This window comes from Vicugna pacos, chromosome 2 (genome assembly GCF_048564905.1).
Source record: "Vicugna pacos chromosome 2, VicPac4, whole genome shotgun sequence".
NCBI lineage: Eukaryota > Metazoa > Chordata > Mammalia > Artiodactyla > Camelidae > Vicugna > Vicugna pacos.
The window spans coordinates 47,097,951-47,647,607 of record NC_132988.1 but is presented as its reverse complement, the minus strand read 5'-3'; the positions used below and the strand labels follow the sequence as shown (position 1 = coordinate 47,647,607).

The 549,657-nt window shown below is 37.3% G+C and overlaps 5 protein-coding genes, 4 long non-coding RNA genes and 1 other non-coding gene across 27 annotated transcripts; 4 read left to right on the top strand and 6 right to left on the bottom strand.

Annotated features, from left to right (window-relative positions):
- Positions 1-4,052: 4,052 nt before the first annotated feature.
- Positions 4,053-49,330, bottom strand: LOC140686201 (uncharacterized). Its single transcript, XR_012059843.1, has 3 exons — positions 49,069-49,330; positions 47,703-47,776; positions 4,053-4,271 (listed from the first exon to the last, which is right to left on the bottom strand). It is a non-coding gene; the product is annotated as an uncharacterized lncRNA (long non-coding RNA).
- On the top strand, positions 20,526-34,198 carry LOC140686196 (uncharacterized). 3 transcript variants are annotated; one of them, XR_012059818.1, is made up of 5 exons: positions 20,526-20,845; positions 23,269-23,468; positions 29,586-29,762; positions 30,741-30,792; positions 34,009-34,198. It is a non-coding gene; the product is annotated as an uncharacterized lncRNA (long non-coding RNA). The 3 variants fall into 3 exon arrangements; XR_012059836.1 differs by lacking the exon at positions 20,526-20,845 and adding an exon at positions 21,723-21,851; XR_012059825.1 differs by lacking the exon at positions 30,741-30,792.
- Positions 49,331-71,744: 22,414 nt separating the features above from the next.
- On the bottom strand, positions 71,745-223,941 carry PPA2 (inorganic pyrophosphatase 2). 3 transcript variants are annotated; one of them, XM_072939387.1, is made up of 13 exons: positions 223,859-223,941; positions 222,216-222,332; positions 133,393-133,457; positions 130,347-130,391; positions 125,791-125,844; positions 124,251-124,370; positions 117,039-117,125; positions 109,711-109,837; positions 92,890-93,017; positions 91,590-91,675; positions 85,033-85,102; positions 73,178-73,214; positions 71,745-71,954 (listed from the first exon to the last, which is right to left on the bottom strand). In XM_072939387.1, exons 2-13 carry the CDS (start codon positions 222,247-222,249, stop codon positions 71,920-71,922), a joined length of 888 nt encoding a protein of 295 aa, XP_072795488.1. In that variant the 5' UTR covers positions 222,250-222,332; positions 223,859-223,941; the 3' UTR covers positions 71,745-71,919. The 3 variants fall into 3 exon arrangements, with proteins under 3 accessions (XP_072795488.1, XP_072795477.1, XP_072795480.1); XM_072939376.1 differs by lacking the exons at positions 222,216-222,332; positions 223,859-223,941 and adding an exon at positions 147,712-147,943; XM_072939379.1 differs by lacking the exons at positions 130,347-130,391; positions 222,216-222,332; positions 223,859-223,941 and adding an exon at positions 147,712-147,943.
- Positions 88,841-89,004, bottom strand: LOC116276735 (U1 spliceosomal RNA). The gene has a single exon (XR_004186234.1). It is a non-coding gene; the product is annotated as a U1 spliceosomal RNA (small nuclear RNA).
- ARHGEF38 (Rho guanine nucleotide exchange factor 38) lies at positions 195,850-305,795 on the top strand. The gene is made up of 14 exons (XM_006216154.4): positions 195,850-196,149; positions 220,209-220,396; positions 244,547-244,670; positions 262,941-263,088; positions 269,462-269,479; positions 278,055-278,254; positions 281,278-281,411; positions 286,841-286,945; positions 288,706-288,828; positions 291,650-291,961; positions 296,263-296,406; positions 297,218-297,416; positions 297,555-297,811; positions 305,610-305,795. Exons 1-14 carry the CDS (start codon positions 195,954-195,956, stop codon positions 305,793-305,795), a joined length of 2,334 nt encoding a protein of 777 aa, XP_006216216.2. The 5' UTR covers positions 195,850-195,953.
- Positions 227,079-235,775, bottom strand: LOC140686177 (uncharacterized). Its single transcript, XR_012059785.1, has 3 exons — positions 234,148-235,775; positions 233,282-233,387; positions 227,079-227,290 (listed from the first exon to the last, which is right to left on the bottom strand). It is a non-coding gene; the product is annotated as an uncharacterized lncRNA (long non-coding RNA).
- LOC107034723 (uncharacterized) lies at positions 242,960-262,399 on the bottom strand. Of its 3 annotated transcripts, XR_012059783.1 has the most exons (6): positions 258,967-262,399; positions 257,826-257,982; positions 256,901-256,974; positions 254,667-254,759; positions 254,393-254,578; positions 242,960-244,694 (listed from the first exon to the last, which is right to left on the bottom strand). It is a non-coding gene; the product is annotated as an uncharacterized lncRNA (long non-coding RNA). The 3 variants fall into 3 exon arrangements; XR_012059781.1 differs by lacking the exon at positions 258,967-262,399 and having other exon boundaries at positions 257,826-258,956; XR_012059784.1 differs by lacking the exons at positions 257,826-257,982; positions 258,967-262,399 and adding an exon at positions 257,107-257,704.
- Positions 301,078-336,114, bottom strand: INTS12 (integrator complex subunit 12). 5 transcript variants are annotated; one of them, XR_012059770.1, is made up of 10 exons: positions 335,990-336,012; positions 331,789-331,863; positions 326,797-326,961; positions 323,867-324,019; positions 322,142-322,329; positions 320,561-320,720; positions 316,036-316,182; positions 312,249-312,842; positions 303,805-303,884; positions 301,078-301,109 (listed from the first exon to the last, which is right to left on the bottom strand). XR_012059770.1 is itself a non-coding variant. In XM_072939357.1 (8 exons), the coding sequence occupies exons 1-7, from the start codon at positions 329,480-329,482 to the stop codon at positions 312,258-312,260; spliced, it is 1,404 nt and encodes a 467-aa protein (XP_072795458.1). In that variant the 5' UTR covers positions 329,483-329,573; the 3' UTR covers positions 310,897-311,992; positions 312,249-312,257. The 5 variants fall into 5 exon arrangements, 3 of the variants coding, with proteins under 3 accessions (XP_072795458.1, XP_015104928.1, XP_072795447.1); XR_012059769.1 differs by lacking the exon at positions 331,789-331,863 and having other exon boundaries at positions 335,990-336,114; XM_072939357.1 differs by lacking the exons at positions 301,078-301,109; positions 303,805-303,884; positions 331,789-331,863; positions 335,990-336,012 and adding exons at positions 310,897-311,992; positions 329,477-329,573.
- A 20-nt stretch (positions 336,115-336,134) lies between these two features.
- GSTCD (glutathione S-transferase C-terminal domain containing) lies at positions 336,135-442,664 on the top strand. Of its 2 annotated transcripts, none has more exons than XM_072939333.1 (12): positions 336,135-336,363; positions 343,829-344,269; positions 344,876-345,343; positions 350,492-350,743; positions 354,689-354,782; positions 416,875-416,990; positions 417,151-417,195; positions 419,323-419,451; positions 432,399-432,532; positions 434,493-434,523; positions 437,839-437,908; positions 440,942-442,664. In XM_072939333.1, the coding sequence occupies exons 2-12, from the start codon at positions 343,850-343,852 to the stop codon at positions 441,076-441,078; spliced, it is 1,896 nt and encodes a 631-aa protein (XP_072795434.1). In that variant the 5' UTR covers positions 336,135-336,363; positions 343,829-343,849; the 3' UTR covers positions 441,079-442,664. The 2 variants fall into 2 exon arrangements, with proteins under 2 accessions (XP_072795434.1, XP_072795440.1); XM_072939339.1 differs by lacking the exon at positions 336,135-336,363 and adding an exon at positions 340,537-340,689.
- Positions 442,665-474,045: 31,381 nt separating this feature from the next.
- Positions 474,046-544,899, top strand: NPNT (nephronectin). Of its 7 annotated transcripts, XM_072939295.1 has the most exons (15): positions 474,046-474,460; positions 476,666-476,766; positions 491,176-491,226; positions 504,631-504,723; positions 509,270-509,362; positions 513,812-513,931; positions 515,311-515,430; positions 517,057-517,191; positions 517,494-517,616; positions 518,957-519,346; positions 532,206-532,292; positions 532,779-532,877; positions 540,510-540,766; positions 542,118-542,190; positions 543,599-544,899. In XM_072939295.1, exons 1-15 carry the CDS (start codon positions 474,390-474,392, stop codon positions 543,841-543,843), a joined length of 2,058 nt encoding a protein of 685 aa, XP_072795396.1. In that variant the 5' UTR covers positions 474,046-474,389; the 3' UTR covers positions 543,844-544,899. The 7 variants fall into 7 exon arrangements, with proteins under 7 accessions (XP_072795396.1, XP_072795401.1, XP_072795406.1 ...); XM_072939300.1 differs by lacking the exon at positions 491,176-491,226; XM_072939305.1 differs by lacking the exon at positions 509,270-509,362.
- Positions 544,900-549,657: the final 4,758 nt, after the last annotated feature.

The window sequence follows — 549,657 nt, the reverse complement described above, 5'->3', positions numbered from 1 at the left end:
ATATTTTTTTCAGGGATTTAACCCTTTTATTTCAAATCCCTCCTATTTTACTTGTATATGTCCTGATGTAACTAAAACTAATTTTGTAAATCTGTTGGCTCTTTTTATTGTAAAGAAAAGCATTTTAAAAGTTTGGAGAATCTTTTGACTGTTTCAAGCAGAAAAAAATTACATGAAAATAGAATGCACTGAGTTGATAAAGGGAAAATTGTAAGGCAGGAGTTTGGCAAGTGGCTGTTGGCTAGAGTCTTCAACTCTCTAAATAAAGATGTCTTGATCCTGTAATCAGTACAGGTACAGATCCACGAGGACTTCCCTACACAGGCAGAACACTTAGGGGTATGGTGTGCAATCGACTGTACAGCTACATCTTGGTCTAGGTTCATTTCTGCTTACTAATCTTTCAAATAAATCCTTAATCAAAGCAGGACTTTGAGTTTTATTGGTCAGATCTTTATAACATGGCTTTTGTCTTAAAAAATCCTCCCATTTTTGGCTGTGACCAGTTTACAAACATTTCAAAAATGTTTGCTTTGAATATGTCAAACTGCATGATTTTAATATTTTGCCTATGCCATATATCTAACCCCAAATATTTGGTTACTACATGCACATTAGTCGGTTTTGAGTCAGCCACCCTATATGAATGGATATTTGGTTTCTGTATCATCCACTGTCATCTGTCAAACTGCTGGCCAACAAGAGCAGGAAATATAGTTTGGGGGAGGTTGAGGAGAGGTTAGGTAGGGAGGAGGAGAGGAAGTTGAGTGGCATATTGTAAATATCAGATCTATAACTGTAAATATCAAACCTGCCTCAGTTAGAATGAATGGAAAGCAGATCTCCAATTTGCTTATATAGGAATATCAGGTTGACTATATAGCCATACTTGAAAATGCTTCTGAGTGGTGTCAACTTTACTTGAATGAATTTTTCATCTTGATTGACGCACAGTGGTGTACAGCTCACTTCTAAAGCTAGTGGTTAACTTGTGTAGGAAACTTTTGCAGTTTGACACTAAGATAATGAACTCTGTGTGCATTTTTCTATGCTTTTTTTTTTTAAAAACTTAGTTTCATTTCATTTTCATCAGATGTTTGATTTGTCTATAAAAATCGGATGGTTATAAATACTGTAAGTATTGTAATGTTATGAATGCCGGTTATTTGAAAGCGTTTATTATTATATCATTCCTGATAACGCTATGTGAGTGTTTTTAATAAAATTTATATTTATTTAATGCACTCTAAGTATTGTCCTGTTGAAATTTCTGTTTACTGCCTGAATTACTGCTGCCTCAGTGAGGCAAAAGGGAATGAAGAGATTGCTTTTTAAAGATACTTTTTAGATGGTTATTCTTGACCTTTTTTTTTATTGAAGTTTAGTTGACTTACAATGTTGTGTCAGTTTCTGGTGAACAGCAAACTGATTCAGTTATACATATATCTATATTCTTTTTCATTATAGGTTATTACAAGATACTGAATATAGTTCTCTGTGCTATACAGCAGGACCTTGTTGTTCATCTATTTTATATACAGTAGTTTGTATCTGCTAATCCCAAACTCCTAATTTAGCCTTACCCACCCTTTCCCCTTGGGTAAACATAAGTTTGCTTTCTATGTTTGCAAGTCTGTTTCTGTTTTGTAAGTTCATTTGTGTTATTTTTTTAGAGTCCACATATAAGTGATATCCTATGGTATTTTTCTTTCTGTCTTACTTCACTTAGACTATGGCTGAGTAATATTCTTGTGTGTGTGTGTGTGTGTGTGTGTACACCACAACTTCTTCATCTAATTAGATGGTTATTCTCTGTGTGTATGTATATGTGTGTATGTATGTATGTGTGTGTATGTGTGTGTGTGTATATATATATATACACATACATACTTCTTCATTTAATTAGATGGTTATTCTCAATTCTCAATATCTAAGGTAACATCCAAATAATTAAGGCCAAGATATTTCTCTGGTTGAATAGTTTAGTCAGTCAACTGACTTATTTTTCAAGTTTAATTTTTAACCTATTCACTTTGAGTATGGAGCCAGCGTAAGTCAGGAATGGAGTCACAGCACTTCTGCTGACCTTAGGCTGACCGGCCCTCCTGATGTATAGTCTGAGGGCTGTTGACGACAACAGGGACACTGGGGTTGAGTTCATATTGCTTTGGTCTAAGGCCAGCCCTGTTCTCAGATTCTTATCTTCCTCTTCATGTCCACTCTCCAAGGAAGACTCCTTCCTCTCACTGCCTATCCGAAAGGAGGTAGCATTAGGCAAGAGGAATGGGAAGAGGTGGCCGGGGAGGAACCAGAAGAATGTGCATGTCCTCATCCATCCCACATGGCTTCAGAGAGCTTGAAGTTATATTGTCCCTATCTCCGCCCCTTCCCCTGTCATGTGAACCACCCCTCACACAGCACCATGCACTCCTGCTGAAACACTTTTAGAAACACAAGATTTAAACACAGTGACTAGTTCTAGTTATGGTGGGTCTTCCAACCCCCACCCCCACCCCTTCCCAAATTGGTAGAGAATCATTTTCACTACGCGTGAAGTAAGGGACTTCCCTTTCCCATGATTTCTTCTCTGTTCAGCCTGGGCCAAATAGTCATTTCTAAGCCCGGGAAATGACTGCCGTTTAATAACCTTTGCATCACTGACCAGGTGATTCCTCCAGCACCCTACTCAAAGCCAGGATATGAAGAGAAGCAACATCACCATTTTAAAAGCAGTGATCCAATGATTTGATTTTTTTTTTTTTTTAATTTCAACCCTTTAGGAATATTGTCAACCCTCGTTTCATGATCCATCCTCCGGCTGAAACTTGGGAGCCTCTGACTCTCCACATTTGCTAGTCTCCAGTGCCCAGAGCAAGGGGAATTTAAAGTTCTGTGAGCGCGAAAGCTTTTCCCTCCAGGGGCGGTCCTGACTGACCCCACCGGCGGAGGCTGGTGATGCCAGCGCGCTGTAAGTGACGCACTGCTGCTCGTGAGTGCAGGTGGACTTGAACGCGGGAGACAGCTGGCAATGACAGATGAGCCTGCATCACAAAGCTTTATTGGCCCCTTGCCTCCTCTGGAAATAGATGCCAAGAATGAACCTTTTCAGGCAAGCAGACGTGCACACAGCTGCCCTGTCACCCAGGACCACTTGCACCTTTCCTCAGTCTCTCCCGTTGGGTTTATCATAAAAGCCCTCCTGCTTTGGGTAATTCTAACTCCGCTTTGACTCCTGCCTGATCCTCCCACTCTGTACTCAGAGCAGCTGTGTGAGAACCAGATTCAGTGAGAAAGGCCTTATTCATCAAGGCACTCACTCCTCAGGCTGCTGTGAATTTAATCTTTTTTTTTTAAAGGCCACCTGGAGGTGAGTATCCAAAAACAAAACAAAACAAAACAAAAAGAGGAAGAAGAAGGCTAGGGGAGGGTCTTTTCTTTCCAAAATGAACGCGAGGGGAGAGTGCTGGTCCCACGAAGACCTTTGCTCACAAACTTCAGTCAGTCAGCTTTGCAGTAAGGAGTTGGGACACTTCCTCCTTCCCTCTGTCTCTCCCTCCCTCCCTTCCTCCCTCTCCTGAGAAACACACTCTCTAGTTGTTAGAGTGGTGAAAAAACATTCACAAAAGATGCCTAGAAAAGAATTAACTGCAGTTATAGATTATTTCAGTTTTACCAGCACTCTTCAGTTTCTAAGAATAAAGGTACTTTTGTTACCATATTTCTGGGCCACCTGCCTGCATTTCCCTCTCCTATCAGGCAGTTTCTCACAAATGTCCAGGATTCCTTCTTGAAAGGAGCCACTCTTCCTCGCACACACACTGGACGAATATGCTTTCTTTAGGGGGCTTCCTTTTATGCTGTTTCAAAAGGAATTTCTTGACTCAACTTGTCATTTTCCTCTCTAATCAATTCTTAATTCAAACAAATGAGATTTCTACTCAGGTGATGGGTAAAATCTCGTAGTTACAGAGAGATACGCCACATCTTTCCCTACTCCCACAAGAATGAATTCTGATCATTTAAATTCACTTAATGAAGGATCTACAGGCATATTCATCGAGCACTTGCTTTTATTCCTTGCACAGAAGAGTCACATTAATAGAAATCTGAGTGGAGTTGCTTGAAACTTGAGACGCCTGTGGTGGCCTAACCCCTCTCTCATGGGGAGCTCTGGATTGAGCTTTAAGGACGGCGATGAAGTAGGAGCAGCAGTGTAGCGGAAAGCACCTGGCTTTGGACGCAGCCTTGCACTTTTACCAGTTAGGCTTCATCTGCAAAAATCAATAAAATAATGCATGCCTCACAGGGATGTGGTGAGGACTAGTGAGAATGTCAAACTTCAGTCACCAACTAGAATAAACAGTTGTTCTTACAGTTTTTGTTTTCCCTCTCCCTGCCCTTTGCTTCATGTTAGGAGGGGCGTCCACTGACCACACCTTAGGGCTCATCTTGCTGACTCCCGCAGCCCTGTCCCTTCTCCCCACGGTAGGACCCCTCATTCCCTCCCTTGACCAAACAGATTTACATAGCAGCATAAGAGCTCTTGATCATGAGGCAGCATTAGGACCTCAAAGCTACAAGAAGACAGTGACAAACAAAACAAGGAAATAATCCTCTGTCCTGTGATCTCATAAAGCCTCAAACTGATTTTCAGATCAGTTAATCCCCTAGAGATTATGTGAAAACTCCAGTAGTTGGAATGACGTCACAGTTCTTGACATATCAAATACATATCAAAGACCAATAAAATGTCCAAACCATTTGAGAGTTAAAAGCAAAGGGAAAAAAAAAATCAACCAATATTATATTTTTATTTCCTTTACTTACAGTGTCACATACTAACAGATATAGTTCATGGAATTATTGTTTACAATATCCATCTTTCAAATTTGAATAAACTATTTTAGGGTGCAGTATATTAAAATAGAAGGGAGTTATCTTTTAAGTATTATGTATCACCGACTTAAAAATGTTTTCATTTTTGAATTCCCTAGGAAGTGACTTACAATAAGGAACTACAGCTCTGGGTTCAAGTCCTGGCTATTACTAGCCATACGACCCTGGGCTAGCTAAGTGCTAATCCTTCCTCTCTTTTCCTCAATTTCTGCCCCTGGAGAATGAAAATAACAATACCTATCTCACAAGGTTGTTGTGAGGAACAAATAAGTTCATTTAAAGCACATTAAAAAGACTTCTAAAAAAGCCAGCTATTATAATTATGTTCATTAGTTCAGCTGAGACTAATTTCCTACTATAGTGGCTTTATTTTACACATTTTAAAGTCATTAGTGAGAAAGAGGAAGTGCTTATTAACTGTACAAGAGTATGGATAAGCAGATTTGAATAAGACCTCAGAGATCACTTCCCAGCACCCTGGTTTTATGTAATCATTCATTCATTCACATACAGTTTTGAACACTCACTCTTAAACATGGTGTCAAGTACATTTCTAGTAGTTATGCATCTGGCAATAAGCAAAACCAATCTTCCTGGATAACTCTGTTAAGAATGGATTTTAAAAGGCAAAGACAGATCTAAGCTCAGGAAGTCAGTAAGTCATCTCAAAATTCTAATCCAAAATGTTCTTATCCAAGACACATATTAATTAAACTCTCTAAAACCAAAAATAAAAACAGAATTCAAAAGAGGTGAGAGAAAAAATTGTCCCATACAAAGGGACCTCCGTAAGGTTATCAGTGGATTTCTCAGCAGAGACCTTACAAGCCAGGAGAGAACGGGATAATATATGCAAAATCCTAAAAGAAAGAAACTGCTGACCAAGAATATTTTACCATGCAAAAATTGCTCTTCAGAAATGAACGTGAAATAAAGACCTTCCCTAACAAACAAAAGCTAAGGGAATTGATCACCATGAAGCCAGCCTTACAAGAAATGCTGAAATGAGTCTTTGAGTGAAACAAAAGAATGCTAACTACTAAAATAAAACATAAAATGTACCACACACTGGTAAAGGGTAACATATAGTCAAATTGAGAATACTCTAATACTGTAACATGGTGATGTGCCAACTACTTACCTCTAAAATAATAGTTAAAGCACAAAAGCATAAAAATAGCTCTAGCTTCAACAATTTGTTAATGGATACACAATAAAAAAAAGATGGTAAATGATGACATCAGAAATATAAAAGCAGGGAGTAAAAATATAGTTTTTGTATGCAATCAAAGTTAAATTATTATCAGGGTAAATTAGACTGTTATGTACACAAGATGTTTTATGTAAACCTTGTGGGGAACACAAGCCAGAATCTACAATAGATACATAAATTAAGAGCAGGAAATCAAAACATTACACTTCAGAAAGTCATCAACTTACAAAGAAAGGCAGCAAAGAAAGAAAGAAAAGAGAAAGAAAACTTCAAAACTTACCTATCAATAATTAAATATTACTTTGTTGAATTCCCCAATGAGAAGGCACAGAGTGACTAAATGCATTAAAAAACTATATGCTTACAAGAGACTCAGTTCAGCTTTAAGGACACACATGATCTCAAATGAAGGTGGATATATTCCATCTAAGTGGAAACCAAAAGAGACCAGGGGTAGCTATACTTAATATCAGAAAAAATAAACTTTAAGCCAATAGTGATAACAAGAGGAAAAGATGGACATTATATTGATAAAGGTGTCAATTTATTAAGAAGATAAAACACTTATGAATATATATGCCCTTAACATCAGAACACCTTAAATATTTTAAGCAAATACTAGCAGGTCTGAAGGGAGAAGTAGATAATAATATATTAAGAGTAGGGGACTTCAATACTCCATTTTCAACAATGGAGAAATTATCAAAACAGGAAAAACAAGGAAATGTTAGACTTGAATCAAACTTTAGACCAAATAAACCTAACAGACACATACAGAATATTAATCTAACAGCAACAGAATACAGTTTCTTCTCAAGCTCTAATATAACTTTTTTCAGAATAGATCACATTATGAAATAAGTCTTAGCAAATACAAGAAGACTGAAATAACAGTAAGTGTATTTTCCAGCCACAACAGTATGAAACTAGGAATCAGTAACAAGAGGAAACCTGGAAATTTTTCAAGTACATGCAGATTAAGCAACATAGTCATGAAAACCTAATGGATTAAAAAAAAAAAGGAAAAGGAAAACCAAATATATTAGAAACATAAAAATGGAGGTACAACATATAAAAAATTATGGGATGCTGCAAGAGCAGTCTAAGAGGGATGTTTATATATGCATATATTAATACATATATTAAGAAAAAAGAAATATCAAACAATTTTATACCTCAAACTAGAAAAAGAACATATAAAACTAAAGTTAGAAGAAGGAAGATAATAACAAGTATCTGAGCATAAATAAATGAGACCATAAAACAAAAAAAAATCAATGAAATTAAGAGCTGTTTTTTTGAAAAAATTAAAAATTTATGGACTTCTAGTTAGACTTACTTAGAAAAACTGAAAGAGGACTGAGGACTCAAAATCAGACATGAAATAGGAGACATTACAACTGATAACAGAAATACAAAGTATCATGAGAGACTAGTAAAACTAATTATATGCCCCAAACTGGATAACCTAGAAGAAATGGATAAATTCCTAGAAATGGAAAACTTTCCAGAAAGACTCAATCATAAATAGCCAGGAAATCTGAACAGACTAATAATGAGTAAGCAGAGTGAATTAGTAATCAAACCTCCCAACAAATAAAAGTCCAGGACCAGACTGCTTCACCAGTGAATTCTACCAAATATTTAAAGAAAAAAAATCCACTTACATCAATGGATAGATCATCCAGGCAGAAAATCAATAAGGACACAGCTGCCTTAAATGACACATTAGACCAGGACTTAATATCTATAGAACATTCTACCTCCAAAAAAGCAGAATACACCTTCTTTTCAGGCTCACATAGAACTTTCCCCAAGACAGATCACATGCTAGGCCACAAAACAAGTATCAAATTTACCAAGATTAAAATTACATAAAGCATCTTTTCTGACCACAAATAGTATGAAACTAAAAATAATTATAGGAAGAAAACTGGAAAAGCACAAATATGTGGAGACAAACAACATATTACTAAAAAAACCCCAATGAGTCAATAGAGAAAACAAAGAGGAAATAAAAAAAAACCTTGAGATTAATAAAAATAGAAAAATAATATTCAAAAATCCACAGGACACAGCAAAAGCAGTTATAAAAGGGAAGTTTATAGCAATACAGGCCTACGTCAAGAAACAAGAAAAATCTCAAATAACCTTTCTGTCTAAAGAGTTTAGAAGAAAAAGAACAAAGTCCCAAATCAGCAGAAGGAAGGAAATAAAGATAAAAAACAAAATAAATAAAATAGAGACAAAAAATATAGGAAGTATCAATGAAATTAAGTTTTTTTACAAAATAGAAATTGATAAGCCTTTAGCCAAACTCATCAAAAAAGAGGGCCCAAATAAATAAAATTAATAATGAAAAAGGAGAAGTTATAACCTATATTTACAGAAATACAATGAAGAGTTATATGCCAAAAAACTGGACCACCTAGAAGAAATAAATACATTCCTAAAACATACAATCTTCCCAGACTATATCAGAAAGAAATAGAAAATCTGGACAATCCTTTACTATTGAATCAATAATCAAGAAACTCCCAACAAACAGGATCAGACCTCTTCACCAGAAAATTCTACCAAACATTTACAGAAGAGTTAATACCTATCTTTCTCTATTCCAAAAAAGTAAAGACTAGGGAACACTTCCAAGGCCAGCCTTACACTGATACAAAAACCAGATGACAATAAAAAAATAGATAAAATAAAATGAAGATTACAGGCCAATATCCTTGATGAACATAAATGTAAAAATCCTCAACAAAACATTAGCATATCAAATTCAACAATATATAAAAAGGATCATACATCATGAGCAAGTGGGATTTATTCCAGGGATGCAAAGATGGTTCCATATCCATAGATCAGTCAACGTGACACACCATATTAACAAAATAAAGGGTAAAAATTACATGATAATCTCAACAGATGCAGAAAAAGCATTTGACAAAATTCAACATCTATTTAAGATAAATGCTCACAACAAAGTTGGTATAGAGGGAACATACCTTAATATAATAAAAGCAACTTATGACAAACCCACAACCAACATCATTCTCACTGGTGTCAAGCTGAAAGCTTTTCCTGTAAGATCAGGAACAAAACAAGGATGTTCACCCTCACCACTTTCATTAAACATAGTGTTGGAAGCCCTAGCCACAACAATCAGACAAAGGAAAAAAAGGCATTTAAAGGGAAGAATTACAGCTGTCATTATTTGAAGATGACATGTTATTATGTACAGAAAACCCTAAAGACTCCACCAAAATCAAGAGCCCAGAAATGAACTCCACACATATAAGGCAAACTATATCTGACAAGAGAGCCAAGAATACTCAATGTGGGAAAAGGGTTGGGAAAACTGGATAAACACGTGTAGAAGAATGGAATTGGACCCGTATGTTAGGCCACTCAGAAAAAAGTAACTCAACTGAATTAAAGACTTAAATTGAAGACCTAAAGCCATTATACTTGTAGAAGAAAACTTAGGAAGAAATCTCCCTGACATTTGGCCTTGGCTATGATTTTCTGGATAAGACAACAAAAGCACAAGCAGCAAAAGCAAAAATGTGTAACCACATCCAACTGAAAAGCTTCTGCACAGCAAAAGAAACAATCAACAAAGTGAAAAGACAATCTATAGAATGGGAGAAAGTATTTGCAAATCATGTATCTGACAAACAGTTAATACCCAAAATACAGTCAGTCCTTCCTTATCTGTGGGCAAAAAGTTCCAAGACCCACCACTGGATGTCTGAAACCACAGATGGTATCAAACTCTATACATGTTTCTTTTCTACACATACATACCTATGATAAGGCTTAACTTATAAATTAGGCACAGTAAGAGATTAACAGCAATAACTAATCATAGAAGTGTAACAATATGCTGTAACAAAACTTATGTGAATGTAATCTCTAATGATAAAATGATAAAACGCCCACATGCTGAGAGGAAGTGAGGTGAATGACGTAGGCACTGTAACCTAGTGTTACGCTATGATTGGCAGACTGACAATCCATCAGCAGCAGGGTCATCTGCTTTAGGTGATTTCGAATCATTGAGCCAAGATGATGCCAGTGTTTGGGGATCTTGGGCAGGACAGAGCAGGACTGCATGAGCTTTCATTATGCTGCTCAGATCAGTGCAGAATTTAAAACTTGTGAACTATTTCTTTCCAGAATATTCCATTTACTATTTTTGGACCTTGGTTGACGGAGAATAACTGAAACCACAGATAAGGGGGGACTACTGTACATCAAGAATTCAAGCAACTCAAAAGCAAAAAATAAACGACAATATGATCGAAAATACGCAAACTGAATAAACAGTTTTCCAAAGACGACATACAGATGGCTAACAGGTACCTGAAAAATTGCTTGACATCACTAATCATAAGGGAAATGCAAATAAAAACCACAATAAGATATCATGTCACACCTGTTAGAATGACTATCATCAAAAAGAGAACAAGTTTTGGTGAGGGTGTAGAGAGGAATCCTTGTGCACTGTTGGTGGGAATGAAAATTCATGCATCCTCTGCGGAAAACAGTATGGAGGTTCCTCAAAAAATTAAAAATGGAACTACCATATGAACTAGGGTCCACTTCTGGGTGTATATCCAAAGGAATTAAAACTAGGATCTCATAGAGATATCTGAACTCCCATGTACACTGCAGCATTACTCACAATAACCAAGATATGGAAACAACTTAAGTGTCTGTCAGTGGATGAATAGATGATTCACCCATGAGAAAAAAAAAGGAAATCCTGCCATTTGCAACTACTTGGATGAACCTTGAGGGTACCATGCTAAGTGAAGTATGTCAGACAGAGAAAGATAAACAACTGTGTGATCTCATTTATATGCGGAATCAAAAAAAAGTCAAACTCAGAAACAGAAAGTAGAATGGTTGTTATTGGTCAAAGGGTATAAACTTCCAGTTACAAGATTAACATGTTTGGGGATCTAATGTAAGCATGGTTGTTTTAGCTAATAATGCTGTATTATATATACTTGAATGTTGCTAAGAAAATAGATCGCAAGCATTCTCAACACAAAAAATGAAATAACTATATGACAGGATGGAGGTGATAGCTAAGACTATGGTGGTAATCATTTTGCAACACATAAATGTATCAAATCATACATAATATTTTGTGTCAATTAGATCTCAAACCTAGGGAAACAAAGCCAGAAATAAGGAGGCCAGACAAAAGGCCACTGTAGGAAGCCAAGTAAGAGACCAAAGTGGTAGAGGTGATGAGAAGTAGAGGAATCAAGGGTGTGGGTATGAAAGAAACAAAGAATGACCTCAAAGACTCTGGCTTGGGCAACTGGATGATTGAAATTATCATTTACTCAGGAGGAAAGAATGAAATTCAGCTAGGAAAACTTTAGAAGGAGAAGGTTTGGAGGCTGGGAAGAGTTAGGAGTTCAAAGATGTTCAGTTTGAGATGCTTACTAGATACTCAAGTGGAAGTATTGCAAAGTCAATTGGTAAAAAAATCTTCTTCAGAGAAGAAGAATGGCTGGAGATTCAAATGTGGGAGTCATATCAGCATAAGATAGCACTAAAGCCATTAGACTACAAAAAATCTCCTAAGGGGGAGTGTAGAGATGCCCAAGGACTGAGGTCTGGGCCATTTCAATATTCAGAGATTGAGATGTGGAAAAGAACCCTACAAAGAAGGCTGAAAGAGCCATTCATGACATAGGTGGCAGTGGCGGTGGGGTGGAGATGTTATCTAGAAACCAAGTGAAGAAAGAGCTTTTTCTTATTTAAAAAAATTAAAAAAAGATGATCAACTGTGTTTAGTCCTGCTCAAGGTCAACAAAAATGAGGCGTGAGAGTGGACTGCTGGGTTTAGAAACAGGCAGATCATGATTGAGAGCCATAGGAGTTGTTTTGGGGGAATGGCACAAGCCAAAGCCTGACTGGACAGAGCTCAAAAGTAGAGAGGAGGATGAAGCAACATGGATGGACCTAGAGGTGATCATACTAAGTGAAGCAAGTCAGGCAGAGAAAGACAAATACCATATGTTGTCATGTATATAGGGAATCTAAAAAATGATACAAATGAACTCATTTACAAGATAGAAACAGACTCGCAGACATAGAAAATAAACTTATGGTTACCAAAAGGGAAAGTGTGGGGAGGGATAAATTAGGAGTTTGGGGTTAGCAGATACAAAACTACTATATATAAAATAGATAAAATATAAGGTCCTACTGTATAGCACGGGGAACTAAGTTTACTATCTTGTAGTAACCTATAATGAAAAAGAATATGAAAAGGTTATATACATACATATACACGCACATATATTTATGTATACATATAACCGAATCACTATGCTGTACACCTGAAACTTATACAACGTTGTAAATCAACACTTCAATTTTAAAAAAATGTTTTAATAAATAGAAAAAAAAGTGAAGAAGAGAATTCAGACAGTGGGTCTCAGTGGTTGTTTCAAGGAGTTTTGCTATGAAGAGAGAAGAGAAATGAGGCATTATCTGGAGGGAGGTGGAGGCAAGGAAAAGGCTTTTTAAGCTGGGACACCACGGAGGATCTAGGTATGCAGACTGGAATGATTCTCTACGAGACTGATTCAGTATGCAGACTGGAAGTCTCTATGAGAATTGACAAAGTGGGAGAAAGAGTAAGGGGAGAATACTGGCGTGATGTACTTGAGTAGGCAAGAGCCTTCTTTAAATTAAAAACATGACGATGAAACCAGGACCCAGGGCAGTAAAGCAACTTGGCTGAGGTCACAAGGCAGTAAGGGGTGGGCCAGGCCTTCCTCTACTTCCTTCAAGAGGTTTCCACCCAATCACAGCTGCGGATCCCACAACTAAAGGCAGAAGAGACAGGCAGGTAAAAGCCCACTGACTTGATAGATTCCGTCGTTGTATTAAATAAATGCTATTTGATGGCAATCAAATATGTGTCCCATTTCTAACTGTAGTGGGTTTTTTCCTTAAAAGTGGTGGTAGGTCTTTCATATGTAAAGCTCATTTGTAATTATGATAAAAATTTTGTATAGTGACAGCTCATGTCTCAAATGCTAAAAAGATAATTTGTAAATCACAAGTAGGCAAATAATCTCTCTTACCCTAAAGGTGCACATGCAATTTCTTAACTAGGAAGCATCAACATCCCATGCAATGCAAAGCCCCAGGCTAGTCCAGGTTGGTGTAGAACTTGGATAAGAGGAAGTTTGCAGGGGTTTACTCCTGTTTCTTTTCTTTTTTTTTTTTTTTTAACATAATGCCATCGTAAACCTTAGGAAGATAGACATTTGAGGCAGAAAATAACATTAAGTGCATTTTTAATAAAATCCACCACTGAAGTTAAGTTCGACAGGGAATTAAGTGTAAACTATAATATGGTTGGTTGGTTGTTTCTTGTCCACTTCAATTGCAGTAACTCAGTGTATCTAATAATTATTATTATTGTTATTGATTAAATTATATAACCTCTTTAAACTTTGTTTAGACATTTGGTAAATGAGGGATAACACATTTGCTGCAAAGTCGTTGCGGAGATGAAATAAAATCATTTACATAAAATAGTGTGTAGCAGCATTCTCAGGACAGAGTAAGCACTCAGGTGTAACCTGTGCAGCCCACTTCCCGCCTCCTTCAATTCCACCCCAGGCAGTGGGGCTGGTAGGAGGAGAGCCAGGATTCCCCCCTGCCTGCTCGTCACTCTCAACAGCCAAGCATTATTACGTGCCCAGTACTGTTGAGTTACAGAAAAGCTACACCAGCGTCTGCCTTCAAAGACCTTTGTGCACAGTCAGGGTGACAGGCTTTGAGAGCGGCCCCCATCCCTGACCACATCCCTTCAGGGGTTTCTTCCTGCTCCCAAGGTCAAGTTCAACCTCCTGCCCAGGGTCTGCAGAAGCCTTTGTGATGGGTCTCTGCTTTGGGTTCTGGTCACATCTCTTGCATCTCTCTCCACACTCCTCTGCCCCCATCTTTAGTCCCACCTTACACTCTAGTCATATCGAACTCTTTTTAGTTCCTCCACAGTGGCAACTCCTTGTGAAACTTCGACTCCTCCAACCCAGGTTGGCGTCCCTCCCCACAGCCCTCTCTCCCCTCTCACACCGCTCACCAGGCTACAGCCGCTTGGCTTGCTTAGCTCGTCAAAGCAGGGATGGGGGTCCTATGGGCCCTGGTTTCACTTCCCACCCAATCTGGCATGTAAGAGGCATTCAAATGATATTAAATCACAATTCCCCAAAAGAACTGATTATGAAACCGCATTAAGACAAGGTTGCATAGGCTCGGAGCACGATGAAGGCTGTTGCTGTTAAGAGATGTGGAGCTCAAAGGAGGGAGACCTAGAGGCTGAGCAGCCTGGGAAAGTGACACTTCAGCAACCTGGAAATACCCAAGGGCTTTCATAAGTAGCAACAAAGGTGGGAAACTCAAGCAAATCCTTAGACTTGAGAGGGGAAAAAAGGGACAAAACACAAAATGGAAGAGAAGAGCCAGAATCTACAAAATAATCCAGTTGATCTAAATATATTTCCTGGGTACAAACTATGTTCAAGGCAATGTGGAAGCTAAACAAAGCACAGGAAAGAACTGTCACCCTTCAGAGGCTGATGATGGGAGGTGGGATGTGTGGACGACGAAGTGGAAGCGGGAAATAATTAGGCACCAAATACGTGGTTAAACACACCTCTGGATTATTCAGAGGAACCAGGGGGCACTGGGAGGGGCCGTTCCCAGGGAAGGCTGCGCACAAGAGGTGAGATGTGAGCGGGGCTTTGCAGGATGGAGGTAACGGGACAGAGAAACGCTGCCTGACGGGCACTCTATTTTAGGAAGCTCCCTCCACAAATATTCGGATGGGACCCTTCTCCTCTGGACAGTATTCTTTTATAAATACCAAAGGTAAAAGGACTGGCAGGCAAGTGGGTAAAGCAGACAGAAATGTGGGCTTTCAAGAACCCTGAGTTTAATTCCCAGCTCTGTGCTTTGGGAACAATCTCCTCACCCCATAAGTGGTGTTGGCAGCATGACTCTCACGAACGTGGCAGCGAGGATGTCGTGAGCTGAGCGCGGGAACGTGTGCCACAAGATGCCTGGTGCCGAGAAGCCTGGCTCTTCCAGATAATTCAGAGAGGCTACGGGGAGGATGAACTTGTGCTCACCAGCTAAAGATCATTCTCCGAGACAAGAGGAAGTGGAGCAGAAAGGGGAGAGGCTGCAGAAAGGCACTTTTGAAAGAGTTAGATCAGCAGAGGAAATAACACAGGCCACGGTCATAAAAGCCCAGAGAGTATGTTGTATCTTTAAAAGCAACAGAGATGAAGCAAAGCGTTGAACTGACAGAGGAAGCTGATGACACTGAGAGAGCTCAAGGCTTGAAATAAGAGAACTGGGAAAGGGGCCAGAGGACAGAGGGCATGCATTTTCCCCCGAAACTGGGGAAGTGAAAGATCCAAACCAAGAGTTAAGGCCTGGCTAATTCTGTAAAATCAGCAAATACAGCTTTTTAAAAGACAAAACAAAACCAAAAATTGAAGTAAAAGGAGAATGGACATTTGAGGGGTATCCTGTCTCACAAAAGGACAGGTCATGGTGAGCAGCAGGATGAGGGGAGAGCACAGCCTTTGCTAGTGTCAGATAGATGTCTCTACCCTCACTCACCGGTATCTTCTACAAATGAGCACAAAAGCAGGAGTCCCAGCGAGCCTGCAGTATTTGAGGCCTACCAAACGGAGAAGGACAAATGTTGGCCTAAGGAAAATCTAACAGGAGGAAAAAAAAAAAAAAAAACCCTGCATCATTCTGAATGGTGTGTTAAAAACAGCTGGGAAGTAAACACAGTAAATCCCAGGCTGGGAGAGCTTGCCTCTGGAGAAAAGTTCCACAAACGCAGCTTGCCACTTGACAGAGGAACCTAGTTCTCAGCTGGGCCAATTCAACCAAGGTCACCGCCTCCTACACAGATACGGAGAACAGATGGCGTGGAGCTGACCTCTCGCTGGGTCTGTGACCCATGACTGTTGGGCCCAAAGACACAGGACATGGCTGTAGACAGTCCTTCCTGACTTTATCCTGAGGCTGAAATCCGGAACATACAGGCCAGGAGCCAGGTATTCTTCCTTTCTTCCTGGGCTCTGGGTCCCTGAGTCAGCCCTGGTGACGAGAGGACAAAGACTCAAAGGGTCAGTGTACACACATTTCAAGACAACAAAGAGGTCCTGGGAAGCTGTCCAATCGCACGGTGAAGATGGCTGAAAGACAGCCATCTCCAAATCAGTACCAGCCCCGCTTTTCCCCCTGGCTTTACCTAAATGCATATTCATTTTAAAACAGTTTCTTAAAGGAATCCCATGTGGAAAAGGCAAATGAGAGTGGCGGTCAATGTAAGCACGGGCATGGTTGACTGTGGGGCCCGAGTTCAAATGAGGGCTTCATCAATTATGAACCTGTAATTAACTAGCAAGCTAGTTAACTTCTTCATGTTTGAGTTTCTTTACCAAGAAAATGGGGAGAATGATACCCACAGCTCAGGAAACTGTTGAAAGGGTTAAGTAAGATCATTCATGAATGTCAGTTCTCAGCATAGTGTCTGTCCCTGTGTGCTCACTAAATGGTGCTGAGAGAAGGTTATTATTCTGTTAAACCTGGGATTTCACCCAACATTGACTAATTTCAGACTAAAATGTTTTTAAAGTTTCAAAAGGTAACACAGTTCAACTAGAACTTCACTCAGCAGCATAGATGAATCTCACAGAATGTTGAACAGCAATAACAAAAAAGCCAAAAACCAAAAAGGACTTATTACACTATTTAATCCATAGAAAGTTCAAAGACAGGCAAGACAAATCCATGACATTAAGAAAGCAGGGTGGTTGTTACCCTTCAGAGAGAAGGTAGAGGGTTAGTGGTGGGTACTGATTGTCAGAGGGTGTTTTGTTTCTGTATCTAGAAGCCAGTTACATCTGTATCTGAGAGCAGGTTACAGGATGTGTCCATGGGGGAGCTCACTGACCTATATACTTAGGACGGATGCCCTTCTCTGCATGTATACTTCATTATAAAGTTCACAAAACAAAACTTTGGGGGCGGGGGTAATTAGATTTATTTACTTATTTATTTAATGGAGGAACTGGGGATTGAACCCAGGACCTCATGCATGTTAAGCACATATCCTACCACTGTAACATCCTCCCCTAAATAAAATTTTTAAATGGTTTTAAAAGTTCTCTTTTTTTCTCTCATATACTATAGGGAACTGGCTCCTCACAGTCACTCATTCATTCCACAAATACTTCTTGAAAACCTACTATGTGCCAGGCAGCATTCCAGATGCAGGGGATACAAGAGCAAACAAGACAGAGATCCTGCTTTCAGCTATAAAGGAATCTTCCTTTTTCAGGGAGGGCAGGAGGCTCAGTACGGTAAAGTGGGAAGAAGAATCCAGGCTAAAACACCTATTAATTTCCAGTTTCCTCATGAAGCAAATGGGCACGATAACTGTCTTGCCTCCTTTACAGAGAATCTTTGTATATTTTTTAACCAGACCAGGTAAGGAGAAAAACCTTTCCCCTGGTATCTCATAAAGAACACAAGAGGATCACACAAATAACACCTGTAATGAAGTCCTCATAGCAGAGGTTAGAACGGCTTCTCCCAACCCCAAATATGGCTCTCTAGATCCTCTTTACTTTGCCTTCTAATGGGGGTTTCTAATTTCATTCATGGTTTCAAAATTCCAAAATCTGGGAGAGTGCCTAAGAGTAACTTCAGTGGGGAGGTAACTCAAAATATCAATTTCCATTAATACTCCCCCAAAGTGAAGTCTTAATACCTAAGATGAAGAGTGATGTCAACAAAATTGTGGACTAGGAATCTCCAAGCCCTTACTTTCCCACAGAAACATCACACACACACACACACAAGCTAAAATAACCTTATAGGAGTGCTAGAATAAAGAAGTCAAAAGTCTACCAGCAACCAAGAGGACACCCAATCAAGAAAAAGCCACATTCAAAATGGTAGGAACCTTTGTGCTATTTTACTTGCCTTCGCTCCACCACCTCCTGGGCAAGGCAGAGTCTGGGGGAGGCACTGTTAGACTAGAAAAGGCCACATCTCAGTTTCCAACTCCTTCCTATGAGCTAGTGGGTCAGAGCAGATCTTATCTGCAACGTTCTAGCCTGTCTGGCATCTGCCTGAATGTCTAGTCTCTGTTTCATCCAACTTAGAGCTCAGGTGGGGAGAAGGAATGGGAGTCGGTCAAGAAAGCTACAAGGCGACTGAGACCAGTAGGTGTCCAGAGTAAGAGGTGACTGATGGAGACATACAACAGACCATCAGTAGCCCTGATGAGAAGCTGGGTGAGACACTGTGGAGAAGTGAAACATTCAAAAGCAGCCTTGTATGTGTGTGTGTTGAGGGTAGCGGGTGGGTGATTAAAAAATTACACACGGGCCTAGACCAAACTCATGCTTGGAAAAGTCCTTAAGTTTTCCACTCAGGCTTATCCCAAGGCCCAGAGCACACCTAGCTAATTAGTAAAGGACTACTCTAGCATGGAGCCAGTCTACAAAGACTGGGAGAGACTGCTATTTTTCCAAATGCTTGATTTTCAACAATAAAAAAAAAAATCACAAGGTACACAAAGAAACAGGAAAATACGGTCCATTCCAAAGAAGAAAATAAACTGACAGAAAGCATCCCTAAAGAAGCACAGGAATCAGATTTACTAGACAAAACATTTAAAACTAGCTTACTCAACAACAAAACACACAACCCAGTTACAAAATGAAGGACCTGAATGAACATTTCTCTGAAGAAGATGTACAAAAGACCAGTAGACATGAAAAGATGTTCAACATCAGTAATCATTACAGAAATGCAAGTCAGCCACAATGACATGGTAAAACCTCACACTCATCAGGATTTCCACAAGTGTGCAGGTGAGGAATGAAGAAAGTAGAACTCTCATGCATTGCTGGTGGGAATGTAAAATGGTTCAGTGTGGAATGGTTTCTTGAAAAATCAAACACAGAATTACCATATCATCTAGCAATTTCACTTTGGGGTGCATACCCAAAATAAGTGAAAGCAGAGACTCAGACATATGTACGCCCATGTTCTTAGGCAGCGTTATTCACAAGAGGTGGAAGCAGCCCTAATATCCACTGACAGATGAATGGTAGTATGGATCAAATATTTGTGCCCTCCTCCCAAGTTCATATGTTGAAATCCTAACCCCTGCAATGTGATGGTATTAGGAGGTGGGTCTTTGGGGAGGTAATTAGGGCATGATGATGGACCCCTCATGAATGAGATTAGTGTCCTCATCAGAAGAGACACAAGAGCTGGCTCCCTCTCTGCTCTGCACCACGTGGGGATACAGCAAGGAGAGCCAGCTGCAAACCAGGAAGAAGATTTTGCCCAGGATCTACTGGACCCTTGATCTCTGATTCCCAGCGTAAGAAATATATATGTATTGTTTTAGCTACCCAGCCTAAGGTAGTTTGTTACAGCAGCCCAAACTGACTAAGACAAATGGAAAAACAAAGTATAGTACATACACATGCAATGGAATATTATTCAGCCACAAAGGAATAATTTTGAGACATGCTACAACATGGATAAACCTTGAAAACATTATGCTAAGTGAAATAAGCCAGACACAAAAAAGACAAATTTTGTATGATTTCTCTTATATGAGGCACATAGAGGAGTCAGATTTACAGAGACAGAAAATTGAACAGTTGCTGCCAGAGTTGGGAGTAGAGGAAAATGGGGAGTTAGTGTTTAATGAGAATAGAATTTCAGTTTGGGAAACTTGAAAAATTTCTGGAAATGGATAATGGAGATGGTCACATAACATGTGAATGCACTAAATGCCACTGAACTATATACCTAAAAATTGTTAAAATGGTAAATTTTATGTCACATATAATCACAATCAAAATAAAAAAATAAAACCTAAGTTGAAAATGTGGACTTTAACATATGTGATTTTAAGAAAAGTCAGTCCCTTTGCGTCCCCTTCTAAACATTACCTCCTGGAGCCCTTCCAATGTTTTTCATTTATTTATACCTTCAACAAATATTTATTGAATATCAATCATGTGCCAGGTCCTGGTCTAGACACTGGAGATATACCAGTTTAGAAACAAAACAGGCGGGGAGGGGGAAGGGTATAGCTCAGTGGTAGAGCACATGCCTGGGTTCAATACCCAGTATCTCCATGAAAAAAAAAAAACATTTCAATAAAAAAATGCAAATTTTAAAAATATATAAATAAACCTAATTATGCACACCCCGCCCTGAAAAAAAAATTAAAAACAAAAAACACCTCTGTGCTCTTGGGGCACTTGCATCATAGTCGTCAGGAATTCCGGAGCTACTGGTGCGTGAAGTCAACCTCCACTGTGCTCTGGGGCAGTCAGCTCCGCACAGGCAAGGATTTTCATGGCAAAGATGTCAAATAATGGCCTTCAATGTCAATTCAGTTGAGCATCTATAAGACGCCAGTCTTTGTGGAAGAACCGCAAAGAGCCCTGGAGGTAAAGATAAACATGGCTGGGCCCTGCCTCCTACAGGCGTCCTTGCGAGTACAGCAGCAGGTGGAGAGCATCTCCACGGAGCACTCCATGCCTGTGGACGGGGAGGACTCTGTTGGCCAGTCACAGTATTTTCAGGCCAAGGTACAGAACTTCCCAAAGGCCCTGCTTTCACCTCCAGGTAGGCTGTGATGTCCCTTGTCTATTTGCAGCTTAGGAAATTATAAGCTTAGTAAAGATATTAATAATCACTAACCTTTATAGAGAATTTCCCCGTGGGCCAAAGACTGATCTAAGTGCCTTATGTGGATTAACTTTCATTCCTCATTAATCACCATTTAAGGGAAGTCCTGTTATTAGCTCCATTTTATAGTTGAGAAAATTGAGACAAAGAACTGAAATCATTTTCTCCAGATCGCAGAGCTGAGACGTGACTCCAGAGCCTGGCTGAAAGGAAGGCGGATGCGAGGAATTCTCTTTTATCTGGATCTCTGGCCGACCAATCAAAACAGCCATAGGTTCAGCAGCTCAGCCCTTTGCCCAGCTGTCTATTTATGACTAGAGCTCCCAGGGGGCCACATGTATAATTACCCTCATCCAGGACTGCCAGTGGAGTCCTGTGGGTTGTGTCTGGGCTCCATTAAGAAATACTGCCCCCTCTTCCTTTGTTCCCTGGCAAAGGGATCTGGGTCAGAGAGAGGGAGAGGGGAAGGGAAAGACAAAATGTCTCAGATCCAATGACACCACTTAGAACACTGAGTTTACATCACATCCACCTAAGCTCCAGGTGGGCCTTGCATGTCTGACTCTCTAAGAGAGCTGGCGGAAAACAGCACCCCGTGATGTGGTGTCACAACACCTGGGACCCTGCTCTAGTCAGTGCTTCCAGCTCTGAATGACAAAAGCCAAACAGTGTGGGTGTAGGTGGGCGTGCGTCTGGTTCCAAGCACACGCCAGCAGCTGATGTCACAGAGCCTCGCCTACCCCTTGGTATATTAAATGATGAATCACCCGCTCTCATGGTAACCATTCATAACCAGAATGTGAGCAGAGGGAAAACCCCCAGGGCTGCACAGAATGACACTCTGAAACGGAAGGACAGAAAGACGCCCAGAAGCCGCTCTCTGAATCTCATCATGAGATCTTTCAGAGAAAAGAGGGCTGTTCAGCTCTGAGTCACTATTAATGTGAGCCATCTGGAAACAGAAAGAATGACTCAAGAGAGCCCTGCCATCCTGGAAATGGGGTCATAGAGTAGGGGGTGGGGAAGGGCTGTGGGTGAGGCTGTCAGAGGGAGGAAGCAAGACAGGAGAACCACGTTTGCTCAAAGTCGATGCTCTAGCTCAAGTATTCCATGATGAGCACGGTACCCCCAGAAGGGCCAAGACTTAAAAGTGGCAGAGGTCCATCTACCTCAGAGTTGCACACAGACTGAGCCCAGAAATGAAAGAACTTGACCTTACAATGGGGTGTTGTACAGCATCTACATTTGATCATCAGAGAGAGGAAAACTGAACCGGGCTAAGGCCAGAAAAACCCTCCACCTGCTTTCTCTTAAATCATATACGTGGATTTAATGTACCAGTTACGGCTGTCAGGATTACTGAGGGAGCTGGGGAGGGAAGAAGTGGTGGGAAAGGAGAAGGGCTGAGGGGGGAAGGGTGAGAGAGGGAGGGAGGAGGGAGAGAGGGGGGAGGGAGGAAGGAGAGCGCGGGGAGGGGGAGAGAGGGGGAGGGGGGAGAGAGGTGTGTGTAGAGAGATACATCTCCTTTTACCCACTAGGAAGACAGAAAATTAAAACTTCCCATTAGGAAAAGCGTTCCTCTCCATCCTTCCCTCTCCGCCCTCTTTCTCTCACTCTCTCCACTCTGTTTGAAAATGTTGTGAAGTCTGGCTTGCCAGTAGAAAAGCTGTTGGAGAAACCCCTCCTTGGTACTGACTAGATCTCCTAGAAAATGTGTCACCGATGGTCTTCTTGGGACCCGGGGGAAAGACTCACTTGCTGTAAGAGGACGAGCCTGGTCTCAAAAGAAAGACCATGAGCTTTTCAGTCAGACAGATCTGGCTTCAGATTCTGATTCTGCCAGGTCTGAACTCAGACAAGTTACTTGGCCTTTCTGAGCCTTACTGCCCTCCCTCAGAGAGAGGGCTCATGACGGCTATCTTGCAGATGAATTACCAGAATTAAATGAGAGGATGTTTGTGAAGCACAATACGTCATCTTTATTTTGGAAGTTTATTTCTGAGACCAAATAAAGCCTCGTTCGCCTTCCTTTCCTGCCCCGCATTCCACGCCACCAAAGAACACTCAGAACCAAATAGAAAGCTTAGCCTAGACTTAATATATTCACACTTCGTGTGTTTCTGGTTTGTTCATATCTTTCCCCACTAGGAAAAATTAAGTGTGATACAGGAGGAAAGAGAGACGGGGCTGAGCACACCTCTATTTCACTGTGTAGGTTCTGTTCCGGGGTGCTCTGCCTGAAGCCTCTCAGGTTGCCAGTTTTCCTCTTGGGATGTGGAGGACAAACTGGACTGACCAGGGCATTCATTTCCAGCGTAGATTAACCCCTTCGCATTTTCATTTGACTTCTCCCCAAATAGGCCTGAGCACATTCACACCACTACAAAGTCGCACCAACATCCTCCTGAGCCCTGGGAGGGCTGGACCACCATCACAAAGAGCCTCCAGCACTTTTTGGACAAGATGAAAACTGTCTGATATCAATCATCTCCTTGAAACACCATAGCAACTGTTACCTACAATTATGTCACTTACAGGTAGAGAAGCACACGGTCTACTGGTACGGATAATCCCGTATTTTTTTTATACTTAATTTGTAAGGGCAAAATGGAAATGAAACACAATGGCAGAGGGAGGGAGATCACACTCCTGGTTCTCTGAAAACGGTAGCATGGAGTCAAGGGCCTGGAACACACAGAGCCGTAAAGCTAATAACCTGTTTCATTTTCTAAGAGTTGATGACAGCCAGGGCGGGTTTCATGCGCATGAAACCAGCGCAGTCACATAAGGTTCCAACTTCAGATGGTCCCCTACTTAGGGTTTAATGCTCTCGCCGTCATTCTTTTGAAAGTCTTAAAAACTTTCTTTATGTACTTTTTGTAAATGAAGTCTGATGGGACAATGGCAAATGAGCTGAGGCTTGCAGCCTGGCTCATGCCACATCCCATGGATGGTACTGGTGCCCAGGCTCCACCCAGCCTCCCGCCTGCCCTGTGACCGCAGCTGCTCTCCATCCCAGGCAGGGTGTGGAGGAGGATTTGGGTCAGCCAAGCATGCCAGGTGGCATCTCAGGGCAGAACACGAATGAGGCTGGCAGCATCTCAGCAAGGGAGGCTCCTCACACATTCATCCCTGATCCAGGTACCACGCTGCTACCAGAGTGGAGGCTTAAAGATTCTTGGGTACTCTCCTGGGTGTCACTGCAGAAAGATGCTCCTAGCTCAATTTCCCCAGACCCAGCCCTCAGCCAAGGCACAGCCCAGAGATCTGGCTGCTGGTAGGAAGCCAAACAGGTCTGTGTGGCACAGCATGGCCCTCGGGTACCTGTGAGGATCTACACCTGCCCCTCCTGTATCCCTGTGAACTGGGAGGAACCCTCTCGCCCTCCTTCCAATCTTCCTGAGTCTGGAATGTGTTTCCCTTAATTGGCCAGTTTGAAGAACTCGTTGAAGGAATGAGCCACAAAATTCAAACTGTATAATTTCAGTGATTCTGCATGAGTAAGATACTCGGATATTTGCATTTGAAATGAGCATTGTGCAATATAAAGTTCAATGGTAAAATTCATGGTAATAATTCCAGATTTTCATTCTTCTTAACTCAGAACAACAGTAACAGCAAATTGAAAACAACTTGCCAAGTCATGGAAGTTCATATGAACCCTTTATGGGCAATTCTTTTCCTATTTATTTTAACTCTGGAACCCCACATTTTCATGTTACACCAAGTCCAACAAATTACGTAGCCACTCTCATTAGCTCATTCAGTTAATAAAGATGTACTGAAGTCCTTTTACGTGTAAGTATAATTCATCCTAAGATCTCCTTAGAAAAAGTACTTTTCTACTGATCTTGGAGAGTCTCCCAGAGAGACAAGAGGTAACTGGGACTTCCCCTGGGGACACAGATGCTGGCGGCAGCCATTTTGGGGAGCTCGTTCTACCATGAGGATGCTGGTGCTGGCAAGTGCCATTTTGGATTCCTTCCTCTAGCCTATTACCCCTGAGGGACTCACCTGCTCATCAACTGGTGCTGATCAGCTAGGTGCTGACCTAGGATCATCTGAGACCCACAGCCAGCTGCCCTGGGACCCCCATGGGTCCACAGGCAGCCATTCCAGGACCCAGCCCCTCCCACCAGCAGGCCTGAAGCAGTCCCTAAAGGTGAAAATAGATGCTCTCCTGCCCTTCACAGAAAAGGTCTGCCAAGCCCTGAGTTAAATCATCAGGTGTCAAGAAAGCTGGAGACGCTTCTATTCAATGTGGTAATGAAAGTCCTAGCCACAGAAATCAGACAAGATAAAGAGAAAAAAGGGATCCACATTGGAAGAGAAGAGGTAAAATTGTCACTATATGCAGATGACATGATCCTATATATAGAAAACCCTAAAGACGCCACACAAAAAATACTAGAGCTGATAAATGAATTAAGCTAAGTAGTAGGACATAAGATTAACATACAGAAATCTGTTGCATTTCCTTACACCGACAATGAAATATCACAAAAGGAAAAAAAAATCCCTTTTAAAATTGCAGCCAAAAAAAAAAAAAAAAAAACTTAGGGATAAACCTTACCAAGGAGGTGAAAGACTTACGCACAGAAAACCAACACCATTTATTGAAGAGGCTGCTTTTTCCCCATTCCATATTCTTGCCTCCATTCTCATAGATTATTGACCATATAAATGTAGGTTCACCCTGGGCCCTCTATTCTGTTCCATTGATTTGTGCATGCGTGCATGAGTGTGTGTGTCACACTGTTTTGATTACTGCAGCTTTGTAGTATAGTTTGAAGTCAGGGCACATGATACCTTCAGCTTTGTTCCTTTCTCTCAAGATTGTCTATTTGGGGTCTTTTGTGCTTCCATACAAATTTTAGGATTATTTGTTCTAGTTGTGTGAAAAATACCATTAGTATTTTGATAGGGATTGCACTGCATCTGCTGATTACCTTGGATAGTATGGTCATTTTAACAATACTAATTCTTCCAATCAGTGAGTATGGTGTATCTTTTCATTTGCTTGTGTCATCTTCAGTCTCTTTCTTCAGTGTCTTACAGTTCTCCTAGTATAAATCTTTTCCCTCTTTAGTTAGATTTATTGTTAAATATTTTATTTTTTGATGCAATTGTTAATAGGATTGCTTTCTTAATTTCTCTTTCTGATAGTTTGTTGTTAGTGTATACAGATACAACAGATTTCTACATATTAATTTTTCATCCTCCAACTATATTGAATTCATTGATGAGAACTTGAAGTCCTTGTGCATTGCTGGTAGGAATGTAAAATGGCACAGCCACTGTGGAAAACAGTATGACAGGTCCTCAAAACGCTAAACATTAGACTATCATGTGGCCTAGCAATGATGCTCTTAGATATATACCTAGAAGAATATCAAACATATTCATACACCAATGTTCATTGCAGCATTACTCATAATAGCCAAAAAGTGGGAATAATTCAAGTGTTCATCAACAGATGCATTCACAAACAAATTGTGGTATGTACATACAATGGAATATTCTTCAGATGTATAAAGGAATGAAGTTCTGATACGTGTAAAATGCTGATGAAAGTTGAAAACATTATGCTAAGTGACAGTAGCCAGATACAAGAGGACAAATATTGTATGATTCCACTTGCATAAAATAACAGAACAGGCAAATTCATACACACAGAAAGCAGATTAGAGGTTACCAGGGGCTGGGGCAATAGGGAGGTTTTGCTTAATGGGTACATAGTTTCTGTTTGGGCTAATGACAAGTTTCGGAAACAGTGGCAATGGTTACATAACACGGCTAACGTAATCAATGCCACTGACTTGACAATGGTTAAAATGGCTGATTTTGCTCATTTTTTGCCACAATAAATATAATTCTAAAAAGTAACACTCATATATTAAAGCAAAAAATTCTTTATGTGGGTTATTTGAAACTAAAAATCACATTAGTAGAATTATTCCTGGTATATTTTTATGTGCTGTATTCACTTTCTTAGTGGTATCCATTTTAACACTATATGAACATTATTTTTCTAATTTATTTGAAATTTTTGTTATAAAATTATCTGAAATCTTTATAGTTGCATATCATAGTCAACAAATTTGAAGCTTTTACTTTTCCTACAGTTCATATTTTTACTGAAAAAATACTGTTTATGGTAGCTGATCAGCCCAGACCAATGTTGAATTTTGTATATTGAAAATGTAGATATTTCAGCTTAAATATTTTCATACTGAAGAATGCCTTTCTTTGATACATAGTTTTATAAAGAATAAATTTGGCCAAAAAGTTGCCTCTATGATCTTTTGAATGTTTTACCAAATTTAAATGCTGAAAATCATAAATCTCCATTTCCTTCCATCTTGATATATGGAATATAAATTTATTCATTTGAAAACAGGCGCTCCATTAAAAGTCTTCCCACAAGTAGAAATATTGTAAAATGAAATTTAAAACTTCAGAATGAAATATCATATACCACTTGAGTCCTCATTCTGTCCATTTTTCTCTTGCTTTTTCAGGGATAAAATAAATGTCTTCCTGTTTCAAAGCTTCCCCCTCACAATAATTGTGATTTATTAAAAACTTATATTTGGGTCGCTCTATTTGTTAAATACTTGGATTTAAAATTCCCAATTTATTTTAATGTAGTTTGGTGCAGCCATTATGAAAAACAGTATGGAGATTCCTCAAAAAACTAAAAATAGACTTACCATATGATCCAGCAATCCCATTCCTGGGCATATACCCAGAGGCAACCTTAATTCAAAAAGTCACATGCACCCCAATGTTCATAGCAGCACTATTTACAATAGCCAAGGCATGGAAACAATCTAAATGTCCATTAACAGATGACTGGATGAAGAAGTTGTGGTATATATACATATAATGGAATACTACTCAGCGATTAAAAAAGAGAGTAAAATAATGCCATTTGCAGCAACATGGATGGACCTGGCAATCATTATTCTAAGTGAAGTAAGCCAGAAAGAGAAAGAAAAATACCATATGATATCACTCATATGTGGAATCCAAAAAAAAGACAAATGAACTTATTTACAAAACAAACAGACTCACAGCCATAGAAAACAAACATGATTACCAGGGGAAAGAGGGTGGAAAGGGATAAATTTGGCAGTTTGAGATTTACAAATATTCACCACTATGTACGAAAATAGATTAAAAGAAATTCATTCTGCACAGAGAACTATATTCAATATCTTGTAACAACTTTTAATGAGAAAGAATATGAAAACACGACTGGGACGTTGTGCTGTACACCAGAAACTGACAACATTGTAAACTGACTATACTTCAATTAAAAAAAATTGAAAAAAAGAAAAAAAGAATAAAATAAAATTCCCAATTTATTTTAAACAAAATGCAATCAAAATATAAAGACATTTTCTCCAAAAAGTTTAGAATCACTGCAAGTATATTAGGCTGATTTACAAAGGGTCCTTCAAAGATTCAGGCATTTCTAAAATCCAATCGGTGATGAGCAGTGAAGAGAAGAAACGTAAGTTCTGACACGAAAAAGTAGCTTTCTGTATTCAACATCATCCACATCATAAAAATTTATAATGACTCTGAATACATAAAAATAGGGGAAAGGTATTACTCAGTGGTAAAGTATGTGTTTAACATGCACAAGGTCCTGGGTTCAATCCCCAGTACCTCCATATAAACAAACAAACAAATCTAATTACCACCTCCCCAACAAAGGAAAAAAAAATAACAAAAATATATGTAATTAATAGAACAACACACCTTGTTTAGCTGCAACTATAATGTATGTGTGCACCACAATCAGTCCAAGTAGAATTCAGCTTCATAATTTCTTAATTGAGTATAAAAATAGTAATTATTACCTCATGCCTATGTTTCACCAAAATCTGTATTTATCTCATCACAAAATAATTTATCGTTCAAAGCTGAACTTCTTTTTAAACTAAATTTGCAAACTATCAGTCACAATCACGCCAATCAAATGAACTTTCAAAAAGTTTGCTCTGAATACATGATTTATCTTTTTTAAAGGATTATTATTGGAATTAACAGATTTTCTATTTCAGGCGTCTGATAACACTGATACAAAACCGGCATCATTTCACTGACTGAGAATTTTTCTTCTGCTAATGGAGCATAGTTATCACTTCACTTTCGTACATGCACTAGAAAACCTGGAGGTGAACATGAGCAGAACAGTCATTTGATCAAATGACAAGTTCACAGTGATAAATGCACTTACTGCCTCCACACACGTCAGACTGGAGCTATACACAGTTTTCTTATAAACACTAAGTTTTGAAATACATCATTTTTCAGGGATTTCTGTCTTCTGGTTTTCCTTAGGTTAGTGATATTTTGTTTAATTGTTTAATTATTCTGTTGGTCAATCAATAACTTTCTTGAGAAACAACAGTCAGCACTTCATTTTTCACTGAACATGTGCTTTTGATTTTTTTGAACTCATAACTCCTGAAAGGGTTTATTGCTAAATAAAAGGCTATTAAATAATAAAATAAATATAGATTTATGACAGCCAATAAGCGAAAAAACCATGGTAGTGGGACTTCTCTCTTTATGTGCTACAGCAAGACCACCCAGCTTCTATTTTCTGCTCATTATTTCATGTCCATTTAACCTCTATCGTCCCTTGTTTTCCACTGACCAGGACCGTTTCCTGCACCTCACAGGCTGGCACCATTGCATCAGTAGGTTTTATGTACTTCTCCCACCACTCGAGACCTAAAGGACTTCGATGTAGTCACCCACTGGGCTGCTTTATCATGAAGGCCGTGTGTGCTGCCCTTGAAAGGGAGGTGCCTTTCAGACTCAACCACATGTTAAGGTGAGAATTCTGTTTACTGACATATACCTCAAACACTCGAAGAAGAGCCCATGGGAGAAGCTAGAAGTAATAAAGTGAAGTTCTTAATTTGTTAAAAAAATGAGAAATCTAAGACAAATGCTAAAATGGACACAACACTACAAGAGGCAAATCACACTATTTGGTTATCCAACTTCGAATCTTTTACCCCTGAAACCAGAGTGATGTTTCTGAAATGCAGATTTGATCTTGTCCCTCCTCTATGTCCCTCTCTTCAGTGGCTCCTTATGAGAGAAGGTTCCAACACCTTGGTATGGCCCTCATGATAGGCACCCTCCTCATCTTTCACCAACCCCATCTCACGGGGTAGAGTCCACTTGCTCAGGATAAGGAGAAAGGTGGAGGTACAGGGAGCACGACCTCAGGTTACTGGTTCAGTAAAGGGTCCCGCCACAATTTCCTTCCCAGAACTAAGCTCTTTCACCCTGGTTGGCTGACTCTTCCCTTCCTTCATGTATCAACCTAAAGGTCACTTCCATAGGGAAGACTTGTCCTTCTGAACCCTGAGTCTGAGTCTCCTCCTGTCTGCTCCCACTGTGCCCTGCTCTTCCCCATCATAGCACTTCCTGTCCCCTGTTATAATTACCTGTTTTCTTCTCCCATTCCCTTATTGAACCACAATGGTCAAGAAGCTGGGCACATGTCTTATCTACCATATTACTAACATAAGATACAGTAACTAATACTTAGCCCTTAAAAATATTAAATACATAAATAACAAAGAAAGACAATATATAATCAGGGCCAAACTGGTAGTAAAGGGTGGCAGTGACTGCTCAGAGTACAAAGGAGGAAGTGCTCTTTTTAATACATCAGACATAAAGATATCCTTGCTCTAGACCCCAAAAAACTCAAATGGGAAGAATCAAGGTCAGGATTAAAGTTAGGTTAATCCTATGTCTTGGATTCTAGTCTAGGACATATTTCCTTTATCCGTAGGCATTGGAAAGCCATGGACAGTTTGTGAGCCTGAGTGTCTATCACAATACAGGTAAGTGGATTAGTTTTGCTAAAGAACAAACTTTGGGAATCCCGAAGCTCAACATTTTCAACTTCCTTAGTTTAGACTCAAAATTGGACCACAATCAAAATTTTATAACCACAATCACAAGCCTACAGAATGAAAATAAAACACAGCTAATTTCTGGGGCTACCCCAGAGATTCCTGAGAAGTTGAAGTACATCATTTTGTCTCAAAAAATAAAATGCACCCAGTGTTAGTATTTCAGAAATTGGAAAGGGAATTCAAATCCTTCCAATAACAGAGTTTAATCTACCCCATTTTGGCGGTGTTATCAGGCTACTTTCTCAAATATGACTTGAAAACTTTTGTTATGTAGGTTTACACAAGATATTCTCATCTATTTGCTTTTTATTCTTGATGCTAACTTCCTCCGTCAGAAAAACCTCTTGCCAGTTGAATGGGAGTCATTGTAGAAATATAGTCTGTCTGTCTGTCTCACATGCACACACACACACCCCAGAGCCAAACAACATAACTCAGAAGGGGATTACCGACTTAGCACAAACCTGTCACCAGCCATGTCATTAAAGATAGTGCTACAGTAATGACTGCCCCACTCCCTGTGCCTCTGTCCCACCTTCAGCTGCCCTAGCTGCCGTTCATTTTGAATTCAAGGGCCCATTAAAGAAATCCAGAATGGCTCTTTCTCCATTGACATAAGCAACATTTTATCATGTACTATCTGGTTAGTTGCCCATATGTATCTATCTTTCCAGCCATAATACAAAAGCACATGTGGCACATCTGTCCTTGCTAAGTACCAATGCACATGACAATCTGGATGGAGTTCACTCTGTCAATCCCAATGGCAAAGGGGATAAAAATGGTAAATTTCACAGTGCAGCAGTAAAATAATAATAACCTGTTATTTAACTGACATGGCCAACAATTCTGTCTTGAAAATATGCATCTGACAATTTTCTCTTACGCCCAAGGATTTTCACCTTCCAGGGACACAACCAATAATTTTGCTCATCCACAGACATAGCTGACAATTTTGTCTTCTACAGTGTAGATTGACAATTTGTTCTTCAAGAAATGAAGCTGACAGATTTGTACCCATCAGTCACTACCAAAACTCATCACAGCTAAGATAATGTAGCCGAAATATTTTCCTTTTAGGATAGCAACATTTCATCCAAACTTTATTTTTGCTCTATTTAAAAAAAATGTTTTTAAAGAGTCCAGAAAAGTTAGCTTTTGACAATAGAAACAATTTCTCATAGCTTATAAACATACCACCTTGTTTTTATCAGCTGTTCTGTATTCCCCCTTTTAGGAACTTAGGTGGTGGTTTATTTTAAGGCAAAAGGTGTGTCAATCACATTATAGAAGTGATTTCCATATACTATTCCAGAATCACCAGAAAAGCCTAATCAGTTTCTTTTGAATGGAATAAAAACATCCAGGATTTAGGCATTGAGGATATTTTTCTTGCCATGAAAATCTAAAATCTAGAAGATTAGCTACAACTGGAAAACTTTAATAGAAATCCAATGATATACACTATTATGTTTTGCCTATCAAATTCCCAAAGTAACAGGCCAACCAGTCCACTGTAGTTCAGAAGATTGGACCTCTGAGCTATATTCAATATATTCATTTTTCCTTCTTATGGGTCCTACCTTCCCTACCCAAGCCAGTGGGTTGATACATTATTGCCCACTGTTTTCTTCTTGCTATATTTTATTCCCAGACTAAGGGAGAAGATCAGAGGAACATAGGGGAGAACTAAATCTTCTCTTGATGGGAAGAGTAACGTGGTTTCCTTTTATCATATACTCTTGTTACTGCTACCTCATTCTCTACACATGAAAATTCTGCACATGAAACCAGAAAAATATGAGCAGATAAAAATAAGTACATAAGTCGTAATTAAGATACATGAGAAACTGCTTAGACAACTCTGATAATGTTTTCTTTTTGGCAGATGTGTTAAATTCTAACAGCCATTAATTTCCAGAATATACAAACAGCTTATACAATCTAATAACAAAAAAACTACCCAATCCAAAAATGGGCAGAAGATCTAAACAAGCAATTGTCCAGTGAAGACATACAAATGGCCAAGAGGCACATGAAAAAATGCTCAATATCACTAATTATCAAAGAAATGCAGATCAAAACCACAATAAGGAATCACTTCACACCAGTCAGAATGGCCATCACTAAAATGTGCACAAACGATAAACGCTGGAGAGGGTGTTAAGAAAAGGGAACCCTCCTACACTGTTGGTGGGAATGTAGTTTGGTGCAGCCATTATGGAAAATAGTATGGAGATTCCTCTAAATACTAAAAATAGACTCACCATATGATCCAACAATCCCACTCCTGGGCAAAGATCTCAAGAGAACTCTAATTTGAAAAGGCACGTGCACTCCAATATTCATAGCAGCACTATTTACAATAGCCAAGACATGGAAGCAACCTAAATGTCCATCAACAGATGAACGGATACAAAAGTTGCATTATATTTATACAATAGAATACTACTCAGCCATAAAAAAGAATAAAAATAATGCCATTTGCTGCAACATGGATGGACCTGAAGATCATCATTCTAAGTAAGCCAGAAAGAGAAAGAAAAATGCCATATATCACTTATATGTGGAATCTAAAAAAAAGGACACAAATAATATTTACAAAACAGAAACAAGACTCACAGACAAAGAAAACAAACTTATGGTTACCAAGGGGGAAAGAGGGTGGGAAGGGATAAATTGGGAGTTCAAGATTTGCAGATACTATTACATTTAAAATATATAAGCAAGTTTCTAACTGTACAGCACAGGGAACTATATTCAATATCTTGTAGTAACCAAAATGAAAAAGAATATGGAAAGGAATATGTATGTATACGTATGACTGAAACATTATGCTGTACACCAGAAATTGATACTACATTGTAAACCGACTATACTTAAATAAAAAAATTTTTAAATAAATTTTAAAAATGAGAAAAATTCTAACAGACATAATGCCTCTGTCCTATCTCTTTAAGAAACCTATTGGATCCAAAGCACTTTACTAACCACTTTCAATCGTCATGCACACAAGGAAGCCAGATGCCCTTAAGAGCACAGCCTTCACAGGAGGGCTTCTGAAAAAGCTCCTCCACTGCACTCCTGCATCCTCTCTGGCTCACTCTTTCACTCATGTCTTCCTGCTCTCCTCCTTCCTAGGTGCGAGTTTTGTCTTCAATGAACAAGTCTGATTATTATAAACAAAGGAAAGGAAGAAGGTTTCTAGCCTCTGCCGTTCTTTCTCGGAGCATCTTCACCTGAGGACAGCTGCTCAGCACTGTGGGAAATGGTTTTATTAAAGGGGTGAGGGAGCATGGAGTCAATAAAAAGGACAGGGGAGTCGAAATCACCAAGAGCTGCACTCGTGCTCCTGCTGCCGCAGACTGGGGACGAATGGCGCGGCTCCTCCCTCCAGGCCACAGGAAGGCAGCGAAGGAGACCACATGACTTCCCTGAAAACCCTTTCCCCAGAGCTGTAATTGGGCACCCTTGCTACTTTGTTTTGGCCTCAGCAATGAACAGCCGCCTGCCATTACAGGAACCAGAGGCATCCTGGAGCTAAACGTCTGGGTGACTTGAATCGATTTCTCATAATGTAAATCAATAATGCTTCTTTATAACCCACCAGATTCGGCAGACATTACTAGGAGATATGAATGATGCTTTGCATTAGGCGCTCAGATCTCCACAAAAAAGCAGATGGAATTCTAGGATATCATCACTTATCAAAACCTACAGACAAAAACAAACAAACCTCTTTCCCACTCCCCAGTTGGCATATTCTTCCACTACAGCCCAATTTTATTTACTCTCTCAAACTGGCTTTTATTTTTGGAGAGGTGGTGTCTCATCATGTCAAATACATATTTCTTTGAAAACCTACCCAGATTTTGTTCTAAATTTAGGCCATGTGAAAGAGTCAGGGACATAAAGACCATTGCACATTGTGACTACTGTCATTTACAGCTTCAGGAAACACAGCCCCACAATCCCCATGCTCTTAACCTTTTCTCACCTTCTCTGATGAGATCCCCAGTCCTAATTCTAAATTTCTTAAGTGCTCACTCAGAAGACCTGAATCCCAGACCCAAGGACTACTAGAGAAACGCTTAATGAGCTGGAAAGTGTGTTTTGTTTGCTCTTCAAAACTCTGAGCTTGAAAAAAAACTGATTTAGAGCCAAGCACATGGGCTTTCCCTAGAAACAGCAAACCATATTGCCTTCCTGGAGAAAGGGGCTTCCATCACTCCTTCCTTCCTGTCTCACCACTTCTAAGCTGACCAACAGTGGACACGTTTTAAAGGTGAATCAAGACATGAGCTAAGCACAGTGAATCAAATTCCCTCTAAGCTGTGAGACACAAGGACTCCAATAACATGATCATGGGTACAAGAAGTATAAGAAGGATCATGTAGAGTTGGGCTGGAGCCACTACATTGAGCCATGTGTTGATAAAATCATTTAGGTTTGGGAAGAGATGTTTAAAAGCAGGTCTGAAAGAACTTGCAGACTTAAATCACAGAGGAAGCACCTCACTTCTTGAATTTCCAGTTCTAGTTTCTGTATTACCTTGCTTCACATCATTTTTTGTTCTTAAATGTTCATGTTCTACTCCAGCATAAACGGGTTTTTATTTCTTGGAAGCAATAGACCTTTAAAAAATATAGGGTTGTAACTGGTGGGGATTACCAATTCCCATGTAAGGTAAAAATTGTGTACTGATTGAGAATGAAAATGCTATACAACAGAGAGGTAAGGAAAAACATTCCTTAGCCTAATGGGTACTTCCATTTTCAATGCACTAGGCAACATACAGAGGTTTCCAACCCTCTCTCTATCCATTTCCAAGAGGTCTGAGGGATAGCTTCCAGACTGGAGGAATCATGTATCTGTCCATATCTAAGGTCCTTTGATTAACACTGTCATAGTTAATTTTACTATTTGGAGCTATTCAGCCTACTCCAGTGATTCGAAAAACGCTTTTGATAAAAAGAATGACTTTTTAAAAAGCATTATTTCAAAGGGGTGGGGTATAGCTCAGTAGTCCTTACCATATGTGAGGTCCTGGGTTCAATCCCCAGTACCTCAGTTAAAAAAAAAAAAGGAAAAAAATTTAAAAACATTACTTCAGTTCATTTTCTCTACCCTTGGGAATCCCACAAGGATGGCAAGACTTCTCAAATATTTGCCAGTTCTTAATCTCATAGGTCATATTAAGAAAAGTGACATCAGAGGAAATTTGGGGGGCAGACAGTCTGGAAAAAACAAGATGAAACATTATCAAGCTTCAGGAAGCAGCAGTTTTACATTTCTCTCTCTTTCTCCCGCCTACTAATGCGCACACGTGCATCATTCCCTTTGCACCACACCTCAGCCTGCTGCTGAACCACTCCCACCCAGCATGAGCCCACTGCTGGCCTGTGGCTTCGGATGTGCTCTTTCACTTTCACTCATCACAATCTCCTGCTTGTTTCATTTCTTCCTTCCCTGTGCACCTCTTATGACTTTGCCCTCAGTGTTTCTCCAGCCCATCTCACCGATGGCTTCACTTGATCAACAACCTCCACATTCCAAGATGTCCAGGAAAAAGAACTAAACTAAGAGACTGAAGATACAGGTACCAGTCCCAGCCCTGCCATCAATCACTTGTGCAGTTGTATTCCTTAGTTTTCTCATCTGTTTAATGATGAAGAGTTCAAACAGATGGCCCCTGGAGGGGAGGGTATAGCTCAGTGGTAGATTGTGTGCTTAGCATGTGTGAAGTCCCGGGTTCAATTCCCAGTACCTCCACTAAATAAAAAATTAAATAAAGAAAGAAACCTAACTACCTCTCCCTGCAAAAATAAACAAAAACACAGATGTTCCCCCCAAGAGCCTTCCTAGTTGTCAAGTTCTGTAACTTTAATGTTTTTTTCTTCAAATGGAAAAGACTTTTAAAAACATTTACCTCATTACTATGTCTTTGTATCCCCAGTCCTTAGCAGAGTATTGGGTACTTGGAGGCTGCCTAGTAAATGTCTGTTTGTTGAGTGAAGTTATCACCTCTGCTGCTGATCTGTGGCCTGAGTGTTGGCAGCATTACATTTCTATGTCAATACAGTGAAAGGAGAAATGTCTATTCTCCATAATTCCAGGTGTCAGAAGCAGGCAGAAGAACCCGAAAAGAATGTTCCCCATAAAAGTAGTCAAACTGACAGGACTCGACAATACCCTTCAGGGGGCTGAAAGTCATGAGAAGGGTCTTTTATCAGAGGTGTGGGCACTTAGAAGGAGGTGGAGTCTGACAAGTGAGACAAGCAAATGGCTGTGTGATGTGAGCCCTCCTTACAACACCCCAAGTCTTCAGTGATGTTACTCAATCTACAAAGTCATCACTGATGGAATTTTTCTTCACAAAAAATAAAATGAAACAGTGAAGGTCTTCAGTTGGCTGGTGTAGGCTGGATTATAATGGGATAAATATGCTGGCATTGATGATGAGTAGGAGTGACCATCAGAAAATAAGTGTGGCAGAAGACATGGAAGCAACCTAAATGTCCATCAACAGATGACTGGAAAAAGAAGCTGTGTTATATTTATACTATGGAATACTACTCTGTCACAAAAAAGAATAAAATAATGTCATTTGCAGCAACATGGATGAACCTAGAGACCATCACTCCAAGTGAAGTAAGCCAGAAAGAGAAAGAAAAATACTACATGATATCACTTATATGCAGAATCTAAAAAAAAAAGGACACTATGAACTCATCTAAACAACAGAAACAGACTCTCAGACTTGGTAAATAATCATATGGTCACCAGGGAAAGGGGGTGGGAAGGGATAAATTTGGGAGTTTGAGATTTACAAATTTTAGCCACTATATATAAAAATAGATTTTAAAAAAAGTTTCTTTTGTATAACACGGAGAACTATATTCAATATCTTATAATAACCTTTAATGGAAAATATATGAAAATGAATATATGTATGTATATGCAGAGATTGACACATTATAATTGACTGTAATTCAATAAAAAGAAAAAGAAAAAGAAAAGATGTGTGGCAAGTCACAGAAATTCTGTGGAGAATTTGGTCTGCATGAAAACTATGATATTGAGGGTTTGAGCCAAATTCACCTAAATCTTCAGGTAACAGAAAGCCCAGCTGACATCTGGGTTACACATTTATTTCCTTGTCAATGACGGATCAAAAATGCATCACTGGTCTGCTATAAAATAAATATAATGAATTATAAGGCGTTAATACATCAAAATGATGTACAAACGGCAGGATGTGAAAATTAAGCCAACACCAATTACAATGGAAACACTTCATTTGAATAAGTACAATTCCTAATGATACAAGTCATGAAAACAAGCCACCTCTACACGCCGACTGAAAATAACTTGCCTTAACTTGGTAAGTGAGATTGCATTTGCTTTTACAATTACCAGAAAATGCTACATGAAATTTACCCCTGGATCTCTGCCTTTTAAAAATTTAATCATACCAACAACATCTATATCAACTGTCCATAAGGGGAAGCCATGAAAGAACCACCTAAAATAGGACAGCGTATTATTTTGAAGAGCAAAGAGATTATGCAAAAGATGTTCACCCTTCTAATTACTGGACGGTTTTCAACTTGCTCAAGTTCACATCCAAACTGAGATCTAACATAACCCATGTGGTACAGCCCTATCGTCTAAGCCTCCAGCCACTCTTTCATCATGAGCCACTTACTACAACATCTAAGGTAAGTCAAGTGCATCCTGAGATGAATAATCAGTGAAATCATTACTTGAAAGGCGAACAATCCTGTGCCCTCCAATCATGTAAGTAGCTGGGAGCTGACAAGTTAGAAAATGAAAGAAAAATTGGGTCATGCTGAGGTTAGTTTCAAAAGGCATTCCTTTTCCCTAAAATGAACTTTTTCCCCTTGAATATAAAAGATAACATGTTTATTGTAGAAAGTTAAACAATAAAGAAGAAAATGAGTAAGAAGGTTAGATGTCACCCCAAATCTACAAGGCTGCTGTAACAAAACAGCACGGACTGAGTGACTTAAACAACACACATTGATACTCTCACCATATGGAGGCTGGCAGAAGCCCAAGCTCCAGGGGAGAGCTAGGCTGGGCTCTGGTAAGAGCCGTCTTCCTGGCTTGCAGACAGCTGTCTTCTAGCTATGTCCTCACATGGCCTCTCCTCTGTGCCAAGAGTGCGCGCTGGTTTCTCTTCCTCTTCTTGTAAGGACACCAGTCCTGTCAGGTGAGGGCCCCACCCTAATCACCTCACTTAATCTTAATTACCCTCTTGAGGGCTCTGTCTCCAAATACAGTCACATCAGGGGTTAGGGCCCCAACATATGAGTTTTGGGGAGACAGTTCTGTCCATAACATCTCCCATAAAAAGCTTTAAGGATATTTAAATTCATGTTAATAAATTTAGGCCTATATGACCATTTTAATGCTTTTCCTAATGTTCCCTTGTGTGGGTACACTATCATTAAAACAATCACACTAATTTAATTTCTTTGATACTCCGAGAAAGTGCTGCAGTGAACACACACCGATGTGTCTGTGCAGGTGTGTCTGCACCCTTTCCAGTATTCTCCTTAGAACATTTCTAGGAGGTGAAGAGTCACTTGTGGGAAAGGAGACCCAGGGAACTGGCCCCAAAGAGGCTGCTGTTATAGCTGTGAGTAATAAAGCCTTCTGTCTCTGACCTGGGCACCCACGGACCGTGGCAGCCTAATGCTGCTTTTCCCAGTGAGATAACACCTCAGATGCTTTCCAGCTCTTGAGATATTTTCACCACAATTATGACAGCATCCATTATCTCTTGCCAGTGTAGGGTATGATCTATCTCAAATCGCATCAGGCTCATAACTTTTAAAATAATATTATTTGTAATTTCTTAATAGGTTCATTGGTCCATTCTACTGCTTTTTTTGGTAAATACCTATTTTTCTCTTATGAGTCTTTTTGTATAAAATTGAAAGAGTTGTTTGTATATTAGGAATTTTGGCATTTTGTCTGTGAGGTTAAAAGAAACTGTTATAAATATCTAAGTATAAGTTTTTTGTTAAAGTCAAATCTTAAAATCTTCTGCCTTATGGATTTTTATCTTGGTGTCATGACTTCTCCTCTTCAAAATATGTGAATATGGACTTAGGCCTTTGCAGAAATTCAGGTGGATCACAGATTAGCAAGGGTACGCGACTCATACATACATATATACATACATACACACACACACACACACACACACACACTCCCTGATTTATTTATCCAATTTGGTGAAATTGAGGAGGCTGCACAAAGCCGAGGAAAATGCTTCATATCGCAATGTGGCTTCCATTGCCACACCCCGGTATGCTAGTGGTGGGGGGCATACAGCTCAGCGACACTATCTTGTCCATACTGGGGCTTCCCCGTGCTGTGCTGCAATCCTTTTATACTTAGAACCTACCTCCCCTATTCAGGAAGACTTGCACAATCAATTCCTGGGCTTAATTCCATGTAAGAGACCGTTTACCACACCAGCTCTCTTGTACCATACTTAGTTTGGCCACATCTTCATCCCTCTTACTCTCTTTTTGCAGAATTAAGCTATTCTTATACTTTGACTGGTCCAAAACAGTTTAGATTCATTTTCCAAAGTTTTCCATCTCACTCCCCACCACTCAGGCCACTACTATTTTAATTATGATTGCATTAAATATACTGTTTAAGGAGCAATGACATCTGAAAATATTGCTATACTTTTGTTTTCAAGAATTCTTTTACATCCCTCACATTTACAGTTTTCTTCACAATATCCTATACTTGTCTTGGTAACCTTGACCCTTATTTTCTGTTGTTGTTGATTATTAATTTAAGTAGCATTATTGGTTCTGGTTCAAGAGGGTGATTTAGGAGGCTCCTGAATTCAACTTCTCCCATGGACATACCAAATCTACAGCTACACACAGAACAAAATCCTCTGAAAAGAGATTCAGAAACTCTGAGTGACTCCTACATATTGGGTGAACAAGACAAAAACCCACATCAGAATAGGTGGGAGAGTCTAAGACACAATCTCTCCATAAACCCCACTTCCAACATGACAACATACAACCAGGAGGGAACCCACAACTCCCAGTTTCTCCCCATGGAGTGAAGAGTCTGGACCCCATATCTGCTGCCCCAACTTTCAGACTTCACCCTGAGAGATGGGCTCTCAAAACAATTACCTTTGAAAGCCAATGGGGTCTGAGTCCACAAGGTCCACAAGGCTACAGTTATCTGCAAAACAGGCCTTATGAGGCTTACACGAGCCTCCTTCCTAGATCCCAGCACAGAGGCAGCAGACTGATATGGGTCAAGCCTTTCTTTGAAACAGGCCTATCTGCTCATCTTAAAAGCTTCAGAAGCCCTGAGGAGCAAGCTTCTAATTTAACACACATCTAGGGGTGACTGTAATACTCTCCAAAGATTGCCAAGGCTGGCAGGTAACATCTTCATGCTCTCCCAGCTGCCTCACTTCAGGTTGCCAGTATTTACTGGAAAGGAGCTTGTGCACATGACTGGCAACCTGGCTTTTATGGCTGCCACCCAGGGATGCACTCCTAATCACCTGGATCTGATGGCCAGTGGGGCTTGGGTTCACAGTTTCAATAGAACAGTAGCAAACAAAAATAACAGTTATTAACTGGCTGTCCTAGGGCTCAGTGCAGAAGGAACAGACAGAAACACCCGTCTCCCAGTCACCCTTGAAAGAGGTAGGTTTGCATACTTTAAAAGCTGAGTATCTGGCCTCCAGTCAGTCCAGCCTCCAATGAACAGGCCTCACTCAGTCTAGTCTGAGGGTCCAGTTTCCACTCAGCCTGCATCTAGAGGCTGTTTGAGACCCTCCACTTGGGACAGTGACAGGTCTTGACATATCCTCAACTGGGAGCCACTAAGAACAAAGAAGGCTGCTTAGACAATCAAAAGATTTGAGAGACAACCAAGAGCTAGGGCAAGGCTGAACAATAAAGTTTACCTCCTACTTGAAACACCTTCAAGACTGGGAGAGGTGGCTGCTTATCAAATGCACAGAAACAAACACATAGAGTCGAGGAGAATAAAGAAACAGAAGAATAGGTTCTAAACAAAAGGACAAGATAAAACCCTAGAAAAAGACTTCAATGAAATGGAGATAACTGACTGACCTGATAAAGAACTTGGAATAATGTTAATAAAAAATACTCACCACAGTCAGAACAATACATGAACAAAGTGAGAATTTCAACAAAGAGATAGAAAACAAAAGAAGGTACCAAACGAAATGACAGATCAGAAGAATACAAAAATGAAACTGAGAAATTCAATAAAAGTGTTGAGCAACAGACAAGATCAAATGGAACAAAGGATCCATGAACTCAAAGACAGGACAGTGGAATTCATCCAATCAGAGGAGCAAAAAGAAAAAAATAATGTAAAAGAATGAAGATTTGGGACTTACGGTATACCATTAAGTGGACCAATATTCACATTTAAAGGGGGCCCCAGAAGGAGAAGAGAGAAAGAAGCAAGAAACTTCTTTGAAGAAATAATAGCTGAAAATTTCTCTAACCTCTATTATAGAAGGAAGAGACATCCAAATCCAGGAAGACAGAAAGTTCTACACCAAGACACATTGTAATTAAATTGTCAAAAGTTAAAGATAAGGATAGAATCTTAAAAGCAACCAGAAAAAAACACCTTGTTATGAATGAGGGAGCTGCCATAAGACCATCAGATATTTTTTAGCAGAAACTTTGCAGGCCAGAAGTGAGTGGCACATTATATTCGAAGTGCTGAAAGAAAAAAATAATGCCAACCAAGAACACTATATTTGGCAAATTGTCCCTTAGAACTGAAGGAGAGAGTTTTTCCAACATACAAAAAGCTGAACGAGTTCATCACCACTAGACCAGTCTTACAAAAACTACTAAAGGAACTTCCTCAAGCTGTAACAAAAGGGTATTAATTAGTAATGAGAAAACATATGGAAGTACAGATCTCACCAGTAAAAGTAATACTTAGTTAAATTCAGAATACTCTAACGCTGTAAGGGTGGTGGGTTAATCATTTATAAATCTACTATGAAGGTTAAAAGACAAAAGTAGTAAAAATAAGCACAATAATTTTTTAAATGAATACCCAAGATAAGATGTAATTGTGACATCAAAAACATAAAATGTGGAAGGGGAGAGTAAAAATGTAGAGCTTTAGAATGTGTTCAAACCAAAGCTGTTATCAACTTAACATAAGCATGTGAATATGTTTCATCTAAGTCTCATGGTGACCACAAAGCAAAAAGCTAGATACACAAAAGATAAATGGAAAGGACTAAGGATACTATCACAAAAAATTATGAAATCACAAAAGAGTGTAAAAGAAAAGGAGAAAGGAATTACAAGACAGCCAGAAAACAATTAACAAAATGGTAATAAACATATACCTATCAATAATTATTTTAAATGTAAATTGACTAAATTCTCCAATAGAAACAGAGTGACCAAATGAATTGAAAGACAAAATCCAACTATATGCTGCCTACAAGAGATTCAGTTCACCTTGAGGGACATACATGGACTCAAAGTGAGGGGCTGAAAAAATATTCCATGCAAACAGAAGTCAAAAGAAAGCAGGGTAACTATGAGTATCAGACAAAACAGACTTAAAGACTGTAAGACAAGACAAAGAAGGTTATGACATAATGATAAAAGTGTCAGTCTCACAAGAGGATGTAACAATTGTAAATATTTACGCACTCATAGAAAAACCTGAATATATAAAGCAAATATTAATGAACCTACAGGGAGAAATAGATAGTAATACAATAATATAGGAAACTTCAACACCCCATTTCCATCAATAGGTAGATCATCCAGACACAAAATCAACACGGAAATGTTGAACTTAAATAACACATTAAACCAGTGGGGAGGGTACAGATCAAGTGGTAGCGCACATGTTTAGCATGCATGAGGTCCTGGGTTCAATCCCCAGTACCTCCTCAAAGAAAAAATAAACAATAAACAAACCTAATTACCTCCCCCCATCCCAAACACATACACACACACACACACACACATTAAACCAGATGGACTTAACAGACATTTTTCAGAACATTTCATCCAAAAGTGGAGGAACACACATTCTCAGGCTCACGTAGAACATTCTCCAGGATACATCACATGTTAAGTCACAAAACAAGTATTAATAAATAAGACTGAAACTATATCAAGCATCATTTTTGAACCACAATGGCATGAAACTATTATTTCACAATGGTAAAAAGAAAATTAAAAAATACAAATATGAGCAGATTAAAAACCATGCTTCAGAACAATCAATAGTTCAAAGAAGATACTGAAGGAGAAATAAAAAAATACCATGAGACAATTGAAAATAAAAATATAACATACCAAAAACTTACAGGATTTAACAAAAGCAGTTCTTAGAGGGCAGTCCACAATAATAAATAGCTACATTAAGAAAAAAGATGTCAAATAAACAACCAACTTTACACCTTAAGGAACTAGAGAAAGAAGAACAAAAGAAGCCTAAAAATAGTGGAAGAAGGAAATAAAGATCAGAGTGGAAATAAATAACATAGATGTAAAAATCCAATAGAAAAGATCAATGAAACTGATAGTTGGTTTCTGAAAAGATAAACAAAATAGACAAAACTTTAGCTAAACTCATGAAGAAAAAAAGAGGACTCAAAAAAAAATATCAGAAATGAAAGAGGAGCTATTACAACTGTCAGCACAACAATACAAAGGATCATAAAAGACTACTATGAACAATTTTATTCTAAAAATTGGTCAACCTAGAAGAAATGGATACAAATATACAACCTATAAAGACTGAATCATTAAGAAAAGGAAAATCTGAATGGACCATTTACTAGTAAGGAGATTGAATCAGTGATCAAAAATCTCTCAAGAACAAAAGTCTAGGACCACACAGTTCCATGAGTGAATTCTACCAAACATTTAAAGAAGTAGTGCTAATTTTCCTCAAAATCTTCCCCCTAAAACTCATTTTACAAGTATTACCTGATACTAAAACCACACAAAGATACCATAAGAAAATTACAGGCCAACATCCCACATGAATATAGATGCAAAAATCCTCAACAAAACATTAGCAAACCAAATTCAACACTGCATTAGACAGATCAATACTACATTAGAAAGATCAACACTACATTAGAAGGATCTTAACAATGATCAGGTGGGATTTATTCCAGGGATGCAAGAATGGTTCAACATCTGCAAAATCAATATGATAACACCACATTAACAACACGAAGGATAAAAATTACATGACCATCTCAATAGATTCAGAAAAAGCATCTGACAAAATTCAACATCCATATCCGGTAAAAACTTCTCTCAACAAAGTGGATTTAGAGGGAACATATCCTGACAATTTAATAAGGGTTATATATGACAAACCCAAGGCTAACATCGTACTCAGTGAAAAACTGAAAGCTTTTCTTCTAAGACCATGAACAATACAAGGATATCTGCTAGCCAGTCACTTCTATTCAACACAGTTATTAGAAGTCCAACCCAGAACAAATCAGAAAGAAAAATAAGACATCCAAATTGGAAAGGAGATGTAAAACTGTCACTATTTGCAGATGACATGATATTACATATGTAGAAAACCCTAAAGACTCACCAAAAAACTTGTGGAACTAATACACAAATTCAGTAATGTTGCAAGATACAAAATCCATATACACAGTCTGTTACATTTCTATACATTAATAACAAGTTACCAAAAAGCAAAATCAAGAAACCAATGCCATTTACAATTGCATCAAAGAGAATGAAATACCTACGGTCAAACTTAACCAACGAAATAAGGAGATGACAGACCTGTGCACCAAAACTGTAAGACACAGATGAAAGAAATTAAAGAGTACACAAATAAATGGAAAGACATTCCATGCTCAGAGACTGGAAGAATACTGCTAAAATTCCACACAACTCAAAATATACAGATTCACTCAATCTCTTCAAAATTTCAATGGCATTTTTCACAGAAATAGAATAAATAATCCTAAAGTTTGTATGGAACCACAAAAGACTCAAAGAGCCAAAGCAGTCTTGAGAAAAAATAAAGCTGGAAGCATTACACTTCCTGATTTCAAACTATCTATATTACAAAGTGATAGTAATTGAAACATTATGGTGTTGGCATTAAAATGGACACTTGGATCTACTGGGAAAAAAATAGAAAGCCCAGAAATAAATTCACACATACACAGTCAATAAATTTACAACAAAGGAGCCAAGTAAATACAGTGGGAAAAGGTTAGTCTCTTCAATAAAAGGTTTTGGGAAAACTGGACAGCCACAGGCAGAAGAATGAAACTGGACTCCTACCTTACACCATACATAAAAATCAACTGAAAATGAGTTAAAACTTGAAGGCCTAAATTCATGAAATTTTTAGAAGAAAATATAGGCAGTAAGCACCTTGGCATCAGTCGTAGCCATGAGATTTTGGCACAAAAGCAAAGGCAACAAAAGCAAAAACAAATGGGGACTACATCAAACCAAAATGCTTCTGCACAGCAAAGAAAATCATCAACAAAATGAAAATGTAAGCTACCAAATGGGAGAAAATAGTTACAAATTGAGTATCTGATAATGGGTTCATGTCCAAAACATATAAAGAACCCGTACAACTCGATAACAAAAACCAAACAGAAACAAAAGAAAAAATTTAAAAACCCAAACAATTCAATTAGAAAATGGGGAGAGACGATTCTGAGCGCACTTTCCAAAGAAAACATACAAATGGCCAACAGTACCATGAAAAAAGATGCCCAATATTACTAATCGTTAGAGAAATGCAAATAAAAACCACAATAAGATATCCCTTCACACCTGTTAGAATGGCTGTTATCAGAAAGACAAGAAATCACAAGTGTTGGGAATGATATAGAGGCAAGGGAATACTCGTGTATTGTTGGGGGAATGTAAATCGATGCAGCTACTATGGAAAATAGCATGGAGAGTTCTCAAAAACCTTAAAATAGAACTACCATATGATCCAGCAATTCCACTTCTGAGATTTATCTGAAGGAAATAAAATCACTATTATTGAAGAGATCTTTGCACCCCCAAGCTCATTCCAACAGTATTTACAACAGCCAAGACATGAAAACAATCACCGTGTCCATTAAAAAATGAAGGGTAAAGAAAATATGGTCTATACCAACAATGGAACATTATTCAGTCATAAAAGTGAAGGAAATCCTGCCGTTAGTGACCACATGGAAGGACCTTCGGGGCATTATCTAAGTGAAAGAAGTCAGACAAAGACAAAGATTAAGTGAGTTCACTTAATCTGTGGACTCTAAAAAACATGAAACTCATAGATACAGAGAACAGATTGGTGGTTGCCAGAGGCAGGGGCTGGGAGTTGGGAGAAATGGGCAAATGTGGTGAAAAGGTACAAACTCTCAGTTATAAGATTAAAAAGTACTGGATATAACATACAGCATGGTGGCTATTGTTAACAATATCGTATTTTTTAAAGTTGCCAGGAAGAGTAGATCTTAAAAGTTTTCATCACAAGAAAGAAAAAGTATATGTGATGACAGATGTTAATTAATTAAACTTATTTTGGTAATCATATCTAATATACACATATATCAAATCATTACATTGTATACCTAAAACTAATACAATGTTATATATTAATTATATCTCAATTCAAAAAATAAGTTAAAGAAGTATTATTGTTCATTTTGCTTTCTAACTGCCTACGGTGAGTATATGCAAGAGCCATTAATCTTTGTAAATTTTATAGCCAGTCATTTAACTTACCTTTTATCAGCACTAGTAGTTTTCCAGTGATCAGCTGCAATTAGTAGTTATACTGTTTTAGTCTTTTTATTTAGCTGTATTTAAGGTAGCCAAACAAAATGAAGGATCAGAATATTTTTGTTCATTTAAATAACAGATAACTAAGTATTTCCCATGAGACATTTTAGACATCCTAATACTGAAAAATTACTTTTGTGTTTCTGAAATTCACATGTAACTGGGTATCCCACATTTTTATTTGCTAAATCTGGCAAGTCTAGTTGCACTGCTAGCACTAAATGAATCATGCCAAATAACACTGATGATATATATATATATATAAAATATATATATAATATCATTTATATAAATGATATAATATAAAATATATATGAATCATGCCAAGTAACACTGATGATATACATATTAAAATACATATATAAAATATAGAGTATATTTTCTATAAATATATATTATAGCATTACTGTATTATTTATTTTACTAGGAATGACTCTACAGTGTTTCTCTAAATACTTTAACAACTGCTGATTTTAATATTATAAGTTCAGCAGGGTTAGGAACCACTCACAAATTCATAAACTCAATCTCAGGCCCGTGCCTGTTACATAACATGTGTTCAGATACTGGCTGAATAAATGATAGATATGCTTTGTTATGTTAGCCAAGTTTAATAAAGGCAAAATCACATAGTTTAAGTTTTACTATTTTGTAAAGCTATGTTGGGATGTGTAACTCAGTTAGCAAACAAAACATGGATACATAATCAGATGTGAAATAACACAGAAGCACTCAACAGCAATTAAGAGTTTAGGTTCTAGAGTTACACTGCTTTGGGTCACATCTCACCTCCATTTTTTTTTTTTTACTGACTGCCTGAGTCTCAGCAAGTTTCCTCTGAGCCTCAGTTTGTAAAACGAGAACAATGACAGTATCTACCTCGGAGTTAATATGAGGATAAATTTGGTAAATTTGAGGTAAATATTAGCATAGTGTCTGGCACAGAGCATTTAATGAACGCCACCTAACCAAAGAAGTTACTATAACTACTCTTTATTCAACACTCAGCCAGGGCTAAGCGCTCTTCTAAACATTTTCCAGGTTATTTTCAGTTTAAATAATAAAATAGCAGCATTCCCCTTATAGAAGCCATTCTCTTTAGTAAGAGGAACAAGGAAAATGATTTAACTTTTTCAGAAGTTTGTAAATTGGTAATAGAAGACTTAGAAAAGCTGAACCAGTGATTCCCAAATTCCTGGTGTTCCTGAGACCTGGAGCATCTGTATTACCATGTGTGTTAATTCTCTATTGCTGCTGTAACAAGTTGCCACAAATTTAACGATTAAAACAACAGAAATTCCTAACTCACGGTTTCTGTAGGTCAGATGTCTGGACACAGCGGGGCTCGGGTGGTTCTCTGCTTAGAGCCTCACAAGGCCAAAACCAAGCTGTCCTCAGGGCTGCGCGTTTTCTCGAAGCTCTGGGGGTGAATCCACTTCCGGCTTGCTGAGGCAGTGATCAGAATTCAGTTCCTTGTAGGACCAAGGTCCTTGTTTCCTTGAACTACCGGAGGCTGCTCTGAGTTTCTAGAGGCCAAACTCGTCCTTGACCTGCAGCCCTCTTCCTCCATCTTCCAGGCTCACCAGGGCGGAGTGAGCTGCGCTTCAACCGTCTCCGACCGCTCCTTCCGCTTTCAAGGTCTCGCGTGACTACGCTGGGCCCGCCCAGATAATCTGGGATGAGCTCTTCCTTACAGTCAATTGATTGGGAACCTGAATTCCATTTACAAAGTCCCTTCACAGCAGTTTCTAGACGGGTCTTTGGTTGAGTAACCCGGGCATGGGATTATTGGTGGAACAGCGTTAGTATTCTGCCTATCACGGGCGCGAACTTTTAGAAGTTCAGATTCTCTGGCCTCACCCCAGATTTACTGAACCAGGAACTCTCAACACGGGCCCAGCAATCTGTGGTTTAACTAGCCTGCCAGCTGATTCCAATTCCTGCGTGCTAATGTTCAAGAAGAGTTGAGACAGGTGGAAGGGTTAAAGCGCATGGTTCGATTTCAAAACTTAAAGCCAAGAAAGTCTGTTCTCAATTTTAAAGTGAATCCCCGAGAGGAATTTACTTGAATACATTCTTCTATAATACATCATTATATTAATTACACCAACTATTAATGACACTGGTTACATTCAATGGTGATGAGACTCAATTTAATTTTTAATGGATATGAATGAAATTTTTGTTTCCCCAAACAGAAAAAAATTTGTTTTGATATCTTCCCAAAAAAGAGTGTAGTTTAAGGGGGAAAGTTCTTAATCATGGAGGATAATGTGTAATTTGGAACACCTGAGGAACTCCAACCAGGCGCCTAGAAACCCCTTTATCTCTGGATAGTTAGAAGGATTTTGCAGGCACCACCCATCACTTATTCATCATCTGCCTTGATTTGCAGTTTTTTCATTTCTTCTGACTTCTGAAGTCTGAATTCTAACTCTCGAGTGAAACGAGATTGATGCAGGAGAAATGAGGGGACGAGGGGCAAAAGGAAGAGGAGACAAAAGCTGGCTCTAGAAAACAAGTCTTCGGTTTGGTTTCTCCTTGGCCAGATTGTGTGCACCAAATGTAGGCCAGACGGGAATTATTTCCTGACTAAAACATTTGAAACAAACCCTTTTATCTTACATAACTATATTAATGTTCTCCAGACATTTTTAAAAATGAAGTACAGTGGATTTACAATGTTTTGTGTTAGTTTCAGGTATACAGCAAAGTGATTCACTCATACATTTATACATTTCCATATTCTTTTCCACTATGGTTTATAACAGGATATTAAATATAGTTCCCTGTGCTACACAGTAGGACCTTGTTGTTTATCTGTTTTATATATAGTAGTGTGCATCTGCTAATCCCAAACTCCCAGTTTATCCTTCCCCACTCTCTTTCCCCATTAGTAACCATAAATTTTTTTTCTATGTCTGTGAGTCTGTTTCTCTACAGACATTTTTAAAATGAAAAACGAGTAATGTGGCATAAAACCTCTTTGCAAATAAAATGGAAAAGATTGACATAGCTTCTCTAGTCTGTAACATAATACACTTACCTAGGTCATAATGGCCCATCACCATGTAAATTTGCCTACTGTCTGTGAAATTTGGGGCTGTGCAATGACAGCTATATATTGAACTTGACAGATGAATCATTATAGGATGCTTTCTTGAATTTCACTGTATACATCTTGAAAAAAAAAATCTACCAAAATCTCAGGGGACTTTGGCCATATCATCAATTCCTTTTATCATATCTTATACTATAGGATCCAGATTCTGGTCAAGCTCAAAAGTCATCACATTACTAGCCTTCTACGTCCACAAGTGTAGTTGAACTCGTTTTCATAATTGCTAGAGACTCATTAAACTAGTCTATCATGATTGCTAGAGACTGGAGGTTTGTGCCCCATCAAATTCATATATTGATCCCTAATGCCCAATGTGGTGGGGTTTGGAGGTGGGATCTTTGGGGTGTGATTAGGTCAAGAGTGTGGAGCCCTCAGGAAAGAGATTAGTGCCCTTATAAAATAGACCCCAAGTATGAGGACATTGAGAAGACAGCCATCTATGAGCCAGGAATTAAGCTCTCATCAGTCACTGAGTCTGCCGGTGCTTTGATCTTGGACTTAGCAAGACTCTAGAACTCCGAAATAAATTTCTGTTGCTTATAAGCCACTTCACCTATGGCATTCTGTTATAGCAGCTTGAGTGGACTGAGACAATTATGTTTGTTTCGTTGTGTTTAAGGTTTCTTAAATGCCCCAAACAACTCTCCACCACCAGCCCCAAAAGCTCAAGAAAGCATTCCAGTAAAACACCCAGCAGAAGCAACTGTAACACAGGTGTACATAGTGAAGCCTATGGGAGTGAGGGGCCAGAGATACGATGAAAATTGTTTAAGGACATGATCAAGGAATGCGGTCCCTTCAATGTGTTTTTAAAAACATCCCCACTAAAAACAATATCAGAGCTAAACTTGCCACTTGAAGGGAGAGATTAGCTTAAAGTTATATAAAATAGTCTTTCATGCTACACTTTTCCTTTCCCTTGCACATTTCTGAAGCAGGAATAGTTACAATTCTATTTCAAGCTTTGAAAAAAAAAAAAAGGCTCAACCTCATCCCCTGGCATTAGACCTGGTTTATCACTTTCCGCCTCAGGCATTCACACAGGAGCACTGCTGTTAATGTGGCCTGTCAGTAAATTGAGACTCTCAGAGTTAAGGGTTAATCAAAATAATTTAGGTGAAGCAGTTGACTCCTGGGAGAATCTGCGTCCTCATCAGAAGCTGGCTGCATATGAGAGAGGAAAAAGGGAAAAAAAAAAATGGTAAAAGCCACGGCTCTTTCAGCAGAAACCTCCTGGTCTCAGCTGGCACCCAGGCTCAATTACCGGCTTTTAGCTTAGTGGAAAGTCAAGCCTCCCCAAGCCCACTGGTGCTCTAGGCATTTTATTGGCTCATTAAATATAGGATTTTGCTTTTCAGCCCCAGCCAAATGTGATGTGCTGTCCACCCAGGAGGTGTGATGAGAGCTGGAAGAGCTGACATGTGCTTCCCTCGGCCCTACGTGGCACGTCTCTCTCCCACGCCTCCTCTGCGCTTTATTACTATCACAGGATTCGTGCAGAAATAATAACCAGTGAGAGGCTCTGTTCCAAACACTCAGACCTCAGTCCGTTCCTCAAAATGTATGTTTTCAGCGTGTGTCTGAGACCAAGTCACTTAGAAGTGTTTCCTACCCCGAATGGCTCTCAAAGTCGATGCCAATGAGGACTTAAGTATTATTCAAATAGCATTAATTAAGCAAACTCAGATGTCTTAAAGTCAGAAATTATCCATGAACGTGAGAAACCATTGGGAAGCTGCTTGAGGAGATTGGGAAAAGTCGAGAAGGGTTTTGGCCTCAATTATTCATCACAATTAAGGATAACTTACTCTCTAGGTTAAGCTTGTGCATAACAAACCAACTCATTTTGCAACAGTGACCTGTTCTGTGTGTGCACAGGGTTGGACTGTTAACAGCTAAAATAAGTCAATACAATGCAAGTGGCAGAGAATGCAGAGAAATTTACGCAGTCTCTGCTCACCTCCCAGCCGCCCCTGGAGGCTCCTGCCTCTCTCTTCCGGATTCTTCCTTCCTCTTTTCGCAGTAAGCAGCTTAGAAACACTGAAGACATGTCTAAAAACAACCTGCTTCACCATTTGCCACACACATAATCCTCCTAGATTATGTAACAAATGATGATGAGTATTTATATAAAACAATAGACATATGAATGAAGTTGTGGTAGAAATGCATGCGTTCACAGGGCTCTGCTGGCACTCTAAAGTGAACGAACACTCACTTGATGAACCCGTGAGAGCAGTCTGATAATATGTTAAGGCCCCAAAATAGGTTTATACCTTTTAGCTGAGGGATCCCACCTCGAGGAAGTTATCTGAAAAGAAATAAATGTGCAGAAGAGAAACTTCATATACTGGAACTTATGTAAAAAAAATTCCTGAGCCCTGTTTGGCCCTGTGCTAAATACTTATCCCGCAAAGATGAATAGGAAATTGTCTTCAGTTATGAACTTCAACCCCTTCACTATCTAGTAGGGGAAGACAGGGACATAAATAATTACAACACGAGGAAAAAAACACACTGCCTGAGATCTGTGCTAGGTGGAGCAGTTGGTAACACAGAGGAGGTGGGAGCAGAAATAAAGGAACGTTTATTCCATACATATTGTAAGTCTGTGCTAGGTTCTGAGGACAAGAAGTAAGCAAGATGGATGCCCACAGTGTTGTAGTGATTCCAAGGGAAAGGGGTGGTGTAGGCCACGGCTCACAAGGGATGAAGTGACCTCATATATTTGGGGAACCCAATGCAATATGGTATTTCTGGAGCACTGAGGCAAGGATTCAGGTAGAGGGAGTGAAGAGAGCAGAGAGGCCAGGATGTGGGAAACTTGGTCAAAAGGGGTGCTGAGACTTTACCCTGTACATGATGCATAGGATCACTGAAGGATCTGAAGGATTGACAGAGTCAGATCTGCATTTTACAAGGTGATTCTGTTGCCAGTGTGGAAAATGAGTTGGGTTGGGGCAGGGATGAGCAGCAAGACTGGAGGCAGGGAGACCAAAGAGGAATCTACTGCAATAGCGCAGATGAAGAATCACGAGGGCTTGCACTAGGTTAGTGCCACAGGGGCCAGAGATCTGCGCGGTAGGCCTTGGACATTCTCCAGGGGATCGTCCTGCAAGTGCCCAACCTGATGAATATGGTGGTGTCTACAGAAGTGCCTGGTTTCTCCCAATAACTTTCCATTTCCATTTGGAGATTCCGATCCTGTGTCTGTCTAAAAACCATAAGTTAAATAACTAAATTTTTTATTAAATCTTTCTCTTCCACTTCAGCAGCTTTTGCACTCAAACTGGAATGCCCGTAGCAATCCTTTCACCGTGATAAATTCAACTGTGGTGCTGATCTGAACCACCTGCCAAATATGACAGTTGCCTCTTCAGTCTATTCCGGATGATTTTCCTAGTCTGTTTTCTCTTTCTCTTCACCTCTGTCATTAGCAATAAGCAAGTAAGTATAAAGTTCTTTATAGAATCGTATTTCATAAGAAATAAGGTATTGTTTTCTTCCCTGCAAATGCTAGGACAAGAAAGGAACCATAAAGCTGAGTGTGAAGGCAGGATGAGTTTGGGAAGAGCTGGAAGCAGTGACTCACTTCTGAATATTAGCTTTATAACACCTTACATTAGGTTTTGCCTCAGGATGTAATGAAATGATGTTTGTAAAGCAGTCAGTACAGTATCTGGTATAGAGGAAATATTCAGAAAGTGTTTAGCAAAGCCATGTAATTTAAAGTCATGCAACTGATTAATTTTTTTCAGTTAATGGATAAGAAACCTCTACCTCAGGTCAAAAGGATTTTAAATACAATTTCAGAATACATACAAATACACATGAAAACATGCCCAATATAACTAATTATCAGAGAAATGCAAATCAAAACTACAGTGAGGTACCACCTCACACCAGTCAGAATGGCCATCATTTAAAAGTCCACAAACGATAAATGCTGGAGAAGATGTGGAGAAAAGGGAACCCTCCTACACTGTTGGTGGGAATGTGGTTTGGTGCAGCCATTATGGAAAACAGTATGGAGATTCCTGTAAAAATTAAAAATAGACTTACCATATGATCTAGTAATCCCACTCCTGGGCATATATCTGGAGGGAATTCTAATTCAAAAAGGTACATGCACCCCAGTGTTCATAGCTACTATTTACAATAGCTAAGACATGGAAGCAACCTACATGTCCATTGACAGATGACTGGATAAAGAAGTTGTGGTATATTTATACAATGGAAAACTACTCAGCCATTTGCAGCAACATGGATGGATCTGGAGATCATCATTCTAAGTGAAGTAAGCCAGAAAGAGAAAGAAAAATGCCATATGATATAACTCATATGTAGAATCTGGGGGGAAAAAAAGAGACAAGACACAAATGAACTTACTTATAAAACAGAAAGAGACTCACAGACATAGAAAACAAACTTATGGTTACCAGGGGGTAAAGGGGGTAGAAGGGGATAAATTGGGAGTTCGAGATTTGCAGATACTAACTAATATATATTTAAAATAGATAAATAACAAGTTTATAGTATAGCACAAAGGGACTATATTCAATATCTTGTAGTGACCTATAATGAAAAAGAATATGAAAAGAATATACATGTGTATCTGTATGACTGAAACATTATACTGTAAACCAGAAATTGACACAACATTGTAAACTGACTACACTTCAATAAAATTTTTTTAATTAAAAAATGCATACAAATATACAAAAATAAAGGTTTTGATACACAGGTATCAAAAAGCATATGTTAAAAACAATATCATGTACTAATACATAAGGATGCCCAAGATCACTGTTAAGTAGAGAAAGAACAAGCTGAAGACATGCATGACCTTATTTGTATAAAAAAAAATAACAATTCTGTCTCAAGAAAATATCAAATTTTGCAACTCTTAAAATACCTCTTAAATTTTCAGAGTAAAGTGACGAAAAAATTCACAACTGTTTTAGGCAAAATACTCCTGTGTTACTGCCAGGGTAACATGGTTCATACAGCCCTACAACAGTTTTGAAGTCTTTTGCTGGCAACACAAGTTCTCATGCTGAGAGTCACTAGGGATGATGCGAAGTGATTTCTCAGTTGCTGCTGAGGTATTTTCAAGGCCTTGCTCTATAAACACACGTATTCCCAGAGGGCTGTTTTTGTTTCTGATTGTTTAATCTTTTAAGAGTTTATATATCAGTCAAATGTCATTTAAAGTCACTGGGATTCGTGCAAATTGAAGGTTTTACACCTATTATAAAAATAGAGGTTACTACTTACAATGAGAAAATGTGAATAGGTCATCTCTACTAAGAGGCTACTTCACCAGAGGGGAAGCATCAGAATGACGTTGCTAATATTTAAGAGTCAGGTTTGAAATGTCCCTCAGTAAGACAGACATGATCTGGGGCAAGAATTCCTCGAAGTGCAAATGGACAAAACGGAGAGCAGTACAGCTGAAGTCTTGCTGCTGGAAGGACAGTCTTCTAACCAGCAGCCTCAACATCACCTTGGAGCTTGTTAGAAATACAGAATCTCAGGCTCTACCCCAGACCAACTGAATCAGAATCTGCAATTCATTTTATTTTTATTTTTACTTTTTTAAATGGAGATACTGGGGATTGAACATAGGACCTCTTGCATGCTAAGCTTTCTCTCTACTACTGAGCCATACCCTCCCCCATAATCTGCATTTTAACAAGATCACTAGGTGATCTATAAGAATGTTAGCATTTGAGGAGGGCAGAGCTTAAATCAGTGGCTTGTTTGGTCATAGTCATTAACGTTTTTTTCATGAAAAAACACTCCATATATTAATTTTTCTAAAAACTGTTTTTATTATTCACAGTACTCCAGTGTAACTATTCTGTTTTGATGACATGAATATATATCTCTGACACTGCTGTTTTTCTTGTGGAAAATTTATTTGTATATATTTTTTAATGGCCCACTTTTAGGAAACTAATCATGACTTCAATTGAGAGAAGAAAATACTATAAGTGATGGACTTTAAAAGGAATGCAAGAGTAGTACAAACCACAAAGTCAAGATTTACTGGGAGGCAGAATTGACACGACTGAGTGAAACTGGATATGGAGGCGAATGAATAGAAGAGGAACTGTGAAGAGTAACTCCTAGATTTCTGGCTTAGGCAGGTGGACGGAGGCTGGAACCCATTCACCAGTGGAAGATGTATGGTTTTGGAAAGGAAAACCATATGTTCAATTTTTGGACATGCTGAGCCTTGCACACTTTCCAGTTGGAGATGTCTAAGAGGCAGCTGGATACAGAGGTCAGGCTCAGGAAAGAAGTCTGAGTTAAGAAGCTAGTGGGCCACTTATGCAGGGCCCAGAGCAGTGTCGTCCAGCATCTCAATGAAGCTCTGGTACCTTCAGTCTATCTTTACCCAGCACTAGCTATTTAATAACCCACTTGTATCTTCCACAAAGTTCGTGCAATCCTGAACCTGTTAGTGAGATGTGATGCATCCACCATGAAATCATATTATCTTTACTCCCCAGCAGTGGAGGGACCTCGAAGTTCATCTCATGAAGGCCCTCTGGGGTAATCTGAGGAAGTCTGTAACAGAGTGGACTGGATCCAGGCAGGACAAATAGAGGTTCCGGATGTGATCCTAAACCAGGCTAAAGACTGGACTTCTCCCCCAAATTCTTCAGCCTCAAACCAGAGGTAGCCATCATCACTTCATTGACATGTACACGATATATGTTACTCCTCATAACCTGTCATCATGGTTTTCTTTGAGATATCTCCTGACAACGTCCTTGCTTCTGAAATAAATATTGACCTTAGACTAAAGGAAGAGAACTTAGCCTTGAAAGGTAAAGTGTGAAAGCTGCAAGTGAGTAAAGGAAATGTATTAGGTAATGTTTTCCACAAATATGAAATAATTAAAAATCTTTCAGAGCAGTTAACTTTTTGTGTTTACTTATTTTTTCAGTTTGAAAACCTGGCAGTTCAGCAAGTTGAGGGATTTCTTTAATTTGGTACAATAATAAATTCAACACATCTCAAAGAGAAACTATTCAGTGTATTTGGGTTTTTGAATTTTTCAAAAAGTTTCCTAGTATACAAAATCAAGTACAGAACTCATTTATTGGGATCATTTTTCTTTTATAAATAGCACCACCTCTGGACAACACAACTGCTGCAGGTGCAGGAGAAAAAGTGCATTCATACCCATTTCATAATGTTTCTTTAATTAAAGGGGACGTCTAAATTCTAAAAATAGACAACCTGATTTAAGCAGGAATGAAATAGCCCATCTCAGGTAGGAGCTTTTATTTCAGCTGAGCTTGTTTTTTTGGGAGACTGACTTCTTTCTGCAGCAGGATACTTTCTCAAAGTCAGAGAAGAGGTGCTGGGGAAGAGTAAGTACCACTTCAATGTGAAAGCAAAGAGCTTTTATTTGGGCCTCTGATGCTCTATAATCTCATTAAAATCAATGCAAGAGGAGAAAGCAGCTTAACAACAAATTTTAGTCAGTGGCCACGTGTCTTTTACAGAAACTCAAGGAAAATATCCAGATAATTTTGTCATTCTGCTAGGTAGCTTTTCAAGTAGCCATCTACTTACTTACAGTAAACATATTTGGGTGGGAGGGATAAATTAGGAGTTTGGAAATTGCAGTACTAACTACTACACATAAAAGAGATGAACAACAAGGTCCTACTGTATAGCACAGGGAACTATATTCAGTATCTTGTAATAACCTATAATAAAAAAGAATATGAAAAAGAATAAACATATATGTATAATGGAATCACTATGCTGTACACCAAAAAATTAACACATCATAAATCAACTGTACTTCAATTAAAAAAAAAACATACATGGGAAACTCAAATGAGACCACAAAGATGAGAGACAGGGTGTGAATGTTCACCAGGATGGAAGAACTTGATCACAGTGACATCAGCTGCAGGGGCAGCTCCCTCTCCTAGTGGCCACTCTGGTCAAGAAAGTAACTTTTCATAGATGTCACATAACTAATGTTTCTGTGAGCTTCCTTCTCTGATGACGGGCACAGCAAAATGTAATTTCAAAGATCAAGTGGATGAGATTTTATGGCCCTTGCCTATCAGCTGTGTTTGTTTCACAGGCTCCATGTACTGAACCACACATCAGGCACTGTTCTATATGCTTCACATACATTATCTCATCTGGTCCTCATACCGTCCCTAGCAAGTCAAGTTTCATTTCTAGAGATGCGTATCATCTTCTCTTTACTCCCACATGCTTATCATCACATTTCAGGAAGGGGTTGACTTTCATATGACAAGATCCTGATCCACAAGGTCACACTTGACTAGACTAGAGCTGAACACTTGACATCAGGTGGGCGATGCCACTCAAATTCTTATTGTTAGGAATTTGCAGTTAGATAGAGATAAACCAGGTTGGTCCCTGTTGGGCATTAGAATGGATAAACATCTGATGGAGAGGCCATGTTGGATCCATTTGCAAGCCTTTGGGGAGAATGAAGAATGATGCAGACAAAGACTGTTTGGCTTTAAGAGAGACTGACTGACTCAGAAGTCCCACTGATGCCTGGCTGTATTTCAGTTCCTGGATTCACTTGCTGATGAGGTCCGCCACACTGCCTGTCCTTGGGGGTTCATGAGACAGCCTGGATTCTTATAATGACTTCTCCTTTCTTCTTAAATTACCTTCAGTAGATTTCCCTCAATACAACACAATGGTCTCTAAGAGAGTATTCTTATCCTCATTCTGTGGAGGAGGAAAAAGACTCGAGAGTTTAAGCGAGATGTTGCCCAAGATCACGCAGAGTAAAATGTGGAGTTCAAGCCCACATCTCTGGGACTCCAAAGTCTGTGCTTTTCACCATTAGATTCACTCAGACATAAATATTTCAACATACATTGTGGACGGCTGAAGCTGTCTGAGTCTTCTAAGCTAGAGCCTTTGTGATTTCAGGGGTTATTGCTGTGTCTTCTTAAAGTTTAACATGCAAAACAAATGCTCGTTGGAGACAGACAGGCATAGAGTGTCCGTGTTTTCATCTACATCATTTAGTCGAGGGAAGTGAAACTTCCTGCTTTCCAGCTGAATCGGCCATCTCTCAAGGACTGATTCTAATTGCTTTTGCAGAACACATATATCTCCAGTAAGTTAGACCCATCTCCTTCCAAGAAAAAAATTCCATTTTCCTCTGGTCAATTTTCTATGCACAATTTATCATCACTAGACCATCCTTATTGTTTAGCTTCGTGGACTGTTTCCCAGAAGAAATTGACGTATATCTTTTTCTCTAACTAGCCATGAACCCAGAGTTACTCATATAACTTCTGAAGAGCCCAACTTCAGAGTTTAGCTATTAGCCTCCCTTTATGGAGAAAGAAAGCTCACCTAAGTGATCCTATTACCCTTCCCGAGCTCCCTTGGCTCTCATCCGGGGCTGGGAGGCCTCCCCACTCCATCACCCCATATAACTGCCTGGCTCACAAGAATCTGGACTTGGGCCACTCTGATTCAGTGATTATGAGCATGGTTTAGGTTAAGATGTTTGTATTGTCGTTCAGGCAAAAACCATCACTTGCTACACCTCCATCAATTTTGGTTAAATTTGTTACACTCATAATAGTATAACATCGACAAAAATTTTTAAAAAATCACCCAGCTGCCCACCACTCTAATAAATCACCTGCCTCAGCTTGTCCACATGAATACTTTTTAACCTTATTTTAATCATAATCAATGCTACTTTGTATTTAGTTTCCCTTCACCTAACTTGTCAGAAGGCACTTTTCTGTACTGCTGATTTTTTCAGTCATCATTAGGAAGGCCACATCCTCCCAGTGCACCCATCACTTCTTTGGCAAAAGATTTTGGGATTTTACTGAACTTAGGGTCCAAGAGCAACAGATAAAGAAGCTGGGGATGAAGGCAATGAGGCCTTTTGTCCTGAGGGCAGGGCAGGTCAGTAGGGACATGTAGTTCCAATTGCGACTTGTATTTTCAATGAGTAAGTTATGTGCCCCTACCTTCTGTCCAGATAGGTCCCAGGTGTGTTACAGAGAAACCTAAGATGGAGTTCTCCCTTCTGATCCCAGCTGTGACTCCAAGGGACTTGCGGTGTCTCTGGAACTACTGGGGGACACCTTCTCCTCGAGACCATCAGTCAGGGCTTCTAGCAGACTTTCTAGGAAAAAGTGCCTCTTTGTGGCTAGTGGAAAAGGCACAGTGATCTAGGCCTGGATCTAGAAATGTAAATCTGGGTAAGCAAAACATACTAATATTCTAAAACACACACACGTACACACTTTTCAAAACAAACCAGTTAATTTTCTTGTTAAATACAAAGACATGGAACCACATAGTAACACAAAAAACAAAAAGGAGGGGGAAAAGAGGGGTTCCATGTTTCTTAATGTGTGTGCCCCTATCATCCCTCAGCCTTACCTTTCAAAGGGGGATCACTCTTATTTTAAATCAAACCTTAGTGTTTAAAAAGGTATACAATTTGCTACTTTGTTACTCAGTTGTCAAAAGCTCCAATGTACTCAATGCACCTGTTTGAGTATTTCTTGCTTCCCAGAGAAGCCTGTCTCAGATCAGCTCCATCTTCTAGGTCACCCTTCCTTCCGATCAGGGGCTGCTCCCTTCAGTAGAGGTCTCCACGCTAGTCCTGCTGAAGCAGCCTGAAATACCTCTTCTCTTGCCTTTTACTGTGGCCACAATGATGTCACTCTCACCTGTTTCGGAGCTGATTCCTAAACTCAGGACTAAGTAACAGCCCCTGCCACTAAAGATCAGATTATTTTGAACCATAACCAATGTAGATTTACTGCAGTCAACCCATTTACCCAACAGTTCTAAATTAAACACAGATATACTCAACATGTGTGCTAAGAAGACTTATAAAGGAGAAACACTATTTGCCAAGCTTCAAAGGTTTTAACTTAGAGTTTTCATGACAGGTAATCTGTTGAGAATAGTAGACACCTGTAAAATGGTGGAGTGATAACTCACTCTACCACTCACTTTAAAGTGGTAGTGGTAACTCAAAAAAATTAAATTTTAATTAAAAACTTTAAAATTGAAAACTCAGGTCAGTGGGCTTTCCTCTAATCCCACCCTCCTTGAGCACTCTGTAGCATTCAATGCGACTGTCCATTTACCCTCCATCCCTGCTCTGGCTCCCAAGGCACCCATAATACTAGGCTAGTTTTACTCTCATTTCTTGCTCTGCACCTTCAGAGTTTCTTCCTGTTTCCTCAGGGAGGCCATTCGCTCCAAAAAACCCCCTGCAATTATCACCTCCATGTAGCTTGTTGGGATCAGCTGGGAGTAGTAATAGAAACCTAACTTGAAGCAACATAAAAATGCAAAAGCCATTTAATGTAATTAATGCCAGGCAAGAATGAAGCTGAGCCTTAGGAACGTCTGTGATCAGAGACTCAAAACATGGCCTTTTTTTCTCTTTTGCTCATTTTGTTTTCTTTTTCTCTGTATCTATTTCATTTTCCTTTATGCAGACCGAATTTACGTCTCTTTTGTTACAGAGAGCAGGAAGACTGGGCTACAATGTCTTGGTCTCAATTCCAAATCTTTAAGACAGGATATTAATTGACTCCACTTAGGCTTGGGTCTTAAATAAATCAATTTTGACTGTGGGTCCAGTCAAAGGAAAGGGTCAGGTGCTCACCTAGGATTGATCAGCTAAGACTAAGTGGTCTAAGAACATGGTATCTCTAATAGCCACCTCCAGACCTAACTTCTTACCCCAGCATATAACGATTTGCTGGCTAGTGCCACATACTGCCACCTCAAATTTAACAAGCCTGAAACTGACCTCATCATTTCCCACCCCAATAAATAAGCTACCCTCACCCCCACCTTTACTCTTGGTGAATGAATGGTACCAGCATCTGCTCAGCATCCTTAGCCCAAACCTTGAAATCATCTTGTCTCACCTCTTTCTCTCTCCTCCATGTGCAGTCATCAGTTTGTATAAGGGAAATATATAGTATTTAGTGGACACTTACTGTGTGCCTCTAAATGATATATACATTATTGCATTTAATTTTCAAAACAAACCCATAAGTAGATTCTATCGATAAAGTCATTTTATAGAAAAAGGAGATTGAGGCTTAAAAAAAAAAAATCTTGCCCAAGCTCACACAGCTAAGTAATGGCCCTAGGAAGCCAGCTGAACTCTGTTTGACTTCAGAGCTTCTAACCACCATGCCATACCACCTCATTTCTTTTGAATCATGTTTGTTACTTCGGATCCCTGGTGTCTCACATCCTGCAAATTCCTCTCCATCACCTTGTGCATCCGTACAAACAGCCCTGGCACTGCCCTCCCCTACAGCTGTTCAGTTCTGAAGCTGCCCTGGAACCTGGAGCCATATGCGAGAAACCCAGATTGTCAGCACTCCCAGTGTTTCATGCCTTGATGGTTGTGTATGAAAATTTCTATAATCGAAGTTTTTTTTTTAAAGCATTTCAGTGTGTTTGCTTGTCCTATTTTCCCTTTAAATCATGCATTCCTCTGTATCTTCTATGTTTTTCATGACTCACTAGACACCTACCAAAATCCCAGAGCATAAAGTGCTTTTGATGGCTGTAACTACTGATTGTTGGCCTCCGGTATGGATGTCACCTTCTCTCTGACTGGATGTCCCTTACCTGAAGACTCCTATTACTATTTCTAGGGAACTTTTTCCCCACAATGTGCCTCAGTTTTCTAGAACACTACTTTTCTGGAAATCGGACTCAGGTAAACCTCACAATCCTCTGCCAGAGGCCACTTCCCCGGGAACATGCTGTATTGACCTTCTTTCACACACCACTTTCTGTTGTCCAGTGCTGATTTTCCACTGGTCATGGTGAGTAGTTGTGTTGTAGGCAGACTTTAAAATGGTGCCCAACGATCCTTGCCTCCTGGTATCCACTCACATTTATTCCCTCCCCTCAAGTGTAGGCTGAACCTGGTGACTTACTTCTAGCCAATAGGCTACAGCGTGATGATGTGATGTCACTTGCATGATTAGCTTACAGAAGACTGTGACTGCCATCTGGGAGATTTCCTTCTTGGCTTGTGCTCTTTGGTGATGCAAGCTGCCACGTTGGAGAGGCCTCAGGCCAGTAGGCAGCAAGAAACCGAACCTTCCCAATAACTGTGAAAGCTTGGAATCAAATCCTCCCCAAGTCACGTCTTGAGATGTCCCTGAAGTAGAGAACCCGGTTAAGCCCTGCCTGGATTCCTGATTCAAAGAAATCGTGAGATAATGCATGTTTGTTTAGTCAGTTAAATTGTGTTGATAATCTATTATGCAGAAATAGATTAATAAAGTAACAGAAGTCAAAAAACCCATTTACCCCCTATCATGTGAATGTAATCATGTATTTTTTACTCTTTAGAGAAAATTATTTTGGTAACTGTTTAACTTTACTGTGAGTCAGACAACAGGCTATTTTGTTCCTTCTTAGTGTTTCTAGTGGACAGCTCCCAGGGTCCTACACTAGGAATAGAGAGAGGCAAATGCAGATCTGAGGCTATTTTTTCCCTTTAATGCTCCAATACTTGGGAAGTGCACTCCCAACATAGTTATGGGACATATGAGTTCAAAGGGTGATCTCGTGATCATTATCTCATGTGAATCTTTCAGCGTGACTTCCCACCACACTCAGCTCACATGCTTTCTGCCGCCAATTTCTTGATATAATATAGTTTTGCCTAAATACTGCACACTGACAATTTAATTTCCAAATGTAAAAATAGTGTATTAGTTCATAAGATTAATAAGAAGAGTAGGGGACAATCTCTTTATGATCTGAAATTAATTAATTGATCAATCCCAAAGTGCATGCAAATCAGGCTGCCAGATAGTCTATTAATGATCAGTTGTCATAAAGAAGTGAAAATGAATGACCCTTTCTTCTGATGCTGTCACAACTTTGGCAATTAATGACCGTATTCTCTGTGATTAGTGAAAAAGCTACCAGACGGTAACATTATTTCCTTCTACCTGAAGTTGTACTCCCATTTTCACAAATTACAGGAAGATAATTGTCTTTGTGAACTATTTTCCTGGGACCAGAATTTTGACACTGATCCTGTCATCAAAGATCCATGTCCTATATGAAGCAATTGCCAAATTTCCATTTGTGAAGAAAATAAATAAACAAAGACTAATTGTTTCTCCCTTTTATTTTTCCTCCAAGAGGCACCACCGTATACCATACTTATGGATGTGCACACAAAATGTCAGGCATAATCATGTTTGCCGGTTAGATCGTCCCTCTGAGGGAAGGCAAAGAGGGGAGGAAGCCAAATTCATCTGCATGTAAAAAGTACCTCCTCTCTCCAGTAAAAAAGTATGATCTTACTCAAAATTACATTATAAAATGGATGCACATGTAGGTATCAGCAAATAATCCTGTGGCACAGTACCCCCAAGCATCCAACCCTGAGGCCAACTGTCAACACTCCTCACATAATATGTTCCTTGTAATACACTGCAAACAGCTTTCATGGGATGGACAATTGCTTAGAGAGGGTGAATTTGTGCCACCGTGCATTTGGCCAACATTGATTCCAGCTCTCATACCACCTGTTTTCTCTGGAATGCCGTCTCTGTTTTAAATCTTTCATTCAGTGCACACTGGAAGAAAAGCACTAAGGAGTGGCGAACCTCATTTGTTGCACTTCCTGTTTCACACCATGGGAAAACATCCACCCAAACAGATGCTAGTCCAAAGACAGTATTTTTAATAGCCTGGTTGGTTTGCGTTCCTCCCCCTTTTTCGACATACTAACACACCGTCCAAAACTTAAGACTGAGCCACGCTTTCATTGCCCAATGTAACTGTTAAAGGGAAAATCGCCACAGATTTGCATTCATCTCTTTCTTGTCCCCAGCATGGCATACTGGGGGCCACAGACTGGAAATGCACCAAATATGAGGAAAAAGCATATCATTAGACTCACACACAGAAAGAAAACATAATTTTGCCCCCAAATTCGTTATATCACAAGTACTATTTTTAAATTTAAAATGTTAAGCCATACATTGAATTAGAGGACTGACATTTGATCTTTAATTCATAGTCACATTCACAAGAAATATGATCAGGTTGAGGAGTGGTTAAAAATCAAATTACGGCTGGAGAGCCTACCAGTAAGTTCTGTTACAAAAAAGAAATCTCCATATAAAGAATGCTGTATTGTCTCATAACCACAGCCATTTAAAATATCTATTAGTTGGGAAAAAACTTACAGCAAAGAATGGCAAAAATGATGTATATGTTCATTTCCACAAGTCATGACAATGCAATTATTTTTAAACACATACCGTAGGAAGGGGCCAACAATTACCTTTCTCCTTTAAAGACTGCAAAGTACACAGAAAAGCTTGACAGAACACACAAGCAAATCCAAAACAATGGGCTTGGATTCAGATGATCTTGTTTCAGGTCAGACTCCCTTACTGGGTAGCTGGGTGGCTTTAGCAATTAACCTCTCTGGGCACCACTGGCCTGAATTGACACGCAAGACTCTTTCCATTTCCAACTGTTCTATCTTCTAAATCTTCCTTCAGATGCAGAGAGGCAACCTACAGCCTCCACCTACGGAGCCTTCGGCACATTTCTGCATTATATAAAATCTGCTTATAAGTGGCTGGGTATAGCCTACAGCACTCATTCTACTGTAAGTTACATTTATAGGACTTCTTTTGAGGGGCAGAAAGGTCGAGGCTGGGGTGGATACTGGTAAAAGTCAAATTATGGTTTGAAAGCCTACCAAGAAGTTCTAACATCTTCATGAGTAAATTAGTTTTAAATTGTTCTTAAATATGAAGGGAAAGGAGAAATCAGAGAGTGACATTTAATATTGTGGGAAGGGAAGGGAAAACTAACTTTTCCGTGAGAAAATATTCCCTGAAATACAGTGGAGTTTAAAGTGGAGTTAGAAGTTGTTTTTTTTTTTTAATGAGAGTTTATCAACTGAACTATTTATATCAGAGCCACATGGATTGCGCTTCTCTAATTTCTCACTACATATTCATCTTACTTGTTCTGCCACTCGAGATTATTCAGGCTTTTGATCTTGTGTTTCTGTTCTGAAAATCAAAATATGTTACCTCTGCTTTCAGGTTCGGGAGGTCAAGTTTCAAACATGGAAGTTATTATCAATAATTATACCAAACCCCAAGTAAGAAGCCATTCTGGGACAAGAATTTTGGCCTTTGAGCCTTGAGTCTATTTTTATTTTGAAGTATTCCGTGTTTATTTTTGCCTCATATTCCATAAAAAAGCAGCAGTAAACATGTGATGATCAGCCTTAGCATTTTCACAATTACGGTACTGTTTTTAAGCCAGCTGAACTTTTCTTCCCTGGGGCATGAGAGGAATCTTGTGTAGAACCCTCAAATGCCTTAAATACTAATAATAGATAAGACCCTTCCCAGAGAGTCTTACATTCTGGATATCACTTACTCACTTGGGAAAACAAAAACGAGCAACATTAATCATTGTTTCAGAAAGCATAAGATAATATTCTAGGCGGCATTAAAAAGTATATGGACTGCATAAAAAGTAAGTATCAGGGTTTTTTCTTTTCTTTTGACACTAGAAAGATGGTTGCTGAATTCATTTGAGGGTTCCACAGCAAACAACCACCACCCCAAAAACAATAAAATAGAAAGGATTTCAAGAAAAATATCAATGAGTAGAATTTTCAGAGGCAAGAATTATGCAGCTTGCAAAAAAAAAAGAGAGAGAGAGATTCAATGCTTAATTTCATGCTTTAAAGATTTGTGAGGAGTTTTCTGAGTACAGTGATCAGGTCTATATACTTCAAAAATAAAGTTAAAGGCACCGGTATTTAGGTTAGATATGTTAAATCTCCTCTTTCGGAGATCCCTAAAAGGAAGAGATTTTTATATTTCAAAGATCTTACATGGCCTCGGAACAGAGCAGAGATACCCTCAAAATGCTTTCCGCTGCAGAAACAGAACACTGACTTCAGATGCAGGAGGCCGGTGATTTCCAGGAATCCACTTAACCTCTAAACGTAATGTAATAAGTAAAATGGAAAAAATATCTGTCTTCCTTACAGGATGCTGTAGCAATTTAATACAACAAGCATGAATTGTTAATGTGTAAAACAATAAGACTAAAATTGTCTTGACACAACCTGTGCTCTCAGTGCGTTTATAATCCAGCAGCAGAGGCAATGTGAACAACTCTAATATCAGCTACAGTGACCAAAATCCTGTAATGGGGGAATAAATCAATACTGCTACGCTTTCTCAGAGGAGAAAGTGATTGATTTCAACGTGAAGGGTGGGGAAGGTTTCACAGAAAAGGCAGCATTTGAGCTGAACTTGGAGGATAAGAAAGAGCTCAAGAAGCAATGAGATACAGTGGACAGGGCTTCAGGTGGTCCTGGAGTCAACAGCCCGAGTTTCGCTCCACTTCTGCCTGCATCACTTACCTGTTTCGACTCCTCAGGGCTGTCGCAACAGAAGCACATGCCTCTCTCTCATGGTGCCTTAGGAAGACAGAAGCCAGGTGTGGGGCTCGGTGGCCAATTATAATGGGCTCGCTTTATCTAATGTCTGATAACTTAGAAATCAAAAGTGATTCTCATCAGGTATACATTTTTCAGACTTGAAACCCAAAACACTGTTGAAATTTAATACTAAACTTAGTATAATTTTTATACAATTTTTATTCCTTTTCATTTTTTTCTAACATGAGGCAGTGATAATATTCTCTGTATGAGTCCATTACAAAGGCAGACATCTAGTTTTCTTTCTCCTTTTTAAGAGTAGAGAATCTCAAACAGAACATTAACATGGAGAAATTCTCAATATGATGTAACCCTTGATTATCTAAACCAATGGGTTTAAAATTTTAAAGGCTCCACGGGAGTGGCAGGGAAAACAAGTCTGTGGCCTCGTCTCCCAGAAATTCTGATTTAGCAGATTTTAGGGAAAGGGAGAAATCTGTACTTTAAGAAGCATTCAAGTGATTCTGGAGCAGGTGCTTCATCGACCCCACTGGCAAACACTCATCTATACCTTGGATGGAATATAGAAAAAAGGATGAAAAGAACAGACCCTGACCCAGAACTTGAGGATGCGATCCACTGAATAGAAAGACAGCACTAATCAGGGACAGAGGTAAATCAGCAGTCACCTGAGGCTCTTGACCTATGATGAGGCAATGAACCCCTTCTGGGGATAAATCATCAAATGTTGCTATTAGTGAGTATACGAACTGTGAAACATGCATGCAGTCCTCGATGGAGGACTGGATTTTATGAAATCCAGTGTGCTCCTTCTGTAGAATAATGGAGTGATACAAAATGTATCATGTATGAAATGACTGAAAAATAAAGAAAGGTTCATAGAAATTTCACAGAGTAAAATAAAAGCAAGCTTGAGAAAAACCGATCTTCGACAGCCCACCTCTTTGATTTTTCATTTCCATGGAAACTGGCTGTGGGTGTTTGCCTAAAATTTCATCCATGGGTCATTTTTGGCTTCCTAATTTGTTTGGGGCACTTTTAACAATGATTCATTCTATTTTTTCGCAGGATTTTTCCTCTATAAGTAGATAGTATAAAATCTATTCAAGTTAATCATTCTGTGGGAATGGGGTGGCGAAGATCAGATTAGCTAGTCCAGAAGATATTCTGAAACAATCATGAAATAGCCACTCACTGAAATATAACTGTCAGCATCATAATATGATGACTATGGAGCAATGTAGAAAGATGCTTATAATAAAAGTTAAAGTTCAGAGTCACATATTTAGGATTATAACTATGTAAGATCATATACTATGGAGACAGCTGGGATTACCTGTGCTGTAGTGAGCAAGGCTCACTCACTAACAGGGCAGCATCTGAGCACCACTGACTGCTGGGAGGAGGGGAGCCGACTACGAGGTGTGAATTGTGCCACAAGACACCCAGCAGACATGGCTTCTCTCTGCCAACTCTCAGGAGACTAATATGCCACATGCCATAAACCATTAATCTATTCTTTGATAATTCAGCTTAATATTTACAACCACAGTTAACCCTCGAACAACGGGGTTAGGCGAGCTGACCCTCCCTGCAGTCAAAACTCTGTGTATAACGTAGAGTTGTCCCACTCTGTATATGTGGTTCCTCTTTATCTGCACTTGGCATCCCTGGATCAAACTGAGTAGTGCAGATCATGCAGCATTTACTACGAAAAGAAATCTGCACGTAAGTGGACCTGCGCAGCTCAAACCCATGTTGTTGAAGGGTCAACTGTACTGAAACAATGGTTGTTCTCTATTTTATTTTATATCTTTCACTAAGTTTTATTATTTTTTCATAACTTATATCAAGCCACCAATACCTGAAATTAAAAATAGATTCTCTCCTTAACATTCTTTGATGTCCCTCATAGAGGCTCAGACTTTCCCAGAGACTTCTCAACTGAATATTACTATTTCGCTTGGGCTAATCACTTAAACTCTGTGCCTGTTTCCTCATCTGTAAATCAGGCAAGCTCTGAGCTTTGCCTATTTCACAAGGTGGCTGAAGGGGGAAGCAGTATGCATAGCAGGGTGAAATTCTGGCTCTGAAACTCAGTAGCTCTGTGCCCTTGGGCAAGTTATAGAGGTTCTTGGAGCCTCAATGTGAAGTGGGCAGTCTCTACCTTATATGCATACATGACATCTAAAACAGCACCCAGTGTACAACAGATGCTCAAGAAATGGTAGCTATTATTATAGCAGTGCTTTGTAAACCACAAAATATAACTGTAAATGCAATGTGTTCATAATGATAATAGAAATAAAAAGGGAGAAAAATATAGGAACAGACTGGCAGTAGAACAGCACCGGAGTCTAAAACATACAAGATATGCTTGGAGAGGAGTAATATGACATGTGGAAATCACAGGGTCTGATTTTTATTCTCAAAACTATGAAAAGCCATTGAAGGCATTTTGAGAAAAACACGACAAGGCAACATCTATGCTTTAGGAAAATGACTGTTTGGAAATACAGAGGATGATATGGAGGAAGAAAAGCCAGAGGCAGGGCAGCAACTTGGCTAGGAGACAAGAGGCATGAAATTGAGCCAGAGCAATGGAATGAGGCAGACAGCAGGAGCTGGGAGGAAAGAAGGAGGGCTCGGAGGCTGTCATGAGAATCCCAGAGAAGTAAGGGGGAAAACCAGCACCGCACAGGTGTCAAGAACGGAGAGGACAGAGAAACATTTAGATGATCTTCCTGAGTAAAGACAGGAGAACAGAGGTTCAGTATGATTTCAAGGGCCTGCGTAGGGGGCTAGGAGAATGTTAATTCTATTGTCCAAGAACAAGGGAAGATAACGAATTCAGTTTTGGACAAGAGGGATCAAAGGCATTTAAACAGATGTCCAATAGACAGATCCCAGAAGAGAGACCTGAGCTTCTTACGTAGATTTGGGAACCATCACCATAGAGATGAGAAGTAAAATTAAGAGGACTCAAGAATCAAATGGAGTTTAGGACCCCCAAAATAAATGATAGGAAAGAGCCTGAATAAATGTAAACACATTTACACAGGACTGAGAAGAGGACTGAGGTTGGCTAAATGAAGTCTCCAGCAGCAGTGGACTTGGAAAGAGATAATATGGTATGAAAATGAGAACAGTAATATCTACAAACATCTTACTAACTTACTAAATTAACCACTTTTACATTAACCCATAGAAATAAAAGCTAATAAAATCACTGGGTTCCTTAAGCCATGGAAATTAGAACCAGTCAACACTCCATGCTTCTAAATTTCTGCTATGAAATTCAACAAAATCTTCATGTCAATAAATATCCAAAGGAGACTAATTCAAAAATTTCAATGTTTATTTATACATCCCATATCCCAAAACGTTTGAAAAAAAAGTTTCAACAAGAAGTTAGCAAATTCTCAGAGATATGCCTGTTTCTAGCACTTGGGGGAGATGGAGCCTTGGAGTTCTTGGAGTTTGGAATCCTAATGGCAGAACTTCAAATGTTTCAATCACTTGCCAAGGAAGTGCCATACCTGATCTGTGTCTAAAACAGAGGAAGCAGAGTGTTAGGGGAGGGGTGAAGAGGGAGGGAGGGAGGCAGCATGAGACACATTTAATTTAGACCTTTAGGAAGCACTTAGGCAGATAAAAACAATCAGAACTAGTAGGACACGTTTCTCTACTTAAAGCTACTCACCTTTAAACTCCTGTCCAACAGTCTTTCATTTGGCCTCAGGCTTTGTAATAAAACTACAATAAAATTTCTAGAGACTTCCCACTTCATTTCCTACATCTTTCTGGGTCATTTTAGCCTTTATTGAATAATATTGAAGTTAGTGCCCTAGTTATAGTATGAAATGTCCAGGGAAACTGTACTGCAAAATTTGACCGCCTATCAAATACCAAAATGGGATAGTATTGCAAAGGAACTATGTTAGTTTCCCATATAAGGAATACGGCTTGCTTTCCCATGAAATCATATCTATAGATCTGCTCCTTTCTAAACATCTTAGAACTTGACTCACAGCAAACAGTTCTCATTTTCCCTCCAAACTTACACGTTGAGTATTCTAATGTTTTACATTTAAACCAAAAGTCAAAAGCCTTGCAATATTCTTTAAGACAAATGATATGTGCATATGCCTGTATTTAGAAATTTTTACCACAGAACATTTTTCCTTGTTTCTCGAAACAGCTTCAAATAATGGTAATTAAAAATGATATTTTCAATTTTGATTATAAATTTTGATTATAAGATCTTCAGTTAAAATGAGTGAGCCATTGAAATGATGAGAGGTAACACAGAAAATCTCCCATATTCAGACATCTGAAGTCTTTTGAAATTTATCAGACCTGGAATCTCAGTACCTCACCCAAAGTCACTACACAAACTACTTCCTAGCTTAAAAGTAATAAACATGTTCCTTATTTTCTGAAATTTGGAAATAATTGATTTCATTTGAAAATTTTGATGACTATTTAAAAAACTTTTACTTCATTTACATGATTTTAAAAAACATTTATTTATTATTGTATCACTTTATTTTAAATTGGTAGGGGGAGGCAATTAGGTTTTATTTTATTTTTAGAAGAGGTACTGGGGATTGAATCCAGGACCTCAAGGATGCTAAGTATGTGCACTCTGCCACTTGCCTATATCCTCCCCCAATTTATATAATTTTAAAATTAATCTATTATATTTTTTGTGGTCTCCACTACTGTAAATAATAAATTTACATATCCAGCTCCTCTAGCCATATACCATACCTTCTTCATTACTTCCTTTATTCGGTGAAAATGATGCCTGAAAGATAAGAATTGAGTCTCTGTTATAATGAATGTTTAGATGGGTAAACTATACCCAGAATGGTTTTTTCCATGAAATTACAGAACAAAGTTTAGACCCAATGGCTCTCCAATCTGAAAAAAGTGAATACTCTTCTTTGCCTTTTATTATTCTTGCCCATTTTTCAGATAAACAAACCACAGGCTTGGAGTCAAGTTAAAAAAAAAAAGCATTCTTGAAAATATTTTCTCTCATTAACCCATGGGAACTACTGTGAATGTGAAGACAGAGGTTTTCTTTCAGTTGCTTCTTTGGCTAAGATCCTGAGAACAAATACCCAACACACATTCATAGCTAAGTGCACGTGTGTGCACACACACACACACACAATTATATAATTTATTTAGCTGTCTTCTAGGGTGTTTAATTTTTCTGTTTGTTTTGATGACTGGGCCAAGATTCTTAGGATAGATATAATCTATGGTAGACAAGTTTGAAAAAAAGGATTTTCTGATACAAGATTTTTTTCCTAAGTAAGAACAATAAATTTTTAAACTTTTATTTTTTTTAACATTTTATTGGGAGATCCATTTTCCATAGAAAAGAATGTACACAGCCCAAGAATAACAGACTAAACATTTATGTAACCACCTCCCAAGTCAAGAAATGGAACATGCCAGGCACATCCCCAATCATAAACTCTTCTCCCCGAGTAGTAACTGCCACCTGGTTTTAAAGCATACTTTTCAGATTTCAAAATTAATAATCAACTCTTAATTCTCTGAATCTGCTCTGCCTCAGTAGCAAAAATCTGCCTTTGATATTTGAGGTCTGGCGCAAATGTACAAGTGGAGACCCATATACCATATACAAAGTATTAAAAAGTTATAAATCAAGCTAACAAAGTGATGGATAGAATATATAAAGTGGTCCATTCTACTATCTGGATAAATACACCTTTGTATTGACTGCAAAGCTCTCATTTAGCATTCTAGACACCTCAGAGACTGCCAGAACATGGCAAAGTAAGAAGAGGCACATGGCTCTCATCCTGCCCCACTTCTCCTGCTACCCCAGGCTCCATCTGTGTTGAGGGCCTCCCCTGCACAAGGGCAGAAATTTCTAGCTCACACATCTATGCATGCCTTATGTCCAAACAGCCACCACAGGCCCCTGCAGAAGTCATGGTGAGCACAGGGTCCACCTAATCATGAGCATGGACTTGGGGAGAATCCTGCACAGGCCCTGGAAACAGGCTTGCAGCTATTTGGGTAAGGAATTTCAGGGACTGGAGTAGCTAAAAGGTTGTCTAGGACTGGGGGCTCAACACACAGCTTTGGTTCCTTGGTCTTGCCCTGTGGGGAAGGAATGACTGGATGAGGGTCAAAAAGAAGGACCCAAAGCAGCACCCTCCTTGCTTAGGTCTAAGGTCAGTACTGAATAAGAATAACTTGGCAGGAAAATTTAAATTCTAGCAATACTAAAATATCCTCCATAATAGTTAATGTGTCAACCTGGAGGATGGTTTTGGCTAAGACTAATACTTACATTGGCAAACTACTGGTAAAGCAGATTGCCCTCCATAATATGGGTGGGCCACATTCAATCAGTTGAAGGCCTGACTAGAACAAAAAGACCAGTCTCCCTAAGCAAGAAGGAATTCTCCAGCAGACTGCCTTTGGACTGCCTTTGCATCATTGGCTTTTTTTGGGTCTCTAGCCTGCTGACCTATTCTGCAGATTTTGGAAGCACTAAGCTAACAATCTCTTCATATATATCTTCTATTAATTGTTTCTCTGAAGAATGCTGGCTAAAACATTGCCCTGAATCATAAATAGATTAAGGCTATTATTTCTTCTATTCTTTAAGAAAAAGGCTAATCAAATATGCTTTGTTTTATTTTCTACCATACAAAAGGATGTTGTAACTGTGTAAATAAAGAAGATTTCTGTACAAATTGTATGTGGAACATCTTTGACATTTTCCAAGTACTTCAAAAACAAACAAACAAACAAACAAAAACAAACAAAAAACCAAGAAAATCCTATTCAGCTTCCTAGCACAGAGAAAATGCTTAACCATGGTTGGTTCTGAGGACAGTAGGACTTAAATAAACCTGGGTGTGAAAGTAACACTACAACATAAAAATTATACTCATTGAGATTAGGCTTTTGGGACTTGATGGCTTTATTTTTCTAAACAGACTATAAAACAGAATCACTTGCATATTCGTTGAAACTGTTATGCTCTTTATTGTGCAGGACACCTATTACAAAGTCTGTTGGAAAGTCAGCTGTTTGGACTTATTGCTTAAAATTAGCAGCTGCTTCTGCTGGAGCGGTCAAACATTTCAGGGGGAGAAAATTTCGCATGATATAGAAAATAGAATAATTGAGCAACTTCTCATGAACCTAAAAAGTATTACAGAAAAGAAATGGACAAACTACTCAAGCTAAAACATTCATCACTACAACTATTTTAAAAATTATTCCTAGGATGTTTTTATTTCTTTACTCTTCAAATATTTTTCTTGGTTAGTAAGAGTATATTCACAATGTACAAAGCCTTACACAGAAGAAAACAAACATCACAGGTAAGTCTAAGACTCAGAGATATTAACTATTAAAGTTTAGGGGTAAATTTTTTCTTTTTACATTTTATCATATTAACATATGCCAAAAGAGAGACCAACATTGAAATTTGAAAATGATGGGTTCATGATACATAACAGCTATTTAACTCTTTGCCTACTGTCATCGACTTCCTGATTCTTAAAGACAGAACAAAGAAATGCATGAAGCAGCATCTGAAAGTGACCTCATCCCAAACCCCACTCTCAGGAGTCACCATCTTGACATTTCACTTACTTCTCCTAATTTCTCCAAGGGGCAGAATGTGGGCACCCCCTACATCTAAGATAAATTCTCCAGGAAACTGTGAGTATTACTTAATACTCGTTCTAAAAATGTTGTCTCCCCTTTCCCACTCCAAAAATACTTGCCATGAATATTCATATCTTTAATTTCTTTCAAACAAATCCAGTGTTCTCATTACCAATGTATTCCTCTTTTATCAACCAAGAAGGCTTACCCATTTACAAACTGTATTTTAAATGAATAAGAACTATTAATACAAATGCCCTGTTCTCCAGATACCCCATCAGGTCCTTACAAGCACTTTCACCTGCAGGCTGTATTTGTTCAAATTAACTAACAAACACGATACACTGAACCAGTATAAAATCTTGCTTTACTACTTGATATGAGGATTGATGTTCTTTCACTTGATTATAAGGATTAAAAATTAAAGAGAAAAAAGTTCCTGATTTTTCATTCAGGTGCAGCAGGGTTTTAACTGAATTAAATTATCTTGTGTATTTTCTGTGCATTATGTTTCCATGGTTCATAATGATTCTCTATATCATTTTTTCTTCTTCCAGTTTTACTGAGATATAACTGACATACAGCACTGTATAAGTTGAAGCTGTACAGCATAATGATTTGACTTACCTGCATCATGAAATGATGACCACAATATGTTTAGTGAACATCCATCATCCCATATAGACACAAAATCAAAGAAATACAAAAATATATTTTTCCTTGTGATGAGAGCTTCTAGGATTTACTCTCAAAAACTTTCAAATATAATATACAGCAACATTATATTTATCACGCTATACATTATATCCCTAGTACTTATTTATCTTATAACTAGAAGTTTGTACCTTTTGACTGCCTTCATTCAATTCTCCCTCCCCCTACCTTCTACCTCGGATAACCACAAATCTGTATCTCTCTCTCTCTCTGTTTTTTTTTAATTATAAATGCCCCCCACACTATGTTAGCTCCTGGTGCACAAGAGAGTGGTTTGATATTTCTATACATTACAAAATAATCACCATGATTAGTCCAGTTACCATCTGTCATCATATAAAGATATTATAATAAAATTGACTATATTCCCCTTGCTGTATATTTCATCCCCATGATTCATTTATTTTGTAACCAGAAGTTTGTACCTTTTAATTTCCCTCATCTATTTCTTAATCTCTCTCATCTATATTCATTTTATTTTCACATTTCTTTTCTGATTTTTGCCTTAGAAATCAACAAAACATGACCAATTCTTAGTTATCCATAAACAAAATATAAGAATATATTAAGTTTATGTAAGTTTAATCTACTTCCTCTTTCTTTCAAGAATGTATACAATTGGCTAGTAGTTAAAAAACACTTTACTTTCATCTCCTTTGTCCATCTTTGAGTGGTAATGCAGAGAGAAGATTTTTAAAATTTATTTATTTATTTATTTTTATTGAGGTATAGTCAGTTTACAGTGTTGTGTCAATTTCTGGTGTACAGCAAGAGTGAAGCTTTTAAGAGGCAAAAAAAGGGAAAAGATGTGGGAGATATAGACTGACTCAAATTAGATCCTGATTTATCAAGAAAATACATTATTATAAAAATTTTAATAGTGAACTGCCACAAAGATGTTTATTTACAGAGTCACAAATAAAGCAAATCTGTATGGCATAAATATTGTCGTATGATCTCATTAGAAAATCACATCCACAGAAAGGTCCAACTGTGAAGGGAAACACAGTCCTCTCTGACGGACAAGTAGCTCCGATAAACTGAGTGCCCACAGAGGGAAGGGTCTCTGGCCCCAGCAGTCTGCGAGGTCCAGGCAATCCTGGTGATAAAAGGGCATCCCAGCCTGAATCCCAGATACTAAGAGCTTTTGAATCCCTGCGGCTACCAGGCTGTGGAGGGTATGAGGTAGGGCTGGGAACTCCTTTAGCAATGAGTCTGGTTCTCTCTCTCAGTCCTACATGCACTGAGTTTGTGTGTGGAACCTCACCAAGTTCAATCTTTTTTCTTTTCCCCCAATAAAATGACTATAATCACCAAATATTCACCACCGTCCTCAAGTTTCCTCCTGTCCCTGTAAAAGGGATTGTAGTCCCTCCTTCCTGGCTCTGTCCTAAACTCTCCAACCAATCATCTGTTTTGTGTCAGTACATGTTAGTGTCTGCATATACTTACATTTTATATAAATGGTATGATACAGTATGTATGGCATGTCTGCCTTTTTTCACTTAATACTTTCTTTTTTGAAATTTAGACATCTTGTAGCATATATCAATAATTCATTTCTTTTTATTGCTGAGTATTTCGTCATATGAATATACCACAGTTTGTTTATCCATTCATCTGTTGATGGACATTTGGGTTGTTTTGAATTTTTGTCTATTACAAATAAAGCTACTATAAACACTTGTATACAAATCTTTTTATGAACTTATACTTCCATTTCTCTTGGGTAAATATCTAGGCTTGGAATGGCTTGAACATATAGTAGGTATATGTTTAACTCTCCAAGAAAATGCCAAACTAGTTTTACTATTTTGCATTCCAACCAGCAGGGTGTGGGAATTCCAATTCCTCCATATTCTTGCCAATAATTAGGACAGCCAGTCTTTTAAATTTTCAGCTATTCTAAAAAATGTGTATAGGCAGGTCACTGTGGTTTCCAATTTGTAAATCTGCATTATTTCCCTAATGACTAGTAAAGTTGAGCATCATCTCTTGTTTTCGATCTATCTTCTTTGGCAAAGTGACCATTCAAATATTTTGCACTTTGTTGGGGGGTGGGGGATGTTGTGTTTTTTTATTATTCAATTGTGAGAGTTCTTTATGTTCTGGACACAAGTCCCTTTGTCAGGTATATGATTTTCAAATATTTTCTCACAGTATATGGCTTCTTTTCATTCTCAGCTTTTTTTTTTTTTAAGTTATTTGGCGGGGGGGATAGATTAGGTTTATTCATTTTATTTATTTTAATGGAAGTACTGGGAATTGAACCTAGGACCTCCTGCATGCTAGGTATGCACTCTACCACTAGCACTATACCCTCCCCCTCCATTCTCTTGAGTGTCGTTTCCAGAAAAAAATTTAATTTTGATGAAGTCCACTTATCATTTTAAACACTAGATTGTGTTTTTAGTATAATATCTAAGAAATCTTGCCCAAATAACCCAAGGTCAAAATAGGTTCATCATTTTATGTTTTAAATTTTGGTCTAGGATACATTTTAGACAATCATCATACCTAGTGCAAGGTATAGATTAAAGTGGGCTTTTTTCCCATATGGAATAACCAACTGCTCAAGGCCTATTTGTTGAAAAGACAATTTTGAAATCAATTGTCCACATACAAGTAGGTCTATTTCTTGATTTGCTTTCATTGATCTCTTTCTCTAGTCTCATACCATGACTACACTCTCCTGATTACCATTTTATAAAATGTCTTGAAATCAGGAAGAGTTAATCCAACTTTGTTATTTACAAAGTTACTGAATCTATTCTGGATCCTTAGTGCTTACATATACGAGTTAGTTAATTTCTACAAAAATGTGTACTACAATTTGATTGATACTGCATTAAATCTATAGGTCAATTTGAGACTTGATATCATTAACAATCCATGAACATGATATTATCTTTCCCTTTATTTAGTTCTCTGATATCTCCTGGTAATGTTTTATAGTTGGCAGGGTACAAGTTCTTCACATATATTTTTCTAGATTTATTCCTAAGTGTTTCATATTTTTCATACCATTATAAATAATGTATTAATTTTTAGTTTCCAATTTTTGTTGCCAGCATATACAAATAGAATTGTTTATTGTATATTGATCTTGTACCCTGCAACCTTGCTAAAATCACTTATTCCAGTAGCTTTTAGGTAGATTTTATTGAATATTGAACACTGACATTCATGCCATCTTCTTTTACACTCTGGATGTCTTTTCCTTCTTTTAATGCCTTATCTCATTGGTTAGAACCTTCAGTACAATCCGAATAAAAGTTGTGGGAGCCAGCTCAGCCTAGAGTTGTTTACTGCAAGGTTTCTAAGTGCAAATTTAACTCGTTTATGCATATTTCTTTTTCAGTGAGCTTTGGTAGTTTATGTATTACAAGGAATCTATTTCATCCAAGTTGTCAAATTAACTGGTGTAAAGTTTGTCACAGTATTTCGCTATTGTTCTAATACCTGTAGAATCAGCAGTGATGTCAGTTGTCTCATTCCTGACATTAAAGATTTGTTTTCTCTCTTTTCTTTCTGATTATTCTGGCTAAAAGGTTTATCAATTTTCCTCGTCTTCTGAAAGAATCAGCTTTTGGTTTCATTTTCTCTACTGTTTTTTTGGTATACAAATTCTATTATGAAATACTTCTAACATGCAGAAAGTTCAGAGACTATTATAACAAATATCTACTCTAGATTTTTTTTTAGAATTAACAATGTAAGTTCAGAAACTTTGCAAGCGAAGTCTCTTTTTTCTCCCTACTTATCAAAAAATAAAAATCTTATTTATTTTTATTTTTTCTCAGAAATAAATTCTCCTAAGTACCATGCTGACACTGGTGTTTATTGTTCTTATTTATGTTTTTAAAATGTGAACAACAGATCTATTTGTATTCATTAAAAATACACAGTACTGCTTTGGGTGTTTTAAAATTCACATTGACGATGCGTACTACCTATCCTGCTGCAAATGCTTTTTTCACTGCATTTTCAGGTTTTATCCATGTAGAGTCTTATAGTTCTAACTCACATATTTTACCTGCCGTATAGTAGTCCACTGTATAAATACACTATAGTTTATTTACCCAGTTTTTTATCGATAGGCATTTGTCCAGTTTCCAATTCTCCCATGTTTGATCACAGAAACACATGAATTAGTGTCTCTATAAAATACATAAATATCTAGAAAGGTAATTTCAGAATAGTGGGTTATAAGCATCTTCAACTATACCAGAAATTACTTAACTGCTCTTCAAAGTAGTTGTACTAATTTCTACTCCCATCAAGCATATCAACAAGTATAAGAGGTCTCCTTTCCCCACCTGCTTAAAAACACTTGCAAACATTTGCCTGTCTGATAACTATGAAATTGTATTCTGTCTTACTTTGATCTCATTGATCTCTAGGGAAATACGGCAAATTTTTACATATTTACTAGATATTTAAATACTCTCTCTTGTGAACTGTCCATTCATATTGTTTGCCCATTTTTTTCCTTCTGGGTTATCTTTTTCTCATGGATTTGAACAAATTGTTAACCCTTTTGTCATTTATATGCAAATATTTTCTCCCAATCAATGGCTTATCTTTTAACCTACTTTGTGGTATCTTTAAATGTTTGTAGCTTTAAAAAAAAAACCCTTATTTAAATTTATCAATCTTTTCTAGGTTATTCCTGGCCCTTTACTATTCCATACACATTTTAGGATCATCTTACCAAGTCAGTGAAAACCCTATTGGTATTCTGATTAAAAATAGGCTGAATTCATTAATTAATATGGGAGAAATTGTCATTTTCATAATTTAGTATTCTTTTAAACTATTTTAAGTCTATTTGGGTTTTCTGTTTATTCTTGATTTAATATTGATAATTTACATTTTAAACAAAATTGTCAACTCATCTATGTTTAGAAAAGTATTCACAAAAGCATCTCAAAAGCGTATCTCCTGTGTATGTAGTAATATCTTCATTTTAACTGTTGATATTTTTATTTATGACTTCTCTTGTTCACGGTCCTTCCTGTAATAGGTTTGTCTGTATTATTAGTCTTAAAAGAAGAAGCTTCTGTTTTAATTGATCCTTTACATTATCTCCTTGTTTTGTATTTCATTAAATATTTGCTCTCCTCTTTTTAATTTTTTCTTACAATAAAAAAAGATGGAAAAAAAAGAGTAATTGTTGAATAGAACATTCAGCCAGCCTCTCAATTTTCTTCCTTCATTTCTGCTGTATACATTTAATTTCTTGCAAAACTATTTTTGCTGCACTGTGCAAGTTCTGAAATACAGTAATTTAGTTGTCGCTCAATTCTAAATATTTTATAATTTATTGTAATTCATTTTTTTGAGGCATGACTTATGTAGAAGTGTTTTTAGTTTCCAAACACATGGGTTAGGGGTTTTTTTCTTTTAATATTTTTACAGTTGATTAGTAACTTTCTTATACTGTAGACAGAGAATGTAGTCTGCATTACCTCATCTCTTTGGGACTTTTTTCCCAACTCTTTTTGTGGAGCCTAATATATACTCAATTTTTGGAAGTGTACTATAAAAAATGTACTACAAAAAATTATATATTCTCTAATTATATATGTCTATTAGATTAAGCTTGTAAATTTTGTTCCTATCTTCTCAAAATATTTTCCAAATAATTCTTTACATACAGTAAAGGATCCTGAAAGAAGCATCTTAAATCCCAGTCATCAAATCAACTGTCATTAAATATCAGCTAATACTAGATCTGAAAGGAAATTCACATGTATTTGCACAAGGCACACTCACGTATGCACACACATACACAAACATACGTTCTTTGTTCCCTATAAATGCTCTAAACATCATTCCTTGAAATAAAGTTCTAATTTCTAGTCACACAGACCTCAAAAATTGGGATGAGTCCCATATTTTTTGGCTATAAAGTTAGGTAAAGGTAAAAAAAAATGACACAATGTCCAAAAAAATGTAATTGGGTGGTCCTGTGGTGGGACTATTACAGAGTGCTGCTCCTGCTGCCGGGGCCACACGCTGAGCCCAGACACCTGGAGCATCAGGGCAGTGAGGCTGCCTCTGTCTACGGATCCCGAGTGTGTTCAGATCTAAGGAACAAACCTTGTTTTTGACACAGCCATGCCTTTCATGACTGTATATAACTCAGACATCTATATTTATAAAGAAAATCCAAAAATTCTTTTTGACCCTTTCAGTTCCTTCTATCTTCCTCAGATCAATTATCTTTCTTATGATCTCTAAGTAGGACAAACTACTTCTGGAGCTATTGTCTATTTTGTTTCTAAAATGCTTCCAAATAATAGTCATCAGGTTGTTGGCTTTTATTTTAAATTTTTTGGTTACGGTCACACTATTTTTCCCAGCTGATCTGTACATGTTGCTGGGTAACTACGTAATTATTTGTGGGGGTGTTTTCAGTGCTACCACAGTTAACTGTGCTTTGATTCACATGGGCTCACCAGAATATGCTTCCCACAATAGTCCTAATAATCACTCAAAAGTCTAGTCTTTTAAAAGTATCCAATTACCAAAGCAAAATTACTTTATCCTAAAATCTCACCTAATCAACTCATCCTGAATATTCTGTCAATACACATCTAGAAAGTGAAAACTTCTATTACTATCTGGCCTTGTTTTAACCATTACTTCAGACTCATTTAACATCTACACATCTGTCTTAAGATAATACTACCCAAGTAGATGAACTTGTTAGAATGAGTTCACTCATTCCCAGCCCACTAATAAACCTTGGGGATACAATTTGTTCCATACAGGCTCAGGATGCATGTGGTCTGAACATCACCAAGTCTGACGGATGACTTCAATGTTGTACGTTATTCTGAGCAAGCAAAGGACAAGCAAGAGCTGACAGCTCTTTGGAGTCAGAGTAACATTCAGTACATTGCAAAATAGAGAGATCTGGGAATATATACCTCAGCAATTCTGATTTAAACATCTCAATGTGGTTCTCAAGAGATAAAATGCCAAGTCAAAAAGCTTTGACTACAAAGAATTTCATTATTACAAGATGATAAAATCTTCTTGAGAAAGTGTTACCTAATCCAGGCTCCTGAATCATGCATGACACTGCTAATGGCGCAAATCCTTGACTTACAAATTTTTAATGGCGAAATCGCATGTATGGTAAGTTCCACTAGAGCTGATGAAGAGGGAACTGCTCTCTCTGCATTTTGATTTTCTACTATAGTTTTCTCAGTGAAAAATCAGTACAGCACCTTCTTCGTTATTATGAAACACAACAAAGCTACCAAACCATGTAATTAAAGCTGGTTGTTAATGTTTCTGAATTCTAATCTTGTTCCCCATATCTAACTATCTTGATCATATTCTCCAACCATTTTTTTCCCAAGAGGATTTTTCCTACCAATATGATAGGAAACAATTTTTTTAAAAAAAGATGTAGGCTAGAAACTTTAATCTTGCAGATAATTTTAGGACAAGCATCAATTATATCTATCTATAAATGTAAAGCTAAAATAAATGGAACTGTCTTAACCCATGATTAGTGAGAAACTACTTTAACAAAGGTAAAAAGTTTTTGTTTTCCTGAAAGAATGAATAATCAATATTGATAAGAACTAAGTTCAGAATGTAATCTACATAGATATAAAACTGAACACTTGGCTAAAATACACTGATATTGTAACTGTGTTACTATCACAACTTCCCTGCATCTTTCCTTACCTCCTTATGGCCTGTTCTCACCAATGCAGCCAGTGTGATCTCGCTGAAGTCTAAGTCAGAACATCCTTGGCTCAAAACCCACCAGTGGTTCCATCTTACTCAGAATAAGAAGTGAAATTCTTAAAATGGTCTTTCCAGGGTATTTTACAGGGTCTTTCATAATAATTTGCCCCTACTTCCACCCCCACATCCACACATCTCCTCCATTCTCCTCTCGACTCTTTTCTTTTCCATTAGCCACTGTGGTTCCTCGGGTATTTCCTGGTACATCAAGAACTATCAGGTATCCACTTACCTCATGGCCTCTGGGCTGTGGCCTGGAATGATCTTCATTCAGATAGTCACTTGGCTCAGTCCCTTACCTTCCACAAATCTTGACTCCGGCCAATCCTCTCCTCAGGGAGGCTGTCCCTGACAACAACTCCCATCCCACTCCTGGCACCTTACCCCTCTCCCCGGCTCATTTTTCATTGTAGCATTCCCCATGGCATTTGTAAGATTAAACGATGCTTCGGACATTTGCACCTTACCGATTCAACTAATGATCTTGCTTCCTCTTCAGAGCAATGGAAAGGACTGTCACATATCTGTACGTTTGTGCTGTAGAGGAAAAGAAATGTTGTTATCAAATGGGATAAAAAAGGAGCAATTACCAAAAAGAAAAGTAACTCTCAGATACTTTACATTTGAGCATATGATTCCAGCCAACAGTTACTGAGTCTGGATCTCACTTGGTAATAACACACACACATTCACACACAAACATACACACTCCCTCTCACTCAAAAGGAGACAGAAGACCTTCTAATGCAGAACGCTAAAGCATGACTAGGAATTTGATTAAGATACCTTGAAAAAAGACCTGAATGAATGAATGGATATAAATTAGGACAAGTGAGATTCTTGTACATTCTTTCCGGCAAGGTTATAAATATAAAGTGCTCCACAACACCGCACTCTCCAGAATTAAAAAAAAAATCAAATGATAGTATACAAATTTAAATAATCCCCTGGTATATCTAAAAGGCTATTATACTACACTTTTTTTTTAAACTGGTACTTAAAGTTGTTTTATTTTTTTAACATTTCTTATTGATTTATAATCATTTTACAATGTTGTGTCTAATTCCAGTGTTCAGCACAATTTTTCAGTCATTCATGGACATATACACACTCCTTGTCACATTTTTTTCTCTGTGAGTTATCATAATATTTTGTGTATATTTCCCTGTGCTATACAGTGTAATCTTGTTTATCTATTCTACAATTTTGAAATCCCAGTCTATCCCTTCCCACCCTCCACCCCCCTGGCAACCACAAGTATTCTCTGTCTGTGAGTCTATTTCTGTCTTGTATTTACGCTTTGTTTTTGTTTGTTTGTTTGTTTTTGTTTTTTTAGATTCCACATATGAGCGATCTCACATGGTATTTTTCTTTCTCTTTCTGGCTTACTTCACTTAGAATGACATTCTCCAAGAGCATCCATGTTGCTGCAAATGGCATTATGTTGTCGGTTTTTATGGCTGAGTAGTATTCCATTGTATAAATATACCACCTCTTCTTTATCCAGTCACCTGCTGATGGACATTTAGGCCGTTTCCATGTTTTGGCTATTGTAAATAGTGCTGCTGTGAACACTGGGGTGCAGGTGTCATCCTGAAGTAAGGTTCCTTCTGGATACAAGCCCAGGAGTGGGATTCCTGGGTCATATGGTAAGTCTATTCCTAGTCTTTTGAGGAATCTCCACACTGTTTTCCACAGTGGCTGCACCAAACTGCATTCCCACCAGCAGTGTAGGAGGGTTCCCCTTTCTCCACAGCCTCTCCAGCATTTGTCATTTGTGGATTTTTGTATGACGGCCATTCTGACTGGTGTGAGGTGATTGTAGCTTTGATTTGGATTTCTCTGATAATTAGTGATATTGAGCATTTTTTCATGTTCCTGTTGATCATTTGTATGTCTTCCTTGGAGAATTGCTTGTTTAGGTCTTCTGCCCATTTTTGGATTGGGTTGTTTATTTTTTTCTTATTGAGTCGTATGAGCTGCTTATATATTCTGGAGACCAAGCCTTTGTCGGTTTCACTAGCAAAAATTTTCTCCCATTCCATAGGTTGTCTTCTTGTTTTACTTCTGGTTTCCTTTGCTGTGCAGAAGCTTGTAAGTTTCATTAGGTCCCATTTGTTTATTCTTGCTTTTATTTCTTCTAGGAGAAAATTTTTGAAATATATGTCAGATAATGTTTTGTCTATGTTTTCCTCTAGGAGGTTTATTGTATCTTGTCTTATGTTTAAGTCTTTGATCCATTTTGAGTTGATTTTTGTATATGGTGTAAGGCTGTGTTCTAGCTTCATTGTTTTACATGCTGCTGTCCAGTTTTCCCAACACCATTTGCTGAAGAGACTGTCTTTATTCCATTGTATATTCTTGCCTCCTTTGTCGAAGATTAGTTGACTATTATACTACACTTTACCGAAGAAAAGAAAAACCAAATTTGACCCATAGAATAATGACCATAAGGAATAATTTTCCTCTAAGTGTGGTGGTTAACACTGTAACTGGTTGCTGAAAAGGTACTGTGGAATCTTTCTCAGGCAGGGAGGGAAGATTAAGTGGTGAGAGGAAACCATATGAACACAAGAACTTGGTTTTTGTACAAGTAAGGAAGTTCAGCAAGGCATGGACAGCAGCTGCTCCCCCATCGGTAAAGGCTCCATCAACTCAAAAGCCTTCACAGACAATGGGGAACAGCACACTGCCTCCACAAGCATGCCACCAGGCCTGTCTTACTTTCCAGATGAAAGCAAGGACGTCATTCCTCTCAGATGTACTCAGTCCAATTTTTAAAAACTTCTTCAAAGAAATCAGATTAATATGGATACAGAAAAAGGTAGTAGAAAAGGGGAGTTAAAGCCAAATTATTTTTCAAAATTGAAGGCATACGTGACTAGCAGATCCCTAAAGGAGGTATTAACAGATGAAACACACACACACTCACGCATGTGCAGGCAAGTGGGTCTGAGGGATACACGTTATCAGATTCCTTTTGGCAATGGCTTCGTAAGATATGCTGGGGAATAGAGGATAGAAAGGTCTGCCTAGTTACTTACTTATCTTCTTAACTACACCTGTTTGTGATCGGGCACTGGGTACAGAGTGATTACGAAAATGGTCATTTTGCTTTCTACCCAGACTCGAAATGTGGAATTCGTTTTCATTCTTGGCATGAATGTGGATGTCTGGTGAAAGCTGGCATGATCATCTTTAAGACTAAACTACTTTGTACTCCCTTCTCCACAGCTCATGAGTAAGTAAGCTAAAACCTGAAAAAGGTAAGGCCTTTTAAGTTAGATGTTTCTCTAAAGAAAATCAAAACTAAATTTAAAAAGAACAGGCAAAAAATTAGGCACTGTAAAGTCTTGAGCGCTACTCCTCTGAAGAAAGTGTGATGTATATGAAACATGGTATAATTAATGTTTTTAACATTAGAACTACACTGAAGAGAAACATTCCTTGGGAATTCTGGGAAAACTATAATGAGAGAACAGGGAGTCTGCTCTAAATAGAATTGACAGATAAAACACAGAACACTCAATTAAACCTGAATTTCAGATAAATAGCGAATTATTTTTTGTATAAGTATGTCCCAAGTATTGCATGAGACATTTATACTGAAATCTGAAATTTAGATATAAGTGATGTCCTATATTTCTGTCTGTTAAATCTGATCGTCTATTTCTAAAGTAATCCTCTACTCCCATAACAAGGCAAAGCCATCAACAGAAATATTAGAAAAGAAAAAATATTAAAGCCAGCACTGCAAATTTAAAAAACTGAATAACTTTGAAAAATTATAAATAAATCCAATAAAAATATTCTGACAAGTAACCAGCAGAACCTAGGAGAGCCAAAAGACTGACACTTTTCACCTTGGACACCTCATGAGTATGGCTGTTTCAAGAAAGAAATGGAAGGTATATACAATGGACTTAGGAGATCCTTGCGTGATGTGTAAGATACAAAAGAGGGGAGATTACAAAGCCCCTTGTCACTATTTCTTCAATAGGCGTCCCTCCATTTTTTTTTTTTTTAGCATTTTATTGCTACAAACAGTGCCACCTTCCTCACTAACAGCCTTTCAGTTAATCAAGAATGTAATCTGGGTTGCAACATACTTTCCTCAGGATTTAAGGAAGTGATTTTGATTTTGAATGTTTAAAGGTGTAATAATAGGTATTCTACTGAGAAACACTTATTTTCTCAGAATTGGCCCTTATATAAAAAGTTAACACAGATTGATACTTATTTATTGATTCAGAAAATTATTATTTAGTTTTTTACTAGGGGAGAGCGTGAACACAGTCCCCCACTACCACAAATTATGCAGTCAAGTTTCCCACATTTGGGGAAATCACAGGGGTCAGCACATCCAGGTTGCAACCGATAAGCCTGGCCCTGGGAAAACCACCTTCGTCATCATGGTATCTCCCCTGCCAGATAAGTATCAAAAGTAGCTATGAGCAGTTTGGATTTTACAGTTCTTAAGCAGAGACGTTCATGAGAAGCACCAGGGAGCTTTTAAAATATACAGATGCTTAGACACTACTTCTCAGAGAGCCTAATTCATCAGGTTTAAAGACGAGGACAATGCATTTGAATGTCTGAATGATTTCCCTAGGAAACTGCACTGTGCTATACGTTGTTGGAGAGAACTACTGTGATAGTGTCCTCAGTTCAGACCTGAACTGAACTGAGTGGGGAAAACAGGTTAAAATGGAAGGGAGGGAGCTTTGCTAATCAATAACAGAGTACATTTAAAGGAACTGAGGGAGAAAAGCAATTTATTAGGTAAGGACAAAGGAAATAAGAACTTAACAATCATGAATATATTTTACAAATCAAACAGTGATAAAAAAAATAAGGAAAACATGGGTAAAAGTGAGTTAAAATTCAGAAGATTTTGATTTTAAATTATCTAGATGCATAAAATTTATATCCAGAAACTTTTATCCCCCAAATTTTTAAGCAAAAATAAAATTATTTTGTTGTATTCTTTGAAAATGTGGAGAAAAAAATAGCTGTTAAGAGACTAAGTTTGAAATCTGGCTTAAATCCTGGCTCCATCACACACAGGGACCTTAGATAGGTCCATTAATCTCTACATGGCCTCAATCTCCTCATATGTAAAATGAATATAATAATGATACAGATCTTATACATATCTAATATTGCAAATATTAATTAGATAACATATAAAACCCTTTGAACCTGAAAAGTAGTATAGAGTTCAAAAAATATCAATTCTTATTGTTAATAGATTCCTTATCATTACCTAGCTGGCTACAGCAAAATGACTCCAGAGCACAGAAACAGTTACCCTCACAGTAAAGATGATTAGAATTGGCACAGAAGGAACGGTGTCAGGCTTTAGAAAAACTAGCCAGAGACATTCTCTAGCTGTGCCCCTCAGGAAACCTGGAAACCATGCAAGTCCTATCAAAGACTGAAAAAGCTTGTCAGAAAGTTACCTTTAGGAAGGAGATGAAATACCTCTTTGGACAACTGAAGACCCCTTCGTTTTAGAGGAGCTCATCACATTAACATCTGACTTAGAATGAATGCCCATAAAGAAGAGCTCAGTCTATTAGTTACTAGGATAGTCAGGGCTAGATGACATTTAATTATACCCAGTTTCTTTGTTAATTAATTGTACTATTTAAGTTAGGAAGAATTACCTCAATTTTAAGACTGCTGGAAAAAAAAAAAAAAAGAATGATCTACACAACAGTAAGAAACATGGAAGGAGATCAGCTACTTGACAGTGTCACTCTAGCCCGCAAGAGAAGCTGATTCTGAAGCTGTCATGCCCAAGTATTCATGCAGAGGAAAGATGAGCCTTTTGATGACTTGGATAAAATATTCCCTGAGACTGACTAATTCTTTACTCCATGTTACTTTATTCCAATGACTTCATTAAATGTGTCTGTGGATTCCCAGACCCAGTGCTGCAGAACAGGGACTCCACTGTATTCGCAGCAGGAACCCTACCACCAGCACAGTACCTCTCAGGAGCCCCTCTGTCAGTATCTGTCAGAAGAATGAATGGCTTCCCAGCTTCTCCTCATTCAAAGAGAACAATGAAGCTGGGTAGGACTCTGCTCTCCAGAAAGAATGTGTACTTTCACCTCCTACAGTTAGGCTTACCCAGGGTCAGCTGTTTTTGTTTCCAAGCCTTTTATGTCAGTTGCTCTCGTTACTATAATTTCATAATTTAAGCTGTAATTACACTCATGGATGAAGGCAGTGAGGAAAGAGAACTGTGTCTAGGAACACTGAGTAGGCTCTAAAACTGCTGAGGCTCTAAAAAGCCTCAAAAAAGGAGAATCACTATAAAACCTTGGTGTCAAGTTAGGTGCGGGTAACACAACTGTAAAAGGTTAGAGGGAAAAAAACCCTAAACATTTATAACGCTTTTTAAGTTCAAGGAGTTTAAGGATCACAGGATCTGAACATTATTTTCTATTATATATTAAATTAGACTACATATAATCTATACAGAATCTATACAGAAAAAGTCTTAGCTCTTATATCCAAAGACTGATAAGTAAATGTACATTTAAATGTTTTAAAGTAAAATAAAATGTTTCAGTTATATATGTTACTATTGTTTGATTCCCCTCAATCAACCACCTGGTGACCAAGATCATGTTGGATAAGGAGGCGTTTTATTGTTCTTACCAAGAAAATAGTGTGGTAGTTATCATATAAATTAAATAACCATATGTTTGCATGTTGAAAAATTGTTGTTTACTCCACCTTTGCATATATCACATTGTATTATAACTGAATGCCTGTCTACTTGACAGTATCCCCCACTAAACTATAAATCCCTTGGGAAAAGGGACCATGTCAATTCCTAGTTTCACAGTGCCCAGCACTTGGTAATACCTTCTAAATAGGTGCTCTGTAAACATTTTTTAAATGAAAAAAAAAACTGCAATTCTCAAAAAAATCAGATGAGTAGTATTGCATGGCTCCATAGTACCAATTAATAATCAAATAACAATACATTGAAAAGACAAATTCTTACCAATTTATAGCCCCTCCATCACACTTCTCCATAAGCAATGCTTTCCAACATTCATGAGTAGATTTAATAACTTCAAGAGCAAAAGCCTAGTTACAAATCAAAAATAGACACAGCAATCACATCATTATACTAACATGGAACTATTCACAGTATGACAGTTAATTGTTAAGAACATGAGCTATGGAGTCGGGCAAACCTGAGTGTAAACTCTGACATCCTTATTTACCAGCTGTGTAACTTTGTGCAAATTACTTAATCTCATTGTCCAAATCTCTTCAAGTATAAAATGGAATGTAATGAAGATAATCTAAATCAGGTGTTGGGAAACTTGGGCCCGTGGTCCAAATCCGGCCCGCCACCTGCTCTTGTACATAAAGTTTTACTGAACACAAGTATGCCCCTTCACTTGTGCATGGCCTATGACTGCTTTAGCGCCACAATGGAAGAGCTGGGTGGTGTGACAGAGACTCTGTGGCCTATAAAGTCGAAAATATTTACTATCTGGTCTTTTACAGAAAAAAGTTTGCCAACCCCTGATTTAAATCACAAAGTCGTTGAAAGAATAAGATGTATACAAAGTGTTTAGCTTAGTGCCTGGCTTGTAAATAAGCATATACCTCTTGATTTCATCATCATGATGATGAAATCAAAGCTGTAAGTAGCCTAATTGCATAATCATTTTAGACTACCCACTGTCTGAAGGTAGGAAACCTAATATTTTCTAATTTTTTCTTAATATGAATTCATATAGTATCTAAAAAGGCAAAATCAACAATAGATATGTATCTAGTAAGACCATCAAAGGAAAACTTGCTTTATTATTCCCAAGCAGAAAATTCTCTAGAGTTTTTTCCTTCCCAAAATGTTGGTAATTTTCCTTAGGTAGAGTTCTTACGTATTAACTCATTTGTGCTAGCTCCTTTCTCTTTCAATGACAACTAAACACATTATGATAAGAATGAAGAAAATAGAGAGTCTTGGGAACTGAGGCTGAATGATGGGGAAATTTACTTCTGAAGAGAAAACATTCCCTCAGGTCTGCTGTTGCCTGAGATGAAGGAAACAGACATAGATAAACAGATGGATAAAGGTATTTATTAGTCTTATTGATTCACTTAGAGAGATCTCCTCAAACTTTTAAAAAAATAAACAAATGATAAAATAATGTCCTTAAATATGAAAGTCAGTAAAAAGCACTTTTGTGTAATACACAAATATTCACATAAGAACCCCCCCAAAGTGAAAGAAGTATTATACAGGTATCACAGGCACATTTAAAAATAAAGATTAGCATCTTCACCTTGTTTTGGAATTCTCCATTAAAAGCAAACTGGTTTTCTGGTTTTCCCTCTGGTACTTTATAAAATCTAAACCAATTAAGCGTAGCTTCCAAGTAACCAGGTTTGTACTTCCTAACATCATCAATATCTGTAAGTGAAAAAACAAAGACTTTTTGTTAAAAAAAGAAAAAACCAAAATCCACTCCCGTTAGTGGCAGCGCATTGGACTGGGGCAGTCAGTCCGACTCTGCTCCTAACTGGCGGCATAATCAACAGCATGTATCATATCACCTCCAGGCTTCCATTTCTTCCAATGTAAAATATTACTCCTTCACTCTGTAAACATTTCTTGAGCATCTTTGGACACCGTGTTAGGTATGGGGGATAAGGAGATAAGGACACCAGAGTTTTTTCCTCAAGGAGCTCAAAGGTTTAATTTTAAGAAACCAGGCAGAGAGACAACAAATTGCATTGACGTGAGAAGATTAAGTGAGATATGCTTAAAGACTGACGTCATTCTGAGGACAACGGCGTGGGGGCGGCTCAGAGAATGGAGAGTTACCGTGTTTTAGATGTACTAAGTTAAAGGAAAGGAATGCTGAAGGTAGGACAGAGAGGGCAGTGTCCAGAAGAGAACGCACTAAAGTTGAATGAGAAGGGTTTCATGTGTTCCTGCATGAAATATATAGTAAATTTCTCATTATGTGTCAGACACTGTTCTAAGCAATGAAATAGAACAATAATCAGAAACAAGTCGCTGTTCACGTGCTTCTATAGTAGGAAGAGAAAAACAGCAAATGAAGAAACAAATACACAATTTAGGGGAGAAAAGTCTGATGAAGAAAAATAAGTCAGAGTAGGCAAGACAGACAGTGTGGTCAGGGCAATTTTAAACACAGTGATACCTGGATGGTTCAGAGTTTTTCATTTCAAATTAGTAATAATTTACAGGATTTATTTTTAAGTTCTATTACCACATAAACAGCTTAACCAATACATTTTGAGGACATTCATTTAAAAATAATTGGAAATATTACTGCATTAGTAATAGACCCCTCCCCGAAAAGAGGTCCCCAAGGAATGTATCATTTCCCAAAATATCAATTCAAAAAGTATAAGAAATAACTAAATAAACCTAGAAGTCTTTAGTTTCCACCAGAAAGTAAGGGAAATGCAGCATAGTCCTTTAGTAATGATACATCATGGCAAATGACAAACAGACTTGGTAGCGCTTGAAAAATTAGAAAGCTATAACTAAAACCAGGAGATTATATCATGCATAGGGATAATTTAAAGATCACTTGGTTTCTGACTTGCTCATCCAAACCTCATGGGAATCCCCACTCATGAAGCAAGGCAGGAAAAGGTAAGCATTTTGCAAGTAGGGGTTAGACAGATAGGAATTAACCTTTTCCTTTTATCCTTGCCTTGTGCCTGTTATGCAGAGGTTCAGCAGGAGTGACATGTCTCCAGAGGTCAGACGTTTCGCTTAAGTGAAAGAACTGTGGTAAGGCGTAGAGACCCTGGCAAGCAGGAGACTGAGTATGCTGCCTAAAGGTGCGCAAATTTAAAATTTTAAAATATGTCAACAGGCCATACATCTAGCTGAAGTAATTCTGAAGCAAATAGAAATGTTACAACTAACTAGGAAAAAAAGAATCACCTAAAACTGAACACAGACCACAGAACTGTTCATCATTGTCAATATATATTTATTCAGTAAGTGATGGAAGATGTTTAAAACAGTGAATTCTGAAGATACAACTTTTTAGTATTATATATTGCATCCTAGATCACAAAGTTCTTTGTTATGCTCAAAATAGAAGATTCAGTAAAGATTTCACTTAATTAAATTCTGACTATTTTTTCTGTTTCTTATCAAAAGAGCTCTTCAAAGTGAGCTTTCTATTTACGACTTTGCTACATTTGATCTCTAGTTTTGCAAAAACACTCTGTAAATTAACTAACACTCACTTCCTGCAACTCACTGTTTCCTTATTCAGAGGGAAAAAATATCTTTTAGTCCATTGAAAGTGAGAAACTAGAAATGCACTTTAATCAATGTCCAAATTAAATTATTTTCTATTACTTAAATCTGATTTATAACCTCATTGTACCCTGTCCTGTCTACTGTTTCCTGACCCACAGCATAAACCTTTTTTTGATCATTGCTTTCTAATACACTGACTTCAAGTAAGAAAGGAAAAGCTACGTTATCCAGCATCTGTCTCAGCTGGTATGGCTTTCCCTTCAGAAGTTATGAAGAGGACTTGCTAAGAAAAGACATCAATAATAAAAACGTGAACATTTAATAATGTTAATAAGAAGTGTAACTTTCCAAATATAAGCTAAACTTTTCCATTCTCAATTAATTATACCCTGGAGAAAACAGCTGCATTTTCACACACAAAAAAAAAAAAACAAAAATTTTTAAATAAGCAATTTAAATATTTTTAAAACCTCAACAGCAAATGCCTCAAGTCGAAATATTATATGCAACACCAACAGTCAGTTCAATGAATTACTCTTCCAAAAGTATGAAAAATTCCACCTAAAATCTATAAACTCACTTACAGTTCATAAAATATTTTTATATAAATAACCTCATTTGTTCCTCATAAAACTCGTTAAGAGTTGAGAAAAACAAGTAAGTTCACATTAAACATAAGAAAACTACAGCTAAGAAAATGTAAAAGATTTCCCAAAATGTATGTATTCAACTCATTCATGGTAGAACTAGTACTCATAAATACAGGTCCTCTAATTCCATGAATTCTGCCTTTTCTTCCATATTACACATTAATAATTTATCACAGCTTTATTTATATTATTTTTTATGTATAGATGTATTTATATTTTAGTTTTATTGTGGTAACATATACATAAAACTTACCATTTTTAAGTGTTTGATTCAGTGGCATTAAGTACAACTACAATGTTGTGCAACCATCACTATTATCCATTTCCAGAATTATTTCATTAGATGTATTTCTTACAATATGTTATTTTAAGAAAAGCAGCAATTTTCTAGTAGCCATTTATTCCCACTCTTGGAATTAATTTTATGTGAAAATTTCTATTATAGACATATAATTTTCAAGATGAACTAATCCAACAATAAAAGCTAGAATAATCTAGAAGAGCTCTTTTATATAATCAAGCAAAGTTTATTTCAGTTTCTGTTTTTAACTACAAGTCAAATTCTTTTAAATTAAGCTCTTCTTGATCAACTCCCTGGATGACTGACAAAGACTCTCCACTTCTGTAAAATATTCTGACAGATGTCCACAGTGGTCTATCTGCTGGGTCTATCTGAGACAACTCTAGAATGAAGCCCACACTTTACTCCCAGTATTAAGTTTTAGCTTTAGAAAGCATCAGGTGTGTTTATTCCCAAAACATTTATGCCAACTGTGACTGTTCTTATAATTAGGATAGTTAATAAAATTTTATAAGGTAGTGATTTTATCAGTACAAAAAAACATATTTTTTTCTATAAAATTAATTTGTTTTAAAAGAATTTAATTAAATAGACTGCTAAAACTATCTGTTGTCAAAGTAAGCCTGAGTAAGAAAACAGATATAGATGAGACAAAGGCCTAAAAATGTACAATTATGCATGTAGATTGCTCTGCAAATAAAAACCCTTTTTCAGATATGAGAGGTCAGGGACAGCATCTGATCCAAAGTATTTCCATCAATTCTCAGATGAAGTGTGGGAGCAACTCATTCAAGTACCCAGAAGAAGAGTCCTTAAGGCTAAGTGCCAATATTCTGGGGTTTGAGTGTGTGTAAAATCTTTGACAAGGATAGTGAGAAAGCCCTGTGTTTGGAGCAGGGCGAAGTAAGAGTGTTAGGTGTGATCAGAGAAACAGCCAAAGAGGACTCTAAGGGTCAACTGTGGACTCCGCCCTTCACTTCGCCATGAGAAGCCACTCCAGGATTTGGGGCAGCGGAGTACATGTCTTAGGAAGATTCTATGTGCTTTGTCAGGAGAAGATTGTGCAGAGGAAGGAATGGAAGCAGGAAATCTAATATGAAATGTGAGTCTCCACACAGGTGAAATGTGGTGAGGGCTTCGATGACTGTAGTTGTATGGAGATGGTGAAAAATGGTCAGTTTTGGATGTTTTTAGCAAGCAGAATGGAAATTAATTATCAATGAAAGAAAATATTAAAAACAACAAAAACTAGGAAAGACCAGACTTACATAAAACTTAAATTATCAAAGAGCTAAAAAGGACCTAAAAAGGACTAGTCTGTAACATTAAGTAACAATTTCAATTAAAATACAATTAAAAGCAGTCACCTAAATATATATTACCCTACTTTTTAAAGTTTCATAAAAGGTGTCATAACTTCTGACAGTGTAGAGCCATGATTTACTTTATAACAGAACTGTTTCCAAATCTGAAAGTTTAATTAACAAAGATTATATGAAGTCTCCTTAAGAGAAATTTTATGTTAAAACTTAAGATATATGATTTATAAATAACCATTGCTCTGTACAAATACATTGAAAATTTAAAAATTTATTATTAAATGCTAGCTAAAAAGCAAAACAGAAAATAATGATGCAATATAACAAATTTTAAAGTTCAATTTGGTTTTTTGAAATCCAGAGCTCTACATTTTAATTTAGTTTTTCTTAATTTTGACTTTGAAACATGTAAAAGCAAAGACATTAAGCTAAAATATCTTAGTCCAAAACCTACCATTCTATTTCTGTAGACATGAGAGGTTCACAACACTTTCCAGTTTCTAAAAGCAATCTTTCTGACATCATTTTCTTTCATCAGGAATATTGCAAACCTTTCATCATATAATCAAGTTTCTTTTCAGTATAAACCAATTCACATCTTTTTTAAAACATAACTGAATATCACAAATTGTGATGTACTAAGCAAAAAAAAAGGTCTCATAATCGACTTTCTTTCAAATCTTTGTTATAAAAAAAATACACTCTCTTACACTAGGGGTAGTTTCTAATTACAGGTGTTTGCCAAGACTTCCATTTTACCCAGATTTCAGACTTAAAGATACTTTCATACTCTATTTTTGCCAAATAAGTAAATAGTAATGATGTAATGATGTAAAAACTTGAGTTGGTAAGGTTCATTTTATATATACAGCCCATGAACAATGAGAGACAGAGAGAAATATCTAAAGTATGAAATCCTTTTAATCTAGAGACATAAAACACCAATGAACTTTAAAAGTAATTATTTACTAAAAACAAAAAAAATTAAGAAATTTTAAGCATAAGAAAATTATGACAATACATTCTGCATTTAATATCTTTAAAATATTTACTGATATTGTTATTAATTAATATTGAAAATAATTAATTTTAAATATTTTAAATAACTCTCTTGCCTACCAAAGATGAGCCACACCCATTCCCCCCCAATTTTTTATATAATTAAATATTGGATATTAAAAACAAACAAAAAAGAAAAACATACTCTTACTTAATAAATAATTTTCTGGTCCAAAACAAAATCAAAACTCTAACTGAGAATTATTGAGAAAATAATGAGAATAAGAACACTCAGAAAGTTTCTAAGAAGAAATAAGGTAAACCAGGGAGAACGCCCTGTTTGGAATCAGCACTAAGTTCAGATCCCACTTCCAGTACTCACATACCATGTTATTGTGGGAAAGTACATTACTTTGCTTCTTCAAAAACAAAATTAAAAAAAGACATTAAGGTTGTGAAGATAAAATAATATATGAAAATCACCTAATAAAAATCAGGAGTAATTCTTAGCAAATAATAATTACCATCTGTCCAATCCTCTAAAACCTTGTCCATGAGATGGAGCCAAAGATACTCAAGCAGGAAACCTATAGCCTTACCTACTTTTATCTCTCAAAAATAAATAATAAACAAACATGAACTGATGACTTAAAAAATTACCAAACATATTTTTATTAATACTACAGTTATTGTTAATGTGTGTAAGCCTACTAAAACGGCAATATAGCATGGCACAGATAATAATGCAAACAAACACTAAAAATAACATTCATAAACTTTTTCTACAAACATATCTTTTTTTCTTACAGCAAAGATCAGACTTCAAATGAATTTGTAACTAATTGCTTATTCAATGATAGTCATATTTATCTTTGTTTCTAGTGTCACTGGAATTTAGTTTTTATAAAGGTATTTTTGTTTCTAGTATGTTTAAGTTAAATTCAATTAACCAACTTTTTCTTTAACATTTGAAACAGAGAGGGAATATATAAATAAAATTACTTTTACTACTGAAATGAGACTTGCACTTAGTTCAAGTATATTAACCAAATTATCAGCAATTAAAAACAATGCTCAACTTTCCAAAGCATTTTGCTTTACAGAAAACAGAAACATCTGACAAAGATGAGGCAGAGAATTCATGTTTCAACACACTTCCTCAGGTTAGCCCACAGAAAGATAAACAATTATAAAAAAAAAGAAAATACAAAATACTTAAATAAGCACCCTGCTGGATCAATATGGAACAGAAACACCTGTCAGGTAAAAGCAGGATAACCATATGAGTTAGTATACAACCTGGAATATTTGAAATTCCCAATAAGAAAAGAAGCAGTCAACAGAAATCAGCCCTGAGTGACCCATACAAACAAGGATTTTAAAGTAGTTACTATGAATATGTCCAAGGACTCTGAGGAAAGTTCAGTCACAAAGAATGAAAGAGAAATTTCAGTGGAGGAATAAAAACCATGAAATTATCAAAAAAAAAAAAGAGGGAGTATCTGAAATGACAAATCATATGAATTTAATAGCAGAACTTAGATAGGGACAAAAAAACCAGGGAAGTATAAGACAGATCAATAGAAATTATCAAGTCTAAAGAACAGTAAGGAAGAAAGACTGCAAAGGCATGAAGAGGGTTTCCGTGACCTCTGAGACAATTAAAAGTGGTCTAAATATACCATATGCAAAAACTAACTAAAAACGGATTAAAGATTTGGAATATAAGATCTGAAATCATAAACTTCCTAGAGGAAAACAGGCTGTAATCTCACTGATATCAGCCTTAATGACATTTTTGTGGATCTGACTTCAAACGCAAGAGAAACAAAAGCAGAAATTACAAAAGGGACCACATCAAACTAAAAAGCTTTTGCACAGCAAAGGAAATATCATCAAAATGAAAAGGCAAGAGGCGAGGGTACAGCTCAGTGGTAGACATGCTTAGCATGCATGAGGTCCTGGGTTCAATCTCCAGCACCTCCATTAAAAAAATACATAAACCTAATTACCTTCCCCAGCCTCCCAAAAAAGAAATGATTAAAAAAGGCTACCTACTGAATGGGAGAAGATTATTTGCAAATCACATATCTGATAATGGGCTAATATCCAAAATATATCAAGAACTCATACAACTCAACAACAACAAAACCCCAATTAAAATACAGGAAAAAAAATCTGAATATATATTTCTCCAAAGACAACGTACAGATGGCCAATAGGCACATGAAAAGATGTTCAACAACACTAATTATCAGGGAAATGCAAATCAAAACCACAATGAGATATCACCTCACACCTGTTAGAATGCTTATTCTCAAAACCAAGAAATAACAAGTGTTGGAAAGAATATAGAGAAGAGGGAGCCCTTGTACACTGTTGGCAGGGCAGTAAATTGGTGCAGGCATTAAAGAAAATAGTATGGAGATTCCTGAAAAAATTAAGAATAGAACTACCATATGATCCAGCTAATCTATTCCTGGGTATTTATACAAAGACCACGAAAACACTAATTTGAGGAGGTGTATACAACTCTTATGTTCACTGCAGAATTATTTACAACAGCCAAGATCTGGGAATAACCCAAGTGTCCATCAACAGATGAATGGATAAAGAACATGTGCTATATAAATACAATGGAATAATACTTATAGTCATAAAAAAAGAATGAAATCCTGCCACTTGGAACAACGTGGATGGATCTTGAAGGTATTATGCCAATTGAAATAAGTCAGAGGGACAAAAACAAATACTGTATAATTTTAATCACATGTGGAATCTAAAAAAACAAAACAAAACAAAACAAATAAACAAACAAAACAAAAACAATGTCACATGCAGAGATTAGACCATCATTACCATCTTCATCAAGGGGTTGGGGGGTGGGGGAAATGGGTGAAGGGGGTCAAGCGTATGGTGACGGATGGCAAGTAGACATGTGGTGATCACTCTGTAGTGTACACAGATGCTGAATTATAATGTACACCTGGGATTTATAGAATAATAATTTCTTATTATAAGTGGTCTAAAATATGTTTATTATGAGTCTCAGAATGAAGGCAAGAGAATATGGGGTGAAAAAATGAAAAACAATAGCAAGTAATTTTCTAAATGTGGCAAAAACAAAAACTTACAGATCCATAAAGTTCAAGGGACCTTAAGGAGGATACACATAAAGGAAAGGATATTACAGAACTTAGGATATTACAGAAAAATTGCTGAAATCGAAAAATAGGGATAAAATCTTTAAAACAGTCTGAGAAAACAATATATTATATACTGGGTAACAACACATTATAGACATCAAAAACAATGGAGGCCCAAGGAAAACAGAAAATCTTTACAAAAATCCCCGTAACTCAAAATTCTATATCCAGTTATAGTACAAATCCAAGACAAAGACAATTTCAGATCAATGAAAATGGAGAGAATTCATCACCAGCAGAACTGCAATACAAAAAATGCTAAGTCTTCAAGTTGAAGCGAAATAACATCAGATGGAAACTGCAGATCTTCAAGAAGTAATAAAATGTCAAAACATGGGTAAATATAAAAGAATATATATGTGTGTATGTGTTTCTCCTCTTAATTTTTAAAAAGGCATATTATTATTTAAGACAATACAAAATCAAAGCATAAAGGATGGATGGGGTTCTGAGAACAAATGGATCTCTCATACAACTTGCTGGTGAAAATGCAAAATATAGCCACTTTAGTCAAGTTTGACAGTTTCTTGTGAGATTAAGCATATAATTACCATCTGACGTAGTAACCGTATTCCTTGGTACTTCCCTAAGAGACATGAAAACATATGTTCACACAAAGACCTATACATTTCAATGTTCATAGCAACTTCACTTGTGTTAGCCCAAGACTGAAAATCCAAATTTTCATCAACAGGAGGATGGATAAACCGTGGTGTAGCTACACAATGGAACACTATTCAGCAATAAAATAGAACAAACTACACTGGCTACACACAATATGCATGAATCTCCAAAGCATTATGCAAGAGAAAGAACTCATACGCCAAAGAATATGTGTCTCAGGCAATGTACAGGTAACTCTTGTACACTGTACAGGTACACTGTGCAAGAAACACAACTACAATTGTTAAAAGTACAAATGTTTTCTCCCTTTAAGTGAAAATGCACCTATTTTGAAATTATTTTCAAACTTTGCTCAAAATGTTTTTTTATCAATACATACATGCATGTATTCATTTATTCATCAATTTAAAAAAATTATTGAGCACCTATAATAACATGCCAGGCACTACACAAAGCTTCTGTAGTAGAAAAATTAATATTAAACATCTAGACACAAACTTAAAATGAAATGTAACAAGACCTTCCTTGGTAAATCTACATAAATTTACTAAAAGACATACAAGAAAGTCTGAGTAACTGAAGAAATAAACATATCATATTCATTAATGTGAAAATTTAATATTTTAAAGACAGCAGAAATCCCTGACAAGTGATTCCAAAAATTTACAACAAAGAATAAAGGCATAAGATAATAATGTGTCCATGTTGGTTCATCAATTGTACCAAATATGCCACACTGATGATGGATGTTGAGGGTAGGGGAGTAGATATGTGTGGGTGGGGAGGGCTATGTGTGAACTCTTTGTATTTTCTGCTCAATTCTGCTGTGAACCTGAAACTGCTCTAAAAAAATAAAGTCTATTAATTAAAAAAAAAGAATAAAGGCATAAGAAAAACCAAATACCTTTGAAAACGTAGAAAAACAGGAGGAGGATTTGTCTTATCTATTTTTTATTATGAGGCTACAATAATTAAAATAACATGGAGCGGGAACAGAAATAGACCACTGACACTAAATAGAATCCAAAAGCAAATTATCTGCATAAATAAGACTATAATACACTATAAAGGAGACATTTCAAAACAGTGGGAAGAAAACAAATTTTTCTGTTAAGAGATAATGGGAAAGTCTGTTTATATGGAAAAACCTGAATTTCACATGGATTAAAGATTCAACTGTAAAAAATTTTAAACATAAAAGAATAAAAAAGAAGTAAAGAAAAACAACTTTTTGACTATGGGGTAAGAAATCCTTACACAAGAATCAAAATGCTACTAGTATCATGTATAAAAATGATTGATAGAATACATCAAAATTTAAAATTCAAAATATCTGTAAGCCAAAAGGCAACAGTTTCTCTGCAGATAGAAAATATTTGCAACCTAAATAATAAAGAATTAATATCCAAAATATCCAAGCAACTGCCATATAGCAAAAGAATATGTCAACTCAGTACGAAAATGGAAGGCAACACACACAGGCAATTCACAGAAGGGAAGACACAAATAGCCAATAAATATATGAAAAAGATGTTCTATCCCAGCATCAAGCAGAAAAGTGCAAAATTAAAACAAAATACCATTTCCACCTATTAGACTGGCAAACAAACAAACAAACAAACCCTTTAAGTGCTCAGTAATAGTATGTCATTGAAACTTCAAAACCTGTATATTAGGTATCACTATTTCCTTTATGTAAATTAGGAAACTAGGGCTCCATGGGGTTAAGTAATTTACTCAAAATCTGGAAGGGAATAGAGTAACCTCAGTACAGCGTGGACCTTTGAATAACATGGGTTTGAACTACGCAGGTCCACCTACATGTGGGTATTTTCAACATGCGTACTACTGTACTATGTGGTCCATGGATGGTTGAATCTGAGGAAGCCTGAACTGCAGACATAGAGGGACAACTGTAGAGTTACCAGCGGATTTTCAACCGTGCATGCTCGGCACCCCTAATCCCCAAGTTGTTCACGGGTCAACTGTGCTAGCTTTAAATATGGCACGACAGGCCTATGTGTGGAGAGAAGAATGTCATCAAATTTGATCAGGTGATAACATTTCCTAACTGGACGAATATCAAAAGTGTTAACAATTATTCTAGTTCCAAGACTAGATCCTCCAACCAGCAAAGAAGGATAGATTACCGGAGTGGTCCTAAACTTGGAGGAACCCATGAGAATCACCCAGAGAGACAGATCAAACTGTAGATATATTCATATCTCTAACTTGCCACCCACATCTCCACACTGAGAACCACCTGTACTTCCACGAAGAAGTTCTAGAGAAAACAAAACAAAATGCTGTTTTCATTGGCATTATTTCCACCAAACCACAACAGGAAAGGGAGAAAAGCATGCAATCAGCTGAGGATTTTTATTTTTAGATTAAAAACCAGCAATATAAATGTCATGCCACATCTCCTTGTCCATATTATTTAAAAAAACACTAGAAAATGTGCTCATGCTTGAAATTCTGGCCAAAGAGAGTTAAAAATTTATATATATAAGGAAAAAGAGAAAAAAGGAGTTTCTAACGCTGTGGGATGCTACCAACGGAAATGACGTCAAGGCACAGAGCCCTCATGCCAGTTCTGCAGATGCTGCTCTCACAGCTAAACATGTGGACAACTGGCCTCTAAACAAAGTCTGCAGGAAGCGTGAACATATGTTTTTAATGACATTTTATAAACATTCACAAGAAATAATCCCTGCACTTTCTGCATCACAGATAGAGGTTCCAGCTCAGAGAAGTGTTTTAATAGTTGCACTTCCTCGGAAGTACTAAAAGGTTCTATGTCTTCCATGCTGTTCTGTATTCCGGTGCTTAAGAGCACACAGACTAGTGAACAGAATCCTTCATTTTAGTTGCCTTTTCCTTCTCCATTCTCCTTTTCTACAAATTCTACTCTTATCAATACCTGTATTGAAAATATATTCTAACATCATGACAAATGGAAATTAACAGACTTCAAAGTTAAAATCGAACAGAACAATTCTATATAGAAGCCTATTTGTATTATATCAGAAAAACTTCTTAGAAAAGACTTGGTAGATTTCTTTCCTGAAATATAAATATTCATTACCACTTCATGGGAAATTTTATGTGACCAATAAAATGAAAACTGTCCGGGTGCCTTGTACATAGAAATCCAAATGGTTTTCTAATCTAATTTTAATTGGAAACATACAACCAAGTGGCTAAAATTTTAGGCTTTGGGTCAGGAGACCTTCACTGAAATTTCAGCTCCATCACTTAACAGCTTCCCTAAAGTACCTAAAAATGTGCCAATGTCCCCAAGAAATCTAGCCCATGATCCTTTAATTTAAATTGTGCCTTCAGCACTAACTTTGAAGATATTTTAGGTCTTTCTACTTTAGAAGAAGACAGGCTAAAAGTAATGGATTAAAATACTCCCTAAAACAACCAAAATTTAGAGAAGTCTAGGAATCATCTACTCATTAGAGGATCAACCCCACAACTTCAGAGATGCAGAAACTAAAGCTTCGAGAGGTTATGTGAGTTTTCCCAGGTCAGATAACTAGTACACACGAGAGACGGTCTTATTTAGGCTTCCCTTACTCTTCGCCATATTGTAGGAATATGACAGAAACGTGAAAAAAACACTGGAAGAGGTCAAGGTTCAAAAAAGAGGCAAAAGACTCCCAGTAATTTAATTTAATCTTCTTAATTATAGGACATTTTACTTGATTTGTCCCTATTCTTCAACTGCCTCCTCCACACCCCATCCCTATACACCCTGCCTATTAAGCCACACTCATTGATGAAATCAAAGGAATGAAGATCAAAAGAGCCATCTTTTTACTGGGTCTTCTAATCATAATTATCCCACTGATGCGTAAATTATTTAAGAGCAAGTGGTCAGTACTCCCAGAAAGCAATTCTGTCTGAGGCCACAAGTATTTTTCAGAGGGGAAGTGCGATGCAATGGTGAAGAGCCCAACTGGATTCCAGTAGCTCCCATGTGACTTTAGAGAAGTCACCAACTGCCCCCACCAGTGCCTCAGTTTCCTAATCTGAAGAAAAAGAAGGGAACACTAGCACACCTTGCTTGGACTTGGGTAAACATTAAACAGATACTCCAAAAGAAGTATCCAGCACAGTTCCTAGACATGCAATAATTGCTCCAGAAATGTCAGAGCTTTTAGGATAATGATGGTGACATGCCAGCCCCTTTCTGAGCCAAAGAGTACATGCAAAGGAAACCAAACTGAACTCTGTTCTTTCCGGTTACAAAAGTTAACATGAGCATATTTTCCCTTAAGAGTACTATGCTATTCCCTATTTTTTTCCATAAATGACAATATTAACTTGTATTTTAGGAAGTAAAGAAATCAAATGCCATATGAATAGGGCTTATTTTTAAAATAACAATTGCAGGAACACTTGAAGTGTTTATAGTACATGAAAATTTAAGTCAAATAGATTCGGTTTCCATGTGTTTATTCCTGCCTTGAAAGAAAATAAAAGAAACTACATAGTTTTATTTGACCTTTATGGTAATTTCTCTAAATGTAAGTTCAAATTCTACAAATATGAAATACATATAAATTCTGATTATTTCAGGACAAGTGTAATGCCTGTCTTTGAAAAAGTTCCAACTGCTTCATTGTACAGAATTCCCTTATTACTCATGTAATTTATTCATCCCAGAATGTATCTACATCAATATAATTGTTCTGATTTCAATTTTTGTTTTTCAATTTTTTAAACCTTGAAAGTCGCTGAACAGGCAATAGTTATTACAGGACAACAGACAGTTTTAATTTATTTAAAGACCAGACAGGGAAAGCTATAGCTCAAGTGGTTTTAACCTGTAACATTCTCTAAAATATGCCACATACTTACAATGCTTCAGCTCCCCCCAAGTTATAAGTTAAGCACCTTTAGAAGATGAATTATGATGATACAAGATAAAGCTATTAAATAGAGTAATCAAGTCACATAAACTGATTTTGTGAAAATTCCTTCACAAATTTAGGATGCTTTCAACTCTCATAATGCCCGAGCGTCTCTCAGCCCCTCAAAGCCCCCTTTAGAGGTGCTGATAAAGCACAGACAGCGCACTAGGCTAAGCAGTGAAGAAGAAAAGGGAAGACGAGGAATGATGTCCGCCCATTAATATTTGCTTGAGCAGCAGGACAACAGAAACTCTGTCTTTTGTCTGAAATCGTGTGAGAAAATAGCTGGGTGATGTTAGAGAGATAGAATAAATATAAGCCAAAACTTGAGCTTAAATTGAAAATAAAAGCTGCGAAGATGGCAGAGTACTAGGACCACGAACTGGCCTCTCCTCGTGACTACAACGAAACCACAACTGACTGCTAAAAAATAAATGCTGATTCACAGGTTACCTAGTATTCTATGATTTAGGATTAAAAAAAAACATTTATACTGCAATCTCTTCAGTCTTTCAATTTGCGCCTACAGTTTTTTCTTGGGTCACTATAAAATAAGAGAGAAAAGAGAAGAAATGTGGAATATATTACGGTAACATGCAGGTAAAAGGAATGAGAAGTCATAAAAGAAAACACTCATAACTCTTAAAACTACAGAATGTACTTTACAAAATCAAGATACATAAGAGCTCTTCAGGTACTGGTGCTATCCAGTGTGAACAATATGCAAACATCCTTGGTGTAAACAGCTTCCATTCCCCCCTGTATACCTCATTCACCCTGGAAATAAACACAGAGCACGATGTCAGCTACCATTTTAGAGCATATGTCAATAATACTCACCTAGTCTTTAAAGATTTTAAAAACATTATGAAGCATTGTTGTATTTAAGATGAAGATAATATATGTATTCACTTTTTAATATAATGAAAGAAAGATCTTTTTTTCCTTCAAAACAAGCATTTCTTATCTTAATTATTCTAGTTTGATAATTTCCTCTCAACCTTAATAGGCCTCAGCGTTTCTGCATGCCTTTCTGTACAAGTCTACACAACAAGAATTTAGAAGATGTTGCCCAAAGTACAAAGTCATCTCCATTCTGGGTGCAAACAGAAATAAGGTGAAAACAGAATTAAAACGCTTCATTCTAATCCTTAAGAAACTCTAGAAGAAGTAAGGTACTTAGCCTGTGAAATCTGGTTTCAAAACTGCTAGTTACAAATACTGCAAATTACTACAAAAATGAAGTGCTCAGTATAGTATGGACCATGGATGATAATCACATCGAAATGAGTTCAAATCATAGTTCTACTACTTGTTAAACGTGCAGACTTGGGCAAATTATTTAAATCCTTTGAGATTCTTCTAAATTAAGAATAATAATGTGTACTAGGACAGGCACCAGTGTTTGGCATATGTTAGGGAGTTTAAAATATTAATCACATCGCCAACAGTACTGGGCTATAGACTAGTTTCATCCTCAGCCTCTCCAGTTTAAAGGGACAGCTCTCAGTAGAGTGTCATGACCTTAGTGTGACACATCACAAATGAATCAGCTGGATGATCTGCTTTTGCTGGCTGTGGCAGCATTATATTATCAGTTCTCATTTGAGGAGCAGCTAATGTATTAAAAATTTTTAAACTTGGTATTTATTTATTTTTGTTACATATATATAAGAGAAATATGATAATAAAGAAACCCAGGGTAAAATAATGGACAGATAACAAATATATATGGTGCTGTCCTAGTAGACATTATTATGTACATATTATAGGCTCAATCTCATATTTTAATTGTGGTTTTCAAGTTTTAGTTTTGACCCTGAGGCTATTTGTACTTCACCCTGTCAGACCCCTTCCTTTCTCAATTACAAGCAAGACCGGCATAAAATCACTCTTGCTGTTCCATGTGCAGGAAAAGGTTTCAAACACACAGAAATTAAGAGAGGTTAAAACATGAGTTAATGAGTGTTAGTCAATTCAGAAACGGTATATTTCCAGTTGGGATAAGAATGGAGGTCTAGGAAAAAACAAAGATCCTGAATAAGGATAAGCCTGAAAGGAAAAAGGCTAGAAAAACAGGGGGAATAATTGGTCAAAGAATAATAACAGTGGCCATATATTCAACGCTCGATATGTGACAGCCAGATGCTTTAAGTAAATCTCATATACTGTCAACAACCTCACAAGTAAGTATAATTACCTCCACGGACAGATGAGCAAACTGAAATTCAGAGAAGTTAAATGATCTACCCAAAGTCACTCAGTAGGAAGCAGCACAGCCAGATGGCAAGCTGAAGTCTGTGACTCCAGAGGAAGTCAACTCTTCATCATACCAAGCTCTTCCTGCAACTTAAATTCTGGGACATCAAAACTTTGTTAGAGAGAGGGCAATTATCTTTCCCTTCCTTTGTACAAGACAGAACAAAAACTAGGTATAGAAACAGCTTATGTCCTTGATGAACACTCCCCTTCTTTAGTTTTTTTCCTGGTACTCAAATAAAAGAGAGATTTAAGAAAAAGAAGGAAGGGAGAAAGGGAAGATGGGAGGAAGAAGGAACCCCATAGGAAGTACTTTCTTAATCTGAAGTATCATTTGTCCGTCCACATTCCTTTCTTTCTCTCATTCCTCCTAGCAACATGAGGAGGAACAACTTAGACACAATCATATTGGACTGCCCTTTATATTCCAAAGAGCAAGAATAAAAAAATGAAACATATAAATTCAAGTCCCAATATATACATTGTGCTTTACACAAGCCTCTTTTAAATTCTAAGAATTCCAATGACACACTGACTTACTTCTGTTTCTGGAAAGTTACAGACTTACCATGAAACTTTGAGGCTTCGGGATCATTTACATTGATAGCAATTAATTTCCAATCTGTTTCACCCTGATCAATAAGAGCCAAAATCCCAAGGATCTTCACACGAATAACATCTCCACGAGAAAGGACCTTTAAAGAGAAAAGAACCTCAATATTTGCAAGGCTTTGGAAAAGTTTACTCACATATCATAAAAATCCATATGAAGGATTAAAAGCACTATAGACTGAAACTTAATAAAATTTAATAATTAAAAAATATTGTAAACACAGTCATAAAGCCTTTTATGATATCCTTTTTTAGAATAGGTATCTTGATCCCTTTTTGGAAATTGAAGTTACTTAGAGATCTTAAAATTTAATGTACTGGGCCTAGAAACTCACACTAAACAGAAAATAAACCCAAGTATATCATGGCATAATATATAAATCTGGCTTCTGCTGCTTAGGGGTAAAGAGACATGAGAATCCCTTGAAACTGCTCCACAGTAGCTTTTCTGCAAACCATATTTATCAGTTACCAGTAAAAGTAAATTTTTAACATATTCGAATATAGCCTTAAGAAGATAATGAGTGACAAAGAAATATATAAATATGTTAAAGATACAGACAAAGCAGGTTTCATAAAATGCTTTAAAGAGATTTTGAGGGAAACCAAGAAACAGCATGATGTTGAAGCAGATGTTCCTTGTGCTAAAGAAAGTTATTTCAGTGGTTCCTTCCAGTTGCCAATGCCAAGTTTATATCCATGCATTCTTTCTATAGCCTTTTATTTTTAAAGGTCTAGTTAGCTATAGAATTTCACTGTAAGCTGAAATTTGAACACACGCCTCAGAATAATTCCTTCGTGGTTCAAAATGCAGCTTTACATTTGGAAATCGTGGCTCGCAAAAGAAATCCACTGTTGCGTTTTCAAATTATTTGAGAGAAAAAACCAGATCTTATACCATAACGTCAAATAAATCCTTGCAGAACATTTGCAAAATGAATCTAAAATCTTAATATAAACCTACATGAAGTTGTAATTAGTTTACACAACAGATTAGTGTGACTGTATAAACTAAACTGAAATACCACTTTTGGGAAAATATGCGCGATTATATTAATCAGACTCGTACACGTTTAGGCTCCATTAAGTATCCAGCACTGTGTCAGACACTGTGTGTACAAAAAGAAAGCATCCCCTTTCTTAAAGGTTTACAGTCTTGTTGGGGAGACTTACATACCTCATGCCAGGAGGTCCTTTATAAAACAAAAGTGTTCAAAGTCAAAGTTACCACACACTCATCAATGAAAGGCTGGCTATACTGATTTACACAGTGATAGACTGGATCACTGGTTCCCAACCAGAGGCAATTTTGCCCTCTAGAGGACATCTGGCAATGTCTGGGGACATTTGTGGCTGTCACGACTCAGGAGGTATTATCAGCACCTAGCAGAAGACGCCAGGGATGCTGCACAGGACTGTCTCCTGTAACAGAATCATCCACCTGGAATGTCAACAGTGCCAAAGCTGGGGAGCCTGCGGAGACTCCGCTGGCAGGGGTGTCAATCAGAGTTACTGGGGATCACATATAGCTTTTCAAGGCATATTCTGAATTGTTTTATTTTTATTCATAATTATTTTGAAATTTCATACAGCATGAGAGCAGATTTGAGACTTTTATAGTTACAAGGGCAAGCAAGAAGCATGTCTGGGGATTATCACGTTGCATCAGAATGATAAATGCCCTCTGATCTCATAAGCAACAGAAAGGGATTAGACACACCCCTGCCTTGCTATATAACACCTTTAAAAACTGGAAAGGAAATTCTCTCAAACCAAAAACTCAGGATAAGATACTTAGGAACAAATGGTAAAATTCTTAAGAACACCCTACAACTCAATTTGGTCTAGAGCAGTTCAACAAATTTATGCAGAACACATCTGGTTAGATACCAAATGAATAATACTTCTCAAAGAACTTATACCTTAAAAACTTCTATGCCTGTGATTCTAAGTCTATTATGAAATTCCAGGACTCTGCTCCTTTCCCTTTGCCCATTCACAAATGTGGTGTTAAAAGAGGCTTTCTTCTACGATGCTCCTTACAGATGACTTAAGGACTAGCCAGGCATAGCCAGGCACAAGACAAAGGAGCGCAGTCCCAACGAAGACCTACTGTTTAGAGGGCGGTTACGTACTTTCTTCATATTTACTAAATATTATTTCGGGTCTCATTAACTAAAGGAATAAACTGCTTGCATATAAGATGAATCCTATTTTCTCAGTTCCATTCTAAAACTCTCAGTCTACTCTGTGAGGAAATTAACGTACACAGCAGATTCTGTTACTAATTCCCTGGGAGTTACACAGCTGACCACGTTTCAAAAATGAGCTAACATTCCGAAACAAGAACATACACATGCCTCAAAGGTTTTAAGCAGAATCAGAATAAGGTTATTATAGACTTTTCCAGCTATTCTAAAAGCATTTCAAAAGATATGATTTTTAAGTCACAAATACGTGGGGTCGAATTCTTCCTCCACCATTCCTAGAAGGCGCCTGAGGCCAATTTCTCCACACAGTATTGTAGGACTTAGTTTCTCAACAGTAAAATGAAGATTGTATCACTTATTCCTTGATGTAAAGATGAAGAGCAAAAGAAACCACAGATGCATGAACAAGAACGTAAGAGGTCCCCTCCAGACGGTATTTGTTCTCTCTGGGCTCTGCAGGTACTTGGCAGCTCACATTTGTCAACTGCTAACTCTTGGGGACCTGGACCGAGCAGAATAGAACAGTGGCCCGCAAAAGAAGTTCTGTGCTGATTCAGAATCCGAAGAATGAAGTAAAACTTCAACTGGACCCAGTCAATATAAAAAACCATGGAAACTAAAATTGCTTAAAGCCTGTTATCCTGTATATTAGGTTTTTACTGTCACGTAACAAATTATTATAAACCTAAAGGCTTAAAAGAGTGTAAATTTATTATCTCACAGTTTCCATGGGTCAGGAATCCAGGCACAGCATGGCTAGGTTCTCTGCTTATGGCCTGACAAGGCTGAAATCAAGGTGCTGGCCAGGCTGGGCTTTGATCTGAAGGTTCTAAAGGAGAATCCCCTCAAATTCAGTTCTTTGCAGTTGCAGGTCTGAGGTCCCCCTTAACTTGCTGGATGTCAAGCAGGGACTGCTCTCTGCAACTAGAAGCCAACCGCATTCCTTTTCACCTGCCCTCTTACCTCCATCTTCAAACCAGCAATAGTATATCAGTTCCTCTCACAATCCCAGCCTCTGACTTCTGCCACCAGCCAGAGAAAACTCCTTGCTCTTAAGGGCTCGTGTAATTACCATGGACCTGCATGGGAAATTCAGGATAATCTTCCTACTTAAAGTAATTGTGCTGTATAAAATAATATAATTAAGGGAGTAACATCTTACCATATTCACAGATTCCAGAGACTGACAACTTTGAGGGCTATTTTAGGAACTCTGCCTACCACAGGCAGCTATCCCAAAAGAAACTAAAAAGAAAAGGCTACATTCAGGAAAACCTTTAACTTTATCAACTTTATCTAACAGGAAACAAACTGAAAAAAATATACAACAAAATTAAAATGTTTACATATTTATCCAAAAAAGAAGAAAACATGGAAAGATTAAAATAATATGATTTATTGGGAGAGCAGGATTGTGAGGGAAGGTTTATACTTAACCTCTATGACTATAACTAATTAAAATTTTCTTGAAAAACATATTATTGAAAGAAAGAAGTCCTAAAAATTGAAGCAATCTGGGTCAAAGATAAGAATAAAACCAGGCAAAAATAAGAATCCTGTTTCCATGGAAGGAAAAAAAGTGTTTTAGTAATTACTGGGTTTACATAGTAGCAAGACCTATAAAATGATAAGTTCTAAAATAAACTATATTTTATTTACTGGCAATGGCAGTACACAGAAACCCTTTTTTTCCCTTTTATATAATATCTAATTATTTCATCATTCTAGGATGTCTGCCCTTCTCTTGGTAGCTCTTGGTCCGTAAGAATTTCTCCTATACCTCGCAATATTCTGATCAGCATTAAACCAGAAGTATATTCGCTTGGTCATTTCTAATTAATATTACATTTACACAAAATACAACAATAATTAGTCAATATATTTTTCAGTAATAATGTACTAAACACCTACTATGTACCAACTTTCCTACATAAAATACAAAAGTATGCTTTCAAGATTAATTATATGTATCTTATTAAAAATCACTTACATTTGAAAATTTTAATTTTGATCCACTTATTTAGTGACTTTGACAGGTTTATTTAAAAGTCTGTATATCAAGTTTTCTTGGATTCATTTGCTTTTTCAATAATGAATTAGTATTACTAAGTCAAATAAATTTATCAGGTACATAGATTTTCATATGATTTCCAGTTACCAATTTCATTAATTACATGCTCACTGACAAATTTTTACAAAAGTGAAAATAAGACATTTTCATTTAATCTTTTCACTCACCCTTAATATCTGCATAAGAATTTAAATTAACTTAATAATCTGCACTTAAATGAACTGAGTGGCCCCAAGGGTTATACCCTCAGAATAAGTTTTCTACTCTATAAACGTTCTATCAGTGTAATGTCATTTAATTTAGTGACGCTTCTCATCATTAAATACAACATTGGAAAATGACCAGAGTATATAATATGGCATCTGGAGCAGAGGAGGTTCTCACTAAAAATGTTCCAAAATAAACTTTTAAACTATAGCTTAAATTTGAAAGAAAGCAAACAGCTTGGCCATATTTCTGCTGGAGAGACAGAGGAATTAAAGGGTCACATACACACACATACACTCAAACGAGCCCCTGTGTGTCCCTAACCGGGTATAAAACTAGAACTCTGAGTGGGATGTGGCCCTCTCTTCCAGGAATGGAGTAAGAGGTGGGGAAGGAAAGGAAGGGGGTGGTGGTGGTAGAAGAGGAGAACCAGGAAGAAGAGGAAGGAAGTGAAGAACAGGAGAAAAAGCAGAAAAGGAACAGAAAGTCTAAGGAGAGGGTGAAGAAGAGGAGGAAAAAGACGCAGAGGAATAAGGAAGGAGAAGAAGGAAGAAGAGAAAGAAAAGAGAATAGTAACAAAACAATACAGTACATAAACAAAGTGACAGAGGATCCGAGGAAACTACTTACTAGATAACAAGTCTAGGAGCCTACAGGCACTGACACAGGTTTCCAGAGAGAACTGACTTAATCTCAGCTGGAAGAACACAATCTGCGCAGTGATTCGGTTGGAGATGTCCTACCGCGAGCAGATGCTGTGTGAGGCGCTGAGTCTTGTCCCCACAGAGCTCATTGCCGCCTCACAGACGGGACCACACCAGCGCCCAGCACTCTCAGTACTGAGGGGCACAGACCAGGGAGCCCGCACCGCGGTCCACGAGGGTCAGGGGAGACTTCCGAGAAGAAGCGGTATCTCAGTCGAGATCTGAGGGACGAGCAGGCAGAGGTGAAGTGAAAGAAGGGGGAAGGAAGATCAAGTGAAGGAGGAAGAATGTTCCATTCTATGTAGAGGGACAGGCTGTGGAAGCCTGGATGCGAGTAAGAGCAGATGGAGCTGCAGACCTGAAGGTCAGAACAGACACAGGGCAGTGCCAACGAGGAGGGCAGGAGATGAAGCCAGAAACGAAGGTGGGACCGGCACTAAAAAAGAGAAAAGCAGGAAGAGAGTCTGGAATAAATGACAGGAGGGAAAATAAGGCTCAGCAGGGAAACTGGTCAGTAGTAGGAGTAATTCAAGTGGGATGTAACTGGGGACAGACAAGGCTAGCTGCGGTGATAATGGAAGGCTATTCAGAACAGAATCAGGACTTCGTGATCAATGGGACAAAGGGAAGCCAAAGATGCCCCAAGACACCTCAGCTTAGCTTAAGAATCTAGAGGTGAGGAGGGAAGGGGGACAGGTGTCATAAGAGGAAATAGTGAATTCAGTTTTGTACACTGAGTTTGAGATGCATGGGAGACACCTGCATGTAGATGTCGGTGGCTGAGAACATAGGTCTGAGCTGGAGACATTAATTAGACAGCAAAATCAGGAATGCTTGGGATTGGATCACCAAGGCAGTTCCCACGTGAGGAGAGGAAGAGTTGAACAAGGGCACAACCCTCAAGCTAAACAATGCTCAAGGGGCAGCAGAAGAAAAGGAGGTTACCAAAGAAACCAAGCAGGAACCAGAATTAGAGGATGTCCAAGATACTATGATATAATCAGTCAGGTGAAGAGACTGTTTTAAGAAGGAAGACAAGGTTAAAGGTATAAAATCCTAAGGTAAATTCAAGTTAGACAAAACCTATGAAACAGGCCTGTTGGACTTGGTTAAAAGAAAGTGACCAGCGGCCTCAGTAAGGGCAGTTTCATTGAAATGACGGGGGGTATGGAAACAATTTTGAAATAAGATGAAGAACAAGGGGGAAGGAGGAGACAGCTCAGTGTTGAAACTCTTCACAAGTCTTCTTATGAAAAGGAAGAAAAAAGGAGGCATGTGGGACAAAGTCAATAAAGAAAAAGAAGTTGTAAATATGGGACAAAGAAGAGCTAAGAAAATACCGTCACTCAAGAGGCAGGAGGCGACAGGATGTGGAGCACAGAGAGGAAACCCGGGTCTTGGATAAAAACCAGCCCTGGTCTCATAGTAACAGAAGGAAGGGAAGAAACAGTGTTTGCAGACATAGGTGTCTGGCAGTCTAAGGGGAAAAGGAGTTTAATGTCTGCAGAGAACAATAAACATTAGCAATAAATACAGCAGAAAACAGGAGACAGGATGGACCAAAGACACTCAGAAGGCTATGGCAGCAGCAACCGATGGAATTGGAGGTTTTGTCTGTCCCCACTGGGACCTGGCGACCTGGAAGCGTGCACAAGAAAAGAGTATGAGCTGACTTTCATCAGTGTTGAACCTCCTGTCTGGAAAAACGGGGCAGGAATTAGAAGACAGGACTCAGCAAACCTCTCCTGTAAAAGCTCAGGTAGTGAAGGCTTCAGGCCTTGCAGACTGTATGTTCTCTGCTGCCCTCCTCAAGCGCGCGCGGTTGTGGTGCAGGAGCAGCTGTAGGCTATGGTAATGACAACCCACAGCTCTGCCGTTTCTAAAAACAGGTGGTGAGTTGGATTTGACTGGCCTGGGCTATAGCTCACCAACCCCGAGTTTAAGAGAAGGAAGTAAAGATACAAAAGAGGGCTGATATCAGAGGGATCGATAGGCTAGAACTTTGAAGGCGCGGTGCCTTCCAATGAGAACTGAAATTCCACGGCATGAACACAGCAGAACACGTTACAATCCCACAGCCTACGACACAAACCTTGGAGCCGACTTCACAGACGTCGATAGGATCATTATCTCCACAGCAGTCTGTGCTCTTATCTTTTCGACTGGGATCTTCCCAAGTCTAAGAAAAAGAGGGGTGGGGGAAGCAAAGATGTAGGTTAATACTCACTGTAATGTATCTTAATCTTTCCACGTGATCATGAAGTTTTACAGATAGCCACGATCCAAGGGGAGAATTCTCAGAAATTCAACAGGTTCAATGTCAACAGGCCAGTACATCCCTAAGCATCATAATAATTAAAGCAGATTTATACTGTTTCCTCCCTCTGTCTCCTGTTTGTCTGTGTGTTTCCACACAGACTCCTCCTCCAGGTTTAGTCAATGTCTAAGTTCACGCTCACTTTTACTAGAGCTTCAGTTCAGATGCTCCCGCTGTCTCTGCCCTTGTTTCTAGGGTCTAGACTGATGTCTCCACCATGCACCGCTTCCCCTGGCACGGCACCAGGACTGGGTATGGCTTTCCAGATTTGAAAATAAACTTCCTGTACTTTAAATGACTTCTACTAGAATAAACCCGGTTCTCCCTTCAAGAACAAGACAGCTCTACCAAAAAAAGAAAAATCGTTTTTGCCCCATTTCATTCCATTTTAAAAATCCTCTACCTTTGTTATCAAAGCTCAAGACTTGGACGAAAAAGTGAAAACATGCCAACTCTTCAGTTTACTGAAAAACTACACCCTGTCGCCTACAAAATACATCCATGGGCATTTTTATCAACAAATAACGTAACAGAACTTTGTTATCAAATCTAAATATCCCCTAGACACTATCCTTCCCCAAAGCCTCATAGTGAGCTGATTTTAAATGGAACTAAGGATGTTCCCTGAAGTTACTTCTCTCAGATTTACACTTACAAGACGTGCAGAGACTATGATATCTCAAGAATGCTCTCTAGAATTTCAGACTATCCAAGCTTGGCTCCTCTAATTTTATAAAGATAATTTAAAATGGATCCTTATTTATAACTAAATCCTAGATAAACTACTGTATTTTTTCTTCTGATCCTAATTATAGCATATTCAGGAATAAACTGATCCATCCTCACCAAAAAAATTTTAAAAAAATCAGCAAACCAAGTCTAATAACATTTCACTACCCCAGATACTAACATTACCAATAAAAACATAAGAATAATAAATATAACTGTTAATCTTACATACTGGTTATAGTTGAGAGACACCCTTCTAAGTGACACACACAGACTTACACACACATGTACTCCATGATGAAGAATGTACCGTTAGTAACCCCATTGTACAGATAAGTACACCGAAGAACAGAGAGTTTAAATTCATCCAAGCTCAGTTTCTAAATGCTGGCAATGGTATTAGAACACGTGCTATTAATCATTATGTTATGATGCCCAAGTTTTGATAACAATAGTAGTTGAATGGCAATTACTTTTGGATATAATCTTATTCATGATTCTCTTCTTTTAATACCTTCTGTTACTCTTAGAATCTCCTAAGTATATTTTCCTACAGAGATTCTGTTCTTTCCCATTGTTCCCCTTACTACTTCTTGTATTCTATTACCAGGTATGCATTCATTGAGTAAAGACTTACTGATGACCTACTCTGGGCCAGGAGATAGATACAGGACATAGTCAACACCCTGAAGAACATCATGTTAAAAATGGGGTAGCTTTCGTCAGAAATGCTACAAAATCAACCTTAATGTGCTGGAGAAACCAAGATGGGATTGAGGTATAATTGGAATCAGTAAACCTAGAAGCAGAAGCAGAAAAGGGCTGAGAGGTTCCTCCTTCCTAATGCAGGAACCCTTTCTCAAATCTTCCTGAATCTCACTCCCACTCTCAGAAGAGCAAATGTCACAGGCTACAAGTCACTCTGGCCTCAAGGAAGACATCTAGATTCTAGTCCTACTTTAGCCAGAAACTACCTTGGCCAAAACATCCAGACCTCAGTTTTCTCACCTACAAAAGAATGGCTTAAATAAGACAACTGCTGGATACATCCTAGCCCTGAATTCTGTGACTGTTAGTGGTCATTCATAATCTGCACAAATACTACCAGTGAACAGGAAGCGCTCAGATTCACGAGATAACTTAGCCCATTTTGATCAGTGTTAATTTTTACAAAAGTCCTTCCTTGTACCGACACAAAAACTGTCTTCATGCAAGTTGTACTCCATTTGGTTTTGGTGGGTTTCTCTGTTGATTGATTGGTCTAAATTCCCTTCAGAACTCCACTTTCAATATTAACCTATCAACTTAGTTTCTTCTGTTGAGGAAATAAGTAGATACATACAAAATTCTTATGTTATAACCATGTTGTCAATTTTAGGGCCAGTTCTTCATGATTTCCCTTACCAGCAGAAACACCAACTGGCTCTTTCTATTTCCAGTCCTGCCTGAAAGGACTTCATATCTCCAGGGCTTGGTTTTTCACTACAAAAAGAGATTCATACTAAATGACTCCTAACTTAATTTGGAAATATAGTATAATTTCAAGCAATCACCAGGAGAGGAAATCTTGACAAATTAAAACTTTAATTACTCCCTCTAGTGGAGCTTTAAGTGTACAACTAGGCAGAGAAACAACTGGAAAAGCAGTCAGGTTGGAAAAGAAATAACCAGAAAAGGAATTTCCAAATCTTAGTATCTGTTTCACAAAAGGGACAAAAGATTAGCATCCAGAATTTAGAAATAACTTCTACAACTAAGAAAAAAGGCAACTCAATACAAAATGGGTCAAAGACAGGAACAGGTAATTCAAAGAAGAAATATGAATGATTTATAAATAGATGAAAAGATACCCAGTCTGATCACAGAAATGCAAATTAAAACCAAAATGAGACACTATTTAAAAAACTTAAAAGTCTGATAATGCCAAATACTGTTAATGAGGTAAGGCATCTGGAACCCTACTGCTGGTGGGAGAATATATCGTTACGACGTCTTTTGTAAACAATTTGGGAATACCTAATAAAGTAAAATAGGTGTGTAACTCACAATTTAGCAATCTGACTCAGGTATATACATAGCAGTATATACCCACATATACAAGGTACATAGAAAAATTTTAGTATGGACCCAAAAAAAGCAAAAAGTTAAAAACAACTTATTAACAGGAATACAAATAATGTTAAAGTCATACAAAGGACAGCTATAAAGCTATAAAAATAAATAAATCAGATTATTGATCTAGCCTAAGACATATCTTACTCATCTTCATGCAGATGTTTGAGATCATTACCTTACAGTCTTATGAATATTAACTAATGCGTCTGTAATCACCATGCTCTGGTCCTTTGGTCTCTCTGAAAAAAATCACTGAATTGTACAGAGTTGTATATGCTTCTTGAGAACTACTTCCTGATCAGTCAGGATTCCTATTCCAAGTCAAAAGAAGTAAGTTCTACTCAGGCACTACCTGCACTTTATCAGCTTTAATTTGGAGCAAAAGACTCTACCAGCTGTTTTGCTATTAACAGCTAATATCAGTAGCAACAGTATCATCATCAAGATAATACTGCTGACACTCACCACGGGTTAGTGAGTTAACATTGTTCAGGCAGGTCTTCTAAATATTCATGCAGAAAGTCAGAACTTGAATAATGTATGAGATATATCAACAAGTGGAAAAAGATGAACAAAGATGATTTTTGCCCAGTCCAAACTCAAACTTCGAGGAAGGCATTGTTGCTAGTGCAGGAGAAGTTATTATCTAGACAGCTGAAGGTCTGAAATAATGAGGGCACACTGATGAATCACAAGCTAAGTGGAGAGGCTTCTACTTAAACAGTATTCTGCTACTTAAATGTTCTTCTAAGCATGATTGGCTTGGTAACTTCTCTGAACAAATTTCCTGCAGTTACAAGACAAATCATAAGAGAAGAGCAAAATCCAACTACCTATATACATGCCTATGAACCAAAGGCAACACATATAATGTATTTATGGATTCATTCACTCCAAAAATACATGTTGATCACCTCCTCTGTGCCAGAAACTAAGCTGGGGAGTTAACTCGGAAGACATAAGTGAACAAAACAGACAGAATCTCTGCCCTCACAAAGACTGCATTTTAGCTAGAAGAAATTAACAACAAACATAATAAATAACTAAATTATTTGGCATGTCAGAAGTTGGTAGTTGTAATGGAAAAAGGAAAAAATTAAGTATGGAGGAGAAATGGGAGTACAGGAGGCAGGGTTAAAACTGTATAGGATGTTCTGAACAGAAATCAAAAAGTCAACTGATGAGCAAAGATCTAAGGAGGGAAAGAGTGTTCCAAGCTGGAGGACACAGTAGCTGTAAAGGCCCGAGGCAGGATTGTTCAGAGGAATTGTGAGAAGGCTGTATAGGGATGCGCGAGCAGGAAGAGCAGCAAGAGGAAAAGTCGGACATGAGATCAAAAACATACATGGGACCAGGGTCTAACTTTCATTTTAACGGACTCAATCTGTCTTAACATGCACAATGAATCAAAAAGGCATTAGGTACAATTACCTTATCCATAAACAACTGGCTTAATTTCAACTTTTTACAAACATTAATCAACACAGTTAATTTTTGTTTGGCACATAGCTTCTGTGCAATCTATGGTGTACACTTTTGCTGAAGACTAACCCACGCATACACACACTACATCATGAGTCTGGGTTTAAAAGGCAGTAAAAATCTGGCTGAAAATGGCAGAGAGAATACAAGTCTGTTTCCTCCTCCTCACTTCCACTCTAGCCACACTGGCCTCCTTTCTGTCACTCAGACACACTAAGCGTCCTTCCACCTCGGGGGCCTTTATACTTGCTGTTTCCTGTTGGGTCCCCCCTGGGCGGCCCTCACTTCCTTTGGGTCTTCTCTCAGGTACCACCTCCTAGCTGAGGCCTTCCCCCTCTCTGAATGGCAACAGTCCCACCCACCCCAGCCCCACCTGCTGCTTTATTTCTCTCCCACACACTTGTCGCCATCTGATGTACTATACTATCTCTCTGCCCAGAATAAAAGTCCCAGGAGAACTGTTGTCACTTTTACCACTGCTTTACCTGCAGGACTTAGAACATGGCCTGGCAAAAGTCAGGTACCCGAAACACGTGTACTGAACAAAACAGCCCTGCGACGGAAGGCTTAGTGTGGAAGCGACAAGGGCAACTAGAGCAGCTGCCGAGGTGGAATGGACCTGAGGCAGGATGAAGGCTGCGGGACCAGCCTGGAGAGGCGGGGCCAGGTTATGCAGGGTTGAGGAGCTACCTGAGGAAGTCTACATCTTACCCCTTTAGCAACAGGAAGCCATTAAAAGGGTCTCATATGGGCAAAAACGGTGCTGAGGGGAGTGTGAGATCTCGGGAGGCGATAGTGACACCAGGTGTATTCAGAGCAGAGCTGGCTGCCATCTAATCCTTTCATGACCCAGGAAGCTCTACGGTACCCAACAGACTAGTCTAACAGCAGGTGAGAGCAGCCTGAAAATGCCAGCACCTCCAGAGGGGACACAAATTTGTCAGGACTTCAAACAGGTAAACTACAAAGCTCAGAATCAGTAGTGGGTGGTCAGCAGCATCTATTATGAGCCACTGTAACTGCTGGATTAGGTGTCCATCACCCACCCCCGGAAGACTATACATCCTTTTAGAAAAAAGACCATATAATAATAAAAGCACCAGTAGTTATGATAATGTGATCACTATCCATTAGGCACAGGTCTAAGGTGAATGCACAAGAACTCTTTTAACCTCAACATGACCATGTGCAGGAGGGACTTCAATCATCTCTACTTGACAGACGAAGAAAGTGAGGTGCAGACACACAGAGGAACTCGCCCAAGGTCACATTATGAGTAAGTGGCAATCTGGCTCCAAAAGCCACGTTCTGAGTCACTTATTATGCTGCCTTGATCTTACATTTATATCTCATTTTTCTTTGTACACCCAAAACCTAATGCCCTGCCTAGCATATAAATCCTTAGTAAATGTTTAATGCAATAAACAAATACATGAACTCTAGTTATGCTCTGCCTGCTCTACGTTTTATGTCTCCGTTTTTGTCTTTTTCTAATTCAAGGACTTGGTTGTCCTTCCCCTCATCCATGCATCTTCTCCTACAGACAGTATCCCTTAAGCTTAACAGAAATGTTTTTGCCCTTTCGCTGCTAGGTCAAACAGAATGTCTACTTAGGCACCTGGGGAGTCAGAAAACCCGCCTTTTTGGTTTCAACAGGCATTCTCATTCTTAGCACATCACTTCAGAAGTGCCTCTTTTAACCAAGAATGTATCTATGTGGGTGGTCCAACTGCATCAAAGGCAGCCTGACTCTTTAGAAAACAATTTTCTTTTTTCTTTTCCTGTGAATGTTTATTCTACATGGGCAGCTGTTTTTCTGAGTTGGATACACCAAAGCCCCTTCTCAGATATTTTCCAAAAAACATCTTGGAATGTTATGCAAAATATTAAAATTAATAATTAAAATTAAAATACAAAAATTAAACATCCAAATAGACAGATGCTCTAATGGCTTTTATAAGGATAAAGGCAGCTGCTTCTCCCTGTCCCAAAACCTAGACTTCTGATTTGGAATATTCTAAATTTTCCTCACTAACCTGGAAGGAGTTACCACTTCCCAGGAGTGAGGAAATGTGAGAACAAAACAAAAAGGAGTAAGAAAGAAAGAAAAGCAAACAGTGTTATTCTGTAATAGGAATGCTGCTTTACCAATACTTAGCCATTGTTTTCATTGCTTCCCAATCAAAAATTATAAATCTAGATAGTAAATAATTAAGTCACCTAATTCAATTCACAAGTTTTGAAAGCTTTAATAATTTAAAAGGTTCATATGTTAAAGTTTAAAAAAACAAAATTCATGCTATCATATATGAATGTATATAAAAACATAACTTGTCATATTCTAAGAAATGACTGCAGATAAAGGAGATAAAATACTTTTCACTGACTCTTAATAGCCAAGCCCAGAAAAAGAAATGTGCTTGAAATGCCAAATGTGAGTGTTCTATCTGCCTAACGCCGAGAACCTGAGTATAGACATATATATAGTTTGAAAAAAAATTTATTGATACAATAAAACGCCACATTAAAAAAATTTTAAATTTACAAATCTCTCACACTGACATGTCCTCAGAACCAATTTAAATTCAAGTAGTTCACAGGATTTACAAGGCAATTTTTTCAGAAGACAGAGAAGTTTTACCATTATAACAAAAATGTTACCTGCGGGAGGGCACCGTAATTCCATATATAACCCTTGTGAGGAAAGATATTTGCCACATAGCGAAGCTTGCCATCCTTCAGATCTTGTTTAATGGGATTCAATGGCTCCTCTGTGGCAATCTAAGCGGATCATAGAAGAAAGGGGGAAGGGGGATGAGAAATGATTAATCCTAGATTCAAACAGTATTTTTTAAATCTGCCATTATCAGACTAAATATTCACATTCCAACTTACTGATTGAAGATACTTTAAAGTAAATAAGCCAGCTCTTATTTCTAATTTACCGTTCTGTATTAAAAAAAAAAAACAACTGGAGAGGAAACATCAGATTATATATTTAGGCACTCTATGATTTATGCACTCTTTACTTCTAACACAAATAATAAAAATTACTGAAATGGCAAGAGGATAAGGATTAATCAATTTGCTATTTGTTACTAATCTTGGGTCTTCTACCATCAATCTTACAATAAAGTTAACTTAAAGGTTTCTCACCAAGTGATTTCATTTCAAAGCTATCTTTCAATCAAACATATCCGAATTGCTATGCAAAAAGAAAAAAACCTATCCTACGAAGTATACAAAAAAATAACTGAAGCCATGTTTGAGTGAATAAACGCTGCTTAAATTAGGCAGCATCTCACAGGTTCTTGATCCTACACCCAGCTGGCCAGCATGATAAAACACTGTATCTAAAAGCAAGAGCAAAAGAAGAATCTGGTATCTTTATTTGTTCCTATTAAAGGATTAACAAAAAAATACTGCCAGGACTTTGTGAAATAACTGACAATTTTCCAAAGATGAAATCTGCGAAATAGATACTGACATAATAATCCTTAAATACTTGAAATAATACTTGCTATCTCATTCAATGTTGTAGGAGAAGGCTGAAATAACTCAGCCAACTAAGTGCCATAAATTAAAGTTCACTCAGAACTATAAGGGATCTTACCTACCTGAAGATGAAACTACAAAATTCTGAAAAGCAAAAGGGAAGTTCTTACTAGGTTCATGTTTCATGGAGGAAGAGGGGGAAGAAAGCTAACCAGGGCAACAGCAGATGATCTCAGCTAGTGCTCAGTAATCAAGAGCTGGCCAGGGAGATGCTTTCATTCCTGGCAGAGTAAAACAAAATCTAGAGAATTAAGCCCTTAGAAACTAAAACTGCCATCGGACCCAAGTATGTTTTAGTCGTGTCCTATGAACAAAACACATCTCAGAACCTTAGAAAACCCTGAAAATATTTGTCATTTTCAAAGACAGAGGAGTTGAGGAAAATTAAATTTATATGTGTATAACAAACTAGGCAGGCAAAAAATGGAAAACACTCTCTTTAAAGTGTAAATTCAGCTTTGAATAATATTTTGCTTTTTGTAATTAGATTCAAAGTAAATTCACAAGAATGTTTTCCACTGTTTTCATTATAAAAAAGGTGTCACCCATTCCAAATTCGAAATATTATGGCAAACAACTTGAAGCAAAGTTTTTGTATCATTATTAGTTCTCATTTCCATTTGATATTAAGAGAATATTTCCATACCTCCATTTTAGCATTTGTCCATCGAGGTACTTCTACAATCATATTAAACAAATTCTGCAATTTAAAAAAAAAACAAAGAGAAAAAATTTTAATTTAATCTATCCTTTATTTTTTCATTTATCTCCTGCACGGGACTGCTTTAGTCTTTTTCCCACAACAAACGATTAGAGTCTGCATCAAATGTCTGCCTATGCCTTTTAAATTTCTTCTAAAATATTAGAGAAGTTGGTGAAAACACAACAAAGTTTATGCCCAATCACGTCACCTGACCACCATTGCACAGTGTTAGAAGTTGCTACATTTCTGGAAATATCTTTCCCAAAGTCATGACAGAACTAGAATGGAGTCAGGAAACTTGTGTCAATTTCTATTTTCTAACTAAAATAGGAGTGAGAGCTGAATGTCTTTTCCAGTCTACAAAATCAGTGTGATAATTTCCGTCCTCACTCCACAGAAGGCTGTTGTGAAGATCAGTTACATAATTCAAATAAAAATACAGACAATTATGAAGTAAAAGATTTTGAAAATTAAAAAAACAATATTTAAATCCAAGTTATTATAGTCATAATTAAAATTAAGTCTATCGGTATAGGTGGTTATAAAGCTTACCAAGAATTTCGAAGTTTAGCGTGCATATCTAGTGCTCTCTGGTTCCCTACAGTACAAAAGGACCACTGCTTCTTCTTCTATTTCTGAACTTTGCAGAGTGTTTAAAACAAAGGATACTCTAGGCCATGGAGAGTAAAACTAACTTCCTACAGTAATGGCCTTACAAAGAGAAAGCACAGTTAAAGCTGACCTGCATGCCATTTTGGTATCAGTAACTTAACAACTTAACAAAGCAATGGTTTAAAAGTCCCACTCCAAGCGTGGTCATGGACCAGGGCTAGTTTGCAAGCTGGTTGTTACTGGTTTACTTAGAAACATTTATAGCAACTTGACGGAGCAATTTTTATGACTGTTGAACCTAATAATAAAAATTTGGTACCTGAATTACACTTCTCTAATAATTCATTTTGACTGTAGTTTTAAAGTATCAGTTCACAACAGATTAGAAATGAACATACCAAAAAACTAGTCCTACACCACAGATCACTTGTGTGATTGAAGCGATTAAATATTCTTACTCTCAATTGTGTCACACATAAAAATCACCTGGAGTGCTTTAACTGATTAAAAAAGAGAAGAAAGATTTCTAGAGCCCCACCTCCCACATATTTGAATTCAATGGTTCTGGGGTGGAACAGGGCATTGCTTATTTTGAAAAGCTTTCCAGGCAATTTTAATATGCAGCCAGAGCTGAGAACCTCTGGTTTAAAGCACTGCTAAACAGTATCTGGGGCTTTCTTAATGAAACATGAATGAAATTAATTCGAAGAATGCCATTTACACAATTAAATAGACATAGAAATAGAAATCGAGCCACAAAAGTAATGATGGTTTTCAAGTTCTTCTAGATAGGGCTGAAGTTTACCAATGACAAAACGGCAGCCTCATAATGAGACAGAGAACAAAGCTGAGAAGGAATTCTCGACAATTGCTCCTCAGAAGTATGTCTCATACCTATCCTAGCAACCTTATACACAAGCCTGCTGTTATGTTTCATTTTCTATGCTCTTTCATGAGCTACCCCAGCACCTGTTTAAATATGTCTGAAGTAGCCGTTAAAAAGAAAAACCTAAGTAAATGGCAGATGTTCACATAATTTATTCATCCTGGAAAGTCTGGCTATAAGAGAACAAATGCATGCAGATGAATACTCAGAGGTGACAGAGAAGACAAAGCTAGTGACAATCCTTCTGCACAACGACACCTACCAAACCCGCTCACGGAAACCTCAATTAGGCCAAAAGAACAATGGATCAGGTCTGAACTTTAAGCTGCAAACCACACTGTCCCTCATCATTTGTTCCTGATCACTGAGAGTGCATTTCCAGCCTGCCTTTCGTCTCTCCGGCTACAGTGCATACGACCTGTAATTTTTCAAAGCTGATGTTAGTCTGGTTACCCACAGATCAGTGTTAATTATAAACCATAACTGGCCTGCTGAAATTTATTAGAAAATCACAAAAATGCAAGGGGATGTGTTTCATTCAGAAAGTTGGGTATGGCTCAGGGACACTGACCTCCTCCTTCAGTTTTTTTCTTTCTCTATTTTTCCCTTCTATTTTTATTGCAGGAAAAAAAAGATATGAAAAAGCAGTCAGCAGATTTTATGTACTTGGGAAAAAATGAGAGAAAATCACCCTTCCAGCCTCTTTGTATCTCTTAAAACATCAAATTTTGTATTTGACACTAAAACCGAAGGCAACAAAAGCTAAAATAAACAAGTGGAACTACATTAAACTAAAAGGCTTCTGCACAGCAAAAGAAACCATTAATAAAATGAAAAGACAACCTATGGAATGGAAGACAATATACGCATATCATACATCTGTTAAGGGAATAATATCCAAAATACATAAAAATCTCAACAGCAAAAATAAATTTTTTTGATTAAAAAATGGGCATAGGACGTGAGTAGACAGTTTTCCAAAGAAGACATACAACTGACCAGTACCACTACTCATCAGGGAAATGCAAATCAAAACCATGATGAGATATCAGCTCATGTCTATTAGAATGGTTACCATCAAAAAAGACAAGAAATAACAAGTATTGGTGAAAATGTGGAGAAAAGGGAATCCGTGTGCACTGGTTTGGGCGAATGTTGGTGGGAATGTAAATTGGTACAGCCACTATGACAAACAGTATGAAGGTTCCTCAGAAAATTAAAAACAGAGCTACTACATGATCCAGTAATCCCACTTTGCGGTATTCATCTGAAGGAAATACAAACAGGATATTGAGGAGACACCTGCACTCCCATGCCCATTACAGCATTATTCACAATTGCCAAGACATGACAGCAACCTAAGTGCCCGTCAACAAATGAATGAGTAAAGAAGGTGTTGTATACATACAAAGGAATATTATTGAACCATGAGAAAGAAGGAAATCCTGCCATTTGCAATAGGATGGACGGAACTTTAGGACCTCATGCTCACTGACATAAGCCAGAGAAAGACAAATACTGCATGGCATCACTTATATATGGAATCTTAAAAAAGAAAGAGAAAAAGGCCAAACTCACAGAAACAGAGTAGAAAAGTGGCTGTCGGGGGCTGGAGGACAGAAGAAATAGGACACAATTTAAAAAAAAAATAAGGTAGTCTCTGACATATAAACTACATTCTAAGAATTAAATTTTAATTTGGCTGTATGGACTCAGAATACATTTTCCCCAGTAAACCAACTGCTTCCAGGTTAACACACAAAGTCACAAAGTCTCCATGAACCTATGAAGACCTGAGTTCCTGAATGTCTATTCACCCAACATCAGGGCAGTGGATCTCAAACTTCAGTGCATACAGAATGCTCTGAAACACTTGTTAAACATGTAAACTAACCAGTCCTCATCAAGCAGAGATTCTGATGTAATAGATATGGAATGGGCCAGGAATCTGAAATTTTAGCAAGTGCCCCAAGTGGATCCAATGTAGATGGCTTACAGACCATTCTGACAAACATTAGTTTAGGAAAATACAAGACCAGGCAAAGGTGGCAGGAATTAAACAGCCCCTCAGCTATTGTTGGAAGTGGATTCAAAGGCTGGGGTCATAGTTTCAGCCAGACTAGAGACTAGATGACAAAAAGGATGAGAAGGGAAAAGAAGGCTAAAGAAGGTGGCAGGAAAAGCTGTCTGGCATCAGAAAGATAAAAAGGTGCTGACAGCAAGAGACGGGATGACAGACATCAGTCAAATGTTTAGTCCTAAGCAAGAACTATGAAAGGTTTGACAGCCACATATTTAAAAGATATATTTAGAATGTTATTTGGTTTAGCATATAGTTGGTATAACTATTTTTTCTTCTCCTCTACCCCTAAAAAAATTGTTCCTGGATCCTAAAACAGCCTCTGAAACCATCTTTTTCCTTTATAATAAAAAGATGATAAACTGACCGATTTTCATACCTTTACTTTAGACCATCCACAATGGTAAATAATAACTTCCTACTAATATCTGGGTTCATTTCCTGATTCTCTATGGTCTTTCACTTATAAAATGAAATGGTAAAGAAGCAACTAGAATATCAGATTTACTAACAGAAAGTAGATAGCGGTTACCAGGGGCTGGGTAGAAGCGGAAATGGAGAGCTAGGGCTTGCTGGGTGCAGAGGTTCAGTTGGGAAGATGAAAAAGTTCTGCAAATGGATGGTGGTGACATGTACAACATGTTAAAATACTTAATGTCACTGAACTGTACATTTAAAAAGTGTGCAATAAATAAAACAGTAAATGTTACGTATATTTTACCACAAGGGAAAAAAAAAAGTGAAATGGTAATATCATCCCCAGCTGCCCTAAAGAGATGCTACAGAAGAAGAAAAACATCAGAATATACATGAAAGTTTTGCAGGGAGAATAATTCAGAAGCACTTTACAAATGCAAACTATCATCAAGGTCTTTAAAGACAACGGAAGTGATACACACACATAAAAACCTTTAGATATACCTCATAGTCATCATTTCGTGCCCTCTTTGTAGGAATGCCATTTGCCTATAAAAGAAAAAATGGTATTTATGATTGTAATATTTCATGAAAGAATACAGCTGCACTGACTGCAAAGCAATGAAAATATGCCTATTGTGTAAACATTCTACTACAGAGGCTTCCAGAAACCTGATTCCACAGAGAATCCACCAAATGTCCAGTGCGTTTTCCTCTCGGCAATTACATCCCCAGTGCCTGAGCATCCAAGTGTTCCATTAAGCAAATTATCAGAAAAGCTAAATCTCTTTTAAGTATATTTTCCTAGTTTTTATAAAATAAGCAAAGGCTCTGTTCAGTCTTCATGGAAAAGACTGGCAGTTTCCAGTGATTACGCTTAAAACAGTCATTTCATTATTGAAATGAAACTCCAGGGAGCGTGACTAACAAGCCATGAAAGTACCCGACTGCACCTACTGCCTGTGAATTCCACCAAGGTGTGATTACTATGCCGCCATCAAGCACTTTCAAATTAAAACAGAATACGTGGTGGGCTGAGAAGAAAAATTATGCCATTTACAAATGTTCACACATTATACGTAACTTTTCCACACCAAAAGGACGGAAACAAAACAAATAGAAAAGTAATTATTTCAAGTCAGTCCTGAAACATGGAATCTATTCCTAAAATCCCACATCCTAAAGTAGAAGGTGCAACAGTTCTAATCATTATGACTGGGAACTATTTACACAACCACTGCGTGTACCAACCTCCATGTGCCCAGAATTCACTGGACTGCCTGTTAACATTTTGTCCTGCCCTAGCCTCAACTTTGCCTAATCCTAAGTCTCATGTTCCCCAAAACTGGTCCTCCTTAGGCAGAATATCATGCCCACTGGGATGATTCTAGACCACTCTTCACCCTACCTCCACCCCTGCCCACTACATGATTCCCTCAAGTATTATTGTTACTGTTGTTGTCGGGTACACAGATTTTGTCATGGTACAGCCCCACGGGAGGCAGCACCCACCAGTCCCTTCTACCTTCATCACTCTGTTCTAGTTTTCCAGCATTTAACATGATGACTGACTGACTGATTTTGGGGTTTCGTTAGTCTCATCTGGCTGAGCGGGAACTGTATCTACCTTACTCACCACTGAACTTCAGTGCTTGGAATACTGTCTGGCTCACAATAAGTATGCAATCAATGGCTGTTTACTGAATGAATAAATTAATGAACAAATGAATAGATGAATGTGTATGCTTTTAGCCAAAAATAGAGGTGTTGGGAGACGTGAGATATTTAGGTTGGATCACTGGCCAAAACAAAACACACGGACATGGACACACACACACACACTCACAGAGACACACACAGCAGTGTGGAGTTCTTTCTGTCCTCTCACTGGGTTCCTCTCTCTCTCCAGACAATGTGACTCCTTGTCCTGTAGCTGAACACCCCTTGTCCTGTAGCTGAACACTCCTTGAAAGTAATGAGCTACAAGGATTATACAAGGGCAGTTAAGACACAGGCCCCTGCTGCTGAGCATCCTTATTCTCAGCTCTTTCCGGGAGAATTATTTCTAGAAAGTTCTACTAGTGTTATAGGAAATAATTACTTGTAAATATGTTTGTAAATAATAGTTTAGAATAAAATATCTTTACTTTTGCTTTTTTTTTAACCTATATCAAGTCACCCATTATCGATTGTCTTCTTGACCTCAAACCTTTAAAATGTCCTTTAAAATGAAGCCTGAAGAAATGTTGAAAAAAGAAAAAAGACACAGGCTATGGAGTTAGAGCATCTAAGTTCAAATCTCACCCTCACAATAGATAGATTTGTGACCAAGGGCAAGGCACTTAACCTCATTAGCAAAAACAGGGTGACACCAGTAGCTCTGGACACACTGACACAGTGCCAGCCAAGTGCTGAGCGCCCTACTGGGCTCGGCACTGGCAGCACTCAGGAAGTCTCCACTATTCTCCTCCCCATCGCCATGACTATGGACAGTCCGGCCTCTGCAGGGCTGGAGGGCAGCATAAATCCCATGCTGGCGGTCCACAACCTTAGGATGTCGCCCGGTATTTGGCCCCGGAGGTATCATCAAAAAGGTCAAAACACCTTTGCATCTGAAGCAGTTTCCCACTTCTTCACTGGGCTCTGCCCCTACCTGATCCCCCTACTGTGTAATCTAAACCTGAATGCAGGCCTGGTTATTTACTTGACAGTCGTGCCCCTTAATAAATCTGGTACTGAAATAGACCAATTAGCTGCTTGGATTTTAAAGAAAGAGCTCCCAACTTGGCGGTGATTACTAACATCCACTGTCAGCTCTGCCATCTCGCCAACCGGGCAGGGGAGCCCTCCAAACGCTCCCACAACTGAGCCCAGCTCCGCTTCAGCAGCAGAGCTCCCACTCCTACCCAACCTCCCGCCCTTCCACCCACACACCTTCAAGTACTCTTCGGTTCTAAGAGAATAGCCGGCCACAGACTACCATTCTTCCAGCTGTACTCTTCTAGCACCTGTTTCACACAGTGGTTAAAGAGCATGAGTTCCCTTGTCTGAAATGCTGGTTCAAAACCCGGTCCTGTCATTTACCAGCCATCTGACCTCAGACACGTCAATAACATGCCTCAGCTCCAGTGTCCTTGGAGATAATAACAGCAGCTCATAAGGACTAAGTAACATGGCACATGTTCACATGGTGGCTAGCCAACAGAAAATAATCCACAAATGTTAGCTATCTTACTATTACTAATATTATTATTATTATTATTAAAAATAACCCTCTTGTTAACCTAAATTCTTAACCTTAAATCTTTATTTCCTACCAGATCTAAGCTTTGTGGACTGCTAACACCTCTTTCTCCTAAAGTCCTCCTGGAAGAATCCTACTCTTACACAAAGTCCAATTCAGGAATGAGGGTTACAATCCTGTTGTTAAAGCTCCATTGCCCTTCTTGACTTCTGACCACTTTCCTTCCTTTCGAGATGCTTGCAAAGAGCATTTGATGGTGATTCTAGAAGTATATATTTTCATGCCCAAAACAAGTTAAAACAATACCTCTTTAGAGTCCACCTTCAGAGGAATATCATGAAAGGGGGAAATGTAGTGACCAGCTACATTCTCTGCAAAAGAAAAACAAACAAAAACAAAAAAACAGGATTAAAGCAATGGACTATCTTGTTCTTTAAAGCAACTATACTCTTATCCACTTTCAAATTTTAAGTAAGTTTTTAATACTTCTTTTTTCCAAAATTAACTTTAACTCCCAATTTAAAATTTAATTCAACTTTTAAAACTTGCTCCAATCTGATGGCCAAAGAGAAAAACAGGAGTCCCCTGCCTTATCCACAGGGATGCATTCTAAGACCTTAGTGGATGCAAAACCGTGGATAGTACCAAACCCTACATATGATACATTTTTTTCCTATATATACATACCTATGATCAAGTTTAATTTATAAATTAGGCACAGTAAGAGACTGTCTGAATTTCCAGCATCACTACTCCTGAGCTCCTAAGGGTGACCTGAACACAAGCTCTGTGACGCCTGGGCAGTCAGTTTTATAACCAAGGTGTCTGCTAAGGCTGACAAAGGGATGATTCACACCCAGGACCAGGACAAAACAGGACAGCATCAAATTTCATCACAGCTGCTCAGAATGGTGTGGCCCGCAATTGAAAACTTATGAAATATTTTCTTCTGGAATTTTCCACTTAACATTTTCAGACCATAGTTGCCCACTAAAACTGTGGACAGCACAACTGCAGCTAAGGGGGACTACTGTATACACCAAATCAACTGTATTTGGGTTGCTGAAGCCATTTGCCTCTCCTTGTGGCTTAAAACATCCAAAGCAGAAAATGTCTAAATTAGACTAAAGCCTCAAATATGAAAAATCTTACTTTTAAAAAGAGACTCATTAATAAGTGAACTGTGTTGAAACTGATGTCAGTTTCCCTAAGGGAAACATAACAACAGAATTCCCAATTGCCATCTACAAGCCACATGAACAGAGGTTTAAAGGTCCTACCAAGAAACATCATTTGTTCCACTCAAAGTGATAAGAATGCTAGTATTAAGGTAAGCTTGAAACACAAACAGATTTCAATAATAGAAATTATTTTATTCTCATTGCATACTGAAATGTATATTTTAAATACCTTTAAAAGTACATATTATTTGAATAAAACACAATAACCCGATAAGCACTTCTAGTGGAAAGCATCTGCTTTAGGAAGCGAGGCTGAAGCCAGCCACCGAAAACTCACGTCGTGATTTTCTAAGTCAGGGTATGTTTTACTTCTCACTTTCTACTTCTCTGGCCTAATTTTTAAATTTAGACTTTAAAATGTTTTAATAAATAAGATGAAGACTGATACTGCAATAGCAAAGAGTACACTTAGTACCCAAATCTTTGTTTCTAAATACCAATTCTCCAACAAAAAGAACTAGGGCTTCCTGAAGAAGTGGCTGATCCTAAGGTTGGGGCGAAGAACATACAAGATGACCCTGGAACATCTTGTAGTACCAGAAACCAACCAAGCACTCAAAAAACAAAAGGTTGGAGGTACGTCAAAGGGAAATGGAGCCAACACGAAAGAGCTCCCAAAGGCCAAGGCTGGAACAAGTTGAGCAACAAGATAAATGGACTATGGACATACATTGGTGGTAGTGTGAGATTGGTTCCAGACTACTGCAATTAAGCAAATATCGCAATAAAGCAAGTCACACAGATTTTTTGGTTCCCCAGCACATATAAAAATTATGTTTACACTATACTGTAGTCTATTAAGTGTGCAATAATATTATGTCTAAAAAAAGTACATATCTTAATTTAAAAATACTTTATGCTAAGAAGTACTATCATCTGAGCCTTCAGTGAGTTGTAACAGTGACAACAAAGACCACTGATCACAGATTATCATGACAAATATAATAATGATGAAAAGTCTGAAATCTCAAAATGTGACACAGAGACAGAAGTGAGCAAATGCTGTTGGAAAATTGTCACTGATAGACTTGCTCAGCACAGGGTTGCCACAAACCTTCTGTTTGTAAAAAATGCAGTCTCTTCAAAGTACAATAAAGCAAAGTGCAATAAAATGCAGTACGCCTATATTGAACTACAGCCCAAAGTATACAATAAATACACGAGTCCACAGTAATACAAATAAGTGATTGTATAAATAAATAAATGAGGGGAAAGAGACAAATGTTTCTCTCAGAAAAGTTCTAAACAATATATGTAGATGTTCTCCCCTCCAAGAAATGAAGCTTACCCCGACCCCCTGAATGTGGGTGGACTGGATTTAGTGACTTGCTTCCAAAGAATAGACTGTGGAAAGGGAAAAACATTTCCATGGAGAAACCTGACAAGCAGTACTCTTAACCAAGTGATCAAGGTTAGCATCACCCGTGATAAGTCATGTTCACAGCAGGTACTTCCTGATATGCTGTGATGAGAAGGGTACTTCACTTCTGTCGTATTCTTCCCCCAAACCCATAGCCTGTCTCATCATGAGAAAAATATTAGACACACCCAAGTCGTGTGACATTCTACAAAGCACTTAATCAATCCTGTTCAAGTTTCAGGGTCATCAAAAAAAAAAAATAAGGAAAGACTGAGAAGTTGTCAGATGGGAGGAGACCAAGGAAATAAGATTAAACGCAATGTGGTACCCTGAATTGGATCCCAGAACAGGGGGAAAAAAACAAAAAAACCCCAAAAACCTTAATGGAAAAACCAGTGATACTCAAATAAAATGTGGAGCTCAGCTAATAGTGTGTACCAATGTTGATTTCTTAGCCTTGACAAATGTACACTTGTACATTTGGTAATGAAGATGTTAACATTAGAAAAAGTAGTAAGATATATTGGAATTATGTACTATCTTTATAACCTTGCCAAATCTAAAATTATTCCAAAATAAAGTTTATGTAAACAAAAACAAGCCATGGCTTCAGTCCAATAAAATCAGAAGTCTATAACTTAACAATGGCCTCCATTCCACTAAAATTTTATTTCCTCTTCTCAAGCTGTGTGCGTTTTCCTTAGCACTTAGAAGTAGACTAAGGTTCTTGAAGGAGATTTTTCTGCTGTTTGTTTTTGTTTGTTCTGTTATGCACTCTGCTGAATCCCCAGTATCCAGGAAAGTACCCACCACTTAGTAGGAATTCAAAAAATATGTGCTGAGCAAATATCTCTATTACTATTTCATTTTTTTCTTACGAGCTGTTAACATAATTTTTCTTTTCCCAGCCTAGCAACAAGGTAACTCATGAAGGATACTGGTGCACAAAGTAGGATAAAGCACACAAGAGAAAAATGAGAAAAACAGACAAGTGGCAAAGGATATAAAACTCTTTTTATGATCTATATAGCTCTTTTGCATAGGATGAAAGGTTCATAGGTTAAAAAGGATGCACCTTAAAAAAAAATTCTCTTTTGAATATCACATATTTCAAATTCTCTACCTGATTTTAAACTCATCTACGAGCAACACAAGAACAGAAGAAATGAAATTTATCAGTTTGTTGCATGATTATTTACTTTTCTATAAATAAAAATATACTTAAGTGGGTCACATTTACATATTTTTTATTAAAATAAAATATAGTGGTGGGAATTGAAAATGGTATAGCAACTTTGGAAGACAGTTGGCAATTTCTTATAAAGTTAAACATATGACCCAGAAATCCTACTATTAAGTACTTAACCAGAAAAAAATGAAAATTTATGTTCACACAAAAACTTCTAAGTGTATGTTTATAGCAGCTTTATTCAAAATCACAAAACTGGAAGCAACCCAAATGTCCAACTGGTAAATGGACAAAGAAACTGTTACATCCACACAATGGTGTTTTACTCAATAGTATATTAGTCCACAATAAGAAGGAGTGAACTACTGATATACACAACAAAATGGAAAAATCTAAAACGCTTTATGCCAAGTGAAAGAAGCTAGACTCAAAAAATTTCATTTGGATGACTTTCTAGAAAAGGCAAAACTGTAAGAATAAAGAACAGATCAGTGGTTGCCAGAGGTTGAGGGCAGAGGGGGAGGTAACTCTAAAGAGACAGGGACTTTTTTTTTAGAATGATAGACTATTCTATACCACAATTGTGAGGGTGTTTAAATGAATCTATATTTCTATTATAACTCAGAACCAAAAAAGTAGTGAATTTTTCTCTACGTAATTTTTAAAATAAATAAATATGGAGCAAAAAAAGGTAGTTAAGAAAAATATAATACATTAATGTATAAATGCAGGCATTTATTCCAAATAACAGTCACCAATCTATGATTCTTTTCTCTGCTTTAAGTCACAAAGATAAGGTAGAATTTTGAAGAGAAGTTAAGACACATCCTTTAGCAGATTACTTCAGCTGTCATATTTGGAACCTATCATTGTGATGGAAATTAACAATAATCTCAGCTCTAAGAATTCAGGAAGCTGTACAAACCAGGAAAGTTTGTTATTAAAATTAATGAAGTATAGCAAACTTGACAGAATAGCTGGGCTGCCTTTGTAAATTAAAAGTTAATAGCTATCTCTAGCACATTGATTGATTTGGTATTAAATTTCCCTAAAGTTCCAATGCTCTCGTTAACTGGGGACAAACCCCAACAAACTTATTTAGATGAAAGAGGAGCATACGATAACTCAAGTACGGGGACAAACGGGACTAGACTATGCTGTGATCGCTAAAAGCCAAAGATTTATGAGAAGTGTGCTTAGACATCTGTCTCTTTAAACCGGGATCTAAATATCTTCAAACACTAAGGTAACGCCAATATGTATGTTAAAATTATTTTCTAATTGCCATTTTGGAAAGTAAAGAGAGTATAAATGTGAGCGAATAGTTTGATTCAGATAACCGTACCCACTAGAAGCCATTTGGACCATGAGATAGTTTATTTACGTATTTTAACTTCTTTTTTCACTTAATGGAAATACTGGGGATCGAACCCAGGACCTTGTGCATGCTAAGCACATGCTCTACCACTGAGCTATATCCCTCTCCCCCAGGATCATGAAATGTTTTAAGCAAAAACATAATAAGAAAGTAAGAATAATTTCTGGAAAAAATAAAAATAAAATAGGGCCTTAGATCTCTGATAGTTATAATGCTTTGATGGGTAATATACCAACACACTTGCACAGGAACAATAAAAACAGGGGCCAAGAGAATGACCTGTAGTTATTGACTGAGCTTGAAAAAGTCACTCAGTGTCTCCGGAACTTAACTCTCTCAATTTCCTTCAGTCAAGCAATATACAATTTCGTATGTAAAGGGCAATGTACTAGGTGCTGGAATGCAAAAGCGCTAAAAAGCGAGCTATGCCCACAGCTGGGTAAGGCAGGGCACGCGCTCCACATCTTCCGCATCAGCGTCACCCAGTCAGTTTAAAGACAAAGGAGTCCTCTTGGCACAATCAGAGCGCTAATCTTCGACCCAAAGCCCAAAGGAAGAACAGGAATCCATTAGAAGTTCAGATTCTAGAGTCAGTTCTATAAGTATGCGGTCAGGCTCGATGTAAAGGGTGCCACGGGCCTCTAAAGGCAGGTTTCAAGACAGGCCCAGGTATCCCCTGCTTTTTGAAAGTGTGCTTGATGCCACTTCACTTTTACAAAAGACTTACATTAGTACCTGTTTTCGTTAAGAAATCCGAAGACGATTTTCGCTTTTACAAAAAAAGGCAAAAATCGAAAACAGCATTAACAGTTTGTTTTTTAGCAGCTGCTACAGAGGCAGTGCGCACCCCTAAGCAGTGATTGCGGCCCTGCCCAGCTCTTTGCCAGGAGCTACGCTCCTCATCTCAGCATCAAGCTGCCATAGCTCTAAACTGGGTCTGTGAGCATCTGTGTTTCCCTCAATTTATTTTGTGCATCCGTTAGCAAGATGTGTCCTAAGGCACGGCTTCTTCGCTTTACGCCATTACGGCTTATGAAAGATTTCGTAGGAATGCTCCCCTTTCGGACAGCAGGTAGGTCTGTGCTACCTATCCTGATCCCCTTTAAAATGAAACAGGTAATCTATATGATACCTATGAGCCGCGGGTGAGAGGCACGGCACGTGCATCAAGCACTGCGGCAATGTTTGCCACTCGTTAAAGACTGAACTGAAGTACTCGTTAGAAACAGCCCTTTCTCAGAGTCTCAGAGTAAATTAGTGATAAATCTTAGGTTAGAACTTCATTATCTGTAGCTCAGACTGGTTGTTTCTTTAGGGTTGAAACCAAGTTGTTACCAATTTACTTTTTTAAAATATTTATTTTGTTGTTGTTTAAACCAAGCAATGCACATGCATGGTTAAAAAAAAAAGTCCTCACTTTTCTCCAATTCAGTTCCACTCTCAGAGCAACCCAATCTCACCTCTTTTACTTTAGGTCCAGACGCTGTCTTCATTTCTCTAAATAATATATGGTTGGTTTTTAATTCATAGTTTTAGAATATTATCTGCTGATCCCAAGTCTGAGAGGTAAGTCTGACCCCAACCTATGCCTCTTAAATTCTCTGTTGGCCAGTCTTAATACTAAAGCTTTATTCCTTGTTCCACCAAAAAGATGCAGTATTTCTTGATTTGACTAACTGGCCTTTTATTTCTCTAGTCCTTATTCTTCTCTCTCCTAATTTTTATTTTCTGCACTTTTATTTTTTCATTTCAAGGCTAAGATGTTCTATAATCACACTAAGTTTTCTGTGCTTTTCCTGTTAGTGTATTTCCTAAAAATAAGAAAAACCTGGACTGCTTGTTAAACAGATCTCTGGACCCCCATATCCAGCTAATCAAAATTGTGAGAGAAATCTGGGTATCTATATTAATAGCACCCTCTCCCCAATAATTCTTATAGTCAGGCAAGGTTAAGAAGTATTACCTATGTGTTGATTTTTGGCCAAGCAGAATGTTATAAGTAAATTTTCTTTCCTGTTCAGTGTCTATTTTAACTTGTGTTTCCAATTTTCCTCCTTCCATTGTCAGTCATAATTATATCTATAAATTATTCAAACACCTCACAGATTCCATTAAAACTATGGAATGCTCTCTTTACCCAAATATCTCCCTTTGGAAATCTCATTCTTCCTGCTGCAGTCTGGATTGGATGCTCTCTTGGCACCCAAAGACTCTGCTTCTTTGATCTCCAGCTTAGATCTGTTTTCCGGATCCCACGCATTCACCTTTTTTGGTTTACTTACTTGTTCTGCAGTAGTGAATCCCTAACTTGTGTGTAAGAAAGGTTGCATGGCAGGTAAATTTCCCAAGTCCTTAAATGTCTGAAACGTCTTGATTCAGTCCTCACCTTAGATTACTGGATGCCTGAGTAAATTCTAGGAGGAAAATTATCTTCTCAGAATTTCAAAGGCATGAGATACCAGTTTGATTCTCAGTCCTTTGGAGGTGACCTGTTTTCCCTCCCTCCCTCCCCTGCCCCCAACCCCAGAACTTTCAGGATCTTCTTTGTAAAAGCCTCAGTTTCCTGAGATTTCACAGTAAAGTGTCTGGGTCTCAGAACACTTGGGTACTTAAATTCTTGGATTTCTTCTATTATTCCTTTGAAAATTCTTCATTTTGTCTGTTTTTCATTCTGGAACTCATATTAGCCAAATGTTAGACTTCCTAGATTAACCTGTGTGTCTCTTCTTTCTATCTCTTTTTTCTGTCTCTTTGACATTTTGTCCTACGTTTTGATTGACTTCTTTACCATATATTCTAACTTTTCTGTATTAGTTTTCTAGGACTGCCACAACAAATGATCACACACTTGGTGGCTTAAAACAACAGAACACCATTCTTACTGACCACACTTACTGACTTCTTTGTCTTAACACTCAGATGTTAATTTCCAAGAGTTCTTGTTCTTCGAATGCCTTTTCTTCATAGCCTCCTCTTCTTTCTCAATGGGTGCCAAAGCTTCTGAAATCTCAGAAGACACCCATTTGACTCTGAAAAATTCAAGTTCTCCTCTGTCTACTTCCTTTTTTTCCCTAATGTTAGTTTACAAGGTTTCCTTAAATTCACTCATTCAGTAAATATTTTCTGACCACATGTACTACACCAGGCACTGTTTTAGGTACTAAGTATAAAAATTGCTTGCTTTTATGGAACTTATATTCTGGTGGGAGGGGTGCATAGAAGCAATGAATATGAGTATGTTTTTAACCACATCAAGTCCAGGGCAAGAAAAGAGTGAATAATGGAAGGAGACAACATTTTACATTGAAATGTCAGGGAAGATCTCTCTGGTAGGTAGCATTTCAGCACAGGCATGAATGAAGTGAGGAAGTGGGTCAAGGAGACTCCAGGGAGGAATGTGGCAGGGAGGGCAAGTGCAGAGGTGCTGAGGTGAGAATGAGCACGGCACGTTAGAGAAACCGCACGGAGGCCAGGATGGCGGGAGCACAACGATGAGAAGGAAGAGGGGTAAGCACACATTCAGAGAATTAGGTGACCGGTACTAGGTCACACGGGACCTTGGGTTCTGTTAGCAGCACCTGGACATGATCAGACCTCAATTTTTCAAGAATCAAGATGACTCTCACGTGGAAAGCAGACTTCAGAGGGGGTTGGGGGAGGCAGGGTGAAGAATCAGGAGGCTCCTGCAATTAATTAGTCAAGTGAGAGGTGACGGTGACATGGATCTAGTGACGAGGGTGGGGGTGGAGAGAAGTAACTGTCTTCTGGATACATTTCAAAAGCTGGACTGAAGGGAGAGACACAAAGTAGATGTGGGGTAAGAGGAAGAGGGGCCACAACAATGAGCTGTGTTAAGTTAGGTGTGAAGACAGACAGGGATAGTTGGGCGGAGGCTGGGGGCTCACGAGCTCTGTTCTTTACATGTTAACCTTGAAATACGCCTTAGACGTTTCTGTGGAAGTACAGAGTACACCTCCTGGACGTGGAAGACGAGACTCAGGCCAACGTTACAAATCTGGGAAGCAGAGATGGTATCTTGAGCTATGGGACCGGGTGTGATCATCTAGAGCAGAAGCAGTAAGACAGCCAACTCTGGCCCACGGGCCAAATCCAGGATGGCCTGCTGTTATTTTTGTAAATAAAGTTCTGTTGGAACATAGCCACACCGATGCCTTTCTTGTCTGGTGGCTTCTGCCCTACAATACAGGTTAGGTAACTGTGACAGAGAGTACAGAAGTTGTGGTAGAGACGACAGGGTCTGTAAAGCCTGAACTATTTACTACCCAGCCCTGGACAGAAAGGGCCTGCCAACCCCTGACCTGGGGACAGAACAGATAGGAAGTGAGCCGAGTACTGAGTCCGGGGCCATTTTAAAGGTTAGAGTTCAGATCAGAGGATCCAGCGAGGGAGACTGCTGAAGGAGACGCCATCAAAGTAAGATAAAAGAGAGCGTTGTTCCAGATGGAAAAAGAAAAAGAAAGTTTCAAGGAAGAGAGTGGACTCGACTGTGAAAAATACTATTGAGAATCCACATGAGATGAGAAGTTACAGTTGATCATTCCGTTTGCCACATGGATGTCACCTTCTGACAAGGCAGTCTGGTAGACAGAGTAGCAGCGATGAAAACCTGGCTGAAGGGGATCCCTCACAATTTGGTCTAAATTTAAGAATAAGACGAGAAAAGGCTGATGTGCACGCAGAGAGGCTTGTTGAAGGGCCCGCTACCCAGGGAGGTGTCTGGGAGAGAAGCTCCACCGGGCGTCCCCTAAATGCCAGCGTGCACAGAGCTTGGCGGGGCCGGCCACACTCTCAGGTCCTCCGAACGCCCTCCAAACACTTTCTTCGATTTCTACGGGAGGAATCAGCCATCCGCCAGGCCCCAGGCCTGCGCCAGGCCCCAGACCAAAACGACCTCCCTGTGTTAACCCCACGTCACTCTCTCCCACCTGATGTCGACAGGTCTCGGAGGTTGCACAGAGCAGTTCAGAGCTCCCTAAACCGCGTCCCCTCAGCACGTGCAGCTCCTCGTGCTGCTCCATCAACACCCACACTTCCACCTGTTTTCCTTCTTTTATAAACATTCTGAAATACCCAGCTCTGAGGGATCCTCCTTGTTTGTTGTTCTAGTGTTATCCTTTTTTTATTCACCTACTATCACTGTAATAGGGTATTTACTAGGAAGGAGCCAAGGTAAGCACTTGTCATCCTGCCATCTCGTCTTTGTATTTCACTTCGTCAAAAATCAGACTACACGCCTACTAGGCATGGCTAATGCCCTCTGGCAGCCCCACCAATACACACGGGTATTGCCAGTGTCAAAACCTCCCCTTCACCTGGACCGAAATGAGATCTCATTCTAGCACTCTGTATGTTATCCATGTGTTTTTCTCTTATAACAGCAAGTTGTATCAGAAGGAAAGTTTGCTACTTGTATTATTGAGTGAGAAAATTGAATGTGATTGCAAAACCTTTGTCTGGTTATATATCTATTATATACACCGAATAGCTACAGGTACGCCAAGTACCAACATACTATTACGTATTATTACTAAAACTACTTATAGAGATCCTTACGGGAATCTGCAGCAACAACGAAAACCAAAAAATATAACTAATGTTTCTCTATCTGCGCAGTAACTATTATGTCCTATTCTGTTGATTCAAGTTCTATGATATGGACCAACTTAAAAAAAAAGTCATAGGAACCCATGTATTTAAGACTCAAACAATGTTTTGTGCATTACTCACAGGAAGTTTTATTAAGTCCAATGTATGGTACACTCAATGACAGATTCCTCCTACTATTCAAATGACGTACTTTAAAAAGACATTTCAACATAAGCGTAGGTTTGATATAAATGACAGAACAAATTCATTGTTAAAGAACTACATGATTCATTCTCATGCTAAATAAAAGCAACCTGAATTATCTGTAGCACTGTTTCTCTAAGTGAACCAGTTGTCTACTCCACAGTAACAAAAATCCAAACTACAGAAAGTGTAGCTTCTCCTCATCCTTTCAGAAAAGTTAAAAAATCTAAAATAATGAATTTTCAAGTTATCAACAAAACCAAAACATGTAGACTACCAAAAGAATATTGGTATGCAGCTGTCTTTGGGACATACTCAAAATGTGTAATTCTATCCACTTCCCATTGTCTTCACCTTTCACAAAACATAACAATAAGAATCCTGGTCTTATGTCAAAGTCAAAAGGAAGAAAGAAATAATGTATATTAAATATTAACCATGTGCTGTACATGAGACACTGATAGTCTTTACACACGTGGTCTCATTTAACTGCCACAGCAATTCTGTAAAATTATCAGTGCTATCTCCATTTTACGGATGGGGAAATTGAGCTAAGGGATGCCTGAGACAGTCAAGCCAGGCCTACAATCTGAGTGTTCTGACTATGAGTCTAGAACCCACCACTTCCCAAATAGAATTCCATGAAACTCTGGAGTTACTAAGATGTCAACAAGTGTTCTGGGAAACAGGCTCTGGGGCTCAAAAATCTGGGACAAGTTATTTTATACAAGAATTTCCAAGAACTTTAATATGTACATTGTGACTCCCCAAGGTGATAAAAATGGGTGATAAAAATTTTGCTAATTTATTAAACATGAAGCCCTTTGTTTAAAGAAAACCTAGTAACATACCACGGGATGCTTGTGATCGACTATATAGTTTGAAATACGACCACGGAGTCCAATTTCCTCTTTCCATGGTTTAATAAAATGAGGCACAGAGAGGTTAAATTACTCACTTAAGGCCACACAAAACGTTAGTAACACGGCCAGGAGGCCTGATGACTCCTGCCGGGACGCTCTTTCCCCTCTACCACCCTGTCTCGCTTCAGTACTATTTCTACAAAGTTCCACACCTATTAAAAGGAAAAACAGTACTGCATCTATCATTTATTCTAATTCTCTGAATGGTGGTAAAGACAAACCATTTACAGAAACGAAACTCAGAACTCGTCTACCTCCCAACTGCACTAGTACTTCAGAGACCTGGGATATCTCTCGAAATGTGGGAAGTGATTCCACCGTGATAATGCTAAATAACGCTTTCCGGCCAACCAGCGCTAGCTATACTCATGTTCTTTGAAGTGGGAGAACTGCTGTCTACCATGCACAGAGACACTGCCAGAGTTTAAAAGATCCAATTTGTGACCATCTTTACAAAGAGCAAACTGTTCAGCTGTTTGTTGTTTCCCCCTTACCTCCTCCTCCGACCCTAAAGAGGTTTCCTTTCACTTTGGCCCACCCTTCCAGCAAGTAGCGAGCAGTCCCGGGCCAACGACGCCATCTGGCGTTTAGTTCAGGAATTGTTTGACCCGGCAATACCTTCCAATTCCTGTCTTACCACCTGGCCTCTCTCTACCCCATATCACGTTCTCCTTTCTTCCAATTCTTGCCCATTTACCTCAGTAAAAACCTTTTTTCTTCTTTTCTGTCATTTATCCCAACTCAGTGAAACACTTATTTGTGGTATTCTAGTTACAGAAAAATGAGTCTGAAAATAACTTGTAAATAGAAAAACAAATGACAGCGAGAAGCCAATATAGCCTCAGAAATGCCCTAACAGAGGCTCTGCCCCAATACCGAAAGCTAAGAGTAACTATTATTCATCCAATGCCTCCAAGGAATGTCCGCAGTAAGAAGGAACTTAAAGATCGCTGTTAGGTCAATCGCTTTATTTTACAGCTAAAGAAATTGGCTTCGGAAGACATGAAGCAATCACTTGCCCAACAGCACACAAGTTAATGCAGAGCCATAATTAAGGCCCAAGACTCCCCATTCCAAAGGGGCTATATCATATGCTCCAAGATACTCAAGACTGTTTTTTCTCAGCCAACGTTCAAGTAGAATTTTTTAGTGTTTTAAAATTTTTCTTAATAAACTATATTGATATTATGAATCCCTTCAGGGCAGAGCCCATAACTAAAACCCCAGTGCCACATCTAACAGTGCCTAGTGCACTTCATAAATATTTATTGACTTTTTTGTATATTATTTATTACTGTATTTATTGCAGATCTAGAATATTTTCATCCTACTATGAGTTAAGACAATTTTTATCTACTAAAAAAACTCACTTATTTTGGAACAGTGCTTCTATGGAAAGCTGTTCCTCAAATTGTAGACTTTTGCGACAATCCATTCAGAAATTTGGGTCTTCTTGTTAATGGTTCCCCTCTACCTAATTAGTCTTGAACAAATAAAGATTGAAAAGAATATGTAGTATAGAGGAAAAGGCAACCAATTTCGAAGAAAATGGGAATTTCAGTATTAGCAGCATTATAACCACAAAACTAAACAAATTCAGTTTTCTGTCCTATAAACTGCTCCTCAACCCTAAGCTCAGGTAGGACACATGTAAATATTTTTAAAATTACAGGGATCAATAATGATCACAGGTTTTAATAATAATAACTTATATTCTAGACCCAATGACTAATCACTTTGTATTCACTATGTCATGTAATTCTTAGTCTTATTTTCACAGATGAGAAAAACCAAGGCTCAGCAAGTTAGGAAACTCGTCCAGGGTCACAGAGCTAAGAGCTAAAGAATCCAGAATTCGAGCTGAGATCTGAAAGTCTCCAGAGCTGGAGGTCCCTGCAGGTGGGCCATAAGGCCAGGCCGACTTTACAGGGGAAAGAAAAAAGTACTACTCCCCTCAGAGCTCTGAAATCAGCGAGGCATGAAAGCAACTCAACCAACCTCGCTATTTCACGTCATAGCCTACACAGTGAAATATCAGGATGCAAAGAAAAATGAGAAGAACGAAGATCTTCACTGGCCAGGTTAGTGCCCCCAAGTGGCCTTGCCCTCTAGGCTTGTTCAGTTTGGGGAGAAGAGGCCACTCTCGAATTAATATGGCTCTTGATCATGGATCGCATTCAAGGTGCAAATTTGAGAGAATAAATTCATGCTTCTGGAAGAAGAGCCTTCATCAGAGTGCCCCGTCATCCCCGAAAAAGAAAACTGGACCAGGCATCTCCAAAGTTCCGCCCGCCTCTCCCATCGCGGGCGGCCCTCCCCTAGAAGAAGCTGTGCTACGCCCACCGGGAGGGCGGGCCGGGGGAGGACTCCGCTCCTTCCGGTTCACCACGACGTCGCGCGGCCCCAGAACGCCGGTGGCGGCTGGGTTGGCGGCTGGGTTAACGGCTGCCGGCCGCGCCAGGTGACCGCGCGCTCCGCCCGCGGCTCCGGAAGGGCAGCTGGCAGCTCCCAGGGTGACTGGCGCGGCTCCACCCTGCGTCTCAGCGCTCTGCGTGTGGGGACTGAGTCCGCCGCCCCCATCGCCGGCAGCTTTCGTGGCTCAGCACGGGCCCCCGCGTGCGGGAAGGCGGCCCGAAAGAGGCAGGGATGGAGGCCGCGCGGGCGCACAGGTCCTAGCACGAGCCTGCGGCTCTCCGCGCGGTGGGGCCCCGCGAGCTACTTACTGAAGTAAAGGCGGTAATCGGGCGAGTGGGGCTGGCCGCGCTCCTCCGTGCGGTACAAGGCCATGGCGCGGCGCGGCCCGGGCACTGCGCTCGCTCCCCGCGGCAGGCGGGCGGCGGTGGCGGCGGGGATGCCCACGGGCCAGGCCCAGTTCGTACGCAGCAGCGGCAGCAGCGCACGCATGGCGTCGATTGCCGTCCGGCTTCGCGCGAGTGGTGCGTCGGGACCGGCCCGGCCGCGCGACGGCGCCCCCTACCGCCCGGAGTCGTCACTCCACTGGATCCCCACCCCCACCAGGCTGGCCCTGGGAATCCTCGGAGAAATGAGAGAGCCCAGCGAATTGCCAGTAATGCACACTGGAACCGCTGCGAGACCCGGGTTCAAAGACGAGCAAAACCAGGTCCACTGCCCCTGAAGAGCTCATTGCCACTTCCTAATGCATACATGCATTAATTCCTTTACTCAGCCAGTCAGTATTTACTAACATAATAGTGTTTTTATTATAATGACATAATATCGAGTGATTACTCCGTCCCAAGCACTGCTCTAGATCCTGGCCAATGTAGGGGACAAGCATGTACACACAAAAGCATCACTATTAGACATAATGATCAGGCCTCCTTGTGAAGACTTGACCTTGACACTGACTTACAGAGCAGAAAACGGAAACTTCCTCAAATGCCTTCTCCATGAAGCCCTATCCTATTTAGTCCAAGTAGAGGTGATTTATCTTTTTTCTCTCTCACATTTTCATTTATACAGTGGCACTTGGGACTATGCATGTATGTTCTTGATCTTAAATTCCCTTTATTACCCTGACCAGCCCGCTGGATTGTCTATATGCCAAGCACTTAAGATTTGAGATTTCATATTTTTGAAGGATGGAGCATTCATCATATCTTGCATAGATAATGGCTCCTTTATTGTTGAGTTAAATTGTTCCTGGAACTCCCTCTTACCAAATCTTTCTCATGATGGAATTCTGGTTATTGGCTTTCCCAAAAAACTTACAGAAACATCATACATGGACACTATCTCCACTTCTTCATGCTCTTCCTGCATCTCAGCCCAAATGGCTTCTTCCACCTTCTCACAGTTATCCATGATCTGCTTCTTGTCAAATACGAAGGTCAGTTCTCATAATGAATCAGAGAGAATCCAGAAGAGAGTGGTAAATAAAATATTTTAAAATTAGGAATCAAAACTTAAAGAAAAATTTCAATTATTCAGTCTATAATAGTGAAAGGAAGAATAGTAATTTTTGTTGTACACATGAAACTTATATAATATTGTACATCAACTACCTCAATAAAAATTTTAAATTAAAAATAGAAAATAATTATACATAAAAGCTTTTGCACAGCAAAGGAAACCGTAAATAATGGGAGAAAATACTTGCAAATGATGCAACTGACAAAGGTTTAATTTCCAGAATATACAAACATCTCATACAACTTAAAAAAAACAAACAACCCAGTCAAAAATGGGCAAAAGACCTAAACAAACATTCCTCCAATGAACACATACAAATGGCCAATAGACATGTGAAAAAATAATATCATTATCAGAGAAATGTAAATCAAACCTATAATGAGGTATCACCTCACACCAGTCAGAATGACCATCATTCAAAAGTCCACAAACAGTAAATGCTGGAGAGGGTGTGGGAAAAGAGGACCCTCCTGCACTACTGGTGGGAATGTAGTTTAGTGCAACCATTATGGAAAACAGTATGGAGATCTCTTAAAAAACTGAAAATAGACTTAACCCCATGATCCAGCAATCCCACTCTTGAGCATATATCTGGAGGAAACTAATTCGAAAAGATACATGCACCCCAGTGTTCACAGCAGCATTATTTACAATAGCCAAGACATGGAAACAACCAAAACGTCTATCGACAGATGACTGAGTAAAGAAGATGTGGTATATTTATATGATGAAATACTACTCAGCCGTAAAAGGATAAAATAATGCCATTTGCAGCATCATGAATGGACCTGGAGATCATCAGACTAAGTGAAATAAGCCAGAAAAGAAAGAAAAATACCATATGATATCACTTACGTGTGGAATCTTTAAAAAAAAGAAGAAAGAAAGACAGAAATGAAGTTATTTACTGAACAGAGACAGGCTCACAGACATAGAAAACAAACTTATGGTTACCAGGAGGGAAAGAGGATGGGGAGGGATAAATTGGGAGTTCAGGATTTGCAGATAATAACTACTATATATAAAATAGATAACAACAAAGACCTACTGTATAGCACAGGGAATTATATTCAATAACTTGTAATAGTCTATAATGAAAAAATATGAAAAGGAACATACACATATATAAACAAACCGCTCTACTGTACACCAGAAATTAACACATTATAAATTAACTATACTTCAATAAAAATGAAGAGTAGCAATTTTTCAGAAAGAGGCCCAAAAAGTGCACTTGTGATCTTTGCAGAAACTAAGTAAAAGTTTTAATTAAAAGAGAACTCATTTTAAAAATAATAATCCTCTTAAATTACTGTAATAAAAATTAGCAAATGAATGAAATGTTAATAAGCACAATGAATACATAAATTCATATAAAAATAGAATTCTAGCTTAAAATTCTGACTCTTGCAAGATAAACATCTTTATGTAGAATACATTAATTTATAGTAACTAAGTCACGATTGCAGGTCTGGTCCAATTCAAACGAGTTAACCTCTCTCTGTTCCATGGCTACACACTACATCCTCTGGTTTAAAAATTGGTTGAAACAAACTTTTACTCACAAATATATGAAAGCCGAAGTCTCATCAAGATGACTCTATAGCCATCGTGTAATTTTATATAGAGAGAATAGTACTTAAATCTAGGCAGTGGTCAGCATTTTGAGCAACATAAATGTCTGGAGGTGACACAGGGCTCTCCCATGTAAGGGAGCCAAGTTATCTTGGTGCTCATGTGTGTTTGATCTTCATTGCTAAGTTAACCATCAAATGAGTTCAAAATGAGTGCTGCAGCTCTGAGTATCACATCCTCATTCTACCTAGCAAGAAAGAAGAAAAAAGGAGATGTGCCCTTCCCTTAACAACACGTCCCAGAAATTGCATATACCATATATACTTGCATCCCACTGAGCAGCACTTAGTCGACTGACCGTAACTAACTATGAACCAGCATCCTTTTTGTCTGGGTGTTCATAAGCCCAGATGAAAATTAGGAGACATACTACAAAAGAAGAAAAGGAAACTGAGTATTGAAGAACAACCAGCAGTCTTCCACAAATGTCTTTTTCTTTCCTTGTAGTCCAATTTCCTTGCAAAGTTCTATGAGAACTCTACATATTTCTGCTCGAATTGTGAGCAAGGTTCATATTCTTGGGCACCTGAGTTCTTTCAGCATCTCCAATTATTTCGTTATGGTTAAAATTAGGACACTGGTCTACCCAAGTTCCAGAAAGCATCTCTAGGAGATATTGCCACTAATCACTTAGACTCCCAACAGATTATAGATCCTAAAATGTTTTTAACAACAGTAGTGACTTTGTAATGTATCAGCTTGCTTAGGCCAAAACTATAAGGCAGACTCTCCCATAAAAAAGGGAAATTTCTTTTGTGCATATATCACTGTGGCTGTATAATTTTATTGTTTCCTTATGTAGAAAAAAAGCTGAATTGTTCTATTAACCTTTGAAGTTCAGACATTTCAACAAGACAAAATCCTACTGGGACGAAGTGGTGGGCTAATTTCTAATGATCTATGTATTCTTAGGTCAAGATCAAACATTCCAGGTGTCTGATTCTTAGATATATTATTGCTTTCATGGCATTAAAAACAATGGCTTTTTTTTTAAAAATTGAGGTATAGTTGATATTCAGTATTATATAAGTTTCAGGTTACAACATAGTGATTGACAATTTTTAAAGGTTATATTCAGTTTATAGTTATTATAAATGATAAGCTATATTCCCTGTGTTGTACAGCATAGCCTTGTAGCTTATTTATTTTATGCAGAGTCATTTGTACCTCTTAATGCCCTAGCCCCATCTTGCTCCTCCCTCCTTCCCCCTCCCCACTGGTCACCACTAGTTTGTCCTCTATATCTGTGAGTCTGGTTTTTTTTTTGTTGTTGTTGTTATATTCACTAGTTTGTTGTATATTTTAGATTGCACGTATAAGTGATACCATACAGTATTTGTCTTTCTCTGTCTGACTTATTTTACTTAGGGCAATATCCTCCAAGTCCATCTATGTTGTTGCAAATGGCAAAATTTCATTCTTTTTTCATGGCTGAGTAGTATTAAACAATGACTTTCTTTAGAAAATGGTGAAGAATCTTCCCCAGAGAACTCTTCCTCAAATTAACACCATAATGTTTCCTAACACTTGTAGTTATCCACTGGCAGAATTCAGCATATAGTTCTGAGCACTGTCTTGCCAGTAGCTTTCCTTAACATATCCAGTTGGCAGCTGCCCATAAGTTATGTGCATCCTGATTGGAAGAAACCAGTAAACATATTAAGCATATTTAGAATATGAAGTGTTTACTTACAATGAAATACTGACACTTGTTATTTTGTAAATTACATTTTTAATATTACCAAGTTTATCTTGCATTCAGAAAAGGAAATAATGAATTTTACTTACAAAATGATCATTTATTGTTAATTCCTTTTACTCCCTACAATTTACTGAAATATTTAAGAATCAGAATTAAGAGTGTGAAATATCAATGATAAGAAATAATAATAGGTAAACTAGGTTAGTTAAGTTATTTAAAATTTTTAAATATGAATTTCTGAGGATAATATTTATTACATAACCTTTTAACTGTTTCAGATTTAGACATTGGTCTTCCAGGAGTGACATCTTGTATCACCAGGTAGCAAGGATAAGTCTCAATTCTAGGAGTTTACAAGTTAGAGAGTAAAGACAAATACACACAAAAATATTAAATAACATTTCTAGAGTTTCCAAAATACAAAACCACCAGAGGTTCTTGAATTGAAATTGATTTTATAAACTGATGGTTTAGAAAATCATTTAGAAATAATATGTAGGAGGGGCCAGAATAGAGAATAAAAGAAAGTGTCCCGGTGTTGACAGTAACTCAAATATCAGGTGATCAGGTCACAGACATTAGTCCTGGCAGTGGATACAGAAAGGAATGTAGGGTTTGGAAAAGTTCACAAAATTTGATGCCTGATTGGAGGTAATAAAATGATGACAGAAGAGGTAAAAAAAAAAATCCCTCAGTTTTCTATACAGAAGAAGGACAGCAACAACAACAAAACGTGTTATTCCCAGATAAAAGGAAATAAAAGTGGGAGATAAACTTGGAGATAAAATGAAAAATTTGCCTTAGGACACGTTGAGTGTGAAACAATGCAGATAGCTCCTGCTAAAGATGAACTTCTTTTCACTGGTTGGACTCTCTGAGATGGAGTTTAGGATGCGCCATGTTCACTAGGTTGTACCCTCGGGACTGGTATGTGGAAATGAAGGTAAGAAAGCAATTTTGGGTAGAGGGAGAAGTTGAGCTGCATTGCAGGCCCAGCAATAACCTCAGCTGACCCCACAGAACACGCTGGGGCTTAAATGGCCAGTTAGAGTTGTCCAGTGTAGGGGCCAAAATCGTCGGACCGTTAGAACCGCAGTGATTGGATAGACTGTAACAAATGCCCCATTCTGATGAGAAATACTGACAGGAGGGCAACTGTGCGTGTGTGTGGGTGGAGAACTTAAGGGAAGCCCCTGTATCTTCTGCTCAGTTTTGCTGTGAACCTAAAACTGCTCTAAAAAAATAAGGTCAATAAAATAAAAATGATTCCAAGGGATTTAACATCTTTAACACTTCAGAAACAATATCTAGTATGGTAATTTAAATTTAGAAAGTGTATCATTCCTTGCCTCTTCTTATTATTTCTCTTTATCATCTAATATAAAATATGTCTTATTTTAACTTCCTAACTACTAGTGCCTGTCATAGCATCATTAGCACCTTCAGATGCTGTATGTGTAACATACATTTGCTCCTAACTTGAAGAGCTGTTGCTTAAGTGTGGACATACTGTGCTACTTTTTGCAGCCTAGTCTGCAAAATCATTAAGTTTCAAGTTAAGTGGAAATTGGTTCTCCCGCAGGCGTTCAATGGACAGTGTCATTCTTTTGGAGATTCTAGCATACTCCTCTTTCTATTATTGGGAATTTTTTTTCATTTGATTTTTAAGCAAATGTCTCAGCTGATTATTACTTTACAAAATTTACCCACCTCCTTCACAACCCCCAACTCTGCTGACTTAACGGAAAAGCTTAAACTCTCAGAGGTCCTTTTTTGGAAGTTGCTTAATACCTAATTTGAAATATAAAAATTCTTTTTTCCAGATACGCAGCTATTAAATAGCAACTAATTTGAGCTCCCTCTTTGAAGGCTTCTTAATATAGATAGGATGAGTTTCTGAATGAAGCAAGAGTTCACTGGTAATCATTTTTCTCTTCATATTTTGCAGATCTCATATAAACCTTTATGTTAATTAAGCGAGATGTTTTTGTGAAAATTCTTGAAAAGATTGTTCAACTTAAAGATCAGGACATAGCTCCAGGTACCTTGAATAAAGAAAATATCTTCCTTATCTGGGTCAAGTGAAAAAGAGGTTTCCAACGTGTCTGACACCTCTGACTACCTGACAGAGAGCAAATGAGGGTCTCAGTGTTGGTGGTGCAGCCCTCAGGATGCCTAACAGCAAATTTGAATTTTATTTCCAAAGTTGTTTTTTTCCCTAACTCGACACTCTCAGAAGAGTCCCTGAGAACAAATCAACTGGTTTTAAAACAACCAGTAAGCACCTACCTGGAGGAAGGTACCGGGGGTGTCAGCAGCACAACTGTTTGTACAATCAAAACAGAGGCAGATTTGGGAGGAGGCTGGACCAGAGCTGCAGAGAGCAGATACGAGGACCCATGTGTTCCTCTAAGTCTGTTCCTAAAGCCCAGAAGCCTTAAAAACAAAATCCCAGAGGACAAAGCCCCTTGTTCTACCTTAAAGTGACAAAAGGACAAATATCAAGATAACTCCTTGTAGAGTCTGTTTCCATTTGAAGAGAGGGACCAGGAAACTTGATCACTGGGTTTCATTGTCTACTGTTTGTTCTTTTTGGTGAAGCATGTTAGGGTAAAATAGTTAGAGAAAATTATGAAAATATCTGAAGCCAGCCTGGCTGGAAAAGCTGAAGGACAGACATCTGGGGAAACAGAGGGTTTTTGTGAAAAGAGCAGAGATTTAAAATGGATTTTAAAGAAGTTTTGTGAGTGAAATAAGTCAGAGAATGACAAATATCATATGATCACTTATATGTGGAATCTAAAAAAAAAGACATAAATGAAGTTATTTACAAAACAGAAGTAGACTCACAGACATAGAAAACAAACGTATGGTTACGAAAGGGGAAAGAGGGAAAGAGATAAATTAGGAGTTTGGGATTAACAGATACACATTACTATATATAAAATAAATAAACAACAAGGTCCCACTGTATAGCACAAGGAGCTATAGTCAGTATCTTGTAATAAACCTGTAACAAAAAAGAATATGAAAAAGAATGTATGTATAACTGAATCACTATGCTATACACAATATTGTAAATCAACTATACTTTAATATAAAAATTTTTTTTGCCCTATATAGTGAAATGTAACTCTTTTCTGAGACTTACTTTGAAGGTTATAGGGACATCAACAGTCTGAGTTAGACTTAACGTTTTAAGGAAGTTGCAATACACTGAGACTGGCCTCCATGTAATTTAGATACATGAGAGTTACATATAATTACATATATGTTTAAATAGGCACATTTCTACTGTATCATAGAATACAGATATGTATTTAATTTTAAGGATAAAACATGAATCATCAGAGAAATTTCAAGATTCAGGGATTTTGGGTCAGATGTTTTCAAAGGGGTAGTACAGCTCTCAAGGAGGCATTTTTTTTTTAATTGACAGGGTGTTTTCTGATGTCACAATGACTGAGGAGCAATATTGCTATTTAGTGCACAGAAGTAGGGATGCTGAACACCCTACAACACTTAAGACAGCCCTACCCAAGAAAGAGTTGTCCTGTATCCTTCATTGCTCTCAAATTTCCTGTCAGACATTCATGTAGGTGCAAAATCTGTTTTCAAAATTAACTCAGTCTAAAAACTAATGTCATTTTGTATATAACACAAAGTATTTTTTGGCATTGTTTTAATCTGCCCATGGTATTTGAGTCTCTAATAGTGTATCAGTCTGCATTTATAGCTCTCCATTCTTAGTGATTCTGTATATGAATGCAAACATGACTGTTTTGTATGTTTCACGTCCTGGTGCCTGAGTATTTGCATATTGAAATATGCATAATTTTATTACAAACTATGTTATCTCTTTTTTATATGATAGTTAGGCATTGCATTGATTTTTTGAAAATTATCAGTGTAATAGATTTTATTATCTGTCAGTTTCATTTCAAGAATGTAGATGTTGCTACAAAAGATTTCATATTAAAAGGGAAGTTTAGTTTACTCATTCACCCATTGATAGACATTTGGATTATATTTATCTTTTGCCTATTACAAATAATACTGCTGTAAACATTTGTATGTAAGTTTCTATGTAGACATGTTTTAATTTCTCCTGGGTCACATGGCAATTCTATATTTAACTTTTTGAGGAACCACCAAACATTTTTTTGTAACTGCACCATTTTACATTCCAGCCACGTACAAGGGTTCCTATTTCTCTACATCCTTGTTATAATTATTTCCTGGTTAAAAAAAAAATTACTATAGCCATCCTGCTGAGTCTATAGTGGTGTCTCATTGTGGCTTTTATTTGTATTTCTTTAATGACCAATGCAATTGAAGGTCTCTTCGTGTGTTTTTCAGCCATTGGTCTATCTTCTTTGGAAAAATGTTTATTCAAGTATATTTCTCATTGTTTAATTAGATTATTTATCTTTTTGTTGTTGAGTTGGATAAGCAAGTTGTGGTATACACATATAATGGATATTATTCAGCCTTAAAAAAGAACAAAGTTCTGAAACATTCTGCAACTTTGATAGACATCAAAAGCATTATGCTACGTGAAAGATGTCAGACATAAAAGGTCACATGTATGATTCCTTTTATATGATATATCCAGAATAGACAAATCCATAGCGACAGAAATAAGATTAGTGGTTGGCAGGAGATGAGGGGAAGGAAGAATGGGGAGTGATTACTTAAAGGGTAGGGAGTGTTCTTCCCGGGTGATGAAAATGTTTTGAAACTAGAGGAGTGGTGGTTGCCCAATATTGTGACTGCACGAGATGCTTTAAAATGGTAAATGTATATTATGTGAATTTTACCTCAGTTTTTTAAAAAGGGAAGAATTAGGTCTAACAAGTTGAAAATAATGTTATAGGAGTGCCTGACCAACTTTTTCCCTCATGGACCCCATCAGCCACCTATAAGGCCTATGAAACGCTTCTCAAAATAATGTTTGCAAATGCATAAAATAAAATACATAAAGAGTAAACCAACTGCACTCAAATATATTTACAAAAATATTTTAGAAAAAAACATTGTGATCCAATAACATTCTTGCTTCTTCATTGAAGCATTAAGTGATTTGATCTAGCAGCAGATCTAATAACTACCACAATTTTGAAGTAGTGATGGATATAAATGATATTTAGAGACATCTGCAACATCAGAAAAATAACATAACAATTATATACCATTTCTACTGGAGACAAAAATTATAGGTAATACTGACACCACTATAGAATTTGTTGCCTACATTCATAAATGCTAAATTTTAATTAGAAGTAAGTGAAAATAAAGATGCAATCCTTTTTTAAACATCCAAGTTCACTGGCCCCCTAAATTCTACCTCAGAACCCCTGGTAGCAAACATCTAGTAAAGGGAAGGGCATATATTCTTTCCCTTTTGCCATTAGGAGTAATCTGATAGAAGTGATTAATAAGAGCTGAGTAGATACTAGCTACTATATATAAAACAGATAACAAGTTTATACTCCATAGCACAGGGAACTATATTCAATATCTTGTAGTAACCTATAATGAAAAAGAATATGAAAAGGAATATATGCATGTATATATATGACTGAATCATTATGCTGTACACCAGAAATTGATGCAACATTGTAAACTGACTACTTCAGTTAAAGAAAGAAAGAAAGAAAGAGAAGAGCTGAACAGAACAGAGGACAAAGGAAAAAGAAAAGCATGTTGGTGCATTGGATTCCTCTTTAAGGCTGTCATGACTAAAGAGTAGATAAGACATCTCTCTGTTCTCTTTCATATCCTTTTTCTTTGGTTTGTTTTTCTTTCCTGTTTTCAGAGAGCTATTGATCCAAGTCTTGACGAAACAATTGGCCCAAGAAGCAGACTGAGCCAGAGAATAGAGACATAATTGGTGGAAAGATGAGAAATTAGTTTTATTCTCCTATGTCTGAAAAAAAAAGTGTCATTATCATGTAGAACTTCTTTTTTGAATGTGCGTATATATGAAAATAAATCAATGTCCTGAGGCCCATACACCTCTTAAAAATAAAATAGAAGACAATCGGGTTGTTTCTAACCAAGTCCCAGTGATGTGCACAGTACATTTGGTATTAAGCTTTCAGTCTTTCTGGCTATTTACTAAATTGGATGTAATAAAATTTATCCATCATACAAGAATCACATGTGATTTAACCACACATTGTTAAATGGCATGAAAAAATAGAAAGTTTTGCTTGATTAAGTATTATTACTGCTTCTAGGCTAAAATAATCAAGAGAAATTTCAGCTCTGAATGACACATTATAAATCCCTTATAATATTATAAATCTAGTAATCATAGTAATATTCTAATCCAATTCAAGAGTGAGCTACTAAATTGGTAATAATAGGTCCCAAACAAAATCTAATGAGACAACCCATTTTCCCTGCCCCCTTCCTAGATTTTCCCTTCAGGCTTTGAGCAGGGGGAATTAATTTTGTTTTTAAATGGCTTAACCATGGAACTTCTATTTTTTTCTCTTTTATACTATTCTAATTACATGGAATAATGGTTTTCCAATTGGATTCAAAAGAACCCTGGGTTCCAAAGGCAATTCCTTGAAATAAATTTAAAGTAACCCATTGCAAGAAAATATTAATTTATATCAGGATTAATTTATATCAAAACTCATCCTCACACCACAGAAGAATCTCAGGGCCCAATAAAAGAATGTAGAACAGTTTCATAATTTCAGTTGATGATTCTTGTGTTAGAAACTCAGTAGCTGAGGAATTTCCTTGTTTGAAAATACGTTTTTAGAAAGAGAACTTGTCCTTTCCCTCCCTTTTTTATTCGTCCCTTCATTCATTTAAGTAATATTTACTAAAGATGTACCATGTGTCAGGAACTATGATAGTAATTGGATATAGAATGATGAAAAAATAGGAAGATTATCTGCCATTAAGATGCTTAGGGTCTGGTGAAGGATTCAGGCACAAACAAATAATCACATAAACCTATTGATAGGATTAAAGACTGAGATAAGTGCTATGAAGGAAAATGTAGGAAGCTGTGACAGGAAAGAGGGGGGCTTGATTTAGGTTGAAGATCAGGGAAGGCCTCAGTATGAATATGATACCCAAAGAAGAAGTAGGAGATAGCCATGGGTAAAGTGATATAGGGAAGAGAATGTGCAAAGGTCCTGAGGTCATATTTGCCTGAGAAATATTTTCTGAGAAAACATTTGCCACAATATATGAAATACATTATGTTTTTGCAGGATAGATTGTCCAGGAAGCAGAAACTGAGACAGAATATTTATTAGAAAGTGCCCTTAGGATCCATCCCTGTGGAAGACAGGGGAAGGATTCAGGATTTGGCCGAGGGAGAAGTCCATTTGTAATACAGACCCAAACAACAGCTCTGGCTGACCATGCAGGAAGTTCTAGAGGTCAAATGACCTGCAGGCTGGTCTCCTAGTGGGCCAGAATGGCTGGACCTTTGTAACCATATATCCATCACATCAGTCTTTGGATGTAAGCCACTATGGTAAGGGTATGACTTTGGGCAAGGTGGCTCTACAGTGATGCCATCCCTGAAGGACCTAACAGTTGAAGGCTCTCTGCTAGTAGCACTTCCTGCAGCTATTGACAAGCCCCTCCTGGAAAGGGGATCTGGACGGCACAGCTCCACGTTCATCACAAACAAGCTTTTACAAATCAATAAAAAAAAATAACCCAATAACCAACAGAGTAGAAGACAAAAGGGGCAATTCACAGAAAAATCACAAGTTGTTGATAAACATAGAAAAATATGCTCAACTATTGTTAGCAATAAAGAAAAATGCAAACTAGACAGAGAAGCCTTTTTGTTTCATTGTGCATTGCATTGGCAAGAGTTTAATGATGGTGATATCCATCGTAGATGAAGGTGAAGCTGCTCTGCCTCTTGTCCTGGGATTCCTGAACAATGGTCCCTCTCAATGTGATACAGCTTCCTCAGTGAAGGAGCATCTCTGTTAGATTGTGGACCACAGTTTTCAGTAACTAAGGTGAATTTCCACACTGGGTGTGGGGAGAGGGAAATTAAACTATTAAATGGACTGATTCATTTAACTATCTCCATGGTCCATGGGAAAAGTAAGCAGAAAATTCTATAGGGGTTCATCATAAAAAAAAAAATCTCAATTTCTATCCTTCTAGTCGGAGTCTTAGCTATTTTGAGGTGAGAAGTTATAATTTTTGTTTATTTATCCAAGAAAGTACTTATCTGTGTTTATGTATACACTAATAAACAGAGAGAAAAATCTGGAAGGACATCTCTGAATAGTTTTTTTTTAATTGTCATTGTTACAATAGCATGTATTATTTTAGTATTTTTTAAAAGCTTTAGATGCTCTTGGAGCAAACGTGATGCCTTCCAATATAATAAGCATTTTCTGAGCCCCCCAGTAGCTAACCATTTTCAGAGTTTCATCCAACCCCCAATGGACAGTCTCTTTTTCATGAGCGTAAGACACTCATTAAGAATCACCCCTGCTCTGACCGCCCTCTTCCAGAAAAATTTAGCCAGAAAAAAAGCAAGGGAGGAAGATAGGACAAAAGACAGTCCACACTGGATGGACCACAGTGATTAACAAAGAAGAGTAGTAGACAGATCATGTAGAGCCTTATTTTCAGGATTTTGGAAATTATCTTAAATGCAGTAGGAACACAATGAGGGGTTTTAAGCAGGGGATGTCGTGATTCATCTTGTTTTATAGCTATCACCCTGGTTGCAGTATGACCATTCAATTGGAGGGGTGCAAGTATGGCATCTAGGGGTCTGATTAGGAGGCCATTGGAAGAATCCGAGCAAGGTACAATGGGGGCATCGGGAGTGGCAGCAAAAATGGTGGAAAACAGAAGGCTCTCCTGTGGTCACGGAGCTCATAGACAAGGTAGGGAAGCTGAGACAGGGAAAGATTTCCAGGGTGGAGGAGCAAGAACAAATCCAGTACGCAGGAAGATAGGAGAGTCTGAGAGAAAGAAGAAGGCCAAAGATGACTGAATATAGAGGGGAACTGAGAACTGTGAAACTAAGAAAGAATGAATTAAAGGCAAAATGGAAAAAAAGTTAGGAAGATGGGTGGGGCTGTAGTTTGGAGGCCATAAAACAGTGGTGATCTGTATCTTTGAGCACCAAATAGAAAAAAGTTGACATGATTGTGTACTTTAAAAAAAATTTAATGTTGTATCTTTAAAAATTTTTTTTATTAGAAAAACAAGTGTCTGGCACTATGTTTAAGCAGCTGGATTATTTTCCTGTTATTGGAGTATATCTCTTTTATCACAAAATATTAAAATTATATAACATCTGCTCAGTGGTGCCTGGTGCGATGCAGCACATCTGAAGAGACTTTCTAATCGAGGAAGATATTTCTGAATCTAGTTTATTGTATCTTTCTTGACTTAACTTCCAAGCTACTTAATTCTAAAATACACTTTTTTCTCCTAGAGACACTTAATATTGTATTCTTTAAGATAAGGGATTTTTTTTCTATTGCAAATGAGATAAACAGTAATACCTCTAACACAAAGAATGACTTAATTAACATAATTTGAATCAAAAGTCTTTCATGGCAGTAGCCATAATTGGAGTTACAAATTTTGTGGAATAAATGACTCTCCTCAGCCCCATCTGGGGTTCAGGTTAGAAGACTCTCCAGGAGAGATCTCCTAGGATCCGGACTCTCTAAGGACCTGGAGCAAGGGAATAGCAATTATCCATCCTAATCATGCAAAGGAAACCAGCATCATCAGAACTATTCATGGGTCCTGTGTTCCCCAGCCCTTCTCATAGAAGACCAATCAGGGCTGAAAACTTCCTGTTGGGCTAACATCAACAACAGATACTCCTTACGTACTGGACCAGCCAGAGGCTCCATCAGCAATGGCCTGTGGGCTGAGCTGCCTAGGACTGAATTTGGCCTCATCTGAAGGAGGGCAAAGGGGACTGAGTAACAAGTTAAGTCACAAAGTTAAGCAGACTATAAGCTACCCCTAAATCTCTGTTCACCACCTTTCAGGTTTCAGAAGAAATGAGTATGTTTCTGGTGAGAAGTGAGTATGTAACGGTCTTTGGTGATCTTTTTAGGACAATATGCAGTCAGCCAGACTGTTAATCTAGTGCATTATTCTAGTATATACACTTTAAAAAGCTCTCACCTAATTTTAGTACATATACTTATCAAATATATCTAACCTATTATAACATATATAACTTACGTGGAATGATATTTATTGTATAAAATCTCATTTTAGTCTTTTTCTTTCATATTTTCTCTCTCTTAAAATATTTTTAAAAACTTTAAGTGAAAATTATATTGAAATTATCTAAGTAGTCTGCTCAGACTCTTCTTGGCTGGCTTTGATATTACAGTGCCATCCACTTTATCACAGATACGTCAGGTTTCCCTAGAGAAAATCAACGACTACCATGTTCTTTAAGAAAGGAAATGCTGATAACTGATTAGCTCCATTTGCTGAAATCATTTTCCTTCTTATTATTTTTGCTCCAGTGACTAAGAAATAATTTATTTTTATAAGTAAAAAAAAACCTTCAGAAGTAATACTTAAAAATAACTTCCCATTCACCATCTCCGAGATTACAAAAAGAAAAAAGACATATAAGTAAAAAAATATCGAGGTAATTTTACCTTAAGAAGATGAATATAGAGATGATAGAACTAAGATGCTTTTTAAATAACTTCTGAAAATCTACACTTTGTCCTTAGCCTGTGAATATAATTATTTCACTTAATTATTATTGGATTTATTTTTTTTACTGGTCATCAGTAAAATTCAAATTTCCCCTTCTTAGAAATGAACCTTGAGTCTTTCCTCAGACACTGGACAAGAGAGATGATTGATAAAGCATTTAATCCTGTATTTAAACAAACATTCAAATGAACATTTTCCCTTATTTGCAGACATTATACAGTTATTTCAATTTTTTTGCCTTTGCTCAAATACTTTCAATAATCTTTTGTTGGAAATGTCATTCAGACCAGGTTACCAGACACTTTGAAAATATCGGTCTCATCATATCATAATGATATCTCATTTTAGACCCAAAAAAGTTATTATCCAGTGAAATCATATGTCCTTTCCCTGCTTCAAATGACCTTCAGCTCTTTTCAAAAACTAAATTACTGAGAGGACAAAAATTTCTCATTATGGAGACTATACCAAAAGAATGTCATAGGCACTGAAGGAAAAAGGACAGGAATACCCATAGATGGTTGTCCTTCCAAATCATTTTCAAGTCTCTCAGCTCATTTATTCTTCATGACTTTCTTCAGGTATTATTAGTCCCATATAGGCAAAGAAACTGAATCCCGAAGAAGTCATCTTAAGTCATTCATTCGTGCATTTGATAAATAGTATGTGATGTCAACTGGGCCAACACTGGCAGATCAGAGAGCATGTTTAAAGTTACATGGTTAGCAAGGGCCAAACCAGAACTAACTGGAATACAAGTCCAATTTTCTGCGATATCATAATGCCTGTGGCAGACGATATATTCCAAAATATAAAAACCACCAACAATATCTCTCACCCTACACTCTCCAGAAGCTTGCTACTCCCCTGTCAAGAAGTGAAATTGAACTAGAGGTGGAGAGGCAGTCCTCGTGGCATTCAAATTCATGCATGGTTCCAGTTACTGAAATTCCTGGAGCTGCTCTAATCTCTGCCTTTCCAGGAGGTGGTTGCTCAATCTTGCATCAGCTCTGGGAGACTCACTGGTACCCTGCCAGCACATCCTCTTTATTGTTCTAGTTTTAGTTACATTTCTGTCACTTGTAACCAGGAGTCTTCACTTCCTAGAAGGCAAGTGATTGATTCAAACAAGCAGTGTGAGGATTCAAAGTGTTCAGAGCCCCCAAATTTGTCCCCTATTATACCTCTGTTACCCTCAGTGAAGTCAGGGATCACCCTCACATATCTGACTACGCTGCACTGTCTAATCTAACATGAATCCCAAGGCCCCTGTCTATAATCAACTCCTTATTTCAGAAGAGGAGAATTGATACTGAAGTTTTTTTCCCCCGTAATGGTGTTGAAATCATTCTTCATTTCAGCCCCTTCACCATTTCACTGTTTAGTGACTAATTTTTTGGAAGAGTTCTCAAGATGATGTGCATTCTTCCAAACATAATTGTTCATTGTGGTCTAAATGTTTGTGTCCCCAGTGACACAAAATTTTGCCATTTGCAACAACACGGATGGACTTGGAGGATATTATACTTAGTGAAATAAGTCAGACAGAGAAAGACACTGTATATTATCACTTATATGTGGAATCTAAAAAATAAAACAAACCAGTGAATATAATAAAAAAGAAATAGGCTTACAGATATGGAGAACAAACTAGTGGTTATCAGTAGGGAGAGAGAAAGAGGGAGAGGCAACACAGAGGTAGGGGATTAAGAGGTACGAACTACTCTGTATAGAATAAATAAGCTACAAGGACATACTGTACAGTACAGGGGATATAGCCAATATTTTATAAATGGAGTATAATCTGTAAAAATTATCAATCACTATGTTGTATACTTGAAACTCCTATAATATTGTAAATCAACGGTACCTCAATAAATAAATTCTAAGAAAAAGAAAAAAGAAAAAAGATTTGTGATGTTAATGACCTTCTGATAACAAAACTTTATTACCTGAATCTGAATATTTATATGGACTGTGCCCTTTATTTTTTTAAGGATAGGATGAGGTAAAGGAAACAAAATATTTTGTAGAGGAAAATCCTCTCACTGATATCTGCTTTACACTTCTTTATTTCAATTAAAGTTAAATAACTGTAATCAGTAGTTAAATGAAAAATCTTCTTTAGTATTATGCTTTGGTATATCTTTGTTCGCTGAGAACCAGGAAGAAAACAAGACGATCTAGAATTGTAGCCATAAAAGTTTAAAGCTGAAGTGTTTAGGTCATCTAACCTGACACTCTGGCTTCACAAATTAAAAAACAGACACAGAGAGGTTAAAGTAACCTTTCCAAGATCTTGATAACTTTTCCAAGATCTCCATACCATAGTCTTTACTCTCTCCCTGTTAGAAAATTATTCATTACTAGGTGTCATTGTAATTCCTCTCAGTAGAGTAGGTGGAAGTATATTTTTCCATCTTGTTGATGTTGAGCTTGGCCATGTAGCTGGCCAATAAAATATTAGCTTCTTAAACTTTAAATGTGTTTGTCTGATTTGGTTTGTCCTCTTGCACCTTTGCCATTCCCTCATTAGAAACAGATAGTCCAGGTGGCTGCTGGACTTGGATGATGACAACACAGCACAGCTGAAGTCTAGAGTTCAGTCACACTCGGTCAAAAATATCATCGTGTCCAAGATCAGATCCAAGATCAGATGAAGAGCAGCCAACATGCATATTCATAAGCAAGAAAAATCTTGCTTTAAGGTACTGAGACATTGAGGACTGTCTTTTATGCAGTCTTATCACAGTGAATAAGCAGATTAATAGTCTCATAAAGGGTTAGCAAAGGTAGAATATTCAAACACTTTTTTCAAATTGTATTGGTTGCAATTTGATTTATATGCATATAATAAAAAAAAGTCAAATAACAATGGTTAAATAAAATTGAATTTTACTTCTCAGTAAAAACAGTCTAGAGTTAGGCCATCAGACATAGTTCAGTGATTCTCTGAGGTCTTTAGGTTCTTTCCTGTGCATGGCTCTCCCATCCTAAGGATATGGCCCTTGTCTTAATGGCCCTAAACTAGGAAACCTTCTGCATCCAAGGCTCAGAAAGAAAAGTGGGGGATAAAGAAAAGAATGATATATGTTCTGTCTTTGAAGGAGATGACCTAGAATTTCCACAGAATCTCTTCTGATATTTTACTGGCCAGAACTTAGTCAAATTACCATACCTGGATGCAAAGGAGATGGAAATAAAGTCTTTTAGTTAAATAACAATGTTCCAAGCAAAAATTACAGGGTTCTATTACCAAAAAGTAAGGGAGAACAGATGTTTTGAGGTAACTAGCAGCTTCTGCCATAATGGATAAATATTTGTTGCCCTATAGGAGGTGTCCAATAAATGTTAGGTGGATGGCTGATTGAAAATATTAATTAATTTTCACGATCTAAATCACCAAAAGGGAAAAAAGATAATTCACATTTGGTTATGCAATTCATTTAAAATTGTTTTCTTATAAATATGATGCTTTATTGTGCATTATAAATTTTTTTGATTCCATTCAATAAATAGTACTGGGCACTACAATGTAAAAAGTATTGTGCTTGGAGCTTTTAGAATCCAGACAGGAAGAAGATACTGTCCCAAGCTGTATGACAGACTTTAGAGGAAGCTATTGAAGTAGAATCACTGAGTTTGCAAGCTGTGTGGGACACTTCCTACAAACTAATAGCATTCTACATTAGGGATCTTGGCTTCTATTTCTGAGGACTTTCTTCAGTGTTACTGAAACTTATTCAACACGTTAGAATAACCCAGAACTTCTTGGAATTTAATTCTTTGTGTTTGTAAAGAGGTTGTTCTGTGCATTGTGTGATTATTCTGTAAATCATTATGTTTAACTGAAGAGATTGAGTTATTCAAAAGCCTTCAATTTATAATAGATATTCAAAAGTTAAAAATAAATTGAAGTGCAGTCACATGAAAAGATGCTCAACATCACTAATTATTAGAGAAATGCAAATCACAACCACAATGAGCTATCATCTCACACCTGTCAGAACAGCTATCATCAAAGTCTACAAATAACAAATGCTGACAAGAATACGAAGAAAAGGGAACCCTTGTATACTGTTGGCAGGAATATAAATTGGTGCAGCCACTATGGAAAACAGTATGGAGTTTCCTCCAAAAACTAAAAATAGCCTTACCATATGATCCAGCAATTTCATTTCTGGGTATAAATCTGAAAAAAAAAAACCAACTAATGTAAAAAGATACATGTACCCTGATGTAAACACAGCAGTATAATTTACAAAAGCCAAGATATAGAAGCAATCCCAGTGTCCATCAACAGATAAATGGATAAAGAAGATATTATTTTTATATATATATATGAAAATAATGGAATATTATATATATAATAGAATATTAATCAACCATTAAAAAGAATGAAATTCTGCCATTTGCAACAACATGGAAGAGAGTATTATACTTAGAGATATACGTCAGATAAAGACAAATTTTGCATGTTATCATTTATCTGTGAAATCTAAAAAATAAAACAAATGAATGTATATAACAAAACAGAAACAGACTCACAGATATAGAAAACAAACTAGTGGATATCATTTGAGAGAAGGAGGGGGAGGGGGCAAGATAGGGGTATGTGGTTAAAAGATACAAACTACTATGTATAAAATAGATGAGCAACAAAGATACATTGTACAGCACAGGGAAATACAGCCACTATTTTATAATAACTTTTAATGGAGTATAACCTATAAAAATATTGAATCACTGTGCTGTATGCCTACGACTAATATTGTAAATCAACTATACTTTAATAAAAATTTTTCAAAAATAAAAAAACTAAAAAGTAATTGAAGTGTATAATAAAAGTCATAACAAAATTTTGAATATACAGAACTGTTTTTAATTGTATTGATTTAGATAAACAGAATATTAATGTACAGATATTTATCTATCTCCTCTGAATGTGGGGCCATAATGTAACTTGGACCAGATTTACCATTCACAATAAATAACTAGAAAAATGGATTAAATGTAAGAAAAAGTGTTTTCAGACATGGAATATCAGGAAGAGTAAAACTATTATTCCTGATCTAGAAGAGAAATGAGATGGGCCCTGCAATTACCCTGGCTTTCTGCCTAAAGACATTCCACTCTGTGGCACTGATAGGAGGATCCCAGGTAAAGCACAGTAATTTCACTGAACTGAGGAAGCTTTCTCAACCTGATAAAGGGCACTAATTAAGACTCAAAACTTTCCCTTGAAGATCAGGAACATGACAATAATGTCCCCACTTTCTCTACTTCTTAATACTTACTGGAGATTCTAGCCAATGCATTAAACAAGAAAAGAAACAAACACCATAGAGATTGCAAAGAAAGAAATAAAAACTCTATTTGCAAGTAAACTGACCATGTACATATAAACAATCTATAAAAAACTATATTCTATAAAACCATTACTTGCTAATAAGTCACTTTAGCAAGCTTCCCAAATCAGAGCTAACATGCAAAAATCAATTGCCTTTCTATATATTGACAATGAATGGAAATATAAATTATAAAACATTTCTATTACAATAATATCAAAAAATGAAATTTTGAAATAAATATAACAAAATATGTGTAAGATCTGTTTACTGAAAACCACAGAACATTGCAGAGACAAATTTTAAAAGACCTGGATAAATGGAGAAATATATCATGTTTGTGGATTGGAAGATCCAACACTGTTAAAATGGCAATTCTCCCAATATCTAGATTAATCTATAGATAAACTAATCCAAGTAAAATCCCAACGTGCATTTTGGCACAATTGACAAGCTGAATATAAAATTTACATGGAAATGCAAAGGACCTAGAAGAATCAAGTGATTTTGGAAAGGAAGAACAAAGTTAGAGGATACATACCATTGGACTCTTAAGATTTATGATAAACAAAAAATTAACCAAAAGTGAGCTTTTGGTGGAGAGAATAGACATACAGATCAGTGGCTAATTGGTTTTCAATAAAGGCATGAAGGTAATTCAATGGGGAAGGGACAATCTTAAAAAATCATGCCAGAACAATTGGAAAAAAAAAAAAAAACCTGGGCCCTTACTTCATACCACATATCAACATTAATTAGACATGAAACATTGACTTAAACTTAAGAAATAAAACTGTAAAACTTCTAGAAGAAAACATAGGAACAAATGTTCTTTACTCTGGAGTGGCATGAGCCACAAAAAATTGATTAATTGGTGTTTACAAAGTGAAAAAACAAAGTTAACCCTTTGACAAACATTGTCAAGAAAATGAAAAGGAAAGCCACAGAGTGAAAAATAAATTCTTGTTACATATATATGACAAAAGATATGAGTTTGAAATAAAGAAATTTTTTGCAACTTACTAATAGTAAGATGAACAATAACCCAATAAACACAGGCAAATACTTTACTAAAGATATACATGTAGCTAATGAGCCCATGAAAAGAGGTTTAATATCATTAGTCATCAGGAAAATGCAAATGAAAACCACAAATAAGTAACACTACATATCCAGTAAATGGCTGAAATTAAAAAAATCTGACAACTTTAAGTATTGGAGAAGATGTGAGTAGTAATAAAAATTTTCATATGTTGCTGCAGGAAATGTAAAATGGTACAATCATTTTGGCAAAGAGTTTGACAATTGTTACATACAAGGTACAAACTGTATCAATAACAGGGAGAACTAATATATAACATAGCCACCACATATAACATCACATAGAAAGTGGATCTAATAGTAAGGAGTACATTATAACCAAGTAGAAGTGTTCAAAAGTATTTGAATTAGCAAAATGTCTTAAAGAGAAATGTATGGTCCTGTTCTTGCATCTCTTAAGAGATGAAACTGTTACATGGCTTTCCAAGTGATAATAAAATACTAATTAAGGACTAAAAAAGTTACAATAATGCTAACAGACCAGGTCAATATATTATGATGACAAGACATAGATGAAATTATTACCTTTCAAAAGACATCATTTTAAGAGAGGTAAATGATTGCAAAACTTAACCGTAAAAGGAAATCACCTTTACGGCTATTATCTTGGTTTTTCTCTTGATTTTTAATCTGCTTGAGAGAAACAGCTAAATTCTACACCCAATTCTCCATCCAATAGTCTATTGGTTGATAACCTAGATCCTGTGACTTTGGCTAGTTTGAAAAAGTTTTTTCTTTATTTATCAGGAAAGATTTACCACCTCTGGAAATATTACTTAATTGTAGTATTTCTAAAACCTTAGGAAGATAATCAAATTAAGTATAGTAAAAATATTACACAACAACAAAAGGAATATGGAGGATGTTAGTCAAAGTCATAATGTTAATGTTTTAGAATAAATATAAAGGTATATGTAATAATAAGTTGTATCGTCCTTACATTTGTGTATATTTCACCTGCTGTTTAAAGTGTTCAGTCATGCTAACTGTGGAACTGCTGTTTAACTTTCTAAAGTAAATTTAATTAACCAAATTTAACATCAATGTAAATATATGAGTTTGATAAGTAAAATACATGAATTTAGTAAGATGAAAATCAAGCAAAGTATGAGTATTTTTGGTTGGTTGTTCCTCTCCATACACGAAAGTGTCTGGGCATCAGAAGATGTATAATCAATCACAAACATATATAGAGCTAACTAGTACATAAAGCTCAACGTTAAACACCTAGACTCTAGCACAGAGCCTGACACAGAGTAGGAATTTGGTAAATATTTGCAGAATGAATAATACAAGGTAAACTGTGAAGAGGGAATTGAATTGCAAACAGATCTTTAGGCGGACAAGCCATGACATGATTCATAAATTTGTATTTTCTAAGGGCTCCACGTGATGGATAGCAAAGGGATACCAAGCCAGAATGTTAATATTTTTTAATAAATAAAGCACAACGTGACTAGCTTATATTCAGCAAACTACAAGTTAATTGTGATACAAATTAAGAGACAGTGAGTTTCGTTAGTAAGAACAAATGTAAGATTCCTGGTTCCAAATCTAGCACTTGCTGGACTGAACTGGAATATATATTTATCCCTTCATTCAAAAAGATGATCACCATGATAATGTTAACATATATATTTCAATGAAAAATTCAGTTTACATTTTTCACATAGTGCTAAATGTCTCTTTGTTTGGAAATCAAGAACAATGCATATTTACAATGTATCTGAAGGTGGGGATTTTTTTCCTTATATAATGACATTCAGAGAAATATTAGTGACTTTCAGTGACTAACTCTGCCTGGAGAAGGACTTTGAAAAGAATATGTTGCAAATATGTACAAGTATACTGCACCTAAAAAGCACACAGCTTTCAGAGATGCAGTTTTGCATCTCAAGGAATATAAGATCCCATAGAGAGAAGAAACATAGTCTTTCTAGACTTTGTACAGACTAATAAAAAAACATAAGATCTTGTAAAATGTGTGTTAATTAAAATTTGGGAGACAAAATAAAGTTGTTACTTTTCCTAATATTCCGCTCATCGAGAAGCTTGTGTCCCACAGGTTTAGACCTTTGGAACATCAGTTGTTAACGTTTATCAGTAACACTGAACTTTGCCTCCTTTTGACCGGCACGCTTTGCTCAAAAGGATGTCTGTGGTGATCATAATTCAACAGTTCTAAGTATAGTGACTGCTTTGTTTTCAAGAGGTTATTTAGGTCAAGGGAAACTCTGCAGTTGTGTCATTTGATATAGCTCCAGAATTACTCAACATTATCACCGTTGCTGAAATGCAAACTGCCAATATTCTTTTGTTTTCTAGCTACTTCTTTTCAGACTTAAGTCCACTTCTTTTTTCTTGGTTACATTCTACAAAAGGCCTCAACAAGTAGCTTTTAGAAATTTATATACTCAGATAAATAATATTTTATTAGATCAAAGGGGCTTAAGTAAAATACTGTCTAATAAAGAAGATGTTAAGGAGGCCCACTCCATTATTAACATCAAGTCTTGTTTATCCCTCACAATACCTATCACTTCTTCCCCCCACTTCCCTCAACCAATACCTATTCTATTTTTCTGGCTTATTTAACGAGAATAGAGGCTTGGTAGAGGTTTGTAATTAGCTGTACGATACCATTTTCCAGTTCTTCCTGAATGACAAAATGCCAAATTTATTCAGCGCTGCTATGTGCCAGCTAGAAAAATAATTTCCCAGCCTCTCTGGCAGCCAGGCAAAGCCACATGATGGAGTTCTGGCTAAGGAGGCAGAAACAACCGTGGTGGAGGAAATTTCCTGAAGTTACTCAGCAGTGGCCCCCGTTGCCCTCCTTCCTGCTGCCCACAGAGGGGAGGAAATGGGCAGCATTCCAACAGCCACATGGTAGCCTTGGCTAGTGTGGTGAGAAATGATAGAACCGGAGACACCAGATAACCACAAAACAACCATACTAGCCCTGGGATGCCCACTTCCTTGACTCCTTTTCCTTGAAAGAAAAGTAAAACAGTGAGGTTTAAATGCCATGATTAGAGGTTTTTCTGTGGCACATGATTAGAGCTTGCGTGGCAATTGGATGGCAGCCTCAAATAGGGTCACAGAGGACAGTGTGATGAAGGGGGACACATTACAAGGGTGTGAACACAGTTAAGGCAAATTTACACAATTAACAACTGCAAAGAAGCCTGTTTGGCCTCTAAGTTTAACTAGTGGAGGAAGAGAGCTGTTGTTGGACCCCAGGCTGCTGGAGGACAGGGTCTCTTGATGGAGCTATGTCTTCAAGCAGACACGCCCAGCAGGAAGTGAGTGACTCAGGATAACAGTCACCCTGGCCTCACTCTCCACCTGCTCTCTTTTCTCCTGCCGTGTCTCCTATCGGCCAAATTCACCATAAATTAGAGGGCAAAGATCACCTGTTTACATAGTCCATAAAAGTCAGCCCCTGGGGATACAAAGGCAGGGTGGAGAAGGCTAGAGAGTGAACCTGGAGGGTCAAATGGAAAATGTCCAGCACAACTGCTTATTACTTTCCTGCTTTCAACTCCATTTCCTCACCTGCGCCCTAGTCCACCCCCCAGTTCACTGTTATCTCCTTAAAGTGAAGACTAATATCATTTCCCTCCTTTGCTTAAACCTCTTCAGCATATCCTAGTAGCCCAGCAAGTCAAGTCCAGAATCCTTAACTGAGCATGAAAGGAGTCGCCATCTTGCTCTGTCCCGCTTTCCCAAACCTGTTTCTCTGTAATTCCCTACATGTATCCTATGTTGCCACCAAACTGCAATAATCATCATTCCAAACAGTAGCCCGTGCTTTCCCATTGCATTTGCCTTTATTCCTCCTGCTTAAAAAACAGGGCACTCCTCTTTCTTTCTCCTCTCTGAAAACCTCATCCATATACTGAAGTGTAGCTTACAAACGTACGCTGTGGAACCTTTCCTGAACCTTTCGCTGGATATCAACATCCTCCATTGGCTTCTTATCTCACTCAGAGTAAAGGCCAAAGTCCTTCCAGTGCCCTACAGATCCCTACATGATACCATCCCCACCCCCCAGCACACACACAGTACCTCTTCATTACTGAAGCTCTCTTTCTTCATAATTCCTGTCTCACTTACTTCATTCCAGTGATGTGTGTCCCTTGCTATTGCTAGAACCACTGAGCCTATGTCTCATATCCTTTACACTTGCCTGACTTAAATGCTATCGTTGTCCCCTCCAACCCCATCCACATTGCTTATTCTCTGAATTCCTGCAGTTTTCTGCTCACATTTCCAGTGAGGCCATCCCTGATTACTCTATGGAAATTAGAAACCCCTCCCCTGTCTGCCAGCACTCCCCACTCTCTTTACCACAGCACTTATCCACATTCCACTGAGTGGGTGGAAAGACAAGAATGGGGGGATGAATTCAGGAAGAAGTGCAGATAGGCTTGTCTTTGGGGTGGTGGTGTCAAGTCAGAGAGATGAGAATGATAGGGCTACCTGCGCTAGGGTTCCCAATGGAACTCCAGTGAAATGTTCTTTTCCTCTTCTGGTTTTAGTAGAGGCTAATGGGTGGCGTAGCAGTGGTCTGATGGGCAATCACAGAACTTTGTTCAAAATTGCAAGTTAACCTGTAGTCTCCTCAAGGCAAATTCACAGATCTAGAGAAGTATGGCATTAGAACTACAACACAACGGGAGAAAGCAGACCAGTCATATTATTCTCTAATATTAAGCTTTTAATATTTTATAGAAAGCTGCTCTATTCATAATTTAACTAAGAAGAATGTCACGGCCCGTGGCAGAAAAGATGCAAGGTAGTTTTCTCAGCAATTCTTTCAGAAGACTTGGCAAAAAAAACCCAAAATAGATATTGGCATAAAGAAATAATATTCCAGTAATAATCCTATTTGAAAGAATAATCCAGATTTGAGAGGATAAGAAACTTGTATTACTTCCTCTCCTACTCACTGTGCTACTCACGGCTTTTCGAAAGATGGTGCAGTGGGAGGGAAAGGAAAGAAAGACAAAAACACTATATTTAGCTTGTATCATTTTTAACATTTGGTCCATCAAAAAACTGATGCTTTCTCTCACTGGGTGCTTTTATGGGTTTTTAAGAGACTTTCTGTTGGGGTCAACTGATCTTCCTAGAAAGTCACCTTAGGTGGATCCCTTTCAAGACAGCCCAGGTGATCCATACTTGGTCCATGTGATACATGCATGCATCCTTGACCTACCACATTATTCCATCATAGCTCTGTTTTTGTTTTTGTTGTTGTTTTTGCTTCACAGTTCCCTTCAACCAGCTTCCCCTTTACACATTTGTTGGAATTGAAAGGGGAAGCACCCCGTCCTTTCCCCTAGGCAGAGGGGAGGTGCAATGTCATAGCACTCTGAAAATAAAGCCCGAGAGAACTGAGAACTATTAGTGAGAACTGAGTTAATGAGAACTGGTGGGAGTCTGCTCTGGAAGAAAGTTAGCACCATCACTTGCGTTTAGCAGAGACTCAAAGGCAGGCAAGAGAGTGGAAAATCTCCAGAGTATGGAAACAAGAATGCCTTCAGGTATGCTCTGATTGGAGATAATTGGTGTGGGGAAGCCAGGGGAGACTTAACTAGAAGTGGAGCATCTTATGTGATGGGTTTGAGGAGCTCATTTGGCTTTTTCTGGCTGGATCTGAGTTGGAAGTGAGGTCAAGAAACAGAAAGCTGGCAGGCACAGATCAAGTCCTAGTGATGTGGCTGATCACTACAGAGGCTGTGGTTTGGCTTTTCCAGCTGGTTGCTGCAGAGGATGTGGGTGAGAGTTCTTTCAGCACATATGACCCAGTCATTGTTCATTTGTACATTCGATCTCTCGTAATTCTCCCTCTAATGAAGTTATGCCTACCCAACTCCATTAATTTTCAAGCCTCCCCTTAAATGTCTTCAAGGTAGACTACAGATGAATCACCTGACTGATTTTTAGGCTGCCTCTTTCGAGTCACTTCTTTTATAATATGTGGATAATAAAACATTTTGTTCTCAAATTTAGAGCCTCATCCAAAACTGAGGAAATAGTCTACTTTAACTTCCTAATGCATAGGTCTCAGTCCAGAGGACTCATCTGAGAAGACTGGCAGCAAAAAAGAGGAAGAGAAATTGGACAGCACCTAGAATGCACACGCAGGCCAACGAGTCCCTCTTCTTTCTCTTCTTCCCCTTCTCTTCTTTTTTTCCTTCTCATTTTCTTTTCTAAGGCATAAACCCTCACAATAAAGTCGGAGATCCTCAACATAGCCAGATTCTTCAGCCTCAAGACTTGAGCCAGCCTTGCCCCTCTGGTCTCAGTTCCTGCCACTCCCAAACACTATCTTGTTTTTCATGACTAGAAGTGAAACTGAACAGGACCCTGAGGGGCCTTCCTCGAGAAGTTTCCTCCATCCCACCACCCCACCCCATGTCCCCTGTCTCTTGTTTATAAGAAAAAAACTTCAGCCTCCTAGGCCTTCTCCAAGTTCCAAAGAGAAAATTTAATTATAGAAGTGAGAAAAATGCAGAAACAAAGGAAACAGTCAAGCAAGACAAACAAAACAAAACAAAACAAAAACAAAAAACCCCAAAAAGTTTAGCCATAAAACAAAGTCAAGGACTTCGGTTTGTTTGGTTCTTTGGCTTCAACTTTAGTTCTTTCTTGAAGGCTATTAGATAATAAAGCCCTACCTTTGAGTTGTTTTCCAGGTAATAAAAACCCCACCAAGTGGAAGAAGTTAACTGCATGCTGAACACTAGCAGGTAGACCCTAGACCTAGACCAGTTGGAACCAGAAGGTTGATGACGCTGACTCCAGAAATACCAGTTGACTACCTCACCATCAGCCAATCTAAAGAATGTGCATGAGTTGACCAGTCACCCTGTGACCCACTCCCTCACCTTGTCTTTAAAAACATGCCCCTGAAAGCCATGGGAGAATTTAGGTCTTCTGAGCATGTGTGGCCCGTTCTCCTTGCTTGGCTCATGTTGGGTGCTTTGCAATAAATGCTATGCTTCCCTTCACTACAACCTGGTGTTTGATTTTACTTTAAATAGATTGTTCTAAGTTACTTTTGATGAAGTTTTAATAACTTACACTCCCGTCTCCTACAATGGCCTGTTTCCATCACTGAGATCATCACTTACTTTAATCATTTCCAAAAGAAGTATCTCATTGTTTGAATTCACATTTCCTTCATCAGTAGTCAGAGGGAACCGCTTTTCATATGTTTGGTAGTTATTTGCACTTTTTCTTTGGATTTTTTAAAATGAATTTTGCTGTTTTCTTATTTTGTTTGATCATTTGATGTCTATTTGTAGTACTTCTTACAATTTATGACAATTAACTGTCAATCATATATATTATATAAATAGTAATTCCCAGTTCATTGTTTCTAAATCTATCTTCTTTAGGGTATTTTTGTATACAGATATTTTAATATCTAGGTAGTTGAATTTATCTCTTTCATAGTTTTTGATTTTTATGTCAGGCACAGGTAGAATTTTACCAAGTGAGTTATGAAATTATTTAAGCCTATTTCCCCCTAGTATTTTATTCCTTCATTTTTCATTTAATTATGAGTTCATATTTAAGCTAAAAATAATCTTGCTTACATATTTATTTTCTAGTAAGTCACTATAAATTTTCAAGTAACATAATAGCAGAGTATATAATTTGTGATTATCACTTTCAAAATAGAGAAATTCTTCAAAAGCATCATTTAAGAGCTCAAGACAATATTTCTAGGAAAAAAGGTGCAAATTTAGAAAGCAAGTGAATAAGTTAGCATATATTTGCTAATATTTATGAAGATAAAAGTATTTTGTTCCTCACATATATTGGGTTTTTTTGATATTCTGTTGAGTGTTTTGTGAGTTTATTATCTGTGGAGATGCAGGTCGATGAACAGTTTTAATTAAGGGCCTACACTTTACCCGGTGCTGGGAATACAGCAGTACAAAGGGCCTGTGAAAAAGAGATTTCTGGAGGCTTCTAAAGAAAGACGCTTCCTCATGTCTTACAAAAAGGCTTCTGTGTCTCTCTCCCTGGTCATGAACTGGAGAAACTTTGAACTTCAAGTATTTGGTAACCATGTGGCACCACAAGAGGGAGCCAACCGTAGAGTAGGGCTGAACTGACCCCCAGGGATTGCAGAATTGAGGAAGGGAAACTAGCAGTTCAATGATTTTTTTTAGCTGCTGAATCAAGCCTATCTGGATCTATCTTTAAACTTACCAGTTATTTAAACCAATACATCTCTATAATTGTTTAAGCTATTTTCTGTTACTTATACCCAAAGACGTCTTAACCAACACAATGTTGGTTAGGAACCAACATAAGTACTATGGAACCTGCTTAAGTACTGTGTACTTCTCTACGTTGGCACTTTTCTCATGGTATTGTGATTATCAATTAAGTTGTCTGTATCCCTTTAAAATTTTAAGCAGTAATTGTATGCATCTTGTCTACCAGTCTATACTCAGTACAGTGCCAGTAGAGTCTACACACCTCAGGTATTTGCTGAATGTGTAAGAAGAAATTATGCAATCAAGAGACCTTTTATTATTTGATTTCTTAACTTCCACTTATTATGCACTGTTTTTCTTCATTCTTTTTTATAATAAAAAATACAGAAAAGCACACAGATCCATGTATATACCACCCACAATGAACAAATATTTGTACTGCATATTCCCCAATGTTCCCTAATTTCCTCTCTTTTTATCCAGAAACGAGTATTATCATTATCTGCTAGGTTCAGAATAGTATTGTTTTGTATAGTTTTAAAATAAATATGTAAAAAGAATTATATGTACTATTTGGCAACTTATTTTCTGACACTCAGCATATGGGTTCCTGACATTTACCATGTTAATCCATGTGGATTGCTCACTCATCTTAACTGCTACATAGTTTTTCATCATAGGAAGATGCTGCGTCACCTATTAGTGGAGATTTGCATTGGTTCCAGTTTCACAATTAAACAATAATTCAATGAACATCTTTGTCTCCTGTGAGAGCTCTTCTACGATAATAGGCCTTAACAAGAAATTGATGGTCCCAGGGTACGCACATTTACAAGTGTACTGAATATTGCCGAACTCCTCTCTTTCCAAAATGGGTGCAAACTTTCTAATTTGTATGTATTATTAAATTGCTTTCCAAAGTATTTGTACCAATTTATACTTTTACCAATAATCTAAAAGAGTAATCATTCATCCATATCACTGCTAACACTTGGAATTATTAGAAGTTTTTCATTTTTGCTAATCTGATGAATGTAAAATAATTTTTAATTATCATTTTATTATTTTTGCCCAGAATAATAGTACATTATGATCTTTTTATGTATTTAATCATCAATATGCTTTCTACTTCAAAGACTTACCTGCTCAAAACCGTTCCCTTTTGCTCTCTCTGGGCTGGATTTTTAATTCTTTTTTCTACTTTATATATAATAATGTATTATATGTGTTTGATATTAATCCTTCATTTTTGATGTTGTGAATGTCTTTTCTTCATCTGACAATTATCGTTCAGGCATGTTTATAATGAGCTTTAGTATTTAGACGTTCATCATTGTAAAGCAATTGTTTGGTTTTATTTTGGTTTTAGTTAAAAATCTTTCTCTACACCAATATTATGAATATATTCTCCTTTTTTAAAAAAAGTAATGATTTTAAAATTTTGATTTTCACTTTTAAATCCTGAACCTATCTGAAATTTATTTTTTACGTAATATAGAAATTAGAGAAATTTTTTTAATATATAATAAACCAATCACAACAACACATCTCCTTGATTTGTAATGCTTCCTGTATGACACACCAAATTCCTTATATGCTTCTGTCATTTTTGGACTCCCTATTCTATTCCAATAATCTATTTGCTTGTCTCTGAGCCACCAATGTCACATTGTTTTGTAAATTTTATAATATCCTCTTGATATCTGGTCAGACAAGTCCTTAAAATTGTCTTGGCTATTCTGGATCCTTTACCATCCCATATAAATATGAAAATCAATCAATCTCAAAAATATTCTATCAGAATTTTAATGAAATTTAGTTTAACTTACAGATTACTTTAGAGAAAAGGTATCTTTCTGATACTGAATATCTTATTTATTGGCATAATATATTAGTTAGGTCTTCTGTTATATCTTTCAATAATATTTTGTAATTTTCTCCAAAGAGGTCTTGCACACCTTCTATCAAGTTTGTTCCTAGGTACATTTTTGGATCTTGTTGCTTCTGTAAATTTTATCTTTCCAAGATAATTTTTTGTAACCAATGTTGCTAAATGTATAGGAAGACTATTAACTTTTCTATATTCAGCTAAGCTACTTGAATTCTTATATTTGCATTAATAGCTGTCCTTAATTCTTTTGGATTTTCTATGTGGACAATCATATATGAAAATCACAGCATGTTTTCTCTTCTGTCTTAATACTTAGACATACTATTTATTTTTCCTTGTTACTTATTTAGGTATTCTAGTACATGATGAGTAGCAGCAGGAATAACAGCCATCCTTGACTTGTTCTTGTTAAAGTGTACTTGTCAAAAGAGTAAACCATGGCTCTCATGTAGCTATAAATGGATATATGTCAAGGGTTTTATTTAATTCATAAATTAATGAGGGAACGAGAACTATATTTAAACAGGTTCAAAGAATACTTAGGAGTTAATTCAATAAAGGAACTTTAGAGTAAGATTGTTGGGTTAGATCCAGAACTGGTTAACATCATCCAGAGCAATAAACCACACTTTGGGGTAATGTTTTACTGGACAGAAATTATTTTCATCTGTACCAGACAAGTACCTACAAGTTAACCTCTGCATCTGCACAGCTGACAACAGCACAGACAACAGAAAGATCAGCCAAAGATGCAAACCCACCTACTATTCTCTTTTGCCTGTTTATAAGTTTTGGGTAATTTTTCTGTCATTCCTGATTTTAAAGGAAATGCTTATAAAGTTTTACCATTAATTACAGTGTTTATAGTTTTTTGGTAAATACCTTTTTAATAAGCTAAGGAAGTTCTATTTTAGTTTTCTAAAATAATTTAGCATAAATGACCCAATTTAGCCCAATAAATACTTTCTAGCGTCTCTATTAAAATGATTGTTTTGGTTTTTTTCCTTTCCATGTGTTAACGAGGTGGGATATATTGATAAACTCGGATGTTTAAATATCATTTCACTTTCAGAAAACTCTACTTTGTCATGATGTATTATTATTTAGTTATATACTGCTGACATTTATTTCCTAATATTTTATTTAGAAATTTTGCACTTATATTCATACATGAGATTACTCCGTCATCTTTTCTGGTACCATCCTTAGCCAGTTTTTGTAACCAAGGATTTCCCTTCCCTTTCTACACTTTAAAAAGTTTTTTAAATGAGATACAGAACATCTTTTTTTTTCCTCAAAATGTTGGTAAAAATCACTATTTTTATGATCCTGTTTTAGAAAAATTACTCTGCTGTCCACTAGGAAGATAGATTAAAGGGAGCATTGTTGTGGCAGAATGACCATTTGCATTTCCTTTCCTGTGAAATCTGTCTGTTCATAACCTTTGTTCATATTTTATTATTGGGGTATTGGTGTCCTTATCAATTTGCTTGAATTCTTTCCATTAGGGTATTATTAATGATCTTAATTCTTTTTCATATTTGTGATTAATTTTCTACCAGTTTATTACTTGTCTTATGATTTTATTTATATATTTTGAGTCTTTGTTTTTATTACAAATATATATATTTGTAAAATATATGTATTTATATATATTTACAATATTGTAAACAAAATCAAACAATACAGATATACATAAAGCAGAGGGCAGGAGAAAATAATATGTTAAAAAAATCATCTTGTATTTAAACTAACCCTTCCCCCCTTTCCATGCCTTCTCAGTTTATTTATAGCACTGTTTAAGATTGGGTATGGGGGGGGAGGGTATAGCTCAAGCAGTAGAGTGCATGCTTAGCATGCACAGGGTCCTGGGTTCAATCTCCAGTACCTCCTGCAGAAATAAATAAACTTAATTACTTCCCCCTACACACACCACAAACAGAAAAAAACCCAAATAAAATAAAATGCTGGCTTAAAAAAATTAAAAACAAAAGCAAACAAAAGATTGGGCATGTATCTGTGTGTTTTTGATAGAGATTTTCTTTTCTTTAGGATGGCACAGTGTTTTGGATTTGGAGGAGAAAAGAAAGGGAGGCTTGTTGCCTTTATTGAATCCTCAGTGTCCCTTCTGCCTAAAATCTGAAAAGAAATTGTACTGATCATAAGCCATATTTTTCTAGAAATTCTGCAGCAAATATGACAAAATATTTGGTGACTGAAGGGACAATATGAACTGACCCTTTGTTTCAGACATGATCTATCAAGTGATCTGTAAAAACAAATAGCAAAATCATAAGAAGTATTAGGGAAATCTATATTAATATAGCATTATTAAAACACATTCCTCTGCAAACGCAAACCCACCAAACAGGTGTTTCCACAGGAAAGCATTAATGGGCCTTCTAGTACTAGTCGAAGCAATTCCATACAATGCATTGTTTTCTGCAATCAATGGACACTCTAAAGCTTGGCAGGCACATGAAACCAGATATAGGGCAGCTTTAGGCTGCTAGCATTTGCTGGTCTTTGTTTTCTTTGGGAGAAGAAAAAGGGAAACACAAATTTGCCCAAAGGATCCAGATAAACAATTTTTTACCCCGGTTTAAAACCTCCGTAAATCTGCTAGTATGATGAATTTTGTTTGTATTGTTGAAGTTTGTACTGTGTTAGCTTAATTGAGCAGGTTGTATATCAGTTTCCTGGATACAGACAGTGGGAGCCATTGCAGTCTGCTTTTATGACTGTAGGTATACAGCACACGCTCTCTCTCTCTCTCTTTTTTTTTTTTTTTTACAGTTCTGTCCCTTCAGGAAAAAAAAATCCAGGAGTCCAAAGTCCAGGCAATAAATTCTCCTAACCATTTCTTCTTGTCTCTAACAGTAAATATAACTTCTTTTGGTAGACTTCGCCATTCACTGATGCATTCATTCTATAAACATTTATAAAATAACTTTTATATACTATCTCTCTTTCTGTCACCAGGGAAGAGAAATGAATAGAATACAGGCCTTGCCTTTGAGTCCTTTCCAGAGGACAAATCAGAGCTACACAATATTATTGCCAGTGACGTCAAACATATTCTAATACACATAAAGGAAAGAACCAGGATTTGTAAAAAGAGGCTAAGAGAACTCATACGTAGAACCACTACATACATGTGGGAGGTGATGTTTCAGCTGCAGGTAAGTTTTGGAGCCTGAATAAGGTTTATTGAGATAGACAAGGCAGGGACAAGCACTCTAGGGAAAGGAAACAGCAAGAGTAAAAGAATGAAGCACAGAAGAACTTTTGCCCTTTCTTTTTTTTCTCTGTCCTCTCACTTAATAATCTCTTTCCTGCCACTTTCTTTCATTTCTGTCATTTTAAAAAACTGATCCATCAAACAATAGGAAGTAAGTTTTAATGTATATAAAACTGCTCAAAATGCTCAGAGGAAGGAGGCCCTGGAACTATAAATATAAACAAGCAATTTATAAAATATCACTGGGTTAATAGATTAGTGTTTCTGGAATCGTATTTTAATTTTCTGAAAAATATCTCAAGTCTATGGAAAGGAGAAGAGCATGCACACAAAGATTTATGTGCAAGGATGTTTAATGTCATGTCATTTATAATAAAGAAAAATGGGAATACCTAAATTCTAACTTGAGACAACTAGTTATATAAATTATACATATTAATCTCTGACACAGAGAGATGTTCATTACATATTCTTAATTGAAATAGTTACAAAAATCTGCAAAGTATAGTCTCATATGTGTATAGAAATGTAAATAGAAAAGCACAGAAATAGAGGGATCATCGGAAGGAAAAAACAGCATGCTTTCTAGATTCTGGAATTGCAGATAATTTTAATTCTTCTTATCTTTCCTCATATTTTCAATACTGTCTATCATGAACATGTCTCATTTTATAATCATAAGGAAAATCACAATAAATTTCAGCAGCAGGGGTTGGGGAATAAGCATATCCCTTAATAGTTTAATGGACTTACAGAATTTCAACTGTAATCTTTGGTTTCTAAATGAAAGGTCAAAACTAAATATAAAGAATGCCTGCTTGTCTCATAAAGGAGAACCTGCCCATTGGATTTGAATCGACTGGATAAACATTTGAAAAAAACTAAGTGAAGCTGTTATACCAATTCAAATACTTCTGCTTGCAATCAAACTTTCAAATGTTCTTCTGCTTTCAACTTTGAGTAAACAACTCTTTAAAACATAACGCATATTTTGAATTAAACATGTTCACCTTTGGATGAACTTCAGGACATAACTTTAAAAGATTTCTGTGATGCAGAATTGAGATTGGATTATTATTGGTTATTATTTTTTTGTGTCATACTTTTTTGTACCATAGTTTAGCTGCCAGATATAAAGTAGCATTTACCAATCAAGATGACCTTTGCTCTGCTAATAATGTTGCTTAGAAATAGGCTATTAAAATTTGTCTTTGGTGGTACCTGTTCTGATTTTAAAAGTGAAGTTTTAGTGTTTTAAAAGTTATTCTCTTCTTTCACAGATGAGAAATACATGATTAGTGAAGATATGACTTATTGATCTGTTGAAAATCATAGTAATAACTATATTTCTTTGTTGTTGACTATGGTCCAGTGTCACACGGTGGTAAAGGAGGTATAATTATGAGAAGTTAATTAGGCCAAAACAGTTAGAATGTAATTTCTTTTAAAAGATATGTATTTTCTCAATAATGTTGTGTGTATGTGGCATAATGGTTAGAACTGTATACCGAGTTTGAATTCTGACTCCATCATTTACTGTTTATAATGTTGGGAAATTACTTAAACTTCCTAACGTTACTATCCTTCTTTGTAAAACAAGAGTTGTTGTACCTATTAAATGAGGCTCTTGTGAAAATTAAGTGCCACGATCCGTGAAAAGTTACTCAGAGTAAGTACCTTGCACATACTGAGTACTCAATAAATGTTAGCTAGTAATACATTTCTGTAGCATCTTTGCCGTCTAATTCAGAAAGAAGCAAAAACTCCTCAACTTATGTTTTGATTCTCTTTCATTCAATTATGTGCTTACAGGACACCTTTTCTAATTTTTGATCTGTAATGTACTAAATAGAAAGGTAAGACAGTAACTTTCTGTGGCAAGCGTTATAAGCACTTGTGGTTTTTTTCAAGCAGCTGTTCTTAAATCTGAGCTAAAAGATTTAATATATTCAAAACATCCAAATTAAACTTTCTCAACATGGGATAGTTCTGCATATGAGCCATTGGGTTCTGAGAATGTGCTCCCAAGATTCTGCAATGGTGGGATCTTTTCCACCAATCAAAAAAATTAACAAGAGTTTAGCTTGCCTTAGAGACTTTACTCTTCTGTTTTACATATTGGTACACAGGAATTTTTATTTGGGAAAAAAAAAACCTTGCCCTAACCTCCACCCCACACCTAAGTAAATGAAGTATATTCTGTGGTCTAAGAAACTGCAGTTTTGGTGCCCACTTGAAGCCATTGTTTTCCAGGGGATCCTGAAGCCACAGGGAAGACACCTTCCTCTTTCTTTTATCTGGAAGGCTTAGACTGACCAAAAGGAGGAGGGCTTTGGAAGCTGTTCTTTACTGATAGGTTTTTTGTTTTTTTAAATCACAATGCTTTGGTGTAATAAGCTAATTGAGATACCAACTTTCAGAAATGAAAAACTTTCATTTCTAGGTTTTTTTTTTTTATCTTGAGCTCTCATAATTCTCCTAATACCTATCACTGCTTTTGTCGAGGACTCAAATCAGATGGCATTTCAGAAAATACTTATTTTTCCTTCGAGTTTATATGTAAGCCTATTTCTTGTCCTTTTTGTGGACAAATATGTGGAGTACTTATCTTCAAGTCACCAGTCTGATAACAATTTTCTTCCCTCTGTGGCTCATAGTCAAAGCAGTGCTTCCCTCTACACTAGTATTAAAGGTAGGAAAAGAGACCTTGGTGACTGTCTGGGAAATAAATCATCCCCCAAAAGGGAATTCCTAAAATTAAAGGCTATATTTTAAAATGAAATAAGACTTGGTAACTCAGCATTTATATTGGAGAGAAGCTTTTATTGGCCAAAAGAAAGGTACTGATTTGGATTTAATATAATCAATAGACTTCTGAAAATGTCTTACATGAGGGTTACATATATAAATTCACTGATAGTTAGATTACCCAGTTTTGTCTGTTTGTTCAGTTATTTATTTTGAGTTTTTTTAGGGGAGGTAGTTAGGTTTATCTATTTTTTCATTTGTTTATTTGTTTTTTAACAGAGGTCCTGGGTATTGAACCCAGGACCTCGTGCATGCTAAGCACGCACTCTACCACTGAGCTATTCCTTCCCCTCCTTGTTTATTTTAACATTATAAGTAACTCTAAAAATCTACCTTAAAGGTAATTTAATCATCTAAAACTACTAGGCTCTTTCTCATAGTTCTGTAGTTACCAAAAACTAGAGGTGGAGAGGTTTATAAGGAAAACAGGTCTTACACCAAATTTTCTGTCTCTCTCTCTCACACACACACACACAAAACAGTCAATACCACTTGTATAAAATTGGGTTAAGTTCACCCTCTCTGCATTTTGGGTGCTCAGACACAGTTGCATAACTGGGGGCAGATACCTATATTCTAATGGCAAGTCCTACACACACAGTCACACCTCGTGCCATAACTATATACGAAATATTTCTCTCAGAGCCTGTCAGAGGAGTCAAGATCCCTTCTGTTAGATCAAGCTTCTTTCCTTGGTGACAGGTTAAAACAGCTGCCCACAGTCTGCCCGAGATGGGGTTAAATATCCCACTGAACAGTCTGGTTAGTGAAGCTCCCTCCACAAGCTCTCTCTTGGGGAGAACACAGTCCAGTTCAGAGTCTCTGAGCAGTTTCTCCTTTCTCACCTTCTGTGTTCTCACTAAATCTCTCTTATTCTTGCCTTCTAAAACTCCCTCTATTTTCTCAACCTACTCGCATCCTAAAAACTTTTTGTTTCTTTACAATTCTGATTTTCAGCCTTATAATCCCACTCCCAAAATGGCCTGCAGATTTTGTTTATACACTATTCATACTGATATTAGGGCAAATATTAGCACATTTAGAATCAAATGGTGTATTTGTTTTTAAGTTTGTCTCTGGTTGCTCTGGGTTGCTCCTAATCTACATATATATTGTCACAAGAAAGGGAGGGGGGAAATATCTGTGTGGAGATTGACCACAAAATGGGCTATTTGTCTTTGAGAGTCTAGCCAAACTATGCCACAGTTTACAACTGTGAATTAGAGGAGAAATTGTGTCTGGCTTAATAACATGTTGTGGGAAGTGGGGAGAAATGGTTTAGGCATCAAGAGACTCCATTCTGGTTCTGGGTTTGCAACTGATCAACTGGATGACCTTGCACAATTACTTAAGTTTTTGGATATCAGTTTCCTAAAATGTAGGTGGTTAAGGCTGAAAATCGAATTCAATGTTCACTGGCTCTGACAATCAGTTTTTTGGAATCACCTGCTCAGAGGCCACAGGAAAGGCAGAGATTGTTCTTTTTATGAAGAAAAATGTACTTTGATGGGAAAGGCACAGATCTGAGAGCTGGCACACTTGAGCTAGACTCTTATTTCTGCCTCTACCAGATGTTCTAGAGTGAAGCTATGTAACTGCCTTTAGCCTCATCTCTCCATCTGTGAACAAGAACGTTAATGTTTGCCTCCTGGAGTTATTCCGAGGATTGCATGAGTTACACTATGCAAATGATATGCACACAGTAGATGGTCTATAAATGGTAGCTAGTCTTAATGCTCTTGTTGGCTTATTGATCTAAAAAGGAGACAGTATTTTGACTGGGGATGACTTGAAGAATTCAGTGCTATAAAGAACTTAGTAACTAGTAGATTGTTTAAAATGTCCAACACAGAAATGTTTAAATGTTTCAAGTAAAAAGGGAAAATTCCCCTCTTCTCCCCTCTAGGTCCACTGTCTGTATATGTATCTTTCCAGACTTTTCCTAAATGTGAAATACATAAATATAATTGCTTTCTTTCATAAAAATATGTTATATATACTATTAGATAAAAATTCTTGAATGATAAATGGAAAGAAATAATCTCTATTTCTTGATTTAATAAGAAAACAGTAGCTTTGGAGTAAAATATTAGCTGTGATCAAAGTGGAAAGAAGAAGATATCTCCATGTCACTCTAGCTTTTTTTTTTTTTAACAAAGCCTCTGTAGGTGTTGTTTTTATTTAGACGCTAATCACAATACTTTAAAATAAATCATTAAAGCTTCAAGACTAAAACCATTATTCAAATAATCATGTTAGTTGGGCGAAGTAAAATCATATACACATTGCTTAATTTGAAGGAAATTTTCTGAATGTGTGGATCATAAATTAAAAAACAACTCTCCCAGATGCTACTAGCCCCTTTTCCTGCAAAGCCACTTGCTTTCAGCCTAAAGAAGTTTTGCAAACACAGAGGATGGTCAGAAAGGATAGAGATGCTCTGCTGTTATTTGTTACTCTGAGTGCAAACTGACCTAGTTATGGTTGCTATGGATACCATAATTTTGAATTTAATACTATTCTCTGAAGGCGTAGCAATACAGATCCACAAAATGTAGAGCCCAATCTGGATCTCAGCCTTGAAAGGTGAAGAAACTGAGTCAGAGAGGCTGGATAGTTTATCTCTAAGAGTCTTAGAGTAATCTCAGAATTAATGAGGCTGATGTCTATGATTAGTTCAGTGGTCAATGTACTTTTAAAGGTCACTCAGTCCATTAAAAAATGCTCCTTAGCTTAAGTGATTTACATGAGTCCTTGCTGCACTTATTAAAAATATGTTCTTTCTCCTCATAATCTACAACTACTACTTTTCACCTCCAAACTAAGAAAGCACATGTATCTGCTTGGAGTCAATATACTGAGTTCTTACAGCAAATGGGTTTCTGCACGAACAAAAACCAAGTGAAATAAAAAAGAAAATCCTTAAAGGTGGAAGAAAAGAAGATCGTTTCTTTTAACTTGAGTCTCTAGGATCACTTAGGGGTCATATATTCTGAGTCTGCAGTGTATAATCCTGCATATGAAACAAGGTACTGTGACATGTAAATTTAAATATTCAACTACATTATTAAGATTTTATTCTTCAATAAATGGTTTTCTAATTATTCATGGTTACAATAAAAGAAACAGAAAGCTGGCTGCTTACAACTAAAATAAAAAGTCCCTATAGTTCTATCTCATACTTAGAAGCTAGTTAATGCCAATTAAACCCAAATTTTGGGAAATAAAGATGGGAGAAATTGGAGAGGAGGCAAAAAAAAAAAAAGTCTTCTGGACTCTCCCTGGAAAATGAGAACAATTCATCTTCTGTATCAATCATTTTGACTCAAGTTGCAGTTCTGCTGGAATAACTGTTAAATGAATTCTGAAGAGCATGAACTGTTGGAAATTGAATCAACCCAATGCTCTGACTTAGATACTGACATCATTAAATAGATGGTTTTCAAAGATTCTGGGGACACTTTTTCTTGCTTATGTAGCTGGTTTTGATCATAGCCAGGCTATCCCAGGCACTTGTGAAGATTCTTCCCCTTCCCAAGATAGGTTCCCCCACCGGCCCCCACTCACTTCGCCCACCAACAACCTTGAAAATCTTGCAACGGATGATTCATTACAGCTGAGACAAAGGCCCAAGTACGACCATATGTCATTGCTAAAATTACTTCAGTCAAAAGGATAAAAACATTAGAAAGTTTAGCTCCTTCAGACCTCAGCTCCCATCCATCGTTTGTTGACAGGATTATTATGCTGCTGCTCCATCAGTGCATTAACAAAAGTTGTTGCTTTCAGGAAGCAGAGCAGTGGGTATAGAAACACAGCTACAGATAGCAGGGTCCCTATGAACAATTTATAGTTGAATAGGAAGCTCTCAAAGCTGGCTTTATGGTCATCTCACAAATGCATTAATGACCTCATCTTTGAGGAAGTAATATTCTCTGATTTTCTCTTTTGTTTCCAGATCTATATCCTCCTTTTCTGGGAAGAGAATACTAATCAGAGAGAGAGAAAAAAAATCCTGCTGCTTACAGCAAAGCCTTTCCTCATAAATCAGTAGCTTGCAAAAGACCTAAAGCTGCTATTTCTGACCCCCACAAAAACAAGCATTTATTGATCTCATATTGCTAGTCATGAGATTTCAAAGGCAAATAATTTGAAGAGCTTATAATCTAACGAGTCACAGAGTATACAGAGCTCCCACTGCTAAGACAGAGGTATGCCGCCATGTGATTGCAGAAGAGGCTGTGAGTGATTGTTCTCAGGGGACAGGAGGGAAATGTCACAGAAGAGGGGAAGTTTAAGTTGGGTCTTGAAGAATAAGTAGGACTTCACAGGATGCGGAGAGCTATTCCAAGTAAAAGAAACAGCTTGAACAAGATCAATCCTAGAAGACGACAGAATACGGAGTAGGTAATGGGAATATATGAGTCAGATTGCATTTTCCAAAGATAACCACAGCAATTGCTCCCCTTTTGTAAATTCTTCTTATAATGCAACTTTGATACCCCTCCCATTGAGAGGGTGGGGGTCTATGTTCCCTCTCCTTGAATCTGGGTAGGCTCTGAGATGATGGTGGAAGTGACACTATGTGACTTCATTGAATAGGTCATACCAGTGGATATAGTTTCTGCCTAGTTCTCTTAGAACACTCTCCTGCGTAGTCCTGAGCCACGATTAAATAAGCAGTCTGACTTCTCTAGGCTGCCACGATGTGAAGGAAGCTCAAACTAGCCCATGTGGAGAGATGAAGGAGGCCCTGAAACCATAGGAAGAGAGAAAGCTGCCTGGTCGACCTGTGGCTATTCTAGCTGCCTGCTGTTCCAGCTCCAGCAAACATCCACCTACAAGGACATGAGGGAGCCGCATCAGAACTGCTTAGCTGAGCCTTCCCTGAATTCCCCATCCAAGGAAGCTGTGAGCGCTAATACAGTGGTAATCATTGCTGGAAGCAACTGTTTTGAGGGTGATTTGTTATTCAGCAATCAATAACTAGAAGAGTAAGTGATTGGAAACGAAACTGGACAGTCTGATTGAAGCCTACGGAATGTTTGGATTTCTTTCTACATGCAGTCGGAAACCATCTGTCAAGCTTTTTAATCTGAAGAATGACATGATCAAATTTATGGTTAAAAAGGAAATTCAAGAGGCACTGGGTAAGATGAATAGGAGTAGGGAGACATCGGGAGAATGCTGCAGGAACTGTCCAAGTTTAACTGTGCATCAAAATCTCTTGAGATGTTGGTCAGATTTCAGATCCCTCAGGTTCATCCCAAAGGATAAAGGATAGATAGGTAGTGGACAATTGTTTCTAGATGCCTTTAATGGTGAAAAAAAAAGTGCCTTTGTGTGCACTTTTTGTATGGCAGGTAGTTTGCTAGCATTTTACATAGAGCAGAGTGGCTAAGACCTCAGGCTTTGCTACACAAAAGGCCTGAATTTGAGTCTTTACTCTATTATTTACGAGTTGTGTCATCCTGGGAAAATTACTCAAATTCTCTGAGCCTGTTTCCAGTATCTGTAAAATATGGATATGATTCTACCTTCCTCACTATTCTACCTACGTATAATCCTTCTACCCAGTAGTTGTCTGATAAACAGAAACTACTGCAAACTTTCCCAGAAGTGTTATTCCCACGGGTTTCAACTTCCTTACCTCCTTTAATGGAGCCCCTTCCACTCCTCCTTATACCTCTATCTCTTTACTTAAACTGTTTTGGAAAAGTTTATAGATGACCAACATTGTGCCAAATTCAAGGAATCATCTTCTACTGTCATTTTATCTGGCCTGTCAGCAGACTGACGACCCTTCATTTTGGAAACGCTTCCTTCCAGACTTTCCCGAGGCCACATTCTCCTGCTTTTTTCCCACCTCAGTGGCTGTCCTCTTCTGCCTTCTTTGCTGGCTTTTCCTCCAATCCCACCTCTAAATTTAGAGTTCTCCAGGGCTTAACTTTGATCTTTCTCATCAAGATGCACTTTCTTCCTGAATGGTCTCATCAATCCATGGTTTAAAATATTATGTAAATTCTGATGACTCCCAATTTTTAATCTAAAATCTAAATAGTGACTTCACATTTACAAATCCAGAGTCTACCTGATACTTGCCTTGAGTATCTTACAGCCATCTTAACCTTAATCAGTCTTAAATGGAATTCCTGACAACCACACCGAACTTCATCTTTCTCTCGTCCTTCTTTCTTCCTACGTTAGCAGATAGCACCTACGTCCTGCTAATGAGTCACTCTTAAAACCTGAAATTCATCCTTTATTCCTCTTTCTACTCACTCACCTCAATCAAAGCATGTACAAGTTCTGGCAGTTCAACTTTTAAAACGTACCTGAATCCATCAACATTTCTCCATTTCTACCACCACTACCAGGTCCAGGCACTTCTTGCCTGGACCCCTGTGGTAAGTTCCTAATGTATACAAATAAGTTCTTTTACTTTCTCCAATCCAATTTATTTATGATTTTATTCAAGAGATGTGATCTCTGTTCTGGAATTAGGAGTTTTACAGCCTAAGGGCACTGGGTCTTAGAATCTGGAAATCACATAATTCTAGACCTGAAATAGATTTCTGTATCATTTAATCTACACCCTACATCAACAAGGATAGTCTAGGTTTTTGCTAAAGGAGTTTAAAAAAAAAAAACAAAAACAAAAAAACACAGCATCAAATCTTGGTGACTTAAAGTACCGAAGAAATCTTTCTGCTCAAACTATACAACCATTATGCGGTGTCTGGGGGCTGTACTCCAAGTCATTCTCATTGCAGGACTCATCTGATGGAGCAAATCCTGCCTGGAATCTTGCCACTCACCATGGACGAGGGAAAGAAAGCTACAGATCACACACTAGTCCTCAACACTTTTCCAGAAGTAACACACATCAATCGGTTCCTTTGGCCAAATCAAATTACATGGCCACACATAAGTTGGGAGGGTGCAGGGCAGTGCAATACTCTGCAAACATATTCAGTGAATAGCTCCAATGACTAACTCAATCCTTACCTTTTACAGATGAAAGAATTGGGACCTATAGAGATGTCACTTGTAATATTGTGAAGCTGATTTATGTCTTAGCCAAAACTAAAACTGGGTCTTGGATTCACTGTTTAGTACCTTTTAAAATAATGAACCAGAAACTGCTTATTCTTAACTCTAAATAAAATTAATTTAATTTTATTTATTTAAGTAATGTAAAATCCCTGTATTGAAATTCTTTTGTACCTCTGTCATAAAATATAAAACATAGACAAATTAGTGGCCTTGTTCCTCCAGGTTCACTAATGTTCTAGCAAAATGCTCAGTGACAAAACACTCACAAGCTCTCTAACCTAGCCGCTTTCATTGCCAGCAAAACTAAACCATGTTTTATGCTGGTGATTCTAAACACATTGGCTTAAACAGTGTCAGAGAGATAAGCAAGAGAACTGTGAATTTATTTTCTAATCAAGCACTGTCTGTTGAATCCCTTGGAAATGTACTGACAAGAACTCCAACCAACACTGGCTTTGGGAAGGGAGGTTCCTCTTTCTCCTCGTAACAAGTCTAAAGGTGGATGGCTGCCAGTATTGGTTCAATAGCTCAATGTTATCAGAGCCAGTGGTTCTCTTGGTCCCTTCTCATGGACACAGGGTGACTGTAACTGCTCCATGCACTACATCTGTGATCAAGTCTGGATGAAGGGAGAAGGATGAAGCCAGCTGTTACCAAATCTTTTATTAGAGAAGCAAAAGCTGTCCCTGAATCAACTCCCTGCCCCTCCATTCTAGCAGATTACTACTGAGGTCCCATTTGCCAGGACTGGGATGACATAGCCACCCCTAGTGACGACAGAGACTAGAAAATAGGACATAAAATTATCATCATGATTGACCAAGCCTAATACTGCCTTGAACAAAATAGGGATCCGTTGGCATGGAGTGGGAGGGGGTGGGAATGAATATTGAGAAAGCAACTAACAGGGTCTGTCCCATTCACTGAGTGACTAAAAAGTGGTTTTGAAAGAATTTATCTATTGTTTTTAAAGTTGACACAGAAACTATTGTGAATAAATGAAAATAAATATTTACTACTGAATTAATTGTAGCCATATTATATGTCTTCCCAACTGATGAGTTTTTAAAATATAATAAAGCTACTACAGTCAGTTCTGCTATAATGCTTTGTTTTGAAAACATAAATTTGTTCCAACAAAACTGATGTATTAGGGAACTGTTTGAGCATGACACAATTTCACATTTACTTATGTGTGAGCTCATCCGCTCAAAATACTAGGTGAATGCAGAAAACTGTACCCAGATGCCAAAGGGGAGCACACAAAACTCACACGTGTATACCCCTCAGATTACCAGTGCCTTCAGCTCACCACCTGTGGTACTGGCCACACCCACCCACGTTTGGTGACGTACATTTCCATCCAATTTCCAATACCACTTCTTCCGACACTGACTATAACTCTTAAGCTGTAACTTTTCTAATGCCCACTTCCACAAGCAACTGTCAATTCTTTTTAATATAAATTGCTATGTTTATTGCAGTTTTCATGGATTTCTTAACCATTTATCACATGTAAAACTGTGCTAGCATTTTTTTTAAATTTGCTGTTTTTGTATGGATCACTGACAAAGTTTTTGAGTGCTGTGATCCTAACCTAGTATTTCTCATAAGCCTTGTACTTTTAATTGCATGACTTTGTGGTAGTAATATATGTTAGTATATGTCTGTTTAGTAACCAGGTGCATACATACAAACCATAAAAACATATATGTATACATAATATTAGAATACAATGGAGATGTCTTTAATGTGAATCAAAAAAAGCTCATTTTACATCTTAGCAGTGAATGTGCTTTTAAAAACATTTATTAAATGTACTTGGGATGTCTTGTTAAAAAAAAACAACTATCAATTATATTAAATAAAATCCATTCAACATGCCAAGCTATATATAGATGTCTTTATAGTGGGTGAAGATCTGTCATTTATCTTTTAAGATAATTATACAAATTGTATTCAGCCCACATATCCTGAGTTGGAAAAATCATTTTTAATCTCTTTTTCCTCATTTATAAACCTTGTCTAACAAGAGCTAACCACGATTCAGACTGGGTGGCACGAAGCGGGATTTTGTCAGTCTCTTTACAATAGAAAAGCGTCTACTTTCCTCCGTGGGGGCTCTCTTTTCTTTAACAAGGGCCTACAAAACACTCTGCACATTCCCAGAGGTTCTGAGGATTTCCCCCTTGAGAAATCTCAGTAAATACGATGAAAAACAACTTCAAAAAATTAATGAAAGCCCTTCACTATTTGCCTTTCTCCAGCCCCACCCCCCTTACCCCCATCCTTTCCACTTTCTGCGCGTCTTTTCTCAGTTTCAAACATTTTTTCTTCCTCTTATTTTCCCAAGGTCAGTTGCCTTTTTCGGGCACTCCATCTGCTAAAGGGATGGAGAAAAGATCTTATACAGAAATCACATTCTGACTCAGTTCTTGTTTTCCCAGGGTCCAAGACTTGGGAGGACAGGGTTGGCACCGTGAAAGGACTGATTTCAGACAAGGGCCAGCGCGTGGAGGCCTCTGTGGCCTTTCCCTCGTCCTGTGCCTGCTGCCAGACCCCTCTCCAACACCAACCCTTGTTTTCTGAGGAATGCGGGTCAGGGTTCGGCGGGTATGATTTTAGTAAACAGTCTCTGAATGCTGTGTTTAGGGGCGGAAGCATGACTTTGAGTGCGGCACAGGAATCCTTAAAACGATTCTGCACCCGCTGTTGTGATGTGAATGCAAATCCTCGGAGCCCCACGCTAGCTCCGCGGTCACGTGTGGGTGAGTCTAGCTGAAAGTCACGAACGCCAGCCCCGTCTGCTCAGGGCAGCGGACCACAGCGCCGTGGCCCAGGGCACCTGTACACACCCACAGGCACACACTCACCCATAAGCCGTAGGTTACACACAAGCGTGCTTCCCCTCCTCCCTGCCTCACCTGGTTCACTTTCCTTTCCCTCTCCCCGCCCCCAAGCCCTCGCCCCACACAATGGATTTTTGTTTGCTCCTGTAGCACGTGAACGCAGTCCCTGCTTTGCCTAGCTCGCTGCAGCAGGTCTCTCAGGTAACAGGTGGCAGCTTCCCCTGTTGGATTCTAAGTATAAAAAAGAATGACCTCATAGGGGTGGAGCCCTGGGACTCCGTGGAGGTGGCAGTCACAGCCAGGTAACTCTGCAGCGAAGCCGGTTAGTTGGAAGGGGGCAGTTAAACTCTTCCAGCTGGTGGCTTTACTCTTCACCCTGAGGCCCTTTAGCAACCAGCCACTGCTCGCCGGCCTCTAGAACTTGCCTCTGCCGCTGATGGAGCCCAAAGAAGTCCCCGGGAAAGAAAACTTGGGCACCAAGAAAAAGAATCTACCCTTTCTGAGGTCCAGGCTCTATATGCTGGAGAGAAGGAAGACTGACACTGTGGTTGAGAGCAGTGTTCCTGGGGACCACTCTGGTACCTTGAGGAGGAGCCAGTCTGACAGGACCGAATACAACCAGAAATTACAAGGTAATCGACAAGAAACCAATTGCCCCAGGGTACTGCACACCCAGCTCATTTTCTCCTACTCTTCCATTTGCAAAGAAAACATTTAAGGCAGAGGAGAAAATCTAATATTACCTCCTCTATAAGGAGGAAAATAAGAAATAAGAAAATGAAAGTAAATGGAACTCAGATATTATAGGAGAAATCTATCACATACTCCCGTAGTTAAAGAGCCAGTTCTGAATTATTCCTAATATTGTCTAGTCATTTTTTTTTTCTGCTAGTTTCTCCCTTCCTTCTCCCTCCTCCACCCAATTTAAGAAATGGGAAGCACTAGAAAGCAAACGATTTAGAAATCTACGAAAGATAGTTTATGTCAGGAGATAGGTGTGAGATGTCACACCATGAGATCTATCTAGGTAATTGTACTGAACTGTGATTGTGGTTATCTTAAATGAAGCTACAATCATGTCTGTGAAAAATAAGGCATGTTATAGTCACCAGGATGATATAACAGGATTTGCTGGAAATCACATAGGTGTTCATTCCTTTAGAGTGAACTGAATAACATCCAAATATGGTAAGAGATGTTTAGCATGCTTAGATTGAATGACTTTTGAGGAAATAGCTTCAGTTTATTTTGTGATGGTCCTAAGATAATTTGGCACGGTTATTATAACACATCTTGTTTCAGGCCCTGAATTTCTACCCCTTCCCATCTGCCCTTTCTTTTTCTTCTCCTTTTCTCTTGAAGGTCATTCGTTCTAGTAAACTTCATTTTGATGTGGATATTGTGCAAAGTTTTAAATATCCACTGCAGTACTCGTTATGTGATCCCTCAGAACCTGTCTCTCCCGCTTTGAGGCACACTATGTTTGAACTCTCCTAATCCCACTACGAGTTGTCACTCTGGACTGAAAAACTATGATGAAGCTAGAAGGACCATCGGACAAGCTCGCACTTAGCAGGTCTCTTTCCTCAAAAAATGTGCTTGGACTTAGTTATGCAAATTAATTACATTAAATACGTTTAATTAAATGCATTTAAATGAAATTTTTAAAGATTCCTACTAGGAGTTAATGCTTTTAAAATATTCTGATAGCTCAGGATTAAAATGTAGAGTCCAGTCTTGTCCTTAAAGAATTTCTTTAAATGGAGAAAAGGGTATTGTTTGAGCTTTGGAATTAATTTTTCTCAAGGCCATGGATACATTGGAAAGAATGCAAATTTTAAAGTCATACACATTTGGTTTCCCATCCTGACTCTTCTGTTTACTACCTATAAGACTTTGAGAAAATTGCTTAAAATTTCTGAGCTTCAGTTTCTCTATCTGTGAAAATACGATAATGATAATTACCACATGGTGAAGTTGGGAGAATAAAATTAGGTAATTACATGAAACACCTAGTATATTAGCTGACATGTGGTGTGTGCTCTATAAATGGTCGTTATTTTTAATTTTAGGAATGATGGTTACCATAATGATAGAACAGGACTTGCCCTTTATTAGTCCAAATTTACTAATCAGCTAATCTATTTCAACTCTTTTCTGTCCTTTGATGAAGAGACCACACATAAGAAATTCAGGAAACGGCCATTACTTTATCTGTAATAACATGTTTTTTCTGTCTGAGATTCACTAATTCAGTATCTTTTTGATCCAGATTTTCCATTAGCAAAATAAAAATGGAAGCTGCTTTTTGTTATTCACTTTCTAAACTTAACTAAAAAATAAGTCTGTGGTCACGAAATACAGAAGAGTTTGTTGGTTACTTTGCGGAAGACCTCAGGCTTCTTATGTACTCCACTGGATTTGCGGTTTTCCTGTGTTCTGTTGGCTCCTGTCTTTGAAGACGGAAGGAAAGACTCAGGAGTTAATCCATGGTCCTAGAACTGTCTCTGCTGGAGAAAAATTGTCAGGGAGTGTGGAGGAGCACAGCAGAGCTGCAGAGATAGGCTGGCCTTCTGATAAGTAACATTCTTCAGATGTAGCTCGATAAGATCCAAGTCTGATACCTAATGCCTTATAGAGCTTTTAGTATGATTCTTCTGTAACTGCTCTGGCAACAGTAGAAGGCATTTTCTCATTACTGTTGGGAGCAAGCAGTTCTGTGTTTTGCACTCTGGTCTGTCCGATACCCATCATCACACAGATGGGTCCTAAATTACCTTATGAGGTTCTTTATTATTGCAATGCCAAGAGTTTTAACTCTGCCTACCTTGGACCTGGTAGTTCCCTGGGAGGCATTGAATAAAGACCTGAGCTGGTTAGAGCCCTCAGAGAGATGGCCCAGAGAGCAACTTCAAATTATTTAGTCCGTTGTTGTTCAGTGCTGTGTTGCCATTTGGGTTATACAATTCACTGCTCTGTCTCTGGAAGCAAGTTCTCTAGAGTTCTAAGATATGTAAGGTCTTTCTTTGGTGTCCCAGAGCTCACGTCTTTAACTATACAGTCTACCCCTTCAATTCAATTTCTGACCAACGTCATCTTAATAATGTGAATCCTAAGTTGTAATTTAAAAAAAAGTTGGTACAGGAGGTAAGAGCTACTAAATAAACAGTAGAACATGGTTTTAATGAGCAGATCAGAAACCTTTGTAAAAGATTGTGATCACATCAACATAGTCATTCCTACTAAGCCCTAAGTTGTACAGTAACAGTTTGATGCCAGCCTGCTATTAGTGGCGTCTTCATTCCTTCAACAGACTTGTTCAGTTAACTGGCATTTATTGAATATGTTATATGGTGAGCAAAAAACAGAACGTGTACCAGGAATTACAACTACAAAATCATTAAGAAAAAAAGTGTCTGACTTTTACTCCAAAGGGGCCTGAAGTCTCAGGAAAAAATAAGACAGGTAAACAAATGCAGTAAAGGGGCAGGACAGAAGTAGAGGTGAGGTCAGTGTGTCCACAAGAGGAGGAAATGGTCTATTTATTCAGGGTTGGGCGGAGAGGTTGTGAGAACACTTTGCCTGTTCTTTGAGTATTAAGGAACCCCTTCCCATTTACCTGCCTCTATACTGCCTTTAGTGAAATGGGAAGTACTTGTATCAGTAATGTGACATCATTACAAATAAGGTGTGTTCTAGAGTTTGAAGGGCAAATCTTTATAAAAAGTCAAGGCACTTTTAAAGCTAAGTAATTTCTCTCTCAGAAATCAATAGCTGGGTCTGTGAAATAAACTAACAACAGGCAGATTAACAGGAGGAAATGTATACATGTGTGTTGATTTGAATATTATGTGCCAGGGAGGCATCACAGGGAAAAAAAGTGAATACCTCAAAAAAGGTTAAGATTAGAGAGCTTATAAACTATCTTAATAGGGGAAAAGAAGGAGGAATGCGGTCCACTTGGGGGAGCATAAATAATTTTAGGAAAGATGAATGGGCCCTTAGAAGAATCTAGGGGAGAGGTAAGAGTTGGTGACTATCTGTGCCTGTCCGGCTGTGGTGTCAATTTTTAGTCTTCTGTCCTGTGACAGGAGTCAGTGTTCCCTGGCTGACAATTGAGCTTCCTTTGGAGACTCTGTCTTTAGGTGCAGAGAAAGCCTCTCCCTGCGTTTGCTGCTTTTCAAACGCTTTCAGCTCAAATAAGGTGGCAAAGCAGCAAATTTGGGGGACATGTCTTGGACTTGAGCTCCTGGTAGTAGAGCTTAGAGTTGATAAAGAACGCTTTAAATATTTGTAAAATTTAGTGCATCTCGTTCATTGACTTAGTAGGAATTTTATCTGTATGGTTTATCAGTTAATAAGAAGTCAAAGCATGTTGAGGTTTGCAATACTCGTTTTGTGATGTGATGACATTCCTCTGATACTATGATAAAACTTGACCTGCTGAATTTTTCACTTTGGAATGCAAATCCTGTCTTTGGAATTATTGTGGCAGTCCTCTTCTGGCATGTTGTCGCTGTTCAATAAATACTATCTTTTGGTTTAATTGTCAGGGAACAAAATTACAAAGTTAGGTTAAGCAAACCTGCCCTATTGTAGTAGCTTAATTTCCCACTTCCTTGGGTATCTTGACATGGTTTCTTGAAGTTTATGCCTGTTGTCTTTTATTTGCATCTCAATAAAATTTACTATACATCCAAAAAAACGGAAAACCCTACTCTATAGTAGCGGGTGGTGGTAGTGGCGGTGTGTACATTTGCAAATGAAAAGAATGGAATCATATACTGGAAACAAGCAGCTCCTTACCTGGGAATTTCAGTAGGATTCTGTGAAGTAAGCCCGAATTGTGTCTTAAATGCAGCAGGGAAATAGAGGGTTAAGATTAAAAGCCTTTGCCCCAGGTTGTTCTGAACAACTTTTTTCTTGTAATGAGTCAGAGAATAAATGAATACTCTGTGATACCTGCACTGAGGCCCGTGACAGTGAATGTGACCTTGACTGACTGACATCCAGCTCTTAGAAGAAAATCTAAAGGTCATGTCATCTAGTTGCTGCTCTAAGTACACTGAGCCATTGTATGTGAGGGCATAGAAACTGTCTTTCCTGAATGCTTCCTAATGCTAGGTCTCCAATGTCACTACAAAAGCTGTCACAGATTTCTGCTTCTGTCTTTGTTGTGAAATAGTTGATGAAGACATTGTTTACCTCTCTCAGTGCCATCCAGTTTTACTCAAGAAAAAACTCTGGCTCCTCTCAAGAATTAGAATATGCCCCTCTTATAGATTAAAAAAACAAGCAACTTACTACATTTAGCTGTCTGGAGCTTAGAGTCAATTTTGTACTTAATGCCTGGCCTTTACATTAGCTGCTTTCCTTGCGTAAAAGTTTCTTCCCCAAATCCCTGCAAGTATAGATTCTCATCATTGGGATCTCTGCTCACTTTCTGGGAGAGTCCTCCCTGACCATCCTTCTATTAGGAGAGGAAAGACTTTTCCATAATCCTTTTAGGTTCTGTGACTGGGACCTGTGAGTGAAACTCCCAAAGGACAGAATAACAGGATAAAAAGCAATCACATTTTATTTGATGTTAATATTTTTGCATGGCACAGAGGGCTTCATAGAAAGAAGTGAAAATTTCAAAGCAGTTATACCCAGGGACTTATATACCGTTTTAACAAAGAGTGATAAATTGTGGAAATGTGGCAAGACAAAGGAAAGAGGGATTTGAGCTAGGGGTATTAACTTGTGAGAAAGTGAACAGGAAACATATGGGGGAAACTAATGGAATATAAGGGTTAGTTTAGTAAGGCTTCTGTATATAGACTCATCTTGGTATCAACTCCCTGTTTCCGGTGAAAAGAATTCTCTCCTCTTTCTGATGCAGGAAGGGCATCTTTCTCACAGGGAATTTATACCTTCCTTTTAGGTAGAAAGGGGGAGAGCAGAGGACCCTTCCTGAATCTGCTGTTTCTGAACTGCCTTCAGCTCAAAGTAATCAGCATGTCAAGGTGCCATATTTGGGGGTGGTATGTTCTGATCTCCTTCAGTGACTTTCACACCACATACTGCTCTCTGAAAGGATGCTATTCTATTCTATTTTTGCCCCCTCTCTTCCACTTGAATATAATTCTCCTTGGCGGATAGAGATTTAGTCTTATTTTAACACTTAAGCTGTGCCTGGTATAGGGTAGATGCTCAGCTCAAAGACTACTTACTCAATAATTAAAAAATATTCAATGACTAATTACAACTATATTGATCCTTATTGGCATATTGGCTTTTACAGCTCTGTGATTGCCATTTTCCCACTACTTAATTAAAGGCAATTTTTGAGTTAACTCCTCTAATTTCTTTTTCTGTAAAAGGAAAGAATATAAAGAAAAAAAGAAACAAGAAAATAGAATTTCTTGGTCAAAGAAATGAAATCTCAGTTTTAATGAATTGATTCAACAGGCATTTGCTAGGTGTTCATATGTGCCAGGTATTAACTAGAGCCTGAGAATATAAAAATCAACCAGAAGCAAACCCAGCCTATTGAGCGAGACAGGCAGTGAACCAATAATTGTAGCCTAAGTGCCTGAAATAAGGGTGCAGGTTGGCTTCCTGGGTTGCAGATTCTGAGATGGAAATTTGGGTGCAGGAGGTTTATTAGGGAATGTTCTTATAATCACAACCAGGGGAAGAGAAGAGAAGAGCAGATGATGGGGAGAGAGAGAGGTTGCCCTGTGATATGGTCTCAGTGGAAGACTTGGCCAACTCTAAGGCAAGTTCTGAAGATGAGGTGATCCTTTGGAGTTGTCCCAGTGGTGTGAAGGACCTGGACTCCTATATCAGCCTTCAGGTTATTGGATGGGGCCACCGTGGGAAGGGGCATGACCTGACAGGTGCTCTCATCTGAGATAATTCCTGAAAAGGGGCTGTCGGCTGGTGACGCTCCCAGCAGTGGGGGCCATATGTCCTTTATTCCTGAAGGGGAACTGGTCAGCTCATCACAGCACCAGCTCCAAATTAGTGGTTATTATTATATTAGAGACACAAGTAAATCAAATATAGGGATTGTGATGAGAAAGAGTTTGTACCTCTAAGTGTCAAAACAAGAGATAGCTGAAATCTGAATCCTGAAATCCAGTTTGGATCCTTTTAGCAGCGTGCAGAGGGCATTCCAGATAGAGGGATTAAACATGTCCTAGTATGTGGAACAAAGCAATAAAGCTAGTTTTCCTGTTTGGGCTTCACAGATGACAAAGATGGTACTAATACCAGCCAGCATCTGTACTGGGCACGCAGGTACATTACATCACTCCATGCTCTTAACAACTTCGCTAAGAAGTTACTGTCAAATATTTAGGGATAACAAATTTAAGGTTAAGGGAGGTATAAGCACTTGCTCAGTATTACACAGCTAGTAAGTGGTGATGTCAGAGTTTTACTGAGGTCTCCTTGGCTCCGAGGTCCATGCTTTTTCAAACACCATGCAGTCTCTATTGTCCTAAACTCCAGTTTTCAGTAGCACCTCTTTTGTGGTTTGTTTTTAAGGGATAGACTGATTCTGATAAAATTTTGAACAATACTTAGAAATATCAAGAGACCCTTAAGTTCTATCAGTACACTTCACCTGCAGTCTTCAAATCAACAGTGACCAGCAAATAGTTTATGCTTTTCAACAAAATATTTTATGTGAAGTTAGCAAGATATACCGTTGCCATGAACGAGGTGTGTACTTCCTAGATTCCCTAGAACATTCCACTCTGAAGGTACACATCTAGTGATTTGAACTATCTAGTCTTTAAAACCTCTTCCTCCTCACTAACTCTATAGCACACAGCAGGATGAGGGGGCCTGATGGGAAACTGAGTCAGAGCGTCAAACTATTGCTCCTCTGCATAATACTCCTCAGTACTTTTCCTTGTTCTCTAGCAGTGGTATCCAAAGAGAGGTTCAGGTAGCCCGGGGCATTTTTGAGACAATTCATTATGAAAAGAAAAAATAAGTTAGTTTTTAGTCTTATCCTTTGGAAATACCTATTTTTGTGTATTCTTTATAATGTATGTGATATATTAATACTATGCAGGTATTAGAGGTACTTCCTCAAAAACAGGTCAGCTGACACATGAACAAAAACATTTGGGATGAAATTCTGCCATGTGCTACAACAGGGACAAATCTTGAAGACATTATGCTAAGTGAAATTAACCAGACACGAAAGTACAAATATCATATGACTCCACTGAAAAGTGCTACCTGAAATAGTCAAATACATAGACGCAAAAAGTAGAATGGTGGTTGCCAGAGGCTGGGGGCAAAGAGGGGAAGGAAGTTAGTGTTTAATGGGTCCATAGCTTCAGTTTGGGGAGATGAAAAAGTTCTGGAGATGGATGGTGGTGATGGTCGCACAATAATGTGAATGTACTTAACGAAGCCAAATTGTACACTTAACGACAGTTAACAGGGTAAATGTTATGTTCTGTATATTTTACTACAATAAAAATTAATCAGGTTTGGAGACTCTATGTTATAATATTAAAATAGATATAAGACCTCTCATAATGTGACTCTCTTTCCATCTCTGGCCTGAGGGACCGTTTTATTTCCGATTGTCTTGCCTTAATACCTGCTGTTTCCTCAGCCTAGAGTGTTGTCCCTCATCCTGGTTGCTTTATAAACTCCTATTCACCTTTTCAAGTCTTTCTTTCCAAGTTATCACACTCAAAATATATTTAAGTGTCATATCCTGTATACATTTCTCATATTCATCATTTACATGTCAATGTCTCTTTCACTTGGTTGAACTTCTCCAGGACAGGAACATTTGTATTTTTAGCACCTAGGAAGAGATGGACTCCATAATCCTGTTTGTCATGTGAATGAGTGAGTAAATGAATGAGTGAGTAAACAATAAACAGATGGTGTGGCAGGTGTGCAGGGAACATCCAGAAGAGATACCTGGAGAGGCCCTTCCCCATGAGGGGTTCCTTCAAAGTGAGGTCCTAATCTCTTCACTGACCTTAGGGTCACAGCTCCTGAGTGTCTATCTAACTCAGATGAGGGAATTGCTTTTTAGTTTTTATCATATCTCATATTTCTCTTCTTCATATTGTGTTTTCTTGATCATCCTTTACAATTCTGCCATCATTTGCAAGGACATACAAGATCACACAGACCTCCTCCTGGAGGACCTATAGGTTATCTCTTGAAATATCATCTTACATTTTTATAACCAGGTATAAAGAAATAAAATTATTTTTGTTCTCGGCTAATTGAAGATTCTAAGTAGAGTGATTTCCTCCTTTTTTTTGTTAACAAAACTTATACATCAAAAAATAGAAATGATGTATTTGAAAATATTCTCCTAGAGTTTAACTTGCTTGTTAATGTCACACCAGTCAAACATTTAGGATGGTCATTCTGTTACAATGGTGCTACTGGTTTTAAATATTCAAAACTTAATGGAATATTATTTAAACATTGCAATTATAATCTCATAGAGTGTGTTTGCTTCTTTCTCCTGAGCATTTCTGTGTGGGAGTGAAATATTAAATTAAGATGTGAAATTAGATTTCTTTTAATGAATACATTCTTGGAAAACAAACTCAATACTCCTCTGATGAAACTGAAGATTTGTTATTTTGCAGTTGCAAGAGCAATTGTTTTTACATATTTGATTTTTCATATCTAGAATATAATTAACATATAATTATAGTTGAACTTTTCTTTCAATGAATCACAAATCAAGTAAGATTTTGGATTGAGATAAACCTACCAGAGAAGCTCAGGTCCTGCATCTTTTCTCTATATGTACTTATACATATGTACAAATTAACAACAACAACAAAATAATCATACCAAACAAAGCACTCAAACCACAATTTGATATGATTTTCAAAATATTCTTCCCTATATGTATGTCTGTGCTCAAATTCTGGTAACTTTTCTTGTTCTCTGATTACATCATGTGTAGAAAGAGCCTTTCCAGATATTCACTGTGCATACTGTGTGCCTAGATACTACACAATTATGCATACTAACCCTACAGGCATACTATATTTTCTCGTGCTTCACTCTCATGAGGTTTAAGGAAAGAAGGCATCTCCATAACATCAAAGTGCAAGGTGAAGCAGCAAGTGCTGATGTAGAAGCTGCAGCAAGTTATCCAGAAGATCTAGCTAAGATCATTCATGAAGGTAACTACACTAAACAACAGATTTTCAATTAGAGAAAACAGACTTACATTGGAAGAAGATGCTATCTAGAACTTTCATAGCTAAAGAGGAGAAGTCAGTGCCTGGCTCCCAAGCTTCGAAGGACAGGCTGCATCTCTTGTTAGAAGCTAATGCAGCTGGTGACTTTAAGTTGAAGTCAATGCTCATTTACCATTCTGAAAATCTTAGAGCACTTAAGAATGATGTGTAATCTACTCCTGCCTGTGCTCTATCAGTGGAACAACAAAACTTGGATGACAGCACATCTGTTCATGCCATGGCTCACTGAATACTTTAAGCCCACTCTTGAGACCTACTGCTCAAAGAAAAACATTGTTTTTTTCAAATGACAACACTCCTGTTCACCCAAGAGCTCTGATGAAGATGTACGATGAATTAATGTTGTTTTCAAGTCTGCTAACACAACATCCATTCTGCAGCACATGGATCAAGGAATAATTTTGACTTTCAAGTCTTATTATTTAAGAAATACATTTCGTAAGGCTATAGCTGCCATCGATAGCAATGCCGCTGACAGATCTGGGCAAAGTAAAAGAAAAACCTCTTGAAAGTTTTCACCATTTTAGATGCCATTAAGAACATTTGTGATTTATCAAAAGAGGTCAAAATACCAACATTCAAAGTAGTTTGGAAGAAGTTGATTCTAGCCTTCATGGATGATTTTGAGGGGTTCAATATTTCAAGGGAGGAAGAAACTGCAGATGCAATGAAAACAGCAAGAGAACTAGAATTAGCTGTGGAGCCTGAAGTTGTGACTGAACTGCTGCATCTCATGATAAATCTTAAACATATGAGGAGTTGCTTCTTACAGATGAGGAAAGAAAATGGTTTCTTGAGATGGAATCTACTCCTGGTGAAGATGCTGTGAAGGTTGTTGAAACGACAAGAAAGGATTTAGAACATTACATAAACTTAGTTGATAAAGCAGCACCAGGGTTTCAGAGGACTGACTAATTTTGAAAGAAGTTCTACTGTGGGTAAAATGCTATTAAACAGCATTGCATCTATGGAGAAGCCTTTTACGAAAGGAAGACTCAATCAATGTGGCAATCTTCATCATTGTCTTATTCTAAGAAATTGCCACATTCACCCCAACCTTCAACAACCACCACCCTGATCAGTCAGCAGCAATTAACATCAAGGCATAAAGGCAAGACCCTTCATCAGCAAAAAGACTACGACCTACTGAGGCTCAGATGATGGTTAGCATTTTTTAGCAATTAAGTATTTTAAAATTATGATATGTGCATTTTTTAGACATAATGCTGTTATACACGTAAGAGACTACGATATACTTTTATTTACTGGGAACATAAACATAACTTTTATTTACTGGGAACTAGAATTAACTGTGGAGCCTGAAAAAAAAAATCTGTGACTCACTTTATTGCAGTATTTGCTTCATTGCAATGGTCTGGAACTGAACCTGCAATATCTCCATGGTCTGCCTGTATACATGTATACTTTTGCATGGATTGCTGTTTTGTATATTCTGTTTGGAATCTGTGGCCTACAATAATTAAGCTGATTTAAAAGAGTCTGTTTCAACTGGTCATGAAGAAAGGCAACCTTCCATTTGTCTAAAATGTATAAAATTTGGAGAATGGTATACTCTATATCTAAATCAGCATAATGGTTTTGGTAATAAAGAGAGAGGGGGAAAAAGCAATGACACTCAGATAATTTATCCATAAATTACTTTATCTTTACCCTGAATTCATGCACAATTGGCAAATATTTATCTATCTCTATATACATATTTTTAAAAGACAAGATGGGGCCAGTCCCCACTCCCATACTTGACTTCCCGCTTTCTAGGGTTCTGCTCAAAAGTCCCTTATTCAGGAGGCCCTCTGTGACTTCTCTCTATGCAGTAGCAACCACTACCCACCGTCTGCCTTCTTTTCTTTCACAGTGCCTTATCACTACCTGTCATGCTATATATTTCTTTGTTAATCATTTTTTTGTTTCTCTCCCATCACTAAAATGTGTTTCATAAGAGCTGATGTTTTTCTCAGTTTTTTCATTGCTGTATTGCTGGCATCTAGAAAAAGGATTTCTCAACATTGGCACTAGTGACACTTGGGCTGGCTAAATCTTTGTTGCGGGGTGTTGTCCTGTGCATGGCAGAACAGCAGCAGCGTCTGCTACCTCTGCACAATAGATGCCAGTAGCCCCCTCATCCCCCGATGGTGACAATCATAAATGACTCCAGACATTGTCAAATATCCTGGGTGAGTTGGGGGAGGACGCAAAATTTGGGGTTGAAAACCACTGATCTAGAGCAATGCCTGGTACAGTGACTGCTCAGTCAATATTTGTTAAATGAATGAACAAACAAATGGGTAAAATCACTATCTCTCCTCCAATCAAAATTTTGCATTCTCCACAATAGAACCGTTACAACAGAAAAATTAAATACAGAGAGGAATTTCCCAAGTAAAGTTCATTTTCTAATCAGGGCTTAAAATTTGTCCTCTTTTACTCACTCCTGCTAAAGACTTCAAATAAAGACATTTCCTCAAAGTACCCGTTCATTTAGCTTCTAATTGTTTTGGCTGCACTGTGCTGATCACCATAGGAGCCTATACATTCAAATCAATGCCACTTAAGCATTTTGCAAGCCAGGTAAGCTTTGCTGAATTCCCTTTTGAAATCCACTTCTCTCCTTTCTGCTGCAATTAGCAGTCAGAGGGAATAAATCACACGCCCTTCAGATGAAGATAAAATATTTCCCTGCCCCAGTGTGTGAGCTTTCAAATTCAGAGCAGTGGAGGGTCTGCTCCTCCATATTTTCACTTAATACTTCACTGGCTCCTCTCCAAAACCTGCCTGACATGCAATTATTTTCAACCTATTTCACAGAAGGCCTGCTCCATTCATCTTTCTGTGGGTCAGATTTCCACTGAAACTGATACACGATTTTACTGTGTGAAACTTAAATCTGTAGGGTTCAATGCAATGCTAAGCCAAGGTTTTTGAGGTTTATGGGGGCAGATACGAAATACAGCAAGGAGGGGGACAAAAGAGCATGTATAATCATATTGGGGGGTTGGTAGTGATCTGTTTGAAATAAAACCCTAGGTAGAATTATGAGTGAGTGTTTGTACTATATGGGTAGAAAGGGGACTGGACGGGGAGGGAGGAGGTGATGATCAGAAGATCAGAACTGAGTTTCTGACTCTGTTATTTAAGGTAAAAGACTTACCTTCTCTAGAAATTAACTTCCTTGTCTGTATAATGAGATAGAACAGGATAGACTTTATCACCTTAGCTCCCCTACCTGTTCTTTCTCCATTGTTCTCTATTTCTTTAAATGGCACCACTGTCTCATTAACAGTCAGAAATCTGAGAGTCAGCTTTGACTTTGCTTCTCCTTTCTCCCTACACTGATTGCTCATAGTTCATGCTAATTTCTTCATCTAAATTTCTCTTGATCCGTTCAGTTCTATCCTCTTGGCAACTAGACTAAGCTTACATGCCCCCCATCTCTCCCCTAGCAACTAGACCACCTAGGTTCATGGCCATTCCACTGTCTCCTTGCCTTCAGCCTTGTTCTCCATCCTCTTACCCGAAAGCTGGTTTTACTGAGGCCAAAGTGATCTCGTGAAGACAACCTGATCACATTGCTCACATATTTAAAAATTCCTCCTTGATTTCCCAGTGTTCTTAAAAATTTCAGATTCCTTAACAAGGCCTTCAAATTCTGTTCCCTGATGATTTCTCTAGACCCATCTCCTTACCACAACTTTAACCTTTGTACTTTCATCACACTAAGCTTTTTTTAAAATCTGTTTTTGCTCCAAGACTTTGGACAGGCTGCAGCCCCCTCTACTCAGGACACCTGCCCTCCTCTCTTCACCTCACTTTCCCACTTCCTCTGTGGGTCTCTTCTCCAGTGGGCCTGGCCTCTAGGCTGCACTCTGCTAAGAGCAGGTCACAGTGTGTCATAATCATATTTGCACACCAGTTTTTAAATATTGACTGATATTTTAAATTGCAAAGTGATCTGTTTGCAGAATCTTTTCTAAGTAATTTTCTCCTCAGTCATTTACAGTCGTCTCATTCAACTCTAAGTAGAGCAGCAGTGTTTTGGCAACTTAGATTTATCAAATCATTCCAAAGCATTAAAGCTGTTTTCATGGAAACATACACACTGTTTTATTCTCATAGATCATCAGTTTATGTAAGTTTAAGTTAAAATAATGTAATTACAATAAGAAGTACAACTGACATAATCAGGTTTGTTGTGGAACACAACTAATTCTTGGAAGAGATACAAGTTGAGTATTCACTGGATAAGGGCACAGGTATCAGTTGCTATGTCTTAGGGAAGGAATGGAAAGTACTGATTTATCCTGTGACTTTAATAATCCACCTTACTTCCAGATTATACATTTCTTGACAGAAAGGACCATTACCATTATTTTATTCACTATTATATACCAAATGTAAAGCATAGTACCAGCTCAAGCCCAGAATATAATTTAAGAAATTGATATTAAAGTAGGTACAAGATTTCTTTAAAAACTATGGAATTCGTAACATTGCTAGCTTAACTTCAAATTCTGATTTTTTTAATTCTTATTTAATTAAAAACATACGTGGTTGTGACAAAATTAGGAATTAGTTCAGGGTCAGGTTCTGGTGTTATATTATCCTTGTCTTCTCCACAGTCAAATGGTTCTCCAAGTTCCTTCACAAGTAAGTGTTGAATGCTCTGCACGTGCTTACCTTGTCTGGTCTTTGGGGCATCGAGTCAGTGTGAGGGCAGGTGTTGGTAAGCAAGGCTTTAAGCGAAACCTTAAGCTTGGTACATGGCAACATATCTCCAGCTCTTCTTTATTAAGAGACCTGTGAGATTTCAACATTACAATGGAAATCAAAATCTATGATGATTTATTGGTAGCCATTGTTAAATAATAACAGCTAGGGACCTTGTTCCAAATAAATAAAGACCTGGAATGTTTAAAGTAATAATAAGCTATGCATGTTAGGACATATATTTTATTTTAGCCATTTCTTGCTTTTTCAACTTGAGAAGCACAACATTTTCAGTGAATTTCTCAGAAACTTGCTTGCATTGGTGATTTAGCTTCAGGGTAATGGGAGAAAATCAGATTTTTAAAAATTCAGGGGCTTGTATTATGCCAAACAGCACACAGGGGCTATATCCCCACCTCATTTGAATTCAGCCTGAGTAAGATGAGAGCACATCAGGCCTAGTATTGAACCGACTTTGTAGAAGTCCTTGATGTTTTATGCTTTTTTCTAGAGCAGGTCCGGAGCCAAGAAGGGTCATTTCCTGATGGATGCTCAGTTTCCCCTCCCACCCTTGGAAATTCCAAGGGGGGAAAAAGAGGAAAAGCAGGTGCACCATTCAGCATCAGGTGTAGGCAAATGGCAAGTCAGCCATGATCATGAAAATAACGACTGACATTTTTGGAGAGGTTTCTGGGCGTCACACACCGAGGTGAGCAATTTGCCTGCTTTATCTCGATTCTCACAACCTCCAAGCAGAGCAGTGACTATGGTTAAAATGCAGGTGTAGGAGCCAGACTGGCTCGGTTTCTGGTTTGAATCTGTTTCCTGTGGTGTGACCTTGGGCCTTCACCTCTGTGTGTTTTAGCTTCTTCATGTGGAAATAAAAGACAGAGAATAAAATAACCTACTGTGTAGTGTTTTTGTGAGGACTGAAGAGCTAGTGCAAGACAGGCTCAGTATATAGCACAAAGTGAGTATAGTCGTCCCCCCTTATCCGCAGGGAACTGGTCCCAGGACCCATGCGGAAACTCCACGAATACTCAAGTCCCTTATGTAAAATGGCACAGTGTTTGCCTATCTCCCCATATACTGTAAAGCATTTCTAGATTACTTATAACACCTAACACGATGTAAATGCCATGAAAATCAGTGCCGGGGATGCACAAGTTCAAGTTCTGCTTTTTGAAACTTTCTGGAATTAAAAAAAAATTTTTTTTTCAATCCTTGGTTGGTGGAATCTGTGGGTGCAAAACTTGCAGGTACAGAGGGCTGCCTGTACTCAAAAATGTTAGGTCTTTTTATCATTAATACCACAACTGTTCTTACTCCTTCCTTTTCCACAGAGGAAGCAATTTAGTGACTCCAAGTGACTTGGCCAAGGTCCCACAGCTAGTGGGTGGCAGAGTCAGAACTGAACTGTATGTCTGTGTGTCCAGCACAATTCCACTGCATATAACACAGTGTACCTCGATCACAGCACCAGCAGTCCGGGAGTAGAGAGAGGAGAGCCCAGGTTTCAGAACCAAGCATGTCTGGTTTGAATCCCATCCCCTCTGTGTACTCTGTGAGCCACTGGATAACTTGTACTCACATTCACTGCGTTCAGTTTCCTCATCTCTAGAATTAGTGTGGATCCCACTTTTAGTCTTGTGTGGAAGATTATAGATAATGTATATATTTTTGAATTGGTACATAACAGGCATTTGATAATGGTTGCTCTTATGGGCTAGACACAACATATTATAATTAATATAACTGCAGTCATAGTGTATAATGCTTAATATCAAAATTACTTTTAAAGAATATACATTCTAAAAACAGCATGTGGTCTGTACATACAATGAAATGTTATTCGACCTTAAAAAGGAAGTTCTGACTTTCTACTACAATGTGGATGAACTTGAAGACAATACGTTAAGTGAAATAAACCATTCATAAAAAAAAAATATTCTATGATTCCACTTACATGAGGGACCTAGAGTAGCCAAATTCATAGAGACAAAAACTAGGATGGTGGTTGCCAGAGGCTAGGAGGGAATGGGAAGTTATTTAATGGATCTGGAGTTTCCGTTTGAGAAGATGAAAAAGTCCTGGAGATGGATGGCGGTGATGATTATACAACAATGTGTATGTCCTTAATGCTGCTGAACTACACACTTTATAAAAGTAATTAACATGGTAAATTTTATGTTATATATGTATTTACCACAATAAAAATAGGGGAAAAAGAATCTAACTTTGTGTAAGAGGAAAGCATTATTATTAAAATTACTGAAATGAGAATCAGTATTAAAATTAGCTCTTGCTTCTCCAGTCATATTTTTGATGTTTTAGATCGAGTTCCACCAAGAAGTCACGTTAGTCTTTATATTTTATAAGAGGGACAAGGTGTGTGTGACTATTTTTATCCACCATATATGTTTCTATTTGAATTGGCAGGTGAATATTAATCAATGTTGATATCATTCTAATGATACTGTCAGAGGAGAAGTAACATTGTTGTGACACCCAGAGAACATTTTATTATACACACTACCTTGAACATTTTTACCAGGGAATTTGATGCAGCGCACATGCAGTGCGCAACAGAAAGGAGCCAAGCTAAAGTGCATTAGTCACGTGTGCTGCACTGCCTGTGAGACACAAGGATATAATTAACTACGAAGGTCATTCCATCTCCGGTATAAAATTTGGAACAAAGATGTATTCAGTTATGCTGTTTACTCTACACTTCAACTCTTCATTTTTATAAGCTTTCCTTTCTATGTGATTTTTGAACTCCCATAAGGCCTTTTTTTTTTTTAAAGAAGAGAAAGTCCTTTTGTTTAAATTGCCTTGCACTCCAAACCCGAATCAAAACAATTTTGTATTTTGAAACACGACTTGCTTTTGACATTGAAACTTTTTCCCTCTTTTTTTAAAATTTACTATAATAAATGTTACATTTTGAGAAAAAATGTAATATACCCAGAAGGCCCTGTGTGCTTCTGTTCCACCTGCCTCTGTTTCAGTATCCTCACCTTCATACTCATTGAAGTTCTTTTATCTCTTGCACTAGCTCTGCCTTGATAAAACACCAGCTCTAATTGTTGGCCTTAGTTTCCCTACCTTGAGTTGCATCAGACCTTCCTGGGCAGCAGAAGGAATTGTTCATCTCTGGGCTTTCCTCTGAGATCCTGCAAGCCCTTGTTTTTCCTCTAGGCAAAACAGTGAATATTTGCCCATCCCTTGTCTCCTCAGAGAGCTATTAGCCTCAAACACTAATATTTCTAACCTTTCTAGCAGGACCCTGTTACTTGTTGAATGTTTTCATTGGGAGTTTGAAGAGAGTGAGTCTCTACACTTGCTTCTTATATATTTTTGTCTTTCGCTGTACTGAGCTGTTTGGGTCCTACTTCCATTTAACTGGCATTCTTACTACAGTAAGGTTTCTTTAGAGATTACAAGGGTGGCTACTACCCAAGTTCACCTATACTTGAAAGCGGTGGCCTTTTAACCTAAATTATAAATAACCAGAGGCCAAGATCAAAATCTTTTTCTGTCAGAATTCTTTACATATTATTTGCATATCTTCTAGCATCCAGTGTTACTCATAAGATATTTAATTCAAGTCCTAGTCTCACCCACTTTTTTTCTTGCAGGAAGCTTGTGAGAATTTCTCTTTATGCTTGGAATTTAGAAATTTCTCCATTTATATGCTTAGCTGTGCTTCCTTTTTGCAAAGTGGAAAATGTAAAAGGCGAGTAAATATTTCAGGACAAGAAAGACTAGAGAATTTTGTCAGTCTTATTGGCTATTGCTCTAACACTCATTTCTCTCCGCTTGTTCAGGTGGCCTTCTTCCTGGTTTAACATTCCATATAGTTTATCTTTCCCTCTTCATATCCATCCTATTCCTTTTTGCATCTCAATCTTCCATTTGGGACCATTTGTCCTCTGAGTAAAGTACATCTTTCAGAGTTATTTTTAATAAAACTCTTTTGGTGGTAAACTAAGATCTTGTTTTTCTAAAATGTGTTTATTTTACCATCACTTTGAGACAGTTCTGCTAGGCTAGGGTGTGGTCATTCTCTCTCAGCGCTCTAAATGTGTTGTTCTACCACCTTCCAGCTTGTGTCAGTGCTGTTGTAAAGGCAGCCGTGAGTCTCACAGTAATCCCTTTGTAGGTAATTTGTCTTTTCTCACTGCCTCATCTCAATGTCTCCTAAGTTACACTGCACATTTTCCATCTCTTCACTTCTCTCCGTTGCATTTCGTATATAATTTCTTTGGCTTGGTTTATTCATTCCTTCATCTTTATGTAACTTACTATTTTACCCTTTTATTGAGTTTTTTATTCCATTGACTTCTACAATTTTAATTATTATGAGTTTCACTTTTCAAAGTTTTATTTCATTCTTTTAAAATCTACTTTATTTTTGTAGCCTCTTGTTTCTTGCTTATAATTTCAAACTACTGTTTATTTAGACCAACTAAACACACTTTTTATATATCCCTGCTAATAATTCCAATATTTTAAGACTTTGTGGATATAATTGTGTCTATGCTTTTTCTTGTATCTGACTCACGGTACCTTGTTTCCTTGTTATGTTTTAGGAATTTTTTTTGTGATCTCATGTTCCTTGCAATAAATACATGGGAATTAACTGAAGCCTGAGTTGAAGAGATATTCAATTTCATTAAAAGTTTTGTTCTTAATTTCCTTTCTTCCAGTTTCTTTTGGCTTATGTGTTTTCTTTTCTTTTTTTAAGACTTTTTTTGTTAGATTCTTAAGTCATTAATTTTCAGTTTTGTTCCTTTTCTTATATATAAATTTAAGGCTATAAATTTTCCATAAACAAAACTTTAACTACATTTCATATGTAACATTTTTCTTATCTCTCAGAATAAACATCTTCTATTTGCTTTTGTGATTTCTTCTATTTCTCACTAGTTATTTAGTAGTGTATAAAAAATTCAAAAACAAATGAGGCTATAAGTTTTATTTTTGTTATTTATTTCTACAACACCATCCATGTGTAGGTCTTAATCTTTGTGACTAGGACTTCATGGTTTCAGCATGGCTGCTGCACCTCCAGGACTGACATCCACATTCCAGGCAGTAAAAAGAAGGCAAGAATCATGAGAGGTGGAAGATGAAAGAAGGGCCATTTCAACCAAATTTGCCTTTTTATAAACTGAAACTTCTCTTAAGAGATTTTTGCTTACACCCCTTTCACCATAAATGAGACGTAATTTGAAAAAGAACCTAAGAAGTAAGCATTTTTATCTATCTATTCAGGGCTTGATTTATGAAAAGCAAATGAGAGAATAGATATTGGGCAGGCAAATAGCAGTGTCTGACAACTAAACTGCTATTATAAAGAATAAAGACATGTGTGTATATATATATGTACACACACACACATATATACATACATACATATATATATGCTTACCAAAAAAAATACCCACTATATACTGTTAAAGTTGAAAAAGCAAGTTGCAGAAGAATATGTATATGAAGCCATTGTTTAAAAAGAAAACTAACTGCTGTATGTATGTTTATACGTGCATGAAAATATTTTGAGATGATTATACACAAAACTGGAATACAGCTAAGAATACAGTGAAAACCATATTACAGCTAATAAACAGGGACTGCATCTAAAAATAATAGCAAACATTTACACAGTATCTATTCTTTCAGACACTGCTGTGTTTAACAAACACTAACTCATTTTATCTTCACAATCACTTTATAAGTTTTTACTGATGTTATCCTTAATTTACAGATGAGGAAACTGATGCACACAGTTAAATAACTTGTTCCAGGTCACAGATCTAATAAATGTTGGAAGTGGAGTTTGAATCCAGGAAGTCGGGTGCAATGTCTAGGCACTTCACCTCAAAACTACATATAAATTTATAATTTGAAAACATTAAATCAATTTCCGCTCCTTAAAATCCACCCCAAAAAGCCACAGCAATAGACAGAAGCAGACAGAGCACCCGTGAACTCCAAGCCAAGCACAGGCTCTCACTGGTGACCGCCATCAGCCCTCCCCAGCCACGCCCTTGCCGTCGGCTGTTTTCTCATCTCTCTAAAGGACCAGGTTCTCCCTAGGCAGACACCCATGGCAGGAAAGCTACCCAGGATTCCAAATGCCAGCTCTCTCCTGACTTTCCTCCATGAGCAGCACCCCCAATTTTTCCTTCCCTTCCTCTCCCATCTGAACATAGCTATCCACCCACTTCAGAGACGTGCATTTTTCTTGACAAGTTGATAACCGTAAAATAATGGGATAACTGTTTGCTCCAGGTGGAGGGAAAGTTCAAGAGTATAGAGAAAGGAACCTTGTCATTCCCAGGCCTATGGAAATAACTAACATTTACGCTGTTTTGAAGATCCTTGCTCTTTTAATCCAGTGTTAAGGATAACACAGTGATGGTTTTCACCCCCCTTTTACAGATAAGGAAACTGAGGCTCTGTGAGGATAACTGATTTATTTTGTCCATCACGTGCTCACTGTGAAAAGTGGCAGAGCTGATCTTAGGTTGGATTATCCTTTTCCAAAGCTGCAGCAAACTCCTTGGCCAAGGAATCCCCACATATGTTACCCATGAAATTTGTGGCTAGAATAGTGAAAATTCATCATCACTGCTGGAAAAATAAAGCTTGGGGGTGAAGGAGGAAAGGCAAGGGGGTGGATCGGTACTGTTTTCACACCCAGTAGCATATTTTGGATAAAACAATCTAAATGTCCTTTTAGCCTCCATTTCCCTTTAGTTTTGACACAGTCTTTCAGTTTATGCTAACTATTGGAAAATATTCATTCTTCAAGTTCTATTTTTCCTTCTTCCCTAAATATTTAGTTCTTCTGTTGCCTTACCAAGAAATAAAATATTATAGTTGACTGATGACTTGAGTGATATACATTGGTTATACCTATGTGTTACAAATATGTAAAAATGTAGTATAACTGAAAAATAAATGTTTTAAAGGTAGAGAAGGATCTTACAGAAACAAAACTTGTGCACACAATGCATGGTGGAGAGTTTGTTGGTTTAAGTAATGCAAACAGAGAAAGTGTTCAGAGACCTGACCGGAAAATGATGCAAGTCATTGTTCCCACAATAAACTTGAGTCTAAAGAGCAAACAAAGATATCTTACAAGGTTGCTTAACTCTAAATTGACTGAGAAGGTGAACAGAGACGTTTCTGAAGTTGGATATCCTGACTAGCACTTGATTTCAACCACTGTGACCCCCTAACTTGGTTCTGAACAAGACGTTGACCAGGATTAGAAAAATCTAAGAAACTCTTAATTAATAAAATCTGATGTACATTTAAAGTGCAGCTACTGGAAAATCTGTGAAATAAGTTAAACTAATATAATAATTGAGTCGTGGGATTTAGAACAAAAAATAAGGTGAGAATATACTTTAGGAAATTTCTTGGCCAAAGATAAGGAAAGACTCCCTTCTCCGTGGTAGGCCCCCAAATTGATAGATTCTTCTTCTTATAAGGCACAAAATGTTTAGAACTTGGAAAAGCAGATATCAGTTAGGACAGTTTTGAACAGTACCCCTTATATTTTCAAGGTAATTTTAAATAATAATTGAATACTGTCCATACTGGTTTGTCAGCTCTCTACTAGTGACTCTTCTGTCTGTGAGCTGTTTCATTATCCCAGGAGAAAAGAACCCCCATCGCTCCCCGTCTGCCCTCTGGCTCCCAACCCCCAACCTTTCTGAAGGAGCAGCCAAAGAGAGACTCATGAAGATGAAGTTGCAAATACAGCCCGCTCACTGCGTCTCCTCCCCAGTGATCTGCCTTTCTCTTTTATATCCAAAATAGTTCATAGTGATGATACCTGTTCGTAACTCTTCCTTTCGAATTTGGGGGGCTGAGAGGCAGGCTTCTTCTACCTTCCAATGAAAACATTATAAATTAACCAGCATCCCCAAATTCCCATAGCATAGTTCGAGACATGAAGGCCGCAGAACACCTCTCCTCGCATGATTCTCTTCCTAAATAACTTCCATAGATTGTTTCTTTGGCACCAAATCACCCAAGCCTTCTAACACCATGTGCTCTTAGGTACTATTTGTCAAATCCTTCTTCTTTCCTGATTAAGGAAGAATAGTTCCCAGACAGAAGGCTCAGAAGCATATTTACCTGCAAGTCAGGATTGCAAGTCAATGTCAATCTATTGCACCTTCTAGTGCACACTGGAATTATCTTCACAGCATCCTCCACAGAGGTTTGCTTACCAAGCCTCTGCCTGGACTCCTGAAATTACTGGGCCAGGGAGAGAGCACTGCTCACTACTTTTAAGTGTCTCTTCACATTCTTGGGGGCAGTCTCTTTACGTTGAACCATAAACTCCACTATTATGTTTCTTCAGGTATCTTGCTTTGTTAGTGGAGTCAGCCAAGAGAATATACTCTATTTCCATAATTGTGATCTGTGCACTTTTTTCACCCAGACAGACTCTTTATAAGGCCTTTTGTAGAGTTTTACAGTCTCAGGAAGTAGTGTCAGAAGTAAAGGCATCTGTCAGTTACCAGAATCATCTTAGCTTAAAGGAAATAAAATGACTCCTGCAACCGCAGAGACTAAGATGGAAATTAAGTTTGTAATGACTTCAAGCTTGAAACAAATTCATTCACACACACACCTCCACCCTGCCCCATGATCTATCACTCCTCTAGTTTCATCTGTGACCTAGTTTGTGGCTTCCAAAGTTTTACATTGCTGTGGGATGCTCATCCTTGACGACATTTAGCTTTCTCACATTGGACTCTGTATAAAATCTTGGCTACCTGTGAGGCTTCACATTTATCTCATTATCTCCTCAGTACTGTGATTTTTTAATTAAAAGTTTCTGTTTTGTAGTTCAATAATTTTGAAATAACAAGATATGCATAGTATTGAAGATAAGCCATGAAAAACCTTAGTTGGAATTTGTTTAACACACCACTGCCTCACTCCTCCTGGGTTCTTGACTGTGAAGCAAAGAACAAATCTAATCATGTGCAATTGTTTTCTATTTCATTGAGTTTTGTGTATTACCCACTAATTAAAAGTTTCTGTTTTGTAGTTCAATAATTTTGAAATAACAAGATATGCATAGTATTGAAGATAAGCCATGAAAAACCTTAGTTGGAATTTGTTTAACACACCACTGCCTCACTCCTCCTGGGTTCTTGACTGTGAAGCAAAGAACAAATCTAATCATGTGCAATTGTTTTCTATTTCATTGAGTTTTGTGTATTACCACTGAGAATGAAGGGTAATTATTTTTAATAATAGAGACAAACAAAATTGAAAGGTGTTTCACTAATTAAAAATCTTCCCTTGGTTTAAAAGCAAATGTGTCCAGAAGAAGTTATGAACTGTGTTTTTAGACATTTTCCCTCTAGCCTGAAGACTGGCTATGTAGCCTAATAGAGTAGCAATGGGATATTTTAAAGACGAAACATGACAGTTGAGTATAATCTCGCTGACTTGTCAGAAGTATTCATTCTCACTCCCTTCTTGCTCATAATTTCATAGAATTCCAACATTTGGGGGAGCTACCACACATCACTTCCCAAGAACACCCGTGAAGACACACTGAGGCTTTTTCCTTGCTGACAATAATCCTGTAGTGATGTTGTTTGTAATGAAGAAACAAGAAACCTCACCAGAATGCCTCACATGTACATGTGTTCATTTAACAGAAAAGATGACCCCACAGGCTGGGTGTTCCGCGGCTGAGACCCTAACTCAGGAGGAGGAACATCAGATGCAGAGAATGATGGCAAAGCGTTTGAGAATCATCAGGGAGCTGATACAGACAGAAAAGGACTATCTCAATGATCTAGAGCTGTGCATCAAAGAAGTGGTTCAGCCCTTGAGGAGTAAACAGGTGAATGCAACTCTGAGGGTCCCCTCTGCCCATATTCTGAATAGGATGGCAAGCATCATGAGATCAAAGCCCCCAAGTGTATCAGAAGTATCATGTGCCAGACTGAAGGTGGAGTCATGGCCCCTCCCCCAGCCCCTGGGTTTGCATTGGCGGGAGGCATCAGCAGACTCAGACTTCAGCAGAGGGACACCCAGAGTCAGGGAAACTGCACTCTAGAACATAGGGAAAAGGAAATTCACAGCTTTCGTCACTTTGAAATTTCAATGTGTTCATTCTTGGATTTCCATGGAATTGCTAACAAATTGTAAGCCATAGTTTTCAGCAGGTTAGGAACAAAGCACTTAAACCAAAGATGGTCAAGGTTTCAGAAGAGAAATATGTGAGTTTTTTTCATCTCCTACATTGAGAGCGCAATTAAACTTACCACTATTTAGTTAAGTAAAATGCAGCACAGAAATTAGCCAAAGCGTAAGACAAAAATTTCTCTTTGGTAGGACTGGCCTCAGACAAAACTTGAGGTGTTCGTAAGTTAATCATTCTCCTCCTTTTTAATCAAGGCCTTTTCAGGGAATTTTTTATAGGGAATTAGAGTAAAGGTACAAGGATATTTGAAATTTATACACACACACACACATATACATACACAATTACTAGGGTGGTAAGTGGTCCTTATACACAGTTCAAACAATATGCAAAAACAAACTTGAAAATGAAAACAATCAGAAGTTCCACTACTCAAAAGATATTCACATGGTTAGGAACAGCCTTTCAGACATCAGTTTGGACACTTACACTCACACACACACACACATTTAACATAAATGCAATCAAAACTGCACATGCTTTTTGTAATGCACGAGTTTCATTAATCAGTCTGGTGGGTGTATCTTTCCATGACCACTAACACTTTTCAGTGGTTTTCGACTGCTACTGACGCTGAGACACACTTACATCTTGGGTGTTGTCATCTTATCTCCTTAGAATAAATTCCTAGGAATGCAAATTCTAGGTAAAAGGATGTGCATATTTAGGATTTTGATAAAAATTGCCAGCTGACAACCAAAAAGTTGATACTGTTCTAATTTTCATTCCTATTAACAGTGCTTGAGAGGCTGCTCCTCTGCATCCTCTTTAAATCCGAGCATTGCTGGTTTTACAAACAATGAAGACCGGGTTCCTCTGATTTCTTCCGACAAATATCTTCTTACATATTCATCAGCCATTTCTCTTCTTTTAAATCCCTATTCATACCCATGTCTTTTGACCTTTTAAAACAATTATGGCTTGTCTTTTTCTTATTGTTTTATAAAATCTCTTTTCATATTAGATATTCTTTTTCAACTCCACATGTTACACTGAATTTTCTCAGTTTGTCTTTTGTCCTCTAACCTTGATTACGGTTAAAAGTCAAAACCTTGTTTAAGGTTTAGTCATTTGTTTTTGCCGTTTTTAAGTGGTTGGAAATATCCAACTTTGTGGATTCTGGGTTTGACATCTCAACATGTCCTCATGATTATAAAAATACTGTGAGTCAGTTGTCCTAATATCAATTATTAAACCTTTTCCCCAGTACTTACAACATCTAGAACCAGAGTTTATATTTCTTAACACAAGATTCTTCTCAGAAGTATTAGGAAAAATATCTGGTTTACAAATCAGGGAAAATCTGATCAAGGTGTAGATCAAGGTGACCTTTGATATAAAAGTTGTTTTGGTTTAGGACAATGTGTAAAGAAAGGCAGCAGAACAGGCATGGAATTTTCCCCTTAGGGAATCATCTTTAGTTTTACTCCCTCATGACGTTTTATTAGGTACTTACTATTTGTCAGGTCCTGTTCTTCCAAACACTTCATCAGTATCCTGATTTAATCCTCTCACAGTTCTCAATTTAGAAGGTAACTGGCAACTTTCTGAATCTGGAAATTACTTAGTAAGTCTGTAAGAGGAGGAATAACATTCATGGTCCTGATAAACATTTGCTCTCTAGTTTCACTGATAAATACATAGAAATATTTTTGTTGTGGTTTTTTTTTCATTTAACATAAACTAGCTGCATTGATATAGCCTCTATCCTGGCAGATATTAATGGCTATTAATAAAGTATTCATTTACATAATTATTTGAATATTGGGATTTCTTTAGTGGAGGTACTGGGGATTGAACTCAGGACCTCACGCATGCTAAGCATGCACTCTACCACTGAGCTATCTCCTCCCTGCAAATACTGATTTTAAATACACGTGGTATCAGATTTTACCACTACCTACCCTCCCTTACAGTCCAATCCTACCAGTCACTCCTATTTTAGAAAAAATTTAAACTTAGCCCACTGTTTCCATAACTTCTCTCTTTCCCTACCTAATTCTGCCATCAATTTTAGGTAATTTCAACTTTCAGGCAAACCTGAAAACATGCAAACCAGAAAGCATGATCCATGCAACCTCCAGCCTCTCACTCGGTTCTGTGGCTTGTTTATATCCAGAGATCCTTCTTAACCCCATCTCAGCCACTCCCTCCAGGGCTACACCCTAGAATCATCATTACCAATAACTTCACCCTCTCAGAGTCAGAATTTCAGGCTTACCGCTCTCTAACCCCTAAGTCCTCTCTTTCTGCCCACACCACGGTACTCTGTCTCCTGCAATTCCTTCACGCCACCAGGACTTCCAAGCTATTGAGCTTACCACGCCTTTTCACTTGTTCATCAAGCCCACACCTGGCTTGGCGTCTGTGGGTCCTTCATTATAAAATCACTCTTGCAGATGAACTCAATTCCCTTTCTCTCTCTCTTTCCATTTACTTGCCTGGAAAAAACCTGCCCTTGATTGAGCTCAATTTTCTGCCTACTTTACACCCTTACCCATGCAGCTAAACCAATCTCTTTTAAAATTCATGACCATTTTCTTCAAGTGGGGCCCCCAGTAATGTCTGTGAAGAGACTCTTATATCTTCTTGCTCCTTGCACCTCAAATCCTTCCTCTTTTCTCCTAACTCTCAGCTAATATCCTTTTCATCATTTCTTTTTTTTAATATATATTTTTATTGAAGTATGGTCAGTACAATGTTGTGTCAATTTCTGGTGTACAATGTAATGCTTTAGTCATACATGAACATACAAATATTTGCCCTCATATTCTTTTTCACCATAAGACTCTACAAGATATAGTTCCCTGTGCTATACAGTATGAACTTTTTTAATCTATTTTATATATATTAGTATCTGCAAATCTCAAACTCCCAATTTATCCCTTCTCACCTCCTTGCCCTCCTGGGTAACTATGTTTGTTTTCTATGTCTGTGAGTCTGTTTCTGTTTTGTAAATTCAAAAGTTCACAAATGATAAATGTTGGAGAGGATATGGAGAAAAGGGAACCCTCCTACCTTGTTAGTAGGAATGCAGTTTGGTGCAGCCGTTACGGAAAACAGTATGGAGATTCCTCAAAAGACTAAAACTAGACTTACCATATGATACAGTGTCAGCTGAGGGAGGCTGGAGAGGGATTCGAAGAGGTGAGCTGCCCAGCTGGAAAAAGGCGCGAGGAGCCAACATAGAGCAAAACAGCACTCCATTGCAGTACAAGCGGGTGGTGCGTGCGCCCAGGTGTACGCACTAGTCCTTGTATAACGCTAGTGGCGCATGCGTATTGTTCGTAATGCTGAGTCACGCTACCGGCGCATGCGTACATTTACCTCTTACCAGGTGCAAGCTATTGTGAACTTGCGCCTGGGCCGCATGGCCTGCTCACTTAAGGCTGCTGACATACAGCAATCCCACTCCTGGGCATATATCCAGAGTGAACCTTAATTCAAAAAGATACATGTACCCCAATGTTCATAGCAGCACTATATACAATAGCCAAGACAAGGAAACAACCTAAATGTTCATCGACTGATGACTGGATAAAGAAGCTGTGTGTGTGTATGTGTGTGTGTGTGTGTGTGTGTGTATAACTCAGCCATAAAAAACAATAAAATAATGCCATTTGCAGCAACATGGTTGGACCTGGAGATTGACATTCTAAGTAAGCCAGAAAGAGAAAGAAAAATACCATATGACATCACTTATGTGTGGAATCTAAAGAAAAAAAAGACAAATGAACTTTTTCATCATTTCATTGAGAAAACAGACAGAATAAGATGTACACACTCTCATCACCCAATGTACCAAACTATCTGCGTCTCTACCCATGTAACCTGGTCAATGGATCCTGCTTCTAAGGATAACCTCTCTGCCAGTGCACGATTCTATCCCCTTAAGCTTACTCCAGAATTTTACTCCTCCCAGTGTCCTTTTTCTCTTCTGCATAATTGATTTTACTCTCCCTGTTGGATCATTCTCATCATTATCTATCATCTGTTATCTTATAAAAACAGGAATAACAACAACAAAAAACCTCTCTCTTGATCCTAAAAATGTTGTCTATATTCTCTGTGTTTATTTTTCTCTTTTTAAGTTGAATATGAAATATTTAATATGTATAAAAGCATGTGACAAAGACATGTTTCAAAATAAGCACAGCTTACCAAAACTCTTTCCCTATGAGTTAATGATCGATAAAAAAGATTACATATGTAAGAAAATGCCCTCCTTTGAATTCATAATCAGTTTTTGTATCAAATGGGATAAGAAGTTTATTCACTATGAAAATGTTCTCAATGTTAAGCCATCTACTACCCTAGTGAGTTAAACTGACCTCACCAGTATAAAGGCCATTGCTGAGCTATACTCATGTTTGTGCTCTAATTTTTGTCTTTTTGCTTTTTTTTCTTCCTTATTTTTTGCTTCCTGTGTAACTCTGATGAGCAATTCTAAGAATTGGTGTTTCAGACCATGTGAAATAAAGTATTTGTGTTTTGGTGACCTGTAGTTTATTTATTTGGCGTGTTTAACTTCTGTTCTCATACTTGGAATTACTGTTCTCACACTTCTAACTCATATTTCCTTCCTTATTCTGTTCGGCTTGTTGACTGTTCACATCCGGCTCTTCCGTTTGTTTAGTTACCTTTCAGTGCTCTCTGTCTTCCTCATCATGGAATTTAGTGCAGTCCAGTAGCCTGTGTGTCCTCTCCACTGATGTTGTAATGGCAATTAGTTTGAGGTTTCTTGTGTCAGATCCACCTTTTCCCCACTTCTTAAAGCTTTTAACCTTTGATTAAGAAAATAAATACTCAGGAATTCCGATGACTTGGACATTTATATGAGTGCCGAGGCAATTAATTTATGCCACCAGTTCACCAACTTTACCACCTTTTCATCGTTCATTAGCTCCTCCATGTCCTCTCTTCCCTCGTAGCCATTTAAATACCACGGTCTTTGCACACAAGCCACCTGTCATCGGGTAGTATCAAAATTTATTAATTAACACACAGTTTTCATGTTACCACGGAAGTGATCTGCAAACTAGGCTTAGCGAAACCTGAGGCAACATAAATAAATATTTCACATGTACAAGTTAGGCTAGAAAGGGACATCGAGAAGTCATCTGATCCAGGTCTTTGCTCTTGTTGAGAAGACTGTCTTTGTTGTGTTGGACTGCCTCCATATCTTCTCTCTCTGCATCTGATCCATGTCTTTTAAGTTCCTGAAGGATGAGTCAGTTTACAGAAGAAAGTTGAAAACTGAAAAAAGCTCTTTGCTGTTCTGAGTGAACTTGCATGGATGAATCAGAGTGCAAATCAAAGTCTACACCTAGCCCTTAACTGACAACTGTTATGTGATAATTGTGGTTCCAACCTTGATCGTAACTTCAAGGCTCTTCAATAAACAAAATTTCACCTTACTGAAAGCAGGGTCAAACCTAGCAGCTACATCTTTTTTAGTGGCAGCATTGGAAGAGGTTTTGCAAAGAAGGCAAAAATTATCCACATCATTCAGTGTTGAGACATTTAGTGGGAAAACTGCTTTTAGTTATTTATTATCCATATAGGGCTGGCTATAGGAGAGACTCTATCTACATTTTTGGAAGTAAATCAAAATAAATCAAAACCAGAGCAAATTAACCTAACAATAGAAAATGGTTTTATGTGTAAGGAAAGGACCAAAAAGTGATTGAAAAGAATAGAGGAGTTTAAATACATGTTTAATTTTCCTTTGTTTTAATTAGTTTTTGAACTTGTAAAATTCACATAATACAAAAATACCAAAGATCTGAAGGGCCCGATAATGTCTTACAGCTACTCAGTTTCCTTTTCCAGAGGCAAACACCATTACCAGCTTCTTTTTACCCTTCCAAGGGTATTCTATTCACAAGTGTATATGTTTGAATACACACTAAGTTGATTTTTATTTACACAATAAGAGAGTTATATGTATTTATTTTGGATTTTCTCATACTTGATCTAATTATAGTTGCCTTTTTGTGTTTTCTGAAAAAAAGGGCCAATAATCTTGTATTGACAAGAGCTCAATTGGAATTTTCTGTTAAGATTTGGGTACCCTTTCTGGCTGCAATTCTGTAAATAATTTTTCTTAGAAAAATACATAGACGAAATATAATCACCTATAGCTGTATCAGGTAGAAATAAGCATGATAAATATTTTGGTTTATGTCTAGGCATATACAGACACACCCAAATATTTTGTGAAATTGTAATCATACCACATAAACCCTTAGGGAACCTCTTCCCCCTGAAGAATATATTTTTTCATGTTTTATTTTAAACCACAAATAACAAATATTAACTTAAATAGAAAATATTTTCTTTTCTTTATTGAGGGGCCATAAATTTGAGGAGAACAGTATCAAGCTCTCCCCAGATGCAGAGCCCCCAGATGGAAAATGATGCCCCCAGCTTTAGCATGCGAGTCGAGGTTAGTAGTGGGGTATTTCAGTGATGGCAGCCATTCTGTGTGACATGTGTGACCTATGGCATCCAAGGTGGGTGAGGCAATACCTGAAATAGGAGAACATGGAAAACGGAATTAGAGAGGACAGATCTTTAACTTGCCCTTTTATTTCAAAGGGACCACAGGGCACAGGGAATAATTCAGCCTCCTGCTCCTGCCCCTACCTGAGTGAAGCTGCTGTAGCTTAAACTATGATGTCAACCCTGATAGAGAAGCTTATGCGTGAGGAGTGCTCGCCACCTTGGGAGCATTGAGTAGACTTAAAGCATCTCTGAAGGGAGACCGGGGTTGGGGGTATAAAAGCATTATAATAATTAAAATACTGTTTGAATACTGTAGTACCATGAAAATCTGTATATAACAAAAAGAAGGCCATGGCCCAATGGATGTCCTATGAATGTTGAGCTATAGTGATTACATTTTCGTTTGGTGAATGACTTTTATATTCCTCTGGAGTTCGCTGTGTTTTTAAGGGCTCTCTCCTCTCCAGAAGGAGCCCATGGCTCTTCTATATAAAGGGGGCTGTAGCTTCAGCACATGTTCTGGGAATCACTCAGGCTTCCATTTCCCGCCTCTCATCTGAAGTTTCTGGTTGGACGTCCCTGGTGCCTGTCTTGACCCCTCAAATCTGGATTTGACTTCACTATCCAGTCCCTGGCTGCCTCCCAGTATAAATGGTGCTCCCAGGAGTTACACAGAGCACAGACACTGTGCAGCAGACCCGCTGGACTGCCTGCTTGTCTCTCAGTTCTAGCTTCACTCCTTGGATGCGCTCTCCGAGATCGCTCTCAGTTCCGTCTGAATCTCCCCCCACCCCAGCCTCCTCCCCAGTCCAGCTCTCAGACTCCCACTTCTCCTGAAGAAGCATCAGATAATGAAGTGTAATGAAATTTTGCTACTCTCACAGAACAAAGAACAGAATTAGTCATGCTAATTCACCGAAATACAAAATAAAAGAACCAAGACAGAAATATTTTATCTAGTAATTATTAAAATATACCCTGCTTTCATTTATAGATAGATAGGCAGATAAATTAGGCTGCTCAAAGCTATTTACTAAAAACTTTGCCTGCATAACAGAGGAAATCATAGGCAAGCAAATATCTTTTGTCATGAATTTTTGTGTTATAAGACTCTTGTTAAAATTGTCTTCTCTGTTACATTCACTAAAGACTTTTACTGCTGCCAGAAAATAAGTCTTTTTTTTCCTTAATAGGCAACCACGTAATTTTTTTCCCTCTTGTTTTTATCTATCACCCAGCTACTCTCTTTTTTTAAGACTTTATATTCCTAGAGCACTTTCAGGTTCACAGCAAAGTCAAGGGGAGATGTCCCGTATACTCCTTGGCCCCACATTTGTGTAACTTCCCCCATTATCAACATTCTCCTCCAGAGTATTAGTTTCATTACAACTGATGAACCTACACTGACACATCATTACCACCCAAAGTCCATAGTCTATCTTATGGTTCACGCTTTGTGTTGTCTGTGGGTTTTGACAAATGTATAATGACATGTCATTATACTACCATGAAGAGTATTTTTACTACCCTAAAAATCCTCTGTGCTCTGCGTATTCATCCCTCCTCACTTCCAAGTGATGGCAACCACTGATATTTTTATTGTCTCCATAGTTTTGCTTTTCGACAATGTCATAGTTGGAATCGTACAGTATGTAGTCTTTTCAGATTGGCTTCTTTCACTTAGCAATATTCATTCAAGGTTCTTTCATGTCTTTTCCTGGCTTGATAGCTCATTTCTTTTTAGGGCTGGATAGTATTCCACTGTCTGGATGTACCACAGTTTATCCATTCACCTATGGAAGGGCAAGGCAACATGGCTGCTTCCAATCTTTCACAACTATGAATAAAGTTGCTAAACAACCATGTGCAGGTTTTGTGTGGACATAAGTTTTCAGTTCATGTGGGTGAAAACCAAGGAGCTCAGTTGTTGGATTGTATGGTAAGAACATGTTTAGTTTTGTAAGAAACCACCAAATTGCCTTCCAAAGGGGCTGTATCATTTTGCAATTCTGCTAGTAATTAATGAGAGTTCCTTTTTTTATCACATCCTCACCAGCATTTGGCATTGTCATTGTTCTAGATTTTGGCCATCCTAATAGGTGTGTAATGGTGTCTTGTTTTAATTTGCAATTTCCCTGATTACATATGATGTGGAACATACTTTCATATGCTAATTTGCCATCTGTATATCTTCTTTGGTGAGGTGTCTCTTAGTAACTTTGACTCATTTTTTAAATTGGGTTGTTTGTTTTCTTATTACTGAGTTTTAAGAGCTCTTTATATATTTGAATAACAGTCCTCTCTCAGATGTATCTTTCATGAATATTTTCTCCCAGCCTGTGGCTTGTCTTCTCATTCTCTTGATAATGCCTTTCATGGAGAAGTTTTTCACTTTAATAAAGTCCAACTTATCAATTCTTTCTCTCACAGATTGTGCCTTTGTTGTTGTACCTAAAAAGTCATCACCATACCCAAAGTCATCTAGGTTTTCTCTTATGTTATCTTCTAGGTTTGTTTTTAAATAGTTTTGCATTTTATATATATGTCTGTGATTCACTTTGAGTTACTTTTGTGAAGGGTGTAAAGTCTATATCTAGATTCATTTTTTTGCACAGTTGTTCCAACACCATTTGTTGAGAAGATTCTCTTTGCTCCATTGTATTTCCTTTGTTCCACTGTCAAAGATCAATGAACTTTATTTATGTGGAACTATTTCTGGGTTCTATTCTGTCCCATTAATCTGTCAGTTCTTTCACTAATACCATACTGTCTTGAACTGTATAGCTTAATAGTAAGTCTTGAAGTCAGGTAGTGTCAGTCTTCTAACATTGTTTTTCCTTTTCAATATTGTGTTGGCTATTCTGGGCCTTTTGACTCTCACAGAAACTTTAAAATCAGTTTATCAATAATCACAAAAGAACTGTTGGGATTTTGATTAGGATTGCATTGAATCTATAGATTAAGTTGAGAAGAACTAGTATCTTGACAATATTAAGTGTTCCTATCCATGAACATGGAATATCTTTCCATTTATTTAGTTCTTCTTTGATTTTGTTCATCAGAGTTTTTTAGCTTTCCTTGTATAGGTCTTGTACATATTTTGTTAGATTTATAGGTAAGTAATTTTGGGGGGTACTAATGTAAATAGTGTTGTGTTTTTAATTTTAAATTCCACTTATTCTTTGTTGGTATATAAGAAAGTTATTAACTTTTGTATATTAACCCTGTGTCCTGCAAACTTACTATAATCACTTATTAGTTCTAGGGCTTTTTTGTTGTTGATTCTTTTGTATTTTCTACATAGACAGTAGTGTCATCTATGATCATAGACAGCTTTATGTCTTCCTTCCCAATCTGCCTACATATTATTTCCTTTTCTTGTCTTATTGTATTAGTCAGAACTTCCAGTACAATGTTGCAAATGAGTGGTGAAAGAGGACATCCCTGCCTTGTACTTGATCTTGGTGAAAAAGCTTCAAGTTTCTCACCACTAAATTAGCTGTAGGTTTTTTTAGTAGACATTATTTATCAAGTTGAGGAAATTCCTCTCTATTCCTAGTTTATTGAGAATTTTTATCACGAATGAATATTGGATTTTGTCAAATGCTTCTTTTGTATCTATCATATGATCATGTGATTTTTTTGTCCTTTTTTTAACCTGTTGATGTGATCGAGTACATTAATTGATTTTTGAATGTTGAACATCACTGCATACCTGAGATAAATCTCACTCAGTCATAGTGTGTAATTTTTTTTAGTACATTGTTGAATTTGATTTGCCAGTATTTTGTTGAGGATTTCTGTGTCTCTGTTCATGAGTGATATTGGTCCATAGTTTTCTTTTGTAATGTCTTTGTCTGGTTTTGGTATTAGGATAATTCTGGCCACACAGAATCACCTAGCCACTATTCTTGTCTCTGCTAACTTCCAGAATTTTCAGATTGTATTCTGGCCCTCAAACATATTTCACTTTCCCTCACTAACCGTAACTTTCTTGAAGTCTACTACTTTCTAAAACCCTGTCTCCTGCACGGAATTGCCTTGATCTAAGTGGAATCAAATGTTGATTTCCCATAGACATGCCTTATTTATGCACACAATCATCATACTCTATTCATAATATGTCCTATAATACCGTATCAAAATTCAATGCACACATAATCTTGCAAGATATTACAATTAGGAGAACTGGGTAAAGGGCACGTATAGTTTTTAAACTTCATGTGAATCTACAATTATTTTAAAATAAAAAGTTTAATTTAAAAAATGTAAATGCCCGTATTTTTTTCTTTCTCTCTCTTCCTTTCTCTCTTTAACTACATTTATCCTTGTAAATACATATGTAAAATTTTATATACAAGGATAAAAACTTTTTCTAAGACTCCACCTTGTTGACTCTGACAAACTTTCCAATTAATTCTCTTTTTATTGTGATTTCAGAGAGGTAGAGAATACATTTTTAGGATAAGGGTACACATTAAGCTGTTTAGAAGAAACTCTGTAGTGTATAATAACCTCCTGTATACCTTGGCTCTGTCTCATGCCATGCTTAGAATACCAGAAATTCTTATAGACTGTAAACAAGTGGAGGAAAATGCCAACTAAGTCCCTCTCTCCACTTTCAGCTCTTACTCAGATAGTCCCTTCCCCTGTAGAATCCAGGAGTTCCAGTGGTCAAACTCCTCAGTCATAGGACTTCACAGAATGGGTACAGAGATAAAAGCCAGGCTGATAATGTGGGGGAAAAAAAAGCTGCCTAGAAAGTCAGAAAGCATAGCACTTTATTTTAGTTGCTATATTAAATAAATATATGAGAAAATCAAGCAATTCCTGCAAACTGTAATTGAGTTCCTGGGAGCAATGACTCAAAAGAAATGCATTTGAATTTCTGATTCTGTGTTGTACTGGCTTTTCTGAGCTAATGTGCTGATTTAAAAATATTATACTCTTGCTGGAAATCTGCTTTAAACATTGATGTACATGTTCTTCAATTCTCTAAAAATACTGGTTTTCATGGTTATTAAGATCAGATCACAGTGAAGAATCCCATGATCTATATGGCTAGGTTAGAATTCTGTATTTTTTAAAATCAAAGATTTAATTTTCACCCTCTTTGTGGAATCTCAACATTTATTACATAACCTGGGCCATTGTTCTTTCATTATAAGGTCAAATAATTGATGTCACATTAGAAAAGTTTAAAAAACTCAACGAAGTGTCCCTTTTTAAAAAGTTTGTTAATCAGAGAAGTTCCTATGTGGTGGAAAAGGCTATAGTGGTGAAACATTAAATTTAAAAATAAAAATCATGTAAGTAAATGGTGCTGCCAAGCACAAAGTCACTGTGTTAATTAACATACAACATGTAACTGGCTACTTTCTCAAGTGCTGACACTGAGTCATCACTGTTCACGTTCCCAATTTCCCTGGGAGGAACCTTTCTATTTTGTCATTTTGGAAGACAGTTTGCTGTCAGATTGGATTCAGATTCCGTTGGGTATGGAAGTGATACATCAATATTCTAGTATGTGAAACTTTTTTTTTGTAGGTAAAAAAAATCTCTTATCTTTGCTTGTTCAGAATGCCTTAGCTCAAAAAAATAAGGGATTTAAAAAAAATCCTTCTATTACAGTTTTATGATGGAAACTCTCCCCCCGAGTTGTTACATTTATGAAGCACCTCATAAGCTCCAGATTAGGGTGACTTCAGTTTTCTGTAATTTTTATAATCTACAGTCCACATCAAAACCTGCTGGGCCAAGTGAGGAGATAAACGAATGCGTTTTCCATTTCAGTACAGAGGTTGGAAAGCTCAGAATTGCAAAAGAGAGATGTGATACACAAATCTGTTTTAATATCTCGGAAAATTATCCCTTGAGCCTGGGGAACACGATCTTGTGCTCATCACCTCACTTCTCAGAACTAAGATGCATAAACCATTAGTTTAATTTGCTTGTATTTGTGAAGATAAGCAGCAAAATTTCAGTGGCTGTGATTGTTATAATGATGCATTATACCTCTCTAATGAAATGCCAGATGTGGGGCAGCTTGACGCAGACGTAGATGAACAAAGCTGTGCGTATCAGTACAGGGCCATGAATCGTGGACTCCAAAGAATAAATACTAGGTCAGAAGGAAGCACATATTGGGGAAACAGGTATTTATTAATAAACACTTATTTAGGCCACTTTAGATACAGACAAGGTCAATGATTACATGGATTAATTAATAACTAGTGTTAGGCCATTTGGAGTACATAAAACATGTGAAACTCATCCTTTGCCATCAAAAGACTACCAGTCCCTAGTTAGAGGTGACAAGATTCATAGCTATGAAAAGATACTTGTAATGCAAAGCAATAATTGATAAGTGCAGGCAATAAATGCATTTGGAGTTCACATAAGGGACAGATCACTTCCAGACAGATTAAGTGGGCAATATTTCATGGAGAATGTCATATTTTAGATGAATATGCAAATTAAAAGATTAAATGTTTGTCAAGTGTCTATTGCGTGTAGTTCCCTTTGTCGAATTCTGCATAGAAATTAAGGAAATTTATGTCACAGTCCTGCCCTAAAAGAGTTTATAAACTGGTCAAGAAAATGACTCATAAACACATAAAAAGCCAAATAACAATCAAAGATATATTTCAAGGCGATGCCAGAAATGATCACGACAGAAGGCAGTTCATGATTAGTTATGCTAATTACTTAGGTAGCAAACAATTGCTTTAGATATTAGCAGAAGGTGGTGCTGACTTCTTGGACCTGTTACCAGCATTTGACAGAAAAGCTATCTCTTTCTGTGTTTCGGGGCTCCGCCTACACCCGGCTTCCTCCCTCCTGTTCCGATGGTCCCTCAGTCTCTGCTGGTTGATCCTCACCTGTAAACTCTGATGTAGCTCAGAGCTCAGCATCGGTCCTCTTCTCTTCTTTGTCTCCATTCCTTCTGTTGAGGATCTGATCTAGTTTCACGCTTTTAAATCCCACCTACATGCTGATGGTTCACGGATTTGTATCTCCAGCCTGGACATTTTCTCTGAAGGCTTGCTTTGTTTTTATCCACCTCTCCACTCAAACCTCTTCTCGATTGTCTACAAAACATCTCAAATTTAACGTGTCAAAATGGAGCTCCTCATTTTCTCTAAAAAAATTTTCTACCCTTGCAGTTCTCACCTTGGTAAATGAGAACTTTTCCATTTTTTTCCAGTTGCTTGGGCAAAAACTTTGGAGTCATTCTTGACTTTTCTCTTTCTCTTAAACCCTCTATTGAATCTATCAGCAAATTCTATTAGGTCTGCCTTCAAAGTTATCCAGAATTAGACCACTTCTCATCTCCTCCAGTGCTCCCATTCTGATTCAAGAACCCATCAGCAACCACCTAGATTATTATACCTGCCTCCCAGCCCATCTCTCTTCTCCACCCTTGTCCAGCCAAGTGATTGGAGCTAGAGTGATTCTTTTAAATATGTAAGTCAGATCATGTCCCTCTTCTACTCAAATCTGTCCAAAATGGCTTCTCATCTCACTCTGATCAAAACCTAACATTATTATGTGACCAGGGAAAAACCTGCCCTGCCTCTGGATGAAAGCACTAGCAAGCCCATGATTATTTATGGGGAATTATTCATCATTCAACAGATCAATGAACATTTAGAACATTTGTTTGTCTATTTTGGGGTCTGCTTGTTTCAATTAGCAGTTTGGTGAAAATTCATTCTATAGCTACGTAATAATAATAATAATAGCTGAGCACTTATTATGTACCAGGCACTATTTCTCAACAACTTATTTGTATCAGTTCATATAATCCTCACACTGACTCATGATACAGGTTGAAATAGTCCCTCTTTACTAGCGAGAAGCCCATGGCAGAGAGGGGTTAAGTAACTCACCCGAAGTCACACAGCTAGGATGTGGCAAAAATGGGATTTAAAAACAAGTAGCCATGTTCCAAAGCCTGCGGATTTAACCACTGGTCTTTTTAGCGCAGTGAAACCCACGTGAATACCTATCCTGATAAAAACTGACTTGCTTTTTCTTCTGGGTTATCTTTTTGCATGGTTTTCTTAACATGAGTGCTGAGAACTAAGAGCTGGAGAGACTGAGATGAATACAGTAGAGTAGTTGGCCTCAAGGATGTCAGTCAAGTGTGAGAGCCAAACACGTGAATGGAACATTTCACCCGATTGTGATTAAGTACCATGATCGAGGCATATGCTGGTTACCATGGGAGCAGAGGGCCTTCGCTGTGCCTGGAGGAGCTGTGTCCTGATCGAGTACTGACGAATCGCTCCAAGGTAGCCCTTCAAAACAGAGAGGCGACCTAGAGTAGCAGTTAAACTCCGGAACACTCGTGTCAGGCAGCCCTATGCCTGACCTTGGCTCTGAGACTCACAACTGTGTGGCTTTGAGCAAGTCTTTTAACCTCTCTGAAATACGGTTTCTTCAATGAAAGATATAGGTATAGTGACAGTATTTTGTAAAGAATAAATAGAACAGTGTATGTTAAAAATCCAGCAGACTCCCTGGCACATGAGTACTCAATAAACAGGAATTGCTGTTACAACCAGTATGCTGAACAAGCGTGACTTGTATAATCAGAAGACAGCTCTAAATCTGCCTCCCATCAGCTCCTCCAAATGCACATAATGGGGAAGCCCTGTGCCGCCTCTGGATGAAAACCCTAAGGGCCCGTGAGTTTTCTCTCACACTTCAGTCACAGACCTTAAGACACACACAGCCTCAACTCAGAAATTGGCGTATCAGTCTCAGATACTAATCTGAATTCAGACTTTAGCATCAGCTCTCCCCACGTCAGGCCTGCTTCACTGGGAAACGTGTAGCGGGAAAAGGGGCCATGGGTGGCTTCTTCCTTGTTTCTCCTCAAGCCGCTCCTCCTCATCCCCAGACACCCGCTCACCAGCCAGCTTCCCACCCCAGGAGGGTGGGCGGGGAGGGCAGAACCGGAGAAGCGAGGTCTACCTGAACTGGCACCATCACAGTCTGGCTTCACGTTCTCTGGACCATCTGGATGTAATAACATGGCTCCCTTATAGGTGCTTTCGTGTGGCCTTCCCATGTGTGTCAATTGCCATGACATTGGCGGTGAGGTGGGCTGGGGGATTCTCTCTGAATCCCCGGACTTTATCTCTATTCTAGCTGGTGACTTGCTCTCCTCCCTCAGTGGATAGGCATCCACAGTTTACCTCCCTATTCTGCTCTTCTGTCCTGTAGACAGAATCAAAGGTGAGCTCCCACCTGCTCCCTCCCTCAGGGTCAACATGTGGTCTGTGGGAAACACTTCTGCATCCTTTGCTCCCAGAGCCTGAGAAAGCACAGGTTCAGGCCAAGTTCAAGCCACCACTTTTAGGTGCTCTGGGCATGAGGTCAACAGTGGTGATTTTAAAACAGTTGAGTGACGTTTCCTTTTTAAGTTCTGCACATGGCAAACCATCTCATACTCACTTTGGTATTTGATAGCTAAGGAATTGGTTCTCTAAGTGAAATTGAGGCAGGACGTGTGCAATTTTAACCTTCTGTTGTCTTTTTACTATCATTACTGGATTCCGAGGAGGTAGCCTGAGGAAGGAATCGTGGTATGAATAGCATGTTGAGGGCTTGGAGGGCCAAGATGCTGGAGATAAAGCAGGACAGGTGTGCAAGGCGTGGAGAGCTCCAAGCCAGGGGCACTGACTTTACGTGTTTGGGATGGAAAACCATTGAAAATTGTAAGGAGAGTCATGATTTATCTGATCTGGTAATCAGAGGGCTAAAATAAGGGAGAAGGTGTGGGAATGTCAGTAGAGAAATGACCAAACCCTGGAAACCCCAGAATTCATGACACAGAAAAACTTCATCGGTTTTTGCTCTACGTCATACAGTTTGATCCCTAGTTCCTGCCTTACACCAAACCGCCATCACGCACCTGCCTGTTGTACCTTTTTTTCCACACTTTTGTCTCATTTCTCATTTCTTCCTTCATGTATCATCTCAAGCAAGAAAATTTAAAAGCCTCTCCTAACTTTTCAAAATGATTTTTAGTGAGTCCAGGACTTTCCTAGTCTCTGGTTGTGTTACTCAAAATTAGAACTTGGCACTTGTGTTATTAAGTGGAAAAAGAGTTGACAAATGTTGAGCAAGTCCTTTCTAATATCAGTACTTTCTTTCAGATATTAGAGCTAGAGGAAATGGATGTTCTGTTGAAAGGTTAAGAGTTTTGTTTGGTTGGTTTTTCACCTGTTGGGTTTTTAAAAAATTTTTTATTGAAGTATTGTCAGTTTACAATGTTTGTCAGTTTCTGGTGTACAGCATAGTGCTTCAGTCATACATGAAAACTGGTTGGTTTTTATATCTGATAAGCTCTGAGTCTGAGTATGCAGAGAGAAGAAAGGATAAACACATGTGTACATACACACACACACACACAGTAAGTACTTAAGAGATCAAAGCACAAAAATGTTTATCCCATTCATTGTGCTTAGTCCGAAGCCCTTAAACATAAAGTTTTGGCTAACCTGGGTGCATAAAAATTTTGCATATTTCTTTTATAATCTCACTGGTTGTTCCAAACAATTTCCAAATTACTTCCTCCTGTGTTTTCACAATATAAGCCAATGTTTATTCTATACTTTTAAAAGAAATTCCCGAAGGATCATAAAACTTACTGAATCTTCAGCTCAGAAGGGCTATTCCTAGCAGTACTATTTGTCCTCTAAGTATTTGACATAAAATTCTAAGTAGGAAAGGAAAGAGGACCTGAAAACCACCTCCAACCCCTACCAGGTAACTTTTTTCCTGCCTATCCTGTGTTAAGACAGATAAGAGAAACAAAGGCAGGGACGCTTGGTCGACGATCTACCTTCTATCCAAGGATGTCAATATTAGCACTTTACTTTCCTATTATTAGTCAAAACAAAGTTTGAGATGAATTTCTCAACCATCTTTCTTTTTAAGAGGCCTCTGAATCTTCTCAAATTTGACCACAGTCTCTGGTCCAACCTTCACTCATCTCTCCTGGCTCTGGTCTTCCTCTTGCCCATGCTGAGAAGTCTGTCCCAGAGTCCAAATCTTACTTTCTGCAAAGGGATGGACAGCCCTGCACTGACACAGGACTGTCCACATTAACGTCTTCTGGCCTGGAATGTTTCTGGGCAGTTCTCAGTAACTTGGGCATTTAGCTCCAAGATTAGTTAAAAACCCTTGCTGTCTTGCTGTGGTATTGATGCAGCTTGCGGTTTGACTCCATTAGCCAGGTTAGAATCTGGTTTCACAGCAGGGAAGTTCACACATGCAAATCAGTAGTTTAGAGAAACCTGATGAAATAATGGCTAGTTTACCCTGGAAAGCTTTGTAATCTAGAAGCCAACTGTCGGAGTAAATGCATAGTAATTGGATAATTATCCTAGCCCAGTGGTTGCCAAGGCCTTCTGCCAACATCCTCTTTTTCCACTTGCTGAAAATTTCTGTCTCACAAGCCTCCCTCCTCTCAGCTGCCTCACTAAAAATAAAACTAGACCTGGTTTTTACCTTTCAGAATGTCCGCATTGGGTCTCTATTTCTTAGATGTGTTTTTTGGGGGTTTTTTGGATACATTTTCAGTTTTTCTCCACTCTCATCTTACTTGTTACAGTTAAAGTCTTAATATCATTAGGCTTTTAGGCTTCAGCATTAATAATGGAGCAAACTAATTTAGGGAATACATTCAGGCCTCACCATACTGCTGTGTATGGAACTGCGTTATGGAAGCAGAAGATGGGGCCCAGGTTCTGTTAGACTGAGTCAGATGATGTCCAAGGTGGATTTCCCCTATATGAATTCTCATATGGGGTCCAAAATTGGACCCTACATTCAACCTAGACTTACTGCCAAGCCACACCAAATAGATATATTGAAATATTTTCTAGAAACAGGGTTTCCAGAGAAGCATTTGTTTGGTGGCAATCACCATGGCCTTCAAAACAATGCCATTTATTTTTTTCTTCTTCTACAATTGCTGTATATATATATATATCTGGAACGTTAAAGTTGTGTGATTTTGCTCATCAAATTAGAAGCTTAAATATATTTTTCCAAAATGAGACCAAGGCAGTAATATCCAACTGAGGATTTTTAATCCATTGTTTACTAGAAGAAAACAATGTTTGTTATTCTTGCTATAATTTGTCAAGACTTGTTAGAAACCTTAAGAAATATTAATAACTTTAGCTCAATAATTATACTTAAGAAATTTATCATAAGGAAATAATCATGGGTATAAACAAGGTTTTAGCCAGGAGAGCTGCTTATAAACAGCGAAAATGGCAATCTACCTAGATTTCAAAGATTTAATGACTGGTTAAGTAGACTATAGTATTTCTATATAATCTTGACATTTCAAATGGTGCAACTGCAGAAAACTGATGACAAGAAAACATGTTCATGTTATGCTAAGTTTAAAAAAAGTTCAAACTTTAAAACATTATTTGAAATATATAAATCTTTCGTACAGATGTACGCACAGAGAGAAAGGAAAACAATTAGGCATGACCTACCTCACAATATCAATGGTTATTTCTGTGTGATAGAATTACATACAACTATATTTTCTTTCTTTTACTTATCTGTCCATCTTTAATTTTCCACAATGAATGGGAACTATTTTTACGAAAATAGTTTACTTTTTTTAAGAAAAGAGTTTGTTTCTCAACTTGTTTTCAATATTCACTTTTAAAGGTGTTGTGGTTGGGGTCTGAACAACACCTAAGGATGCTTGGTTATTCCTCTCTGTGACTAGGTTTAGGCTGGGTGACCCAAGGCTCATTAAACAGAAAACAATAAATAGGGACTTTCCAAGTGTAAACTAAGGGGAAGTGTAGCTTCTGTCCACGAATCTTCCAGATCTACTAATGACCAAACTGAGCACAACAGTTTGTCTTTGTGGATAAAACTGAGCAGAAAATTATAAAATAAGTGCTTAATGTGATATTTTGAACAACCAAATTAGATAATTTTGATTTTTTTCTTTAAATCACTTTTGATCTCCTTATACTTCTTACTCAGAGCTCAGTAGAGTGAAGAGCAGGAACATTTATTGATGGCTCCCACAGAGAAAATATCATTTGAATTGCAGTGATTAAATTCAATTCAAACTGTTAAACTTTTATTGAGTAAATGGTAGGAGCCTAGCACTGTATTAGACACAGTGGGGCATTCAAACAATTCACAAAGACAAATGACCTGGAGGAACTCAGTTTCTACATAAGGACAGATAAATTAGTACATATCTCATGTATATATGTATATAAAACAGGCTTCAGTGTAAGCATTGGCTGATACAAAACAAGAGTCACAGAAGCATAGGAGAGGGAAAGGTTAATTCCAACCAAGGGAGCAGGAAAGTTCTCTTAGAGGAAGTGAGATTTTGGCTAGGAATAAAGAAGAGTATACTAGACCCCTGTTGGTTATAGGTTACAAATAAACTTCAAACTAGCTTGAATTTTAAAAAGTGGTTTATCAGCTTCTGTAAGAAGGATGGTTTGCTTTAGGCAAGGTAAATCCGGGAGCTAATGTAATGATGTCAGGCTTAATGCTCCTTTCAACAGTCAAGACTGTTGACTTTACAACAAAGTCGACTGCTAAATACAGAAACTTACACTCTTAGGGCTTACAATCCAGGCCCTTCTATTTCTCAACAACCATCTATTAAAAATCAGTGAAGAGTCTCATTGGCCCTGCTTAGGAACCTGCCATCCTAGGCCAACTGCTGTGGCCAGCTGGGTCACATGCCCCTCACTACAGGGAGTCGGTGTTGGGGTTGGCGGTGGAAAGCGGGGAGCAGGCACCATGACTGAGAATTCTACCAGATCAGATAAAGCTGGGAAGCTGGGGCTTCACTCAAAAAAGCAACAGAAAGGGCAGAGAGATGGACAGAACTACTGGGCAAATACTACCATTACCAAAGTCCATTTCATATGGAAAAAGTGTTGGACAGTAATATGAGGGTAAAGGGAAGAGCATGGGCTACGATGTGAATGAGGAAAATGGAAGGAAAGCTTTCAAATGTAAGGTGCCTGTGGTGTCAAAGTAATTCTATACCAACGATTACAGTCTCTGGACTGATAAAATTTTATCCGTGTGTTTTCTTTTACTTAGACATTTATAAGCCTGGAGAGTTCTGCATACATACAATTGTAAGTTCAGCAATTATTTAAGTGCAATGGAAACTTGCTATTTGAAGTATATTCTGTGAATACTTTTGTGAAGCAAAGAATTAAATTGTCACCAAAAAGAGTGACCTTTACTTTTTCTTTTTTGCATTGAATTACTACATATTGACTTTGCTTAGAATAATCTATACTTAGACTAAATCTTTTTTACAAAAAAATGAATTTAATTTCATTTAAAATGTAACTCAACCTAAGCTCTTAGAGCATTGTCCATTTCTAGTAAATAAATAATAAATATATATAAATGCTTCCTTGAATTTACATCAATAATTATAAAATCATCTACCAGTTTTAAAAGCCTATTTGGACTAGACAGTTGTTTGTTCCTTGGCATAGCAGTGACTGAATGTGAGTTCATTTTATCATTTGCAGAATCTCCATGGGCCTGTGCTGATACGGGTGATTGAAACCAGGCCAATTGATGTTTTAATCCTTTCTGTCCTTCAGAAAGAATAGAAATCAAAACCTATGTTTTTTGTTGTTTAGTATTTGTTGCATTTAGCCAAGATTATAGATAGAATACAGAATTAGATCCTTGCTAAATGAATTTAAAATCTAAATTAGACAGATATGCAGGATTCTGACCTTGAGAAATAAATTATGGAAATGACAACTTAGTGAAAAACTCAGGAACAAACCAAAAAATCCAAACAGAGATGACAAAGTATTCTATTACTAGTAGTTGCTGGTAATGGACTAAATGGTCAATTTCCAGTTCCAGCTCTGTCTTGAACTTCATAATTTTGGGCATGGTATCTCTCTTCACTCTGCGTGAGTTTCCTATCTTCAACTTGGTTCATATTTTACAAAGAAGTTGGAATGATACATGAAATAACAAATATGAAGCACTTTAAGTTCCTCCGAATGAAGTTTTCACAACAAAATGAAATAATGGCCTATACATTATATGAAATACTTGCTTATAAAGCAAGTAAATGAGGGATACAATTTTATGCTTTAGAAGGATTCATTTCAAAATGTGATTTTAAAAAATATTAAACCAGCATATCTAAGATAGATCAGTCTACAAAAACTTGACTCATACTCAACTTTTGCAAGACATATTTTATACTATGCCAAGTTATACCTTTGTGACTTAATTAATACCCAATACATAAAGGAAAAATAATGTGGCAAATCTGTGGTACTCAGAGATTTGTGAAATATGAACCATTTAAAATTATGATTAACAAAAAGAGCCATATAGCTGTTATCTGCCTTTTAGATGTATTGTATAATACTAAATATACTTTCTAATATCCTAAAAATACTTTCTAATGCAGAAATTAAAAGTCTTGAAAATCCAGATTTCAGGCAGAAGAGCCATGTGCTCCCTACCCTGTTAGAATGAGTGCTTAACAAAGAAACAGTTTGTGAGATACTGGGTTGAAGACCCTAAGAGCTAATCATGACTGCATTATTTCTAATGAAGTATGACAATTTAGATAGTTTCAGAATACATTAAAAAAAGAAGAAAACAGTTGTGCAGTTCTATAATGAAATTACCCCCCTACATACAATCACTAAGAACTTGATTACAAATGAGGCTGAGAGTTTTCTAGAGGACCAGACCCATGCCAGGGAGGTAAGGAATTTCCCAAGATGGTTGAAAGATACGTATCCAGTCAGACCATATTGCGTAAGAAATGACTGACAGGATCACAAAACTAAACAAGGTGCACTGCGAAGTATCGCTGCCATGTTTAATAGCAGAACATCCTGATTAAAGTAATCTCCATGTCCAGTATAGGAAACAACGCCAAGAATGAGGTCACTGTCAAAAAAGAATGGGTTGAAAAGATGAGCAGCCTGCCTCCTTTCTCCCCTCTAAATAGACCTAGCACACCTGAGGAAAGGGATGCTGAGAGCCTAGAAAAAATGCTGCAGTGTTTGGTCTGCATCTCCAGAATTTTCCAGGTCTGTCTCTTATCCTAATATCCCTTGTTCCCGATTTCTCTTAATTTCTCAGCAACCCCCCCTTTTTTTCCCGATCCTTAGCTGAACTCCCTGTGTCTCTCTCACCTCTAATTTTGCCAACCTCATTTTGGACCAGTAACTCAGTTTTTCACCTTTGAAGCTTCTCCATGACTTGATTATTGATGACTTGGTTATCCACCTATGGCCCCATGCACAATAAGCCATGAATAAAAGGCACCTGCTCCTATTCCCTGTGGCAGCCCGGTGGAGCCTGGCCCAAGCTGTTCACAACCCAGCTAGACACTGTTCGATTATAAAAGGAGATCTGACTATCAAGAGAAAGATTTTGAGTAGGAGCCAGCAAAATCAGGGCACGTATCTCACCACACTCTTCTTAGATGCTTAGGACAGTTGGCCATCCCTCTACTAATCATCCAATGCCTGTGACAGGTTGGCTTCTGTTACAATTCTTGGTGCATGGAAGGACCTCAGGAATTATTTAGTGAAAGGATAGATTTATGAACAAATAAATTAGTATAAGCACCAGCTATAAGATCTAGGAATGATTATGCTAGTTTTTGAGGGTGTGCATGAAGTTATAAACTACGATGAATCTTTAATTAGTAAAACATGTTTGGTGAAGATTTCCGCTCACATTTCTTTTAAGGAACAAAAAGCAGGAAACAACTCAGCAAATCGACTTGTCATCACTTTGAGAACATCTGTGGTTTTAAAGCAGTTTTGAAAATAGTCACTTGCCTAGAGTAAGGTCTGACTTCTGCTGTCTAAGCAGTAAAGAGTTCTAAATTCACATGCACGAGTGCATACCCTCATGCAGGGCAGTTAATAAAATGCCAGTTCGGTGGCCCAACTCTTCTTTCCACTCTGGTTCTTACAGGAATATGTAGATACACACTCAACTCATTAAAACTTAGTCCAAATAAAGAAAAAGACAGAGGTAACAACAGATGCACCATCCCAATTTCTTGCATGAAAAACTGCACATTTACTCCAGAAATCCCAAGTAAGAATGTTTACAGAAACAGTTGATGGAAGCAGTATGGGCTGGCATAGAAAACGCTTACTGTTTAGCAGGAGAAACATGTTAAATACTATGTGTCTCTCTTCATCCGCTGGTGCTCACTTTTTGTATCTTCAGATTGATCGGCTGGACGTGGATAGCTTGTTTAGCAACATTGAATCTGTGCATCAGATATCAGCCAAGCTGCTGTCATTGCTGGAAGAGGCCACAACAGACGTGGAACCGGCCATGCAAGTAATCGGTATGTTTATTCTCATCTCGAATTCTACAATGCAACAGGAAATAATGTTTTAATAGCCTCCCTTCGCTTTGGTTTTATGTTTCTGACTCACCAAGCTTCCCAGGAGATATATAAATGCTAAACCCATCTTCAGGCTCATGGTAATTACACAAACTCTGTATTTATTTTCAAATGGCTTTACATCCATTTGCTGAAGTCCCTCAGTAGCACTCAGTGCACCATTTGCTTTTTAATTTTCAATCTTTCAACCTCTTTGCCTTCCAGATGTTCTCTCATTTGGTTTTATGGCTAACATCTAACTTGATTCTTAAAGAATTAAACATTTGAATACTTTAGTAGCTTTACTGATTTTAGTCACAGCGTCTTTTAGCTCTTATGCCTACGAATCCATTGATTTTTTTGGATTGTGATTTTTCTCTTGGGTGGAAAGTTTATATGATTAATAAAACACTTAACAACTTTTACTTTTCCCATGCTTTTCTCTTTTCTTCTCTATGGTATTGCTTTCCAGATATGTTTTTACTCTCAAACAGCAATAGCTTATTTTCTTATTCCAGTAAGATTTTGAAAAAAAAAATACAGCATAATCAATGGAAAAGTATTGAGTCAAGTTTTTATTCTTCCCATTTTCTCCCTTCATTGGTCATTTATCTATTTATTTTACATGTGCAATGTTGCTTGGGAATTTCAAAGGGATACTGTGTTATGAACTCCTTGAAGGCAGTTGCCACATCCAAGGTACTACATATACACACAGTGCCAGGTAGGCTAAGAAATCTTTAAAATGTGTTGTAATCATTTTTCATTTCACACATAACATGCAATATATGCTTGTTACAAAATATTAAAACAATTCAGAAGTACACAGAGTAATAAATCCCTTCAATGTGACTCACCTCCCCTTAAGTAACCACTGTTATCAGTTTGATATGGATCCTTTCTCTGAGACACACAGAGACACAAACACACATTCATACTTTATATCTTTATTTATTACGTCTATTAGTTAATGGAGATCAGAGGTATAGAAATGGCACAAAATTGATTTTGTTTGGCATTTAAGGAAGACCCAAAGTTTAATATGCAAGACTGACCTTGTACAAAGGTGAAGCAACCTGGCTATTTGAAGTGTGTTACATACCAAAAGGCCAGACCACTCAAAAAGATTCTCCCACAGACAGGTTTAAATTCAGTCATGTCTTGTGATTAAATATCCCCATTATGTGCTAAATGTTTGTGTTCCCCCAAAATTCATATGTTGGAAGTCCTAAAGCCCAGCATGATGGTACCACCAGAAGGGGGGACCTTTGGGAGGTAATTTAAGTTTAGATGAAGTCACAAGGGGGGTTGACCCAGAATGGAATTAGTGTCCTTATAAGCAGAGAAAGAGAGATAGAGTTCCCTCTTCACTACGTGAGGACTCAGGAAGGCGGCTCTCTGCAAGCCAGGAAATCCTCCCTGGGAGTGAACCTGCTGTCACCTTGACCTTGGACTTCCCAGTCTCCAGAACTGTGAGAAATCAATGTGTTGCTTAAGCCCCCCAACCTATGTTATTTTGTTATGGTGGCCCAAGCCGACTAATATAGTTTCCAATGAACTATACAAATATTTTCTAAAGGAGGGACTCTATTTATTGTCACTTTAGTGTGGATTCACTGGTCATTTATTTATTCACACAATGAATAGCTGTTAAGCAGCAGAATGTACAATAATTAGGGTGCTGTGTGACATTGTCAGGTATCAAAAGATGAAAGAGATGATCTGTGTCCTTCAAAAGTTTGCAAATAGCCCCTTGAATTGAAGATATTTGTGTAATACATCATCAGAGTATTTTCTATTCTACTGCAGAACTTTGGTGGATAAAGAGATTATTTCTAGATGGGGAATCAGAGGAGAATTCTTGAAAATGTTCCTTGGGCTTAAAGGTATAGATCAGATTTCAGCAAATAAGGTCCAGGTTGGGAAGACTAAGTGGAAGTAAGAACATGAACAAAAACATGGACAGCAGGTGCCAAATACCAAGGATGTTAAGGAAATGGTGAGTGACCAAGTCAAGCTTGAGTGAAGGATTCATGTAAGGGAGGAATAAGAAATGAATCTCTAAGTATACAATAGGGAAAGGCTGTAGTTGGAATCAAAGCTTGGAATTAACCCTGCAGGTAATGAGGAGCCATTAAAAGATTTTTCAGCAAAGATGTGATGAGACACAAAAGTTTCTGGACAAAGAAAACTATGGTTGGTATGAAGAGAAGGGATAGAGGAGAAAATGAGTACAAGACCAGTAAGTACGTCATTACAGATAATTCAGCCTTGTGGCAACAAACATCTAGGCTAAGGTGGATACAGCGGTAAGAGAAATAGGGGTCAGATTCCAATGAAACATGGAAGAAAGCACAGACAAAATGTAGGGGCTGGTTGCATGTGCAAAAACAATTCCAGGTTTAAGGAGTCACAAATTCTGATTTGCCTAGAACATCCTGGTTTTGGCCTATTATTCAAACACTCAGTTCAGTTTAGCATTTGTCCTGGATTTTCTCCTTTTTAAAGGAGGATCATTATTAATAGTTGCATCATAAGAGATTTGGTAAGACCGCTATATAGTACTTCAGTTTCTGACATGGCCTCTCTTAGTAGAGTGTAAGAGGCAGGTGCATTTGACAGAGTTCTCACATGGTAAACTCTGAAAGAGAGCCCATCTCTGCTTTCCCAGTCTCTTCTAGTCTCAAGGACGCTTACATCTTCCTTTGAAGTACAGCATACAGGGCACTGGCTGATAAAATGATGACATTAGGACATGAGAAGCTAGCAACAGCTAACTGCTTCCTGTTCTCGGTGGTGGTGGGAGATGTATTTGATGCTACAAACCCTGCCATCCACAGTACAGCAGCTAGTTGTGTTGTGACCCGTGCTGGGTGGCCCATGCCAGGACCAGTGGGAAGCATGAAGCCACTAGGATAGCAGTCAGTGGGTTTCGTGGGTCATGTAAGGAATTAAAGATTAGATGCAAGTGAAATGCATGTGGGAAGCAGAGGCTGAGTGGTTCTGCTACTGAGCACCTGGATGCTATTGCTGCAGTAGTTTGGTTATTTATTGTCTGATGTAAATCTGTCACCTTTTAACTGTCTGGTTATGCTTATTTTATTTTGCAATAAACTCCTTCATAAGTGAGGGTTTAACATATGCACGTTTAATCAAAATTAAGTATTGATTTTCTATTTCTCAAGAAGGTTGATGGTCAACATATGACACACAAAGTACCATTTACCCTGGGGTCTTCAATGCTGTCACTGACCCATAAAACAATCAGAAGACAGAAATTTACTGAAGAAGCAGCAACATCTGCATCAACAATTAGTCATTATTTTAAAAAGACCATGCTTATCATTTTAAAGCAGAAAGCTGTCCTTCGGCATTCACAGGAATTAGTTCCAGAACTGAAATGGTAACTGTAGTCAAAGTTCACACATAGTTTTATATATTCAAAATTAGAATGAATTATATGCAATATTTGGAAGCCAAGTTGACGTTAATTTAAAAAATAATCTTACGCATGACCATGCAAATTTTTCTTTTTTTTTGCTGCTACTGGTCACTAACCAGCTTTTAGAAATTGTATTTTGTTCAAAATCAGTTAGAAGTTCTTTAGTTAAGAAAGTCAACAAACAGAGGGAAGGAGTAACTTCAGCTTTTCAGTCTTTACAACTGCAATTATTGAAAACAAAATTGCAGATGGATAGATACTAGAATTTATCCCTATGAAAACAAGGAATTAACTAAAAAAACAAAACAATGAGAATTCATATTGTGGAAAAGATTTAATTTTGACATTTTATAATTGATTCTGGAAGACTTGACTTATGAAAAGAAGCTTTTGACAGAGCTCGTATTTAATAGGATAAAGTTATATCCTGTACCAGATTTTACAATATCTGTATTTAGAAAAATATTAAAAAATCATAAATAGAAACAGCTTATTTGATGAGTTTTATTTTGTAAAAATAAAGAATGAAAAGAATGAAAATGGGGACAAAAAGACAGTCTCTATGAAAATATTTCAGATCAAATATTTACACATTTTAATAGAGCTCTATAGTCAGAATATTAATATCTTCCATTTAGCAGAATTTTCTCCGAGTTTATTAGGTGTCTCTGTGCTTAGGAGAACATTTTCATAATTAAAAATATCATGGTTTACATATTTGAGCAGCAAAATAAATAATGCTAGTATTGGATTTTAAACCATAGGATAAAATAGAGTCCATACTGATGTAAATAAATGAAGACAAAGAAAAGCTCTCCCTTACAGTAAATTTCAATGAATAAATATAGAAGGAAAGAAGAAAACTGAAAATCACCATTAGGCAAACTACAGTTATAACTGTTAACAGACAAAATTCAGATCGATGCTAGATTTAGTGCTTGAAATTTTGAAGAGAAATTTATATCCATAGCTTCAAAGTATCTCAAGTATTGACCTCAGAGGGAAAGATGGCCCTTTTCAGTGAGAAACCAGGCAGACATTACCTTAACCAAGTGAGTGATCAAGGTCAACAGTACAAGGAAATAACACATCGTGAACCTTGTGATACGATGCACTGAGGGGGACACACCATCAGATCTGTGGTACTTTTGTCCCAAATATGTGCAATCGTGTCCAATCACGAGAAAACATGATATCAGCAGACTCAAAGGAGGGACACTTAACAAAATAACTGATCAATACTATTCTTAAATGGCAAGTCATTAAAGAGAAGGTAAGGCTGAGGAATGGTAGTCTTTGAAAGACTGCCGAAGATTAAGGAGGAGTAGCAAATAAATGCAAGTGGGAGCCTGGGTAGGTTCTCGAACAGTAAAAGAACATTAGTGTCGAAATTCAAGACAGGTGTTTAGTTGACAGTGTTAAAGCAGACTTCATTTCCTTTTCCTGACAATTGTACATGGTTATGTAAGCCAATGGCACTGGGGAAGACGAGTGAGGGATATTTGGAAACTGTCGGGGCTGTTTTGCAACTTTCCTAGAAGTATAAAATTAATTCAAAATAACAAGTTTAAAATATTATGGCTTGCAGAGAAAACCCAATAGAAGATGTTCACTATTTCAAGTTTACTAATTACAAATGGAAATATTGAGGAAGATGAGAGAAAATTCATGAAAAAAAATTAAACCAGTAAGGCCATATTTGAAAAAGAGTAAGTATGGAGGCATATTTTAATTTCCCTACCCATCATACCTGGCCTAGCCTCTTGACTTGCTTTCCCCAGTAAAATGTGGCAAAATGATGTTCTATCACAGCCATGTGACATCCACTCTTTGCTCAGGGAGAGAGAAGACTCAAACTACCCAGCCATTCCAAACAACACAGTCAAGGCCTTGGACATGGGTCTAAGGCTCTCCTCAGCCAGCTGGCCTCAAGCTACAGACTACAAACATATCAATAAACCCCATTAACATCACAGGAAACAAGCCATCCCAGCTGCACTCTACTCAAATTGTTAACCTGAAGAACTGTGAGCAGAAAAACAATGTTTTTTAAAGCCCTTAAGTTTTGTGGGGGAGAGGGAGAGATATATATTTTTTCTGCAGCAACACAGATTCACAAACAAGAGATAATTCAGCTCAGATGACAAGGAAAAACTTGATTTGGAAGGTAACTTTTGAGCTTGGACTGGAAGGATTTAGAAAGGTGGAGATTTGAGCAAAAGACTTTCCGAATGACAAGCAGCACAGAGGCCTCAAGGCAGGACAGCAAGTCACCATGGCTGGAGCAGAGTGTCACGGAGGTATACCCAGGACCCACCCATAGGAGCCATATCAATGGAATTTACCGGCAATTTCCATCGCTAAACTTTTCCTCTTACATTTCATAAGGTGAACTGATTTGGGGTGGGGTTTCCAAAATCATGTTGCCACAAAATGAAAAACACAGGTGTTCCATTTCTTTGTCTTTAGATGGCACAAATGAGTTTGTGATTCACAGCTCTAGCGCCATAGGGGAAACTTCATTGATACCTAGATAAGCCAGGAGGAGAATTTCACTCAACCTTCACCTTGGGGTTTGGATGACGTTCAAGTTTAAGCACAGAGGCATATGTTTGTAGATCTGAGAGCTCTGGGGAATTGTCTGGGCTACCATGCCAAGATAGAAATTGGATTTTAAAATCTTAAGCAGGCTGTTTACATAGGAAATGGGTTCTAAATCTTTAGAGATAGGATTATGAGATGTGGCTTTTGTGTCCACTTAAACCGAAGATCATTTTGTAGCAACTGAATAGTGAGCAGGGACAAAACAGGTAAGGTGATAGTGTAGTTTAAGAACACACAGGCTTCAATATCAAGTTGACTTAGGTCTACATCCTGGCTCATCGGTTGCTAGATGTGCTATCTTAGGCAAGTTACAAAGCCTCTTTGAAGTTCAGTTTCTCATCTGGATATTTGAGGCCATAACATCTACCCCATAGTGCATTTATGAAGATTAAATAAAATCATTTTTTTAGCAGATACCAGTTTATTCAACATAGTGCGTGATCCAAAGCATCTGATATTCCACAGCCAGCAAGTTTTCCTACTTGCCTATCACAAAATACCAGATACCTGGAATATAGTTAATTCAAATTTCTTGTTCCTTTCCTCCTACATCTAGAATTAACCAGGTTTCTCCGTGTTGCACACAATTCACAATCACTAAAGGCTTTGGGGAGAGGGCGTATAACTGCCCCCTCAAACCTAAGGCACCTAATGTCAAAAGAAAAAGCACAGGAGAGTCACCCCACCGACATTCCTGCATGTTCAACTTGTTGAACTTGAGCACAAGTGGGATTTGTCATAACAATGGAAAAGACATTGATTTCCAGTGCCTATCCTTAATAAATATCCGAATACATAATGTTACTAACTTGTTATTATCCTGAGAATATTAAATGTACTCATCTATTCACAAAGCTTGATTTCTTACGTATGTAACAATTGAATAAAATGTGATTTTTTTGAGGTCCTTCTCATGTTTTTTAAAACAAATCAGGTTCATGGACTTGTGTGGTCTCTAGTTGCTCCCAGTCTGTGGGCATCTTGATGACTCACATATCTAATCTGGCACCCTGTTTTCTCCTATGAAGGGTGGTTTCACACACCAAGTATCATCTCCACATTTGATACAGTGAACAGCAGTTGCAGTAGGTGGTCCTCCATGGACCATGCCTCATGGTGTCCATGCTGCTCTGTCATCTAGTCCCATAATGACTCTCACTGGCCCTGAGACTCAGCTAACACAAGGCAGTGGAAGTGACACTGTGCCAGTGACTGGGCCTAAGCCTTAAGAAAGCTGGAAATTTCTACTTCTGTGATTTGCCGTTTAAGAAATCCAGCTACCCTGCGGGAAATATCACGTGGAGAGAGATTAGACCTGTGACTAAGCGGTGAGAAAGTGGTCCAGCCTTCCAGCTGTCCCTGCCAAGGCACTAGACTTGTGAATGAGCCGTCTTGGACCAGCCAGGCAGTTAAGCCCTTGAATGATTGCAGCCCCAGCAAACACCAAGTAGAGCAGAAGAAACAGAGCTGATACCAGCCAACCCACAAACTTGTGAGAGAAAATCAACATGGAGGTTGTGTGAAGGCACTAAATTTTAGGGTGGTTTGGTTATACAGTGATAACCAAAATAGGGCTTGTATCCCCTTTTATGCATTTACCACAATGCTGCAATATTTTGAAGTATTTGAAAAAAAGACTGAGTTATGAATATGTTTACATCTACTTTATGTGCCTACCCCACGAACACTGCTGAGAACCAGAGCTGAAAAAAGTTTGCAGTAAAGGAATTACAATTTATCACATGCCTTTTCCTGAGGGAGAGTTTGTCCTTGGAGATAAAGACAGTTTTGAGCTTTCTGTTCTTTGAAGGTATAGTGGGTGACGCACTGATGTTCCACGGCAGCACTTTGTTCTCCTAAAGCTGAGTCTCCTGCATGTCCCTGAAGCAGCAATCTGTGCCTTTAGCAGACTTTGTGAGAAGAGATTAGTCACTGACAATGCCACTTGAGAGATGCCACAAAGTGGCTCACCTGAATAATTTTTCTAGTGTTTTGATTGTTATACTGCACACACACGCGCGCGCGTATGTGCGTGTGTGTGTGTGTGTGTGTGTGTGTGTGTGTTACTCAGCACACAGATAGGCTTGACCTAGTTCATCCAGGCCAGAGAGGACAGGTTGGGAGAGCATCACACCTGCTCACTGGAATGTGTCAGGCCTGCAGCGGGGAGACCCAGACACAGCAGTGAAAGATCAGGACATTTTATTCCCAATATTGGCAGTAACAGGAAAGCTGTCAGCTTCAGAAAGCACGACAAAAAAGGGGGGAAGATATAGCTCAGTGCTAGAGTGTGCCTAGGTTTGCACAAGGTCCTGGGTTCAATCCCCAGGAGTTCCATTAAAAACAAACAAATAAATAAAAACCTAATTACCCCCCAAAGAAATAAATACTTTTTTAAAAAAGAAAACATATGATGGAAAAATGGTGGTGGTATTCAAGGTCAAGTATACACAAATTGACACAGGAAAGGAAAACTCAGCAGAAGGAGGTCACCAGGATACTAGGTGGAGGACGGACCTCCAGTCTCCTGAGTGAGGTCAAGATGGGTCCCGGGGCTACTAGGCCTTGTTTCCTCTATTAAAAATAAAACCAGAGTGGCTCAGTAACAAGTTCTACAGCTCTGTGCTCTGAGGAGAAAGTTAAGTTCTGGGATGTTGGGCTGTGGAGCTGGCTCATGGAGGTCAAAGGCCATCAGATTTGAATGGAGCTCTGAAAAGTCAGATATTGCACAAAATGCCTACGGAAATCAAGTACCAAATCCAGTGAGTGAGAGTCCTGTGAGTCCCTGAACACTCCCCAGCTGCTTGGAAGCCAAAAGGAGAAGCACGCTGGCAGGGGTGCAGGACTCGAGGGGCACGATAGCCCAGAAAGAACACGGCCTTTGGAGGGAGACAGACTTGGGCGCGAATGCCAGCTGTCACCGCTGCTTCTGTGGCCGGGGCCAGTCACTTGGATCAGTGAGGACTTCCCCTGCCTGCCTGGAATAGAAACTTCACAAAAGGACTTAACCAAAAAAGGATCTTTTTTTTCTCACATAACAAGAATCCATAACTCAATAGTCCGGGACTGCAGCAGCTGCTTGCTGGCTCCTTCCAGCTTTTTCCTTCCTAGTACTTAACTTGTGGTGTTTGGCCTCACGGCCTCAGTATGGTTACTCCACTGCCAAGCACGCTTCCTGTAGGCAATCAGAGCCAAACCCCATCTCCTCCTGTGGCTTTTTTCATTTGGGGGGAATAGAAACCTTTTCCCGTGACTTCTGTGTGTATCTCATGATTTCATTTCACGCACACATTATTTAATTTCTCTCTCTCTCTCTCTCTCACACACACACACACGTTAACTACCCCTAACTACTAGACACAGACACTGGGGAAAGGCCAGTATTTTTAACTGGGTGCATTGCTGGTACGAATTTGGTTATCTTGTAAGAAGGAAAAATGGATAAGCAACTGGGAACAGAAACCAGATTCATTGGTTCATATTTCAAACGGGCATGGCCCGACCTCCCCAGCAGAAGGGCAAGACGCCGGGTGCACCCTCTAGGACTAAGCTCCATGAGATGGGGGTGGGGGTTCTTGTCTGTTTTGTTACTGTCACATCACCAGCACCCAGAAGAGTGTCCTAAGTGAGTACTCACAATAGATGAAGTGAGTGACGGACGACGCGAGTCTGCAGTCAGCCGGCTGGCCCACGGAGGGAACACAGGAGTGTTGACGCTCTTGTTACCAGGTCTGCCCGGGGTTTTTCCCCCATGTCATGTCCAGAGGCTGGCAGGCAGTGCAGAGCAGCTGGCAGAGGCAAGCATTCTCAAGAGCTGTATTTACTAATGGGAGGTGAATGGAGAGTCACGGATGGGTCTAAGAACAGGGCCCTCAGTGTTACCCACCTTGAGAAGGGAAATGTTATGGTACCTTTTCCTAACTGAGCCAGCAGAAACCTTTTAACTTTCAGCTCTCAGAGAACCAGTGTTTTCTTAATGTGCCAGTTGTTATAAAGGTTTCCACCTGGAGTTAAAGTAGCCAGAAAGTCAAAAAGGTTTGGGAAGAGACCATGAGTTATCATCAAAATAAATAAATAGCTTTATTCTTGAACGTTAGGGCTGGATTAATACTTGATGAGCATTCAATCCAAAAACCTCGTTGTGCAGACAAAAAATGGTAAGAACCTGATTTGCTCAAAACAGCATCGCTAATTCTGGACACAGTCAGGAGACCCCAAGTGCTCCTAACACAGGTCTTATTACATGTTGTACACCGTCCATCTCTACGGCCCACTAATGCTCACCAGTCTCTGCCCAGCTCCGGGCCCCCTCCCACTCCCAGTGTGCTGGGTGCGTGCTGCCCCGGCGATGGAATGGCCTCTCCTTCGAGAGACCCCACCACAATTGCGGCACTGTCCTGCCTGGCACTGAACACAGCAGTGGTCATGGGGCAGGACCCCACAGCCTACCCTGGCTCTCATACCATCTCTTTCTCCTTTTTATGGCCCAACTACCCTCACTGCCTCACCGCATCCCCTCCTAAAACCAATTCTCTGAAATTGCTCTTCCCCTGTCACCAGAGACCTCAGAATTGTCAGATCCAATGAACTCATTTTTCTGAATTTATCTTACTGTAGTGCTTCTGAGAATTTTTCACTGAAAGATTCCTGACGTCAGAAGAGAAATATAGTGAGCCTCAGGGAATGTGGACTTCTGACCCGAAGCCACAGGCATGAAATAATTTGGAGTTTCTTTTTATCTTAAGAATTCATGTAAATTCTCCATTCTATTCTTTCACGTGAAAATAATGTTCTTTCTTCAAATATCTTAAATAGACTTGATACTCAGGGGATATGCTTGTTTTAATCCTGTGGCTGCATGTTCCACCTGGCACCTGGATTTGGTTTGAATTTTATAACCCTGACCGAGGTCCCTTGAGTATCCCGTAGGAGTCTGTGTTATTCCCAGGCGAGGTAGGAACTCAGTGAGACTAAAGACAAAGGACAGCGGATTTTGGAAGAAGCAACCTCTTCCTTCTCACCTCCCTCCTCATTTTCCTCTCCCCTGGAGAACAGAAGGAGGCTAAGAATGAAAGGCAGAAAATGTACAGGTGACCTGGTATTTTGGCTGCTGCCTTGTTTGGTCCCAGTGGTTCCTATCCAAGAGACATAAGCAGACTGTGTGGGGAGCTCTCCTCTCACTTTGGGTGAAAACTGCCAGGAAAGCTCTTTCATTTGGGGACGGAATATTTACTTACTCAGGGAGATAACAGCCAGAGGTCTGTCATTTCTCACCCAGGTCTCAGACCTTCTTTCCATGGAGGGGGTCTTATCTACACTCTGGATTTTCATATATGACATACAGCTGTGTTAATTATATTTATCAAGTTGTACATTACATCCCTAGTGCTTATGTATTTTTTAACTGGAAGTCTGTACCTTTTGACTGCTTAAGATTTTAACTAAAATTCTCTTCTAAATCATTGTAGTTGGTTTCTAGAGTTGAACTTGTTACATACTTTTCCTTGCTAGTACAAGTACCTTCTTATTTTAAATACTTTGTCTTAGCTCAAGCTGCCATAAAAATTACCCTAGGCTGGGTGGTCCAAGCAACAGACATTTATTTTCACAGATCTGGAGGCTGGGAAGTCCAAGACCAAGGCAGATTTTTTCCCTTAGTGAGAGCTCTCCTGCCAGATTGCTTTCTCACCGTATCCTCACATGGCAGGCAGAGAAAGCTGCCTCTAATGCTCCCCCTCTAAGGGCACTAATCTCATCACAAGGGCTCCTCCCTCATGACTTCTTCTAACACTAGTTACCTCCCAAAGTCTCTACTTCCAAATACCATCATCTTTGGGGTTAAGGCTTCAACATATGAATTTTATGGGGAAACAAACATTCAGAATACTCTTCATAAGTAACAGTTCATGTAATATTTTCATAGAATTTTTGAGTCAAATTTTATGGGTAGTAAAGAGGGGGGGCCTTCAGCTAGTCATGGTTTTTCCCAAAATATTTTCCTAAGGGAAAAGAAAAAAAACAGCATATTGATTAGAAGTAAGTTCAGCTGGGGGAAATGGGAAACAAAACAAAACTTTACTACTTTTAAATAAGATAGATGTTCATTTCCCTATTGTGTAAAAGTCTAAAGGCATGTATTTGAGACCTGAATGGCAGCTCTGCTCCACTAAGTTCTCTGGGATAAAGCTTCTTCCAGCTCACAGCTCCACTCACTCTTATCTTCATGGACAAGGTAGCATCCAAGTTCCAGGTAGCAGAACGAACAAAAGAACAGAGGAGAAGGGTAAAGGATAAGCCAGGTACCTTTTAAAGAAAAGTTACTGGGTATCATCACAGAGCACTTCTACCTACCTCCCACTGGCAGACTTCCATCATATGGCCACACCTATTGCAAGGGAGGCTGGGAGACGTAGTTTTTCTTTGGGGCAGCCAAAGTAACTTCACTGTTACAGAAAAGGGGGAGTACTAATATTGGGGGACAATAGGAGGCTCTGTCCCCCACAAACTTACTCAGTCTCTCTGCAGTATTTGTCACTATTTTATCCTTGGCTTTGCTGACACCCCTCCCAGTTTTGCTCCTTTCTCTCTGGCTGTAACTTCTCAAACTTTTCTACAGACTCTTTTTCTTCCAGGCTCCCTAGCATTTGGTCCTCATGCTCTCTTCACTTCTCACTCTGTGGACCTTATTGCACGACCATATCAGATTCATGGTTTCTACTACTCAAGTTTTACATACCTACATCTCCTTCTTAGATGTTTTTGCCCTGAACACCAGGCTCATACACCCAATTCCATAAGGCACTCTCTACCTGAATATACTATGGCGACTCAGACTCAGTACATCTAAAACTAAACTGGTTGTCTTCCCTTCAAAATGCTCTCCTTATTTTGTCACCACTATCCAGCCACTTATTTACTGAAACTAGATTCCTGAGATATGCCTGGAATTACTCCCTTCATCTCTCACATACGTTCAATGTCCTTTTTTTCACCCTCTCTTCTCCACCCTCCCTGCTTTTGCTGTAGTGGTTATAACTAACATCTAGTGAGTATTTGCACAAGCCACTTACTGATATAAATACTTTACATATTCTTCAAACAACTCTTCTGTTATTGTTAGAGCAGGCAGATAACTAGATACGAGCAGAGAAAGTGGGGCACAGGCCAAACAGCATGCATCTTGTGACCAATGGGGGTCCTTGTGTAGACGGAGAAAAGCAGGAATCTCTGGAATGATAAGAAATCACATATTTTGGATGACAAAGAAAGGTAGGAAAAGGCAAGAATCTCCAGTGTCCCAATGTAATCTTTTGCTCATTATGCCCACATTACACTGAAATTAACCTTGAGACTTCCAATTAGACTAAATAGGGACAAAAATCCCTTCTTCCCTCTGGAAGGTGAAGCTGAAATGAAAATCAGGGAATATGATCCGAAACCCACCCTTCCCCAATGAATATTCTGCCCATCCATTTTATACTCTAGGTAACCAACTTACCAAAGAAACTCAGTGCAGCTGCTCACCAGAGCTTGCTGGCTCTCCCCTTGAGAGCATTCCATCCTCCCCCAAATTCCATTCTTCATATGACTAACTCCCAGAGTAAAGTTTCTGAAACACAATCTAATCACCTTAGTCTGCTGCCTAAAATCCATCAGTGCTTCTCAATCACCTTCAGACTAAAGTTCCAGCTCCTTAATGTTACATACGGTCTTTCACGGTCTGGCCTCTACCTAGCAAAACAGTCTCTTCCAAAGCCTCCCGCAAGCATGGCACCATCCAGCTACAGGAGACCACTTGCAGTTTCTGAGCGGAACCTATTCCCTCAGTGCGTCTCTGTGTCTTTTCACTCACTCCTAGCTCCTATTTCAAGGGCAGACTATTACGGAAATAGCTCAGTTTCTCAAGAGCTGAATAGGTCACCACTGTGTTTTATAGCTATTGCCATTCTTATCACATGGTATGCTACATGGGGGTTTTCCCTCTCCCCTCCTGGCCATCATAAGTCCCTGGAGGGAAGTGTCACTTCTTTGTATCTGCAGTACCTACTAAAGTACATGGTGCATAATAGTCATTCATTAAATTGTTGCCAAATAAGGATGAAGTAAATACAGACTATGAACTACTTCATTACCTTTCTTGCCATTTTCCTGAACAGGGCCTAGGACATGGAGATCTCTTGAATGTCATTGATCTCACTCTGGTTTACTTACCTGCAGGGGAAGTTCATCTTGCAGGGGGCTCAAAATAATCAAGCCCTCTCATTTGGTGTGGTACAGCTTGGGGATGGGCGTGAGGGTCTGGAAGTAAAGAAGAGCTGGGCCAAGAAAAGGAGCATGAGTACATTTACATTAGTGAAGGGGGGAGCCACGCACAGCACAGAAGAAATGATGCTGGGACATGAAATACGTTCAGTGTGCTTGGGGGTTGTTTTTCAAGGAGATGACTAAGGGCATTTTGTTTGTTTGTTTGTTTGTGGGGGAGGTAATTAGGTTTATTTATTTATTTATTTAAATGGAGGCACTGGGGATTGACCCTGGGATTTTATGCACACTAAGCACATGCTCTACCACTAAGCTATATCCTCCACCTGTTTTAAAATTTTATTTTTTTTTCAATTGAGGTACTGGGGATTGAACCTAGGACCTTGTGCATGATGAATCCAGGACCTTGCATGTGCTCTACCACTGAGCTATATGCCCTTCCCCCATTTAACAATTTTCTAAATTTTATTATTATTTTTAATTGAGGAACTGGGGATTGAATCCAGGACCTTGTGCATGCTAAGCATGTGCTTTACTACTGAGCTATGCCCTCCCCTCAAGCATTTTAAAAGGTGAATTTTTCCCCCTGCTCTTCCATGGCAATTATTTTGGGGGGAAGCCAATGCAGAAAGTCGGGGTGTAGAATTTTTACAAAGGAGCATACAATGGTTGTATTTATTTCACAGGATTCTGGTGCTTCTGTGACAGGCAGCCAGAAGGGAAATTACCTTCGCTGGTCTTGGCTCACTCCCCCTCCACTCCTAATCATCCCTTCAGACCCACACGTGGTAGACAGAGCAGTTGTCCTTCACCACTGAGGAAACGCAGCTGAGACTTACGTTACCGTGGAAACAGAATCATTTTTTTGCTGCAAGACACATCGCTTCATCTGTACTATTATGAAGCAGAATACATTGGTAGGGCTGGGAGGGGAATCAAATATTCTGCCCGCCAGTATTGTACTTGGCCTCTGGGTGAATAAATGACTTTCAATTAAAGTGCTTAAATATCTTTTCACTTTAATCATTGTTATTAGAGGCCCAACAGAATTTTCCTTGGAAAAGAGTACAAAATTCAACTCTGCTGTTCAGAAAAGAGCGATAAATTCTTTCAAACTAGACCACTTCTGTTAAAGAAAATACAGGGGAATTTACAATTAATGGTTTCATTGTGCGTGAAATAAATGTCTTTGTCCTTTGTGTTTTGACCTTCTGACTTGATCCTATTGTGGATTTATGAGGTTGTCCGGACCTCTTTCTTCCTTTGTCTCTACTCTAAGCTGCTTTGTAGTGAACATACATATTTACCGTTTCATCTTGTGTTGGGCTGCGTGTATTCAGATCCTCTCTTCCTGGCTTGATGCTGGGCTCATCTGAGCCAGGCGCTCACTCCCGCTTCTGGGTCTTAATTCCCTCGTCCAGCCAAAGCCCTCCCATTTGCTACCTGCCTCTGTTACTAGGAGACTTTCCTCATGTTATGCCCAATCCTAAATTTAGTCACTGTCCTACTTTATTTTCTCCTCTTATAACTGCTCTCTTTCTTACTACTTGTGTGACTTTCACAAAGAGCATATCTATATGACCTGTGCTGGTGGATGGATCAATTCAGTAAAATCCAAGGAACAAAACAAGAATCCCTCATCCCTTCAGTTCCAAAAATGCACACTGGCTCTGGGTTTCCTTACAAGTTCAAAAAAGCACTAAAACAAAAAACCAAGCAACACATACACACACACATGCAGAGTCTAACTTTAATCACAGGGAAATTCCATAAAGGAAAGAGAAAGAAATATCTTTCACTGGCTGGATGTAAATTAGAAAAAACGCAATACTTTAAAAGTACTAGTATTTTAATTCTAGATAGCAGAGCAGCCTTAGGAAGCAAGTGACATTTACTGAGCAACTAGTTCAGTGCCAGGTGGTTTTACGTCCCCATCTTACTAAATTCTCAAATTCACCTTCAGCATAACTATCATTTCCATTTTACAAATGGGATTTTTTTTAAGTCATTCCCAAAGTCACCACACAAATCCTAAATGGCAGTAACTTCTGATTCCGAGTTCAGTGCTCCTGCGAACTGCCTCACTGCGTCCAGCATCCAGCAAAACTCTGATGTGTGGAGGGCTGAAATCTAACAGGAAAATGAAGAGAATAGGCCTCTAACCATGGCTTTCCATCTCCTGACCGGGCTTTGGAAAAATAATTTATTTGTTTTGAACTCAGATTTGTCCATCCTTATTTAATATGGATAAATAACCTTATCTCCTCATATGCGTAAAGAGTTAAGCAGTGAATATAGGCAAAACATGTCAAAAATATTTCTGTAGGAAGGATGATTTACTCTTGTTACTATAACAGACCCAGATTAGTAGGCCCGTAACACTCCCAATCAGTTCAGTCCCAAATCATCATCAATCCCAAATTGGCAATGTTTTTGAGAACAGATCTATCACATGTGTCTTCTGTGCCTCCCAAGTCATCCTAACACAGTGCTGGGTTAGGTGGTAGATGCACTTTTAAGTGATAAAGTCGTGATTAAATCAAACTATTTTTCAGTATCTCCTTTAGCCATCAGTTATAGACCCAATGTTATCACATAGCAAAAAGGATTCCTTAAATACTTGGACATAATTAGCCCACATTGCTTTATGAACAGTCAGAACACTGGTTCATAGTATTTTCCAATTGAGTTTTACAGGAATAATGGCCAATTCTATTATCACACAAAAGGGAATATTTTATTTCCTTCAACTCCACTGCTTGCCTTTCAGATAAACTCAAGGCATGTTAGTAAAGTAAATAGCAAAAAATAATTTACCTAGAACCTGAAATTTCACTCTCCGTGCCTCTAACAAATTGACAATAACTGCTCCATTTTGAGCGTTTACAATGTATGTACTGTAATCTGAACTTTACATACACTATCTCTTTAATTTTATAATGACCCGATGAAATTGGATCTATTATTGCCCCCATTTTCTAGATGAGGAAACAGGTTCAGAGAGTAAAAATAACTTGTCCAAGTCATAACCTATATAAGTCTGTAGCACACTCTGACCCGAATCCATATAGTCTGGTTCTAAAGTACAGCTTTAACAGGTGTCAAAGGAAAATGCACAAAGTAAGAGTTGTGAGTGTAAGTTTTTTTCAGGGGCTTACTGAGGACTGTAGTCCAGGAGACAGAAGTTCAGTGGCTCTGAGGGAACTGCTCCAAAAGAGGTGGAGGCGATGTCAGTTTGTACATGGTTTTTTGGGCTAGGAAATACATGCATTCAAATATATGTCTTGGTAAAAGGTTACTGCTAATCACAAAGAACAGATATTTAAAGTTAATGTTTCTGGTGCTTTTCTATGTATGGGAAGATGCAAGAATCTAGGGGAGGGGGGAGGTCACTGAAATGCTTCCTGAGATATAAACCCACATTGCTTTATGAACAACTATCTAAGGGCCTGTTTATCCAAAGCACGGAGTGACTCATCTTGTTTCTCATCCCTAATTCCTCTCAGGGTGAGCAATTGCAGTCGATGACAACTTAACCCTTGCAGAACTGGGTGCTGAGTGATGCTCTTTGTTTTCCTTTATTTTCACTGGGATCATCCGTATCAGCCAAGTGCATCATCTGAGAAAACCAGCTTTCTTTTGCTGCCCATCAGCATGCAGCTCTTTATGCTTTGTTTTATAGAAGAAAGGAGGGAAGGGATGAAAAAGGGAGAAGGGAAGATGGATGGAGGAGAGAAAAAAAGAAAGAAAAGGGAGGAAAGAAGATCACTTGATGTCGTCCACCCCTACCCCCCAATAGCCAGGGCAAAAAAATGGAGCCCATCCAACTTATTAACACTGGTCAGTGTTGTTGAAAAATAAATACGTGAAGTGCCAGTTTGGTTTGATTTGATGTCATTTTGCCTTTGTTTTGCATTTATCAGGAGAAGTATTCTTGCAGATTAAAGGGCCGCTGGAAGATATTTATAAAATCTACTGCTATCACCACGACGAAGCACACAGCGTACTAGAATCCTACGAAAAAGAAGAGGAGCTGAAGCAACATTTGAGCCTCTGTATCCAGTCCTTAAAGTAAGGTCTTTTCAAATGATGATTTCCAGGCACTCTCAGTTGCCTAGCAGGGAACATTTTAACTGGATGTAGATGAAAGGTCTCATATAAATCCTGTGTTTTATGAGGCTTGCTGGGAGCTCTACTTTGTGTTCTCTTCATGAAAAGCTGACATGCCAGAAACCCTGATTGACATTTTTTCCCCTCTACAAGGATGACTAAAAATAACACAGGATAAGATACAGGGCTCTGTAGAGATAGAAAAATGCAGTATCAAAAAAGGAAGTGGGGAAGAAAAGCCCCTCTTAAAGCTGTTGTGACTTGCTGCTCCCACCTAGGTCAAGGAATGTGTGAGACAGTGTGTGTCACCATGGTCATGGGAGCATGTGGAATAACACAGTTAGTGGGATGTCCTGTGACCCTCTGAATGGCCCTTGCTGTCCCCTACATTCATTCACTCTAGGGAAGGAGGGGAGATTGGCAAAGACAGGCTAGGCCCTGTTAAAGTTAGATTCAGGAAAGTCACTCATGCCTTCCTTCCTAATCCCTAAGTTGGTGGGAGGTGCTAATATACATCTTTTTATCTGGGAGTAATATCTATTCACTATAAAAATCTGAAAAAATATAAGGAAGCAGGAAATAAATAAAAACTCTTGCTATTCCACATGTTAATTCCTTGCTAATCATGGATTAAAAACCAGTTTTCATTTTTTCTGGTCTTATTTATATGTATAAATATGAACATGTTTGGGTTGATTCCTTGAAATGGAATTGGTATCTTACTGTATATACGTAGTTTTCTACCACATGAAGCTGAAAGATACAATTTTTGCCCTACTCTACATCTTACTCATTTTGTGGTTTTTTTCATCTCTAAGGATGATCCATTGTCAAATTGTCTTGATTAGGCTAAGAATTAACCAAACAGAGAGAGCCGTGGTGTATAAATCAATGCACACCCACCCGTCTGCTCTTCCCCCTTTAGACACTCTATTGTAGGGAGGCAAAAAGGGGGTCTTAATGTGGGACAACCGGATTAAAGTGAAATCAGGAGACTAAATGACACTATTCTGGAGAAAGCCTCTCCAGGCCTAGAACTGGGACTGAAAGTGGGTTTAAACTGGGCCCCATAAATTTCTTAAAGTTAACTTTATTGCCCTCTACTGGTCATTAAGTTATTGCAGTTCTTTAACCGTTTTCATACTGTGGAAAAATAACAATATTCAAATTCCTAAATCATCGCAAGTGTTTATTTGTTACTTGTGCTGTACCAAGCATAGTTCTGGGTCCTGAAAATACAAAAATAAATAAAATTTAGGTACTGCCCACAAGTAGCTCAATATGATCAGGTAATTTTCAAAGAGTATGTGATCAGTAGTTTCAGCTCACAATTTCTCTATTCTCTCTAGTTTAGTTCAGTGTTAGCAAATCAATTTAGACAAACTTTAAAGTACGAAGATGCATCCATCTGAATAAATTCATACATTAGAAGCAACATCTTTTAAATTTACAAGTACTTTTTTCCCGGGGAGAAATAATGGTATTACCCTGGGTGCACATGAACACCTTTCTTACCTTAAAGTAGTGGCAAGATCTAATCCAATAAATGTCTATCTTGAGCCATTTTCCTTCTTAAGTTTCTAGAAATAAAGAGAGAAATCTTACAGCAAGCGAACAAGTAGCACCTTGTATCATCACTCCAACTCCAATCCCAGGACTGGACGTCCATAACAGGAGAGAACGTAGTTAATTTATTTTGGCATGTGCTTCTGATAACTAACCAGAAGTAGAGCTGTCTGTTCAGAGGGAGTTGAACAATAGTTTATTATTTATTAAGCTTTTGACTTCTAAGAGAAAGAAATTAACTGTGCCAGAATATTCCATCAGACAGTACAGCTCAGTATCATACCCCCTAAAAAGCAGCTAAAGGCAGAGGTAATTTTGAGACTTCATGAAGTCCCAAATACTGAAAATTACTTTCAGACCCAATGGCTTATTTGTTCTTTTCTAAAAGCCTTAAGTTATTGCCCTGGGGAGGCCCCAGATCTTGTATATTCTGCAGCATTCTGATTTTAGGGAATAATTTCAGGCATTGGTAGGTGCTAAGGTCTGGAAAGCACCAAATCCAAAGGAAGTAATATTGGCAGAACTATTTCTTAAGGGGAAGAAAATCAAAATAAAATAGCTTAAGTTAGAGCTATTGTCCCCCAAAGTTGCCTTTCTGTGAAAATAAAGTTAATGATGAATTGTGCCAGTCTGCCTGAAAGCTGAGAGCAGTAGAATTATTGACATTACTATAATACTGACCTCAATTGAGCTAAGCTTTAAATTCTGAGAAACAGGTTTTCAAACAGGTTTATAGGCCAAAGAGAGTCTGGACACCCCAAGGGCTTGGTTTCCCTTGCCAGGTAATCAGTCAGAGCTATTACTGGGGCTCTGCCTTTTCCTTGTGGCTAAATAATGGAGCCCAAGTGCACAGTGGCCAATTTCTGATGAATATTAGGTGTGGCCTCCATCTTCCACCCTGCTGGGGAATCCTGGAACAACTGGATTTGAAGCAATAGCCATGAGAGAGGTGGCTTCATGCCTCTGAAGTTAAAGCAGACTTTAAAGCAACATAGATTGCTTTAACCAAAATGAAAATATGTTTATTGAGAGTCTAATAAATATTTATTAAAAGTGGATAATGTTGAAAATATTATACACACACACACACACACACACACACATATATATATATATATATATATATATATATACATACACACACATACACACACGCAGCCATAGTTCTTGCCTCCTGGGAACATATCTCCTAGTTGGTAGATAAACAAAACCGTCTGGAAAGCTTAATAATAACACAAGAGTTAATTTAAATAACACACCAGAAGTTGTCATGGTCAGGTTCAAAACTAATTTCCAAAAGGATGGTAGAGAGATTTCCTGGTTCTGTAATAAACTTGAGCTCATAACCTTTGGCTATTCTTTGAAGCCCATTATCTTTCAAAAGAGAAAATAATATTTGTATCCAGAAAATAATTTCGAAGCCCTCTGAAACGCCAGGGCAGTGTTTCTTGGTGCGCAAGTTCCCCTGTGTTGGAGCCACCAGGGATTTGTATTAAAAGTGCAGATTCCTGTGCTCTGTTCCAGACCAAAAAAATCAGGATTGCTGGGGGTCCAGTCTGTGAATCTGCACTTTAACAAGCACCCTCAGGTGATGGTGGAAACACACCTAAGTTAAGCACTACTTTAGGAGGAGAAATCACACCCACAGTACCCACTTGCAGCTTTCTCGAAGCACGGAGGCTGTTTTCATGACTGTAGATCCAATCTAAGCAGTAATTTCAGGGTTTGGAGACGCTAAGAAAGAAAAGATTAAAACCGTCCAGAAGCACAATACCACATCAGCATCTATATCCTATAAATTGGAAATCCGCAAGTTTTTTATTTATTTAACAAGGGACATTTACAGAGTAGCATTAGTGACCCATTAGATTGCACAAAATACTGATTTAATACAGTTTCCAAATTTATGGAAGTTATTTGCTAAAGACTTAATTACTTAGCCTCTTTGGGGTCATTTAAGGATTCTGATCTGTATGAGGAAAGTGAAAAATAGGCTATAAATGCAAGTGTAGCTAAAATTAGAATAGCCTGTCTGCAGCCTCCTTTTTTTGTTTTTTTAGTTAAAAATAACACCAAATCCCCCATGCCTTTCAGAGGCCCTAGAGATCTGTTTATTTTTTGATAGAAAAAGAATGAAGGGGCTTTTCCAAGGTCTTTGGTAGCTGGAAGACACATTTCTAGCTTCATATCTAGTTGTTATATTTCCATCTACGATTTTCCTTCTTCCTATCCAAGGCCACCTCTCTCAGGGGGAAAACTTCTAACTTCTAGTCATCTGGGCACTTTGGCTGCTCATATACTGAGAGAGCTTCACCATTTAGGGAGGAAGCTAAAAGCTCATGCAACGCAGCATCTAAAGGAATAGAATTCAATTTGTTATCACATTTGGTATTTCTTAATATTATTCTAATGGAGTGTTCCAAGTAAAAATTAAAATCCCTTTTGGAAATTCTTTCAGTTTCTTGTTATGGGGCATCATGTTTGAACAAAGACAATAATCCTTAAGGACTAGCCACGTAAAAACTTCTGTTAACTGTGAATCAAAACATAATGAGTCCACGGGAGTGTAAGGTGTGGTGGTGGATATATTAAGTTACTTTACTCCACGAAGGGGTAAAGGGACCCAGTTTAACTTACTCCTTCCCAAAATGTCCTTGGCTAGGGTTAACTTCTGGAAAGTTTTAGGCTAAAAGGGAAATTTTTTGAAATGATGAGCAAATAACGAAATGTTATAACGTAGCGCCACTATTCCAACAAGTTTTCCCTGTTGGAAAATCTCTCAGATTTCTTTTCATAAAATGTTATACTTGCATTAAACAGTGTTTAATTTATAATATTTAGGTTTTATTTGGTTGGAATAAATGAAATAGAAAGAGAAAAAAATTTCCATGTCTTCTCCAGGAGTTAAAGGAACAATCTTTTCTTTCAACTTCAAAGTATGTATTTTGGTTCCCAAATGATCACATTTTTCACTTACTTGTTTCCATAGAAAATTGCATTCTTATTTTTACTCAACTTCTTTCCCAGATCTTCTTTCTGATCTATGATCCACAGAGCATACTGAGAAAAGAAAATTCCTTACTAGAAGGGGATAGGAATTGGGGAAAGAGTGTGAGCTTAAAGGAAATGAATGGAAAGAAACACTGGGCGGGTGGTACTGGTGGAGCACTTTCCTTCATGGAGGCAGAAGGGTTCTTCCAACAGCAGTTAATACTTGTCTAAAATTGTAGCACCTGCTGATTATTAAAAATTTATAATCCTCTGTTTGAGTCCCAACTGGGAGGTCTTGGATTTAGCAAAATCTAGTTATTTCAAGATGTCCTGGAATTCATTCACATACTATGCCTGGAGAGTGAAGGGATGATTGTTTCACATATATGTACACCCTTTTTTTCTACATGTATCAAGTACTTGGATGAACTTTTTTTTAATGGATTAAGCCCAGTGAAATTTATGAACTTCAGCACAGGCAGTTATCATTGAATTTTTTCATAATCATTGTATATGAGAAGACCATCTACCAGTATGGGATAGGGCCATAGCATTTTTTTTTTATATTGAAAACATTCATTGTATTCTAAAAAATTGGAAATCAGAGGTCATGGTGATCAGCTTATCAACACAGGTTATTATTACTTTATTTCTCCACAACCATAGGAGGCTTTTAGAGAAAAATTTCCATCTCTTTATTCCTGAAATTTAACTTGAACTTTTCCCACTTTTTTATTGCTAAAATGAATTAACTTGACAAATACGTTTTGTGCTCTTACCAGGTGCCGGGCAGTTTTTCAGATGCTGGGGCTACAGCAGAAAACAAAGCAAACATAAGTCCTTGCCCTTGTTGGAATGGGGGAGCAGAGAGATAGACAATAAACCGAATAAATATATAGTATATTAGAAAGGGACAAAGAGAAATATGCAGGGAATGAGGATAGAGTACAGTGGGAGACAGGGTATGATGTTTAAAAGGTTGGACAGGATAGGTTTCACTGGGAAGGTGCATTTGAGCAAAGACTTGAAAGAGATAAGGAGCAAGCTACATAGATCTCTGGAGAAAGAGCAGTCATGCAAGTGCGAAATCCTCAAGTGGGAAGCCTGCCTGCTGGCTTTGAAAAAAGGAAGGAGGCCCCTGTGGTGGCCACAGATGGGGCGGGGGTTGCGGGGTAGGGGAACCCCCTGGGAAACGTGGTTGAGAGGAGGTGGGAGGAGACACAGGTCACATTGCCTTGGAAGGACTTTAGTTTTGCTTGAACAGAATGGAAGCCACAAAAGCTAGCAGTGCCCAGTCGAAGTTTTTGTGGGAATTATCTCATTGCCAAGAGGTGAATTGTTTATAATCTACATAATACTGTATACAGAGATCTTATAGAACACTTGATAATAGTTTTCTGCAAGTCAGTTGCATTTTCCTTTGTAATTTTGTAATCTCAGTTTCTCTGATCACTATGTTTAATAGATTCTTTCTTATAATGTAAACAAAAGTTGACATTGAAATCCATTTTCAAATGATAAAAATTTACAAATTATGACCAAATCAATAGGTTTTAATCTTACATAAAGTATGAAACAAATACAGTGGATACATACTAAAATAAAATTTTAGGGGCATAATTATAAAAGAATGAGACCAATTTTATAAAACATTCAGGAAATGACTTATTACATTATTTTACACAATCAAATTTTAAAACTTTCATCATGCTTGTATATTTATTACCTTAAATATCTGGATTTGCATGAATTTATTTATTTTTCTCTTCTCTTACAGGAAAATATACATGCAAGAGTAAGTATTTTTGTTTTAATGATAAATATCAAATGTAAAAATCATGAGGAAAAGCTGTTGAATATTTCTGTGCAAATCAGAATGTTAGTTTTTACATTTATGTTTATTCCTTTTAATAAATAAGGTTTCAAAGACATTTACCCTAGACATTATTGGTGCATTTATTTCCAATTTGTCTGAGATGATTTTACACATTAAATTATTACTACATGCACCTTATTAAGCTTGTTAGAAGAATCTTGGGGTATAATTTACTTAAATCACAGGTTTGCTGGTGCCAGGAACTCTTTGGGAACTGCTCATCACACATATATTTAGGAATCTGAATGTGTCCAAAAACACTTCTTCCTATGGACAACATTAGTCTAAAAAGTCTCAGATTAATACCATAATGTTTTTGAAGGTTACACAGATTAATGTACAAAAGAAAAGATTTCCTATGCCTTAGAGTAAAATATTGGGTTTCTTCAAATTTGGACTCCTGTATGATTTATGAAGAAAAAAAACCACATATATAGCATACAAATGAAATATTAAGATGAAATAATTGGCCACTAGGACAACATAGAAATTATTTTATAAAGGCTAGACACATTCATACACTTTGGAATATGTCCATTTTTATAGAAGAAAAGCTTGACTAACATTGAAAGGATGATACTGACTTAAACAGGAAGCCAAATTTACTAGGACTTTAAAAAGCACATATTTGCCTTAGCATGGTCAGCAACTATCCAAGGTCCTGAGTCCCTAGTCTGTGTGTGTGCGTGTGTGTGTATTCTAAACTCCTGAAACATTACATCAAGAAACAAAATTTACAAAACAAAAATTGTATTAATTTAAGCTATAAATATCTGTCATTCATGCTTCAGTGTAGAGCATGAGGAGAGACAGAATTCCAGAAGTGAGGTGGAAGAATGAGGCATCACAAAGAAGACCTGCAGACGAAGGCTGTATAACACCTCCGCCAAGCTGAGAAGTTAGTTTCTGACATACCAAACAAGCACTCAGTTCTCTCACTTTATAAGCCTTTCCTTCCAAAAGGAAAAAAAATATCTGTGGGATAAACAGATGTGAGTAGGTTTGTTCAAGATCATTTGAATTTGAAGAGGTGCCTGACAGAGGGGCCTAGTGGTCCTTTCACACACCGGCGCCTTCCTGGCTTCCATGACAGTGGGTGAGCTTGGAGAGCTGGGGGTTGTGGTCTCACTGTAAAGCCTGAGCCTCTGGCCTGTACCCGGGGCTACAGATTCACATGGCTGGGTGATAGGAGAGAAACTTCATATGCTACAAGTTCTGTTTAGATTTCTTTTCCTAGAGCTTAGGTCTTTGTCACCAAAGACCGAGAGAGAGAGACAAGTGAACAATTCATCTAATATGTTAACATGCACAGGCTCCTACACACAGAACACTTTAACAGTACATTGCATTGAAGTACCTGCTAAAATTGTACTAGCGTTGGCCTGCTGTGTGGGAGTTAGCAGGCGTGTGCGCCCCCTCCAGCCCATTCTGTACATCAAGACTCCAAAGGAGGAAAAGCAATCACAGCGTGTGGTTGGAGGAACATCAAAGCCGCGTTTGCCATGAGTTATTTCCTTCCCCGTTTCTCTCGTTCGGGTCAGGAGGCACACATGCTGCTACATGAAAGACTAAAGGGCTATGTCAAGTGCTCTGTGACTGCTGGACTCCTTCGTAGCTATGACCAAGAATGTTGCAGCCAAGAGTAGTGCATTTATGAGATGTGGGTTTTATTTTATTTTATTTTTATTGAAGTATAGTTGTTTTACAATGCTGTGTCCATTTCTGATGTGCAGCATAATGTTTCAGTATACACATACATACATACATTCTTTTCATATTCTTTTTTATTATAGGTTATTACAATATATTGAATGTGGTTCCCTGTGCTCTACAGTAGAAACTAGTTTATCTATTTTATATATAGTAGTATTTGCAAGAGATGTGGGTTTTAAAATGGCTTCGAAAAAAATCTCTTGCACATGGAAACTGAAAGTTGTTTTTCTTTTTTATAATCTACATTTGAAAAACTAGAGACAAAGATATTTCTAACTTCTTAAAATTTGTACTTTGAATTATAAACTTATGCATTTAAAGACAGTATTAGTGACAAGAATAATAGAATCTCCCACCATAGAGTTCCCACCAAAAGCATTTGATACGAGTTCCATTTTCTAAAGCAAGAAAAATATACCTATTCTAATTTAACTACGTCCAGAAATGCACTGTTTTATCTTATTTTTTTTAAATACTTTTCTTTATGCGCTTTCTGTCTGATTAGCTATCCTTACCTGCAGCTCTCAGGGTTTCAATCAATTTCAAAACATTGTAAGTTATTTTCTCTTCTCTTAAGTTACGTATTTTTTAAATTATTGAAGAAATAGAAAACCAAAATGAGGACAGTGAAGACAATTGGTTGTCACATTCCAGACTGAACTGTTTTAACGTTGCATGAGTCCCGCCCTTCCCTGCAATTTTTCCTCTACACAGACACACCGACTAAAATAACACTGCTATATATTTCCTGTATGTCAACTTGCTACCTTGTTCGTCAATGCATCATGGACAACTTTCTATGTCAGTAAATATAAATCTACATTGCTTTATGACTGCATAATATTCTACCTGATGTGTATACCATAATTTAGTTTACCAAACCCTTACAGAGACTTGAATTGTGTCTGTCTTGCTAAGGTTGACTTACGTGTTCATCCTTATGCATAATCTTTGCATAGTTTGATCATTTTCTTAGAATGAATTTCTAAAAGTGGGATTGCTAGATCAGAGGGATTTTGCCAAAAATTTGAACTAATTTAGAGTCCCACTACCATATATGAGTTGTCCATTTATCTATTACTTGCCAGCACTAGATAAAATTAATATTTGTGGTAATGTAATAGGCCAAAAATAGAATTATATTGTTTTAATTTTTATTAAAAATGATCTTGAGCATTTTCATGTATGTTTAATCATTAGTATTTCACCTCTAATGATTTATCTTTTTTATTGGTTGTTCACTTTTATTGAGATGTTTATCTTTTTCTAATAGATTGATAAGGACTCTTGAATTAGCAAGTGTATTAGCCTTTTTTTCTGTCTTATGTGCTGTAAATAATCTTTCCAGCTTATCGTTTGACTTTTAACATAGTATATAGTGGCTTCCGTTTTTGTTTTTACCTGTACAGTTTTACAGAGCTAAATTTTAAAATAGAGTTATCACTTTTTTTCTCCTGTACCATTTGGATTTTGTGTCTCACTTAGAAACTCCAAGTTTGTTTTTTTAACTGACACTAAATAGTTCATTTTTTCCCATTGTGTCTGAATGTCATATTAACCATGTACTTAATTTGCACACATATTTGTATTTATTTTTTTTTTTAATTTTTTTCTTTTGGGGGGGAGGTGATTAGGTTTATTATTTACTTATTCATTATTTATTTTTAATAGAGGTACTGGGGATTGAAACCAGGATCTTGTGCATGCTAAGCAGGCACTCTACCACTGAGCTATACCTGCCCTTGTGTTTATTTCCTGATTTTCTATTTTGTGCTTCTCATTTGTCCCTATATGTAGGGACCCATACCAAACTGCTTTCATTTTATTAGCTTTATATTTTAATATCAAGTATAACTAATCTCAGCCCAGTACTCTTCCCTTCCAGGATTTTCTTGAATATTCTTGCATGTTCCCTTCTTTAAAAACTTTCTCTTTTGTTAAAATTAAATCTACCCATGGTTTAAAAAGCTAAACAGTTCTACAGGATTTAAGATAGTGGTCCCCTCTTCTACCTGCCCCTCAATGGTCCTCACCAGAACACAAGCATTTTCACAACTTTTAGTTGACTATTTTGGCATTTATCTTCATGACTCTAAAAACATGTTTGGTTTTCCCTTTTTAGATATTATGTACTGACTTTCCTCTATGGAAGACAATAATTTATCTTTCTTCCCTACCCGATCTCCACCACACACACACACACACCCTTCCCACCTCTCCATTCTCCCCATGTAGTTACAATGTAATTTAGACTAGAGCAATAATCAGTGTTTGAATGATTATACCTGAGTAAATTTCTTTTCAGAGCTAAACCTTGGAATAAACTGATTACTTGTTTTTCTGGGAGTTAACTATTGTCTTTTTTTTCCTCTTAGTTTTCTTTGTGCTAAGCATTAATGCTGAACTCACAGTCATCTTCAAGACAACCAGATGAATTTTGTATGCTATCAATTTCATCTCCCCCAAAAAAGCCTCTCCCAGAGCCTTCTGATCAGTTGTGTTTGGACTGGTGACAGTGGGCATAACTGTCTTTTAGGAACTCCCCTCCCATCATCTGAAGTTTCTCTTTATGTCTTTCCTATTTTTAGTAGAGAGCATCCTTCAGTAATTTCCTCTATTTAGCAAAGAATGCATGGAAAGTAAAATTTTAAGAACTTTTATATCCAAAATACATTTTATCCTCACACTTGATTTATATACTGTTTGATTTGGTATAGAATTGTAAATTGAAAATCATTCATCTTCAGAATATAAAGATAATTCCTTGTCATTTCTAGCCTTCAGTTTTGCTACAAGAAATTGAAAGGTTTTTCTGATTCCTAATCATTTATTTGTTCCTGTTTAGTTTATATGTTTCTCTAAAGAACTGTAGGCTTTTCTCTTTGTCCCCAGTAACCTGAAATTTCATGAATTTCAAGGTGTGAGTTTATTTCATCCGTTGTGCTGTGTACTGAGAGAGTTGTTTCAACCTGCTAACTCATGTTCTTTTCTTGAATTATGTCATTGAACATTTCCTCCCTGTATGTACTCTGTTCTCTCTGGGACTCTTACTTTGATATTGAACTTCCTACACCAGTCCTCTAATTTTCTCATATTTTTCCTTCCTTTTTAAAAAATCCCTTTGTTCTGCTCTTCTCGCTGGAAATTCCTAAGCATTTTCTCCATCACTTGTGAGTTTTTATTTCTATTTTAATTTCCAAGAACTCTTTCTTAGTCCATTAAATTATCTCCCTTATTTGTATCCCTAAAAATTATGCTGTTTCCTAAACAGGTTTTCAACTCATCCTTATTCTAATCCCCATATTCCTCTCTCTTCACTTCCATAAGTTCTTAAGAACTCTAGTTAATGAACCTTTCTAGGAGTGATTAAATTATTGCTTCTCCATATTACTGGCTCTTTCTGGTGTGCTATATAAATTACCATTCATTCATCCCCTCTAAATCATTTAAAATTTGTTGGTAGTTCTGTATTTATTTTCAAAGCTATTTTTAAATTGTGACAAATTTTATTTATTATTTATGTAGCAATATACAGTTTTATCTGAAATTGACTTCAGGTGTTTTAAAAGGAGAATAAATTGAAAAAATTTCAATTAGTATATTAGTATAGACAGTTTGTAGCTTCTCAAAAAATATATATATATATTGAATTTAGGATACTTGTGTCCATAAAATAGAGGAAATTCAAAGTAATATGATCAATAGTTGCATTAGTTTTTCTTTCTCTCATTTCCTCCCTCTACTTAAGAAACATAGATGTACCTCAGCCTTAAATATCTGTTTCTTTTCCTGTTTTCATCATAGTTTTTGTATTGTTTCAATATTATTTTTTAATTTTCATTGTGCAATTGTTTCCTTGTATTTGATGTAAAACTCTGTAGCAAAACTGGATGCTGCTAAAACAAAGACAGCTGTGTTTACTTGAATTTGTAACATCCCAGTAATAATTTGTGATGAGATTAGTGTAACTACTTTTGGTACTAAATACTTCCCAAAGTATTCATGATAAGACAGAGGAAACAAAATTGTAAGTTAATAACTACCTTAGTGTTCAGCATAACATATTGGTTACTTTCTGTGGGGGAGGCATGTGATAACTGGCTGATTGGCTGAGCGGGGTTATATCCCATAGAAGGCTCCTCTGCCTTGCACAATCGTCAGAACTCAGTTTTACTGGGAGAGATCAGATGAGGGGAGCTTTGTGGCACTGAATGCCTGGAGTGGCTTTATCTGGTAACACAGCCTCTATCTTTCCTACTATACTGTTTGTCTTTGTGATGCAGATGCCAGAACATCGTTGTTCATGACTTGGGCAACTGTCCAAAGTGCAGATGAAGACAAAGGTGTCTGGGAGATTTCTCATTTTTGAGAAAGCTTTTTTAATATTTGCATTTGTGATGCTTTTAAGAGAAAGTCATCATTTATAATTGTTATTATTATCATTTAAAATCTAAAAGGGAGAGAACAGATGCCAAACAGTGATACAAAAAGAAGTAATGATAATATCTGGACACAACTCAAGGGCCTAGGGTGGTTTTTTGACAAATCTTGATAAGCGAGAAAGGAGAGCAGCTCAAAGATACAAGTATATTCTTTAATCTGCGGGGGGTTTTTTTGTAATAAAAAATAAAAAATATGTATATAATAATAGGCCACACTGATAAAATATCTCATTAAAACTGAATTTTGGTTAACTGAATTGTTTGATTATATTAACATTTTGATAATATTTTTCAGTGATTCTTAGACGATTAAAGAAACTAATATTTGGTGACAGTCAAAAGAAAATTCAGAAGAAATTCTGATCATATTCGTATGAGTAATATGATTTCTTCTAGTCAAGTTAATACTTTTCATATTCCTAACTTGTTTTTTTAAGGGAATTTTTTCTACTTAAATGTCTAAACTGTTGTATTGTTGAAGAATTTCTGTTTAAGATATATAAGGATGTGGTCCTTCATATTCAAATGTTCTGCTATTGATACACCATCAGTTAGAAAACATGGTTTTAGTCATTATTTTTTAGTATTCATAATAGATTTACATTTTTTCCCCATCCACTTGACCCAGTCTCTCAGAAACCAGTGACATCTCTCTCTCCCTCTCTCCCTTGTTTCTTCCTTGCCACCCTGTCTCCTTACCTCCCTTCCTCCTCTCCTTAGCAGATTTGGTGCAGATGGGTAGGAAGTACAAGATAAATCGTATTAAAACAACTCTTTACTCCCTTGTAAACCTTTAATATTTATTTTGGCTTTCCTTTTAAAAATGTTGCCTTTTGGTTTGCTTCAGTCTTTGTCTATATTATTATGGTATTATCATTTTCTCAGCATGTAAATAAAATTCCTCATTTATTCAGGACCATTGTACATTTTTTGTTGAAAAAAATTCAATGTAAAATAACAGCACATTACAGAAAATCTGAGAAGACTATCACTTCAATCTGCAAGTATTCATTGAGAGAATATGTGTCATGCCAGAGATATACTGGTGACAGAGAAATTGAACATAAACTGGTAAACAGAGATACAAGATGATTTCAGATAGTGATAAGTGCTATAATGAAAATTAAATGGGCACATGTGACAGAGTGGTGTGTGTGTGCGTCTGCACATGTGTGCTTACACGTGATAGTCACAGTTCCTTAGTTTCTCAGTTATCAAATGAAGAGTTCAAATAGATGGTCTCTAGAATGCCTTCAGATCTTTTCCAAGAATGCAACTTCTCTAATTTTGTTCAACGGCTTTAGATCCATTTCACTATTACAATTATGTGATCTGTTTTCTACCCATATTAGTACTTGAAAAATAATAATTGAAGAATGAAAAATCCACCTATTGGGATTTCAAACGTGTCTGTATTTTCTATCTTCTAAATAAAAACCTAAAGGAAAACACATGAGTGTATCTGTCCACTCGAAGGGACTCAAAGCGCAATTTTCATCCATGTTCCATGTACCGTATCTCTTTATTTGCCTCTTTGCATAAAGAGGCTTTTAGAAACCACTGTTTTCTGGCTAAAAAAAAAAATGAGTACAGTGGTTTGGACAATGGTATGACTAAGCTTTTAGCTTTTTCATTTACTGTGAGCTGCTTGGCCAGTTGCAATGGATCTAGTCCCATCTCAGAATCTCCTAAAAGAAGAATCAGGAATGAGCGTTCACTTTTGAAGATCTGTTGGCTGAGAATTATTCCACATGGAAAGTCACAGAAAGTCATCGTGTGATAGCAATGATTAGTGATAGTGATGGTATTAATAATATTTAGAGAACTATTGCATGTATTATAAACCTCTTTTGGAAACCATGGTAGAACCTCTGAAACATTATAAATTCAAGTTTTCAATTTGGTAGAAGAAAGAGGACAAATCATCTGTTTAGATTTTTAAATAATGACTTTATTTTCCTCACTTAATATTCACAAAAATACCATCAAGAAAATATATTTTTCTTGGTTGGCAGTCTGAAATTATTTCTCACTCTTATTATAAAGGCTGTTATTTTAAAAAATCTAAGTGGAACATGGATGGAAATCTTCACCCTTTCAGGTGGAGAAATATACTTTGTGTTCTTTTAAATTTCCTTCAGTAGTAGGACCTTTCAGCCTTGCTTCTTTCTGTCATCCATTGCTCTCACTTTCATTTAGAAATTGAACATAGCCAAATGGAAGAGGGGAGAGGTGAAAAACAGTTCTAGGATTAATCAATCATAAAAATAACCACAAAAATAAAAAGGAGTTAATAAGACAAATGTGTGTACAACTGATATTATTTCTCTCTATCGCAGAGGCAAGCCAAACTTACTGGACGTGGGCTCTTTAATGATCAAACCAATTCAGCGTGTGATGAAGTACCCCCTATTACTGTGCGAACTCCGGAACTCCACCCCTCCCTCCCACCCAGACTTCAGAGCACTGGAGGATGCCTTTGCTGCGGTGAAAGACATTAACGTAAACATTAATGAACTTAAAAGACGGAAAGATCTAGGTAAGACGAGATGTGGTAAATCGGGTGTTTTCCATGGTTGGAGGATTCTGCTTATGTTTCTGAGAACCGGAATGTCTCAGGAGCTACAGCGGTTGTCGTGCTCATGAGCATTTGATACCTAGAGTTGGAGGCTAGGGAGGAGAGGGTGGTTTTGCCTTGCCAGCCAGGATCTGGAGAAGATCATGAGGCATCAAAAAAAAAATGACCACTTTTTATCAAACAGCCCTATGCTCAACCTCTTGTGACCACTGTGTGCTTAGTGATGTATTGTGGGCTGAAGAAACCCACAGCACCTGTCACTGGTGTTTTGTCTAGTAGGAAGGAGGCCTGGCCTGGCCAGGGTGCTGGGAGCAGTGAAAAGCTAGAGCTGAAAAGCGGTGGTGAGAAGGGCAGAGCCAGGTGAGGGGCCCAGCTAACACATCAGGCTCCTTTGGTTCTGGAACACAAAGAACAGGTATTTGGGGGCAATAATTACTCCAGTGAAGGGACCAAATATATTTCTTTCTCAAATCAACAAATTACTCATAAGTATTTGTAAGCTAAGACATAAAATTCACCTCTAAAGTAGAATATAGATTTCAAAACAGGAGGCAGAATGAGATGGTTCCTACCATCCCAGGTGTAATGAATTGGGATAGATCGTGGGTCCTCTCTCAGTGTGATTGGTGTCCATATATTCTTTTATTTTTAATTTAGTGAAACCAAATATTTAATATATTTCAAATATAGAAATTTTAAAATGTTACAACACAAAAAAGAAAATTTATAAAAATACAAACATTAAATACAATTGTTGCACATTCTTAATTGGCTTTGTACTTCTAATGTTAAATCTCAGTTCAACATTAAAGCAATGGTAGGACTGTGGGGCTAATTGGTCCAACTCCTTCATTTATTTTTGTTGTTTTTAATTTTCTAAATTTTTATTTAAAGTAGTATGTATTTGTATTAATAAATTATAACTATAAAGAAGAAAACAGAGCAAAAAGTGAAAGTTGTAGAGTAAAAGATATCATAAACAAAATGAAAAGGTACCCCACAAAGGATTATCATCTAGACTATATGATTATTCATATTAAATCAACAATACAAACATTCTAATATGAAAAAGGTTAATAATAAAATGAGCAATTCACAGAAAGGCCAAGAAGTTTCTAAATGCTAAACTTCACTGATAATTAGGGAAATGCAAATTTAAATCACGACATAGTGTTCCCAACCTACCAGATTGGCAATAAGATTTTTAATGGATAATGTTAAGTGCTGAATCTCAATTTGCAGGTGAGAATGTAAATTGGAATTATCACTTTGGAGAACAGTGTGACAATACCTAGTAAAATTAAAGATACACACACGTAAGACACAGAAAATCAGGTTCTGGATATTTAGGAAACTGGCTCATAAGCTCATAGAAAGGTACACTAGGAACTAGCATTGTTTGTAATAGCAAAAGAAAAAAAGGGAAAAAAAGAGAAAGAAACAAGCAAACAAAGAAAATGCAGACTGACTGACATATTGATCCAGATAACGGATAAACTATATGATACACTATGAAACCAGACGAACATAAAATTAATGAAAGTACATTTATCAACTGGATAAATCTCAAAAACACAATGTTGAGTTTTTAAAAAAGTATATTAGAAAGTGGCAGAAAATGTATGCAATATGGTACCATTTTTATAAAGATTGAAAACATTTGAAATGATACCACGTATTGTATGACAACATATGTACAGAGTAAAGGCCTGAAAATAGATACAGGAATAATAAACCACATCATTTAGGATCACAGTTCCCTTTAGGGGTCAAAGGCGGGAATCAGAGAAGCTTCAACTGTTATGTGATATTTTTTAAAACAGAAAGATTAGAAACAAGGCAAAATAAGATTTGACAAAGCTGGGAGATGGATAATAGCTGTTATATTATTTTAACTTTCCTGTTTGCTTAAACTTCAAATTTCTGTTTGCTTAAACTTTAAATTTCAAAGTTTTAAAGAACAAAATTTTTCTATTCCCATGATTCCCATTTGCAAAGGCAACATTTTAGTAAGTTTTCTTTGGAGTTTCTGTCTCTTTTTCTACTTCCTTTCTTCTCTTTTCCTTCTTCCCTTCCTTCTGCCCCATGGATGGTACTACAGTTTGCTGGGGCTTTTTAAAAATTTAATCATATATCATGAACATTTTTCAAGTTAATATCACCTTCTTTTTAATGGTTCCATAGTATTCCATTCATGAGCATCATAATTTATTAAACTATACCTTTATGGATAAACTTTTAGATTGTTTCCAACACTCGGCTGTTAGAAAAAATGTTACAGCAAACAAAACCCTGAATGCTTGATTATGGAAAGCAGATTTCTACACATGGACCGCCTGGACATACACTATAAATATTTTAATTTTATAAGATTCTGCCAAATTGTCCCCTACAAAAACTCTATTGGTTTACTCCTTGTTAACAGTGTATAAGAATGTCCCTCCCTCCACACTCTTACCAAAACCGAATGTTAGGAATATTTAACATTTTGAATTATACGAGAGGTGAAAATATTTTTAAAATTAAAAAAGTAAAACTCAGAGAGGTGACTGAACTCACCCCAAATCTCTCAGCCAGCGAAGACCAACGTAGGATGGACGTGAAGTCTCCTTATGTCAGATGCAGTTGTTTTTTCATGAGTTAGGTCTTGATGTGTCACTCTAGGGACCCCAGATAGCATGTGTATCACCTGAGAGAGAGAGAAGGGGCTTTTTTCCAGTATCAGGGATTTCCTTAATGTGGGAGGTTAATGAACCTCGGCCTTTGAGGAGCTCACGCCCTTCGACAGCGGAGTTTCTGAAGGTCAGAGGGGTAGGCGGCTGGAGCCATGACTGCATGGGGTTGGAGCATATGCATCTGCAACAAAGGGCCAAAAATACAGATTTTTAAATCAAATGTAAATATGAATCTTGAGTACTTTATATGAAATACACATTTTCTACAGTGCACCTATTCAAAGATGTTATTGCATTCTTCCATTTCAGTTCTAAAATACAAGAAGAATGATGAGGATGAATCACTTAAAGATAAATTGTCAAAACTAAATATTCATTCAATTAGCAAGAAATCAAAAAGAGTGACAAACCATCTGAAGATTCTGACCAGAGGAGAATCACAGGTAATTTTTCTTCCTGGGCCACACACACATTCCTGGGGAACATGAATGCTGATATTTTTGTGAGGTTTTGTTTTGTTGTTATCAGAGCTGTTTCTAGTACACATTGAGAATCAAGGTGATTGCCCAGTGCTGTTACCTTCTCTCTCTGTCTCTCTCTCTCCCTTTGGGGGGATATGGAGTGGGGATGTTTTTGACACTTTCTTATCTGTGGTGCTTCTGTTCAGGAAGAGGACAAAGGAGAGACAAAGACATAAGGACAGAGCTCAACAAAGGATGCCCCAGGGGTCCTGACACTCACCATCAACTAGCATATCTCACCCAAGGCAATGCCTTCCTTTCATCCTTGTCTTGCTTCTGCCTTTAAAAAAAAAAAAAAAAACAACAACCAACCAAAACTCATTTCCTTTAACTCTCTTGATGTTCATCCTATATTTATTTCACCTATAAAAATAGTGTTTAGGCACTTACCTTAGTGTGACTTTTCCTATCTGTTCTCCCTTTCCTCCCCCAGATGTACATTATATTACTGGGTAACTGTTCTGTGCCAGCTGTTTAGCCTGGCTTGAGCCACTTTCTTCTCAACCCCTAATAAATAATGAGTGGGTTAGCAAAGGCCCTCCGACTTTCATGTGCCTAAGAATTACTTGAGGAGCTTGCTACAAGATTCCAGGGTTCCATCTGGAAGTCTGTATTTTCACAAAGACTCTGGGTGTTTTTAAGCTAATTGACCTGGAACTAAGTGATCAATGGAACACACTTTGAGAATCACAAGATAGAAAGTTCATGGCCCAGGAGTAATACACTGGGCTGCTAACCAAAAGTAGACAGACCAGTTCTTAAGATACTAGGTAGTGCTTTCCCCCTCTTCTCAGCTGCCTGATTTCATCCTTTATTATGGGGCATCTCTAACAAAGTTTTCATTTGAACAAGTGGCAACTGGTTCAGCATTGATTTTAGATGGCTTTTCTGATCTGCCACACTCTTTGGTTGCTGTGGTCTTTTTTCTTTTCAGTAAGTCTTTGCAGCTTTCAGACCACTAAGCTAGGAGTCATCTATTCCTCTCCTGAATGGCTAACACACTTACTAAATGCATCTCCATCTTGGCACCATTAATATTTGTATGAGTCAGCACAGAAATTAAAAGCAAAGTCTTTGAAGTCATTCAGAGCTGGCTTTGAACCTCACTTCTGCCACTTAATGTTTGTCTTTGGGCACATTAATTCAATGCAATCATCTGTAAATTGAGGACTACAGTAGGAACTAACACATAAATTGGTTCTGAGGATTCAATGAGATGATGCATATAAAGTACTTAACATAATGTGTAAGCACGCAGTATACTGACTATCATCATCATTATTTTATATTGAACATAAAATATTATTATTTACCTTTTAATGTGCAGGCTTCTTACTTCCCAAGTGAATAAAAACTAATTTATGCATGATGTGTCAATCATATCTTTTACTTTCTGTACTTTTTGATGTTTTGACACTTAAAAAAGCTTGCTGGCCAGTGAAAGACAACCCTCACAGGGCAAACTCATTCTTAGAGAGCGCCAAGGACTCAGCTGGGGTCACTTCTTTCATTTGCAAAACAACCAATCCTGAGTCTAAAGCCCCAGTGACCTCCTTATCTAACTCTCACACATGAAGCCAATATTCCTCTGCCCTCAGTCATCCCAAGGCCAACTAGAGACCACCTCTATAGTCCAAAGCCTGCTGGAATTACTCAAACAAGCTAGTCCTCAACTTTTTACCCTGCCCCAGCTGTTTCTATGGGGTTTTCCCCCAGCTTCCCATAGAAACTCCACATAAAGGTTTTGGCCTTGACTTTCCCCTTGCTCCTTTCTGCCAAATGACCCAAACTCAGTGATTCCCCTGTGGCCCTGCATGACATGCAGTGACCCTCCAAATCCCCCACCCCTCCAAGACCTGTGAGTATAGTCAGCTTCTTCCAAACCTCATTCTCTCTTCCTCTTGTGGCTGGACTGACTACCATATCCAGTATGGACATTCTTAGAACACATGGCTTGTGTCATTCTCATACTTACTTCTTTATATTCTTCTAGGGGTTCACGGGGTCCAATGTATAGAGGAGGTAACTCTAGGTCCCTGTTCTCAATGTAGTACTACAATGTGGGAAGTTTGGGACACATAGGATGTGTGGTCATAAATCAGGAAAAGGAAAATCCAGACATTTCAACTAAAGACAGCCATAATAAAGCTGTGGTATATTTATACAATGGATTACCGCTCAGCCATAAAAAATATTAAATAATGCCATTTGCAGTGACATGGATGGACCTGGAGATTGTCATTCTAAGTGAAGTAAGCCAGAAAGAGAAAGAAAAATACCATATGACACCACTTATATGTAGAATCTTAAAAAAAAAAAAAAGACAAATGAACTTACTTACAAAACAGAAACAGACAGACATAGGAAACAAATTTATGGTTACCAGAGGGGAAATGGGGTGAGAAGGGATAAATTGGGAGACTGAGATTTGCAGATACTAACTACTATACACAAAATAGATAAACAAGAAGTTTATACTGTATGGCACAAGGAACTATATTCAACATCTTGTAGTAACTTATGGTGAAAAAGAATATGAAAACAAATATATGTATATTCTTACATGACTGAAATATTGTGCTGTACACCAGAAATTGACACAACATTGTAACCTAATTATACTTCAATAAAAATATAAAAAAATAAAGACAGCTGTAATAAAATTGAATTGGGAATTCATTTGAGAAGAGACTGCAGTCTCCGTGGGCATGTGTAAATGCAGTGCAGACATTTCTCCTCTACTTTTGGGATCTTGCTTCTGACCCAAGATGATTTTATTGAGGAACAATAGGCAGGTCCTAATTCTAGGCAGGCTTTTGTATATACTGTTTCAGTCGTTAACGTATTTGCCATCAGCTTCTGATATTTCTCAGTTGTGAACTAAAAGCATGAATTGTAGTTAAGGTTGCCTGAAGGGATGTTAATTAGATTTTCCCTTTAATCTTTTGAGAGGATGTCCTGTCAGCAATGAAGCATTTCACTGTTAATCAGAAAATCAGCTCCACAGGCTGGCTGCAGAAAAGATAAATCTCAAATCAGTCAATTTTGCACTTCTCAGCAACTCAAGTGAAATAGTTGGTGGAGTTAGGGTATAAAACTATTACCCAAGAGGAAAATTCTATTCCATTCATCACACATGTATCGAACTCTTATGTACCTGACACTGCTAGAGATTGCAAATGCAAAGAGGTTCTAAATTCAGACAGCTTAGGTTGGAATCCTGGTCCTACCTATGAATGTGGGTAAGTTACTTTAACTTCTCATATTAGGGTAAAAGCCAAGCTTCTGTCATAAGGAGATTCCAAAGCGTAGTAGCTTAACTCAGGTGGTCTTTTATTTCTCTCTCTGATAATAGTCCAGGTGGGCTGTGCTGCACAAGATCTCTCAGGGACGCAGTTCTCCCCAGTTTTGTGCTGTCCCATTCCCTAAACACACTGTCTTTATCTGCCTCGTTGAAACTGGGTCACTGCCATGTCTTCACTCCAAGTCCCTAGGACAATATTACAAGACCAAGATTCAGAAATGAAACATGTCACTTTCACTCACATCCTGTTTGCCCAGATCCAGTTACAAGGGCAGAGACAGCTGCAAGGGAGTCTGGAAGGGGTAGTCTCTCTTGCGGGGCGGCTGTGTGTCCATCTTAAACCTGCATCTTAAGAGGTACAGTTTCTACTGGTAGACGGTCAATGGCAGGAATGTTCACGATCTCTGCCACACCTCCTGGAACTTGTTTTTTTTTTTTTTTAATCTCTAAAATGGGATTAATTGTAGCATCTACCCCATATAGGGTTGTGTAACAATAAAAATTAGAAAATGGAAGACAGGTTTTAGTACAAATGTCTGAAACATAGTGTTTAATAAATGTTAGCAATTATTATTATTAAGAAAAGATACTTCATCTCCAATGCTTGCAATCCATCAGTGGAGAGACTCACTTAAATAATTAACTAGTGTTGTGAGAGCACACAGGAGGGTGAAATTAACTTTCTGGAGTGGAAAGAATAGAAATTAGAGGGAGGATTCATAGAAGGGGTGACAGTTGAGCAAGTCCTTAAAAAAAAAGCAAAAAACAGGATTTGGCAAGGCAGAAAAGGGACAGCAGCATATTCCACCAAAATAAAGCAGCATGGTGAGGCTTGGCAACAGAGAAGTAGAACTCAACAATATTTCTCATAGTGTGATCCTTGAACTGCTTACTTTAGAATCATCTGAGTCCGAGCCAAGATACACAGAATAAAATAGATACGATGGGTCCTTGCATTTTAAAAAATTCGCTTCAGTGTATTGTTATATGCCTCCAACTGGGTCAGGGCACAGAGAGCCTAAGGCAGAGGGTGCTGAATTTTGTGTGTATTGCAAAGAATTATGTCCCCTGTTTAATGAAAAGCTTTCTAGATAAACAATATTAAGGGGTTTAAGATACTAAAATAAAATGTCACCATTTTCTATGCATTCAGTTCTGATTAACGAAAGTATGAACTGAGAACAGCTACGGTTATGACCCAGTACCAAGCGGAAGAACACACTTCATATTCCATAAAACAGAACACACTTCATATTCCATAAAACAGGTGTTCACACAGATTTCGCCAACAGGAAGCTGTTTCTGATCTTCTTTTGTAGTCATCTTGAATGCCAAGAAATACTTCTCACCATTGATTAGCAACAATGTGTCCTCCTAGAAATTGCCACAGCATATAAAAAGCATATTTTTCTGAATGCTAACAGCTATATATGTAAGATAAAAAATAACTGAACACATAAGACCATTATCTTAACTTTGCAGAGTTTTTGTTAACGAACTATTTTTGTTAAGATTGCACATCATCTTTCAAATTTGAGTTGATAAAGAATTATCACATTTCTTTAGCCAAGAACCTAAGAATATTTTCTAAATAAGCACTGTGAAACAAATCGGAATGAGTCCTATCAGCAAAACAATAAATTCTAATCAATAGAGCAACTTTTCATTTTAATTTAATTTTTCATTTTTTTATTTCAATTTTGTTATTTTATAGATCCACAAATGTTGTATAATTTAAGAGTACATACATAATATATGCTATTAAAAACTGCAGAGAAGACTTTTACATCCCGCAGCTGCCATGACATAGGTGAAGCAATGTGAAAACTGAATAGAAAGTTAAGTGGCACCATGTGGCTTCACTACGCTAACTGAACATCAGCTGTACTTGTGTGTTGGGACACAGAAAAGTACTGTGTTAAGACACCCAGCATAGCATTTCATCTCAGCGAGGAGTTTTTTCGTGCTGGGCGAACACAGTTTGCAATTTTTTAAAACACGAGATTCCTTTGAGTTATAAAACTAAATAATTTCATCTATATTTTAGGTGAAAGACAATACCTTTAATAGAGAAGAAAAGCTATTTAGATCTTTAGAAAAGACTGTGAAGCATTGTGTGAAGAACATTTCATTCTGTCTCCAACATGTACAGGTAGGTGAGACACAACTGTTTTGGATGTTTCTACAAGAAGGTCTTAAAGTCTCTGGTTATTATGAAGAACAAATGTGACTGTTCATTCATTTATATGATGACATCTATTGTATCAAATTTGGGGGGGCTGCAAACTGCTGGCGAAGGAAGCTAGTATAAAGACCTGAGTTTTGCTCTTTGTCCATCCTTCCCCCAATCCAAATTGCCATATTGTGGGACATTTGCTTGCATGATTGCCACATGGGGTGGACCATGAGCATCTCTTAATAGAGATGAGCTCATTACTGCAAAATGGCAGACAAAGCAGAAACTCTCTTTGTTTATTTGTTTGATTATAATGACATATCTCTTTCCAGTACCTAAAACAGTGTGTTTTTGCAAAATTTGCAAATTTAAGATTAGGACTAAAAGAAAAAAGAAAATCAAAAGAGAGTATAAAATAAAATTAGAATAGAAGTTTAAGAGTACAAAGTGCATAACATAAACGCCAAAAACCCCACAAAAACCCACGTGTGCATCTCAAATTTAGCTGTAGACCACCCAGCAACCAACCCAAATAGGGATGTGTGATCACAGAATTCTAAGACAAACCAAGCGCTTCTGTTTATTTTACAACCAATGTTTTGCAATGCTCCCATTACAGTTCTAGATGAAATTCGTAGATAATTTAACCTTAGGTAGGTAAGTGTACATAAAAGAAAATCAATAACAATGCAAACACATTCTGACAAAGTAATATGAACTACAATATGCAGATGTTCCCACACACCCATGGCAGAAGACAAAAACACCCCCACAGATTACCAGTCCTCTAGGAGGTTTTCCTGCCCTCGTTGAGAATCACTGACTTAGACAAACCAACTGGAATTCAGTATAATTATATTCAGTAGAAAGACCAGTCAGGAGTTTCTTCTACTGGATCTCATGAAAGGAACATGGTATTCTGAACAACATCCTGACAGTCATCATGACTATGAGACAGAGAAAGTTAGTAGAATTACATGGAAGTTAGTTAATAAATGATCCCTTCCCGTTTTCCAGCTTTTCTCTTGGATATCAGTTTTGAAAAAAGATGTTTGCATGCTTTGATAAAATATCACATCAATGGAGGATTAAGGTGACAGGCACAGCGATTTGGAGACAAGGTTATATGTTACATAACCAACAAGCCACGCTCTTTTCTTATCTACTAACTGCTGCAAAGCCTGATTTTATAGTCAACTTTGCTAATCTCTTCCTAAAGTGCTGCCTTCTGTGAAAGAAAAATCAAAACATAGTTACAACATCCAGAGGGCAGTGGGAACCCTGCCTTGTAGATGTTTCCTTGGGAATATCTACAGAAAAGTCTTCTATTTCCACTAATTGATTCAACAGAAGTATGAGCATCTTCTCATAAAGAAAGCAGTAAATTCACTAAGGAAAACCGAAGACATAAATCAAAGAGGACTGATTTTTAAAATAAGGGATCTGTAAGAATTGAATGCTGAAGAATGGCCAGTGCAGGAATTTAAGGTGGACTCCACGTAATAAAAGAGAATGTGAGACCTACGGAGCGGTAAGAAAAGTAAGGGGAAAAAAGGGGGGGAAAGTAAGGAAATAGGTTGTTACAAGTCATTTGATTGTACGAAGTATTCATGAAATTTTTTCCTTGTGTTTTTTTCTCTTTTCCCACAGTGGTCATAGAGAGTTATTTTGATGAAGTGCATGTTTGAGATACATTTAATTGTTGCCCTTTTTGTAACTTTGTTCTTGGGTTTCAGGATGCCATGACTTTAGCTCTGCAGAATGTAACCGAGCTGCAGAAGATTTCACACAGCAAAGATGAGGAGCAGAGGGGCGATTCAGAGGCTCCAAGTCAGGCCCCAAATCCCTCTGACAACTTTGTAAGTTATTTATAGTCACAGATGAATGCAAATGAAATAGTAGGGTTAAAAGAAAAGCTGCTTTTCATTTACTTTCTTGGAGTGAAAAATAAAACATGCACTAAAGCAAATACTAATGTCGAAATGAGTAGATTTAAACAGGAGATTTTTTTATCATTAAATATTTTGAAGTGGATTAGCGAGGCTTTTACTATAATCCAAATTTAAGAGGGCTCCAGACTGTGTTTCTAGGATAGTTAATGTCTGTGCAGCTTTTAAAATCAATATTTAGTTTAAGTCTGCATATGGTATATAGGGGATTTATTAAGTTAGAAAGCTGTGATTTTCTTAAAGGAGTCTGTGGAAATGCCCAGAGTTTTTACAGGAGGAGCAAAGATAGTCTCTGAGGATGTGAATTTTATTAACACACTGTACACTGGAAGGGAAAGCCTTCCTATTGAGAAAGGGCTTTTATTTAAGGGTCATATATTATATGTATCTTCTGTTCTGTGGTTAAATATTTGTTTTCTAAGAGTTCCATGAAATACACAGAATCATAAAACATAGATTGGGGATCATAAAAATATACTTGAGCCAAGAAAGTATTTGGGTGGTAAACTAGTCAGTAATACTAAGTACAATTTAGTATCTTGTATTCCATAGGTGTTAGTATTTCATAGTAGTATTTCACATATTATATAGAAGATAATAGACTCCTTCATCATCTTGAAGGTCCCCTGAAGTGGCATTTTTGTACTGGTACCAGTAATGTCCCCTATCTCATATTTCTGAATCCTGGGAACTGATACAGCCCCCACTCCAGTAGAAAATGACCCAGCAGCATCTTGCTTTCACGGCACTGGAGAATGGAAAGTCATGATTACATACAAACTAACATGATAGATTAGATGGTGGGAAGTGGGGTGTGGAAAAAGAGAGAGAGGAGAGTTTTTATGATGTGTGCTAAATGGGAAAAGTGTGGCTAGTTCTTTACACACTTTCTGGGCATAATTTCAGAGAACATATTTTAGAAAAGTCCTTAAGGGTGTGCTCTCTGGCTTAATTCTGACATAACCAAGCTGGTAAATATTTATTGAACACCATGTAAGAGCATGGTATATAGCTTCTCCATCATCAAGCGTGTTCCAGAACTGGAAGGAATGAAGAGAGAAGGTATCCTTCCCTACCTTGTATAAAATCACAAGATAATAAATTAGGCTAAGTTAAAATAATCATCAGAAATCTCAATATAAAAGTATCTTTTAATAGATAAGTTATATTGAATTCTTTTTAAAAATCAAATATTAAGAACTCAAAATCTATCTAAAGGCAGAACAATTGTTTTTATTTTTCCACGAGAGAGAACTATTTACACATTTTGTATAGCACAAAATATTAGAATAAATTCTGATTCTTGTTTGTTCCAACCATAATTCCCATGTACGAGTGAATTGGTTTGTGTCTATGGGTCAGAGGACATATATACTGTAATATTGTAATTAGATTATCTGTAGAATTCAGTCATGTCACAGACACAGTAATTTATCCCAGAACAGTAAACAGATTCTTTGCTTCATCGAAGGACTCATTAAAGAGTCTACAGGTCTATATTGATTATTTTATAAGCTAGACATCAGATTTAATCTGTGTTGGCTATTGCTGAAGCCAGTAAGAGATTAGTTTCCCTCCTCTTCTAGATTTCCCATGAGTTCAGTTACCGGAGGTCATTTAAGTTAATTAATACAAGCTGCTGCTCAGATGCTGATTCTGTAGGAACTCTCCCAGAGTATAAAAGAGAAACCTGCTTCCAAATTTCCGTAGCATAATCATGAAACCCAAGCATATGCGATAAAGGGTAAAGTTGGATAGTCAGCAAACACAGGCTACTTGTGCTCTTTGGAATACAGGGGAGGAGGAAAGAGAAATAGAAGAAATTAAATCCAGGGTACTCACATGCTGGTATGGAGCTGGGCGTTAATATGATGTTCATTTTCAATGAGTCAGACCTAAAAATACAACAATTTGGGACACAAAATCGGCATCAGCTCAATCCTTCAAGGTACTTAAAGAGGAAGCAGTAACTCTCTGGTCATTTCTATACCAGGAACAAAATACCTATAATACGGGGGTACTTCTGTATAGGGAGTACAATTCCACTACCCAAATTAGCCACCAGGGTAACCAGAGGATTGGGGCAGATGTGGGAGGAATAGGATATGGTCTCTCCTAAGACCAACTATCTTCCCTTTATTGCTAGCAAAGGAAGGGAAAGATACGTGAATAATTTGTGCAGTCTTGGAAGTCAGAGATGGAGACTGCCCCCACCACATGTGCTGGAGTAGCTTCCCCATCTCTGGGATTAAGAAGAAGGGGAAGGGGAAAGTGGTGAGGGAATGGCCCCAGTGACAAAACCAATGGCTGTAGAGAGAAGGGTGGGTGGAGCGTATTTTAGGTGTGCAGTTTCAACTTCTGTGTTCTTCCTATTCACTCTTCAGGGTCAACATTAGAGTCTAGAGTTGCTGTTTTAAGTCCTTGAACAGGTTTAGCTGAACAAAAAGATGATCCCTTGGAGAGGGAAATAGCTCAGTGTTAGAGCACATGCTTTGTATGCATGAGGTCCTGGGTTCAATCTCCAGTACTTCCATTAAATAAATAAAATAAAACAAATAATTGTTTTTAAACTCTAAAAAAATAATCCCATGCTCCTCTTATAACTTGACTAGATGCTTTCCTGTCTTCCTCTGTGCTCCTGCAGGGAGGGAGTCAGCCTCTCGATAACAGCTCTGGACGTGGTATTAGGCATTCCTCTTTCCGTGATGGGATTGTTTTTCTCCTTTGGCAGGCAGCTCACTTACAGAAGCTTGTCCTGATGCCCCTGTCAGCCCTGCTGTCCCTGTTTCCAGGGCCTCAGAAGCTAATCCAGAAACGCTATGACAAATTACTGGACTACAACAGCTACCTGCAGCGGGTGGCAGGAGATGAGTCAGACTTGGCCAAAAGGGAATATGAAGCCCTCAATGCCCAGCTGGTGGAAGAGCTCCAGGTGTTCAACCGGGCCGCGCTGAAGATTCTGTGGAACTGCCTGTGCAGTTTCATCACCCTCCTCAGGGACCTGATGCTTGTGGCGCAGCAGGTTTACTGCACGGTGGTGCAGGTAAGTGCAGCGCCAGCACCTGGCTACCTTGGCCTTCAGGATCTGTTAGAAACCACACCATGCAAAACAGCCTGCACACAGCGTGCCTGAGCATAGTGTGAGTGTGTGTGTGTGTGTGTGTGTGTGTGTGTGTGTGTGTGTGGTGTGGTTCTTATTTTAACTGAAGCCACATAGTGCATTGGTCCTTATACTGCTTTTCCACAGGAACTAGAAGAAAGTATCCTAGTGCCAGTTTGCTATGACTTACACACTTGTAGGCCTTTTTGGAAATTCTTTTTCAAACATCAAAAATCTTTCAGCTTTGCCCCACTCATTGGTGGAACCAATGTAGCTGCATCTACCTGATACTATGTTGAAGCTTATCAATTTATATTTTGTATTCTCTTCCCATTCAACAGTTTTTGAATTAACCATGACTAAGATGTCCACCAAAAAATAAGGCCATCTCAGTATAATAACAGAAGTAGAATATCCAACAAACCAGTCTTTGTTTTGCTTTTGTTTTCTGGTAAGGAAGAGAAGCCTGATGTGTGTGTGTGTGTAAGTAAAAAAAAAAAATATATATATATATATATATGTATATATATATATATATACACACACACATATATGTATATATATATAATTTAGCTTTCCATTAGGATATGATTTTATAATTATTTTCTGAAGAGGAAGAAAGATAGTTACAACCGAATAATCAACTTTAAAAAATACAGCTTGGTTTCTTGGCCCTTCATTTCAAGTGTATTAGTGTATGTTATCGTCCAGCTGGCTAGATATTTAATGGGCAACATTTGGAGGAAAATTAATTGTCCCTACTTTGTCATTGTACATTTAATTAACTTTTAACTTATCCTTTGAATTAAATTAAGTTGAATAAACAGGTGCTACATTTACTTGGTTCAAAAGGCAAAACTACATACAAATGCATAAGCAGTCTCATACCTTCTGTCTCCAAACCATCTCCTGCTCCCACCCTCATTGATATTAGTTTATTTTTATTTTTAGGGTTTCTTTGTGCCATTAAAAGTAAGTGAAATGTACATTTTATTTCTTACACAAAACTAGTACACTATAGCACCATTCTGCAACTTGCTTTTTTAACATCCATGTCAGTAAACAGAGTGCGTCCTCATTTCTTTTACAGCTTTATACTAGTTTACTGCATCCTTGTACAACAGTCTATAACCAGCCCACTATTTTTTTTTGTGTAACAACTTGATTGAGATACAATTCACATACCATATACTTTGCCCATTTAAAATATACAATTGGATGTTTTTTGTATGTTCACGAAAGTTGTGCAACCATCATCACAACCAATATTAGAACATTGTCAACACCCCCAAAAGAAACTCTATTCCATTAGCAGTGACTCCACATTTTCCCCTAACCACCCCAGCCCCAGGAATCACCAATCTAGTTCTGTCTCTGCAGATATTCCTATTCTGGACATTTGGTATAAATCGAATTATACAATATGTGGTTCTTTGTGACTGGTTTCTTTCTTAGCATAATGTTTTCAAGTTCCACCCATGTAGTGTGTTTCAGTACTCAATTCTTTTTATTGCCAAATAATATTCCATTGTATAGATATGACACACTTTATTTATCCATTCGTCAGTTGATGGACATTTCAGTTATTTGCACTTTTTGGTAATTATGACTAATGCTGCTATGAACATTCACGTTACTAGTGGATTTATGTTTTCATTTCTGTTGGGTAGATACCTAGGAGTGGAACTGCTGGATCACATGCTAACTCTGTTTAACCTTTTGAAGACCTGCCAGTCTGTTTTCCAAAATGGCTGCACTATTCTACATTCTCAACAGTAATGATTGAGGGTTCTGATTTCCTTACGTCTGTCTTTTTTTATGGCCATCCTAGTGGGTATGAAGTGATATCTCATTGTGGTTTGATTTGCATTTCTCTGACTAATCCCCTATTTTTAAAACTTTTAAAATAGAAGTCTAACTCAAGAGATTATATACAGTAAAATGTATCAGTCTGAAGTGTGTATCTTAGTGAATATTTGCATGTATACACATCGGAGTAACCCACCACCCAGATCTAGATATAAGCCTCTCATGATTACCCCCAGGTTATAGTCCCCTAAAGGGAACCACTCTTCTGACTTACGTTACCATGGACGGTTTTGCCTGGTTTGTTTTTCATATAAGTGGAATCATACAATATGCATTCTTTTGTGTATTAACCTGTCCCTATTGATGGATATTTGGGCTATTTCCAATCTTCTTCTATTACAATAATGCCAGAGTCATTTTAGATGTGGGCAGATGTATACTTAAAAGAGATTTCTCCAAGTGGGATCTCTAGGCCAAAGGGTAAATACGTATGTAATTTTGTTTATAATGCCTGACTTTCTCCTTTAGGGTTGTACTGTTTTAGATTCCCACTTCCAGCGTGAGAGTTTTGGCTTCCCTAGAGTTTTGCTAATCCAGGTTCAAGTGTAATTTTAATTCGTATCTCTTTAATTATTAGTTAGGTTGAGAATCTTCCTGTGTTTGACAGCTATTTCTGTTTCTCTTCCTGTGAACCAGCTGTTCATGTCTTTTGCCCCTTCTTCTAGTTAGTGGCTTTTTTTCCCGTTTCTAGAAGCAACACTTATACTAAGCAGGCGAGCTTTTTGTCTGAACTGTAAATTGAGAATATTCTTCCCAGTTTACTACTTGTCTTTGGAATTTGTAGTGTGTGTGTGTTTGTCATGCAGAAGTTCATTTTTTTTAAATATAGTCAAATTTATTGATCTCTCATTTTATGATTTCTAGATTTTAAGTCGTATTTAGAAAGGACTTCCATACTTTGAGGCTCCTAATGAATTCACCTGTGTTTCCTTTAGTAGATTTGTTGTTTCATATTTTTTATTTAAACCTTTGATCCATGTAGATTTTATCCTGGTTCATCATGTGAAATATGGATGCAACTTTATCTTTTTCCAGTTGGCTATCAGTTGCCCCAGCACTTTACTAAGAAGTTACTTGTTCTTAATATTTTCTCAATGAAACTCACTTAATTCAGTTTCTTTGGATAATTTCATTCTGATGTCAAGAGAGAGAGACTTTGTATATCATATATGGTCATGGTCCTCTTGGCTGGTCAGAATCTCCAGAGATGTCCCTTCAAGTTTTCTGCCTGGAGGACCTAGTTGGCAAGGTCTCTGGGTCCAGTCTATATTCACACACTTAATTACCTCTTTCTAACAGGGGTCCCCCACCATGATTTGTGCTTAGTGTCCCCAGTCTAGAGACTGTTTTACCATTCACAGAGAAGAAAACTTAATCTTCTGCTAAGGTAGGGAAAAAGCAATTGCCAAGATTCACTGAAATAGAAAAAAGAATCTGGGGATCCAACTGCTTCAAAACAGTTCTGGTTATCTATATCTGCATAACAAATTACACCAACCCTGGTGATATGAAGCAACTAGTAGTTACTTGTTACCATTGTCTCTCATAGTTCTGGGGTTCACTGGGATCAGGTAATCACTATCAGTGTCTCAGTCAGATATCAGTTGGGGCTGAAATGGAGCCACAGAGATTCTCTCACGCCACTGTCTAAGGTTGGTGGTGGGACAATGACAGAAGACTCAAACAGCTGGGACTGCACCAGCTCTGACCTTTCAACATGGTCTTTTAATAAAGTGGCCACAGGGCAGCTGGACTTCTTCCATAGTGACTGAAGTCCAGAGTGAGTGTCCCAAGAGATACCAGCAGAAACCGCAGGTTTTTAATTTTTTTAGCTTAATCTTGAAAGTCAGACAACGTCACTTGTTACTCTATTTCAACATTCTATTCATTGAGGCAACCATAAAATCCCACCCAATTTTGAAGGAAGGGGACATTAGATTCCACCTCTTGATGGGAAGCATATCAAAGAATTTGCTGATTTGTTTTAAAACTGCCACAGGATCTTAACTAATGTTTCTTGTTTTAGCCTTTTTCCCTTCCTACTATCCTATCCCACCACATTGGAGGTGCCTGCCTACTGCCATTAATTACAGAGCCTTTCTTCCAAAAATTTTATTGCTATTGTAATTTTTTATCTCTTCTGTTTCCTTCTATTTAGGCTTGAAACTTAAAAAAGAAATTATTCTTGTCATTTTAGTGGGGTTTCTGGAGACAGCAAACTGGATTGTTTTTATCTAGAAGTTTTAACATTGCCCTAATTTTTCGCTGTGGAATATAGTATAATTTCTCACTGTTCATCACAAATCTATTAAATTCAATACCTAATATGGTTAAGTAGTTGTCTGGGAACAATGTCATATCATTTCTACCTACAGGTACCTTTGTTAGCCTCAAGTATCTCTGAAATTCAGAATCGAGTACTAGAAGAGATTCAAAATCTGAATTTTATGAAGGATAACAGTGCTACTTTTATTGAGAGGAAACTTAGTTTTGAAAAGAAGAAGCCTGTGCAAACTCTGGTGAGTCTGATAGCATTCATGAGAATGAAAACTGTCACTTCTTTGTCTTGTTTAAATCATAGTGTCTTATTTTTCATATCACTTATTCTAATATCCTGTAATTTCCCTACTTACTATATGTAGACTTTCTTGTCTTTCTCCCCTCTGTGCTATGAACTCTGTAAGGTCATAGACTTTAATGTGTTTTATACATGATGTATTCCAAGTGCCTAAAATGGTGCCTGATACAAGGTAGGTTCTCTACAAATATCTGCTGGATGAATGAACAGAGTTTTATAGAGCAAAATCATAGTTCAAACTGTTCTTTTTTCTAGATAAGGAATCCCAGTCTTCAGAGATAAAGTGGCTTTCTCAAAGTTACTTAATGGCAGAGCTGGGCCAGGGGCCAGGCCTCTTAACTCCTGCCTGATTTACTGATATTACTTCCCAGAAAAATTCATCCACATGTACAATTTACTTAATTAAATATTATTTATCAAGTGCTTAATACACAAGTGATTGCCTACAGCTTGGCAAAGAATTAAAAAATTGTTCAACATCCAAGAGGGATTAGAACCTCTGCCTTCTTATTCGCAGTTGAATTTTCTTCTCTACAACACTGCCCTCGTGTGCTAACAGGAGAATTTTTCACTGCATAACTCAGCTGTATACTTCACAATAATAACCTGATCTATGCCTCAACATTGAAATAATCCCAGATCAATGTATGGCGTCAATATTTTAAAAGTCTCCAGCGAAGAAATATTTACCAACTCAGTGAGGATTTTATCATACATCTACCTAAACCAAAATCTCTCCTTACTTCTTTCAGCCAGAAGTGCCTCGTCAAACTGACACTCACCGCTCCAAACTTCTGTCCACATACAGTACAGAGGAAATCTACCAAGCCAAGCGCAAGTGCAATGCTACACAAGAATATGACATCGATCTTCTGGAAGGGGAGTTGGTGGCTGTGATGGAACAGAAAGACCCACTGGGCAGTACGAGCAGGTGGCTTGTTGACACAGGAAGTAAGTTTTTGCACAGAACTTCCACCTCTCTTCTAGTTGAGATTTTCCCAGGGGTCTCTGCATGCTTCTTTCAACACAACTGTTTGGAAAGAGTATACAACTAACCTTGTTTTTTCTTTCTTTTTATTTCCTATCCAGTTATAAAAGGATACGTGTATTCCTCCTTCCTAAAACCCTACAATCCAGCAAAAGTGCAGAAGGTGGACGCTGAGAACAGGTTCTGTGATGATGATTTTGATAACATCAGCCTCTTCGTTTCTTCACGACCAGCCAGTGACAGTGTCACAGGCACCCCAGAAGGTAGCATAAGTGATAGCAGCTCATCTCTTAGTGGAACATGTGGAAAGTTTGAAACCAACGGTACTGATGTTAACAGTTTTCAAGTAGATGAGCAGGTAAGAATTCGAACCTTAATGTAAAAATGCTTGGCTGTTCAAATCGTGAAAGATGTTCTCTCTAACGGCTCTGTCTTACTGTGAGATTCAGTGGAAGCATCAGCTTTAACACCAAGGGGCTGTATCAGCACTTCCTCCCTATGCACATTTTGCAAGGATTTGAATTCTCTGAGCCTGTCTCCTCAAATGAGGAAAAGAGGACAATAATTCCTACTTTGCAGAGTTGATGTGAGGATTAGAGGTAATGAGCATATGTAAGGTACCCAGCACGGAGTAGGCACTGAATAAATCGCAGCTGTTAGTACTTCGAGTGAAGGGACCATGGTCTTTTTGCACTCACCCACCAGAGAAAAACAGCTCAATACTGAACAGATTGCTGCCATTAGTAGCATGTGAAAAATTGGCCATCATTCCTCTGAGAGCAATATCTTCATTGAGACATCTATGAATTGGTCATTTTTAATCTCTTGCATAATGACCTATGCTATATACTATATACTGAAACTTTTAAAAGCTACCTTTCCCTCACTTAATCAATGCAAAGACTATTGGCATAATCCTTTCCCCAAATGGTAACTTAACTATAGTTTTTTTTTTTTGCTATCTCAGAAAGCTTCAATATATTTAACTGTTAATCCCCAAGTGGTGACCAACTCACGTTCCTTTTGTAAACTTGCTTTTTTTCTTCAGTGGATTTTCATTAATTAATCTTAACTTCTTTTTTACAAATAAGGTTAACATACTATTTGTGAAAATTTAAAATAGAAAGATATATGTAAATTAAAAGTAAAGGCCTTTATTCTCTCTTCAGTTCTACTTTTTAGAGATTATATTCAGGTATACCTTTTCAGATATTATATTTATATGAGTATTTATACTTATATGAGTGGGAACATATATGTGGTACATAATCTTTTTCACTTAACAATGTATCTTAGACATATCAATATCTAAATGTCTACCTTTTTCCTTAAAAAATTCTGCATAGTACTTAATTATTTTAGATATAACATAATTTATGTAACTATTCGCATAATAATAAACATATAGAACATTTTGATGTTTTCAAAATTTCAAACAATATTTCAGGCAAGATCCTTGTTTATCTGCAATATATGAGGGTTGTGAATTGCGGTTTCTCTACATCCTGGATTTATTATCTTTTATTACAGCCATCTTACTGGAGGCAAAGTAGTGTCTCAATGTAGTTTTACTTTGCATTTCCCTAATGACTAATGCTGTTGAGTATCTTGCATGTTCTTATTGGCCATTCCTGTATCTTCTCTGGTAAAATGTCTTTTCAGATATTTGGCCACTTAAAAAATTGGGTAATTTCCCATCCCATTATCCAGTTTTAAGACTTCTTTATATAGTTCTGGATGCTGTTCTTTATCAGATACATAATTTACAAATATTTTCTCCCAGTCATGACTGATTCTAAACTCATCTATACATTACTGTGTGTTCTTACCACTTTTCTGACTTGAAGTTTCAAAACCCTATTTTTCTATTATTCATTCACTCTCATAGTGTATTCAGTTTCTGTAAGACAATATAATGTTATAATGCCAACTGATTAGAGAATTTTTATCAGTGAAATCTACATAATTGGTTAAATGTCCTGGCTGACTTGGCCTTATCTCAATAACCTGGAAGGACAGACATTGGAGGACCAAATTTGTCAAGACACCCTAAAGCTAGCTTGATGTTGAGTTCTAGTTCTAAGTTGGCTTTACAGGGACTTTTGGATTAAGCACCTTACTTAGGCCCTTTCAGCACAGGTTTCATAGTCTAAAACTGCACCTAGTTCTCACTACTGCTATTGCAGAGTAGTTCTCTTTGAGTAACCATATCAATGCATATCAGAGGAATTAGGTCCTTCAGAAGTTTCTATTACTGAGAGGAAAAAAAAATGAGGTAATTTTCTTTTGCTCAAAACAGAAAGTATATTAATGATATCTCTCCATAAAGTTCTATTTGTTCTCCTTTTCCTCTGAGTTTAGATTCAATTCAAAATAGACCCTGGTGTCAGGGATATAAATATAAACGCTATTACTAATATAGCTGGATTAGAAAATGCAGCTTGGATCTGTGACCACATAGGATCCCCTATACCTTCCCTCTGAGTTGAAATAACCCAACCCAAATTGCAGGGTTTTCCCATGAAATAATAATGGCATAATCTGTGTTAGTTTTCTATGCTGCATAACAAATTATCAAAAACTAAGTGGCTTAAAACAACATAAATTTATTATCTCACCATTTCCATGGCCAGCAGTCCAGGCACAGCTTAGCTGGGTGCTCCACTTAGTAGCTCCTATGGCTGCAGTCTAGACGTTTGGCTTGGCTGTGCTCCTTTCTGAAACTCAGAGTTCTTTTCCAAGCTTGTGGTTGTTGGCAAAATTTGGTTCCTTGTTCCAGTAGCACCAAGGCTTCCATTTTCTTGCTGGCTGTCAGCCAAGGACCACTTTCAACCAGGCTGCTCTCAGATCCTTGCTACGTGGCTGTCTCCATAGGCAGTTCACGACATGGCTTTGGCTTCTTCAAAGCCGGTAGGAGAGCACCTCTCTCATTTCAGCTCTCTCCCTTCAGAGAAGATCTGGACTCTCTTTTAAAGGCTTACCTGATTATGTCAGGCCCACACAGGATAGTCTTCAACTAACTCAAAGTCAGCATATTAGGGACCTTATTAGGCACCTCTGCAAAAATCCCTTTACCTTTGTAAATAATGTAACCTAATCATAGGAGTGAAATCCCATCATATTCACATATGGGGTTATATAGAACATGCTCAACAGGAGGTGGTAATCTTGGGGTCAGTCTTAGAATTCTCCTACCATACTATCTAAGATGCCTTGTTTGGTGAGCAGGATGCTGGACAAATGTGATAACAATCTTTGATACTTCTCAAAGAGGATCAGGTTTAATAATGGCTAAAACCAGCTTTAGAGGGAAGCAATATCTGAGAATCAGTGCTCTTTTCTTTTTTTCACATAAATAATACTGAGAACACAATTTTTGACTTTTAAAAAGCTGTTCTGCTAACTCTAGATTCATTGTCTAGTCCCTCATCTTTACATTTTTTCAATTGCTTATCATAATAATGCTATATGTTTAGTATGCCATTATTTACAAAGTGCATCAAAAGTCAGCAGACAGTAACATAATGTATTTAAGTAGTCATGAAAATGATGCTTTCAAGACCTATATATTGAAATGAAAAGATTTTAAAATATATTTTGAAGTGAAAAAGCAGGTGGCAAAAATTACGTGTACTATAATTACATGTTTATTACCACTTCAGGTAGGTAGGTATAAAGAAAAGAGGAAGAAGAAAAGGAAGAAAGGATAAAAGAAAAACAAGGTATTAATAGAAGTTGGATAGTTTATTTTTTTGCTTACCTTTATTTAAAAATTTTTTTTACAATTACTTACGTAATAACAATTCATAATTTTTAACTAAAGAAAATGAAAGCTTGCTTCTAATGAGTGGGAGAGAAGAATGAGTGTTTTTCATGCAATATAACTATCTTGGCTTCCTGAGCTACATATGATATAATACCATAAATGCTGGTTTTGTAATTTTAGTTTTGGAAAGGAAGATTAAACTATCTTATGATTTTTGTGGTTGCTAATTGGAAAACTGGGATGAAATCAATAAAATGAGATTCAGTGAAGAGAGGTAATGTGGCTCACTAAGGGAGGAACAATTAAATGTACAAATAAAGAATAAGGAAATGCTGAACTGGCTGTGACACCACAAGGAAAGAGCTGGTGGTTATGAATAGTGGGTAATAAATCCGGTATGAGTCAATAATATAAAACAGAGTGTTACAAAAAAAAAGTAAATGCTGTGAAACTGGGTTGGAGTCATAGAATATTGTACTTAAAATGAGCCAGAGCTTCACAGATTTCAAGGAAGCAACTAATAAGATATATATTGATAAGTGCCAAGGGAAAAAAGAAAAGGATCAGATGATTATGGCTTAAATTAACAAAATTTTAATTAACGTGTCTGGAGTAAAACATATTAACACTGAAAGTTTGAAAAATACAACCTAGAACAATTAAAATATTTTTTTAAGGGAGACATTCTTAGCTCTTAAATCCATAACCTATTGAAAACTTCTAACTTGTGGTCTAACATTATTAACCACTGTCTCTTTAAAAGCAGACTTACTTCCATTTTGAATATCTACCTTATGTTAAATGGAGGCATAAAGAAATATAAAAGCTGAAAAATGCTCATCCTAAATTAATTTAGGACCATGATCGTCTAAAGTATTGAAAGTACATGTTGTAATTTTGTACTTTAAATTTAAAATACAATTTATGAGAATCTATATTGAGTGTTTAAAATACAAGCTTTGCGATAATTTCATACCAAATAGATCTAGATGGAAGGTTTTATATTCCCCCTGAGAGAATATGCACCAAATGAAAGGCTACCATAAATATTTAGGAATAGTATATTAGTAGGTAATTTGACCTGTTAAAATATCTATGGCTGCACTGGTGAGGCATATTTATTATGCATAAAAGTTGCAAAAGATGGCTAGCAACTGATAATGTGGGCTCTTACAGATTATTTCAGAAGCTGTAGTATTATGATACATCATTTCCTGAAAGATTTTGCAAACCAAATGCCCTACTCTGCTCATGTGGATATATTCAATGTCTTCACTTTCTAAATAAAAACAAAAAACCCAGCAGCAACATTTTAGGGATTCCAGTCCCTTTCTACAAGAATACACTCTGCACATTCTTGTCAGGACAAGAATTTGGCTCCTAAATTACTATGAGAAATGGACCAAGCCCAGGATTTGGAGTTAGAAGATATGCTACAGACTAACTCTGTGATTAAGAGCATGTTACTTCTCCAAGTCACAACTCACAGGGTTGTTGAGGATAAGGCACATTTGACATGTAAACTGTCACGAGAGCTATAAAAGGTGGTTATTATTGCTACCATTCCATTGCTCAGGAATTTCTGGCACCTCTTTTTTTGTTTTCTCTTTACTTTTTTAAGTTACAAAATAATCCATGTCCACTAGTCTGGCTTGTATGTATCTTTCATGACACAAGAAGACCTCTTATATGTTCTTGTATGATATCCAAGCCTTTCAGCCTTACTTTCAAGTCAAATCGACATATATGTGTGCCATGATGTGGTCACTGGAAAAAAGTTGTAACATGGTTTCTTTACTTGAGGTGGAGCTCATGCTAGAGTTGAGATGATATATAAATCAGTGGTATCAAAAGACCATCAAAAGTTAAATAACAGTTCAAGATCTAAAGAACAGCTTACACTGTAATTATACAGTTGACCCTCGAATAACGTGGGGGTTAGGGATATCAACCCCATTGGCAGTTGAAAATCTGCAGAAAACTTTTAACTCTTCCAAAATTTAACCACTAATAGCCTACTGTTGACCAGAAGCCTTATTGATAATATAGACAGTTGATTAACACATTTCTGTATGTTACATGTATCTTATATATATATATATATATATACATACATACATACACACACACACACACATACAATAAAGTAACCTAGAAAAAAGAAAATGTTATTAAGAAAATCATAAGGGAAATACATTTACAGTACTGTACTATATTTATCAATACTATAAGTTTGTCATCTGTTTACAAAATGAATCATTTGTCAGTACCTACATCAATATTTTATTATATGATACAAGACACTGTAGATGTTACATGTATTTCTAACACTTGACATCAGAAATGAAAAAATATAAAAAAGAAATTCCTATTTATTTACAGATATAACGATTCATGCATTGATAACAAAGGAGCAATATGATTGCTTTATGGTAGCCTCGTGTAACTAATATGATTGCTTTATGGCAGCCTAGCTTATACACTAATGAATAAATCATTATAAAATTTTTATGACATATATTATTAGTCATACTCATAATACAGTATTGGAAACATTTTGAAACATTTAAAAAAAAATCACTTACCTGTGATGATAGGCTGATATGCAGTCTCTCCAATTATGAGAGAGAGAGAGGCATACTGAATGGTAATGGTAATGTAATTCCTTGAAAGCAAAATTATAAAACAGTAAGAAAATTAACATGTTATTAATTTTATGTTAAATATCACTCATGCCTATGTAAGGATAGACTAGTATCTACATATTTTTATGCATTCATGACATACCTTACTTTTTTCATATTTTTTTCAATATTTCTAGGTTACATGGTTCATCTGTGAGTTTTTTGAAATTGTCTCAAATCTCCCCCAGTTTTTCCAATTTATTTATTGAAAAAAATCTCCATATAAATTGACCCACACAGTTCAAACCTGTGCTGTTCAAGGGTCAACTGCAGTTTCCTTCCCACATTACCATCTCTTTTCCTGCGCAATGAAATCACCTTATTTTTCAAAATTTCCTTTTTATATGGACCCTCAATTTTGGAAATCTTAATCTGCTTGTCTTTCCCATATACTGTTTTCATGTATTCATCTCTGTACCTTCCAATAAGACATACTCATCCCTTTTATCAACTTCGTCACTTATAAAAGGTTAATTCTTCTAAAATCCAGTTCACAATTAGTTGATATATATTGCCTGCAGGGTGTTTTGTTTTGTTTTGTTTTCACATGTGCCTTTTTTTTTTTTTAACATTTTTTTATTGAGTTATAGTCATTTTACAATGTTGCGTCAAATTCCAGTGTAGAGCACACTTTTTAGTTACACATGAATGGATATATATTCATTGTCACATTTTTTTTCACTGTGAGCTATCACAAGATCTTGTATATATTTCCCTGTGCTATACAGTACAATCTTGTTTATCTATTCTACATGCGTCTTTTTTTTTTTTTGCATTTTTTTCCCAGCTGGGTTATAAGCTTTCTGATAACATAATCTTCTACTTAATATGTACTTAATAAATTCTAATTAAATAAATGAATGAATAAATGTTAGTTGGTACTTAATTTTATACCATAACTAAACATTTTTATTAAGTCATGATTTTAGTGGAAGAGGGACTAAACACTTCTTCTTATGCATCTAATAATTATGAAGTGTTCTTTTGAGGTTAAAGAAAAATTCTTATGACTGAAATATATTTTATTAGTCTCTCTAGGTCACTTTAATTTAAACTTACAAATTTAATACATTGTCATTATAAAAGTTTATACAATAAGGAAAGAAATAAAAATGAAAATCAGCTTTAACTCTACCAAAAAAAAAATCTAACAATACTTACATTGTACACCTGATTTTATGTCTTTTATTTTCTTAATATTTTATCATAAGCATTTTCCTATGTTATTAGTCTTAGAAAACATTATTTCTGCGACTATAAATTTCCTTAGAGTAAGGATCCAGAATTTAACTATTATTTTGCTGAACCCTTAGTGTTATTCCCACTTCTCTCCCACTTTTCACCTCACAAGTGGGTATTGCAGTAACCTTATTGTGCAAAAATCTCTGCCAATGTTTGTTTCTGTATGAGACTCTTGGAGCTATTATTGAATCAAAAAGTTAACATTAAAAAAGTCTTTTAACAGAAAGTGCCAAATTGCCTTCTAGAGTGGATAATTTAGATTCCTTCCAACAGAACAATAAGAATGACAGTTCCACTTTATTTTCAACTGGGCCATACTTCAGCAAAATAAATCCAACAGGAGTTGGGGAAATGTGACTTTGGAAAAATAAGAAAACTTAACATTTTTTTCTAAAAGCCTGGAAAACTTTATTGTCTAAATTTTTAGGTCTGCTTCTAACAATGTCATTTTCTTTTTTGTCTAGATTTTCTATGCAGTTCATGCCTTTCAAGCACGGAGTGACCATGAACTCAGCCTTCAGGAATACCAAAGAGTCCATATACTTAGATTTTGTGACCTAAGTGGCAATAAAGAATGGTGGTTAGCTGAAGTTCAAGGGCAGAAAGGCTATGTTCCAGCTAACTACCTTGGGAAGATGACTTATGCTTGAGAAAATAAGCCTTTGACTTCTATTTTCTGGCAAGTTGTTGATTCACTACCTCATAAAACTGACATTACAAAATGTTGGCCTGGAAATCAAGAAACCTCCAAAACTCCATGAACTGATACTGTTTTAAGGAACAATGTGCTTCCTAACAAGATTATTTCAAAATGTATTAATGAAGGATACATGTTGAAGAAAACACTAAACAAACAGGAAAAGCAAAACAAATAGCTTCAGCTCCAACTATCAGCTACTTAAAAGTGATCTTCTGAAAGGGTATGGGTTCTTTATCATCATGAAACGTTGGATCTAAGGGCAAGGTTTTTTCAATTTACTGTATTTTTTTTGTGTTATGTATTTTGCTTTAAATGTTTTTTCATATTTTTCTCTCTTGCACATGCATGCATGTATATACATACACAAATATACACCATACACATTATACAGTTTACACACATATATGTGTACTACATGGTATAGATTATACACATACATGCATGAACCAGGGAGTATACTGAATAGACGTAAGAATAGGAATTGGTTACTTAATTAACAGTCAACTAGAAATCTTTGATGTGGAGCCTCTCTTTAATGTAAGTTTTGAATTTAAAAAACTCTCAATAACAGGATAATAATAATAGCTAACATTTACTGAATGCATACTACATGCAAGACATTACTATGCATGCTTTTTATGTGGTAACTTACTTGATACTCACATTATGAGGAAACTGTGGCCCAAAGAGATGAAATAATTCGTTTAGCCCAAGTCACATTGGTATTAAGTGGTAGGGCTGGGACTCAAACCCAAGTCTGGTTCTGAGGTCCATACTCCCAATCACTACATGGTTACATTTGCTATCAGCAAAGAACTTAGTGATGCAAATAACGGACATTGATGAGGACTGTTTTCTTCTTAGGTCTATATTTAAGTATTGAGAAATTTTTCAAAATCAGGGGCTATAGGAACTTTCACGTTATTAGCCTAGAGAAAAAGAACTATCTAGGTTAATTATTTTTATTTTTTGCTTAAACTTTTTTGAAAATATAATTGTTTAAAAACTATCCTACATGATCACTAATGATGCTTTAATGAGAAAATATTTTTGGATCACTCAATCATGTGGATGATGAATGGGGAATGTGTTTTCCATGCTCTGAGCCAAGATGTAAATATTTTTAGTTGCTGATTTGTACTTAGACAAGGCAGGCATTGAGGATAACATTTGCTGTAACACAATGTCCTGGGACACTGAACTTTAATTTAGGAATAGCTCAGAACTGTCCCCTATGATTTCAGGCATATTTTGTTCCAAGACATTTTATTGAACTAAAGATGCTTCTTTGGAACAGAAGAAGATTAAGTTTGACTTAGTGGTTTCCTTTAAAAACCAAAATAAGGTGGATTTTTATTGTCCATGTTTGGTGCTAATACACTACATTTTAAGATTAAAATTAAAATTACTTTCAAAGACTTTGCCTCTATAGTGTACATTGTTACACATATACTGAAGAGTACAAATGAAATGAAGAGTGCTGCTTCTCAGAGGGCTGTTGACTTTCATGTACATATATGACATGTACAACTACAGAAACTCAAAGTAAGACTTTATATGACAGAAAAACTTCTATTTCATATTGTTCCTAAAATTCTTAATCTAAACATAGGTTCATAAGGTTCTACTTGTAAGTTGTTTTTGCATAAAATATTCTGTTTTCAGTTAGGTACCAAAAGAAGACTCTCTTTTTTGGATACACAGGGACTTTTTATATGTCTTTTAAATGGTCCTTTGTACCCGATAGTGTACATCCCAGTTTCCTTAGCGTAAAGCAAAAGGAAATCCAAATTTGCTACTTGTGGAAAATATGAACATGCCCAACAACCAAAATAGTGGGGAAATTTTATATAATTTAAATTAGCTGTGACCTTAATACTCCCCATAAAATAGAATTATATGAGTAACACATGTCTGCTTTTCTGGCTGAAATAAGTGATTAGATGTATATGAGAAGTTTGGTCTACCCGTGTGGTCCTAGGATTGATGCATCCTGACTGACCTTAGAGGAAACCACACCACTAAAATCATAGCTGCAGTCAGTAGTTGCTGAGCAAGAGCTGTAATGAAGCGCGCTTCTGCAGTCCCCCACTATTGTGGTAAACATACATTGTTATAAAACTCCTTTGTTGCTATTTTAAAAATACAACCTACATCTCATATGCCATTTAGGTTTTTTGTGTGTGTATGTGAACATTATACATTCATTTTCTAAGTATGTTATTTCAAATCAAGTAATTGTAATTTTGAGGTCAGGCATTATTTTGTTGGGCATAAGGGAAATAAAATTCCAAGATAGTTATAATGTGTTTAAGTCTTCAAAAAGCTTAAAAAGATAAAACTGTGGGTGACATCATTATGATTAAGGCAAAGTATACTAATGTAATTATATATTCTTTCTTTATATCTTTAAAATTAAATGCTATTGTACAGAATTCTCTGAAATAGGTATTTCTATCGAGAAAGAAGGGGAAACTTTTGTGGGTTTTTTTCCTTTGTAAAACAAACAGGTGTATGTATACATTATATTTAGTATTTATTTTTAAATGCAGGTGCTCTAAACTAATATACATAATAATGTTTAGAAATCATAAAAAATCCAGTAATACAAAACCACTATGGGTGCTTAAATCATGTGAAAAAGTCAGAAAGCCACTACCTGAACATTCCTTGTGTTTCAGAAAAATACCTGGTTTTAGTATTTATTAGTACAAAACAATCCTATGAAAGAAGACTTGTGCAGAAGAGATATAATGCACATTGTTAATCATATAAATGCAGTGCAGCACTGCATGAAATACTTTAAGTGCTGGTATATTCCATATCTTGCCTTTTATATAATTTGGACTTTGGAAGATGGCTATTCAGTGCCTGTCACTATTTGTGATGAATATGCAGATGATTTACAAAAACTAGTTAACATAGAATAAAAAACTTTTTTCATAAGCTGTTTGGACTTTTGTCTCTTGCAAAAACCTCTCAAAGTAATATGAATAAAGAGTGGAAATCTTTATATTCTAAGATGGCAAGAAAACTATTTATATCCTATTTGTCATAACTATGGCTTCTTAAGGTACTAAATGCACTGTTCAATACTGAATACATCTAGAAACCTCACAAAATTTAAGCTAAATTAGACATACAAATTTACATTATATTTGATGAGGAAGGAATTACATTTCATTGACTGAAAGGACTGAAAGGACTTTATACTCTCTAGGGCTATCTAACTATTTATAAAAGGTTACTATTTTTAAAGTCTTATTTTTTCAATTATCTTCCTCCTCCTATACATACTAAATAGTATGTATATATAAACTCAGTCATTAAATTCTCTGTGATCTACGAAATTATTCCAATATAACAAATCTTTACTCCAGGGCCACAAGAATTCACACTGAGTCTCTGTAAGCCAGTTACTGCTTTCACAATACTACACTCTAGACAGAGGAAAGATTTGCTTTAATTTTTCATGAAAATAAGTACATTTTAGCATATACTGGAATGAGATGTTCTTGTTCAAAAATCTAGGGAATGTATTCTTAGTAAATTAAATACAGCTTACCTTGCTTTAAAGAAATATTATGGTATGTAAATGTATTTATGGCTTTCTCCAATTGCTTATATAATTTTATAATTATTGCACTAATAAAAACTTCTCTATAAAATGATGTATTTCCTATATAACCTAAGGTCATCATAATTTGTAATGTTACTAATAAAATGGTACTATCATATCCTTGTTAAGAGCTGGAATCACCTAACCTTTCAATATTAGAGGTCTTCCATTTTATCTCATTAATTATCATTTATGTTTTATAGAGGAGGAAACAGATCACACAGCTAATACATGGAGGGACTGGGATTCAAAATCAGTCTTCTGACTTTAAGACAGTGTTCTTTTAGAGTTTTCTAAGTCACTAAAATCTCTGATTACATAATCTAAGAGAAAGAAATATATATATATATATACTAACAGAAAAGTGATATTAGCCAAATTTCTACTGAAATGGGATTTGAATTTATAATCCTAAAAGCTTACTTTTTGGTTTGCCAAAACTGTCTATTCATTCACTGAGCCAAGAACTGCAGTGGGAATACTATGGTGTACAAGATACACAAAATCCTTGCCCTCATATAACTTAAATTCTAGTGGGAAAAACGAACTACATGTAACAACAACAACAAAAAAAGACAAACACTACTAATACAAAGCTGGCCACTTTCATCATCACATGCTCAGTTAAAAAACCTTAAACCTCACTTAATGGTAGGGAAAAATCAAGGTTTAGGAGCTACTTGAGGACAAGGAAACTCTAATACCAAATATACCTCTATGAAATACCAAACTGAGTTATACATTACTAGATGAATGCATCTTATACCTATATACAGATTCTAAATATATATTTATACACACATATAGTCCATATAAAGAGCCATACTCAAAAATTATATTGCTTCCTAAACAAGTTTTCTAAAGTCCTCTCTGAAGTACTACAGAAAGTAAAATAATTGCTTTTTTTCCAACTCTATCCAGCACATTTTGAGTATGATGGAATAAAATTTTCCATTTCAAGTGCCAATGTGCTTTAACTTCTTGTAGGTACTGAAGTTATTAACTGTTATAGTTGTTGAGCTGAGCTTGTGTCAGGTCATTTTGTCTAGTTTAGTCCAAACTGGCCCTGAACTATAAACAAATAATGATGAATATATCAATGTATTTTTTGGTCGTTTGACACTAAAGGGGACTTGGGGTTGATGACAAATTGATATTTAATCAACTGAAATCCACGTTTCTCAAAGCAAAAACATCTGCAGGCGGATTTTAAACATGTAAATAGATGTTTACTCCACTTTGTAAGTAATAGGATTATCTCAATCTTGAATTGTAATTTATCCTGAATAATTTAGTGTCATTATTTAACAGCAGTTTTAAAATACCTTTCCTTAAAAGCAACCAAGCATACTTTAAAAAGCTTTATCTTCATGGAAATCAGTTATCAATATATTTTACAATATATGATATTAAAAATATAAGGATTAAGGGAAAGAGTTTGAAATGAGAAGTTTATTGAGTGAAGGTTTAGTAACACATCAAAACTGAAGGAACAAGGCTGCTCAGTCTAGCGAAAGGAGGAATTTGTTGGATTTCTAGTTTCTGGATGAAATGAGGTATTCATGAAGTACAAAACAGCTGCTACATTTTCCTGCGATTGGGAGCAATAAACTACTCCTCTGATCCAGAAAGCCTCAAGTCTTCTATCAGAATATATATGTAAAACAGTGGTAGGATAATTGGCTAGCTTGCAAGTAAGGCAACAACTCAGACCCCTGAAACCTTCTGACCCAACGTACACACACATACTTCAAAACAATCTTAAGAATTAGTCATTATATGGGAACTTCTTTTATACAAATTAACTAAAATTAGGTAAAATGTTGTAACATCTTGGGGCAGTAAAAATAGCCTTTTTTTCATGGTATAGGAAGAAGCTATCAGTATGTAATCAGAAATTATCCATCCACAAAGACTCTTGGAATGGGCATTTTTTCTCAAGAAATTCTCAGGAATGTGTGTAACAAGGATAAATCAAAATTCAACATTTATTAAGTATATACTATGTGCATACGTTACACTGACAATGTAAGGGAAGTGAACAATGTGAGAAAAGTACTGCATTAAAAGGACATGAGAGTTCACAATCTACTGGAAGAGACATATCCCTAAGTAACTGATATGAGGTGACTGAAAAAGGTAAAAATATAATTCCGGGTATGAGAAATCAATTACAAAAATTTAATTTTGAAAAAGGGGAGATGAAATTTTTGGGAGGAGAGGGAGAATCAATTGAAATGAAGCTGGGGACTGACACTGAATACCCAGGTGATGGGGTGGAGGGAGTAGAAAACTTTATTATTGGGTCATTCCTGCAAACTTGTAAGAATCCTTATTCAGCAGAATCAATTACTGGGATTTTGCTAGAAGATAAACTTTTTTTTTTTTAATTCACATGTGCTACCAGTCTTCCGTGATTCTGGAAGTTCTCATCAAGAATTAGTCATTCTTGTTGGTGGAGGGTGGGTATAGCTCGGTGGTAGAGCTCATGCTTAGCATGCACCAGGTCCTGAGTTCAATCCCAGTACCTCCATTAAAAAACAAAAACAAAAACAAACTAGATTTCTAATCATTGTTTTCACACACTACAAAAATTGTCAAAATAAAAATGTTAAACAGATTTAAAATAACAAACATTTCCAAGTTTTGCTAAATAACATTTAGCTTTTTAAGGTAAGAAATAATAAAAATTTCATTATAAAGATTTTTATTAAATTATAGTATATTACAGTTTATATCTTAATAAGATTTTAATCTTTAGGGTAATGTGATATAAAAACCTACTTGGCCATATTACTTCTTGAGTTTCTTTTGGGCGGCCTTCTTCTTGACCATCTGTAATCGCTTCATGGCATTGAGCTGTGATTCTTGTGAAGTTGGACCTTTAAGGGATGCTGAGGGCGAGCTGCTCGATTCTGAAGCGGTTTTGTTAGTGGTACTTCCACTAGATCCCGATGTTCCACTATTTCCATTCCCACTTAGTTGGCTGCTGCTTCCTGGAACCAAACTACTTGGACTGGGAAGACCTACTTTGCTAACATTGTCACAACTAACTGAGCGACTAAGGCCAGTTTTGCCCAAAGTTAGAGGTGGAGGTGGTTTCAGTGGTACAGTGGGTGAAGTGCTGTTACTGGAACCTATTTTAGAACCTATTCCACTTTTGGATGATGTTGCCAGACCAGTTAAACCCACAGGCTTCTGGTTAGCTGATGAGGTAGCAGGTTTCCCGCTATTGTTTTGGGTTGTTGAATTCAATTTTGCTGTTGATGGACCAGCAGAAGAAGTTTTGGCTGCAAAAGCTGCCCATCCAGTTAGGCCACTAGTTACTGAAGAGGAAACATTGGTACTAGAAGAATTTCCTGAAATAACCGTGGATGTCTAAAAAACATAAGATAAATGTTACATGAGCCAAGTATAATTAGCACGTACTATAATATTCTTATATATATAATAAGTTTAATTAAGACTTTTTATACAAAAATAATGACTTGGAAAATTTAAATCACACCACCAAAATTAAGTTCTGATGAAATAATCTGAAAAAACATACACAAAACCTATCCATGGCTAACAGGTGCCACCATTTCCAAAGCAGAAATTATGGGATGCCATATTCTTGTTCTAATCATTCCAAAAAAGAAATATATGGAATTTCTTTTAGAGGATTGCTTCTAGGTTCAGTTACAAGCCATGTTAGAAAAATTAGATTTAATGCTTTAATTTGTTTTTCATCCTAAAAGGTTATTATTTAGCTCAGTAAAACATCTAATTCATTAGACCTTGCATCAAATGACTTGTGGATCATTTCAAAAATAGAATCCACTCTTAATGGACAAAAATGCTCACACCCAGGATATTTAAGAGATGTCCGAGATAAAGAGATTATTCAATATTATTTATTGGGTGAATGTATGAGATTTGGAACCTATTTAAAACAAATTCCCCCCAAATTTTGAGCAAACAGCTATTGCATTGCAAAATATATACAAATGTGCAACGTTAACTGCTTGAAATTGTACAACTCTAGTGATATATTAAAAAGCTCTCAAGATTTAATTTTCACTATTTTTCCATATTTCCACTGAAACTATCACAAAGAGATCCTCGCTTCTGTATACAGGATTTTATCAACTGCCTCATAAGCTGCACAGTGATATTTTGGGTATGTTTGACTCACTCCCAGATGTACTTCTTAAAGGTGTAACAGTTCAATTTTTCTAATTAACTTCCATGGCCAGTCAAAAGCTAACAGGGATACCAATGTCACTATAAAAATATTGTTCTTATTCACACAGGAACAATTTTTTTTCACCTTCACATTAGGGAAAAATTCACTTTGTTCAAATTAATTATGAAACATATTTCTCACTGGTACTTTTTCTACCTTCACAGTCTTAAGAGTATGTCTTAAATAGGTAAAAAAAAGAAAGTCTTACAAATGGTATCTTATTCAAAAACACGGTGGCTATCATGCCTAAAATATACACAGTTATATTTTAGAAATGAACTCTGAATGAGTTGATAAAAATGTTTTTAGTTCTTACAAAGCAGCCTTCAATATTGTCTGCATTAAACATTTTAAACCAATGTGAAAAGTAATGAAAATAGAATGTTTTGAGATCTTTATAAGAGGAGGGTCCAGATTATTTTTCCCATACTCTGAAAAATGACAAGATTTTTTTTTTACAGTAACATCATACAAATACTACCTCATAAGGCTATCCAGAGAAGACAAACTTTGCATAAATTACAAATTCCTAGAGGAATGCATATATAATGAGAAAAATTTAGTAAAGGAAGTAAACAGGTGTAGTAAACTTGTAATTTTCAGTTATGAAAGATTTAATATTTTTCCTTTTTTTTCTACTCAACATAAAACTGCCTACCATCTGGCTAAATGATCTTTCAAAAAACTTCACAAAAGAAAACACATCTGAAGTAATCAAAAAGACCAACACTTATGAAGTACCAATGAGAAAGCGAGTTCTGTATCTATGGCATTTTATTTTAATGGCTTGCTGTTACTGCTATTGCTTTTCAACTGAATAACAGATGGCTTACAATACTATCAGGATGAACACAAACAATGGAGACCAAGTATTTCTTACTGTTTTAGTGTAGGAAATAAATTTCTCAACTGTTCTTAACTTATAAATTTTTTTTGCCCATTATCCTAGTTAGAAAGCCATTTTATTTGCTTTTTATATATAAATGGGAATAAATTTTTTATAGTAAAAATTTATTCTATTTTATAATAAAAACACCAAAACCTCTTAAATCAGAACAAACATCACAGCCAAGGCCTTAATTTATTTGCTGTAAAATAATTTCATGTTGAATTTCCTAAAAATAAACTTTAGTAGTAACAGGTTAGTATAAAAATCTACCTAAAGTGATTTAAGTATAGAATATAGCAACTCAAATTACTGTCAATAAATTATGCTTACTTCTATTCTAGTTCATCAAATTTCTATCTGACAAATCAATAATAGACATCCCTTGGATATTAACTCTTGGTAAATTAAATTTAAAATGACCTGCAAATAAAATTATCAGTATCTTTCTCAGCATACTTTATATGCATATTTTTTTTATCATCACACCAATGTTCCTGATCTTTGCTACTTATAACCACTTGGAGAAGGTTATATCTTTAGAGTTTTCTGGGTTTAACCTTTGAGAATTTGGGGCTAACATTTTTTTCTTCCATCTTTAGTATTCTGCTTAAAATTGAAATGTATAACTCAGTAAAAGCATTCTTTTGTTATAAAATTAGATTAGAAAAATATTTTATTCCATGATATCAAAATGCCAGAATATTAACAATAATGTAGCATGATTTCAAGGATGAAAACCTAGGAATGAGAAAGGTGATACTCTCACTAGATAATCTGGCCCCTTAAATAATAAGAGATAGGTACCATGAAACTTAATGATAGTAGAAAAAAATAAGATAAAGCAAGAAAACTTCTCCATAAGTAGGGAGATAAAAAGCTATGGGGCCAATCAGCACAAGCAATGTGAGGAGCAAAACTGGGGCTACTGAGAGCAAAAGTATTTAGAATTTAAAACAAATTCCGAACTGAAGAGAAATGTCTGACTACATAGGAATGGTAAAGAATGCTATCTTGGAATGCTCACAAATAGTTCCTAATTATGATAAAAGAACAACAGCAGAATTCAAAATTAAATAATTATATACAAATGTTCCCTTTCAACCTAAAGTTAACAGTAATGCAGCCTTGGGGGAGGGTATAGCTCAAGTGGTAGAGCGCATGCTTAGCATGCAGGAGGTCCTGGGTTCAAGACCCAGTACCTTCTCTAAAAATAAATAAACCTAATTACCTCCCTCCCTCCCACCAACCAACAAACAAACAAAAACCAAATAAAATAAAATGCTGGCTTGAAAAAAAAGAAAAGAAACTATTTAAAAAAAAATAGTAATGCAGTCTTAATTTCCAACATATGACCATTTACTATATAAAGTTTCTCATTAATTTTTCTTCAAGTAACTATTATTTAGTCAACTAAGTTAAAATCCAATGTTAGAAAAAAATGGAATGTACTATACCTTGACTTCTGTTCTCTTAAATGCTAGGAAAGTTGTCTCTTGTTTGAGTTTAGTTTCTGGTTTCTTAACCAAAGGATCTTTGACAGCTGGAGCTACAGAAACAACCGTGGGGGCTGGTTTCTGTGGTGGTTTCTGAGTTTTTTGAGCCTACAAAAATCAGTGTTAAGATTAAATTAGCTACAAAATCTTAGTTAAACGCACAAGAAAACAATAAAAATCTATCACAGGACTCCTCATTAAATTGAAATACAGTTGAACATTTAAAAAATATGATGACATTGAAAATACAGACTTGGAAAAATTATTTTTATCATCATTATATTAATGGTTTTACAGATTTTATTAGTTTCTAAACAGTAAAAATAATAGGAAGCTTTAATTATCATGCAGATTAGGGTAGATTAAATACCATTTTAACAAAACAAAACAAATTGTTTGAAAAAAAAGGAAAAATCACGGATTATTTGTTAGCTTCATTCATAAGGAAGCACATTTATTTCTCATTAGGGCTGGTCAAAGACAGGAGTTTTCTTCTTGGGGTTCAGGCATGTGAGTCTCTGAGTAACAGAGGGTGAGTTAAAAGGTAATTCAGATTGATTATGTGGTTTTGAACACAGAACAGGGAGATAAAACTATTTGTGATAAATGATGAACATTTTTGAGGTTTTTCCATAGTGCAGAACAAGTCTCACCGAATATTTAAAGTTCACAAAACACAAAATTCTTTGTTACCAAAGAGCAATTTGCACCCACTATTCCTTTATATACATTTTCAGTTTTATTTTGACCAATAATTGATTTTTTCCTTTATTTTACAATAGGTACTTCACTAAATTCTAAAAATTTAGAACTCTATTTTTCAGTCTATTCTTTAGTGTTCTCCAGCTAGATGGTATTAACTATGTAAACCATATAGTGAGTGCAGTGTTTGAGAGGACAGTTTTTGGAGTCAAACAGGACTAGTAGTAAAACCCAGCTCAACTATTTCCCTAGCTGTTACCTCAAGTAAAATACGTACATCTCTAAAAGCCTCAATCTCATCTGCAAAATGGAGATAAAAGCTTTTGTGTCAAAGGTGGGTTATGAGAATGGATTATGATTACATTAAGAGTTTAGAATTATATCTGGCACATGTTGAGTGCAAATAATAATAGTTACTATTTATTTATCATCATTATTTATAAAAGATGAAAAAACTGAATCAGAAAGAACTCACCCCTACTGGATGGGTAAAGAGGTTCCCAGCTATTTTACTGTCTTTTGACAGTCCTAATAAGGCCATGCAAGACTACATCAGGAAATTTATTAATAATGTGTTCTCATTTCTGGAAGTTTGAATGCAGTTGTTTTATCTTTGGACCTTCTCATGTAATCTTCTCGTGCTATGGTTTTCCATTCAATATAATTTTTGTCCTTAAGTTCCAATTCATCCCATTTTCTGTATTATATACTTTACACATGAAAGTACACCTACTTTCAAACATCACTTACAAAGCAACATTCAGATCAAGAATACTATTAAGGATGCTGGAAGATATATATGGGAAAATATCTCTAACCACCAAGAAAGATCATCTTACCCTCTACTGCAAAACCAGGTTACGAGAATGTAGCCTTCAGGGTAAATTAGAAATACATGGTTCCATACCTATGGCTTTCAATCTTACACTTCCCTCTACCCATATGGGTAGATGTCCTTAGACTCTGAAGACCTACATAACTTGTATGCTTTAGCAGATGAAAATAGATTACAGTGAAGCCCAGAAAGAACCTCTGCCTAGGAGAAAATGTTTGGATCTTTTTCTGCTTCCTCTATTTCATCTAGCTATCTTAGAAGTTGAGTAAGAGATCCCCAAAACCCTTTGTCCTTTGCTGGTAATACTAGTTTAGGAAACTAGGATATTATCACTGACTCAGTGTTGTTCAACAAAAGCACTGTAATTTTTCATTGGATGGCTGCCTCCAACAGAATGTAAGAAATTCCCCCACTCAAGTCAATAATTGTCAGTATGGCAGCAATCAAAAATACCACGTGTTTGTAAAAACTGCTGAGAAGGAATGTGTAACTGCCTTAGGTTGTAAACCACTGCAATAAGTCTCTCACCTAATGCTGGGGCAAAACCCATTACCTGGTAGAGGGAAAATTACAGAACTGAAGAATGACCTTGGACCCTGCCACCCACTATCACAACATTCTTAACTGTCTTTCCATAATAATGTGTACTGCAGAACCTGCCCTAGTTAACCTGCCCTAGTTGGAGAAATTAGTACAAGGAGAAAGGGGATATAAGATGCTATCTATAGTATCTTCGAGACAACTTGGAGCAATAACCAATGCACACATGAAAATCTTACTGAAGCAATTATAGTAGGAATGATTTGATTTAGCATCCTCACTATTTCCAAATTCCTTTTTCTCATTAACCCTTGTGTTTACTGGATCCTCATCTTCAGGCTCACTTCAGATCATGCCTTTTGGTGTTTCCCTAGGTCCACTCTTGGTGTATTCTTATCATATTCTAACATTAGTCACGACTCCCCATTTAACACTTGACTCTTGGACACAGACTGAATTTGCTGGTGCTAATCTACATTTCCTCCATTTTATGTATTAAAACCAGAACAACAGAATGTAGAATATGTCCAGTCCTGAGCTCTGCTCTGGTGCTTTGCCAGTGAATGAGACTTGGTCTTAACAATAAATGAATTAGACATTTAATTTGTGAAGTTGATAAAGAATAAAAGGTAGCCCAGATGAAGAGAAGCTGAGAAATAGGACATACGGGAACATGAAAGTTCACCACATACTCGGGGAATGAACCATTTGGTCTGGCATGACCAGAGTATGTGGGTGTATATGGTGAAGTGGTGGGAGAGAAGGACACAAAGGTAGACTTGGGTCAAAGAGAGAAGGTCCATACATCTACCCTAATGAGGATAACTTCATTATATAGGTAACTGAGAGTCATAAGTATGGGGCATACTTAAACAGATAAAGTTAGATAAATATTTTAGAAGAATATTCTAATTGTAGTGAGTAAAGTGGACTGAAGGGAAGCAAGGAGATCTTCAGAGGCTAAAGCAAGTGACAAGAAATGGGGGATTTGTAAAACAGGCAATAAAAGTGGAACTGGGGAAAAAACTGAGTGGAGAAGAAAACAATTCTAATTTAAAAAATACAAAACTTAAAGTAACTGTAGGGTATCTGGTTAGCTGCCAAAATTCACTCCAGAAAGAGGGTTAGAACTATAAGTATAGATTTGGTGTAACTAAGTCACAAAATATGCAGGAGGAAAAACTTAGGAGAGAACAGTGTTTACTTTATTAAGAGACTTACAATGAAATAATAATAAACTTAGAAGATACACTAAAGAAAGCCAGATTACTGTCACAAATTTCTTATTTTGACTATTATCAATTCTTAGTGATTACTTGTGTCAATGTCCTGGAATGTACTATTTTGCTCACTCATAATCACTTTGGTTGAGGTCCTGGGCAGGGGCTAGTTTAAATAATAGACTAGATAAAAATCAGATTGAGCAGAAAAAACCTGTACTTTGTCATAGAAATTTCCTGTTACAAAGAGAAAGTATAAATACTACCATTTTACTACTTTTCATAGTAATAAAAACAATCTATTTCTGATTTAAATGGTTAAAAAGTAAAGCAGATATCTTGATTTTTTCTGACTTTAAAAAGATATATTTGGTCAGAAAAAAATTATATAGAAATTCATTTGGTTAACAGATATGAGAACTCTTCTATCAAGAGTCCCTAATCTAAAGAAGGGGAGGGGGCATAGGAGACACAAACAAGTCACTGAAATAAATAATAACTTGATTTCTTTAAAACGAAAATGATAACGTTCATTTGTTTACTTTTTAAATAAATAAAATTTAGAAAACTATGAATATAACAAATGAAAACGTGTTTCAGTATGAAATTCAGGGCAGTTATGTTTGTGAGCAGTAAACTGAGAAAGCACATGGGAAAATAGGATAAATGGTCAGTGGAAGACAGTGAAAAGGAAAGACTGGGGAACAGAGAGAGAAACACAGACAGAAAGACAGAGATGCAGATACAAGCAGTGCCTCTGCACACAGCTTGTAAGTTTGGTGGTTTGAGCTCACTCAAGAAGAGACATTCTAGTACTTCCTTAGTGGACTCTTCCCACAGTGCTTTGTAGTATTTTTAAATGTTTATAATTATATTTATAAATTGTTACAGATGTTTAAATGTCTATAAATACATACTAGTAAGGAATATTCTATTTTGGTGGTCTTCAATCCTTTTTTTTTTATATTAGAACAAGCTAAAAGCTGAACACAGAAAAATACATATACATGGTGTGGTCCATTTAGGCACAGATACATTAATCACATATATACCCTATGTTCACAAACATTTGAATGATCAGCTTATCTGATTTATTTTTATCAATAGCACAAATGCTCAAATTTTTATTTTAAAAAGCACACATCAACAAAAGAACTATTTGTTTAAAATAGAGAGAAATGATTCCTACCATTCTTTTCATTTGTCTGGTACATCGGGCACAATACCACACAAGGCGAGGGTCATTCACTTCCTTGTCTGTCACCTGGGGCTTATGGCAATCTTGGTGGTAGAGATTATGGCATTCCTGACATTCTACTAATTGATTACCGGATGCCACTGTCATTTGCCTAAGAAAATAAACCATTAAACATTACACTTATTTGAAGGCAATAATTTAAAGCCATTTTAGGGTTGTTCTGGTAAATTTTGATATATTAAAGAGGGTAAAAAACCCAGAAAACCAAAGAGCAAAATAACAAATCACAACATGCAGCCTGCATAAACACTTCATTTTTTTTAAAGGTTATGCTCAATTATTAATAAATGTATATAAGTGACTTAGTGAGTAAATTTGGCTATATAAAACTGTCATTTCTCATTATAATTTTTTTCTTTCTCTTTGGCTAGGCCTTCAACACCTTCTTTGTACCTCTGTTAAATTCCTTTATATTTGTTGCCTACATATTGTTCTATCTTCTTCACTAATAGATGAGCCGCCTATGGACAGAATTATCCATAGTGCCTAGCACACTACTGTGCAGACATAGGGTGTTCAAAAAACTAAATGTCTTATCAACTGAATAGAATGGAGCAATATGTATATCAAAAAGTATAAATTCTAACAGCAACAGCCTTAGACTCCTAATGGAGGGTTACAACTACTAGTTCTTTCCCCCTTACTATTTTACCATTTATTTCTTTATATAAAAACAATAACCCTTATGGAGATAAAAGTTGAAATAAACAAATGTATATGAATACAGTGATGCTCTAACAAAATGATCCTATTCAGAAGTACATTAACTGATTATTTATATGGCTCACAAAAGTTTATAGTTATTTCCTCAGTCCCAATGCACCAGAATTTAACATTTTCATGAAGAAATTAGCAACAAAGGTTTCAATCTTCTCTGTTGTGCTAGGCAAGGAAAGTCATCAACAATTAGAAATATAGCTCCTGACATCAAAGAGTGTGAAATCTAATTATTCTGATTTTTAAAATGAATCTTTCAGTAAGCAGAATTCTGTTTTTATAATTATGTATCCATGTTTTAAAACAACATGCAGAATAACCTACATATCCATTCATTTCATTTCCATTAACCTTAGGAAAAGATTTAATGGTATTTTAGAAAATTATACATAACCATTTATTTTACAAATACTATCAACACTTCAGGAAGAAAAAAAAAGCTACAGTCTTCTTAAAAAGAAAGATGGAAATAATTAAGTCTGCTAAACAGACTCTTCCTCACTAAAGAATAAAGCCATAACTTCTTTCCCTCTAGAATCCAAGAATGCAGAAAATGTTACTACAACATAACTGATTAAATGCCAGTCAGGAAGATAAAATCTTGACAAAGTTCAAGATGTTAAGCTGCCATATGCTATATGGGCAGTTCACAGGGAATAGTCAACTTATCTCCTACCCACCCCCAAATAATACAAACAAAATAAAAAACACTCAACAGTTGGCCTGACTTTTTTTTTTTAACTTGTTTGTTCTTTACAAAGAAACAAAAGAATCTTGTGACAAAGTACAACTTACCTACAAACAACACAGGCCAATCCCATTTCCATGGCAAAATCATCAGCACTGGTCTCCTCAAAGCTGGAAAGGTCAGCCATAGCTAAATCCTTGCTGGTTTGGACAGTAATGGGGGAGGAGCGTGTCTCTGGTTTCTCCAGTTTAGGTTTCTTTGGAATATCAGCTCCTTCAGTGGTATCTGATTTCATCTATAAAAAGCATCCAATCAGAAATTAACACGTTACAGTAAACTTTAAATCACTGAGAGATGGATAAGATAGACAGTGTGCAATGATCAAGTCCACTAGACAGATATTTTCACATTGTTAGGGACAGATTACAAACCAAAGACCTGCCAAAGTTTTATAATAAGTTCATAATCAGTATGTTAAAAGAAACCAACAAGGTAGAAATACATAAATCAGAACAGTTTAGCATGCATCTATATTTCTCTTTGTACTCTTTCATCCATTAAAGACTCCTGGAACTTCAGTGGATTTACTTACACTTCCTCTTCTTTTTCACTCATTGTGTTTTGAATTGAGAAGCCACAGCACTAATAATGCTATTCTTAAGGCTATTTTTTTATTTTAAATATTTAAAATTATAAACTACTGATAATTAAAATATATTGAAAAAAAGCAAATAATGAAATGTTACCAGTTGTCCAGGCTTAACACATTGCCATACTTGCTTCAAAGCAAATTCTGGCTCCTCTCTTTAAGATATAAATGTCATAGATACATCTGTCAGATTGCCAAAAATTAAAAAGTCTGATAAGACATGGAGAATTTGGAATTCTTATACTCTATTGGTCAGAATATAAATTCAGTACATCTACTTCTGCCCAATAAAGTTGAAGATGTACCTACCCTATCACATCCACTCACAGAAATATATTCTACAGAAACTATCACCATGTGCACGAAGAGATACATGTAAGCAGTTCACTGAAACTCCACTGTAATAGAGAAAAAGGAGAATTGAGCTGATTGCTTAGCAGTAGGGGAATGGGTAAACTGATTTATTCACAGAATGAATATTACATGGTAGCTGAAAAAAATGCTCAGATATTCATGTATCAGGATAGATAAAATTCAAAAGCACACTGTTGAAGAGAAAAAGTTGCCAAAAGATATATATATGTACAGTATGATACCATTTATATACATTTAAAAGCACAAAAACAATACAATATAGTTTACAAATAGCCAATATTTAGAAAAAGTATGAAAACACTCTACCTTGAGGCAGAGGTTACTATTTTTAAATGTATTTTTTACGAAGTGTTAAAATCCTAATAATTAACTATGTGCAGAAATCATTCAAAATCAAGAGTTATCTGTAACTCTATTAACGTACATGTCAATCAGTAACAAATTTCATTTAGTCATTTATATCTTTATATTACAAAGATATTTTGTGTCTTTATTCTTTCCTCACCATCTTTTCCTTTCAACAACTGTCACACCTTTGAGTTACAGATTAAAGTTTATACATGAAATGAATACATCCTCTAGGGCTCAAATATTTGTTAACAATGACTTCAGTAAGTGGTTTAAAAATGTTTCTAAATTTTAATTATTTTTCAAAAAACCAACATCTATAATTATGAAAATATATTTATTGAGTGATTATTATGTAATTTTACCCACTATTATATACAAAAAGTAAGCACCGAACATTGTTTCTGCCTGTAAACAATGGACTGATTGGCTAATTTACTAGAGTAAAATAAAATCTTACTTTATCAGCAGGTCTCTTTTCACCTTCCTTCTTTACCTTTTCAGTTGTGAGGACCTTGCCATTATTATTGCCAGAAGGAAGACTGGATGTTGTTTTGGGCTCTTGCTTAATGGAAACAGTTTTTGTGCTTGAAATTTTGGGTGGCTCCACATCCTACAGGTGAAATTAAAACAATATCCGTAATTAAATATTCAGACTATTTAATATATTATTAAAAATAGATCATAAATCTAAACAATTTTCAATTAAAAATTAAGACATCATGTTGTGATCAATGTATTGTCTTTTTTAAAGCAACTTCATTGAGAAATAACTGATATACGAACTGCACCTATTTAAAGTGTAAAATTTGGTAAGTTTCACTACATAGTTTCACACGTAAGAAGCCATCATTACAATCAGCATAATGAACACATCCATCATCCCTCAAAGTTTCCTTGTGGCCTTTGGCTATCACTCTTAGAAGGAGACATCCCAAAAAAATAAGCCTCCCTGAACTGCTTCTGTAACTATAGATCACTTTGCATTTTCTAGAAATTTATATAAATGGAATCATGCAGTATATACTCTTTTTTCTGGCTTCTTTCACTTAGCATGTTAATTTTGAGATTCATCAAAGTTGTTGAATGTATAAAAAGTTCATCCCTTATGTTGCTGAATAGCATTCCATTGAACATACCATGATCTGTTTATTTGTTTACCTATTGATGGACATTTGGGTTGTTTACAGTTTGGGGTTGTAACAAATAAAACTGTTATGAACGTTCATGTACAAAACTTTATATGGACATATACTTTCATTTCTCTAGAATAAATGTCTAGGAGTGGAATGCCTGGATCGTATGATAGGTTTATGTTTAACTTTATAAGAAACTGCCAAACCATGTTCAAAAGTGGTATACCATTTTATATTTTCATCAGGAGTATATGAGACCCAGTTCCTTCACATCCTCACATCCTCATCAGCATTTAGTATGGCCAATCTTTTTAATTTTTGACATTTTAATAGGTATGTAGTGGCATATCACTGTAGATTTATTTTACATTTTCCTAATGGCTACTGATGTTACATTTCTTCAAGTACTTATTTGCCATACATTTATCTTCTTTGGTAAAGTGTTTGTTAAAAATTTTTGCCCATTTGAAAAAAAAAGGGTTGTTTTATTATTGAATATAATTCTTCATAGATTCTGGATACAAGCTCTTTATCAGATACATGATTTGCAAATCTTTTCTCTCAGTCTGTGGCTTGTCTATTCTTTCTGTTTTAAACTTGTAATCCTTCTTATTATTACTGCTTTGCTGATGTATATATTTGCTATCTGTTGTTAATAGTATAAAAAGCTTTTGCATATAGTAGCTCATTGGAATTATTCCCAATTTTTATGTTGGAATTACATTTGGACAGACAGTTATTAATGTTTATAAGCACACCACTGCCTCCAGGTGACTCTCACCAGTTCTAGAGATGAAAATGTTCAGCTAAAAATTAAAATTAAATGAACCTGCATTTTAAAAATACCTAGCAGAGAATTTTCTCTAAACTGACCAAGAGAAGTTAATATCAGTTATAAATCTAAGGGTGGGAGGTTTTTTAATTGCAACAAACTTCTCATGTACTTAAACAGATGAGTTTCCTTCTGTTTTAGAATCTCAAAATACTGCTTCTTCAGTAATAATATGAATTTCCTATTTGGATAATATCAATATTCAGTGCAGAATGAATTTGTTGGTGTATTTTGTTGAAATTTATTAGTTTGGTAGGCTTAAGCTCATTGAACCTACCAGAATGAGAATGGTGAAACAAATGAAGTCACAATGGCTCCATTATTCAAAAATCAATAGAAAAAGGTTTATGAATACTAGAGTTAGTGTTAAAAGAAGGCTGGCAGCAAAATTTCAGTTTTCTTGGATGCTAAGTCTGGGATGTGGCCTGTTTTGAGTTTGAGATTCTGGATTAGACTGAGCTAGTCATGGAATTCTGTCTTCTTCTCAGTTTGGTATGGGTGACTTGGAGTTTCAAGGCTACAGCTTTAGAAAGGTTTGAAAGAATGCCTTACTAGGTATTAGAGAATATAGTAAGAGCTGCCAGTCACTAAGAGCCTATTATGTACCAGGTAGATACTGCACTAGGTGACTGACATATTTTCTCTTTAAATTTTCATAACTTTGTAAGGTAGTTCTTATTAGCCTCATTTTACTAATAAAGAAACAGAGGCTGGGTAAAATGTTACTATACCTCAGTTTCCTTATTATAAAATGAAAATAAATAATTTCTATCTCAAAGGATCACAATTAATTATACACATATACCACTCAGAAAAGTACCTGGGACACTATAAATGTTCAAGATATGTTACAGATCACCACACTAGTAAGAGGTAAGCTGGGATTTAAAACAACTTGTCTGGTTCCAAAATGTATATTCTTTTTACATAAAGCTGCTTGGCCACTTTGTTATTATCACAACTGGAACTACATAGCTCTCATAGTTTATCCATACCTTCTTTTTTCCTTAAATTATCCTATCCACATTTAATATACTTCATTGCAAAATCTCTGTCCTTTTACTTCAATATTTTTTGCTCCTAAAACATTAGGGAATAATTACAAGTTATGTTTCATTCAGCTGCTTAAAAAAAATCTGATAATAAAGAACTAGAAATTGAAATATATCTTTAACAAGTGGGTTTCCATACACATAAAGTAGTAGAACAGAATATCCCCCATTCCCAGCTAACTTTTCTATATAGTGTAACAGCTCTCTGAAAGCTTGAAGGAAGAAAAGAACACTATAAAATATAATTTCTTCATGCCACAAGAAAATGATTATTTTGGCAAAGAGATTGTTTTGAGATCATCGAAATGTTAACACTGTTTTACTATAGGCTTTACAAAACTCCCTTCAAGCTTTTTATTCAGATAGGTACCTTTTGAGAAGGACGGTAACTTGAATCAATGCCCCGAGCCAAAGATTCATCCAGTAGTGCTTTCAACTTTTCAGCAGAATCCTTACTCTTTGAATGTAAGAAGCCTAGTGCTTTCAAAAAAATGGGATCAAGTTCCAAGTTCACAGTAGCAGCCATAGCAGACACCTGAATAAAAAAAAAAAAGAGGGGAAAGTAATTTACAGACAATGGTCAATAATCTATGTCAAAGTTCATCTATTTTGTTCCTTTGTTTATAATAGGTAATAGTCTGTACATGATAGAAAATTCCAAATGTTCTAAGGGTTATTACAGATATAAGTAAATTTCCTTCTTGTCCCTGACTGGTATTATCTATTACTTTTCTCCAGAAGCAAGAACATTATCAATTTTCTTTGTATCCATATCCATGGCAAAATTTTAAATCCAGATAAGCACCTCCCTGCTACAGAGCCCCTTCCTAACACTGTTTTGAAATAACACGCTTACAATTCAGCACACAGGAACTTAATCTGTTTTAAGTCAAGTTTACTACATACATATATCAAAAGCTCTTCTCTCAAACCTTTTATTTCCATTATATATATATATATTAAAAAAAAAAAGGTTGGGGGAAGGGTGTCACCAGAGGGCAACAGTCAGAGAATGCATTAAGCAATGAGCTATAAAGGTCACTGCTGAAGCTTTTACATCAACTATCCTTTTTTTTTTCCTCCTTAGTTCTCATCCCCAATCTCGAATGCCTCAGAAAACATACTAACAATAATCTTACTGCATCACATTTAGATCTCACACATTAACCTACTTTGAAAAAGGTCTCTGACAAGTGGTGCCATACTATATACATATCTCCCACAGGGTCTATGATATTCAATGTGTCCCATGGAGCTTAAAAAATAGTGAAGATACACATCAAAGGCTTATGAAATTTTAAAACATTAAAAAGTTTTGTTTTCAGCTAATACCAATGCTGTCATATGGTTCTACTTCTGGTGTCACTTTTTCAAACACTTATTCAGGCAAGGAATAAAATACTTTATTTTATTAAAACAAAAATGTATACTTTGTATTCAATCCTTTGATCAGCATTCTAGAGTTTGAAATTATCTTCTATCCTCAAGGTAAATATTATAAGAATGCAACGCACTTGCACTGCTAGAGTTAAGGATCTGTCACCAGTTCCACGTTAATCTCTCATTTTCAGGGGTTTACAAAGCCATTGAAACTTGCTATAGGTTGAATCTTGGCATAAGAAAGCTCAGCTTGAAAATGGATTTTGTTTGTTCCTTCCCCATCTACTTCCCTCCTTAATCCCTCTCCAATTTTTATAGGAAACATACACACACACATACCCTACTAGGCTTTTAAAAAAGTTTTAAAGAAGGTATTAGGTATCTATCTGATAGCCACAAAATTACTGTCAAATTTCGTGCTCTACTCAATCACCCATGAGAAGGGGTCCAAAGGTCAATACTAAAAGAAAAATAACCTACCTCAAACAGTTAATAAAAGTTGAGAAGCAACCTCTGTCACTTCTTAAGATTGTATTATTACAAACATCATCAAAAATAATGATAGGTACAGAAATGTATTTTTAAAAAATTTACTCATGAGGCTGGTCACCATTTACATTCTGAGGAGAAAAGAGCTCCTCATTAAAAGGTCCATGATGAAAAGGAGTAAGGCTGCCATGCCTCCTGAGTGCACAAGGGAAGACAGCCCAGTCTTTCTGCTCACCTAACTTTTTAAAGCTAAACAGCATAGCAGTTTACTTACAACAATCTGTATTATGAGGTACTGAAAAGACTGACACTTAGAAGAATCCTTTTAATATATTAGAAAAAGCAAAGTATTTATTGTTACATATTTCCATAATCATAGATAAAAGGTTTACATTATAGATTAGGTAACAAGAGTCAGCACCTAGATTACAAGACTACAGATCATGTCATCAGCACCAACTAGGAGCCAGTTCTTTTTATATGAACTTGCAATTTATTTTTATAATGAATAGACTTTATACCCATGCCCTAAATTATTAACATGTCCCTCTAGCCAGTGGTCTTCCCAGTAGAATACAGAGAAAAAAATATTAGAATTTCTTTTGATTTTTAATCTTTTAGTAAAAAAAAAAAATAAAGTGTACAGAATGATAGTAGTACATGCATACAACTGGTAACTAAATACACACATAAGCAAGTGTGCTCAATTTTTTCACTCATGGAATAAATGATGAGGGAAGTCTGGAGGCCAATGCTGTAGCCTATCTAGCAAATTCCAGTTTCCCTTTCCCTATTACATATGCATAGTGGCTGCTTTAAGATACAGATTACCTTCCACTTGAAAATCCCTCCAGTACTCCCATTCAGCTCAGCTCTTTCCCTTCCCCACGTTAACTTCATTACTAGCTGCCCATCATCTTCTAGCCCCTACTCATTACCAACACATTCCTGTGTATTCCCCACTGTTTCCTCAAGCACTCCTTTTATCTCTTTACCTTTACTATTGCCCATTGGCCCCACAGACACCACCTCTTTTGCAACCTTCTCTCAAGTAGTGTTCCTTTGATTTGTTCCTACTGAAAGAGCAAAGAGAGGTCTACAGAGACCTCACTCCACATTGCTGCTTTTGGAATAATATTCCATAACCACCACTCATCAATATCTTTTCTTGAAATCCACACCTGCATTTTCACTGTTGCTCATGTACAGAACATTTGCACCAGTTCATCTTCTTCCTTTCTTCCTGCCATCATCTTTGGTAATTTTAACATCGTTAGTGATGATCTTCTCCAACTTCCTGCACCAGGTTTATTTAGATCTTCAATCCCAAGAAGCTTCATACTCAGTCACTGAAACTTGCAACCTGCCATAACTATTCTCCTCTTTGACTACAATCAATTATCCTTATACACTACAGTCTTACATCACTCTATCTCTTCTACTGCTTTGACCCAGGAGCCTCTGCAGGCTTCCAAGTCAATTTTCTTTCTTTTAAAAAATTTCCTTACTCCTATTCATCTCTACTTTGAATTTATAGCAGCCTCCACTTTCTTGTTCCCTCTGCTTTGTCCTTATTGGCACCTGCTTATCCCAACTTTTTTCCCTCACCCAACAGAAAACAGGAGTTGGGCCTAAAATAAAACACTCATGGTTATGGGCTTTACCCTTTATATTTTAGTTTCCCCCCTTACGTTCCCTCCCCCTATTCTATCGCCTTCTCTAATTTCTATCACTTGTCCTTTCTTACTGGCAAACACACATACAGTAAGTAGTCCCCCTTTACCTGTGGTTTCACTTTCTGACATTTTCATTACCCACAGTCAGAAAACACTAAACGGAAAATTTCAGAAGTAAACAATTATACGTGTTAAGTTGCACGCTGCTTTGTATAGCATGATGAAATCTGTCGCTGGCCCAGTCTGTCCTGCTTAGGATATGAATCATCCCTTTGTCCAGTGAATCCCAACCATTAGTCAGTAGCCAGCGTGGATATCAGGCTGTCAGGGTATCACAGTGCTAGTGTTCAGGTCACCCTTAGTTTGCTTAATAATGACCCCAAAGACCCAGAGTAGTGATGCAGGCAATTCACATATGGCAGAAAAACTGCAAAGTGCTTTCTCTAAACGAAAAGGTGAAAGTTCTCAACTTAGTAAGAAAAAAATTGGATGCTCATATGCTGAGGTTTCTAAGACCTATGGTAAGAATGAATCTTCTATTTGTGAAATTGTGAAGAAGGAAAAAGAAATTTGTGCTAGTTTTGCTGTCGCACCTCCACCTGCAAAAGTTATAGCCACAGTGCATGATAAGTGCTTAGTTCAACTGGAAAAGGCATTAAATCTGCAGGTGGAGGACATGAACAGAAAACGTGTTCCGATAGGTGGCAATGTGTTGGGCCAGAAAGCACAGATTCAGGAATAGTTTTAAACCAAAAATAGAAGAATTACTGGAGAGGCTGTGTCTGCCAATGAAGAAGCCACTGTCACATTTCTGGCAGAGTTGAAGAAGCTAAAGAGAGAGACCACGTTCATGTATCTTTTACTGTAGTATATTATTATAATTGTTCTAGTTTACTATTAGTTACTGTCGTTAATCTTTCACTGTGCCTAATTTATTAATAAAAATTTATAAGATGTATGTATGTGTAGGGAAAAACACAGTATATGTAGTGTTTGATACTGTCAGTGGTTTCAGGTATCCACTGGGTGTCCTGGAACATATTCCCCATGGACAAGAGGGGTACTACTGAATAGTGAAAGAAATTATTTTCCTTCTACTCAAGTTCTACAGAGGTCAGCAACTGTCATGTAAATCTGTCAATCTATCTTCCTTACTATTTCCAAAAATATTTTCCTGGAGTTATACCAAATCATGTTACTTCTGTATAATTCTTTCCTGTATATTCTAAAATCCATGACAAAAACAGACCATGAAAGATCCATATAATTCTTACTGTGGATTAGAATTCTAGAAAACCAAGCCCTAGGTGTATGTAGATAGATATAAATATATACAAGAAATTTAATGCTTTAAACGTAGGTTTAACTTAAAATCTAGATGTTGCTTTAAAAAAAGAAGAATGTCAGAAAACTAATAATAATCTCTACTCTAAAAAATGTCAATGACCTAGGAAGGCGGTATTAGTGGTGTTGGTGGGAGAGAATTCTTAGCTTATGCCAGGTATTGCCTACAGCACATGCATATAAGTAACAGAAATTCACACTTATAAACAATGATCTTTTTTCTCCATCTCTTTTTATTCTTCATGGTCCAGGCTTTCAAAGACTCTCTTCTAAGGTCTTTAAGCACCCCTGCCACATAGTCCTATAGTTTCATCTATTTCATAGCCACCCTTCTTATTTACCTTCTCCCTGTCTGCACCCAAACTCTAAGTGCAGCTGAGAGGAATACAAACACTCTGTATCTTCAGAGTCACCAATCTCATCAAGGCACTCAATACAACTTAGCAATCCTATTGTCTCTCTGGTCAACTCACTTTCTCACTTTCTGCGAAGACCAGTCATACCTTCTCCATTTGCCTTGAAATGCTTCTCTTTCTTAGTAGGCAGATCTACTTCACAGAGAAAACAGAAACTGTCAGGGAGGAACTAAATCAACTTCCTGCCACCACATCTACAAACTTACCTGTACCAATTCTTTCCTCTTCCGCACCTGTTAAATAATAGGGTGGCTCTCCATGTAATGCCACCTGTACCTGGAGCCTATCTCCCATGCTCTGAAACCTTAAGCTATGAATTACTCCTATGTCTCCTCCATACCCTCAAACCTCCCTCCCTAGCCTCTTTCTTTCTACTGCCTTCTTTTCATTGACATTTAAATATCTTCTATCCTGTTTTCTTTATTTTATAGCAAAACTTCCTAAGAAAGTTACCTACATTTTATATTCCTTTTCTTCATTCCTTTCATTTATGCTGTACTTCCTGCAATTTGGCCTTGTCCCACCATTCCATGGAAATATTATCACCAAAGTATACACAGCCTTAAGCAGGTAAATATAATAAATACTGTTTTTTCCTCCTACTTTCTCATTCTTTTTTGAAAGCTCCTCCTGTTCCTTTAAACAAAAATGAGTTCCTCAAGGTTAGGTTCTGAATATCTTCTTATTTCTCTCTACATCTTCTTAAAATGTGTCCTTTGGATCAGCAGCAATAGGCATTACCTGGGAACCTGTTAGAAATTCTAATTCTTGGTCTAGACAACCAGACCTACTAAAAAAAAAAAAAAAAAAAAAAAAAAAAAAAAAAAAAAAAAAAAAAAAAAACCTGGGAGTGGGACCCAGAAATCTGTATTAAATCTTTCAGGTGGTTCTGATCTACTCTAAAGTTTGAGAATTACTGCCCTAGAAAATTTGAACTACACCCTTTTGCCAGTAATTATAAATTTCTCTCTTCATTCTCCAGCCCATGTGTCTCTTCTAATCTCCAACTACCAGCTTCACTTGGATATCTCACTGGTGCCTCCTATACAACATATCCCTAACAGAGCCACTCATAAACTCTTCTCCCAACCAGTTCTTCCCCTAGTATTCCCTCTCAAATACTTTACTGCTCCAGCCAGAAACCTGAGACTTTCCACCCCACCTCCCATTCAATCACCAAACCTCTTAAGTATATTTCAAATTCACCTACCTTTTTCAATCCTTACAAGTACCACCCTAGACCAAGGTACCACCATCCATCTTTATCTGGCCTAAAGCTTAATCAGTCTCCCCACAACTACTCTTGTTCCCCTCCAAATCTTCTCTATCATTCACTTGCTTAAAACAGTCCTTTTCACTTCTTATTGTCCAAAGGTTAAAGAACAAGATTCTTAAAAGGTCTCTAATGCCCTACATGATCTAGTAATACATATAAAGCAGTTACAACAGTACCTGGCACAGAGTACAAATGCTCATTACATGTCACCTAGTATCCCAAGCTACTCCCACTCTGTTGCAGCCCCATGACTTATTTCAAGTCTTTCAACATATACTCTTTTCTACCTCAGCTTTAATATAAAGTGTCCCTTGCCTCATCTTATTCATCCTTCCAGCCTCAGTTTTTTTCTGCACATTCCCCTAACAAAATAAGAAGTCTTCCAGTTACATAGTTCCAAACATACTGTACTTATTCATCATAGTTACTACACTGGTCATCATGTAAACAGGGTTTGTCTTTTTCACTAGAATGTACGTTCCATGAGGACCAGCACTGGACTGACATTACCTACTGCTGTAATCTATCTGTCTAGGCAGACAGCGGGGACTCAGTAAATGCTGGCCAAGTGAGTACATGTTTTTCACTTTCTCATTCAAAAACCTTTGTCCTGCACGAGTTCAAGAGTTCTGTTATACTCAGCTTTCCTGGGTTTCCGTTTCTATATTGGCTACTCTTTCTCTGGCTCATCTCATCTCCATCACTCTTTATATTGACCAAATATCTGTCCTTGTCTATTTTCTTTAGTTCTGCTACCAATTTCTTCCTTGGTAATCTTATACATATCATGTTTTTAACTATCACCTGTGGGCAGATGATTTCGTATGTTTATCCCCATTCCAATCTCTCTTAAGCTCGAATCCCACGTTTCCAATTGCTTAGTAGACATGTCTATCTGGTTGCCCTAATGGTATCTCAAATTCAATTATAACTGAAATTAAGATTATGAATATCTTCCCTTCAAAGCTCCTTGTCCTAAACTTTCTTTCAGTAAATGACACACTCTCTATTTATCAGGTCTGAGGCCTAAATCTTTGCCCCAATGAGTCATCCTCAATTCCTTATATCTAAACAATCAGCAGCCCTTTCCTTTGAATTCTGACTCTGCTAAACATTTCTCATTTGTTCCTCATTTTCCATTTCCACTGGTACTACTCAGATTCAGTTCTCTATTAGCTTTTCGTACTATAGCGATAATCTAGTTATTCTCCTTGACTTCAACACTGTTGCCATATTAATGTTCCTGCAACATGTCTTTCTCCCTTCCTTCCTTCCTTGTTTCTTCCCTCCTTCCCTCTTTCTTTCTTCCATTTTCCTCCTTAAAAATTAAGGTTCCCATTGCCTTCAAAATAAAGCCCAATTTCTTGGCCTAGCATTTAAAAAGATTCAGTAACTGGCACAAAAATTTTAATTCTTCATCCCCAGATCTTCGTTAGAGCACAGCCATTAGCTAGCCTTGCTACTTCTACTCATTTTTTCTCTGTCTGGGAGGCTTTTTATTCATTCATATATTTCCAAATTCTATCAAGACCCAGCTCAAATACCACTTTCATGCGGACTCTACTCACAGCTAGTGTGTCCTTCCCCATCTGCCCCAGTACTACTAAAAATCTTGCCCCCTAGGATATCTCAAAGTGCTTTCTCATGGTACTGGAATTTCCTACCTTGAACCATACTTTTTTGGGGGCACATGTGTTATATTCTCTATAAAACTCTGAGTACTTTAAGGGGAGAGGCTAGCTTTCTTGCCTATCACTTTGCTATTTTGCAAAGTACCACAAAATAACGGCTATAGAATTACTAGAGATCAAAGTATAATGGCCTTTCCTCTCCTACACAATTTTAAACATTTCCAAAGTCCCTTCGCCAAAAGCAACAAAAAAGAAACTGAAAGCCATCCCACCCCGCCAAAATCCTCAAACATCAAAAAGCAAAAACAATACAAAACAAAAAAACACCGCTTTCATGACTGGGGACTTGTACAATGTTCCTATCTGCAACTCTCTTCGCAATTCTTTATCTGACTTAAATTCAGTAATCCCACCAGATTGTAAACTCCATGCAATCAGGGGCTTGTTTTATTCACTGTTATATACCTAGTGCTCGGAATTTAATAAATTCTCAAAAAATTTGTTGAGAGAATGAAGTAGGTTTCGTTTAAATGTCACTTTCTAGGGCTCCTGTGATTTCTCCAACTTAAATTAGGCATTCACATATAAATATATGCTTTCCTCTAGATCCCATTTCCCACCCTACATGCCAATCTTCTAAAAAGTCCAAAACTGACAATTTGCATCTGTATGAGATGAAGGAAATTGAACCTCATCACGCAGAGTTCAGTATTAGGGTTGCCATCTCATAACGGCTCTAGAAAGCTTTGCCTCTTTTGTCTTTGCAAGCTCTTGCAACTCCTTCTAATAAACAGGCTTTCAAAGATGCTGCCCTTTTCATTCGTCCACTGAGTTCTGGGTCCTGGATTACACTGATACTTAGGCACACGTCTGGAAACGTAGAGGCGGAAAGACCTTGAATCCAAACCAACCAAGTAATAGAGAATATGAAAATCAGCCGCAGCGGCTCAGAAAAGGAATGCCAATCTTCAGACTGAAGGCAGGACACCCCGAAGGCCTAGCACGGGGTAAGGTCCTTGACTTGTGAGCCCGAGAGAAGGTGAGGCAGAACGAGGGAGGTGTACAGAAATGTCATCAAAACCTTCCGAGGAAGGTCCGAGACAGGGTTCCAAGGACCTGGTCCCTGGGGCCGTGCCCCTAGTCCGCGTGCCCCACACGCAACACCCTCACAATCCTCAGTGAAAGGGGAGAGTGTTCAGCCTGGGCACTCGACCACCTGCAAATTACGAGGTTCCCCTACAGGGAAGGAGGAAACTAAGACCTCACGGAACTAACTCTCCCACTTTGCCCCTCGAGAAGGCCTCGAGGCTCCCGGAGGCGGCTGGGAGCCGAGGAGCTCGTCTCAACTCACCGCTCCGCCCGGGTGCTCCGTCGGTTCCCGGTAGCCAGACGAACCGGTCCTGCACCGGCGGGTTCCGACAGTGAGAAAACAAAGGTTCCCACATCAGGGTCGACGGAGGAATCTTTTGGCTGTGCGACGCTAGGAAGTGACGTAATTCCTCTCCTTCCGGTCCGCCGGATTATGAATGACGGACAGTTGTGCTGTTACCCTGATGCGCTGCCTGCTGTTTCTCTCCGGTCTCGTGGGCTGCGAATGGTCAGCGGGTGAAGACTCCCTGAAGCAGCCTCGCGAATCCCGGCTCCGGCGGGGCGGGAATGCGCTGGCGGCCCGTGTCGCCGACACACTCACGCACCCTCCCTGCCTGGCCGCGCCTCTGCGACCAGGTAAGGAGGGCGCTCGGGCCGCCGGTTCCGCAGTCTCCGCGACCCCGCTGAGACTCCTCTTTGCATCCGGCGCGACAGGGTCGACGATGCGGGAAGGGTGGGGAGGGTGGAGAGGGCCGGGCCCCGTCTCAGTTTTCCCAAGGCCAGTCCTCATGGCTTCCTCTAGTGATGGGGAAATGGAACAACTTCCAGTCGCAGGAGTCTGTGGGGTCGTTTGCCATTTGCTGCTTAGGGTAGTTTCAAGACCTCTTGGGTCGCGCTTTAACTTCTTTTTACCCCCACTTTGTTTTCCATTCTAGCCCTTCCTTATTGGAGAAAGACCTTGTATGTGAATACTTCCTAACAGTTGCTCCAAAGAACTTACTTCATTTGGGGCCATTTGTTTCTGTTACACTGTCAAAGCAGTGTTTTACTTTGGTTTTAAACTTCTATAGAAAGTTTGAGTTAAACTTGCATGAAAGTTGCTTTGACTTCAAAAACGTTTACAACTACATGTACTTCCCAAAGCGACTCTACCTGGTTTGGATTAGGTGGCTTCATTTTTTCCCCCTTTATTCTCAAATGTCATGATCCCTTAATGGCCATCATCCCATTCCTTGTCATAAGTTCTTGAATGTCAAGGAAATGCCAACATTTAATAATATATCTTGTCCTAAATTATTGATAAAGTAGGCAGAGTACTACTTTTTTCTAAGCTTATCGAGAAACAGCGTTTAAAGGAGAAAATACCAAAGCTGGCAAGAACTAGTGGCGTGACAATTTTAAACATTAACCATGGCCGTTAAATATTGTGAAAATAAATTCTTTGTTATAACTATAACTGAGTGATTTGCTGTCGTATTTAATAAGTACTTAATAAATCACACACTAAGCTCTGTGACTTTAAAAAACTGCCTGGTGGATAGTATACATTACTGATGATTGCCTTAAGCATAGTCGTTTGAAATTATGTTTGAGTCATACTTGAAAGCATCATTTTAAGAAGCCTAACTTCAAAAATAAATCTGTGTCCAAAGCAGTGAGATTTGAAAATTAATCAGTTCCTTTGTTTGTTTGTTTTACACTCCTGTTAACATGTTTGCCTGCTCTAAACAAAACTCAGACTTGAACTTCTGCAGTAGTGGGCCCATCAAGCTTGTTTTTTTGTGTTTTGGCGGGGGGGGGGTGGCGGGGTAGGGGGGGTTCTGGTTTGTTTTTGTTTTAGCCTGTGTTTACTGTGTAGCTTTTGTATTGCCTGTGGCTTGAAATAATAAATACTGAATATCCAATTGGCCTTCCAGTAGCACAATTTAGCAGACCTTGAAGCTTAACAAATTCTGAGGCCAGTCAACTAAAACATCTATAGTATAAACAGCTCCTTAGTATATGTTGTTTTTATCTTCAGGTTTTCAAAGTAGCCTACTGAATTCTGTTTTGATTAGTACTTGGAAAGCAAGGTTTTAAACCATTTAGATCATAATAAGCAGGAGTATTGTTTGCTATGGGGATTCAGTAATTTTATTTCAGGCTTGCTGATGTGTTTTTAACATGTTAGCATTCGTGCTGTAGGTCCTTATTAATTATAAGGTCAGGCTTAGCTGCAAGCATTATGATTCTTTGGCAACAGATGATTCCCTGATTCTCCAGAGAGAAGATGACACACTTCCCTTATGGCTAAGGTTATAGTAAGCTTTTTTTACTTTTAAACTTTTTTTCCCCCCACATCTTGCCCAAATAAGAAAACAGCTAATTTTAATAATAGAATTTTGTCCTCTAAGACTTAACGATATATATTCCCACATTACCTAGTGTAACGAGCACTGAAATAGCTCAGTTTCTTTTCTTTCATTTTTTAACCTTTAATATCTGAAGTAATAGCTGCTAACTAATGCTGTAGAGACAAACTTTTTAAAAAATCTATCTTATTGAAAGAAAATAGTGAGATTTACAACCAAGTACTGTGATTTTTAATGTATAAAACACAAGCTAAGTTCTAATTTTCATAATGTTGAACATTTGATGTAGTAGGGAATTTAAGTGAGTTTCAATTTTAATCTTTAAGAAAAATAAGAGTTTATAATTTTTTCATACTTGTTAACTGCTTTAAACGATTTGTTTTGTACAATATAAGCAGCTATTATTACTGCTGACATCTTTCCAGAACAGTGGGGAGAACTGGCCAGAGAGAAGGGAGCAAGAGGGAGGAGTGGTAAGAGTTCAGGTCAGAGAAAAAGGACAGCTGGGTCACATCAGGCCCTAGAGACCATGATAGGAAATTTGGATTTTATTCTAAGTGTGCTGGGGAGTCATTGGATGGTTGTGAGCAGCGGACATGCTCTGATTTATGTCTTTAAAAGGTCACCCTGACTATTGTTGGAGAATGGACTGTTGTGTGGAGAGTTGGGAAAAATAGTTAATAGGCTTTTGTGGTGGTCTTTGTAAGACCTAATGATGACTTAGACTAAGGTGATATTGGTAGAGGTGCTAAGAAGTTAGATTTAGCATATATTTCAAAGGTAGAAATAGGGTAAGAGAGAAAAGAAAGGTGTTGAGTGAGGCTTCAGAATTATGGACCTGAGCATCTGGGTAAACGGTGTTGCCTTTTTATCATAAAGGGGACTACTTGAAGAAAGAAGAACAGGTTTATAAAACTGCCCAAGTGAAGATGCCAAGTAGTATATAGGAGTCTGAAGTTCAGGGGAAAGGTTGTGGCTAAGATAAATATAGGAGTCATAGATGTTATTTAAACCTATAGCACTGTAAATCACCTTGGACAGTGCTGTTATAGAGTGAGTTGTGGCCCATGGGTCATGGAATCAATTTAGTGAGTACTAACTGCATTAAACACACACACACACACACACACACACACACACACACACACACACACACGGAGGAGAAGAAAGAAAAAGCAGAGTAAACTATCATATGTATCTCCTGTGGTAGGGTATCTCTTCATGATTCTTTTGTTTCAGTTGCATTCAGTGTATAATAACATATTAGAAAGTTGATTTCTTATTGTGTGGCATGATCAAAAATTTGAAAGCCAGTAGTCAAAGGAGTGAGTATAAGTTAAGAATAGGGCAAAGCACTGAGCTACAGGTCACTAAGAGGTCTGAGGAGAATCCAATAAAGGAAACTGGAAAGGAACTACCAAAAAACATAATCCAGTGCTGAGAATTATTAAGTAACTCTACCTTTAGGATGGAGGGTTTTTTTAATCAAGGACAATTGCTTAGAATAACATATTTCTGATGATTTTCACTTTGGGGAAATTGTTGCTGCAATAAAATTGCTTCAAAAATGGTTCAATTTATGAAGTTCATGAAGTAGTGCTATTTATATTAGAAAAATACCTGTTCCTTAATGTTGTCAAATAAAATCCCTTTATAGAATCCATTAATGCTTTTGGATTGATATACAGTTCTTATCCATGTAATGAAAGTAGAATGTACTTTTAAGGATTGAGTAATGTATAAAAGCTCTGTGTGCTGAGCACATAGTTGGTGGACAATAAAATGTAGGTAATATTATTTAGAATTGTATTCTTTGTTCATTTAACATTTATTAAGTTCTTATCAAATTCCAGGCACAGTAATAATTTCTTGTTTAAAAACTAATCAGCTGGTCAATATTTTGTTGCAGTTATGTATTTTTGGTCTTTATTATATTAATATATAACTTACCTGTTATATAATATTTAGTTGCCATAGATCCAGACTTGAATTTTGAGCACAAAAGTTTCAAGCTGTTTTGCAGCTTCTGGAGAAGTATGCTTTTCCCCCCCAATGTTTATTGTTTTTTTTTTCTTACTCTCTCTCTCTATGTATGTGTGTATATATACACACACACATACACATATGCACAGAGTAAAGTAGTAAAATGGTTTCAGATAAGAAAACACCTATAAAATTCACTGCCCCTTTCATAGGGGAAAATTTTATCAACACCAAGATATATTAATTAGAATGAGAATGCAAAAATGTCTGAATTCCTAAAATATTAAACCTGTGACTACTTCATTTGTTTGTAAATATCTTTAAAGTAATGATACCAAGTTATGATACCAAGGCTCAAATATTTTCTTTTTACCTTTTATTCCCTCTGCAACATTCCCAAGCAAACTGGCCTGTCCGGGGAAGAGATGCACACTGCATCAGCTCTGTTCAGCATCTCAAGTTTGTGGTTTTGTCTGCTGCTTTCTCACTCCATCTCAGGAGTAGTTGCAGTGTGGCACCTGTCAAAGCTGAGAAAGAGAAAATGACAGACACTGCTTCTGTGCTTGGCAGGAATGTAATACGGAGTAACAGGAGCTATGCCCCAAGCCTTGTATTGGAGACCCAAAAGGTGATTCTACAGTATCTACCTTTTTAAAGCTCATGACATAAAAGTAATGAGATGAGGAATTCTCTAGTTAGAAATGGAGGAAAAAAGAAAAAAAAGAAGGATTTCTTTTCCCTATGGTATCTGCAAACTTTAAGCAAAAACTGTGTTCTACTTTCTTAAAAAACTAAAGACACAGTACAAGACAAAAACATATATCAGATTTTTACAGGTTTGCTAATACTGAATATTTATTTCAGAAATTACATTAGTACTTAATGTGGAGAAATTGCCCAGGGAGAGTATTTTTTTTTAACTCCAAGATCATTAAGTAACATTTTTAATCTCCAGGGTGGAGAGGGAAGCCCACCAACATCTATATTAAAAAATAAATGAATTATGATAAGAATCAACAGCACTTTGCATTTTCTCTCAGGCATCTCATTAATTTTTAGATATCTCGATGGGCAGGTTATTGCTGTTCTGGTTTGTTGACATTTAGCACTTATTAAATGCTCACAGTGAAAAAAAGTTTGTAGAATGTGTAAAAGTTAATCCTCAAGATTCTTACGTGCTTCAGGAAATGGCAAATATACATGTACTCTAATTTTAAAAAATGTTTCCACATACACGAAATCAAAGGCTGTAAGATAGTATGACAGTATGACATTGTTTTTAGTTTTTAGGTTTTTTTTTAAGTGTTAGCAGGACTAGACTCTGAGTACTATTTCCTAGACAAATGAGGAACTTGATTATGTTTTCTTTCAAATCTACTTCTTAGGGAAGTAAGTGGAGTTTCTTTATAGTTTCCCACTGCTAGCAAAGGAAATTAAGAGGATTGGTAAATTAATCAGCAATAGAATTATAGGGGCAAACTCTCCAAAGAGACTACCAGTTTTCTACATAATGTTGATTTCTTTTGCCTGTGAACTTTAGCAAACACTCTTTAATATTTTGTTTAATCTTTTGTTTTCCAATCAGTTCTAGGTGGGAAAAAAAAAATCCAAAAGATAATTAACTTAGCTCAGGGAGAAAACGGTTTACATGGGTTAAAGAATTGTGGCTTTTAATTACATGGAATAATTTTCCTCTGGATAATCTTTTAAAGAAGTAACAAATCATAGTGCAGATCTGTTATGTTTTAAGGAAAGACATATAATATAAAACACTCATTATCAAGAGGTTTTCTAAGGCAGTACTTTACTAATTATATCCCTTTGTTATAATGGGTTATTAGCCCTTTAACAAAAAAGTTGAGGACCAAAATTAAAGAGTTCTTGACTATTTTGCTTTTGACGTTTTAAAAAAAAAATCTAAGGAATTTAGAATATAAAGGAAATTTGGTAAGTTGAAGTTTCCTAAAATTTAGGGTACACCAATATTTCAAATATACTTAAAAGAGTTGCGTGTGTACTTTTTAAAGTCTTTTAAAATATTTTTAAAAATAATTTTAAATATTTTTTCCTTTAATATACCATTATATGGTAAATGCTTTTAAAGGGTGCCATCTAGTGTCAGTTCTGGAATTGTGATTTATGGATTAGAACATGGGGAGTTTTAGACCCACGAAATGTAGAAATCAAACAAAAAGTCATAATTGACCTAAACCTTAAGGACTATGACTTGAAAACACCCATCAATAATTTGACCACAAGATTGTGTATGTTTGCATCTTTAAAATGTGTATTTGTCCATGCATTCATTGAATACTTCTTGATATATATAGATATATATATGTGTGTGTGTGTATATATATGTATGAATATATAGATAAATCTTGCCCTGTTTTAGGTGAAGCAGTGAACAAAGCAAAATTTGTACTCTCTAGAACATTCTATTGGGAAGACAAAATAAATCTATAGTATGTTACAATAGTGATAAATGCTGTGAAGACAAGCATTAAAGGGAATAGAAAGGTTTTTTTCAGGGAGTTTGCAAGTTAAATATGGTAGCCAGGGAATATCTCAAGAAGTTAATATTTGAGTAAATACATGAAGGAGGTGAGAAAGTGTTCAAGGCACTAGAAACATCAAGTACAAAGGCCTTGAGGTGGGTATGTACCTAGTGTTTTAGAGGAACAACAAGCCACATCTGCTGGAGCTGTGAGCTAAGAGGACAGTTGAACTCAGAGATATAGAAAGAGGATTAGATCAAGGAGATCTTTGCAGGAGATTTGCCTTTTCTCTGAGTAGGATGGGAAGACATTAGAGGATTTGAAAAGAGGCATGACATGATCTTATTCCATTTTTAACAGTATCATTGGTTACTATGTTGAGAATAGACTAGAGGATGGAAAGCAGGATTAGGAGGCAATTGCTATAATTCAGAAGAAAGTGATGGCTTGGATGACAGTGGAAGCAATGAAGATGGAATGAAATGATCAGATTCTAGGTATATGTTGAATGTAGTGTCAAATAAATTTTTAATGGATTGGTTATGGGGATGGGAAAGAAAAGAGTAATTAAGACTGACTCTAGGTTTTGGCCTGAAGGATGGTGCCCCATTAACTGAAATGGGGAAGATACATGAGGAGCAGGTTTTGTGGGTAGCAGGAGAATAAGGAACTTGATTTTGGACATACTAACTTTGAAATATCTCAGTCATCAACATCTAAGTTATGAAGAATTTCAGATATTTTTTCTGTTGTGATTCAGCATGCAATAGTTCATCATGTCAAACTCCACTGTAGGAGAATCCATTTTTCATGAGGGAATGAATATATCTCCCACCCTCCACCCCCAAATATTATATTTTAGGGTCATTAAACAGAAGTAATATGGAAGGACCAGCATTAACAAAGCTTCTTGTAGCTGTTATCCCCAGACACCTCTAGGTATTCTTGGTAATGTCTTATGTCCCATCCTAATCATCTTTTTTTCTGACCATAGTGAGACCTCAAAGTACTAGACTGGGAGGGTTCTATTGCAAAGCACTTGAGGTATGCTCATTTTAAAGGGGCTGGGTATAAAATCAGCCTTAAGACTGGTTAATTGCACAGGGTGGAAATCTTTCTTTTGGAAGCCATTTATTCAGTCCGAGCACAGATTCTTTTGGAAACATACCTATCACAAATCCTTGATGATTTCTAGAAAAATTCATCTTTTATTTTAGTTTCACAATTATTATGTTCTAAGTCCTATAACCTCTTCAATTTATGCTTCAGGTAACCCAATGAAAGAAGAAAATGAAAGGCATTAAGAAGAGTCTTACAGAAGAATATCTATACTTGGATTTTTCTCACCACATAGAAGGGTTCATCTTTCCTCTTCATACATCTGTAACTTTATTTTTGTTATCATACTGTGACTGCAAAATCTTTAAAGTTTGCTTAGTCCCCAACAGAGAAAGCACTGATGTTTTACTGCTTAAAAATGTACTGTCTGAGGATGTTGACATACAAATTATTTCAAGGCAAGATCTTCCACCAATAGTCCAGAGTTGCTGTTTACCTGCAGTAGTAGAAAGACCAGATAGTTTCTGTAGAGCAGGACTTGCTGTTGTACTGAGACATATAATCCAGAAATCATATGAAGCAGACCCCTCAAAGAAGGAAATTTTGGAACTTCTGGGTTTTAAGAAGACTTGCTTGAAAGCCTGTGCTGAAGTAAGTATAATGTCTCTTTTCTGTTATTTAAAGCCATAAAGTTCACTTGAATATTTATTTTAACTTTCCATTAGAAACTTCAAATTTAATGTACTTAAAAAAACTACAGCAACCAATGAAATACGCAGCCCTCTGCGTATACCGATATTTCAGTGCAGTGTTGAAAAACAAGAATTTAAGATTTAATTTATGAGGTTTAGAGACATTATTTTTAGGGAATGACTTCTTTTTTTACCTTTTAATTATGTTAAGGATTTTTAAAGGAAATTTTACATATGATCAGGAGCAGAAGTAGCAATGTTTCGGAAACCCAGCTTTTTTAGTGGGGAATGTACTTTAAAGGTTTTGGGAAGCAAGAATTTATTCAGTAAGAGGATACAGAAAGATAGTATGTATTATACAGGAGTGCTAAACCTCCATTGTTTAATGTTATCACTTCTGAAGCACTGTAATATGTCTCTTGATAGAACATAAAAGCCTCGCCCAGGAATGGTTTAGCTCAAGACTTAAATACACCAGACCAGTCTTATTTCCCAACAGAAAGTTATTTTTCTTCTAGCTATACTGAAAGTAAATAATCCTGTCATTTCTTGTTTTATTTTGTAGGTTAGTCAGTGGACCAGGCTTTGTGAACTTACCATCCCTTTAGCTGTTGAGAGTTTTCTCAAAGAATCTTCTGACCAGCCCCCAACTATCCCTGCAGAAATATTAGAGCTAGAAAGAAAGCTTAGTGAGCCTGTGAGAGTGCATAACGATGACAAACTCCGGCGGCAGAAGCTGAAGCAGCAGAAGGCTGCTGGAGTCAGGCCTTCCCTGGCCAAGGAAAAAGCACAGAGCAAGGACCACAGACAGGGGTCATCGGAGGAGATGGACTCTTCCCCCGAGAGCCTGGAACTGAAGGTGGCCTTCGCGAAGCTCACAGTACACGAGGACCCTGCTCCTGCCAACAGGGAGCCTTCTCACATCAGAAAAGCAAAAGCCTCTGACCTTCCACCCCTGGAGCATGTGTTTGCGGAAGGCCTGTACTTCACTCTGGCAGATATTGTGCTCTTGCCTTGTATCCATCACTTCTTGGTAAGGTTTACCAGGAGTGGGTACACTACTAGAAGTTTCAGTCTGTAGGACTGCCCAGGTTTGAATCCCTATTCCTTTTCTTACTATCATTATGCTCCTGGGCAAGTGATTAATATCTTCTCCATTTTCTTATCTGTAAAATAGAGATGATTATAGTACCCATCTAATAGGATCCATGTGAAGAACAAATGACAAATTGTTGTAAAGTCTGAACAAATTTTGGCACATGGTTGCTTTCAGTATTGTTACTAATTATTATGACTTTTAGTTTTGAGTTGCTAAAATGTTAGCAATTGTTATGATTATTAATTTTAAATTGCTCTTGTGATTACCTGCTAATATTAGAGGTTCCAGTATTAAAATACCAAAATCTCTTGTCAACTGTATTTTATAATTAAGTAGTCACTTAAAATACTAATTTCATTATTTTAGATACTAGTAAATCAGAAATATTTTACCCTCATCTCTGTGCTCAATAAGATTATATAGCTGGCAGTGGTATTCAGTGTTGTTGGAGATTATAAATGGAAAGTTTTCTCTCCTAGAACAGGTACATATACATATATATGTGTTTGTTTTTTGTTTTTTGTTTTTTTGTCTTTTGTCTGTCTTTGTAGGTAAAAAAAAAAAAAAAAGCTAGCAACACTATCAGAGTGAACGTGGGAAGCTAGAGCTCTGCAGCTTTCCAGTTGGCTTTCCAGAGCTGGATTTTTCTGCTTTGAAGCATTTCACCCTTTCCTTTCCTAAGGAATCAGATATCAGATTTCATTCTGATTATACATCACCAGCACTTCAGGAATCTCTACTGCCAGATGAGAAAAGATTTCTAATGAAAATCTATATATTTGGAGACCAGTTCCTCACTGATAAGTTAGGTGGTATTAATCAATTGGCATTTTCTTAAAGAATATTTCTCTTCAAAATGGAAACAAAACAATGTTAGAAACCAAAATAACTTCAAAATTAAAGGATGTGGAAAAAGAAATATAGGAATCATTTAGACATTGATTAGTATTATAATTGTCATGTGTATTCATGTTGTCCATGGAGCTGGGAGGGGAGAAAATAGACTATTTTCCCCCTAGTCAAATGATTTCTAAATTCTCTTTATCTCTGATAGTCCTCACCCCCTTAACACCCCACCCCACCCCCATGTGCTTATTACTTACTTTGGTTATTAGAGCAGTCATATTATGCATATTATGAAATGCGGTTGGTTTTAATGGCTTCCTGATCTTCTTAGATAACTGTTTGTTCCTAATTTCATAAAAATTAAATCAAAGTGGCATAAACATAGTTCATTCATTTGAGAAATTCATTGAAAGCCTACTACATATGTCAGGCACTGTTGTATGCACTAGGAATACAGTGATGAAGAAGACATGTATGATCCCAGCCCATATGGAGTTAATATTCTAGTAGGGGAAGATAAAAATGAAAAAGTAGACAAATAAATTACATATATTCAAATAATGGTAAGTGCTACAAGGAAAATAAAACAAGGTGACAGAGAAGACTTGAGTACTTGCTTTCAAATGCAACAAAACATAAAAATTTGGATTCACCTGCGTAAAGGTGATTTTTAGATCAGTATCCATACATACATGCTGGGCAATGGTGGTTCAGTGGTAGAATTCTTGCCTGCTATTATCCAGACATCCATCTTTAGCTCATTTGCATTTGATTTTAGCTTAATTTGAATACTATTTACCTGATTAGAATCAGTTGATGTGGAAGTATTCCTAACTGAGAGGATGTTTTTTTCCCCCTCTTCGGTGAGGTGAACCATTAACCTGACTTCTGCTGAGTAAATCTACCTAATAGTACTAAGGAACTCTGTTCTCATCTCTGGTTAAAATAGCAGAAAACTTGTACACTCAGCCTTTTCTATTACATATATTCTATGATTAAATTCTTCTGTTTCAACATTTATATGTAAACTAATTCTCTAAATATTTTCCTTTGTTTGTTTATATTTTTCCTGGATCATCACATTTTCTTTCAGGAATTAATCTTTCTTTGCCAAAGCTTTGATGTTATTTCTGTTATATTTATTTTTCTCTTGTAAGTCATCCTGGGTTATGAAGCAGCCGTTTCAGTTCAGATGGTGGCTGTGATGCTGAGCCTTTAATCTTGCATTAACACGCATTGAGGTGATGGAGTGGCAGTCTGAATGATCGGAATCAAGATCAAGTTCATGACCAGGAATGAAGGTCAAGTTACTAGGTTTGGATCAGAAACACAGAGCTGAATCTAGGGCCAGGATATTTAGCCACAGGAGTAAGGTCAAGAATATGAAAGAGCAGTCAATTTTGCTAATTCAAGGTTTGGAATACCAGAGGTCAAAAATAGAAGAGTTAGGGAAAATACCCAGTTTTGTTAAACAGAATAAAGCCTAATATGAAAAACAATTGCAGAGAGAGGGGCTGAGGTGTTATTTCTAAATCTCTGCTCCCAGCTCCTCCCCCTCTGCACAGGATATTAGATTGCAAAGTTAACCCCTAATAGCCCAGCACTTCTTCATGGAAGGTGCCTCACAAAGCCCTCTCCTCTGGAAAGTTTTAGGAATGGATTAAAAAGGAATCAATTAAAATGCACACTTCTTATCATTCCCCCTCCCTTTAATTTATTTGCTAGAGTATTCTACCATACAGAATAGCAAACATCTGGGAGAAATAATGAATAGCCATTTGAAGGCAAAATCTTGCTGTTCTCTGATACTAGAAAGTTTTATAATTATTTTTAAGTTACTTATAATAAGCAGGTACACTCTGATAGAACTATTTAAAAGATTATTCTACTTCTGAAAGACAGAAGTTGCCACTTCATGGAATATTTTTGTAACTTGAACATTTATGATTTAACTTTCTACATTTTAACTTCTAATGCTTTGAACTGAGTTTTTTTTAAAACATTTATTGATAAAATCATTGTAGAAATTGGTTTTTGAGCAAAAATACGTTAAATACCTCTTTCGGTGTTCCCACTGGGATCAAACTGAGAATAAAATGGGGATCTCTCTATTGGCTGGCATGTTGCAAAAATCATGGATGCCATTTAGTGGTTAATTTATATTTTCCATATCCTATCCTATGTCTTAGGTCCTTAAGAATTTTCAGATTTGACCCACCAGAGTTCTAGACTGTTAGGAAAAACACAAAACTGGAATGATATTTCCACTTAGGTTGTTTACTATTTTTATACTGCTTACAGTGCTCACCTAAACATTTGTCAGTTATGACATATTTTTGAAGTACATGACTAAGGAAATGATGTAAAAGAAGTACAAAATGCTTTATTAATAAGTAATGCAGAGGAGGAGATATTTTGAATAGGTTTAACATATTGCTTCTCTTTTTATTCATACACGTTCTTCTGCCCCTTATTAAAATTAACTACAAAGCCACTAGGATTTCATTTTATGGTCTTGATAGCAATAATTTTTTACCATTATTTTAAGAATAAATTCTCTTATTTTCTTGTCCTTAAGTAACTCTGATATATATAATGGTTTTGATCTTGTCAGCCAGGTAACATTTTAAAAAATCATTTCTTAGGAACAAATTTAATTTTCATTTCACACATTTTCATTAGCCTTCTCCTTAAATATATCTTCTTAGGTGTAATGAATGTGGTGCATTACCTGCTGAGCTGTCTGGATATTAGCAGAGCAGCCTGGCATGTTGATTGAACTGGATGACCTGTCCTGCAGAGTAAAACACCTCATTTTTTTTAAAAAAACATGAATTATTGTTACTTAATCACAGCTTATTTTCAGAAGGAAAAAAGGATGCCGTATGTGTCTAACAAATGAGAATAAATCACTACCAAGGGGAGTAAGTGTACTCATTGTAAAATGAGTACATTTCTTATTTGATTAATTTACCATGGCTTAAAGCTCAATTTCTTTAGCACATAATCTATCCAGGCAATTAAGTATTTTGGTGAGAATTACAAACTTTTTGGCTCCCAGAGTACCATTCAGACAGTATTTTTCAAATTTTTTTACTTTCACAGTAAATAATGCATTTTACAAGGTGACTGAACATATAAATATATATCTTTGTATTATATATGTTAATATATATACTTAGAAATACTTACAAAATAACCCACCTTACTACATGCTATGTACTCTGATATTTTCTATTTTATTTCATTTTTTTAAAAAACCTACTGTATTGATTTTAAAACCTCACAATAGGTCATAAACAGCAGTTTGAAAAACGCTAATTTAATGGATCATTCTTTGAGAGCAAAAAATGGTTCCTTGATCATTTGTTCATTCACTCAGAGTAATTTCTGCAAGGCAGTGTTTTAAGTGCTTGTAGTAAGTATACAAAGAGAGTTAAACATCAAACCTATGCTTATAATCAATTCTTATTTAAACTTAAAGCCCATTTAAAATAGAGTAAATTATATATGTGTATGAGTTTTTTCTTTAATTTTGTTCTTTCTGGCTCCTGTTTTGGCACTGATTATTGCTAGATATATTTGTAGAGACTTTCTACGACTTGACCTTTTTACTTTATCTCTTCATAATCATAAGTCATAATCAGTTTGTAAAATAACTGTTTCTATGGAAACAGCATTCAGTGTCTCACAAAGAAGCAAGAACATTCTAATTTTGAAAGAAATTGAAGTTTGGTGATGGGGCTAGGGAGAAAGCATCTGACCAAGAGAAAACAGATACTAATTTACATCAGGGGTGATGGTTCAAATGTTTCTAATTTGTGTAAATAAAAACCTTTAAATGCTGCATCCTAATAAAAAGAAACAAACTACTGATAATTGCAACTATATGGATGAATCTCAAAAAAAAACACATTGCTAAGAGGAAAAAGTCACATTTTGTGATTCCATTTATATGAAATTTCAGGAAAGGCAAAATTAGACACATGAAAAGCAGAGCAGAGGTCTCTTGTAACTGATTAGGGAGCAGAGATTGATTGTAAGTGGTCACAAGGGAACTTTTTGGTGTGATGTTGAGTGTTCTAATAGTGGATTATTGCTGTAGTTGTAAAACTAAATTTACCAAAACTCATTTGAACTGTAAACTTAAAATGTGTGAATTGTAAAGTTACCTCAATCAACTCTTATAACACACAAAAATATATAATAATGTGTTTTCATTCTTTTTCTGCCTAGGTAATTATCTGTAAGAAACTTTCGGAAAAGCTGGTAGAATTTCCACTGCTGGCCGCCTGGTACCAGAGGATTCAGGAAGTGCCAAGAGTAAAAACAGTGGCTTCCCAGTGTGGGATCCAGTTTCTCCATTTACCACAGTTGCAGACCACCTCAAATGAACACCATCCAAACTTAGATGAAGCCCCATGTGTAGAGGAGCAAAGTGATCCTTTATTTATAGGAGGACCAAGACCCACTATGACCAAGTTAATGGTACTTAAGTTGGTTTTATTAAAGTCTTGTTTGAAGGATTCCATGTGGTAATGTTGCTGAGCATCCTACCCCAACTTGCAATCATCTGTTCACACTTCTTTTTTTTTTTTTTACATTTTTTTATTGATTCATAATCATTTTACAGTGTTGTTTTCACACTTCTGTTATAAATTTTATTTATATCACTCTTGACCAATTAATATTTCTGCTAGTCTTTTCATTTAAGTGAAATGTGGTAAATTGAAGATTTTTAATATTGTATGTCTTTGGAATCAAATAAGTCTATATATTTTTTTTTAAGTATTTTTCTCAAAGCTTTTATTTATCTGAGACACCAAGATCATATTATGTGTGATCAAGTTTATTGTTTTAACCTGATATTTTTCTGTTGCAAGGACTTGGTCTCAGTTTTTTTAATTTTGAGGTGATGATTTGAATTAAAGAAATACGAAGATGATTATCTCAGTTTACATTCCAAGATTTTGTCTAAATTTAAGATTTTTGAATTCTTTGAATTGTCTTAACTTTATTCTTTGATTTTAGTGACTTTTTATATAATAAGAACACATGATTTTTCTCTCTTTGCAGCATAATTTGTTTCTAATAGTACTAATTGTAAAAGTTTTTGCCAATAAGCTCTCTTTTCTCTATCATTCAAAAAATTTGCAAAGGTGTTTTGTTTTTAACTTAGACTATTTGAAGATTTATTTGAATAGAGAATTTGTGAAGTAGTTTGAGCTAGTCATCTGAGTTGTATCGGAAATACTTGAGTTAGGAAGTATTTAAATTCTATACTTAACATAAAGTTTGCTGATTTGGAAAAGCACAGGAAGATTTTAGTAGTGATACCAGCCCTTTATCTCTTCAGCTAAGCTTTGTTAGCCTAGTGATGAAACTATGAAACAGGATGGTATAGTTGGTTATAGAAGATATCAGATATCAAAGCAGATCCAAAGTTTGATGTGTCTTGATCAGATGGTTGTACTGTTCAGTGATCTCTCATTACCTCCTGAGTGTTTTTTTTTAAATAATTGTCAAGAGAGTAATCTTTGTATTAAAATACTAATTTTTAAAATTTCCACAAACCAAAAATCTATGCCTTTAATTCATACTTATGCAGAATCTTGAAAAAAATTGGTAATTCAGATTTTTCTGCCTATGCTTTTCCAACAATAAAATGACATTAGGAAAGGCATTTACATTTGAACTGTTTAAAAATATTTATAAAAAAGATAACTAAAATTTAAAGTCAGAAAAAAACTAATAGACAATTATAAAAAGAAGTCTTTTTGAAATAATATGAAAATATAAAGGAATCTTGAATTTTTAATTTATAGGGGATGTGTTAGTTCAGGTCCTCCAAGAAACAAATTCCAAGATAGGGAGCAAGCAGTGTACTGAAGGAAGCAGCTTCAGTGAGGGGAAGTGGAGAGGCAGCCAGAGGAGGCTGGGAGAGCCTTCAGAATGTGATGCAGGTTTGATCCCTGTGCATGAAGACAGGAAAGATAGGAAGGTTGAGTCAGAAAAGTCAGACTTCTGTGCAGTTCTAAGAAAGTTTTGTCAAGTCAGTGGGGAGTCCTTGAGCCTGAATCATCTGTCAGAGAGTTCCATGTTTCTCAAAAATGATCTGCCACTCTCAGTCTCTGAGACTGAGACTCTCAGTCATTGCTTTGGGAACAGCCCATGGGAAAGCTATGCTAGGGACCAAGTGACTTGGGTTCTCCCAGCTTTGTAGCTAAGCTAACATTATTACCTTCAGTAAGTCATTTAACCAAAGGCTCTCAATTTCTCCTTTTAAAATTTGGAGAGCAATACACATTCTGTATGATTCATTTCTGATTTTAAATCTTATGATTGTATAAAAGTTGCTTGGGAGATTGCATCTTCAATTAAAAAAAAAAGAATGTTCAAATATGAAAATAACTTTAACTTTCCATTTTCATTCAGTTCTAACTTGATAGTGTGTATTGTGTGCAATACATTTTCCTTTTTATTTTGGGGGTGGTAATTAAGTTTGTTTGTTTGTTTGTTTTTTTGTTTCTAATGGAGGCACTGGGGATTGAACCCAGGACTGCATGCATGCTAAGCGCATGCTAAGCACATGCTCTGCCATTGAGCTATACCTTCCCCTCATCATTTTCCTTTTTAATACGCCATTATTTTTGCTACATACCAGCAAGTTTATTGTCATATATATTTGAAAGACAATATTATATCAATTTACTATATTCTGTGGAGGTATTTTATTTATACTGTTACTTTTCATTTCTGTATAGTCAGGCATTTTGGGGAGTTTTTGTGTGTGTTATGGGGTTTTTTGCCGATTCCATGAAGACACATGAAATTGGCACTAAGTGAATGTATAAAACAGGAAACTTTTCTAACAATCACATCTCACCTTTTTTCCTTCTGTTTTCTTTGGCACAATCTTGCCTCCCAAATCCCCCTTATTATCCAGATGTTCTAAATTTATTTATTTACTCAGTCAAAAAAAGGTATATGTTTTTACTAAACTTCAGACACTGTTTTGAATGTTGGATATATGAGGAACAAATTGGACTGCCCTCAGGGAGCTTACATTCTGGTGAGGTAGCTAAATAAAGAGAAAAACAAATAAATGTGTAGCACATTAAGTAATGATAAGTGCTATAAAAAAGTAACATAGGATGAGGAGGATGGAAGTGATGGAGGTCAGGGTAGTTTTTTAGATAGGGTGATAAGGAAGGATTATCTGATGAGGTGAAGACATTGAGCAAATAACCTGAATGAACATTTGAGAATTTGGAGGAAGTGTCCTAGGCAGAGGTTCCAACTATTAAGACCCTGAGCAAATCTACAGAGACAGAAAATGGATCAGTAGCTGCCCAGGGCAGGGAGCTATAGGGGGAGAATGGAGAGTGTCTGCTAATGGGCATGGGCAAGACCCTAAGATGGGAATGAGTTTGATGAAATGAGGAATAGCAAGAAGCTCAGTATGGCTAGACTAGAATAAGGGAGGTAGGGGAGAAGTAGATGATGTCAGAGAGATGTGTTTATCTTTCTGGAGGCAAGGAAGTCCTCTAGACGTCTCTACATATAGATGCAGCTCTACCCCAACAAAAGATTTTTTGTACTATTTCCTTTGGAACTGGAATTCAGCTGGCTTTCACAGTAGAAAGTAGTCTCATAAACTAACTACAAAGGGCTAATGATAGATTCTCAGGGATTTTTGTTTTGAATAGATATTCCTGAAGATAAATTCATGAACCATGTATATGTATCCTATGGGCTGTGGTCAGAATATGATTGGAAAGGATCTGGGAATCCATGTGTGTGCCAAGCCACTGTCTGTAGGTCAAATAAGTAAATGCACAAAGTTTCACATGGGGAAGGGATCTGAGAATTTTTTATGTATTGAAGGATAATGATCATTTTTTAAAAATATTGGGAGCCATTTGGTTAAAACAAAAGGATCCTTTTCTAGAGACTTTGTAGGTACTTGTAAAAGGCTAGTATGTATGATAACGTTGGGTGAATGTTGAAGTGGGGACTTTTTGGTCCTTTAAATATAGCTCCTAGGCAGGGACAATTTTCATATAATTCAAGACAGATCTTGGTGGAAATATGCAGAGTCAGTTTTTGATTATGTGGATTGTTTCTGATAAAAACTTTTATCCTCAGGTGACTTTTCTCTTTGACACCCAATATATTTCTAGGTAGCTTTTTACTTCTGTGTTGCTTCAGTAATATTTTAAATAGGAAATTTAATAATAATTTATAGTAAAGTAACTGGGCTGTCAAACTCAACATATCATTTCTTATGTAACTAAGTATTTTGAGGAATACCTGATAATTATTAAAATTTATATTCCTCCTTGCCAGTATAGAAACTAGAAATTTGGTCTTTAGAACATAACAGGATTTTATTAATTCATTAATTTGGAAAGGGCCTATCTCCTTTTTCAGGAAAAAGGCATTGAAGTGATGTTTTCTCCCCACCCTTGCCCTACTTGGACCCTTGATTGGGACACTCTTCCTGCAGCAGTGAGCCCAAAGGAAGGTGAGTTTTTTCCTTCTTCTTCTTCTTTGAATTTTACTTGTAATCTGGATACGCTGTTCAGATCCATCTTCTAGTTCTCTAGTTCTCTCTTTGGCTATATCCAACGTTATGATTATACTATCCATTGCATTTTTATTTTATTTTTATTCTAAAATTTTACATATACACATTGCTTCAATTTAATATTTCCCACATTTTCCTACATTTGCTTCATCTATTCCTTTTATTTTTCTTTGCAGAAGTATTTTGAAGCCTATCCCAGATAACATGTCAGACTATAGTATGCACATCTAAAAAATACTGACATCTTAAATAATCTCCATGTCATCACACTTAATAAAAATCAACAAAAATTCCTTGATCATCTAATAAGCAGTTCATAATGATTTTCCCCCAACTGTTTTAAAATGTTATTTGAAAAAAATATTTTGATAGTTAGGTTTTCAGTTAAGTAATTATATTTTTTATTGCTAGAAATTATATTTGGTTTGTTTGCTTTGATAATACACTTTTCCCTGCTCATGTTTCAATTTCCTCTTGCTATAATTTGTGATTTTATAATCTGTATTTGTTGTTTCTAATAGCTGATGCCCATAGAAGTCTAGTTCCATTGTTTGTTGTTTCTATTGACTTGACTACTGGCTCTGTTTCCCTGTTAGTTTTGTAATTTTAGATTATAAGTTTCATTTTTGGGGTTACCTAAATCTGAGAATCTTGTGGGGCTTGGGTTAGGAATGAATTCCCACAGAAATAGTTAATGTTTGTTTGTGTGAGGCATCTTGAAGTATAGAACTGAAGGCACTAGAACTTATCATTAGTTTTTCAGATTGAGATTCCTTCAGCCTTTTCTATCTGGGGCTGAGGTTTAAACAGAAAAGTTTACTTTTATCATCTTCCTTTGCTGTTTGAGAGAACTTTTTTTTTTTTGAAATGCATCTTTTCATAATGAATATAGCTTTTCAAGGTTTCGGCTTTCATGTAGTGATACCAGTTTCAACTCTCCACCATGCTAGGGGTCAAGGACTAGCCTCTCTTCTTTCTCTAGCTGTTAAAGCCTGGATCCCAGCAAATACCTTCCAGGCAGCTGTGGTGTCAGTTCAAGATAATTACAGTTCTTTTTAGTTCCTTTCCCCCTTTTTAAGGCCCTATGGGTTTTCCTTACTCTCAGAAATCCAGTTGTACATGTAAAGGATGATTGTTGAATTTTGAATGCCCTTTTAGTTATTTTTAGGTGAAGAACTTTTTTATAGCTCACTGTTCTATTTATTAGATCTTCATATATTCTTTAGTTTTATACTAAGCCAAATACAAGTTTTGATTTTTCAAATGCTCTTTGAAATCATATGGCTTTCTTTTTTGTATTCATCTTTTCTATGCTGCTTCCTAATATTGCCTGTATCTCAGTGATGAATTCTGTTCTGTCAGTCAAGGGTTAGATTAGAATTAGGATTCTTCCAAACTGGAAGATTATGTTGGATAGTTAAGAACTCTGCTGCAAAGATATTTTATAAAAATGAAATCCATTTTTTGGTGTTTTATTAAATATTTGAAAAATAGTCACTAATGAATTTGTTAATGTTTTAAGAATTTTTGACATTTTACAAAATTTAAATGTTTATCTTTATTATACATGCAATTAGATTTTGTATACTCTTCAGTTATAGTATAGATTCTGAAGGAGTTAAACCTATAATTTACTAAATAAAAATCAGATTTTTATTAATATTTATATTAAGAAATGAAAACAGAGCTTTTTAAGTGCCACATGTTTTGCTTTATAATTAATTTACTGTGAAGGGAAAAGAATATTTTCACTTATTAATATGAGCACTCAATTACATTTGCTACCAACGCAAAATTTGACATTAAGCATTCATATCTGGTCCTTTTACTGGTTAGAAGTGCATAGCTAATGGAGTTCATGGAATATATTACTCATTATATCCCTTTAATTGGATCACCTTATTTTCATAAATATAATGACAAAGATGGAATTATAACAGCAGAGCTACATGGCTTACTCACGTTTTATTCACTGTTTCTTAAAAGGTTTATAGTCTTGTTAGCTAAGGTAGAATTGTGTCATTTTGGATTTTCTATTTTCAAGTCTGGCAGTTTCCATATCGCATAGTAATAGAACCTTTGTGAAATGAAATTATTGTACATACTGGTGTGGAGGTCACTACAAACATGTTCTGATGATTTGTCTTCTGGTACTGTCTTTTATGAGAAATTTATTATAATAAGGTATCGTTTGGATGTTTCAAAGACTGACTCCTTATACTGACTCCACTGAGTTATATCAAGATTGTGGTGCATATTATAAGAATCAGCTTCTTTACCATCAAAGACTGTATTAATTCTCATGATGGAGTCTCATATATTTTGTAAGCCTATCTAATCTCTCATCCTGTGCTGTCATCCATTTTTCTTCCTCCATCTTACAAACCATTCCCTGAACTTTTTACTGCTTCCATTATACAATGTATATTTGCTACCTCCATGCCTTCACCTTTATTTTTCCTCCAGCCTTGAATACTCTTCTTCCTATTTCCCATTCCACTGAAATTGTATTCATCTTTTAAGGATCAAGGCAAATGCTGCTTCTTTCATTGAGGCTTCTGCATGGGTTATGAAGTCAGCCTGCTTGAGTTTGAAATCCGAGCTACTATCTAGCTAGCTAGATAACCTATGGCCAGATCCTCAACTAGAATCTCTGAATTCTCTGTATTCTCAAACTGACAACTCTCTGTACTTCAGTGATCTCATCTACAAAATGGGGATAATAATATACCTATTTTATAAGATTGTTGGTACATTCAATGAATATATAAAACACTTAGTACAGTGCCTAACTGTAAATAATAAATGTTAAATAATACTAATATAGTAGTCAGAATTAGCATTCCCTCTCAACATTTCTTTAGTACTTACTTATGCTTCATTTAGAATGCTATAGTACACTTCTTTTACACTATATTTATATGCATGTTTTCCTTCTCCAATAGACTGTGAGCTCTTTAAATAAAGGACCCCTGATAGGTTCTCAATAATTTTTTATTAAATTGAATTGGATTGAGACTGCAGATCCTTTTTTTAACTTCCCAAATTTCTATTTAAACCAGACAATTATTTTGTCTTATATAAATTTAAAAGACTAAAATAATTGAGATTATTTAGTTTTAAGAAAAGAGAACTGAATATTTAATATACATCACCATTCTTATTGTTATGTCATGATTATTATTATATTTTTCATGGACTGTTTGGGAGTAAGTTGCAGACATCATGACTCTGCTTCTAAATATTTAACTATGTCCTTTAAGAATAAGAACATTTTCTTACATTGCCATAGTACAATGATCAAAACAGGGTATTTAATTCAGTAATACTATTATCTATCCTACCATCCAGTAGATTGTAGTACACTTAGTTGTCATGTTTCTTTAGTTTACTTTTATGTGAAACAATTTCTCAGCCTTTCTTTGTCTTTCATATAATATAAACTTTTTTGAAGAGTTCAGGCCAGTTTTTTGTATACTGTCTCTCAGTTTGGATTCGTCTAATGTTTCCTCATGATTAGATTCAAGTTATGCATTTTGGGCAGGAACACCACAGAAATGATACTGTGTCTTTCTTAGTGCCTCATTATCAGGAGGCATATTATGTCTGGTTGGGCTCAGTGATGTTGACTTTAGTCATTTGCTGAAGGTGGTGTCTGCCAGGTGCCTCTACTGTAATGTTACTATTTTGCTCTATTGAATTAATAAGTAGTTTGTGGAGAGATAAATATTTGAGGCTACATAATATCTTATTTCTTTTCAAAATTTCACTCACTAATTTATATTCATATGATGATTCTTGCCTATGGTAGTTGCAAAATGGTGAATTTTCAACTCCATCATATTTCTATGTGTGTTAGTTGCCACCCTACTATAAGAAACTTCTCTTTTTTTCTTTTTCTTTCTCTCCTTCTCTCTTTCTCTTACTGTCTATTGACTCATGAACTTTTGGTTTATTAAATGAGCTATAATCCATCACTGTCTTTACTAATTTCAGTGCTCAAGTTGTCCCAGGTTGTAAGTGCCTTCAAGCTGGGTCCTGAGCCTTTGGAAATTCCCCAACCATTGTATGACTATGTCCTTAATTTCTGGCATAATGAAGTATTACAGGCTCATTTTGTCATTTTCCGGCCCCTAGCCCTAGAATCAGCTGTTTCTCCAGAGAGCCCTGGTTCCTTTTAGTAGAGGATGGTATTGAGAAAATTAGATTTGGGCACTAGGTATGCTCATTGCTAACAGTGTTGTTGCTTCTAGGTTCTCTCAGCAGAGAGATGTGTATACAGATACATCTGTTAGGAACTAGATGAATGTATGCATACGTCTACGTACACACACACATGCATAATCATCACATCAGTGTCTACTGGTGTACCTATATATATGTCTATTACGCTGACACCTTTCATTCTAATCCAGTACCACAAGATCCTTCCTAGTTTTTCTGAATTCAATATCTATGTCTACCTTTTCCAACAGTGAAAGTTATAGCACCCAACATCACCTATAGATTTGTTCATTTGTTCTGTCCTCCACTATGTAAATGGTAATTTCAGTATTGCTTTATGCATATCTCTGTGAAAAGTACAACTACTAAGTTGAATTCCAGTTTGTTTGCAGTTATTTTCATCTTTGAATTGAGAGTATATGCAGGTAGTTGTGATCAGATGGTTCTACAGAAGATGAATTATGAAAAGTGAAAAATTAAATGTTTAAGTTAGTGTTAATCATGTACCCTGATAGGAAATCTTCAGTCAACAGTTTCCTGCTCTGAGAGGATCCAGGCAATTGCATATTCTTTATGACCATTTGGCCTCAAATAACTGTGATTTCCTTCTCTGATGAATGAGGGTAAATACTGTATGAGCCTGAGGACTCCTTTTGTTATGTCCAGAGGCACCTCTTCCTTACTCTTTGAATTTTTGCCCTCTGAGTATGAAGGAAGGAATAGACGTAGTCGTTTGCCTGAAGACCTAGAAAAGAACTGCTCTAAGCCATTCACTCCATCGATATTTCCCTATGGCCTCTCTGTTCTCCAGTACCTTTTAGGTGAATGGTTCCTGTATTAGGAGTTGCTCCTAGACCCTAATAATCACATCAATCATTGAGGAGGGAGCAGAGTCAGAAGCATAGCCTTATAGAAGATAAAGGCAACAAGAAAATAGTTGCACAGGTGTTGTTCCAGTTATAATCTCTTCTATTCTTATATTCAGAGTTCAACTGTCTTAGAAATATGGCTTAATTAGGTACACATGAGGCCTTAGTTTTGCTTTTGAGCTGTGTGAGAGCACTAACTCCTAGGCAGACTGGTATGAGGATAGTGTCTAAAAACCTTGAACATCACCACTCATTCACCCTCACCCTCTGCCACTCAGGTTAGAGTGTATACTTACCAGCTGAGTTTAAAAGAAAATGAACAGCAGAGTTTTAGTAGATGGGTATAGTAAGATCTCTCATTTCTAGAGGGCTTTAAACCTAGTAGATTTCATTTACTAGGGACAGAGGTATATGAATTCTTAGAACAAGAATTGCAAACTGGTATATTCTGGTTACTGTTATATAAACCACTGATTGAATTTATGGTTCTAAGGGAATGTATAATTTTGTAATCCTAGTGGCAGATTATTCTCTATTAGAAATAAGATATTTCTTTTTATCAAACTTTACATACAGCAATTACAGATGACTAAAGTTTTTAAATTTAAAAGCTTATCCTGATGAGAATCATTAGAAATAATCCCTTTTTTTCCCCATTTGTTTTCTGTATAATATTTGGGGTTGAAAAGAATGAATTGATCCTTGACATCAGGAAAAATATAAAATATGATAGTGATACATGATGTAACTAGTGAAAATTTGCCTCAGTGCAAAGGCTCTGCCCTCCCTCCACCCTTTTATTATATGCCTCAACAAACCAAATCACCCTTTCCTTTTCCAGCAGAAGTGACTGAGCTAAGCAAAGGAAGAGGGTGGTCAAAGTCTTTGGAGGGAGTTGTATCCAAGGTGGAGAAAGGAAGGACTAAACAGAGCATTTTCCCTCTATCAGTGATTCTTAACAAGGTTCTTATTAACCCTAAGGGATATGGTAAATAGCATTATATTTTCCTATTTGTGCCAGAAAGCCAGGAATGCTAAAAGGTCACCATAACAAAGAATTGTCTCATCAGTAAATATAAACATTGCCCTATTTTGGGGAAAATAAAACATAAAAGTTTGTCTTAGGACCTCTAGTCAGGGTGTAAGAATACTTTATTGTCCTAAACCATTGCTTTTCAAACTAGGACATCCATCAGAATCATTTGTTAAAATAGATTGGTGGGCCCTACACTAGAGTCTGAGCGGGGCCCTAGAATTTTCATTTGTAAGAAATATCAAGTAATACTGCTTCTGCTGCTTTTGAGGACCACAGAGTATGAAGTCTTACCATAGGTAACTGGTGTAGGGCATGTGTTGGCTGCTTTGATTTTAAAGTTTTACTGCCAAAACAAAATGAACAAGATCAAAGTTTTCTAAATTTTTTTTTATAACCTACAAAAATTATTTTCGGGCCTTTAGCATGGAGTACATCAAATATAAGGGTTTATGCATACCTCTGAACCATTTGGTAACTATGAAAACTTCTAATTTAAGCCAAATATATTAACAAATATAATTGAAAGTAGAAATATCTTGATAATGTAAATAAGAGTAGCTGTCTCTTTCAAGAAACTTTTTTTTCCTGAAATACTAGTCTTAGAGTCTTATTTTTTTCCACTTCACCACATTGGATGAGACTCAAAAAATTAGCATATTTGTTTTCTTACTTTTAAAAAATTATTCTCCTGTGAGACAAGGTAAGGATATAGTCTCTCCAACACTTTTTTTGTTTATATTGAATAACTTTAGATTGTAAGGCTGTTACATTTGGAACTTTTTGGCATTTAAAATACTAAAAACACACCAAGAGAATGAGATCAAAGGTTTTTTTTTCCTCCCCACTTTTCTGGGGAAAAAATTTTCTAATATAAATGTTTTTCGTTTCTCTAAGTTATACTTAGCTGTGAAATCCAAAACCTGACCATATTTGACTCAGAACTCTACAAATTTATAACTGTTTTCTCTTCTTTCAAGACTGAGGTTCTCAACAAGCATTTTGGTGCTTCACCAAAAGTAATACACTCTCTTATTGAAACTGCATTTTAATCTGAAGCTAAAAGCCTCTAAAAGACAGTATATATAAATACGGACAGAATTTATATTAAATCATTTAAAATATAACAAAGTTGCAAAGAACAAGTTTGCTGTTTGCTTAGTGGTGCTCTTTTGATTCAGTGCCAAATACTTGACATATAGTTGTAGAGACTGAGACAGAGATAGAGATATATCACATGCTTATTATATTATATTATATATTATGTATATGCATGATATAAAACAGATCATGTGTTAAATTCATCTCCTTTTCTAGTAGAAATTTAGAAAAGTCAGCCAAAGTAATAGTAGAAGGAATTGAAACTGGCAGAGAGGTGGGTACATTTTTACTAGGCAAGTTCTTCCTATCATTATAGCATTAGACATTCCTTATGTAAAAATGTTAGTCATTTATAGGCTACTAGTTAATTGTACTTGGTAATACAAGAGGGGTAGTTCTGGTGGTAGGAATATTTTTATATAGATTTTAATGAGTAGCCATTAGGTGAATTTTTTTACTTAAAAAATTAATATACTGTTATAATCTTTATTTGAAAGGAAGGTGACATAATGAGATAAAGAACTAGTAGAAAGGTTTCTATTTTTCAGTCTTACTTTTTTCATGTGGAATTTCAAAAGGTTTAGTTTCTTCATGTGGCATGTTAAAAGTTTAAGAAAAAGAGAACAATGTAAAATGCACAATTTTATTATGCAGTTGACCCTTGAACAGCACAGGGGTTAAGAGTGCCAATCCTCCCTGCAGTCAAAGATCCCTGTATAATTTATGGTCAGCCTTTGGTATACAGCATCCTTTAGTATCTGCAGTTCTGCATCCACAGATTGAGTTAGTACTGTACTATTTACCATGAAAAAAATCCACGTGTAAGTGGACCTGTGCAGTTTAAACCCAAGTTGTTAGAGGATCAATGTGATTGTATAGTAATACATTACATTTTTATTTATTTAAGCCTTTTAAATTTAAACCTTTAAAAAAGTTTCTACTTTTTAAGATTTCACTTGAAGTGACACTTTAAATAATTTAATCAAATTCTCCTCAATTTTTTAACAGAATTTTTATCAAAATTGAGCAAGATTTTTAGTAGATATAGACAAACTTATTCTAAGTTTTATATGGAAAAAGAATTTGTAAAAGAGTAATAGAGAGAATCATTCTCTATGTTAAGACTTACTGTATAGCTACAATAATTGGAAAGAGAGATGTTAGAACAGAATAGAGAACATACAAAAAGACATAGAAGCAATTCAATGGGAGGACAATCTTTTTAAACAAATGTTGCTGGATCAAGTGCCCATTCATAGGCAAAGAGAATGAATATCTAAATTGCATACTTTATGTAAAAGTTAACTCAAAAAGGATCATGGATTTAAATGTAAAATTCAAAACTATAAACTTTAGAAGAAAATGTAAAAACATGTAAAAAGGCTTTGAGAGCTGGGAATAGAAAAAGAGTTCTTATGCGTGTCACCAAAAGCATAATTCATAAAAGATTTTTGGTAGTTGGACTTCATCAAAATTAAAAATGCTTGCTCTGCCAAAGGCTCTGTTACAAGGATGATAAAACAAGCTAAAGATTAGAAGAAAATATTTGCAAACCAGCAATACATGCAAATCTGACACAGAATTTGAATCTGGAATATATAAAGAATTCTAAAAACTCGTCAGTAAAAAAATAAACAAAAAAGAATCCAATTAGAAAATGGGCAAAAGACATGAACAGATATTTTACCAAAGGGTATATACAGTTGGCACATACGCACATGAAAAACTTTCTACTTCTTAACCATCAGGGAAATGTAAATTAAAACTACAATGAGATATCATTACACACCTATCAGAATGGCTAAAATAAAAAAGAAATAAGACTAAATGTTGACAAGGATGTGGAGAAACCAAATCACTCACGCATTGCTGGTAGGGATGTAAAATGGTACAATCATTTGGAAAGTAGTTTGGTGGTTTCTTACAAAACTATGGATACAGTTACCACAAGACTCAACAATTGCACTGCTGAACATTTATCCCAGGGAAATGAAAATTTATATTCATACAAAATCCTGCACATAAATGTGCATAGCAAGTTTATTCATAATAGCCCCAAACTAGAAATAACCCTAATACCCTTCAATGAGTGAATGAATAAACAAATTCTGATGTATCCTTGCTATAGAATCCTACTCAGCAATAAAAAGGAGTGGACTATCCATTCTTGTAACAACTTGGATGGATCTCAAAGTCATTACAATTAATGAAAAAAAGCCCATCTCAAAAGATTAACTATGCTATATGATTGCATTTATTTACCATTCTCAAAATGATGAAACTAGAGAGATGGAGAACAGGTTAATGATTGACAGGGAACAAGAATGGCTGTGGAGAGGTGGCTGCTGTCAAGGGAGCTCCGTTGTGGTGATGAGGTGGTTATATGAACCTATATATGGGATCAAATCGCATAAAACTGTACATACACTCACAAAAAAAGGTGAAAACTGAGCAAGGTCTGCGGTTAACAGTATTGTACTAACAATAATTTCTTAGCTTTGTTATTGTACTGAGGTTGGTTGGTTTGTTTGTTTTTACTTATTGTTTTTGTTTTGTTTTTTGCTTGTCTTTTTTTTCGCAGGGATAGTTAGGTTTATTTATTTATTTTTAAAGAAGGTACTGGGAATTGAACCCAGGACCTCACATGTGCTAAACACACACACTGTCAGTGAGCTTTACTCTCCCACCCTGTACTGCAATTTTATAAGATATCACCACTGGGGAAGCTGGATGAACGGTTCACAGGATTCTATGCACTATTTTTGCAACTTTCTATGAGTTTATAATTATTTCAAAATAAAAAGTTAAAATATAATTTAAGTAGAAATATCAGAAAAGATCAAGAAAATAAAGAATATTGAAATATCTCTCAGTTCATCTTTTTCAAAAATACCAGAAAACTTCTGGAGGCCATTTATAAATCAAATGATATTTTGATAAAAGGCAAGAACTACAAAATGAATAGTAGTGCAACGCTAATATACACAGGTAAACATTGAATCTCACTTTTGACAGTCCGTTTCACAGGTTGCTACTCTCCACTCCCAGGGAAATGGAGAAAACCAAACAACATAATTTGAGTTTCTTTATATCCACATTGCTGCAGAATAGTTATTGGTATGATCTAGGGATAAACCTAGTACTAATCCTGGCTGATAGTTTGCACGAGGGCTCCTGCCCTGCCACCAGAAAGCTTCAGGGTTCCTGGAAGATGCCATGGTGTCACATGCATTATGGTGATTGGAATGTTATGTTCATGAGAAGTAGAGAAAGTTCTTTCCTACAGAAAGCTTAGTTGTGTGCAGTTTTAATTATATGTTTGTATTTCAAAGTACTGAAAAGTGGGACTGAGCGTTTTGTTTTGGCTGTCAGAATGGTTGAGTGAAGAAATTTATTTTGAACTTTAATCAACTCAGGTGTGAAAATGACACAGTTGTATAACATTGTACTACTAACTAAATCATATGGAACCACTTTGCTATAAACAAGGCTTGAAAAAGGGTAGCAAGATTACGTTCAAGCTTTATGACCCCCACATCCTCAACAAGACTAAGTACAAGGCCAGTATCTACTTCAGTTCTTTACTGAGGGGAGCATTGGTAAGTGGGCGCACAGCTTGGGTACCTTAAATCCACATAGCGTTGGGCTCACTGGATTTCTTATCTCTTATTTTCTTTTTCTGTTTTTAAGCCATGAAATCAGATTGTCTCCTTAGGAAAATACAGTGCCTTTTTTTTTTTAACATGTACTTAACTGTGGCATGTGATTAAAGAAAAAGTTAAAAGTCTTTTTTTTCTCTTGCAGTTAGATTTGTTGTAATTCCTCCCAGTATTATGTTATGCTTTGTTCTATCCTTTAGGGTTAGACTTCAGGAACCCTATTTATAGACCAGGTTTTTAAGTACTCTGCAAAGAGAGCCCATGATGACTGACTACCAAGAAAGGTTTTAATGGCCAGTGTATCTAGGGTGGATTACATGGAATCTTATAGGGTTGCTTTTTAAAACAAAATAAATAAACATATTTGACATGAGGAAATATCTGTGCGAGGAATTAAATTTATCTGAATTTAATTTAATTAGATCATATGTCGAGTGTGAAATTATTAGGAAATTTTTATCTGTATACAAATGAACAAACAGAGTTTATGGGACAATCAAGCAGATTTGGGCCTATTCCTGACTCCACTAAGTCATTTGTTATAGCACTAGGCAAGTTTGAAAGTTACCATGGTTTGTTTTAGGAATATTATGAATTCACTGATAAGAAACCTCAAATTATCCATTCAAGTGCATATTGTTTACTAGCATGTTTCAGAGATTGAATTGCTTCAAAAGATTGAAATAGGTTTATGTGAGTAATGAAATACTTATTTTTGAAAACCAGTACCAGGTGAAGGTGGTACATTCCAATTTGTGTTGAAATGTAGTTGGGATGGGACCATTTTCATTCAAGACCTTCCTGGTGAACAAATGTGGAGCACCTTCCCAGTCCTGCTATGTTTTCAGCAGCGCCCAGGTTTTCTTAGGGCTGGAAATGTACCCATTTCACAATAAGACTTTCCCTAAGAATTTCTTTCCTTTTTTTCCTTAAGAGTTTTTCTTATTATTACAAATAATGGGCACTGTAATAAAAGGCTTTGAAGTTCTAGAATGAGGCAGCTTTGAATGAAAATTTACAGAAATTGTACATTAACAATTAGTAGGTGAATTTTCAGTAAGTACCCATTTTAAGTAGAGCAAAATTACTGTTGGCGCCATCCAGAAGCAATGAAGAATAGGGAAGAATCTTTGCTCTACAGCAGAGCTATCTACGATAAAATATTTAGTTCTAGCTTTTAACATTTCTAATGAAGACAGATGAATAAGCAACCCCAAATACAGCGTTATTTGCAGTTATGTATAAGCTACCCTTAAAGCTCTGAAAGACAACGTCTGTTTAGAATTAATGCAAAACCAGTTCTACATTCATTTCATTTTGTATATTTATTTGCCAAGAGGTATTTCCTCATATAATTTACCTCCTGGATTGACTTTCCAGACCACTTTTGAATATTTCACTCTAAGTAACTTAGTTTTTAAACTTAAAAACTCTTGATATTGCTAAACTTTCAAGATTTATTTTTCAAAATTATAAATGATATAATCACATTTAGGAGACAGAGGGAAGACTAATGATGTAGATCCTTCTTTTTCTGCTGATGGAAACTAATTACTATTATTTATTTCCTTTTAAATTGGCATTCTTTGTGCTATCCCAGATAATTTATGATTAAAATCACCTTGACTACACAATGAACTATTTTATTCTTTGCTTTGAATCTGCTCCTCTCAGCACTCAAAATCATTCATTATTTTTATTCAATTAGGCCTAACTCACATTGGAGAGATACCTGAAGCAAGGAAATGTCCCTAATAGCTGTGCAGTTGCAATAGTTCACAGGCTCTGCAAGAGTGTGTTCAAAACTGGATCATCAGAAGAATTTTTAAAAATTATCCTTAAGTATAAGACAAAAGTATAGTCATAAATAGAAAACTGTCATTACTTAAATGGCATAAATATATGGTATTAGTAATCAATAGTATAATGTTTCTAGCTGTGAATATACTTATTTGTAGAAAATTATTAAATTAATTTTATGTTGAAACCAGTGATTATTTTAGAAAGTTGGCTGTATTCTCTATACTTACGTGGGAACTTACATGCTTCCTAGGAAAAATATCTAGAAATTTTGCATATGATCACATTGCAAATATTTTATAGTAACAGAGTAAACTCAATTCCCAGGACAATTCCTTATCTTAAAGCAAACTATTTTACTTATTTTTTGAGTTTTTTAAAAAAATTGTTTACATATAAGTGAGATTATGCAGTATTTGCCTTTGACTTACTTCATTTAGCATAATGTCCTCTAAAACAAATTATTTTGCATGGTGATTTTACTCTGATGTGTCTACTGCAATGAGAAATCAAAGGTATTTTTGTGGCAGTGTGTACGTCGAACAAACTAGCCATGAAAAACTGCAGGGTTTTTTGCAGGGGAGAAATTAGATAGGGCTAAGCCCTCTTTTTTTTTTTAACAACTTTATTGACTAAATACTTCCGTGCCCTTAGAGACATAGTCACTCTTAAATTTTTTCAGCAAAACAAAGAAAGAGAGAAAACCAAGCTGCCAAAGGCAGTATTAAATAAAATGGCCGAGAAAATTGCTTTGCAGTCATGCTTATCTGCTTTCATCTAATGTAGATGGTGTACTGTAAAACTGAGTAATTGTTGGAGTATAATGATCTAACCAAAAAAAAAGTTTTAAAGTAATTTTCTTTGTTTATAAAATAAGTGCTTTTGATAGGTTTCTTTCAAGTAACCTTAAATCTCACTAATAAGCAATATTCAAATTTATAGTTATTTTTCATTGGATATTAGATTCTGACTTACATTCTTGATCAAATTCTATGAAAAGTGATTTTATGAGTCAGATGCCAAGTGGGAAAAGATGGCGCATTCAAATTGGGAATCTCTGAGGAAGATTTATATGTAGAGATTAATTATAAACTTGTAAGACAGGATCTTAAACCGTAAAGGGATAGAGCAGGAAACTGTCATTAGTAGTCACAGAGCTGTTTCTACCTCTAGGCTTGACTGAGAGGAAAAAGGAAAGAGAGAAAGTCCCTTAGAGCAAGCTGCTTTGATAGGGGCAGTAACCTTCGAGCAAGAGACAGAGTCAGGCTCAGGGACTGTAGGGGTGGGAGGAGAGGAAAATTACCCTGCCCTCAGTCACTGTCTGGTCTCCTGCTGGGGTTTCGAACTGGCCAAACCCACCCAGATTCCAAAGGGCAAGGAAGCCTGTTGAAGCATCCTATACAGGTCATATACTAGGGCAGGGAGCAGGTTGAATTTGGGGGAGACAAACCTAAGGTATCTGGCAGAGTAATGGAAATTCAGAGCTGAGAGAGACAATAGAGGTCACCCAGAATGAGGAAAGCTGAGATTTATGGAGAGATGAAGCAGTGTAACACACACTTGAGACACACTGTCTGTCAGCCAGCTGTGTCCACAACTGGAGCGCTACATCCATTATGCTTGGTAATTATGCCATAGTCCCCTCTTACAGCATCTGTGCAAATCTCATGTGTGAAGTTACACTGATTTGTATTGCTGTTGTCCTAGCAAAATTAATAAAATTTGAAATTTATTAACCTGTCGGCTGGGGTTTGCACCTTTAAAGGAAATGTTTTGAAATAGTAGTTTGTCCCATAAATCTTATATTAGCCCATACTATAGTTGCCTAAAAATTACTTTCAATGACCATACCTGTTAAAGAAAATTGCTTTTTAATGTGACTTCTTAAATCCTAGAATTGTTGAGTTAAGATAGGGAGAGGACATATAATAACCCTCTAACTATTGGAATCTTTGCTTCAGAGGCTTAAAATTTGGAACTCCCCATTTGATTAAAATTAAAAGCAGTCTATAAAACTCTTAATATATTAAAAATTTCCACTCCCAAGATGAATTCTCTCCTTCATTGTTGAAATATGGTTACTTTCAACATTTTCAGCTATTTTTTACCTTATTCTTTTCAATATTCTGTTAATACCATCTGGTCCTATTATACCAAGTAATTTTCCACTTGTTGAATGCATTTGTGTTCAACTGGATGTAAGAGTGGGAGCATCTCTTCAAATTCAGCTCATGATCTGAAAACCCTTGATGACAATGCTTACTCTGAAATTAGAAATCTCTTTTGTGAACAGCAAACTTTATGCTTTTTTTTTTCACACAAATGGTCTCTGTGCAGTCCGGGTCTCTTCCTCCTTTCTCATATAGCTTGTGCTGTTAGCAATAATGAGTAAATTCTTAAATCAAAACAGTAGGTTATTGCCAAGGTTTTTGTATCTCTGTATCAAGGAGTAGAAGAGATCAATGTCAGCTGGGCTCTTCTGCTGCATCTGTGATTATATTTGATTGTAAATCCTGCATTGTACCCAGCCTATTTTACAAGGAGATACATTCCTTTGATTTGCTACTAGTTAGGTTCAAATACCTATAGAATATAAAAGGTTCTAATGAAAAAAAAGAGTATTCAAATATAAATGCAGCATCTTCTCCTTTTTAGAATGCAATAAACTGTAATTAGCTAAAATATATTCTAGCTTTATACTTTCCCTGTATCTTTAAATATTTTCCTTTCATACTGTTTGTCAGGCAGTGTGATAGAACGTGTCATTTAATGTCAAGCCATGTTAAAGAATTCAGCTACTTCATACATTTATGGTGTTTGCTTTTGAAAAATTTTTTAAATTTTGAAACATAATACAACCATCCCCTAAGATAACTGCTCATTTTTAATGATTCTATAATATTTTACCAAATAGATTTAATATATTTTGCTTATCTGCAGTTAAATATGAAGTTGCTCTCAACTCTCACACTACAGATAACACTACAATGAAAACATCCTGCACATAGCTTCTCCTACTCTTTGAATTATTTCTCAGAAGTCAGATGATAGAGTCAAAGGATGTGAACATTTTTGTTGCTTGTGATGTATATTGCTAAATTGGTTTCCAAAGGGGTTTTAACTAGTTTGTTTTACCATCAGTAATGTTCAGAAGCCTTTGCTTCTCTCCTACTTTCATTAACATTTGTTCATCAAACTTTTTTGGTAAATTTTACAGGGTAATAGGCATAACTTGTTTCATTTTGTGTTATTTTATCATAGCAAGTTGAATATTTGCATTTATTTTGCTTAATATCTGTTTCTTGCTAATTTGAATGAGTTCCTTAATAAAATTATGAATCTTATGTTCATGTGCTAGAGATATCTTCCTCAGAATATTGTTTGCCTTTTTTTAGTTAGCAACATGTTTTTCTTAAAGCTGAGAAATTCCACAGGTTTTATGTTTTAGTTCTATTTTGTGTACAGAAAACTGTAGCACAAGTAGGCAGTTTCTGTAGATCCTTAAGGCAGTGACGGTCTCACATAGGCTAAACCATAGCACAGAGCCTGAAAGCTCTAGAAGTCAGCTAGCAATGGTAAGATCAGAAATCTGAGATTATTTTTTAAGCTGTGTGTTGTTTTATTTTATTATTTTCTATTTGTTCTACCTTAAGTATTTAGCAAAGTCTTTTTCAAATACCAGCCTGTCTCCATTGTGCTAATGGGATCCCAAAACAGGTTATTTTATTTTTTACTGAGAGAAAGTAAGATATCCCGTAAAGGTGGAAGTGATAATTCAAGTGAAACCCATTCAAAAGGTGAAGCTCAAAGGGACAGAGTGGAGGCTGCTTGGTCCAGTTGTCTTACACCTTGTGGGTTAGTGGTTGGTTTTAGTTCAGTAAAGAAGGAGATTGCCTTACCAGATACTATCTCTTCCCCAAGACAGCTCCTTGAGGGTGGATCAGGTATTCATGTTTATAACTCATTCCTGATTGACTGACCAGTACAAAGAAGGCAGAGATTTAATTAATTCCTGAATGAAATAATGAATGAATCAAAGGGAGAAAATACTATGAGAAGCAATTGGAGTTAAAAATGTGATACTGATTCTGACCACTGAATGTCTTCAGAGGAAGAAAATAAATTAAGAAATATCTCCTTATTAAAATGTCCATACTACCCAAAGCAAGCTACAGAGTTAAAGTGATCCCTATCAGATTACCTGGGACATTTTTCACTGAACTAGAACAAACAATCCTAAAATTTTATATGGAACCACAAAAAAAACCAGAATTGCCAAAGCAATCCTGAGGGAAAAGAACAAAGCTGGAGGCATAACCCTCCCCGACCTCAGACAATACTCCAAAACTACAGGAATCAAAACAGTGTGGTATTGGCACAAAAACAGACATGTCGATCAATGGAAAAGAATAGAAAGCCCAGAAATAAACCCATCCACCTACAGTCAATTAATCTTTGACAAAAAAAGCAAAAATATACAATGGAGAAAAGACAGTCTCTTCAGCAAGTGATGTTGGGAAAACTGGAGAACCACATGCAAATCGATGAAGTTAGAACACTCCCTTGCACCATACACAAAAATAAATTCAGAGTGGCTTAAAGACTTAGTTATAAGATATACCACCATAAAACTCCTAGAAGAGAATATAGGCAAAACATTCTCTAACATAAATTGTAGCAATATTTTCTTAGGTCAGTCCCCCAGGGAAATATAAATGAAAGTAAAAATAAACAAATGGGACCCAGTCAAACTTAAAAGCTTTTGCACAGCAAAGGAAACCATAAACAAAATGAAAAGACTACTTACGGACTGGGAGAGAATATTTGCAAATGATGTGATCAGCAAGGGCTTAATTTCCAAGATACACAAACAGCTCATAAAACTCAACAGAAAAACCAAACAACTCAGTGAAAAGATGAGCAGAAGACCTAAATAGACATTTCTCCAAAGAAGGCATACAGATAGCCAACAGGCACATGAAAAGATGCTCAACATTGCTAATTATTAGAGAAATGTAAATCAAAACTACAGTGACACCGATCAGAATGGCCATGATCAAAAAGTTTCCAAATAATAAATGCTGGAGATGGTATGGAAAAAAGGAACCCTTCTACACTGTTGATGGGAATGTAAATTGGTGCAGCCACTATGAAAAACTGTATGGAGGTTCCTCAAAAAATTAAAAATAAGTCTACTATATGATCCAGCAATCCCACTCCTGGGCATATATCTAAAACAAGATGAAAACTAAGACAAAAAGATACATGCACCCCAATGTTCACAGCAGCACTATTTACAATAGCCAAGATGTGAAAGCAGCATAAGATGAATGGATAAAGAAGTAGGGTGTGTGTGTGTGTGTGTGTGTGTGTGTGTGTGTGTGTGTGTGTGTGTGAATATTACTCAGCCATAAAAAAGAATGAAATATTACCATTTGCAGCAACATGGATGGACCTAGAGATTATCATACTAAGTGAAGTAAGTCAGACAGAGAAAGACAATACCATATCACATATGTGGAATATAAAAAAATGATACAAATGAGCTTATTTACAGAACAGAAACAGACTCACAGACATAGAAAATAAACTTATGGTTACCAAAGGGGAAAAGAGGGCAAGGGATGAATTAGGAATTTGGGATCAAGAGCTACATACTACTATATATAAAATAGATAAACAACAAGGACTCTAGCACAAGGAACTATAGTCAATATCTTACAATAACCTATAATGAAAAAGAATCTGAAAAAATTATATATGTATAACTGAATCATTTTGCTGTATACCTGAAACTAACACAGTATTGTAAATCAACTATAATTCAATTTTTTAAAAAATTATTTCCAAGATCTGATTTTTTAAAACTTATCGAAAATAACAATGTTTGCAAACGTCTCTATGACTCAACAAAAATGGACTTTTTTCTTTTCATTTTTACAGTGAGACTCATGTTTTTTAACAGAATGGTCAATGAAATTGACCTTCATTGATTCTTCAAAAACAGTGTTTTGAGATAACTCCTTCTTATAATTGTGTCCCCGAACAATAGAGCTTGATAGATTTTGTACATCCTCCTCAGTAGGACCTCTCATTGGGTCTGTGAAGCCTATGTGTTTTCTACCTTAACAATATGAAGAAGATCGGTTGAGAAAACTATATTCTGTAACTTAGTAAGTTTGTTAGTTAATAGCACAAGCACTTTGCTAAGATTTGTGACAGAGAGAGAAACAAAGAAAGAGAGAGAAACAAAAAAATAAGGGAAAACCCATGTACAAAATACAGGGTTCTAAGTCAGTAAGGGCTGTCTCAACAAAGCCTCCTGACATTAAACTTGGAGAATCTGCTTCAGCAGTAGGATTTCCTATTTGGAAGCCGACAGGAGGAATTGTCTCTAATAAATCTATATTATTTAGATCTAAAGAAAAAAGATTTAAAAGCATTATTTTCTTAATCCCCTATATTCTATAAGACTTTGATCTTACCAGTTAGGTTTTGCCAACTATATTACATTTTAGGAACATAATTTCTGCAGTGAAAAGATTACTGAATTGGAAAGACTGAAGCAGTAGGTGTTATAAAAGGCCAGAAAGGAAGGATGTTGATTTTTGGTTGGGAAAGATGTCAAGCAGGTCTTGAATTTGGCCTTGAAACAGAGTAAACTTTAGATTAAAAGAAGAATGTCAAGTATTTTAGTGAGAGGGACTAGCGTTATCAAGACTAGAAAAAATGAGCATGGAAAGAGACTTTCAAGTGAATGTCAGAAAACAAGTTTTGTGAAGTAATGCCTATTATAGATGACTGGTGAAGTGGAATCAGCTCATTGAGAGCCTTTAATGTTATAATTTATGCTTTTTTTTTTTAAATAAAGGTTAGTTTAGGTAGGGTTTTGGGGAGGGGAGGAGGTTGCTGTTTTCTTTTGATTTCAAAAACATTTTCTATGATTTCAGAACTCTTCTTGAAGACAACAGCTAACAATTTTGTATATCTGTTTATATGTTAATAACTAAAAATGAGCTTTCTGAAGAGAAACAGGCACCAGTATTAATAAAACCTATTAGTTTTCTGGGCCTCTGTACACTAACAAGTGACATTCTAGACTAGGAGTACTAGAGACCACTGACTTGTCTATTAAAAGGGCAGAACAGATCATCTTTCTCTGAGAGAAGGCTACAGTAAATTTATTAAATTTACAATATTTATTGAATATGAAGCAATGTTTATTTGCCTTTTTGATTCTGCAGACCTTTGACTCTGCCTGCTGTCTTTCGCTTAAGGGCTAGAGCATTTTTATGGACTCCTCCTTAACCACCATTTTGTTTATGATGTAATAAAAACCTGGTATTTCAGTGCAATTGACTGCTGGTTGGCTTGTTTTGCCTTGTGTTCCTGGAGGGCAGCAACGTGGGCACACACCCTGGAAAGAAACTTGACCAAAAGCACATGGAGAGAATTCTACTTGTAACTTTTGCTAAGGGTTCATTAGTCTGTTCATGTGCCTTATCTAAGTTAACTTTTTTTGTGTCTGTGTGCTTTATCACCCTCAATTAAATCTGCTTGAATTTGAAAATTCTATTTCTGGAGTTGCTCTTCACTTACACATCACTGACAGACCTCATTTACTCATGTTAGGGAGGGACTGGTTAGTGCTAGGTCCCCAGCCCACTCACCCTGAGGGAGAAAATTCCCCAGAGGTTCCGAGTAAGACAGCAACACATTCTTTTGCTTTGTTGTCAGATTGGAAGTATCTTCGCCTTCAGTCCCTGAGGCCAAATTTCAAGTGTTTTCCCAAAAGAACTTCTCCAATGGAAAATAGTCAGCTCTCCCCTGAATAATTTTTATCACCTAATAAGTGATTCAGATTGGGACTGTCAGCACCATGGTGGGCACCTGACTGAAGAGGTCATATGAGTGGCAGATCGTAGCAGTAGGTTATATATTTTGGCCGTCAGCCTGAAATCCTAGATGTATATGTTCTAACTGACTTAGGTTCCCTCCACCTGCTTTTTAAGGATATTCTTAGCATGTACTTACACTGAGCCAAACCACGGAGTTATGTGGAGTTAGCTGCTTTTTCTAGCTCAATTAACACATCTGATTTAAATTAAGTGATAAACACTGAAGCAGATGGAAAGTGATTCCTGAGTGGGTAGGTTTTGTACCTGACCTGGCTAATATGTCTGACCTATTATTTGCAGGAATGTAGCATCAGGTGTTGATATTTTTCCAAACAGCAGTTTGGTCATGTTTGGTAGGATATGCTTAGTGCAGTGTGAAATTGACATTTCAGAGCTCCAGGTTGCCATTTATGGTGACCGGTTTCTGTTGGTGAACTTTTTGCCTTTTTTAGTTACAGACTCACACAAGCTTTTAAAAATTGATTCTCAATTTTAAATCAATTTATGCCTTTATTTCAGATAAGGTTATTTGAATTTGTCTGAATATTTCTACTCTTGAGTGTAATATCTATTGAAGAGTGTCTTATATTTCACTCTTTCCTGCATATTTCTAAGTAAAAAGACATTTTAGATTTTGAAAGGTCAGTTAGTCAATTCAGCTGTTTTCAGTCAAGAGCAGACTTACTTCATCCCAGACAAGAACAGTCTATTTCATTAAAAAAATGTATGCTAGGTACAAACTTCCAGTTATAAATGTCTTGGGGATGTAATGTGCAGCATGGTGACTATAGTTAATAATACTGTATTGTACATTTGAAAGTTGCTAAGAGAATACATCTGAAACGTTCTCATCGTAAGAAAAAAAATCATGGTTTTTGTTTTGTAACCATGCATGGTGAAAGATGGTAACTAGACTTAGTATGGTGATTCTTTTGCAATATATACAAGTATAAAATCATTAGGTTGTACACCTGAAACTAATATAATGTTATATGTCAGTTCTACCTCAATAAAAATGTATATATACACTATACATAGCCAATTGTCATTCCTTGTCATGAGGACAGAGAGCCGTCATTAAATCCAAGTCCACAGAGGATCAGTCTTCGTAAATAGTCTTCTGATGATGAAGGAGGCAGCCAATAAAGCATGGGTAAAACTGACGTACCTTGGTGACCACATTTTATGAAACCACAATTGGAAGATGCAGTTTATTATCTGTTACAGCCTCATCTTCCACCATCTCCCGGCCTTCTCCAGATTTGTATTCCAATTTGCTATTTTCAATCAGATCCTTGAAAGTCTCTGTATGACTTCTTACCTCTGTGCCTCTGCAACTGCTGTTTTCTCTTCCCGGAATCCCTAGAGTTGTTATCAATTCTTCCAGCCAAGTTTTTAATAGTAGCTGTTTTGGGCTGGTGGATTTTATAGTTGATTCTTTCATTTGTTTGTTCATCTGTTTGGTTGGTTGATTGGTTGGTTGGTTTTTCAATTTTTCTACTATTCGTATGTATATGTAACTTTTACAATGAGAAAACAGATTTTGTTTGTTAATACACATCGTCTTTATTTTCACAGGGCATAACAGAGATTGCCAGAAGAAAATCTTGTATTAAAGTCCATTTTAACTCAACCTCAGAGTGTATTGAACTTGAATCTCAGGCAGGTCTTAAAGTTCAGCACAGACGTAGCTGTTCTTTCTCTGTCCTATTTCTTATATTTTTCTTCTATTTAGTCTTTTAGGCTGAGTATATTCTATTTTAGCATTTCCCCACATACACCTTTCTGAGAATTACTTGCTTGACAAAAATTAATTATCTGCCATTCATAATCTGAAAGATTCTAAGTTTATTTATCTTGTCTTGGTTTCCTCATCTCTAGGATAAGGAAATTTTGTTAGATTATCTTTATGGGGCTGCCAATCTCTAATATGCTACAGTGTGATTTAGGAGATCATATTATTTTATGATTTACTTTATTCCCCCAATCTTCATTTTCTACTTTCCACCAACCCACTCCAAGATTGTTGCCAGATTAGTTTTCACAGTGTATAACTCTCATCAAATCTAACAGCTGTTCTAGAACAGGTAAGACTAAAATGTTACTAGGTTTCTTCACGTGTTGGGGTTATTGTGGAGTACCATTTATTAAAAGCCCACTAAATACTTGTTAGACAAAAGTATATTGATACATTTTTGTACCTGTTACATTCTTATAACTAGGGATACTGAATTGATTTCAAATTTATGCATCTCACACTAGTGGGGAAATTCAAATCCTATAATTTTGTATTTAATCTTCATACATATGCTTGCCGGTCTAGTGTTAATATCCTTTATGCAGACTGTGGACCTTCCAAACATAACATTCCCAGAATTCCCAACACCTCTCCATCAGTGTCCATCCAGAATGGCTTTCCTCCCTTTCCCACATATTTATTTTTCAATATTCAGCTTAGATGTTACCTAGAAGCTTTTTCGAACCTCTTCCTTCTCTTTTTATGGAACATTACTTTCACCGTGTACAGTAATTTATTTAGGTGCATGTTTTCCTCCATTACACTGTTGCTCTTGAGGGCAGTAATAGTTATAAAGCATAGGCTTTAGAGTCAGGCCAGGCTCTTGTCATTTAGCAGTCATACCTACTTAGACACGTACGTTGTTTCCCTAAGCCTTAGTTTCCTCATCTGCAAAAGGGGATGTTAATAATGACTTCTTTGTAGGTTGATTAGTACCTTGCTGGGCATATTGATAAGTGTCTAGTAAATTCAAGGCCACACCATTGTTTTATTATATAATTAAAATTATATCGTTAATCCTTCCTTCTTCCCTGTGACCTCTTGCATATAGCTCACTGTCTTTAAAGTAGTGTTTAATATATATTTCTAGAAAAATTTTAATGAATGCTGTTGAATAAAAGCTCATAGAAACTCAGAAAAGGGAATGATTACTTCTGATTGTGCACTTGAGGAACATTTGATTGCAGTTGGCATCCGAAATTTCATATCTGATGTATGATTCTGATGGGAAGACATGAGCAAAAAAGGGTATTTGAAGCCAAGACAATAGCATGTAATTTCAGAGAGAAGTGCAATCTTAGCTTAACATTAATAATAGAACCTATTTCATTGGGTTATTTTGGAGAACAAATGCATCTAAAAGTGCCAGCATAGTAAGAATGCACTAAATATTAGCTGTTGTTTTAAGAACTCATATATAGATTATATGTTAAATAATAAAAAAAAAAAACTCACGTGTGTGTGTGACACAGGCATTCTTTCACATTAGCTTAAAGGACATCTGTATGGCAACATTTTCTTATTTTTGTTTGCAGTACCTGTTAGAAAGTAACAAGATAGCATTTATTTTAAAATATTGTTTATTTCAGCTATATATTATTCTTCCTGTTTATTTGAATTAGTGAGACAATACTTTGCAAATGGTTTTTAAATTATCAGCTGTTAGGGATTATCATGCCATTGTTCCCCGTTGGTTTAGCTAAATTTGAGAGAAAACTATTTAAGTGACAGCTTACAACAGCTGCAACTGCATGATATGTGAAAACAATCAAGGGATATATATTATGTGAAGTCCAAGGCCACTTTATTTTAATTCAAATTGCCTTGAATTATAATATTTTCTATATTGTAACTAAGATTTTTTTTGTTTAAACCTTTCATTTTGATATACTTTCCAGACTTAATGAAAGTTGCAGAATAGTACTAAGAATTCTCAAACACCCTTTACCCAGTGTTAACATTGTCTTGTATTTCCTTTCTTCCTTCCGTCATTCCTTCATTCCTTCCTTCCTTCCTTCCTTTTCTTCTTTTCTTTCTTTCTTTCTTTCTTTCTTTCTTTCTTTCTTTCTTTCTTTCTTTCTTTCTTTCTTTTCTTTGTTTCTTTCTCTCTCTCTTTCTTTCTTTTTCTTTCTTTCTCTCTTTCTTTCTCTTTCTCTCTCTTTCTTTCCCTCTCTCTTTCCTTTTTTCTCTCTTTCTTTCTCTGTCTCTCTCTCTCTCTCCCCCCTCCCTCTCTTCCTTTCTTCCTTTTTCTTTCTTTCTCTTTCTCTCTCATTCTCTCTAAACTATTTAAGACTGTTGCAGGCATGATGCCCATTATTTATTCCTGAATACTTCAAAATGTGTCTCCTAAAGACAAGGACTTTTTGAAAAAATAACCAAAAAATAATCATCAAAATTAGAAAGCTAACCTTGACACAGTATAGTAGGCCTTATTCATATTTTGCCATTTGCTCCAATAATGTTCTTTATGGCAACAGAAAGAAAATCCCATGTTATGGATTGCATTTAGCTATTGTGTCTAATCTGGAACACTTCCTCAGTCTTAGTCTTTCTTAATCTCGACCTTTTTAAGAAACACAGGCAGGGTACTTTGAAGAACGCACCTCAGTTTGGATCTGTCTGATGTGTTTAATGGTTACGTCCACGTGATGCACTTTGAGCAGGACTATCACAGAAGTGATACTATTTTCTTCTCAGTGCATCATGTCAAGAGGACACCAGAAATCTTAAAAGATGAATTTTAGTTCGAAAAGGAAACACTGATAGGGGAAGAATTGAGGCACTTCCTGTCAATGTAGTATTGATTCGTTTTTCAAAGACATTTGAGAAAAGTTTTCTGTTATGTCAGAATTAATTTTAAATCAGTGGTATTCTTTATATAGATAAATGCGTAATACTCAGGCTTTTTTTTTTTAAATACTTGGACTTTAAACCTGATCTTTCTTTTTTATTTTCCCCTCTACAGAGAAAAAAGTTCTGCCTAAATACAAAACCTGCTGCACAGATGTTGTATCTAATTACATGTCCCATATTGTTCCTTGCCAACAAATACATGTTAATAATAATGAATAATCAACCTTACTTAACAAGGGCAACCCAAAATATGTTTCTGCCATTACCCATGATGGATAGACCCAGGGTTGCTTCAAAGATGGTTTCCTCACCACACTGGTGGCCCATGGCTTATTAATAGCAACCTGCTCTCAATGATCAAGTGTGAAATTGATGGCCCCGCAGGGAATTTGATCTGAGCTTTCCAGGCTAGGGAAGAGCCGTTTTACAATATTCAGCTGCTGTGTTCATTGGCTCATTGGTTTCCCCTAAGGCCTTTCTTCATAATGCTCTGGAAATTTTTTCCTGGCTAGGTTAACATATGTGCTACTGTATCTGGCTACCGACCAGACTGCTAGGATAAAGGTTCTAGGAAATTTTACTATGTCCTGTTCCCCAGCTGGTGACATGAAGTCTGAGCCAGCTAAAAGCTGACTGGACAGAGAACAAATGGATGAAATATTTGAGTGAATCATCATAAGGGAGCATAGTTTGCACCAAGGAAGGTTATTATAGACATCCGAGGAGACAATGTTGTACTGCTGTCACCTCCTACCCTTTAAAAAAAAAAAAAACTTTTACAAATTACCTTGTTAGTGATTCATATAGTTAACACAAGTCTAGACATTCTTTTTCAATAAGAAGGATTAATTTATAATTTCTATTTGACTTACGAAATTGGTCAGTCAAATTACATATAGATTAATTTGGCAGAAAGTCTGAAAGTACAGTATATATTATATCCCTAAAATTCATCTCAAAATTTTTTTGTTTATTTCTAGAGGTAATTTCCTCCTGGTTTATTTGAAAAGTCAAGCTATTCTTATATTTTTGTTGTACCAGTAGAAAACTTCCAGGGAGGCAGGCAACAGATATGCAAGTGTAAAGTTAGTTTTCAAGAAGGCCTGAATTTAAAGCCATTTCCTAGCTGTATAATCTCAGACAAATTACCTAATCTCTGCAAGCCTTAGAGCTCAGAGCATCATAATATTTACCTCACATCATTAAGTAAAACAGTGTGTAAAATATGTTGCCCAGTGCCCAGCTTCACTTTCTCCTCCACCCAATACTTAGATATTTTTGTTCTGACACAGAAAATGGAAGAGAATGTTAATATTACCTGGTATTTTATTTTATGATAAGATTTCATTTTTCTTTGAGCTTAAGTTTAATTTTCCTTTCTTTTGAGACAAAAATAGTTTTGTGGATCATTATCATCCTTAGGGAGTATTCTGCAACAGGATAGAAGTAGAGCAAACAGGGAAAGGTGGAAATATTTCTGTTTACTTAGAGAATGAAGAACTAAAACACAAATATGTTTTTGGTAAGATTGTTAAAGATGAAATCTAAATTTTCAAGTTTTTGTTTTGTTTTGTTTTGGGTTTTGGTCATTTATGACCCTGTTGCTTAGTTTCTTTATTTAAATTTTTCTTTGACAAGGAAATCACAGGTTTGGGGAAAGCAGCTGTACATCAAAATGCACCTTTCCCACAGCTGTCAGAGACTGACCTAGTGTTGTTCTGGAAGTTGTGTAGTATCTCAGTGTGGGGCCATTCACATTCTGATGCCCAGAGACTCTTCCCAGCAGGAGCTGTTTTTCAGTGAGATGCTTTGAAAGATGTTTTGCTTCATTTAAATGCCCTGTCAGAATAAATGTGCCCCTTCCTGTGCACGCCTTGTACAAGGTCAGCAACCTCTGAAGCTCTGATTGCCCCTGGCAATGCTGAGCCCTGGTTATCGTTGGCCTGCACAGACAGGGTAGTTGAGAGAATAAAAAAGGGAGAGAATATGAGGAACAGGGGAAGAGAAAGAGAAATAAAAAAGAGACAGACACATCTTTCCTGGCTTCATAATACATAGGAATTCTGACTGCTTCAGGATTTTTAATAATCACCTCTGATCTCTTGTGTTAATAAATGTACAGAGAATTTATTTCAGGTTTTTCATTTTGAGTTATATAAAAAGAATTGCTGTGTTTTTGTGTGTATACTGTGTATAAAAAAAATAACTACCAATCTGGCCCAAACTCAAGTAATTTTTCTCTTTAATGTCAAAGGCATTGCGTTGCTAATAGCAACTGTGCCAGCACGTAGGTTCACCTTATTTGTACAGAGTGCTTCTTGCATTCTTCCTTTTGTTTGAAACGGTCGATTTGTTCGAATTTTGACCTTTCTTGCTCTTAGAGGCATAAGTTTGGACTGATTTATTTGGATAAGGTTGGATATTGCACCTGGTGTGGATAATACTAGATTACATCTTCAGGAAATTGAACTTTTTCTTTTTACCCTCTAGAGCCAACAGCTTTCTGAAATGAATATATTGGGGACAGTGTTAGCTAGTTTTGTTTTTTTATTTTTTTAACTTCACTCTGCTACTTGGAATCTTTTGGTTTTACACAAAAGTAGTTTCCTTTTGCTTTAGCAAAGTGATAAATACAGTTTCTGAGACTCAATTTCCTGGTATGTCCTTGATAAAATTCAGTGTTTTTTGGTGGTTGTTGCTAATATGTGTGCTTTAAAACTTTTGAAAAATTTAATATAATTCAAGCTTACAGAAAATTGCAAAAATAGTGCAAGAAACATCCAGATTCACCAGTTGTTTACATTTTGCCCCATTTGCTTTATCATTCATGCTCACTCTCTTTCTATCTCTCTCTCTCTCTCTGTATATATATATATACATATAAATGTCTGTGGGTATGCATATATATTTTTTCTTGAACTAGTTAAAAGTAAGTTGTAGATGTTTTGCCCATTTTTATATAACCATAGTACAATGATCAAAATCAGGAATTTTTATGTTGATACAATACTATTGTCTTTGTAGCCTGTATTCAGATTACATCAATTGTCCCAATAATGTCTTTTATATTTATTTTTTTTCCTGGTTCAGAATGCAACCCAGGCTCATACTGTATTTAGTCTTCATGTTTCTTTAGTTTCCGTTAAGCTAGAATGATTACTAGGCTTTTCTTTGTTGTTTATGAACTTGATATTTTTTGACAAGACATATTTGAAGAATACAGACAAGTTATTTTGAAGAATATTTCTATTGATGCAGGGTATTTGTTTGTTGTTGTTGTTTTTTGACATTTCTTCATAATTATATTCAGGTTATAGATTTGGGGCAGAAATACCACTGAAGTCATGTGCACAGAAAAGGCACATATGTCAGTTTATCCCATTATTGGTAACAGTGATGTTAGTTAACCTGGATTAAGTTGACACACGCAGGTTTCTCTACTGTAAAGTTATTGTTCTTCCCTTTGTAATTAACAAATAATTTGTAGGGAAGTTCTATGAGGCTATTTGTCTTACTCCTCATCACATTTCATTTATCATCCTTTAATGATTTTTGCCTGAATTAATTACTATTAATTACTATAATGTTTACAAAAATAGTGATTTTTCTTGACTTCATCATTTCTTTCATATTTCTTAATTGGCAAACTAAGGAGAAGCTTTCCCTTCTCTCCCTTCATTTATTTATTTATTATTCTCTTTATCAGTATGGATTTCTGGATTCCTATTTTTCTAATGAGTTACACCCCATTATTATTATTATTGATTTTGGTACTCAAATTGTCCCAGATTTGGCTACTAGGAGCCCCTTCAAACTGATTCCTTTGTCTTTTGACATGTTCCCATCATTCTTTAAGCACTTCATTAATTTCTGGCACAATAAAATGTTCCAGGATCATCTTGTCATTTCCCTGATACAATCCTGGGAAGTAGCCTTTATTCTGAGATCTGGATGCTAAGTATAATAATTAAAACTGGGATGCCACTGCTTCTAGGCCTTCTCAGTGGACACAGTGAGGGTATCTGTGTGTCAGTTTGTGTGTGTATTTGCATAATCACATCAAACAGATGCACCTCCAGTTCTAATCTAGCAGCAGGGAATTCATTCTGGTTCTCTCATGGTTATATATCTTCTCTATGTATTTCCTTTCTCCAACAGTAAGAAATCTGAGAATGCTATTTTCTTAATATTTTTAGTTATTTGCTCAATCTTAGAATACAGAGAAAGTCATTTCAAAATTGCTATCTCATAACACATTTAAAACAAACCTACTATAAAGTCATCACAAAAAAATAAAAAACAGACCAATATCTCTTAAGAATATAGATGTGAAAATTCTCAAAATACTAGCTAACCAAATCCAGCAACAGATTTTAAAAAGAATTATATGCCATAAGCAGATGGATTTATCACTACCACCATCACCACCCCACCTCCAAAAGGCAAGGTTGGTTTAACATCCAAAGTCAATGGATGTAATATAGTATATCAAGAGAATGCAGGACAACAACCACATTTATTCATATCAATATTTATTCTGTATTCTTATTATATTCAATGGATTGTACTCCATTATTGTCATTATTTATTTTGACACTCAAATTGTCCCAATACACATACAAAAAAAAAAAAGACATTTGACAAAATCCAACACACTTTCATGATAAAGAACACTCAGTAAACTTGGATAAGAAGAGAACTCCCTTAGCCTATTAAAAGGCATCCACAAAAATCCTGCAGTAGGGGAAAGATGTGGCATAATATTACTGATTTGGCTTTCCTACTCAGTGGAAGTCATGCCAAGTATAGAAACAAGGTTGTAAGGGAGAACTTACAGATCTCCCAACTAAGCCTTCAAATATGCAACTAGACCCAGATTTCTCAGTTGGGCACTTCTATAACAAGTCCACATTTTAAGAGAAAAAAAATAGATGGGAACATTAGTATGCTCCACAAGTCCTTACATAAATCAAATTACAGTACTAATAAAATATGATATAACCAAGTAGGGGTGTTAATATGATTTAAAAATAGGAAAGGCATGAGTAATACTTGTGCTGGAATCCACTGGTGCTATTACCATCAGATGCTAGGGAATAAACCATGTAGCATGGTGGGGGTTGGAGTACAAAAGAGGACACATCCAGTCTTTGATTTGTAAAATAGATGCATAAAGACATAAGCAACACAAATTATCACTGTTGCTACTTCTTAATTTTATGTTCTTAGAGCAGTTGTTAGTTCAAGAGGAAGTGACGAGAATCAACTTCCAGTCATCCTTATTGTTTTATCACTGTAATAAAGCATGGCTAGCTAATATACCCCTAGCAAACAATGATTTGTTATGTCTCTCACAAGTACTTGAGATTTTTTCTTATGGTTTGAAAAAACAGTCCATGACAAAAATAGAAGACAGCCATCCCTCTAACATAGATTGTGAAGTGTGCTAAGAAAAAAGAAGAAATGTGAAGATGTAGAACTTATTTGGTTGTTGACAGCCAAAACGCGTTGTTTTAAAAAATGCTTTGAATGACTCCCTCTCATCAATGATATATCTCAATGCAAAAATTACTTCTTGAGAAAGACATTTCCTGACCATCCTGTCTAAACTTGCTCCTTCCTCTATCACTGTCATTGTAAGTTTATCCTGTGTAATTTTTTATAGCATTTATCTGTTTTTAAAATTGTCTATTATGAGAGCAGATACTTTTTCTATCTCATTCACTACTGAATTCCCAGAATATAAAATAGTACCTGAAACATAGTAGGTATTTAATACTTATTTGTTGAATGAGTAAATACAATATTCCAAACACTTAAAGCAAAACAATCTATGTCAGAGCTTTCCAAACTTTCACCTTTAATGTGTCTATAATTATTTTTTCACAACACCTCTAGATCAATAAAATTAATGTAGCATAATTTGCTGTTGAAACTGTGAACTATCTCATCTAGTAATTAGTGTAATATCCAATAGATGTTCAGTCTAGCTGTGTTTACTTCAAAAAGTTAAAATATCCCACAGTACCACTCTAAGTTCACTAGCTCCCTGGGGAACCATAATCTAACATGGTTTATTTCATTTATTAATGGTATAAGTTGAAGGTTTGGATGTCTTGGGAAGAGGCTCAATTTCTTCCTATGGAGCCATGAGGTACAGGGAACAATCTAGTATCAGAATCGTTACCAGGTTAGGCTCTGATGCATCGACCTAGAAGAGTCAATCATAGTAAATACCTAAGTAATTAGAATCAGGGCATATTGAAAAATTCTAGAACATAATTAGACTGCTAAGCAAGTCTAAACTTGACCTCTAAAGTCAGATCAAGAAATGGGTAAAAGATAGTAGATGTGTGAGCTCACTGGCCTTTGCATAACAAAGAGATCTCCTGGCTTATTTTGTTTCTCTTTCAATCAGAAGCTGAGAAGACTGCCTAGCACTTCACCTCCTAATGCATCCTCTCTTCCCTGACTTTTTTGGGTATGTCTCCCCAGAGTGTTCAGCCTCCCTGACTCTGCACAGGATCTTGCTTTGTGATGAGAATTAAGACAGATACAGTTTAGAATTATTTACAAAACATAGAATTAAATTTCCTGTATTTCTAAACACTCTACAACACCAAGTGCATTTCAAGATTTTTTTTTTGCCTCTCTTCGATTTTCAGTTTTAATAAAATGTCAACTAAATATTCAGCTTTGTACTCAAAGCACCTTAAGCTATATATAGTGTCATTTCTTTCCTTTCTAACAGTTTAATTGCTGAGGTGTTTTAACAGTTCTATTAGTGTATATCTTAATTGTATTGATTTATCTATTTAACTTAGAGTTCATGTGTATCTTAAGTTTTCTGAGGATAAAATATGACTCATAAATATGTAGTATTTCAATGATTCAACTGCACTGAGTCAAGGAAAGTAGAATAATTTTAACCCTTTCCCAAAGAGTCAAATAATAAATATGTTTTTGCTAGGAAAAAAGAACTTCCCAAATTAGAATTTTCAGACACAGGCACGCTGGTGTGGTGGAAAGAATGCTGTAGAAGACAGAAAAATCCACGTCCTATGCCAGCTCTGTGCTCATTAGTGACATAACCTTGGGCATAGCTATAACTTGCCTGATTTTTCTCATTTGTAAAAATCGAACTGAGAGGTATAGCTCAGTGTTAGACTGCATGCTTAGCATGCACATGGTCCTGGCTTCAATCCCCAGTACCTCCATTTAAAAATAAATACATAAATAAACTTAGTTATCTCCCTCTGCCCACCCCCCCCCAAAAAAAGAAAAAAAAATTGAGCATAGTCTTCCTACCTTGGTTATTTCACTGGATTGCTGTAATAATTTTTTGAAAGTTGCTGATGTGTTGTACAAAGGACATAGAATATGAACCCAGAATTTGATACATGACATTCTTTTCCACTTATTCGCTATGATTCAGGCTAGCCACTTTATCTCTCTTAGTCTCAGTTTCACATCTGTAAAAGTGAACATGCTAATACTATTATCATAGAACTATTGGGAAGATCATCAAGATAATGCCTTGTGAGCCATAGTAGATAAGGCTAGCATGAGTTGATTTTAGTAGCAAACTATAGTCTAAAGTGTTATTATCATGTTGAACTGAGTTTCACTGCATTCAAAATGAGATCAGGCCAGATGATCCATAAGATCCCTTGTAAATCTCTTGTAAAATGATCTACATAATATGGCAATATTTTTTATACTTGTGAACCTTTCTACTAGCAGGAAGCTTAGAAATCATCTCCCCTAATAACACGTAGCCCAGCAGTCCATTTTATGTGCAAAGGTGAAACAAACACACTGAAACTCAAAAAGCTTGTTTTCATGAATAGAAAAGCCTACACTTTTCATGACATGAAGCTTTTAAATATTGGGATCATGGATGTAATTAAATCTGTAATCTTAATGTGTAGAAATTTAATACAACTTATTAGAATAGCCAAGCTTATGATGAATATTTTTATAAAAATATAATAATATAACTGATATGTATTAAATTCTTACCCTATGATAGGCGTTACAATTGTTATCTAATTCTTAACCTTCCTCTCATCAGCCACTAACAATTAATTGGAGTTGAAACATCCCTAACCTGTAACAATCTATAACAACAAGACGCCCCGCTAGTGTATTTACCATCCAGTAACACCAGACTTGTGTAACTTCAGCAAGATCGTAGCAAAATTTTCTTTGTATTCTGTTAGTTTATTTATTAAGTTCTATCTCTAATCAAAATGTGTTCAAGCATACAAATATATTTTGAATGTTTTTCTTACATGGGTCCCCAGCCACTCCTCATTCTAACTAACTTGTAGCTTGGTAAAATAGGGCAAGAAAAGAAAGAGAAAAGTTGAAAGTGGCAGCTTTCCTCCACGTGTCTCTTTATACTTGGGAATTCAGAGCCCTTGTCCCCAACCCTGACTGTCTTTTGAGAAAATTTCTGAATGGGACCTCCATTGTCATCCTTTGGAGAACAAAAAAAAGGTAAAAGAACTTAATAACACTTTGAGATTTTGCCTTGATTTCTTCTCTGAATGATAAATCAGTTGGATGCCAACTGATTAACGAACTAGATCTGGAAGAGTAAATAACTACAAAGCTCAAATGGCAATAGCAGGTGTTATTGTCAACTGGTTCCTCTCACCAGCATAATCCCTTTTATTTGAAATCAGTCAAAAGTATCCAGAAGAAAAATGTATAGTAAAAGTTAGCCACTTTTCTAAGGAAAAAGAAAAGGAATGGGAGAAGGGATTACTATTATAGAATAAAAGATGTGAGATATGTTGACTCAGTCAATTTGAATAACTAATTTCAGTCTTGAGTCAAGTAAATAAATTTTCAAAAAGACATTTTTCAGATAACTGAAGAATATGCACACAAAATTGGTATTAGGTGATATTAAGAAATTATTGCTAATTTTATTGGGTTCACTCTCATGATTATGTTAGAGAAAAGAAAGCCCTTGTCTGTTAAATATACATACTGAAATATTTAGAGGTAAAATAATATGATTGTGTGGGATTTTCTTTAAGATTACCTCAGTGGAAAGATTCAGGTTGGGGATAGGTTTCAAAATAGTGCCATTTTTTGAAGCTGGGTGATAAGTAACACAACTTCATTATACTATTCTCCCCAACTTTTGTATATGTTTTTAAATTCCCATTTTAATTTTTAATTTTTTTCTTAATTGAGAAACAGTTTCTCCCAGCAAAAAATTTATCATGCTTGTTGGTGGTTATCGGTTGCAAAGTTAATTATGCCACTGGATGGTTTCAGAGTTAAGAGTCTTGCCTCAGATTTTCTGCAGCATTCTGTTATAGAAAATGTCTAGTTTTTCTTTGATAACCCCGTATTTCTTGGTAGAGAACATAATCAAAATCCTGACCATCAACTCTATATGAAAATGTTCTCCCATCTGTTAAGTTTCCAAAACCTATCTCTGTATGTAATCTTTTTATCTTCAAGTTTAATTTTGGATGAAACAGAACAAAATAGGGAATAGACAATATCATGGTTAAAATGGGGAAGAAAAAGCTAGAACAGATGGGAATGATGGGGAAAGGGAATTAAATTGCACAATGCATCACTGACTGGAGCCAGATGTGACTATATTTTCAGGGGAGAAAATTCTCATGAGGAGGCCAGTTTCCTATAAAGTAACGCTGTAGACACATGATAAAAACATTGTGAAAGATATTACCGAGACCTTCTTCAGTCAACTCAAAAATTAAATTTAGCTGCTATTTTGTATCCTTTCCAAAGGAAATATTTTCTTTTTAAAAAAATATATATCATAGCTTTTATTTTAATATTATGAAAGTGGCATAATGGTATAACAGAAATTTTAAAAATGAAAAGAGAAAATACTATAAAACCAAACAACTGATACCATTTGCGGATCATTCTTTCCAGTCTTTCTATTTGCTTATGATGCAGTCATACAGACAAAAATGCATGTTGTAATTTTTTTTACTTAACGGTTATTTCATGGGCATCTTCCATATTCAAATCTTAAATCCTTTGCAATCTCACAGACTTTTTGAGAAGTCCATTTTGTTCATGAATACAGTGACAAAGGGCTACCAGACATATTCTCAGAAGTCCAAATTATGATTCGGGCTTTTAAGAATAATCGCCCATTAATTTCCCAGTTCATTTAAATATATTTTATTAGGAGTAGCTCTTACACCCAATTCATATGAAATATATTTCCTTAATGGGTATGTGCACGTGCAGGAGCAGCCTTGAGGAAAGATCAAGGAACGTGAAAAGCTGTGGATTCCATTTTGGGCACTGAGATTTGTGCCATGCTTCTCAGGCTGAACTAGAGTTAGAAAGGTTTCATCCCAATGCTCTGAGGTGAGATAAAAATCCTTCTTGAATTTATTATACGGTTCAAATGACTTGTTCACCCCCCAGGACATCGCTGAAATAGGTAGTGTGATACACAATTCAGTGATCCACATTTGAGATGTGCCTTGGTAAACACTGAATAAAAAGAAGGTAAATTCTCCAGAGAAGCAACCACTTTACTTTTTATGTTGAAGACAGACAACTGTGCCTATTTGGAGCATTACTTATTCACAGTTGTAAGAAGAACTCTGCTGAGCCACTAAAAATGTGTAAGTAGTGATGACTGCTAAAGAAGATACAAAAGAGGAAGTAGGAATTATGATGGGGGGAAATTAAAGACAAAAATTAAATTATTTGTCTTGATTCTAAGTTGGCTCTGACTCATGAGTGCTATAGCTGCTTCCCAAGTCGTGGGCCTCTGTGAGCCTGGGCTAGGTAATCACAGTCACCTTGTAAGATTGCTGTGAGGATGACATGAGATAATGTACGTAAAACACACAGCTCTTGGCACGCAGTGAATGCTAGAGGAATGGTAGCTAGCTGTTAACCTTTATTTCCCACCTTCCCCTCGTTTCGCTCTACCCCCATCCAATTAATCACTAAGTCTTATGGTTGGATTGTCTTTTGAGTTCTCTCTCTCAAATTCTTCTGTGCCCCATGTCTTCCGTCACTGCCCTATTAAAGACTATCATTGTTTCTCATATGGGTTATTGCAACAGGCTACTAATCCATCTCACTGCCTATAGTCCATTCTCTACTTCACATCTGGAAAGATTCTTAAAAACACAAATCTGGATATGTCATTCTTAGGCTTTAAGATTCTTCAGTGCCTTCCCAGTGCCTTTAGATAAAGTTCTACTTCCTTAACACGGCTTCTGTGTGTTACTCCTGCCTAACTCACCAACCTCCCCAACTCTCTGTGCTTTACCTGTGATGCCCTATGTTCAGCTCCATTGCCTGAAACATTCCTCCTCCCCCTTCACCCTATCCTTAGGTGTTGATTCTCCTTGGAGCTCCCTTTGTTTTAGATATTTCCATTATCATAGTTCTATGTACTATATATTTTAATTATATGTTTACTTGTCAGTGCCTTACCCTCCCAAGACTGTAAGCTCATTGATCAGGGACAGTGTCTGTCTTATTGGTTAAGAGCATCATAAATATTGGAAGAAAAAAGTAACAGGGGAAGAGAAGGAGAGGGGAGCAAAACAACAGAATTCATTCCAACACATGTACTTATTTTGATGTCATTGAATTGAATTGAGTTGCAAATAAATTTTGCCTTTATTTTAAACTCAACTTCTGTTTCACATTTACTTTTTCTAATACCATACTTGTATTTTTATATGCATAATTAAGGGGAGGTGCTTTACAATGTGCAGTTTCTATCTCAAATCTCAGTATATACTACATAATCTTGCTTCTCTCCTCCCACCCCTACTCACCCAGTCAAACTCTTGCTTCCACTGGCCACTAAAAGAGATTAATTAGTTTCTGGATTTTTTTTTAATCTGTATAAATTATGTGAATGTAGCATGAAGCCCACTCTGACAAAACTATGCTGTGCTCTCTTTGAAGTTGGATTAAGGGCTCACTAAACAGGGTGTGCCCATTAAATTATAATGTTGTAAGCTTGAATCCTAAAAACATGTACTGCTGATATTTTGGGTTTTAATAGGATTAGCTCCACTATGAAAGAATTTGAGAACTTATGTTTCTGTGAAACTATGTTTATGAGTTAATTTGATGTGAAAAGAGATGAACTGCTTTTCCTTCTATATCAAAAAAAGATTTATTTGTTTATACTCCGGGGATTTGAGAAATGTATGGAAAATTAGCATCACATTAGATATTTTAATCCTTATGAATCTATATAACAATGTTTTCTTATTCATGTTCTTGATATGTAAAGTTAAAAACATCTTAACTGTATGACATTCTGGAAAAGGCAAAACTATAGTGACAGTAAAGAAATCAGTGGTTACTGTGTCGGGTGAGGAGAGGAGAAATGACTAAGTGGAACACAGAGGATTTTTAGAGCAATGAAAATATTGTGTATGATACTACAGTTGTGGGTACATGTCATTATACATTTGTCAAAATCCATAGACCGTACAACACCAAGAGTGTACCCTATAGACCTGGGTGATAGTGATGTCGGTTCATCATGTGTAACGATGACTTGGGATCTGATGTTGGCACAGGATTTGGTAGTAGGGGAGTTGTGCATGAGGAGTAGAGGGTATATGGGAGCTCTAATTTTTGCTCAGTTTTGCTGTGAACCTAAAACTACTCTGAACACACACACACATTTTACTATATCTTCAGTGTGTTTTTTCCTGAATTGCCCAAATATTTAACAACTCTATGGTCTATAGAATGTCTTCTATTGTAAATAGAGGCATGGAAATGTAAATGACTTTAGCATTTGATATCCACCAGCAAAGTACATTCATATATGAAAAAACATTTATTGCAGTCTTTTACATTTCCAAAATTTGAGTTGGATTTTTCTTTTTATTTCTACCATGTTCACTTTTTTAAAGTTTATTATTTCTGCTTTTATCTTACTGTTTTCTTCCTTGTCTATGATGTTTTTTATGTACTTATTTCTTGGATCAAATGCTTCAATCGTTTACATTTCCATGCTTCTTGTTTTCCAACAAGCGTACTTCTATTAAAGGCTGTAGACTTTTTTTTTCTGATACCTGCTTTGACTGTATTTCTTAAGTTTTTATACAGTGTTCTCATTGTTATTCACGTCTTAATAGTATGTGGTTCAATTTTGATTAATATTTTCATCCTCGAGTTATTTATGGAGTAAATTTCAAGGTGCTTGCTTAGTGTTTGTTCTGATGACTTTATGAGTTTTGATCACGTTATGATCAGAATCTCCAACCTAGTGCATGATCAATTTTGTCAATGTTCATGTAAAAATGTGAGTTCTGTCTATGTTGGACACAAAGTTTATATGTGTGCATGTGTGTATGTGTTCATAAATAAAATATCTTAGATTCTTTTGAAACACCTAGAAACATTATGTAATCTCCCTTGAAATAGCAGGCTGGAGCTGAGTAGGAAGCCTGTCCCCACATACACTCACATAGGGAGGCCATTCACTCCTCAGCTCCAGCCTATTCTGTATGTAAACACATACATATATAACAGAGATCGAAAGGTATATAAACATCTGCAGATAGTTTACCTAGTTCATTATTTAAACATTCAGTTCCCTTACATTTTATTGATTAAATTGTAAAATGTGTATTATAGTTTCCACTTTGATAATGGCTTGTCAAAGCCTTCTTTCATTCTAAATTATTTGTTTAATAGGCTTTGATACTTTGCCATTTGTGCATAAAAATTCACAACTGGCGCATACCAGTAGAGTCTACCTTTCAAATAGTGTGCTATTTGATTATTTTAGCCTTGAATTATCTTATCTGATATTAATATTGCAGCTCCTATTTCTTTTTGCTAGCTTTTTACCTGGAATATTGTTATTCACCCTTTTATTTCCAATTTTTTCCCTACCATTTTATTTTAGTTGAATTTTTTATTGTTATTAATTCTGAAAATCCATATCTATGGTGGCCAGATATAACATTCACCATGTTTGGTCTTCTGTAGGCCATCTGGCTTTTTCTTTTATTCATCATTGTTTCTTATTATGTTCAGTTTTCTCTTTTTCTGAATTTTGCTAGATTGATCACATTTTCTTGTCCCCTTCCCACTTTCTAACTTTGGTTTGTGGTGTGAAAGTCACAAACTGGTAGCCCTTAAGCCAGGGGAAAACACACTTGTGTTCCTTGGCCCATACACTGCTAAAACATTTTTTTAAATTATTTGCCAACTTTTAAGAAGCTACAGATTTGTATATGGACATTTTTTGGAACTGGCTAAGTGGAGTTGGATCAAATATACATTTAGTTTGGATTTAGGGGCTATATTTATGTGGCTTGTAGTCATTTCCAGGTACAGTAGAGTTCTTGCCATCCATCCCAGCAGAGGATTGACGTCCAAGAAGTTCCTATAGCCCTCTGTGCTGACTCCATTCCTTTCTAGGAAGAATGTTTCCAGCACCTCAAAAAGACCTATTGGGAAATGGAGGAGGGCTGGTGAGGGGTGGTAAGAGAAGAAGATAATGTGTGTGTTTGGAATTCAGCAAAGGAAGCCCAGTTTGTCAGTATAGGTTCACAGACAGCAGCCCATTCTTGGGAGTTTGGTACCAGACTTCCTGGGTAGTTTGTTAGAGACCAGAATTCATATTCTTTCTCACTATGTCTTCCCTTTTACTTTCCTGCCCTTCCCTCCACCCCCTCTTTTTTTTTTTCTTTTTATTTGAGTGCATAAATAAGTAGTTGGTATAAATCACATGAAGATCGTTGTACTGTACTTTAAAAGGAATGGAATTCTAAACAAAGATTGCTAAGAGTGCAGAGCATGAAATTCACATGTTAAAAGGCAAGAATTCCTTCAACTTTCTGTCATGCCTAGCTCAGAATGAAACTGTCTGTCCTGTTTCAAGCCAGTCCCATCAATAGGCTCTTACTGCCATGCCTGTCATTTCCTGAGTGTCTTTACCATCAAACCTCTTTCCTCCCATGTCTCCCTGTGGCTTCAAAGCTTAACTTTTTGAAAGTGGGGTCTACTTTATGTCTGTATTTACTTACATCTCATTCACTCTTAAACTCTCTGCCATCTGCCTGTTTTCTGCATCACTTTACTGAAACTAAGTTATCTAGAGTCATCTCTCTAGGGCGACCTTCTCTCTGTCACATTCACTGGACGTGTTTCAGTCCTTAACTCATGAAACCTGTCTGCAGCATGTATCACTGTTCAGCTCCTCCTTGGTAACAGTCCAGGCTCTTGCTCTTGCTTCTGTGGCAGCATGCTCTCCTGGTTGTGACTTCACCTAGTCTTCTTTAGTGGCTTTTATTCCTCACTCTGCTCTTTAAATATTGCTATTCCCTAGGTTCTGATTCTACTCTCTTCTCTTCCATAGCCCATATTCTCCCTGGGTCACTTTATCTTACTTCCATGGCTTTGGCCACCCCATGTATTCTGTTAACTCTCAAATTCGTTTCTATCCTGAGCTCCTGACATGTATATCCAAGACTGTTTTCATCTCTCTAGCTGGAGGTGCCATTGTGCCAAAACCTGGACATGCATAAAGCTAAACTCATCCTTTCCTCTTCCCATATGCTCACTTCCATTCCTATGCTCTGTCCTTCCTCTCAAAACTCTTTCTCTTCAATTAAGAGTACAGTGTTAACATCTCCTCAATTTCCCAAGTTAGAAACATGGGAGGCATCTTTGGTTCTTCCCCTGTCTCTCATTCTTATTCAGCCATTCTACTTATTTCTCAAATTCTTCTTCTCTTCTTTATTCCTTCTTCACTTTTCTCTCTAGCTCAGGTTTAATCATCCTCAGACGTCATTGCCAGATTTCCCTCCTTTTTTCTCATCTCATCATTGCTCCACCTCTAACACACACAGACAGACACAGATACCCAGAAGAGAGTACTTCACATATGTGCTTTCACAGCACTCATTGTGTAGCTCTGTTTTAGGACTTACCGCAATGTATCATAATGGTCTATTTACCTACCTGTTCCTATGTGCAGCCTTTCCCACAATTTGAGATCCCAAAGGGTAGTGACTATTTCATACTCATCTTTGTGACCTCTGGGATATATCACAGGGCATGGGCCATGATAGAAATAAAATAAGTGCTTGTGGAATAAATTTAAATTAGAAGCAAGAGATATTAACCATTGAAGTGGGTTTCACAGAAGGCTATAAAATCTCCTTTTTTGATCTTACGTAAAAATTTACAAATACCACATAGGCAATTGTGCCTGATGTCACTATGATTTCCTGGAGACTTTCCTAGGTTTTAAGAGTACTAAGTTTGAAATTTCTTTCGGGTATGGACGTGAAGAAAAGTGAGAAATACCAGTTTTATTCTTATAAACTAAAATAATGTTTTTTGTGAATTCACATGACACAAAATGCTAAATTGTTTCACAGAGAGGCAAAGTGTGGAAGAGAATATTCAAAAATGATACCAGTTGCGATGATGCATAATAGTTGCCCAATAAATACAGTAAATCCCCTTATTCATAGTAGTTATGTTCTATAAAATCACTGCAAACACTGAAATAGCAGATACTGAACCATTGCTCTTGGGGAAATATAGGATTAGTTTCCTGCGAGCCTCTGGTCACATTTTTGTCAATCGAGCATACATAACCTTATGTGTATTTCTGTTTAAAGACATCTTATTTAATATATATTGTTGACTAACATTGAACTCACAGCCAACAGCACTATAATGCGTGCCTGAATTAAGTTTATCTAATGCACACATTTTCTCCATAAGGCTTATCCTAACCGTCTTGCACTGAAGAACACTAGACAGTACTTTATCACTATGCTTGGGAACCATTTTAAAATGCAAAATCACCAACAAAAAAAGCACAAAAATATGAAAAGATATGGGACCAAGTAGACCATGAAAAGGACACTTGTTTCCAGTATGAGAGCTGAAACATGAAGGCAGAGCATTGCCTTGTTCAGCCTCAGCTGGAAACATGTATGTCAGGCCATTCATATTTTTTGTTGCTCTGTTCATGTCCATGAATAACTATGAAAGCACCACAAGTATTGATTCTGAGGTTACAAATAAATTTTAGTGAGTAAGAAAATTCACAAACATGGAGTCTGTGGATAATGAGAATCGCCTGTATTTCATTTGTTCATTCTATGCTAGGGCTTGGAGGTACCAAGATGAATGAGTGCAGACCTTGTTAAATAAATTGTTAGGGTTTTGGGGTTAAAATGATTTTTCTTTCCTCCTCCTCCTCTTTCTTCTTCAAAACTTCTTTTATAAAATAACAGGTATAAACTCTGATCTAATTTTACAAAATTGAATAAAGACGTAAACATTTATCTTTTATGAATAGTAGGACTTTGGTTTGAAGTTCATCAATATGTTATTCGATTCACCCTTCTACAATAGTAAGCCTGAAATAGTCTCTGAGTTTTTTGGCAGAGACAAAAATGGATAATTATGTCAGGAACAAAAATTGAAAGTAAATAAAATTAGAAGCAAGCTTTTGATGTCAGATTTAGAAAGGCTATTCACACCAAGATTACATGAAACCACCTGTCATTTTCTTATAGTAATTTATGTTTACTTTTCTATCTTCTCTGTTTAAAATTTTCTCTTCCAAGAGACATTCCATGGGTGCTCATTATGAAGCCAAATTGATGGAGTCAAACAGATGTGGTCTCTAGTGCCTCTTTTTTTGTACTTACTGGCTATGTGACTGGACAAATTAATAACTTTCTGAGCATCCTTTTTCCTCAGTTGTAAAATAAGGATACTGAAGGATATCCTCAGTTGTAAAATGGGAATAATATTAGTGAGAATATCTTCAGTTATAAAATGAAGATAATGTTATGGGGATGAAGTGAGATACTATATAAAAATTACTTAGACTAGCTAGAGACTGACATGCTTTGTTTCTTCATTTCCCCAGAGAGAGGGAGCAGACTCTTGAAACACTTGTATGTTAGAGAAAAGGGTTCCATTGCCTTCAGAGGTAAATGTAACTGTGTAAAGAATTCTTAAGCCACAACTGTCTTCTATCAAAACTCTTTAAATCTTGCTCCTTTGCATTTCATGTAATACTCTAGGGAAATCTGAAGCCAACCTGTCTTTTGTATATATGTAGATAAACAGTTATCCTGCCTTAAGCCATAATACTTAACATGTTTCAGCTGACTAAATTCTAGTTCAGTTCTTTTTCCTCAGGAAAGGCAATAGTCTTTTCATTAACTTTGCCAGAGCAGGTGAGTTCTTTCAAATATAATTCATAATTTTTGTCTAGGAAAATTTCCTTCCCTCAAGACAATATTTCTTCAAGTAAAATTTTCATTCCATTTATTCTGGCCTTCTTCTCAGGAACACCTGTTATTCACAAATTGACTTTTCATTGTCTCTTCACCACATCCCTCAGTTCTCACTTTTCTCTAACTCTTTTTTCTTTGCTGTTCTCTTTTGCATGTGAGAAGTCTTTAAGTCATAAGCCAGTTTTTCTGCAGTAGCAATTCTGCTTAACATTTACAATGAGGTGCTTGCTGTGATTTTTAAAGTTATAATAATACTCCACTTCCAGGAAGATTGTATGTCTGGAACTATGTAGAACACATCTGTGAACCAGGTGGTAAGCCAAAAAGTCTCTGGTCTCTTGAAGTATTTGGGCAAATTCCACCCTCTAATGTGAAGTAGATACAAATGAGAAGCAACCTACATTTACTGAAAGTCAGTGGTGTAGCTGGGACTATGCTATGGTGCTATTTATTTCTCACAATAGTCCTATCAGATAGGATTGTTATGTACATTTTACAGATCAGAAAGCAAATACTCAGAAAGATTTGGTATCTTGACAAGGTCAGACAGCTAATAAATGCCTGAGCCAGACCTTAAATACCAAAACCTTTGTTCCTTCCATAATACCATTTATCTCATAGTAGTACACATTCCCTCTAGAAAAGCTCCCATTTGGTCTTCCAGTCATAACCTATTTTTCCTTCTTGTTGGCACTGTACTCAAATTTCATTGGCTAGGCTCCAGGTCTACAGGGAGGAAATTGAAAATAGAGAATGTTAGAATAAACATTATAGCAGCAAGAAGTTTCTTGCCAGTAGCTGGAGAGTGAGACAAAAGAACTATAAAAAGCAGACTAAATTTACTAATTCTAGTAAAAGTTAAAATATATATCTCTATAACCACTGAGGGCATTATTATAATGCTGTATTGTAGATAATTGATATCCATAGTATGTCTTAGATTTAGAAAGGAAAGTTATATTATATTCGAGTTTTTAAAAGAAGGCTAACAAATATGCAACCAATAAACTTTATTTAGGTTTGGTTTTGTTTTTTGGGTTTTTTTTTTTTTTGGAGGAGGGAGGTAATTAGGTTTATTTACATCTTTATTTTTAGAGGAGGTACTGTGGATTGAACCCAGGACCTCATGCATGTTAAGCATGTTCTCTACCACTTGAGCTGTATATACCCTTTCCCCCAACAACCTTTAAATTATACTCAAGTTTTTAAAATAAGGCTAACAACTATGCAACCAACTTAAGAAAGTCCAAAATTGTAGAAAATATTTTTGGTTGTTAGTAATTGCAAGCAAGCAAGCAAGCAAGCTAAGCATTCCAAATGACTGTCAATAGGAAAATAGATACCGTACAGCTCGACAATGGAACACTTAGTAGTGAAAACAAAGTACAGGTTCATATATGCATGAATGAACCTTAGAAAACAGTGGAAAATACAATTTGCAAAAATAATGTATAAAATATAATTACATTTACCTATAGCTTAGAAATATTCAAAACTAAATGATGTAGTATTAGGTTTACATATCTATGTGGCAAAACTAAAAAGAAAGCCATTACAATGGTAAACACAAAATTCAGGATAGTGATTGTCTCAGGGTAGAGAAGGGTGAGGGAAGTACAACTGATAGGGACATATACTCAGGACTACTTCAAGAGTATTGGTAGTGTTCTATTTCTTAAGCTGGATATTGGATAACTCAATATTCATTTTATTACCAGTAATATTATTTATAACATATACGTAAAATACATTTATATGTATGAAATGTTTAAGAACAAAAAATTTTACAGATTTTAGTTATGAGAAATGTTTCCAAAGATATCAGATAAGTGTTTCATTATTGTTATTATTACAAAAGAAAAATAATCGGATGGTTACATCAGGCAGCTCATTTAAAAAACAAAATTTATTAATTTATTTACCTAAAGAAATTTCTTTATATTGGAATGTTGGGTACTAATGTACAGAAGATGGTTTTTACAAGGGGAAATTTTTGAAATAGAAGTGAAATCCTCTAAATTACAATATGCTCTGTGAAAACATGTTTTCTATAATTTATGGTGTTTTGGGTGAATGAAGAGCAAAATTCTAGTAACAAAACACTGCATTAAATTCTAGAAAAAATGTCACCAAATTCAGAGAATTTACATGTTGTGATATTTAATGTTAAGCCCTGAGGGTTTTAGAAATTTGGGTGGGTATTTTGGTCCTCTAGTAACCATGACTGAGCATATTATAATACTATTCTTTTATAAGATATTTATCTTACTTCCTTCTATTATAGCTAAATTATTTTTATCTAGATTATGTAGGTAGGTAAGCTATATTATTTTTGAATCTTGCCTCAGAATAGTTAAGGATAATATTACAAAACATTTGTTAGAAAAGGGATATTAGAACTATTAGGGCTGAAAAAAAATAATCTGTACACACTTGGATATATGGACAAATTTTTTTTGAAGGGTTAAGTTCAAGCCAGAAATCTCTAAGAAAAATTAAATTATGTGAAGATTTAGGAAGCTTTATGTATTTCCCCATTGTGTGTGTATTTTAATTGCATTATAATCCATAATTAATAATCTAATGTAGATTGACATACATGATTAAGGGGAAAAATCTATTAATTTTTACTTCTTGCTTATGAATAAAAGGATTCAGCTTTCTTCTGGTTAAATCTCTAGAAGGCACATATATATCTTGAAGTGTTTTCAAATATTTTTCTTTGAGAAATATTTTTTCATATGAAATAGTTTTAATTTCATCTATAATTTTGGGAGGGAATGAATTTTGGATTCTGCCATGTTTTTTATTTCTTTTTATCAGGTGGTTTGAGAACAGAGTACATGCTGATACCTTGTATGACGGTGCCTCTTTATATGCAAAATGCTTTACTTTTCCTGGAAACTAATCTCCTTAAAAGCTAATACCCAAATCAAACAATGTACCCTTTTCATTGCTGAATAAAAAATAGGTCAGGAAGGGATTAAAAGACTGGCACTGCACTAAAGTGAAGCAATGAAAGTTTCACTCTTTAAGGTTTCCCTTGTTTTGGAGAATTTATAAATTACCAGTTAATTTAGACCCCTTCCTTCTGCCGTCTCTTACTGGCTTCTCAGAATGTAAGCCTTTATTGTTCATATGTATGTATGAAACATTGTTTTCCTAGAAATTTTCCCATTGCATCTGTTAGAAACTTTTTAGTATCAATTAGCATTGAGTCCACTTTGCTTCCTCTGTGTATTTAATCAATGAAGAAACTTACATTGATTTTGTAAAATATTCACTTCCTCAGTTTCTGTTACTATTTTGTTCATTCACCTCTCCTTTTCTCTTAAGTATCTGATGATCGGCACTATGCCCTGAATAGTCTCAGATTTCTTAATAGCCTTCAAGTTACTGAAGTGTTTGAGTCAATAAGCATATTTGAAAATCTACTAGGTACAAGGAGGTATAAAAGTAGTATAGAGTTGGATAAGACAAAAGGATGTGAAGTCTCACTGAGAATCCCTTAAAATAAGACTGATAACTACAGTACCAATGTAAATTCCATCAACTGATGAAAACAGCTTTATGACTTTGAGGATGGTATCTAAACTTTTTGAACCTCTTGTATGCATATGGAAAATGGAAGGTAAATATATATAATATATATATATATTATATATATATACACACTCACCTTTTATACAGCTTTATATAAGTAGTTTTCAGTACAGGAGATAACGTATACAAAGTACTTAGCATAGTACTGTCACGTAAGAGGATTCCAATAAATGGTTTATATTCTTAGTACTATCTTTTATTTGGCCAGTGAACCATGTTCATTATCTCTACGTATTCTGTTTTTCCTGTTCTCAACCTATCAATTATCAAAGGATATCAGAGTCTCCATTTCTTTGCCTCTAAAATGACTGGATTAGATGGTGCGTCCTAGGGTTTCTTCCATCTTTACAATTATATAGATCTTTGTTTAAGGGAGTTGGGTCCTTAATACTAATAATCCTTATCTAAGAATTTCTGAGTTGACTCAGTATGTGTAACTATTGTGTATCTTCTTCTCTCTTCAAATTTTTATACTTCCTCCCCTTCTCTCTTAATTCATAGACGAAAAATAAACACAATCAGGAGAGGTTCTACATGCTTCCCCAGCAAAATGTGCCAGCATACCGGCTTCCATCTATATCCATACACTGCAAGTCCTCCTGCCAAATTCCCATTTAAACCCAAACCTCTCACAGTGCACTGTATCTCAGCCCCTCATGCCCTTAATAGTTTTTTTTTCCTTTTTCTCCTGAATCATGCCTATCAGATAACAAAAATGCTAACGTGTCTTTCTTTTTTTAAAAATTCTCTCTTAACCCTGCTTAACCTACTGCTACCTCTCCATCTACCTCCTCCCCTTTAAAACAAAATACCTTAAAAGTCTGTGCTTTCAATTTCTCTTCCTCCACTCTCCTCTCAATCTTTTGTTAAAAAATTACAAACCTATTGTTTTTAAGTTGCAGAAGTAAACAGTGAATACCCATGTAGGCTTCATACCAATTTTTACTAGTTTATCTTACCTTACAATATCTTTAACACATTCATTTTTCCTGAACTATTTGAGATTTCCTTGCAGACATTGTGACATTGCATCCTGAAATACTTCCTCATGTTTCTCCTAAGAATAGGGACATTCTTCTAGATAACCCCAATTCAATAATTTCAGGGAGTTTAACATTAACACAATAATATTATTGAATTTACGAACCACATTCAGATTTTCCCAATTGTTCAATAATACTTTCTCTCTCTTTTAATACCCAGTATCCAATCAAGGATTGTGCGTTGCTTTTAGTTGTTATATATCTTTAGGCTCCTTTAACCTAGAACCCTGGTCTTCATAATTTTTGTCTTTTATGACACTGAATTTTTTTTTTAAGAATCTAGGCCAAGTTTTTTGCAGAATAGCCTCAATTCAGGTTTTCCTGTTTCCTCTATTAGATGACTGTACTGTTGGCAAGTCTACAATAAAGTGACTCCTAAACGTTTTTAGCAAGTATACTACAGAGTTGATCTATCCCTCTGAGTGTATCACATGATACCACTTTGCTTCATTATTCGTGATAAGTTTGATCACTAGGTTAAGGTGGTGCCTCTCAGGTTCCTCCATTGTAAAGATACCGATTTTCATTTGCAGTTACAATCTCTGAGAAGCTACTTTGAGGCTGTCTTGTTCCCCAGTGGTCTTTCACCTGTGGTTTTAGCATCCATTGATGATTCCTACCCAAGGCAGTTATTACTGTGGTCATTGTAATATGGTGATTTTCTATTTCTATTAGGCCTTACACATTTATTAGTTGTCCTTCTCTCTCAAACCCCTGATAATCAGGCTGATGCCCCACCACTCCTACAAAACTGCTGTTGTCAAAGTCACCAATGACTTCTATTTCTAAATCCAATGGACAAGTCTCAGTCCTTATTTTCCTTGGTGTTATCAACTGCATTTGACAAAATTAACCATTCCCTTCTCCTTGCTATACTTTATTTGGCCTCTGAGAAATGAATAGAATTATTCTTTATTAGTCTCCTTTGCTGGTTCTTCAGCCTGTAAGCCTCTAAATGTGGAAAACCTCAGGATTTAGTCTTTTTTTTTTTTTTGCATTCTTTTTTATTGAAGTATATAGTCAGTTCACAATGTTGCATCAATTTCTAGTGTACAGCATGTTTCAATCATACATATACATATGCTTGTTTTCATATTCTTTTTCATTATAGGTTACTATAAGATTTTGAATATAGTTTCCTGTGCTGTACAGTATAAACTTGTTGTTTATCTACTTTATATAGTTAGTATATATAAAGGTAGTTAGTATCTGCAAATTTTGAACTCCCTATTTATCCCTTCCCACCCCATTTATCCCCTAGTAACCGTAAGTTTGTTCTCTGTGAGGATTTAGTCTTAATACCTCTACTACAACTCAACATGTGGCAGTTGATTGTTCTCATTGCTCAGCCCAAAATTCTGGAGTTATACTTGACTCCTATCTTCCTTTTATCGTCTATTTCCAATTCATCCGCAAATTCTGTTGGCTCTATTTTTAAAATATATGCCAAAGCTGATCACTTCCACCACTTCCATTGCTCTGTCCTTAGTCTGAGCAACCATAATATCTGGGCTTGACTACAAGTAGTGTCCTAGTCAGACCCCCTGCTTCTACCCTTGCTTACCTGTAGAAATTCTTTTTAAAACATCAAATAATGTCACAAAATCCATCTAACTCAAAGTAAAATCCAAAGTTCTTACATAGATTATAAAGCCTTGTATACTCTGGCCCCTGGCTATTTCTTTGATCTTCTTTTCTGCCAGTCCCCTATTTACTAAATCTGTTTGTTATCCCCTTTGTCTGGAAAATTCTTCCCCCAGATAATCTGTCTGCCTGGCTCAATCACCTCATTCAGATCTCAAGTGTCACCTTATCAGAGAGGCCCGTTCAGATCATCCTCTGTAAAATAAATCTCCTGTCCCTCACCCTTTGTCCCCATCTCTGTTTATTTTTCTTCTTAGCCCCTGATGTAGTATATGTTTGTATTGTGTGTGTCATCTGTCTACCTCACTGGAATGTGTGTTCCGTGGCAGCAGTGACTGCTGTATCCCCAACCCGGAGAGCAGTGCTCAGCACCTAATAAATGTTTGTTAATTGGCTGTTGGAATTGCTCTTACTTGTCTATTAATGACGGAAAGAAAATGGTTTTTTCCCCCACTTCCACTGAAAGTTTTAGTTTTATAACTGTCCTTCTTTGCTCTTGAAATTTTGTTTACAGTGTTTACACTTTAGCAAAGAAATTATGTTTTTGTGAGTTGTATAAATTAATGGGTTATTTACAGTTTTGCTGCTTATTATTAATAATCCCTATACATTTCTTCTCAGTATTTGGATGTAATTTCTTAAAAGGCAACTAAAATTCTCGTATGTTCACCTAGTGTTGTTTCTTTTCTTATAAATGGAAGTACAAAGTCTTTTGCTAAATCATCTGCTTATGAATTTTGAAGTCCATCAGTACAACAGTATTTATTTCAATGTTCTATATAATCCTCTAGGAAGCCTACCTATTTTCTACCAGCTTATGAAGAGAGAGTTCTTGCTTTTTTATTAACTTGAAAGTAAAAACTACATGTTTATTAGATTTGAGTAAACTAATGGAAAATTTTGACTAACTGCCATCTCCTGGTATTTTTTGTTCTATATATTTGATGTCTCTGTGTATCACATATGTGGGATTTAAACAATGGGAGGAAATACATAACTTCAAATCTGATTTTAGCAGTTCTTGGAAGTGATGAAAACCTGTTTCCCTGTTTTAAAGAGTGAGGAGATTCCCATGCCTGTTCTGTGGGTACGAAGATGTGTAGGTGTTACTCGTAGATGCCCTTATGCCGCCATGTCTGCGTCGTGAACATTAGATGATAGATTTTAGGGCTATTCATTAGGGAGGATATTTAGATGTTTATGTTATATATTTCATTAGGTATCTAGAAATGTCAAGTTTTAAGCATTATCCTGAAGAAGTCTCATAAGCAATTAGTTGTTTCTATGTATAATTAAACAGAGTATATATTTTAAACTGTGGTGAACCCTACTTATATATGACTCTGTTCTCAAAATGTATCAGAAGTTTACACCAAATATGTCATGTCATTTTCTTTTCTAAATTAATGTTCAAGAAGAAATAACTAAAGTCTTTGAGCTTCTAAACATAGCTGTTATAACTCACTTTCAAGAAAAAAATGTTTGGGTGCCTTTATTGCTTTTTATTGCTGACTCAGTATTGTGCATACCCACACAATATAGTTTTTAATCCACTATTGACTGTTACTTATGCACTTGAAAGTCTAAGCAGCAAAGATATAGAAGTATTAGTATTTATTGAACTTTGGTTGTAACCAAAAGGAGCACTTGCTTTTAACGTACAATAACCACCCAGATAAGCCCTAGATAACTTTTCCTTTTTACTAAATCAAACTCATTTATGCACGTAAGATTCAACTCTGGCACTCCCACCTCATGATGTTCCCTGAAAATTTGACTTTAGCATGGCTTTCATGCTGATTTTGAGATTAGAATTAAGTGTATCATCAAAATACAAAAGAATGATGTTCAATAATGATGAAAATTTCTCTGGTGTTGAAATACAGCTGAAGCATGTCTGTACCACACAGAGGAAACAATATAGGGATACTAAAATGGGGGGGGGGTGTTCTATTCGTGTTTTTCTAAAAAAGACAGTAAACTTTTATAGACAAATATTTAACAGAAAAAAATTGGTAGTCCTGTATATATTTGTGTCCTGTTCAAAGAAGTTTTTCTAGTCCAGATTCATAATTCCTGGCATGAATTGTGTGGATAGGAGCACAGGCCCTGGAGTGAGACTGGCAAGATTCAAACCCTGGCTCTACCATGGAGTAGCTAACTGTGCGACCAAGGCAACTGGCTTGTTTTTGTTTTTCCAAATAACTCATCTGGCAATGAAGTGACAGTACCAACCTCGTGACAAAGGATTGAAACAATAAATAAAACACACTTAGCACATAACAATCATTCAGTTGTGCTAATAATAGCAAATAAGAATATCTAGCGACTTTATTTATCTATTAGTGAGGAGGATAAATGTATATATAATTATAATTATCTTCCTCGAATATTCCCTAGCTCCCTTCCACCTGACGACTGCAATCAGCAGTTCTCTCTGTATGGAGTGTTTCCCTCTTGTTTCCCATGGCTGGCTTCTTGTCATCCAGATCTCAGTTTTGTTACTTGTTTAGTAAGACTTTTCCTGACCACCTAATCTAAAATAGTCACCAAGTCAATTTTAACCATATCATCCTATTTTAATTTTCTTTATATCATTTATCACTTGATTTAATTGTTTGTTGTCAAATTCCCTTCACTGGAATATAAGAATCTCCCTTATTCTCCATTGTGTCCTGGCTCCTTGATCAGAGCTAGACAGATAATAAGTGCTTTTTTTTTTTTAATTGCTACATCAATGACCTCTGCAGAGGTTATAATGAAAGAACCAGAGAAAGGAAGGAAGAGTCAACATTCCAATCTAGGAAAAAATGTTAGTATTTGCCTTCCCTTACCCTACCCAGGGCTTGAACCAGTGTATCCATATTTCAATAAATTCCAACCTCCCAAATGGTTCAGTTTTAGTGCAGCTTTGTTCTTTTAGATCTGTCATCTCTTGTGACTTAGGGTAAGCCCTGCCACCCACACGTCCCCAATGGTAAACTGTCCTTTCCCTCAACTGTACTGTACTGGCTGGCCCACTGCTGTACACGACTGTTGCTAGATCTGTGTGGATATCAATACTTGTCCAGGTTGGGTACCTTCTGAATACTTATTTGGAACACTGTCCCCTTTCCTACCCATGCGTATAGCTGGGTTAGTTCCCACAATCTTTTTCTTTCCACCATTCCTTGCTGCTGAGATCCCAACATTCTTTACAGTTAGGCCATAAGGTTTAGGACTATTAGAAAGACAAAAAGGAACAGTAGGACTGGAATGCAATACAGTCCCTCTGTAACTTTTAATGAATACCGCCGCCTTGGGGCATTAACTCTGAGGGATAAGAGCTGTTCTCTATTTTGGTTATCAGCGTAGCATCAGCACCACTTCACGTACAGGTAGGTGCCATAATAAATACTATTCAAAGATGATCATTCTTACAAGCCCCATGTTAGGGTGTCTTTCTGATGATCTATTGCTGCATAAATAACCGCCACAAAGTTGAGTGCATTTAAATAACCATGATCTATTTTATTCACAAATCCTCAACTTAACTAGGGCTTGATAGGAAAGTTTGTCTGTCCGGACAGCATCAGCCGGGGAGGCTTGCCTTCCCAAGGCATGGTGCTATTTTCCAAGGGCAGGTATCTCAAAAGATAGGAATTGGAAGCTACCAGAAATGGACACAGTGTTGCTTCTGTATTACACTGGTCAGGCGGTCATATCTGCCACTTCTTCATGGGAATACTGTATATTAATATAGTTTTATATTATAAAAGAATTTGGGGCCATGTCACCTTAGCTATACACCATTTTCATTTTTTAATCAAGATGAAGTATATGAAAAAAATCAAACAAGAAAACCTGTAGGTCACATCGTAGTAGAAATTATAATACTATAGATAAAAGAAGTGATTTTTTAAAAAAATCCTAGACTCTGGAAAAGCTAATTCTCACTATTTCAGGCTACTAGTAAATCATTTAATCTAAATCCTGTGAACACATCAAATTGGAAATTAAATTGATTCTTTGAATGATCTCAAAAGTTAATAAAACTATTAACATACCTTCCTGTTAACTTAAGCCTCTGAAAAAAAAAAGGGGAGAAGAAATAAATACCTATTTTGTAGAGTTAACTTTTTTATTTTTTAAAATTCTTTTTGATAGGGGAGGTAATTAAGTTTTTATTTATTTATTTTAATGGAGGTCCTGGGGATTGAACCCAGGACTTTGTGCATGCTAGGCATATACTCTACCACTGAGCTATACCTCCCCCTCCCCAGAGTTAACTTTTTTATTCTAAAACATTTCAGTTTGGTCTTGTGGGCAACTTGGAAGATATTGTGAACTTTTTTTTTTTAAAACTTAATTCCAGGGTAAAGAAATGTTTACTTTGTGTGGTGTAAATATCATTTGAATGAAATGAAAATATATGTGTTCAATTAACTCTGGTATCTGGTATTCTGAAGTCAAAATGTTTTATTCATCTTAGAGAAAAAAATAGCAAGAATAAGGTTTTAAAATTTCCATTGTTCACTGTATCTAAGCTCTTTTATAAACAAAGTTTTGATTTGGCAAATAATACAGCCTATATTTTCTTCAACTTTTGTTTTTCAACTCTGCATCTTGCTTAAATACTTTTTAGTTATATATATATTTTTAAGATGTTCTGGAATTCGATTTGGAAGGGTGAAGGTGCATGCTGTATTTGTCAGTATCCGCAGTACTGTAACATGAAAGAATGTCCCAATCTATTTTCATTTTTTTCCTCCTGGATAATCCAATTTTACAACAGATTGATTGCTCAGCCTTCCCATGTCACTTTCCTATAAAATTTTAAAGGTTGCTACAGTCCCAGGTGAGGAAATTGTCTCTTTCTGGAAAGGGTGACACTCGAAGGTCAATTCATTAAACAGAGTGACTTATAAGACCTCCAGATAATGCCTTGGTGATATATTCCAAAATATTGAAGTTCAGAACTTAAATTGATCCTTTTTCTTTTTACTGGTAAGCCTGCTCTTGGAAATTTTACTTAGAGAAAAAGTGAAGTAAAATGCATTTGATAACTGAAGAATTCACTTTTTTCCCCCTAAGATGTAATTGTTAGGGACGTCCCTCATTTCCCTGCTAGAAAGCACCTTGTTCTCATTTCCTTGAACTCTCACAAGTAAAAAAAAAAAAAAAAAAAAAAAGGAAGAAAATATAAAAGGACAAGCTGTCAGATTCTGAAATCACATTCAAAGTCATCTGTTTAAGAAATGGCAGATCACTTTGGAAATAAGACTGAACCTGAAGTTAGAAATCCTTGTTATGGAGTCCCACCTTCACCACCTACCAGCTGGGTATCTTTAAGCAAGTGCTAAGTTTGAGCAGCCTCTTCAGTGCAGTGCCCTCATTTGTAAAGTAAGGAACATGACATCCACCTGACAACCTGACAACCATGAGGTTAGATGATATGGCAAATGTGCAAGTGCTTAATAAATCACAAAGCATCATATAAACAGAAACTATTATCAATCATTTTAGAAGCTTTAATGAAAGAAATATGAATTTTTGTAACTTAGGGCTTTTTAAATGTCATTAAAATATTTTACAGTGTGGTTAATAAGGTACATTTTTAAGGTCAAATATAATGTTTTTGTTCTGTTTTAAATAAGGTTTGGGTTTCTTTAGGACCGAAATCAAGCATTAGACATCTTTGTGTCCCTATCATTGTCTAGAATAGTTCTGTGTAAGTCAAGTTGGTTGGTTGATTTGTTGGTTGCATGATTAATTGAAAATGATATTTATGAGATCATTTTCCCTCAATTTAGAGGAAATTTCTAGTTAATGATTATTGAATACTCTAACAATGTATATAACAAAACTATCAGAGTGAAAATGCCGTCACACTGTTACACTGTTGATGACTTCATAGACTGCACTGTGGGCAGGGCATGGGGGAAAGGAGGAAAAGGTATCAGATGATTAGTAACCACTGTTGCAAGAAGAATACTGTCACACTGAGGTCACCATGGCTAAGAGGATTAGTGATGCTAGCCTGCAACTGGCTTTAAAAAATGTAAATTGGAAGGACTGTTCTAAATTTTTAATATTCCCAAGAAATCATCTTCAAAATTTGAAACAAGTTTGCCCTAACCTAAAGTGTAAACTTGATGTCGCTGCTTAGTTTTGTTCCTCCTCTTAGGAGTTTCTTTAGGAAATTTGTTCCTACTTTTCTTTGAGCTTTTGATATAGCTTTAAATGGCAGCTTTCTTAGTCCCTCATAAAAGTTTTCAGAACCTTTTCTATCCTCCACCTAAAACACTTCTTCATAGTTGACTTCTTTTACTATATCAACACAGTGTATTTTCAAATACAGTTGAACTTGTTTTCATACTTAGTACCTGCAAAAGTTAACATACTGCCTTGAAATGCAGTTTAAGCCATAATTGCAGAGAAAATTCAATAATTAAACTTTTATTGAGCACCTGTTATGTGCCTATCAGTCTTCTACTAATCTTTCCATTTAATTGGGCCCATTTATGTAGTTCCAGGAAAAATCATCTGTTATCTATTTCATGGAGACAGAAGCAATTTCAGCTAATGGTTCTTTTTGGGTAGTTGATCTAATGAATAATGCCCAGGAATCATTTATAATAAGAAAACTTTTTCAATATTTAATAGGGCTATAAAAGATTACTTCTTTGGGGTAGCAACAGAGTTTGAAAAGTAACTTTTTTCTATTTTGTATTTAAAAAAAAAACTGATTACAAAAGTAATACATGTAAATGTAGCCAGGAGTGAGGAGTAGGCTTCAGGCAAAGAGAATAAATTTATAAAGCAACTGACTAACCAGCTGTGATAACTTCAAGGAACTATCCAATGTTCAGAGAGTTGAATGCTCCACATAATTTTATGAATAATCCTATCTAGTTTGAGGATATACTCTATCCATAATAAAAATAATGCAGGCTAGCAGTATAAAAAAAATCTTCAGTATGAAATAATATAAAAATAACAGAGCTGTCTATTCAAATAGAACTTGTCTCTAAGGAGCTCTAACATATTAAGTATGAAAACAAGGCCATGTTTTCCCTACAGCAGAGAGAGGCAAGATAACAAGCAATGCCCTTTCTCTGGCCCTGCCTGTATTTTCAGGTCTATCTTATGTTTTACTACTTCCCCACTGATCCTCATTTTCAAGCACAAGTGAGCAAATTGCAGTTTCCCCGCTAAGTATGCCATTTCATTTTTGGCGTGCTTTCCCCACCCATTCTACCTGGCAGTTTTCTGTTCCTTCTTAAAGACTTAGCTGAAATGCCCTACGTCTCTGTAAAATCCTCTGTGATGTCTCAAACAATTAGTTCTTTATCTGCATTGTACATACCTTTGCACATAATAAAAACCTATACTGTCTTCTTAGATACCCTCTCCGTTGCTGAAGGACAATCTTACTTTGAGTTGTGCCCTCAGCATCTAGACAAGAACCAGGCATACAGTAGGTGCCCTAGTGACTGTTCCAGCCATGAAAACCATAGCGCCCCTGTGAAACTTGGGCTTCACCGTCCATTGACCTGTAAAACATAAGTGACTATTCATCAGCTTGTCTTAATGTTAACGAAACCTCTTGAAAACATTAAAATGTGTGGTTGTCACCTTCCTTCTCACCTGCCAAAGGTCCTGTCAGTGCCACCTGTCCATTCAATTGTCTTGTGCCTTTTCTACAGCCTCTCTACTACATCCATCTCTATTGAAGACATTTACTCTTGTTTTCTTGATTTTATAGCTTTCCAAACAAAACATACTTTCAAGATCTCTAAACCACTAGTTTTAGCTTTTTTCTTTGTCTCCATATTTAATTATATTTTTAAAAAATTCACAGAATGTGGTTGGTGTGCTACATTGCAAAGAAGTACTCAGAAAACGAAACAACTTAATCTTTTTAAGAAGTCTCATGTGTATCCAAGAGCCCAACCATTTTTCTTTTACCAGTAACATTCACTGTACTTTGTTACTTCAAATCAAGAAAGAAAAAATCAATATTTGTGCCTGATCTGGAGCACAATTTACTAGATTGAGCAGGCATCCAGGCTGCCCATGTGCACATTTTCCATCTTTCTTTCCTTCTTCCCTTCCTTCCTTCCTTCCTTCCTTCCTTCCTTCCTTTCCTTCTTCCCTTCCTTCCTTCTTTCCTTTCTTTCCCTCTTTCCTTTCCTTCCTTCCTTCCCTCCCTTCCCTTCCTTCCTTCCCTCCCTTCCCTCCCTTCCTTCCTTTCTTTCTTTCTTTCTTTCTTTCTTTCTTTCTTTCTTTCTTTCTTTCTTTCTTTCTTTCTTTCTTTCTTTCTTTCTTTCTTTCTTTCTTTCTTTTCTTTCTTTCATTCTTTCTTCCTCTCTTCCTCTCTTCCTCTCTTTCTTTCTCTGTTTCATTTCTGCTTTGTTTGATGCTTTGACCTGACCAAAAATGCTAGTGTTCTCGTGTTCAAATCTGGCTCTTCCTTAGTTTAAAAATTGGTTCCTTTACCCTTGTACTTTCCTTTTGGGCCATGCAAACAACAATTGAAGTTGTCTAAATAATCAGGTTCCTCCTAACTTGGATTAAACAAGGAAAAGACTCCTTTATAGGAGAATTACATGACAGGACAAATAAGATCATTTGTATTAAAACATTTGATTCTTGGGTCTTGTTTTTCCATGATGACACCTAAAGAACCATCCTTTTTAGTCAAGTTAAACATATATTATACTTTTATACTTTTAAATGGTGTCTTAGGCACAAGAATATTGGATATAAATAGAAAGTAGGATTTGGTTTTTAAATGAATATCACATCTCAAAATACTGCTTTCTTACCTTGTTCAGTGTGTGTAAGATCCAATTCATGTTTCCAGGAGCTTCATAATATTTCTAAACTAGAACAGGAGGTGGGGATGGTTTGTTAGGTGCAGTTTTCCCATAAAGCATCTGGGCATCATTCTACTGTATTTTTAGCCCAATCTGTGAATATTATGGTCAGCTTAAGAGTTTCATCTCTATTTAAACACAACCCTGAAAAGTACTTCTTTGCCTTCAACCTTTATTTAAGCACAAATTCTTTTTTTTTTTTTCAGGACATCGTTGAACCTTTGTTTTCACTGTTTCTATATGTAGCCCACATGCTGAATATAATAATGGGCCAATGGGTTTTTTATTCAGTTTTTTTCATAACTACAGATGAATAAAAATTATTATACTCTTTTTCCTCCCTGAGCCCTAAGTTCTGGACAGTACTCTGTGTTGTTGCATCCAGAATTACTATCTATACTCCTCTTGCACCTCTGACAGTCCTTCTCCCTGAATTACATCCTGTGCAAAGATCTTAAATGAGGGTGTGTTTGCTAGTTAACTCACTTATGGTGTATCTGAAAAGATCTGTATTATCTCCTCTTCTTAAATTGTGTTTTTTTCCTCTGTACAGTATCCTTCAATGTAATTTTGTCTATTATGCCTTTTTTTTTTTTTTTTGGCTTCTGTTGCTGTTGTTGGGAAGTCTGTTAACAGCCTGTTTTGTTCCTTTATAAGTGACTGTTTTTCTCTCTGATTCTTTGGAGAACTTTTTTGGTGTGCTTAATGGCACTGTGAACCTGCCTCCTTGGTGCCTTGATTTCAGACTTTAGCATCCAGAACTGTGGGGGAATAAATTCTGTTGTTTTAAGTTGTCAAGTTTGTGCCATTTGGTTATAGTAGACCTAGGAAAGTAATACACCCCACCTGGCAATGAACCTTGACTCGTTGAGGTGCTGGCTGAGAGCAAAGGGGTATGGGACGTCCCCTTGATGGCAGTGAAAAAGGCAGTTAAATACCAGCTGTAATCATGTGACTGCTGCAGAGATGGGGATTGTAATAATTACAGGTATCTCCTCCTTATTTTGTTATAAATATGTGTATATGTTAAGCAAATTTTTTTATTATTTTATTCCCTTATCAGTTTACATAAGATGTATTAATAATAGTTAACTTTGTATCATGGTCTTTAAGTTGCAGGGTATCAAAGGAGAAGGGTAAAAACCACCTAAGAACTTTGTTCCTCTTCTGAGTTAACATGTTTTTAGTTGTATGCAGGATAATTGTATCACATTAGCAGAAGTGAAGCACAAATTCTTTATATGCAAAGATGCAGGCGTGGCAAGAAAAACAGATCTTCAACATTTGCTTTTGAAACAGACCTATGAAAGTTAGTTAATTGTAGATATCTAGTAGAAATATGGTACAGATAGTCCATTAAATAAATTTTATTTTCATATCTCCTTGTTCTTAACAAAAGATAATTCCTTTTGACTTTTGTTTTTTAATGAAAATGTTTCGGTTAAGAATTGCTAAGAAATCCACGGACAGAACAAAGACAATAATGCTGGTGCCCATTTCTTGCCTCTTGGTGGCTCCATTTAGTAGCAGCATCTGTGACACTAGCTCTCCCAAGCGCCTGAAAGTGCTTTTTCCATTTTTGCCTTCTGAACCCTGCCCCCTCCTCCTCTTTCTTGTTCTTCTTCCTCCAAATCAAAACTGCATTGCCATTAAAAAATAATAATACTGAGGTGGATTTATGACTGGAGGGATAGAGGTATGGATAGATGGAAGTATGATAAGCCAAGTCTAGTAAGTTGTTAATGGTAGAATCTTGGTGGAGGATATAGAGTCATGCACTGAATCTTAATTCTTTCAGCTTTGCCATGTGTTTGAAAATTGTCATAATAAAATCTCTTAGTAGTGGTTATCCACAGAGGATGGGATGACAGAAGCTTTCACCAAATCTGTGTTTAAATTTTTTGCAATTATATAATTAAAGAAAAATGAAAATTATTCTTTTTAAAGCTACATGAAACTGTCTTCACCAATGACATCACCAAACTATTGATTGAATTACTTTTCATGTTTGAAATTTACATTAGGCCATGCTAAATAATTAAGAATATTTACAATGATTCAGCTGTCTGAAGATGACCATATTATTACAGTAAGAAATTGGTTAAATAGGCTGGATATAGATAGTTAATAAAATACTGTGCAGCCATTAAAACTTAGAGAAACAAATACATTGACATGGAAAAATTTATAATATGTTTCCTATGCTGTCTAGAAAATTATGCACTTACATGTATGACTGGAAGTACATAGATACAAAAATATTACCTCTGAATTATGAGATGATGAAGTTTTTCTCTCATAAGGATCTTTTTAAATCCATATTTTCTATTTTTTCCTTAGAGTTTCCGAATGTTTTTATTTTAGTAGCATAAGAAAGAAGAAAAACAGAAAAGACAAAAGCCATGCTATTTTCCGGTGACAGTGGAGCAGGGAAACTTTGGTATCTGTAAATAACTTTTGATCAAGCCAAAAAGCTGATATGTGTTTTTCCTTTTATCTGTATCACTGAAAGCTACTCTCTTACATTTTCTTAATCTTGTTCTTAGAAACAGTGCATTTGAAATATGTAAAAAACAAATAATTTTATTCATTCTTCCAAAACTATTGTAGTGGACTTGACTGGTAGCTTTTGAAAAGAAAGTTAAGATGTTTTCATGCTGCTAGGCCCAAGGCATTTTGTACTTGGAAGTCTCCTGTCTTTAATCTCTAATTGCATTAAATTTCTGAGTCTGACTCATGAGGAAAGGAAGCTTCAAAGCAGAAATAAGAAAATCTAATTTATTTCTAAGTATAATAAACATGGATATATTTCAGACAGTATGATACCTATGTTCCAAGTGTCCTAACCAGAAAAATTAAGAGTTCAAGGAAGTGCCAGTTAAATAATAAAAATGGTTTTCTTATCATGGATCCCTATTCTCCAAGGAGATTTAAGCAATGGGCTGAAATTAGGTAATCTTTACACTGTGTCTCTGAGAGGGTTAGAAGGAAGGGACTATTACTATTAATTTTTATCCACCAGTAACATTTATTAACACTTACTTTGTTTATGACCCTGAAGTTAACGTTTCACTTATTGTTTCCTCTCTTTCAAAGACAATTTTTTCGTAGATTTTTCTGTCAATGGCTGTGGAAAGAAAAGTTGGCCAGGAATTAAAGTAAAAATAAATAAAAACAAAGTTCGTCTCTGGGTTCCGGCTCTCTGGTCTCCTCACAGTGGATTATATGGAATGTGTGATTCACTTACATATGTACCCCTCTTCCTGTGTGCTGCTAGTCCACTCTGTGCTACAAGTGCCTTCAAGTCCCTCACAAGACATGACGTTCATTGTCTGCATCTCTTGTCTCCCCAGGTAAAATGTCCAGTGATCGAGCTTTGCGGAAGCAGCAACAGCTAAACAACCTCATCTATGTGGTGACAAATCAGGCCAGACCTGGTGACAGAATTGTGGATTTCTGCAGCGGTGGGGTATTATAGCTCTCCTTTATACTTTTTAGCCTTTCCCAGACTACGTGCTTTGACTACACTACCTTCACAGTCATGTTTTTATTTGGCTAGATTGTTGTCTCAGAATCATCAAAAGCCTCAGAGACCAAAGTTACCTTGTTTCTTTTTTTACCTTTTTCAGGGCCATGTTGGGATTGTTCTTGCTTACATGCTGCCATCATGCCAGGTAAATTCCGAGTAACATATGGAGGGAAACATTGGAAAACGACATAGTTCAGTTAGCTGCGTCTGGCTTATCCCTCCTCTTCGAGTTTGTAATCATTCACCCAGGTCAAATACATGGCATAGCCATTTCCTTTTTCCTCCGAACTAAACTTCTAAGATTCAGAATCTTAGGGGAAAAAAGTAGTTAGGACCACAATACAGTTTTTCATATTTTTAAATAATTTTAAAAAGAAATAATTATTCCACTGTTAAATAAAGTAATTAGTGAGGAAACAAGTTTAATTGTCAACATAGTTTTATACAGGAAATACCAGCTTCAGAAACTTGTTTAACCCATTCTTTGGGAGCTTGATTTTCATCCATTGTATCAGACTTGTAACAACAACAAAATTTTTTTAAAGAAAAAGATAAACCCCAAATCTGCCACCCTGATCAGGTCCTTTTCTCCCCCTGTTCTCATTAAGCCATCATTCATGAGGATGCCTAGTGCTGCAAATTCTAAAAATGCAAATACATTTTCAGTCACTTGCTTTCACTCAATATTATATTACAAATATTTTCCCTGTTGAACATAGTTTTAAATAGCCTCATTAAAATATCACTAAAATATGATTTCATAATATTTTTAAGTAAATGTAGCATAATTTATACAATCTTTACCAACATTTGTTAGAAGTTTGTGCTGGTTTTAGTCTTCTGTCATATTTAATCATTTCCTCACAGTGACTGTCTTTCAGAATAAAAGTCCAGAATTTGATGTCATTTTTTTCAGAATACAAGCTGAACTGGGGCAGATTCTTTGCTTGCAAGCTCTCTGAAAGTTACAAAATAATTACAGTGATTATTCTCAGAAGAAAAAAATGTGGAAGAACTCATAGACTGGCCAGAATGACATGTAACAGAATGGTGGAAAATGGGCAGATATTATTCTTTATCTTTCTTAGAAAATAAATAGCAAAATAAAGAATACTAGGAGAAACAGGCAGATGTCTGTTTTATCACTAAGGAAAACAACAACTTCATGTTGGAGTAAGAGGAAGAAAGCTCACAGAGCGGAATCCGGGAGATGTAGAGGCAGGGATATGGTGTCTTTTTTTTCCTTTCCTAACTAATGGTTCTGGGAACTTAGAGATGTTTACTGGAAAAGGGAAGTTTTAGCTAGAATAAAGGCTGGAAAACCTTTGACACCAAATATACCCCCAGTTTTTTATACAAAGGGATCCAGGGCTTTTCCATAAGGATAAGCATAAGGACAAAATAAGGACTGAACCAGGAAAGATAGAGATGAAAAGTGATTTAATTCTGCCCACCATTCTCCATCCTAACCAGTGATGGTCTCCCCCTTCCTTGGCCTGGATGACTATTAGAAATTCTTGGGGAGAGGGCATGTGCTTAGCATGCACAAGGTCCTGGGTTCAATCCCCCATACCTCCATAATTAATTAATTTTAAAAATTTAATTACCTTCCCCCTAAAAAAATTAAAAAAAAAAAAAGAAATTCCTAACTGCTTGCCCCACCTTCTGCCTCACCCCCACCAATCCATACTGTACACTGCAGCAGCTTAACCTTCTTATATCACCCATGATCTGGATCCTGGTACCTCTCCAGCCTCATTTCTGCCCTCCACACCCTGTCTCTCCATCCCCACCATCACCATCACACCAGATACACCAATTTATCCGTTCTTAAAACACACCAGATCTTTCTCACCTTGGGCCTTCGTGCATGTTTCTCTCTCTGCCTAAAGCACTAATTCATTCGCTAGGCTACTTTCTATTCATTTTTCAGGCCTCAGTTAAATGTTACTCTTTCACAGTAAATGACTAAAGCCTTCCTTAGTCATCAAGGCTGAGTTCTCTGATAACACATTATATGTCTTTCATTAAACATTTATCACTCACTGTATTATAATTGCCTGTTTCACTTATATCACTACATCAGTAAACGTTAGTGTTCAAGGGCCTTGTTCATTTTTGTACCATATTGTCTGGCATACTTCCTGACACAGGATAAGGATCAATATAATATCATCTATGTTATTAAAGCTATTAAATACAGTCATAATACTTTGCCATAATGTCTGAATTATGTTACTAAATATGCCATTATTTCCTGGGTGAAATCTAGGTTACGTTAATAGAAAACAAGGAATTATCATTAATTCGTGCTAAGAAGAGAAGTGACGAACTAGGTTTAAGCAACATTTGGTTCATTCAAGCAAATATGGAGTATTTTACAGGGATGTTTAATATTGGGGTAAGTAATCGAGCAATTTCAATTTCCTTAATTACTAAATAAGAAAAATGATATGCCTTAGAGTAAATAAAGGAGGTAAATCTATATTTTTGCTAAACAACGAATTTATAACTTTTGTTTTCTACTGTCTATAAAGTATAGCATATTAATGAATATTACTGTATTCATAGCACTTCATCATTACATGGTAAGGACAATATTTGTTCCTCTACCAGATAAGAACCTGATTTTCTTCACTGCAGAATCCCCAGTGCCCAAAACAATGTTTGACACATAGCAGGCACTTAAAAATAGTTATTAATTGAATGATTTATTGAGTGAATTCTAATGAAGATGACTTCCCTTGGTTTATTCCATATTTTTAGAAGATAATGAAAGAAAAGAAAAAGAGACTATAATAGAAAAAAACAACTTGTTAATAACCTGTAAAAACTAGAGTTGCTTTTAGATAATACTTTCTTTAGCAAGAATTTGAGATCTACATGTATTTTTTGCTTCTAGTTGCTAAATATATATTATATGTAAATATAATATATTCCAGTATATTGGTGATGTTTCTGAAACCTTCAGATTAAATCGTTATTGTTTGATATTACTAAAAAGACCAAAGATAATGTGATTCTGTCAGCTCATTTAAACCCAGAGTTATATGCTGTGGTGGAACTTTAGCATTGCTGCTGTTCTTGTATTTGTTTCAAATGATTTTTATAAGACTTATTTCTATAAGACTAAATGCTCAAAATAGAAAAATACATAATAACATAAAAAAGAATCACTAGTATTTCTGCTAGTGAGAGATAAATACTGTTAAAACCCTTTGGTCTTTATATATTTATACACACAAACAAATGCATATTTACATATGTTAACATTGTTGAGATCATACTGTATCAATCCTGTTTTACCTGAAATTGTCATACTTTCCCTATTCATTGATCATATTTCTTTTTTGTTGTTGTTAGTATATTGTAATTATTACTATTATGTATATCTTATGCATCATTTAAGACTTTTGGTAACTTTGCCTAATCACTTTCCAGGAAGCTGGTGCTAATTTGCATTCCCAACTGTGTATGTTCATGTAACTTACACAATAGGCTTGTATAGGTGGAATTCTTGTCCAGTTTCAGAAGCTCAGACCTTTTGTCCAATGAAGTTCATTTCTTAAATATCAACAACTGCAAATTTGTGGAGTTTGTTGTCATTTTTATGGCCTAAACATATACAATTTATTTCTTTTGTAGACATGATCTAGATTGATTATCTCAAGCCAAGCTTATAGAAAGAGAAGTAAACTATTAAGAAAACTGTTAATTAGGATATTCAGGAAAATACAGACATCTGATATAGCAAATTCAAATTAAATATATGTTTATTTGCAGCCTACAGTTTACATAAACGCCAAGGTTAAGGATAAATCTTCTCCCACAAAATGAGCCATTAAACGAATGCTCATGTTACCAATACACCAGGCAGAATGTAATAGTGCTGCCTGTTTACCCACCTCTCAGATCACAAAATTCCCAACCCGTCAGCCATGCATCTCTTTACCTGCCTGTGACTTAAAGGTGCTAAATCATTCTGGCATATTCTTGTACCTTTCAAGGTCATATAATTCACTAACTCCAGCTAACAATGTATATGTCTTTTGGGAAGTAATATTTCCTCTTATATTTCATAATAATATATCCATAATGGTTTTTTTCTTTCATAATTACCTTTGTCAAGATATATGGAAAATGAATTAAAATTACTTGAAGAATTAAACTGAAATGAGGTTTACTCTCAAGAGTATAATTTGCCTAGGAGGATAATTGAAGTTTTGTCACTAGATAAATCAAACTAAATGCACCAGTGACTCGATAACTCTTGTATTAAATAGATTCCAGTGAAAATACTGTAGCTAGAGTGCAAATCAGAATAACCAGGTATTGGAAATGCATTAAAACTCCATAAATTCACATTTTTGTGGTATTTCAAGTAAGGGTTTAGCTAGCATTTATCTTTGCTTATTAGTAAATGCCTTTTTCTTTCACTATTTTTCTTTAGATATAAAAATTAATGATGTAAACAAGATTTTAAGGGGGGAATTTTAAAGTTTTGAACCAACTATCTTTAGGAACTTTAAACAAACCAATTCCATATAAGAATTGAAATACTAATTATTGGTCTTATCTCTGTTAGTACAACGTATCAGGCAAAAATGAATAGATTTACTGACTTTTGTTAAACTAGTTTGATTTGAAATAATGGGAGAGAACAAATCTAATTATTTTCAGATTTTTCAGCAAGGTCTTCCATTACCCCCACAGGCTATGCTTTCCCCATATAACCAGAATCAATTAGGTAATACTGGGTTCCAAAGAGTTATTTTGTAGTTTCTGATTTACACTGTGCTTATTTGAGAAATACATTTCTTTAGAAATACAGATGTCTAATAAGCTTATAAAAACATTCAAAGTCTGTAGTAACCAAAAGCATTTCAACTTGAACAATAATGATATTCCATTCTTGCTCTTAATATTTGCAAAGATTTTTAAAATATTATTACTCATTGATTGCAAGACTTCAGTAGGGTGAGGGGGTTAATCATACAGGAGCTTTGAAATTTTTCATTTACATGATATTTGTAATGATTTATTAATAACATGAAATGTTATGGTAAACAGAGAAAATAATTAAACATAATGGTTAAGAGTATGGATTTTAACATTGAGTTTAATTTGTGCTAAAGAAAGCCTTAGCTTAGCCATTTACTAGTTGTATGACCTTGGGCAACTTATTTAAACTCATTGATCCTCGGTCTTCTCATCTATGAAATAGGTGTAAAATATCTGGCTCTTAGGATGTTGATACAATGTATGTGAAGCACTTAGCAGATTTCCTAGCATTTAGGAAGTACCATATTAAAAAACTGGGCCCCTTTTTACTCTGTGCAGTGCAGTCTCAACCATATGAAAACTGCATTAAAAAGGATTGGAGGAAATTATGCTAATAGTTATTTTTTTCAGGTGGCTGTCTCTATATACTTTGTAATAATATTTTTCTTTATCCAGAATTTTCAAAAATTCCACATTTAACATACTACTATTTTATCATCATAATAATATAAGCAATAAAAATAGAAGAAATAAATATGTGTGCTTTAATATTTTATAGATAAATACCTAGCTTATTTAACCAAGAAAGGCTATTAGGACCCTAAGGGTTACCACCAGGTATCTAAAAGAATTCTGAAAATAGTGTGTGTATATATATATACACACACACACACATATGTATATGATTTCTTTCAAAACAAGTATTTGATTATTATAGAAATACCTTTTGATTGGCTTACTCTGATTTTGATTATAATGACTATTAATGTCCTAAGGAAAATATGAAAGTTTTTTCAAAATTAAGAAACATCCAAGAAAGTTTGTTTTTTCCTTCGAGTTTCAATACCTGTAGCTATATGACCCTGAATTGAGTATGTGTTATGAATTGAATGTTTGTGCCCTTCCCCCACCCTGCCCCATAAAAAAAGAATGTATATGTTGAATTCCTAACCCCTAATGTGATGATATTAGGAGGTGGGGCTTTTGAGAGGTAATTAGGTCATGAGCGTGGAGCTCTCCTGAGTGGAATCAGTGCCCTTATAAGAAGAGAAAAGAGCTTGCTTCCTCGCTCAGCTTTCCATCATGTGATAACTGGCCAACTGCAAACTCACCATCAGAACTGCCAGCACCCTAATCTTGGACTTCCCAGACTTACAACTGAGAGGAATAAATGTCTGCTGTTTAAGCCACCAAGCTTATGATAATTTTTTAAGAGATATATATCAATTATCATACCCTTAAAGGGTAACTTAGAAGATTGCTTTAAAAGTGGACTTTTTAAGGCTTTTTCTTTAAAGAAGTCTATTATTGCCTTCTTGTCTAGCGCAAGATAAATAATTTTTATTATTGTTAAAGCTTACTTTACAAGATTTTACTTTTTAAGACCTAATTTATAATGTGTTATTATTGATACCTATGCTCTCAAACAATATAACAGAAACCTTGTTGTGAAACAGTATTACTGAAAGACCCATGACTATGGAAAGACACACTTTGCATTAAGAAACAAGAGCTGTGTCAATGCTAAACAACCTGCCCACCAAAATGTTTCAGTTGGATAACTTCAATAGTAACATAGACTCATCTCAACCAGGTGACGAGGCATTGATTTCTAACAGTATTGGTGAATATTTTCGATTTATCAACATATATCAAGATCTCTAAAAAGTTTATTTTTGAGTTCTGTATTTACTTTTTTATTTTTTATCCATACAATTTTAATATGATTGTTTATGGTTTATCAGTGCTGAGTGCTTAATTACAAGCTCACTTCTAGTTAATGTGTATTAGTGTACAATTAGAAGCAACATATGCAATTGTAGAAGATAATTCAGTAACATTTTTGATGAATGATTTAAATCTTTGTTTTAGAAGCAAAGGAACTTGAGAAATTATATATTCTGCAAACACAATTTTTAAAAAATCTTTAGGGCAATGAAGGACTTCCCAGGTGAACATGGCAGATAGAGATATTTCAACTCTCTTCTCCTCAAGAAAGATCAGACCCCCAAATAACAAAGAGAACAAGAACCAGAAAATCATATTCCGTCTTTGATGAAGCAGTGTTCAAGGTTCTGTAACTTGAACTACAGTGTTTGAAGACAGAATGAAGACTGAAGAAATAAATTATTGAGTAGAGAAGAGGAAGATCACCCTTAAATGCCTGGTGAGAGGGAGTGTCAGGAGGGCTAGCAGGAAGCAGGTCACTTTGCTCTCGCAGAATCCCAGAAAATTTCAGGACTTCAGGACACCAGACACCTCAGATGAAGGGGGTAAGAAGGAGCTGAAATCATGTTTAATTAAAATTTTTATTTAGAGACCCAGATGCCCACCCCCACCTTGTGTAGACAAGTGACTGTTTCCCCCTGATTCCTGCAAGAGACCAAAAGTTTATTCTATAAGAAAAGTATAACAGACTTTCCAAGTATAGGGAAAAAGAGGGCAAGGATGATGTCACACTGAAAATAAGAACTGAGTGCCTTTAATTCCAGAATTCCTTCAGAAGCTAGAATCATCTCTTCAATCAAAGAGATTATAAGATCCTCCACTACAGAATCAGAACTGTCCCTAGAGAGAACAACTACAAATACTGTAGCTGTTATTTAAATAATAAAAAAAAAAGCCAGCTGGCCACCTGATCACCTAATCACGAGGGAAACCCACCAGTCTTCAACCTTTTCACTCAGAACTTCCAATCAATGTTTTAATGATTCACTTTTTTATATGAACTGACAGCCAAGGAATATCAAACATGGAAAACTTCCAAAATAGAAAAATCCAAAGCAACAAACACGACAAAGTGTCTTATTTAGGAGAGATCAGAGAAGATAGTGCATTAAGGAAACAAGGACAGAATGAAAAAGAAAAAGAAATGAACCATCAGAGAATAAGAAAGAACTTCTTGGAAACTGAAAATATGTTGACCAAAATAAAAACCAAGTAGAAAATCTAAAAGATCAAATGTAGATAATCATTTGAAAAAAAAAGACAAGAAAAAAAGACATAGAAATAGCAACTGAAAGAAACATTAAAAAAAAAAATAGAGATTTAGTCCATGAATCCAATACCTCAGTAAAAAGAGGACCAGAAAGAGAAAGCAGATAAAATGGTGGGGAGGAAAATCAAAGAACTAATATAAGACAATGTGTCAGTAATGCAGGTTGTGTTTCTCTTGACTGAAAAAAGCCCACTTGAGAAATGATCTAAAGCAAGGCACACTATTGTGGGGGGAAAAAAGAAGCGTTGTGATATAAAGAAGTTCCTAACACTCTCCAGGGAGAAAAAACAAAAAACAAACAGAAAGTTTGGAATCAAAATGCCATCACACTTCTCAGTAGCAACATGGAAGGACTAGAAGGCAGTGAAGCAATGCCTTCAAAATTCTAAAGGAAAGTTTCCAACATAAAATTTTACACCTGACCAGTCAATCAATCATGTATGAAAGTAATAAAGAAAATGTCAAGGTCTCAAGAAAATGTACACCAGGAAACTACAAAGAAGATGTGCTTCACCAATACAAGAGAGTAAATAATAAAAAGGGATAAAGTGGTCTCCAATACTGAGCGGGTATTGAGAGTTCCCTGTATGACGGCAAAAGGACCAGAGCCCGGCCGCAGGCCTATAAAGCATTGAGTCCATATTTTAGTAAAAGGCCAAAAGGCTCAGAAAAGATGTCTTTAGGGAAGAAAAATGGAACTGGCCAATTATTTGACAATTTTCACACAGTGGAAAATAGTACCATAGGGTATTTTACAGGGCTTTTGGGCAGGGAAAGTCTTGGATGTTAAAAAAAAAATTGTACAGCATACTTAGTTCAGCAGTGAACTATATATACAGTTATCTACAAAGCAATAATAATAAAAACAGTGCATGAACACAACTAAAAGAGAATGGGAAAAAGGAAAAGGTATATCAAATATGCAAGAAAAAAACCTCATCTTCCATAACAGAAAATCAATAGATAATGTCTAGTATTTCCAAATCAAGGAGTAATATACATTTATTGTATAGAAAAACACAGATGGATTTCAGGAAAGAAAACAAATGAGTTGAAAAGCATTAGCTTTGTACACCAGATTTTCCTTTGCGGTAGAGAAGTGTATGTAGACCAAGGGACTCTTTTTATAATTACATGCCTTTTAGCATTATCTGAATTTTAAAGCCAATTACATATAATATAATTGCATGGAAGTTTTTTAAAGAGGGGGAACATGAGTGCGCAACTGGGACCAAGCTTGCTTCTGTCTAAGATACCTGGTTAAGAATACCTCTTTGAGAAGCAAAGGCTCAGAGCATGAATGGGCTGGGGCAAATTTAGAGATCATTCAGTTCAACCTTCTCATGTTATAAACACAGAAGTTGAGGCTCCACCTAGGGAAGAAGAACACAGCAAGAAAAAAAAAATTATATGCATTTCTCTTTGTCGTTTCCTTCCTTTATCACTTCCTTTATATGTAACCAGCACATATTTCATTCCTCCTTCTCACAAATCAGTGGCAAACCTAAGAGTGATACCCAGAAATTCTTCATTAAAAAAGACGGTCTCTAAGGCCCCTTCTAGCTCCAAGTATGCTGGTTGGTGAAGGCGTGGCATCATATAATGGAAAGCCTGCGAGCTTTGGGGTCAGACCTGGATACAGAGATTATCTGAACATGGTGACACTGGACATGTTATTGCAAGAGATAATAAGATCTATTTAAAGTGTTAAATTTCTTTTTTTAAAAAAAAAATAGAATCAAGTGATTAAATCAAGAAAATAAAATCTATGTAAAGATTTTGACATCTAGCAGATATTGGATACATGCTAGTTCTCTGTGGTGGTGTAATTCCAGAAGATAGTAGGACCAATGAGATGAATAAAATGAGAAGGAGTATACAACAGTCCCCACCCCGTACCTCCGGTTTTGCTTTCCTCAGTTTCAGTTACCTGAGGTCAACCATGGTCCAAAATTATTGAACGGAAAATTCCAAAGAAAAGAATTCATGGGGCGGAGGGTATAGCTCAAGTGGAAGAGCACATGCTCAGCATGCATGAGGTCCTGGGTCCAGTACTCCCTCTAAACATAAAGAAGTAAATAAACCTAATTATCCCCACCCCAAATAATAAAAATAAAGAAAGAAAAGAAAAGCAAACAATTCATAAGTTTGAAAGTCTGCACTCTCCTGCTCCCACCAGCCCAGGACATGAATCATCTCTTTGTTATGTGCATCCACCCTGTATACACTCTCCCCCTATACCCACAGTACAGGAAAAAACACTACAAATGACCCTTGAACAACATGGATTGAACTGCAGGGGTCCACTTATACTTATTTTTTCAATAAATATATACTGCAGTCTACATGATCTGTGGTTGACTGAATCCACAGATGTGGAACCATGGACAAGGAGGGCCAATTATAAAGCTACACTCAGATTTTCAACTGCATGGGGGGGTCGGTGCCCCTAACCTCCACATGATGTAAAGGTCATCTGTATTATAGAGTTTGGTACCATCCTTGGTTTCAGGCATCCACTGGGGGTCTTAGAACACATATCCTCTGCGGATAAGCAGAGGCTGTTGTATTTGTATAGAGGAATTATCTAGAATGGGAGGCCCTAAACCGTCTGAGTTGGAGTCCTTAATTTGTTATGTCACCTGAAACAAGTTACTTAACCTCTCTGGGCTTCAGTTTCCTCATCGTAAAATAGTACCCACTTAGATATTTGTATACTCATGTTCATAGCAGCACTATTCACAATACCAGAGGTGGAAGCAGCCCAGATGTCCATGGATAGATGAATAGATAAACAAAATGTGATATGTGTTTGTGTGTGTGTGTGTGTGTGTGTGTGTGTGTGTGTGTGTGTATAGTTGTCCCTTGGGACCCCCTCACATACCAAAATCCAAGGATGCTCAAGTCCCTTATAAAAACAAATGGCATAATATCTGCATATAACCTATACACATTCTTTTATATACTTTAAATCATCTCTAGATTACTTATAATACCTAATACAATGTAAATATTATGAAAATAGTTGTAGGTACAATATAAATACTATGTACCTAGTTGCCGGTGCATGGCAGATTCAAGTTTTGCCTTTTGGAACTTCCTGGAATTTTTTTAAAAAATATTTTCAATTTAGTTGAATTGAATTTGCAATTGCAGAACCTGCAGATTTGGAGAGGTAAGTGTATACAATGGAATGTTATTCAGCCTTTAAAAAGATGGAAAGCCTATCAAATGCTACAACATGGATGCAATTTATGGATTATACTAAGTGAAATAAACCAGTCACAAAAAGACAAATACTGTATGATTCCACTTATATGATGTAACTAAAACAGGCACATTCATAGAAACAGAAAGTAGATTAGTGGTTACCAGGGGCTGGGGGGGAGGGAGAAAAGGGAAGCTGTTGTTCAGAAGGTTCAGAGTTTCAGTTTTGCAAGGTGAAAAAATTCTGAAGATCTGTTTCACAACAATGTGAATATACTTAACACTACTGGACTGTATGCTTAAAAATGGTTAAGACTATAAACTTTATGTTCTGGTTTTTTAACCACAATAAAATAGGTTAAAAAAAATTAGTGCCTGCTTCATAGGGTTGTTGTGTGTTAAACAAGTAAACACATGGAAAGCACTTAGCATATGCACTTATCATTATTCAGTAATATTAGATTTATAGTATTATTATTATCAGTACCATTCCCTATTTCGTGAAAATGCCTTCTGTATTTTCCAGTTTTCAAAGTGCATTGGTTATCTACCAAAAGTGATCAGTTAAGCTTTTTTTTTAATGTAAGTATTATCAACTCATCAATTTAATGTTTGAAATACTTCAGTCCATTGACATTATTGCTCTCATTGATGCTCAAATATTCCCATCTTTGTTCAGTGGGAGCCTCTTGGGTTGGCTCCTGAGTCTTTTTGACAAGGCTTCAATAGTATTTGATAGTATCCATGGTTTCAGAACAACAAGGTGTTCCAGCTCATCTTATGTATTTCCTGCCTCATGTCTGACATCAGCTGTGTCTCCAGGGAGCTCTAAATTCTTTTTAGAGCAAATGCTATTATTTGCCACATTCTAAGCACTAAGGATGGTTATTGCTACTGGTTTGGTTTTTGTTTCTAGGCTTTTCTGAGCTAGGCAATACCTTTTTTTTTTTTAAACAAAATCTTCATAGGTTCATACTGATAATTCCAACTTAAATTCTGTACTGTGGGATTTTAACTTAGCCTTACTTATCCATCTCTTATCTCATCTTTCTCTTATGCTAAAAAGAAAAATTTTTTCCTAATAGCACGTTTCTTAATTTATCTCACAATATACATGTTAGAGTCCTAAAAACAACACAACTGCCAATGATGATTACTGAAAATAATTTGAGAATTTTTAAACGTTATTTGTCATTCAGTGACACCATCCATGGCCATGTATGGAGACAGTCCTCATTCTTTTTCAGAGCTGCAGAGTAGTCTGTTACATTTATTCCACCAATGCTCTGTCAATGGAAAATTGACCTGTTTCCATATTGTTGTTATTTCATATATTGCCTCAATGAATAACTGTTTTTTTTTTATTTCTGCCAATGTGTCCTTTGGATAGACTTTTACTAATGAGAGCACAAATTCCTAAATTTCTCCTCCAAAGGATTGTAACATTTTTGTATTCCCACCAGCAATATATTTAATGGTGTCTGTTTTCCCACAGCCTAGCCAATAGACTGTTACCAAATTTTAGGATTTTTGCTACTTTATTGGTGATAAGAAGTATCTTAATAGAATTTCAATGCTTATTTCTCTTATTTCGAACAATATTAAACAATTTCGGTTTAAGGCCTATTTACATATTATTGTTTGTGAATTGTCCAAATCTTTTGCCCATTTTACTGTGAGATTATTGGGCTTTTTCTTTATTTTTAGAAGCTTGTTGTATGTTAGGGGTATTTCCCTTTTGCTATGAATTGCAAATCTTTTTCTCACTTTATCATTTGCCTTTTTACATACAGTTTTTGGTTTTCTGACATATGAAAGTTTTTTTTTTATTTGTACTGTGACATATTCATTAACCTTACCCCTTATTGCATGTGGACTCTCAGACATAGTCAGGAAATTATTTCCCATTCCCCTAGGTTGTGGAGGAATTAACGTATTTTTTTGTTTGTTAATTTGTTTTTGCATGTTAAAGCTCTAATCCATTTGAAATGTATGTGTGGTGAGAGGAAAGGATCTAATTTTATTTTTTCTATAGCTATCAGGTTAACTCAACATCACGTATTAAAAAGTCCATTTTCCCCCACGTTGTTTGAAGTGTCACCTTTGTTGTATGCTAAATTTTCATATCCAAGTGGTTCCATTGATCTATATCTCTCTTCATTATTTGCCGGTTATTCTGATCTGCATTTGGTGACAATGGAAATTAGGAGCATGTGATGTAAGAAAACCTTTTAGACCTAATAAAATCTATCCTGTAAACAGTTCTTAGATTTAGTTGTTTAAAGGAGGGAAATAAAGTCACTCTTTTGCACGTAACAGAGGGTATGTGAACCTAAGTAAAGGGTGGTTTATAAAAGTAAATTTTCTAAACTTTTCTTTAAGAGCCTTACAGGGGTTTCGTGGGGAAGCAGCCTGATGTGATTAACACATGGTGTCAGGCTCTGGGGTCAGGACCCTGCCTCTCCGGAGCTGCTTTGTTGTGAGCACATTATTAATTTCCCACAGCCTTAGTTTCCTCAAGTCTAAGTTGGAGATAATAGAATCTTTCAGGGCTGTTGTGAGCGTAGAAAGATCTGCGTGCCATCATCCAGCAGAGCTGCCAGCACAGAAAGGGCACTGGGTGAATGCTGGTTCTCTTCTCTCTCCCTCTAGGGGAAAATACAGCTAAGTTTTACTATGTAGTTTTCTCCAGCTACTCATGAAAATAAGGGCTGGCCTGATTTTTACCCTGCAAAGCTGATTAAATAAAAGGAGCAGATGAGAAATTAAAGTTCTTTACTATCCAGTAGTTGTTGCTACCTTCAGTGGACGGCTGCCTTCCGAAGCTCTGTTTTCAGCGTGAAGCTGGAAAGGTGGTACACAGCAACCATAGGGATTGTTGACGTCTGTGGAGGTGATGTAAGCCTGGAAGGAGGGAAGAATTCAGGAGCAGGAGGGTTGAGAGCAGGGATCTTGCTTTTCTCTTCTCAGTACAGCATTGTTTTTGGTTTTCCAATCCAAGGGGAATCTGGCTTACATTACTTCACAACTAGAAATTTCCAGAAAATCTCCTTGGCTTCACCCTAAAAGCGCCTCCCCACCCTAAAGTTGAGAGATTTGTCTCTAGAAAGGACAGTTATGATCCAATACAATTTGCCTCTGTCCAGAATGGAATGGCAGTCTGAGCATTTTTCTGATAAAATGCTTCGTCTCTCAAGAACCCCGCATCTGATTTTCTTTCATAGAGTCCTATTTTGCCTTATTTAGCCTAATAATTTTCACAACTGTCAGCTTTAGATTGTAATACAGTGTAGATATATTTAAGGCATTGGTTCTAAAAACAGATTTTTAAGTCATTTTTAGAGTTATTTTTCTTTACATGAATTATTGAAGCACTAATCATGACTTCAATCCACAATTGTATTCCTTTTTCAATAAACTCATTAAAAGAATTTAATACAATTCATCATTCAGTGTTAAGAACTGTAATTATATGAATATGAAAAGGTGCTACATAAATATGATTTGATCAGTTTTATACAACACTGATTAGATTCTATTCAGGCAGAATTTGTGAAAGTGTTTTCATACACACTTTTACTTAATCTTTGCAACAGCATTGTGATGTGTCAGTATTATTAACCATAGTTTAATCAGTCACCTCAACCAGAACCAGAACCAGAACCAGTTTCTGGTTGAAGAGACTGAGGCCCAAAAAAGTTAAATTTTAAGTGGCCCAGGATCACACAGCCAATTAGAGTTCTAGACTCGAAATTCTGATTTCAGTCTACAGTTCTTGCCACAAGGCTACAACTGAAATAAATTTTCGATCAGAAAGAGCACTAGTTTAGACATGCGTATATATTGAATTTTCCATATTTAACATCATTTTCCACCAAATGAATTTTATGCTTTGTTTGCCATGTTCCATTTGTAATCTTTCAACCTATTGCTTAATTTTCTTAATATCAATAGCTAATTGTCTTTTGGTCCATCCAAATGAGAACTCTAAATTACTATGGAATAATTGGTAACTTGAAACCTCTTAAGGAACAATCCTCACAAAAAGTGTTTGGTTTTGTTTTTGGTTTTTTTTTAATGGCACAAAGTAGCACTGTTAATTAAGAAAGAACTTCGAGCTAAGATTTGATTTTGTTTTGCAGGTGGCGTTGCATGCTTGTGGAGTGGCAACAGACATGGTGATTGAGCACTGCATCAAAACACGGGCGTCCTTTGTCACGTGCCCATGCTGTTACGGTTTCATTCAGAATACCTCAAAGTTTAATTTTCCAAAAAGGTGAAATGTTCTGTTCTGCCAAAGACATCAATATGGGGATTAAATCCGTACACAAAACTTATTTGATAACAAGTCACAATGAGATTTCAGTTTGGCGCTCATTTCCACTTTCCACTATGGCAAGTATTGTTTATCGGCTGTATCAGGAAGATACAGCATCTCCTCTGTGCCTGCCCTTGATTGTTCTCCTGGATCCAGCTTTTGTTGGAATTTAGAAGCAAGTCTATCTAGGAGTCAGCTGACTGGCAGTCTGGCAGCTTCAGCACTTTGTGTACTTCTAAGCAGAAAGTATCGCCTAGAAGAGTCAGTGGAGTGTAGTGGTTAAGCACCTCAGACCCAGAAGTATTCCACCTCATCAAATATGGCAAACATTGGCCCCTCATTCTTTTGTAAATTGTTTCACCCCAGGCAATTAAACTTTTTGCCTATGTTTTCTCGTCTATAAAAGAGGGGGTTAAAATAGTAACTACCTGAAGGTTTTTATGAGGATCGAATGATTATATATGTAAGCCACTTAGAAGTGGCACAGAGTAGGCACTCATAAATGTGAGCTGTTGCTCAGTGAAGTAGTAGCAGTAGTAGTTTTAAATTCTGCCCATGGGTGGTGGCGATTAATCTGCAAGCTCATTGGCCGTTTTTACTTCCTTATCCCACATAGAAGAGGGAGACATTTTAATTCTCATCACTTTAACTCAACCTGGTAGAGGGCCCTTCTTGGTTTATGACATTTCACTCTGATTTATAGTTTTTGAGAATCCAGCTGATCATTTTGATTATAGAATAAATTAAATGTGTTAGTTTTGGAAATCCTATAATGTGTCAAAAAAGACTTCTTGATCATTTGCATCATTGCTTTTAAGAAACCTTAGAAATTTCCATTAGAATTTATACTTAAAAGCTTCTATCTAAGTCGTTTAAAATAACAAAGTTAAAGAATAGCCTTCTCTTTCTTTCATTGTTTTGTTCCTTACTACAATTTGCAACTACTTGAGAGAAAACCAAAGGAACTGTGGAAAAGCAAAAACTAAAATATAATTTGAGGCTTATTCAATACTTGAAATTGTATTTTATTCTAAATCTTAGATAAAATAGATAAAACGTATGTTTTACAACTCATCAAGAAATCGGTAAGTTTAGCACTATGAAGATTCTTAAGAGTGCTAATTTGAGTTATTCAGCCTGCAGTCTCATTTAACTGATTTTAAAGTCTCAATTTAGTGTCTGTCGACGTCACATCTCTGCAGATTTATTGACATGTGCCCTCTTTGTCATTAGAGGACTACTCCCAGGTCACTACCCCTCTGCCCTAATCACACTAGGGCCAGGTACCAGACAACTAGGGACAGCCCCTGTGCTCCAGAACCTATGACATTATTCAAACTAGCCAGTCCTCAGCTTGCTCACCCTGGCTTACCGTTCCTTCCCATGGAATCCATAATAGAGGCTCTCGTCTGTGTTTTACTCCATTGCCTCTGCCTCATGACTGACCCTGGTGCTTCCCCACGTGACCCTGCATGACATGGCTTGCCCCCTCTTCTTGGGAACTATGAGTAACAGACTTTCTTTTCCCTGGCAGTCCTCTCCTAATCTGTTGGTCTCACACACCTGAATAACAATAAAAGCTACCTTTTAAAATGCCTGGATTTGTGTGCACCCATACAGGGAAGAGAAAAGAGTTGGCTGTGCTTCTCTAATAGTGTACACAATCTTTGAAAGAAATTCTTTAAAAATTAATTACAGACTGATAGTATGTTTTTGTCTTTTTATAAGATGTTTCAAACTGGCATAGTTCTTAGTTCAGGATATTGTTATATACCCTTCAGATAAAACATACATATTTGTTTATAATCTAGTTTCTTTTTTTAAATTTTTTTATAATTTAGTTTTCTTTAAGATTATTTCTACTCTTAACCTTTGGTATTTAAAATGATGAATAATTCCTTTTTCTTTTCTATTTCAGTGATCAATTCAAGAAAACATTATCGTACAAGGTAACCTTATAAACATCTGCATGTTTACCTAATATACTTTTTATTCCTTCTTTTTATTTTCCTTCTCAAATTTCTAGTGGAGTATATAACCTATACTTACACTTGAGTTACTCATAAACTCTGATACGCTTTTTTTTTTCTTTTTGGCAAATTAAGATTAATCTTCAGGTAGTTGACAAGATTTGTGAAGGGTCTGAGAGTTTACCCGCCTCACAAGCTCACAAGCTAGCCTGCCACAGTTTGATGGATGCTGGCAGGGACAACAGAAGATAGTGTAGCTCACAGCAATGGGAGTAACTACCATCATTTTCCCACTGACTTCCCGAGGCCCAGTTCCCACAGGGCAGCGCAGAAGGGGCCAGATGACCCTTAACACATATACAGTGAGTCCCATCACAGGTGAGGGAACCTGAGCTTTGGAAACCCAGATGTTTTAAGGTGTAATCATTAAGTAAGCATGCCTCCCCTTTTCTCCAGAGGGAGACACTGTATAGTTTCCAAGGCTGTTGACTGTACAAATGTCTTTGAAAAGATAATCTGGAACAGAGGTGAATTTTTCTGTAAAAGGTAAGACAGTCAATATTTTAGGCTTTGCTGGCCACTTACAGACCCCCCACGTATTCTGCATTGTCCTTGTCGTTGTTGTTGGTTTACAACCCTTTAAAAATGTAAAATCCATTCTTAACTTTTGGGCCATACAAAAATAGGTCACAGGCTGGATTTGGCCAATGGGCCGTAGTTGACCAGCCACTGGTCTGGAACAAAGACAATGCCTCTGCTCATAAGACATGAAGAAACACAAGAGACCCACACAGAATTGTCTCCCACAGTAGTCAGAACATTGCATAGTTTTGAGTCAGCAATCTGAGCAAAACAGTTTGCAGCTTTGTGAACATCACTACTAACTAATTAATTGATCAATAATGTAATAGAAGTGCGATCTAAGAAATTATAACAGTTGTGAGAAATACATAATCCCATTAAAAGCTGATAAATTAGTTTGTTAATTACATTGGATTCTTAGTTTGCTTAATTACACTTCTAGTACAGACTCAATAAAATATATAGTCTCATTTTGTATACCAGCCCCTGCCTTCTGGGAATTTTACCTTCTTTCCCTTCCAGTAGTGGAATTGTGAGGTACAGTAACCTAAAAATATCCATTTCTACCACCTTGGCACCTATATCTCCTTCACCCCTACTTTGTCACTCTTAAGTGAATGCCCACCTCTAACTCTGTCTCCTGCCCCTTCTCCTACCCTCACCTCTCCCCTCTCCCCAACTTTCCCGTGCCCACCCATCTAAGTATAGAACCAGATCTAATCTTCATCTACTGAATTTAAAGTTTTCATATTCTAGGGAAATATGGGGTTTTTTTTTTAACTATAGGGGTTTTTGGAAGTGTTAGGACCTCAGGAACTTTATTTTCATAATGTTCAAAACACCTCAACTTTCTCTCAAAAGGCCCTGCCAATAAAGTAGAAAATGAACTGGAAAACAAACAAAAACCAAAAACTAGACCCTTGTTTTTAATCCCTCCTTGAGTGATGTGAACTAAAGCAAACTCTACGAGGATAAAAAACTGGGGCAGTGAGGAGGTAGGGCACCACAGCCTCACTGGCTGGAGGAAATGTAGAAGTTCTAGATTCTAGAGACAGGGCACCCAGGCTCTTCCAGATAGCCTAAAGCTCCCAGGTCCCCTAGTTATCTTTATCTCCTCGTTCTTCCACGCCCTCAAAGCTCTTTGGCTACTCACCCTTTGATTGTCTTGGGTGTGAATGCTCCACGGAGAAGTCTTAACCTCTTGGATGCTGTTGCAAGGTGATATCTCAGTACTTCTTAACCATGGTGGGTGGGCTGGCAGGCAGAACTAAATGGACTTAGTGCCCAGGTACCTTGAGAGTCACATTAGAAGTGTTTTCCTCCACAGTTCAATTTAGCCAGCAAATCTCTACTGAGTACCTACTACATGCCTTCCCCATTCAGAATTTAACTTCTACTGGGGCAAACACATACACAAATAATTCCACTAAAATATGAGAAGACTTACCAGGACAAGGGAAACCAGCCTCATCTGAGGTTGTAATTTCCTCGACATTACTTGTAGTGAACTTTAATTTATAAACATGAGGACAAAGGGCATGCTTTGTCCTGCCTTTTCTTCAAATTACATAGTTCTAAATTATTCTTCTGCCCCTTGGTTTGGGCCAGTTCACAGGAGTTTAATAAAAGTTACTCATTTGAACCATTTTATCAGTATCCTACCCATTGCCACTCAATTTTATAGTGAGCATTAAAGAGGTTTTCTTTAATGTATAAAAGTTGAGACAAAAGTAACCCTTCAAAAAGACCCAACATCACCCAGTCACTCATTTAATAAGGTAATCAGAAAAATCTTATTAAAAAAGTGGAGACCTCACATTGAATGTACCAAAGACCAAGGAGACCAATGATGAGTCAGTTCAATGCGTTTGCTAAGCTGATAGGTGAGACCATTACACACTTGGAAACTGCAGCTGTTCTGAGTGAACAGTTGTCATGGGAGCACTGCAGTCATTTTAGCTCCGGCTCACCACTCTCTTTTGACTTCTTGCAGATGTAAGAGTGCTGTGCATACTCACCACCTCTCTGTCCCTCTGAAGCCTTGCTCTTTTTCCATTAATGTAACCTTTCCTAAAATTGTTAAGCAGAAGCAATGATCTCCCTCTCATTCTCTCCAGTCCCCTTTACAGTCTGTCTTAAAGCACAAGTACATGCACCGCCTGTAGCCTTCGGAGTGAGGGGAGGGAGTGAACCAGCCTCCTTTCCTCTGAGGGAACTGAGTGAAGGGGGGGAGTCCGACACCCTGCTGGGGACCGGGGAGAATGGCAGAGGCCATGGTGTTGACCTTTGGCAGTACTTCCTTTTCTTTGTAGTAAAAGGAAAAGCCACTTAAAATGTCTTCTTGGAGCCGTGTTCCTGAGACTCAAATTTGATTAAAAAGAAAATATAAGTGAATTTTAGGTCTTTTAGTTTAACACATTATAACCACAAATTGTAAGCATATTTTGGCTAAAAGCAGCTGGTTAAAGGGCCCTGAGGACCTTCTGTACCTCTGTTCTTAAGAACTACATCTGAAGAGCAGTCTACTTGAAGGGAGAAAGATTATTGAGTACCATTTTCTGAAAATGTACTTTTTAAAAAAGTACTATTTGTGCAGTAGTTTATTCAATTAAACAATGGAGAGTTCCAGAAGAAAAAAAAGTTGCTTTTTTCTTTTTTAAGTTTGAAGCAGAAGATTAAAGTAAACCCATTTTCTGTTGCTTTTTCTTATAGGAACACATGATTCTGTGCAGATTTGCAGACCAGACAGCTGTCCAGCTTCCACCCCAACGAAGGCTCATAGGTATGTGTTCTCACAGAACAAATGTTGAGTTGATTATGTACAAGGTGCCTAGGAATGAATAGACCAGCCCTATATGGGAAAACAGGGCACTTTAAAATGGTCCATTTATCATTAAGACACAAAAGTTTATTTTTCCCAGAAAAAAAAAATGTATCTTGAAAAGAAGTCTGTAATTATAACAGCATTTTACCCCATTTTTGTCAACCTTAATGCTTTTAAATGTATTTTCAATGTTCATACATTGAGTAGAATTATTGTTAAATCTCTTATTGTCACAAACTGAAGAATCTATCAAAAGCTGCAGAAGAAAATACAAGATAGAAAAATCAACTCAGCATGCCAAAATTGATACATTACAAAATGTGTAAACAAGGATGATAATGTTTTCTTTCTCAGAAAAAAAAAGTTTACCTGTATATTTTTAATCATAGACCAATATATTTGACATTTGTAATATTTAACATTACCTAACTTGGAAGAAAAATAGCATTTCCAGTTTAAGTAATGAACTTATCCAAGACTCTGCTTTAGAAAAAGAAATCACATTTAGAAGGATAATAGCAGCTAACAGTTACTGCACATTTAAATTCTGAGCTAAATGTCCTGCACCCATTATCTCAGAAAAGTCTTATAAAAATACTTGTGGAATATGTGCTGTTGGGACAAAAGCCTAGCCAGGATCCCTCAGCCGGTAGATGATGGAATCACACCCAAATTATTTGATTCCAGACATAAAGCTCTTACCCATTTTTGCAGTTCTTCCCCCCCCCCGCCCCGCCACTGCCCAGTGATAGAGGTGCATCACTGGAAGGTTAGTTTCCAAGATTAGGACTTTACATGACTGAATATAATCAAAACTAATCTTAAAAATTATTCAGAAAAGCCCCACACTGTAGACCATCATGATGAAGTGGAATGCAGATTGCTGGTTCTTTGGCTGAGCACCACGTCTAGGGGTTAGCTTGTATTCAGGGACCCTGTTGTATAAAAACTAGGTACCTTTAAACTCTAGAATCAGAGTCAGCATAGAAGGATAATCACAATTGGAGAGGCATTTGAGAACCAATTCTGAAGGAGCAAGTGAGTTCCTTCTTTTTTCACACTTTGGGGCATAAACGTATGGAAAAAACTTACTTTCCCACACGCAACCTCTCTCTTTTACTCCCTTCCCCTCCTCCTCCTCTTTTTCTAGTTTCCAACATTTTGAGTTAGTCGTATGTACACTTGAGTGTACAGTCCAGTATGTATATTGAGGTACAACTTACATATATATGTCAAGTTACATTTGAGATAGCTCCACTGGACTCAGTGAAGGCATAATTGATGTGCTGGACGGGGGTGTACCTGTTGATGTTTTAGGCGTCAAACCAGAAGGAATGATTGGAAGGGAAACTGCTAGAGCTGAGAAGGAGGAGCATTTTCTCGTGATCACTGACATGAAGGGAAGGAAAGTCAGGTTCAGAATCATGGACTCCATCAAATGTCTACGTCTTTGCACAGGCCATACTTTTGTTCTGTGAACATTTTAGGAAGCTTCTCAGGCCTCAAAAGGTAGACTCCCAACAACTGAGTTTCAGTTGTGAAGACACTTCTTCAACATGTAAAAACATGAGACTCTTTTACATAATGCAAAGGAAATATGAGCTGGACTGGGATCAAAGCCAAGGGTAAATGAACTGCAGTGTAAACCCAGGGTGGGTACCAAAGGAATGTAGAGCATCCCATTCTGACAGAAAGTGTTTCATTTTAAATTGAAAAGTAGATGGGGTGGGGTGGGGGGACATTTACAGATGTCTTAAAGGAAGAACAGTATTTAAAGGGGAAAAAAAACCTGTCATCTATGCAGCTGTTGATGAAGAGAGGTGACTTCGCCTCAGTGGAATTCTAGACATCTCTTTTTATATCATTTCTATCACAGTTCATACTTCTTGGCATGGGGCCTTTTAAGGGAAATGTGCGAAATATTTTAAATCTAAATCTCTTGTTGTCAATTTCTTACCTATTGATTTTACCTTCCACTGTTTTTATCTGGGAGGATTCTACCTTCCACAGAAGAATTTTTCTAAATCAGTTATCTATCTTCATTTTTGAAGCTGTTTTAGTTGAGCAGTTTCGGCTGTCATTCAAGTAAATAATGTTTAAAAATAATGTTTAGGCATTATTATAATTATTGAGAAAAAATGGAATGAAGTTCTGCATGTCAGTAACCTTTTCCCAAGAGGATGAAAAAGTTTATGTATTGAATTTAAAGAAATTGAAATTATAAAAGTAAACCTTAGCTTTGAATATATTCAACCCCAAATCAGCTTTTTTTTTCCCTAGCTGCTTTGAAATAGAAGTTTGCACTTACCAAAAGACAGAAATTAACTGCTTTGCTTGCCAGTCACGTTCCCTCCTTTGTTTCCCAAGATTAGAAAGAAAATTGAAAACCACTGTTTCATAGGGGGGTAGGAGCTCTATTCAATTAAGATTATACTACTCTCAACATTACACATCCACCTGAAATAATCTGCACACAACTGAGAATTTTCTCAAGTATTTCCTATTTCTCATTTCTTCATTGTCCTAAAATCTCCACATGCAAAATGTAACATGACTTTCAGGTGTCCTTTTGTTTGGTTATTTTAGATATTTTTAACGGCAGATGTTATATATTTTTTACAACCTTACAAATTATGTATTTTCCTGGAGTATGAAGAGAAAAGTTCTTAAAAATGGATTTTTAACCAAAGTGGGAAATAGAATCTGTAGTTTTTATTTCAGAATTTATTTATAAATACATTTTAAAAGATTAATATTCTTTAAATTACTAGTAGAAACAAATCTGTGAAATGTTACATATTTGTAATTGTCTTCTCTCCATAGTGATCAAGAATTAAGTTCAAAGAGACTAAACAGAACTTGGGGGCAAACATCATTCTCCATAGTATTTTGTATTTTCCAAATTTTGTCATCGTATAGAATCCCTTAAACGAATTGAAATTGCACCATTTGCTGAAGGGCGTCTCATGATACCATTCTACTGTATTTCAGGAAAACAGTGCATGTGCCTGGTGGATCTGGATCGAGCAAGAGCTGCAGAAGAACGTGGCTACTCCGTTCAAGTGATATCCATGCAGCCAGAGAGCTGCTCTCCCAAAAATAACATGATCGTGGGAGTCCCCATTTAGAGTGAGATATTCACGTCTAATGCTGTGCCATCCGTCTCCCTGATGCAAGCCCAGTGGCACTCAGGAGGGTCCTGGCATAATTAGAAGCAGCGTCAGCCATCTTGAACTTCCTGTGCTGAGGAAGGAGCACAGCAGGAGCGTCTTGGGAGAAGGCTGCCTGCAAAGCGTCGCAGATGTGCTTGTGGCGTGTGATTAAAGGACTGCTGGTTTTCCTAGTGAGAGTCCCCTGCAGTCTCAGCTGCCAGCAGAGTGAGCCTCACGAGAGGAGGTTCTATCACTGGAATAACAATTTCCTTCTCAGTGCATGGCTTTTCTAATCTTGCCAGTGTGGTGTTCAGTTCAAAACATTGGACTTGCAGCCTTATAATCATTTAGAGATTCAAATGGAGACCAAAACTAAACTGAGTGGGTTTTGTTAGTCTGCGTTTTATATTTTTTAACAATTGCACTTTTTTAAATAATTTTTTTAGAAAGCCTAGTCAGGTAATTACAGTATGGTTATATTTTTAAGCTGAGGTGAGTTGGACTTATATTTCATTTCATAACTCCTTTTAAATATATTTCCCATAAATTGCCAAATGGGATCACTGCTGGGTCAAACATTTTATATGAAAGTATTATAAAATAATTGCAGTAAATTTCCTATTATAGGAACATTAATTTGGACATAAATTCTAACCAATCAGTAAATACATTGATATGTTAATTCAAGTCTATAAGTAATTGCTGAGGATCCATTATTTTCAAGGTCTTGGCCTAGATTCTTCTAAGGATACAAAGATGAGTTGGAAGAGACTCAGTGCCTTTGCTATAGAAGTAAATCACGTACAAGAGAAAGATTCATGAATCAGTTAAGGTCACAGGATTTGTTTTTCAGATATCAATCCTTTTTATTTTTGATACAATTTACTGAGTATAATTGGAGAAGGAGTAGGGTGTGGAAGCTTACCTGAGTAGTTCTCTCCCTCCTCAAATAGCCCGTATTCCACCAGCCAGTTTTTAAAAACAGTTGGTGTGTCCTTTCACACATGCTGCTAATTCTTTTTTTACATGTCCTAGGTTATTTCATTTGAGATAAGATTTATTTCATCAATTTTGATTTTTTTTCAACCACTGTATGACACATACCATGAGGAGAAAGGGCTTTAATAAATACCTCTTTCATCACTGTGGATAAAAATATAGGAATAATTTATGAAGGGGATGGGGGTTTGAACTCTTGCTTTCTGAGATAAATTGAAGAATTAACATCAGCCTGAGTATCTTGGTCATTTACACCTGCAAACACGCCATGCTCTTTTATCCTGGGCTTTCTTTTTAAATTGAGGTAGAATTTACAGACAATAAATAACAGATTTTAAGTGTTGTGAGTTGAGGACGTTTCGACAACCATATATATCCATGCAAACACCATCAGAAGTAAGATACAGGCTATTTCTGTCAGCCCAGAAAGTTCTCTCATGCTTTCTGTTCAATTTGCCCCACCCCAAGGCAACCACACTCTGACTTCTGTCCCCCTACATGTGTTTTGCTATTTTTGTCCTTCATATAAATAAAGTCATTTAGGATATAGTCCTTTGTGTCTAGCTTCTTTTGCTCAACGTGTTTTTTTTCCCTTGAAAAATAACAACTTTGTTATGTTTATCAATGGTTTCTTCTTATTCCTAAGTAGTATTTCATCATATAAATATATCAAAATGTGTTTATCCATTCTCCTGTTGGTATTTATTTGGATTGTTTTCACTCTGAAAATAATATGAATAAGCTCTATAAATACTCTTGTGCAAGTCTTTTTGTAGACTTATGTTTTCACTGCTCTAGGATAAATATCTAGTAGTAGAACTGCTGGGTCTTTGAAGAAATGAATATCAATTGCCAAATAATTCTCCAAAGTGGTTGTGCCGTTTTCTATTCCACCATCATCGTATAAAGGTTCTCGTTCTCCACATCCTCAATAGTTGATGTTGTCAAGTTTGTATATTTTTACCATTCTGGTGGATGTGAAATGGTATCTCATTCTGGTTTTAATTTTCATTTCTCTGATGACTAGCGATGTTAAGCATCATTTATAAAGTGTCTATTCGAGTCTTTTGCTTATTTTTAAAATTTAGGTCATTTAGGGTTTTATAGTGTTGATTATACATTCTGGATATGAGTCATTTGTCAGTATATGTATTAAGAATATTTTTCCCAGGCTGCAGCTTGCTTACTCATTTTTAGAATGAACATCTTAATTTTCAAGAAGCCTAATTTATCTTTTTCTTTTATGGTTAATATTTTCTGTGTCCTCTGTAATAAATCTTTACCCACCCTAAGGTTATGAAAATTCTTCTTATGTTTTCTTACAGAAACTTCATGGGTCTAGCTTTTTACATTTAGGTCTATGATTCATCTCAAATCAATATTCACTTATAGAGGTAGGTTTTAAAGAATATACAGTTGTTCCAGCATCATTTGTTTAAAAACCTTTCCTCCCATTGAAATGACTTGGCACCTCGATTGAAAATCAGTTGATGTGTATGCATGAGTCTCTTTCTGAATTCTCTAGTCTGTTCCACTAATCTCTTTGATTATTTGATCAGTGAAGCTTTATAGTAAGTCGTGAAATTAGGTAGTTTGTCTTCCAATTTCATTTTTGATTTTCCAGACTGTTTTGGCTGTTCTAAATCCATTCTATGTCCATATAAATTTTTTAATTGGCTTATCAATTTCTTTAAAAACAAAAAACCTGCTAGGATTTTTGGTATTGCCTAGAATCTTTAGATAAATATACAGAAAATAACATTAACAATATTGAGTCTTACAATCCATGAATGTAATGTACCTTTCCATGCATTTAAATCTTTTTCAGTTACTCTCAGCAATATTTTGTAATTTCCATATGGATGTTTTGTTTTGTTTATTACTGATAGTTTTGATGTTATTACCTTGAGCTTTTTGCATGCTGTTCCCACTACCTCCTCCTACTCCACTAGCTTGATCTCATTCATCCTTCTGTTCCTGGATTTGACCTCCTGAGGGAAGCCCTTCCTAATCTCACTGGAGTTAGGTATCTGTTATAGTATGTGCACCATCCAGAGGAGTTTTCTCCACCCTCCCAAAGTAACTCAGAGCACCCCTCTCCACCCCACTACCCCATCCCACGCATCCCTCTCCCCCTCAAAAAAGCGCATATGATGAGTATGGAGGATAAAAAAGGAAACAACCTCCCTGTTCTTCGTTTGTCTCAGGCATGGAAATCTCCAGCTGTGATGGTTGTGGCCAGTCATAGATATGGGTGTTAATGATTGCTCTTGGATCATGGTTTTTCTGTGTAAATCCTTGTCAAGACTCCTTCTCAGCTTGGGCAAATAAAAGGGATTGGATACAGGGAGCAGGAAGGTTGCTGCAATGACAACAATGCCAGCAAGTGACCTGATCTCACCCCTACACTATCCATCAAAAGCAATGCTGATCCTCACTGATCTGTCTCCCCAAAGGTTGTAATATTAGAAACCAGAGATTATCTTTCATGGACCTTTGAGCCTGGCCCAGAGAAGCAGGGGTAGTATTATTAATGACTAAACAACTGTTTCTTATTTAAGGAGTCACATTAGAAATCAAAATATTTTCAGAGTATGCATGCAAAATAAAATGTGCATAACAATAATTAGATATTTTACCTCATTCTCAAGATTTTGGCTACAAATGTTGCCTGTTCTATGGTTCAAGAAAATTCCCATTAATAGAACTTCCACATACTGACACCTGTTTTTCTATTGACTTTCATATGAAAAGTAATGATCTGTTCCTGTGGAAGTAATGAAATTATAAGAACGCCTACTTTTTTTTTAAGTATAATTTTTAAAAAACAGATTCTCAGTGCAAAGGAGTTAGGAGTTCTTGAATAGATTTTTTAAATTGCCCCAGAAATACAGAAGATGTGGCTGAAAAACAAAAAGGAGGAAACATGTTAAATAACATGTTGTATGCCTTCCTGGACTTTGTTCTACACACACATACACAAGTGAATTTATTTAACAAATATTAATATTCTATTTAATATTTGCTAGGGACTATTCTAAGCCCTTTACAAATAATAACTTATTTAGCCTTTTTAAAGTCTTTCTATCCTCATAATGACCCTAAAAGCTAGCCAACGGTAGTAATCCCATTTTATAGAACTAAGGCCAATGTTTCATAGTAAAAGCAGATCCAGATTGAATTTAGCCAGTAATTGGCAGAGCTAATACTCAGATTGAGGTTCCTTAGCAATTCTATCAGGACTGGCTGAAATAGCCTATGGTAACAAAATCCCTGTACCTTTGGAAGTTCTGCACAAGAAAGGTGTATTTTTCACTTATACTACATATCCATCCAAATTAGCTCTGACTCTACATTATGTTCACACTTGACCGAGCAGCCCCTACTAGGAACATAGCTGGTCTATGGCCAACACAAAATAGACATGGCAAACTGTGAACTGGATGCTAAAGATTGTGCTCAGATATGATACACTTCACTTCTCTCACTTTGTTGACTAAAGGAAATGACATAGCCCCCTCTTGTGTTAGTGGAGTGAGGATTTATAACTTGGTGGAGGGGGGTTGCAGATAATTGCAAACAATAATGGACCTCCAACAATGAAGCTGAAGGAGGAAGAAGAAAAGGAAAAGAAGGAGAGAACAGAAAGAAAAGGCCGTTGCGTCTTCCAGTTTAGAAATAGAGATTCTGACTGCTATTGCTTTGGTGTGGGGCATTTTACTGGCTCCATCAAAGAGAGACAAGGTGTGTTCCACAAGCATTTCTGGACATTGCTCTGTGGACTTTTCATACTTTTGGAAAGGAATTCTCCAGGAAAATGTTCAAAGGAGTTGTTTTTATTATTGGCAAAGGTTGGAGAAACTTCTATTAAATGACGTTTCAAATTTGCAACTTCTGCCTCTTGTATTAAAGTGCTTGACTTGTAATGCAAATATTCCTGCCGAGGGTAGGCGTTTACATCCTCAGAATGTGTGATTATATCCCTGTACCCTTAATCAACGCAAGCATTATCAGATTTTTATCTTAATCTTGGTCAATTTGCTGGGCAAAATTTCTATTTTGTTTTGATATTCATTCTGGAAATTATTCCTATAATTACATACTTTTCATATGCTTATTGGCCATTTATATTCCATGGATTTCTATCCATCAATTTATTCATTTAATCAACACATCTGTTGAGCTCTTGCTTTGAGGCCAAATATTATGTACATAATTCTGGCTCATTTTTCATCTTGTACTATCATCTTTTATATAAAGATTAGTAAAGGTTTATTTATGGATTAAAGACTTTTTGTTAATTACATTACAATTTAAGTTGGCCTTTATGGAAGAAGGTATTGTGTCCATTTTAATTTCGCTGTTGTAAAATTTTAAATATACATTTGGTCAAAAATGTCACCCTTTTTGTAATTACTGCTTAGAAAGATTTTTCCCACCCAGAGACAAAAAAAAAAATCACCTACATCTTTGGTATTATAATTATAATTATAATGGTTTTAATTTTTGCATTTAAATCTTTAACCCAGCAAGAATTTCTTTTGGTGGGTGGTTTAGGGTAGAAATCTAATATTTCTTTTCATGTTGTTAGTTATTTTTCACCATACTGTTATAAAAATGTAACTTTTTCCATTGATGCAAGATGCCTTTAAAATATTAATTATACCTTGGATTTTCTTCACTTTTAGTCTTTTCTATTGAATTCTTGTACCAAAATCATACTAAATTACTGAAGCTTTCTAATACATTTTGTCAAGGTAAGTTTTCTGTTTAGTAATAATGTACAGGGCTTGTGACCTGAGACAGAGAATGTGTCAACCTCTCCTGAAATTGCACCGTGTAGTTCAGAGAGAGGAACCAGAGTCTTAGAGTCTCAAAAGAATCCATGACCCCAAATAACATTATCATTAAAGGAAGCAAAAATGTAACAGAATTCAATGTTCTGCCTTAAAGAATTAACCACAATACTAGAATCTTTTTTCAAGATTTATAATAAAAGAATCATTATTTGCTTTTGCAGAACTCCTTTTTCATAGCTCTCTATAGAAGCCAAGTTTTGTTCATTTGTGTTCGTTCGTTTGCCTTTAGGTCTAGTTTATCTGACCTGAATAACAAGTTTATAATCGAGCAAGAAAACAAAATTCAGCAGAAAACCCAGGAGAATGTTTACTGGATGACTGCTGTTAAGAGCCTTGAACATTTCCATCATGTGAGTTAGATACTGTGTTAGGTGCTATCACCTTCTAGAAGGAAGCTTTCTGCCCAGCTAATCTAAAGGGCCTCTCCCGGTTACTCGCTGTCTCCCCATAATACGTTTGTGTATGTTTATTATGTGTTCCTCAGGAGAATTTAAGCCCCAAGCAGTCTGGTTTATCGACCATTATACTTTTAGTACTTAGTCCAGTGTCAGGCACATAGTAGGAATTCAATAATGTTTACATGTGGGGTAAAAATGTACATGAGATGTTCTTTTCCCAACTGTAGACATATCCATGCTTCAAGCATGTGGGCTTTTCTTATTGTTTGGGTTAATGTTCTTTTAATTTTGTTTAACGTTCTTAAAGCACATTTAGCAAATCAAATGCTAAAGAAGACTGAGGAGTGACAGTTACAGTCACCTGAATAGTTTTTATTTAGGTGATACTGGTAAATGATTTTCCCTGTCCAAGGAGGAAAAGGCAAAAGGGACTATGCTTAAGCTAAAGTGAGAAGAGACGTTTCTCTACAGATGTCAGTTTGATGTTCACCATTATAAACCTGTTCCAGCCTAGAGCAGGGCTCAAGCGTTGTGCTTAGTGAATAATTGTTAAATGAGTGATACTGGCCATTAAAGAAATAAAACTGAATTGTGCAGTCTGTGGGGTGATGGCATTTCTCTGTCACTGAGGCTGCTTCACTGAGAAAAGAGAAGCTTGCTCTTCACATGTCTGATGACTGGGCCCAGTCATAGATCAAATCTCACCATCTGGCTGCATTTCAGTCAGATGGGGAGCATATATGCACGGCCTTGGAGCCCTACAGCCTGTTTCCCTGGTATGATGCTTCCTCCTTTGCACAGAATAGCTAACTCAATTATCTCAGGTAGCTAGCCCAGTATAACTTGGGAATGCAGCACATACTTGGTTGAGAACAGCAAACTTATCCTTTATGAAGTTCTCAGTAATTAGGAAAAGTAAGGTAGAACTTCTTGGATAGGCAAGGAAACAGCATAGGGGTAAACATTTACCTTAGATACTTAAAACCACGGTTTATACACATAACCAACTAGGAGTTCACTATATATAACAATAGTAAAGGTGGCTTTTCTGCAGAACAAATTTACTTTTCCTGCAAATTTTACATGGTCATCTGAGTTATTTCTTTGATTCAAACCTATTATTTCTATTAGGTCCTTCGTAAATCATCCCGCAGTTTATTCTGAATTTAATGAGACTAAAAATAGGTAAGTACATTCCTAGGTAAATGGCAATTGTTCTTCCCTTATTAGGTTTTGAGTTTAGAGCTTGCACAGTCCAGTGACAAAGTGATAGCCTTTGAGAAGATTTTTTTGACTGAGTGCTTGGAGGCTCCTTTGCTCTGATTTGAGAGTAGTGTGTGTGTTTGGGAGGTAAAAGGAGGTCAGGGGGAGAGAGGAAAGAATGCATATAAATTCATACAGCTCAACTTTCCCCTCAGTCTCACCATAAGAGAGCATCTGCACGTTCTTCCTAGACTCACTTACATGAGTCTAGGAAGAAATAGTTGACGTAGCCAAGTATGAATTTCAACACTTTAGTAAATTAAACACCCAGATCTCCTGACAGACTAAAGTCAATCTGATTTTTGAAGACATCGAGAGCAAGTGATTTTAGCTTCTTACTTAGTAAATCTTTAGTATGCTTTCCATATCTCCCGTCAGAGAAATTCCATTTTAGCCAAATTCTTCATGCTTCATTTAAAAGGCATCTCAGGTGCTTATGTCAGTGGAAACGAGCAGCAGCTGTGAACGAACTTTCTTTGTTTTAAAGTCGAATAGACTTCAAAAGTATTCATTTTAACCTGTTGGTTATTGTTTGTGCACCATTGTTAGACTTATCATCAGACTGAACAATCCAAATTTTACCTTTTGAGTCCTAAGTCTTTCAGTATTTCTAAGGCTGTCTTCCAAACCTAGCCTGATTTCCTTGGCTGTAAATCTTGGATGCTTTGTGGAAGTGATCCGAACAGAATAATTAATGCTAATTACTCTCTTAATTACCCAAAGCTTTCTAAGTCTTGATGCTGCCAGAGAGAAGCGCCTTGTTCTTCCTCAAAATAATCTTGCCTATTCCTGCTCTTTTGCTATGCCATCTGAAATTTAAGATCTACTTACCAAGTTCCTTGAAAAAGTCTTATTTGGATTTAGAGATGGCGTGGGGAAGAATTAACGTCTTAACACCGCCCAGTATTGTTATTCCTGAGCAGGTTGTATATGAACAAGGTAGATCCCTTCCACTTCAACATTATCACGTATAGATTGCTGATTTTAGCGAATGCTTTTCCCATATCCACTAAGGTGATTGATCATCTGCTTTTTCCCCTTTTAGTATTTTAATGAGGCTAGTTCCATTAATATGCTTTAATGTTAAACTGTCATGGGAAAAATTTAAATTGATCAAGATAAGTTTTTTTCCTAGTTCCTAATGTTTTATTTTGAATTTTATCATCTTTGGTCATAAGCGTTACTGTCATATGATTATCATTTTCTAATGTAACCTGATTTGGTTTGAATATCAAGATCAAGGCTATTCTAGCACCATTAACTGATACGAAAAATATTTTTTCTGTTCTCTAGAACTGTTTTTATTAGCCAGAGATGATCGTTCTCAAAAGCTTGGTTCACTGGCCTGTAAAACCAAGTAGTATATTTGGGGATAGGATAATAAGTTAGATTTCAAGCTGCTTGTTAAATATCTTTGGTGATTACTAGTATACTCAGATTTTCCACTTCTTCTTAAATCACTTTCCTAAGGTATATTTTTCTATGACATTGTCTGGGTTGACATTTTTGTTTATCTAGGCTGGTGAAGAAAACTTAAAAAAAAAAATCTAGGCTCCTAACTGACTTTGAAAAACTCTTTGTATTATTTTTTGACCCTCTAGCAATTTGTATCCTCACCTAATAGTTATGCTGTCCAGACCACGTTTTCTAAATTTATTGCTTCATGCAACTAAATCACCTAACCTTCCTAGAGTCAAGATAAATTAGAACTATCTTTTTTTCTTGATCTACCTGGGACTTTTATCCTAATAAATCAGGTTAGTCTGACAGTGTTTATTCTTCATGAAGACTTGCTGGCAGCCATCTGCAAGGTGCTTGCAAGTTTTTCTTTCAATGATGTTTAAATATACCAATGTTTCTACTGTATAGAATTTATACTCACATCACCATAGTTTTTGTAGGTGTTTACTGTGAATGTCATCAAGAGTGCCTTCCAAGAACAAATTTTTGGAACATTGATAGAAAATAGACAATAGGACGGGACCTTGAACATATTCCTTAAAGAAGCATGTTATCTTTAAGACGACATGGTGGAATGTAAGTATGGAGAAATGAATACTAAACCTTGAGTCTTTCTACCTCCCCAGTCATAAATTAACATGTCCTATAATTTATGTCACTGGCAAGAAGCACTAATGAATGGCTCTGATGATGTTCCAAAACAACTGAAAGAAGACATCAGATGCAAATTAGAAGATTGTTATTAAATATGATGGGAGAGGAGGATCATCTCTTGGTTCTGTACTTATCCTGTTCTAGGCATTCCAGAGGAAAGGAGACATAGCAGCTGCTACTCCTTTAGTGGATTTGTGTGGCCTTCATTGTGTGTGTGTGTGTGTGTGTGTGCACAAGAGTTTCACAGTTCCTAACTACTGCAAACCATTCAATTCTTTTGAAATAATTAATTCAGAGATTGTCAGACTACAGCCCAAGGGCCAAAGCCAGCCCATAATCTGTCTTTGCAAATAAAGTTTTATTGGAAAATAGTCATGCTCATTTGTTTATGTATTTTCTATGGCAATTTTTGTACTTCAAATGCAGAGCAGTTTTGATAGAGACTGGCCGCAATGGTGAAAATATGTGCCCTCCTGCCCTTTACAGAAAATAGTTGCCAATCCCTGAGTTAAATCACGAGGTGTCAAGCAAGCCAGAGAATAGCTTCATCTAGGTAAGTAACCTTAAACTGGGGTCCATAAATATGTCTCTGGGGTCTGTCACTCCAAGGAATAATTTGTACTATTTATTGTATGTGTGCATTTTACTGGTAAGAGAGTCCTATGACTCTCATCAGATTCTCCAAGGGGTCTTGTGATCCAAAATGTGTTAAGAACTAATGGTTTAGGTGAATGTTGTTTATTTGTTCTTTTGAAGACTTGTAGAATGGGCTAGAAGAAAAAGCAGTTCAAGAAATTGACACAACACAATGAGATATCACCTTACACCTGCTATGAAGGCTATTATCTAAAAAAAGAAAAAAAAAGGTAAGTGTTGGTGAGGATGGAGAGAAATTGGAACCGTTGTACACTCTTGGTGGGAATGTAAAATGATTCAGCCCCTATGGAAAACAGTATAGGGATTCCTCAAAAAATTGCAATAGAACTACCATGTGACCCAGCAATCCCGCTTTGGGGTGTATGTCTGAAAGAAATGAAATCAGTATCTCAAAGAGCTATCTGTACTCCCATGTCCATTGCAGCATTATTCACAATAGCCAAGATGTGAGGACACAACCTAAATGTCCATCAGTGAATGAATGGATAAAGAAAATGTGATGTTTATATTATTCAGGCTTATAAAAGAAGGAAAACCTGTGATATGTGACACCATAGATGAACCTTAGGACACTGTGCTAAGTGGAAATAGGCTAGTCCTAGAAGGACAACTACTGAATGAGTCCACTTACATAAGCCATCTAAAATAGTCAAACTCAAAGAAACAGGAGAACAGAATGGTAGTTGCCAGAGGCTGGTGGTGGGATGGGGAGGAAGTGGGGGCTGCTGTTCAAAGGATATAAAGTTTCAGTTATGGAAGATGAATAAGTTCTGAAGATCTGCTGTACAATATTGTGCCTGTAGTCAACAGTACTGCTCTGTGCACTTACAATTTTGTTAAAAGGGTAGGTTTCATGTTAAGTGTCTGTACCACAATAATAATAAATAAAAAACTGACCCAAAGGTGTTTTTTTGAGAGGATAGGAAAATTGGTAAATACTGTAGGCTAAGAGAATTGTGGGTGTGTGAGAAGATTTTAGAACTCTCCAAAGTTAATTCTAAGTTGTCTATTTCTGTTGACTGTGTGCCACATATTGTTCATAATGTCTTATTTTCACAACCTTCCCTGATGGGTATTAATCCCTCATTTTACAGACACATGAACTAAGGCTCACTGAGAATACATAATTTATTCTAAACAATAGGAGTAGTAAAGATTTGAAATGGAGATCCTAAGATTCATACATTAACACGTTGTCTGACATGTTATTAAGTAAGGAACTTAATGCTGGTTTTAAGTTGAGAAAAATCTACAATTGGTGCTCCATTGAGAACCCCAAAGCTTGAGGTCCATCCCCACAAGGAATATTACACAGCTCTTCCCTCTGAACTCAGATCACTTCTACAGATCACACTCCTCTCTTCAAAGAACTCACTGACTTTCCACAGTCTGGGGAGAATTTTCCTCTCACCAAAGCTTTCCTCAAAGTCATCCCTTTCTCACCTGTCCTCGTCTTTGATACATAGCTTAGCAATGAATTCAGGCTTTCAAAAAAGACAGAAAGAGGGTTATTTCCAAGTTCTTTTGTTTTAGATCCTCAACAGGCCCCTATCCCCCCACCAAAAAACCCACAAACGTGGTCATTTTTGTGTGTGTATTTGGAGTAGGAGGTTAATAAGTGGGTTTGAGTAAAGAGAACCAAACCACAAATGAATTTCTAAATACATTGTTATGTGACAGTCTTATTGGCAATGAGAAGTCATTCAGTTCTTTATGGAGGGGAGTGATGAAGGAAGCACTGCTTAAGAAATGGGAAACTCCTACCTATTTGCTGCAAACCTAGACTCAAGACTTGTACTTCTCACAAAATAATAGATGTAAACTATCTCCCAAGGGGCAGGAACTTGTGCTTCCAGAGATCTTGCTACTGCGGCTGGAATAGATGGGCTGACGCCAATTAAAACAGGTAAAATAGATTAGGTAATGAGCATCCAGACTTAGAGCTTCTGGGAATTTCATTAGGCATCACGGTTTATAAAGGCAAAGAAAGGACCTAATGGGGAAAGCAGATTTTGCACTCAGTTTCAATCAACAGTCTTGTCTTAATCTTCATACTTCCCCAATTTTACAGCTGTAATAAATACTTAAATTATTGTGAACTAAAATTTACTTAGGTTAGTTGAAAATAATTGCAGATACACAAATGGCCAAAATTTATCTAAAATTATAACTTGCAAATGCAGTTGAATGGGCTTTCCTACTGCCTACCCTCTACTTTATACGTATGGTGACTTTTACACACAAGAAAAAGAAATGAAAATTGGAAATTTTAGCTTTTCCACTATAAAATCACTTATTTATTAAATCACCCTTTAAAACTAGTAACTAGCATATTTCTTTGTGATACCAGTGTTCCAATGCTATCTTTTTGAAGTGTTTTTTTGGGAAAGACATTCTGCTTTCTGGATGTACAAATCATTTGTATGATGTTCAAATCTATCATTCTGAATCAAATTGTCTTTGGTTTTTTTTATATCACTGCACTCAAAGAACGTCAGGTCCTGGCAATGACATTTGTGCTTCCTGAAGTGGGTGCCATCCCTTCTGGGTAACCTTTTGTGAAGTCACATGACTGGCAGCCAGCCTAACTCTGGTCGTCCTCCTCTAGGCAATGACATTTGAGCTGCTGTCGTTTCAGCTTGCAGCATCTCAAAGCCAATTATTCCTCCAGGTTTTCAGCAACATTAACGATGATTACTCTTTTCCTTGCTGAATTTATAAAATGTTTCTTGGCATTTTCAACTACCCTAGTATTCAAGAAGACAAGTTTTTGTGTGAGTGTTGACTCAGGCCCACACCCATGCTCAATGATAGAGGTTCTGTGACCACACAGCCAACTCCCCGTAATAAGAGGGAATGCACACATAAGCTGAATTGTGATTAATCCTATTATTTTAATCACCAAAGTAAAATTCTAGATTATCCTTACTAAATTAGAGAAGCAATTTGCAGCCAATCCAAAGTATCTTTTTTGTATTTGATTTGGCTCCTTGCTTACAATTTACTGCTAATAATATAAAAACTGATTAGAGGAGGAGGCAGCCTAAAAGCATGTAATACTTGCAGCTAGAATTTAATGAAAACACAGAAAACAAAAAGTTGTTTGCAACCGAAAACAGAGCTTAGATTTGAAAATAGCCCCCACTCCACAAAGTAAATAGTCTAAAGCATGCAGCATAGTTTGACGTGGCCACTATAAATTGTCTTTTTAGAGAGTCTCCACTTTTAGAGAGTCCAGGGGTTTTTCCTTAATTGTCCACACGTCCCCTATCCATTTTCTGCCCCGCTGGTGCTCCCAGGAAATTGACATTGGGGAAGCCTGCGAAGAAATTCGGAAGGTAGAAAGGGAGAGCGTGGTAAGAAAGGGTGTTCCTCCCTGCCACACTTCAGGGAGGGGTCTCTGGTACTCCCTACACATTAACAAATACAGCTCCTTTTGAGGGGCCCTTCTTCCTGCATGGTTCCAGTCTGGGCTATGGTTTCCTCACTTTTTCCTTTTACACCCAAGGCTGTTGCCCTACTTCCCACTTTTGCTAGTCTCTTAGCTTCTCACACCCCTTCCTCATCGCTTCCCCCAGCCTGCACCTGCTTATGGTCCCTGCAGTAAAACCTCTTCATTTGAACTACCTGCTGGAACCCTGACTGAGACAGAGAAACTACAAATGAATAGACCTGGACTGCTTTGAATGGTCTCTTTTTATTTTTTACTGGCCATATTGGAACGTAGGTGTTAATGGGGAGAAAATCCTTGTGATAAAGGGTCTGACTCATTTACAAATTGAACAATTAAGGGTTGGCTATTCATAGCTCCTTTGTTCATATTTATCCTTACGGCCGCCTAGAGTTACACTTCCTGGAGTTAGGTCAAATCGTCATTGTGTTTATAATTTGGTCACATAGAAACAGGGATTCTTTCATTTATTTCTTTTTGGTAACTTCTCAATCTGGTATTATTTAAAGGAAAATAGAGTTATATAACCATAGCAAGCATAAGATGTCTACTTGTAAACCTCAGCATTCACAGGTCATAGAGTCAGACACTTTAGCACATTTCACACTGTTGAACATTAAAGTAAGTCTTTAAAATTCCTCAAAGAGCAAATCAAAGTAAATAATAGGATTCAAAATAAATAACTTATTAATTTGCATAAGCACTTTGAACTTTAACTCAGTATTTCAAATCAAATACGATTTTCTTTTAACTTGTGCAGGTGTCTATAGTTAATGTATCAACTATCAATGTTAATTTGCTAAAACCCCGCCCAATACTAGTATACTGTACCTACATCAGGTGTGTGTTTTCTTCTTGTTAACACTTATGTTTCAATCTAAGATACACACACACGTATGTTTTAGAGAAGCCATTTAAAATTTTTTCAGTGAAAATTAGAAGCATTTCTAGAGTGTAAATTTGAGTTCATCCCAAGTAAAATTAAAACAGTCCCTCAGAAATGTCTCGTTTCCATTTGGTCTGGAATATTGCTTCTCTAAACTGTTATTGCTTCTCTAAACTGTCTAGTTATCAGAATTGCCTGGAGAGCAATTTTAAAACACAGATTGCTGGCTTCAATCTCGGTCCTCCTGTAGAGGCTGGGGCAGGATGAGACCATGTCTGTTTCATTCATCATTGTGTATCCAGAATTTAATGCAAGACCCTCAGTAATCATTCGTTAAATGAATGAATCAGAATGTCTGAAGGTGGGGTCCAGGAACCTGTATTTTTATAAGAGCCTGCAGGTGATTCTGATGAGCAGTCACTTCTCGAAACACAGGCCTTTAATTTAGAATTTTAGATCTTTTCAGCCATCATCTAATTCACCCCCCTTGTTTTAGAAATGGAAGAACGTGAAGTCTGAGAGATTAAATAGTTTGTATATGATCATAATATTTTCATACTTTGGAACACATTTTGGGACAAGTGATGAGAAAAAAGAGAAAGGGGGACTAAAAGATACAGTATGTATTTGTGTGTTAAAATGCCAATATGACTAAATATTTTTTATTGGAGTAAAGTATAGTTGATTTACACTATTATGTTAATTTTAAGTGTACAGCATAGTGATTCAGTATTTTTACAGGTTATACTCCATTAAAAGCTTTTACAAGACAATGGCTATTATTTTCTGTGCTGTACAATATAAGCTTGTTGCTTTTCTATTTTATACATAGCAATTTGTATCTCTTAATCCTCTACCCCTAATTTACCCCTCTCCTCAGTGGTAACCTCTAGTTTGTTTTCTATATCTGTGACTCTGTTTCTGTTTTGCATTCATTTGTATTATTTTTTAGATTTCACATTTAAGTGATATCACATAGTATTTCTTTATCTGACTTATTTCACTAAGCGCAATAGTCTCTGGGTCCATCGATGCTGCTGCAAATGGCAGAATTTCATTCTTTTTATGGCTGAATAATATTCCATTGTATATATGAATAGACCACGTCTTCTTTATCCATTTGTCTGTTGATGGGCACTTGGGTTGCTTCCATATCTTGGCTATTGTAAATAGTGCTGCTATAAACATTGAGGTGCATGTATCGTTTTGAGTTAGTGTTTTCATTTTTTCATGGTATATACCCAGGAGTGAAATTGCTGGATAATATAGTAGTCTATTTTTAGTTTTTTGAGGAAACTTCATACTGTTTTCCATAGTAGCTGCACCAATTTACATGCCCACCAACAGTGTACCAGCGTTCCCTTTTCTCCATGTCCTCTCCAACATTTGCTATTGTACTCTTTTCAGTGATAGCCATTCTGACAGCTGCGAAGTGGTATCTCATGTGGTGCTGATTTGCATTTCTCTAATAATTAGTGATGTCGAGCACGTTTTCATATGCCTATTAACCAACTGTATGCTTTCCTTGGAAAAAAATGTCCATTTAGGTCTTATGCCCATTTTTTGGATTGGGTTGTTTGTTTTTCTGATATTGAGTTGTATGAGCTGTTTGTATATTTTGGGTTAAAAGATATAGTTTTACCTGAAAGACAAGCCATTTTAGAACTTGGCCTAATGACTATGAGAAGTCAGCTGAAGGGCAATGGGAAGCTGGACTCACCTACCTTAGACTCTTGGTCAGGATCCTATTTCCAGGATAACTAAGGAGACTTCCCTCCTCTGCTCTCTTTCTCTCCCAAAAGCTTTCATCCAATTATGTCAAATACTTGAAGTGTTTTGTATTTATTTAAAGTATCTATAATGGCCTTCTCTTCCAATAAGAATTTCTCAAACGACTCTCATGATCTCTGTGCAGCATATATTAGGTAAATAGTAGTGAAGTTATTTTTTCCTTCCAAAAATTCTGTCAGTAATGTAAAATTCATTTGCTAACATAATATTTTGTGCAAATACACCAAAAATTTTTAATACCTAACCTTCTTACTTCTGCCTGCACATTAACACGATTAGAAAATATTTGTGGCTAGATAGTCATTGGAAAGTAAACATTTAGTCACTTAGTTGTTATTCACAAAATTATTTCACTATGTTTAAATGGAATTTACAGCTGACCACAGTAATTCTTATCTCTCTTTAAAGGAGCTATGTAATTAATACCTTTGAGAGTATTTAACAGCCCAAAATAAAAGTGCTGGCATAATTTTTTAAAGTACTGATAAAGTGAAATTTAGCATTTGCTAGAAAATGATCCTCATTCGTTTTCAAAAGGATGTATACTGTCTCATAGACTATAGGTATTAAGGCTATAAATAATAATATTAATCAGCATCGATAAAGCACTTACTATGTGTTAGTATGTGCTAATCGGATGCATAGAGTACTTCACTTATCTAAAAAATGTAAGATTCTTGGGCAAGTATCACATGTGGATATTTATGTGTATATGCATATGACCATGCATATGACCATGCATGTGGTGTATCCATACATACAGTACAGTATATAGTACTTACAATATATTTACTTAAATACATCTAGAAAATTTCTGGACAGATATTAAGACACAGTGAATCATTTTTACTGTGGCCACCACTGGTGATTGCCTGCCCAATAGCCATTTCCCTTCTTTCTTGCCAACAGAACACTGGTTTTGTGGGGGCAGCTGTGTCGCCCCACGGCATGAGTTAGGATGGACTTAACCCAGTCATGGCAGCCTCTATTCTCTTCTCCCCATGGTGGGGCTGGGGGATGAGAGATAAGGGAAGTCTGCTTAGAGCTTCTGGGAGGATTTCCATCCTCAGAAAATAAAAGTGTGCATGAGGAGAAAGCTCTTTATGCTTCCACCCCATTCCTTCCCGCTTAGGAATGGATCATTTGAAAATGTACTTCCTACCTGCATTAGCCTCCTGTGACAATGAGGTGTGATATTGCTGGTACACTGTGGATAGTGGCTTCTTAATTATCTTACAAACTTCAGAACCAACTCTGACACCACCTAACTCTGAATATCATGTAAATCAACGATAGCCACTACTAATAGCCAAAGCATTCATTCATGACTGTATAGTTACTTCTAGGGAGTGGGACTGAGGGTGCAGGAAGGGAGAATAGTGTCTTATTTTTCATTGTATATTGTTTTGTGCTGCTTTAATTTGTTTTACCATAAATGGGCAATACTTTCAAAATTATAAAGCAACTCATTTAATTTTTTAAAATTTTATTTCTGAATAACTAGTATGTTAATGTGGAGAAAACTGAGAGTCGTGCTGTTTTAAGTAGTGCCCTGACTCATTAGCCACAACTTAGACCCAGGCACTCTTTGCAACAACATGCATGTATGCCACCACTTGGAAGATTTGAGGAGTTCGTTAATTTTGAATTTTAAACACACATTTTCCTTCTTTCCAAACTATTTGTGAGCATTCGTATGTCTCCTCAACAATGAATTTGTCCTTGGTAGTTACTTAAGGTACTGTGAGGATTCCAGGACACTGAAGCCTTGGGTTCAGATCATAGTGGTTAGAGACACATTTTAAGATTTCTTCCCAGTTCTCTTCTTGAAGAATACTCCCCTCCCTCAGCCAACTAGAGTACCAGCTCTGAGCCCTTCTTCCTGTGTTTATATCAAATAAACCCAACCATCACTGATTAGAAAAGAGGTGGACATCTGATCCATGAACCAGACCAAACTGATTGTTTCTTGAGAACTGAACGGAGAGACCCAGGCTGGGAGTCAGGTGGTGGTGGTCTCGAGAACTGCAAGGGCCTGTGGACCAAGAGGCGATGACAGCTATGGAGGGCCACGCACGTGAGGAGCATGCACAGAGAGCCAGCCTGCAGGGAGAGGCTGCACACAGCAGGGCAGGAAACAGACAAGTGTTGGGCGAGAACTTGCAGCCCAAGAACAGCGGCTGAGCCCTGAAGTCTTCAGTTTCCAAGTCTAATTCCCCGTGGGGCTCCACCGTCCTTCCTCTCTTGAATTCCATGAGGAGCTGTCATATAATAAATCCTCTTTTATATGAGGCAGCCAGAGTAGGGTTAGTTTCTTGTCACCAAATGAGCCGTAAGTACAAGTGAAGCCTTATCATTTTAGAAATTCTACACGTATAACTCCGTTCACAGCAAGGGAGTATTTGATAATGACATCTCCTCTGAAATACTTCCACCCAAGATTTGTGGCTTCATTCTTCAGAGACTAACGACATTTAAAACTTGATGTTAATTACAGCATTGGATTAGCTATATACAGCCTTAGAGAAAGTCAGACCATCATATTTTGTCATTTAATTCCTTTGTAGAGAGAGAGCTGTAAAATTTATGACTCACTCTCCATTTGCCCTACTTTTTTCAATGTGAAGATGCTTCATTTTCCCTGAAGAAGAAGAATGGTAGCAATTGAATGGCTTTGCCTCCTCCTGGCATCTCTTAACATTTACCACCTTCCCCAGCAGCAGGCCTGTTCTGTTCATGGTGATTTTCTCCTGCTAAACATTGCTAACAAACTCTGGGGGGCCTTCGTATTTTTGTCCAGCTTCAACCGATATGAGACCCAGCAAAGGACTATTTCTGATATGAAGCCAGCTCATTTACCTTTTAACCTAAGGAATAGGTAAGAGTAAAATGAATTTGGGGAGATACACAAATAGGAGAATGAAAAATGTGATAAAGAGATGAGTTAAGAATTCACCTTGTGGAGAAAATGCTCAAGAAAGCATAGATTCTGAAGAATATCCTTAGAGCCAATGAAATAGCTGGGAACTTCCTATGTGATCACTTGCCTTTTCTTGGCATCTCTACATAGAGACAATGGTCTTTCACAGCCAAGATGTGTGCTGTTTTAATAGTCACAATTAGGATGCTTCCAACCTTGTCCTGGTGGACACAGACTCTTCCTTCTCTTTCCCTTGGTAACGAACAATAGTATAGCAAGGGCAGTAAACATGATGGTTACAAACACGCTCTAAAGCCAAACTGCCTCGTTTCGGACTCCAGCTCCATCCCTCAAAAGCTATGTGACCTGGCAAGTTATTTAACCTCTTTGTGCCTCTGTGTTTTCATATGTAAAATGGGATAATACTAGTACCTACCTCATGAGAAGGATGTGAGAAGTAAATGAGTCCTGGTGTATTGTATGTGCTCAGGAAAGTCGGCTGTCGTGATGAGTGTTGTCATTGTTCGTATTATTTGAGCAAGTATGAGGGAGGACGGAAAGCTGAGTCAGTCTCCCATCAGGAGTTTACTCTTAACACTGGATGACCTAAGTGAGGCGAGCAAGGGCCATGAAGTCAGGCTTTACTTCTTATTAGCCTCCTGACCTCGGCCAAGTTACTTAACTTCTCCACGCCTTGGTCTGCTTACCTAAAGTTGGGCATAATAATAGGGTCTACCACACCATAAGTGCCCCAAGTTAGTTATATACAAAGAGCACAGCAGGATTTAATTACCAAATGAATATCTATTGTCAAAAGAAAATGCCATAAGGATTCTGAAAGTGAGGAATGCTGCCTCAGTTCCCCCAGAGAAACTGATAATGGACAGAAACACAGAGTATAGCAAACCCAGGTTCACTTGCTCATGCTCTGTATGGGCTCCCACACAAAGCTCTCCTCTTAGTGCCCCAGGAAAGGACGCAGAATGGCCAATGCATGTTTTATGTCTTTTTTCCTTTTACTTGCGTTAAGATTTTGTCTTTGACTTTACCAGTATCGTCTAGGTATGGTTTTCTTATATACATCGTGCTTGGGGTTCGTGATGCTCTTTAAATCTAGCTTGATATTTTTCCAGAACTTTGGAAAATTCTCAGCCATTCTCTCGACATACCTTTATTCTACCCCATTCTCTTTGTCCTGCTCTCTCTCTCCTTCTAGGATTAGTTACATACACATTAGACTTTTTCACCTGTCCCTGTGTCTCTTTCGCTCTTTTATGCATTTTCCATCCTTTTGTCTTTCCATGATTCAACCTAGGTGCTTCCTTCTGACTTATTTAACTCTTTTTCAACTGTATTTAATCTGTTATTTAAACCCATTCATTGAATTCATAATATCGGTTATTGTGTTTTCAGTTATTTTTATTCCCACTACCTGTCCTCTGCCAAATTTCTCAATCTTGCTTTTGATTTCTTAAATGTGTTCATCATAATTTTCAAAAATTCTGTTGAATAACTCCAATGTCTAAACCCCCACAAGCCTGTTTCTATTATCCTCTATTTTTCTTTCAGCCTCATCTCTTTATGTGCTTGATACTTTTTAAATTGATTGCCAGCCTTTGATACAAAACATTCAGAAATCATTTGTGGCCACTGGTGATGTTACCTTCCTCCAGAGAGGGTTCATCTTGCTTCTGGCAAGCAGGTAGGCTGGAGTGGTAGCAGTTACACGTCACCTAACCCATCAGCCTCGGATCTTTGTGAGGGCAGGTCTGTAGCCAGCATACCCCTTCTCCTTGGGTGTATACCCCTTCAGGATTGCCAAAGAACACCTGGGAGCTTTACCAGGTCCCATCCTCCTCGAATCTTTCTTCTCCCTGGCCCAAACGTCCACTGAAAGGATCCTACCTCTCCACTCCCACTTTTAGAATTGGCATTCACAGGAAGAAGTAAAGCAGTGAATTTCAAGCTCATTTCTTTGTGCTCCCCTGTGCTCCCATATCCGGACCCCACAAACCCAGTTCCTCACCACCTAGGGAGTGTTTCTAGTTTTCAGAGAAAGGCTTGGTTCAAAGCATCCTGGTCCACCGTTGCTAGCAGCAGAACCCTTGCCTGTGTTTTTGTTGCACGTCTAGTGATCTTACTTTTCATATTTCAAGAAGCATGCAGATTTCTTAAAATACAACAGCAGCAACAACAACAACAAGAGACAGAGTTCCAAACAGCTTGCCAAACAAAGTTTTAGTGGAGAAAATGCATCTTAAAAACATAGGTAGATCAATGGGAAAGGATGGAAACATTCCTAAGGAGACCCAAATCTTCACCACAGATGGCAAGGCCAGCATATTCCTTCAAGTTATAAATCACATTATCAATACTTTGAGGAACCTTTTGTGTGACCCCTTCAGTTTCCAGGATGTTACTAAAGTCCATGGGAACCTTTATTCCTGACTCACTAGGTTTTAATCTCCTTTCTTCTAGCCCAGCCTAGGGTTACTTTTGATGGGTAAAAAAGATTGATTCATTACCATACAAAAGGCAAGTGGATGGTGACAATAATCTGTTATGTAGGGTTTTTTTTTCTTTATTTGAGAAAACAAACCAAATTAAATGACGACAAGGGAAGAAGCTGTCTTCAATCACAGCCCGAAAGGTTGGATAGGACTTAGATGCGATGCAGTACCACACACACACGAGTTATGCAATAGATACCTGTTAAATCATTTATTGAAAAAAATAAATCTCTCTTCTAGGCTATAAAGAAATTTGAACTGAATTGCACCAAGGAGTGACAGGAGCCGAGAGGACAGCTCCTGCCTGGCAGGGAGCATGCCACTGCTCCTAGAAACAGAGTTTCAGATCCAGCCAGTGCTTTCTTCTTCTTTTGAGTTGGCATGTGTCACTTTCATCTTTATTTCATTAAAAATAATCAACTCTTTATGTCTCTAGTCCAGGTGAATCTCTCCGTCTCTGGAAGCTAAAATTGGCTTATCTGTTGGCAGAATTCATACCTGTTGTTGAAAGAAAGGAGCCTCTGCTTCCAGCCTCCATCACAGTAAGAGACAGGAAATCCCTGTGGCCAAAAAAAAAAAAAAAAGGAATGCAGAAATAGCCCAATATTCCCTTCTCTCCCAGATCCTGTGTCAAGAGACAGAGGTGTAGACACTTCATAGCTTTCTATTCAGATAAAGTGTGAGCACGGACTGTGATCTGGATCATAAATATACTGGAGTTCTACCTCCAAAGTTAGACTTTTCCTAACACCTACCATTCATTGAATGTTTCCTACATACTAGGCACTGCAATGATAGCATTATATTTTAACTCATTGTGTTTTCACAGGAACTCTGCAAGACACAGGTGGTTTGTTTTATATTCTTTAATGAAATGGTCAGTCAGGTGAGGCCACAGGAAAAGGCAGAGTTGAGGCTCAGGAAGAAACCAAGTTTATTACACTCACAGGTCCTAGAGACAGGAGGCATGCCAAGCAGGGTCATGTGGGGAAATCCAGGGTGGTAAGAAGCCAGAAGGCAGCAGTGGGGGGTAGTGTGGGGGGATTTCTTAGGCTACTCTATTGGGGTTCCCGCGGGAAAGGCAATGCAGGACAGCGCAGTTTAGGATGGTCCCTAGTTGCCTGGCATCTGGCCCTGGGATGATTAAGGCAGAGGAATATTGCCTCTGGGCCAACATGCCAGATAGAAGAGATACGGCTGTGGATAGGTTAGTTTGCATATCAAAGTCATGCTCTAGGCTGGGCCCTTTGCCATCTGGAAAAATGGGCTAGCCCAGGGAGGGGCAGTCTCTCTCCAGGCCGAATGCTTTCTTACAATGTCAAAACATCATAATATACAGAAAATTATATATGCACAATACATTAGTCTTCCTATATAATAGAAGAGGAAACTGAGGTTCGGTTAGAGCTCAACTAGTACTTACCAGAATAGGATTAAATTTGAAGTCTGGCTGAGCATCAGTGCTATCCCGCCTTGATTTTTCCTTAAGCAAAGTTCTTCCAAATCACACTGTATTCCTAGATGTGCATCTAGAAAAATGAGACCATACTGCTAGGGTGATTTGATTTATTTGATGAATTATTTTGCAAATTAACAGTAGTTAATATACACATTTACCAGAGTTAAAGACACTGTAATCAAAAACATTACTCTACCAATATCTTCCAACTGTTCAATTTTAATTAATTTTATATTTCAGGTTATTTGCACTGTGGAGTAGGGCTTGGCTCATTCAGTAGACCACATAGCTTGAGCTGCATATTGTATGATATTTTGTTTTTTCCATCTGAGACAGAACAAGTAAAAATGGTCTTCACTGATTTACATAAGGAACTTTCTGACAAAGAGCTGTGAGGTCTTGGACTTATATTTTGCATCTTCATTTAGGAAAAAAAGAATCTATTCTATGGGAGACAGATTTTATTGTTTGAACAGAGGGGGCAAAAGTGAACAGTTGTAGAAAATGTAAACTATCTGAATATAGGAAAGATAGTACAACTGGGAATTTAAAGAATTTCTAGAGAATAGAACTCAAAAGCAGGAAAAAAATTGATAGGAAATCCTAAAACAACAAATAAACACCTAAGTTACAGCTTTCATATCAAGCCTAAATCTTAATATTTGGTAGCCTATCTTTTTATATATTGAATTTATTTTAGTCCTGCTTCTTTCCAGAATGGACTTGGTTTTCTCCAGAAAAACCTCAAGAAATGACAATATCAAATAAGGGTAGTACAAGAAGACTGTTTCTTCCTATTCACAACACTTCCAACACCAAATGTGTGAGTTTTCTATGACAAGCACTTCAACTCTATGTGACACCAGCTGGGCGTCCTACAGTTTAATTCATTGTGACACTGACTATCCAGAGTTAGCACAGACCTCACAGGTCAAAGGCTCAGTCCCATAAGACTGACCCCACTTCCGACACCAGTCACTTGTGTTATCACTGGTGCTTCTGACTAACCAGCTATAAATCAGAGGTTCCCATGACCCTCTCCTTGGGTCCTACTTTGCTAGAGTAGCTCATAAAACACAAAGAAATACTTTACTTAATATTACCAGTTTATTACAAGGGATACAACTCAGAAGCAGCCAAATGGAGGAGATGTATAGGACAACATACGTGGGAAGAGGTGAAGAGCTTCCACACCCTTTCCAGTCTGCCACCCTCCTGGCACATGGATGCATTTATCAACCCAGAATCTTTAAGGCTCTTATGGAGGTTTCATTCTGTAGGCATGACTGATTAGATCATTGGCCATTGGTGATTAGCTCAGCCCCTGCCCTTCTCCCCTCCTCAGAAGTCTCGGGGTGGGGCTGAAAGTTCCAGCCATCTAATTGCACAGTTGGTTCCTCTGGCAACCAGCTCCCATCCTAAGGCTATCTTGGGTCCCATCAAGAGTCACATCCTGTGACTTCTACAAAACAGAAATAGACTCACAGACATAGTAAACAACCTTATGGTTACCTGGGAAAGGGTGTGGGAAGGGATAAATTTGGGAGTTTGACATTTACAAATGTTAGCCACTATATATAAAAATAGATTTATAAAAGTTTCTTCAATATAGCACAGGGAACTATGTTCAATATCTTGTAATAAATAACCTTTAATGAAAAAGAATATGAGAACTAACATATGTATGTATATGCACGACTAGGACATTGCACTGTACACCAGAAATGGACACATTGTAATTGACTGCACTTCAATTTAAAAGAAAAGTCACATCCTTAACCTAAACACAAGTATGGTCAAAAGGGGCTGATTATGAATAACAAAAGACCCTCTTCTCACCCTCACCATCCAGGAAATTACAAAGGTTTTAGGAGTTCTGTGCCAAGACCAAATATCAAATGAAAGACCAAATGTACATTTCTTATTACATCACAACATGTCAGGTAATAAAACAGAAAGAGAAAATCAGGACCAGTGAAAGAAGGAAAAGAGCACACATGCTAACCCACCCCAAGAGTTTAAGTACCTCTTGTGGCAGAATTTAACTCTAAGCTTCTTGGTAGTCACTTATAAAAATATTTATATTAATTAATTAATTGATTGATTAATCAATTAATCTTTCAAGTTTATGTGAAAATTTTAACTGTCTATAATAAAATAAATAACATTAAACATAACTGGCATACAAAATTTAAATTATTGGGGGAAATTAATGGTGAAATATATATATCGCTTTAAAATTTTTTAATAGTCTATTTTTTAGAGCAGTTACAGAGTCACAGCAAAATTGAATGGAAGGTACAGAGATTTCTCATATGTTCCCCGCCCCGACACATGCGTAGCCTCCCCCATTATCAACATCCCTCACCAAGTGGTACATTTGTTACAGTCGGTACGCCTATGTTAACACACTGTAATCACCCAAAGACCCTAGTTTGCACTAGGGTTCACTCTTGGTGGTGTACATTCTATGGGATTTGATACATGTATTATGGCATGCATCCCCCATCGTAGTATGATACAGAATAGTTCTGCTGCCCTAAAAATCCTCTGTCCTCTGCTCATCATCCCCCTCTCCTCATTAACACCTGGCAACCACTGATCTTTTTACTGTCTCCATGGTTTTCTGCGAGCCACTTTTAAAAGTGAAATTTGATATAGTAAGCTTTCATCAGAAAATAGAAGACATAAAATTTTCTCCAAAGAGACAAAACTTTTTCTTGGCCCTAAGTTCTGTAAGAAATTACTTTATGGGATCATGATAGATACATCAGACAACATCCACAACAATCTTCCAGAAAATGCAGGTGACATCTTACTTAACTGTGTCTTATAATAAACTCACTAAAGTTGTAAGTCCAACTCACTAAGTGAAGAGTCTTCCAGGTTCTAAGTTAAGTTCCAAGAGACTAACTTGATCCAAGGTTAACACTGGGGAAATCCAGAGGAATTGTTAATTAGTACATCCCCAATCTAGACTGGCTTCCATAAATATCACTTATTTTAACAAGGAATTTTATAAGCACCAAAGTTTTACCTAAAGGACTGGTTTTCCATGTTGTTGGAGGACAGATCCATGTTTTTAGAGACCAGAAGAGCAGATTAATAATTTATTATAAAAGGGGAAAAGCTTAACTAGTACTTCCCCCATGTGGCAGCGAGATGCAAGAGTATTTTAGGCAACTCTGAATTTGCTCAAATACTTTGATAAAAGCTAAATTGAGATTAGAGATTCACGACACAGCATTGTCAGAGCTGGTTTAGGCATAGAAAATGTTAAGGCAAGTGTTTGCAGTTGCCTGTCTTGGACAAAAATCTTAGAGAAGCATTTAATTCCCAGCAGTAAAAGCTTCCCTTGAGTTGAAGAAACAATTGGTAGTTGTTGAGCACTTACTACATGCACCATGCACTTGACTAGGTACTTTTTACAATTTACCTAATTTAATTGGGTGGGTTATATGTTAAGAATTCCCAAATAAAGGGAGTGGGGTATAGCTCAGTGGTAGAGTATGTGTTTAGCCTGCACAAGGTCCTGGGTTTAATCCCCAGACCTTCATTAAAAAAAAATCTTTTTTTAATCTAATTACTTCCCCCCCCCAAAAACACTATAGAACAATAACAACAAGCTATTTTAAAAATCCCAAAAAACAAAACAACAACAACAACAAAAGAATTCCCAAATAAATATATTGACTGCTGTATGATGAAAATCATTAAGTGAATTTTAGAGAATGATTTTCAAGTACAATGATTTTTCTGTGATGTCATAGTGTTAAGCTTTCTTTCTAGCAGTAATTAAGTACTAAGTTAACTGATCTCTTGACGCTACGGCAAAGACAATGTTAGGTATGCAGTTAAAAGTTTTCATTTTCCTCCTTGGCACATTGGAAAAATATATTTTCCAAATCCTCCTGCAGTTAAGTTAGAGCCATGTAACTAGGTGGTAGCCGACAGAGTGCCACAGATCCCCAGGTGTGATTGCCCGGGCGTTCTCTCTCCCTTGGCCACGTGGCTACAGAAGGAGAACTCCGGAAAGACAGAACCACAGGATGGAAGGAGCCCAGATCCCTGAAAAGCCACTTGCAAAGGATACTCAGGAGGGCTGTCCAACCTGCATTAAATTTTTGTGCTAATGAAAGGAATTTAACTGTGTGAAGCCAAAGATAATGGGGGCAATGTGTTAAAGAAGCTGGCTAGTGTTACCACTCCTGGTTTTGTGATACTAAAAATTTGTTGTCAGCATAGAAGAACTTTTCTACACATAAAATCATGAATCAAAAAATGTTAATTTGTATCAGATCATTAAGATACAAATTTAAAAGGGCTGAAAGGTATGAGACTAAACCTAACTATTTTATAACTCCTGCAACTGCTTCCTAATGTGTTGATCAGCCATTCATGTCCATTTCAATTATCTGACAATAAAATAGAATCAAATGAATCTTCCATTATCTTTGTAGAATTATTTGAAGATGGATGAGAATCATTGACAGTAAGTACAGTTGTCCCCCCATATCCACAGGGTTCCCAGGACCCCTCTGGAGAACAAAATCCACAGATATTCCAGCTCCTCAAATAAAATAGTGTCTTACAGTTGGCCTTCTCATATCCACGGGTTCCCATATCTGCAGATTCAACCAATGGTGGTCCACCTTCAGTTCCATCTCTTGTGACAACCCCACTGACATAGTGTCCAAGGTCTCTGCAAGGGACATGCCCAGTTACAAGAGGCACTGAACTCAGGTTGATCCAATGCCATGGTCTGCAATCAGGCATGTTTGGTTCTCCCTGTCAAAATGCCATTTACCAATCAGGGGTTCATTTTTACCAGCAACATAGCAACATAGTTCACAAATCACCTTATCAGGTTGCCGGGGGAACAGTGCTCAAAAGTTAAGGTAAGGTCAAATTCTCATGTAGAAGGGGAAAGGATTTTGTTAATCCTTTACCCACATAGAGGTTTCTGATTGTAATGGATTCTTTTAACATATTCCTAGATTGTACTTGCTAAACATTTGTTTAGGGGTTTTGCACTGATATTCATATCAGTAAATGTGCATATATGTACACATATGAAAAGGCTAACTTTTTCAGGTTTAGATAGCAGTGACTTCTCAGGGATAATTTGTAAACATTTCTTTTTTTGATGTTTTGGAAGAGTTTAAATAGGATTGGAACTATCTATTCTTTGAAAGGATGATATGCTCTGATTTTGGTATAACTACAGCTGCTGTGTGTAGGCTGGAAAGCTTGTGACACACGTTATTTTGTGAAAGCATTACCTACGCTCACTTGGAAGATACCGTATATTTCCAGGTATCATTGTGAAAAATAAAAATGTTAGTATATTCACTGCTCCTTTGCATTTATAAGGTATCCTAAGAAAGGGATGGGGTCAGGCAATGGTTGTTTTGCAAGAAGAAATGAAAGGAAATGAGAATATCCAGAAATTTGGGGCCTTCCAGATTTGAAAAAGACAACTGCTCTTATGCCCTGAACATTAATATAAATATAGGGCTACAAGCCTTGTGGCAAGGCTCAGAATAAGGGTTTTGTCCTCCCAAACAACCCTATTATTTCAGCTAGCCTCAAGGTGGCCTCCATTAAGATGAAAGAGTAAGGTATGGACACAAGAAAGCAAAGAAATAAAGCAGGCTTAAGAACCGGGACTAGAAAAGACTTTGGTCATGGTTATCTGCACAAGGAACTGACTGGAAGCAATTAGATCAGAAGCCTATTGGGGTTTTCAGGAAATCTTAAAGCCACGGAAACCATGAGTCTGGCCTGAAAATGTACTGTCTCTGTTAGCCCCTTAAAAGCAACACTCAGGCCTTCAGTGTGTACCAGTAGAAAAAGGACTGTAAAGGATGTACAGCCTCCAAGGAAGGCATATGCTCCAGTAGTCCCTCCTCCTCCTCCTTCTTCTCCTTCTCCTCCTTCTTCTTCTTCTTCTTCTTTTTTTTTTTTCAATAACAGACATTTATTTCTCACAGTTCTGGAGGCTGAGAAGTTCAAGTTCAAGGTGCCAGAAGATTCAATGTCTGGTGAGGACCGTCTTTCCAGTTTACAGAGGGTCTCTTTGCTGTATTTCATCCTAGTAGCATGGGTAAAAAATTAATGTTGGCTATTACCAATGATGATGATGAGGGTGATAACCTAACGATGGATGATGGTGAAGTCAAGAGGAGAGGATTATTATTTTACTTCCACGTTTTATATTTTAAAACCGTGGACCAGAATGGTTAAATAAGTCAAGGTACACAGCAGGCAAACAGCGCACCAGCACTCAGTTCTGGGGGAGATTCCCAGGCCCAAGCTTCTTACCATGACTCTGCCCATGCTCAGCGGGGTCTCACCTCTGAATGTTGGCCTGTGTTCTCTTCCCTTCTGATGTGGCTCTGGAAGATGAGGGGATGAGGCCGTAGACACAGAGGAGACCTGACTGTCTGACCACAGTACTTCCTCCACTGCCAGGGAGAGCATCTCTGTCATTCCTGCTCATCTGGGACTCAGAACTGCTGTGGGTGAGCAGTTGTGTGTTCCTCATCCTTCTTTTTTCTTAATAGGAGTTTTTGAAGCAGGGATCTTGTCCCTGTGTCACCAGTGCACATGGGACAAGAGGAGCAATAGCTTGCTTAACAGTTTGCACGACACTGACTCTGAGACCTTGATAGAGACAACATACCTTCTATCCCCTTTGCCCAAACACCACCCCCACTGCATGCCTTTTATTCAGTCTCTGCTCAAAATTCATCTCCCAGAGGCGACCAAATCACTCCACCTGAAATCACAGCCCATCTCTTCCTGTCACCTTATCTTTCCTCACCCTCTTTACACCTCTGTCCTCTCTTCAAAGCACCTATTATTTTGCTCCCCGACTGCAGTGTAAACTCTTTCAAGGACACAACTTTGTCTTGTTCCCAGCTGAAGTCCTGGCACCTAGAAATGGCCAATACATACATGGTAGGCTGTCAATAAATATTTGCTGGGAAAAAGATTAAATAATTCAGAGTTTCTGATTTCCAAGTGTTTGAAGTTGTGTTCATTTGGCTCTATTTTGCTGTTTATCTGTATCACGTTGTGAGCAGCGATAGAAAATTATTTGTGTGTGAGGAAATTGGGACTTTTCCTTGCAAGGTGGCATTATCTGGTATAAAATCCAGCCACAAGGTTGTCCTACTGGAAAAGTGCAGATACTGCTAAAAGCACGCTGTTTGGTCTGGTTCTTTCTTGTTGGTTTTTAAGGCTGAGAAAGTGACGTGTCAATCCCATGGGAACTCCCTCTCTGTTTTGGAAGGATCATTGGTGGTCATAACGGCAGCATACTAAGCAGTTAGACCTTGAAATTCCTTTAGAATCTCCTTACTCACAATAAAAAAAAAGTAAAATAAATAAATAAATAAATAAATAAATAAATAAATAAATAAATAAATAAATAAATAAATGCCAAAAAAAAGAATCTCCTCATTCCATGATTCAACAAAGCCTGATATAATTAGCTATGGCTTACTCGAGGGAGAAGGTAACGTCCACCAGGCAGAATTCAGTCCAACCCAATCCAGTTCATTTAACAGATGCTGAATTTAAGCCTTGTGCCAGACATTGTGCTGGGCACAGCGGATATAGTGACAACTGCCCTGGCCCTCCTATTGGTTAGATTAGTGTCTTGAGGGAACCTAGAGTTGGCAGAGAAACAATCACACCACAGTGCATTAAGAGTTACTCTCGGGCACGCATAGGGGTATTGAAGCACATACCACAGGAGTCTCAGCCAAGCAAAAAATCAAAAAGGCTTCCTGAGTGTCAGCTAAGCTTGGACCCAAAGAGAAAGTGGAGAGTGTCCATTTGAAGATGAATGGAGTGTTCTCTAGGCCAAAGAAAAGATACGGGGAAAAAATGAGGCAAGCAGAGAGGGTATTATGCTCTTGCTCCACATAATTCATCTTTTCACCTGCGGCCTGTCCTCCTTTCCTTCTATCTCCGGTTTTTAGCCTGTAGGTTAGCCCCTTCCTCCCTAATCCTCCATTGCTCAATCCAGGAACCAGTCAACAAGGAAAAGGGCTACAGAGTAGCCACTGGACCCTGGAACCAAGCCTGTACTACACTTGCAAAATTTGATTTTCTGCAGAAAAAATAGTTTGTCTCCGACATTTTGGGAGTTCATTAGGAAGATCTGAAATGGATGACACCAAGCTGTTTGCCTAAAATAATGTCCCAAGCCTGAACTGGCATGGATATGTCCTGAGATTAAAATAGAAACTTGTTTTGCTAACAGAAAACAACTTGAAATCAGAGTCATTTAAGTTGAAACCATTATTTTTCCTTTTCTTGCAGAAAATTCCTGTGTTTATACACATAAGAGATCAGGATAGTGAGGTCACTCTCTCACAGAACTTTCCATTAAAAATTTGAAGTTGGAGAAATCTCAAGAAGAAACTAAAGATTGGGGGGGGTATAGGCTAACAAACCCATTCCATAAACATTTATGAGCACCTACTACACTACAGGCACTGAACAAAGAAACTGGCCCTTGTAGAGTTTCCATTCTAGCAGAAAAATAGACATACAAAATAAGAAGTAAGCAAATTATATAGGAAACTATGAGTGAAAGAGCAAAGTAGAACAGACAAGACATCAGGAGGGGACAGGCTGCAATTTTAAATGCGGTGGTCAAGGTATGTCTCCTCGGAGAGGTGACATTTGAGCAAAGACTGAAGTGAGAATGAGCCACACAGATATCTGGGTCCAGTCAGAAGTAGTAGTCAATGGCCCGAGGCGAGAGTGTGCAGGAAAGGAACAGAAGCCAGGGATTAGAGGAAGAGAGGGCATAGGAAACTGGGTCTGAGAGGTATGGGACACCAGATCACTGCCCTGGGCAGTCATTCCGGCTAGGGTTTGGAAAGAGAGGAGACTTGATTAGACTGATGTTTTAACATGCATTTTAGGTTAACCACTGAGTATTTTCATTTGAACACAGTCCTTTGGTACAATACATTTTGCTCTGCAACAGAGCAACAATGGTTGCTCAAAATGGTTTCTGAATGATCTCGGCAAGATCTGGCACCACAAGACTTGTAAGTGTAACTGGCCCGCCTCTCTCTGGCCTGCACGTGCCCCTGGAGGGCAGACGCTGCTGTCCCTCTAAGGTGCTCAGACTGGAGCTGGCAGAGATAGAAACAGTCTGCACGTTTCTTCTTCAAAACTCACTGGAGGGCCAAACATTTCTTTCGGTGGTTACAAAATTTTTAAAAATCTGCCTCTGCCAACTCTGTGGGAGAAGCAAACTCCCGGAGTTTGCCTTTGCTAATTTGTCCAAGTCGTGCTGTGGTTTCACTAAAGGCAGACACTGTTCAGCTCCAGCCCCATAAACCTCTCTCGTCTTGGACTTTGCCCTCCGGTGAAAGCTACGGCTCGCCCCTGCGGTCGCCACCTGTTCGAGAGGAACCCGCGGAGCGCGCACCTCCGCCCGGGGCCCCTTTCCTCCCTGGCTCGCACTTTCCTGCCGAGCGCCCTGCTTTCCCTCGCCGAGGCCGGGCTTGCAACTTTCCTCCCAGCCTGGCACTCGCCCCGCTTGGCTGGTCCCCAAAGACGCTGCCTTCCCGCAGCGCCCCCGCCCCCGAGCTTCCCATCGAGCGGCTGAGCGCCCTCACGCCTCACCCGGGGCCGGGAGAGCGGCGAGTCGAGCGCACGCGCGACCCCCGCCCCTCCCCGCAGGCGGCGCAGCTCCCCCTGCAGCGCCTCCCCTCGCGGGCAGGGAGGCGGAGGGGGCTCCGGACGCCGCGCGGCAGACCTGCTCCGGCTGCGCGCCGCGCCGCTCTCCTCCGAAAGTGGCAGCAGTAGCCGCGGCGGCCGCAGGGGTTCCCGGCTCCCGCAGCTCCTCGAGGGAGGCAGGAGGCGAGCGCGCCTCTCCTGAGCCCCCAGGGCCCCTAACCTGTTCCCCGCGTGCAGCTGCGCCGCCGCCCAGGGCTCGCTGCCCAACATGGATTTCCTCCTGGCGCTGGTGCTTGGGTCTTCGCTCTACCTGCAGGCGGCTGCGGAGTTCGACGGGAGGTGAGTTGTTCCCCGGGGAGCCCTCTCCTCCTCCTTCGCTCGCGAATTTCACACCGTCCTGGGGTCCCTTCTCTCTGCTTTGGTCCAGAAGTTGGGCCACCGCACCGTCTCGGCGGGAGGAGAGCCGTCGAACTACCCTCTCTACCAGTGGCTGCCCGAGGCCTAGAGGGCGCGCCCCCTGCGCGTACGGGGACCCGGCCGTCGCTTTCCCGGGGCGTCTGCGCTGCGAGGCGAGCCGCCCATTCCCGGCTCGGGGAGAAAGGGGGCTCGAGCCTGGCGTCTGGGCTCTGACGGTGCGGGTTAGTCTCCCAAGAGGAGGTGACGCGCGGGACATCCCGTGGTCGGGGAATTCTCACTCTTGATCTAGACAGTTCTGCAGTGGGGAAACTTACAGCGGTCGAGGCCAAATCTCGGCTGGGAGCTGTCAGGGCGGCTCACACAAAGGGTGGGGAGAGGGAGCGACAGGGCTTCCACGGGGGACATGTTTGCCTCCCCACTTGGTTTCCTTGCGGGAAGGGACTCAAAATAAGGGCTGAAAGAGGGGAACGCTGTTTGTGTGTGTGTGTGTATATGTGTACGAGCGCACACCCAGCTCCCGAGACCTCGGGCGAGCCTGGCTGCAGCGTGCTCTGACAGGTTCCAACAACCCCAGCTCCGCTCCGCTGTCACTCTGCAGGTCCTCGCGCCGCGGCGCGCGGAGCCCTCTCTCTTGCCTGCCAGATCCGCTCGGGCGACTGTGTGTGTGTGTGTGTGTGTCTGTGTCCGGAGGACGTGCTCGGTTATCACCCCCCACCACCCCTCCACCGCTGAGTTACTGTAGGCCAGACTCGCCCCGAGCGCGGGTCGCTGCTGCTTGTGGGGAAACCAGGCAGGAGCAGCCAGGAAATTTTAACCTGGGTCACAGCACCATCCAGTCTCCCTCACGCCACGACCCCCCACCCCCCCTCCCCCGAGCAGCCGAAAGACTGCCGGCACCTGTTTTACCTGCAATCTTGGAACCAATCAGTTCCACGATTGATTGGCTTTCCTGTACCTGGAAGGAAAGGAGGAGAGCCAGTGAAGCGCAGAAGACAAAAAGCTCAGCAGTTTGTTTATCACCTGGACCGAGGAAATAGAAAGTTCGGGGTTATTTTGTCCTTTGGGTTTGGGGGCATGAGGCGGAGCTGAAGGAAAGGGGAATTGAAAAGATTAGGAGAGTTTAAGAAAACGTGGGTAGCGGCTGTTTTATTTTATTAAAGCAATTATTTGCCCACCTTCGAGTATGTTGTGCGTTTTTTTTTTCACACGTTTGCAATAAGAAATACATCACATGATTATACATAAGATCTTCATGTAGCTTTTAAAAGGTGTCTAAAACAGGTAATTAAAATATTGATCCTCTGGTTGGGGGGGAGGATCAATATCATTTATTGATGTGTGAATCTAAACAAGGAACCAGTTTACCAAATAAGGTGTCAAAGTGGAATCTGGTGGCAAATGGTACCCTGGAATTGAATGCTTGCTTTAGCCCTTATTTACATTAGAGAGGTCGATAGCACGCATTGTTGGTGCAAGAAAGTTTCAAACCACAAGGACACTTGAGATGTTAGCTACACTTTAAACTCGCCTTGGTTTTATTTAGACTTCTTTCTCAAGTACATTTTTTTTCAGGGAACTGTTTTGGCTGAAAAGTGATGTCTCGAAAAGAGTGCTGTTTCATTTGATTTTGAGAAACTTCCCCCTCTTTCTGCCCCGTCCCACCTGTACCCATTATATAAGGCAGAGAAATTTTCTCTTTCTGCTTTGACACGTCTTATATTATTTAGTACTTTTCCGTTTAAGATGAATCAGTCAAAACTGGCTTTCCCCCCCCCAGTAACAGGTGTGGTTCTTTGAGGAATCTGTTTTATTTTAAGCTTCAGAAACCATCCTGTGAGTGGCAGCCTTGAGAATTCCTGGTTTTATCTGGTGCTATTTCCATGTAAGAAAGGATTTTCCCCTCTCTTCCCCCCACCCTTGTGCTTTTGCATGTGTTAACTGTCTGATGTTTGAAATTAGATCATAGCAGAACTATTTCCCTGAAGGTATTTTATCCTTTAATTTCTGCAGGCATGAAGGAGTTCATAGAAAATTGTTAGGTGTGATTTAATTTTTTCTAAAGTAATAACCAAGAGGAAATTAATTTAAAAAGTGCCTCTATTTATTTTGAATCTTTTTGTTTGGCAGGTGGCCCAGGCAAATAGTGTCATCAATTGGCCTGTGTCGTTATGGTGGGAGGATTGACTGCTGCTGGGGCTGGGCCCGCCGGTCCTGGGGACAGTGTCAGCGTGAGTATCATCCCTGGGACTTCACCTTCCTCGGAGGATAGGCTTTCCACCATCAATCATGGCTTCAGTCTGCACATCAGAGGGCTCATTACTGAGCAAGGCTTGGTGGCGTGGTTCTAACGTGGAAGTTTTCAGTCCCTGACTCCTTATTCTGCCCCTTTCTAGCCTGAGCCACCTCAGTAAGATGCCAGTTTTGTTATTCAGAGAGCCACGTAGGATGCTCATTTTGGCATTTGTCAGGAACATCTCCAGCTCCTGTTTTCCCATCAGGCAGACTCTTTTTTTTTTCCCTCTGGGCTCTGAGATGGGGGTAAGAAAACGAGTCTAGACTGTATTTACACTAAATAAACTCTGAACTTTATTGGCACTTATAAAATCCTAACCGTAGCTGTTGTATAAAGTCACCTGTTTGTAAATTTTTTTTTCTTTTTTTTTGAAGTGAGATTGTATTGACTGGGTTCTAAGTGGGCCACCTACTATAATCAAACAACACCTCTGAAAAGCATCATTTTTAAGTTCTAGAGAACTTAACATCATGTAATAAGGACCAAATCAGAACACTGATTCTCACCTTTTCTGTGATCACAAATGGATATTTTAATGGTAGAAATCACAGCCACATCACAGAAGTTTGAGAATTTTGTTGAGTTTGAGAATTTTGTTCCCAGCGTTTTATCTAGATTTTAAAATTTTATCCCACTCTCCCTAACAACAACAAAAACAATCCACTAACGATCAAGTAAGTGTCTGGGGTATCTTGAGAGTGCTAGATTGGTGTGTCTGGTGAGATGGTGAGAGCTGAGTTGGTTCCATATATCCCACCCAGTATTTTACTGCTAATGAGAAAGGGGCTTAGAGAAATAGGGAAGGACAGCTGAGAAGGCTGGAGCTGGAGAGGGTGGAGCCTACCTTAGAGAAGTGTTGGCGGGGTGAGGAATCAGGTAGATTTCAGTTTGGAAAGCTAAGTGTTCCTACAGCTGCTTTAATCTTTGAGAACCACATGTAATGTCTGTCCTGTACTTGTGAAGGAGGGAGAGTGACTGTCACAGGTTGATGTCTCTAGTTAGGGATGGAAAGGTAAAGGAGGTTAATGTTTGTCTGCCTGCTCCCTGCAAGGTGCTGGGCCAGACTTTTTGTACAGCTGGGTCATTGCTTCTTTGTATAAAGGAAGATGGTAGTAATTCTAGTTTTCAGTAAACAAGAGCACTTAGGTAAAACTTCTGTGACCCTACTGGTTAGTCTCGTACACATTGTCTTTAAAGGAAGATGGGCCAAAAGAAGAATGGTATCTGGTGGAATATAGTCTATCGGCTCTGCCAGGTATCCAAAGTGCACGGCTGGAGGCCACAGGTGTGGAATTTTAAGAGCAATCAGGTGTTAATAAGCTAAGGGTGAAGAGAGAATTCTTCTCTCGACCCAACACATAAAGCTCTCCCAAATAAAAAGTAAGTAGTTTCCTCCTCCTTCATGGCCTTAATTGGCAGGACACCCCCACAGAGAAAGCTGAAGTGCACTGGGGTGTGCAGAGCCCCCCAGCCCCACCCAGGAAAGGCTGCCCTGGCAGAGAGCCCCGGAGTGCACCTTCCCTGAAGGCAGAGTGCCAGGGCGATGGGCAGAAGCAAGCGTAGGAGTGTATTTGCACTCTGCCGGATGTGCTGCAAGAATTCTGGGGAGAAAACTGTCTCTGAGAGGTTCATCGACTGTGGAATTCCCCAGAAAGAACCTTTAGGAGCTGTTCCATGTCTCTTGACCTTCTAATTCAATTTTCCCTAATATAAACATCAGCTTGGCAGTTCAGAATTTGAATGAGTGTAAAGACCTTTGAAAGGTCCAGTGGCATTATGAAATTTAAACATCTCAGGGATTTCCTAACATTTCACTTTCTGCCCAGCTTTCCCAGCAGATACAGGACACTATTTTATTATTTTCTATACTTTCATTCTGTTTCCCAAAGACTACAAACATAGTGTTTGATAGCATTTATGTTTTCCTTCTTATTTTTTTTAAATTACAGTCAATTTACAATGTTGTTTATTTCTGGTGTACAGCATGACTCAGTTTTACATATATATACATATTTCTTTTCATATTCTTTTTCATTATAGGCCATTACAGAGTGTTGAATATGATTCCCTGGGTTGTACAGTAGGACCTTGTTGTTTATCTATTTTTATATATGGTATCTTTTCCTTCTTGTTATTGAATCTGAGGAAGCTGCAACATGGCATGAGTTAATTAGTGAAAGGGTAATAAATGTGTAAGGTGATGAGCCCAAATCACAGTCTACCTTAACTTAGATTTGGTGAAAGTTTGAGGGGCAGCATAATGGAGGGAACGTGAACTCTGGAGCTAGACTGCCTGGGTTTAAATTAGTTCCACGTCTTTTTAGCTGTGTGACCTTGAGTGGGTCATTCAGTCCCTCTGTGCTTTCTTTTCCTCATCTCTAAAACGGATCTAAAATAGAACTATACCTCAAAGGACCATAACAAAGTCTAAATAAGTTGTTATTTGTAAAGCACTTAAAACCACTCCTGGCATAGAGTAAATACTAAATGTATGTTTGGTGAAATGAAAGAAATGTAAAGGAATACTGCTTTTGAAACAGAGTTGTGGCATGGGACGTACCCGTGCTATCCGATTCTTTGTTCTTTAGGCATGATATATATATTTTTGCATTTATACTGCCAAAATTAAAAAAATGGTTCCAAGGTTTTCTGTGTTGCAATAAAATGCCTTTAAACTAAAAAGGGCCAGATGGATCCCTACCATTAATATTGTAGATGGCGGAGTTGTAAAAATGAGTTCAAAGATGGATGTTTCCTTGCCTGTGTTTTATTTTTCCAGAATCTCAGATGGTCCAAATGTCTCTCGCCAGTTCAGAGATCCCTTCTGTTTTCATTTTGCTTAAAGAGGTAGAGGAAGGTGGGGGCCGGAGGTCAGCTCAAAGTGAGAAGGAAGAACAGGACCGAAAAGAGGCTTGTTGGGGACAAATGGAAAACTCCTGATTAGTTTCTAAAGAAAGCATCTGTGAAATTAAAGCCTTTGTCACTACATTTATTCCAGGAAAATGCCTTGCTGTTCTTTAACAATTACATCTGGTAATGGGTTACCTATAAACATTCCAAACAGCTTCTGAGAAATTTAATGTGAAAAATGTTTTTGCCTTTCTGACCCTCGGATAATCTCAGAGTTCTTTGCCACAAGGAGCGCTCTCCCTCCCTTATCAAAGGTGCCCTGGTTCTCATTTTTGAATGATTCACTTTGGAATTTTCCTTCAAATCAGCATAGCAAAGCCAAAGGAAACTGTCCCCACCTACACACAGAACCTTCCAATTTGCCCCTGAGAAGATGTGCAAGCTGGGGCGGCCGTACCCTCTGGTGTTGCTTGTTAGAGCTCACACCCCAGTGCAGTGACCCTTTGGTGAGTGTTTATTCCATTTGGTTGAGCATATGCGGGCCATTTTGACTCAGCATTCATGTGAGTCGGGTATATATGCGTTTACACGAAGCATGGTGCGTTTCACTTTCACTTGCTGCCCCCCCCCCCCCGCCCCGTTTCATGGACTTGTCGTCAGAGAGGACGACGAACATGGCAAGGGGCTTGCATGGCTCAGCCACGAGGCCACATTCAGCCAGACTTCCCGTCCTTCCCTCTGGGGCTGAGGAAGGAAGGATCAGAGACGTTACCCACACAAGCACAGTAGCTTACCTCCTGCTTCCTTCCCCTGCGACCCAGATCCCCTCCCACCTGTGGAGGGCATGACCTGTTCCAGAAATAGGCAGGTTATGTTTTCTTTGTTCTCCTATAGGTCGTAACCCCACCTTCTTTCTATCTTTTGATTCTTTGTTTTGTATTCTTGACTCATAAACAGATCTCTACATGTTGAGAATTCAAAATTAATTGTCTTGGGCTTTACCTTTATTGACTGTTGATGTGGCTCTTGATTTTGTAAAGGGGAAATATTCCTGATATGCTCCTAACACACTGATGGTTACATATTTGTATCGCATGGCACCTTAATCACTCAGATTGTCACAAAATACTCATTTCTTGCTCTGTGATTATTCTGTACCTTAACTTTTCCATCATATTAACTTCACGTATTTAACAATTTCTCTACTACAAAGTGGCGATGTCTGTAACAATGATTTCTCAGGGTTTGTTTATCTGATTTTAAAAAGCCGTGTATGCTGTGGAAACAGTTCTTAACTAAAAGCACTAGACAGTTTGGGACAGCTGAGTCGAGCCCTGACTTTTGTACCTGATTCACTGTTAGCATTGTGCTCAGCTGCAGTTTTCCGGTTGTACAAGTGGGTTTAAGGTGTGAGGGGTATTGCAGCTCTAAACTCCATTTGAGAACTTCCTTAGTATTGAGAAGACTGTACAGGATCTCAATGCTGCACTTCTGTGTGGCCATCCTGTCTACTTGGAGACTTGGCTATATATGTGGCTCTGACGGTCGTGTTTCTAGTTAAAGCACTTTGTAGAGATGCGAAGAAAAACTTGAAATACAGCTAGTTCTAGGTCTCAACACAGCTATTCAGTTTTTGAGTTCTTTGGCTGTCATTTCGCAATTTGTGGCTTCTGAAGGAAATTATGTGAATGAGAGTGGTTTTGTGTCCTTTTTTCCTTAAGACCAGGCAAAATGCAGATATTTTATTTTGTTTCTTTGGAGATTTTGGGAAGATGTAGAACCCACACCTAAAGTTTTATTTTGCTCTATTTGTTCTAAACCTCATCTCCTCCTGCCTCCTCTCTACAACTGTTCAGTTGCCATGTCAGGTGAAAATTTTGGACTCTTATCAGCATTAGATAAGCTTACTGGTTAGTGCAACTTAAGGACCGAGAAACTGATTCATTCTGAAACTGTTTTGGAGTTGTCAAATCAGATAACTTCCCTTGGATAATGTAAATTACTGGCTAATGATCATGGACCACTAGAAAGAATGATGAGCAAATTGTTGAATTCTTTCTATATTTCAAAAGAAAAGGTTATTACTTTCAGCAGAGAATTTTGATTTAGTTAATGAAACACTTAAATTTCATATGTCCTTCCTTATTTGTATCTGACTTCAGAAATCAGCCTTGTAAAAGGAACATGATTTATTAATTTTTGCTCCCTATATTGGTTGTTGATTTCCTGTCCTTGGTCACAAAATTATATAGATTACACCCTCCTTTGATTATTTAGATTTTGAACACTTTATTTAAAATAGTCTAAAGTAAATAAGAAATATTGGAAGCAGCTTGGAAGGTCACACAAATTGTTCCTTCACAAAAATGTTATTCCTAGTAAATGCCTTCCCATTAGTATTCAACAACGATGGCAGCCTTCACTGATCATGAATCAGCATTTTATAAATAAAGCAACTTTTTATACCCATACAGTCACACCCACTCTGGGTATCAGCGGGAGTCTCAAGGCAGGTTGTGCCATGCAGAGCCGGGTTGAAGATGCCAGCGGGTCCTGGGCCAGTTTAATTATGCTGAGCACGCCTCACCATCTTAATGCTTGTTAGCTCCCTCCTCTCATTTTGGGGTGAGAGTGCAAAATCGTGTGGGTTTTTGTTTTTTTTTTTTTTTTTTTTTGAGGTAGGAATAAATGCAAGGCAGTGGGCAATCTTAGAACTCCTTCCAATGCTCAGTCTGAATCTCCAGATCCTTAGGAAGTAAAGTTTTCAATTAAGATTATCCAACCACCACTTTCCATGCAAAGGTTATTTAAGAACAGCATGCACTCTGGGTAACTTCAAGTGGTCTTGGAATGCAGATTCCAAACTAAAATCAGTGTTGAAGAAGTCTGACCTTTTCCCACAGGTAGTTTTGGAGTATGTGTCGTCTTGAAAGTTAAGTTTCACAGAAATTACCTTGTTCCTTCATTTTCTGCCCGCACATTAGAACTGATCTTTATATAATACTATTGAGATCTATTAATTTCCTAAGATCCCCTCATAAATTAATTTGGGCAGATCTTAACCTTAATGGACTAGAGATTTTAGCACTTTCTCAGGCGGGGAGGTCAAACCAAGTAAAGGAAAGCACTTTCCTGGCTGCAAATTCAGCTGTTAGATCTGCTCTCAAATACAAGGAGATGCTGCCTGAAAGTGCCCATGCATGTGCACCTGGTTCCTGGTACTGAGGGGCCACTTCTGGCCCGGAAACAATGCTTTTTGCTGCTTGGAAACTTTTTGATGCTTCCCCACCTCCTCTCCTATAGCATTTGTAATGGTTTTCATCAGTAGAATTCACGTTATATGCATTTCCAGTCAGTTGAATCCACTGCATGCTTTTAAAGCGACAATCCAGTGATGTTGAGTGATTCCCTGCAGTTTCCTTCAGAGAGAAATGGAAGACATCCATCACAGGGGCTGGGCCTACATCGCAGGAGGTGGGAGGGACGGAGAGAAGGGTTCTGATCATCTTCATCGTCCTCCCTCCCCCACCACCATAGCAGATGCTTCTGCCCCTTTTCCACCAATTTTGTGCAGGCTTTAAAATTTTCCTATCAGTCTTTTTAAAATACTTATTTATTTTTATAAGAGAAAACGCATTCATTTTCTCAAATACCCCTCCTCAAAGCATTAAATACTACCAGCTTTTGGTATACCTTTTAGAAATATTTTACTTACTTATGGGCAAATTCCTATATATCTTCACTTTTACCCCTTTTATGCAAATAAAAGCATACTATGTATGCCATTCTTTACCTTGCTTCTTTTTCTTAAAAATGCACCTTGAAAGGCTTTCTTTATCATCAGCACATGAAGAGCCTGGTAACTTATTTATGGATGTGTAGTATTACACTGTACCATAATATATTAACCAGTTTCTTATTGATGGACATTTATGTTGATTCTAATCTTTTGCTAATACACACAGTTTTAAAGTAAGCAACCTTGAACATACATTGAAAAAATACTGTTTTGCATGCGTTATAGTATTTCTGCAAGATAACTTTTCATATGTGGCCCACTGACATATGCAGTTGTAATTTTGACCAGTTGGCCATTGGTTTCTTACTTGGTAGTAAAAATGTGTAACATATTCTTCATATAAGTAGACTGGTGCTTGGAACTACTCCAAGCAAAATTGTGGCTGGTAGTAAGTAGGTAAAGGGAAGACTGGATTACAGTGCTGACTTAAGTCTCTTGCAGTCCTGTATTCAGAATCTGATCTGTTGCTTGATGCTAGGATGTTCTGATCCCTACTCTTTGCCCAAAAAATCCTCTGACAAGTCAGTGAAAGTCCCTCTGCCCCCATTTTTCATCTGTTTATTCTTAGACTATAGGCACCTGATTGGGAGGACGGGGTGAGGCTTGTCCATTAGCCAGGACCTTCACCTGGCTTCCTGCCTATCAGTTGTCTACTTTTTCTGGATGTGAGGTCATTTTTACTTGTAAGAAAGAGTCACACATTCTTTCAGGACTTGCTTAATTCATTGACCTTTCATTATCTTTATGGTTCAACACATAATTTTTACAGCTTGTATATAGTGTTTGCTTTTTCACTATACCCAGTAACCTATTAGGGAGGACTGTATAGAGTTTTGATATCAGAATAGTTTTTTGGGACATCTGTTATGTTATGTTATATGATATGTTATATCTGTTATAAATGTTTTCATGAAATGTTTAACTATTGTACCAAAGTACTTTTTAAAAGTGACTTTTAAACTGTAGGTGCATATCATTTCCATTAGTTATCCTAATCCTTATTCCAATTATATCTTTAATCATCTTATTTTAAAAAATGAGAAATGCATACATAAGTTAAAAATTAAAAGACCCGGACTGGGAGAGAGAGAGAGGCAGTGAAGGTAGATCTTTCTAACTTCCCTGTTTTCCTGACACCTAGGTCCAACCCCCAGCAGGCAACCACTATTGATCTTTGCAGAGATTTCTACGCATTACCCAAATTTTCCTTGTTCATAAAATGATGACATGGAGTAGGAACTAGTCTGAACCTTCTTTTTTCATATACTACTACATTTCAGAAGCCAGTCCTTATCAGTTCATGTAAACCTGACTCATTCTTTTCAGTATATATCATATTTCTTTTGAATGTACCATAGTTAATTTGAAATTATGCACATTTAAGTAGTTTCCAATATCTTGTTTTTACAAAATATGCTGCAGTGAATATCTTTACATATTCACCATCACTACTACATACATAAAGATGTTGGAGAGTTACAAAGTCATACTATTTTTATCTAAGTACAATTATTGAAATGATCTCATTTGATGTTTATAAATTTTCTTATCTAAAATATATAACTTAAAGAAGATTAAATTATGGGTGATATGACAGAGCAGAAACCTTCCATTCAGTTACTTTCTATTTTTTATTCCTTAGAAGATACCTTAAAAGATGAATAGAATGGATTTATTTCTGTATTTTTATGTCCTCCCTTGTTTGGGAAAGAACATGAAGTGGCTTCCAGGAATGAATGCAATAACATAGAAAAATATAATTAACACAGGCAAGAGGAAGAAAAAAGGATAGAATAAAAAGTAAGATGTTAGGAGGAGAGTTAATAAATGCAGATATATAAGCCATGGAATTTAAATTATATTTCATAATTTGGCTCTTAGTTTCTGCTAGCCAAAGAAAAAAGGGAAGTTTTATTGCTCATATAATTCATGTTGTTTGCTAGAGAAAAAGCAAACCAGTGATTTGGGGGAAATTATGGCTTTTCCCACACAGTTCTGAAAGAAGACTTTCATGTGGTCCCTCACAGGGTGGGGGTGAATGATGGTGTGGGTGTGGTTACCACAACTTGTTTATCCTAAAGCCAGGGGTGGTTCTGTAAAGCTGTTCCGTGGAAGATCTCCAACCTAAGATGAAGCCCTTACTCTGAAAGTGCAGTTCATGGGCCGCTGTTCTGGATGCAGCTTAAGAAGCATGGTGCATGCTTAGCTTTCTGACGGCTCAGCTTCATTCAGCCCAGAGTGTCCGGCAGTGACAGGTGAATGGTATAGGGCTTTGGATGGACGATTCCAGATTGGACAAGACAGTTTCAGGTTGGGATCTCTGACAACATCAGGTTTGCTGTATTATTAATTAAAAGCTAGTCCATATATTTTTTCCTTTTTTTTTAACCTATGTATTTTAAAGATCAGTTTGTGGTTGATAGAGTTTGTTGGTATCCAGAGGCATTGGGAATGGAGTGCAGATAAGTGTCTTTTAGGATCATTCCTGGCATAAAGAGGTTCTGCAAAGAAATCAGTGGGAGAACTTTTTATATCAATTTTGTATGAGTATAATTTTTGTATTCGTTGGATATAAATATATAAAGCCATCACCATTTTGTATGTACTTACTCATTTCCAGGCAAATTGTGGCTTGGAGTAAGAAGTGAAGCACAAACATTGCTTCCAGGCATCATTTTTCCTACTTATGCTGTTTTATGAAGTAGGAGCCAGTGAACCCAGAAACAACAAAATCTTTGACCAGTGTGTGTTTCCCCAAAGCTCCTGAGTGTTACAGGTGTGCAGAGGAGCCAAAATGACCCTGAGTTTTTACCTTAGTTCACCTGGATCTTGTGGAGAGCTGCCTTAAATAAGCCACTTAGGCCTGAATAGACTCAAAGTAGAGTCTCATGTCACCATCCAGACACAAACTGAACTTCTTTTCACTGGGGTATGAGGAAGGTTAATTCTCATGCACTCCAGAAGCTCCAGGGGCAGTGCAGCTGGGAACCCTGGTACACATACGCCCTGGGAGAATCTCTCTCTCAAAAAAAAAAAAAAAAAAAAAGATGACTCAACATATGTCTTGAGAGGGCCCCATCCCAGTAGGTGCCCCTTATCCTTTGATGGAGGATACATTTGGGGGGGAATTATGGCTTTAAATGCCTTTCCTCAGAGATCAGCACCAACCAAAAATCTAACCTGTCCAAGAATTGTCACCCTCTATCAACCTGGATGGGTGCTGAGGAATTTAAATTGCTAGGGTCAAGATCTTTCACTTCTTCATGGGAATCAATAAATGATAAATTGTCACAGGTAATAGAATGCAGCCAAGATAATTTGGCTTGAAAAAACTTCAAAGTGGTACTATCACTGACCATAGAAAAATACTGTAGCATAGGCCTCATGTGAGTGACAGTGGGTCCCTGGGAATCCACCAGAGCAAACTGGCTGCAAAACATATACCTAGTTACTAAAAAATTGGTCTGTTACAAGGTATAGAGTTCAGTTAAGTAATATAAAATATAAAGAAATTTATATTGGACATTTTAAGTTATGTTTAGTGCATAAATTATATTTAGTGCATTTTAATGCACTAAAGCTTCACTTAAAATTTTCGAGTTTCATCACTTAATTACTACCAGAGCATAATTGAGATAACTAGGGTCATAATATAATTACTAATAAAATTCGTGATAAAGCCAGGATAAAGGAGTACATTACAGCCCACATGTGATAAAGTAGTATTATGTATAGTAAAATAGTGACAGATATCTATGTGTTCATTCTATAGTCTTTTGTAAATACTCTCAAGACTTTTAGTTTTAACTTAGCCTGATGAAACACTGTTAAGTCAACCTGTTATTCTTAACTCCGATAGGAGGAAGAGATATGAATAATCAAATTGGTTTCTTAGCTTTAGAAGATAGTACTTGATTTTGGAGAAGAAACAGTTTTCTTCCTAATTCTATTTAATTAGAAGCCCTCATTTTCTGCCATGTATTAACCAAAGGCTGAAGAGAGCCTTGGTAGGTACCAGATGGCAGGGGAAAGTCAATTTGAGACTAAGGATTTGCTGTAGGTGATTTGCATGAGCATAATCTAGAATCAGCTAAATTTTAAAACTGAACACTGCATTTGATCAATATCTCTTTAAGGATTCTGTAGATTAATGACATAAATTCTCCAGAACTGACAGTGTTTTCCTTTTGTAACATCATCAAATCACAAAGTTAGGGTTGTCTTTTGTAAATATTATTGACTTATTCTGAACTTTTAGGAGCTATGTCATCATGGTTTAAATTTGTGCTCATATGCACAAAAGAGGAAAAAATTGGACATTTCTGGATTTATGTTCACTTTGTCAGAAACAATGTTATTTTTCAAAACTCTTTAGCCTTGTTTTCATAAGTCAGAGTTTTCAAATTCAGTTTCTGTGGAAAAATCCCTAAATGGTCAAAGGTGTGTTGCTAAATTTATAGACACTAACTCCTTTGGATAGACTTCATGAATGTAAGTTTCCTCCCACCCAAAATATTTTTCTAAAGCCTTTGGTGCCTCCTGTTTTATTTCAGTGTTTAGATTTCCCAGGTACTTGGTAATTGTCTGCCAAATGCTTTCATGCCAACAAATAGCAAATAATAGAAGACAACAAATTACAGCTTATGCTTAGTTGTATTTTTTTAATGTACATGGGTATTTAGAGTTGGCTTTTATGTAACTTACTATGGCTAAATTTCCTACTGGATAAATTGTCCCAAGTTCGTCTGATTTTCTTTGTGAAATACCATGAAATATTTATATAATGGTGGTTGCAAGTCCTTTGTCCCTTGAATTGAGTTTTTAAATCATTGATGAATTAAAAAGTTCATTGCATCTTGGTGTCTGTGTATGGTCAAGAATTAAGATATTCCCCTGTATAGTTTTATTTCCTAATTAAGGCAGAATTGCTTTTGAAACATTTAAATTTGGGGAAGGAAATACAAAATTATGAAGAAATGATTTGTAGATTTGCTAAATGTCCTGTTCTTTAATCTTGTGTTGCTGTCTGATGAATTCTATAGCTTTAATACTTAGAAAATAATGAACTGAACGTTAGAATCATCCAGCTTCTGACTCAGAATGCTATTCATGAGATCTGTTATCCTGGGTGTTGGTGTTATAAATGTTCAGCGTTGGAGAGTTGTCTATGAATAGAGTTTGCCAGGCTAATATTAAATTTTTTGACAATGAGAATCACATGAAATTTAGGGTTAGGGTATGGGGAACTTCTTGGAGTTACTACTTTTTCCAGTTGGAGATTAGGGTTGGGAGGTGGAAGTACAGTGACAAGGAGGACCCTTCCCTTCCATCTGCATACCTGGCGTTTGTTACCTGTATGGAGGGGCGTGCACTACGCTTAAGAGGCTGTGCGACTCCCGTCTGGATTGTATAGTAACTGCATCAGTCATCTTAGTCTGAAGCGTTTTATTATTTCCTTTTCAAAGGTTGTGCTTGCCTAATATTTGAGCATTTTATAATGCATTACAGTAAATTGAACAATACATTAGAAGATAGGGGTACCTTCGGATAATGAAGGGGCTCAATTTCTGGGTTTCTTATCCCTCATTTTCCTTAACACTGTCCAAAGCCCAGGATTGACTCCAGATCTGTAAACCTGTGTTTAGTCATCCCGGAGTAGTTTAGTTTCTCTAGTTTGTGTTAGTTACAATTTTATAAAATCTTCAGATCTTTAGCCATGCCTGAGATCACTGAGAACCCTAGGAAAGGGCAGAGGGTCACTGAGAGCCCTCACATGAGCTGAAGCTGTGGTCGGGGGCGGGCGAGCCATAGGAGAGAGTCCTACAGCTGTGAACTTTGTTGACAGGCTTGCCCATGCTAACCACTGTGGCTGTTGTACAATGGCTGCAGGGAAACAGATCATCAGGAGAAAATGGGGCTGATTTTTCTGTATTATGTACTACTAATGAAACCAATTTTAGTGCTCTCCACAGTGGGGTTTATACCAGAAAAAAATACATGTAGGGCATTTATTTTCGGCAACTTTCACAAAAATTGTAGTGATGTGAAAATTTCCTTATGTGTCAACAAAGACTAGACCTCCAAAACTTTGTGGAGATAATCTATTCCAGGTTTAACATTGCTTTGATTTAAAATGCAGTTTTGTATAGTTTTAAAATGCAAATTTTAGAATATGGGACATTGGCTAAAATTTCATGCTAGAAGTCTTATTTAATGGATATAAATATTGATACCTTAAAATTTTCTAAATCTATGTGTGGCAAGGCTGATTTATGTTAAGGAAGAGAAATGTGACCCAACTTTAAGATATTATGAGACAAAGACTATACAGAACTGTTTGCCTGCTTGGTACTAATATAACTAGTTAGAAAATAATGATGTTTGCTATTCTTTATTGACTTCTTTTACCTTTATTTAATATATTTTTCTTAAACTAGATTATTCAAAATTGGCATTTTAGAGTATTAAAGAAACGGTATCCTTTTATATTTTCCCCTATTCACACATAACCCTAGTCATAAACAGTTTTCTTTCATATGTGATCCAGAATATAATTTGCAATTTATGCTTTGTTTTCAGCTTTTTGCTTAGATTGTGCCTGATATATTTCATTATTTTAAGAAATGTGTCAACATCAAGATATGGTGAGTTCTTTTAAAGTTAGCAACAGCAACAATAAAAACAAAACACCAATTTGTTTTAAATCTAGCCAACATGAAAAAAAAACTCTAACAAGCAAATGTAAAATGTATGCTTTTAAAAATACAGAGCGGTCATTCTGGATCAATAGTTAAATTATTACTTTAATTAAATCAAATTGGCCTTAGGATTTTTTCTTCTGATATTACTGAAAAGGAGGCTTCATTCACCTAATTTTAAATTATACAAACAAATACACAACTGGAAAGTTAAAGTGAATATTTTATGCTTTGTAAAGGAAAAGCATTACCAGAAAAGAAGGAATAAAATCATCTCTCCCCTTACTTCTAGAATCTCTAGGCTGGTCAATCCCTGACCATTATTAGTATGTGTTTCAAGTTTCTTCCATTTACTTTCATAAAACTGGGTGATCTATGTATCTTAAAGTGAAATGGCTGAGCTTTTGCACTAATTCTTGTTGCTATTGACAACCAAAGCAGCCATGCAAGAAGAAAGTGCTGTGGAAGGAAAGAAAAACCTTAATATTTCCTCCCCAAAGTTGGAGAGAAAAGGGAACACACAGTATGTAAGAAACAGGTAAGTAAAGCTCTCTCAATTTAAAAACTACCAGCCTTGGTTACTAATTGATCAAAAGTTTTAATTTTTTTCAGATATTTTGTCCAACACTCATTTAAATAAAAGGATACTGTCTCTTGGAACCAAAAATTAATACTCTGAAAATGAAAAATTGGATTGGAAGGTACAGTGTCACAAAAGGTCTGGAATATTTTAATTTAGAATTTGAACTGTGAAAGAATAGCACAACTTCAATTATTGGGTAATATTTTTGTTACAAAATGTTTTTTAATGACAGAATGGTGACTAAAATATTACTATTCTAAACATGTCCTAGATTTTTTTTTTTTGTTTCAGAAAAGCACTGAAAGTTGCATATGTGTAAGTCTCCGGGAATGTAACAAGTTGATAAATACCCAAGTCCAGCCTCCTTACAGAGAAAAGATCTGGAATTTCTTTTTTTGGACATTTGTTTTGCAGCTTTCTACGTCTTAAGGCAGAGAATAGCCAGAATAAGGTGCCAGCTCAAAGGTTAGATGAACATATTTTTTGAAATAATTTTGGCTAATCCACATCTTGAAAAGCATACTTCTAAATAATTACTTCACAAAGTTATTAATAAAACTTAATGTTAGTGCTGCTTTTGAGTTGCTTTTTGGGGAGAAAACTATATTCCTTAGAGATGTGTTTATCCTGTTCATAATTTTATTTCAGTTACTACATTAAACTTTTTCCTTTCAGTTTATAATTCCTTTCTCCTGTTTTATGAATCTAATAAATTGACCTCCATTCTAACCTAAAGGACAGTTTATATTGTTAATACTTAAAGAAGCAGATAAAAAAAAAAGTCCACCAAATGAAATTACTAACACCATGCTATCATTAACCTGAGGGAGTTGTATCTCATATTCATTAATTCTCCATGGAAAAAATCAGGTAAGAAATATTTTTATTGTATAAAGTATGTAAGATGTTCTAATAGCACCTATGAATATCCGTGCTACTGTTTTGGTACATGAAGGATTTCTCATTTTAAATATTTTGGGACAATGTCACCTGACAAATCACCCTTATGATACTGTAGTGGAAATTTGTGGTGAAATATATGAAATTCTATTTACACTGGTACCAGGAAGACCACGCACTTTAAACTGATACATGGGGGATACTATCACATGTCACAGAAAATGTTTTTAAGGGTAGATTTTAATAAAAACATTTGGGAACAAAATTGATAGTTCCAGAAATAAAAGTTAAGGAATTTCTTTGTTCAGGGACACTTAAAAATATCAAAGCATATGTACCTTATATTTACTATCAGCTACAGGATGAACTAGCAGAGCTATGGCCGAGGTCAAGGAGGCAGCACTGAACAAAGAGTATAATGTGGGCTTTGTCACCAGCAAATGAGGTTTGAGAACCTGTTCCTGTGATTCACCAACTATAACATGCTAGATATTTTATTTAACTTTTCTGAGCCACAATTTCCAAATCTTTAAACCTACTGGACAAGACTGTTGCCGTAAGGGGAGGGAGTGCCTTGTGCAGAACAATTCTTGATAAATGTTTGCTATCATTGTTGCAAGGTCAATATAAAGAATATAAATGAAGTTTTTAAAATATTTATTTATTATTTTATTATTTTGGTGGGGGCGGGGGCGGTACTTAGGTTTAATTTGTTTTCAGAGGAGCTGATGGGGATCGAACCCAGGGCCTCGTGCATGCTAAGCATGTGCTCTACGGCTTGAGCTATGCCCTCCACACTACAAATGAACTTCGGAACACTCTTTTACTGGGGTCCATCATAGCATCCATGGTATACAGTATATTGTAAAATACATTTTATTTACCATGCCCATTGTTTGGAAATAATCCATTGGAAGTAGTAGAAAATTTCTCGAGTTATTCATTTCTAAAATAAAAACTGCCAGTGGTTAACTGTACTTCTGAACCAGTCCTTTTCCACTGCTTTGATAACATCCATTTGCAGACATCAGAATGAAGTATGGTTTTGGTTACTTAATGCAAGGAAAAGGAACTGGAAAGAATGAGACTTGAATTGTGCAACTACGTTTAGAGTTAGTGATTTACTTGACACACATTTGAGAGCTTACTAGAGGCAAGGAGCTAGTTAGGTGCTGGGAGGAATACAAACGTTTGTAGAATATGGACTCTTGCTTGCCAGGAGCTGATTTGGTAAGATGGTTGTTGTCTCTTATTCCTTCCAGGATTCTAAAATAGGCAAGAGTTAGGGGAAAAGAGTTGAGGTTGTTTAGAGGAAGAATTACTTCCTATGTGAGGGGATCAAGGAAGATTTCACGGACTCAGTAGTGTTCAGTTGGCTCATTCATTCAATAGATACATACTGAGGGCTATTACCTGTCTGACCCTGGGCCAACCACTGCAGACCTGTCAGTAAGAGGAAGCTACAGGCATTTATGTCCGTCACTGTCAGTGTTGAAGGCCAGCAGATGAAGCCACTATTACTGGATGACAGGTGAGTTTTGAGACAGGCATGTTTTGAGGTAGGATACTGTGAGGGCATATCTCAGCAGACAGTATCCCTCAAGAGTGATGGACTCGTGGCCCAGCTAAATCCTGGGGGATAAGTAAGTCAAGTGAAGGGCACCCTACCAGACAGAAAAATGCGTTAATACTTCAGAAGCCAGAATGAGGGCATATTCCAGGAAATGTCAGAACCTTAATCTGGCCTTGGGGTCTCTGTGGAGGGCACCTGATGAGTGACGCCAGAGGAGAGGTTGGCGTGGGCTAACTCATGGAAGGCCTTTGATGTCATAGTAAATAGATTAACCTTTATCCCAAAGTTGCAGAGGAACACTATAGATTTTAAGTAGGGAAATTACATAATTGAGTCTATATTTCAGAGGTGATAAGCTGGTGCCAATGGGTCAGATCTAGCATAGAGGTGAACTTGATTTCATTCACAGGGTGTTTCAACATTTTTTGAATAGTTGTCAGTGTTTCATGAGACATGGATTTCAGGCCCAGGGTTTGTTGAAAAATCTCTGCATTGCCACAAGGAGCCACAAGGGCTGGAGTTGCTTGGCAGCTACCCTGTGTGGAAGAAGCATGTATTCCATGTTACCATGGGGCTCACTTTGGGCAAATGCCAGAGGCCTGTACGCATTTGAGGTTCTGGGGCCAATTTCTGAACATTTTCCTAGATAGTTGAGGCTCAGGGCTAGAGGCTGTTACAGTAAACCTGGTGAAAAATTAGGTTTTGTCTTAAGCAGGACTGGTGGGAACAGAGAAGAATGGGGATTTGAAAAATACGAAAAAGAAAGGAGGGCGAGGCATGCCTTAGGACAGTGGTGGGGAGTGCAGGCTTCGGAGACAGACCTGGCTGCAGCCATGAACTGTGTCTTTGAGAAACTTACCTAACCTTCCTGAGCAGTAAAATATAGACAACAGCCCTACCTCGTGGGGTTTTTATCAGGGTCAAATGAGAAAAGGCAAACCCCTAGCTCAGGAACTGGCTCATATTAATTCACATTCAGTAAAGTGGTGGCAGGCGATGGTGGTGGCTGTGAGGCAGATGCAATCAAGGGTGACGCCCAAGTTTGTGGTGTGTTATTTGGCAGCTAGAGAACGTGGAGAAAGTGCAGGCGACGGCTTCGGTGTTAGATGTGGTATGTGTGACGTGCTTATGAGACCTTGAAGTGGAAAGGTGTGATACGTGGTTGGATTCTGGGGTCTGGAGCTCAGGGGTGAGGTCTGAGTGAGCGGGCACAGGCTGGGATTTGATGATCTCTCCACCACTGTCTGCTCACACCCTCCTTCCCCTCCGCCTCCTTGGGTCAACATGATAATCCTCACAACCACCACCAGAGAGGATCAGCATTAAGCAGTAAAAGGAGTATATGGAAGAGGTAAAACAGTGTGTGTCAGCTGAAATGTTATCTGATAGTTTTCAGCTCTTGAAAAAAATTTCTTTCCGGTTGAACATTTTGGCCTCTAGTCAAAAGAAATGAGTAATTCAACATTTGTTTCTATCAAGGGCTGAAAAAAAAAATCACTCTATAAACATTCTAGGCTTTTTCCCCTTTTGGTTGGCTTTTCCTGTTTCACATCACTCTCCTAATTCCGAGCAATATTCAACTAAAAGTGAATCCTTGTTAGGAACGAATGACCACACTTGTGTTTGGAGTTTGTACTCTTTCTTAGCTGAACATCCTGAGAATCAGCCCTGGCTCCGATGCCACCTGCTCCTCCACGCCCTCCTGACCTCAGGGGCAGGACATGTCCTCTTCATTCTCTGTACTTGGTTGTTACACTGGCATAGAGCTCGTCCCATCCTGCCCTGCAGTGTGGTTATTGGTGGCCCTGTGTTGTTTGTTCTGCTAGTCTGTGAGCTCTGTGAAGCTGGGGCCTGGGCCTTACACGCCCTTAGCTTCTTCAGTGCCGGCTCGTCTTACTCAGTCAGTACTTTGAAGGTGGAAGGACTGGGCACTTCTATATCAAAGGCATAAGAAGTATGAACAGGATGTAATCCTAACAAGCCGATTGTGGTTTTAGGAAAAACAGTTTACTGGGAAAATGAATATATTTAATTTGTCTGCCTGTCTTATGACCTTATTGCATGCCATAGATCTTAACTCTTGATTAAGGTTCTTAAAAGAAATCAATTTACATGCTTGAAAACACAAAGTGCAACGTGATTGTCGTCTGCTGCTTCTAGTCCATTGATTGTTTGTAGTAATGGACGGAATCTTGATTCTTTATGTACAGGGCTCTTCAATCTGGTGATGGCCTTGTCTTAGAAGGATGCTTTTTTGCTATGTGGTCGTAGTCACGGTGGACTGCCTTTGCGTTGCCAGACCCTGTCCTGCCTCATGCTTTTCTGGCTTTGCTTGTGCTGTGTGTCTTGAATGAAAGGCCCTTCACAGCAACCACATGGTGAATTCCTAAGCATCCTTTAAGATGCAGCTCACATTTCCTCTTGTCTTTCCTGACATTTTTCCTACTCTCGCCTGTCTGCAGAGAAAGTCCTTCTCTGTTCTTTTTTTTCCTCCATTCTTTTAATACTGCGTACACCTGTCATGTCTGTCTTTGTCAGGAGGCTATGCTCTTTCAGAGCAGGTACTGTGTACTTAGAAGAGCTCAAAGCCTGGCGGGGGTGCTAGATATGCAAACTAACTGATAATATAGCACGATACAGGTGCATATATAAGTAGATATATAAACTGTATGGCAGAGCTGTGCACGGGGATAATGAAAGCACTGAGGAGGGCTCCAAACTCAGAATGAGAGACCAAAGCAAATACTGTGTAAGCTGAATATTGAAGCCTGTCAGGATGTCCAGCAAAGGGGAAGAGTGACACTCCATGTAAGAGCGTGGAGGTATTAGAGTAGGTTATTTCCTGGGAACTGCGATTAGTTGGTATATTTGTGGTTGTCCTTGGACATGAGGCTGGTGGGATAGACAGGAGTCAGATCATGAAAGGTGGGGTCGAATGCCGTCCTAAGAGCTCGAACCAGTGAGATGGGCTCTAAGTAAACATGACAAGGAGTCAGTCAGTATCAGGGGGAGACTGGCATGGTGAGATCATGGGGAAGCCCGTGATTAGCGAGGTCCCTCTAGTAGCAGATTAGGACTGGATCAAAGTCCACGGTACTGGGGGCAGGAAGACCCTTGTGCCATCACTTATTTAATCCATCCCTTATTGATGGACAGTTAAGTTGTTTCCAAGTTTCTGTTTAAGGTTATCTATCAGGTAAATTTGGAACAATTAGTGAATTAATGCTTTCCTTAGAAAAAAAATAAAAACAAACCATGACCCAAACTGACTAATGGCTAACATCCTATAATTCTAATGCACAGTTAGAAAATTGGTTCCATTTTTTAAATAATTAATATCTGTCTCAACTCATTATATATCAGCCACTCTTCAAACATAGGGATTTTGGTTGCTGAAAAAAGTGGTGATGGTTACATTAAAGTTTTCTGTCCTTTGGCGTTGATTGCCCAGTACAGGTACTGATCAGAGCATCATCTCCTCAGGTGAAACAAATATAATTTTTTTTCTAAAAGAAATACTTGAATGTGTTTCATTATATTCCAGTGAATTCTTACATTATGACATCAGATGTCTTGTAAATTTATCTTTTTAAAGAAATTTTTTAGCACTACTTCCTTTCCAAAGCCTTTTCTGACTCTCTTAAACCTTTGTAATTGATCACTTCCTCTTGTGTATTCTCTACACACATCTGTTACTAGGACATCCTTGCTTACTGGATTTACCTACTTGAGGACGAGGACTTGGTCTCTCATTGATTTTAATATCCTCAGTCTTTAATATAGTATCTTAGGACTCTGGAACTATTCCTCTTTGCCATTCTTGAAATTCTCATTATAGGTAACATTTTATTGAGCTCTTAGTATGAAACGGACACTGTTCTAAGTACTTTATTTAGATATTCTCATTTAAGCCTCCCAATAGACCTATGAGTAAATTCTATGTGCATCATGTTGGTTTACTAGTTTTTAAGTTAAAAAATCGCAGTGTTGACACTGTCCTCTTGTTCAACCTATGTCTCCATTTTAGAGCAGACAGTAGCTGGGTAATCTGCACAGGCCATGCATCTTCTAAGCAGTAGGGCTGGGACCTCAGCAGCCGAACTCCAGCATCTGTGTGTTTGCCCCTCTCTAGAGTGTGCTGGTAAGTGAGCAACAGCTCACAAAGGAAGGAATACCTGTCAAGGTAGTTAAGTAGTATTTATTAAGATACGTGTATTATCCTACTCATGTTTATAAATTTTAACTATTTTTGTATTTGAAAATTTTCGAATACACAGAGGAGTTAAAACTATAGCAACATGTACAGTTGTTAACATGTTACACATTTGCACACATGCACGCACTTGCTTGCATGCTCTCTTTATGTGTATATATTTTACTGAACCATTTGAAAGTAACTTACAGACATAATGGCTTTTCGTACCTGCATACTTCAAAATGTATGCATATTATCACACTTAGGAAATTTAACATAGGTACAATATTATCTAATACACAGTCCATATTTAGATTTCCCAAATTACTCTCAGAATGGTTTTCATGGATTTTTTCTTATTGATCCAGATCCAGTCAAGGACCACATATTGCATTTAGTTGACATTCCTTTTTGGTCTCCTTTAACTTAGAATGGCTTAAGAACAGTTGTAGATCTCTACCTCTTTTTTTTTTTTTAATGTGCTTCTTAACAATGATATTTTTCAAGAGTACAGATCAATTGCTTGGTAGAATGTTGCACATCTAAGCTCGTCCGAGTTGCAGGTTAAATCTTTTTTGCAAGAATATTACATAGATGATCATATGTTATGACATTCCCATTTCACATAATGTCATTTTTATTTTATTATTCGTGATGCTAAGTTTGATCATTTAAAATTCTGTCCACCAGATTTTTTCCACTGAAAGTCACCTTCTTCCCTTTGTAATGAGTAAGTAATCTGTGGAGTGACACATTGAAATAGTTTGAACATCCTCTTTCCCAGCAAGCTTACACCCAGTGAAAGTTTTAATATCTGTGGATAATTTTGCTCAGATTATTTCAGTGGTGGTTGTAAAATTGTGTTTTTCAAATTCTGTCAATCCTTCACTGGCATTCCTCTATAAAAAAGAGCTCTGTTCTCTTCTTTTTTAGACTCACTTTGGACCCATGGATTCTTTTATTATTCAGTTGTTATCAATTACTGTCTGTTGACTAAATGTTTGACTATAGTTTGTGAATTGTTTAAGTTCTTAATAAAAAATAATATTATGTAACCCATGAGAGCCAAAAAAAAGTCATAGATGTGATACATCAAAGAGAGAACATTTCTATACTTCATAAATGATTTAGAATCTGGGTTTCATACAAAACAAACAATAGAGTAAAGAGATTCTTTTATGCTGAAATATTCTGGCAGGGTTACTTTAATTTTCTTAAATTATAGTGTTCTCAGCTTTGACTTTTCCTTCCTGGAAATGTAACTTAATTACCTTTACGCCTTTAATTACTATTGATATTCTCTACCCCTCTTATCCTTCTGTGTTTAGTGTTTTTCTATAATCTGACTCTCCTCCCTTCTAAATCCACTCAAAACGCAAGGTTTCTGGCCTTTTTCTGAATACCAGAAGAATTAGCAGATTGACCATGGAACTGGGCTAAGAAATTTTTACTGAAATCAGGCAAGTCACTTAACCTTCCGGGCTTTTGCTTGTCTGCTGGTGAAGTGAGGATTATGTCTGTCTCTCTCCTGCCTTATGTGGATGTTGTGAGGGTAAATTTAACCAGTCATATAAAATGGTTTCACGTTCTGTATTCACGAGATCGTGTAACAGATAGTATTTTATAGTGATGACAATCAGAGGCACTTTTATTTCAGTTTTTACTACAGTGGGAATTTGGATTTGAAAATCGGATGTTGGACACTAGAATACAGGACAGTGGGAAGGCTGGAGAGTCACCTCCCCTGGGGATGCTGCAGTCTGTAGGGTTCTTCCCACTGGATTTGTTGTCCCTGTAATACAGGGAGACTCAAGGCCTTTTCCAGAGGAGCCCTGTAAAATTCTGCCTCCATTCTTTCCAGGTCCCATTAATACAGCAATGATTTGTTTAATGCTGCTTTCAGCAACTCTCTCTCTTCCAAAGCCAATTGCTCTTTGAAAAAAGATATTCCTGATTGTATGTTCTTGTTCCCGTCATATGAGTTTGTCCATATCTGAGTTCTGTGGTACTTGTGAGATGTAATGAGAGCTCTTGGAAATCTCCCCGTTATGTATCCATTCATCGTTCTGCCCTGCCCTGTGTACTTCCAGTCACCTTTGTGGCTAAATTACATACCCTGGAGGACAGGGGTCTTTGTTCTGCCTTTAGTGGTGCCAGGTCTGAACAGTAACATGAGGTAGATGGCAAAAATTACAAATGAGTCTTAGTATTCGAAACATAATCTTATTTACATTAAGAAAAATTTTCTCAGGTTACTAACAACACCTACGGTTGAGTTGGCTTTTTCCTCGTCACTTTCCAGAGCCACCATCTGCTTAGGCATCTCATCATGTCATTTTTTTTTTCAAACAAATGTTGGCACTTGATTCCCAAGTGTGATTAGATTACATGAGAAATATTACACAGAACTGATGTGGGAGTTTAATTTTCCCGTAACTTATTTGATAACATTGTCCAACTCAGTGTCAGAAAATATTATCCAATTCTCAGAAGCCCAGTTAGATCAGCTAGGATGAATTTTTTTAACAGTAAGATTTTAGATTGCGGTCAAACAGAAGAGGCTTGGGCATGTGACATTAAAGAGCTATGTTTGCTTTGCCAGCTGAGACTTGTTTCTTTTTCTAGTTAAAGTAATGACTTAGGGGTTATTTTAAGGGCACTTTGGAGATTGTGTTGCAGGAATGTTAGAGACTAAATTTTGAGTGTGATTTGCCCATTTGAGCTTAATTCTGGCATCTGATTTTGAGGGAAGAAATCTGCCATTTATTGACTCTCTGTGATCCTTGCCTGACCGTTATTTACTGAGCTTCTGAACCATGTGTGGATGCTAGCGGACAGTGGACCAGACGTGACCCAAATTGCTTGTCCCTGACACACGTGAAGGTTGGAGAGACAGTGTTGCCTTTTCTGATTAGCCTGTAGCAACAGATACATTATTTCCTACAAAGCAAGTATCTCATCTATTTTTGATGTTTTTAGAAGACTTTCTAAAATAGATTACTAAAAATAGTCCACTTATACTTTTGTTTTTTTCCTGACCTGCTGTTCACAGCAGGTTGTCAAGGTTTGTGTGTTTTGGCTACTGAGAGCTCACATTACAGCGGGATAGGTTGTCAGAAGGTGGGTCAGTTCATGCAGAAGTTGGGAATCATTTTTCTCTAGTCTCAAGAGGGGTATGTATTTTTCTAATCTATTTTTTGAGATACAGAAATGAAGTTCTTTAGACTTCTATGAGTATGTGATACTGTAGATATAAAATAAATTTGACAAGTTGTATTTCGTTACTAGGATTTACTCATAACATTTTTATCCTAAGTGTGTATCTGAAGAAAACATTTGCTAGCTTGATGGTAAACACAGATTAAGTCCAGATTCCACAGCCTCGTGCTCAAGGATAGCCAGTTAGGAACTGTAGTACAATTGGACTTACATTGTAATTGTATGTGGCTGCAAATAACAGTGACACAAAAAACAGTATCCTAAATTGCTAAGTTGGCCATTTAGGGTTAATACTCTGACTTCTAGCTCTGCCTCTTTTCCATTTTCAAGATTTACCTCATGCTCACAAAGTGGCTCTACATCCTAGGCAAGAAGACAGAGGAGGGCATACTAGTCAGCCACCTTTTCAGGCGGCTTTGAAGTTCCAAAAGCCTCACCCAACAACTTCTGTTTACGTACAGTTGCCCCAAGTTTAGTCACTTGGCTCCCCAGTATGCCAGGGAGGACAGTGAATGTAGTGTTCCACTGCTAACTCATCACCCACTCCAGAAAAAAGCCATTCTATTTTAAAGAAGGGAAAAATAGACATTGGTGAGCACCCAGCAATGTCTGCCACCAATGCCTTTTATCATCTGCCTTAATTAGCATATGTTGTGATCACATCTGCTGTTCTAAGCACTTGGTACTGTAGCTCCACCAGAACCCGGGCACTCCCTGAGACCTCCCTTCAGTGTCCTCCCCCATCCTTTGCTCATGTTCCGAAAGGCTGTGTCTCCCATCCCAACCCCCTCTGCCTCTTACCTCTAAGGCATTGCTCAGATCACATTTCCTAAAAGAGGCCTTTCCAGGACCTCAGTTACTCTCTGCCCCACCCTCTTCTCTCATCTCAGCTCTCTATCATAGCCCTGGTTAAGTTTCAGCCAATATGTTAAAATTTCACAGTTAATTTTCATATCTTCTATGACTCCCTCATCCCCTCCCACTTAGTATAATAATCGTATGTGCTGAGCGTTCAGTATATGTTTGTTGAATTCCAGTGCAGACCTAATGCCAATAAGATAATAGGAGAAACTTCTTTTGTACAACATTTTTATAAGAGGAAAAAATTGTTACATCAGCATTGTGAGTATCCTTTTCCATTTAATAGCTGTTGGCTAGGATATAGGTCATTGGTGACTTCAGTGAATAGTCTGCGGGGTAGAAGTGTAAACAGCAGTTTGAAAACACTGGCTCCCTAAACATGGAAGAAACATGAACAGTCTGGGCCTCTTGGAATGTGGGCATTTGATGTGCCCAAGATTAAGGCACTCCACAGAGAACAAACAACGAAAGAGGGAGGGGACAATAAAAACTGTCGTTTGTGTAAAGCACCTGAAAGCACCTGGATGATCATCGAGGTGGTCGGGAGTCAGGAGGCAACACAGCCTTCATGAAGTGTTCTCTTCTAAGTGAACTTTTTCATGTTCTCCAGTGGTACCTCCTAAACTTTTTTCATGCTTTTAGAGATGTTTCCAAATGCTAAGCATTTGGGGAGGTTGTCACCTCGACTAGCGTTTAATTATTTTGAGGTGCTTATGTTTTCTTTTTAAATGTGGCACCCTGGGTGCCCCAGACACCTGATTCATTCAGGTTGTGTTCACATATAATTGTTAGGATTTATGAAACATCTTTTTTTTTTAAGATTAAAAAGAAAACGTCTTTTAGCTTGTGATTCTTGGTGATGGGCCTGGAAATTACATAAAGGATGTCTTGTTCCTGGGACTTGTTTTTAAAACTGCACATAAACCACTTGCCAGGTATACAGTTGACTGAAGCACAGTATTGGAGGGCCTCCTTGGTAGTTCACTTCTCACAGATCTGAACCGAATTGTTTCCTGTCCAATGTCATGCCATATCTAAAATCAGATTATATGAATTTTCCCAGTACATTACTCTACCATTACCCTTTACACTCTGCTTATCCTTTCTTTCTGCAAGCTTTTGAATTAAATACCTACAGAGCAGCACTAAGGATTAGTGATGGCACAGGGTCCACTTGGGGTGACAAATAAACAGGCAGGAGGAACCTGAAAGTAAAATGGGCAGATAAGCCTGTGGAGGGCCAGGCGAAGGGACGGCTGGGGAGAGCTGAGTGAGGAAATGTAGAACACCAAAAACAGCCTGCACGTCAGTTGCACAGAAATGTTTTGAAGGAAACGATGTTTGAGAGTTGTCCAGAACTAGGAGCATCTCCCAGAAAGGAGAAGAGCGTTGGCTAATACGGGAAGGAGCAGGTGTCAGGGACTGGAGGACGCAGGGTCACTGCTGACCTCACTCCTCTTGGTCTCCAAGACCTGTCTGCTCTTCACTCAGGGGTTACTGAAGCCTGTCTCTTCCTGGTGCAAACACAGATCATGCCTTCCACGTGTCAGCTGGACTTCAGTCCATCCCATATATTATCACCATGCTAATATTCCCAGAGTTTTATTTTTGTCAAGTAATTCTCTTGATGATGATGATAAACTTTCATTCCTTGTAGATAAAGTGCTGTTCCACAGTCTGAAGTTTAGGGAGCATCATCGTCTGACAGCACTCACCCGTGTCTACCTCTTACTCTTCCACCAGCATTTATCCATTTATTCGTCTCTTTAGTTTGACAAGCCTTCTCAGTGTCCCCTAAATAAATGATGGTCTGTTTTGCTGTCCAGTTCTCTACACCTCGGATGGTCCACCCCCTTCTCTTTCTACCCAGGGTTCAAGATCCAACTCAAGATCTCTTTGAGGCTTTCTGTGCAACTCTTTATGGATATGCTTGTATGATGATTTCTTTATAACTTTCATATGTGCCACCCATCTTGCTCATAAATAAATACTGCCTTGAATTAAAAACATTATTTTGTCTCTTGGCCTAGACTGTAAGCTCTTTGAGACCAATGACTGTACTATATAGTCATTTTTCATCTATTTTAATATCTTCCATAGCACTATACACATATTTGCTCTAGAAAAAGATTCCTCCATCTGCCACCATCCCATGTTGGGCTGGATAATTTGTTTTTGTTGGGGGTTATCTGAGCTTTATAGGATGTTTAGCGGCACCCCTGTATTCTACCTGCTAGATGCCAGGAGCACCCTCTTCCCAGTGCGACAATAAAAAATGTGTCCGTTCGTGCTAAATGCCCCACAGGGAGCAAAAGTACCCCCCAGCTGAGAATCACTGTAGAAATGGAATAAATTCTTACCAGTATCTTGGCAGGGATTGAAGACTATGATGATATGAGTGATGATTTAAAGCATTTTAGGGTCTTTAGGGATGATACACTCAATTATGGACGACTGGACATGTAAGATAGAACTTTCTAGTTTCTGTGTAGGCTGCAGACTTTATATCTATAGGCTATAGACTGATGAGCAATTACAGTGCAACTTTAGGTTAAGAAAGGGCAAATGACAGAAGTATCCTTAAGCTGAAGTTCCTAAAATATTGAGCTTTGGTTTTAATTCATTTTGAACCATTGCATACTTAGAAATACCATTTCCAATAAAATAAATATTTTATTATTTAATTGGAAATTTATCTGAGTTCATACTTAACCACTATCTTTAGATTAAGAACTATGTTTTGAAGCATATTTGAGAAAATGAGTTTGAAGTTATGGGTGCAGATTATTATGAAATTATAACTATTGACAAATACTAGTTGTGTGTATGTGTAGTTTTCCAGTTTTTTTTTCTTTTTTGACTATTTGAGTATTGTTCTCAAGTTAGCAAAATTTCCAGCCCCAAGCAACACCCACACAGACACACGTATGTAACACAAGTGTGAGAGTGTGTAGTCTAGACAGTGCTTACTGCTCCAAGACACAATGATTTTGTATATTTCTATTACTCTATTGTAAATTCTTAGTTTTTTCTTTTATTGTCAAACGAGAACCTGACGTATATACCATATGGTTGACGTGCTGCTGACCTAGAAATAATGCCTGCTATCCTCTTTTCACAGCTGTATGCCAGCCACAGTGCAAACATGGTGAATGTATCGGACCTAACAAGTGCAAGTGTCATCCTGGATATGCTGGGAAAACCTGCAATCAAGGTAGGGAAGCCGTGACATAGTAAACAATCATAAGCCTCCTCTACTGTCTGATAAAAGAATTTAAGTTCTCATGCAAATCACTTTTCCGTGACTATTATCCCCAAATATATATAAGATGCAATTTGGCTGAAAGATAAAAATATAAGAGTGGTGACTTTTTTTTTTTTAGTTGTATTTATTTATTTTCATTATGTTTTGTTTTGCCTTTTTTTTTTAACCCCCTTAACGGAGGCACTGGGGATTAAACCCAGGACCTTGTGCACGCCAAGCATGCGCTCTACCACTAAGCTCTACTCCCACCCCAAGAATGGTAAATCTTTTAAAATCTATTTAATTGGAGGACAATTAAAAGAATTTCATCCTCTTATTCACTATTAATAATGAAAATGCTTTTTGAGAAGGAGAATTGCATCATTAGTAACATGTTAAATGTTAGAAGCCTTACATTCTGCTCCTCCTCGATCTTCCTCTAACTGGATGGGAAGCTTTCACAAGTTGTTAGCCCCCTTGGATCTCAGCTAAATGAAAACACTTTAAGACTCAAAGCCCGGTAGGAGGTTTGGCTTGAAGTTTTGAGGTCCCTTCCAACTCTGAGCTCTTTGATCTTTGTGATTGAATTCCCTTCATCCCTTGACCAGTTTGTAATGCTGCTCTGAGAAAGATAGATTTTGATTAACTTAGCAAGTTATTTTTTCATTGGCATCAATTGCTTATAAAAGCAAATATTTATTTAGCCCTCACAATGCCCAGGTATTTTATATATATTCTCTATTTTCAACACTACAACAGCATTAGGAGGTTGAGCGCTGTATGTTACAATTAAGCTATAAATAATATTGCTATTTGATTTTTCATTTGAAGAGATATCAGGAATATTAAGTGTCTTGTCCAAGTTTACCAAATTTGTTGGTAAAAGATCTACTGTGTCAACGTAGAGCTATTGCCTGTATAACTCATGTTCTTTCTACCAATACAGTTTTGGATGCAGAAAGTATCCTTGGAAGTGTGACCTTCTGATTCAGGCTGCATAACCACGCTGTCAAGTCTTGTCTTTTCAATTAATTTCAACCAAAATTTTCTACCGTTAGGTATTGAAAAAGAAAACAGAAGGAAAGAAAAGCTAGGGTTAGATTTCACTAGAGAGATGCAAGGATGAAAGAGTCAAACATTTCACTTATTTCTTAAAGTAATAATCCGTGTCATTTTAAGTGTCAAATGACACAGTTGCATAGGGTCTCACTGTCCTATAGGTACTTACTTAACTTCATCTGATACAGAAATGATCTTGTTGAAATGCTCTTGTTCTTCAATATCTGATAGTCCTCAAAGTGTGTCATGTAAACTCGTGATCCGCAGGTTTTCACAAGAATCAGTAACACTGATGTTTGAAAGTATATGTAATTGTTCCGGAACTACCAGGTGAAATCTGTTAGTGAGGTGTGACATGGCCAATGGGAGGACTACCTGTTATTCTAAATTCTGTTCTTTTTTATCTTCTACTTGATTGACTGCCTTTTCCCCTAAAGCTGCTTCTCTATCTTAAAAACTCATTTTTTAAACTTGGAATTTACCTAACATACATGAGTAGTATTTTTGAAATTCTTATTATCTCAGTTTACTCTTTTAAAAACCTATTTGATTTTCCTTCTGCAGTGTATGTTCACAAGTAGCAGCATGTTCAGTTCTGATTATTGAGTTGTCAGTGTTCATCTGAGAGTGCCAGCGTGCTTCTTTTTTTTTTAAAGTACTGAACATAAACCATCAGAGCTTTCATTAATATGTCAGCACCATAAAACTTTGTTGTCCTGATGCCAGGAATTTATACAAAGGCGATTACTGAAAGAAGCCACTGTTGAGATTGCAGAGAAATTCGTTTAAATTTATTTGCAGGAGCTACATCAACTTTAATAAGCTGCAGAGACACTAAAACCGTCATCGGAACACAGATGCATCTCTGGGTATCTCATTTTCAGAAAACCAGTTTACCATGTACTTTTCCCTATAATTTCATACCTGTTTCTCTAAAGGAAGATTGAAATACACAGAGTTGAAATCTTGTCTCCCAAAACTAAATATAGTTAGGGGGAAGAGGATTTCATTAGTGGCAAAATGGATTTTACACTTGCAGAAAGAGTGCTGCCACTGAAAATGTAATTTCACGTTCAATCTTGAGTATAAAACTCCAGCCCACAGTAAACTTAGGTGTTTTAATCATCTGTCTCTTTTCCTTCCTTTCCAAAAAAGCAACTGTGGCAAGTTCCCAACGGGACGGTTTCTGTTCCTTGAGAGCAGGCACCCTTTTGATTTCTTGGTTTTCCTGAAAACTGTTATTTAAATGACTAGCACAGGAGAAGTGCACATTAAATACTTGTTTAGCGAGTGTTTTTGTATAACAGTTCTTGGTCCTGAACCCCCATAGGAACTTGAAAAGTTCCATGGAGGTGTCTGGTACAGCTGCTTCATCTCTGACTCCGTGGACTGTCACGGGGAGAGAGGCTGTGCGAAGGTGGGGGAGAGCTGTCCAGAGACCCCCGGAAACATCATTAGAGCAAATTGTCCATATCTGCTACATAGAAAAATTAACTTGGACTGTTTTTGTCCAGACTACACTTTTTTTTCGTTTTTTATTTTTATTCTTTTTTAAATGCAGGTACTAGGGGTTGAACCCAGGACCTCAAGCATGCTAAGCACACACTCTACCACTGAGCTATACCCCCCCACCCCCAGACCATACATTTTAATAAAGTGGAAAACATGCCTCAGAGATATGGGAAATCAGGCAGGTCTCTTTTTCTTGAGGATAGAAATGTCAAGAAGAGATATAGTTGAGATAATTTCCACAGAACTGGAAATTAACTTTTGATTAAAAGTAGGTTTTGGCATCCAGTAAGTATCCGCTGTAAACTGTGTTGCAGGCTGTGTACTGTAGGAAATCACTCCCTGGAAACTTGCTTGGCTGAGTGAACAGCTTGAGTAGATGACAGGCACCTAATGAGTGCTTCCAGGGCTGCCTGGGAGCAGCAGGAGTGGCGGGGCAAGCCCACTTTGGAACTGGCTTCACTCCACAGCTTCGTCACAAGATTAGTGTGAATCTGCTGCTGGTGGCTCGTGCCTCCCTGGGAATCATCCCCTGGATTTGCTGGAGCCAGGTCACGTACAAAATCGTGCACTTGGGCTGACCACGAGCCTGTTCCATAAGGCACAGTGCCTTCCACAGTACATGAAATTCTAACCCGAACTCTGGCAAGATTGGCTTTTTTCCACCTTACTTTCTTGGGTAATTTTATTCATGTAGATTTCCCCCTCCTTGAGTTTCTGTACCTGTACAAATCCCCTTTCCCCTCAGCCAAAAAGGGATACTATTATAGAAAATAATCTTTTTCATAACTTTCCCATTAGGGAATAATTTTTGGCATGTAATGTATCCTATTGTTGCATAATTCTAGGAACGAAAGATATTCTTTTGAATTTACAGTGTGCTTTGTAACAGCTTCAGAAGAAACAGTTTATAAATTTCAATTACTGATGTTTTGCCATGGTTTATGCTTCATATGTTGAATTCCTTATCCCAAGAAAAGAACTGGGATCTTGTAGCACAGAACCAGACAGTAAAGTCTCTGTTGATTGCTTTCCTGAGCACAGCAGTCTGAGTGCCTTGACCCTAACATGAAGGTAGCTAAGGCCTTACTCTTTGAAGGATGTGTGGTTTCAGCCCCAGAAACCAATGTTCATTTAATTTGGAAGTTTAACTGACTATTACTAATATGATAGTCTTGAAACAGGATATGATTGCCTTTTTGATTCTACTTTGGGTCTCATCCATCTTATAATACGTTGGGTAAGCTACTAATGGCAACGGTTAACCATTTTTTGCCAAAAGCCTCTCTCTTTATCCTTCTTTTTCCCCCCAGTCCCAGACATCTCAATCTTATCTGTGTCCTGGTGGGGTGTCTTATGTATAGTCTAATTAAACATGACCTAAATATGATGTAAGTTCTTACACTTGAATGAAAACATTGGTGATCTAGCCTGTTATTTACTTAAATAAGATCTTTATGAAAATCATAAATTTATGCATAATTCTGGAGTATTTTTTACAGCACCATAATATAGGAAAAGGTTTTAAATTGGTCATTTAAGACCTAGGTATTTCTAAACGGAGAAGATTGATCATAACCAATTTTTTTATAATCTATTTTTTTTAGTTTTCTCTGTTGATGACTAAAGTCATGTTTTTAAAAATAGCCATATATTTTTTGGTGCCTTAGAAAAAATTGGTATGAGGATGATGGATTGTTAACTTATAATGTATGTGTGTTCTTGGGAAGCAAGATGGCAGTGATAAATTTTAAGGAAAATAGAAATTAAAATTTAAAAAGAGAGAAACTGGAAGAACTAGAAACTAATTTTTGTGAAGTATCTAAAGCATTCTTTTTGAACTCCACCAACTTTTTGTAATTGTTTAATATATACTTATAAAGATTTTTAGGGCTAAAAATGACATCAGTTGAAAGTTGACTCTTATTACCTTCTTCCTGGTGTGAAGACGAACGCTTCTACCCAACTCCTCTTGACCAAGGCCGTGAACAGCCTCTTTTACAACCCCCGGATCATCAAGCCACCAGTTTGCCTTCAAGGGGTGAGCGTGCGTCATCTCAGGTGGCTGCTCCTCCCACCTGCACGGCTTCCTGCAGTGTTGTCACTTCTTGCCAATGTTCTGAAGACTCCCCCCCCCCGGGGTGCCCAGTCTTCAGCATCCTGAGCATGTGAAGCAAGTGGCAGGAACTGTCACCTGGTGCCGCTTCTCTGTGCTCTAGAAGCCTGGAGCCTCCACTGTCCTTTCCCTGCATCGAGTATCCGTTGCTTTTCTTACTCTTTTCTGGGTTTCAAAATGTTTTCTAAAAATCAGATGACAAAATAACTTTTGTTTTCATCTGGAGATGAAGTCAGGAATTCGAAAGCAACTGTGATTGGGGTTCTGATAGCTTTGTTTAGTAGATTTTAGAAGTGCTCAGGTCCTCTCCCCGCCACCACATTTGGGGTGTAGGGTTTTAGGTCACCTGCAAATCAAACCATAGATTAGCTTCCTTCCTTGGATGAACATTTTGTAATATTAGGAAGACTGAGTTCTGGTTCCAGCACAGCCCTTATGCAGCTGTACGATTGTCAGCAAGTCACTGAATGTATCTGGGTCTTAGCAAACCAGTTAGTAATGGGGGAGAGTAATGCCTGCTGTCTTCAGCTGCAAGGCTGGTGTGAGAACAGAAATACCAAAAATATGGATGTCTTCACTATGCTGGAAAATTCTGTAGCAAAGTTAGGTGGCAGCATGCCTTTACAGTACTTCTACTAAAAGATTTTTGTTTCTCACCCACTCGTAGATTTTGGAACTTAGAATGACTGAATTAAACTCAATAATTATTAATTACTGTCTCTCTGCTAATAGGGAACCTGATGCATTTGGATCAAGAAATTAAGGCACAAAGAATTAGGGCAATGAGATTAATTTCAGGGTCACTGATAATTTAAAAAGTAAAAGTTACGGCAGTTGACATATTAAGATCTGTTTGTCTGTGACCTTCACTTTAGTCAGGTAAGATATAAACGCTCAGACTTCTGTGACATTGCTTAGTTTAAGCCTCAAAGGAAAAAAAAAAGGACCAAATTCATTAAATGAATGCAAGGTTATTTTCCTTAAAAATCTGCTGGGTTATCTTACTCAATGAATCTCTTCAGATTTTCAAACTACTTTTCAATGTCTGCATGCTAATAAAATTTCTGATTCTTTTTTTCCCCTGAAGTGTAATTATAATGCTGTGCAGCCTGCATTTTTGTTCTGGACCAGCTCCTTCCCCTTCTCCCCTTACCCAAGCTGCTGAATTCACCAACTTGCTTAAATATACACCTGACTGTAATAGATGCTCTTTAAGAATTGTATATATGACAATTTAAGCATTTGAATATAAGTGGTTTAATTGTAAAGTTCTGTCCTTTGATGTGGTAAGATAGGTACATGATAGAATTAATTTTTTATAGCTTTTCTTTATAATGTATATTACATTATAAACTTCTAGAGAAAGAGCAAGATTTAAGTACATTTAAAATAAAGACACTAAAGTTTTCTTTCCTGGGTTCTTGGATCAACTTTGAAGATTGATTTGAGAAAGTGTGATCAAAAAGAATATTCTTGTTCTTTATATTCTGCTCATTATTATAGGAGCAGTTACTATAAATTGGAGGTGTTGTTTTTTAATTTCTGACTTAATTTGATAGTAACATAAGTGTTACTAGGTCTATAGTCAAGGAGATTTTGAAAGCAGCATGCGTTAATGCAACTTCATAAAGCATTAGGTCAATAAGAAAGTAAGGTATAATAATCATAGACTAGAAACCGTAAAGAAGATTGAAGACAATGAAGTTCATCAGCAGGGTACCAGAGGCTCCTAATCTTTTGCAATCCCTGCTTTAGTGAAAGTTTGATGTTTGGTAAATTTTGATAATCATGGATTACTGGGGAATTCTATTTCATCATTTCTGCAGTGGTTTTTGTAAGAGTTGGTGGGAATTTTTTACAAGACACATGTCTGTGGCAGATGGGGCAGTGATGGCCATGGCTGGGGACATCCACACCAGCCAACTGTCAGGGAGTGTCATCCCGCCCATCACCAGCTGCTAGCGTACAGCTTTCTCAAATTGCTTTCAATGTCTTTGGATCCTTATGTCTCAATTTAATAATAGTAAAATAGCCAGCAAATGTCTCTACATTTACCCACTGGATTCTGTGTGTTTATTTCCTTTCCCATATTCATAGGTGATTCCAGGGTTTTTTTTGTTTGTTTTTGGAATTACAACATCTTATTGATTTTTCATTTCCTTTCAGTTTTGTGATTCTTAACCCTAAAGTGCTTTTTCTTATGGAAAGAGAAAGATAAACTTGGTTTGAAGACCCGCAGCAGCCCCAGTCTGGATCGTGAAGCTTCTCATAGCAACCCTAAGGGGCCTTTTTTCAGCCGAGACTGGAGCTGCCTCAGCTGGGCCTCCACTTTAGTTCATGGCCATATTCCATCAGCAGAAATACACCTTGCGTATGAGCTGCCTGGAACTATAAACATCTAACCAGTCCTCATCAGGAAGCCACAGAAGTTCCTGTGGCTCTTTAAAAGTAAACCTAAAGAACTGACTACACTTTAATAAAAATAAAATAGAATAGAATAAAATGAAAAGTAAATGTAAGGGTTCTTAATGACACATTTTATATCCACGCATTGCCTTCCCTTGAGATATAGAATTCAGTCACTCTGCTACTTTGTTGTACTATTCTGCTGTATTTCTTCTTTGTACAGAAAAATATTTAGGACCCAAAGCCTTTCTTCAATAATGTATTCATATTTAAATACTATTTGCTATAATATTAATCTGAGATTTATCCAAGCCAGGTGTGCCTCTGCTGGGACATATTAGGAATGATAATTAACTCCTCTTCAAACATGAGAAAAGATCCCCATATTGAAATACAAGGTAGAAGAATATGACAAGTGGAATGAATTTCTTTCTCTGTTTTTCCTCATTGATTGAAAAATTTTACTTCATTTTAAATGAAGGAGAAATCAAATTTTTGTGGGTACTATAACTTGCAAAGTACCTTCTTCAAGGAAATTTTTAAAAAATACTTTAAAAAGTGATTCTGTTTTGAATATCCTTGACTGGGCAAGAGACTCTGAAGTTAGAAATTGAAGAACACATAGGAGATGACAAAGGTATCTGGTTTATTTATTTAACCTTTTCCAGGCTTCATCCAGCTGGGGACCTGCTTATAGTTGTGCTTATGGTTAACAAAAAGGCCAAGTTGAGAAGTCAGTAAAATATTTTTTAAAATTTAGGTGAAATAATTATTTGATGGTTTAAAAAAATGTAATTTGGTGGTTACATTAAGTATATATATTAATATGTACAGCTTTTTAATAATTGAGCAGGTTTAAATTTGGTTAGACTGAAAACAACTTGTAACTCGATAATATCTATATTTCTAATTTGAGGACATGGCTTAATGGATAATTAAATTGTGCTAATCAGATGCCTATGCTGGCAAGTCCAGACAAAATAAACATGTGGTCATATTTCTTTTTAATGAAGTCTGTATTTTGGGCACTACTGTTTCAGTGTTTATTTGTCATGAGTTTTATGTTCACTAGAGGCAGTGTTCAACTTGGGTTAGAAAACTCTCATAAAGCGAAGTTTATTCATTCATTTCATATTGATATTTAAACCTGAGATATGTAATGATAGTCTATCATGTATTGTCCATTAGTATTTCCATATGCCCTTAACTGCAGAATGATGAAAATATGTTAGCGGGTCTTTTTTTTAGTTCATTTTGTGACTTGAGTGCTTTACTATAGTAGAAAATTGAAGTTTCTTGTTTAATCTGAGATCAAAGTCTAATTACCTCCCCCCCCCAAAATCTGAGATCAGTATAGGTTCTATAAGATTGAACAAGAAGAACTACAATAGTGATCACTCTAATCAATTTATCACAGCCCTGCTTGCATTTTTTTCCCCACATTTTTTCTTGTCCTCTGAAAAACAAGCTTTTCTCTGGGAAGGTCAAAGCAAGTCTAATGTTAAAAGTCTATGTGCTTTCTGTAAGCTAAAATAGGTTCACACAGTGTCTTCTTTAAACAGAGACAGGAAGAAATTGAAAGAGGAAGCTCCCATTATCAGGAGTGAATCTAGCAGTGTAACCCAGAGATTGTGAGGATTTTGGAGTCAGATAGATGGTTTTCACGCTGCTCTTTCTAGGGATGGTACACTATGTGTCTGTGAGGAGAATCTTCCTAACTGCCCTTTATATTATTTAAGCTCCAGAAATTCACACGGCACCTCTGGTCGAAGACTCCTGGTCGCCTTCATTTCAGTGTCACCTGCATTGAAATGCAGACATTGTGAACAGGCACTATCTCTTATGTACATGACTGGTGACAATAGCTTGACTGACTTCTCTTTCATTCTTCAACATAGAGAAGTATCTCAGTGATGTGCGTTAGCTTGCGGCTTTGTCATCTTTCTGCTTCAACTCCATTCTTTTCAGACCTGAACGAGTGTGGCCTGAAGCCGCGGCCCTGCAAGCACAGGTGCATGAACACGTACGGCAGCTACAAGTGCTACTGTCTGAGCGGGTACATGCTCCTGCCAGACGGGTCCTGCTCGGGTATGTGAAGAATCTTAACTGCTTCCTGAGTGCTCTGGGCTTGCTTTCACGCTGTGCTCTGGCAGAGTGTGGAAGTGGCCTCTCAGCCCTCCTCCTCAACAGGATGTGAGCGTGCGCGCGCGCGCGCGCGCGTGTGTGTGTGTGTGTGTGTGTGTGTGTGTGTGTGCCTGAGGAATGGAAAATCAAAATAAGGGCTGCCCATTTCAGATAACTGGCATTCTTTTACCCTGGGTGCCAATGGTAAATTGATTTGGAAATTGTATTTAGAACAAGAATCACAGAACTAGTGTATTTTCTAATGTTTTTCTTAGCACTTTTCCCCCCGTCTTCTATCTGGGCATAGAACGATTCCAGGTAGAAAAACAACATTAGTGACTATTTGAGGACTGCTGTGCCGTCCGTAATGAGGGCCCCTAAACTGTTAGCTGGTAGAGAATCCAGTCTGGTGACTGAGTGTGAACCATCCATAAGTATCTCCTCACTTTATTTTTACAGTTCTTTATAATAGTCTGGAGACTAAGTTATACCTCTTTTCTAAAAAAAAAAAAAAAAGACCTACTTCAAATAAAAAAAATGATTATAATAACAAAAATAGATTTTGTGTGCCTTTAGAAGAAAGAAATGTGTGGTGTTTCCTACTATCATTTGGATGTGTTTATAAGTTGGACAATGCCCCCAAATTCTCTGCAGGCTGAACATTCAATCGAGTTTGTAGTTCTATGATTTCCAACAATTGATGGCTTGATTTTTATTTTTACTGAACTATCAGTTAAATCAAATAATTATCAGTCAGTTAACTGGTTGCATTTTATAACAAAAAAGCTTAGCTACTTTTATTCATCATGGCATATTTAGCATGGAACTTTTTGCAACGAGGTGAGTTCATGTTTATTAACATGTGGAAGTGATCCTCTGGAATCCTCTAACATTGGCAGCTCAGTGAGAAGTCTCCTGCTGTGGCTTGAGAAAGTTAATGGGCGGCTGAGGCAGTTACTTGCATGTTTTAGTTACGACCAGCACTTAGCTCGAGTAATCTAGAAAAATACCTCAATTCTGCATTTTCCTTGGCCATTGGAAAAATTTCCAGGTTCTCTCTGTGAGATAAAGTTTTACATTTGCCTTTATTCTTTAAATGCATCAAAGAGCTTTCCCTGGTGACAAAAGATCTGGATCACTTCTGCATCATCCCTGGAGGAGGAAGGTCTTTCTGTCCTTCCCCCTGTTTTTGAGTTTCTTTATAGACTGTTGGAGAGTTAAGACCTTTTCATCTCCGTTGTTAATTGTGGGTCATTGATTTCAGGACAGATAGAAAACATAGTTACGTTGGGTACAGAGTATGCTGACCAACTCCCTGAGTCAGACAGTCACTCTCTTCCCAGGTGCCCTGACGTGCTCCATGGCAAACTGTCAGTATGGCTGTGATGTTGTCAAAGGGCAGATTCGGTGCCAGTGCCCCTCTCCTGGCCTGCAGCTGGCTCCTGATGGGAGGACCTGTGTGGGTGAGTTGTAAAGTGAAGCCTCTCTGTCAGCAGCCTCTCTGGGATAAGGAAGAAAGTGAAATGTGATGGATAGAAGGAAAAAGGACACTTACTTACATCAGGTGATGAGCTATCCTTATCTTGGAAGGGGACCCCTCTCTGTGAAAGGACCATGGAAACCTTGTTTCCCTAAAAAATGAGGGGCAAGATGAAGCTTCAGGCAGAGGAAACCACATGAGCAAAGGCACTGGAGTTTAAAGAAGCACAATGTTCAGGGAAACAAGTAGAGGTCAGTATTGCTAGAATGTAACAGGCAATGAGTGTCAAAGCTGAACAGGTGGACAGGGCTAGATGGTATGTATTGCACTAAAGAGTTAGATTTTTTCCCTGTAAATTAGGAAGGCAGTAAAGGATTGTGCTTAAGAGTCTGGGCTTTGATTTCAAACCTGGCTTTGCCATATACTTGATATGTGACCTTCGGTAAGAGATTTCCTTTCTTTGAGCTGATTGTTCTCATCTTTAAAATGGGAGTACTGCCACATAGAACCCTTGTGAGGATCGAATGAAACCATGTATGCAAAATGCTTAGCATAGTATCTAGCATCTAGTAAGCACTGAATGGGTGGAGGTGTTTGGGGACTCAGGAGATATTTATTGAGGACTTTCCATATGCCACGTACTATGCTAAGTGCTAGGCTATATAGTAGTGGACAAAGCAGACACGTTTTAATCCTCCCAAAGCTGATGTTCTGATGGGAGAGACAGAAAAAAAAGAGCTATCCAATAAAATTACAAACAATACCAAGTGTTAATATGAGGTACTAAGAAAGAGGGACAGAAAGGGTCTATTTTAGAAAATGATGGTCAGGGAAAGCCATAAAGTAAGGCATGGGCCATTGGCCATGTGAAGAATCAGCCAAGCAGGTGAAAACATTGCAGAGCCCTGCAGTGAAAGAGAGGCTGGCCTGTCTGAGGTTTTGAAAGAAAGAAGGCGTTATCCTTAAGTACAGACATGGTGACTTGATACACAACCAGTGAGGTAGGTGAGGACTGTTCATTGCAGGGCCCTCAAAGATGTGGTGAAGAATGAAGAATTAATTCAGAAAGCAAGTAGAAACAGTTAAGAATTTTAAGCATGGTAATACTCCCATCTTATGTCTTATAAAATTCTCTGTTGGCAGTTGTGTGGAGATGCTTTGGACGGAGGAAGATTGGTGGGGAAGACGCCAGTTTGGAGGCTCTTGTAATAGTCTATCCCAGGAGATAGTGGCTTGGACTAGGGTCATGGCGTTGGGTGAAATGCAGAGTAAACAAGTTCAAAGAATGTGTCAGAGGTAGAATCAGCTGGGCTCGATGATTTGGGGGTTAGGGGAAATAGAATTGTCAAGGATGACTCATGCCCCTGGTTGGAGCAACCAGGGGGATACAGGTGCCGTAAGTGCAAGAGGAGGGCAGCTTGGGTTAGAAGATGAGCTGAAACCTGGAGGTACGCAGTTTATGTTGCCTGTCAGGGCGACCAGCTGGATAACATTTATGATGAGCCACTGTGTGCCAGGCAACCATTTGCAGACAATTGTTTATTTTAAAATTTACTCCACCTGAACATGCTGTTGCTCTTCCTAAGATACAGTTGACCCTTGTTTCTAGATATTGATGAATGTGCCACCGGAAGAGCCTCCTGCCCCAGATTCAGGCAGTGTGTCAACACTTTTGGGAGTTACATCTGCAAATGTCATAAAGGCTTCGACCTCATGTACATTGGAGGCAAATACCAATGTCACGGTAATAAACTCCAACCATTGCTTTGTGTTGTTTTTTCCTGCAGAGCGGAAAGGTCTCTTAATTATGGTGGTGACTGGGTTGTCAAGGGCAGGAGAGGGCACTGGCTTTAAATGAAACAAACAGAAGTGAAATTCAAATGCTAGTAGTTCTGGATGCACATGGACTTTTTTCTTCTGATTATCTGCAGATTTTACATGGACCTTCACATTGCAAAAAAAAATTTTTTTTGAAATGGTGTATCTTTTTGTGCCATCATATTTATCTCGCAAATAAACCTCTTCTTTTCCTCCTTCCTGATGCAGATATAGACGAATGCTCCCTTGGTCAGTATCAGTGCAGCAGCTTTGCCCGATGTTACAACGTACACGGGTCCTACAAGTGTAAATGTAAAGACGGATACCAGGGTGATGGACTGAATTGTGTGTGTGAGTAACGCTTGTCTCCCAGCTCTAAATTCCAGCAGAAAGTACAAGATTACACAAAGGCCATTACCAGGGAAGATAAGGAACAAGATTAATTATCAAAGACATATAATTTTCATATTAATACTAGTCTGTGCTTTCTACAAACAAAAAAATCAGTTGCTCAGGTGTTTTAAAAAATTAAAGACTCAGTAATACATTCTGATCTTAAAAGCATTTAGTTCCTTGACTAAAATCTCCCAGTAGCTTCCCTTTAGCTGGCAAGAAATTACTGAGCCCTCCCTGAGAATTTGATTTCGTTATAATCAGAAATAAATGTATGTTTGTCATTAGCATTAGGTTATAATGGTGGGATAATCTGAATGAATTCTACATTTTTGTTCCTGTTTTATGCCTCCAGTTCTACTATTAAAAAGTCATTTCCATATTTTTCTACATTTTGAACTGTTCTGCTATTTAAATTTTTACAAGCTCTATTTGTTAGTAGATAAACATGAAAAAAAAATACCCTCCAAGGTGAAAGTTTCACAGACCAAAGGCCATCACTGAGCATACATTTCATGCAACAGTAGATAATTTTTTAAATTTCTGGAGTAAAATATTGACTGAAAGAATGGGGCATAAAATCATGAAGGTTAAAGGATTTTGATGGGTCTTGTAGTCATACTGCCAGTCTAAAGTATATCATTCCAGAAAGATTAAATATTAATTCCTTTTGGTGAATGCAATCAAGAACAAAGCTTCCACAGATAGTCTTGGGGACCTGTGAAACTTTTTTTACAAAGCAGTTGTATAAAATCAGCAAGGTGAAAGTAAACCAACTATAAAACCATATGTAGAAAATTTAATGAAAATGTATGAATTCAATTTATGTAAAGTGTGGAAGAGGGAAAAGTATTAAGTCTTTAGACATTTTCAGCATGACTTTATAATGTACATGTACCACACTTAACATAGGCTCTAAATATATGTTCCTCATATTTTAAAAAACTTAGAATGTCTCTGCATTTTAAAAAAAATCTCATTCTTGTCTTTTTCTACTTTACAAATACTTGAAACTTTTTGTTTCAAATGGTACATATTCATTACAGAAATACTGGTCATTTTTGCATACATCCACAGGATGGATATATGTGTGTATGAATATATGTATATATTATATATACACACACGTATTTATTTTTTTGGAAAATGATATGACTTACAGTAGGGGAGTATTCTAAACGAGAAAAGTAAGCCTAGTTGGCATGAGGTATTCTGATATGTGTGTTTTTTACAATTTGATATTTTACTTTTTAAGGAGAGATGGTTACACACTAATTTAAATATATTTACTATTCTAGATATTCCAAAAGTCATGATTGAGCCTTCGGGTCCAATTCACTTACCAAGGGGAAATGGTACCATTTCAAAGGGTGATGGAGGACACAGTAATTGGATTCCTGATGTCAGAAGTACTAGGTGGCCTCTGAAGACACCATACGTACCTCCTGTCATTACCAACAGGCCCACTTCTAAGCCAACAACAAGACCTACACCAGAGCCGATGCCACAGCCTACCCCACCTCCACCACCACCCACAGAACCCGGAACACCTCCACCAGCAACAACCCCAGAAAGACCAACCACCAGACTGACAACTGTAGCACCAGTTACCACTACCTCTCCAAGGGGGATTACAGTTGACAACAGAATACAGACAGAGCCTCAGAAACCCAGAGGAGACGTCTTTAGTAAGTTATAATTGTTGGCACATTTTTTGAGGGTTTTTTTCCCCCAGTCTTATTGAGATGTAATTGACATATAGCACTGTATGAGTTTAAAGAGTTAAGCATAATGGTTTAACTTACTGTGGTAATCATTTCATGATATACGTAACTTTAGTTAACATCCATCATCTCATATAGACACAAAATCAACAAAAAGGAAAAAATGTTTTTTCTTGGAATGAGAAATCTTAGAATTTACTTGATTAACAACTTCCATATGTCATACAGCAGTTTTAACTACAGTCTTTAAAGTTGTACATTACATCCCTAGTTTATCCTATTTAATTTTATAACTAAAGTCATACCTTTTGACCACTTTTATCCAGTTCCCCCTTCCCTCACCTCCTACCTCTAGTAACCACAGATAGATCTCTTTTTCTGTAAGTTTGTTTTATTTTGTTTTAAGATTCTACATGTAAGTGAGATCATATGGTATTTGCCTTTCTCTGTCTGCCTTATTTCACTTAGCATAATATCCTCAAGGTCCTTTCATGTTGTCTCAAATGGCAGGATTTTCTCATTAGTATTCCCTATATATATGTACGTGTGTATATACACATACATCTTCTTCATTAATTCATCTATCAATGGACACTTAGGTTGTTTCAATGTCTTGGCTATTGTAAATAACACTATGAACATGAGGGTGCAGATACCTCTTTAACATATTTTTATTTCCTTTGGATATACTCCCAGAGCTAGTATTGCTGGGTCATATGGTAGTTCTATTTTTAATTTTTTGAGGAAACTTCATACTGTTTACCATAGTGGCTGCACCAATTTACAATCCCACCAGCAGTGCACAAGGGTTCCCTTATCTCCACATCCTCCCCAACACTTGTTATTTCTTGTCTTTTTGATAATGGCCATTCTAACTGGTGTGAGGTGATATCTTACTGTGGTTGTGACTTGCGTTTCCCTGATAATTAGTGATGCTGAGCATCTTTTCATGTATCTATTGGCCATTTAGTATATCTTCTTTGGACAAATGTGTATTCAGGTCCTTTGTCCACTTTTAATTTGATTATTTGGTTTTTTGCTCTCAAGTTGTATGAGTTCTCTGTATACTTTAGATATTAACCCCTTGAAAGATATATGATTTGCAAATTTGTTTCCTGTTCCATAGGTTGTCTTTTCACTTTGTTGACGGTTTCTTTTGCTGTGCAGATGCTTTTTAGTTTGATGTCATCTTATTTATTTTTTATTTTGTTGCTTGTGCTTTAAGTGTTGTAGCAAAAAAAAAAAATCATTGCCAAGACCCATGTCAAGGAGCTTTATTCCTGTGTTTCATTCTAGAGGTTTATGGTTTTGGGTCTTATGTTCAAGTCTTTAATTCATTTCAAGTTAACTTTTGTGAGTGGAGATCTAGATTCATTCCTTTGCATGTGACTGTCCAATTTTCCCGGCACCATTAATTGAAAAGACTGTCTTTCCTCCATTGAGTATTCCTGGCTCCCTTGTCAAATATTATTTGACCTTCCTTATGTGTTTGGGTTTATTTCTGGGCTCTTGATTCTGTTCCATTGGTCTATATGTCTGTTTTTATTGCCAGTACCATGCTGTTTGATTACTGGGCCTTTATAGTGTAGCTTGAAATTAGGAAGTATGGTGCCTCCTGCTTTGTTCTTTCTCAGGATTGCTTTGGCTATTTGGGATCTTTTGTGTTAGCATATTTTTAATTAGCTTTTTTATGATGGCATTTCAACCAAAGGCCATGTCTTGAATAAGAATAAAATTCATAAAAAGAATTAGGTATACAGAATGTAAGTCATATATCCCTATTGTTAAATACTATAAACAGCTATATATAAAAGTCAGCCAACTGGGCAAATAAGATAGTGAATTGAAATGGAAGGCATAGCAAAGTCATATAGTAGATCATAGCTCCTATCCAGTGTGAGATTTCTCCTGACATATTCAGATTTGTTTGAAAACTCTCAGAGGTGGGGAACTTAATATAACGTGTGCCATTTTACTTTTAATCTAAGTGTTCATTCATTCAGTCAGTAAACCTAGTCAGCATGTTTTAGAATGCCAGGCCCTGTAGCAGGCATTGGGCTTACAAAGGTAAAACAGAAAAGCTTATAATCTGGTGGAAAAGACAGTTGCCCAGAAGATAACTGTGGGACTATGTTAGTGAAAGAGATTTGTGTGGCACACTGTGGGAGTAGAGCGAAGAGGTACCTAACCCATCTTTGGGCAGGGACAGTTGTGGGGAGGAGAGGCTTCTTGAGTGAAAAAAAAAGAAAGCATTATAGTTTATGGGAACAACACAACAAAGACACAAGGGTAAGAAGCAGCATAGCACATGCAACAGATTGCCAGCAGGCTGGAGGGTTGAGCTAAGTAAGGATTGATGAGAAAACCTGAACAGCTACCCCTTGTATATGCTGTAAACTGGTGGTTTGATCTAAACTGGAGTCAGGTTGAATTAAAGACTCCAGATTTTTAATCAGTGACTTGGTAAAGGGTGGTCCCACCAATGGAGTTAGAGGTAAAGAAGTTTTGAAGGAAGAAGAGATTTTTCCCTTACTACCAGACTGAAATTGGCCATTTTTCAACCTCTTCCTGAGCCTTTTAATGTGTTCTCTTGTTTAAAAGTCTCTCTTTCTTCCCGTTATCCCTCTCTACCCCAACACACATGTGAATTAAAAATAACATTGAAGTTCACTAACAGAATTTAGCAGGCTCAAACTAGGGAGGCACGGAGTTCTGACGAAGTTTGAGAGCACTCATTCTAAGAGAGTGTGAACTTAAAGACGTGCCCTGGGAAAGAATTGCCTTGATCCTGCGCCAGGGCTGTTGCATGCCACAGATAGCACTGCTGCCTTTGGACACTCCTGCCAAAAATTAAATTCCACTCTCATTTCATCTTCAGCCGTGGCTGCTGGTTAATGTTAGCACGGATGAGGATATTCTGGACACTTCTTAAATTTGCTGTCTGGCGATTACAGCATATATTCCAAATACGGGAGAAGTTCTAAGTTTTTAATTCAGAACAAATAACTGGTATTTATTCATTGTGAAAACAGAAAGGAACCTTAACATTCTTTTAGTTCAAGACCATTTATTCATCGAATATTTTCTTCGCTTCCAGTATAATCGTTTCTTAAGCCATCCTTATTCTCTGCTGATCGGACTTTGGCTGTCTTCATTTTATGAATTTTCAGGGAGTGTCGACTATAGCCACTGTTGGGCCATCTTCAAATAGCCCCACACTTCAGTTGTATTTTTCATTACATTGAAAGATACATATTGGTTTAATGGAAGAGGTTGTTAAACACTGCTTTTCTTTATAATGTGTGTGTGTTTATGTGTGTGTGTCCCCCAAGAAAAGACTGAAAAAAAATTATAACACAAATACATCTCTAGCCCAGACTTCCCCAAACTCTAGACTTACCTGCTGGTTTAAGCTCTCCAGCTGGATGAAGATACAGGTCTCAAACTCCATTTCTAATGGTCTCTGATCAACACCCCAAACACATTCTACCCACAGCTTTTCCCACTACAGGAGATGGCCCCTCCATCCTACCAACTACTACGACCAAAGAACTTAGAGTCACCTTAAATTGCTATTCATACCCACATCCAACGTATGCAGGAATCCTGTTAGCCCTGCCTTCACATCACATCTGAAGTGTGGCTACTGCTCAGTATCTCCAGTGCTACCACTCTGGCCCCAGCCATCCTTCCCCTGGAGTCCAGGTCCAGAATCCTGTATCCAGATGATACAGTTGTGGAATGCAGCATTTTTCAGATTTTAGAAAAGTAATAAGGTGAATATGCTGTATATTACACACTGAAGCATATTAGTGCTTCTAGGAAACATATGAGTATTGACACTGACTTGGCTACTAACACTATTTAGGCTAGGTTTTGGACTTTAGCATTGTGGCTGAGGAACTGTGGACCTGGACTGCAGGAGCCTCCCAGCCAGTCTCCCTTCTTCCACCCTTGTCCCTCTGTGGTCTCTTCTCAACCCAGCAGCCATTCATATCTTAAATCTTAAATAAAACACCATCGTTCAAAGCTCTGCACTAGCACTCGCTTCCTTCAGTAAGGACTTAAGCCCTCCCAGTATCTGAGTCCTAAATGATCGCATCTCCGAGCACGCTCGCCCTCATTCAATTCATTCCAGCCTCTTCGCTGTTCCTCACACTTCTCCCATCTGAGGATTTTTGTTCCAACTGTTCCCTCTTTCTGGAACACTCTTCCCCCAGCTACCAGCTTATCTCACTTTCTCACCATGTCGTGCAAATCCCAACTTACCAGTGAGGCTGCCTCGACCCCCCTATTCAGTAATGTGACCTCTACCAGCCACCGCCAGCATACCTGAGCTCACAGCTCTCTACTGTCTTTTTAAAATAGCATTCATCACCTTCTGTATACTACCTTGTTTACTTACTTATAATGTCTATTTTTGCCTCTTATTAGAATATACACCTTTGGAGGACAGAGATCTTTGTCTGTTTCGCTCATTGGTATATCTCAGGAACCTGGATTAATGCCTGGCACATAATAGGCAACTGAATACTCTTGTGGAACATAGAAGTGAATAAATAGATCAATCGCTCATACCATCTTAAAATAAAATAATCATCATGTAATCACATTTTCCATCCAAAATCTAGTTTAATATAACACATTTAATCTAAGAGTTTAAAAATATTCTTTCCTGATTGTTACTTATTTTTTATAGTATAAGGAACTTTAAAAATTGTACTTCCACCCTATTTTTTCTCTTTCTCCCCTCCTTCCCTTCTTTATGGAAATTGGTATTCTATTCAGTGGATTATTAAATCTGAAAATTCAATATTAGTGAGAAGGGAAATGATGTTAATTTAGAGATAATGTTTCAATGTATATATTTCCTCGCTCCTGAAACTAACTCAGATAATTTTTCCATTATACTTTTAGTAATTGGAAGTTGGCCTTTGTGAAAGTACACAATTTTTTTTAATGTAAGAGAGATTTAAGAAGCCACCCCTTAGAACAATGTTTCCTCTAGGAAGAAACAAAATACTATTGAAGCTGGATTTTTTTGTCCTTTCATTACTCCTGCAAAAAAAAAAAAAGGGTTCAAAACAGCAGAAAGTTATTTAAACTTCAAGTAAGTGATCCAGATGGAATAGTTATAATAGCCTTTTTATATCAGAATCCCAGCTGAACCAGAGACCTAAGGTGCTCACTTAGATGGAGATTCCTAATCCCTACCACACATCGACTGAATTGGACTTTCTAGGGAAACGCTGCTCAGCCTTGAGTGTGTGTATAAGTCACACAGGGACTTTGTTAAAATGAAAGCTTCAGTTCAGTGGGTCTAGGTTAGGGCCTGAGATTCTGCATTTTCAACAAGCTCACAAGTAATATGGCTGATCTAACCACACTGAATAGTAGGGCTCTCAACCATAATGGCAGCTCCAATCCAGCAGAACTATTTCTTGAATGAGGGCAGAATTAGCCAGATTTGGATTGTTTAAAATGTAGCAATTGTGCCTAAAATGTAGCACATAACATCTGGGTCAGTTATAGAACATGATGTAATTTGGATCAGATGCTCTTGTAAGTGGTGGCCACATCACAGAACCAGACTGATGGTTGCTGTGCTATTCTAGGTCATGAGAATATGCTGAAATTCCACGCGCCACCAGTGAGAGCAAAATTGTTTGCATTTTAGGGATTGTGTTTTGCTGCATACTGTCTGTAGGTTTTTCTCTCTCATTTCCCTTCTCCAGATTTTTACAGTCTGTGGCTGGTGTGATCACATTGTTCTTAGTTGTGGAATATCATCTCTTTTCTGATTCTGTGTGGTGATGAGTAGAAAGATTGTTTCTACTGAGAGGTGAAAAGGTCTTCAAACTAATTTGCTTTCTAGTAAACAGTAAGGCCTAGAGAGACCCTGAGAAGATGCCTGACATCTCTCTGAAGATGAAATTTCAGCGAGTGTTCTGAAGGACTGCCAGTAGGTCAGGTTCTGGTGCTGTGAATCCTGAAAGTTTTCAAGACTTTTTATTTATATTTTAATTGGATCCTATGATGACTGGTAAGGAGAAAAAAAAAAAGTTCTCTCTGGAAGATATAAATTGAGTTCTTGGTGAATGTGACCACAGTCAGAAATCAGGTATTTTGTGAAGTTGTGTGCACATTTGTCTACAGAGCTGTAATGAAGAGTATCGTGCTCATAGCCGCTCTGTGATTTGGGGTATTGTTACCAGATCTTCCTGTGCCTTTGTTTCCTCATCCGTAAGTAGGCATAACAACAGAATCTCCCTCGTTGGGCTGCTATGAAAATTAGGTGAGGGAATGTTTGTAAAACTCTAACCATAGTGCTGGGCATATAATGAGAACTCAATACACAATAGCTATACTACTTCTGTGATGATGTAGCAACCATATTTATATGGTAATGATAACACTTCTTACTTAAAAACATAGCCCTATTTTGTGTTCTAGTTTTGAGTTTATATTTTTCTGATGCTTTTTATTATGCTTTATTACAATTTTAATGTTCACAACATTTTAAATGTTATTTTTGGCTAACCAGATCCTTTCAAAACAAATTGTTTTGCAAGTGTGAGCTATCAGGGGAGCAGAGAAAACTGAAAATAGCAAACTGTAACTTTATAGATCCTTTACTTACAACCAAATAATTGGAATGGTCTATTTTGTTTAGGTGTTTGTGGTACCTAATTGAACAGCTGTGATGTTAAAACAGAGACGGTATCACCTCAAATTCTTTACCATGCAAATAGTGATAACAGCCTTTTCAGAGGTGAATCTATCTAGGTGGGAAACTTACATGATGTGTCTAATAAATACCCGAAATAAAAGCTTCCTTTCTTCCTTTGAAGTGACTCCTTTGGCTGAGTGCATTGCCACCTATCCCCCACAGCAGGTGGGCTTCTGGGCCTCCCCAGGTGTGTGTGCTGCCCTCGTCCAAGCAGCAAGCAGCCCTGTCAGGGGGCTCGCGGTGGCACCACCTGCGTTCTGTGCCAGGGCTCAGACTGAGTCCTGACAGTGCCTAACCTTCCTGGCTTCCTTTGGCTTAGAAGAGGGCAAGGGAACAAAACCGCTCTGGTGGTAAAACTTGGGGGTCTTTAGAGACGGCAGAGTGGGAATGAAAGACAGGGGCTCTAAGACGTAGTCCCTTGCCGCGCTCCCCCATCCCCTCCTCTTCCCTCTCCTTCCTTCCTTCTCTCCCTCCTCGTTCCCTGTCAGAGAGCTCTCTAGACCTGGAAGAGCTGAGTCATCACTGTTATGGTCACACTCAGAAAAGAGCCATCTTTTAGATACTCCGTTCTCCTGGGATTGCTCCAGGCAGTGCTTCAAGTCGTTCTGAAACTTCATTAGAGGAGGAATAGGGGAGTCACAAAACTAGGGCTCATTTTTGAGTAGCTGTGTCCACCTTTCCCCAGACACTTGACTTTACCAAGTTCTGCTCTTTACTCTCAGCCCAAAGGAGCCTTTTCAACTTTCTAGATTTTTCCTATGCAGTGAAAGTTTTGGCAAACAAGGGTTTTTTCTGTGGAGCCCAGCAACACTTAGATTTTTGCAAGTAATCAGTAGATGGCTAAGAATGTCCTCTGATGTACTTAAGGAAACTTCCAGTCTTTTCCGATCTTTGGAAATCTCTGGAATCTCTTTTCCAATCTTTTTATTTGCTTTTCTGGTGATTTAAAGCTATAATGCATGTGTTCCTTATCTGGAGAGGGAAAGAAAGGGGCAGGGGAGGGAGGGGACGGGGAGAAGGGAGGAGGGGAGGAGGAGAGAAAGGCAAGAGACGGCTTCTTAAAACCCTTGTCATTCACCCCCACTCTGTCATCCCTAAAGATCCCCAGGTTTTGCCACGGGAAAGAGCCTTCAGGATATTGGGAAAGTTACATACGTACCATTCTCGTCAGATGAACTACACCCCTGAGCAGAGAAAGAATTTAAGACAGTGTTATCTTTAATCTTTTAGTCCTACAACAAATGCCAGAACTGGCCTGGGTAATGTCAGGGGAGCCACCCTAGAACAGAAACAGAATTTGCAAACCTACCTTTAATAAACTGTGCTTACATTTTGCTCTAGTAGTTGCTCTTTGGAAGAGGTCTGGCAGCGGGAAGTGTGTATGATAACATTTACAGGTACTTCACTGTGCTGACTTGTAATGCTTCTTGGTAAAAATAAGCAGTTGACTCTTTGGGAAAACTCATTTATGGATGCAGGTTATATATTAATATACCCCTGGGGAAAATATATTTACTAGAAAGCGCTGGGCGAGAGTTCCTTTTAAGAAGTTTCCTGCTTATCTGTGCGGCTCCTCACAGGCTGCAGGGCTCTCGGGTTCCCCAGCCCTTAGGAACGTCCTGGGCCCCTAAGCCCCGTGCAGCCACGTGTTCATCCGGCTGCCTGCTTGCTTTGGTGCCCATACTCTCCCTTTGTCTCAGTTCATGCAGAAGGTTGTAAGACGCAACGGGAGAGAAGTTTATTTTTTTTTTTACATTTTTTATTGATTCATAATCATTTTACAGTGTTGTGTCAAATTCCAGTGTTCAGCACAATTTTTCATTCATGGACATATACACACTCATTGTCACATTTTTTTCTCTGTGAGTTACCATAACATTTTGTGTATATTTCCCTGTGCTATACAGTGTAATCTTGTTTATCTATTCTACAATTTTGAAATCCCAGTCTATCCCTTCCCACCCTCTACCCCCCCCCCCCCGGAACCACAAGTCTGTATTCGAGAGAAGTTTATTTTGGTGGGTGAAGCATTGACCAATGATAGGAAAATTTCTAGAAAATAAATCTTTTAAAGAGTATATGAACATTCTTTAGTTTACATTAATTTTGGTCATAACTGCCCCTGGACATCCTCTTCCCTCTCCCTCCTGTTTGTTCTCTATGCTACAGCCAGAATGGAGTACCTGACCTGGGTGCTCCTCTGTTAAAATTTTTGAGGCTTCCAGTTTTCACCAGAATTAAGAGCACAACCTTTACAGAGCTTTAAAAGGCCCGGCAGAGTCTGCCTGCCTCTCCTGCACCCTGCCTCTCGCCCTGTGCGCTCTGCACCTATAATGATGTTAGTTCACCCCGTTCATTCTCTAGGGCACTAGCTCGCAGTAACTCATCCTTCACGTTGTAGTGGAAGGATCGCCTTTCAGAGATTTTCATGCATGTGTCCCCCCAGGCTATTCCCTCCCCCCACTGCCGTGCCCTGTCCCTCACCCAAATCTCACATAGCATCCTCTGCTTCTCCTTTAAATCATTTGTTCCATGGGAGACTGTTAGATGTCTGTCTTCACCTCTAGAATGTGGATCCCATTAAAGTGGCTGTCTCATTGTGGTTTTGATTTGCATTTCCCTGATGATTACTGACGTTGAATACCTTTTCATATACCCGTTAGCCATTAGTATATCTTTCTTTATAAAAAATGTTTATTCAGATCTTCTCATTTTTTTTAACAGATTATTATTCTTTTTGGCTACTCAGTTGTATGAGTATTAACCCCTTTATCAGACATACAATTTACAAATATTTTCTCCAATTCAGTAATTTGGCTTTTTGTTTTGTTGATGGTCTCCTTTGGTGTGCAGAGGCTTTTTAGTCTGACGGAGTCCCCCTTTTGTTTTTGTTGCCTGGGCTTTTGGTGTCAGATCCAAAAAACCATCACTAAGACTGCTGTCAAGGAGCCTACTGCCTCTGTTTCCTTGTAGGAGTTTTATGGTCTCAGGTCTCAACATTTCAAGTCTTCAATCCATTCTGAATTAATTTCTGTGTATGGAGTAAGATAGCGGCCAGTTTCATCCTTTTGCATGTGGCTGTCCAGCTTTTCCAACAATATTTATTGAGAAGACTCTCCTTTCCCCATTGTATATTCTTGGTTCTTTTGTCATAAATTAATTGATTACATAAGTGTGTATTTCCTCTCACTGTTTTTTCTAGTCTGTTTTTCGTTTGTTCACTTTTCTTGTTCACTTTCTAGTTGAAATCATGCTACTTGAATGATTTTTTCCCTGCTACTTATTTCACTTACTATTCCAGGGAGCAGGTAGGGGATTTTCTCTTGACACTTCAGTGGGATGCTCTCCCCCACCCATTCTGCTATGTGTGAGGAAGGAGGGTTAGTTCAGTAATTGGGCAGAGCCACAGACTGGAGCTCACAAACCTGTAAGAACTCAGAGCTGCCGAGCATTTCAGGTCTCTAAATCCCTTGGAATGTTTCCCAGTGAAGTGATGAAGGTGTGCCTGGTCATCTGCTGCTAAATCAAATGGTTCTTGGAAACCAAGTGCCTAAAATACTCATGAACCATCTGGCGTTTTGCAAGTTGTTAGTTGGCAAATTCCTTGGGTTTCTATTTTCCAAATGTGTGTTCTCATCGCTTCCTTTCAACCTCATCCCATCCTGCTTTCTTCATTTCTCAGCATCCTCCAGACCCGGGGAACTCCTTTCTCCAGAGGTTCCGAGCACTTTCTTTGTACTTGCTGCCTGAAGCAGCCTCTCCTCCCTGACTCCAGCACTTTGCTTTTTGCCTGGAAGGTTCCGTGCTCTTTCCCTCTCAGTCTGTCTCTGAATGGCGCTTCTTCAGAGAAGACATCCCTAATCTCCCTCTATAAGACAGGCCCTGTGCCAGCAAACCTTTGTACCACCCTGCCCCTCTGCACCAAGACTCTATTTACCATTTAACCATCCTCCATCTGGAAAAAGGGGGGCTGACAAAGTGTCCTAATGCCCCTAAAATAGGGCACTGTAAGACTTGAGCTATTCCAACCCAGAGATAATTTGTATAAGTTACCCCAAGAGAAGGGAGTAAAAAAAGTGATTGTTCTATAGGTTTAGGGTTTTGTTTTTTTCTTTTAAACTTTCTCTTCATCATGAGAAATGAAGCATGCTTGCCTACAACTTTATATTTCTAATGAATAAGAGGCAGTCTACCCCTCAGAGGCCCAAATGGAAAAAGGAAAGCTGGAATTAGATGTGATGGTTGTCAGTCATCTGGGTGTAAAAGAGAGTGGCCAGTTGCCTCCCCCAGGGCACCTGTGATCAGGTAGCGTCCCCAGATCTCGTCCACTGACCAGCTTTTCTTCCGTTGTCTCAGGCTGTGTGTAAATGTATAAATGTGAGTGGCAGGGGTAGCGGGAGGTGGAAGGAAAAGAAGGGGCGCCACTGTTCAGACTTTGGAAACAAAAAGGAAAGAAATTTTAAAGTAGTAAGCTAAGAATAAATCAGTGCAAATACTATAGGATTGTTACCTAATGTAGACAATTCTTGCTAAAAATAATTGGAACATGGTTGAAAAGGAACCCTTTTGGTCAATGTCTGTTCCTTGGTGTTCCACATCTTTTACTCCCTGCCTTATAAAAATAGAGCTAATTAAGTTCTGGCAAAGAAAAGGGAGGATTCCCTGGTCATGGGCCAAGAATTCCCCTCCCCACCAGCAACATTTTCACACACTCCCCACCTCCAACCCAGTCACTCTCCCTGACATCATCTGGTGTTTTTCCGTCCTAGCCCACATCAGAATTTAGAGGTGTGGCGTTCACAGGACCAGGTCCTTGTTGGTCTTGTTCACACTTTCACCCTCTCTCCTCGGGACCTACCCCAGCACTTGGTGTAGGGTGGCAATCAGATCTGCTTTGAATGAGTAACTAACTGTAGATTCATGTGAATCCATTTTCTTTTAAAGCATATTCTAAAGCTCTGTGCCACTTGCTTCCTTTGAGGAAAAGGGTTGACAAAGTACATAGGTTTCTGACAAGCTCTTCCCACTCGTTTAGTAAACACTTAGTAAGTGCCTGTCACTAGGGCAGGCGTTGGAAATGCCCCATGAATAAGGCATGACTGATGCCCTCCGAGACCTTGGAGGCCAGCAGAGGGACAGACACGCATACGTGTAAGTAACTGTAATTCTTTATGAATGAGCATAATAGAGGCATGTAAACATGGGCCTTCGAAGTGGGGAAGAATTTAATTCGCCTGGAACATGAACATTTCTGCCCTGGGAGTGCTATTTATGCTGAGCCTTGAATGGGGAGGGAAGTTTATCAGGTTAATTAGCAGGAACAAGAGCATCCCAAGCTGGGGATGGGGTCAGAGATGTGAAAAATGAATGGCATGTTTGGACAGTCCTGTGTGTTTTGGGGGTTGGATTGTGAAGGCTGTGGCTAGGAGTTTGGATTTGATTTTTTGTTTAAGCTTTTATTTATTTAGTTAGTTCTTTGTTGTTGTTAATGGAGGTACTGGGAATTGAACCCAGGACCTTGTGCACGCTAAGCATGTGCTCTGCCACTGAGCTCTACACCCGCCTGGATCTGACTGTAAAGGAGCCAGGGAACCTGCTTGAGCCCCAAGAGTCTATGGTAGGAAGTACAGCTTAGAGTGTGACAGGGACAGACGAGAGTTCACTGGAGAGGGTGGATGCTGTGGTTAGAAAATCGAAATATTCACTGCAATTGCAGCATTTTTCCAATAAAACAGCCTCAGAGTTCATAATGTATCTTTCATAGAAACACATTTTAGAATTTCATAGAGATATTTTGCTAGAAATTGGAAGCTGTTTAAAAATGTATTTTCCAGATAGGATTTTGAATGTATTTTATGTTGAATTTTAGAAACTTTTGAAAATCATTTAAAAAAAATTTTACACAGATAAATGTTACAGTGTACGTCTCTGCAGAACAAACTTCATGAATTTTCATGTGAACTGTAATTGAATGTTTTGGATTCTTCCAAGATGAGTGAAATGCCTAGGTCTTGCCCCTGCCTCACTGTTAAAGGCAATGCCTCGTTGTCAATACCTCATCACAGCAAAACAAAACTTCTCTCTCTCTTGCAGTCCCACGGCAGCCTTCAAATGACTTGTTTGAAATATTTGAAATTGAAAGAGGAGTCAGTGCAGATGATGAAGCAAAGGATGATCCAGGTAGGTACCTGCATTCTTAGTATCGTTTTAATGACATTTGATTTTTTCCCTTTATTTCATGAAAATAACTTTGTAGATTGTTTGATTACAGCTGAGAAAATTATACTTTTTTTACAACTTGATTTCCTCTGTAGTTAAGTCAGTTGAGCAAAAACGGTGACTCATCACTGTCTTCTTTTTTTAAAAAAAAATATTAAAGCAGCATTTAAACTGAGGAGGAAATCATATTGTATAAGTGATGACATAACAAGGTCATCATTTGGCACCATTCATGTGTTCTGTTATTACAGCTGAGCACATGTGCACAATTGTGCTGAGAAAGGGTATTGTGATTTCCTTCTGACCTCACAGAGGTGTTCTGGCAGGATAGCTGAGTGTGGATAGGAGAGAGCACTTGCTGTACAGACAGCTCTGGTTCACAAATTCATTTTTGTTGTTAGCTGTCGGGTCAATGGTCTACTTATCTTTCTGGTCACTTCCTTGCAGGTGTTCTGATACACAGTTGTAATTTTGACCATGGGCTTTGTGGATGGATCCGGGAAAAAGACAGTGACCTGCACTGGGAACCAGTGAGGGATCCAGCAGGTAAGACCATTCATCTCACCCAACACATTTCAGTTGGAGCCCATCTGAGGCCCCCAGTTCTGCTGATCAGGTATACTGGGACACAGCTCTGTGTCGACTTAATAAGAGGGCAAAGGCAGCTTGTCCAGGATCCATCTTCCATTTTTTCAGATTTCAAATTCAAAAACTGAATTTGTTAGCTATCAATTAGAATTATAAGATGACAAGCAGTTTATTAAAAGTCCAGCTAATTTCTTTCAAAAAATAAAAACTTTGGCGAACATAAAATGTGTAGATTCATCCTAACATATAATCTTCAAAGTTATTTGCAGTGCCCCATTCCCAGGCGTCAAAGAAGTAATACAGTAGGACAGCAGCCATCACAGTAGCCCCTTGTTTTCTCGATGATGTCGTTTTTATTTTTTTAAGATGCAGTCAGTAGAAGGAGACAGCGGACATTTCTGTGAGATTGTGAATCTCTCTGAAAAAACCCAGTCTGATTTGGATGCTGGAGAAATTAGTTACAAATTACCACCACTTATTCCACAAGAGAATGTTATTAGAGAGGTAGATTTAAATATAGGCCCTTGGGAAATTAACAGACTTAAATTGCACACGTCCTATTAATCCAAGGTTTTCAGGGCTTTTAAGACATTTTATTGTCTTGTTTCAGGAAGCAAAGCTACATACTGCTGTTGGTTTGTTTTTTTGTTTTCCCACCCTTTCAGTAGTTAAATCTTTTATGGGTGAGGCCAACTTAATGGACAGCTGAGGAGTTTTGTTTCTTTCTTTTTTTTTTTTTTTTTTTGCCTTTTTAATACTCCTGATTCTAGACTCAAGGATGAAAGATACAAGACATGAAGAAGAAGTATGTTACTTGTTTCAAAAGCCTGGTTCCTAAATACCATCCCAGGCACAGAGACAGAGCACAGAGCACGTACAGTTAACCTGAGAGAGGATGTGTTCTAAGCCAGTTCTTCTCAACTTCCTGGGCGCGTACAGACCGGCCGGGGCCTTGTTGAAATGTACATTTTGATGTGTTTCTCACACGTTCCTGGGGGATAATTTTGGTATTAGTCCCTGATGCACATTTTGAGTAGCAAGGTATTAAAGGATTAGTGTAAAAATGTATTTATTAGATCCCCTAAGATTGAACTGTTAGAGATATTAAAAAATGAAAATGGGAGGTAAGCTTTTAAAAAATGAATATCCAATAAATTCAATGGGGTTTTAGATTTCTTTGAGCTAGAAAATGATTTTTCATGCCACACACACGCCAGTACAGTCCCTCTCATTCTCACTTTCATGTTTACCTTCTCACTTATTTAAAATTAACTCTGAGCAGGACATTATTATTAATGTCGCCGATATCTGTGAATAGTTGTTTAATAGCTACTATAGTTCTGACTCATTCATTATCTCAGTTTTATTTAATCTTCTTATTCACCCTGTGAAACAGGTAATACTGTTTTCATTTCACAAAGGCCCAGAACTTACATCAGCTTCCTGAGGCCGCAGAGCTAAAGAATGGACTTCGCGTCCAGGCCTCTCTGCACTGCCCGCGCAGCCACCTTGGCGGTTCAATACCCAGACAGCTGCAGCCTTATTCTGGGGTTTTCCGCACTCACCATCTGGCCTCCACGTCCGGGGTTGGTGTGCACGATCCGATTAGCAGATCTCAGGTCTGTGGAGTTGAGTGACGGCTGACCTGGAGCAGCTGACTAGGGGAGAGAGGTCCTGTAGCAAGCCTGTGTAATGCAGTGGGGAATAATGTTCATGGTCATAATTAATCATTCTTTCAGGTGAGGCACACCAGGGAGAGTGACTCATGCTAAGCTCAGAAGAATTCATTGCACTTCTATGTGGACAGTCTATGTAAAACAATTGATTTTTAGAATTTAAATACCATTTTTTAGTACTTTTCAACACTTTTTATTATTCATCACATACGTAAATGTTGAAATTTGTTGTGACCCCAAACCCACTTGCCCTCTGATAGAAAAATGAGAAGAGGACTGGCAATTAGAATGGTTGACAAAAAAAGGTTTGAAATGGTCGTCTGGCTGTGATAATACAGAACAAGCTGAAAGGAAGTGGTGGCTGCTTGGGTGATAGGGCAGCTCCTGGTGATTGGCTCTGGCTCCCAGGATGCTCTTCTGGGGTTGCTCCAGGTCTTTACTAACAACTTGGATGAACTGGATATTGGAGGCATACTAACCAGTCTGCAGATGACTTAAGGCAGAGGAGACAGTTGCTGTGTGTGCTGATACAGCCAGCATCCAGAAGATTAGATCAGTAGGTCACACTTAGGCTGAAATCTAATGGGGATGAATACAAGGTGTAGCTCGTGGTCTAGAAACCACCTACACAACCGTGGGAGGTCAAAGATGTGATTCAGCAGTTAAGTGTGAAAGACTTCAGTGTTTTAGTGGGTCATGAAATCAACCCTGTGTTGTTGCAGCCAAAAAGTTGGCACATTTAAGTAGAAACAGATATGTTTTTCAAGAATGGAAAATACCCTTTGGGGTGTTCTTTACTGTCTGAGAAGAATAGAAGTAATTATAGGCACTAGGAAGAAAATGCTCTGGCTGGAGAGGTATCTCAAAGCCTGTAGAAAAACCAGTGAGGAGCCCAGCAGTTTCAACCTGGAGAAGAAATAATGGAGCAGGGCAGCTTTTCAGATGCATGGCCAACAAATCTATCTCAGTTGTTCCGTCACTACCAGGGGATGAGAAGTTGGATCAGTAGGTGAAAACTACAGGGGGATGGATTTTTGTCACTCTTAGAACGTCTCCATAGAGCTGTCTAGAGAGAAATCAGGCTGATAGAGGAGCACGGGGCTCGGTGGAGCCGTTTGACTGGACGACATGACAAGGTGCTGTTTTGAGAATTAGACAAAAGTCAGATTAAATGATCTCTTACACTGGCTCTGGGAGCCTGTGATTCAGAATGAAATGTCCCAGGTAATCCGAGGAGATCAGGCAGCAGGGTTCTGGCTTAGAAAATGGGTGGAAAGACCAAATATGGCAGATAGTTGGAAGAAGGGATAGGAGGAGGGGCACAGCATAGCGTATGTCAAGGTGGAACTGCAGGTGGGCTTTTTAGAATATGTCAGGAAATTCTAACCATATACAGATTCTAACGCATCCAGATGGGAAGTGCCGAGGAAGCTTACTTTTCCGTGCCTGTTTTTCTTCCAGGGAGTTCAGGTGGGGTTGTGTATGTGTATCACATATGAAGGCCAGGAAAGACTATAAGCCATGTAATAAATTATTTTTGCATATTATTCTAGTGACCAAACTAATTGCTTGTTTCTCTCTAGATTATACCATTTGTAAAGGAACGTATGTTTGGATTTCCACGATTCTGATTGATTTTTATGTTGTGCATTTCTTATCTAAGATCCAGATTTGCAAATATTCTTAAATGCTAATACCTCTAAGAAAACTCTCAGTTAAACAAACTTACAATTTTGAGAAGCAAGTGCATTTGCTCTCCCTCCTTCCTGGGGCTCGTTAGGTTTTGTTTATCATCACATTCAGTCTTGAACTTAATTGTGAGAAGGTGAAATTAATCCATCCTCTAGGGAATGGAAAGTTGTGCTGCAGACAGATGTGGTGTGTGCTACAGGCTTACAACTGTGGCCCTGAACACACGCCCTTCTCCTGTAGCGTCGAGGTCAAAGTTGAGGCCCTTTTCCTGGAACACTAATCCCTGGGGATCAAGAGTTAAAGGCAACTGACTCAGCACTCTTTCTGCTACCCATAGCCACAAGCAATTCATTTAAATATAAGACAAGTATGCCAGCATGTACCTACAAGTATGTCCATTGCAGCATTAAAAAACATTACGTTCAAATACATGTAAATGGACAAATAAATCAACAGGGAAAATGAAAGCTCCCTCCCATCCCTGGCTCCCAGTCATCCTACCCGGATGCAGCCAGCTTCTTGGTTATCTTTCTGGAGTTAGATTTTTCCACACACCAGCCCCCACTTCAGTACCTTCTGTCACTTAACCACATTATCTTAAGAGTTAACGTGAGTGTGGACTCTGAAGCCAGGATGCCTGGGCTGAAACCCAGCACCACCACTGATGAGCTTTGATCTCAAGCAGGTTTACTTAAATGGGGTAATCAGTAGTGTCTACATATGTAAAGCATTTAAAGCAGTCCCGGGCCCAGAGTTACCATCAGAATAGTATTAGTTATTGTGGTTGAAGACTGCCGTGTATCAGTATGCACAGAATACCCTCATTCTTACTAATGACAGTTAGTTACTCCCTCACTCCTTCCATGTGTTTAACCTGCCGTCCACTGAGGAACATTTCAGTTGTTTCCAGTCTTCTGGTAGTTCAGACAATGCTATAGTAAGTAACTTTGTACAGATGTCATTTCATGTATGTTTGAATGTATCTTTAGGATAAATTTCTACATGTAAATTTTCTGGGTCAAAGGGAATTTGCAGTTTGAATTTGGGTAGATTTTACTAAAATGCCCTTCAAAAGGAGTGAAGCAGTTTATGCTCACACCAACAATATTTAGAACCATCTCTAACACAGATCTTTTTTTTTTTCATCTTTGTCAAGCTTATAGGTGACAAGGCATCTCAGTTTTAATTTGCATTTCTTTCGGTGAGAAAAGTTAACCATCTTTTCATTTATTTAAGTCTTTATTTTCCTGTACATTTATTTAAGTCTTTATTTTCCTGTGATGCCCTTTATTTTTCCTTTGTGTTCTTATTCTTGATTTGTAAAAGGTCCTTATGTAAAAAAGAAACTCAGCCTTTTTTTATGTTGCCGATATTTAATTTTTTGCTTATCTTAATATTTTGTGATATTTTTATCTTAAGATGAACATTTAGAAGCAACTTAAATGTTCTTCAATAAGAAATTGGCCAAATTATTGATACACTTGCATCTATGAAAAATATTTGTTGACATAAAAATGGCTGTAATATAACTTGCTTTTTTCATTGAATATAAAAGCTGCAAAAACGTTCATATTCATGTGCATTTGTGTGCATGTATTTACATAGGAATATAAGAAAAGTCCAGAAGTCAAAATGTTAGTATCTCTCTTCGGGTTTAGCATTATGTTTAAATTTTCTTTATGCTCTTATAGATACATTTTCTGCAATAGGTTTCCACTGCTTCTTTTATTAGAAAAAAATGAAGCTATTTGTATTTTAGGGATAAATCTCAGCAAACCATAATTATCTTAGTTCTACCTGGATGGGTTTCTCAGCTAGGCAAAAAATATTTATACAAATAAAACCACTTCCTCTCACTTTTTGACCATACAGGTAATAGGAAAAGTAATGGATGGTAATATTTGTAAATTGAAATTGTAAAGGCATGAACAAGTATAGAATTAAAAATAAGGAAATTAAAATTTTATCATCTATGTTTCTGGCAGGTTTGCAGCATTTATTATTTACCTAAACTGCCCCCCCAAAGCTTTAATATTATGATGCTTTAAACTGAAACCATGAAAATATTTCATGTAATTTTATATTTAACCAGTATTTTGGAATCAGAAGTGAAATTTTTCTTTAGTAGGTGATTTGTTTGGAGTGGTAGATCAATTTTTCGCTTAGCTACTGTTCCCACTTTGTAATATTTCCATTTATTAAAAATGGAAGGAGTTCTTCATGGTAAAACAACAAAAAACTTGATGGCCACAGAGTAGCTCTATAGGGGAAAAATAATTGTAGCCTCATTTATAGAATTTTAAATATCTACACAAAAGAGTCTGTTGACTCCTTTATTAGGATGCCTTGGTTTTTGTTAGGTTGTCTTGTTTGCAAGCAGCATCTGGCATAGTGATGTAAGTATACATTCCATGGGGACTTAAGGTAATCCTTGTTTCCTTAAAACTTGCAGGTTAACTATAATGGCCTTATATCTTAGTCTTAACCAAAATACCTATGATGATTCAAAAGCTGACTTGTGGGAAGACATTTAAAAGCCATGTAAATATTTTGGCTCAAAATATCCTTTGGATTAATATGGGGAACACGGGGGCAGAAGGAATGTTAAAAAAAATGTGTTTTTGATGAATGAAGTACATGACTCAGGGAACTATTTCTCTGTAGTTTTTGTTGTATTCTTGGAACATCATTTATTCAACAAATGGCATTAAACTCCTACCATACACTAGGATGTAATGGGGTGGTTTGGAGGAAACTTTGGTTCTGATATCAAAGAGTTGACAGTCTTCTGGGGGAGAAACGTGTAAACCAGTGATTCTTGTGCTGAATAGGGGTTCAGGCAGTTCTGAACTCAAATTGTTACTCTGCCACTTACTGGCCGGCTGACAGACACCTTGGGTGACTTCACCTCTCAAAGCCTTAGTCTTGTTTTGCAGATGCAGAAGCTAACAAGTGTTCACTTCAAAGGCTTGTCAGCAGGGCTAAATGAGATGCTCCCCGCAGAGCACTCGCATAGAACCTGGTGCATCACAGATACACACACCATCTGACTGGTCCTTTGAAGACTCAGAGGGGACTTGGTAGAAGAGAAGTCACTTGAAGAGTAGGACATCCCAAACCTTGCCTTGTCCAGTACAGATTAAGCACAAGAAATGATGGTTTATCTTTCCAATGAAAAATAAGCAGGTTTTCTACCAAAACAGATACACGTGTTGAGCATTCCAACCACATTTTCCTTTAGCTAAGTCAGTGTTGAAACTGTGTTTTTCAGTTGGCTGCAATAAAACAGGCTGAGGGGCACAGCCTTTGTACATGAATTGAGCTTCAAAATACAACTTGCCACTTGCCCTCTCCTGAGAAGCAGTACCGCCCACTTCACTGCTGCTCAAACTTTTTTCCCCCTTAACTGCAGTTCCTCTAACAGTTGAGGGAAGCAAGTCTGTAGCCCTAGGAATCTAAGGCATTATCAAAGTGACTTTCCCAAAGGGACAGTTTTTATTAACTTTTTGTGTTCATGTGTATGTAGTAGAAAACTGATGTATTCCTTTCATTATATTGTTATGGATTTGTTTTTATATAAAACGTTTTAAACTACTTTCAAAGCAAATGGATGCTGCAGGGAAGATGTGATGGGTTTCCAGAACATTTCTGCATCTTGGAGTTAGGTGTAAGAAGCACAGCCAACTTGTTTTTAAAGGACTCGTTTCTCTTTAGAGATTTTTTTTTTAAGTGGGGAGGGGAGAGAATAAACAGGTCTAGTGCCTCCTTTAAATCATCATCTGCCCTACTGTCTGGAGGTAGGAAATCTACCTAGAAACGTCTGCCTGGCAACTTAAGCCAACCACCCTACCAGCCAGCCAGCGCGACAGGGCAATCACAGATGCCTGAGGATCCAGAGGCAGCGACTGTGTGCACGCCTGGGTGTGTCTGATCATATGTGGCTGGTAACAGGCATAGTGTTAGGACCGCTCATCATTGTGTGTCCTTGGCAGAATCTGTATTCCCCCGAGCAAAGGGAGTGAGTGTTTTCTGTAAATATAAAACCACAGAATTTAAGACAGCCATAGATATAAGTCCTGTGTTTCTCCCTCAAATATCTGGAATTCTTTACAAACGGCCGGCACAGTCTGTGGAAACAGGAGAAGGAGAAGCCGCGGCCGGCCGGCCGGCGGGGCCGGGGCCGCGGGGCTCGCCCACACAGGCCCTGCTCTTCCCCCTGCAGGTGGACAGTATCTGACAGTCTCGGCAGCCAAGGGCCCCGCGGGGAAAGCCGCGCGCTTGGTGCTCCCTCTCAGCCACCGCCTGCACTCAGGGGACCTGTGCCTGTCGTTCAGGCACAAGGTGGCGGGGCTGCGCTCCGGCACGCTCCAGGTGTTTGTGCGGAAACACGGGGCCCACGGAGCAGCCCTGTGGGGAAGAAATGGTGGCCATGGCTGGAGGCAAACGCACATCACCTTGCGAGGGGCAGACGTCAAGAGCGTAAGTAGACCCGCCGAGGAGGCAGGACCTGGGAGGTTTCCTTTCCGAGGACGGCTCTGGGGTCGGCGTCGGAAGTCTTTGCTCTCCTTTCGTTCAGGCCCAAAGCTCGGCTCGTGCTTTTTCTGGGCGTGGGGACCCTGTGCGTTGCCTCTTTCTGTAATCCCTTTGCTCCTTCTTCCGTTCTCCATCGCAACCACGACCACCTCCGCTCTCCCCACCCTGGTGAAAATCCCCTCTTTTTAATGACAAATTTTAGCGGTTGAAAAGGTGGAAAGTTAATCAGAAGAAACGTCGAAGGGCGAGGGTGGGCTTAACTACATGCTTTTCCTTAAACTGCTTATACTTCAAACTTTGACCACCATGAGTTACCCTCAAGTGTTTTTTCTTTCTTTTCTGAAATGTTTCTTTAAACTTTTTTTTTTCCCCCTTTGCCTCAGAGATCATAGTTAAGCAGCCTTGGGTGGGAACCAGAACAGTATGTTTGGAAAATATTATTCTATTCAGGACAGGATGTGGGGAAAACTTTGATTGAATATATAAACTTTATCTTAACTAAATAAGTCATAGGTAGAAGTAAAATGATCTATAACAACCCACTGAAGTAGTGAATTTTTTGGAAAAACTGTTTTTATGTCAATACTTACAAAACTGGTATAGGTATAGGTAAAAGAAAGGTTAGACTCCATGAAGACAGCTTTTATCAGAGTCTTGGATTTTGTTTTACTGTTTTTCTCTTAAAATTTTTCTTAATATTTACATCATTTGGAGAAACAAAACATTGTTTCACAGCATAACATAGGTTTCTGTTCTCAAAGGAGCAAGGATGCTCTACAGAAGATAAAATACAAGAAAGTTTTTGCTCTTTACATAAGTGAAACAAATGGAACTGGGGTGTTTGGTTCTATTCCATTTGAGGCATCAAAGCTAAATTAAATTAACCCGGAGGAGGGACTAGAAAACCTCTAAGAGGCTGCATGATTATGATCTTTCAGATCTTTGGCTCCTAATTTCTTGCCTTTTATGCCCCATCACACTCTTCTATCCTTGGAAAATCTTTGACAGAAGTGTCCAGTTCCTAATCATTCCTAAATGGAGGCAGTCTATCATTTAGAATAGCTTTTTAAAGTGTAACTGATTTTGGGTAATGTGGTCCAGTTAACAATTTACTGATGACTAAAATTTCTACCAAAAGGCAAGCCTCAGGTGACACTGGCACCTCTGTTCTAGTCTTTCCTTCTGTTAAGTAAGTTTACTGTTCAGTTTTGGGGAAAGTTTGCGTTTGTTTTGCTAAATGAGCGGGCATTGGGAAGGGGTAGAGGAGGCTTGACTGGTGTGTGCATTCTCTCCCTAGGTCATCTTCAAAGGTGAAAAAAGGCGTGGTCACACGGGGGAGATTGGATTGGATGATGTGAGCTTGAAAAAAGGCCAGTGCTCTGAAGAACGCGAGCAACTCCAGAACTAGCCATGAACCCCCATGTTGCTCCCTCTTCTTTTTCCAATCTTCACCACCTGTCCTCTCCTCCCTCTTATCAGGCCTAGAAGAGTGGGTCAGGAGAAAGTCTGCTTGGTGACCCACGTCTTGCTGGCCTGCTTTTGTGCAATCCCAATGAACAGTGACACCTCCCTTGAAATACAGGGGGTATCTGTAGAAGCATCCAAAGCCATCTTTGGGTGTTACCTTGCAGCCGATGTCTCTTTTAAGAAGGCCTTCGACAAGTGTGACCTATATACCCCCTTCATCCTAGTTACAAGGTGTTGTTCCTTGCAGCAAATTATGGGTGAAGTTTTCAAAAGAAATCTGTGCAAATGGCCATTCTGTTATCTGTTCAGTGTTGTACCACGAGTAGTACTGACTTCTGCTAAGATACGTTGTACAATGTGCTTGTGAAATTGGTTTCTCCTCTCCACTTACTAGTTGTGGTCTGGCCTGAACTCTGACTTATACTGCCATTCATTTTATAAACGCAGGGTGTGTAACATATCAAGATGCATTTATTCTTGTTATCTGTATTTTTCTTTTTAAAGACGATTATGTAGAGTGGGCACGTAATCTCTTGTTAGTAGTATTGTGTTTTGTGTAAACGTGCTATTGATACTAAGTAGTGACGTGTTCCCAATATTTACAGACTCTAGTTGCAAGGGAAAGGCAGCTTGTGATCTCTTGAGTTAAAAAATGCACGGTGGAATGTCATTTAGTTCCATGACCTTATATTGGCAGCCAGAGAAAATTGGAAGAGGTGTCAGTCTGTGGTAGTGAGGGGATGAATTTCTTAATGGCCTTGAGTTTGATCACAACAAAGGACAGTGACCATTCAGGTTGACAGGAAACTGCAGTTAACCCATAAAACCGTCACAGTTTCAGGCTCCACTTTAAAACCAACAGCTTTTACCATAACAATAATGGCCCTTTCTGGTGATCTTAAGAAGCTTTATGAAAGTTCTGGTTGTTTCAGAAAAAAGGTTCTGTTTATGGAAGCAGGGTGAGGGAAAGCATGGGGGGAAGCTCTGTTGAAACATTCTCCCACTCATTTTTAAATCAGTTTAAATTTAGGGGGGCCTAGATCATAACTTATGTGCTGCTGTGTCAGGATGGGATGGGAAGCAAGTCCCATGCTTTGAGGCACTGGATGTGTTGGAATGGGATTCACACACACACTCAAGCAACAGAACAAGATTGGAATTCTATGATCTGTGAACCCCCAACTCTGTTTCCTCCCTGTAAATTTTACCTTTATATTGAAAATATACATAACTTTTAAAAGGCAACTTATTCCTGAGGCTTTTCATTATTTCTGATTAAGTAATCAAAATATTTTCTGCTGTTTTTGCCAGGAATCACAAAGATGATTAAAGGGTTGGAAAAAGAGATCTATGATGAAAAATTAAAGGAACTGGGATTATTCAGCGTGGAGAAGAGAAGACTGAGGGGCAAACCATTGCTGGTTTTCAAGTATATGAAGGGTTGGTACAGAGAGGACGGTGACCAGCTGTCCTCCACATGCACTCAGAACAGAACAAGAGGAAGCAGGCTTAGGCTGGAGTGTGAGGGGCCATTTCCTGGCGGGGACAGTTGTTAATTAGAAACCTTTGTTTAAACCAAAAAAGTGTGAATTTTTTGAGGCTTTTAAAAAATTAGATAAGTTTTTTTTTTTTTTCTATTTGAGGTGGTTAAAGATGTTCTTCCCTCAAGGCAGAGTAACAATAACAGAATCTCCCTAAAGATGTTTTAATCGTATTACTATACAGTGAAAATCTCCAGAACTAACTAACTTGAACTAGGCTAAGGTCTAATTTAGGTATTTTTTTCTTGGCCTCCTAATGGAAAGGAATCAAAAAGGGGAAAAAGCCCACCAACTGCTGAGCTCACTAAATGTCTCTCCCTTTATGTCAAACCTAGCAGCATTAAAACGAAACAAAAGTGAAAAAAAATTTTTTTTAAATCTATTTATTCCAAAAGAGAGTCTGATGGACAGACCTTTTAGTATCTCAATCATGTTCTCATGTGGTGGTATATATTTCTTTTTTCTTACTAAAGGTATTGCCCTTTCCCTTGCTTAATGGATATTACAAATTTTTAAAGAGACCATAGCAAAGAAAGCAACTTAGAGAGATTTTTATCTGGTGCATTCTCTCTGCAAGGTGTGTGACAACCTAACAAGGCTACTGATAGAGTGCCATGCCCAACACCACCGCCAGGACCTTTCCTTCACCTGATGGTATAAGTTTCTCTTGTCAGTTGGAACCTCCCAAGTTCCACAAAATGGTAATGTTTTGGAACAATCAGTACAGTAGAATGTCTTTCATCATTTAGCTTGGTGGAGGCAAGGCCAGAGGGGGACTATAAATCAGTAAGCCTTTGAGTCAAAGCCAGAAAATATGGCTTTAGATCCATTTTTAATGATTCATTTCCTTTTTGGTCACGTAACTATACAACTGAAGATGAAAGGGGAGAATAGAAAATTTCACTTTTAGGTGCCAATAATACATTGCACTACACTGATGGAAGAAGTTATCCAAAGTACTGTATAACATCTTGTTTATTATTTAATGTTTTCTAAAGTGAAAAATGTTTGTGGTTTTCCAGACAGCCAAATAAAAATAATTCTTTGTAAATAAAAACACTGTTAATAATACCAGTTGTCTATTTCTTATTTTGAGTTTTTGGGGTTTTTTTTTTTAACTAGGAGAAGAATTATCAGGGTAATTTGATTTTTCATAAAAGCCATCTATAGTAGAACCTCTTTACTACTTGGAAGATTGGGGACAAAGATATTGCCCATATTATTATGCTTTCTGGGTTATAAAATATGAGACACTTTTTGTTCACGTGCACAAGAGATTAAAGGATCACTGTAACATAACTAAAGCAATTTGCTAAGGTATGACTTCTTGTATCTCATTTAGTTGTAAACATTTGCCTCAAACCCTTTTCGGTAAAGGCAGGATAAGCTATAAGTAAAGATATAAATATATATGAATTAGAAGCACAAAGTCTTTTTTACTAGTGCTGATAATGTTAATTTATGACATTTTACTCATAATCTTTCCTGATGGAGAAAATAACTATAAGGAAATAAAACTAACGGTATCATTCAACATCAAAAATTAGTCCTTAGTAGAGACTATGCTTAATGGCTTCTTTCTGATATTCAGGGAACCCTTAGTGGCTAGGAGACTCAAGTTTTGGATACATACTTTAAGCAAAAGGTAAAGAAAAACTGTAGTTTCCTTCTCTCAGAGTTGTTTCTTTATCTCAGAGATCCTTCCTAATTATCCCCAGGAGACCTGAGAAAGCTGAGGTTTTCCAGAAGTTAAACCTCTTGTGAAACTGAGGTTGGAGGTGGGAGGAAGCAGTTCAGTAAGAGGTTCCAGACTCCAGTTCATTGACTTACTTGATAGATTTTACAGCACTTACTACAGGCATGGCTCTTGGGTACAACAGTAAGCACACTCCCCTTTGTGAGGTTTTAAACTAGAGAAGAAGGTGGCTATTTATCAAAATCATACAAATAAATGCAAAATTGCTGTTCTGACAAGTGGTATACCGTTAAGGCTCTGAAAGCATGGTGGGTTCCAGGACTTTTGGCCCACTGCTTTTCAAACTCAAATGTGCATGTGGGTGGGAATCACCTGGAGATGTTAAAATTCAGCTTCTGATTCAGCGGATCTGGAGTAGGGCTTGAGAGTCCGCATTTCTAACCAGCTCCCAGGTGGTGCCTGTGCTGTTGGTGTTGGGGCCCAATTTGTATTACAAACCCTTAGTGATAATACACGGAGGGGACTGGGGCCTTCATCTCTGTTAACGTTCGCTGTTGGAAGGCCTAAAGGTACATGGTTGCAAGATCTACATTCACAAATATTCACTAAGTTTTGGTGCATTTTTTCCTTAAAAAAAATTTTGGCTCAACATGCAGACTATTAATAGACAAATATTAGTTTAAAAGAACAGAAATTCTGGTTATAATAGTAGGATTGCAAAAATGAAAAACTGACCAAGGTATTTAGCAGCAGATTTGAGCTGCCAGGAGAAAGAATCAGTGTGCTTGAAGATAGGTCAGTTGAGATTATCCAATTTGAGGAACAGAAAGATAAACTTTAAGGATAAACAACTAGACCTGCAGTCAATAAGGAAATCAAAGACTTGAAAAATCCTATAAACCAACCAGACCTAACATCTATATAACACTCCACTGAACACAAGACTATACATTTTTCTCAAATGCACAGAGATGCTGACAGACCATAAATTAGGCCATATAACATTACCTCCAATTTAAAAGGATTGAAATTATACTAAATATGTTCTTCTACCACATTGGATGAAATTAGAAGTCAATAATGGAAATTTTAGAAATTTGTGGAAATTAAACAACAGGCTTCTAACCAATAACTGAAAGAAGAACTCCCAAGGAAATTAACAAATATTTTGAGATTAATAAAAATGAAAACACAACAGGCCCAAACTTACGGGATACAGCTAAAGCATTGCTTATAAGGAAATTTGTATTTGTTAAGTGCCTATATTAAAAAAGAAGATCTCAAGTCAATAATCTAAACTTCAACCTTATAAAATTAGAACAAATTAAATCACAGTAAGCAAAATCACAGCAGAAGGAATGAAATGAAGATGAGAGTAGGAAAAAATGAAATACCTATATAGAAAAAAATCAGTGAAAATAAAAGCTGGTTCTTTGGAAAGATTAACGAAATGTATGAACATTTAGCTAGACTGAAAAAGGAAGAAAGACGGTAAGATTAGGAATGAAAGAGGGGACATCACTGACCTTACAGGAATACAAAGGATTATAAGGGAATACTATAAACAACCTAATGTCAACAAAATAAGATGACTTAGATGACAAGGACAGAGTCTTAGATACAAGCTATTGAATCTGAATCAGGAAGAAATAGAAACCTGAATAGACCAATTGGAAGTAAATAGATTGAGCTAATAAAAACATTCCACACTCTCAAATAGCAATACTTAAAATGGTGAAGTAAAAAAGTATTTAAGAATTAATACCAAGTATTCATAAAGTTTTTAATATTATGGAGGACGATGCACTTCCCAACTCCTTCCATGAGACCAGTAAATAGAGTTCGTTTGGAGATTACTGCTGTCTTAAGAATATTTTCATTTCATGAACATGGGATGCAGCAAAGACAGTGCTCAGGGACTTACAGCAGTAAATACCAGTAAATAGTGAAAAAAAAGATCTCAGGTCAGTACCCTAAATTTATGTTAAGGAACTAGAAAAACAGGTGCAAATTAAACTCAAAGCTAGTGGAAGGAAGAAAATAATAAAGATATAAATGAAGATAAATGAAATAGAGAAAAGAAAAACAACACATAGACTCAACAAAGGGAAAAATTGGTTCTCTGAAAGGATCAACAAAATTTTAAATCTTTAGCTAGACTAACAACAAAAATAACCCAAATAACTAAAATCAGAAATGAAAGTGGGGATGTTACCACTAAGCTTACAGAAATAAAAGGATTATAAGAGAACAGCATGAACAATTATATGCCAACAAATTAGACATTCTAGATCAAAGGACAAATTTCTACAAATTACCAAACAAACAAACAAACATACAAACCATAACCTCAAGAAGACAAAGAAAATCCCAGCAGACCTATCACAAGTAAAAAGAGTGAAGCAGTAATCAAACCCCCCCAAAAAGAAAACTCCAGACCACTGTCATGATGAATTCTACCGAAACTTAAAGAAGAATTAACATCAATTCTTCAAACTCTACCAAGAAATAGAGGATGAGGGAACACTTCCTCATTCTATGAAGACAATATTACTAATACCAAAGCTAGATAAAGATATCACAAGAAAAGAAAATACAGTTGACCCTTAAACAACACAGATTTGAACTGTTTGGGTCCACTTATATATGGATTTGTTTTTTCAATTAGTACATACTACAGTACTGCATGATCTGAGATTGGTTGAATCTACGGATACAGAATCACAAACATGGAATGCCAACTATCAAGTTACACTCAGATTTTCAATTTCCCTAGGGGGTCAGTAGCATTAACCCCTGCATTGTTCAAGGGTCAACTATGCAGATCAGTATCTTTCATGAATATAGGTACAAACATCCTCAACAAAATACTGGCAAACTGAATCTAATAGCACATTAAAAAGATTATACATCATGCAGGTCTTATGCCAGAAAGGCAAGGATTTATGTCAAGAAGGCAAAGGTGGTTCAAAACAAGAAAATCAATCATTCAACATTTTACTGGATATTCCAGCTAAAGCAATTAGACCAGAAGAAGAAATAACATGTATTGGAAAGGAAGAAGTAAAACTATCTCTATTTGCAGATGGCATGATCCTACATATAGAAAATCCCAATGAATCCACAGAAAAGCTATTAGAGTTAGAAACCAAATTCAGCCAAGTTGCAGGCAACAAGATAAACAGTAAAAATTCAGTTTTTCTTTGCACCAGCATTGAGCAACATGAAAAGAAAACTGAGAAAATAGTTTCATTTACAGCAGCATCCAAAAGAATAACTAAGAATACATTTAAGCCAGAAAGAGAAAGAGAAATACCATATGATATCACTTATATGTGGAATCTCAAAAAGAGAACACAAATGAACTTACCTACAAAACAGAAACAGACTCACAGACAGAGAGAAAAAACTTATGGTGACCAGAGGGTAAAGGTGGTGAGAAGGGATAAATATGTAATTCGAAAATTGCACCTCTTGGGGAGTGATGGAAATGTGAGCTATCCTGATTGTTGTAGTGGTTTCATGAGGGTATATATACATCTATCAAAATTCATCAAATTGTAATATTTGAAATGTGTAGTTTACTGTATAGGAACCATACCACAATAAAGGTGTTAAAAAAATACGTATGACCAAGAAGTTGAAAGACTTGTATATGGGAAACTAAAAACATTGCTAAAATTATGTGATGAAATAAAATTCATATTTCATGGTAAAATGAAAAAAATTTAAACAAAATTCTTTGCCCACTTGGGCCTCCTCCCTTCCCTTTAGTGTGTATTGTACGTCTGCATTAACTAGACTTCCTTAGGAGATAACATCCCTCCTTAATCTAATTGAGGGTTAAAACTCCTTAGGTGATAACCTTCCTTCTTAGTCTCGTAAGGGGCTATGAAGACCCATGATCCACTATTGCTTGTATGTGTAGATCTGGATTGTGTTAACTGTCAATAATACATCATTTGATATATAACCCTTTGTGTCAAAAGCATATATAACTGTGCTTTGACTTCTACCAGGCAGAACAGTCCTCAGAGCTTTCTAAAAGATTGTCTCCTAGGTTATAAATCCTCAGGTTGGCTTGAATAAAATTTTCCATTTCTTTCTTAGATCCACTATTGATTAATTTTCCA

Excerpts from the sequence above, each read along its gene's own strand:
- ARHGEF38 (XM_006216154.4), top strand. The coding sequence starts at position 195,954 with ATGGAGCCCAAAGAAGTCCCCGGGAAAGAAAACTTGGGCACCAAGAAA. Across the intron at positions 297,417-297,554 it reads GTGGCTTGTTGACACAGGAA|TTATAAAAGGATACGTGTAT; the intron begins GTAAGTTTTTGC and ends TTTCCTATCCAG. Across the intron at positions 297,812-305,609 it reads GTTTTCAAGTAGATGAGCAG|ATTTTCTATGCAGTTCATGC; the intron begins GTAAGAATTCGA and ends TTTTTTGTCTAG.
- NPNT (XM_072939295.1), top strand. The coding sequence starts at position 474,390 with ATGGATTTCCTCCTGGCGCTGGTGCTTGGGTCTTCGCTCTACCTGCAG. Across the intron at positions 517,192-517,493 it reads AGGCAAATACCAATGTCACG|ATATAGACGAATGCTCCCTT; the intron begins GTAATAAACTCC and ends TTCCTGATGCAG. Across the intron at positions 519,347-532,205 it reads ACCCAGAGGAGACGTCTTTA|TCCCACGGCAGCCTTCAAAT; the intron begins GTAAGTTATAAT and ends TCTCTCTTGCAG.
- GSTCD (XM_072939333.1), top strand. The coding sequence starts at position 343,850 with ATGAAAGGCATTAAGAAGAGTCTTACAGAAGAATATCTATACTTGGAT. Across the intron at positions 416,991-417,150 it reads TGGATTTCTGCAGCGGTGGG|GGCCATGTTGGGATTGTTCT; the intron begins GTATTATAGCTC and ends TACCTTTTTCAG. Across the intron at positions 417,196-419,322 it reads ACATGCTGCCATCATGCCAG|GTTACGTTAATAGAAAACAA; the intron begins GTAAATTCCGAG and ends GGTGAAATCTAG.
- INTS12 (XM_072939357.1), bottom strand. Across the intron at positions 324,020-326,796 it reads GTTACCGTCCTTCTCAAAAG|GATGTGGAGCCACCCAAAAT; the intron begins GTACCTATCTGA and ends TTTCACCTGTAG. Across the intron at positions 312,843-316,035 it reads TTAAGAGAACAGAAGTCAAG|ACATCCACGGTTATTTCAGG; the intron begins GTATAGTACATT and ends TATGTTTTTTAG.
- PPA2 (XM_072939376.1), bottom strand. The coding sequence starts at position 147,892 with ATGCGTGCGCTGCTGCCGCTGCTGCGTACGAACTGGGCCTGGCCCGTG. Across the intron at positions 109,838-117,038 it reads TCTGTGAAGTCGGCTCCAAG|GTCCTTTCTCGTGGAGATGT; the intron begins GTTTGTGTCGTA and ends TTCTCTTTAAAG. Across the intron at positions 73,215-85,032 it reads CAAGATCATTAGTTGAATCG|GCATCATTTTCACCGAATAA; the intron begins GTAAGGTGCAAA and ends CTTATCTTTCAG.